Source organism: Balaenoptera ricei, chromosome 18 (assembly GCF_028023285.1).
Source record: "Balaenoptera ricei isolate mBalRic1 chromosome 18, mBalRic1.hap2, whole genome shotgun sequence".
Lineage (NCBI taxonomy): Eukaryota > Metazoa > Chordata > Mammalia > Artiodactyla > Balaenopteridae > Balaenoptera > Balaenoptera ricei.
In genome coordinates this window covers 50,405,320-50,982,035 of record NC_082656.1, presented here as the reverse complement: position 1 = coordinate 50,982,035, position 576,716 = coordinate 50,405,320, and the positions used below count along the sequence as shown (strand labels likewise).

General features: G+C 37.6%; 8 protein-coding genes and 1 non-coding gene across 17 annotated transcripts; 3 read left to right on the top strand and 6 right to left on the bottom strand.

The window, feature by feature from the left end:
- Positions 1 to 120,742: 120,742 nt before the first annotated feature.
- Positions 120,743 to 121,369, bottom strand: LOC132352242 (peptidyl-prolyl cis-trans isomerase A-like). The gene has a single exon (XM_059902573.1). It carries the CDS (start codon positions 121,367 to 121,369, stop codon positions 120,821 to 120,823), a length of 549 nt encoding a protein of 182 aa, XP_059758556.1. The 3' UTR covers positions 120,743 to 120,820.
- Positions 121,370 to 133,987: 12,618 nt separating this feature from the next.
- Positions 133,988 to 151,709, bottom strand: KLF5 (KLF transcription factor 5). Its single transcript, XM_059903096.1, has 4 exons — positions 151,140 to 151,709; positions 147,867 to 148,740; positions 146,817 to 146,876; positions 133,988 to 135,823 (listed from the first exon to the last, which is right to left on the bottom strand). The coding sequence occupies exons 1-4, from the start codon at positions 151,389 to 151,391 to the stop codon at positions 135,645 to 135,647; spliced, it is 1,365 nt and encodes a 454-aa protein (XP_059759079.1). The 5' UTR covers positions 151,392 to 151,709; the 3' UTR covers positions 133,988 to 135,644.
- Positions 151,710 to 182,485: 30,776 nt separating this feature from the next.
- Positions 182,486 to 382,662, bottom strand: PIBF1 (progesterone immunomodulatory binding factor 1). Of its 5 annotated transcripts, none has more exons than XM_059902534.1 (18): positions 382,310 to 382,662; positions 380,963 to 381,262; positions 373,938 to 374,038; positions 370,780 to 370,978; positions 367,971 to 368,090; positions 345,674 to 345,807; positions 340,547 to 340,655; positions 340,094 to 340,275; positions 338,865 to 338,990; positions 317,362 to 317,460; positions 270,304 to 270,469; positions 264,505 to 264,655; positions 256,572 to 256,662; positions 248,490 to 248,592; positions 217,639 to 217,769; positions 210,925 to 211,009; positions 194,042 to 194,215; positions 182,486 to 182,699 (listed from the first exon to the last, which is right to left on the bottom strand). In XM_059902534.1, exons 2-18 carry the CDS (start codon positions 381,212 to 381,214, stop codon positions 182,649 to 182,651), a joined length of 2,274 nt encoding a protein of 757 aa, XP_059758517.1. In that variant the 5' UTR covers positions 381,215 to 381,262; positions 382,310 to 382,662; the 3' UTR covers positions 182,486 to 182,648. The 5 variants fall into 5 exon arrangements, with proteins under 5 accessions (XP_059758517.1, XP_059758516.1, XP_059758518.1 ...); XM_059902533.1 differs by having other exon boundaries at positions 382,436 to 382,662; XM_059902535.1 differs by having other exon boundaries at positions 340,094 to 340,236; positions 382,436 to 382,662.
- LOC132352357 (small ubiquitin-related modifier 2-like) lies at positions 237,532 to 238,032 on the top strand. Its single transcript, XM_059902808.1, has one exon. It carries the CDS (start codon positions 237,611 to 237,613, stop codon positions 237,896 to 237,898), a length of 288 nt encoding a protein of 95 aa, XP_059758791.1. The 5' UTR covers positions 237,532 to 237,610; the 3' UTR covers positions 237,899 to 238,032.
- On the bottom strand, positions 297,193 to 312,104 carry LOC132352698 (rab GDP dissociation inhibitor beta-like). Its single transcript, XM_059903394.1, is given in 6 exon segments — positions 297,193 to 297,648; positions 297,988 to 298,157; positions 298,160 to 298,462; positions 298,465 to 298,882; positions 304,059 to 304,141; positions 312,065 to 312,104. Coding segments are annotated over 6 exon segments (1,470 nt in total).
- TRNAA-CGC (transfer RNA alanine (anticodon CGC)) lies at positions 364,716 to 364,788 on the bottom strand. The gene has a single exon. It is a non-coding gene; the product is annotated as a tRNA-Ala (tRNA).
- Positions 382,663 to 382,929: 267 nt separating the features above from the next.
- On the top strand, positions 382,930 to 410,542 carry DIS3 (DIS3 homolog, exosome endoribonuclease and 3'-5' exoribonuclease). Of its 4 annotated transcripts, none has more exons than XM_059903410.1 (22): positions 382,930 to 383,194; positions 383,799 to 383,882; positions 385,340 to 385,416; positions 386,345 to 386,538; positions 386,949 to 387,022; positions 394,168 to 394,335; positions 395,088 to 395,252; positions 396,443 to 396,556; positions 396,687 to 396,824; positions 397,406 to 397,552; positions 397,931 to 398,047; positions 398,313 to 398,414; positions 399,367 to 399,431; positions 399,519 to 399,603; positions 401,090 to 401,217; positions 403,738 to 403,824; positions 405,707 to 405,863; positions 407,239 to 407,453; positions 407,562 to 407,730; positions 407,856 to 408,014; positions 408,692 to 408,814; positions 409,445 to 410,542. In XM_059903410.1, exons 1-22 carry the CDS (start codon positions 382,967 to 382,969, stop codon positions 409,526 to 409,528), a joined length of 2,880 nt encoding a protein of 959 aa, XP_059759393.1. In that variant the 5' UTR covers positions 382,930 to 382,966; the 3' UTR covers positions 409,529 to 410,542. The 4 variants fall into 4 exon arrangements, with proteins under 4 accessions (XP_059759393.1, XP_059759395.1, XP_059759394.1 ...); XM_059903413.1 differs by lacking the exon at positions 382,930 to 383,194 and adding an exon at positions 383,492 to 383,536; XM_059903412.1 differs by lacking the exon at positions 408,692 to 408,814.
- A 1,825-nt stretch (positions 410,543 to 412,367) lies between these two features.
- BORA (BORA aurora kinase A activator) lies at positions 412,368 to 437,643 on the bottom strand. Of its 2 annotated transcripts, none has more exons than XM_059903414.1 (12): positions 437,428 to 437,643; positions 435,835 to 436,002; positions 433,797 to 433,903; positions 430,682 to 430,727; positions 427,780 to 427,861; positions 423,250 to 423,315; positions 422,645 to 422,701; positions 422,000 to 422,226; positions 420,955 to 421,087; positions 418,499 to 419,109; positions 413,958 to 414,089; positions 412,368 to 412,672 (listed from the first exon to the last, which is right to left on the bottom strand). In XM_059903414.1, the coding sequence occupies exons 1-12, from the start codon at positions 437,563 to 437,565 to the stop codon at positions 412,607 to 412,609; spliced, it is 1,833 nt and encodes a 610-aa protein (XP_059759397.1). In that variant the 5' UTR covers positions 437,566 to 437,643; the 3' UTR covers positions 412,368 to 412,606. The 2 variants fall into 2 exon arrangements, with proteins under 2 accessions (XP_059759397.1, XP_059759398.1); XM_059903415.1 differs by lacking the exon at positions 437,428 to 437,643 and adding an exon at positions 436,916 to 437,104.
- MZT1 (mitotic spindle organizing protein 1) lies at positions 437,296 to 453,132 on the top strand. The gene is made up of 3 exons (XM_059903416.1): positions 437,296 to 437,401; positions 445,975 to 446,120; positions 450,214 to 453,132. The coding sequence occupies exons 1-3, from the start codon at positions 437,335 to 437,337 to the stop codon at positions 450,235 to 450,237; spliced, it is 237 nt and encodes a 78-aa protein (XP_059759399.1). The 5' UTR covers positions 437,296 to 437,334; the 3' UTR covers positions 450,238 to 453,132.
- Positions 453,133 to 576,716: the final 123,584 nt, after the last annotated feature.

Below are 576,716 nucleotides of genomic sequence, written 5' to 3'. Positions count from 1 at the left end.
ATGAGGTAATCTTGATGCAGACATCAGGAAACCACAAATTGTGTTTCGTTTATTCAGTCAAGAAGTAGAAAGACTAGAAATGAGTTGAGGTGGCTACAGAGACCAAATAAAGAAATGTGAATGGCTTCGAAGGAATCCTCAAAATGCTATTTTAATTAATTCTTTGTCTTCTCAGACAACCTTTTTTCTCAGATAAGCAGAATTGCAAGGTTCTGTAAGATCAGACATTTACCCTGGGAACAGTGACTTCAGAGGATGCAACTTCAAGTAACATGTTCTGACTAATGTTCCTCAGACTCTCCCACCACTTCTGGATGTCACAATTTTCAGTTCCAGTTACATCTGAAGAAGCCACATCAAGGCAGGTCCCTACTGGTAGCATCAAACAAATTTGATTTTTTTTTTGGCTCTCAGTCCTAGACCACTTCCTGTTCACCAAATAAGGAGAGTTAGTCAACTTTCTTAGTCCTCTAATGGAATAAAATACAAAATTTCACTTTTTTGTCCATGTCAAATAACACAAGGGGGAAATGCTCCTTTCAACCACAAACCAGGTTTCAAAACATGTGCTCAAATATAACACTTCGTTAAATAAAAGTCACTTATATTGAAGATGTTTTCAAGTAATCATCTACTCCCTACAACGCTGTAAGTAAGTAAGTAAGTAAGTAAAAAAACAACTTAGTCAAGTAAGTGGATTAGAGCGTTTTACAGGTCATAGTTCTATCCAATTTTTTCTCCTAAACTGTGAACTCCAGTCCTTTCTTCAGTTTTTCAGATCAGTAAAAATATTTCAGTTGAAATATTTAATGATTTTAAGGGTTTCTTTCTATAACCACCTTCTCACAGACAGTGTTTCTATTCAAAAATTCCAATGTGACAGTGGAGCTGCTAGAACAGAAGAATCACGCACTGATCTCCTGGGAACACGACCCACAGGACTTCCGATGTCTCACACACTCTGCCATGTTGTTGCTGTTGTTTGTGACATGCAGGCATCCAGTGCATAAACCTGACAGGAAATATTAAATAGTAACAAAAACTAATGATATTTTTAAGGGGTTTGGGTTAATTTGGACAAATAGATAAAAATGAGGACATTAGCTCAGAAACAAACAAGAGGATTAAAATTACATAAGGAAAGGAAAAGAGAAGTTGAGGAAGACTATGATTCACCCCGTTTATGGCTTTATTAAAAAGCTCTTCCCTGAAAACGAGGGCTGGCCCTTTCTGCCACACAGGTTCATGTTTAACCGTGCTCTGTGGGTAATGGGAGAATCACGTAGAACTCTATTATGGGGCCCCGTAATATACTATACTAGAACTATATAATGGGCCTCACCCCACTGGCGTGGTCATGAATCCAAGTCTCTCAGCTGATGGCTGAGCCTCATGTAACTAAGTCGACTAAGCCACACAAGGCTGACTCCTTGTCCAACCTCTGTGTCCCCTACAGCCCTCTCTACCAGCCCTCCCAGCCCCTGGTGAAGGACCTGTCACTCCTCCACAGTCCTGGCCCCCTTTCCTTTAGCCAATTCCTTTACCTCAGCAGGGTGCCAGGGGACTTCCTACCAACTCTTGGTAGGGGACTTGGTTGGTAGGGGACTTCCTACCAACTCTTCTGAGGGAACGTGCAGGTCAAGGTCCCACTAAAGAGGAAGGAGGCTGGTGAGTTCAACACCTGTTCACCGGGGGGCAGGGCCTAAAGCTAAAGCCACTTCCCAACTTGTTTCCATGAGGAAAACTTACTCCTCCTGCTAAAAATGACTGACTTTTTTCCTTAAGAAATATAACCCTGGCCTTATCATGGTACACTGCACTCACCTTTTTCCTGGCCTGGTTTTTTCACTGAAGAGGGTCTCACAGCCTCTCAAAGACTCCACTTCTGCCTGAGCCATCCCAGTGAGTGGCCCTACAGTCACACTGTGTCTTTCTACTGTCAAGTTTCTCCTTAATTGCAGGGTGGGGAGATATTTATTAAAAAAACAAGAATTCCGGGGGGTGGGTAGAGGGAGAAATGAGGAATTTGGGATTAACAGATACACACTACTATATATAAAATAGATAAACAACAAGGACCTACTGTATAGCACAGGGAACTATATTCAATATCTTGTAATAACCTATAATGGAAAAGAATCTGAAAAAGAACATATATATGTATATATGTGTGTGTGTGTGTATATATATATGTATATATACACACACATCTGGATCACTTTGCTGAATACCTGAAACATTGTAAATCAACTGTACTTCAATAAAAAAGAAAAATAAATAATAAATAAATTTTTAAAAATTTTAAAAAATAAGCTACAGGGCTATATTGTACAACACAGGAAATACAGCCAATATTTTATAATAAATATAAATTGAATATAACCTTTAAAAATTATGAATCACTCTATTGTACACCTATAATTTATATAATATTTTATATCAACTTCACTAAAAAAAAAAAAAAAGGTAAGAGATAACAAAAACGAAAAACAAAGAACAATGAATTCCAGAGGGAGTTACTTTCCTTACCATTGAAAAGCTATCAGTCTATTCTGAAATAAGCACCATGCAGTTGTACAGAGAAATGGCCCAGACCCAGTGGATGACCCTGCTCCCAAAGCAGAGAGGAAGCGGAAATGACAGCACTGTCACCTCTTATGGACAGAGGGGGCCCTGAGAACCCCAACATAGGACATTACTTTATCATTGTGAAAGAAAATGGCTGGAGGAAGGCTGCTAGATGAGGCTGAAGAAGAAAAAGTACAGTAAACTAAAACTAAAGTTGTTCAAGGAAAACAGCAGAAAGAATGAGATTGAATGGGTGTGATGTGATTATAAAAGTCCTATAAATGAATAATGAATTAACTAAAAGGCAAGTCTAATTGTGTTTTGATTAAGCTATTCCTTTTAATTCATTCCATCAGTCAGTAAATACACACTAAGCTCCTACAATCAGGTTCTGTGATAGACAGCGACCCAGTCCTCATGGGGCTTATAGTCTTGAGAGGAAGACACATTTAAAAATAATCATCCAAGTATGTATCGAATGTTATCGAGGAAAAGTACAAGATGCAATGAGAGCACGTAGCCAGGGTAACGGGTGGTGGGGTGAGCTCCCTGGGGAAGTGAGGGACAAACCAGAAGCACGAAAAGACAGTAGCCAGGTGTGGAGTGGGCAGGGGAGGGACCTGTGGATGGGCTCCAAGAAGGAGCAGGTTGATGTGTTCTAGGAATTACACCAAGGTCCATGTGGCTGTGAAGAACTGAGCAAGAGAGAGGAGGTTGGGAGCAAGAAGAGAGGGAGAGGCAGATGGTCAGGGCCTTGTAGGATTCAAGAAGCCTTGGGTTTTTGTCTTGGAGATAATGGGAAGCCAGTCCAGGTACAGCAGAAGAATGACTTCCGATTTGAACACTAGAACTGCTGTGTGGGGAAAGGATTGGGAGGAGTGAACACAGGTAGATGCGGAAAAATCCATTAAATGTAATTCAGGGGGGAGGTGAAGTTTGCTTGGACAAGGAAAATAACTCTGGACAGTTTCAAGAAATACTAAATAAAAAAGTAATTCAAATCTTGCACTCCCTTACTTTAAAACTATTCAATGGCTTTCCATCACACTCAAATAAAAATCTGAACTCCTTACCATGGGCTACAGGGCCTCAGGTGATCTGACCTCTACATCTCTTACCGGTGCTACTGACCCCTCAGCTCATTGTACTGTAGCCAACCAGCCTGCGTTTAGCGTCTTGAACTCTCCAAGTTCTTTCCTTTTTATCTGCTGCTTTCTTTGACCGAAGCATTGGTCCCCCGTATGCCCTCAAGTCTAGTTCCTCACTATTCACATCTCTGTTTAAATCTCATGTTCTCAAAGCCATCACTGTCCCCCGTACCTAAAGTACATCCTTACCATCTCCACTATTCTCTGTCTCATTCACTCATTCAAGAAATATTTATCAAGCATCCTCTATGTATGAAACACTGGAAGAGACATCAATGAACAAAACAGGGAAAAGAAAATCCCTGCCTTTAGGGGGGATTCCAGTGGAGGGGAATGGCAGATGATAACAAAATATGCAAACTTAATATGTAAATCGTAAGTGAATATGGAGTATGTCAGAAGGTCAGAGATTATGTTAGAAGATCAGAGAAGCTATAAAAAAAGGAAGAGGTATGAGAAGTGAACAGGGAAGCATGGAGTAGTTTGTAATTTTAAAAAAGAGAGTCAGGATAGGACCTCATCAATTAGACGACGTTGAGAAAAAGACGAAGAAAGTAAGAGTGAACCCATGGAGACCTCCAAGTTTGTGTACCTTATAGTCTTTACTACAATTTTTAACTCTCCGATTTGCTTCTTTGCTTGGAATGTAAGTTCCATCAGGGCAAGGACCATTGTCTGTCCTGCTCATTCTCGTATCCCTAGGCATTGTCTGTCCTGCTCATTCTTGTATCCCTTGTATCCCTGTATTATATTTTGTATAATGAGTCAATGTATGTAAGGAAGCAAATGATTAAAGTGCTCTCCCATCCACCTCCATCCCAATCGAGTAAAATCAGGATGCCTGATCTGAGCCAATGATGATGAGTTTCCAGGATATCCCGTACTTATTTGGCAGAGAACCATGGTAGAAAAGGTTTTTGTCTGTCCACTAAACGCTCTTCCCATTTTTATGGTGACAAACTCTTCTTTATTGTGAGACTCTTTCATCTCCCACACTGTGTGAGCCTCTCCTCAAAATGGCCAAAGTTCCACACCTGCTGTGGTTGCACAGTGGACACTGGGATGGATGTGTGACCCAAAATGTGCCCATCAGGGCTGTTAATGGTTATTGAAGTTATTGGTCTATACAAACAATGTAAGCTGCCCGTGGCCAACTTGGGGCCTAGGCAGGGAGATCCTAAGAATAAGTCGATGCAGAGAAAGCAGTGATAAAAGAGGAGAAAGATGGCTTTGTAATTACATGATAAGAACTCCTAGACCCATTCATTCCCAAAGCCGAGTTTACACTTTGAACCTCCCAGTTAAGTGGGGCAGAAAAATCTTAATGTTAAGATATTTTGTTGTTGTTACTTAGACTCACTTAGAATCTTTATTAGTATATTCACCAAATGAAAGTTTAAAGGGATGCAGTTAGGAAAACGGGGAAGTGTATTTTTTTCTTCTTTGAACTATCCATCTTCCAACTGAACAAGGGTTGAGTTCATATCTAATGGCCTGGTGATGGTGGAACTATGATTAATTCTATGCAAAATGAAGATCTGTTCATTCAATACATAAAACATATATTGAACATACACTCTACCCCAGGTTCTGTGCTTGGAGCTGGGTATAGAATGTTGGCATGACAGCCAGGTCCTTGTCCTTGTTTGGAAAATATAAACAGTAATAAATTTCATGTGAGGTAATACAAATGGAGAAGCTCAGGGTGAAATGCAAGTTCAAAGCAGGGAGCCCAACCTGGTCAGCAGGGGTCAATGACATGGGCTACTCAGGGCAGCCCTCGGAGCAAAGGCTGTCTAAGGCCAGACTTGAGCTATGACTAGAATTTTAGTCAGAGGAAGGCAGAGGAAAGGGAGGAAAAAGAATCTTAGAGAAAAGCGTATCTCAAAGACCTAGAGGCAGGAAGATCTTGAGTCAGGAATGTTCTTGTGTGATAATATCAGCAGTCTGTCTAGGGAATGCCTCCATGGAATCACCTGTCACATGACCTTGTCAAGGTCACACATCCAAGCTTCAACATTTGCACTTCAATGACACTTTCCGCATACCCACAATTTTATCCCACATTCTATCTCTTTTCATTTCTTTATTAAACAGATGCAATAAGGATGGATCATAATTATTAATAACATTATTTAATAGTCTCATTACAGGACCATACAATGATCACATTTCTATCAAATAACTGTGAATGTCTTAACATTAAACTGTGTTTAGAACTTTATTGAAGTAATTTCTATCTAATCCTCTCAAAGATGAGGTTTCAGAGGCACAGCATGTAGTTTAAACTTGATAAAAGTCATGTCTTACACCCTCTGTAGAACATTATAATCATAAATTCCAATAATAAGTTTCTGTAGAGATGAAGCGGTTGTTTTGTATAACAAGATCATATATCTTCCAGCTGGAATAAAATGAGATTCTGAAAACAAAGTTATTGTATTGTTAAATGGGACATAGAAAAGACATTTCTCCTCCTCAGAACGTTTGTTATGAATTTAAACAGAAAATATTTTTATGGGAACAGCAATAATAACTTATGAAAAATTCTATTCAACCAAGTCTTTCTTTTTTTAATGAATCAATATTTTGGATCACAAAGAACATTCTTCTAACTTGATATGTTAATATTCCATAAAATACCTTTGAGTTGAAATACTGCATCACTCACAACTTTCATTTTGCCTTGTGAACACCAGATCATGCTAATTTTGTGCGAACCACATATTTGTTTTATAATGGAAGAACCCTATTTCTCACTTGCAAAAAATATGTATTCAAGAGAAAAAAGAAAAAAAAGAAAAAGCCTCCTAAAGGCTACACTGGCACACATTTAGCTACTACAAACATTCTGTGGTTCTTGAGGTGAGCAAGTCACCAACCAAGTTGGCAAACGTTAATATTGCTGTCTGCTTTTCATAGAGAGAAGTGTTTTGTTTCTGTTGGACACATTTTCAGGAAGTGAGGTAATGCTCAATTTTCTCCTAGGAAAGCGAGCCTGGGGCATGCTCAGAACTGGCTTGATGGGGCCATTGTTTGAAGGCAGAGGGAGGTGGTGGGTGGTATGATGAACAAGATAAGACTGAGCTCAAAGGCCATGAGCATGAATGTTCAAAGTCACTGACGTCAATTAGACTTTTGAAGAAATGACTGTAGCAAGTGGCTTTGGGATTAATAAATCATTATTGATCCTACAGGTCTTCCTTCCCCTTCTCTCTATCTGGCCCTTTGTATAAAAGCTACCCTTTCCTGGGTAACCTGGAGTTGCTCTCCTCTCCAAAAAAACAGGGGGTGGGGGAGAAGATGCTTTCAGGTACTCTCTATACTGGTCGTAAAACATGAACCAAATGTCCTTCAACATCTGCTTGAAGGCAGTTGAAAAAATACATTAAGTGAATTGACAAAATGTCTCCAGTAATGCCCATATTTCATACCATATGTTTACCATCACAAGCAATTTCAGCTAAGGCTGAAGGTTTCCTTCCTTCCCTGAAGTTGTAGTTCTTAAAGTGTGAAGGGAATGAATTACATTCCTTGAAGGTTCTAGCCATTTTCTGTATATCAATTAAGAAACTTAGAAGTTACTAAAAATCTGGGCCACCAGAACTTCCTGAACTTTCCTCTAGTACCTGACAGAAAGAGTAGCCTCCAAAGGGACTAAGTCACAAGCAGAAAGAGTTTAAGCCTTGGGAGAAACTTGGTTTAATGAAATTGCTCCGGCATACCAGAAATGCTTTGGAAAATATTTTATTATTTTTATCACTTATATAGCAGCCAGTTATTTTATAATTACTAATTAGTCTGTTCTGCCTCAGCTTCATCTCACTGCTCTCCCTCTGTCGAGGTTGTAAGATGCATTTTATCCACTTTACGTAGGGAAACTGTGTTCTAGAAGATTTTGTAGAAGTGCCCATTGTTATCTCTGTGACCCTCGGGAAGAAGGCAAACGGCAGCCCAGCTGCCGTGGTGCTTTCCATCTGGAATCTCTCTGAATTAATAATACTAATATCTGATGCTGACATAACACTTTGACAGTTTACCAAATGCTTTCACGAGTTTTATCTTATTTAATCTTAGCAATGGCTCCCGGAAAGAGATACTGCAGACCTGGGAATATTCATTCATTCATTCATTCTTCCCATATTTGGAAGAGGAAAATAAGACTTTAGGGAGAACCCTTGTAAGAACCCAAATCTAGTTCCAAGTCAAGAGGCTTGAAGCAGTGACTTCTATTTCTATAGCATGCGGTCTCAACAATGCCATCCTCCAAAAGAGAATTCAAACGCATTCACTTTTCACCATCTTCACGGCCCGAGTTATGGCCAAATCATTGTCATCTTTTACTTAGACTCTTGTGGTTCTGACTAGATGCTTCTCTCTGCCTCCTTCTTCCCCTTCTAGCAGGTACTGCCAGTGTGATCTTTTTATATCATTTATCAGATCATGTCACTTCCCTGCTTGGAACCCTTCACTGGCTTCCTTCTCACTGCATGTAGGATTAATCTAAATTCCTCACTGTGGCCTGCAAAGCCCTCCGTGATCCATCTCCCAAAGACCTCTCTGACTGCAGGTGGTGCCAGACGCACAGGCCCTCTCTGTTCAGGAGACACCAAGGTCATTCCACCTGAGAGCCTTTGCATATGCTCTTCTGTTTGCCTAGACCATAGGTCTCCAGGTCCAGGCCACATGCCACTTTGTGGGCCTTTCTTGATTAAAATAGCCTCTCCAATCACTCTCTATTACCATATCACCTGGTTGTACTTCTTGATAGCATAACTATTTGAAATAATCTGACTTATTTCCTCTTTTCTCCTTCCACACGCTAGCTCAGTGAGAACTGTTGCCTTGACTCTCCTGATCCCTCACATCGTTTATCCCTAACATCTTGACTAGTATTCAATTAACACTCAAGAAAATATTTTGAATGAACTAATGAATACATGATAGGCACTTTTTATATCTATGCTATGGATCTAGCTGTTTAATTGTATGGATGGAAATAATGTAGCTTATTAATTCCCTACTGATGGACAAATGGAGGGGGGGTTGCCATTTTGTGTTATTATAAACCACACAGAAGCAAACAACTTTGTTCTCATACCCTTGTGTATTTATGCAAATATTTCTGTAGGGTCAAGAGGGATGCAGGTTTTGAATTTTGATAGCTACCTAATTAGTAATATAGTTATCCTTTTCATTTTTCTTTGGTATATGAAGTCCAATAATGTTGGGGGTTCTTTTGGTTGCTTTTTCTAGATTTGTAATTTTCCCCACTACCTTCCTTTATAAAATCTCCTATTAATACCTAAGATGAATGAAATAGGGCTCTATCTATCAAAATGAAAGATATATCAACTTTCTATTTATCTAGTGTCCAAAATTCCACAGTGACAATTGAGAATTCATCAAATGATTCCTTGTCATGCTCAGGGATAGCACATACATATTAAATCCTGTGCAAAATTTAACTTGTAAACATCTTTTACTAGAAATCTGTAAGAAAATTTAGGCATTTTCCAAGTCTACTGTAGCTCTAAATCTTGGGCTTCATTAAGCTGCTCAATCAAAACTTAACAGTACATATTTAAATCACTTGAAAAGGTCTGTAGTGGTAAATCTGATTTTTTCTTGCTTTTATAATTACCCCCCAAACTGACTGAAAAAGAAAAGAAACTGAACTACATGAAGAATTAACAAAATTGACTCCATTATCTTGCCCTATTAACTCTTCTTGTTTCTACAGCCAAGGAGATCACCTCAAGGGCCTTGTCAATCAGGTTTAAATCTCTCAGGTAAATCCGAATTCTCATTTAAAGTACTCAAAAGAAAATTAGGCTTCAATATGGCCTCCTGCTTGTCCTGCTGGGAGAGCTGGCACTCTCAGATTTCAATTTCCCAGTCTCTTTTCATGAACAGTATTGTAAAATCTCAGAGTAATAGAATCTTTTTGTGACTGGATTGACCTCACTTTGGAAGAAAGTTCCCTATAACTTGGCTGATATTGCCTGCTGGGGCCAAAACAGCAATCACAACACCTTAACTCTTCTTCTCCTTAATGCATCCCCTTTAGATCATGTGTTTGGCACACAAATGGATGAGCGACACCATTTTGAGTTGGCATTTGTGATATAAACATTATTGCTCACAACGCAAATTTGAAGTTAACCAAAATTCCAATCAACGGTTTCCTCCTTTCTAAAGAGGAGTTTCAGTACTGAATATTTGATTCCTATTTGAGACAGATATTTTAATATTGAATTTTTTTAAATTTCCTCAAAAGTTTTTACTTACAAGTGATTTAGTTATAAAACACAAATTCATATTACTAATAAATAAATAAGCTAGTTATTATTTTAATCTTCCTTTGGTCTATCAGAGCCAAAAATGTAGTCGGTTTCTTTGTTTGTTTTTTTGTCTAAATGTATACATTCTATACTAGAAGTAGCTACCAGATTAAAATGGTTCTAAATTGGTTGGACCTTAACATGGTCATATGCCTTGAATCTTATTCTCTACTCTTGAGTGAAAACAAAAATGCAAGTGAATCACAAGTCACTCCAAAACTGCCTCACAGGAAGGAAGGGTCACTCTGGAGAAATCCCAATACTCTAAAACTATCCCATATTTAAACACTTCCCCAAAGGATGCTGAGAATTTTGCCACAACTGGGAGAGATGTGAGCTGAATTTCCTGTTTGATCGAAGACCAGCTGGCTACTTCAGAGCAATCCAGAAATTCAAAGGATGAGGTCCTTGGAATATAAAAATACCATCCTCCATTTATGCAGAAAACCCAGAAACTGACTTTTTCTCTATCACTAAAGTTCTGACTGAGATTACAAAACGATCCTTAATCATGGTCCAGAGAAGTCCTACTTTTTTTTTTAACAACTTTCTTGGAGTATAATTGCTTTACAATGGTGTGTTAGTTTCTGCTTTATAACAAAGTGAATCAGCTATACATATACATATATCCCCATATCCCCTCCCTCTTGCATCTCCCTCCCAAACTCACTATCCCACCCCTCTAGGTGGTCACAAAGCACAGAGCTGATCTCTCTGTGCTATACGGCTGCTTCCCACTAGCTATCTATTTTACATTTGGTAGTGTATATATGTCCATGCCACTCTCTCACTTCGTCCCAGCTTACCCTTCCCCCGTCCCATGTCCTCAAGTCCATTCTCTACCTCTGCGTCTTTATTCCTGTCCTTCCCCTAGGTTCTTCAGAACCTTTTTTTTTTTTTCAGATTCCATATATACGTGTTAGCATATGGTATTTGTTTTGCTCTTTCTGACTTACTTCACTCTGTATGACAGACTCTAGCTAGGTCCAACCACCTCACTGCAAATAATTCAGTTTCGTTTCTGTTTATGGCTGAGTAATATTCCATTGTCTATATGTGCCACATCTTCTTTATCCATTCATCTGTCAATTGACACTGAGGTTGCTTCCATGTCCTGGTTATTGTAAATAGAGCTGCAATGAACATTGTGGTACATGGCCCTTTTTGAATTATGGTTTTCTCAGGGTATAGGCCCAGTAGTGGGATTGCTGGGTCGTATGGTAGTTTTATTTTTAGTTTTTTAAGTAACCTCCACGCTGTTCCCCATACTAGCTGTATCAACTTACATTCCCACCAACAGTGCAAGAGGGTTCCCTTTTCTCCACACCCTCTCCAGCGTTTACTGTCTGTAGATTTTTTGATGATCGCCATTCTGACTGGTGTGAGGTGATACCTCACTGTAGTTTTGATTTGCATTTCTCTAATGATTAGTGATGTTGACCATCCTTTCATGTGTTTGTTGGTAATGTGTATATCTTCTGTGGAGAAATGTCTATTTAGGTCTTCGGCCTATTTTTGGATTGGGTTATTTGTTTTTTTGGTATTGAGCTGCATGAGCTGCTTGTATATTTTGGAGATTAATCCTTTGTCAGTTGCTTCATTTGCAAATATTTTCTCCCATTCTGAGGGTTGTCTTTTTGTCTTGTTTATGTTTTCCTTTGCTGTGCAAAAGCTTTTCAGTTCCATTAGGTCCCATTTGTTTATTTTTGGTTTTGTTTCCATTTCTCTAGGAGGTGGGTCAAAAAGGATCTTGCTGTGATTTATGTCATAGAATGTTCTGCCTTTGTTTTCCTCTAAGAGTTTGATAGTGTCTGGGCTTACATTTAGGTCTGTAATCCATTTTGAGTTTATTTTTGTGTATGGTGTTAGGGAGTGTTCTAATTTCATTCTTTTATGTATAGCTGTCCAGTTTTCCCAGCACCCCTTATTGAACAAGCTATCTTTTCTCCATTGTATATTCTTGCATCCTTTATCAAGGATAAGGTGACCATATGTGCGTGGGTTTACCTCTGGGCTTTCTATCCTGTTCCATTGATCTATATTTCTGTTTTTGTGCCAGTAACATACTGTCGTTTTTTTTTTTAATGAATTTATTTATTTATTTATTTGTTTTGGGGTCTTCGTTGTTGCGCACGGGCTTTCTCTAGTTGCAGTGAGCGCTTCATTGCAGTGCTTGGGCTTCTCATTGCAGTGGCTTCTCTTGTTGCGGAGCACGGCTCTAGGTGCACGGGCTTCAGTAGTTGTGGCTCGTGGGCTCAGTAGTTGTGGCACACGGGCTTAGCTGCTCCGCGGCATGTGGGATCTTCCCGGACCAGGGCTCGAACCCATGTCCCCTGCATTGGCAGGCAGATTCTTAAACACTGCACCACCAGGGAAGTCCCAACATACTGTCTTGATTACTGTAGCTTAGTAGAATAGTCTGAAGTCCGGGAGCTTGATTCTTCCAGCTCCGTTTTTCTTTCTTAAGATTGCTTTGGCTATTCGGGGTCTTTTGTGTTTCCATACAAGTTGTGAAAATTTTTGTTCTGGTTCTGTGAAAAATGGCATTGGTAGTTTGATAGGGACTGCATTGAATCTGCAGATTGCTTTGTGTAGTAGAGTCATTTTCACAATGCTGATTCTTCCAATCCAACAACATGGTATATCTCTCCATCTGTTTGTATCATCTTTAATTTCTTTCATCAGTGTCTTATACATTTTTGCATACAGGTCTTTTGTCTCCTTAGGTAGGTTTATTCCTAGGTATTTAATTCTTTTTGTTGCAGTGGTAAATGGGAGTGGTTCTTTAATTTCTCTTTCAGATTTTTCATCATTAGTGTATAGGAATGCAAAAGATTTCTGTGCGTTAATTTTGTATCCTGCTACCTTATCAAATTCATTGATTAGTTCTAGTAGTTTTCTGGTAGCATCTTTAGGATTCTTTATGTATAGTGTCATGTCATCTGCAAACAGTGACAGCTTTACTTCTTCTATGCCAATTTGGATTCCTTTTCTTTCTTTTTCTTCTCTGATTGCTATGGCTAAAACTTCCAAAACTATGTTGAATAATAGTGGTGAGAGTGGACAACCTTGTCTTGTTGCTGATCTCAGAGGAAATTGTTTCAGTTTTTCACCATTGAAAACAGTGTTGGCAGTGGGTTTGTCATATATGGCCTTTATTATGTTGAGATAAGTTCCCTCTATGCCTACTTTCTGGAGAGTTTTTATCATAAATGGGTGTTGAATTTTCTCAAAAGCTTTCTGTGCATCTATTGAGATGATCATATGGTTTTTCTCCTTCAATTTGTTAATATGGTGTGTCACATTGATTAATTTGCGTATATTGAAGAATCCTTGCCTTCCTGTGATAAATCCCATTTGATCATGATGTATGATCCTTTTAATGTGCTGTTGGATTCTGTTTGCTAGTATTTTGTTGAGGATTTTTGCATCTATGTTCATCAGTGATATTGGCCTGTAGTTTCTTTCTTTGTGACATCTTTGTCTGGTTTTGGTCTCAGGGTGATGGTGACCTCATAGAATGAGTTTGGGAGTGTTCCTCCCTCTGCTGTATTTTGGAAGAGTTTGAGAAGGATAGGTGTTAGCTCTTGTCTAAATGTTTGATAGAATTTACCTGTGAAGCCATCTGGTCCTGGGCTTTTGTTTGTTGGAAGATTTTTCATCACAGTCTCAATTTCAGTGCTTGTGATTGGTCTGTTTATATATTCTATTCTTTCCTGGTTCAGTCTCGGAAGGTTGTGCTTTTCTAAGAATTTGTCCATTTCTTCCAGGTTGACCATTTTATTGGCATATAGTTGCTTGTAGTAATCTCTCCTGATCCTTTGTATTTCTGCAGGGTCAGTTGTTACTTCTCCTTTTTTCATTTCTAATTCTATTGATTTGAGTATTCTCCTTTTTTCTTGATGAGTCTGGCTAATGGTTTATCAGTTTTGTTTATCTTCTCAAAGAACCAGCTTTTAGTTTTATTGATCTTTGCTATTGTTTCCTTCATTGCTTTTTCATTTATTTCTGATCTGATCTTTATGATTTCTTTCCTTCTGCTAACTTTGAGGTTTTTTGTTCTTCTTTCTCTAATTGCTTTAGGTGTAAGGGTAAGTTGTTTATTTGAGATATTTCTTGTTTCCTGAGGTAGGATTGGACTGCTGTAAACTTCCCTCTTAGAACTGCTTTTGTTGCATCCCATAGGTTTTGGGTTGTCATGTTTCCATTGTCATATGTTTCTAGGTTTTTATGGATTTCCTCTTTGATTTCTTCAGTTATCTCTTGGTTATTTAGTAGCATATGGTTTAGCCTCCATGTGTTTGTATTTTTTACATATTTTTTCCTGTAATTGATATCTAGTCTCATAACATTGTGGTCGGAAAAGATATTTGATACAATTTCAATTTTCTTAAATTTACCAAGGCTTGTTTTGGTACCCAAGGTATGACCTATCCTGAAGAATGTTCCTAGAGCACTTGAAAAGAAAGTGTTTTCTGTTGTTTTTGGATGGAATGTCCTATAAATATCAATTAAGTCCACCTTGTTTAATATATCATTTAAAGCTCGTGTTTCCATATTTATTTTCATTTTGGATGATCTGTCCATTGGTGAAAGTGGGGTGTTAAAGTCCCCTACTATGATTGTGTTACTGTTGATTTCCCCTTTTATGGCTGTTAGCATTTGCCTTATGTATTGAGGTGTTCCTATGTTGGGTGCATAGATATTACAATTGTTATATCTTTTTCTTGGATTGATCCCTTGATCATTATGTAGTGTCCTTCTTTGTGTCTTGTAATAGTCTTTATTTTAAAGTCTATTTTGTCTGATATGAGAATTGCTACTCCAGCTTTCTTTTGATTCCCATTTGCATGGAATATCTTTTTCCATGCCCTCACTTTCAGTCTGTATGTGTCCCTAGGTCTGAAGTGGGTCTCTTGTAGATAGCAAATATATGGGTCTTGTTTTTGAATCCATTCAGTCAGTCTATGTCTTTCGGTTGGATATAATTATCGATATGTATGTTCCTATTACCATTTTCTTAATTGTTTTGGGTTTTTTATTGTAGGTCTTTTCCTTCTCTTGTGTTTTCTGCCTAGAGAATTTCCTTTAGCATTTGTTGTAAAGCTGGTTTTGTGGTGCTGAATTCTCTTAGCTTTTGCTTGTCTGTAAAGGTTTTAATTTCTCCGTCGAATCTGGATGAGATCCTTGCTGGGTAGAGTAATCTTGGTTGAAGGTTTTTCACTTTCATCACTTTAAGTATGTCCTGCTACTCCCTTCTGGCTTGCAGAGTTTCGCTGAAAGATCAGCTGTTAACCTTACGGGGATTTCCTTGTATGTTATTTGTTGTTTTTCCCTTGCTGCTTTTAATATATTTTCTTTGTATTTAATTTTTGATTGTTCACTTAATATGTGTCTTTCTGTGTTTCTCCTTGAATTTATCCTGTATGGGACTCTGCGCTTCCTGGACTTGATTATTTCCTTTACCATATTAGGGAAGTTTTCAACTATAATCTCTTCAAATATTTTCTCAGTCCCTTTCTTTTTCTCTTCTTCTTCTGGGACCCCTATAATTCAAATCTTGGTGCATTTAATGTTGTCCTAGAAGTCTCTGAGACTGTCCTCAATTTTTTTCATTCTTTTTTCTGTATTCTCCTCTGCGGTAGTTATTTCCACTATTTTATTTTCCAGGTCACTTATCCGTTCTTCTGCCTCAGTTATTCTGCTATTGATTCCTTCTAGAGAATTTTTAATTTCATTTATTGTGTTGTTCATCAGTGTTTGTTTGCTCTTTAGTTCTTCTAGGTCCTTGTTAAACATTTCTTGTATTTTCTCTATCTTATTTCCAAGATTTTGGATCATCTTTACTATCATTACTCTGAATTCCTTTTCAGGTAGACTGCCTATTTCCTCTTCATTTGTTTGGTCTGGTGGGTTTTTACCTTGCTCCTTCATCTGCTGTGTGTTTCTCTGTCTTCTCATTTTGCTTAACTTACTGTATTTGGGGTCTCCTTTTCACAGGCTGCAGGTTCGTAGTTCCCATTGGTTTTGGTGTTCACCCCCAGTGGCTAAGGTTGGTTCAGTGGGTTGTGTAGGCTTCCTGGTGGAGGGGACTGGTGCCTGTGTTCTGGTGGATGAGGCTGGATCTTGTCTTTCTGGTGGGCAGGACTGCGTCCAGTAGTGTGTTTTGGGGAGTAGTGTGTTTTGTGACCTTATTATGATTTTAGGCAGCCTCTCTGCTAATGGGTGGGTTTGTGTTCCTGTCTTGCTAGTTGTTTGGCATGGGTGTCCAGCACTGTAGCTTGCTGGTCGTTGAGTGGAACTGGGTCTAAGCATTGAGATGGAGATCTCTGGGAGACCTTTCTTCATTTGATATTACTTGGAGCTGGGATATCTCTGGTGGGCCAATGTCCTGAACTCAGCTCCCCCACCTCAGAGGCACAGGCTTGACACCTGGCAGGAGCACCAAGACCCTGTTAGCCACACGGCTCAGAAGAAAAGGGAGAAGGAAAGGAAGAAAAGTAAAATAAAATAAAGTTATTAACATAAAAAATAAAAAATATATTAAGAATTTAAGAAAAGAAAGAAAGAAGAGAGCAACCAAACCATAAAACAAATAAACAAATCCACCAATGATAACAAGTGCTAAAAAGTATACTTAAAAAAAAAAAAAAATGGACAGACAGAACCCTACGACAAATGGTAAAAAAAAAAGCTATACAGACAAAATCACACAAAGAAGCATACACATACAGACTCACAAAAAGAGAAAAAGGAAAAACATATATTTATCTATATATATAAAAAAAGGAAGAGAGCAACCAAATCAATAAACAAATCTACCAGTGATAATAAACTTTAAATACTAAACTAAGATAAACATAAAACCAGAAACAAATTAAATGCAGAAAACAAACCCCAAGTCTACCTTTGCTCCCAAAGTCCACTGCCTTGACTTTGGGATGATTCTTTGTCTCTTCAGGTATTCCAGAGATGCAGGGTACATCAAGTTGATTGTGGAGATTTAATCCACTGCTCCTGAGGCTGCTGGGAGAAATTTTCCTTTCTCTTCTTTTTTTGCACAGCTCCTGGGGTTCAGCTTTGGATTTGGCCCTGCCTCTTTGTGTAGGTCGCCTGAGGGCATCTTTTGGGAAGTCTGAGGTCTTCTGCCAGCATTCAGTAGGTGTTCTGTAGGATTTGTTCCACATGTAGATGTATTTCTGATGTATTTGTGGGGAGGAAGGTGATCTCCACGTCTTACTTCTCTGCCATCTTGAAGGTTTCCTCATCTTAGTTTTTTTAATAATATCCCTGAAACATGCAAATTTGTATCTTTCATTTTGAAGCCTTCTAAGAACTGTTGTTTTGTTCATCGTGAAGGTGGACCAGAGGCATCTAAGGTTCTTCCTCTGTCTATTCTTCTATAATGTGAGTTCATGTCATCCACTAGGCATTTACTAAGCATTCATTGTGTACAAACAACATACAAGGTGTCTTGAGGTGTTTAAAAAGAGAAAGTCTTTGAGAAACTTACTCTACCTGTTTTGGGGACAATTTTACACATATACACACAACGAGAGTACACGCCTCTTAAATTTCCCCAGCCTTATCAGCTGTCGACCTTTCACCTAAAAGTTGTCAAACACCTTTCTGCTTTCCTTTGCCCAAAAGCCCTATTATCACTGAGCTCCAAGTCTTTACTAACTGCCAGTATTATATCAGAGACTCTTGACTCTTTCACTATTCTTGAGACACTTCAGGTTGACTTTTTAGGTAGGAAAATTACTGAGATCTTACCATTTGATCCTCACAACAGTACAGTGTCCCTAGGGACACAAATCCAATTATTTATTTATTCATCTATTTGACACCTTCAGGAGCTTTTTTTCTGAGCTTATAGTGTTCACAGGGCTGAGAGTCTAATAAGAGACTGGCAGTTCTAACAAAGTGGGGACAGCAGGAGCTTTAGGAACCAGAGGAGGAATCTCTATTTCAGGGAACAGTGTCACGAGCATGGAGGCTTTGGGTGGCACTGGACCCTAGCTGAGGTGGGAACAGGAGCATGCACTGATTGACTACCTGGAGAAGGGGAAGGAGAAAGAATGAAAGTGCATTCCAGACAAAGGAAACAACAGTTACTCAACAAATATTTTTGTTAGACACTAGAAACCCAGAGGTGCCAATATAAGGCATTAATGATATTGGTGTCCAGGACTACGAAGGCAAAGAACAGATTACAGCATAGCAACAGCTACTTCTGAACACCATTCTGTGCCAGGTGATGTTCTAAGCACTTTACTTATTATGACTACTTAATTCTCAGAAAAATGGATGAGGAAACAGACTCAGAGAGGCCAAGTTGCTTGCCTGCGACCACATACCTGTTAAAGAATAGAACCACTTCCAATTCAAGCTGACTGGCTCTTAACCATGAAAAGATGGTGGCCTCTCCTCTCATACCAGACAGGAACCAGGGGTGTGTGCTCGAGGTGACAGGGAGGGGGTGGATAGATCAGGGAAAGTTTTTATTAAATAATTAGTAGGGTTTAGCCAGATAAGGAGAAGGGGCAAATGTGTGCCAGCAAAAGTACATCTCTGGAGGGTTAACTCCTTCTCTGACCTCTGCACCCACCACGGAGTCTATTATAGAAGTGCAACCCTGAACTCTTATAGAAATGAGGCTGCAGAGCATTTTGGCTTTTATTCTAAGAACAAAGAGAGCCCAAAGAAAAGTCTTCAAAGAAACAGAATTAAATTTGTACTTTGAAGAGATTATTATAGCTGTTGAATAGAGGATACATTGGATGGGGGCAGAGTGGGTACAAGAAAACTACAGCTGACTTTTGAACAACACGGTGGTTAAGGGTGCTGACCCTCTGCACAGTCGAAAATTCAAGTATAACTTATAGTTAGCCCACTACAAATGCAGTTACTCTGTATCTGCAGTTCTGTGTCCTTAGATTCAAACAACCTGGGATCGTGTAGTAATGTAATATTTACTATTGAAAAAAATCTGCATGTAAGTGGACCCAGGGAGTTCAAACCCATGTTGTTCAAGGGTCAACTATAGCTGGAAAGCTATTTTAGTAATTCCAATAAGATGAGATGCTGGCTTCCTTCAGTGTGGTGGCATAGAAAGGGAGTAGACAGATTTGAAAAAATATATGAGGTAAAAAATTTAGGAGGTGACCCTGAAAAAGGAAACACAGGAGCAGAAACAGGTTTTCAAGGAAGAGCATGTCATGACCACCTGGTTCTATATGACTCCAGTGAAGGGGGTGTGATGGCACAGGTAAGTTTATAGGAGATAGGAAGAGAGAGAAGGCAGGTCTCAATCCATGAAAGGCCTTATCTGTTAAGCTAAGGAGTATAAAATTCCTCCTGAAAGCTAAGAGATGCCACTAAAGGTTTTCTCTCTGTATAGCTTGCTTTTTTATACAATTTTTTAAAACTTTGGAATAGTTTTAGATTTACAGAAAAGTTACAAACATAATACAGAGAGTCCTCGTATACTCTTCACCCAGTTTCCCCTAATGTTAATATCTTACATAATCATAGCACATTTGTCAAAACTAAGAAACCAACATTTACACTTGACTACCCGCTAAACTCCAGATTTTATTCAGGTTTCACCTGTTTTTGCACTAATGTCCTTTTCCTGCACCACAGTCTCATCCAGGGTAGCACATTATATTTTCATAATCGCGTGTCCTTAGGCACCTCTTGGTGGAAGCACTTTTCCAATCCTTTCTTGTTTTTCGTGACCTTGACAGCTTTGAGGAGTACTGCTCTGATGTTTTGTGGACTGTCTCTCAATTTGGTTTGCCTGAAGTTTTTCTCATGATTAGATTGAAATGTTACAAGATTTTAAAAATAGGAACGCGACGAATTCCGTTTTCATTTAGAAAGCTCGTTCTGGACATTGAGCGAGAACTAGAGTGTCGGTTTCTAATTTAGTGATAATGATTTCTGCAATGTGAGACTTGAGGTGATTTCTGAACTTTCATCTCTGTAATTCTTTCATCTTGTTTCAATGCTTTATAGGGAATGCAGGTCATTTAATTTTTGAAAAACAAAAGAGTGATTTTTCTTTCAAAAGAAAAACTGGCAGCAAACAAATAATATGTCAGCAGTGATTAATTCTGAATGATTAGAATACGGATGATGGTTATTCTCTTCTCTTGGATTTTTCTCTATCTTTAAAAATGCCAAAAGTTAAAAAAAGAAGAGGAAAGTTAAAAAAAAAAATGATCCTAGAAAATAAGAAGGAGGAGGAGAAGATGGGAAGCAAAGGATCAGACAAGAGACTATTGCAGGAAACAGTTCAGGTGAGAGAGATGCTGGAGGCTTGAACTTGGCAGCGAAAAGATGGAAGAGATACTCAGTAAATGGAATCCAGAGGCCATGGTGACTGATTGGATATGGGGCTCAGGAAGAGGGGAGAGCCTCTGGTTTCTATCCTAGCAACTCCTGGTGGTAATGCCATTCATAGAACGAGGGAACCCCAAAGGAACAGCGGGTTTGGTGAGTAAGGAATGACTTTAGCTGTAGACGTGCAGGCAGTGGGACGTCGCATCTGACACTATTGCCTTTTCTTCATTTCTTTCTGACCTGATGTTTTTAGAAGACATTCTTTCTATTTTTTTTCCCATGAGTCTCAGACCACTTATTCAGTATCTTTTTCTAAAATTCTCATTTATGCCTCTCGTAGAACCCAGGTATTTCTAAAATAGTCATTGTTCAGATTGTACCCCTCTGTTTCTAGATTCATGACCATTATTTCTAGATTCATTTAACAAGTCTAGACTGTTAAAACTAAGAACCGAGATAGGTACATCACTATGAACTAAACTACAGATTTTATTCAGATTTCCCCAAGTTTTAAACTAACATCCTTTTTTTTTTTTCTGTTCCAGGATCCCATAACTTTCCCTATTTCTCGTGGCAAAAGCAGAGTGAAAAGATTTCACTCTACCTTTGCCACTTCCCAGAAATATGAGCTTAGGACTAAGTTAAACACTCTGAAGATGCTTCTTCATTCATGAAATAAGAATAATAGTAATACCAGCTCTGCCTTATTCAGAGTGATTTTGTGACACAAATGTGGAGTATGGGTGCTTAGTCTGTTGAAGTTACTAAAACAAAATACCAGACTGAGTGGCTGATAAACAACAGAAATTCATTTCTCACAGTTTGGGAGACTGGAAGTCTGGGATCTGGGTACCAATATGGTCCGGTGAGGGCCCTCCGGGTCACAGATTTCTCTTTGTATCCCTCACATGGGAAGGAAGGGGCAAGGGAGCTCTCTTGGGTCTCTTTTACGAGGGCACTAATCCCACTTCATTTGCTCCATCCTCATGACCTAATCATTTCCCAAAGGCCCCACCTCTGTGTACCATCACCTTAGGGGTTAGATTCCAATACATGAATTTGGGGCAGGCACATTCAGACCACAGCAGGTACCCCAAAATACTTTAAAATGTTTAAAGCTGCACAGACATAGGGCGTACGATCTTTCAAGTTAAATGCTGGCTCTCATTTACTGCTAACAGGAATAGAACTAACGAATGGGTGACTGACAAGATCAGATAATCAAAACATTATGTATACTTGGCTTAGAAATGTATTATTGAAGCATGTTTATATTTAAATATGGATGTATCTAATATTCTGGCAATCTAGTTCAAACAAAATACTGATGCCAAACTGAAGATCCAATACAGAAGGCGCTAAGATGTCCAGTCTTCTCTTTCTGACCCCTGCTCAGCTTCTCTCTGTAAACCAGTCCATCCTGGGAACTGTCCTTCACCACCAAGGACACTTACCTCTTGTGGCTTCAGATGGCTTCAATGTGTGGGTTCCCAAAAAAGCCACTCAGTGAGGTGCAAAGTAATAGAGGAACTGCATGAAAGGGTCACAAAATCTTTACAGTAACTATTTAAACTGGCCCCTGAAAAACAAATTAAGCCAAGTTTTACGCAAGCTGGTAAGACGGACAGTCGTATGTGCTTGCATCAATAATGTGGAATATCCATCAGAAGAAAACTATTTAAGGGCTTCCCTGGTGGCGCAGTGGTTGAGAATCTGCCTGCCAATGCAGGGGACACGGGTTCGAGCCCTGGTCTGGGAAGATCCCACATGCCGCGGAGCAACTAAGCCTGTGCGCCACAACTACTGAGCCTGCGCTCTAGAGCCCGCGAGCCACAACTACTAAACCTGCGCGTCTGGAGCCTGTGCTCCGCAACAAGAGAGGCCGCGACGGTGAGAGGCCCGCGCACCGCAATGAAGAGTGGCCCCCGCTCGCCGCAACTAGAGAAAGCCCTCGCACAGAAACGAAGACCCAACACAGCCAAAAATAAATTAAAAAAAAAAAAAAACTATTTAATATCCGCAGTTAACTACCATGTCAGCCTCCTCACCCACTTCCCTCTCTCAGCCTTCGACCAGCAGGATAGTTCCCCTTAAATGCCTCTATATCAAATGAAACAAAAATATCTGAAATTTCAAGATAAACTTACAGCCTGTCTCTAGCAAAGGTATAAAATTCACAGCCATAGACTTCTGTTCTAAACCCACCTGAGGCTTCTTCTCTGATCTATTGTCTTATTTTCCCATCTCAGTTTTCTTAAATCTAATTTTTACTTATTTTGATCTTATACTATATGTGCCTTCATAAACTATCCATGGAAAGGACTCTTTTATGATATACATCTTGGCAAACTGTCTTCATACATCCTTTTAAAAACAAGACAAAGTAAAATAAATAAATGAATACGAACAAATAAACAAATAAATCTGTCTTTATGTTCTCTTTTCTTTTCAAAAATTCACCTTTCCCAGGGAATTCCCCAGCAGGTCCAGTGGTCAGGACTCTGTGTCTTCACTGCACAGGGCCCGGGTTCAATCCCTGGTCGGGGAACTAAGATCCCACAAGCCGCGTGGAGTGGCCAAAAAAAAAAAAAAAAAAGAAATGTTTTGGAGCTAGATAGAGGTGATGGCTGTATAACACTGTGAATGCACTAAATGCCACTGAATTGTTCATTTTTAAATGGTTTATGTTATGCTATATGAATTTCACGTCAATAAATTATTTTTAAAAAAAATAAACTCGTCTAGCAAGTCCATCAGCCTCCAATATCTGCCTATTCCATTCTATTCTGATGCGCTGCTGACAGTTTCATCTTCCTGGAACACCACTTTCATTAGGAACCCACTATGGTTTCCCTTTCCATCAAGGTTAAACTCATCTGCCTTCAATGATCAGGGTCCCCAAACTAATTTTCCATAAATGCCACTACACATCATGCATGTCTCCTCAAGAAATTTCAAATGTGGCCTCTCATTTCTCGGACCAGTAGTCTCAATCTCTACCTAAATTCTCCATTGACCGTCTTTCATCTTATTCTAGCTTCTCTATGGATCACACACATCTCCCTTCTCTGAACTCTTTATGCATTCAGAGTTCTAAAGAACGTAGTGCTTTCATTTGATATGTAGAATAGGTATTACCTAACTAGAGCCTAAATTCTTTTAAGGCTAAATATCATGTCAGAGACGTCATTGATTCTCATGCTGCCTGCTTCACTTTTGGGAATCTGGGGAGGACTGAAGAAATGCTTCATTGATTACTCATTAACTACTGCTCCAGAAAGTTAATCACCTGTTTCTCTTTCTGCTAAGCCATGGTATACCCTTTGTTTGGAACCATCCCCAACCTGCTCCGTGAAGTCTTCTCTTTCCATTCCTTATATAGCAAGAAATAGCTTCTCTAATTTAGGGGAAATTGACTATATGCCATCTAACAAAGAAGCACCATTAAGACACAGGCTCAGGATCTTTGAGATAGGATAAAAATGTCAATTTACATTAACCATCTTTCCTTCACAGGGAATTCCTGAAGCCACACTCCTTACATTTGCTGTGTTCTATGGAAAGAACAGATAGTCATAGACGGGAAGACTGATCGATATCTATGGAATAATGCTTAGGAAAAACACTTCAATATATGCCCCCCTCAACTAAAAAACAAACAAAACCAAAAATAAATCATTAATTGAAAACGCCAAATTCTTTTGTCCAACCAACTAGTCTTTTACAGCCCTGTTCACCCTCCCTTGTCCAACATATTTATCATGTGGCATAAGGGGAAAAGCATTACTGTGCTGAAGCTTATGTAAGAGGTTATGGTTGGGTAAAAGGGGGACATATGGAAATCAGTTAAAGTAAGAGTTCAAAAAGTGAAGCTGGAATTAGGGGAGAGATTTTACCTCTAGACTTGGGACATCCCAACGCTTAAATTTTTTACAAGCTCAGCTAAGAATAAAGACAAGCCTAACAGATCTTCCAATTTTAAGTAGCTTTCTTTTCTGAGAAGCAAGAGTGCTACACTCTATAACAAAGGTAGAGGTAGATTGAGAGTAGGAGCAAATATATATATATCAACACCCAATAGTTATAGATCCAAACACAGTGGGACTCTGATAAGTGTTAAAATCAGCATAAAAAAGAGATTCCAATTATCTCTAACATCATGATTATATCATCATATTTTATATAATACGTGTTGGTAAGTCCATAAGCTTTGTTGTTTTGTACATTTATATATTTATTTTTTCCCGTTATTGAGGGGTTTCTTTTTAACGTATTTTTTATACTTTCATGAGCAATTCCACTTTGGCTTCAGAACAACATTTTTCCACCCACATGGAAAACCCTGCCAAACCTTCAAGGTTTTGCAGTATTCTTTTGTAGTATTCCTTTTATCAGGGAATCAAGCAAATATTAATTTTTTTTCTAAAGAGAGAAGTATGCTTCCCTGGCAAGCACCTAAGTTACAGTGTGATATAATATGAACTATCAACACATTCTGTATGTTCTCCAAAGACTTCAATCAAGATACCATGGTAGCTGTTAACTTCAATGAAAGGTGTATGTGTGGAATTAAGGGGCCGAACATGGCTCAGAGCCCTTAAGCATTTTCATGAACAAATACATAATTTAAGACTCTTGTTATCTTTTTTTCCTGGCCAGTTCATATGATGAATCACTTCATTTTTCACAAGCCCAGGACTCCTAAGATGCAATGGTTCTTAGATATCCTGCAGTGGGACCCTTTATTTAACACAGAATATCTTTACCATGGAAAACCAGACAGGTCTGAAAGCAGAGATGACCTGGTCTCAATTCACCGACGGGACATTAGCCCTAGAAACTACAAAGTGCCTTTATTTCTTGAGGTTCAAATTCATTGAAAAGCCACCATGGCAGCAGTTTGAAAGAGAAGAAAGAAGACTGTGGAAGAAATAGAAGAAAAAAAATCAAAGAAGGAGGAATGCCAAGGAATTTAGTCTCTAGGACACACTTGAGGCTTGAGATAGCACACCCAAGTTTGATTTCTCTCCAAACTCCTGGATGGAATTGCACTTGTGGAAATCCTGGCTCAGATGTGCCCTCCTGGAAAGTTAAGGTAGCTTAAAATTTAGGATTGTTTTAGTTTTAAATACCAGCAACATCAAACCAATACCAATTAGAAACTAGAAAAAAGGAAGTGAGATTTATTGGCGAAAACCACAAGGGACACTATGGGCAACACAACTCGGGGCTCACCAAGGAAAGGATTATTCTCCCATGATTTAGACTAACAGATCCACACTCTAAAAGCCTCCCTGTCTTTTAATTAAAAGAAGCACATTTGGAGGATAGAAGTATGCCTATGCATAATGAGTCATCCCAGAGCATATAATTTTAAGCCTGTAACTCATTATCAATTTAAATCATATAGGATCTGGAACGCTATGATAGATGCTAACACTGGCAAAAGAACGAAGCCTCACACTAGTAAGTCAGTGTGTGTGTGTGTGTGTGTGTGTGGTGTGTGGTGTGGTGTGGTGTGTGTTTGTCCCACCCATGAATATAATAGTATTGACAAATGACGCCATATGGAGCATTCATTTCTGAGGTTCCTTGTTTGACCAGGCCACAGTGGCTATTTGATCAAACTATTATAGGTATCCCTCTTTAACAATGAGGAAATCAAGATGAATAATGAAAGCTTTCTCAAGACCATACATAGAAACACGTAGTTTCCCTTCAGAAACTGAGCTCAGTCTTGGAAAGGAAGAAGTCACCCTGCATTCATCAGACCCATTTACCCACTCATTGCAAAATAGTAATCACATCCCACCAAGCAATGGTCATTCATTCATTAAGTAACCTGGCCCTACCTACTCAGATGGAAACCTCTCTCAAAAAATGGAAGAGTTGGGGAGTTACCGAGTACAGAGTATCAGTGCTTCTGACTGGTATCTCCACAGGAAACTCCTTGTAAAAGTGGCGCAGTGGTTAAGAATCCGCCTGCCAATGCAGGGGTCATGGGTTCGAGCCCTGGTCCGGGATGATCCCACATGCCGTGGAGCAACCAAGCCCGTGCGCCACAACTACTGAGCCCACACTCTAGAGCCTGCAAGCCACAACTACTGAAGCCCATGCACCACAAATACTGAAGCCCATGTGCCTAGACCCCATGCTCCGCAACAAAAGAAGCCACCGCAATGAGAAGCCTGCACACCGCAACGAAGAGTAGCCCCTGCTTGCTGCAACTAGAGAAAGCCCGCGCACAGCAACAAAGACCCGACGCAGCCAAAAATAAATAAATTAATTAATTAATTAATTTTTTAAAAAACTATTAAAAGAAAAAAAGAATTAATGGGAAAAACCTGAAAGTAATGCAGTTCCTTCCCTTCATGGTGACCAGTATGAATTACCACTGTTTCCCAGAGTTACACATTCTGCCAGGAGAGGAAAGGGTAGGGAGCATGACCAGGGACAGACTGGCATCCTACTCTATATGAAAATGAAGTCTACCTGATATTATTTTAGATGATTTGCTTGAACATAGGAAACTTGTTTTATTTAATACATCTCAGTAGTCCAGTGAGTTCATACCATAACACTCTGGAGAGATTATAAACTCTACTTAGTAGATGAGGACAAAAAAAGAAGTGACTTGTCTTTGGTCATAATGTGAATCAATAGCAAACTCTGTGCAACTTTAAAAAGTATCAGTAAGGTTACCATTCTACTCTTTTCGGTGTACAAGAAAGTCAAAGCATGGTCATAATCTCTTAGACTTTAGGGTCGAACATATTGCTGTAATGGTTGTTTCTCTGTAAGGTCAGTTTTCCATAGTTCAGATTTTTGTAAAGTTCAGTATGGCTATCACACGAAGGTAAGCAGATAGACAATATGTAAAGAATCTACTTACCTCCACTTTATAGGCATTTAATGGGGCAGTTGGATAACCTTTTAACAAATATTTATTGATTGAATTCAAGACAGTGGATTGACAATACGCCAGTAAAATATTGCTAAACATAAGTATAGATTTTAGCCTAAAATAACAAAGAGATGGGGAGGCCTGAAGATGGGGGAAACATCAGTGAATAGGAGATTTAACAAATTTCTGGGAGACAGAAAGCGAGTGTAGCAATGATAACTGATGAAGCCAATTGGTTTTGTCAGAGAGTATTAAAATCATAAAGTAAGAACAGGATACTATGGAAAGTGAAAACTAAGAAAATATGACAAAGATATAAGAATTAAAATATAATCATCAAACATATGATCCAGTAATTCCATTCATAGATATATATCCAAGAAAAATGAAAACAGAGGTTCACACTAAAATTTCCACTTGAAAGTTCATAGCAGTATTATTTTTATAAAAAATAGTGGGAAAAAAACCCCAAATGTCCATCATCTGATGAATGGATAAACAAAATGTGTTATGTCCATACAACAGAATATTATTCAGCCATAAATAGAAATGAAGTACTGACACATGCTACAACACAGCAAAGCCTTAAAAGCATTATGCTAGGTGAAAGAAGCCAGATGCAAAAAGCCTCATATTGTATGATTCCATTTATATGAAATATCCAGAATATGCAAATCCATAGAGAAAAAGCAAATTAGTGTGTGCCAGGAGCTGGGGAAAAGCGGAAATGGGAAGGGTTTCTTTTTGTGGTGATGTAAATATTCTAAATTTTTAAAGTCCATAGTTGTGATAGTTACACAATTCTGTGAATGTACTAAAAGCCATTGAATTATTGTACATTTTAATGGATGAATAGTATAGTATGTGAATTATATCTCAACAAAGATAAAGATATAGATAGATATAAAATCATCAAGCAAATAATCAAGAGAACATCCCAGAGCTGAATAACCAAAAAACGCCCTCATTTTAATATGTCATTGGGAAATTTCCAAAACCCAAGAACAAAGTGAAGATTCTAAAATCGTATAGATTCTCATCTACAAATGAATGAAACTCACTCTGGTGTTGGACATCTCATTGGCAACACTGGACACCAGAAGACAGTGCTTTCCATGCCTGGAGGGAAAATGATTTCAATACAGAATCCTTTATATAATCACACTATAAATCAAATAAAACTCAAGGAGGACTAAGAAAATTTCCCTCCCATATGTCCCTCTTTAAAGAGTTTCCTAAGGATGTGCTTCCACAAAATGTAGTTGGAAAACCAAGAAGAAAGAAAATATATTTAGAAAGCAGAAAATTCAACCACGTAGAACAAAAAGAAAGAAGTCTCAAAATGGCAGCTGTGAACCAGGCTTGAGAAGAACAATCGTGCAGATTGCAATGAGAGGACAGAGACTCCTAGAAGGTATCCAAGAACATTCCCTTTATTCCAGGAACTGGATACAATCTTTGAGAAAGGAAAGCAACTTAAGCAGGAGAGAAAGGTGGATAAAGATGTAAGTTTCAAAAGTCCTCATCTCCCATAATAGTCATTTCCCATAACAGAAAATCAATAGAAAATCTAAAATAAAAAAGAAATAGGGAACTAAGTATATTATTTAGTGAAATGAAGGTAACCATCAGAAGAACTTAAATCAAAAAAGGTTAAAAATTAAATGTAGTTCCCTCTGGTAATCAAGATTAACGGTGGAGATAAGTGAGGAAAGGGGACGATTATTTTCTGCTTATAAACCCTTCTATAGTGTTTCTTTAACCATAATTATGTATTATTTAGATTAAATTGTTTTAATATTTAAAAATAAAATGTATTCGCTTATCACTTACCACATGTAAAGTACTATGTTAAGGTATAAAGTGAGATACAAAGTTGAATAATTTATAGTTTCCATGGGGTGAAACCAAATATACACACCAACTATGGAAATTGTTTGTAAACTGAAGTAAATGTTGTAAGAAATGTTACCCCTCCCCCCCAAAAAAGGTGCAGTGGGTGATTAATTCTGCCCCAAATAAAGCAAAGTTGTGTAAAAGAGGTGGCATATGAACTACATCCTAAAGTGTTGGTAGGATTTTGATGGATGGAGAAAGGAAAAAGTATATTCTAGTTTGTCCTAAAATGCATTCCACAAAAGGACAAACATTTTTAGACATTCCTAACCAAAAGCCAATTACACCTTCCAGGAAGGAGCTGTTATTTTTGAAATACTCATCTGAAGAGGAGAAGAAATATTCAGAATATTTCATGCTAAGCTCAGACTTACCTGTACCAGAAAATATTTTCTGAGCTTATGAGTCACTTAGTTACTTAAAGACTAAAATCCTGAGAGAAACAAGATTATATTGTGTGTCAGTGACCATGAAGATTATATTCATTTACCTAGAACAGTTTCTGTTGACTTAAATATGCTTTAAGTTAACTTCTCTAATTCTGTAATAAAAATAGCAGAGCTTATTTCATGGAAAACATTTGCATTGAACCATAGTTTGAGTGTTTTTTCCTTTTCATTTTTTTATTAGTGCATATTTTGGTAATTTCGAACTCCAAACTTAGATATTTATTGAAGGCTTAGATTCAGAACTAAATCTATTACTATCTGTACCAACAAACTTGCTCTAAATACTTTATTTACCATCGATTTTTTTTAAGGAAAAGAGATTTTTTTCAAAGCCAATTTGGAGTCAAAATAAGTGGTCCACGTTAAGATTTATTGTCTTTTGCTATGAAGTCATTTGAAAAAAATCAAAAAACTTTTTGATTAAAACAAGTTTATTTTTGTTGTTGATTTCTTAAAAAATTCTTGTCCTGTTTTTTAGCGCCTGTGTTCCTTTCACTATTTAAATATACAACAAATTGCTACGAGGATGAGAGGGGGAAGCTAAATATTACAAAAGCTTAAAAATAGATTTAATAATGATTTTTTTTTTTCTTCATGAAGTTTCATTAAAATCTCCTCTGGGTCCTGTTTATACTTCCACTCTACGTGCTTAATCTCAACTGCTTTCACATATCGACCTCATTTACTCAGGCAGAGATAAGACTAGCAGGAAGAAAAAAATTGGACCTCAGTATTTTAAGTTGACAGATACTTACTGAGTGCCTGTTTTGTACATAGAATTATGCTAGGTGCTCTGAAGAATACCAAAGTAGTATGAAATCTGATCTCCATTTTCAATCTTATGTAGAGAGATTAAATGAACACAAAATTGCATGACAATGTCATATGGGAATAAGTGCCAATGGAAGGGGCACAGATGGCAACTGGTAGACTTTTGGGGAATGAAGGACTCAGGTGGAGCTGCAATGGAGTGAACTTATGGTCTCCAGAGAAGTTGTGGGCCTTGAGGGCTGAGTTTAAAGGGTCAGTTGGGTAAAGAGAAGCAGCAAGCTCAGGCCACGCAAAAGACTATGACATGAGCACAGTTGCAAAGACAGAAAGGAGTATATTGTATTTGAAATTCTAGTTTGACCAAGCTGGGCAAACTCTCAGGGAAGAGCGGGATAAGGTTGGAGTAGTTAGGAGTCGATCGGTAAGCAATTTTGGAAGTATTATGTTGGCAGTAGGAAAGCATCGAAATGCTGTGAGATAAGAGGATGACACAGCAAAACCAGCTTTTGAGTAGATTAATACTGCAACCCTGTACAGAATAAGTATTAGGAGAAGCAGAGGATAGAAGATTATTCAACTTTCCAGATGTGAGGTGATGAGAATCTAAATTATGGTGGGAGAAGAGAAAGATAAAAAATAAAGAACAGATATGGGAAAAAAAACCAAACAACACATCAACAGGATTTGTTTGTTGACTAATTTGAGACAGCTCTTGGGTGTATATATAAATATAACTATAAATACTTCCAATCTCAACATGTTCAAAACTGAGCTTGGAATCTCCCCCCACCCAAACCTGATCTTCCTTCTGTTTTTTTTCCTCTCAGTAAGTGGTATCTTCATCCATGCAGATGCCCAAACCAGAAACCTAAATGGATGATGGTGCCAATCCTTCACTCTACTTTTTTCTCATTCCTATCTCCAGTCAAGTCCCAATAGTCCTCTATTATTTCCCACACCTACCCACTTCTCTACTAATTTCTATTTTTCCCTGGTCCAGGACACCAGATCTTGTCTGGGTCATCACAGGACTCCTAATCTGTCTTCCTGCCATTCGCCCCAATGCTCCCCAATACATTCTTAAAACCATGGTTTGAATAATCTTTTTAAAAGTAAATCTGATCTGATAGTAGAAATATTGCAATTTAACCCATGCACACATGGAAACAAAATGTAGCTTCTCTATTTTCTTTCATTTTCTTCATGGGTCCTCATCTCACAGAGTAGCAGAACAGAGTGGGAAGGACTTAAACTTGCCAACGGAGAGCACAACCATTTCTTCTGTTTTTAAGTCTCTTTCAAGCAGCTCAAACCTCCCTGGAGTTTGGTTCTCACTCACAGACTCCTTCTCTCTCAAATTTTCAACAAGACTATCAATCTTAAAGCTTCTGGGAATCCTCCTGCCACCCATCAAAAAGATAAGATTCCCCCCATAATTGTTCCTCCACAGTAGTTCCCTCTTCACACATCAGTCCAATAAGTCCACATATCCTTTACCTTGTGCAAGACTTGGCTTACTTGGAAATATCTAAATCAAGACTACTTCCTGTCTAGGTGCAAGTTATGTAACTGATGTTGGTAATTTGTGACCTAGTGAACCCAGTCCGTTAGCTGCTTTATAGGCTTTAAAATGGTACATGGAGGCAGCAGTGAAGTGCTCTCCAAGAATTTTGAACAAGAACATTAAGATTATCCTGTGAATACTAGATATCTTTTGCCTTGCTTTTTTTTCTTTTACTTTTTTCTGAAAAAAGTATAAATTTCTTGTAAAACTGAATTCTGTATTTAAGAATCAACACAAATAGAGGCATAGTAGCCATTTGTCTATCCATCACTCTTTCCCCTTCTCCTTATATTAACAGACTCTATCAACTTTACAAAGGGGTTTTATGGAACTCAATTTGCAGTCTTCCTGGATAGAGCTATTGGTCCAGGGATGGGCACATGAGCCAAACAGAACTACTGAGAGTCTTCCCAGGATTTCTTTGCTGGGGATGCCAAATGAAGAATCACTTGTTTCTCAAGTCACTAAACGAAAGAGAGCCTGTAGTCAAGTCAACCTCTCCCCAAGCCCCTCCACCATGGAGAGAAGGCAGGCTCCCATGCAAGAGCATAGAGCTGGCTTCAGAGGGAAGCAGAGACAAAGCAGGTAAATAGTGAGCCCTGACACCATCCAGGTCTCCAGTCTTACTCATTGCTTAAGGTAGGTAAGACCCTTGCCCTTTCAATTTGGTTATACATTTCAGTACATTTCCTTTTGTTGTTTAAGCTGAAGTGGGCTTCTACCAGTGCAGCCAGGAGTCTTGGCAATTCAGGATGACAGCAAAGATACACCAGTTCAGAATCCTGGTAATAATCAAGGGCTTTAAAATCAGACAGACTGGATTTAAATGCTGACTCTTTTACTCATTATCATGTGACCTTGGATAAACTGCTTAACCCTCAGCTTCCTTAAGTTTCAAATGAGAAGTAATACTTATTTTGCATATTTTGTGGGGATTCTTTGATACAATGTAAATGCAAATTGATGGCACAAATAAATGCCCAGTAAAGATTTGTTGTTGCAGTTGTTATTATTGTTATCATTAGTGTCATGATCTAACAGAATAAAATTACTGTCAGGCCAGAACAAGACTTGAGCATAGGCCGAGGTATTAATATATCTAAAGAAATACTATATTCATCAGCGGGGGGTTTAATCAGAGAGCTATACTGTGGCTGGTCTCTGGCAAGACAACATAATACGGAGTCCTCTTAGAAGATAAACACATCTGAACTGCTTTCAGGGAGTCCCCTATTCTTTTGACTCACATGAACCACTCCCTTGCTCTGACTCCATCCATATTCACCAAAGTACCTCTTGATATGGTCCATTGGACAATTTCTCTAGTCGATATTAAGGGGAGACTAACAAGACTGGGATCCCTTCTGCTGCTGCCTTTGCAGCTGGTTTTTTTTTTAACGTCTTTATTGGAGTATTATTGCTTTACAATGGCGTGTTAGTTTCTGCTGTGTAACAAAGTGAATCAGCTATACATATACATATATCCCCATATCTCCTCACTCTTGCGTCTCCCTCCCACCCCCCCATCCCACCCCTCTAGGTGGTCACAAAGCACCAAGCTGATCTCCCTGTGCTATGCGGCTGCTTTCCACTAGCTATCTATTTTACACTTGGTAGTGTATATATGTCCACGCCACTCTCTCACTTTGTCCCAGCTTACCCTTCCCCGTTCCTGTGTTCTCAAGTCCCTTCTCTATGTTGCAGCTGGTTTTAAATGTTGTCCCATTCCTTTGGCTGCTTGCCCCAAGGAAGATGATGTCCAGTATTCCTATCCTCTAAGGCTGGATTTCCTACAAGGGCCAAGCAGGCAATATAAATAAGAAGCAGGCTAGGGGGAGACAGGAGGAGTGGAGTGGACTTGTTGAAATATAAAAGGCACACCTTACCTTCTCTGTGCCAGCCAATTGTTGCATATGGAAATGTGGACCCAATATTGACAGATCACCTGATTCTGAAAAGAAGCTAGAAGTGTAGATTTATAAAATAAATAAATATAAAAATATATTTATAAAATAAGGGTCTTTTAAAAAATGTTCAGTGCTATGTAGGTCAGACTATACCTACTAAACCTAGCCCACAGGGACCAGTTTGACTAGGATAGCCTGAATATGGATAACCTCAGTTAATAACTTCACTGCCATATCTTTCTGCATTCTTTTACTGTTAGGGTAAGCATATATTCCTTTGAGACTCTCCAAATAAAATTTTCATTACAGAGTGCCTAAAGAAGGACCACATGATATAGATGGGTGCTTAATAAAAGCTGTTAATAATTTTACATATCCATTTAGAGGTAGAGATAAGCCTCCATTACCTTGCAAACTCCACCAAAATAACAGTAGAGGGATTTGGTAAGCAATAAACCCAAAAAGACAAAGAAAGTAGGAGATATGAATACAGCTACTAAATTTTAGAAACTGAAGAGCAGAAAGATTAGTGCTTAATGACTTAGCAGATTTCAGAAAGCAAACAGTGGGGAAAGCCAAGAATTAATCAGATTGTACCACAGAACTCTCAAAACCTTGGAAATTGGCAATATTGAGTAATCTTAAATCAGGGATGAAAGTAGAGCTAAAATCCAAGAGGACTCTTCAGAAGTGTGATTAAGAAGCAATTAAAATTCCCATATCCCAGCCTACTCTAGGAGAAAACTGAAAGCTTCCTCTCTGGACAGGCTGAGGAGACGATCTATGGATGAGAAGACACCAAGCTAAGTCAAAGGCATTGGGACCATTCTGAAGATAAAGGGATTATGTGAAATTGTACAAAATGAATGATGAGAACTTAAGCCTTCTTCCCCCAGCTCCCAAAGTGCTGACAGCCAGAATTATACTTCTCAGAAAAGAGTTCAGTGGTGCCTTCTCTGGGAGAGTGTAGCCAGGCTCAGGTAAAAAATATTGAAGTTGCTAAGTCTATGGATTCTCCAATAAAACTTCCGGTGAAGCAGACAGTTGGCAAGGCAAACCTCATGCCAAGAGACTCCAAACAGCTTTTTTAAGGGCCCCACTCTTAAATATGAACAGACAGCCAAGGATCACCAGACAGTTAAGAAGGCATCTAATGTAAAATACAATGTGGGAAAGAAACAGTACAAAGGAAACACACAACGCAGAGAAAGCTTACCAAAGAGTATCATTAACATCCTCAGAGGCAAAGTAACAAAGACAACAACAACAAAAAAGGATAATAAAGGGGCTTTGGAAATTTAAAAATATATATATAGCAGAAAGGAAAAACTTATTAGAAAACGGAAAGGTCATGTTGAAAAAATATCCCAAAAGAAAAGCGAAAAGATGGTGATGGAAAATTGGGAGATTGTGTCCAAATTAGAGAGTTCGTTCCAAATAATAAAAGTTCCAGAATGAAAGAATAAAGAAAATGGATGAGATGAAGTCAGCAATAAAATAATTTAAGAAAATTGTCCAGAGCTAAAAAGCATGAGTTTCCTGATTGAATGGCCCTCTGAGTACCCAGTCCAATGGACAAAAATAGCTGTACACCCAGGTACATCATGGTGCAATTATAGAACACTGGGCCTGGAAAAAAAGATGATCCTACAAGTTTCCAGAGAGGGAAAAACAAATATCAAGGACCAAGGACAAGAATGACACTGGACTTTCTAGCAAAAACATTGGGGAAAATAATAAATTAATACATTAAAAGTTCTGCAGAAAAAAAGTGATTCCCATCATGGAAATCCATTCACAAGAAAAACATTGACTAAATTTGGGGGTAACATAAAGACATATTCAGACATTCAAAGTGTCAGACTATTTGTCTACCTTGCATCCATGTACAGACAGCAAATGGAAGAAATGCTTTGTCAAAATGAGGAAATAAACCGAGTACAAATAAAAACTGGTATCTACAGAAAAAGAATACAAGAAATACCAAAAGGATGGCAAAGGCAAACAAAACTTACATAGGCAAGAAAAAGTACGAATAATATACTATCTGGTTAGTTCCATATAACTTATATGGACTATATTTTATTATGCACAGTACATTATGTGTTATGTAATTGTATTACATAAAGAAAGAACTTTAATCTGACCAAAATAACAATATAACTCTATTTAAAAGAGAGAAAGATGGGAAATATGGGTGAATATAGCAGGGGGTGGAAAGTGCGTGTGAAAAACTAAATTCTCATCTTCTGTAGTTAAAATCAAAAGATGATTCCTAAAATTGGGAGGAAAGAAAGAGAGAGAGAGAGAAGAATATAAACATGTTATTTAGAGACAAGGAGGTATATACCAGGCCCTACAAATCATTTAGTAGAGTTAAGGGTAGTTGTCTGTGTAGAAAGGGAAATAAAAAGTATTGGAGGAGGAGGACGGAGGCAGGGGAGGGGGAGAGCGAGGGGATGAAAAAAGAAGAATGAAGGTTTTCAAACAAATCGTATAACACAATTTGACTGTTTTGAGTTATGTGCATCTATAATGTTGTTAAACATAAACACTAAATTAAAAATCATTTTGAGCAATGTTATTTTTTTTTCTTCTCCATTATGGTTTATCACAGGATATTGAACATAGTTCCCTGTGCTATACAGTAGGACCTTGTTGTTTATCCATCCTATATATGATAGTTTGCATCTGCTAATCCCAAACTCCCAATCCTTCCCTCCCCTACCTCCTCTCCCTCTTGGCAACCACAAGTCTGTTCTCTCTATCTGTGAATCTGGTTTTTCTTTGTAGATATGTTGATTTGTATCGTATTTTAATATTTATTTATTTATTTATTTTTGGCTGTGTTGGGTCTTCGTTTCTGTGCGAGGGCTTTCTCCAGTTGCGGCAAGCGGGGGCCACTCTTCATCGCGGTGCGCGGGCCTCTCACTGTCGCGGCCTCCCTTGTTGCGGAGCACAGGCTCCAGACGCGCAGGCTCAGTAGTTGTGGCTCACGGGCCCAGTTGCTCCGCGGCATGTGGGATCCTCCCAGACCAGGGCTCGCACCCGTGTCCCCCGAATTGGCAGGCAGATTCCCAACCACTGCGCCACCAGGGAAGCCCACGTGTTGTATTTTAGATTCCACATATAAGTGATATCATATGGTATTTGTCTTTCTCTTTTCTGACTTACTCTGCTTAGTATGATAATCTCTAGGTCCATCCATGTTGCTGCAAATGGCATTATTTCATTCTTTTTGATGACTGAGCAATGTTATTTTAGACTACTCCTAGTTAATGAATAAACTGAGAGAAAAATTATTAACACTCCGTAGGTATTTAAGTAGGTACTTAGATATTTTTACGGATAAATAAATCAATCAATTAAAGATAAATATTAATATTAAATATAAGTGAATTCATTAAAGATTCAATCAATAAATGAATCGATTAAATTTAAGGATAAATAAATAATGAATCAAAAAAGAATGTTACAGAAATACGACCATGGTCTTTTAACTTTCAACTTCTTGTATTTGTTTCTGTGCAAATTCCTATCATCAATTCAGTCACTAATTGTTCCTGGCATAGAGCAGATATTAAGCAATGTTTGTTTCTTTGAATGAGCATGTGAATAAATGTTGTAAAGGAATTTATTCTCATCACTGACAGAACTTAGAGTAAAAAGATACTTTCACTTTCCTATAAGGTCTGTTATTCACTTGTCATCATCTGGCACCCATACTGCTTTCCATTTCTTGCTTACATTCTTCTTACTATTACATAGTCCAGAAACCTTACTTTAAATTACCTTTGTACATTATAGTGCCTTTGTATTAAAAAAAAAGAAAAAAAAAACTTTAAGTAATGATTAACAATTTCGAATCCAAGATACTAGTTTCTCCACGTCCAGGGAAAGGAAGAGATGAATGTCTATAATGGGGTTTAGACAGAAAGACAAGACATTTACTTAGGCTGGTTCAGTGCATCAGTCGAGAGATGAGGCTATCTGACCTCAGCAGGGCAAAGTGATTAGAGCAGGTGGGCTGGGAATCAAGAGAGACAAATGAGGTGCCCTTGTGACTATCCCCACCCTGGGTCTCCTCACATAGTTTCTCCACTTGGATTGGAATGCTATAAATTTCCAGAACACCAGACACGCCCAGGTTCCAGTGCAAGTACGAAAACATATTTCATCGCCAAATCCAAATTACTTTTGTATCATCTACCATTTGAGATTACGTCCTGTTCTTCCTTTTACCCTCAATGTTGATAAGCAAGAGTCAACTGTGTAGTCATTAACTAAGAAAAAGAAAATGGGATTAATGGATTGACCAGAAATGCTGCAGGATCACAATGGATAAGTGAATAGAAGAAGGCTGTTTGCCATCACATCCCCAGCTCAATCAGTGACTTATGCAAGAGAGTGAGTAACTGCTTACCTCAATTTCACTATGAGGTGAGAACAACATGTCCTTCCTTCTTCCTAGCATGCTGTGAAAACTAAAAAGATAACATCTTAAAATACCAGAATACTAGGAAAGAAATGATACCATAGAAACAAGATCTTATCATCGCACTCCAACATAGCGTATATTTTCCTCATACACAGTACAAGAAAAATTCTTTCACAACAGACACAAAAATTTGAAAAGCAAGGAATTGCAGTCTGCTTTGTGAGTAAATCTTTTATCAAGAGCTTTAGAGAATATAAATGTCTCCCCTCAGTCATATGCGTTTATTTGATTTCCATAAATGTTGAATATATTCAAGGGAGAGGAAAACTTGGTCGATAACTTTAACCAAGGTTTAGATTTAAGTCTTTACCAACGAGATGTAAATGTTCCCTGAGGTTCGGAGGAAATAGGAAAGTATCATTTTAGGCTACTTTTTATGCTAATTTCATTCTGAAATTTCAAAGTTACTGATACTTTTAAAAGACAATATTAAAAAAAAAAAAAACTTACCTCAAGGGCAAGTATGACAACATACTTGTCCTTATTCTGTAAGACAAAGGACATTACTGGCCAGTAGACGTGTACATAGAAGATTGACTTTTTCACTTCCAGACTACGAGTCCAGATCTATTGATCCCAATGGCAAAATTCCAGGAAGAATTCCATGCATATGTTATAGATAGCTAAATAGGTATTAGGTCAGAATATAAAATGTTGGCAAGTTTTGTGCCAACTCTAATTGTTAGTAGTTTCTAGAATACTGTGTTGAAAAAATTCTGAGAGCACATCTGGTTTCCGTGATAGAGTGCTATGACCCACTGACAATGTGCCACAGTCACAGGAACGGGGAGTGGTGACACACACATTATATGTGCCATCTCTGGGATGAAAAGCAAATGTCCCTTAACAGAGTGACGCTTTCCTTATTAGCTATAATTTTTTACCTTAGATAATATTAATATTAACTTGTTATTGAGAACCTAACTAATTGCTAGACCCCATGCTTTTGAAATTTTCCAAACAGAATCATCTCACTATTTTTCACAATAATCCTCTGATGGATGTATTATCATCCACTGTTCCCAGATAAGCAAATTGAGCAAAGAAGTTAAGCAACTTTCTCAAGGCCAAGTGCTAATAAGTTGGGACAGATGCAAGCTCGTGTCTGTTGACTCCCAATCCTTCATGCATAGCTTAACTCAGAGTTCAGGACCGTGTAGCCGAAAGGGCTCTGGAAGAGTTTATTCGATGGTACTTTTCTGTAACGAGATGACATAAAAGTTTGTCTAAAAAATGTTGGCTTGATGTTTCCTCAGACTCACTGTTTCAAATAGCCTTTCTCTACGGAGCCTCTTCAAAAGGTCCCTCTCGAATTGCCTGCCCACCCCCTGCCCCATACAAATATGCACAGGTCTCTATTCTATGCTAAACTACACAGGTGTTTCTCTACTAAACCTTCCTGCTTCCACCCAATTTCTTAAGCCTCTACTCCCTCACCTCCTACTCCTCACCTTCCACAGGATTCAAAACTCACAGGTGATGTAAAAAATGCAGAGCCCATGTCTCTGCTCAGTTGCATTTCTGTCTGCTCTTGGTACCACTTGACAGTGTTGACACCCCCTACTTCTTGAGACAGCCCCTCTTCCCTCCCTTGGCTTCCATGAGGCTCCTGTGTATTCCCACTCCCCTCGTGACTCGTTTTCTGTTTTTTTCAACAGAATCATTCTCACTCTTGGCATTCCACATACCCAGAATGCTCCCCTCCATCCTCTACACCAGGGCTCAGCAAACTTTCTGTAAAGGGCCAGATGATAAATATTCTAGATTTGCGGGCCATAGAGTATCGGCCACAGTAGTACTCAATTCCATTGTATCTCAAAAGCAGCGCAGACAGTATGGAAAGGAGCGGGTGTGACTGTGTTCCAATAAAACTTTATTTATGAATATTAAAATTTATATGTCATGATTTTCATGGGTCAAAACATGCTATTCTTTTACAATTTTTTTCAACCATTTAAACACCTTTCTTAGTCACACGTCCATACTAAAATAGGCAGTGGGCAAGGCAGTCCATTGCCAACCACTGAGCCACACACAAAATCCAATCTATCTTTTTTTTTATTGAAGAATAGTTGATTTACAATGTCATGTTAGTTTCAGGTGTACAGCAAAATGATTCACTTACATATATATGTATGTATATATATAAATACATATATATTCTTTTCCCTTATAGGTTTTTTTTTTTTTTTAATTTATTTTTGTCTGTGTTGGGTCTTCATTGCTGCATGCGGGCTTTCTCTAGTTGAGGTGAGCAGGGGCTACTCTTCGTTGCAGTGCTAGGGTTTCTCATTGCAGTGGCTTCTCTTGCTGCAGAGCATGGGCTCTAGGCGTGTGGGCTTCAGTAGTTGTGGCACATGGGCTCAGCAGTTGTGGCTCACGGGCTCTAGAGCACAGGCTCCCTAGTTGTGGTACAAGGGCTTAGTTGCTCTGCGGCATGTGGGAACTTCCCCGGGCCAGGGCTCGAACCCGTGTCCCCTGCATTGGCAGGCGGATGCTTAACCACTGCGCCACCAGGGAAGTCCCCTTATAGGTTATTACAAGATGTTGAGTATAGTTCCCTGTGCTATACAGTAGGTCCTTGTTGGTTATCTATTGTATATATAGTAGTGCGTATCTGTTAATCCCAATCTCCTAATTTATCCTTGCCCCCGTTACCCCAATCTATCTTTAAAATGCAGCTCAAATTCAACCTCTTCCTCAGAGCCTTCTTTAAGAACCCCAGGTTAAAGAGCCATCTTCTTCCTCTAAGTAAGTATGTCTAATTAATCCAACTGGCAATTGTCATTATTATCTTGCCTCATTTTCCCTATTGTTGCCTGAATCTTAAAAAAAGATTTAAATATTTTACTGGTTTTATGCTTCTCACATATATAAATTTTGTTTTCCTAAACAGACTACAAAATCCTTAAGAACAGAAACAATGTGTTACATTTATCTATCCTCCTTGGTGCCTTGAAGATTGTAGGTTTTCAATAAATGTCAGTTTGTGATATAATGTTAAAATTAACAATATATTTTAGGGACTTCCCTGGTGGTCCAGTGGCTAAGACTCCGTGCTCCCAATGCAGGGGGCCCGGGTTCGATCCCTGATCAGGGAACTAGATCCCGCACTTGGCAACTAAAGATCTCACGTGCCACAACTAAGACCCGGCGAAACCAAATAAATAAATAAATATTAAAAATATATTTTAAAACACTGTGTTGTTAAACAAATGAATGAATGGAGATCTAAGTGTCACCTCTATATTGGGCACTGGCTAAAAGCTTTCATATACATTAGTACATTAATAATTATTTCCATTTACCCTCACAACAGTACAGAGATATAGGTAGTATTATCCCCATTTTACCAAACGGGAAACTGAGACTCAAAGGCAATTAACTTACTCATGTCACCCTGATATGCTGACTTCTATCCGTACTTCTACATTTGCTTCCTTTCAGAAGGAAGAATGTAAGCCTCTTTTCTATAATTATGATTATCGTCATCCCTTTTAGAACCCTATAGTCATGGATGCAGAGAATGGAACAAAGTGTAAAGTTTGCACACGCTTGATGAGCTTATTTTATCCAGGTTTCTCTACCAGAAATCATGTCCGTCCTTGACCCCTCTCTGTTCTTAGCCCTCTAAATCCAACCTATCACCCATCATTGCTTATTCAATCTTCAGTTCTGCCCACTTAACTCTTCTCTGCTAAACCACTTCAAAATACTTAGTTGGTCTCCCCACCTCAAAGCTTGCCTCTTTCCAATTCATTCTTCCCTCCACTATCAGAGACCATTCTAAAGCATGAATTTGCTCATGTTACTCTCCTGCTAAGCCCTTCAAAGATGTCCCTTCCCCCTTAGGAGGCATCTACACCCCTTGAAGTGGTGTATAAGGCCCTCCACCATCTAGACCCTGCCTGGGCCCTAGGCCTCCCCTCATACCACATGTGCCTTCAGGCTCTGTGCACCAACTTCTTTTAGTCCTTCCATTCCATCATGGTCTCTGTACTCAGCTTTGCCCTTTCATCCCCTAGGGAGATTTCTGTTGCTCTCTTCAGCAAAGGGAAAGAAAATGGAAGACCTGGATCACAGGGGATGCAGGGTTCTGTGCCACTGGTCCTTCTGTATAGAATTCTCCTCTTTTTCCTCTTTACCTAGCTAATCATCACTCACCCTTCAATGCTCATCTTTTGAATAAATGAATGAATGACATCCTCTTTTCTTTTGACCATAATACCATCCTACAATGGACATCTCTTCCTCTAGATTGTTTACCTATCCACACCTCTCTATTACCTTGTTTTGCAGAGAGACCTTCTGCCTCTACACATTTAGTCACCTGGTTACTAATCGGATCCCCCAATTTGTATGCTGACTGCTGAAGGGGCTGTTCAGTTCTTCTTCCATCTGTCCACTATCTACGTTCCAAGATAATCAGTTGGTGCACATCAAAAAAGTCTAGAAGAAAAACTCTGTATTTACGTCTCCTAGATACAGCATAGTCAGTCTACCTACCAGCTGATCGTATTCTTCACCTGGAACACTCCCTTATAACTTCCCCATAGCTTCCAACATCACGGACACCTCAACATCCTTCCAGGATCTTAGGAGCCCAAGTCAATCAAGTCAATCTACTACCACCAGTGGTAGACACAGAGCTGCATTACCCAATCTCCTTTCAAGGAAGGACTTGCTGCCCAGCTCTAGGAGGCATGACCAGCAGACAGACTACAGCTGTAAACTCCTTCTGCAGAGAATGCCCTTGACAGAGGTCAGGCCCTTCTCAGGGAAGCCCACACGTGCTGACTAAGAAAGGTAGGGATATAAGGATGCAGTCATTTGTGCCCATCATGAGACAACTCTGATTTACTCCATAGCTCTCCGCTGGGTTGTCCAAGCCTTAATTGGGTATCTGTTACAGCTTGACCTCTTCCTCTGCCCATTCCTGCCTTCTCTACTTCCCTTTCTCAAGTATTAATTCCTAATGAACATCTTGCACTCTCACCTTCACCTTGGAGTCTGTTTCCAGAAACCCCAAGATGCAACACCAGCTCATCAAAATACATCATCATGCATCATGAGCACGGCAATTAGTTCTAGGCTCCAGGAAAAAAAAAAAAAAAGCATTCATCTAAATGGAAGAGATCATTTGGCTCTCTTTCTAATATATACGGCTCATCCCTGCCAAAAGTGAAAGGATCTCTTCAGCCTACAGAGATCATCAACCAGCGAGCCTTCTCTCTTCAGTCAATTCCCAGCATAATATGCATTTTTATCACTCCCAACTCCACCTATGTGGCCAAAACCTTTGCAGCAATTCCCCAGCCCACAAGTACTCTCACCCCCACCAGTGACCTAATAGAATCGTATGCAAAACTGGTCCACTGGGAGAGTGATGGACCAGCACAGTGGTCAGGGTGATCAACCTTCCCCTTCAGAAGGTGTGTAAGAGTGTGTTAGGCACATCCGTCATGCAAACGCAGAGAAATTCAAAACTGGTTGCACGTAGGGGAGGGCCTGGAAAACCCCCCTTTGATAGACTCGCACTATCCCAGCAATCTCAGAGTGCTTAAAATATTAACTCGAGTCGACATTTCAGGATTCATCCAGAGAGCTTCTCGTTTTCCTATTTTGACCCACAACACTGACCTGGAACATAATACTTGCATTTGTTTCTAAGGGCTGCCATAACAAAGTGCCTGGGTGGCTTAAAACAATACATTTATTCTCTCACAGTTCTGCAGGCTGAAAGTCCAAAACCAAGTTGTCTGCAGGGCCATGCTCTCTCTGAAGGCTCTAGGGGAGGAGCCTTCCTTGCATATTCTTAGCTTCTGCTCATGGCCAGCTGTCCTCGGTGTTCCTTGGCTTACAGCTGCATCACTCCAATCTCTGCATCCATCGCCACATGGCCTTCTTCCTTGTTTGTGTGTGTGTGTGTGTATGTCTTTATACAGCATTCTCTTCTCCGTGTGTCCCTCTTTCCCTCTTCTTATAAGGACATCGGTCATATTGAATTTAAGGCCCCACCCTAGTCCATTATGACCTCATCTTAACTTGATTATATCTGCAAAGACCTTATTTCCAAATAAGACCATATTCACAGGTACCAGGGTTTAGGATTTGAACATTTCTTTTGAGGAAACACAATTCAACCCATAAGAATACTATAATACATCATCAAACCATAACATTCTTTACTGCATACAATTCACATATTCTCTGTTTACTAATACTATTGATGAGAGACTGTAGGAACCACACATACACACACAGTACACATACACACATATACATACATACATACACACACATACATACACACATACACATAAACACATACATATACACATACATACACATACAATACACATACACACAAACACATACACACTTGTACACACACATACACATTTTGGCCTCTACCTGAAAGACTGACCACTTAGGCCTAGAATGAGGGAAGAGCTAATTTTAGAAATATTTTAACCATAGTTCACCAATATTAATAACCATGTAGCTAGTATAGTAATCTGAAGTTTAAGAATAGCACCCTTGACATTTTATAGAAATTCTTTATGCCTATAGTTACAATCCATTAAATCTACCTGCCTGACCTTGGTATAACTAAGCCAAGGAAGCTACTTAAAAATACATCAAGAAGGCTTTTTTCTTTTTTTTACAAACTACATAAACATACGTAAAGACTTCTAAGCTTTCTGGAACAATCTTCCATGTGTAAAGATGAAGATTGACTTATTACTAAGGCTGGTATGTGTGTCGTTTCCTAGTGTGCTGGATTTCCACGGTTCCCCTGTGCGCTGTCCTGGTTGGCTGCTCAGGGGTGTGGTCTCGGGTCGTGGAATAGGGTAGAGCTGACTGGCCTGTGAGTGACCTAATCTGTTCCATGCTCTCAATGCCTGAGTTATTCAGGCCTGGATTAGGTTGTGTTCTCCTTAAGGTTACATGTGAAACTCATTCTCATTTGAAAGCACTTTCGGTGTATAGAACAGGTGACATATTTCCTTCAAAGCACATCTGTGTGAACATTATTATCAAGAGTTGTTTCCTGAAGCATTCCCTAGTGGTAAGTCAGGTCGCTAGGTTTCTACATGCTGGTCAGTCAAGTTCAGTCAAGCTGTGACATATTTTGCTTTACTTTGGTAGAACTTATCCAGAGATCATGGGCATTCTACTTAATATGGTGACAAAATAACGTGTTCATTATAGGCTGGCTGTAAACACTATCATTCCCCTTGAAGGTGTTTTCTAGAGACTTTATCCTATTTTCCTAATCTAAAAAAAGAGGTGTGTCTAAGATCAAGAGTAGCTGATAGCAATTATACTCCAATAAAGATGTTAAAAAAAAAAAAGAGTATCTGATAGACTCCATTCATTATTTTGATATTTACAGCAGAGCTGATCAACAAGTGCCATAGACTAAAATCAGTGCTTATTGTAACTCCCAGGATTTAAGTTTTCTTCAAAATCAGTGGCAACTTGGGATATAGGTTATAGCTGGAAACCACCCATGAACTGATATTCTACGGAAAATACTTGTCAAAGTCATTAATTAAGTGAGTCATTGATTTTGCTTCCATTCCCTTGACAGACCACTTGGGTATAAAACCTGGGTCTCCAACTAACTACCCATATGGACCCTGGGTAATGTTTTTAACATCTCCAAGCCTCAGTTTCCTCATTTATGAAATGAGATAATAATAGTATTTCGAGGGTTAATTGAAGATTTTTAAAGTTCATACATGGAAAAGGCTCAAATCAGTGCCTGACAGATAGTAAGTACTCTATGTGTTAACCATCCCCAGTGGAGGCAGAGTTTTTCTGTTTTGTTTACAGGTCTATAGCCAGCATGGAGAATATTGCCCTGTACACAGTAAGCATGGTTTAATTTTTTTGAAACTTAATGGATATTTGAACTTTATTAAAGTAACTAGTACTTAACATTGGATAATAATGTCTGAATGGCGTAAGTACATAAAATATTCAACCTTCCACATCACAGAAAGGACCTGGTTTTCACTATGAACATCTATTTCACTAACTCTTTGGTACAAGATCATAAGCTAACATATCGTTATCCATCACAGTAGATGTATGAATAAGACTATCTGTCAGGGATTGTCACGTTTCTTTCTCTGATGCCTATTTATGTGTGTATAACTGACTTGCTCCAGAAAAGATTTCAGGCAACTTCATAAACATATGCCAGCCAACCTGCATTTGACTTTTGGTTCTAATATACACTCTTAAATGATATAGAGAAGAAGAAATACAATCCTGCACCCTGTGGAACAAAAACCACATTCACAGAAAGATAGATAAGATGAAAAGGCAGAGGGCTATGTACCAGATGAAGGAACAGGATAAAACCCCAGAAAAAAACCTAAATGAAGTGGAGATAGGCAACCTTCCAGAAAAAGAATTCAGAATAATAATAGTGAAGATGATCCAGGACCTCGGATAAAGAATGGAGGCAAAGATCGAGAAGATGCAGGAAATGTTTAACAAAGACTTAGAAGAATTAAAGAACAAACAAACAGAGATGAACAATACAATAACTGAAATGAAAAATACACTAGAAGAAATCAATAGCAGAATAGCTGAGGCAGAAGAACGGATAAGTGAACTGGAAGACAGAATGGTGGAATTCACTGCTGCGGAACAGAATAAAGAAAAAAGAATGAAAAGAAATGAAGACAGCCTAGGAGACCTCTGGGACAACATTAAACACAAAAACATTCGCATTATAGGGGTCCCAGAATGAGAAGAGAGAGAGGAAGGACCCGAGAAAATATTTGAAGAGATTATAGTCAAAAACTTCCCTAACATGGAAAAGGAAATAGCCACCAAAGTCCAGGAAGTGAAGAGAGTCCCATACAGGATAAACCCAAGGAGAAACACGCCGAGACACATAGTAGTCAAATTGGCAAAAATTAAAGACAAAGAAAAATTATTGAAAGCAGCAAGGGAAAAATGACAACATACAAGGGAACTCCCATAAGGTTAACAGCCGATTTCTCAGCAGAAACTCTACAAGCCAGATGGGAGTGGCATGATATACTTAAAATGATGAAAGGGAAGAACCTACAACCAAGATTACTCTACCTGGCAAGGATCTCATTCAGATTCGATGGAGAAATCAAAAGCTTTACAGACAAGCAAAAGCTAAGACAATTCAGCACCACCAAACCAGCTCTACAACAAATGCTAAAGGAACTTCTCTAAGTGGGGAACACAAGAGAAGAAAAGGACCTACAAAAACAAACCCAAAACAATTAAGAAAATGGTCATAGGAACATACATATCGATAATTACCTTAAACGTGAATGGATTAAATGCCCCAACCAAAAGACACAGGTTTGCTGAATGGATACACAAACAAGACCCATATATATGCTGTCTACAAGAGACCCACTTCAGACCTAGGGACACATACAGACTGAAAGTGAGGGGATGGAAAAAAGATATTCCATGCAAATAGCAATCAAAAGAAAGCTGGAGTAGCAATACTCATATCAGATAAAATAGACTTTAAAATAAAGAATGTTACAAGAGACAAGGAAGGACACTACATAATGATCAAGGGATCAATCCAAGAAGAAGATATAACAATTCTAAATATATATGCACCCAACATGGGAGCACCTCAATACATAAGGCAACTGCTAACAGCTATAAAAGAGGAAATCGACAGTAACACAATAATAGTGGGGGACTTTAACACCTCACTTACACCAATGGACAGATTATCCAAAATGAAAATAAATAAGGAAATACAAGCTTTAAATGACACAATAGACCAGATATTTAATTGATATTTATAGGACATTCCATCCAAAAACAGCAGATTACACTTTCTTCTCAACTACACACGAAACATTCTCCAGGATAGATCACATCTTGGGTCACAAATCAAGCCTCAGTAAATTTAAGAAAATTGAAATCATATCAAGCATCTTTTCTGACCACAACGCTATGAGATAAGAAATGAATTACAGGGGAAAAAATGTAAAAGACACAAACACATGGAGGCTAAACAATACGTTGCTAAATAACCAAGAGATCACTGAAGAAATCAAAGAGGAAATCAAAAAATACCTAGAGACAAATGACAATGAAAACACGACAATCCAAAACCTATGGGATGCAGCAAAAGCAGTTCTAAGAGGGAAGTTTATAGCTATACAAGCCTACCTCAAGAAACAATAAAAATCTCAAATAAACAATCTACCCAGGTCTTCCCTGGTGGCGCAGTGGTTGAGAATCTGCCTGCTAATGCAGGGCACACGGGTTCGAGCCCTGGTCTGGGAAGATCCCACATGCCGTGGAGCAACTAGGCCTGTGAGCCACAGCTACTGAGCCTGCGCGTCTGGAGCCTGTGCTCTGCAACAAGAGAGGCCACGATAGTGAGAGGCCTGCACACCGCAATGAAGAATGGCCCCCGCATGCTGCAACTAGAGGAAGCCCTCGCACAGAAACAAAGACCCACCACAGCGAAATAAATAAATAAATAAATAAATAATAATTAAAGGTGCTAATAATTTAAAAAACAAATGAACAAAAAAAAAGCAATCTAACCTTACACCTAAAGGAACTAGAGAAAGAAAAACAAACAAAACTCAAAGTTGGCAGAAGGAAAGAAATCATAAAGATCAGAGCAGAAATAAATGAAATAGAAACAAAGAAAACAATAGCAAAGATCAATAAAACTAAAAGCTGGTTCTTTGAGAAGATAAACAAAATTGATAAACCAGTAGCCAGACTCATCAAGAAAAAGAGGGAGAGGATCCAAATCAACAAAATTAGAAATGAAAAAGGAGAAGTTACAACAGACACCGCAGAAATACAAAGCATCCTAAGAGACTACTACAAGCAACTCTATGCCAGTAAAATGGACAACCTGGAAGAAATGGACAAATTCTTAGAAAGGTATAACCTTCCAAGACTGAACCAGGAAGAAATAGAAAATATGAACAGACCAATCACAGGTAATGAAATTGAAACTGTGATTAAAAATCTTCCAACAAACAAAAGCCCAGGGCCAGATAACTTCACAGCCGAATTCTATCAAACATTTAGAGAAGAGCTAACACCCATCCTTCTCAAACTCTTCCAAAAAATTGCAGAGGAAGGAAAACTCCCAAGCTCATTCTATGAGGACACCATCACCCTGAGACCAAAACCAGACAAAGATACCACAAGAAAAGAAAATTACAGACCAATATCACTGATGAATACAGATGCAAAAATCCTCAACAAAATACTAGCAAACAGAATCCAACAACACATTGAAAGGATCATACACCATGATCAAGCAGGATTTATCCCAGGGATGCAAGGATTCTTTAATATATGCAAATCAATCAATGTGATACACCATATTAACAAATTGAAGAATAAAAACCATATGATCATCTCAATAGATGCACAAAAAGCTTTTAACAAAATTCAACACCCATTTATGATAAAAACTTTCCAGAAAGTGGGCATAGAGGGAACCTACCTCAACATAATAAAGGCCATATATGACAAACCCACAGAAACATCATTCTCAATGGTGAAAAACTGAAAGCATTTCCTCTAAGATCAGGAACAAGGCAAGGATGTCCACTCTCACCACTATTATTCAACATCGTTTTGGAAGTCCTAGCCAAGGCAGTCAGAGAAGAAAAAGAAAAGTAATACAAATTGGAAAAGAAGAAGTAAAACTGTCTCTGTTTGCAGATGACATGATACTATACATAGATAATCCTAAAGATGCCACCAGAAAATTACTAGAGCTAATCAATGAATTTGGTAAAGTTGCAGGATACAAAATTAATGCACAGAAATCTCTTGCATTCCTATACACTAATGATGAAAAATCTGAAAGAGAAATTAAGGAAACACTCCCATTTACCATTGCAACAAAAAGAATAAAATACCTAGGAATAAACCTACCCAGGGAGACAAAAGACCTATATGTAGAAAACTATAAGACACTGATGAAAGAAATTAAAGATGATACCAACAGATGGAGAGATATACCATGTTCTTGGATTGGAAGAATCAATATTGTGAAAATGACTATACTACCCAAAGCAATCTACAGATTCAATGCAATCCTTATCAAATTACCAATGGCATTTTTTATGGAACTAGAACAAAAAATCTTAAAATTTGTATGGAGACACAAAAGACCCTGAATACCCAAAGCAGTCTTGAGGGAAAAAAGTGGAGCTGGAGGAATCAGACTCCCTGACTTCAGACTATACTTCAAAGCTACAGTAATCAAGACAATATGGTACTGGCACAAAAACAGAAACATAGATCAATGGAACAAGATAGAAAGCCCAGAGATAAACCCATGCACCTATGGTCAACTAATCTATGACAAAGGAGGCAAGGGTGTACAATGGAGAAAAGACAGTGTCTTCAATAAGTGGTGCTGGGAAAACTGGACAGCTACATGTAAAAGAATGAAATTAGAACACTCCCTAACACCATACACAAAAATAAACTCAAAATTGATTAGAGACCTAAATATAGGACTGGACACTATAAAACTCTTAGAGGAAAACATAGGAATAACACTCTTTGACACAACTCATAGCAAGATCTTTTTTGATCCACCTCCTAAAGGAAATAAAAATAAACAAATGTGAACTAATGAAACTTCAAAGCTTTTGCACAGCAAAGGAAACCGTAAACAAGATGAAAAGGCAATCCTCAGAATGGGAGAAAATATTTGCAAACGAATCCACTGACAAAGGATTAATCTCCAAAATATATAAACAGCTCATGCAGCTCAATATTAAAGAAACAAACAACCCAATCCAAAAATGGGCAGAAGACCTAAATAGACATTTCTCCAAAAAAGACATACAGATGGCCAAGAAGCACCTGAAAAGCTGCTCAACATCACTAATTATTAGAGAAATGCAAATCAAAACTACAATGAGGTATCACCTCACACGTGTTAGAAAGAGCATCATCAGAAAATCTACAAACAACAAATGCTGGAGACGGTGTGGAGAAAAGGGAACCCTCTTGCACTGTTGGTGGGAATGTAAATTGATACAGCCACTATGGAGAACAGTATGGAGGTTCCTTAAGAAACTAAAAATAGAATTACCATATGATCCAGCAATCCTACTACTGGGCATATACCCAGAGAAAACCATAATTCAAAAAGACACATGCACCCCAATGTTCATTGCAGCACTATTTACAATAGCCAGGTCATGGAAGCAACCTAAATGCCCATCGACAGAAGAATTGATAAAGAAGTTGTGGTACATATATACAATGGAATATTACTCAGCCATAAAAAGGAACGAAATTGGGTCATTTGTTGAGGTGTGGATGGATCTAGAGACTGTCATACAGAGTGAAGTAAGTGAGAAAGAGAAAAACAAATATCGTATATTAACGCATATATGTGGAACCTAGAAAAATGGTACAGATGAACCGGTTTGCAGGGCAGAAAATGAGACACAGATGTAGAGAACAAATGTATGGACACCAAGGGGGGAAAGCTGCGGTGGGAGGTGGTGCTGTGATGAATTGGGAGATTGGGATTGACATGTATACACTGATGTGTATAAAATTGATGCCTAATAAGAACCTGCTGTATAAAAATATAAATAAAATACAATTCAAAAAAAAATGATATAGAGACATTCTCCTACTTCTTAGGGAAATCTAAAACTTGTGCATGTCTTTTGTTTTTCCTTTTTAGAGGGCTAAGATTTGTGGATAATAGAGGGTGGGGAGATTTAATATTTAAGGACAGAATGAGAGGAATAACTAATGCCATTTGGTAGCAAAATGTGAATCAGGAATGACATTAAGAAGTCATAAATTCCTGAATGATCGAACAGCCTTTCTATAGTGTGAGACTTTAAAAGCTAACCCCATAGGTGGAAAAAGACAGGCGCCTAACTTTCTTTTTAGTTTCTCACTTGTCAAGGTGTGAATGAGAAAACCCACAGCACACTGAGTGACTGACTGATGTGGAAGATTCTTTCTTCAATGATGCATGAATTTTGGAAGAGATTGCATTCTGTCTACGCTAAGTCACTCCGTGTGAAGTGACCTAGAACAGTATTACAAGGAATGAGGTCATTTCTACACAGCATGTGTAACGTAGGAAAATTCTGAGATTTGCTTCACACAATATCAGAAGTTACCAAATAAATGGAAACTCAGTATTACTCTGGTGATGGACTGGATTTCTTACCTTTTACTTTAGGGTCATGACACGCGATGTGGACCAGCAAAGCTGCACTGTACCACCCTTCTCCTTGTTCTCCCACTGCCCCATCCTCAGTGGGGTGATGTCTGTCCAGCTCCTCCCTTTCCAACCCTTCTCCTCTTCCTCCCTCCTGAGCTCTGAAGTGGAGAATTTAAATGTTCACTGAACTGCAGACCAACTTTATTTGGCAAACACTAATCTAGATATAGCCGATAGAAGACCAACAGGTGTTCATATTTTGGACTAAAGTAAAAAACACACACACACAACTCACAGTTTTTAGAAGCATTCTTTGTTTCAAATCTTCCTGCACATAACTGAGAAAATATGAGGAAGAACTCTAAAAAAACTCTAGGCTATAAGGTCAAAATTTAAAGAGAGTTATATTTGTTCTCAGAGAATAAATACAAGATGCTAGAGATATTTTTCTATATCTCATTGCTCCATATTCAGAAGCTCTTATTTTGCTACCTTTGGAAATGTTTTGTCATGCCATTGTGCCTTCCCTTCAGTTATTTTTCTGCCAGAACTTTTTCACCACCAAACCCTTCCAAGGTGTTTACAAAATGTCCTTTTGAATGGAAAGACAGTGAAGACTTTTTTTTTTTAACAGGAGACCATTTTGGTGTTGTAGAGGTAATGTTTTAGAAAGGTAAACTGTGGAGGGGGTGTGTTGGAAAGGAGAAATGTCAAGAGAAGGAACTTGAAGATGATTCCAGTGTTTCTAGCTTCAGAAACCTGGTCCATGCATGGTATTGACATTAGCTGAGACAGAGAACACAGAGGGAAGGAAATTCGTGCTAAAGGTAGAAAACAATATGTTATACTTTGGGACATGTTGAGTTCGAGACACCTGAAAGATATTCTTTCAGAATAACTGTCTTGCAGACAGTTCCAAGAGGCTGATGAAAATTTGAGTCTGAAGTTCACGATAAATCTGGACATACAGACTTTGGAACCACCCAAATATAGGTTAAGTATGAACTTAACCTCTGGCAAAAGTTGACTAAGCAAGAAGGTGGCCAAAGACAGCTCTTTGGGAAACAGTGAGGAGCCCAGGCAGGATACTAAGAATAGCCAGAGAAGGAAGAAGAGAAAAAAACTTGCCACAGAATCCAAGTTCAGAGGCTGTTTCAAGAAGAGATTGAACGCCACAGAATGCTGCAGACAACAGGTAGAAGAAGTGCTCACTTGAAGGCTTTGGCAGTTAGCAGCTCACTGTTGACCACTGAAAAAGCAACTTCAGTAGATGATAAAGTAGCCTCAGTAGATGGTATAATAAAGCCAGATTATACTGCACCGAGAGGTAAACGGGAGGAAAGAAAGTAAAAATAATTCGGTAGTCACATCTAAACCCTGTCTCAGCTGGGGTTTTTTTTTTTTTCTATGAGATTTAAGTCAGAAAGTTTGCCTTACTCTATAGAAACAGTCATTACAGGCTGATATTTAAAATATATTTATCTGGGAATTCCCTGGCCGTCCAGTGGCTAGGACTAAGCTCTTTCACTGCCGGCGCCCGGGTTCAATCCCTGGTCGGGGAACTAAGATCCCACAAGCTGTACAGTGCAATGAAAAAAAAGTTTAAAAAAATAAACAAAATAAAATAAAATTTACTTATCTAGCTAGTGGGTTAAGTAAAAATATGGCAGGTACAAAAAATCAATATGATGGAAAAGATGAGACTGAGGGTAGGAACCTTAGGAAAAATGAAATAATATTAACATAGGCACATAAAATAAGAAAGGGGCTGTTTAAAAAAAAAGTCTCATTTCAACCTCATTACCATTTATCATGTGTTTACACTCACTATATGATTTGGAACCACATTATGTTAAGGACTGTTGAGAAAATAAATGATTCTGACCTTCAGTCTTATTCACAGATTAGAGATATCAAGGAAGACTGTGTCATTCAGATGCTGTCTTGATAGGTACCTGATAAAATACAAGCAAATCTACACATGAACGTTTTTATATGAATCTTTTGACAAATCCCTGAGCACAGAAACCTAACTCTAAAAGAAAAGGAGGAGAACGGTATAAAAAAAACTGTGGTGCATCCAGACAATGGAATATGATTCAGCAATGAAAAGATATGAGCTATCAAGCCATGGGAAGATGTGAAGGAACCTTAAATGGACATTACTACGTCGAAGAAGCAATCTGAAAAGGCTACATACTGAATGACTCCAATCATATGACATGCTGGAACAGGCTATGGAGAAAATTCAAAGATCAGTGATCACTAGGGCTTAGTGGAGGGAGGGGTGAATAGACAGAGCACAGAGTTTTTTAGGGCAGTGAAAGTACATTGCATGATACTATGATGGTGGATACATGTTGTTTTACATTTGTCCAAACCCATAGACTATACAACACTAAGATGAACCCTAATGTAAACTAGGGACTCTGGGTGATGATGACGTGTCAGTGTGGGTCCATCAGTGGTAACACATGTTCCGCTCTGGTGAGCGATGTTGATAATGCAGGAGGCTATGCTGTATGAGGGCAGGAGGTTTATGGGAAATCTCTGTCCTTTCCTCTCAACTTTACTGTGAACCTAAAACTGCTCCCAAAAAAAGTCTTAAAAAATAATAAAAGGAAGGCAGGTAGCACTTAGAAGTAAAAACCTAGAAAGATGGTTGAACTATCATATCAAAATATCCATTCATTCAATTGATTTGTTTATTTATTTTTTTACGCCCTACTCTGTTCCATCAACTGAGCTAATCACAATGGGGGCAGGAGGCAGCTCAAAACATAATACAGTCTTTAAGCTCAGTGTGCCAGGCTCTTTTCTAAGTTCCATACATGCATTTTCTTGTTGTTGTTGTTGGTTTGGTTTTTTAATCTTGGAGTTTTTTGTTTTGTTTTGTTTTGTTTGTTTTGGCCGTGCTGTGTGGCTTGTGGGATCTTAGTTCCCTGACCAGGGGTTGAACCCAGGCCCTTGACAGTGAAAGCACAGAGTCCTAACCACTGGGCTGACAGGGAATTCCCTCTGTATTATCTTTTTAATTCTCATACTAACACTAGGAGGTTGGTCAGGAGCAGGCCAGGTTTTATGGGCCCTGAAGCTTACACAATTTGAGGAACACACTTCAAGGAAGAGAATACTGTTAACCACTGCTATTAGTGTGCTCTATGGATCATTTTCCCCAAAAGAGTTCACAGTCTGATATTGGAAGAAGACGAAAACACTAATTCAAAAAGATAAATGCATCCCAATGTTCAAACCAACATTATTTACAATAGCCAAGATCTGGGAGCAACCTAATTGTCCATCAACAGATGAATGGATAAAGAAGATGTGGTAAGTATATATGTATACACACACACACACACACACACACACACACACACACACACACACAATGGAATATTACTCAGCCATATAAAAGAATGAAATGTTGCCATTTGCAACAACGTGGATATACTTGGAGGGTATTATGCTTAGGGTGTAAGTCAGACAGAGAAAGACAAATACTGTATGATATCACTTATATGTGGAATCTAAAGAATAAAACACACTAGTGAATATAACAAAAAAGAAGCAGACTCACAGATATAGAGAACAAACTAGTGGTGACCACTGGGGAGAGGGGAGGGTGGAGAGACAGGGTAGGAGGAGGGGATTAAGAGGTACAAACTAGTATGTATAAAATACATAAGCTACAAAGACATATTGTACAGCACAGAGAATATAGCCAATATTTTATAATAACTATAAATGGAGTATAACCTTTAAAAATTGTGAATCACTATGTTGTACACCTGAAACATATAATATTGTAAATCAACTATACCTCAATTAAAAAATAATAATAATAAAATAAAATACAAAAAAAAAAAAGAGTCCATAGTCTGGGCAGTAAAAGAGCTAATATATGCTGAAAGAGATATTTATTCAACCCCCAATATTTAGGAGCACTCACTACGTGCAAGACATTGTTTTAGGTCGTTTGGTTAAACAAAGATTTTTGCCCTTGTGAGGCTTCTGTTCTCCCATGGGAGACAAAAAAAAAAAATGTAGTGAATAAATAAATTATAGAGTATATTAGGAGTTGATAAATGCTATTTAAAAAAAAAAAGACTGAAGGCACAACATTGTAAATCAACTAAACTTGAAAAAAAATTTTTTTTAAAGAAATACTAGGGGAAAAAAGGGACTGAAGGGTAAGAGGTCAGATGTTGGGGGGAGTACAAAACAGGTCATAGTGTTAAATAGCAGAGTCAGGGTAAGTCTCATTGCAAGGTGATATTTATGCAAAGATTTGAAGGTGCCAAATGTAACCATGTTGATATCTGGGAGGAGAGGGTTCCAGGCTGAAGGAACACTTAGGGCATGTCTTCTATGCTTAAGAAGTCAAGTGGAAGGAGAGCTGGTGAGTGAGTGAGCAGAGAGTAGCAGGAGATGAGTTGTGAAGGATAAAGCGTTAGGAGAGAACTGTAGAACCACATAAAGAATTTGGTTTTTACTCTGAGATAGGGAGACATCAAAAGGTTTTGAGCAAAGGAGTGACAAGATCTAACGTCTAATTTTTTTTTAATTTTTTATTGTAAAGCAACTATACTCCAATAAAAATTAATTTTAAAAAATTACAATTTTAAAATGTCGTTCTGGCCACTATCTTGAGTTTTTGGTAGCTCGGACCATAATGGCAGCAATGCAGGTGGTGAGAAATGTTCAGATCTTAGATATACTTTGAAAGTAAAGCCAACAAGATTTGTTGGTGTGTGATGACGGTGTGAGACACCGTGGGGAGTAGAGGCTGACTCCAAGGGTTTTGACCTAAGCCGCTGGAAAGATGGAATTGCCTTTGAATGAGATGGGTAAGGATGCAGGAGCAGGTTAGGAGGGGAGACGGGAAATCATTTATTTTGAGACATGTAATGTTGGAGATGTCTGCAAGCTATCCAAGTGGAGATAGCAACTAGACACTCGAGTACATGAGTCTCGAATTCAAAAGATGCCCCTATTGATGGAGTATCCAGGAACAGATAGAAAGCTGCCTGCATTAGAGGACGCTTAATCTGAAATTTTCACATAAAGATCTTCCAAATAGAGGCCAGCCAATCTGAACTTCCAAACAGAAGTTCCCTCGAATCCTAACCCTGGAATTGTTGAGATCAGTCATTAGTATTGGGGAATATGTCAAACACAAAATAACATGTTACTCAGAAATGAAAGATGTGAGTGAAGCAGGGGCAAGAAGAGTCCTGAGAGGAGGAAAAGTGAGCTGCCTATTTTCCTCCTTTACTTTGTCACCACTTGGTCAGAAGGAGGATGGACACACACATCTTTGCCACATGGAACTCATCTCCCATCCCTGGACTCTCACCACGTCTCCCTTCACTCCCCACTAGCCAAGTCTTTCACTGAAGAAGCTGAGGTTCCACAACTCAGGACTCAAGACACCCCATCCTGCTCCCTTGGGAGCTAACTAAATCCTTAGTTAAGACAAGATGCAAAGTTCGAATGCAAGAGATATCAAACTAATAACTTGCTACAGTGAGAACTGTAAATAATCTTTCAATATAAGGGAAGCTCTCGTCCTGCTTCTTCTACATAGTCTCTCTCCAAACCCTACACTTTCTGGCCATAGACCTGATAATCTGGCCTTGTGATGTTTGTCACTCTATTCATTTTCCCATATGTTTGCTGCCCATGATCATACTGGTAACCTTGGTTACTTCTGCAATATTCAAGAGACCCTCAAATAGAACACAACAAGGCAAAAAGTGGATATAGTTTCAAGTAAACATCTGTTTGTCCCTATGATTCCTTCACTGAGATTCTAAGCAAACATTCCATTTATTCAACATTTATTGACCATTTTCTAGGTTGTGGGAACTGTGCTAGGCCCTAGGAAGAGCATTCAAAGATGAACAGGACATATTCTTGACCCTGAGGTCCTTTCAGAGCAGAGACACTACTCTTTCTCAAGGGCCACACCTGCTGTGGTTGCCTTTTCTCAGGTCATAAATCTTCACCCCGGCTCAGCAAGTTTCCAGGCATAAAGAAACCATGCCTGTTACTAGGTCCTCCTATCTACCATAAAGCATAAGTCTCCACTGGAGATGATTTTGCCCCCCAAAGGACATTCGGCAATGTCGGAGGACATTTTTGGTTTTCCCACCTGGGGCAGTGGGTCAGGGGTGCTATTGGCATCTAGCGGGTAGTATCAGGGATGCCGCCAGACATTCATTTTATGTTGCGTAGGACAGTGCCCATTTCCCAAAACAAAAATAATTATTCAGCTCAGAATGTCAATAGTGCTGAGATTGAGAAACCCACTACAGACGGTCTTCAGTTGGGCCATTTTGGTCTTCTATCTTCCTTTATTCATCCATTTATTGGCTTAGCAACAACAGCACTAAGGAAGGTTTGTGCCTGTCATTAAGATGTGGAAGGTAGGACAAAAGAATGGATATATTTTTCTCCCATATCTTGCTTTAGCCAGCTGGAGGTCTTGCCAGGGTTCATTTTCTTCTCTAACCAGATCTAGAAAACTCCTACAAAAGAAAGCAAAGAATCTGGTCCAATAATTGTGTGGCAAACACATATCTTTCATTTTTCCCAATATCCTCTGTCATCCCCCCCCATATTCAGTATTCATCCCTGCCTTTGAGTTTTCTCTCATGTTCCACCTACTGTCTGGAAATTTCTTCTTCCTGCTCCTCTTCACCTAACCAAATTCAACTGCTTCCTCAAGTCCTAGTTCAAATGCTAATTCATTCATTTCTTCCAGCTACTCCAAGCAGCAGTGATTAACCACACCTCCAGCCTACCCCCATCAAAACACATTCCATCCATCCCATGGTACTCCATCCATATCATGGTAACCCAAGTGACTCCCCAACTAAATTATAACCTCCTTGAGATCCAATTTCCAATTAGAAAGAATATGAGGGTTTTAAAAATCTCATTTGACTGAAAGTTATACAATTTTATAGCACAGATGAGTGGAGGAAAGTGATACTACATTTCAGAATAATTATTGCCATAAACGTGTTATCTTTGGAGAAAAAAGAACATTGGTCTAGAAAGCTCCAAAGTCAGCCAAGGCAACTTCACATATCAGGTTCCAAAAGAGTCCTTTTTCCTTAAGCTAGACTGAAGGAGAAAAGACACATTCCTGCTTCTAAGCTGGTAGGTAAAGGAGTTTGAAAAGTTTCATTTAAAATGTACATTTTAGGGCTTCCCTGGTGGTGCAGTGGTTAAGAATCCACCTGCCAATGCAGGGGACACGGGTTCGAGCCCTGGTCCGGGAAGATCCCACATGCCGTGGAGCAACTAAGCCCATGCGCCACAACTACTGAACCTGCACTCTAGAGCCTGTGAGCCACAGCTACTGAGCCTGCGTGCCACAACTACTGAAGCCCGCAAGCCTAGAGCCCGTGCTCCGTAACAAAAGAAGCCACCACAATGAAGCCTGTGCACCGCAACGAAGAGTAGCCCCCGCTCACTGCAACTAGAGAAAGCCCGCGCACAGCAATGAAAACCCAACCCAGCCACAAATATATAAAAATAAAATAAATTAATTTTAAAAAATAAAATAAAATGTACATTTTAACAGATTTATTTAAGGCAGGAGTGGGTTGTAGAAAACAATAGATTTTTCTGCACGGAGAAGGGAAAAAATCTGCTCTGACTTTACTAAAAGCAATGGCTCAGCAGTGCTCACGCTTAGAGAAAAGCAAGCTAAGTCTGTCACACATTATTTCTTTTTTTTTTTTTTTAACGTTTCTTTAATTAATTAATTTATTTTATATTTTATTTTTGGCTGTGTTGGGTCTTCGTTTCTGTGCGAGGGCTTTCTCCAGTTGCGGCGAGCGGGGGCCACTCTTCATTGCAGTGCGCGGGCCTCTCACTATCGCGGCCTCTCTTGTTGCGGAGCACAGGCTCCAGACGCGCAGGCTCAGTAGCCGTGGCTCACGGGCCCAGTTGCCCCGCGGCATGCGGGATCCTCCCAGACCAGGGCTCGAACCCGCGTCCCCTGCATCGGCAAGCGGACTCCCAACCACTGCGCCACCAGGGAAGCCCACATTATTTCTTTTATCCAGATGCACATAGAAGCTCTTCAGTTTGGCTGAGCCAACCAAGAACATCTAAGTTTTCAGCATGATGACCAGCCATTCATTATCTTATCATTGAAAAGCCAGGCCAAATCCACAAAGACACTTCTATTCTTCTGCCCTTGCGAGTTTAAAGCTCATGGGAGCGGAGGTGTCGGAGACCACCACAAGGAATGTTTAGTCAACGAGGTGGGCTTGGGACGCAGACTGAGTTGGAGCTAAACCACACTAGTCTGGAACTAGGCATCCAGCCAAGTGTACAATTCCATCTAGGTGTACATCAGCTAATTGAACTTGAGCAAGTCATTCACCTTTCTTAACCTGCATCCTTAATATTTCTCAGAAGCTTATCAAGGATTTAGTGAGATAATGTATGGGATCTCCAGAAGTAGAATTCCTTCTAGTTTGTTAAACATCCTCTGTCTCTCCTACGAAGAATACATTTGGCTTCCTTTTCATTGCCCATGTATTTCTTTTTTTTTTTTTTTTATAAATTTATTTATTTATTTATGGCTGTGTTGGGTCTTCGTTGCTGTGCACAGGCTTTCTCTAGTTGTGGTGAATGGGGGCTACTCCTCACTGCAGTGCGTGGGCTTCTCATTGTGGTGGCTTTTCTTGCTGTGGAGCACAGGCTCTAGGCACACGGGCTTCAGTAGTTGTGGCACACAGGCTCAGTAGTTGTGGCACTTCGGCTTAGTTGCTCCACGGCACGTGGGATCTTCTTGGACCAGGGCTCGAACCCATGTCCCCTGCATTGGCAGGCGGATTCTTAACCACTGTGCCACCAGGGAAGTCCCTGCCCATATATTTCTTAAAATACACCTTGGGAGAGACAACATGTTTAAAATGCAGTGGAGCAACCTGCTCATAAACTCTGAGGTCTGAACAAAGTGAGAACATGACAAAGGAACATGAATTATGCGCTGAATCGCACAAGAGTTCGAAACAGGAAAATTGACTCTGCTGGGTGCGGTTCTACAATCATATAATGTGGTTTACAGTTTAAAATATCAACTATAAAACACCATCTCAAGGTGAGTTTTGGTTTGGCTATAACCACGGCAAAAAGAAAGCCCACTCATACTAAGAATGACCTTTACACCTGTTTGGGTTTCTTAGTAACTTATTTTAACAGATTGTCTATATGAGATGGAGTTTTATGACTGGTAACGGTCCAAAGGTGGAGAAAATGTGAATGCAGTGTGTTTAGCCATATTTTTCTGTGCATTTTGTTCTCGTGAAATGTAACAAAAGATGGATTCCTGGAGAGTGGCATTTTCATTCTTTCTTTTTTGGATAAAATAAGTACCTCATGCAGAAACTACAAAGTGAATGTAACTGTTCTTCCAATTGTTCCAACAGGGAAAATAGTCTTTAAAAAGTATTTTCTCCAGTTATCAACCAAAAAATAAGAGCTTCCGTCAAAAATTTCCTTTTCTCCAAAAGTCCCATTTGCTCTGCCTGCTTACGGTTCAACCTGATGAGCCTTTTCATAGAAGAAGCATACAAGGCACAAATCAAGTGTAGAACGGTAGACTGCCGATCAATAAACATGAAAAGATGAGAGAAATTAGGTGCTGCCATAAAATTTTTAAAATCACATTGGGAGACTGGAAACAATGACTATTTCATCCTCTTTGTCAATGATGTATATAAATTAGCTCTGCATCAGATATGGACTATTTGGGGCCTCTGTACATTTCAGGAAATCAAAGATGGATTCAGAGAGACCTGAGAGCTGGGAGGAGGGGCTGGAGGGCAGATAAGGCTGTCTATCCTCTGGGTAGGAGCTCTCAAAAGCAAAAAGCTCTCACAGATCCAATGCTACCTGCTAGGAAAGAGTAAACCAAGATGGAGAAAATACCTGAACTCCTCCAAAGTGTGGTTTCTTCTCACTAGAACCTTTCCGGGGAGGAGGGGACGGTTGAGTCAGTTCTGCTGGTATCTTGTTCGGTTTTGCATTTGCATGCATCTGTACCCTCCTTTGTTTCCCCTGAAGTGGAAGTTATCAAAGTATCACAAGAATGTCAGGTCTCACAAAGTTCCTCTCCACCCTGGACTGGGAAGTAGGGAGAATATCACACCGGACCTGTTCTTGAAAATTTGCAGAACAAAGAAAAGAAAGAAAAAACAGTAAAGGTCAGATAAATTCCTATTAAGCAGACAAGCTTTATAATGTTTATCCAAATTAAATCTCTTCATATGGATGTTTACCCATCATTAATTCTTACTGTAATCACCTTGGGGGAAGAACACCTTCCATCGGTGGCTGATGGTGCTGCCTTTAGGAAAGAGAGTTACTTTTTCCTATAGCAGGTCTGCAGTAAGCTCATACTGAGGCTTAAATCAGTTCTCTGAAAACCACTGGGCAAATAGGGGCCAGAGGATAGTCCTGACAGAGACTCAAGGACTAAAGGAGGAAAGAATCAGAATCTGAAAAGAATCAGTTTGAAAAGCTTGAGAGCCATCAGGATTGTAGGATCCAGAGCCCTGAAGCAATGAAGGAGATAACAAGTGCTGGAAAAACCCATGATTTCTTTTCTTTAGTTTTTTGATGGGGACATTCCTTTCGAATGCCTGTTGTCTGTGAACCTGTCACTTAGCTAACATCCTCAGAATTGCCAGGTGAGCACTACATGCAAATGGTTTCCTCTTGGTCCCCCTCGCTCCAGCGGGGCTGTGCTCTGGTTGGACAGGAGGAAAGCAACCCAAGTATCGGCATGAAAACAAGACAACCTGGCTTCCCACTTTGCTTTAACGATTTCCATGGCCAGTATGACAAGTTTTCCTGGAACAGGCCTGCAAACACAGGTACGTGTCTCACCCTGTTAGACCCAAGAGCAAGTAAAGCAACCTGAACTCCCCATGAAGAGCTCGGCACACAAACCTACACCCACGAGCAAAAGCTAAAGGAGCCAAAGTGGGCAAAACTTTCCACCCACTTGCTTCCAAAGCATATATGACTCCGGGGAAGGAGCGAGGGCAGCTCAGTGTACAGAGGCATGCTCAAACCTTTCCACTGGCTTTCTTTTCTCCTGCTCCATGCATACCCGCAGGAACCTGAACATGATGAGGGTTTAAACGCATCACTACGGAAGCTTCCAGGGATGAAAATCTACCTTCTCCTTAAAAAATTCCCACTTTTCTCTTTGCTTCGGTGTCCCTTTTTTGGCACTTTCTTCCCTCCCCTTTTTCTTAAGTCTACCGTCCTCCTCGTATTTGAAGGTAATCAGTGACACAGGTAATCCTTTCATCTCTTGCTACCCGCACTGAAGGTTGCTCTTCTCTTACTGGTTGGTGAGGTTAGTTCTAGGACATGACCACTGTCTAGTTCTGTTTGTCACATTTTAACTCTTGGCTGAGTCATGGGGACTGGGTAGAGGAGGGGTCCTACACTCATTCATTCAGGCAACAAGCATATGGTGTCCTAATTAACAATATGGACTTAGAATGAAGATTAGAAGTGGTTTGAAATCCCAGGTCCAACACTTCATTAGCTGTGTGACTGCGGACAAGTTGATGAACATCTGTAAGCCTCAGTTTCTTCCCCAGACATGGACAGAATACACTGTTGTAAGAATTACATATGGGAGAAGTCCCGGGCAGCCCAGTGGTTAGTACTCCGCACTCTCACTGCCAAGGACCCGAGTTCAATCCCTGGTTGGGAAACTAAGATTCCACAAGCCACGTGGTGCAGCCAAAAATAAATAAATCAATAAATATGGTATGGACCTAGAGATGATCATACCAAGTGAAGTAAACCAGACAGAGAAAGACAAACATCATATGATATCACTTATATGTGGAATCTAAAAAAATGATACAAATGAACTTATCTACAAAATAGACCCACAGACATAGAAGACAAACTTCTGGTTACCAAAGGGGGGGAGGAGGGATAAATTAGGAATTTGGGATTAAAATATACACACTACTATATATAAAATAGGTAACCAACAAGGACCTACTGTATAGCACAGGGAACTATACTCAATATCTTTTAATAACCTATAATGGAAGAGAAAGTAAAAAAAGAATATATATAGATATAGATATATGTATAACTAAATCACTTTGCTGTACACCTGATAGTAACACAACATTGTAAATCAACTGTATTTCAATAAAAATTTTCAAAAGAATTGTAAAAAGTAAAAATTTTTTTTAAAAAAAGAATTAAATGTGGTAATGTATACAAAGCAATTAGCATAGTACCTGGCATATGGTAAGCTGAGTAATGTTAGCCATGACCAGCATCATCAAACCATTCTTGTTATTAAGCTACACAAAGTGCCATGCCAAGCAATGGGAAATAATGAATAAGGGTTTTTTTGTTTGTTTTTTTTTAATTTTGGCTGCGTTAGGTCTTCGTTGTTGGGTCTTCATTGCTGCGCGCGGGCTTTCTCTAGTTGCGGCGAGCGGGGGCTACTCTTCATTGCAGTGCGCAGGTTTCTCACTGCGGTGGCTTCTCTTGTTGCGGAGCACGGGCTCTAGGGCCCGCGGGCTTCAGTAGTTGTGGCACGTGGGCTCAGCAGTTGTGGCTTGCAGGCTTAGTTGCTCCGCGGCATGTGGGATCTTCCCAGACCAGGGCTCGAACCCTGTCCCCTGCATTGGCAGGCAGATTCTTAACCACTGCACCACCAGGGAAGTCCCAATGAATAAGGTTTTAACTTCAAGAAGCTCACAGACCACCCCAAGAGAGACAGACATGTGAACTAATCATCATATAACCATAACCTCAATCTGACCACCTGCCACAGTTTTTCTGAATTCTTTGTATTCAAAAAGGTTGACTCAAACACTGAACTGAAGCTAAACATTTTTTACTCAACATGTTCGTCAAACTTCTATGAACTTGATCTACAAGGTTTCCTTGATGACGCTTCATCACTCTTTTTTATTCTTTATTCCCCTATCTGTTAGGGGAACTACCTGTTATTGTTTCGGTTTTCTCATGGATGGGTATTACCCATAGAAAATGGAAATCTATAGAAATCCTAAGAAGCTCATTCTCCTGGTTCAGATAAAAACAGTAGAAATCACAACAGCAGATTCAAGACCTCCCTCCCCACCAAGTACAAACAAACACATTTGCAATGCCATTAAAACAGGCAGCTTCTAAAAATCTGATACTAGTGGCGAACATTGCCAGCTCCCAGAATTGTTAATCATGTTAGCGAATGAATCATTCACTAAAGAGATCAGGGCTGGTATTCTGACACTAATTCCCAAGATGCAGAGTACAAAGCTGAATCATATCTGCCGTTTTTAGGTGACTCTGACTGCTGGGCTGAAAGTACCAAGTTTTGGCAAAATACCAAATTTCTCTATTCTGTGCCTGAAGGTTTATAGTGCGACAACAAGGTTATGCTTTTGTTGAAATTTAGCTGGAAAGGGAAAAAAATCTTAAAATATTTTCCACATCGGCATGCTCCAAATTTTATAGAAGTCTTTATGACTGTTACTTTGATGTATATGCCAAACAGGATAAACCATGAAAGGCAACACTGTTAATGAACACGAGGAAATTTATGTAATTGTAATAGCCAGTTTGGCTAGTTTTATGGGTGTGTGTACATTTAATTTTGAGTTGAGCAATATCCAATTTGGCAATGAGATAGAATAATATGAGTCTCTCTGCTTGTTTGTTTTAATTACTAACAACCAGAGAAAAACTATTCACAGCGGCCAGAAGAATTAAAATCAGAAATACACTCTACTATTTGCAGACTGCCAGTAATAGGCCTCAAATGGCTGTCGTTTATTCAGGAGTTGCAAAAGTCAAGAAGGGCAAATTTGAAGCTGTGTTAAGTAAGGAAAACACGTACAAGCAGATGTTAAGTTTTTTGTGGCATGAAACAACTTTTCTTCCAAGCTGCGAAAGAAGTCCCAATAATCATTCACTCAATGGTATTCGTGTGCTCATGGGTCAAGTCCTGTTCTAGGTGCTGAGGATACCCCGATGAACCAGTAAACAAAGTCCTCTCTACACAGAGCTTATGTTCTAATAAGTCACACATGCAATAAACAGACAAACAATTCAAAGAATAATTTCATGTCATGCTAAGTGCCATAAAAATAGCTAGATAGCTAGTCAGTGAATGGTTCTCTGAAGAACTGACATTTAAATAGAAATCTGAATGGCATTCAGGGGACGGGGTGTGCAGCCATGCTGGAATCTAGAAGAAGAACATTTCTAGAAGAGGGGACAGCAAGAGTAAAGGTTTTGAGGCAGGAATACACCATGACAGTTCAAAGAACAGCAAGAAGCCAGTGGGGATGGAGCATAGTGAACAAGGGAGAGAAAGGAAGGAGGTAAGATCAGAGGTCTTGGTGGAGGAAGGGGTGTTCATACAAAGTCTGTGGGATGTGGAGAGATGTTTTGATTTTAATCATGAGAGCCATTGAAGAGTATTATGATTTCGTGATATTACTCTGGTTTCCGTGTGTGTTTAGAAGCTCAAGAATAAAAGCCATGAGCCCAGTTAAGACGTTATGAAAGGAGTTGGGCAAGAGATAATGGCAGCTCAGAACTGGGTGTTCCACAAGAGCAGTACAAAGTGCTCAAATCCAAGAATGTAAAGATGGAGCCAATAAGACAAGCAGTAGATTAAGTTTAGGGATGATAGTTTTCCCTAAAATCATGTTCACTCATGGTAGTATCTCATGGTAGTATACCATACCTAAAACGATGCTCAGAAATATTTGTTAAATGAACAAACTGATCTAAGAGTCAGAAAACATAAGTCCTAGTTCCACTCATTTACCATTTTTTTGGTAACAGTTCTTTGAATCAGTCTTACTTTCAGACACCTGTGATGGTCAGAGAGACAATAATGGGCATTGAAATACCTTGCCACAAGCTGCTCTATTTACAATAGCCAAGACAGGGAAGCAACCTAAATGTCCATCAACGGAGGAATGGATAAAGAAGATGTGGCATATACAACGGAATATTACTCAGCCATTAAAAAGAATGAAATAATGCTATTTGCAGCAACACGGATGGACCTAGAGATTATCATACTAAGTGAATTAAGTCAGACAGAGAAAGACAAATATCATATGATATCACTTATATGTGGAATCTAAAAAAACGATACGAATGAACTTATTTACAAAACAGAAATAGACTCACAGACATAGAAAATAAAGTTACAGTTATCAAAGGGGAAGGGGGGGAAATTAGGAGTTTGGGATTAACAGATACACACTACTATATAGAAAATAGATAAACAACAAGGACCTACTGTATAGCACAGGGAACTATATTCAATATCTTATAATAATGCATAATGGAAAAGAATCTGAAAAAGAATGTGTGTATATATATATATGTATAACTAAACTGCTTTGCTGTACACCTGAAACTAATACAACATCGTAACTTAACTATACTTCAATTTTTTTTTAATGGTTAAAAAAAAACAAACAAAACAAGAAATACCCTGCCACAGCTTTCAATCTGCAGTCACAATCAGACAGCAACTATACTAGCCCAGGTTGGGTTTACATGTAGGTATAAGTGAAATAAAAGTTGTCCTTCCTCCAGAGCCCCAATTTTTACTTAGATTTTATTTAATAGGTCCCCCATTACCTATTAAGTAGAATTCATACTCCTTGGCCTGGCATTTAAAGTCTTTCATGATTGGGGCTTCCCTGGGGGCTCAGTGGTTAAGAATCCGCCTGCCAATGCAAGGAACACAGGTTCGAGCCCTGGCCCAGGAAGATCCCACATGCCGCAGAGCAACTAAGCCCGTGCACCACAACTACTGAGCCTGCGCTCAAGAGCCTGCAAGCCGCAACTACTGAGCCCACATGCCACAACTACTGAAGCCCGTGTGCCTAGAGCCTGTGCTCTACAACAAGAGAAGCCACCGCAATGAGAAGACTGCGCACCGCAACGAAGAGTAGCCCCCGCTCGCTGCAACTAGAGAAAGCCCGCGTATAGCAATGACCACCCAACACAGCCAAAAATAAAAATAAATAAATAAATAAATTTTTTTAAAAATAAAATAAAATAAATAAAGTCTTCCATGATATATCTCCCATCCTTCTTACTTCAAATATCGCCCTTCATATGCCCTATATTCCAGTCAAAATGAATTGCTCTTTTTTAAGCCCTGCATTTTTTTTTTCTCCTTCCCTATCTTTGCCCATGCTGGGAATTTCCTGCCCAACCACCTTCTATTCATCTTTCACAAGATCCAGCTCAATCTTCATTATCTTTTCCTTGGCAACCTCTCCTTACTTCAAACCTATCCATAACGCTGGATTCCTAAAAACTGCCACACTAGAAACTGTAGGGCAAATCTTCCCATCTGTCAGTCATCTCCTGATGTGGGCAAAGAGCCTTGCACATGTCATTGGCTAACATACGTTAGGAAAAGCCAAGACATGGGCTTTTCTTTTTTCACTATCTCCATCTTAGCACAAAGGGTTTGGATCAATGCTTCACTAAACTCCGCTCTTCATGCAAAAGTTAGAATAAAACAATCTATAAGAATAATCACAGGGAATTCCCTGGTGGTCCAGTGGTTAGAACTCTGCGCTTCCACTGCAGGGGGCACAGGTTCAATCCCTGGTTGGGGAAATATCCCGCAAACCACGCGGCACAGCCAAAAAAAAAAAAAAAAAATGAAGAATCACAGACCAATTTTCTTAGCCTTTCTGAAGTCATGGGTCTTAGCCTAAGTCTAGACACAGGCTTAGACATAGCCATATCTTTTTCAATGCAACAGACACCTTTATGGTCTTTGTAAGTTACTTGACCTCAGTTTTCTCACCTGTAAAAATCTGGGTAATCATTATACCTACCTCACAGGGTTGTTTCTCGGATTAAGTTAGTTAACATAGATAACAGTGTCTAGCATATGTGTTTAACGCTATCATCTATATCAGGTCTTTCCTGAAAGGGGAGGAAGCCATGTAACTGACAACTCACAACTGTTGATAAAGATGAACATCCTTCTGTTTGGTAGTCAGATGTTGTCCAGGCAAGAAGAGAGTGGAAAACACCTGAACTTTGTCTTGCAGCTCCACCCCACTTTAGATCCTAGCCAGTGATGGACTTAAACACATCACATAGGTCTGTGAGCCAAGCTATCTTCCAATGAGCCCAAATATCCACCCTACCTAGAGCTACTGCTGTATAAGTGGGCACTGCTGATGGGCATTCCTAGTGACTCATAAAACACACACACACACACACACACACACACACAATCAATCAGTCAATCAGAGGAGGGCAAGAAAGATCAAAGGGAGAAGCTAACTGTCTATGGCTTCTATCATGATGGCTCTCATAGGTCTTATCGGCAGAAGACCCATGACCAGAAGATTCCCATCCCACTCTCCTTGGAGCTCTATCGCCAGCATTTCTCCCCTCCACCATCCCATTTCTATACTCTGGAATCCTATACAGTACACCACCTTCCAGGAGATATGTTTAAGCCACAAGATAAAAGATATCCCCCTATGGATGAGTCATTCATACTATCTTGCATCAGGGAATCCTTTTAAAGGAGGCAGCCCACCTCGCTGCAGGGAGCACATATTGTCTGATTTCATTCTCCTGCTTTTGCACTTAACCTCCTCTCAGGCTCTGAGAGTTCTTCATTCTAGATACCAATTCCTAATATCTACACTTCAAACAACTCCTGTTTTGACGATGATGATGATGATGATGATGGCGATGATATTGAACACTTACTATGAGCCAGAGACTGTGCTCAGGGCCTTATAAATACACCTCCTTACAACAACCCAATGAATAAGGTATTATTATTATTATCCTCATTAACCTCATGAGGAAACTGAGGCTTCGAAAGGTTATGTAACATAGTGAAGTCACATAGTTAGGAAGTGGCAGAGCCAGAACTTATATCTAGAACAATCTGGCTCCAGAGCCCTTAACTTTAACCACTTTGATCTACTTTCTCTCCTTTGGATGACCCATTTGTACTCACATCTTGATCCCAGCCTGCCTGCTGACACTTCAATTTTGCATGTCCCCTGGTTTGGGCACATTTGGCACATCTAGTAAATTCTCTTGACTCTAACGAGACAAAGAAGTGTACCTTCTGACTTCTCCATCAGGGAAGATGGACCAGACAATGAAACAGAATTAGAAGTTGGTATAGAATATTACAGTGTTGTATATATTCCTGGGCTACATTAAACTGAAGCTTGGCTAACTCAACAGATGTCTAATATATTTCTCTTGCCCACATCCACTATAGAGGTAAAACAAACAAACAAACAAACAAAAACTATATAACTCTTTCCCAGTCCCTTTTCAGACAAGAGTTAACATTTGACACAGTTCTGACCAATGAGAAGTAGGAAGTTTACAGGTCAGGGGTGGACAAGCTTCTAAAAAACATTTATTTTCTTCAAAAAAAAGGAAATAAGATCACCAGTACTGACCCATTCCCCTGCTTGCTGCCTGGAATACAGATGTGATGCCTAGAGACAGTGCAGCTATCTTGAGACAATGAGTCAGCAGGACAATACAGAGGATGGTGGAGCAGAAAGTTAGAAATACTCCTGGATTTTGAAAACATTGTTGAACCTCAGCTCACCCACTTATTAAACATAATTAAGCATCCTTATTGCTTAAGCCTGTAAGTCAGCATACTTGTAGCATAAAGCATTCCTTACTGATACAATAGTAACAATAAATGGTTTGCATTACATACTATGGATTCAGTCATTTCTTATAAATCCTTTGCTAGCTTCTAAATATGCTAAGTTAAACTAAACCCTCTAGAAATGGGCTAGGAGGAACTTAACATCCTTACTATAAAGACTCCAGTGCCATGGGAGGGCAAATCCTGGTAATCAGCCCCCACAGAAGGCAATCTGTTGAATTGTATATGATACCCAGAATAAAGCAAAATAGAAGTTCGAACAAAAATGGTCACTTCTGCGAAGTCAAGCCAAACAGTATCATCATAGGGGAAAAAAAGTAGCAATAATATCTAGCACACAGAACCAGAAACCTGGGTTCTAATCCCAGTCTTGGGCATATCATTTAAGCTCTCAGGGTCTCAGAAGCCTCATCTGTGAAATAAGAGAAGGGACCAGATACTTCTTCAAGCAAAGGCAAATCTAGAACAGGTTCATTCTTTGATTCTATATATTTTCCCACTCAAGTTGAAAACATATGACTTAAGGATCAGTAAACTTTCCTTTTGTCCACAAAGAGCATGGAATTACAACCTCAGACCTCTACTTTCTAGATACATTGAGTACAAAGGTAAATATTCCTCAGCAAATTATGTGATAAGAATTATGGCAGAAGGATCTGCTGACAGTGTACATCATTATCAAAAGCACAACCTAATTATAAGACAGAATGAATGTTTACTTCATTTAATGGGTTCGGTGACAAAGCAACCAAGGACTTCAGTTGCTCCATATCAAGGCAGGCACCACTTGCAGAGGTGACCCACTTAAGTGAGAGGTTACATAATTAAAATCAAATCTGCCCAAAGGCCATCTCATAAACTGATTGAAATTTTCCTTTGCTACTTTTGCCATGTTACCCATCCTCTTCCATTCACTCATCCCTTGCCCCAAACCAAATTAATTTCATCTCATTTTTTCCCCTTAGGTCACTGCCCTCTGCTTTCCAAGGTGGTGTGATTAGATTACCAAATAAACTAATTTTGTGTTATTACGTCAAAAGGAGAATTCTAGCCTCACAGAGAAAGTTAAATCAAGGGCAAAAAATGATAGCATTTACTTGAGTGATAAATCCAAGAAAATCAGAAATCCCAAAATTCTAAAATCCTGTTATTCAATTCTCCATATTCTTTCTTCATATAACGTAACACAGTTCAGCTGAATCAGTAGCTATTGAAGAATTTTTACGTTGAAAGTGGTTTGCCAGACATTATAAGGAGCTCACAGATGAACAACGCATTCTCTGCTCTCCAGGAGCTTACAATTTATCATGGTAGTTACATCAATACCTCAAACATATGGCAGTCCAAAAAGCAACAGGGAAATGTTAGGAAGAAGGAATTAATTTCAACTGAAAAGGCTTCAAGGAAGAATTTAAAACTTGACATAGACAATGGCTCGTGTTTATATTCTGTTCTGAAATATGTTTTCTAGTGTCTGAATTGTCAAACTGTCTAGAACATAACTTAGATCAACAAGCAATAGACTATATTGGTGTTTTGAATGAGTTGGCTAGGATCTTCAGTGCCAGAGCAAGATTCTCTTGGTAGTTCCCTTGGTCTAGTGGTTAGGACTTGGCGCTTTCACTGCCGGGGCCCATGTTCAAAACCTGGTCGGGGATGCTTCCCTGGTGGCACAGTGGTTGAGAATCTGCCTGCCAATGCAGGGGACACGGGTTCGAGCCCTGGTCTGGGAAGATCCCACATGCAGCAGAGCAACTAGGTCCGTGAGCCACAATTGCTGAGCCTGCGCGTCTGGAGCCTGTGCTCCGCAACAAGAGAGGCCGCCATAGTGAGAGGCCTGCGCACCGCGATGAAGAGTGGCCCCCACTTGCCGCAACTAGAGAAAGCCCTCGCGCAGAAACGAAGACCCAACACAGCCATAAATAAATAAATAAATAAAATTTTAAAAAAAGAAAAAACCTGGTCGGGAACTGAGATCCTGCAAGCCGAGTGGAGTGGCCAAAATAAAAATTAAAATTTTAAATTAAAAAAAATGTTGCTTTTGTTGTTGTCATCCATTTACAATGCTTGGTGTCAGTTTATTTATCTCTTGTAAAAATAAAATACAGTGTGTGTGTGTGTGTGTGTGTGTGAAAAAAATAAAAAATAAAAAATAAATAAAATACTCTATTGCTAAGAAAAATAAAAAATAAAAAAAATTAAATTAAATTAAAAAATAGATTCTCTGAAGGAAGTAGATTCTGCCTTCCTTATGGCTGCCCTCTTGCCTTCCCCATACCACATAACCAAGGTAAGTAAGGAGCGAGGATCTGGAACCCACAGCCAGGAACACCAACAGCGGATACAGAGCCAGAATGTGCTTCGGCCAATCCCGGCGCCATCCCTTCCGCCACTACCTAATCCTACCGGTGACAGACAGCAAACCTCAACTGTAACAGCAACTCCTTTCCTCTTCAAAGAGTCCTTCTTCCTCCAGCTCCCACCTCCTACCCTCCTCCATGCCATCCAAGCCAGCATCCTGGCCTTTACTTCTGAGATCCTTCCTCCCAATGCTTTGGTGTGTCTGCTTTGACAAAAAAAGAACATCATGTTATAAAGTGGGCCGTCTGACACAGGCAGTGAGCCGCCAAGGAACTACAAAGATCTGTTTAGAATCATGACCACTTAGCAGGCACGCGGCCACTAGGACTTTACGACCATTAATTAGTTTATCCTCCCTGACCCCCTCGGAGGCCTCCCTTATTATCTTCATCTGACAAATAGAGCAAAACTAAAATGCAGAAAAATCGACTAATTGACTGAGTGACAATAAGGGGAGGAAGATGGCAGCAGACCATTAAAAAGCAAGCCCTATAAGGAAACTTGAAGATTCTGCATACATGCCTAGTTTTCTGCAGCATATTAGTATCCAAGATTTTTGAATCCAGAACGAGATTATGAGAGATTCTCTCATTTACCCGCCTCCATTTCCTAAACCAGAAAATTAGAGCCTCCTGAGACCAAGGACTTAATCAAGGTCACGTTGTGACCAAGAGGAGGCGGAAAGACTCCCCCCCCACAGGTCTCCTGGCCCCACATCCAGTGCTTTATCAGCCTTGAGGAAACCCAGACCCACAGACATAAAGTCACACAACTTGCTGATGGCAGGGCTGCATCAGAGCCCCAGGAGAGATACAAGAACACGTGCGTGTCCATTTTCTGCACTGTACAAAGGCCAAGGAGGCAAGTGGTAACTCAAATCCGCTCTACACTCTCTCAGCCAAGCTGTCTGCTCTGGGAGGGGAGTAGCGTCCACCCAGAAAAAGGGGCATCGTCTGCCCACAGGGCTGTTGCCACCCAGAGGGGACACCTTCTAACTTGCCCTGAGATGCCACATAGGTGAGCAGCAGCTCTGGGCCCAGGTCTCTTGACTCCTTGTCTAGGGCTGAATGGGAAAGATAAGTTGTCTTTGGAATATGGAAAAAGGAAAACCAAGAATGATACCTGGCTTCTCGTTCCTATGGCATTATCGTGTATCCAGAAGAAGGCAATGCAACCAGACTGCCTGGCTAAAAAAGTGCTAGGATACTTCATCCTTCTCATAATCTAGTACACTCTAAATGTAGCACAGATGATTCAACTTTATATTAATTTAATATGTTTTGGAGTTTTTGTTGTTGTTTTGTTTTGTTTTGTTTTGTTTTGGAGTTTTGTAAATGCTTTTTGGAAAATGTGTGCCATTGGTCTAGGTCTTGTACAAAGGAGGATGCCAGGATACATCTTATAAAATCATAAGGAGGTGCAGTCTCCTTTGTGTCTATCCTGACTTGACTGCAACTGAGCCTTTATCCAGCTAAGACTGGAGGTGGGGAGAGAGGACAGGAACCTATACCCATTGGTTCTGGAGGTAAAATTGCCAGAAGATAAATTTTTCCACCTTGGCTAGAGGCCTATCTACCCACCCTTTTCTAGAACAAATCAATGCTGCAGTTGCAACGCTTCCAGTGGCTAGGGCCTCTATGACAGTGGTTGTACGGGATCTGATGGCATCCAGGCCCTTCCCTCTCCGATGCAGCCTGAATCTGCAGCAGTGCAGGCTGGCAGCGATGTTCTCGTAAGTGAACATGGGAAGAGACAGTGAAGGGAGGGTCAAAAGGCAGCTGAGATTTCTACCTTGGCCAACTGGGTACCTGGCAGTATCAATGACCAACACGAAGGAAGGAGGAAGAGGGGAGTTTCAAAGTGGAAGAAAATGAATTCTGCTTTGGAAATATTGATAACCAGCTGGGAAATGAAAGTCTGAAGCTCAGAAAGATGCACAGCAGAGCCAGAGGGGCAAGGATGGTCCTGCTTCCTCAGGACAGCTATCCCGAGGGTTCCTTCTCTTTATCTTTGCATCGTCTACAGAGCCCGTCATGTTTGCCAGAAGGAAGAAATGGGGGCAGGGGGATGGGAAGCAGGAAGACCACTTTCAACTGTTTTGATGATCAAGTATTATATCACAAACCACCCCAAAGTTAGTGGCTCAAAACAACAGCAATTAATTATTTTTCACCATTCTAAGGGCTGGCTGGGCGATTCTTCTCCTCCCTGTTGTGATGACTAGGATTGCTGGAACATCCAGAATGACCTCGTTTCACACGGCTGTCAAGGGGTGGTAGATGCTAGCGGGAGCACAGCTGGGTCTGTCCACCAGGTGACCTCTTCTTCTCCATGGACTTTCCTCTGTGGTTGCTTGAGCTTCTTCACAGTTGGCAGCTGGGTTCTAAGAAAGAGCCTTCCAGGAGAATAAACCTAAATGTGCAAATGCTCATCAAGCTTCCACTTACGTGATGTCTGCTAATGTCATTTTGTCCGAAGCTACTTAAATAGTCAACTGAAATCAACGTGGAGGGAAGCCCACAAGGACATGAATATGCATGGTTCGTGGGGGGCCACCCAAGCAAGAGTCCACAACAGCTTCTGAAGGAATTGAGGGCTCTCATTGCCCCTAATATCACAATTAGACTTTTTAAAGTAGGATTCAAAATCTGATCCACTCACATTTCCACATGAGCTCTCAGCTCTGGACAGACTAGACTTTTTAGAATCCTAGACTCTGGGATTGGAAAGAATCCCAAAGTTCACCCATTGCACACACACACACACACACACACACACACACCAGTCTCAGTCCCACCTCTGCGACTTTGCTCAGACCCTCTTCTCTTGCTCCTTCTAAAATCTAGCCTTTTATTTTCTTGTATCCTGCTCTAGGATCAAAACTTTAACTCTTCACGCTGTTCTTCAAAGAGGCTTTACATGCTCAGGTCTTTCTGATTCCACACCAAGTTCATTTTGTTCTTAGGGACTGAATAAAGGAAGTTAGGAGTAACAGAAAGGCAGATTTGCCGTAGCTCTGGCTCTGGAAACAGATCTAGGATTGAACCCTGGCTCTGCTATTTGTTAGCTTGTGACTCTGCACTCGTGTTTTGTTCTTGTCTTTTCTCTGAGCCTCAATTTTCTTATGTGTAAAGTGAGGACTACAATAATAGCTACTTACACTGATTACTGGAAGGGTTAATGTGATCATGAATGGAAAGTGTTTCACATGACGCCAGACACAAGGTGAGCACTCAGCACATGTCAGCTCTTTTTCGCTGTGAAGTCAAAGATATGTGAACAATCTGAAAAAGAATAGACTTGTATATATGTAACATATATGTATAACGGAATCACTTTGCTGTACACCTGAAACTAACACAACATTGTAAATCAACTATACTTCGATTTAAAAATAAAGGGGAAAAAAATCAATGAAAACCTCAAAAAAAAAAAAAAGATATGTGAGCAAGGAAGTTACAACAGGGCTCTCAATGCAGACAGACTTTAAAAATAAGGAGTGTGTGTGTGTGTGTGTGTGTGTGTGTGTGTGTGTTAGGCAGCAGGGAAGTAGGTGCAGGATTTTTCGGTTCAATAAATGAAAAGTCAAGGTGCCTAAGAGGCTAAAGTCAGAGGTCAAATGACCTTGTCCAAACTCAGGTTTTGTTTGTTTATTTTTGTTGTTTTCCGTTGTTTCTGTCTTTTAGTTCTGCTCTGCCTTCCTCACGGGTGTAGTTTTGAGGCTCCCCGTGGTGGCGAGTTGTCAGCAGTATCACTTTCCTGGCTTCTCATTGTAAATCCTGGGAGGAAAGAGCGTGAGTCTCTCAGAAGTCTCAGCCAAGGAATCACTGCCTCTAACTGGCCTTGGTTGGCTCACAAGCCCTTTGCTGAGCCATCAATCCCTGTGGGCAAGGGAATCCGGTGATCAGACCACCCGCTCAACTCCCGAGCCCCCTCCTGAGTTCTTGGGTGGAGAGTGTGAGAACGTGGTGCCCTGGAGTGCATCAGACTACTACGATCAGAAGAATAATTCGGGGGCGGGGTGGGGGGAGGACAATACACTCCCACAACCGTGTAGACCACAGCATTATTTCTAATGGTAAAAACTTAGAAATTACCCACAAAAGAGTTTAACGAATGATAGAATATACCTATGGGAATCTAGGAAAACAGTCATTTTAAATGAAAATTTGAATGATGTGGGGAAATTAACAACCTGTTCAGTGAAAGAAGCCAGAATATAAATACACACGCACATACACACATTACAATCCTTAAATGCTAACAAGGAATAGAAAGTATTGCAGGAGTAATGAGCAAAGCATCTAACCCCGCTGAGCCAGAGAGCAGAGGAAAGAAGCATGCTCTGAGGACACTAGAATCACGTAGAGCACAGCATGATTAGCTAATCGCCCCAGATATAAACCCAGACTCCAGTGAGAGCTAAGTCAATTTTCTTTTGCCCATCTATATTTTTAACATTGTCGGGCTTCCCTGGTGGCGCAGTGGTTGAGAATCTGCCTGCCAATGCAGGGGACACGGGTTTGAGCCCTGGTCTGGGAAGATCCCACATGCCGTGGAGCAACTAGGCCCATGAGCCACAACTACTGAGCCTGCGCGTCTGGAGCCTGTGCTCCGCAACAAGAGAGGCCACGATAGTGAAAGGCCCGCGCACCGCGATGAAGAGCGGCCCCCACTTGCCGCAACTAGAGAAAGCCCTCGCACAGAAGCGAAGACCCAACACAAGCCATAAATAAAAAATAAACAAATAAAAAAAAAAAAAAAAAAAAAAAAAAAAAAACATTGTCATAGTCAACAAAAACCTCCAAGACATGCCCTGAGCATGCATCTGCCTCCTTCTTTTTCTCATATTCCCAGAGAAAATGCGTAGAAGACATCCAATTCCCATGTCAGAAAGAGCCTCCGGGGTTTTTTTGTTTTGTTTTGTTTTTTTTAAAGATTTTGTGGGGGTTTTTTGATGTGGATCATTTTTAAATTTATTTATTTATTTATTTTTGGCTGTGTTGGGTCTTCGTTTCTATGCGAGGGCTTTCTCTAGTTGTGGCAAGTGGGGGCCACTCTTCATCGCGGTGCGCGGCCCTCTCACTATAGCGGCCTCTCTTGTTGCGGAGCACAGGTTCCAGACGCGCAGGCTCAGTAGTTGTGGCTCACGGGCCCAGTTGCTCCGCGGCATGTGGGATCTTCCCAGACCAGGGCTCGAACCCATGTCCCCTGCATTGGCAGGCAGATTCTCAACCACTGCCCCACCAGGGAAGCCCAGCCTCCGGATTTTTATAAAAGCAAAAATTGTGTGCCATTTCTACAGGAAAGTTCAACACTATACAATGATGTATGAAGTAGGAAAGACACAGGGAGATTAATAGGAATTGGGGATGCCCCCAACCTGTGTTTGTCACCCTTCTGCTTCTGAAACTTTTAAGGATTCCTCCTCACACTCACACATAAAAATAGCTCTTCTATTATCCAGTAATGGGGAAATATATATATATATAGAGAGAGAGAGAGAGAGAAAGAGCAAGAAGTTATGTGACTTCAGTAATGCTTTCGATTTTATTAATTACAATACATCCATAATCTTTATTCTGTTGAAAAATAACAACACAGATTATGTGCTTGGCATACATAGAGGTTCCGAGTTCCTTGCCAGTGTCCATGCTATTGGGTGAAGCTGGTAAAACCTATGCAACTCCTAGAAATTCCTAAAATTTCCAAAAAATCCTCTTTAGACGCCCTGCTCCCCATCCCCCAACTTCCCTCTCAAAACACTTGGGGAAGTTCTCTCCCTGTCTCCCCACTGTCCCAGCACTCCTCTGGGGCCGCCCGCTCCTGGGATGTTCAGACTCCTGTTCATCAGTGTGTGTCTCTCTCTATTTTTATCATGAGAGGCAGCCCCTTTAGAATTCTCATGAGAAAAAGTCCCCCACGTCACTACACTTGATTTCATTTTGGCGCCTCTCTCATGGCCACGTCTTTCCAGGTACAATTTCTCAGCTCTTCCAGGTATGTAGGGCTCACCAACCCTTTCTAGGTTCATACTGGATCCAGCCTATTGTCGGTTTTTATCAAACTTCCCCAGGATCCATATATACCTTCTTATCTTCTCTGTCCCCTGTCAAGCAGGCTCCAAACTTTATATTATTGGTCATCAGCCAATGAGAAAAAGCTGGGAAGGAAGGTCTCAGTCCTTCTCTGGCCACATCACTCTTTCTTTAATAGTAGCATTCTGAGATAAAGAAGATGTGGAATATATATATATATATATATATATATATATATATATATATATATATATATATACACACAATGGAATATTACTCAGCCATAAAAAAGAATGAAACCATATCATTTGCAGCAACATGGATGGACCTAGAGATTATCATACTAAGTGAAGTCAGTCAGAAAGAGAAAGAAAAATACCATATGATATCACTTATACGTGGAATTTAAATGTGACATAAGTCAATTTATCTACAAAACAGAAACAAACTTACAGGCATAGAGGGCAGACTTGTTGTTGCCAAGGGGAGGAGAGGGGTAGGGGAGGGATGGATTGGGAGTTTGGGGTTAGCAGATGCAAAGTATTATACATAGAATAGGTAAACAACAAGGTCCTACTGTATAGCACAGGGAACTATATTCAACATCCTGTAATAAACCATAATGGAAAAGAATATGAAAAAAGAATGTATATATTATATATATATATATATATGTATAACTGAATCACTTTGCTGTACAGCAGAAATTAACACAACATTGTAAATCAACTATACTTCAATAAAAATAATTTTTTAAAAAATAGTAGCATTCTGAAAGCAAGACTCTTCCTCTTCCCCACCTCTTTTTTGTAGAAACCCAAAGGATGACTCTTTTGGTAGAAATTTCAAACCAAGGAAAGAAGAGATGGCAATATCTTGAAGATGATGCCATTTTAGACTCCTGTCTAGATCAACCTCCCAATCTTCCTTGTAGAGATTTCTTGACTCTTTTTGGAGTCTGAGGTTGGTTTGTTTCTTTCTCCCAGCAATTTTCTTGGGTGAATTTTCTCTTGACAGCCCTAAATCCCTGTGTGCCTGTCTGCTGATGCTCTGAATCCTATCTAACCCAATATTAATTACAATCTTCTTTCTTAATTTGAATTGGAATGTTTTGTATCTCCTAGGGGTAGTGTGATCAGTTAACATATTGTCCTGATAGGAACACTCTAGAGTGCAGAGAGTATTTTTAGTAATTCATTTGGCAAAATGGGCATAAACCAGGCCTCTCCTGAGCAAACACAGACATTTGATCACTATTCACTGACCCTAACACAGAGACTTACCCATAATAGACAGTAAATATCACTTCACTCATTGGGTCCAACGTGTCATGTCATTTCCTGATGTTCAGTACATTTTTTTTTTTTTGTAATTTATTTATTTATTTTTGGCTGTGCTGGGTCTTCGTTTCTGTGCGAGGGCTTTCTCTAGTTGCGGTGAGCGGGGGCCACTCTTCATCGCGGTGCGCGGGCCTCTCACTATCGCGGCCTCTCTTGTTGCGGAGCACAGGCTCCAGACGCGCAGGCTCAGTAGTTGTGGCTCACGGGCCTAGTTGCTCCGCGGCATGTGGGATCTTCCCAGACCAGGGCTCGAACCCATGTCCCCTGCATTAGCAGGCAGATTCTCAACCACTGCACCACCAGGGAAGCCCCAGTACATTTTAAAGTTCCATTTTTTTGTCTTCGTTTTTCTTCTATTTTGTAACTCCAGTTATATGCAGCAAGATATGATAGCAGGTTCTTTCCTGATCCATCTTAAACTGCCCCCATTAAACCTTTTTCTAAAAACAATATTTTTAAACATATCACAATCTGTGATATTAAACTACAAGAACTAATTCATTCATTCGACATCTATATAGTCTTTATTCTTTGTATTGAAGTATAGTTGATTTACAATGTTGTGTTAGTTTCTGGTGTACAGCAAAGTGATTCATTTATACATATATATCAGAGTATACATATTCTTTTTCAGATTCTTTTCCATTACAGGATATTACAAGGTATTGAATATAGTTCCCTATGCTCCACAGTAGAACCTTGTTGTTTATCTATTTTAGAGCAGTTATATATTAGACCCTTAGAGAATCCCAAGCCCTGTGCCAGGAAAGAGAATCCAGCCATGAACACCACAGACTCGTGCTCGGTCCTTGCCCTCCCAGAACCTGCAGTGTCTGCTGCAGGGATTATACAGGTAAACACGTGACTACAACACAGTGTGGCGAGTCCTCTGATGGGGGCTATGGTGTGTGCAGTGGGATATCCCAGTACTCTTCTTCCCAAGTTCCCATACACACCTACCACCTGGAGTCAAGAAAGTTAGCATTACCCATCACTCTTCACTCTACCTCTCACTGCCTCATCACAGAATCCAGTAAATCATAAATTCACTCAATTCTACCTCCCAAATAACTCTCAAATCTTTTCCTTTGTCTTCTTCCCACTGTTTCCCTCCCCCCCCTAGGAAAAGACTGTAAAGCTGAACCATTTTTATGCATTCCCCAAGTTCCAAAATCTGGCTCTAGGAGATGATGACAGTAATCTGTGCCTGAGAAGATGGACACCAGCGAAGGGAAGGGACAGAGAGGATGAAGAAGTCGAAGAGGAAAGGGCACTCAGAAGAGCCCCGAAGAAAACCAATGATGAAGGGAAATTATAAAACAGACTGAGAAATGAGAGAGTTAGGGAGAAAATTCACAGAGTAGAAAACCAAAGGAAACCAAGGGAAGAATTTGCAGAAAGAGAAAGGTGGTTAACAGTGTCGATGCTGGGACTTCCCTGCTGGTCCAGTGGTTAGAACACCGCACTTCCACTACAGGGGTCAAGGGTTCGATCCCTGGTCAGGGAACTAAGATACCGCAAGCTGCGCTGCACAGCCAAAAACCAACAACAACAACAAAACACAGTGTCAATGCTGCCAAGGGATCAAACAATCTAAAAGCTGGGAAGTGAGCACTAGATTTAGCAATGTTCATCACTTGAGTTAGTTTCTCACAATCAGATTATTGAATGTCTACTAGATGCAGGGCCTCCTTTAAAGCACGTAGAAATTTGCAAGTTCAAGTTGCTGCTTTCCCCGGGACTGACCATCTAGTTGAGAAACAAAGGCACTGGAAATAGTTCCTCCTTTCTCTGCAGACAAAAAATCCTGTAAATGCTACAGTATGTAATGAGCCAAATGAGTGGCACCAACATATCGACTTTTCTAGAACGAATACCATGGATCAGGAAAGTTGTGTTTTTCCTGGAATCTATATTTTAAGATTATTGTTAACACCCCAGCGCACCTCCAGATAAAATAGCCAAAATGAAGAATGATTTAGAAACCACTTTAATACAGAAATAACCGAAGAATCGGGGCTGTATTTGGATTAGTCAAGAGAGCTATGATAGCTTTCATCAAATATTTGAGAGGCACTGGTATCAAGGAAGGATGATATTTCTTTTTGTATTGTTCCCAAGGACAGATCACAAACAAGTAAGGTACAGGGAGGCAGAACTTATCCCAGAGAAAGAGAAAGAAATTCCCATTAATAATAGTGGCCTAGGGCTTCCCTGGTGGCACAGTGGTTAAAAATCTGCCTGCCAACGCAGGGGACACGGGTTCGATCCCTGGTCCGGGAAGATCCCACATGCGGCAGAGAAGCTAAGCCTGTGCGCCACAAGTGCTGAGCCCGCATGTCACAACTACTGAAGCCTGTGCTCTAGGGTCCGTGCTCTGCAACAAGAGAGGCCACCGCAATGAGAAGCCTGTGCACCGCAACGAAGAGTAGCCCCCGCTTGCTGCAACTAGAGAAAGCTCGTGCACAGCAATGAAGACCCAACACAGCCAAAAATAAAAGAAAATAAATAAATTAATTTTAAAAATAGTAATAATAGTGGCCTAAAAAATGCAATGAGCTGCCATGTGTGTTTCCCGTCTTGGACATGTTCAAGCAAAGGTCAAAGGGCGTGTTACAGGGTGAAAAGTGGAACTCAGCATCCTCCAAGTTGCCTTCAAACACTAAGATTTTGTGACTCCAGCTCAAAGATGGTCACTTCCTTCCAGGGTGGCAGAAGAATCTTCCTGGAAGAACTGGGATGTCCAATCTAGCCTTGGGAGACGGTTAGGATTGTGATGGGTGAGCAAGAAGAGGAAAAGCCTTTCACGTAGAAAGACAATAGACCCAACTTGCTGGAGCTGACTGTTCACATGAGGCTCCAAAGTCATCAGAACCAAGCTGACAAAAGCTTTCAACACCAGGGTAAGGGATTTGAGCAAAATCTTTTAGGCAGCAAGGAGCTATGGAAGATATTTGTGCAAGAAAATACAATTCAATTAAGAAAAGCGTCAAGGAAGGTTGTTGTGGCATTTACTTAGGACAGATTAGAAATGGGTGAGATTGAAAAAAGCAGAGGATTATTAGGAGGGATAAGAAAATAGGAACCTAAACTCAGGGAATGGGAATAAAATAAAAGGTTAGCGTGAGGGAAACTTGGGGGAAAGAAGAATCCACAGGACTCGGTGACTGGTTATGTTGGGAAAGAGGCCGAAGGGAAAATCAGATGAATGAATGAAAAGGTTTAAGTTCGTGGGAGAGGGATGATGAGAGAAGCAGTGCCTTTAAAACAACAGGGTCAGGAAATGTAATCTGAGAGACCAGTAACGATCCCAACATGGGAAGCCAGGCTACGGAGAACTCTGGCCAAGCCAACACCTCCAAGTCGGGTAGCGTCTCACTTGCATGCAGTGGAATATTACCAGCTGGTATCTTGGAGGAAATTGGATTTCTTGATTTTCCAAATGAGCCAAGCTGTTGTGCTGGCAACCAACACACATGACAGGCAGTTAGCCAAGCATAAAGCAACAGGTTTAAAACATGGGAGGGTGTAGATAAACTATCTCTAGCCTTTAGCTAAGGGGACATCACAGAAACAAATGAAAAAGAAATCTTCCCAAACCCCAGAGCCATCTATTTTTTATACCGCTGTCTTATATAAAAACATGTATATAAAACTATTGTGAGATCTACTTTCTTTCTTCTTGGGAAATAGGGCAAAGAGGGATACTTTAAAGCAAAAGCATTTTTGGAGGTAGTACTTGAGATAATATTGGGGGAAGAAACTCTTCAACATAACTTAGGCTCAGCCTGTGTAGAAAAAGTAAATATAGATGCAGAGCTGGTGAATTTGAACAATGTAGAGAAACAGACTGGATCGTTCAGGCTGCTAAAGCTGCCTTTTTTTTTTTCTCTCAACAGTGGTGGGTTTTATTTTGTTTCGTTTTGGTTTTGCTTGGATTATCTGGACAATTACCTCAACTCTCTATTTCACTCTGGTCCTAGAGACATAGTCCTCTAAGTGTTCTATTTTTATCATGTTCAAGTAAGGACTGAACACAATGAGCTCATTGAAACGAGCCTCACTAAAAGGATTAAGCCAGTTTAAAGAATATGTTTCCAGCACATCCTCTATTTTCCATGATGTAGAAAAATGAGCAATTCTGCACCCTTGGTCTACCCTCTCCATTAATAGTTTCCTCCTCAGAGGCAAGGGTGAAGCAGAAAGCCACCTTCGGGCAAATACTCATGTTGATAAGGGCAAAAGGAAGCACAGCCATCTGGAAAGCACGTCTAATTGCCCAAGTCGTGCGGCCCCCAGTACAGAGCTCTGGAAGTTCCCTGGAAGGCGGAACAGGGTTTCTCTTGCATCGTGACTTCTCTAAGCAAAGTTGAAATTCAGTGATTCCCTTCAGTTCTTGGGGCCAATTGGAAGACTGCAGCCAGGGGGTCTGGGTTGGAGCCTCTTGCACCATAAGCTCTAGATACTAATAGGATCCAGTGGCTGGGAATAGCTGGAAGCTTTGGAAGGCAGTTTTCTTTCTCAGCTCTCTTTTGGTCTGGTGATCTTGGCCTTGGTAACTCCATAGAAAGACCACTCTCCTTTTAAGTGAGCTTAAGACAAACAGCATAGGTGTTTCTTGGAACATTATTTTGCAGACGTATCAGCACTTTTCTATTTACACAAAGAGAAAAGGTGGTGAAAAGGGACTAAACAGCTTCTGGCTGCTGGTGAAGAAGAGAAGTAAGGGGCAGAATGGGGAGGTCCCTTCTCCAGGCCCTATTCCCCGGGCCTTCTCCTCCAGCCAGCTCCACGGAGCTGAAAAATTCAACTCAAAGAGCACACTCTATACATGCCTTACTACCAGAGTGTGACCTGGGACAGAGACTAAACACATACAAATTATTTTAAGACCTTAGAATCACTGTTACCCAGAGGGGTGGAGACACTGAGGCACCCTAGACTTACCAGCCACCCAGCTAAAGGACTTTGCCTCACAGATTCCATATCCAGTGGCCCCTGCAGAATGGCTTCAGGCTGGCAATGTGGTTGGCAGGGCCAACACAGAACTTGCCTTAAAGCTGAGTTTTCATAGCAATCACCCTGTTTTTATTTAGGTTGAGTTTTAGAATCAATAAAACTAGCAAAAGTCTTTCTAAAGATGCTTTTAGTTCAAATCCATGTAGGGACTTCCCTGGTGGTCCAGTGAGTAAGACTCCGTGCTCCCAATGCAGGGGATCTGGGTTCGATCCCTGGTGGGGGAACTAGATCCTGCATGCATGCCGCAAGTAAGAAACCTGCATGCTGTGACTATGAGCCTGCATGTCGCAACTGAAGGATCCCGCGTGCCGCAACTAAGCCCCAGTGCAGCCTAAATAAATAAATAAATAATTTAAATAATTAATTAATAAAATAAAATAAAATCCATGTAAGAACAGAAACAGACTCACAGACATAGAAAACAAACTTATGGTTACCAAAGGGAAGGGGGTAGGGAGGGATAAATTGGGAACTGGGTATTAACAGATACACGCTACTGTATATAAAATAGATAAACAACAAGGATCTACTGTATAGCAAAGGAAACTGTATTCAGTATCTTGTAATAAGCTATAATGGAAAAAAATCTGAAAAAGAATCTATATATATATATGTATAACTGAATCACCTTGCTGTACACCTGAATCATTGTAAATCAACTATACTTCAATTTAAAATAATATTAAAAATAAAATAAAATCTATGTACGATCAAGGATACATCGGTAGTCCATATTAGTAATTATTATGACTGTTGTTATTGTTCTGATTACTATAGAGGGGGTGATTACAGAGCTGACTGAGGTACAGGTTAAGGCTTCCCAAGCCACAGGTTTAATCCCAAAAGAGAACTTCAAGAAAAAACCCTTATGAGATGGTGCCCAGAATCCATTTAAAGATTTATAAACCTCAGAGAAACAACTGGTCTGGGAAGGAACCAGCCTATTTATGATGGCGACATACTTTACAAAAGCTCTCAGAGAGGGTTGACAGGGCAAGCAAAGAAAGAACTTTCTTAAGTAAATATCAAATCAATTAAAGGAACAGATCCATGGAAATCAATCATTTACAGAAACAGGTCTTACCTGTGGTTTCTAACACAAAATGCACTACATGCTACACCTCAAGTAACTCAAGAAAAATGGATTCCAAAGTGATTCAATCTCCATACACTATGAGTAAGAGGCAACAGGCTAAAGCAAACCCTGCAAAACAAAGCTTTTAAAGATATAAAAATGCATAAACCTTTCTTATCAGAAAAGAGGTGAATGAATATTACGGTATTCTTCTAGCATGTTTGCTTTAGCATTTGTCATGTAGTTATTCTGTGCAAAGGTAAGGTCTGGTATGCAGTGTAATTATTTTCCCACCTCCTTCTGTCACAAGGTCGACTTAAAGGGCAATTTCTTTCCTTAGTTCTTTAAATGCTTCCAAAAAGATATCTTAAGGTCAAGAAATGCCAACAATGTGCAAATATCTTTCAGGAGTAGTCGATTTCCCCCTAGTACCATTAGGGGAAATTTTATTGTAGTCAGTCTAAGGCAAGTTAATGGAAGATCATATTTCTATTTGCTCTGGGACAGTATTAGTAATCGGAACCAAGAGGAAGCAAGGCCTCACAGCACTGGAGCCCTGCCCTCCGGGTCAGTCTGCCTTCATTCTCTAGTCTGGATTCCAGAGGGTGTCCAAGTGACATTTCATGTAATTTATCACACATACCTATGTGTATTTCATGTAATTTATGGGAAACATGTAGCTATATGTACATAGTGTTATATGGTTTCTATTGAGACCTCCTCTCAAGACTTGCAAGCTTTCCAGGTTGGCGAAGCCTTATTTTTATTTTTATTTTTTTTCCTTTCAGCCATGCCACACAGCATGCGCGAGATCTTAGTTCCCCGACTAGGGATCTAACCCATGCCCCCTGCAGTGGAAGTGCAGAGTCCTAACCACTGGACCGCCAGGGAATTCCTGGCAAAGGCTTGATTATAAGATTCAGATGAGTGATGCAACACTTCTATGAGATTTGGTAGCTGAGGATTTTTGTGTTCTTTGCAAATCAGTCATAGTGAGATGGAGTTTGATGAAGTAACTGAAGTCTGGTAAACAGATTAATACTTCTTTATCCAAACAAATTGGGCAAATTCCTCCAGTACTATTTAGTCATGTACTGGTATATTTAACAAATATTTTATTGCTGTCTGTCAGGTACCTGACATTATGCAGGTCACTGGCAGGACAAAAGTGAATAAAATAGGCTAGTCCTCCTAAAGGGAGAAGTGTCTTCGTAGTAATGGAACTGTTCTGTATCCTGATTGTAGTTGTTACATGAATTTATATGTGGGATAAAATTTCATAGAGCCACACGTGCACATACACACACACATACATACACAAGTGTATATAAACTGATGAAATTCCCATTAGGTCTGTAAGTCTAGACAGTAGTGTCGAAGCAATGTCAGTTGCTACAATTAATATTTCTACATTTAAAAATCTGAGCATACTTGGTTACTTTAAGTATTCATAATGTCAAAGAAAATTTGACCTACTGGAGTAAAAAGTCAACCTTGTAAATTTAAAATGTATAATTGTATAAGGTGTTTAGACTAGTTGAAATCTAACTTTATACATAATATTAGAATATTTAAGTTTATCCACATTTATGTTCCATTAGATTTAGAAGAGTTAAGAACTTGGGAAGAATTTTCTTTATTAATCATATAGCTGTACTATTTAATAGGAAAATCATGTGTGTTAAACATATAAATACAGTTTTAAAGGTTTAAGGGTGTTTATTTTACAAACATTTTTAAGTTCCCATAAGAGTAATGTTAAAATTTGCTAGACTTTTAATTAGAACAATATTTACAAGTTAAATTTAATGTTTATGGAAGAACCAAGCATTTATTATTTAAATGTAGAGTAGATAAATTTAATTTTAATATACTGAATATTAATTTTTATATACCTAAAGTAAACTCTGAGCAATCTTTTCTGTGCATAAAACCGCCCTTAAAAAAATGCTCTCATATTTATAGTTTGAATGCCAAGCTACTGAAAAAATTTCCACCAGGGGACAGTCCCTATGAGTCCTGGAAAAAAATTGTGACATATAGATTCAGTGGAACAAACCAACTTTTGCCTATGTATTAAAGGAAGTGGTTTGTCCTGAGGACATCTATGGAGTTAAATGCCAAATCTGAGATGTTATCTTAAAAAGGAAGGAAGGAAGAAAGGAAGGAAAGAAGGAAGGGAGGGAGAGAGGGAGGGAGGGAGGGAAAGAAAGAAACCTTTCTTAACAAAAGGATCCCCTCAAGGTCATCACAATTTCTCCTAAGCACAGGCATTAGCTCCTTCCTTAATGTTGTAAAAATGTTTCGCTACATCACTTCTTACATTGAAGTGTAAGTTTTTGTTGCATATCTATTTTCCCACCTCACCACGACTTCCTACTAGATTAGGGATCGTTTTCTATTCATCTTTGTATTCCAAGGATGCTGACACTCTGAGCATCTTAAACTTCATGAAAAGCTGCCATAGCTGTCTCTCATGGACCTGGGATTAATTCTTAAGATTTTCTTCCCACCAGCCTCTTCAAAACCCAGACACCAACCCAATTGGCTTCATGCCTTAGCTTCCTAGATTCATCCAGCCCTATTTGGATCTCTGACCTGGTTTCAATTGTTTATACTGGCCATGACCTGGCACTCACAGCCTTAGGACACAGCTTCTGGCATTTTCCCACTGACTCCACCCACTCCAGGGGAGGACCAAGTCTGTGAAGGAAGAACATCAAACATTCAGAGCTTGGGAGAATGTCTGGAAATCACAGTGGCCCAATAAGTGTTTAAAGACTAAAGTCATTCAATAATCATGTAATATTTCCTGAACACCTACATTGTTCAAGTTGCTTTGCTGAGAACAGGGATATTAAAAACTAGTAAGATATGGTACCTGCAGTCAAGAGGATGGTGAACAACAGAAGTGCTCTTATACAGTTTTATACAAAGTGCCATAGGATCACATAAGACAAGAGCACAACACAGACTGGAGAGAAAGGGTAGTAAAGAAAAGATTTCTCATAGTGTGTGACCCTGTTAAGTTTTGGTAGCTAGATCAGGGCTTTGTGATTACTTCAATGTGAGGATGTGAAAGGGGTCTACAAGGACTTAGGGAATAGTGTTTGATGAAGCCACTCATTGAGATCGGGAATACAGAAGGATGTGTTGATCTTTGCGCTGTCGATTAATGTCAGTTTGGGACATGTTGAGTTTGAGATGCATATGGATCTAAGTGGATATGTCCAACATGCAACTATATACCAGTGTCTACAGTTTAGAAGAACTCCAAGAACTGGAGTTGTAGATTTGGGAGTTATCAGCATGTATAGCCTCAAAAGTGAACGAATTGTTTCAGGGATAATAGAACACTGAGAAGAAAGCAAGAGTGAGAGTCTGGGGACTGTCCATATGGAAGGGTTAGGCAGAGGAAGAGGAAATCATTAGGGAATCTAGAAAAGCAAGCAGAGATTTAAAAAAAAAAACAAAGAGAAAAACCAGGGGACCATAGTTGTGGTGGACATTGTTGGTTTCCTAACAAGTATCAATTGCCTGCTCTCCTTTACATAATTCCTCCCCCATGAAGTCTCTGGGCCTCTGGAGGCTGAATGTCTCTAGTTCCTACGGTTGATCCAACCAGTCTAAAAATATCCCACCTGCTTTGCTGAGGACTGTGAGGGACAAGGAGCCCAGAGAGATTCAGGAAAAGTTTGATGAAGTGGGTGAAGGTGATCAAAAGATACAAATTTCCAAATATAAGATAAATAAGTCCTGGGGATGTAATGTACAGGATGGTGACTATAGTTAACAATACTGTACTGTATATTTGAAAGTTGCTAAGAGAGTAGATGTGAAGTTTCTCATCACAAGAAAAAAACAATTATAACTAAGTGAGGTATGGGTGTTAAGTAAACTTATTGTGGTAATCATTTTGCAATATATTCAAATATCAAATTATTATGTTATACACATTAAACTTACACAATGTTATATGTCAATTATATTTTAATAAAACTGGAAAAAATATATTAGAAACAGAGTTTAATGGGACTCCAGATGAATTCTTCATTATTCTCTTAGAAGAACTTTCTAAAGTAATGTCTTCTCTTCCTCCAATGGGCTTTGAAGCTCACACTTGCTGCAGCCCCTCTCCCTACCAATCTGAGAAGGAAATCAACTGAAGGAAGTCAACCAAGCCGGGAGATCACAGAGATATGGAGCTGGAGCCAACCCTGACCCTTGCTCTCCCTCTAGACTTCCGTTCGTGGGATCTATGAAGTTCCTTATTGCTTAAACCAATTTGGGTTGAGTTTTCTGTTCCTTTCTTCTGAAACAGAACTAACGGGTACAGTTGTGGCACAGAAACCAAAGGAGGTGAGAACTTCAGCCCAGAAGTGATCAAGAGTATTGAGTGGTACCAAGAGGCTGGTGATGAAGGGCCTAAAATGCATCCAAAGAATTTGGTAACCAGAAGGTCTTGAAGGGAGCAGTTTTGGTGGTGGTAGCTGTGATGGGGCAGAGCCCAGACTGCAGTGGGGGGAGACTAGAATGGAAGTGAGCACTCAGAGAGAACAAGCAGAGATTCTTCTGTAGTGAAGTTTGCCTGCAATGAGAAGTCATAATTATAGAGGAATGTAGTGTTGAGGGAAGTTTTGTGTGTTTACTTTGAAGATTGAGAGCTACTTAGTGAATGAGTCAACAGGTGGCTCTCCAAGTTTCTTGCCATACCATGTTCTCCCCTCTCCCCAAGTTCAGCTGTAAAACTTCAGAAAAGTCAAAAGTAGCACCTCAGAATTATACTCAATATTTTGTAATAACCTATAAGGGAAAAGAATCTGGAAAAAAAAGAGTATATATATATATATATATATATATATATATATATATATATATATATCACCAAAAGTAGCACCTCAGCATTTCACATTCCAAATTTTACATTAGACGTACAGAACCCCAAAAATGCAGAATGAAGCTACTAAAGCAATTCATCAGAAGAAGAAAAAGAAGAAGAAAAACGAGAAGGACAAGGAGAGGGAAAGGGAGAGGGAGAGGGAGAAGGAGAAAGAGGAAGAAGAAGAGGAAGAAGAAGAAGAAGAAGAAGAGGAAGAGGAGGAAGAAGAAGAAGAAGAAGAAGAAGAAGGGAAGGGGAAGGGGAAGAGGAAGAGGAAGAGGGAGAAGAAGAAGAAGAGGAAGAGGAAGAAGGAGAAGGAGAAGGAGGAAGCATTTGAAGGAAAAAAAACATGTACAAGAAAGTTCATGGCAACATTTTTTGTAACAGAAATATTGGGGGAAAACATAAATGATCTATTAATAGAGAAACGGTAACACCAAAAAAAGATGCATTGAGTAGTATTCTATTAACTACTTACTCTGCAGCATTTGAAAAGAATGAGCTGGATTTCTATGTACTGATATGAAAAAATAAAAGTGAAAACATTAATTATGGAACAATATGTGTGATAGGATCTCACATATGAAATTCATAACAGATAGGATTGTTTATATTCATGCAGAGAAGAAAGGTCAAGAAGAATATACAACAAAGTCTCAACAGTGGTTACTTCTGGGAGGGAAGTGGGATATGGTATTGAGGGCAGGGAAGGGCATTTTAGGAAAGTGCAATTCATACATATTGTATACTTTTATGTAAGTTAAATTTTTACAAGGATAATTTTTTTTTGCATGCTCAATGAAAAAATAAGTACTTGCAGAAAAGTAAGGCAGTTTCAAAGCAGGAACTCAATTTTTACCCACCGGTATATTACTCTCCCTTAAACAGGGGAAAGGAAAGACCACAAAACTGATCATTTTTAATGTCTTTATCTCACATTATTAATGCCAAATGGATACAGTTTTGTACGCTATTTTTTTGAAGCATTTTAAAATTAATTAGTTGTTGGATGTGTGTAAAACCATTGGCATCAAGTTAAATTTATCTATAAGTAACTCCATACTCACCATCTGGTTAAATTTGGCATCATTTATTTTCAAATTGTAAGGCTACTCAAATAAAGCTGGCTGCTGTTTCATGAAGATTCCCATATGAGCACATTTGCATGTATGAAATATACATTCTGAGGCTGACTGGGGAGACCAAGAGGCTCATACAGAAATGAAACACTGAGAATCCAGTGCTTAGATAAAGAATTTGCATACCTTCTATGTAAACATACAACCATTTTATAAATATATTGTCAAAAATACCTTTCGATTTCTCTGAAACTATAGTTATGATTTCAAATCTAACATATCTAAAAACACATATAATTTAGTCCCATAATGCCCTTTAGCCATAGGCTATCAATAGTTTACCAAATAATCGACCCTTGCACATTGATTAGTTATCTGTTCCTAGTTCCAAAGGGCAATGTTATATGTTTTCCACACAATTAACTTAACAAGCTATCAGATGTCACCTTCTCACAGAGAGAAAACTCCCCTGGTACCTGAGGTGGACAATTCAAGATGTGCCCAAATGTGAATATAGGTCTAAATTATTTGGAGTCTGGAACAGAGTAACAGGTGCATCTAATCTGACCCTAAATACAGAGATACTCTTTTTGAGACATCAATGGTTTATTGGATAGGGGATCTTACACGTCTGAAGCAAGGTCCTGTAGTGACACCCCACCATGTATGGCAGACTGCAGGCAGGCAGTCTTCACTCAATGTGGTGATATTTTTTAATCACTGAGAAAAGCAAGAAAAATGGCCAGGAGAGTGAAAACCTACGTAAAAATCGTTTATCTATGGTCAGGTCAGGCTTGTGAATAATACCTTAGTCACAATAAGGCATAAAGCCCAGAAGATGTGAATCAAATAATTTTGGTACATAATGATCTACAACCTTTGTACAAAAGACTATAAAGAAAGACTTTCAGTGGAAAAATATGTACCTAGTCAACAATTAAACATGTATAAAGCATATGCCGCATACAAAACTGGTCACACAGCAGTAAACAGAATAAATAAGACCTCTGTCCTTTAGGAGTTTCCAAACTTTGAAAATTGACAAATATTATCCAAGAAAATCAAGTCTCCTATCTTAATACCGGATAGCTTTTATTTTCAATTTTTAGTTACTTCTACAAAGAAATAAGTCAAATATTTGTTTTATTTTTATTAGAAACTAAATAGAAGAGTATATTTTTTTCATTTTAAACATTTTCCCCGATAAATTCTTCATATACCCACAAAAATGTTTAGTAAGATATAAGCAAACAGCTTTCGGATCGTACTACAGCACCATATTTAAAGGAAAATACAGAATATGCTTGTTCCATAAGATCAGACAGAACCAAACTCAATTTTTTAAATACAAAGTTCAGATGATAAGCCCATTCAGTCTATAAAAGTTCTTTATAAAGTGATTCTGAGTTTTGCACTGCTGCTATTACAAACTGGATGGCATTCATATAATCTTTATTACTCTTGAAGTATATTTCTTATATTTATTCACTTATCATGCAAGTTTAAATTCTCAATTTTTAATACCAGGGAATTCTCCTTCTCATAGCAATTACTGCAATACAAAATGGCATCCCTGATTATGAACACTTTAAATTTTAGCTCCATAAAACCAGATTTTGTTGAAGAACTATAAGAAGAAAGGCAATGTCATATATTCTTTCAATAAGCTCTATATTTTGTGGATTTTGCTTTAAAATATTCTAATAATGCTGAATATTAACTATAGGTTGTAATTTGATATTCACAACTGTGTAACAATTGGCATAACAGTCAGAAACTGTCTCCAAAGAAACCAAGCAATGGTCCAAGAACAGGAACAAAAAAACATGGGCCAAAATTAATGCTAAGATACTTTCCTTGTAATACTTCCAAAGATTAGCATGAAGAGGTGACCCAAGAAGAGACAGATATGCAGGAAATTTGCCCCTTATTTAAGGGATGAAATATCTGAGGCCTACAAGGGCAAAGTAGTCTCCTGACCAGAGATACATAACTTGTTGGGAACATGAACAGGACCAGAGCTCAATTCTCCATATTTCCAGTGGCTGCCATACCAAGATGTAGGGAAGGGGTTAAAAAATAGAGAAGGGCTCAGTCACCACCACCCACACACACACACACACACTCACACCCTCCAAATCTCCCACAGTTCTTCTCCTTCATTGTCCAAAATGCAGTGACTTTCCCACTACTTATATATCTGAAGGGACTATCGTTCATTTCTTCTCTTTCTAACATCTGCCTATGAGTTTAGGCAGAATTTATCTAAATTTCTATTTGATGGTTTTTTTAAAAATTATGAAGCTAAGACCTGCTTTTTTAATGTAGAAGTAAAATGTAACATTGATTCTTTTTTTTTAATTTATTTTATTCAAGTATAGTTGATTTACAATGTTGTGTTAATTTCTGCTGTACGGCAAAGTGATTCAGTTACACGTTCTTTTTGATATTCTTTTCCATTATGGTTTATCACAGGATATTGAATATAGTTCGCTGTGTTAGACAGTAAGACCTTGCTGTTTACCCATTCTATACGTAAGAGTTTGCAGGCGCTAACCCCAAACTCCCAATCCATCCCTCCCCCACGCCCCCTTCCCCTTAGCAACCACAAGTCTGTTCTCTAAAAAAGTAACATTAATTCTTAAATGGAGCCCAGTGATTTAGGGTTGATTGATTATCTGTATTCCATTTAAGTGCTACGTTAAAAAAAAAAAGTAAAAGTAAGCAACGCTATTAAAGCAATACAGTGACTTTAAAGAAAGCAGGAACCACAATCATAACAATCTTTCAGTCTTTACTGAGTATTTTCCAATACAATTTTTAACTAATTTCTTCTCAGCATTTTTTTCCACGTGTTATAATTCCATAATGGGTTGGGTTCTAAGAAAAAAATAGAAAAGAAAACATGGTCCTTCTAAAGTAGAATCACAATTTAAATTTTAAACACTGAAACGGAATGCCCTTTGAGTGTGATTTTTGCCCCCTCAAAGCAGGGCTCCTTTTGATGTCCTGGGAGAGTTCAGCTCATGGAGATACAGGAGTGAGGAAGAGAAGGAGAAAAGACGGACAGTGCCTGGAAGTTGGCATCAAATTTCAAATCTGGGATGCTGAATTTTCCTTACAGCCCTAAAACCATATTCTGAAATGTAGAAGCCTGCTGATTCTGAGCCCACTTGAAAGAGAAAAGTCTAGGTCCCCAGGCTCCTGAGGGCTTTCATTGATAATCAGGAGAAAGATTTTAAGGCAATCAGACCAAGAAATTTTGAAATGTGAAATCATGTGATTTTTTTAAATCTGAGAAACTACTTTCTACATAATCAACGCTCCAGGAAAACATTACAATTAGGAAGATAGAATAATGCGATGATCCAATTTTGGAAAAAATGAAAAGTGGTTTTTTGAAAATAAATTGTTTTGCTCTTCAAAAGCAGGGGTTTTTTTTAGCTGTGAATATACCTAATACTAAATACTAGTGTCTTCTCCTCTGTCAATCAAAGACAAAAAGTAGAAACATATTTTTGGCCTTTTTCTTCTAATTTTTAAGCTTTTAGGAAATCATACCATTTGCCCCAGGTTAATCTAAAAACTAATGTCATGGGAGAAATTTGACATAGCAGGTCCAAGATCAAAGACAGGTCCCATCTCAGGCTGGCCAGTCTTTCCTTCCTATGGTTCCTCTTGGTGCCAGGAGAGAGCCTTGTAGGGCGGAGGGGAATTTTACTCCCAGATTGTGCCTCCCACGTAGAACCCTGGGCTGTTGTAAGGTTGGCCTCATCTTCGTTGCATCTCTTTCCCTGCCCAGATGAGTGCATCTGCTGGATGCTAAAGGTTCATACAACCAAAGACTGATGGTGGAAACATCACTTGCAAGTTGGAGTTAGGCTAGACCACTGAGACAGTGCTACCTGAAGGAAATGTGTAAAAAGAACACAGGCTGAGCATTCAGGCCACTACTGGATGCAATGCCAAGAGTTTCCAAAAACACTAAGAATTCAAAGGCATTCATTGGTGTCCCATATTGATAAGAAGCCATGATAGGGACTCTACACCAAGCTGTTGGGAAAGAAAGAGAGAGTGTGTGTGATTAAATCACACTAAACCATTTGGGGCTGTCTTAAATGACAGGTTAGTAACAGGACAGGTAGTTCTAGGTCCTAGCTGCACTGGGTAGTCATAGAGGGAAGTTATAGCAAACTAGGCCAGCAGAGTATTTCCGTCCTGTCTAATTTAGCCCTTACAACCTTCCATCTTGTCCCCACCTTAGAAAAAGAAAAAAGAAAAAAAACAGGGACTTCCCTGGTGGTCCAGCAGTTAAGACTCCACGGTCCCAAGGCAGGGGACCAGGGTTCGATCCCTGGTCAGGGAACTAGATCCCACATGCCGTAACTAAGAGCCTGCATGCTGCAACTAAAAAAACAACAAAAAAAAGATCTAGCGTGCTGCAACTAAGACCCGGCGCAGCCAAATAAATAAATATTAAAAAAAGAAAAAGAAAGAAGAGAAAAAGAGACTGAAAGGACAAACAAAGTAATGGAATCATACCAATCATTTTTCTATCTTGAAGAAGGCAAAGTCAGCTTGTTTCTTTACATCCATTCTGGTGCTTGTTCAATGTTTTATCATGTAACATTTCATAAAAATAAATATATAAATATATAAATAATTTGAATACTAAAAGTCACCTGAGGAGTTACAGCATAACTGTATACTCTTCAGAATTGGTCTGGCACTCTGCACTAAGATTTTTTATTCAAAAACCCCCTAATTCTACACTTTTATCTTAATGGGTTTCATAGAGCCAAAGTAGCTAGAATTTTTTTTTAACGATTTGATTTTTTTAAGGATCAGGAGATTCTGAAAAAAAATTTTTTTTCTTCTTTTGGGAAATTTTTTAAAGTCTCTGTCATAAACAACTTCTAAAGGGCTGCCAAATATATCATTAGGGGTGTGACTCAAAGGTCTTCTATTATCTAACACAAACAGATGGAGAAGACTTCAACTCTTGGAATTGCAGAAGATGTTAGATTCTCTATATTGGAAGAGGGAAAGAGAGACATCAGTTAACACCCCCGTAACAACCACGAACAGTAAGTGCGTCCTAAGGGTCAGTCACTATCTTAAACGTTTTACGTACATTATCACATTTAATCTTTACAATAACCTGTAGAACAGGTATTAATTTTCTTCCTCTACAGGTGAGGAAACAGGAGCTTACAAAGATTAAGCATTTTGTGCAAGTCAATCCCATTAGTAAGTGGAGTGAACTCAAGTCTGTGTGACTCCAAAGGCTATGTGTATGTGCTTGGCCACTATACTTCCTCATACCATCAGGTTCAGCAAAAGAAAAACACTCACTCAGGGATGCACCGTCAACATGCAAGTTGCCACAGAGTCATGGAATCTCAGAGTGGTCACCCTTATTCCAAATTTCAATTCCCTCAACATGCCAAATATTATTTCTAGTAAATATCTAGTTTCAGCTCCCTGTTGGGAAGTTTAGCAGGGGAGAAAAAGAAAAAGAAGAGAAATCTAGATAATCACAGGATATCTCTTTGTGATATCCCCTTTATCTGTACACTTATCTGGAAAGAGAGGGGAAAAAAGAAAAGTAGAACTAAGCTGGAGTTCCATATGGTAATAAAAAATCAGCTTTCTCTTCAGCTATAAACAAATCAGTTCTAAGACAAGTAGGAGCCTCGTATTAATGAAAGGATGCCCTTATAGTTGCTCCCAGACATGCAGAAAAAATAATGGTCCTTATGAGCCCCAGACCAGAGATAATATTGGAAATTCATCAATAAAATAATGATGTTTGTCTCATTTGCGTAGAGAGGCTTTAAGGTGATATGTCAAAATATTTGAGCCCAGGTTACTCAAACTTGGAAAGGCAAGCAAGTCAATCTCAGTTGGGAAACAAAGTCCCATAAATTGTGTGCTGTGAACTGTATTTTCCAGGCGGGGACGACAGTCAGAAGCATAAAGTAAAAGATCAGTTAGGGAGGGTTTGAAGTTAAAGATAGTGGATTAAACACATACGTTTATTCTCCCTCCTGAAACTCCCCAAAACTACAGTAGAGAGGGTTTTGTTAAGCACACCACTCCCAAGGGCAAAGAGAATGGGAGACATAATAGCAAAAAATAATAATAACTTTCAAAGTAGGGGTTGGAAAGAGGAAGAACAAATGAGAGTAAAATAAAGTAAGGAGTCCAAGAAAGCAGAATCCTAAAATCAGCAGCTGAAGGAGCCTAGCATTCTCCCTTTGACCAAGCAACTGCCCCTCCCCTCCTTCCCCCTTCCCCAGCTGAGCCAGGAGCCCTTCCTGCTCTGGAGTGGGTGAAGCACGGGGCACGTGGGCCGGGCCACCACCGTGCTGAAAGCAAGGGGATTAGGTGCAAAGGAGGCAAGCATCACATACCAGATGTTGCGACCTCCCAGGCCTTTTCTCCAAAATGACTTCCAGAATTAGCAGCCAGGATCATAAGCCTTCTTTCCACGTTAGTCAAGATGCATCCATGGACCACAGCAACAGTTAGAGACTAGACGCAGCATCTCAGCCCCACCCCAGACCTACTGAATCAGGATCCACATTTCAACAGCTCCTTGGGTGACCCGTATACATTGAAGTCTGAGCGGAACTGCTCTGACAGGGGATTGGACTCTGTGCTTTGGAAACCTTGGAGGAAAAATCTAATGATACAGACATCAGGGATATTAAACACCCCCCCCCCCAAAAATACCCAAGCAGACCCTCTATGATGAAGCCCACAATCAAAAAGCTCACCCATATGTGCAGGGTTTCCAGTCAGCTTTTTAGTGCCCGATGTTAAATGTGATCACCAAGGATGTGAGAGATATCTCTACTGTGAGAAAGAACATACAAATAATCAGAAGAAACAAAGACTGTACAGAAAAAAAAACAGAAACAGAAACAAAAACAAACCTATTATCAGTATCCTCAAAGATACAGGATAATATACTATATCGATGAAACAAGAATAGAATAACATTTTTCAAAAAATAAACAGAACAAAGAGAGTCTATAGAAATCAAATATAACAGTAAAAAAAAAAAAATGAAAAACTCAAGAAGAGTTAGAAAATAAAGTTGAAAAAAGATCCCCCAACGAAGTAGGGCAAAAGACTAAAAGATGAAAAATAGAAATTTTTTTCAATTGTGAAAGTAGGACATCAATACAGATTGTACTACATCCAAATAACAGGCATTCCAGAAAGACAGAAAAAAACAAATAGAAAAAAATATCAAACAGTAATTCAATAAAATTCCCAAAGAAATGAGTTCCCAAATGGGAAAGACCAATTGAGTGCCTAACACACTATATAAAAACAGAGCTATAGCAAGAACATTAGGGGTGTTCCTCATGAAATTTCAGAAAACTGGTGTAAAGAAAAGATTCTAGAAGCTTTGAGAGAAAAAAACTATATACAGTGAGGCAAGCGTCAAAATAGTTCCAGACTTGTCAACCTCCAAGATTAGAATTAGAAAATAATTGAACAATGCCTTCAAAAGTCTGAGGGAAACTATTTACAACTTAGAATATTCACTTAGCCAAAATATGAATTAAGTGTGAGGGCACTTAAAGATTTCCAGACATGTTTATCAAGTTTATCTCCTATGCACCCTTACTTAGGAAGCTACTAGAAGAGGTTCTCCACAATAACAAGGGGGAAACGAAGAAAGAGGAAGACACGGGATCTAAAAAACAGGGGAACCAACTCAAGAGAGAGGCAAAGGGTGCCCCAGAATACTGGTGAAGGAGAAGTTCAGGAATGGCAGGTGTACACCGGGGATAAAGGACACAGTTCAGACTGGAGGTCAAAAGGCTTTTAAGAGAGGTGGATCCAGGAGGATGAAATTGGTAAAACACCTGCTGGGCTTGAATATAATCAGAAGGGAGTTTAGAAATGATTGAGGGGGAAAGAAACAGAAAGAAAAGCAAACTAAAGAATGGGAGAGTTAGGGACTTCCCTGGTGGTCCAGTGGTTGAGACTTTGCCTTCCAATGCAGGGGGTGTGGGTTCAATCCCTGGTGGGGGAACTAAGATCCCACATGCCTCACGGCCAAAAAATCAAAACATAAAACAGAAGCAATACTGTAACAAATTCAATAAAGACTTTAAAAATGGTCCACATCAAAAAAATCCTTTTAATAAAAATAAATTTTAAAAAAAGAACAGGACAGTTATATACTTCATTGAAATTTTTCAAAATGGTACAAGAAAGGAAAAACAATCATAGAATAGCACATAGCTCATGTGTAAATAATAGTCACATAGTCCTAAAGTCATAATCTTATGAATAGTTACAAATCTTATAAATGCTGAAGACTAATTTTAAAAAATTATGACATCTATATAGGTTGAATGAGGAGGTGGTATGCATATTTGAGAATAGTGGGTAAGGTTGCTAAATTCTCATCTTCCACAGCAGGAAGTGAATAAACAATACTGAAAAATCAAGATGTTGCACTATTAGCAGGTTGTTTAGTGATATGGATGCAAGCATCAAAAGTAACAGATACAAGTTTGATAGAGGATTCTCTATTCTTCTAGAGAGTTGGAAAATGGAAGACAGAGGGCAGAGGCAAGTAGGTACAGCTAATTTTCATAATAACCCTTACAGGACTATTTCATTCTTTAAATTATATGCATTAATAACTGATAAAATAAAAATTAAAATTTTAAATGAGAGAATATTAGGGTGAATCCTCATTTTCAACACAAGGAAGAGTAAATGAAAGTCTAATGGCCTAAGGGGGAAAAAAATTATCATAACTTGGAAAATGTCAGAAAGGGGAAATTTTTTTCTAATTAATTAATTAAGTAATTAAGTAATTCTTTTGGCCGAGTCATGCAGTTTGCAGGATCTTAGTTCCCCGACCAGGGATGGAACCCAGGCCCTGGCAGTGATAGTGCTGAGTCCTAACCACTGAACTGCCAGGGAATTCCCAAAAAATTTTTTTTGATTTGAAGAATGCATACTTCAGGGCTTCGCTGGTGGCGCAGTGGTTGAGAATCTGCCTGCCAATGCAGGGCACACGGGTTCGAGCCCTGGTCTGGGAAGATCCCACATGCCGCGGAGCAACTAGGCCCGTGAGCCACAATTACTGAGTCTGCGCGTCTGGAGTCTGTGCTCCGCAACGAGAGAGGCCGCCACGGTGGGAGGCCCGCGCACCGCGATGAAGAGTGGCCCCCACTTGTCGCAACTGGAGAAAGCCCTCGCACAGAAACGAAGACCCAACACAGCCATAAATAAATAAATAAATAAATAAACCCAAAGTTTAAAAAAAAAAAAAAGAATGCATACTTCAAAGATGGTGGAGTAGTCTTCTCCTCAGATATCATCCAAAACCAACAAGAAGAACAAGAGGCAATAAAAAATTTCTCATCAGTGGTACTAGTTGCCCTGAACAGCGAAACATGAAGACAGAAAGTGGATGGAGAGGCAGTAACTAGTTTAGCCGAGTGGGGGAAGGTGAAACCTAAGAACACTCAGAGGGGGGATATTGACCAGAATCCTGCTACTCTGGCCTTCAGGCTCACGTGCCGGAAGCATCAGGCACTAAAGATGGAGAAAGAGGGAGCTGCTGAAAAGAGAAGACTTGACTGAAAGTCTGCACAAAGAGCATTTGGACCCTAGACCCCTACCCTACCCTCTACAGTCAGGGAACTACCCCTCCCCACCCTCAAAAGATGCAAAAGCTTTATTCTCTGTCGCTGAACCAGGCTTGTGATGTCTGCTCTTTAGGCAGGAGGCATGGTGTAAGGCAGAGATGTGGTGCCGAATGGAAAATAGGGCATTAAATAAAACTGCATACAAAGCCATGTGACCCCAGTCCAGCTCCCAGAATATCTGCAAACCCCCATGAAGACCCCTACTCCCTTGGAAGTAAGCACTGGAGAGCAGCAGACATTGTGAGTACCCTTCATATGGACTTAGGGAGCTTGAACCATGAATACCTCAGTGGCCACTGTGCTGCCCCAAGACTAGAGGCCCATGCCCGAAGTGTTTATACTGTGTACATTACCCACTGGTGTCCCCACCCAGAAAAACATGACACACTGTACTTCTTGACAAAGCAGGTGTGAGGATCCTGAACCAGATTTCATTTTATTTAGAAAAAATAAATAGATGTATTATTTCTTGAAACCAAATATTGTGGTAGTCACATCTGTCTTTGTTCAAGCTATTCCTTCTGCACAAATGCCCTCCTACCTCACCTACCTAGTGAAATCCTCATCTAAGAGCAGCCAGGTTGCCTTCTTTCTCTAGTTTTCCCTTATTCTTTTCCATTTGGCAGGATTAGTTACTCTTGCATTTTTATTCCCATAGCTCTTTATACCTACCTCCAAGACAGTACTTTGTTCTATAGTACCCTTGACATTGCCTTGGTGTATATATCTCTTCTAGATTATAAACTCCTTGATGGGAAAATCAATGTCTTATTCATTCTTGAAACACCAATAAGTCCCATTTCTTTGATCTACATGTAGTATAAGAATCCGCTATCGCTATCAAAGGACTACATACCATCATCTTCCAGGAGTTCCACAAAGTCTGAGGAGGTGCTTATGTGTTGGAAAAAACAGCACAGTATACTCTGTGTGTGAACATAACACTAAACATATTTATTTCTGTGCAATAAAAACTGTAAAGCTTTCTTCAAGCTACTAAATAATAAGACTCTAGAAAGAAAATGCAGAGAAAATTGGGAGGAAGGGTGGCCTATGGAGAAGCTGAAAAACCTTATACGTACAGTAACCAAGCACACTTTCTGAATTAAATATTGATTTTACAAGTATGAGAGTGAAACCAGATTCTCTTGGAATATTTGACATATATTGTTTCCTAAGTCTGTGAAATCTTAGTGGGAAATCGGACAGATAGATAGTATGACCCATGAAGAAGAAAGCCTAGTAACTGTGTTTGGGAAATCTTGAGGAAGTTGAAAAGTAGACTGATGATTTGAGAAATCTAAGAAAACTGGAACTGAAAAGAGGTGTTTAAAATTATGTTTTTATTGAAAGTATTTATTGTAGAAAATTTGGAAAATATAAAAATGTATAAAGAAAATAAACTGTCTGTAATCACCACCCTCAAAAAAAAAGACTCTAGAAATATATCCACCCATCAGCTTCACTTCTGTACTCAAGGGGGAAAAAAATCACCACTCAATCAATTTAGTAAACACCTTAAGAAAACTTCGTACTGAATAATAACCAGAATCCTGTCAGGATCATCTGACAGGTTTCCAGATCAGAGTGACAGCTCTGGAAAAATAAGAGGAAGATGGTCTTTTACAAGGCCTTTATCAATATCTTAGAAAGTATAGGTATCAATACATGCTGGCTGTCAAAGTCGGGTAGGAAGGCATGGAAGAAGTGATCTGTAGGTCTCTCCCTTGGGCCTACACTCTAGGCCTTGTTAGCAATAGAAACTGCGCTGGGTCTGTTTACCTCCTTTCAGATAAGAGAAACGAATGGGAACCCATCTCACTGGATACTGCCACAATCTACGGCATGGTTGGACCCTTTGGACAGCTCCCACTGAAGATGAGTTCACTGTTAAAAATTACAACACAAGACAAAACCAGCTGCCATGAAAGAGGTGCACTATGAAAGAAAGAATTACAACTACTATATATAAAACAGAGGGAGGGGCTTCCCTGGTGGCGCAGTGGTTGAGAATCTGCCTGCCAATGCAGGGGACACGGGTTCGAGCCCTGGTCTGGGAAGATCCCACATGCCGCAGAGCAACTAGGCCCGTGAGCCACAGCTACTGAGCCTGCGCGTCTGGAGCCTGTGCTCCGCAACAAGAGAGGCCGCGATAGTGAGAGGCCTGCGCATCGCAATGAAGAGTGGCCCCCGCTCGCCACAACTAGAGAAAGCCCTCGCACAGAAACGAAGACCCAACACGGCCAAAAATAAATAAATAAATAAAATTTAAAAAACAAAACAAAACAGAGGGAGTTCCCTGGCAGTCCAGTGGTTAGGACTCGGCACTTACACTGCCGTGGCCTGGGTTCAATTCCTGGTCGGGGGAACTAAGATCCCTCAATCCTCACATGGCAAAAAAATTAATTAATTAAATTTAATTTAATCAAATTAAATAAACAACAAGAACCTACTGTATATCACAGGGAACTATATTCAATATCTTATAATAACCTGTAATGGAAAAGAATCTGAAAAAGAATATATATATATATTTAAATACATATATATATTTAACTGAATCACTTTGCTGTACACTTGAAACATTGTAATCAACTATACTTCAATTTAAAAAAAAGAATTTACAGTACAGGAACTAGGAGCAATAGAACAATCTGGAAGGAACTTTAAGTGTGTAAAGAGCTAAAGAAAAAATAGATTCCATAAGGTTGAGGACAAGACATTATGGAAAAAATAAATCCATATTTGAAAATGAGCTGTAAGAAATACTAGAAAAGAAAATATAGTCACTGGGATAAATTCCAGTAATTAAAGGCTACTTAACTCAGGTACCTTTTTTGTGTGTAGGCCCCCATGCTGGGGTCAAAGTTCAGTTGACAAAACTTGTGCTCAGCTTTAAAGAATCTTTTATAAAATCTTCCAACCTGGACTCTTCACTAGAGTTCCTTCTCATACAGTCATTGAAAAAATTGTTGAATGCTACTACTACTTTATGAGAGGCACTGAGCTTGGTGGGGCAGATAATAAAAATGAAGAGCAGTCTTTGCCCTTGAGGAATTTACGATCTAGTAAGAGAGTAATTTCTGTGAGAGAGACACAAGAATAGCACGTAGTCTAATTATAAAAGCTGTGGTTGTATCAGCTACCATGTACCTAGCTTTACAAAGCGCCTACCTAATTGCATCCTCTAATCCTCACGACAACCCAGTAAGATACGTATTATCATATCATCCCCATTTTACAAGGAGAAAATGGGTCCTTAGGAAGCTATAGTAACTTTCCCAAAGTCAAACAGGTAGAAGATTTTAGGGTTAGGATTTCAACCCAAGTCCTCTGACCCCAGGACCCACCTTCTTTTTTGGTATGCTTGTATTTATGCAAAATGCTTTCAGAGCACAGAGGAAGCAGGAATGGTCTGGCCTCATTAAAAGCCTATCTTCCCCTCAATTTGATCTCCTTTTTTCTCCATTCCATGATAAGACAATTACCACTCAAAGAACAATTTTTTGGCGAAGAAGTCAATGAATTGCAAGGTATGGTTCCAACTTGCAAGGAGCTCCTATTTCCGATGGAATGAGGGGAAAAAACTAAATAACGTATAAATATTTCAAAATATGTAAAGAATGTATATGTGTAATACAATTTTTTAAATGGGAGCTAAAAAGAGGAACAGTGAGGCCTCAAATAGTCAAGTAAGAAAGCATGGAGGAAAGGAAAGGGGTTCAAGGACAACCAAGCCTTGAAGAAAAGTAAAGAAATCAAAGGAAAAAAGGAAGGAGAGTTGACTCAAAGGGTTGGAAAATTTAGTCCATGAGTTCCCATTAAGAGTGGTGATTTTTCAATCCCGGCTCTTCTATTTACCAACTATTTGAAAGGTATTACTAACCTCTGGACCTCAAGTGTCAATTTCTTTATCTTTCAAATGGGGATAAAAATAGCTGATTCACAGGATTTTGTAGGAAGTAAATGAGATCATTTAAGTGATTTGCTTGGTGCCCTGCACATCTGAAGGAGCCAACAAACGTCAGAAACGGTTCTAAAATAAAAATTTTAAAAAAACAACAAATGTCAGAGGTACGTCTATTATTCCATGTAAAGCTGAGAAAATTGAGGGAAATGTAATTATAGCCTTCTAGAATATGAAGGGTTTTGAAAGAAAAGATAATTGTTTTCCATGTTCGCAGAAGAGATCACCCCTGCACCCCACCCCCCAAAAAAGAGGATTTAAACTGATTTTGGCCGCACCTGATGGTGGCAGTATTGAAAGTTGGAATCCATTTCAGAGAGTTGGAAGCTGGTGGGAGCTAGTGGGGCAGGAGGGGGAGGTCATAAAAAGAGGAAAGATTTGTTATCTCTTTGGACCTATTTTGAAACCGGGGAAAGACTCCTTCTCGGACTAAGATGATAGGATTCTGTAAATATATAAGCTGGTATTTGCCAATAAAAACTTCCTCCTGTGTGGCCCTTTTTATCCAACAATGATTTCCTGCTCTACTTTGGCTGCCAAATGTATCAGAATGTAATCAGTATATTCCTAAGTCAAATTGCAAGCTTTAGAAATAATGGCTAATGCTCTGATCATTTGCAATAGAATTTTAAAGCCAGCTAATGTTTAAGGTTTCTTGGGGTTTTAAACTCAGCTGTAGTTTTGTTTTAACCTTTTCCCCTTTCAACACCTCAGAAATGATCAGCAAGATTCCTCTTTGCCAAGAACCATCTTTTCTCACTAGAGTTATTCTTAGTTTCATCTGGAGTCAGAGTCAAATTTTATAATCCTCAACTTCCGAGATAGCAACCAAATCATCTCCTGCCTGCAACTGAACATCTTTTCCCACCAGGAAAACCTATTTACCTCTCTGCAACCCCACACCAAGAGTGCCAGCTGCCCAGAGACTGCGAAGTGGAGACAGGTTAGACTGGCCGAGTGTGACCTGGTGAGGCAAGGGAGGATACAGCATCAGGCACAGTGGGCACTGACCTCCCAACGCTCGGTTCCCCTTGTAACTAATTTGCCTGTGATCTAAACCTTCCCTCTTTGAATTCCCAGGTCCCTAAACCTGGTTTGGCATCCTGATGGTGGCCTCTGGGTCTGCCCATCTTCTTACTTCCTGCTTTTCTTAACCCAGATCCTAACTTGTGGCTCTCTCTGTTAGTGATTGCAATCCCCAACACTCGCATCTTGACGGCTCCCTAGCCTTCCAGATCCTGGAGCTTGCCATGGCTATGAAGGAAGATTCCAAGCCAGCATTTTCCCAGTGTTTTCTGCACCGTGCCAGGGTGGGGACACGCTCCTTAGACTAAATTCTCCCGCAGATTCACAATGTGCAGTAAGTAGCACAATAGAGGTTCTAAGATGTCCTGCAGGAATAAAGGGGGTGGGGGAAATGACCTGTTTTAACTTTGTTTAACCCAGCATTTTCCTATCTAGACTGGACAGCTATTCTTTCATCAAAATGCCTACCTCTCCCATTTTAATCTCCTAAGCCTAAATAGCAATTTAGGATTCATACTGGGTTCAAACCTTGGCTCCAGCACATTCTAAGTCTATGACTCTGGGCAGGTTCCCTAGCCCCTCTCAACCACAGTTTCCATATCAGGAAATCAGTGCTAACATGAGTTAATATTAGTTATCACCTTGGGTTTTTGTGAGAATGAGATGCATTCCCAGCACATGCTAAGCTCTCATTAAAAGCTCTATTTTTAATTAATTCTTTCTAAATAATGCCCACCCCATTACTATATTTGATTCCAGCTAGCCTCCCAGCTTTAAGTCTCTTTCCTGCTCCAGTGATTCCTGCAGGCAGTTGCCAAAGAATTATTCTAAAGTACTGCTTTTATCAGTTCCCTGTGTTCTGAAGTCTTTTTTTTTTTTTTTTTTTTTTAGGTGAATTAAATTACTTCCAAACTCCTCTGCCTGCCTTTGAAAGTTCCCCGTACCCTGGGAGCTTCCCTCCCCACTGCTTGCCACCAAAGCCCTGGGTTCCCTGGGAAAAGTAAAGAGTCTCCTCCATCTGCCCTGTCTCCTAACACAGGCACCTGCTGTCCATACACTGCTTCTGTGATACTGGTTCTTGGGAAAACACGCTCCTTTAAATTCACCTCTTGGTAAATCTTCCCTGAACTACACTGGTCCATATTGATGGCTCCCTCCCCTCTACTTCCTGTGGTCTGCTCCACACAATTTAGCCTTTAATTATATGCTGTCTTCCATGGTCCACTAATTGTTTCCTGCTTCTTAGTTTCATCTTCTCAAACAGGTTGTAAACAACTTGAGGGCAGGGACCACATCGTACACTTTTCTTCTTAATAACCCCAGACATGCACAAGAGTTAGGACCTCATTCATCTTTGCCAAGTAACTGAAGTTAGCCTAACCAGACTGCCAAGGAGGGATCACAGGACTCGTCCATAACTGGTACACACAACCTGAAAGACCTTCAGGTAACCCACACTTGCTACATTTATATTTTCGTTGAACGGAATTCACCTGCTGTCTAAATATTCCCATGCTTTACCAAATTCTCAAAGTATAGATGTAGGAGTTGAGATTCCAAATTCCAAATCCCCGGTGACTTGTTTATAAATAGTGACGAGGGATGAGGAGTCAGACTCCGCTCTCTTTGGGAGCTGCTTTTCTGTCCTGGGAAGTTTATGCAAATGACGCAGGAGTTGGTGGGAGACTTAATTACTCTCCAGTGAAAACCCAGACGGCTTTTTACCATCTGTTTCTTCAAGGAGAGGCAGCCAAGAGACAGTAACCCTCTGTAAAGTTACAATCCCAGAGGTAAAGTACTTTGGGATCCTTGGATGAAAGGGAGCCTACAGGTCCACGACACTATTATTATTGTCATAAATAATGGTGCTTTGTATTTTATCAAAGGAGCTCAGAGTGGCTTGCAAACATTAACTAATTAACTAATTATGCAGCCAGAGAGACTGAGACGCGTCCAAATTCGTTGACTTACCCAAAGTCACATGGAGAGTAGAACCCAGGTCTCCTGACATCCAGTTTGAACAGCCCACGCTGCTTCTCATGATGTATTAAAATTTTTTTTAAGTACGATTTATGATATAAAAATAAACCTTGGGAAAGTAAATGACATCTAACCTTTCAATAACCATCATGTAATAAAACAGCAGAAGTGGGAAAAACATCTTGAAGGAAAGATGTGTGGCTAGAATACTTTAATAAATACACGGCTTTAATCAAAACTTTCCAAAGGGAGCGAGCGACTCTTTACGGAATCTGATATTTAATCATTGCTGTTCTAATGGTTTAAAACAAAGAGGTATAATCCACCAAGTTTTAAACAGAAACTAGTCTAACAAGTTCTATACTTTATTTTGAACTCTATTTCCTTATTTTTTCAGTGTTCTCAAGAAGGTTTTCAACATTTATCAATGTGATGCAAATGTCACATGGAAGATATAAATACTACTCTTCAGATACCTCACATTCTTCCTGATTCAAAGTCATAGTTTAATATTAATGCGATTCAGGAAATTGACAAGGAACAGTGTCTCCAAGGAAACGCGTGGAGGAGGGGGAGGGAGATTTGAACCTGTGATTTGTTTAATAATGAGACACCCTGCTGTTTTGCCACTCTCCACATCACCCGTGAATATGCCAATAGATAAAATGCTCACAGTGTCCTAGAGCAGAGACCCCCATCAGAGAGCCAGCAAATCCTGACCAGATGACACCAGGCCAGTTTCCACTTCAGAAACTCCATGTCACCAATCTTCATATTCCTTTGGTAGTTTTTTATTTCAAAATTGCCCTTCATATAATTGTACGTAGCATTGTATTTCCTAGTATCTGCCCTCATAAAGTTGGTATAAAATGGTACAGTAATCCAACTAATTCTATATCCACCATTAGAAATTTAGGTCACTTTTTCAAAGTTGAGGCATCACACAACAGAATTTTCTAGCAACATCGTTCATCTTCCATTCAAGAAGAAATATTCAGCCTTTTATTTTGACTCACCCATTATGCTCATACTTAGGCCTTTCTCTGGTGCTTACCAGCACAATGCCTGTGTCCTCAGGAAGAGATATTATAAGGAGACAAAATGACAGCCAGTATGACTAAGCCATACTGTTCACCAAAGAAAGACTAGATTAAAGATGAATACGTACAAACTTGAACCTCATTACTACCTATCAGATAGCCAAGAGCAATTGACCTGACTCCTTTGTGCTTATGTTTCCGTTTAAAGAAGAATCAAAACAATACTTTACCAACAGCAAAAAAATGTTAGGCATTTGTGATCCTCACTTATTTTAAGCGCCTGAAAGTCTCTACAAAATGAAGCCTTTATGCAATGACTAAACAAAACAGAAAGAATAATCCTTTTTTTAAAAAAAGAAAAAGAATTCAGATGATTAGTATCAACAGATACTTCACCACCGCTTGACAATTCATCGCTTGACAATTTTCCTCATAGCACACCTTCTCCAGCCAAACACTAGAAAAACCATTTATTTCCGAATGTTTTCAGCCTACCAACATCTCATACATTTAAATCTATAAAAGGGACTGACAGCATCTACTGCTTAAAAGAGTTAAATTTTTTTAAGTAATAACATTCCACTTTGAAAATAAAATTGTTGTTACCATGGGCTTATCTGTGCTAATTCCCACTCCTCCCTGATTAAAAAAAAAAAAAAAGTAACCTATCAGGATTTAAGCATTTCTTCAAACCAAGCAACCTGTTGAACAACTTCTTAATGTGCCTATCAATCATCTGGTGATAAGAAGAGTTTGCATTCATAATAGCTAGTTGCTAAAATAAATATGAGTTACTATACCTAATTCAATCAACAATGGGACCTCAGAGGTCAGCAAAGAAATAATCAAACAATAAGTATGAATAGGTTGTAATTTTTCTGATTAACAAATGTTCTCCTTGTCATATGATGTTAAGAGCTGCTCAAAGCACTCAGGTAAATTTAGAATGTATGTATTTACTTTGGAGGGGTCTGTGTGCACTCTCCCAATCAGAAACCCATGAGCCTATAAGTTTTGCAAACATCAAGTTTTGCTTTCAGAAAACATTTCTCTGTATGGAATTTATGTTTAACAGGTTCCAGGGCCACAATTCATAGAATCTAACAGAGATCAAATAAAATGTGAATGCTGCTTTACCTTAACTACATTCGTACTCAACCCATCCAAGATTATCTTACAAAGCAGCTGATGTCGTTTGGGAGAGAATAGATACATGTATATGTATGGCTGAGTCGCTTTGCTGTGCATCTGAAACTGTCACAACATTGATAATCAGCTATACCCCAATATAAAATAAAAAGTTAAAAAAAAAAAAAGCAGTCGATGTAATAAAACTCGATAATTCCATCTTCTTTTCCTAATTAGAATTATATTTTCCATGCAGGGAAAGGGAGAGATTTGGGTCCTGAGACAGCCATTCCTGCAGCCGCCCTCCCAAATAACCAATGTCAATTAGAGAGTGAAAGGGTCACAGTGAAAAGCTCATCATCCATTGCTCTTATCACAACTTATAATATGACCAAAATGTCAGATCTAGGTTTCTATTGCTTCTGATTCGTCATCGCCACTCCTTCCTTCTCAACCATTTTGAGGGGGATGGCAGCAGTAGCAAATAGAGTTCAGGTGCAAAATTAAACAGTTAGGCTAAAAATCTTGGAAGGGGGGAAGCGCAATGGCTTTTTAATAAAAGCAAAACATTGGGGAGGCAGACGAGAATGCAAACGAAAAGTATCATCAGGTGAGAATAATTTCTTCCTCTAGTTTAGACACATGAGTCCATTGCTACCCCCAAAATCTAAAGTTTTTAAACAGCTGGTTTGTTTGTTTGTTTGTTTTCATAATAATAGATTTTGAGGACTGAATAAAGAGAAAAAAAATCAACGGGATGAGTGGACTGGACAAGTGATTGATTTCATATATTGGTGCTTGAGGCGTCATTATTTGTTCCTGTAGAGAAATCCAGAGGCACAGAGTACCTCGTCTCTCAGCATCACCAGCTCATTTCAAGCATCTAAGAGTGGTGGGGATTAGAGTCTTAGAAACAGAGAGAACTGAAAAATCTGTCACGTGGCATTTATAAAGGAAGCAACTGACACAAAAAGACTGTTAAATGTCTAGCTATGAAAGCACAAATGTCATTAGACAGTCAGAGTCTTCTCTGGAAACTAGATTTTAATAGGTTTTTGATTGTCACTTTTCTTTTATTTCTTCATTACTCACATCTTGGAGGGATTCGCTTTCAAAAGGATTTGCTTAAACTTCCCCCTCAAAATCCAATTTGCAAATACACCTGCAATTGAATTTTCAATGTGTACCATCACAGGTGCTCTCCTTTGTATGCAAAACAGTCCCAGCTCACAAGTCTGCCCATGGCAACCAGGCCACGCTGCAGAGTCCAGGTGACTGATTCCTGCAACACAGAAAGGGGTAGAAAAATTGAGGCCATTATTCATCTCCTTAGGCTGAAAGTCCACTTGGAGTGAATACTGAATTCTAGACCGACCTTCCAATACTCTAAGTATTGGAACTGAGCTCTGAATAAGCAGATTGAATTTAGATCTCAATTTTATTGGAAGAAATCTGTCCAGAAAGTGCAGGTACTTTCCTGATCCTTAGAAAAAAATATTATGGGTTTAAATGACTATAGACTATGGAATCCACATTTTGTTTATTCTATTTCACAACAGATCAAAATTATGAACTCTGAGTCTATGCCTATCTACTCAAGGTTTTCATCAATAAACAAATATTTTCTGAATGCCTAGTGGGTGCTTGTCTTGCAGCAGGAGCAGAAAGAAATAAAAAGGAAACACTGACTTCCGTGGAGAGGCCTGAAATTATAAGATATCTATTAATAACTAAATCTGTGTAACACAGATTCAACCTAGTTGTTAAAAATGAAAAGCTACATAAAACAATTTAGGATTCCATTGCAGTAAGAACTTTATATAATCTAGCACCATTGTTTCAATTTTCTTTGAAACAGTTTATTATTTAAATTGTGTTTGAAGTTGTCATTAACTAACTAAATTATAGTATTATAGTAATTTTAAGCATCGGATATCATTCAGGGTAACTTTACTACTGACTATATCGATTTGATTATCAATTTTCAATTAAGCTAACTATTGTGACAGTAGATTATTGTAATATCTTCCCTGGTATCCTTGAAATTTCCTGCAGCACTTCTGATTCATGTGGCTCTTTATTAAAAGGTTAGGACACAGGGCTTCCCTGGTGGCGCAGTGGTTGAGAACCTGCCTGCCAATGCAGGGGACACGGGTTCGAGCCCTGGTCTGGGAGGATCCCACATGCCGCGGAGCAACTAGGCCCGTGTGCCACAACTACTGAGCCTGCGCGTCTGGAGCCTGTGCTCCGCAACAAGAGAGGCCGCGATAGTGAGAGGCCCGCGCACCGCGATGAAGAGTAGCCCCCGCTTGCCGCAACTACAGGAAGCCCTAGCACAGAAACGAAGACCCAACATACCAATCAATCAATCAATCAATAAATCTTTAAAAAAAAAAAAAAAAAAAGGTTAGGACACATTTCACCCTTTACTACTCAGTAAAATAATACATTTTGAATGGTTATCTTCCACGATACAGGTTTAAACTATACTGCCTGATATTTTCTAATTGCAGCCATTTCTATGTTTGAATTTTTTTTTTTTTTCTTTCTCAGGCTCCAATTTAATTCCTCTTCCTTTTCCTGCACCTCCCTGCCTTCATATCAATCTGGGGCCCCTTCAATCTGCTTCTTCATTTTTTGCTTCTAGCCAACCCATCCCTAAACATCTTAAAATCTACGGCCACACAGTTGCCATTTTATATCACACCAATAAATTACCTTTGGTCCATAGCACCCAACAAAAGCCTCGTAATTACAGGAAGGGGGGAGATGAGGAGAAGTGTATTCATTTGTCACATCATCCCTAGAGAAAAATATTTATGTTTTTAAAGAAACACAAAAGAAAGTTGGTGAGAACTTTCAATGCAGGGGACACGGGTTCGAGCCCTGGTCCAAAAGATCCCACATGGCGCGGAGCAAGTAAGCCCGTGCGCCACAACTACTGAAGCCGGCGTGCCTAGAGGCCGTGCTCTGCAACGTACAACGAAGAGTAGCCTCTGCTCACCACAACTAGAGAAAGCCCCACGCAGCAACAAAGACCCAACGCAGCCTAAATAAATAAATAAATAAATTTATTAAAAAAAAAAAAAAAAAACAGAGCAGGAATGGGCTTCCCTGGTGGTTCAGTGGTTAAGAATCCGCCTGCCAACGCAGGGGACACGGGTTTGAGCCCTGGTCCAGGAAGATCCCACATGCCGCGGAGCAACTAAGCCCGTGTGCCACAACTACTGAACCCTGCGCGCCTAGAGCCCGTGCTCCGCAACAAGAGAAGCCACTGCAATGAGAAGCCCGTCGACACAACTAGAGAAAGCCCACGCGCAGCAACGAGGACCCAACGCAGCCAAAAATAAATTAAAAAAAAAAAAAGAGCAGGAAAGAGGAATGTGGGCTGTAGTATTTTAGCAGATTCTTACATCACTCCTAGTATCTGCCTCCATTGTTGGACTTATCACTCTCCATTGTGATATGTATCTGTCTATCCCACTAGATTGAGAGCCCTTTGAGGGCAGGAGCTCTGTCTAGTGTCAGCTCAGCCTCCAAGTAGATAACTAATAAACGTTTGGGGAGTGAGTAAATAAATTCCTTTCTGTTGGAAGACACTGAACCATCGCTCCTACCCATACCGTTCCACCCACTCCGCTCCTATACAATCCTATCTCCCTTCATTTTCCTGAAGGCAACCATCCAGGTGCCCCCCCACCCCCACCCCCCGTCAGCCTTTCCTCTGGGTCTCCTGTTCTCTCCGCTAGCAATGCTGGGGGCAGGAAGCCTCCCGTAAAGCCTGACTAGGGTTGCTCGCCAGAATTATGCGCATCACTAATCTTGATGTCATTGCCTGTCCTTTGGAGAGCTAAGGCAGTCTTCAAAATGTACATGTCCCACTCAATGACCTTTAAGATTCCTAGCAATTCTAGGATTGCGAGATAAAAGAATTCAGGTCTGTTAGTCTCCTTGGAAATTCCTGCTTGTAATAGATGTAGTAGCAAGTCCCAGGGCCTCCAGATTCCATCTACCTGTTAACCTTGAAAAGCATGAAAGAAAACATAGACTATAAACATAAAATTAAAAGTGCATAGGTAACCCTAAAGAGCAGAGTCAGACCTAGACTGTGGGTCTTTCTTTCCCTCCCCCAGTTGCCACCATATCCTTTTACCTGGCCCTTTGGCTTACCTGGGAAGAGATTTACACCAAGGGTTTCGACTACCCGTCTGAATGTCAGAATCGCCTGGACATTTCAGATTCAGATTCCTGGGCCTCCTGTGGTCCTCAGCCCCAAGTCACCTCAAATTCTGAGTCAGTGACATTGGAATTGCATCAGGAATGTAGATGTTTAACTAGTTTCCCTGATCATGACATTCAGCCAGATATAGGAACCAGGGAACTAGGGCTAGATTCACTAAAAAAAAACCAAGACTTTACCTCCTCTAGGGACCCACAGCCGGCCAGTGAGAAGGTTTCGAGAGCCTCATTTAACTTTTGGCCACTGAATCGAAGTGGTTTTCAGTAGAGCAGTCAGAAGCTAGTGGAAGAAGATAGGGAGTTGAACTCTGCTGGGAAAAGCTAATGAGCTTTCTTGGTTGAAAGAATATAAATATGATTTGGATTTGGTGAGACAAAGAGGCTTAACAGAGGCTGGAGAAACGACACTATCAAAGTATAAGCATCAGAAAGAGGTTTTTTTATCTGAATGGAGAGGACCAGAGAGGGTTTAAGAACATGAGATCAATAACAGCAGAGCCATTAACTTGAACATGACAACCCTGGAAGGCTTTTTTTTTTTTTTTTCCAACAAATGGGTATTGAGCACCCATTTGCCAAGTTCTGTTCAAGGTGCCAGGGGTTCAAGGATCTCCATGCGTGGTCCCTGCCCTGAAGGAGCACGACAAAGTGAGAACCTCTGATATCAGCCACAAGGAATTAACACTCATCCATTGCAATCTCATTTTGCAGAAGAACATGGTAATGGAGCAGATAAGAATTTCTTATTTAGCCTCTGGGATTTTGAGAAAAAGTTTACTAAATGAAAAGTTCACTTCATTTCCCAGTAACATTTTCTTTGGTCAAAGAAGTGAAGTGAAATATTTTCTAATACTACCCCAATTCCCACATGTCTATAATAGCCTCCTGGTCTCCCTGACTCTGGCCTTTCCTATAGCTTTACATACTAACCCATGATTAATCACCCTGGTTCAAAAATGGTCCCTGGCTCCCTGTGCAGAACAAAATAAAACGAATAAAAGAACTGAATCACTTAAACTTACCATCTAGATCCCCAAAGATATAACCTCAATATTCCTTGCTAATATAGCCCCGGTATTCATTCATGCATTCATTCATTCATTTATTCAAGGAGTATTCATTGTACTCTTGCTACTTATTGAGGCTTGAGAATGCAAAAGAGAAAGTAAGACAGCTTTTGCCTTCAAAAAGGTAAAAAATGGAAAAATATCTAAGTAACATAATCATCATAATAAAATAATCATTGGATTATCACACACCAAATGTAGTGGGTCCTTAAAAAGATGAGTCAAGTTTCGGGAGAGGGGATGGAGGAGAATCTGGAAAGGCTTCAAGGAAGGCATTTTTTTAAGAGCTGAAACCAAAGAATGAAAGTAGAATTTTCCAGGAGGATAAGAGAGGAAAAAGCAAAACAGCATGTGTGAAGACCAGGGCAGTGTCAGGGAATGTGGCAGTTCCTCCCAACTTTTAGTTGGGGGTTCAGTACTGCAGGCCATACTGCAAGATGGGGAAACGTAAGGGGGTGTGACCAGGCAGTAGGTTGGAGACACATCATCATGGCTCTAAAGTTTAGATACTTCTGTTGGTGATGGGGAGACACTGGAGAATTTCGTGCAGGGGAACAACATGATCAGATTTAGAAAGATCATCCATCTCCCAGTAATGTGGACAAGATATAGGGACCAAGTGCAAAGAAGGATGAGACAGAGGGAGAGTTAGAGGGAGAACAAAGGGGCAGTAGTTCAAGCTGGAGCTGATGAGGGTTTTCCACATAATTCTAGTCAAACCAAACACCCTCTTGTTCCTCATTTAAAAACCACAATTTCCTGTTGTATGGTTTTGTTCTTATATCCAGGAATGCTGCCATCCCCCAACCCTGCCAATTCCACACGTGCCAATTCGGCCCAAATTATTTCTCTCCCACGGGTTTTCCCTAAAATCCCAAAGGGAAATCTCTCTTCCTGTTCGAATGCCTATAACAATCAATATCACTCTTAAGGCACATAGCACTTTTTCCCTGCGGTATATTTCTTGATACATGTGCAGTGTCTCTTCTGTGACCACAAGCTCACAGAGAAAGGAGCAGAACTTAGGCATCAGACAGCTCTGGTGTAAAGCTCACGCCCATGACTACAAAGCTGATTTATAGGGCTTTAGTTACCCCAAGGAGTTTCAGTTTCCTCATCTATAAAATGGAACAAGTAAGACCTATTTTGCAAGATATTTTTGAAGTGTAAATGAAATAATCAATATAAGGCACCAGCATAGAAGTTGACCCTCAGAAGGCCCTCAATAACTGGTAGTTACTAATACTACGAATAGATTAATCATTTACTTGATGCTGTATCCATGACTGATTTATCTTCAACTCTGCGGCAACACTGTGCACAGCGCTTAGTATGAAGCCAGAATTCAGCCTGTATTTGATGAATAAATAACAATAGCTAACATTTTAAGCCCTGACTAAGTGCTAGGCACTGTTCTAAGGGCTTTATGTGAATTATCTCTTTGCTTCCTCACAATAACCTTTTAAGGCAAATACTGTTATTATCTCTATTTTACACCTGGAAAGGTGTTGCTTCACTTCTTTCAGAGCTCAGCAGCTAACAAAAGGAGAGAATGACTCACGATTCACAAAGAGGTCTTTCTTCTGGGAAAGCTCATCCATTGGTGAGGTAGATATGGCCAATGTCATGCAATTTGAACTGCTAGAGAGAATTCATGTTCCACAAATAATATGACATCATTACTTGAAATTCACTTGAAGAATCTTCCATTGAGTTTCCAGTGTTGAATGGATTAGAAATATAGTCCTTCTGAATTCTGAATAGTTTCGCCTTTCAGTTAGATGGCTGTTATGGGATAAATTGTATCCCTCCAAAATTCATATATTGAATTCCTAACTCTCAGTACCTCAGAAGGGGACTATACCTGGAGACAGGGTCTTTAAAGATGTAATCAAGGTTAACTGAAGTCATTAGGGTGACCCCAAATTCAACATGACTGGTGTCCTTATAAGATTAGGAAAAACACATACACAGAGGGGAGACTTTGTGACTAGAGCAGGCACTGACTGAGAGAAAAACTTGCAATGCATATATCTGAGAAAGGACTTGCATTAGACTATATTAAGACCTCAGCAGGGACTTCCCTGGTGGCACAGTGGATAAGACTCCACGCTCCCAATGCAGGGGGCCTGTTCGATCCCTGGTCAGGGAACTAGATCCCACATGCATGCCGCAACTAAGAGTTCACATGCCACAACAAAGGAGCCCGCCTGCTGCAACTAAGCCCTGATGCAACCTAGTTAGTTAGTTAATTAATTAATTATTTTTAAAAAGACCTCAGCACAATAATAAGAAAAAAAATTATTTTTTTCTTCCAGTTTTATTGAGATACAACTGACATACACCACTGGAACCAACCAAATATCTTTCAACAGGTGAGTGGATAAACAAACCATGCTCTATCCACACAATGGGATACTACTTGGCAATAAAAGGAATGAAATGTTCATACACACAACAGGAATGAATCTCAAAATAATTATATAATATATATATCCAAAATAATTCAAAGAAGCTAGACAAAAATGAGTACATTCAGTATGGTTTCATTTATATAAAACTCTTAAACATGCAAAGTAGGGACTTCCCTGGTGGCACAGTGGTTAAGAATCCACCTGCCAATGCAGGCGACACAAGTTCGAGCCTTGGTCCAGGAAGATCCTACATGCTGCGGAGCAACTAAGCCCGTGCACCACAACTACTGAGCCTGCGCTCTAGAGCCTGCAAGCCACAACTACTGAAGCCGTGCACCACAGCTACTGAAGCCCACGTGCCTAGAGCCCGTGCTCCACAACAAGAGAAGCCACTCCAATGAGAAGCCCGCGCACCGCAACAAAGAGTAGCCCCCGCTCGCCGCAACTAGAGAAAGCCTGTGTGCAGCAATGAAGACCCAACGCAGCCAAAAATATAAATAAATAAATAAATTTATGTTTTAAAAAATGCAAAGTAGATAATACTGACAGAAAGCAGATCTGTGTTTGCCTGGGAGAGGGGAGGGGGCAGGAGTGGCAGAGGAAAGAATGTTAATGGGGCATGAAAAGACTTTAGGGTGATGAATATATTCACTATCTTGATGGTGGAGATGGTTTCACAGGTGTGTATACATATTTATATATATATATAGTAGGTATATATATGTCAACACATCAAATTGTATGCTTTAAATATGTGCAGTTCACTGTATATCAATTACACCTCAATAAAGCTGCTTAAAAAGAATCAATCATAACAAAAGCAAGAGCTACGTGGGCCACTTTATTGGTTGGCTCATTCAGAGAGCAGTTTGGGATCATTCTTTTTTTTGTTGTTGTTGGTTGTTTAGTTTTTATTTCATAACCATAAACTTAACTTTACAATTCAGCTAAACTTGGAGGGGAATAAGGAAAATATGGAACCCAAAGAAGTGCAATGAGAGCACAAAGATTATAGGATATTTCAAGCAGATGGGGATGAAGGGGTGCTCTCCTGAGCTACAGAAGGAATGTTCTGGTGGTTAAGATAAAACACAAGTCAAATTTATTATTAGATTTGTCCACAGTCAGCAATGGTGATCTTCTTGCCGGTCTTGCCATTCCTGGACCCAAAGCCCTCCATGGCTTCCACAATATTCATGCCCTCTTTCACCTTGCCAAAGACCACATGCTTGCCCTCCAACCACTCAGTCTTGGCAGGGCAGATGAAAACCTGGGAACCGTTTGTGTTGGGGCCAGCATTTGCCATGGACAAGATGCCAGGACCCGTATGCTTCAGAAGGAAATTCTCATCACCAAATTTCTCCCCATAGATGGACTTGCCACCAGTGCCATTATGGTGTGTGACGTCACCACCCTGGCACATAAATCCCGGAATTATTCTGTGAAAGCAGGAACCTTTATAACCAAAGCCTTTCTCCCCAGTGCTCAGAGCACGAAAGTTTTCTGCTGTCTTTGGAACTTTGTCTGCAAACAGCTCGAAGGAGACACGGCCCAAGGGCTCACCGTCGAAGGCGATGTCAAAGAACACGGTAGGGTTGACCATGGTTGGGCAGCGAGGGAGGTTCTGGGGTGGCGGCGTCTGCAAAGCTGCGATCATTCTTTTTTTTTTTTTCTTTAAACAATTTTTTTTTAATTTTTATTTATTTATTTATTTATTTTTGGCTGTGTTGGGTCTTCGCTTCTGTGCGAGGGCTTTCTCTAGTTGCGGCAAGCGGGGGCCACTCTTCATAGCGCTGCGCGGGCCTCTCACTATCGCGGCCTCTCTTGTTGCGGAGCACAGGCTCCAGACGCGCAGGCTCAGTAGTTGTGGCTCACGAGCCCAGTTGCTCCACGGCACGTGGGATCTTCCCAGACCAGGGCTCGAACCCGTGTCCCCTGCATTGGCAGGCAGATTCTCAACCACTGCGCCACCAGGGAAGCCCGCTGGGATCATTCTTAAAGGAGCTTGCGGTAGAGGAGAGATAGAAAGATAGGTTTCTTGCACACACCTTTTTTCAGGAATGTGGGAACAAGACTGTTGGTAAGGAAAGCCCAAGGAATGACACTCCCGTGACCATCCACCAAGACATCCTGAGGACCCTGCTGGGCCTGCCCGTGTGTGGAAAGTGAAGGAGAGTTGAAGGCTGTTGGCTCAACTCCCAAATAGCAAATTAAAATTATTATTTAACCTTTCCACCCCTGACTGTTTACGAAGAGAAGTATTTACTTAATGTTCTTGGGAAGGTCTAAAGTAATGTAATCAAAGTACAGTCCATGTAACTGCCACTGGCCTGTGATAATATCAATAAAAAATACTGAGAATAAACACTCTGAAATTTATACAACCATTTCACAGAGTAATTTGATATCTATCACATCTAATATTAAAAGGTTTGTGGGAATTCCCTGGCGGTCCTGTGGTTAGGACGCCTGTGCTTTCACTGCCGGGGTCGTGGGTTTGACCTCTGGTTGGGGAACTAAGATCCTGCAACCAAATAAATAAATAAATAAATAAATAAAATAAAAAGTTTAGGCTGGTACTTGGTATACATTTATTCTATTTTTCTATTTTTTTTTTTATATTTTTTTTATATTTTTCTATTTTAAATATTTTCTTGAAAATTGTTTCTGAAATTAATGTCTCATTTCTCTTATTTTTATCATATTTTTAAAAATGTCAGTCCATAATAGATTGGAAATTTTACTTTTTATTTACTTATTTATTTTTGGCCACACAGCTCGGTTTGTGGGATCTTAGTTCCCTGACTAGGAACTGAACCCAGGTCCCAGCAGTGAAAGCGCCAAGTCGTAACCGCTGGACTGCCAGGGAATTCCCAAGATTGGAAATTTTTAAAACTGTCCTTCATCACACATAATTTGAAAAGCGTTGGTTTCAAGTCAGTCTCCTCTTTTCTGCTTCTAGAGAGTCTGACTCCCAGAATGTACTCATGGAGAGAAAAAAGTTAAAAACACTTTTGTGGGACTACGTTAATTATGTCATGAAAAATATTTAATGACATGGAAAAATTATCATGACATAGGTAGAAAACAAAGCAGGCTACAGATGAAAATGTACAGTGTAACCCTTAACTTTGCAAAATGGATTTATGAATGGCTGGTAGTTACCTCTGACTGGTGTCTAGCATGGATACCAGGTTATAGATGAAGAATAAATGGTAGAACCATAGGAATCTTTATTTTCTTTTTTCAGCTTAACCATATTTCTACAATCAAGTCATATTTTGTAATGTAAATTATCTTTATTCTTTGGAAGGTTATAGGCTTATTTTAAGGAAGAATTAAGACCGTGTTTTGTTTTTTGCTTGTATTGTTCCATTTAGTTTAGATTTTAAGATAATAATTAACTTTTCTATAAAGGAAAGAAATAATCCTTGTTTAAAAATCAAGTTTAAGTTGTTTTAATTCCATGGAATATTTTCATATTTTTTACAAATAAAACACCTGAAAAATTTGCATGTGAACTTCCACTTCTGGATCATAAATAGTGTTCACTGTACACAGGCAAATTCTAAATAATTAAGTAGTATTGAATAATGAAAACAATAGAGAGAGGGTCTAGACTTATGTGTGACAATGCTATCAGCCAAATTTCCATAACAACTAACATTTTACTGTGGGCTGTGTGCCCGTGATTTGAACATAACATTTATGTCTACAATAAAACTCTTCAATTGTTTCTTTCTGCAAAAAAAAAAAAAAAAAAAAAAAGGCCGGGGGAAAGAAAACATCTAATTTTAATGTAACACTAAATCCAAAGGCAGTACAGCTGTTTGGTTTTGGTTGTTTAACTCAGCTGTTTTATTCTGAGAAAAGCACAGCTGCCTTTTGATGTCGTCTGCTATTCAAGAGTGTTCTTTAGTGGGGGGTGGAATGTATGAGGAGAGCTCAGAGACCACTGGCCGGTTCAGCTTCCGCTCTTGCTACATTGTCATTTCTTGGTGTCGCTCTTCACGTTTCAACATTGGCTAATGCAAGTTCCTTCCCTTGTACACTGCCTTTCCCTCCAGAATTCTGCAGTACTGTTGGTGGAAGGGTAAATATTCTTTTTTTTTTTTGAAGGACAATTTTTGAGAACCTATTCAGATCTTAAATGACATATCTGGATGATATTAAGAAATTATTCATTTTTGAGGTACAAAGATGGTGTTGTGGTTATGTTTTTTTAAAAGAATCATCTTGAAGTGACGCATACTGAAATAGTTACAAATGAAATGATACAATGTCTGTGATTTGCTTCAAAATAATCAAGGGGAGAGAAGGCAGGGGAAAAAGTAAATTAAGGGTGGCTGTGAGTTCATAAAGGGGTAGTGGGCGTTCATTCTACCGTTCTAATTTTATATTTGTTTGCAAATCTCCATAATAAAAAGGCTTTAAATAAGGTAACTTAAAACAACATAAATACTTATATTTATGTTATTTTTCCTCTATTTAAATTAAATGACCCCTGGGCTTTCCTGGTGGCGCAGTGGTTAAGAATCTGCCTACCAATGCAGGGGACACAGTTCAAGCCCTGGTCCGGGAAGATCCCACATGCCACGGAGCAACTAAGCCCGTGCGCCACAACTACTGAGCCTGAGCTCTAGAGCCCGCAAGCCACAACTACTGAAGCCCGCGCACCTAGGTGCTGTGTTCCACAACAAGAGAAGCCACCGCAATGAGAAGCCCGCGCACTGCAACGAAGAGTAGCCCCCGCTCACCGCAACTACAGAAGGCCCATGCGCAGCAACGAAGACCCAACGCAGCCAAAAATAAATAAATTAATTAATTAAAAAATAAATAAATAAAATAAATCAAATGACCCCTCAGTTCCACATCTAGAGATCTATCCTACAGAAACTCATCCACAGGCACACATTTATGTAGAAAGATGTTTTCTTTAACATTGTTTAGAATAACAAATAATTGGAAACCATATTGACGTTCCACAACGGGGGAATGGTTAAAATTCACTGTAATTCATTCCACTGTCTATTTTGATAACCAACACCCCCCACTTAGAGTTAGTTACTATAGGATAATGTTAATAAAAGTCAGAAGATATTGCTTTATAAGGACCCTGAGTGACACTTCAAGGAGGAAATCTCACACTGGATGGAAGTCTGGCAGTTCACGAGTGATTTGCCACTCAGCACGATGCCAAGCCCCTACAAGGGAAGTGAATTGTCTCCTCGGAGATCTCATGGAGAACTATGCCAGCAATCCTGGTGACTCAGAGCAGGAGAGGGCTGACAAACCCAGGGTGATGTCACCACTTCCTGCCTCAGGAAGTCTCTGGGAGGCGGGGGAGAGGCCTGTGTCAGGTAGACAAGATCAAAGGCCTGGGAACATCCCCACTTTCCTTTCTTCTTGTCTTCCCTTTAGGTATAATCTCAAGGAATGTACTTGTCGTTCTGCTTCGACAGTGGCTTGTATTATTTGGCTTGGATAGTTTTCTCAAGTCAGTGGACAAAACACTCCCTAAAGGCCCATCCAAGCTGTGGGGTCTGTTCCTATACATGGCAGCTCTGATCCTCCACTATTCCTCAAGACACAGTCAGAATCTGCGCTTCTCTCTAAGCAGATTAATCCACTTGCTTTATCTTATCAGGACTCACCTACTACTCTTGACAGGCCCAGGCATGCTGCACCCTGGAGCGACTCCTGCCCCAAAGGGAGACTGGGAAGCCCTCTAGATGAACTGAAGTTACCTCAAGTCCAGTTTCCCTAATTCCTTGACTCTGATGGGCTGCCCTAGACTTAACATGAGTCTCGTGACTCTTGAGATGGGTTTGTTATTTCAGAGTCAAGGAGTTGAAGTCAGAACACCCAGCTCTGTCTCTTACCAGCTATGTTTCCATGAAGAAAAATAAACCACTTACTCTTCCTGAGCATTATTTTCCTCAACTATAAGATTGGTGTAATAATAAGCCCATTATAGGATTATAGTAAGGTAGGTAATGCGTGTAAAAAAAGACCCAGGACAGAACCCTGGCACACAGTGTGCGTTGGTTATATCTGATACACTGCCTGGTTTTCATCACACTCTTTGGCTATGACCCACCAGACTTATAAGATTAGGCCTGATCACCTGACACCAGGTTCATCTGGACCACCCCTTTCCAAAAATTGACCCCTCCCTGTTTCAACAATACTCCGTTTTCCTGGTCACTGTTTTATCGTGTTCTCTTTGACTCTCTGTTGCCTATAATCATGGCATGGTGGCCGCACCTCATAAAGTACTCATAGAGATGTAGTTATGGAAAACAAACAGTTGCTTTTTCAAAAAAGGAAGGCAATATCACTTTCCTCTTGGTTAGTTCTCTGTCCAGGGAGACCTGAGGCAAAGATGCTGGCTGCCCAAGTGGACACCAAGGGGGGAAAGTGGCGGGGCGTGGTGGTGGGATGAATTGGGAGATTGGGATTGACATATATACACTAATATGCATAAAATAGATAACTAATAAGAACCTGCTGTATAAAAAAATAAATAAAATTCTAATATTCAAATAAAAAAGAAATTAACGTACTGAAGCAGCCTAAATGTCCATTGACAGATGAATGTATGAAGACAATGTGGTATATCTATATCTATATCTATATCTATATAGAGATATATATAGATATAGATATAGATATAGATATAGATATATACATACACACACACACACACACACACACACAATGGAATATTACTCAGCCATATAAAAGAATGAAATAACGCTTTTTGCAGCAACATGGATGGGCCTAGAGATTATCACACTAAATTAAGTAAGCCAGACAAATATCATATGATATCACTTATATGTGGAATCTAAAAAAAATGATACAAATGAACTTATGTACAAAACTCACAGACCTATAAAACAAACTTACGGTTACCAAAGGGGGAAAGGGGGGGGAGGGATAAATTGGTAATTTGGGATTAACAGATACACACCACTGTATGTAAAATAGATAAACAACAAGGACCTACTGTATGGCACAGGGGACTATATTCAATATCTTGTAATGACCTAAAATGGAAAAGAATCTGAAAAAGAATATATATAGATAGATCTATACATATATCTATCTATACATCTATATCTATCTATATATAACTGAATCACTTTGCTATGTACCTGAAACATTGTAAATCAACTATAGTTTGGAAATTCCCTGGCGATCCAGTGGTTAGGACTCAGTGCTTTCACTGCTGGGGCCCAGGTTCAATCCCTGGTCAGGGAACTAAGATCCTGCAAACTGCGCAGAGTAGCAAAAAAACAAAATTAAAAAACTATAATTCAATTAAAAAAAAAAAGAAATTAATGTACTCAGCAAGGCAAGTTCATTTAAGTCTCAAATATTTCAGACGTAGCCTTGAATCTTATTATGTAGTAATAGACTTTTTCAAGACAGTTGCGACTGTAACACAGAACAATAGCTTTTTAATAATTTCTGGTGAGAATTCATGACCACTTTTACTCAGATTTAAATCACCCTAATTTTCTTGGTCTAATGTACCTAAGATTTCTTCCATCTTTATGAGGTATTTTTACAGATTCTTTGATTTAGTCAACGTGTATTTATTGAGCATTGACTTTGTCCCAATTAATTCAGAAATGGAAAAAATGATTTTTCCCTGTGCTGTTTTTTTCAAGATAACAGTATCTTCTTGTACATCTCTGTACTTTGCAAACCATACACCCCAGTATTAGTACCTCAATGCAAATTACTTTCAACCATTTTGTATAATAAAGAACCTCCAAATATTATTATACCTACCTCCTTCTAAACCTACACTTCTTCAGTTTTCTTTTGTCTTTTGTGCAGACCTTCATGTGAGAAACTGAGCCTCCTCTCATCAAACTACCAAAGGTGGGCTCGATGCCAGGGGAGGGACAGAGTCAACCATTCAGAATTATCCGGCAGTTTCCAAAGGAACAATGGCGCACACATTTCGTGCTTTCTTGTGTGCTTACTGTCCTCCTTACCTCCCCTTCCTCCTTCTGCCCCCGTGAATTTTTATCAAATTAAATGCTAAATTGTTTAAAAGTTAAATACTTCTACAAGGCTTTTTTAATGAAAAATCAATAATCCCACCTTCCCTCTTTCCGCCATTACCCCATCCCTAGACACACCCACATTCAACTATTTCAGCCCAGTACTCAATGTTCTCCTCCCTACTTCTACATAACACATTTGCTTTGCCATCTCTTCAGTTGCACAACTTTTTCTTTTACATGAAATCAATAATTGTGTGTGTGTGTGTGTGTGTAAGTTTCTGTTCGTTTGGTTTTCTATACACAGATCTCTAATTAAACCCCCCAAATCTTCGCCAGATGTCTAAATCAGGGGTCAGCAAACTCTTTCTATAAAAGAGATAGACGGTAAATATTTTAGGTTTTCTGGTTCACATACAGTGTGCTACATTTTTTTGATCCAACCCTTTAAAAATGTAAAAAACCCTTTGTAGGGACTTCCCTGGTGGTCCAGTGCATAAGACTCTGCGCTCCCAGTGAAGGGGGCCCAGGTTTGATCCCTGGTCAGGGAACTAGATCCCGCATGCATGCTGCAACTAAGAGTCCGCATGCTTCAACTAAGAAGTCTGCATGACGCAACTAAGACCCGGCACAGACAAAATAAATAATAATTAAAAAAAAAAAAAAAAGAAAGAAAACCTCTGTAGCTCACAGGCAGGAAAAAAATTACGCCTTAGGTTGGATTTAGACTTCAGGCTGTGGTTTGTCAACCTCTGGTCTAAATCTCCTTGAAAGACTTTCAGATGTATCCAATATTCCATCAATTTCATATCTTGGAGAAGAATCTTCCAGAGATTTTTAATTGATTCCAGTCCCGCCTGGTTACCTGTTCTCTCACCTTATCCAGAGGATCCCCTTCACTTCTCATCTGCACAGGGTCCCATGCACAGATAATTTTCAGTATTCCATATCTTTCTCTTTCTTTGTTTACTCCCTCATTTTGGTGAAGTGTAGACTTCAGCAGCTTTCTGCAAGGTAAAAGAGTAAAATAATTGAGACCTTGCATGTCCAAAAAATATCTTATTCTTCCCTTGTACTTGACTGATAGTATGGCTGGTTATAAAATTCTAGATTAAAAATCATTTTACTTCAGAATTCAAAAGGCATTTCTCCACTATCTTCTAGATTCCAATGTCACTGATGAAAAGTCTGAAGCATTTCAGCTTCCTTTATATATGACTTATTTTCTCTCAGGAAGTTTTAGGAACTTATTTTTGGTCCCAGGCTTTGAAAGTTCATACAGATGTATATCTATTCACACTGGTGTGTTAGGACATCAAAGCCTTTTACTCTTGAAATTCATGTCTTTTGATTTTAAGGAATTTTCCTGAATTATTTTCTTAATGTCTCTCCCTACCCCCAGTTTTTCTAGTCTCTCTTTCTGGGACTTATTGTTAGATGATAGAACTCTACTTATCTTCTTTTAGACTGGAACTCTATCTTTTTTGCATTTTTCTGTTTACTTTTGATTCTTTCATTTCTGCTCTCATATTTTGAATTTTAATTTTTTGCTCTGCATGTTCAAAGCATCCTGTTTGTTTCATAGTTGTGGTATCTTTTGTATATCTCTGAGGCTATTAATAACAGTTTTGTTTTGTTTTTATATTTGACCTATCTCACGTAGTTTTTTCTTCTCCAGGTTGCTCTTCTTTGTTTTATCTCTTTCATGTTAAATCGTTTCCACAGATATCTTATCTGGTAATTCTTGGTTGTTTATTAATATTTAATAGTGAGGGACCAACAATTGGAAGCTCTGAGTATATGCGTGAGGCTAACCATCTGTGGGTTTCTCTGTGAGTGATCTGGCTGGGCCATATTATTGGAGAACTCGGGATTTTCAGTACATTTAGATCTTTCCTCTTGGGCTGGTCCATTCTGAAGAATTTTCCAGCCTCCTGCCTGGAGGATAAAGGCTTGGTTCCAGCATTCTGGGAACCAAATAAAGAAGAGAAGAGGAACTGGTTCAACAACCAACATGCACATTTATTGAATTCTCCTATTTTCTGTTTGGCACTCCTCCCCACAACTGGGCCTGTAGTCTACTAATTTAGAGACCCTCTGTCTTTACCTTCTCCAGAGAATAAGCAGATAAACCTCCATTCTTCTGCTGCGGAGGGCACTAGCTTGTTATGCCCTGTTCATGGTGTTGATGATGGAGTGGGTGGCGGCTTGGGGGAGGTTGCGGGATTGGCGGGGGAGGGGGGAGGGGGGAGGGGGGGTGGACTAGGTAATTAGCAACTTCTTAGACAAACTGTTAACAATTGTATTTTGGCTCTACTTTTTGAAGTCCTTGAGTCTACAAATTCCTGAGATCTTTTGGGATTTTCATGGGGATTAGAATTAGGTTTGTTCCTAGTTTTCTCCACGACTACTTTCAGATTTAGCTTTTTTTCAGTTCTGCTCAGCTTGTTGCTTCTTCTCTCTAGCTTTTCCCGGTTCCCACAAGCTTGTTGGTACTTCTGTTTTCCTTTTCGCCTCATAGCTTTATGCCTTGAAGGAAAAAGGCTCTTCATTTTAGTGGGGCTTTAGGAGGCTGCAAAATTAGAGGCATGTAATCTACCATTTTTTCCCTAGACGTCTGTATGAGCTTCTTAGTTTTCCATTCAATTCCTTTCATATATATATCATCATTCAAATGTCTTTGGTTGCCAAATAGCATTAAGCTTTTACATTCATGTTCAAGAATATTACCATTTCTATATCCCCAAATGCTTTCATGGGGGTGGGAAGCACTGAGAGTGACAGGTGAAATAAAGATTGCTGGTTTACAAAGAAAAAGGGAAATTCTGAGTTTTCATGCAGCAAACTCTTCTAATCACACATAGCTCTCATGTGATTTATTATGCTTTTTTTTTTTCTTAATAGTCATTGTTAAATAAGTATTAATTGCCAGGTTTTGTCACTGATAACTCTGGTATGAGTAAAAAAAGGGGGTGGTGGTGGTCTCCTATTGATTAGTTTAAGACTGCAGTAAAGAATCTAACCAAAGATGGAATTTGGTTAACTTCAAAGTAGAGACCAGATTTAGTAATGGGGAATAAAGCCCTGTTTTGTTATGTTATGGCCCATGAGTTAATCCAAAGAGCTCTGGTGGGCTTAGTTGCAGATAGGAAAAGGAATCTAGCTAGATTTTAAAGAACATTTTTATGTAGGCAGGCCAAGTCATGCTTATCTAAGGATTCTCTAATTGGATGCCATGAAGTCATGCACTTAACACAAGCTGCAACGTAAGAATGAAGCAACAAAATGAAGCAAAACAGAAAATAAGATAACTTGGGCAAGGAGTGGAAGGGAGAATAAAAAGTAACTGAAGATAGTTAAAACTCGGAGCATTACTAACTTGACGTCAAATCACATCATTGTTTTCTGGCTAACTGGAAGCTGGTGTCATCAATTTTTGTCTAGACAGGGTAGCTTGTTTACCAAAAGACTGGTCAGACTATGTTTGAATGCAGATATTTATTTAATGGATATGCTATTGATCAGTAAATAAATTGTTTGCAGCTTTGAAAGTGTGTTAGGCGCAATCGTCTAAAATAATTTTCCCTTTGAAAGTTCACTCACAATGTTTGAAAATTCACAAGGTATTATCTGCTTGCTCACCTTATAATCACAGTTTCAGTCACACACCTTATCAAGAATCCAGCACCAATGCTGTATCAACAGGGCAACATGAAGAGGAAATTTGGTGAACATCAGACTGATTCAACCCCTGCAGGGCTTAAGCCAATTCACACAGCACCGTAAAGTTATTTTTGACATCTGCTTTATCAATCAAAAAGAGCAGGAATACAAAGGCAATCTGAGAAGTGGTGTTTCTTCCAAAGAGCTGACAATCTGAGGAGGAAAAACATATATGACAGAAGTTGGAAAATATTCAAATGCTGAAGTGTCATGATGTCTCCAAATGCAAAAGAAGTTCCACTGAGGATCTGAACTGAGCTGTGGCCGACAAGGATGCGAACAGGTAGCTGGCAAGAGAGGAGAAAGAGCAGCCTACACAAGGGAGAAAAGGAGAATAAAGAAAGGGAGAGAGACTAGAAACAGCTGTGCACTGTAATCTGGAGTAAAACGGCATTGAAGTGTTAGGGAGCTGTATACAATTAAGTGCCGGGAACCAAAGCAAGAGTGAAGGTTTCTACGCACAAGAAAACTTAATTCTTACAATTATCAGCGGAATACTGGCCCATGTCTGATTTGTCATTAGACATAGAGTTGTCTTTGCTTCAGAAACCTGGTAGCCTCACTTTCTATCTCAATGTCTAGAAATAAATTTAAGCCAAAGAAATTGTGTTTTTCACCCATGAAAAAATGAGGTTCTGGCTAGGGAATGAATGTGTGGTATTCTTGAGCTAGCTGTTACTTGAATGACAGGGAAGAATGAGGGGTCCAATAATGAGAGAGGCTGAATAAACTTAGGATGCCAAATTATGTAACCGCAATTTCACTTTATTTTCTCATCAGGGATTTTCCCACTTATTGAAAATATATAATAGTGATACTGATTCTTTTCCTTCACTCTAAACTTTAAACTTTCACTCTAACTTCTGCTCTAAACTTTATTTATTTATTTATTTTTACATCTTTATTGGAGTATAATTGCTAGCAGCAGGACAGGAATAAAGATGCTCTAAACTTTAGATTTAGAAGCTTTAGATTTATCAAACTACTACAAAGATAATACACAGTTCCCGTATACCCCACCCCCAGTTTCCTCTATTCCATACTTTATTCGGATTGCCTCAGTTTTCCCCTAACGTCCTTTCTCTGTTCCAGAATCCCATTTCGTTTACTTTACATTTGGTCATGTCTCCTTAGGCTTCTCTTGGCTGTGACAGCTTCTCACATTTTTCTTGTTTTTCATGACCTGGAGTTTTTACTGGTTGGATATTTTGTATAATATGTCCCTCAATTGGGATGTCCAATGTCTTTCTCACGATTCGACTGGGCTTATGTGTTTTTAGGAGGAAGACCACAGAGGCAAAGTTCCATTTTCATAACATCAAACCAAGAGTATATACTATGAACATGACTTATGCTGTTGACCAGGACCTTGATCACCTGCTGAGGGTGTCCGGCAGGCTTCTCTAAGTGTAAAGGGATCCTCCCTCCCCTCCTGGCCATATTGTACTCTTGGGAATAAAGTCACTTTGTGCAACCTGCACTTAAAGCTAGCGGGGACTTATGTTCTACCTCTGAGGTTGCAGGATCTACAAAAACTGGAATTCTTCTGCAGATCTCTTTCCTATTTTTTCAATCATTTGTATTAGCATGGACTCACGGGTATTTTATACTTTGGGTTATAATCCAATCCTATTTTATATTGTTGCTCTGACATTCCAGCGTCACTGTAGGAATTTGTTTTTAACATTTATTTAGGCTGTGCCGGGTCTTAGTTGCAGCATGTGGGATCTTTTAGTTGTGGCACACGGACTCTCTAGTTGCGGCACTGGGGATCTCGTTCTCTGACCAGGGATCAAACCCAGGCCCCCTGCATTGGGAGCGCAGAGCCTTACCCACTGGACCACCAGAGAAGTCCTGGAATTTTTTTTTAATTGCTTACTTTCCAACGCTGTTAAGATACTCCAGGTATCCCTGGTATGCTTCCTACCCTAGTCCCAGAAATCAGCCATTTCTCCGAGCAACTCTTGGCTCTTTTTATTGGACATGAGATTAGAAACCAAGGTGTACTGTTGTTAGTGGTTAAAATCATCTCAGTGTTTTCTTGGCCATGCCGCTCGGTTTGCGGGATCTCAGTTTCCCAACCAGGGATCGAACCCAGGCCCCAACCTGGGCCCCTGCAGCGGAAGGGCGGAGTCCTAACCACTGGACCACCTGGAAATTCCCTCTTTTTCTCTTTTAAAAAGGAAAAAAAAGTTAAAACCCCAATTCTTGTTTTGTTTACCTCTGACAAAACGAGGATATATACAAATGAGCTCCACAGTGTCTTCAACTAATGATCTTGAAAAGGTGAAGTCAATCTATGTGTCTGTGTAAAGACATAAGCATTCATGAAGTATGCCTCCCTTTATACCTCCGATATTGTAAAAACAAATTCTTCTCTTTTGTCTTAAACAAAAGTAGATACTGGTTCAAAGTGGGAATTGTTTTTTTATTAACTGCCCACATAAAATAGACCCTTTTATATAGTTATGAGAAAGGAATTTGTTCATTGTTTTTGCTATGGTAGGGGAAAAAGGAAGGCACAACATGAATCTTTTAGGCACTTTTTATTTTCCAAAAAAATTTGTCATTTATATATATAAACATCTCATTCTCTCAAAAAATTCTACAACTATACAGCTGTTTGCTCCATTATTTGCATAGGAAATGACCACAATACAAAAATAAGAGGGAAAAAGAAGCAAAACAGCAACCAACTTATGCTTTTCTTGTAGGTATGTTTCCACGTATAAACATTTTGAAGCCTCTTACAAAATATTTACACCGTTTGTCATCTATTTACACGTTTTTAAGAGCAACTTTTCTAACAAACAAAACTATAATTTATCAAGTTATGAAAATTTTCTAAAAAATTTACTATATTACCACAAAATAAATAAAGATAAACAATATTTTAAAAACAAAATTAAATTTTCATTTCAATTAAGACCGCTTTTGGCATTTTGCTTATTCATTCTGCCCTTTGGTTGACAGCATTGGTGTCACATTACTATTTTATATTGCATATGTGTAGCACTTACTTCCTTAAAGTTTTCAACATGTCATTTATAATTAAAGGCAGACACTGAGTCAGTATTAACAATATAGATTAACTAAACTGCACTGTAATTTAGGTAAAATTACTGTGTCTCACTGTATATTACATGCAAAGTCCACATAAACTGGCATTTAACCAACTGTACTGCACGAGCAAACATCTCAATATATGAAACCTGCATCATAAATTCCATGTTTCCATATATGAAAACTACATCATAAACTCAACGTGGCCATGTGAAAACTACATAAGTCCATCTTTTTAAAAAATGATACTGTTCAGCTTATTGTAAGAGGGTTAATTTTTGAATATCGTTAACTATCTTTTAGCTCTTGAGTTCAGAATTCATACAAAATGTCGCTCATATTTAAAATAAACAATCTGATTTTAATCAGTGCATGAAATCTGCTTTTGAAGTTCATTTGAATGATTATTATTTCTTCCCCCTAGAGAAATGAATTTGGTAAGGTTTTAAAAGGTATCTTACCACAGGTTCTAACTGTCAATGTATTCATGGTTATTTTCAAAAGAATTATTTATGATTTTTTTCCCCAAAAGAATCTTAGAAAACGTGTAATAAACCTATAAAGCTGATTTGCATATTTACAAAATTTCGAATAGCAAATATAGGCAACTCATATTTAAAAAAAAAAAAACAAAAAAACCCCACATTTGTTCAATGGCTATTTGGAATTGCCAGGTATACTGCGCACCTCTAGAGAATTACCTAGTATTGAAACTCCTCTGATGTCAAGTAACATCTTGACACACAATCCGGCCGACTTCCTGTGCCTGCCAACTGACTTGTTTACTCAACACTGTCACATTAAACGGTGGTGCTTTGGGAAGAACACTGCAAACACACCCTGCACCCCCAATCCGCACTGAGATGAGGCTGCCTGTCTGAGATGATTGGCATCTGCCTGGGTGAAGCCAGGTTACAGCAAGCATTCCAGATTCTGAAAAGGACCAAACACTTTGGTATTAATACAATGTATTCCCTGTTTTCTCAAATATACAAAATATACATTTCCAGTCTTTTGTTTTCGTTTTCATTTTTCTCTATACAGTTAAGTCTGCAGTTTAGAGTTTTGCCAAGCGGGCAGAGGAGCGGCGGCAGGCGACACGTGGGGGGCGGCGGCGGCGGCAGCTCAGTTCTGGTGCCTCTTCATGTGCAGGGCCAGGTGGTCCGAGCGGGAGAAGCTGCGGTTGCACACGCCGCACTGGAAGGGCTTGGCCCCCGTGTGCTTGCGGTAGTGCCGGGTCAGCTCGTCCGAGCGCGCGAACCTCCAGTCGCAGCCTTCCCAGGTGCACTTGTACGGCTTCTCACCTGCGCCAAGGGACCAAGAGGAGGAGGTGAAGGGGTAGCTCGCAACACGGACACAGGCAGCGCTGCCTGCTAAGGCATTTCTCTCACACTCATGCTCCGAGGGGGGGAAGTGTGTGAATTCCCTGACGAACTAAAAACCCCTCGCGTCATCGAGCGCAGAGTCACTGTTTTGCAGAAGAGCACTTAATTATAGAGAGAAAAAGTATTCTGTTCACCAATACTAGAAACTTAATGGACCACAACTGAGATCCCTTACTTCAACGAAGTGGTCCTAAAAGTTTCTGAATTAGCCACACTGAAACTTCCAGCACGTAAGCCAGTTTGCTTGAACACATGGCTTTCCAAAATGGACGACTGGGCACTGGCTCTTTGAAATTCACTCCAGTACACGTACATACACACCTTCCCGTTTTTCAGACTGAAGCAAAGCAAAGCTAGAAAGAGATGAAAGTTGAATGGTGCTAAAGCTTTATGTATTTGCTATTTAATAATTCCTCAACCAGATCAGAAAGTCTGGTACCGATAACTTCACTTTGGTGAAGGCTCATGAAACAGCCATAATAATTGGAACATTTGCTGATAAATGCATTTAATTTTCCTTTGCAATGCATTGCGCCAAAAAGCAAAATTCATTCCATCAACGACGTGCCAAATGCATATTATATGCCAGGCACCGTCCTGAATGCTTAGGATAAAACAAAAATGCCTGACCTCATGGAGCTTGTATGCGTAACATAGAAAAGCCTCTAATTCAATCTTCCTGTTCTTTCACAGCTCTCTTCACTTAAATAGTGAATTGATATCTGAGCCGCTGCCCTACCCCCTGCAATCTGTACTATTCTTAATGTTGTCTAAAGTTTGCTGGTTGCTAATCTTTCAAAACTACTCAATATTGGCAGCCCAAAAGGATTCTGCCTACAGTGGCACCCAACTCCCGGATGGTCTGTCAAAGGCCTTTGCTACCCCTCACTCCAGACCAGCTTCTGACTTCATGCAATTGCCCTGCATCATTGCATATTTTTGATATACAAATAAAATTAAGGTCACCTTTGGAAAAAAAACTACTTGCTATTTATAAGGCAGTCGTAACTCCCAGTTTTAGAATTAATTAATCCTATTTAATTAAGATCATGTATTCCTCTAAATAAATCCCTAAACCTAAGAACTTCTCACTGGGCATTCACTAGTAGTTCCTATATTTTTGCTTTATTTTGTTATAATTTTCCATGAGTTTGTTTAAGATGAGAGTTTGTGAAGTCAATTTGCATATTAAAGTACTGCTGGCTTACTGCTGAGTTTTATAGGGATAGCATTTTAAAACTCTGAATAGCCAAACTCCTAAATTCCTTAAAAACGTTTTCTTCTGCAAGGGAAGAGGTGCTTTGAACACTGGTTACTTAGTACCGCAATGAAATCCAACTACCTTTCTGCCTGATTTAGCAGGATCATATTCAGGAAGTTGTAAGATTACTCAACTGAGTCCAAATTTTAAAAGACATTGTTCACATCAACTGAGATTTCCACAGCTCGTGGTTAATGTATTTTTGCTGTCCTGATAACCACTCTTGACTCCTAAACAAAATCCCATTTAAGGACAAAGATGGAAGGGCCAGAGCAGCCCTTTGAATTTTGTACCAGTTACTTCCCAGGAGATTTCTCTTTCAACTCCTGTGGTGTGCACCCCTTGGCCACCCTTCCCCTCTCCTCTCCTCTGCCTCTGAGCCAAGACACAAATATTTTTTGTGTTTTTAAGTCCCTTTTAGGTTCCTACTGCTCCATTTTAAAAAATGCACACCTCAATACCTGAAGTGGTTTTTTTCCCCCTCAGAGTAAATTCAAAGAATTTAAGCTAATATACTTAAACCTTTTGAGTAACAAGAAATAAACCACTTTTCTTTCACTTATATTCACGTGCAATCTGTTTAATATATAGAAACGTCTTAATGCCAGTTGTAAATGTAGCTATCACTCTTGTTGATGTAAATCAAACAGAAAAAATTAACCTTTTGCACACAAGTGTTTGTTTTTGTTCCTCGTGAAAAATAAATCACAAAAACAAACATGTTGGTTAAATACTTTACTGTCATTTAATGGGAAGAGAAAGCTATTTCTGATGTCTGAGGCAAGGAAAAAAATTCCTAAAGTGCCCCAATTTTAAAAGAAGTCATTCTAGTTTTTTGAATTGAATAATTAAATGGCAAGAGAACTGAATTTTCAAAGTTTATTTAAGAAACAAGGGACACTAGACTCTTTTTGTTCACTATTTTTACTGGCTAGGAAGCAATAAACTGCATCAGTATTTTTAAGAGTTTACTTTACTGATTGGTTGAAAAACGGTAGCCATGAAAATTCCTAAAACATTTGGGGTTTTGCTCTCAATTTATATGTATCTATAGATTATTCAGCCAAGAATACTACCACTGTCTGGACGTTAGTTATGGGGCCAGGGCTTTACCATAAAAGCAAGGACAACTATTCCCCACTTGAGGCAGTTTCTACGGGATTTGTTCAAGTGTCAACACGGCTCAAGTAAAACATTGTAGAGGAAACTGGTACCCAATTTCTGGCCAAATAGCAGATGCAGGCCTTTCTTCCTCAGCCAGAAACACTATGCATAGTACTTCTGGGAAACCAAACTAACTTCCTTTAAGTTATTTCAACAAGATAGAGCTTTCAAAAGTTTAATTGGATTTTTACAGAATCTCTTTCCAATACCACCAATTTAAAATATTTAGTTAAGCTCTTTCAACATCAACTGTATTTTTAAGTTCTCATGCTGTTAATGTGAAACTTTCCAAAGGCAAAAAGAAAAAAAAAAGTGACAAATCTGTACAGCATGTAAAACAAGCTTCAATTATCTCAAATAAAGTATGTACTTTCTCATTCTCTTTTAAAATTACTAGGACTATTTTACTAGAAATCCCTGATCTTTTAAAAAATTAAGTTAAACATACATATGGGTCCATACTGATGAAGTCAATTAATGTTAAGCAAAAACATTACCAGTAGAAGGAGGGAGCAGGCAGAAACAGACACTGAGCGCATACTCCCAACTCAGGTACTTGTATTTCATTTACAAGCACAACACCTCCAGGAGTCAGAAGCAAAATGATGAGCTCCACGTTCAGAAGCCTGGCCTGCCACTTTTCCTCAATGTCCTGCTTACATCCTCCATTAGCAAACACCGATACACGCTCTATATATGAATGATTTAAGGAACACAAGGATACTGTTCACCTTTATTTAAAGATTCTGAAGCCACTTGTGAAGGTCAGTTAATGACTAGCTTAACGGACTGAGAGCAGGCCTGAAATCCCAGACTGTCTGAAGCACAGGACACACCCTGACTGAGCCATCCCTCGGTGGGGGGGAGACCTGCTTTTCAGGACCTGTGGAGTCCTGACAGCTGTTCTATGCTGGGACTGACAATCCCCAAATATCACCTAACGATGGCTCTCTTTTACCCCAGGCTAAAGGAACTTCAGTGGGTTAGCAGAACATGTCTGTGAAGTATTTGAAAAGTCTTTAGCGATGTTTTTTCTTCTGTTGAATAGATTAAGAAATGACTTTTGAATCTGCCACAATAGAATGGGAAAAGTTTCTCTGCTCTGCTGAACATATTCAAAAGACTCACACCAAGGCCTTTCCCTAGAATGTTCTACACAGATTCTTCTAACAAAAGAAAAATATCACAGATGGCAATATTTATCTTACAATAGTTATTTTAGGTAACTTTTTTGTTACAGCAAATTTGTGTACCTGGTTTCCTTCCTGATGGCTAAAAAATAAATCCAATCAATTATATTTGATAGAGGCCCCAAATCATCAAAATTAAAGTCAATGTTTAGTAAAGGAGAGTATAACCTGTACTGATGAGTGCAACCTGTACCAAGCGACTTGCAAAACACAACAAATAAGACTTGGTCTCTGGCCTCAAAGAGCTTAACATCCATATTCTATTCTGACTGTTAAAGTGGAATAAAATTATTTCAATAGTCAATACTTAAGCTTAATTCTTAGAACTTGAGTCCTTGATGCTCAAAATGAGCTCTTATTTCAGGAGGAAAATATTTTCATGCAATTCAAGAATAATTAGATCTTTTCCCACCATTAGTGACTTAAGGAATTTAGAGCTGAAACAGTATACATTCTAATAAAAGGATAAAAAAAAAAAGAAGCTTTAATCCCAAGATTAAAGAAACTCATAGGGAAATGTTGGGTATCTTAAAAAACAGATAAAGCAAGACGATTTGGGCTCATTAATTCATATTTGTATATATCTATGTCAGTAATTTTCCATTAAAAATCTTTTTATTAAAGGTCATTGCAGAACATCTCCTACACCTGGCAACAGAAGGGTAGGCAGTTCATTTCAAAGATCTGTATTACCAGTATTTGCAAAACGCACCTAATGTTTACTAGATATAGTATCCCTGTCAATAATGTACTCACTTTAAGGAGGCTAATTAAAAGGATATATTAAGAAATTCCCTTCTTTCTCCCTGTGTGTTTATCTTTAAAATCGGACTCACCTGATTCCTTCTAGAAAACCTCTGAACAGTCTAAGAGAAATCATTCCACTTCTCTATATCCCCATCATCACTTCAATGTGATTTAAATGACTGATTTACACTGGCACAGATATTGCTGAATGAAGGCTTCAAATAGCTGTATTTTTGCCTCCTTAACTAGCCGTGAAAGTCCCTCAAAGGCAGAGACTGTCTTCTATTGCCTCACTTCTCCCCATGCACCTTTGGTTAATCACGTTCGGCCCAAGGCTGACGGACTTGGGAATTTTCATTCACAAAAAGGAGGGAAGGCGTAAGAGACAGGAAAGCATCTAGTGTGAGACCACCATACTGTGTCTTTTTTTCCACGACCCCACCTGCAGCAGGGCTTTGCCTGCTCCTGTTTTGCTGAGGGCCACTGAGTGTAATCTGACTAAAGGTACATTTAGGCGAGAGCCGTACTTTTAGCCTCTTCAGAAACACTTGTTCAGAATCAGTTGATTATCCATCCCGAAGTTGTCCAAGGATAAATCAACTATGTAAACGAGCTTTCTTTTCCAGAATTGGACTGGATTTGATGAAAACCAAGCAGTTGTGGAGCCCCTAGTGCTGGCCAAAGGCAGCCAGGGAACTGCCACACCTGAAGGGGACAGGGGTGGGCGTGATATCCTGGGTGACAGGATATCTCTACCCCAGCAGGACCAATCTCTAGGCACCTAAGCTCCTCTCTGCTACTTCTCCTAAGGGTTCTGGACAAAAACAACCTCTGTCATCGATAGTGTTAATGAAATACCAATTCATGAGTCTCCTGACAAAAAGACAACATTCAGATTCACCTTCTTGTAATAAGAGCCCAAACCGAATTTTTTTTTAAAAAAGCAAAGTCTTGGTGAAATACTTTACCTTCTCCTTTTTAACGAAAATAGAAAAATTCTATGTTTTCATTTTTCTAGCACTGAATGAGTACTAGATATCCTTTCCTTTGATTTGCACATAACGTGGTTACCTTGACCTGCAGATTCTTCCCAACTCTTAAAGGTTTATATTTATAAAGTAGTCAAAAGTATTTTCTTTCGCCCCGATGTTTTTAAATGAACGCTACCTATGGTGCACTTCTAAAACAGTAACTCACCCTTAATCAGAGTTGTTAAAGATCCTTGAATATAAATAATACAGGCTGACAGAATAGGAATGCTGCTACAGAGACACTTACTGAAGTAGGACATTACTTTGTTTCTAATCTTTCACCTGGAAAGATGTAGGTCATCAAGTCAGCAACTACTACATTCTATAAAACTAAAAACAGCTGCCAAAGTAAAAACCTTTGGTGATTAAACCATTACTTTTAAAAAAACTACATTCTCACTACCTTCACAGCTAACTGTTTCTGTCTCAACTTCAGCAATTCTATTTAATCCATCTATGAACCACCTTCTCCCACTAATTTATAAAAACAAAAGGAAGAAGAGATTCTCTTTGGATCTTCCACAAGATCAGTCAAAAACGTTTACTTAATCAAATTATACTTCTTAACCTTCCATAAGCTTTATCATCTCAAAACAATGTTTAATCAATTTCCTATGTAAATGTTTTTCGGATGAAAGAACAAGTCCCAGAAGCAAAGTTTAATCTTCCCAGTGAGTCATTAAAAAGAAATTGTTTCTAAGCTTTCACGCTCATAAATACCTTTCCAGGGGTCTGAACCAGAGAATCTCTTTAAGCCACTATTTTTTTTTTTTTTTACATTAACTTGAAATTGTCAATATAGAAAATAAATTTCAAAGCTGCCAACAAAAATAATTTAAGAATGTTTAACTAGTAACATATAACACAGGCTAAATGTGATACTTTTTCCTGCATAGTTTTCAAATACAGACTCAAAAAAATCACTGAGTACTAAATAATTTCATCCTGCAAAACTTCTTCACCTTTACCAATAACACAGGTTACACATTTAACCAATATTGATCTCTAGATCCAAACTGCATGATCTCCACTAAGGCCGTATATACAATCATATGCTGATTTCAGCTCTAAATCATTTTCTAAGGAAATGAAGTCCTTCCTATATTTTTCAAGTGTTTTACCACTTCCCACAGTTCCACAAAAGGAGTCAACTCATGCTCAGAACATTATGAATGTTTTCTATTTGTGGGGAAGTGCTACAAATCAAAATACCTTTATTATCAACATGGTCAGTATTTTAAAATAAAAATCCATATCTAATATATTTCATGGATAATAAGTGTAGAGCAAGGAACTAGACAGGAATTTATACCTAAGGATTTTTTAGTACCCAAACTGAAACTAAAATCAATGCTTAGCAATAAACCTCTAGCAGAGATTCTGTATTTTAGAGTATACATGGTAACATCTTAATATAAATGTCATTAGAAAAGAAAGTGTTCTACAGAGCAAGTAAGGCAGAACGAAGGAATTTAGTCCCTTTACAAGTAGGCTTGGGCTCAAAATCTTTCCAAGGCTTACTGTGAAATTCTTTCTTAAACAAGGAATCCCAAACACAGCTCACTGTGAGATTCTAACAGGACAGTGCTTCACCCACAGTCCATTTTGTGTTGTTATTTATGCTTCCATTTTCTCTTGTGGGGTGTTTCCAATGGTCCTTTTCTCGTCAACCCGGGGCAAGGCGTTCTGGGATCACTTAGTCCACACGTAGCAGCCCGTGCAGAGTCCGGGTCTAAGGGATACCGGAGCCCAGAGCGTGCGCTGCTCAGACTCTGCACAAATGCTCATTTTCTGCCCTGCTGCAGGCAGCTGACCAATGACCTTAAAATGTTACCATACCCTCTTTTCCCAACTGCTTTAGTATATACTCTAGGGTTAAGTGCACAGCCATACATGAGACTAAAACTACTCAGATTTCAAACATTTGTATTCAGAGTTCACTATTTACTTTTTCAGAACTCTTTCTTTGGAAAGTAAGTACTTTTTACTAATGTGTAAACACAATTTTCAAAGAAATTGCCACACTCAATGTAAAAGCAGCATTTTAACTTATGGTACTTCTTAGGCATACCAAGAAACCAGTATCAGATGATGAGAAATTTTTTCAGTTTCTTGCAAATTTTTCTTTGTTATATATAGTCTTAACTTTTTCCTATATTTTGGCCCCAAGCCTGTGCTCAGAAGTTTTTAAAATCTTCACTATGAAATTAAAGACAGTAAGATGTATGAGCAGAAACAACTATACTGCTGGTTGCAGTAGAATATTCTTTTTGATTTATGAATCAGTTTAACAGTCACCTTGATTTGTAAGGGCAGAATGGTATGTGAATCTCTTTTTGAAAAAGGTGCTTGGAAGCAGCTTTCAAATGATGGCAGTGGTAAAGCCCCTTGTACACGTCATGAGGCTTACACAAATTTCAGTAGAATGTTTGAATTTAAATGCTGTTAAAAGCGCAAATAATTTTATTAGGAAATATACACTTCTTGACACTGTCGCCTAGAAGCAGCCATAATTATTTCTAACCAGAGGCATGACACGTATATACACACACTACAAATAACACACAAACACCCCTACACACGTTTAAGGGTACCCCTATAGGCTTATAAGTATGGTACCACATGTATACAAAGACGTAGCATGTTTTTAAGTGAAATAGTTTTTTTCCTAGAATAGAGGAAACATCCGTTTCAGGTATTTTGTCTACCCATATAAAGATAGAACTTTTTATTATCTGCATATTCTTTCTGAATAAAGAAATCAAAGTGTATAAACTTAGAAAAACTTGAATGCTATGAGACTTCTGGTTCAAGAAACTGATTATTTTCTACTCTTTCATCCCAAATTTTTTTAAAAAGGTCTTGTTTTGGAAGGACTATTTCCTTATGTTCAATTTGTAAGTCAAGAAGCATTTGCTATCTAAAAATCCAGAATATGCAATTAAATAGAACTCAGGCATAGGCTGTTTTAATTGCTTAAATCATTTTTAAAACATAAGGTAACTTGACATTTTAAAGCAATCACAATTATATTCCAAAGAAATCCTAGGGTCCTTCACATTCTGCCTGCAAAATGGAAATCGTTTAAAAAGTTATTTTTTATTTTTGAAATCAAAAACAAGATCGACCTTCCCATATAAATTGTTTTTAAAGTCCCCTAACAGATTGTCAGGGGAGGTGGGCAGGGGGTGGGCGGGAGACAGAAAGGAAACAAAAATCTATCACATGAGAGCAGTTACTTAGAAGTACCTGGGCCTTTAAAGGAAGAAGAAGAAAAAAAAAGATTTTGCTGGCTTCAGAGACATTCATTAAAAAACAACAGGCAGGGTGGGGAGGACGCAATGAGAGAGCACAGGTAATTTTCAAAGGCATTGTCTAGAAACTAGAAATGAGGAGAAAACAACCTCAATGCTCTATGATTACCCAAGAACGGGTTTAGCCAGATGAACAAGTCTGCTACAAACCCTCCCCAAGGCATCTGAAAGGCTATCAAACAAAACTTTATTAAACTGGATTACAGGGTCTCACTCATCAGATGTCGATGGCCACACATTTATGATCTGGTGAAAAAGTCGATGCGTGGGACCCAAACTAGACCTACGTCTTCTTTTCAGTTGTTTTTTGTTTTTTTACGTACGAGCATTGTTAAGACAACCCACTATTAAATTTCTCTGCCAGCAGGTCAAGTTCCAGAATCCTAGGTATAAGCATTCAGAGCACTAAACCCTGACAGGGGTTGCAAGGCCATTTAGATATGCTCTGACTACATCCCTGCAATAAGCAGTTGATTACATCGCTATATAGTATCGCCCTCCTCTTTTATTAGGAGACTTTAACCTCAGGAGAAACGTGTTCCCTCCTTTCTATCTCCTGTTTCAAGGACTTTCAAAGGAAAAAAAAAAATCGTTCAAAAGTTTCGAAGTTATTTCCTCTTCTCCTTAATCAAAATTCAAGTAAAAACCCATTTTCAATGTTTCCTTAATATATAACACATAAGGGATAGTTTAGTATTTCTATAGGGAATGTTTTCATGGCCTTGTCATATGTATTCTGAAAACTTCAGATTGAGTTTATATGCCTAACGGCTGTTAACTATAAATATAACTTCTACTTTGGGCTGCTGAGGTAGGATCTTTCCTTTTACATAATCAATTTGTCTCTATCTAAAAACTTTGGGCCGAATTAACCCATTGGTTTCACTGATAAATACATGAGATGTCTTTTCTTTAAAAGCAATTTCTCAGAAAGTCCTGGAATCTACCACATTGACACCAACACTATTTAGATTTGAAGAAGTAGTGTTTATCACTGGGATATCCAGCAATACTTCCTAAGTGCACACAAAATGTCTGCAGCCATATTCCTCTTAGAGCTCTATCTCAGCACTGACCTTTGTTCAAAGGCTTTTACTTTTTAATGCAGCAGTTAAGAGATAACTGTTTCATTTATCAAAACTCAATTTCCATAGTAACATCTAGCCTGGGGAGATTCAAGTCCTCACACTAATCCAACAACCCATTCAAAGGAACTGTTGAATACTTTGGTTTCCATAGCAATGATGGAATAAAACATTTTGCTAGGTCATTGCTTTTATTAGCAAACTTATTCTCTGAACTTTAGATTAAAGCTGCATTTACTGAGAGAAAAAAAAAAACAAACACCATCACTTTGTATAAGTTCCTCCCTTTAGGGCTATCCTTTTAAGAAAATCACAGTAACCACCTATATATTTGCAAATACTTTGGGTACTTGGGAGGCTTTTACAGCTTGCCACCTGGTTTCGTCCTCAAATGAGTTCTGATGTAAAGTTTTAAAATGAAAAAGCATTTTAAAATGACTGTATAGATCTGACAAGATATGTATTCATAAAATTATAGGGGCTAAACATGTTAAACACAGATGAGATATAAGCTAGAATAAGGATAAAGTCTCTCCGATGTATAAAATACGGGCTGGGGTAGGATGTAGAGTAACTTTTAAACCACGACCCCAGTTTTGCCTGATTTTAATACCCTGCAATTTCGACCCTACCTTTCACCAAGCACGGAAAACATGCTAAACGCAGATATTCTAGGTTAAGGTGAAACTAAAGATAATGTATTCAGCAGTTATGCTTTACATGCTAAATAGAAAAGGTTTTAGTGTTTGATATAGTTTTATAGAAGCCAACTGATTTGCTGCGGAGGGAGAAAATGAGTTACATTTTTTCCTTCAAGATGGGAATAGCAGTGCCATTAAAGTTTTAAAATCCATTAGTAAACATCGTTGTTTATGTTTGCGAGCAATTAATTCTATGTGAGGTGACAGGGCAAGGCCTTAGTGAGGGAACGTCAGCCTTCCTGGAACCAAACTTTTTCACTGAACTGAATTTTGAGCCAAGCCAGTGCTGAAAAGGTAGGCCATTACAAAATAAAAGTTGACGGAAGAAAGAAGAGATCAAACCATGTTGGCTTTTAAAGGGTGAATACCACTTAATACTGTTTACACAACTCACAGAATTAACAAGAAAATTAACATACCAGTATGAGTCCTCAGATGAGCTTTTAAATGAGAAGATTTTGTATAAACTTTTGTGCAGCCTAAAATAAAGGAGAAGAACAGCGTGTCATTCTGGAGATCCTTTTGCAATCTTTACATTTGATGATTCAGTGTTTAAAATCTGGCTTTAAAGAAGAAATCTCTCACGCAAGGAGGTATTTGAAACTTCAATTTTAAGAGATGTCTTAAAGCATACTCCCCTACTACCTGATTAAAGGTATAACGTGATTTGCTTTATGTATCACTTTACCAGAAAGAGAGCAGGCAATCAAGCCAAGCTACAAATGGGAAATTTGTGTTTATACCAGTAGGTGCTTTATACTAGTAACACATACTTCAGTGATTTAAAAAATTTTAATGGCTCTAGAGCTGACATTGTTAAACCATTATCCAAGATGACTGCAATTTTCTGTACTCCCACATTTCTTGTTTTTTCATTTAGTATGTCATGCCATATCATGTATAATAAATTATACCCTGTATTAATCATAAACTAGCTTATGCCAGCAACTTGCAGATTTATTCATAACCGTCATCAATTTATATTTTGGGCCATGTATCTCATTCAAGAATGAGCATATGTTCACATGCTATCAGAACCAACCTTGAAATCTATTCTGTAGACAGTTCTGTCTTGTAGAAACCGACTCTTCATTCCCACCCCTTATTTTCCCCTACCTTACTTAAGTAATCCCTTTTAAGGGTACTTAATGTAGAATTAAGAACTCCAATTTAGATTGCTAAAGTAAACAAAGAAAACGTAGCAAGACTCTTAAGGTATATAATATTAAAGAGAAAAAAGTCCAAAGTAACCTTTTTTATCCAAATATTCCAGACTTTTTAACACATCACATAAACACTAGGTAACTAAACGGTTACAAACTTGGGTAAGGCACAGAGACTGTGATGCGACAAGAACAGAGTAGGTGAATTTTTTTTTATCGTCAAGCACTACTCTCCCGTGTAAAAAGGCACACACAAACACACACTAAATACACATATCGATGCTTCAACCAGGTGGGATCACATACCCGGATAATCGCAGTAGTGGATGCGTCGTTTCTCCAAATCGGGGTTACTCCTTCTATTGTATCTGACAGGCTGGATGTTTTGCGAAGCAACTGGCAGGGTGGCAGGTAAATTTGGATTATGAATTGCCAGTTTAGAAGCAATTGTAGCAGCATAGGATGGAGGTGGGGTTAAATTCTGGAGCATCTCTGCTTGTCTATCTGGACTTCCAGGCTCTGAGCTTGGTGGTGATGGGGGGAAGTAAGTGGCCTGCTGGGAAAGAAACTGACTTGGCATGGGGTATGTGCAAGGGGGCATGCTCTGGAATTGCTTCATGGCAGTCTGCGGGACGGCAGAGGTGTGAGTGTTAAGACCCGCCATGGCGGCCGACACTGAAACGTTAAGAGTGTCCATCACTGCTGTCTGGTTTGTAGAACTGGGCATATCTAGATCCGGTGTATTCAGGAGCTGGTACAGGTGGCCCTGCTGGGGAGGGACAGAAAGATGAAGGTCTGGTGTAGGAAGTTCTTGTTTGATGAAAATATTGTTCACCTCTGGAGCTGCGGTCTGGTGGGAGCTGAATATACTGGTGAACTCAGGGAGGGCCTGGGTCGGGGCCGGAGGAGGGGCTGTCGTTTCACTCTGGTGGCTGAAAATGGTAACAGGTTCTGTCTTGATGTGTGTTACGCAAGGTCTCTGGGATTTGTAGAGGCCAGTTCTCAGGTGAGTGATGTCGGGGAGGAAGACATTCATGTTGATACTGTAAGGTAACCCTTCACTGTCAGTGAAGAACTGGTCTACGACTGAGGCACTGTCTCGTCTATACTTTTTATGCTCTGGAATTATAGAAACTGGAGGAAGCTGAGGTGTCAGATACTTCTCCATTTCACATCTTGTCTAAAAAAGAAGAGATACAAACATGTATAATCCACCCAATTCATCATCTCAGGAAGGACAAACTGTGCTTACTAAAAATTCCCCCAACAATCCTTATGAAAAGTACTAAGGCAAACTCCTAAGTGTTGCTTATAAACATATCAGGTTTATTTGTCAATTGTGTAACAAAATGGTTCACCAAAAACTTACGAAACTGTGTTTACCAAGTATTTGGTAAAATAGCCCCCAATCAACCCCAGATAAAAAGTGAAAGAGACAAACCAAGAAGAAAAAGGAAGCAAACAGAAAACATATTCCTTTCTGATGCAATAATAAAGTATACTTTATCATCACTCACGTACAAGCAGGGTTCCCTGCCCCATTACATTTAAGTTTGCAACTGAAATACAGTATTGTAATATGGCCAGACTACCTTGATTCTGTTCATGTCATACAGGTAAATTCAGTGTTTAAAACAGAAAGAAAAAAAAAAACCCAGCAAACCTCAACCATAATATTGCAAAGTTTCTCTCTCTCTCTTTTTTTTTTTTTTTTTTTTTTTTGCTTGGGTAGATATTGCTAAAATATTTAATATAAAACATATTCCTTGGCTATTTCAGTGCCTTTTCCATTTTATAGTCCAGTGGAAACTGAAATACAATGTCTTGAGCAAAACATAGTATCCACTGAAAGAACAAACCAACTTCACCCTTCACCATTTGATCTAAATGTTGATTTTAATCGGCAGATTCTGTAATTGGTTAATATGATAATGAAATGTTCCTATTCATATCCCTATCTAAAACAGATCTTTAATTACCTAGGGGAAAAAACCATTCCCTTGGTGGAGTGGTGCTAAGGGGCCCGTGGGTGGGGAGAGGCTGCCTGTCGCCAGCGCAGTCAGTCATCAGCCAAAGATTTATCGTGTGCTCCTCAGTGGGCCAATGCTACATTCCCCCTCACTCTGTAAAAAGCTCAGTCATCCTTATTCTCTTGTGTCTTCTAAGCAGCAAACTGACAAATAACCAAATCATTTTAAAATGGTCATTTTTTTTTTTTTTTTTTTTTTTTTAGGACACAACCCAGCTTGTAACTGGTCTCCTCCGTCTTTTACAGCTGTCGTCTTTCCTGGTATAACATAAACTTCTACAATTTTTTACACTGAAAGGAAATTTCAACAGAAAAAAGACACAAACACACACAAAACACCCCAAACTAGATGCTCATAGAACGATCAACCGCGGCATCCTAACCAGTGAATAATACAGTCATTTTTTGCTACTACTTAATTTCAAGTGTTTCAAATCAGACCCCGAATCATTCGGTGTGGATATAGACCGTGTTTCCCGCATAGACACGATTTAAAAATAAAAATTAACGCTCTGGTCTTGTGAGTCATTTCTCTGACAAATGCCACTGCCCTTTCACAGCAGCGCGACACTCGCAGACCCCCCGGAGCAGGAGCTGGGTAGCAAATACACCGTGTACCAAGGGGCTATTAAATGAGGCGTCTTGAAATAAACCGAACTAAACCCTTTCGTGCACTTCGCTCCCATGGTGGTTAGTGGTTTCTGATTTTAGCTCTTCCAGCTGTTTGCATGTGGGTATGTTTCCAATTTTTTTTTTTTTTTTTTCCTTGGGACAGGCTAAAAGTCCCGGGAAGTTTTTTCTGGGCTATATGACTCCCTGCGTGGGCGAAAGAAACAGGCGGTTGCTCTAATTCGGCTGCCGGGCAAGTGTAAAAGCCAACTGCCAGCTTTCATCGAGGCTCCAGGAGGAAATTTACGCGCACATGAAGAAACCAACACCCCCCGGTCTTTCTTTGTCTTTCTTTTTAAGGAAAAATAAGCGCTCCAACACCACCTTAGCTTTTCCAACTCCCGCTTCCCAAAGGCAGCCCTACGATAGCGTCTAAAGCAGGCTGCACCAAGGGATATGAAACTAGCACCCCGAGAGGCCTGCCTCCAGCACCCCGATTTGCGTTTCCACTGAACCCGGGACGGCGTGGGACGAGGGTGGGGGGGGGGGAGTCCAAGGCCGGGGCAGCGGCAGGAGGCGGGATTAAGAGAACACGCGGAATCGAAGCGAAGTAGAGCGTGAGGTACGAGGTTTCATCCCCCGAGTGGAAGAAAAACAACTAAGGTGCACGTGAGCACCAGTTCCCTCCTTAATCTTTCCCGGACAGAGCTGCCAGGGCAGATTCCCCTTGGACTCTCCCCTTCAGGTCCCCCCACCTTCTCCCGGCGAAAAGCGAGTGCCCGGCCAGGAGGGCAGGGCGGGGCTGCCCCCCCAGACCCGGGCCACGGTGAGCCCCGACGCGCGCCCCAGCCTGGAGCGGCCCCTGTCGCCCGCGCGTCGCAGCGGCGGGACACGCCCGAGTCCCGGGAGGGAGGCGGAGGGAGGGGAGCAGCTCTTCCTACCTGGACCAGCTCCTCGGCTGGCAGTCTCGGGCCGGCGGCGGGCGGCGGCGCCGGCTGCGGCGGCGCGGGCTGCGCCTGCGGGTGGTGATGCGAATGCTTCAGCTCGTCGCCGGGGAAGAGCGCCGCGTCGCGGGCCGGGTTCGCGGCGCCCAGCACGGGCTTGAGCTGAGCGAACACGGGCTCGTCCTGCGGGGCCGGCGGCTGGGGCATGGGTCCCAGGCGGGCGCTCATGGTCAGCACCCGCGTAGCCATGGGAACTCGGGGGTCGACTCCGGGCGCGGGGTGCGGGTTGAGCGAGCTTCCCACGTCGCCCACGCTGGCTCGGGCCGGCGAGCTCGGCGCGGGGCGGCGGGCGGAGGAGGGGAGGCTCCGGGCGGACCCCTCAGCTCACAGCAGGCGCGGTTTTTGAAGGCGCGCACGAAAACCCAAACTCTTCCGCTCCGCCTCGCGTGAACGCCGATGTCCTCCGGGCGACCACTTTCTCCCGCCCCGCCTCACCACGCTCCCTCGCTCCCCCGGAGCCCGCTCCCGCCACTGCCGGTGCCCCGAGCGAGCTGCTAACGTGCGTACCTGCCCCGCGACTACTGACACTTGACGCCCGCCTCTATTTTACCCAACTCTGGGGGGGCGGGGCCCGCCGGCAAGACTGGCAGCGCTCCGGCGAATCCCGAGGCCCCGAGGCCGGCCGGGCCGGAGCGACTAGCCTATGAGAAAGGAGAAGCTTGCCCAGAGCTCCGCCTCCGCCGGGCGGACCGCACCCCTCTCGGGCCACGAGCTTCGCGCGCAGGGCGGCCGCGCAGTTTGTACACAACTTCTCTGACAGATTGGGCTGGCGGAGCTGGGGGCGGAGGAAGGAAAGAAGCGGGTGGAATCTGGGGAAGAGAGGGAATTCGGGTGGAGACGTGGAGGGAGATCTCTACGGACTGTTCTCTGCCAGGATTAGAGAGAAAAAAGAGTTTTGCAGGTCTTAGGTGTTGTGCAAGGACCTGAAACTCACAAGCTGAAACCTAGAAGGCAGCTAGGTGCGGGCGCTAGGGTTTTGGAGAGTTTTGTTTAATGAGCGTGTATTTTTAAATATACAAAATGTACTTTCTTTAGCGCAGAACTAGGGGCGGTGTGATAAATTTAAAAACAGCTCTTGTGTCTGTGTATCTTTAGCACTGAATATATCCATTTAGCAAAGCAAATTTGGAATGTCCTGAATAAAAGTTTTAATGGCAAGTATTTTTTTAAGTCCTTACATAAAAGCTTGGTTTTTTTTTTCCTACAGTATTTAAATGGGTAGGAGTAGTTTTCACACACGTTTCAACCTCGTATCCGTGTATGGAGAGGAGGGGGATGGGTCATATGAATTTTGAAGTTTTTAATATTTACACTGTTTATTCTAGCCAAAGCATGCAATCTAATTTAAGCACTGACGACTAGATGAAACGTATTTAAATAGACATTACATCTTTGACTTATTTTTGCTACCCCTGTGTGTTCAAAAAGTGGAGTTTAATATTTACAAAACAGAAAAGTAGCACATTTACCTTTCACCATGGCACCTACTCCTACGAAAAGACAATCGAAGAAGCCACAAACGTTAGACAGGCAGCAGCTCTGAAAACTGGGAATCCAAATTTGTAGGAAAGTAATAGCCAAAATATATCACTGTCCATTGACTGCATTATAATGGGAAGGTGAATTTTTGCCAGCAATCACCTAAGGAAAGCACTTTCCTTAATCCTTAATGTTCTTGTACATGATTTTTATCTGGCTTATTGGGAAGCCATAACAATACACTGAAATAAAAATGCCTGGAATATTACTACATATGTGTATATATGGTGACAGCACACTATACCATTAGACATTTTTACATATACGACATCACTTCACAGTAAGGCAGCTTTTACAAAAAAAGAGTTCTTAGGAAAATGTTCTCTTCAAGAAGTGAATCTAACAAAGATAGGAATCTCGTTTCAGTGTGTAGATTAAAAAAGTTTATATACACAAAGTGTTACAGGTGTTTATTTATTATTAGAAAACATAAAATTATGCTGTAAAATATATTTTTTCTCCTTTTCATTCCGTTCTTGTTAATGATTCATTTTTAGAGCTGTGATCACTGATTTCAGAGAATGGTTGACGACTACTTTCATGTTACCAAAGTATTATTTAATGCGTTTTGGCAAATTTTTTTCTAAGCAATCTCACACCATCCACCTTCACCTTTAAAAAGCCGCCCTGATTTTCTCTGATACTGAACCCAATTATATAATTAAATAATTTAGAAACAGATTATAGAATTGGTATGGGATTTAATGTAACTTTAAAAAAAATTGAACCTTGCATAATTTTTAGTACTTAATGCTGATAACATGATCAAACCTGTGTGATATAGATAACTCAATAGAATTTTGTATTCTTTTTAACTTTAAATCTAACTTAGATTTAATACAAGTTGGTATCTATTTATAATTTAATTTGCTTTTAAACCTATGTAGACCTTTCCTTTTGTCTCTCTCTCTTTTTTTTTTTTTTAACCAGAGCGTTGATGGCCTGTTATTTCAACCTAAGCTTTCGCTGCAATAAAATCCAGTTATTTTACTGGAAATATTTCTACATTTCACACCATTTTTTAACATGCTTTCATTTACAAAAGCGTTTCCAATGCAAAAAAAAAAAAACTATTTGATAAACTTTTAATAAAACATTTTTATAGTCCTTTAAACTTTTTTTCATATTTCCACTTTTCTTAATGAATGCAGATATGAACCTAGCTATGGTTGGGCTCGAAACATATTTACAGCAGAAAAGCTGAATACAATCTTTTTTGCTCAAATAGAGTAGCATTTATTTAAATTTCATTCCTGACATAAGGGTTCATGAAGTAGGGCTGCCACTTTTAAGTAATAGTTTCTCTGAAATACCCAGCTCTGCAGTCTCACAGAAAATAACTAGCTTAGCACTGTACAATAGTACGGAAATTGGAAAGAAATCCTTTTCTGAGACATTTGCCATGCGGTTCTGAACATATAAAAGACATGTTCAACCAGGCTCACTTGCTGTTGCTGTAAACACAAATGCCCCAGCTGAAAACCTGCTTCACTGACTTAGCCAAAAGGGTTAAAACTTGATAAATATTTTTCAAATGTTCCAGGTTCTGCATTGGCGTGAAGCCAGACAGTGTGAATGGACAGATACTCAATTACTTTGAACTTTCTAGTTCTTTGCATTCCTTCCTGCTTAGTAGTGCTGTACCATGAGGGAAGATAGGAGAAAACAAAAAACAAATGTCAGGTTTCAAAAATCAATTAGTGGCCTGGCAGTGGTGTGTTAACTGAACTGTGCCAAAACAGAGCATTCGGAGGGAAAGAAAGAAGAAAAGTTGAGTAGTCAAGTTAGGTAGGAGGGTAAGCACAGAAGCAGTGTGCATGCTTAAGTCCTTAGTCACTGGGCAACACAGATTTAGTCTTAGAATAAACCCTAAGTGTCACTATCTTTACGGGAATAAATACGCCTGAATGTGTGGAGGCTGAATAGGCATTCAACGATGGGGGAGGGGGAGGTTTGAAGGAGGCAGTGGAAAAAAATGGATAAATAGCTTCTGAATGATGAGATGAGAGAAATATGAAGCTATCACTAGGGCAATGTTCATAGGAAGACACGGCAAAAGAAATATCTGTACTCCGACACGTCCCGGAGGGCTTGAAATTAAGGGATCTAGAGTATTTTTGACAACATTTTATTCACTTTGGAAACTATTCACGGAATATTGCAACTCAGTAAAATCAAAGTCAAATTTCCGAGTGATATTGGGCCATAGAAAAAGCACGACAAAGAATAAAAATCTTTTTCTTTTTTTTTTAATAAGGGAGTAAATTCTCCTCTAGGGTAAGATTATTCAATTTAAAGTGACTTTTTTGATAATCATTAATTATCCACCTAGTGTTAGACTCTGTATCAGTAGGAACGTAAGACAGAATTATTGTCCTTTATTTCACACTTTTAATCTTTTCTATTCATTAATGGCAACTGCTTGTAGCCCCACATAAAAAGAAAAAAATGCCATTGAGAAAAGAACACAAGAAACAGAAGCTTCAAATGAGATTAGTCAAAATTCAAACCATTTTGACTCAAAAAATTAAGACACACGAGAAAAGATGTCCTTTCCTTTTGTGATGAAACAGTATGTAATTTAAATAGGATTATAGACTTCTTTTTGTATAAATTAAAGTGATGTCAAGAAAAAAGCTTCATATTCTATTGTTTTACTATCTCAACCCCAGTCCTTAAGAAATTAAATTTTATATTTAAGTTTGGATTTAAATGTGTTCTTCCTGAAATATCTCATAAAGCTCTCAATGTGCACTTATTCCTAAATGTACTATAATTTATCCTATTTTTAAAACTCTAGTAATATACAAAAAACAGTATTTTACCTTTTGGGTGTACTGGGATTGCTTTTTCCACCTTGTTAGTATAATAAGCAGACAACTATAAATGCCTTGAACCAAGTTGCAGGCCAGGGCCAGGCATACTGTAGCTTAAACTGTACAGTATTTGAATTCTGACTCTCAACATGTTAGGAAAGGTCAAGAGAAAAATCCTGAACTGAAGTAGTTACACCAAACAATCTTTTAGAACACTAAGGAGGCTTCATCACCAGCATCACAATGAGCAGTGTTTTGAGCCAATTGCTGTTCATGTGATGACAAAAGCACTAATGGTCCTAGGCTGTGAGGCACTCCTACTGAATGCTCAAGTGAACTGTGCACGGGGCACAAGAAAATATGCCTTTGGAGGTTAATTTGTGAATGAAATGTGTAAGGATAGCGCTAAGCCCAATGCTGGCTCTTCATGCCTTCACGTCTATCCACTGGTGATGGTTGTGTAAACTTCTGTAAATATTGAAGAGGACAGTTTGACAATTAGTAGAAGAAGGCTAAAATGTAAACAACGTTTAAAACAATAGATAATTCCCCCTCTGGGAAATATATTACATTATACACTGAAAAGAACCCAGGTATCCAACAATAGGAGAGTAGTTCAAGAGCAGCCACTGAATCTACTACCATATTCATATTATTAAAGGATATTTAGTCACATGGGAAAATACTCACGACATGTGAAGTAAAACAAAGTTAAGAGGTTTTTATAAACACAGACCCAAAGATGAAAAGAAAATACAAAACACGTATGTATTTTGGTGGCTCTCATTGGATGGTCAAATGATGGGTGGTTTTACATTGCTTTATACTTTTGAATAGTTTCTAAATTTTTCACAATTGCCACATATTCCATTTGTAACCAGAATAAATGTTTTTAATAAAAAACATACATAAATGTTACCTCTATACAGTTAAGGGTTTATTGGAACTGTAGGTGAAGATCAAATGATTTTCCATTTGAGAGCACCAAATATAGCCACATATTGGAACTGTAGGTGAAGATCAAATGATTTTCCATTTGAGAGCACCAAATATAGCCACAACTTGCCGACACCCTGTGCTGGGAAAATATGTAAACCTTCTTAACCTAGCCAGTAGATTTTCAGCATTCACTGCAGAGTAAACAAGCTGAAGAGAGATTACAAGGTTTGAAGTTTGGAAAGGGATAACCTGGGAATGTTTTAAATATAAATATGCTTTAATTTATTTCTTAAGTGATCAACAAGACATCTGCAATGATTTATACTCAAAGTTATTTTGGGTATCTCATTTTACGTTCTTGCTTTGTTTTCCCCTATTAAATGAACTAGGTTATTTACAGTGTTTTGACAAAATGCATAGACTCTTAAAGTTCATATGCATCTCTTAAGGGCTGTTTGTGTTTTCTGTGGTTTTTTTTTTTTTTCCCCCCGGTCACGCCTCAGGGTTTGTGGGATCTCAGTTCCCCGACCAATCCCAGGGCCACCGCATTGAAAGCGACGAGTCCTAACCACTGGACTGCCAGGGAATTCCCATTTTTGGAGTTTTTTAAATTCTAAAATATTCATAAAGGCGATATAGAGTAAAATGGTTTCTAATGGGATGTCTTTACTATATTCTCTCTGAGAGGCTTGTTCTCCTAAAGTTGTTCAAAAGTAATTCCCAAACTTGCTTTCTGGGAATTGAAAATTAAAGTCAGGGGAGCATGTTGGTGGTGGTCTAGGAACTTAATATTTTAAACATTTTTCTATAAACAAGTCAATAGAGAGCTGCTTTCAGAGTTAAGGGCCCACATGCCCCTTCTCCACCCTCCCATCATGACCTCAACCCACAAGTAAAACATACACACATACACACACACACACACACACACACACACACACACACACCCCTATTCTAAATCATCCAGCACATCACTGGTGCCTGAAAACATTTATTGAACATCCTTAGTGTGCTGAGCACTGCTGTAGGTCTTGGAAATATAAAGATGGGTAAGGATACAGTCCCTGCCCTAAGCATTATCTGACAGGTAACCACCCCCCCCCCCCCCAAATATGTTTCTTGCTTCTCAGTAAATTGGAGTCCAAACTCTTCAGTTTGGGACGTTGAGCCAACTCCAGCCGATCTTTCCAGCCTGGAATCTCCCTACGGCTCCCTGCCTCTTCTCCCAAGAACCTTAGGCTCTAACCATAGGGCTAATTTGTCATTTCCCAAATGCCACTCCCGTTCCCTCCAATGTCTGTCTTTGACTACATATACCATAAATCACAAGCCCAGCTAAAATCCCACCTCTCTCCCAAGGTCACTCCATATACCCCAGTAAAAATTACACTCTTTTGGTTTCTTTTCCTTCCCATTAGCTTTGTATCCCCAGTAAAGCACTCCTAACCATCTGCCTTGAATCCATCTCCCCCTACGAAATCGCATGTCCCTGCAGGACACAAATGGTCTTGTCTCTGTGCCCATCATGATGCCTCTGAGTGCAGTATCCCACACCAGAGAGACCACTGACGTTTGGTGAACTCAATTTTATTCTTGTAAACATAAAAGGTAAAATTAAGAATAAAATTTCATAGAATGCCATCTTAAAATGTAGAAGAAATGAGTCAGAAAAATCACCCTCTTACAACCATCGTAGTATTAATTGATTAAGGCAAGAATTAATGGAAGCTAAAATGATTGGGTACCATTCTGATGAGGAATAGGATATTTTACATAGTCTCAAAGTATTTCCCCACAAATAAGGTATTAATTACAATGGGAAAAATAGTAACCTACCAATGGAAAAACTTGGCAGACACTACCTTAAGCAGATGATCATTAATGGGACAAACTGATATCTTGGGGGTTTTTTTGATGTGATGAACTGAGAAGGATGCAACGTTGTTTATCTTGTGTTGTACATAAAAATATATCACCTGAATCTAACCATGAGGAAAGTCAGACAAACTCAAATTGAGGAACTTTCTACAAACCACTGGCTTCACTCTTCAAAAATGTACAATAAATATGATGAAAGAGGGACTTCCCTGGTGGCGCAGTAGTTAAGAATCCGCCTGCCAATGCAGGGCACATGGGTTCGAGCCCTGGTCTGGGAAGATCCCACATGCCGCGGAGCAGCTAAGCCCGTGCGCCACAACTACTGAGCCTGCGCTCTAGAGCCCCCGAGCCACAGCTACTGAGCCCACGTGCTAAAGCCCATGCACCTAGAGCCCATGCTCCATGACAAGAAAAGCCACTGCAATGAGAAGCCCGCGCACCGCAACAAAAAGTAGCCCCCGCTCGCAGCAACTAGAGGAATCCTGCGCGCAGCAACAAAGACCCAACGCAGCCAAAAATAAATTTTAAAAATATGCATATGATGAAAGAGTCATGAAAGACAAAGTTTCAGCTAATGTTTCTTTTTAAAGGAATAAATAATCCTGGTTTGATCTACATGGGGGGAGGCCGGAGGGAACTGTCACAATAAACATAATTGGGCTAATTAGTAAAATTTGAGTATGAACTGTAAATAAAATTTTCAAACACTTTGAAATTCCACTTTTAGGTATTCATTCCTCAAAATCACTTAAATGTTCACAAAGATAGACGTACCAGAATGTTTATTGCAGCATTGTTTGCAATGAACATTATTGGGGTATTAGCAAAATTTGAGTATGGACAATGCTACATTTCTGAACTCGACAGTATAACTGTGGTTATATAAGAGAATACCGTTGTTCTTAGAATATACTCCCTAAATATTTATGGATAAAGGGTCATGATGTTTGCAACTAATGGTTGAATTAATCAAGGCCAAAAACAGTGTGTGTGTGTGTGTGTGTGTGTACAGAGAGAGATAGGCAGAAACAGAGGGACAGAGAGAGAAACAGTGAGATAGAGAAAGCAGATGTGGCAAAATGTTAGTGACTGATGAATCTGGGTAAAATGAATATGGGAATTTTTTGTTTATTCTGGCAACTTTTTCTTTAAGTTTGAAATGATTTTGAAATTAAAAGGAAAAAAAAGAATAAAGGTTTGAGAACAATTTGTTTTATTTTAAAAGATGAGATCCTGCTTTCTGGCACTGGTCTTCACAGATTTGTTTTTGTAGGAGACTTGAAGTTAAATTGAGGAGAACCTATCACAAACCCATAAAAGCAATCCCACCTCAGCTAAAACATACAGACCTTATGGAACTATCATTTTTGTCGTGATGGCCCTATGTACTGAGTACCACCACTATCACTGCACTTATCAAATTTATTTTTATTATATTACATGTTACATTCATCTTTGTTTCTTCAGCCAACCATGGCTCTGCCGTGTAGAGTACTATATGAAAATGCATGTCTGAATGAAGAATGCACACGTACACACACAAAACACAAGGGCCTCCAGAGCTTTGAACTACATTTTCGGACTTAAATTTTATATTTAAGTATAAAATGATGTGACATTTGGGGATTTGCTTCAAAATAACCCAGAGAGGATAAACACTGAATGAAGGTATGAATGAAAAAGATTGACCACGAGTTAATAATGGTTGAAGCTGGGTGATGAGTAAATGAAGGGTTCATTCTCACTATTTTTGTATCTTTTTGAAACATTCTATGATATAAAAAAAATTTTTTTAAGGAAAGCACAGTAGAAGCAGTAGTAATAAGAAGCACAACTTGACCAATCAATGAAATATAAATTGTATTTTAATGTAGTGTAGATTAGGTTTTTGACTTTTAATTTTAAAAAACAAACAAATAAACCAAAAAAAAAAAAAAAAACTGCCGTAAAGCCATAGTCTCTCTTTAGTGTCTGAGAAGACAGGTCTCAGGTAGCATGAAATAAAAACCTGTCCCAGGGAATAAGTTAGACTTTAGAGATGCGTCTTTCAAATTTGAAAAATACTAGAGTCTTCTTTGTGCCACCAGAGAATTTTGAGAAAATCAGATCCTTAACATTGCTCTCAGTTTATTGTTGAGGTTTAGAACCTCAGACATTATAAGCAGGTGTGACCTAACGACAAATGGAACAAAAGACAAATTACACAAAAAAGATGACTGAAGAAATGCACAGGGATGGTGTACATGTCTGGGGGAGAAGGGATAGATTAAGTACTTTCCTATAAAAAAGAATTTTTAAAACAACCAACAATTATTTATTAGAGTCCCACTATGTCTTAGACAGTGGGAGTTATGGCAAAAGCAAGGAATCTGCAGTTGGGTAGCTTCCCATCTCGTTGAAGTTACAGTATATGTGCACATAAAATAGCAAAATAACTTTGTGCCAGTGGATAGTGAACAAGGAAGAGAGAGAGATCCGCTGTGGACTTTGATTCTTGAATTGACCTTAAAGAAAACACAAGTTTCTGCAAAACAGCAGATAGGAGGAGAGAGGAGGGAATTCTAGGTAAGAACAGACATAGTGCTTAGGGTAAATCACAAACTGGGTAAACTGGTGAGAACAGTTGGCCCATGGATAGATCAAACCTAATTTCTACATGCTATATAAAGAATTTATATAATAATGTCCAAGAGAAAGTCTAACCTAATGGAGAGTCTTATGTAACAGTGTGACCATGAAGGTAAAAGACAAATGACCCCTTTACTCCAAACCCCTAAATAGTAAGTGACTATCTGGGAGAAAACATTTGCAACAAAGGATTCATATTCACAATCATAAAAGAGATCTTAAAAAAAAATCTGTAAGACAGAGAGAACCCAAGGAAAATTAGGCAATGGTGGTAAATAGGCAATTCACAGAAGAAGATGTACAAGAGGCCGATAAATGTATGCAAAGTTTCTCAACCCCACCAATCTCAGAGAAATGCAAAACAAACAGCAATGGGATAACCATTTTTGCTCACCTGATGTACAGAAATGAAAGTGATTCAGAGAGGGTGTGGGGAAACTGGAAGTCTCATAATGTTAGTAAAAATATAACTTTGTAGGGTCTCGGTAAAACGGCTCTCTGCACAGGGCACTCTAAAGCATCTATCAAAAGGTAAATTTTTCACACACTTTGAAATTCTACTCTTAGAAATTCATTCCTCAAAATCCCTTAAGTGTGCACAAAAGTAGATAGATGTAGCAGAATGTTTATTGCAGCTTTGTTTGTAATAATGAAAGACTGACAATCATCTAAATATCCAACAATAAGTAATGGTCAAGTAAATGAGTGAGTAAATTCTACTCTATCCACATATTACCCAGAAATTTTAACAGAATGAAGTAGCTATATCTATACTGACATGAAATGTCTCTAAAGGCACAATAAGTGAAAAAAAATGTCACTGGTTAATACATATTTCATGGTGTCATTTATGTAAGTGATTTATGTGAAATATACATTGTCTAAAATGGCTAACACACAACTGTTAACAGTTTACCTCTGGAGAGAGGAGAGAGATTGGGGGTTGTGGATAGCAGGCAGGGAGGGAGGTTGCTAGCTGTGTCCCATTTAAGCATTGGCAATTCCATGCAAAAAGTAGCCTATCTCCATAAATGCCTATTACTAGGAAGATGAGCTAGGATTCATGGAATGTGGTTGGTCTGAAAAGAACCAAAGGATTCATCTCACCTAATAGAACCCTCTCAATTTTAGAAACCCATTATTCAACAAGCATTTACTGAGCACCTACTATGGGACATGAACTGTGCTAAAGAGCACTGGTGACTCAAAGGGGACCAAAAGTGTTATTAAAGATTAAACACCAAATACCTTGAAAACCTAAAAGATAAAGCATTATCTGTGTCAGACAGTCAAGGAAGGCTTCCTGGAGGAAGAGATCTCTGAGAAGGGCCTTGAAGAATTTGAATTCAGTTTTTTGACTCAAGTCCAGTAATCCTCCACTCCATGATCCTCCAACTTCTCTGATAGGAACATAGAAAGTAAGAGGTAATTAAAGATAATCTCATATTTCTGGAGAGAAATCATTCCTAGAAAGAGAGGGCTTGTGTCTACCCATTAAAAAATATATATTAGAAATTTACAATGACTGAGTTTCTCAAGATGCTACACATATACTGCAAGATATAATGCCACTGGTGTTAGCTCTTGAAAAGAAGTCAGCAGACTTCAGGGTGCTTGCTATAGCCATTTACTAAGGCAATGTAGGGGATCAGATCCTTTCAATTTTCCTGCCCAGTTATTTTAGGCTGATTATACGCCTGGAAAATTTCTATCCCTCTCATTACAGATATTTGATTATGTTTAATCACTTTTTTTTACCATAAAGCACTCTATTTTACACTTTTCCTTGTTTATTTGGTGACTTGGCTAAATGTGTTTAGTATACCTCTAGTGATATGTCATCATTGGAGTTATACTGTGTTAAATTTTTTAGGAATTTATGAATAATAAATGCCGGTGCCACCTCAACCCTGCGACGTTCGACATGCAAACACACTGGGCTTCCTGACATGTGGCAGCACTCATGGTTCATGGCTATGGGACTGTAAGGCGAAGTCCAGTATGTTTAAGGAGGTAAGCCACTTCTCAAGGGTTCTTGTTTTGCAAAGATACAGCCATAATACTTTTTTATGATAGCTTGGTAAATCTCTTAAAGAAAAGGGAGAGGTTTATGACAGAAATGGTGATAAAGCTTTAACTACATGTGTGTGGTTAACTCTGTTTCAGCCATTCAAGTTAACTTCTACCTATATTTATGGGCTTCATTGCATAATATATGAAGTTTGCAGGAAGTGCCCGGAAGATAAGGTTACATGGACAAGTTATTTAAGTTTGAAAGTAAACCACAGCTCATGCTGGGAAACTAGTTTATAGCCCATTTTGCAACCCAAGTGAATACGTCATTCATTTTCTTTTCATTTTTTTTTTCTTATCTCATAGTTAACATGAGGCAATTAATCATTGTTTGAATGTGCAGCCTAGTAAGTTGACAAAAGAACGCAGCTTTGGGGATTGATTAGCTGAAAAGTCAGTAAATTACATTTAAGAAGTTCAGATAAACATTTGATGATATTCAAACCACCTTGAACAAATGGATGATTTGCACACATCATGATGTCCCACTAGATAATGTTTTCCTTCACAAGCTTCATTCAGTAATGAGACTCATTTCTACCAACAAATATTACTTGATCAATAGACCTTGCATTTGCCACAAGAAATGACCTTTCATGGTTAATGTATAACTGATTACTGTTCTTCCTCTGTAGTAGCCTACATTTGACAGTAGAGGAATAAACTGTGTACACTGTAAAACACTAAAATATGTCAAACGCTGTAGTATACCTTCAGAGTATTATCGTTTGGCAATGTACAAGGGCTATGACCCATTTGTACTGTACCCACCCACCATTTCAGTTCTTGCTGGCTGCAATCAAACTTTTGCCCTAATATTTAGGTATTTAGAATAATCAAGGCTATTCTTCTTACACCTTAAGGAAAAAACCCAAACCCAAACCGAAGACCCTCTAATGGTGACAACAGTGGTTTTGAAGGGTAATGTACCTAGAAGAGAAACAACTCTTATGAAAGGAAATTACCCTAAAATCTTTGTTGTGGAAAATGAAAACTAATGACACGTTCCCGTTGTAATGCAGAATCGCCTGTCGCCCAGTTTCCCCGTGTGAGATGCAGTTCATTTTCAAATGTAAATAACTTGTCCATTTAATAATTTGCTCCTCCCCATGACTGCAAAAGAGCCTTTAACAACAGCCATCTTCCTATTTCATTCACTGTCAAGAACACTCTAAAGGAGCTCCATTGTTTTCCCTGGGATAATTTTAACAGATTAAACGATTAAAAAAAAAAAAAAGGTATCACTATATCTGAGGGCTCTGTCTTTGAAATCAATGTAAATAAAAGTCGCCACCTTATTAAATCTGAAACGGCGTGTTACCTGTTTTTCATTGACCTTGTGGAGGTTTTCAGTGACAACTGAATTAACCAGGTGAGGGAGGCTCTTTGAGGGCCCCAGTCACACTCTATTGTGCAGGATGGCACCTGGCAAAGCACTTAGATTAGGCTGCAGAGGGAACAAAGCTAGGTACACTCTCTCCAGCTTCAGGTAAACAAGATTATTGTTCTCCATCCCTGCTGTTCGGAATGAATGCAATGCTGCAAAGCTAATTGCTGCTATAATTAGGAAAAAAAACCACACCCCAAATGACTGAGAATGTGCTAACTCAGTGTGGTTTAAACCTCAGAGACATTTCCCCTCCTATACAGGTGTGATGGGCTCTATTCATAGTTTTAAAATGATAAGTTTAAATGTTAACACGATATTGCAAAAAATGCTCTCAGGTTGGAAGGTGGAAGCTGGTGGGGGCAAGGTATAAGTGCTTTAACGGTCGTTAGCCTTCTGGCCAGAGGAGGAGAAAATTCCATTTGGGGATTGAATACAAAGTAAGACAGCAAATGCAGTCTATGGAAAGTTTCCCCTTTGAGAAGGCCCTGCTTGGCTCACAAGCTTTGCCCCATACCATTTCATAAAATATGCAACTTTCAAGCCACCTCCACGTAAGGAGATTTCACTCTGCTGTTGAGACATTCTTCCCCATATCTAACTAAATCATCTGATCTGCAGTTTAGCAATCCCATTTCCTCACATCTTCAGCAACATCTAACTTTCTACATTGACATCTATTTTCTTACAACAAAAATAACTAAGCTGAATACCACAAAATTACAATTGGAAGCCTTTTAAAAAAAAGATATTTTCTTCTCTCCTTACTGTACTTATATACTCTAACTGGATTGTTTAATTGGTTTCAAATTTAAAAACAAGATTTAGGAATCAATCATTGCTTAAGTTGCGGATTCCCAAGTGGTGCTTCCAAGTGTAAAGTCTGGGGAAAACAGACTTCAGAGCTGCCGGCTGGATTATGGTTAACAGGTTAGCAAGTATAACTCAGTTAAGGCTTTACCTCCTTCTGTGCTTAATAGGAAAACTAGGACATTTTTAAGATTTCAATCTTATTCTTCAATAAGATAACTCTTTTCACCTATGTGAACATGAATGAAAACACTAATAATTATAGCTTTTTGCTGTTTGGCGTAAAATAATCTTTCTACTGTAATTAGATTTGAAGGGGAACTAGAAAAGACCTTCAATAAAATGCTGTCGCGAATTCCCTCCAAAACGGCTTGCCTGTAATTAAGGTGCATTTACAGATCTGATATTCCTTAAAAGAAGCATTAACATTACAAAGACCAATTATTCATGGTCAAACAAAGGAGATTCAGATTCTCTGATCAAAGCAGTAATCTCTTTTACAGTTGTTATTTTTGAAGTATCTTCAAACAGAACAAACACGCATTGACTATGTCAACAGGTATAGCTGTGGGCTAATTTGCTGTTTTCAGGATCCCATCGTTTTCCCACATGGCTCAAACTTAGTATGTGTCTACCCTCTTTCCATCCCCAGCCCCAACTGCTGATGTTGAGGGAGGAATAAGAACTTTTCAAATGGGGAAAAATTCCAAATATCAGTTTTAGTATTTAAACAGTCGTAATGTAAAGGTCATCGACCATTTTTAACATAACCTGGTCCATTTTCCAAAGTTGCTTGTTTTCGGAAATGTCAGCAAGCTTTTTAAATGATCAAAGGCAGAGAAACAAAGACATGAGGCAAGTGAAAGAGTGCTGAACTGGGTTTGAGAAAAATCTGAATCTGAGTCTCGGTTTGGCCCTTCTCTTGCTGTTGGGCCTGAGCAAATTCCTTAGAAACTCTAGACCTTTTTCTGCAAATGTAAAATCGGGATAACAGCTGGGAATTCCCTGGCGGTACAGTGGTCAGGACTCGGTGCTCTCACTGCTGAAGCCCGGGTTCAATCCCTGGTGGAGGAACTGAGATCCGGCAAGCTGCGTCGGCGCAGCCAAAAAAAAAAAAAAAAAAGGATAACAGCACATCCCTAAACTAGGAGGTTTAGGAAGTTCTGAAGGCCAGGTTCAACCTCAGGACATGAGGGAGCACTGTCAAATAAGAGGTATGTTCATATAAATAAAAATATGTTTTTAAACCTCATTGTACCCCGGGAGAAACATCCTTGGAGTCCCAAGGAGTAGAAACGACCAAAAAAGAAAAACTACTTTAACACCTATAACAGCTTGTGTCAAAAGTGATTAGGGAAACTCTAGCTCTGTGGCTCACGAATGTTAAATGGGTTTCTTTTCTAAAGGGCTCCTCAGAAGGCTTTGAATCTCCAAGAGAATCTCAGTAGAATGAAATTTATGTCAAACATTTGACGGAACTTCTTTAGCCTGAGGCTACTGGAGTGCTCCTTTGAAAACACTTTGAGGATTGTTGCCTTCTGATACATTACTGATTTGATTGGGTAGGAAACACTTAGATGCTCAAGCAAATCTACTTTTTAGTCTATACCATTTGGTACAAATGAACAATTAATGGCAGCAGAGTGTCCTGACATGATTTACAGCATAAAGAGTTTGCAAAAATGTGCCACTTATTTATTAATTTTTTTGACTCAATATATCTAACAGCTCTACCACTTATAACTTGAGTGACTTTAGGTAAATTTCCAAATCTCTCCAACTCTCAGAATTCTCATCTGTGAAACAGAGATAATATTTGCTGGGTAAGTTGTGGCCAAAATCATATAAATGTAATTCGTACACTGAGCTTAATAAATGGTGGATTTAATTTTCTCATTCATTCAGAAATGTCTAGGTCTAAAGAGACATTTGCTGTTTTCAGGATCCTATCGTTTTCCCACATGGCTCAAACTTAGTATGTGTCTACCCCCTTTCCATCCCCAGCCCCAACTGCTGATGCTGAGGGAGGAAGAAGAACTTTTCAAAAGGGGAAAAATTCCAAATATCAGTTTTAGTATTTAAACAGTCGTAATGTAAAGGTCATCAACCATTTTTAACATAACCTGGTCCATTTTCCAAGGTTGCTTGTGACCTTTTCTAGGTCACATAGCAACTCAGTGACAATGTTAGAAAGGGACCAGAATTTTGGAAACTACTCTTGTTTGAATTCACCCCTATCAAAATTCTAGAATAGATTACTAAAGGGAAAATTTGTAAGAAGAAAAGGAATAACCACTAGGGACCAATACTATTCCAATACAAACAAGCTGGGCTAAACTAAGACAAACATTTTTCCCCCAGTGGTGCTATTAGATTAGTAGCCAGGGGGGATGCCAGAGGCATGAAAAAAAAAATCTCAAGTTGTTCTTGTGGATAAGATGGTTGTAGGTGAATTAGCCTACAATCTAGCAAGATTTATTTATGCTATTTGAAAAAACTGTACCCAGAGAGTGATTGATTTCAATGTAGAAGAAAATGTTCAACATTTATCACGGGGGGATCGCTCAAATAATATTTTCATCAATGACCTGGAGGAAGACATGAGAGTTATACAAGATGCAAATTGGGAAGAAAAAGCTAATATGTTGGTTGGCAAAATCAGGAATCTTAAGGGTTCCAATAAGCCAGAAGGATGGGCAGAAGTTAAAAACGATACTTAATAGAGAAACAAAGACTTTTACTCATGTTCTGAAAAACCTGGGACTGAATTCCAGCTCTCTCACTTATACAAATCCTGTGATTTAACTGCTTTGAATCTGTTTCCTCGTCTCAAAAATGCAGAAAATAACTACTGCATGGAATTGGGAGAAGTACATAACATAAAGGGCCATCCAAAGAGGTGTTCGATGCAGATCTCGGCACATATAGTTAGGCCAAGAAGTACTGGTGCTAGTATTAGTTGTAGTAATGATACTAATACCAAAAAAGGTGATGCAGAAGAAGTTTTAGGGGTTTTAACTGACTACAGGTTCAATATTAATAAATAGTCTGAGGGGCTTCCCTGGTGGTGCAGTGGTTAAGAATTCACCTGCCAATGCAGGGGACACAGGTTTGAGCCCTGGTCCAGGAAGATCCCACATGCCGAGGAGCGGCTAAACCCATGCACCACAATGACTGAACCCGCATGCCACAACTACTGAAGCCTGCGTACCTTCAGCCCGTGCTCCACAACAAGAGAAGCCACCGCAATGAGAAGCCTGTGCACTGCAACGAGGAGTAGCCCCCGCTCGCCGCAACTAGAGAAAGCCCATGTGCAGCAACGAAGATCCAACACAGCCAAAAATCAATCAATCAATAAATAAATTAAAAAAAATAGTCAGATGGGGCTGACAATTATTTTGGTGAGTTGTAAGTAGTTCTAGAAGCCCCTTTTTAGAGACACCTGGGCAAACTAGAATGCATTTATGTAAGAGTGGCAAAATGGTGGACAGTTGAGAAATCAAATCACATGAAAAGCAAATGACTTTGTGACATGCATTGGGTAAATCCCCTTTAAAAAACAAAACAAAACTACTTTATTGAGGTATGATTAACATACAAAAAGCTGTGTATGTTTAATGTATACAACTTGATGAGTTTGTAGGGTAAATTCCTTTTAAACATATCAGTTCCTTTAAGCCTCCCTATAACTCATTAGGAAGGTGTAATTATTCCAGTTTTAACGATGAGGAACTAAGGCACAAAGAGGTTAAGTGATCACACACCTACTGAGAGGTGATGAAATATGAAACTGGAATATGGACGTAGAAAATGGATTACATGTATTCATTGTTGTTCCAAGGGCAAATTAATGTGGATGGATGGATGGGGTCAAAGGAATATTTAACTGATGGACAGCCAACAAAATAACCCACATGGACTCTTCAAAAATATCCATGTTCTAAGAGACAAAGAAAGATTGAGGAACTATTCGAGATTAAAGGAGATCTAGGAGATACTACAACTGAATGCAATGAATGATTGGAGATTCTCCTTGGCATAAAAGGCATTATTGGGACAATTGGTGAAATCTGAATAAGGTCTTTAGATTAGATAACAGCACTGTATCAATGTTAATTTCCTGATTTTGATCATTGTCTTCTTCTTATGTAAAAGAATGTCCTTGTTCTTAGGAAATGCTCCCTGAACCATTCGGCAATAAAGGGAAATCATATCTTCAAAGTACTCTCAAAAGGTTTAGAACAACAACAAAAGAGAGGCTAGAGAAAAGGACAAAGCACACGTGATAAAATGTTAACATTTGGAAAATGTGGGTAAAGGATAAAATTATTTGCAATATTCTTGCAACTTCTCTGTAAGCCTGCAATTATGTCAAAATAAAAAGTTTCAAAGAATTGAAAAACATGTAGGGCATTGGATAAAATAAAATCTAAGAGGAAATATTCTGTAGACAATTGGTAACATAGGATTGGAAGTAGAAAAGACTCCAGAAATTATAAGGGGTACAGAGGAAGATTTGAAAGTCATATGTGAGAACAGATGAGAGTAATTGATTCATTCCTTTCATTCACTCAGAAAGATACTTTTCATCATTTAGGACTTAAAAAAAAAACAAACAATTATACTAACTATTAGAGCTACTGACACCTTTATTTCCAAAGTGATGAAAAAATAAATGCTCAAATAAATTAGTCTGCACTGACTCTTTCGGGAGGAACAAGTTCTGTATGTTTGGACACCAGAAAGGTATATCAGGAAGAGAAAAGGGTCAAAAAGACATTTTATATGTATTCAAGATGAGTACACAGATCTCACTAAAAAAAATCTTTACTATTGTGGAGATGTGAGGAGCTCAATAAATAGAATGTTTCTTTCCAGGCAGGGTCTAGATGAGGAAGACAAAAGCAATGGATAGAGATTATACCCTCTTTCTTATTAATAAATGTTATATCGGAGGACATATCAATAGTTGAAAGTGAAGGTCAAGTGGGCCTTAGTCTCCCCCCACTGTGCCTTAGACTTACCCTCTCGTCACAAGGTGATGACTATGACTTAGAACAAGAAAAGCAGGGCACTGTCCCAGGGATAGAAAAGATGGTTCCTTTGTAGAAAAAAAACAAACAAACAAAAACACAACCACAAAAAAAACCAGAAAGAGGAAAAACTATACAAGCGCAGCTCCTTAAACAAAATGTACCAATCAGATAGTCAGGAGGTGCAAAGAGGCAGGAGCATCTGGGAAAACCCTCCTCAGGGAAAACACGGAGTGTGGGTGGGGACGGTGACAGCGGGATATGTTTATTTCCCGCTAATACTTTTTATGCTCAAAGGAGAATGGAGGAAAACAAAACAAAACATGGGGCTCACAACTGAACATTGAGGAGTGACTTTATCCAAGGGATTAGAGAGAGAAGGACATTTAGGACGTGGTGAGAGACACAGACTTAGAAATTCAGTAACAGGAGGTGTAGCAAGCGCCTTCGGGGACAATGGTTTCAATTTGGTGGTTCGGGCAGAAACCAGATTGCAAGGGGTAAATGAGAGGTTCTCCTTTTTTTTTTTTTTTTTTCCTTTCCTTTGTCTTTTCCTCAAGTGTTCGAATTTTGTCTTGGGCCCTCTGCATTTCTCACTTCTCACTCTTCCTGGATCATTTGCTCACCCACGGATGTTAATCTAAGGTAAACAGTACAAGTATAATGGGGTTAACCTTGGAAGGGAGAAAAGCCTCTTCTTTTTTTTTTTTTAATTAATCAATTAATTAATTTACTTTTGGCTGCGTTGGGTCTTCATTGCTGTGCGCTGGCTTTCTCTAGTTGCGGAGAGCCAGGGCTACTCTTCATTGCAGTGCGCGGGCTTCTCATTGTGGTGGTTTCTCTTGTTGCGGAGCACGGACTCTAGGCGCACGGGCTTCATTAGTTGTGGTGCGTGGACTCAGTAGTTGTGGCACACGGGCTTAGTTGCTTCACGGCATGTGGGATCTTCCTGGACCAGGGCTTGAACCCATGTCCCCTGAATTGGCAGGCGGATTCTTCACCACTGTGCCACCAGGGAAGCCCAAGCCTCTTCTTTTAAGAACAGGGAAAAAAAGATGTTAAGATAGAGATGGAAAATGATCTTGTTTTTCTGGGTAACATGGGAGAAAAGGTCATCGAATTAGTTAACGTTTTTTTTCTGCTCTACTGAATGCTTGTTTCACCCCAGAATGGTATGTCGAATCGCATTCCCCAATGTGCTGGTATTTGGAGGTGGGGAGGGGGATCCTTGCGAGGTGATTAGGTCACGAGGGTGGAACCTTCATGAATTGGATTAGTGCCTTTATAAAAGAGAACCCAAGAGCTCCCAAACTTCTTCTGCCAGTTGAGGGCACAGCAACAAGACACAGCTGCCCATGAACCAGGAAATGGGCCCTCACCAGACACTGAGTCTGCTGGCACCTTGATCTTGGACTTCCTAGCTTCCAGAATTGAGAAATAAATTTCTGGTCTTTGTAAGCCATCCAGTCTATGATATTTTGTTATAGTAGCCTGAATGGACTGAGACATTTTCCAGCAAAAATTCAATGTAAAAAAAAAAATCAGGAAGCAAATATCATTTCTTTTTTCCTTCTTTCTTCCTACCATTCAACAAAATTTTGAAGGACAATTTTTACCAGGCACTGTGCTAGGCACTGGGGATACAGTAGTGTCAGATAAGATTTTCTGCTTTCCTGGAATATATATTCTATTTAGGAGGGACAGGCAATGAGCAAATAAGAAAATAAGAATTTCAGATGTTGCTCTAAAGAAAATAAAGCAAATGGAATGTAGAGGGGCAGGTGTGTGGCCTGGGTAATATGTGTGAGGAGGAAGGGGCTGAACCCTAAACCTCGAAATGGGAATTTAAGGAATTATGTATCTAAATATTGAATAAGTTACAAAATCCAGGTATTTAAAAAATAAATTCAAAACTATTTATAAAGCCAAAGAAAATTGTATCAACATCTGTATACTTCTGCCAAAACCATTTACTCCTGATTCTATAAAGCGAAAACAAATAAGTATCGTTTTTTTAAAAAAACAAAACCAAAATCAATTCACTTGTCTGCATGAATATTTGCTGGAACAATCACATGCTAAATTTTATTTCACCTTTACTGAAACAAAGGTACCTAAAGAACCTGTGACTGAACACCCCACATGGACAAACATGTTGTGATTATATTTGACCATATAATTTATTTTGATCAACTGGACGGACACACCAGTTAATTCTACAATTAATGAATATACATATATATTTGTGGGCATTCAGTGCCACATAAGACATGGCTATTGTCTCTGCTTGCCCACAAATTCATTGATTCAACCATCCTATATTGAGTATTCATTGTGTGCAAGGCATTATTCTAAGCTCTGAGGACACCAGTGGGAGGATATGCCTTCCTAAAGTTCTTTGTTCTCCTAAAGTTGGCCTCAGTGGCCATCGTGTTTTATCCTTTAGTTACCAAAGGTAATAGGAATTAGACATGTGTTTTCCTTATTTGTTCTAGGTCCCTAGGGTCATAGCTTTGTTCCAGCTCCTGGTGAAAGTATTTTAAATAGATAGATATGTTTAGAAGATCCTAGAAGTAAGAAAATAAAAGTGAGGTAACTTTTATAGAATAGGTGGTGTGTTCCTGGAACTGTGTTAGTAACCAGTAATGATAATGAGCCAATCTTGCTAATAATAGTAAATCAAGATGATCATACCAAAAATAAATGGAAGGAAGCGAAAGTAAAAGAGGCAGATTTATGACTCTGATTGCGGTATTACAAATAAGTGAGCAGAGTAATGAGAGAGAAGTCATCAGCAGTTTAGAATGTCTACACATATTTTAGAGCACAGTTTTGAATGTTGGTGACATTTCTGCTACATTTAACAACTTGCTTAATAAAGCAATAACAGATGGCATTCAGGGAATTACATATGCTATGAACTTTGAAGGTTTAGGGGATAGAAATTTAATTTTAGATTCTCAGTAAATGTTTTAATTGTTCTACGGTTATTAAAGAGAGGATAAAACATGATTAGATATAGAAAATAGAGGGGGGGACTTCCTTGGTGGTGCAGTGGATAAGACTGTGTGCTCCCAATGCAGGGGGCCCCGGTTCGATCCCTGGTCAGGGAACTAGATCCCACACGCGAGCCTCAACTAAGAGTTCGCATGCCACAGCTAAGCAGACAGTGAGCTGCAACTAAGAAGCCCGCCTGCAGCAACTAGGACCCAGCTCAACCAAATAAATAAGTAAATAAATAAATATAAAAAAATAGATTAAGTAAATACCTGATACAAAGTATCAGATCAAAGAAGATACAAAAACAAGTTCATTATTCTGATTCAGAGGACAATTTACTAATTAAAGGAAATAAAGAAGAAAGCTTTTCAAAAAAAAAAGAAAAGCAAAGAGGGAGAGGGAGTGAGGGGGGAAAGGGAAGAGAAAGGAAGACTTAATAAGTATAGGGCCATGGAGAATTTCATAGTACTTTCCTGAAAATGATGTCATTGGAAATATACAGCAGTGGTATAAATAAATCCTATTATTTAAAGACAATGTTTATAAGGTGATTAAAGTGACTTTTGCATTTCAATTGTATTTAAATGACTTAGGTAAGATACGAGGTACAATCTCCTTTTTAAAGAGGGATGTTAAAACAGAAGTCTGAACAATGACTTCAAAATCACACGACAGTAGCAGTGATGAAATCACTAGCAGAAACAAATGAAATACAACTTGCGAAGTTGGCATGGAGCACAAAGGTATTGTGGCACTTAAGGATCAAGCAGTCCTCCGGAGTGAAAATAAAATCACCAGTTTACTGGATTAGAGCAGACGTGTGCACAGTCACCTAGAAGGCGGGTTCACAGGCTCCCAGAGGAAGGACCAGAAAGTGACTAGAATGTAAATTACAGAGGTATAGGCAACGTGGTAATGGCAGGGTGAGGTCAGGACTGTTCATCTAAAACCTATAAAATCAGAGTCTGGATGGCATTGCCCATTCCAGTATCGTCTAGGGCAGTGGTTTTAAAGCTTTTTTAAGAACCAGAGGAGGAAGGACGCAGTATCCTCGGCAGAGGAAACAGCCGTGGTGAAGATCCTGAGGCAAAAAAGGGGCTGGAAGAGTTTAAGGAACTGCAAAAAGGCCACTGAATTATGTAAAGAGTAGCTCAAAAGGAGCTTGAAAAGCAGGTACGGTTGCACCCCATAGGCCGCAGCGGCGTGTGGAGCTGGCTGGCATCTCAGGGCAGAGGCTGTGCACCCGTGCCCAGCGCCAGCTGGGTGGTTTGGGGGTCTTTATCCCATCTCACCGCTGAAATCTGGGTCCCACCGAATCTGGATCCTTTCTCCTGAGAGCCGGCTGGTAAACACTTACGAGCACACCCCTCGATGCTGTGTAAGGGACACAAATTTTTTTTTTTTTACTATAATTTAAAAAATTGTCAGAGATCTGGCGGTTTGGAGAATCAACATGCTAATTATAGGGTGATATAGTAAAAATATTATAAAAATGTTTCACAAATATTTAGAAGTCATGGCAATCCCCCCCACCCACTTCATGCTTGGCTTTGCTTGGGAGGAAACTATAACCATAAACTAACCAAAAGGTGTTCAATGCATTTCCCTAAGACGGCAAAGCTGTTACTCAAGTTTTTGGATCAGCTTCTAACATTTCTTCTGATTTATTGGGCTTATGTTTTGATTATTTAAAAGAATAAATTGAAATTAAAACAATTTTTTTTCTCTGTTCTTAATCCATTTAGTCCACATGCTGGGGAATTTTAGAAAATTAAAGAAAAATTGTACTTGTATTATAGCTTTTCCTGTGTTTGAAACTACAAATTAGTTTTATGAAGCTGGCAGCAATAAAGGACATAACTGCTGTATTATATGCTGTGGAATTGAATAGCTTAAATCTTTAAAGCTTAAAACTTTTTTTTCCTAGTAAGTACTACATAAGCATTTCTATTATTAGAAGAAAAAAGAACTATTTTATATTGCATCTGGGTTAAGAGGACAGTCATTTTTATTCTATTCCATCCCACTCCATTTGGAGGCAATATGTTAGATTCTAAATTGCCAAATACAGTTGAGAGCCTGTTTCATTAGGTCACAGAATTAAGTGTATTAGGTAGTGTTAGGTTTTTGAATTAGAAAGTGCCCAACTATAAAATAAGGGAACCCCCCCCCCGAAAAGTAGAAATAATGTATCAAGTTAGCTTCATTTAAAAGAAATTTATGAAGACTTTTCTAAACTGTAGGTACTCTCTTTGAATATAAAGGAAACACAACATAGGTCTAGTACAAGAACTAAAAGAATTGGCTTCTAACTGGGGGTAATAAAATATGCTTTAACCCATCTATTTAGAAGCATTTATCCAGATAATGCCAGCACAGAAGTCTTCTAAGTTAAGGTAATTCTGAACTTCTAGCCTGTGAAGGCAGCAAGTGAAATACCTTTCTGCAACTATTGCAAAAAAAATTTTTAAGTTATGATCAATATAGTCAATGATTTTTTTTAAATTAATTAATTAATTTATTTATTTTTGGCTGTTTTGGGTCTTCGTTTCTGTGCGAGGGCTTTCTCTAGTTGCGGCAAGTGGGCGCCACTCTTCATCGCGGTGCGTGGGCCTCTCACTATCGCGGCCTCTCTTGTTGCGGAGCACGGGCTCCAGATGCGCAGGCTCAGCAGTTGTGGCTCAGAGGCCTAGTTGCTCCGCGGCATGTGGGATCTTCCCAGACCAGGGCTCGAACCCGTGTCCCCTGCATTGGCAGGCAGATTCTCAACCACTGCGCCACCAGGAAAGCCCTAGTCAATGATTTTTAAATTTGCCAATGATGTACAATTTTATGATTAAAATTGCCATGACTGCATTAAATGAAAAATAAAATTATTCTCTACCACACATGAAAGAACTATTTCATGTGGGCTTAGGAAAAAGTAAGGCTTATCTATCTGGTCATTAAAAATTTTTTTTAAACTAATTAATTAATTAATTTATGGCTGCATTGGGTCTTCGTTGCTGTGCAGGGGCTTTCTCTAGTTTCGGTTAAGTGTGGGCTACTCTTCGTTGCCATGCACGGTCTTCTCATTGTGGTGGCTTCTCTTGTTGCGGAGCACGGGCTCTAGGTGCAAAGGCTTCAGTAATTGTGATGCGCAGGCTCAGTAGTTGTGGCTCGCAGGCTTAGTCGCTCCGTGGCATGTGGGATCTTCCTGGACCAGGGATCAAATTCGTGTCCCCTGCATTGGCAGGCGGATTCTTAACCACTGCACCACCAGGGAAGTCCTCATTTAAAATTTTTCAATTAAATTTACTGAAACATGACATACTATGCTCTCAGTTTGTACCTCAATTGCAATGTGATCCGTTTTCTAAGTTCATATCTTATAATACCTTGTATAAACTGTAGATTAAACTCTAAATAAAAAATTGTAGTGTCTAAAAAAGGAAAAAGATCATTATTCTCTGTGGAGAATGGTTTGGAGAGAGGCAGGAGTAGATTTAGGGAGATTGGTTAGGAGACTGACGTAATCTAGGGAAGAGGACATGAGGATTTGAGCTAAGGCAGTGACAGAAATTCACAAACAGGAAATGAAATACAAAGTATAAAATCAAAGAAGTTGAATTCTTTAAAAAAATCTTAAAGTAGAATTGGATATACTGGTAGGAACTCATGATTTCCCCCTCTCTATTTAAAAACACTTATTTCATAACTCTGTCTACTGAAAAAGCCTAGAAACATTGAGGGCCCAGAAACAATGAACATTCCCAGTGCCCAGAATGACTCATTCTCTGTGGTGTCATTAAGCTTGGTGTATTTCTTGTTTTGCCTACAGACTGGGAGTTAGGTCTGAAGACTTGATCTGATTCAGGTTATTTATTATTTTTTTTTGCAAGGATACTGCATAGGTGTTTTTTTTTTTGTTTTTATTTAATTAATTAATTTAATTTATTTATTTTTGGCTGTGTTGGGTCTTCGTTGCTGCATGTGGGCTTTCTCTAGTTGCGTCGAGCGGGGGCTGCTCTTCGTTGCGGTGCGCAGGCTTCTCATTGCGGTGGCTTCTCTTGTTGCGGAGCACGGACTCTAGGTGCGCGAGCTTCAGTAGTTGTGGCTTGCAGGCTCTAGAGCGCAGGCTCAGTAGTTGTGGCGCACGGGCTTAGTTGCTCCGCGGCATGTGGGATCTTCCTGGACCAGGGCTCGAACCCGTGTCCCCTGCATTGGCAGGCGGGTTCTTAACCACTGAGCCACCAGGGAAGCCCTAGGTGTTGTTTTACACTTCATGTTACATCACATCAAGAGTCACATAAATCAACATAATCTAAGGTCGATTAGAGCATTTTGGTGGTTATGACCTGATATAAAGTTCTCCGATATCCTCTAACTGCTTTAGCATTCACTGGTGATTGATGCCTGAATCATTTCACCAGGGGTTACTAAATGGTGATTTCCTAACTCTTACCTTTCTTTTTTCTAAGCATCTTTATTGAGGTACAACTGACATACAGTAAACTGTACATTTAAAAAAGTAGAATTTGATCAACATTTTTATACATATACACCCCCATGAAACCATCACCATAATCAAGATAGTGAACATATCCATCACCCCAAGATTTATTTTGCCCTTTTATATATTTGCAAATTTTCATAATCGAAAGTTTAAAAAAAGGGAACTATTTAAGAGCTAGATCATCTGGGCGTGGTGACTGAAGCTTGAGGCCTAATGAGAAAAGGGTCTGGAATGACTCATAGGTTTGTAATACAAGCCACTGAATAGCCACTGATATGAGCCATTTATTGAAACCGGGAACACTGGAGAAGAAACTTGGTGGATTCAGTTTTGCACATGTTAAGTTTAAGGTCACAATGAGACATTCAAGTTGAGATGTCAAGTAGGCCGGTCTTATATTAAAAGGTAACAGTTTGGACTAGGGCTATAAACTCGGGAATACTGGCATATAGTAACTGAAGCCAGGGAGCAGAAATTATCAAGAGAATAAGTAGAGAACAGAAAAAAGACTTAAGGGGGAAAAGACACTTAGAAAAACTCTAATGTTTTATGATCAGCTAGAAGAGGAGCAAGGGGGAAAATGAGAGTACAGTACTGCAGAAGCCAAGGGAAAATAAGGCAAGAACACATCATTTGTGCTTATCCCAGTAAGTTACATTCTGTATAATAGTTTTACTTTTCACTCACAACTGATACATTACGATTTATAACCAGTAGGTGTGGGCATACTCCTGAAAGATGTGTCATCTTTAGTTCATTAACAGAATTAAGTTTCTGAGTCCTGTAAGGCTGAGGACTAGACCATGGGCTCTGTAAATCAACGAAAGCAAACATTACCTTGGAGGACTCTAGATAGCTGCTTGGCTGGCGAGTTTTGCCTGGTGACCTCCAAGCCTCAGGAAGTCTTTCTTTGAAGCATTTACAATACTAATTATTTTTTTAAAGGAGTAATATTTAAGACAAACTCTTTTGTTTTGTCTATCATTAGTCTCTCGGGATCGTAAAATAAAAGGGAAACCGGCTCATTAACAACTTCAACCTCCCCTAAAGGTGGGAATCTGGCCTTAAACTTCCTGGTGATTATCCAACCACTGCCTGTACAACATAGTGACTCTGGGTCACTGTGTGATAGAGTGAGAGAAAGGGGAAAAGGGGAGTTGTTTAATGAGTATAGAGTTCCAGATTTGAAAGATGAAAAAGTTTGAGAGACCTGTGGTACAACAATGTGAATAAACTCAACATATTGAACCCTACACTTAAAAATGGGTAGATGGTAAAATCTATGTTATGTGTTTTTTACCACAATTAAAAAAAAAGTAAGCAGAGGGACTTCGCTGGTAGCACAGTGGTTAAGATTCTGTGCTCCTAATGCAGGGGGCCCGGGTTCGATCCCTGGTCAGGAACTAGATCCCACACGCATGCCGCAAATAAGGAGCCCACCTGCTGCAACTAATACCCGGCACAACTAAATAAAAATAAATAAATATTAAAAAAAAAAAAGAGGGCTTCCCTGGTGGCACAGTGGTTAAGAATCCACCTGCCAATGCAGGGAACACGGGTTCGAGCCCTGGTCCGGGAAAATCCCACATGCCGCGGAGCAACTAAGCCCGTGAGCCACAACTACTGAGCCTGCGCTCTAGAGCCCGAGAGCCACAAATACTGAAGCCCGTGCGCCTAGAGCCCATGCTCCACAGCAAGAGAAGACACTGCAATGAGAAGCCCGCGCACCGCAACAAAGAGTAGCCCCCGCTCACCACAACTAGAGAAAGCTCGCGCACAGCAACGAAGACCCAACGCAGCCAAAAATAAATAAATAAATTTATTAAAAAAAAATTAGAAAGAGAAAATGAAGGTCTGGAAATTTAAAGAAAAGGCAAGGGTTGTAGTGGTATTAAGAAATGAGCTAGACACTATGGAGAACAGTATGCAGGTTCCTTAAAAAACTAAAAATAGAATTACCATAAGACCCAGCAATCCCACTACTGGGCATATACCCCGAGAAAACCATAATTCAAAAAGACACATGCACCCCAATGTTCATTGCAGTACTATTTACAATAGACAGGTCATGGAAGTAACCTAAATGCCCATCGACAGACAAATGGATAAAGAAGGTGTGGTACATATATACAATGGAATATTACTCAGCCATAAAAAGGAACGAAATTGGGTCATTTGTAGAGGCGTGGATGGATCTAGAGACTGTCATACAGAGTGAAGTAAGTCAGAAAGAGAAAAACAAATATTGTACATTAACGCATATATGTGGAACCTAGAAAAATGGTACAGATGAACCGCTTTGCAGGGCAGAAATAGAGACACAGATGTAGAGAACAAACGTATGGACACCAAGGGGGGAAAGCGGCGGTGGGGGGTGGTGCTGTGATGAATTGGGAGATTGGGACTGACATGTATACACTGATGTGTATAAAATGGATGACTAATAAGAACCTGCTGTATAAGAAAATAAAATAAAATTCAAAAATTCAATAAAACCCCCCAAAAACAAAAAGAAATGAGCTAGAATAGATTCTGTGATACTAAAAAAAAAAAAAAAACTCTGATTTTTAATATATTAAAAAAAGTTACATCACTGTATCTCATCTGTGCCCAAATTCATCAAATAAACATTTACAGCTTAAATTCAAGGCACAGTGCTAAATACTGAGGACCAAAAAAAGCTTAAGAAATAGTTCTTGCCTTCAAGGAAATGGACAAGTAAGCAATTATTATAAAATATGGTAGGGCTTCCCTGGTGGCGCAGTGGTTGAGAATCTGCCTGCCAATGCAGGGGACACGGGTTCGAGCCCTGGTCTGGGAAGATCCCACATGCCGCGGAGCAACTGGGCCCGTGAGCCACAACTGCTGAGCCTGTGCGTCTGGAGCCTGTGCTCCACAACAAGAGAGGCCGCGATAGTGAGAGGCCCGCGCACCGTGATGAAGAGTGGCCCCCACTTGCCGCAACTAGAGAAAGCCCTCACACAGAAACGAAGATCCAACACAGCCATAAATAAATAATAAATAAATAAATAATTAAAATATGGTAAGCAGAATTAGAGATATAGAGTACAGAGTACACAAATTACTATGGTAGAACAGATAGAATTTTCTGGAAGGAGTGGCATCTGAATTAGAAAATTTGCAAATGTCATCTAAAAAGATTTCATACCACAGTCTAATCCTGAGATTTATTAATGGTAGGAAATGATAGAAAGAACTATTTTTTTTTAAAGGAGTAATTCATATCTACAAATGAAAGGAAAGGAAGAGGGAAAAAAATAGGGATTTGGAGGGAGGAAGACTTCCTCAATTTCCTCATCACTGCATTTTCTATTTTTAAAATTAGCTCCAAATTTTCCTGCTTCTGTGCCTTTGTCCACACCATTACTTTAACTTGGATAATCAATCAGTATTCCTTTATATTAAAATACGTACATATAACAAACAGGGTTGACTGAACAAAACTATAAAATGCTTTTCGATTAATAACTAGAGGTGAAAATAAAACAGACATTCTCTTCTAGCATTTTGGAAGGAAACAAATTATGCTGCAAGTTTAGTTTTAATGAATTATAAGGGCATCTGGATTTAGGATGCGTGTCTGAGAAAGGCCGTTTTCACAAATCTTTGTTGCAGAAAGTCGTAGTTTAGATGTATCCAAACGAAATAAAAGGGAAGGATGAGATTAGGGTTTTTAGGCCAACAGCAGATTTACAAGTGTATATTATTATCAGAGACTTTTTCTGTTCTCTCACACTCAACTAATAGCCTATGATACCGTAAACTTTCAAAGAACACAGTGATTAGATAGATTCTTTTTTCATATCTACCAGGATAATCAGTGATTTTCGCATCAGTGGTGCTTCACTAGGAGGCGGGGGTGATGTGTGACCCTGAGGGACAGAGAGGGTTCTGACTGTCACAACTCGGGCTGGGGGTGCGGGTGCTACTGTCATCTAGTGGTGGAGGCCAGAGATGCTGACAAACATCCCACAAGGCAAAGAACTGCCCCACTCCTGCCCTGAATGAAGACTTGTCCAGCCTCTACGTCAACAGTGGTTGAGAAAATCTGATACATGAAAATATACTTCTTTCTTTTTCTTTTCTTTTCTTTCTCTTCCACCCCGCTTCTTTCTTTTAAATTGTAACTCTTGAATGATAAATGGAGCATATTTTATGACAAGAAAAAGAGAAAATGCTACTGATTTTTTCCTTACAGACTAGATATTTGGTCCATACTGCATCTGTTTTGACCAAAGTAACAAGACACTTTCCACCAAATTTTTACTTGACCAATGGAATAACAGACTTTGTACCAGACTGTATTGGTTAATAATAATATGAAATATAAGAAAAAACAGAGCCCCAAGAAAGAATCAGCAATTCATATCCACTCACATGATATCTGACCACCATTATTGGGCATATAAAATGCCTCCTGGTAGACTTCACAGATGATTATTAATTTAAAAATTGTAAGGTGTCTTGGTATTTGTGTTATGACATTTAAATTCAAAATTTATATAGTTAGAAAAATACTCACCAATATAACAACTAATCAAAATATTTATAAGCCACATGTTTAAAATGCCTTAAAGAATTATGAAAGCTCCAAAATTTAAATCATAATAGAGTATATAATATTTATTTTGTAACAAAATAGATAAAACCAAATATTTGCACTTTATGTAGTTTGATTATTATGATAATTTGTTAATTTAACATTCAGTTAAAATAAACTTTAAATTAGCTATTTAAAAAATGTCAAGTACATGATTAAGACAAACTTTGTTCGTCAGAAAAAGACCTTCAGGAGTAAATAATGATAGAGCAAATCCGTCCAAAACACTAGGTCTTCATTTTTTGTGTCTTAGACCACTCAGGTGCTTCTTTTTTGGTCTGTAAAAAAAAGGAAAAAAAAAAAAAACAAAACAAAAAGAAGAAGAAGAAAAGAAAATTAAGTAAATTGCTTATAAGGAGGAGAAGAGAGACGATTCAAAGAACTAAGTACCTATATACATTGGGGATTTTTATGTAAAATTATAGTAAATAATTGCTTTTTGTAATTCAGAAAGAGAGTTAAGGGCAAAGATTTTGTCTTTTGTCAGAAATAATCTCCCACCTGGTATGTCTATTAAAAAAAATACACAGCTGTGTTTTCTGGCTTAAATCCTATATTTACTATATTCTACAGAGGCGAGTATTTTATGAATTGATTCTATTTTCAAATAAAATTATAAAAAAAATCAAGGGCACAGCTTCTTTTTAGTTGTCTTATCTATCTACGTATAGATACTCATTCACTCAATAGATATTTAGTAAAGAATTTCTAGATCCAAATCATTGTGCTTTGGGTATTCTGAATTGCTAAGTATTTACCAGAGTACTTCTTGGGTTTACTGCTCAATCATTTCAATGTAAAAGAACCTGGCTATACAGAGTAGTAACAAAAGAGCAGGGAAGGTAGACTGTGATAAAGCACTCAGAACTCCCTATATAAGATATTGATGCCAATCAAAACATCTTATTTTATATAATATAATAAATCAAATATGCAATTACTCCTTTCCCACTTATATCTCCTTAAAACTATGAAGAACCACATTCCTAAATACATATACATTGGCATATAGATAAGTATGATAAGTTACAATTTTATCTTTTCATATGCCATAGCTGATGCACAAAATGTTAGAAGTGGCATCAATGATCAGCTCCTCTTGCCCTTAGCCATGCCCTTGGGCAGCTTCAATTACCACCAAATACACAAGTAGATCCTCCACCTCCTTCCTCCAACCCCATCTGTATAACCATAGCTCTAACTTGAGCTACAAATACTTTTACATGATTCCTAAAGGCAACTAAAATTCAGTATGTCAAAATGAACTCCCCCAATCCGCCATATTCTCTGTCTTGGTGAATGGTACCATATTTTGTTCAGTCATCTAAACCAGAAATGTTTGATTCCTCTTCATCTTAGATTTCTCCTTTTTTTTTCCCACTTGCTACGTTCATTCTAAACGGTCCCTAACATTTGTAGAAATATCTTTTAAACTCCTTATTCTGCTTCTGTCTTGACCCCAAAAGGCTTACCTTGGGCCCTCATCATTTCTGGCTTCACTCCTGCAAGAATTTGCTACTTCTGATTTGGCTTTCTCTTCTATTATGTTCATCACCCACAATCCCTCCAAGCTTATCTTTCTAAAATGCAAATCTGCATTAAAACACTTTAGTAGTTTTTCTTTAATAGAAAGTCCAAAGTTCTTAGTATTAAAGGTGAAAGAAGCTTCCAGGGTAAAATAAGGAAATCATAGGGAAAAGCCAGGTGCTATCTTCCAAGAGAATTCAAAGGTGACAGGGCCTAACCAAATCCAAAAGAAACCAAAGTACAAACCAGAACGCTAGCTGATCTGCCAGAGGAGCACTAAGTTCCATTTTGAGAAACTGTGATCTTCACTGAGTCATAATGTAAACTGGTTTTCTTAACTGAGGCTCGTGGACAAAAAAATATGAAAGCAACTTCTACAGATCAAGCAAAAGGCATAGAATTTGTATATCTGCATTTTCTCAATCAGCTGATACTAAAAGTTCTTTTACTACTATGTATGTATAGTAGAAGGTAAATAAAACTTTTGATATTAAAAGGGAATCTTAAGACTCATAAAGGACAGTACAAGCATTTTAATGGTAGACTGTCCTTCCTGACTACTTCAATCTGTGTCTGGTCCATTGCAGACCATCCGCCCTCCAACCCCTCCTCCCAGTACCTTCTTTCTTCAGATGTGTTAGTGAAGTAGCTTTGCCATAGTCGAGTATACCTCTGTCCTGGGGATTAACTGCTTTTCCTCTTCATAAATTGACTTTTCAGTTTTTTGGTCATAGCCACTTAAAATTAGTTTCACAGCTTGTCCCATAGGTCTAATGTATATTCCTTATTCCTAGGTTATTTGGGCGGGGGGAGACTTCACTATCACTGTCATGTTCAAACTACATTTAATTTAGAAGACAGGGCCCTTTAGGATCTGGTCCAGGCCTACTTCTCTAACCCTATCTCTTGACACTCTATTACATGAACTAAATTACTTGTAGTTGAGATTAGTTTTATAGTAATTTATTGAACACCTACTATGTATCAGGTCTTTGTGTTAGGCTGTACGGATATAAAAATGAGTAAGACCCTATGACAGAGCCTGGTGGTTGCCTAGATTACGTCTATTTTCCCCCTTTCAGTAACAGAACTCTGATTTCATTATGAGAGTAATGGGCTCATCCAGTGAAAAACTACATTTATCAGCCTCCCTTGCTGCTAGGTGTGGCCAAGTGACTAAATTCTGACCAATGGGATATAAATAGAAGATGTTGGGTAGAACTTACAGAAAAATGCCTTTAGAAAAGGAGATGGTATTTCCCCCCATTTCCTCTTGCTTCCTGCTTGGAATGCAGATGTGATGGCTTAGGCTACAGCAGCTATATTGTGATTCTGAGGACAGGCCACACACCAAGGATGGTTTGAAGAGAAAGGCAGAAGAAACCTAGGTCCTTGATGACTTCAAAGGGCCACATACTAGCCCTGAAAAGCTTATCTTCAGGCTTTTATCTGAGAGCCAGAACAATCTACTTAAGTCACTGAACTAGCAGTGGAACATAATTCCTAGACACTGACTCTAATCCTTAAGTAAGTTATAGCATTTGTTTCATGTTGTATTTTCTGCACACAGGAAAAGTGTCTGGCATGCAGTAGGTGCTCAATGACATGCTTCCTTTGTTGTTGATTTTTTTTTTTTTTTTTTGTAGCTGGAGCACAGTACAGAATAATGGGTTAAAGTACAGGCTCTGGAATAAAACAGGCTCCAGCCATTTATCTATAAACTCGGGCAAGTTGATGACCACTCAGTTACTTCACACATAATATGGGGAGAATAAAAACTAATGGTGCTGGATATTCTGGGTACCCTCAGACCTGCTGTGCCTCAGGATGCTGTCAGTGGTGGCTTACGGTTTCTGATTAGGTTCAGTCAATGAGCTGCAGAGTGGGCTTGTGGGTCAGAGGAGAAAGAAGTTGGGATGTCTATTCTCCAGCTCCTTCTTTGCCTGGCCATAGTTTGGTAGTAGTAAATTCTTCTGTAGAAGACCAAAGTTTCCTACGAAGGCTCTAATTCCTCTTTGCCCCTTGAGACCTAGGAGTGGTTATAACTTTGCATAGTTACTAAGCCTAACATGTTCATTATCACCTGTTGGTTTCTACCTCCTTGCTTCTCCTGTAGAGGTGTTTCTCACTCCCTCCAATTTATCCCTCCATCTGCCTCGTCTTTCTCCTCCACCACCACCTTTGCTACCTTCTTAATTTCTGTCTGAATTGATATCAAAGTCTGTTGGCTCTTTCTTTCCATCCTTCCTCTAGTTCATCTTTCACTGTTGCTGTCCAGGTCTGAAAATACAAACGTGACCCTCACAGTATTTTGTACTTGCTTCCTATTTGGTATTTATCACACATGTTATATGATACATGGTTTCCATGATCAGACTCTGAGGCACTCTAGGGCAGGGGCCCTGGGCCTGGAATAAGGCTTGAATAAATGAATAGCTTCAAAAGAATGTGTCATAGACTCAAAAGACAATTCCATAAGAGGTACTGCAAAATGCTTTGAGATATAGCATGGAAGAACCTCGAGGATGTTATGCTAAGTGAAATAAGCCAGTCACAAAAAGACAAATATGGTATGATGCCACCTATGAGGTATCCAAAACAGTCAATTTCATAGAAATTCAAAGTAGAGTGGTGGGTTGCCAGGGGCTACAGAGGTAGGGGGGGAAGAAGGGGAGGCGTTGCTCGATGGATACAGAGTTCCAGTTTGCAAGATGAAAAAGTTATGAAGACCCGTCTCACAACAATATGAATATACTTAATACTACTAAACTGTACACTTAAAAATGGGTAAAATGGTAAATTGTATATGTTTTTTATCACAATAAAAAACAAACAAACAAAAAAAAACCAAGAGCTTTTTAAAAAAATGTTTTGAAAAAAAGCAGCAATACTGAAAAAGTGTATTGTTTCCAATGTGAGCTACCTGGACTTCGCTGTTAAAGAAAGTTACATATTTCATTAGATATTTTACATTCTAAAATAGAAAAAACAAAAAGAGTAATAGGACCTCATTTCCTACATATTTAATAGCAAAGCAAGTTTCTATCGGAATCTATTTTTACCTGGGTATAATGTCATTTAAAATTTCCTCAGTTTTAAGATAATGATGAGATCTAGCAAAATTCAGCTGCTCAAAAACCTTGAGCATTTGGTTTTACTCCTTTCAGGTCTTTATTTAAGTGTCATCTTCTCAGGGAGGCCATCCCTCCTTATTCTTCACCCACCGACCACCCTGTTTTATTTTTTCTCCATAGCATTTGTCATTTTTTCACTTTCTCTACAATTTATTTTTTGGTTTGTTTGTTGGTTTACTGTCTAATCTCCACAAAAGAATGTAAGCTTCATGGAGGCAGGAAGTTTTATACCCTTACTGCCTCTAACAGTGCTTGGCACAAAGGAGGTGCTCAATAAACATTATTTTTTCTTTTTTTTTTTGGTGGCCACGCCATGTGGCTTGCAGGATCTTAGTTCCCCGACCAGGGATTGAACCTAGCACACCACAGTGAAAGTGCCGAGTCCTAACCACTGGACTGCCAGGGAACTCCCAATAAACTTTTTAAATGAATGAATGAATGTTGTTTGGGTTTACTATTACAGACGCCTCTCAGTTCAATTTAAATCTGGACATAAGCCTCATGAGAGTCTATATTCAAGAGTTGCCCCTACGTAATGTGAAAGAAAATGCCACTCCAGTAATGTAATAATATGGCTCCAACTAATCAGGTAACACTGCCCTTTATAAGCATAGTGGGCAGTATTTATGATTCTAAGTAACACTGCAATTATTGAGTGGAAATGAAAATAACCAATAAGATATGAAAATAGCATATTCTGTTGTATGAACTCAAGATATGTTCAATCTTTCTATTGGTAAAGTTCTGCTCTCAGTCATATTACAGTCTGAAACTCAGGTTACCTGCAATTACATTAGGATAGAATAGGTCAACTTCTCATCTACATCAATATCTATGTCTAAACACTACCAAAATTCAAACAAATTCCATGGAGATAATAATGATTCTGGAAAGTTGATTTCTGATTCTCGTGAGACATACATTCTTCATTTCTAGATATTTTGTCAGTAAGGTACTATCCATTAGTGACGGCCCGAAGTTCCAGCCACTGGAAGTTTCTAAGCCTTTACCAACTCCTGATTAGTACTGAGCAACTAGCATTAAGATAGATCACAGATTGGCAAACTATGATCCATGGTCTGTTTTTGTATGGATTGCCTGCTAAGAATGGATTTAACATTTTTAAAGAAAGGTAAAACCAAACAGAATATGCAATAGAGATGGTATGTGCCTCATAAAACCTAGAATATTTACTGTCTTGCCCTTTAAGGAAAAATTTGCCATCTCCTGTTAGATGACTGTTAAATAAAGTGGGCACAAAAATTCAGATACAGTTAACTGCTTTTTATTTTGGTAATTCCACTTCTTTACCTATTTAAACAGTAGTGTTTCTTTTATGTTACTATCTCAAAGTTATTTACCCTTTCTACCCATAAGATGGTGCTTTGGGTAACAAATTTTCTTGTGCCTATTCAGATTTTTTTGGCCATGCCGTATGGCATGTGGGATCTTAGCTCCCCGACCAGGGGTCGAACCCATGCCCACTGCACTGGGAGCGTGGAGTCTTAACCGCTGGACCACCAAGGAAGTCCCATGTCTATGCAGTTATTAACAGAGTTAATATTTTAACTGAGGAGGGCCCTATTTTCTGACTATTTCACACTTCTGTTTTTTTTTTTTTTTTAAATTTAAGACTTTCATAGGTTCCATGGTATGAAACCCTTTTCATAATATATTTTTCATACACACACACACACATATATATATGACATGATATTAGACATACAAATTACTTAAAAGTGAGTGTTTATATTGGGAACATTGCTTTAATTTTTATGTGCTGGTTTAGATTAATTATATTTGTAATTTTATAAAGAAACAGCACAAATTAGTGGTGTTAACAGGCCCTGAAGTAAATTGTATTCCAGATGTAGGAAAGAGCTCAGAGGGCTGTGATAAAAACAAATGACAGGATTAACTGGAAACCAACCAGAAGTAATTTACTGTTCTAATGTGATTTGGGAGATAAATAACTGATAAGATGGGTACTTTTGTGTCATCCATAAGCAGGCAACTAAAACATTAATATATAACTTGGGGATTATAGCATATTGAGAAAGAATGCTGACTGATAAATGCAGACATAATAAGCCTGGTGGATTATTCCTGGAATCTAGAAAAAGAGCTAGAAATTAAGAATCTATTAGTGTTCAACCAGTGCCACTTTTCTAAAGAAAAGAAATACTATGTCTAGTAGATATAATTACTTAGTTTTTTAAAAAAAACGATATAAGCTAGGAATTGAGGAAATAAATATTTATGATTCCTCAGAGGCAGGGCCCAACTAAAATGTGTCTAAGAGAGCTGACCCAGCTTTCCTACCAACAAAGTGACAAAAAGAGAAACTGCCCCAGATCATTCAGCCCTCACGGCTCTACTTCCACGCTCACTAAAAAATTCCTTATTTCTAATTTAGCTTAGAGCTATATTACACCGGGAAGAGGCTGCAATTAGTATTCCTGAGACTCGAAATTGAAAAATTATTTTTAAAAATGTAAATGTACATAGCTAGCTATCTTGAGGTCTGAGCATGTTCTGGTCAGATAAATCTAGATTCAACATGAAAAAGTGAGACCAGGGACTTCCCTGGTGGTCCAGTGGTTAAGAATCTGCCTTCCAATGTAGGGGATGCGGGTTTGATCCCTGGTCGGGGAACTAAGATCCCACATGCTGTGGGGCAACTAAGCCTGCGTGCTCCGGAGCCCGTGCGCCACAACTAGAGAGAAGCCCGTGCGCTGCAACGAAGAGCCCGCGTGTCGCAGCTAAGACACGATGCAGCCAAATAAATAAATAAATATTAAAAAAAAAAAAAAAGAAGAAAAGAGAAAGTGAGACCAGAGCTTCAAAACAAATGTGACAAAGCGTTAGAGGTATGAAGAGCAATTGGTTCCCTCAGCTCCTAGACATGGCTGGAGCCCCTTCAATCTACCAGCAAAGTTCATTTACCTCGGTGTGCCATACAAATGCTATACTTTTCTATGTGTGTTATAATGTGAGAAATGTGGGGTGGCACAGAGTTAGGACATGCTCTGTGGTAATGCTACCCCAGGGCAGCACCCTGTGTCTTAAGACATCCAATGAATTGTATTCATTATATTAAGTATATTACAAATGACTGCTAAATTGCACTTTAATAAAGTTATAAACTTTTCTTTATGAATAATGAGAAACACTGCTTTTTATAACCTATCAATTTAAATTTTAAAAAATTTTTTGGTAAAGTACATATAACATAAAATTTACCATCTTAACCATTTTTAAGTGTACAGTTCAGTGCCATTGAGTATGTTCACATTGCTGTGCTACCATCACCACCATTCATCCACAGAAGTCTTTTCATCTTGTATAACTGAAACTCTTCACACATTAGACAATAACTCCCCATTCCCCCTGGTCCCTGGTAACCACCATTCTAATTCCTGCCTCTTTGAATTTGACTACTCTAGGTATATCCTATCCACTGTATTTTCCTTTTTTCCTAAGGAAAAGTGTTAAGTGGCGAAATGACTGAAGTCAGGCATAAGAATGTAGTAAGAGAGGAACAAAGTCTAGATTATTAAACATCCTAGTTTTGAATAATGAAAAGGAACACAAATTAGAAAACGTTTTGTGACTATTATACTCTCTGCCCTTGGAATTTCTCACTCTTTAACCCTTATTGTCCTTGTCAAATCCTAGACATTCTTCAAGGTCAACCTCAAATACTTTCTTTTCCTGGAGTCCATCAACATCACATTATCTCTTCTTTCTTTGAATTTCCACAGCAGTTTATATTTCCTTTAAAGTAGTTTGTATTTCCTTCCAAGACCATGGTCTTGGAAGTTGCTGCTTTCACTCTCCCTGGAGTTTATTTAGTTCAACACTAAAGTTCCCCACACAGTTTAGAGTTTTAATGGCTAAGACGATAACTAAACTGGGGAGGCAAATAACTGTTGTTGTTTTTTAATGCTTTGTTACCAGATATTTATTGAGTACCTGCTTTGATCATGTGCTATGTAAGGCAATGGGAACACAGCTTCTATCCTCAAAGCACTTACATTCTGTGGCTCAATTTAGTCTTTGTTGGTGCATCAAATGCCTGAAAAACAATCCTCCCACATCTGTGATTTCAACAGCCAGAGCTTTTCTATAAAATACACCTTTTGGGGTTGTCTTCTTGTGTAAATATCACATGAACACTGCAAAACGTTCATATGATTATACAAATATGGAAAGAAAAATGTCTCAAGCTTTTATTCCTCCCCTTCCTCCTCTGTAACACAGCTCTACCTTCACCCCACTGCCCATTTAACAGGGGCTTTGTGTGTTTTCCTCGTATTTTCAGTGCACATATAAACACGCATCCATCCATCCATCCCTCTATCATTGAATTTAATATCAGCGAAAAATATCAACAGCAAATAATATCAGCCAAAAGATCTGGAAGTAAATTAGAAATGTTTCCATTTTAGCTATAAAACCATAAGATTATGTAATGATTAGATCTTATTTTCAAATATTTGCACCATAAATTCCTTATTGACAAGATGAGAGAAAAACGTAAGAAAAGCACTATTATGGAAAATTGAAAATACTCAAAATAATAACCGTAAAAATTATGATGCCTTAAGAGAATCATGGATGTTAGTATAAAAGAAGTCCAGCCCTCATTTCATGTAATCTCCCTCCTAATTTTATAGACAAGACCCAGTTCAGGGCATTTAAATGACTCGCCCCAGGTGACCTAGTCGGTTCCCATTCCTAATTCTGCAGTATTAGCACATAGTCTTGATTTGACTGGTTTACAGCATGATATCTGAGTTTTCATTAGGATGTAGCTGAGATCATACCTTTTTTGAAAAATTTTCTCTTGTATACAAAAGATAGTTCATTATAGAAAAAAAAAAGAAAGTACAGATAAGCATAAAGAAGGAAATAAAAACTACCCAATTAATACTTCATATTTCAAATCTTCTTCATTTTCTTTTCATTGCAGAACCTTATCTTGAGATATTGGAGAAATCTGTTACTTATGTACTGGTGACAGTTAGGATTTCAGGATATCAGAATCAGGTTACCAAGCTAAAGTCAGAAATGTAGGCGGTCAGGGTCAGAAGGAATAGTTCATTGCTTGGAACAGAGAAGGGTCAGAAAAGCAGATCAGGGAGTGTGATAGGCTTTAAGTATGTGGTTGTATCTTGCGGTTTTCCACCAATCCAACGTTTTCCATTAGCATCTATGTATTCAGTCTGCTCTCTTCTTGTAGATTATAATATAATAATAGATACATCACACTGTCTGTCACAATCTTAGCCGACTTTCTGAGGGAAACTTGCCTAGCCATGGCCCTTCTGAATAAATAGCCCTAGGCAACTTTCTTTGGTACCACGTGACCCCTGGTCACAGGTAAGGGCAGCCATTCAGTAGGCTGGCTAATAACCTTAACTAGTCTTGCCACCAGGGGTATCTGCCAACAAGGAGGAGCTGGGCCAGTTAAACTTGCTTTTGGAAAATACAGGGAGAACTAGGTTATAAGAGAGGAGATTAGGGAAAGGACGAATAGAAATACGTCTCAAGACAAGGGGCTGTGAGCACGTTGATGAGGAGGTGGAAACCATGAGTAAGCAGACAACAGGAGAGAAACATGGGGAAGCTGAAGTACCACTGGAGGAAAAGATCCATGTACTCAGCTGTGGAAATCCACAGAGCTGCCTTGTACCCAGGCTGGTCAATCTAGATTTCCTGTGTTCTCCATCCTGTTAGCTCAGTCTTTATTGCCACAAGGAGCCTTATGATAATTATCCCTTATTTCATTTAGATTGTAACTCTGTCATTTTTTTAAAAAAAGGAGGTTGAACTATGTAATCACCAAGCAAGCTCTCACATCTCATCGATCTTGAGTAGCATGTTCTGAATGTATAATGAAATAGCTTAGATCAGAAGTTCCCATACTTGACCGATTATTATAATCATCTAGGGAGTTAAAAAAAAATTAAGATTCTGGGGACTCACTGAATCAGAATATCGTACAGAAAATCTTTCTGGTTTTGAGTCTCTATGTTCAGATGGTAGAAATGTTCCTTCTGAGAAATTAAGGTATGGAGGGGAAACCATGTCGAAGTAAAGGGCACTATTTAATAAGGTTACTCCTATTTCGATTCTGTTGCCTTTTAATTCTTATTACTTGTTAAAACATCATTTTCAATATTTCCTAATTTACTTTCTATTTTAATCCAAATTTTTCTAATTTCTTGTTCTTCGACTCATTTCCGGGCACATACATTTTTACCTAATAATGCATTTCAGTTTTTCAGTTTATGTTAATACGATTGGTTTTATACTTTATAAGAAAACTCAGAGCAAAATATATTATTTTACAAATAAGAGGGGGCGGGTGATATTTTGCATCCCTTTGATTCTTATGTAAATTTTAAAATGACAAAAACAGGGAATTCTGGTTGGCATTTTCACTGCCGAGGGCCCAGGGTGCAACCCCTGGGCTGGGACTAAGATCCTGCAAGCCACGCGGCATGGCCAAAACAACAACAAACAAACAAACTTCTTTATGCTTATCTGTATTTTTCTCTTTTTTTTCTACAGTAAACTTTCTTTTATATACAAGAGAAAAATTTTCAAACGAGGTATGACCTCAGCTACATCCTACTGAAAACTGAGAGATCGTGCTGTAAACCAGTCAAATCAAGACTGTCTTTCTGATTCATTTATAAGTCGTCCCTGGAGACTGGCGGAGGACAGTGCTAGAGTAACGCTAATTCCTGGGCAAGTCCGATATGTTAACGAGAAATATAAACCCCAACTACCAACTGTTAAGATAGGTAACATATACATTCAGAAAAAGGATACATACAGACCTTTTAAAGTTAGTTTGAAACCACTATGAGAGGAAAGAAATTTAAGTAAAATCTATTGAGCGAAAATAAGAGACACTAACATTCTAAGTTAATTTTTATTGTACTTACAAAGAGTGTTGGTTTGGGTATAAATACATTGTCTTCATGTTCTCTAGGCACATTCAAAGTCTTTGATTTCTGACTTTCTGTCACATTTTTGGATTCCGTTTTAGTAAAAAGTAAGTTTTCCTCAGAACGCTTACTACGCATATTAATGATAATCTGTTTCATTGCTGCCAATTCCTGTTGTGTATGAAAAGAGAAGATGGCAAGTATGATTTTAACAAGCAGACTCATAATGTTGATGTTAAAATATTTATTTTTATTCTTGAAGTAGAAAAAACATTTGAAGCAATTACTACATTATATAAACAAGGAAAGTTGTGAAAAAACAACATATTAATATTCAATAATTATGCACATGAATCTCATAGTCATTAATACCGTTAAATGATAAATATATCATTCCAAAGGGGAAAGGGGGTGGGGATAAATTAGGAGCATGGGTTTAACAGACACATACTATTATACATAAAAGAGATAAGCAACAAGGACTTACTGAACAGCATAAAGAAATATATTCAATATCTTGGAAAATAATCTGAAAAAACATATGTATAAATGCCTCACTCTGCTGTACACTTGAAACTAACACGGTATTGTCAACTATACTTCAATTAAAAAAAGTATTATTCTGTAGCCTAGTGGTTCCCAAATTTTTCTGCATATTGTAATCACCTGTGGAGCTTCAAAAACAACTGATGCCTGTGTCCCACACCCAGAGACTGTGAGATAATTGGGCTGGGGTGTGGCCTTGGCTCTGAAATTTTTTAAAGATCCTCAGGTGATTCTAACAAATTTGGGAACCAGGGGCACGGCTACTTTCCCCCGCAGTTTCTCTACACATGCTGATAAGCAGATTATTTAGGCACTTAACTTCTTCTCTTCTACTTCTTAAACTATTCCATTTCCTTTTGAAGTCTTACATGAAGATGCAAGGGAAAAAGAGTCCAAAAATTTTTTTCTTGCCTATTAATCAGCAGTTCAAACAGTAAGTTTAATATAGCTTCAGGATTTCTTTAACCATGTTATTCCCAGATCACAGACACAGAAAACAAACTTAAGGTTACCAAAAGGGAAAGGAGGCGGGGAGGGATAAATTGAGAATTTGGGATTAACAGATACAGACTACTATATATAAAATAGATTAACAACAAGGATCGACTGTATACCACAGGGAACTGTCTTCAATATCTTGTAATAAACTATATGGGAAGAGAGTCTGAAAAAGAATATATATATATAAAACTGAATCACTTTGCTATACACCTGAAACATTGTAAATCAACTATACTTCAGTAAAAACAAAACAAAACAAAACATATTATTCCCTCTTCTTTTACAAATGAAAACCTGAGTTAGCTTTATCAGTTGTTGTTTGAACTAAGAATTCATTATGCTGAACTTCTTGAAGAACCCGGATCAAAATTTCCACTCATTCCCTCTTCCAAGTCTTTTTTGTCTTTTATTTTCCCCCATAGTCAAACCTTTAGCACCAAACACTAACTAGTGGATATTTATGCTTAATTACTAAATTGATTCAATCAAACACAAGAATATGGAGAGAGGGCGGACTGAACTCTCCTTTACCTTATTATCTGTACAACAGTGGTAGGCTGTGTTGGTGGTAATTTTTTCCTATTATTTTATTGCATCTTAATGCCAAGACACAAAAGTTAGGGCGACAGAAAGATGTTCTGCTCCCTTCTACTAATCTGTTTATAGACATCAGCTCTGTGTCAGAGCAAGTTCCTACAGGCCTTTTTTTTTCTGGCTGTCATTAGTTCTATTTAGAACCATCTAGCTTGAGTGGGTATTTTAAAACAGAGCTGTTGAGTTTAAGCCACAGAGTCTTAATAAACCTCAGGGCCAAGAGAGGAGCTGGAAGAAACGGTGCCAGAATCCACTTTCTCATTTCTGCAGGACTGAGGCTGGCTTGGCCAATGCACATGAGGATGTGTCTACCTTCAGAAACTGCCAATCTGATATACTTTTATTTGACCCTTTTGTGGACTCATTGCTTTTGAGATTGTTACTTCATTTACATGCTTCCCTTCAGTGAAGTATATACTACTGATTTAATGTTAAACATGTCTTGTGTTATGGTAGATTTCAGCTCCTGTTCTACTTACCACACGATAAGTAGAGGGGAGAGGGGAGATGACGGTCTCTCAGCCTATCAAAAAAACACTTTTTATCTGAAAGAACCTCTTTTTACTAGCCGTAACTTTTGTGCCTTGGCATGAAGAGAAAATAAAATAACAGGAAAAAATTTCCTCTAACACAACCTACCACTCTATTACAGATAAATAAGGTCAAGGGGATCATACCTCCTGGCAGAAGGGAAGGGAGGGAGAGCAAGGATGAGGAGGGAGAAAAGGAAGGAGTTGGTGGGGTACCAGGCAGAGGGCTTTGACTCCTAAGTGCCCAAGAGGAGGCCATAGTTTTGTTGCTTTTTGGCTTCACCTGCTGCTCGTATAGGAACAGTTACGGGAAACAGATCACCCCTGATGCTGGTCAGGAGACAGAAGGGAAATTCACAGCTTTTTGCTTTATTTAGACTAGGATCACGCCAACTTAGGGTGCTGTCACAGTACCACTTTTGTTCATCTGATAGTATTATACAGTGTTAGCACGGTTTTTGAAATCTAAGTAAAGAACACTGAAAAAGCAACAGAATTCTGTAAAATTCCTATTAGGATGATACACAGCTACAATGGACACCAAAATAACATGCAGAACAATTCTGTTCAGTTTTATTACGTTTGATCATATAGATGATCTCTTTTCTATCAATTGTAAATTTGAACAAAGAAAATTCCACTTTAACATCAAATAGTATCCATGATAACCACCACAGACTGAGCACACAGAAAGCCAAGCATAGGTAGTGGAGATATTTTTGCATGAGGTTAGAAGTCAAAGACACATCTATTCCTGACTCTGTTATTAACTGTGTAAACTTAAGCAATCTACTCTGATTGAATGAGCTTCAGTTTCCTAATTGATAAAATGTATGTCTGTGTTACCTTTTGGATTTTTGCCAGTCTGATAAGTGTTTGGGTATGTTTAATTTGCATTTCTCCTACTGTAAGGGTGGGCAGCTTTTCAGTTGTTTAAGGGTGTTTCCTTTTTTGTTGATATCCTTGGCTCATTTTTCTACTGGGTGACTGGTCATTTTCTTTTACATTTCAAGGCGCTCTTTACATGTTAGAGACATTAGCTCTTGTCTGTAATATGAATGGCAGTTTTTCTTCCCTTTTAGTCTTTTATTTGACTTTGTTTATGCTTTTTATTTTGTTTTGTTTTTTTCCTATGCAAAACTTTCTGGTTGTGATGTAGCTGAATAGTCCTTAATTTTATGGTCTTCCCATGTTTTCTTCTTCCATTTTCCTCAAGTTACTTTATGGTTTCTTTTTCTTTTCTTTTTCAAACATTTAGATCTTTGATCTGTTTGAAGTTTATCCTGGCTTATGGTGAAAGGTGTGGATTCAGCATTTTTCCCCCCTTGGCTATTCTGTAATAACAACATCATGTACTAAACAGACAATTTTTTCCTCTGATTTGAGATGTTATCTTTATCATATACTGAATTTTCATAAGTATATGATTTATTTCTGGACTTTCAAACTCTATTCCAATTGTCTATTCATGCACCCATGTCACACTGTTTTAACGTTTAATGATTGAGGGGTTTTTTGGGCTATGTTCTTAGGGATAGGGGTGGGTTTATGTTGAATTAAAAAAACAACAACTTAGAACTGGCTTTTATGATACTGAATCTTCCTTACCATGAAAATATTTTAATATTTCTTTTACCTACATTTTTGGCATAAATTGTCCTTCCCTAGTTGATGTTACTATTACAATGAAATGTTTGTGATTCACAAAATCCCAATTTGCAAATTGACAAAGGAAACAAAAATAAACCAACATAACATACAAGAACTAGAAAAACTTGTCACTACAAAATGGGATCCTTTGTTAGGATTAAGTCATCTTGAAATCTGGCTTGGTCCTTACCATGTTCTCTTGTCTGCCTCCTGACTGCTGGCTCCACCTCCTATTAAGAGTCTGCTCTTATTGTTTGGACTTGATTTTCACATGTCATTTCTCTAGCTTTTGGTTCTGCTTTTCTCTGTTCTCTAACTGTCCTTCTGTGATTGGTCAGCAGGGTTATTTGTACTACTGTTTAATGATTTATAAATACTGTTCACTGCAGAACAGAGAGTGTGATTAGGTCCACAGAAAAGGAACCTGTGATGTTCAAAGGAAAATGTTTCAGGTATCAAGTTCAACTGGATTCTTTTTCTTACATTGCATCTATCGCTCAAAATCATGCCATTTACTTAGATTCCTACTTGGGCCTTGACTTTCTCATAGAGATTTTTCCCCCCTTCTTCTTAAGAGTTCTTGCCTTTTTTTCCCTCACTGATGGAACTAGTATATGTCTTTTTCCATATTACCTAAGATTATCTAGCTTCTAAATCATACTGTTTGCTGGGATCAGTTTTGTACTGACTTCTTTTAAGACTGCTGCACAGTTGTTATTCTGAAATTTCTTTTTATTGCACATCTTGGCATGTTCCATTATTTCTTGCATCGCTCTCTTTTTGTCGTTTGATGGCAAACAATCTAGTAATTTCATGAGAGAGGGTACTGTGGTAAAGTACTGTGCTTCCCTTCAGAACTTTGATGGTGTTACATCTCTATCTTCTAAAGTCAAACTTCTGGGAACTATGAGGCCAAGCTGATCTTTATTTCTTTGCAGGTATTTTATTTCTCTCTGGAATTGTTGATATTGTTTAGCTTTTCCCTGTTAATTTCTGTCTTCTTACCTTTTTCTAAGCTTTAGGAGAGTTCATTGGCTTTTCCTGACATCCTTCTACTGGCATTTTTACTTACTTATAATAACTTCATGATTTGATTTTAGCAATTTTTGAAAACACCAGAAACTTTTTCTGTATACTGCTTATTTTCTGTATATACTACTTCCTCAAATCTTTCTGAAGAAACTAATTACAATACTTTGTAAGTTCTTTTCTGTTACAGAAATTTTTGTTTTCTTTGGAGAAGGGAGTCAGTTTCCCTGTTTATTGTGATTTTTCCCTTTTGTGCTATTAATTTTCTTCCAGTTTCTGACGGTCTTTGGTTGTATGTTCCAGTTTATGAATGAAGGAACAGATTAAATGTTTTCTTTCTGCTACCATGGGCCATTCCTCTGAATGAGACAGTTGAGTACAATCTCTGGATATGTGGATAAGAAAATCTGTCAAGCAGGCTCCACTCTAGGGTCCTCAGGTGGAAAGTAGGCTCTCTTGTCCAAAATGACAAAATGTGGAGTGTCCTAATATGTGGCCCCTTTGTTTTGGCAGTCCTAGTCTATTCCTGGCAAATGTTCCATTAATTTAGAAAGCCATTTGTCAAAACATTTTTTTTAATTCCTGCTTTTTAAAATTATAGAAGCATTACTTGTTCATTATAAAATTCAAATACAGCAAAAGTGCCATGCCTCAAATTCTTTCCTTTTACCACTTGAGACCTTTAAACACTCTTCTATAACAGTCTGATTTATAATAATATTCATTAATTCTGATATGCTTTTATAGTGATTTTCAAAAACCTAATAGTATATATCTTATAATTCTAGTATATCAAATACATAAGACAATTACAGTAACTTCAAGAATGAAGGAAACATTCATTGAAACGAACAAATGTAGAACCACATCTGATTACACAATTGAAACTTAAAACAAAAATAAAACAAAACAATAAAAACCACATTGCAGTACAGTACTCTTCAAAATGGAAGAGTTAAGGACATTCTTATGAAACTTCCAGATGATGATGATGATGAAGATGATGACTGTTACTATACAATCTCTATAAAAGAGATAAATTGCTCTCTTGAATCCGAAGGCACATATCTTGGCCATTTAATATAAACTATTTGCATAGAGGGTGGCATATTAAAACAGCTCAACTGCAGAGCAGCTGCTTAAGAGTATTGCATAGTTGATGCCAATAAATTGCTGAAAGTTGTAAACTCTGCAAAGATGTTGGCAAGGGGACACATAGATGGCATTTCTTGATGAAAATAGCTCTGACAAGTATAATGCAAACTATGTGCTCCACTGGAGGTTAAATGTAAGTGCTTTTCCAGAGGAATAACAATGTATCTGGCAGTCAAGTCAGAATTCTGTGCATCTTTCCTACCTGAGCTAATGCAAGGTGGAAACCAACCTTGTTTTAAACCAAGTACATCCATATTTTGGAGGTTTAAACTTCATCTAAAAGAGTATTTAAACAACATTTTATTATGGAAATTTTCAAAGATCCAAAGAGAAGAGAGTATGGCATAGTGAGCCCCCAGTTTCTATTGCCCAACTTTAATCATTATCAACATTTTGTCAGTATCATTTTTTTTAAACAGCTTTATTGAGATACAATTCACATACCATATTGTCATCCATTTAAAGCATACAATTTTAAAACTTTTTTTAATCACCTCAAAAAGAAACCCCGAGTCCTCGAGGAATCACTCCTCTATCCCATCTGGGCCTCAACTTCCCAACCCTAAGCAACCACTAATCGACTTTCTGTTTCTGTAGATTCCTCTGTTCTAGACATTTCAAATGAATGGAATCATATAATATGTGGTCTTTTGTGACCAGCTTCTTTTACCTAGCATAGTGTTTTCAAGGTTCATCTATGTTGTAAATCTATCAGTACTTCATTTCTTTTTATGACTAAGTAATATTCCATTGTATGGCTATACCATGTTTTGTTTATCCATTCATCAGCTGGTGAACATTTGGGTTGTTGTGAATAATGCTGCTAACATCTAACATTCATGTACAAGTTTTTGTGTAGACATGTTTTCACTTCTCTTGAGTATAAACCTAGTTGTGGAATTGCTAGGCCATATGGTAACTCTATGTTTAATCATCTGAGGAACTGCCATAATGTTCTGTCAACATTGTTTTATCTACTTCCTTTCTAGTTATTTTGAAATATTTTAGAGCAGATTTCAGACCTCAGATCATTTCACTTGTAAATACTTCAGTAGAGATTTTTAACAGATAAAGATTAAAAAAAAAAAACCCCACAATATCATTATCATATCTAACACTATAGCTTAAAAGAAAATGTAAATTATTTCAAAGTCATCTATCAATACTCTAAGTGCTCAATGAGAATTTTAAATTATTAATATTATCAAAGCAAATTTTTAACATAGTTCAATGTATGATTTTTGAAGAAGTAAAAATATCCTTGAATGACAATGGCACTATACTCTAAAAAATACACAAAACAGATTTTGTATGGCAAATTAACATTCATGTAGTATTTACTATGTGCCAGGCTTTGCACTAAGTATTTTACATAAAAATTTAATCCTCTCCCAAATACCAAGAGGTAGATATTACTTCAATTTTCAAGATAAGGAAACTGAGGTTTAGAAGATTTTAAGAAATACAGCCAAGGACTTCCCTGGAGGCACAGTGGTTAAGAATCCGCCTGCCAATGCAGGGGACACGGGTTCGAGCCCTGGTCCAGGATGATCCCACATGCTGTGGAGCAACTAAGTCCGTGCGCCACAACTACTGAGCCCGCGTGCCACAACTACCGAAGCCCGCACACCTAGAGCCTGTGCTCCGCAACAAGAGAAGCCACCGCAATGAGAAGCCCATGCACCGCAACGAAGGGCAGCCTCCGCTCGCCGCAACTAGAGAAAGCCCGCGTGCAGCAATGAAGACGCAATGCGGCCAAAAAGTTAAAAAAAAAAAAAAAAAAAAGCCAGATTCATTAGCTATTAAGAAATGAAATCAGGATTCAAATGGGTTCAAAGCTGTCATTATTTAGACGTTATGTACACAATAATGCGGATGCCTTCTGTCAAGGCCTTTGATAGCCGCAATTTCAGGTTTGGAAGGGACCTTCAAGTTATTTAACCTCTATACAAAACAAAGCAGAACAACAATAACAACACCTGAACAAAGCAAACAAAACATGTCTCCTTATAATGTCTACTCTTAGGTTTTAATTTCAGCCTTTGGAGAGATGTACCGCAAGTCTATTTCTGCCTACTTTGAATTTCTTGTATCTCTCTGAGTCTTTTCTTCTCTGAACACCCCCAATCCATTAATCTCTCTTATGACTGAAAAGAATTCTTTTATCATCTTGATTATTTTCCTCTGATTATCTCCTAGTATTCAAAGTTTTGGGCCTAGGACAGAATAAAGAAAGGAGTCTTGGCCAGAGCAGAGGGAAATAAGGCTTATCTACTCCTTATTCTAATGCATTTCAGATGACAAACATTTTTGGTGTCATACCCTATCTACCACTGAAAGCTTAGTGAGAGCTCAAGTGTTTGGTGAATGAGACACAACTGTGCTGTCATAGCCTAGGGGACGTAACTAATCACCTACAACATTCTTTCCTAAATTTGGATATAATCTTAAGGTCATCCTCAACAGCGAGGAAGGTAGAGGAAGCTAGCATTAACACACTGAAGTAGGTCCCTCTGAACTGAAATCTACTGCGACTGTTGACTTAAAACAGAAGTGTGGGCACCTTGATTCTGTTCTGATTGGTTTGTGCAGACCCTTTCACTCATCTGATTACTGAATAGTACCTTGGACTTCTAACTGCTTTGCCTTCTGGTATTCATGTCCTCTCGGTGCCTGGCTTTCCCTTCTATACCAGTATTCATCTAGTTGCTGTGTGGTTTCTGGCCTTTACTACTTCAGTATAATCTGATAGTTTTTGACGCATGTTCTTGTTGATTTCCGTCAACAGTTTCAGACTCCAGACTCTAGCCTCCATTTTGAGCACTGATATCCAGAGCGTGAGTCACTCCAGTGCCCGTACCTTCTCCGTGTTGTATTCCCTGCCTTCCCTCAGTGTCAGCTCCTTCATATGGGATATAGATTTGTTAAGTTTAAATTAAAATACTGCCAAATAAGACCATAATCATTTCATTTCATTGTTAATAATCTCTCCTGGCCAACATATTTCCAGAGACGACTTTTAATAGCTTTGCAGTTTGTTTTGTGTGTTTCCTTATACCCTAGAATTGTTTGGTTTGTTACAAACTGCTGCTATTCTAGAAGTCATAAAAACACAGGGTTAGAAATGATAGCAAGAGGTCACTTACTTGTTCCTTACTGATAAAAAAAGGTCAGAGAAGTGTACTTACTATTTAAAAGAACACATACCAAACTTCTAAAATGTAGTGGGGAAAATACACATTTCATTCTTTAAAAAAAAAAGCAAAAACAATAACTAGAAAATGACAGGTCTATATGATACATAATAGATGTGAAAGTGTGATGTGAAAAAAGTTAAAAGAGCATATATACACAGATAAAGTATTTTTATGATGAGATAGAATGTTTCACACAAGACGGAATTTTACTTGCAGGACACAACAGAGATACTTGTAATTTTAAAGCTGATGATGAAAAGATTAAAAATGAAGCCAAAATACTTATAAAATCAAAATAATCTGACCTAGTTCTACTAAGTTTTGTATAAGTCCACATAAACATAGAGGTCCACAGAGTACAATCTAAAAACAATTTGTGTCTTTTACGCAATTCAAAATTGAGGAGAGGGAACATTCAGTTGCTGTGTCTGTCAAATGGGTATAAGACCATCGCAGAGCTCTTGGGACACTTTAGTATAACATAATTGGGCTGAAAAATTTTAAAACATTTTGGTAGGAAGAAGTTATAAAAACTCAAGATATTATTATTACTTTTATACAGTAGGTTTAGTTTTGTCATACTTAAAGTATATTTAAATTCAACATTCACAAATGAGTATTTTTTGCAATACTTTATTTAATCCCTGAATTTCCTCAGACCTAAATTCACATACCCTTATATGGAAAAAATAAACATTCTAAAACTTTATAGGGAAAATATGACTTATACAGCATGTGTTTTAGGTTTCCACTATAATAACTGTCTTTAAAATACACATTTACATCTAGGAAATCAAAAACAAATTTGAACTTGAACAGCACCACTACGATGAGAAATGTATGAATCTGAGAAATAATTACATCTTCATTTAAAGAAAAATTAACTTACCCACACACTTTTTGTTTTTTTTAGTCATACTGACTGTTCTGACTGTAAAATTTAAGTACACATGTGTATAAGAAAATCGTGTAAAAAGGTATTCTGAAGAAAATTTCAAAATAGTTAAGTATGAACCAAAAAGAATGACACACATATAGAAATATGTAATTTGTTTGAACCCTTTATGAAGTGGATTGCCTAAGGGGCACTTGTGATGCTGAAATGTCCCTGAAACTTTCCGAGAAATCACAAAGAACACAGGCGTTAGAGTCCTGGAACATAAACATACCATAAAAGAATGATAATTATACTGTGACTTCACTTTTCAGAAACCTGGCTAACTGCAGGGTTTGTTTTCTTTTTGTTAAGTGACATTCACTGCAATAAAAGGCAAGTTATCTGGAACCATGGGAGTTAGTCCAACCAGGTAAGTGTGAGGCCTTGCACACGCTAGGCACTTAGTAAGAAGTGGTTGGTTAAATGATGGTTAAATACTAACCGAAATGCTTGTGGACCTTAAGAGAGATTATTGGCAGAAGCAGTGAGTGAAAGGGTAGAAGAATCTCAGGTGTGAGAAACAGATTTCTTATATTCCACAAATATTTACTTTTGAGGAGAGAGAATGTGAATATATTAAAGGCTGGTTTCTAATGCTTTCCATTTGACAGCTTCTAGTGCAATTATCATTGAAGACTGGAAAAGATCACAGTTAGTTTAACAAACATTCAATTGAATACTTACCAAATACTGTGCTAAAGGCTAATACACAAAGGAAAACTAGGCACTCTATTGGCAAGACAGATGCGTAATTGTGATATACAGTGATAGGAATATTAATACAAGTATTTTTAAAGTTATGGGAAAGAAGTAAAAAAAAAGATAAATTTTTCTTTATTGAGTTATGAAGGGCTTCAAAGAATAGATAACATTTGAACTGACTCTTGAAAAGGAAGGAAAAGAGGGAAGGGTCCTACATTTACTGAGTTACTGTCACATGCCAGGAATGTACTACACTGTTTAATTCTCATATAACCCTGTAAAGTAGATATTACCTTTATTTATACATGAGAAAACTGAGTTTAGAGGGGTTAAATTATTGTCTTAAGAATCCATAGCTATTAAACTGTGGGCTTTAAGTGATTATGACATGTTGGCGTAGGTTTATCATTCGTACTGAATGTCCACCCTCTGGGGAGGCTGTGCATCTGGGGGGTGGGGGGGCAGGGGGCATATGGGAAATCTCTGTACCTTCCTCTCAATTTTGCTGTGAACTTTAAACTGCTCTAAAAAATTGTCTTAAAAAAAAAAAAAAAAGAATCCATAGCTATTAAGTAGCAGAGCCATCTTGCCTGTCTGACTGCTGGCTTTTCCCACAGTATTTCAAAATATAGGTGATGTAAGGAATATAAGGGTAATTCCAGCCTTAGAATTTAATAAGAGAGCTGAACAAGTATATATGTAATTCTGGGTCAATCCAGCTGTCCACCTTCTCCATGGTTACACCTAGCATGCTGAGTGTAAGCTGCTAGAGAAAAATTACACAGACTGGCACTACTACAAATATATGACATTTCATCTTGGCAATTATTTGTTTCTGTAATGTACATCACTCATTTATTACATACCTATTTCAAACTTCTGTTTTCCTCAAAACTCTGATCCTATCATGTGTCTTGCCCATTAGAAAACAACCATTAGATGGGAACTCCCTAAATTCTTACCACCAAACCTACGAACTTACTTTGAATGTAATTTTGATTTCTCCCCTGCAAAATGGAAAAGGTGCCCCTCCTGTCTAAAGTTAAATCCCATCACTTCGCCCTGGATCTCCTCCTTTCCCAACACTTTTGCTCAATTGATTATCCTCTCTCTTTTGTACTTTCAGTGTCTCTCTCTGTTTGGTTCCTTCCTATCACCATTTAAGCCGGATACTCTCCAACTCGGGGAGGTAAAGGCCCTTGATCTCATGCTCCCTCCCTGATCACCTTATATTCTCTTATTCGAAGGGTTGCCTAGTTTTCCTTTTACTATTTTTCAACTTCTACTTATTTATCAGTTCACTGCAATCTGCCTTTGGCACCACTGAAACTGCTTTTTTTAACATCTTGTTAAATCCAAATACCATTTTCTTTTTCATCTTCGTTCGACTTGGCCCCTTGGCAGCCTAAGCCACTGCTGACAACTTCCTCCCTTCTGAATGCTTCTGGCTTCACGTGGGTCTACTCTTTTCCTGATGCACCTGCCATTTCTCTGGTCACTCCTCTTTGAGTAAGCATTTTTTGCTCTGCCCAGCCCTTAAATATTAGTGCTCATCAAGAATCTGTCCTAGGCCTTTTTCTGTTCTCACGCTATATACCCTTACTAGTTCATTTAATCTACTTCCAATGTAAAGCACCATCTTTATGCTGTTGACTCTCAAATCTCTACCTCCAGATAACTTCTCTTTCTTGGGCTCCAGAACCTACATTTGTAACTCTCTACTGAATATATCCACTTAGATATTTTCTTGAGTTCTTCTTTCCCAAACCTATTCCTCCTCTGTTCTTTGCAGCACCACCATAAACCCAGGATATAAGCCAAAACCCTGGGCATCAATTCTCATTCCTCCTCTCTTCATCATTCCCTAAATTCAGTCAATCACCAAGCCCAGTCATTCTGCTTTCTAAATAGTTTTCAAATTGGTCCATCCTTGTTGGACACCATCATCACCAGTTTAGTTCACGATAACACCTATTGCTCAATGAAATACTGAAATAGCTTCCTAAGTGGGGCTCTTACCACTCCCCCTAATACAGCTGCAAAAGAAATTAGAAAAAAGGCTTTTATATCAGTTTCTTAAAATTATGCTCAGTATTCTATTAGATACATGGCTGATTATACTTTTCCTACTTTTGAAAGCTTAGATTCTAAGGACACATGATGAAATATATACAAATAAAAGCAGAATTAAAATTGCCAAAGGTGTTCAGCAAACCTGGTTTCATTAAGGCAAATATGAGTGGATAAAAATGAATGAAGGTCTTCCCTTGTGGCGCAGTGGTTGAGAGTCTGCCTGCCAATGAAGGGGACACGGGTTCGAGCCCTGGTCTGGGAAGGTCCCACATGCCGCGGAGCAAATGGGCCCGTGAGCCACAACCACTGAGCCTGTGCGTCTGGAGCCTGTGTTCTGCAACAAGAGAGGCCGCGATAGTGAGAGGCCCGCGCACCGCGATGAAGAGTTGCCCCCGCTTGCCGCAACTAGAGAAAGCCCTCGCACAGAAACGAAGACCCAACACAGCCAAAAAAAAAAAAATAATAATAAATAAATAAATAAATAAATAAAAAATAAAAAATAATCAGGTACTTATTTAAAAAAAAAAATGAAGGCCATTAAAGAAGACTCTTGAGGGGTATGCTCAACGAGAGAGAAGCCATTCTAAGGAATCACATTTCGTATACTCAAAACTAAATGTTTAATGTGAAGCCCTGATAATGTTAACTAAGAGTGAGATCCTATCAATCTTTTCCTTTACCTTTATTAAAACCTAATTATTTAAGATTTATATTTTATATTTTTATACCTAAAAGCTCTTAGCATAAGTGAAGATATTTAAGGGTAAAAAAGATTACATTCCACTTGAAAGACAAAGAAAAAGTTATTCTGAAGCACCAAAAGTGAAAGAAAAGAAAAAAAGATTACAACACCTGGATAAGATATTCAGCTCTGACTTTTCTGGCAACTAAGACGAAAAGGAAGCACATTAAATTACATAGTTTTCATTTTCTGAAAAAAAGAAAGAAGGATATAACTTCATCTACAGAGGCAAAAATTTTCCTGGAACTCACACAAGCAGTAATTCATCATGAGATTTTTGTCTAAATGGGACTAAGGAGAAAGATCATAAGCTTTTGTTTCAGAAAAAAAAAAAGTTTTGATAGTAAGTATGGTTGAGTTACTTAACTCTTATCAGCATCAGTTTCATCTGTAAAAGTAGGGACAATGATATTTATCTCAGGGTACTGTAGCAAAGACTAAGTTATGTAATATAAATGGAAGTACTTAGTAGATTGCCTTAAATAGTTTCATGAAACAAAGAGAAATGACACCAGATTTTATTCCGATCTTCTATAAAGGCAGAGGTCATGACATTCAATTGTGCCTTAATGGAAGGAATTTTGTTAGGAGAGATATTTTGCCCCTTTCCCCCTCTCTCTGCTTTCCGAAGGTTTCTCTGAATACAGGGACAGAACCTGGAGAATTCAGAATAGACAGACGTGGACAGGTATGAGATCTCAATTCAATTTATGATCACATCTTTCAGTTAGTATTTTTTGTGCAGATCCTTTAACCTAATACGTTTACTCATCTCAGCTGAGCTTTGTAGTCTGAAAAGGCAAACTAAAACAGGCTATTTTTCTCCATACTCACCCTCTCTTTACTTTTTTTTATTATTAGGTTAATACATTTTCTCTAAAGAAGAGAATAAAAATCACCTAATACACTTTCCAAATACACACAACCATTTTTGAATGTATAAATGCTAGAAGTTTATAGAATAAGAGGCCACTATGGATTTTATCATTCCTGGAAATCCTTAAGACCACAATTGAACTCCTGACGTGAGAGGTGTTTTAAGCTAACAATTTTGAGCTAACGCGAATAGAAAATAAATCTTCTGTGGCCATGCCTCAACTATCCCAGCATTGTCAACCTAGAACTATCCCACTCATTTTCTTTTTGCATGTAACACTTATTGGATAACTATGCAAATGAGGTGGGGATCTCATTTCATATTACCATAAACAGTCTTACCAGAACTAAGTAACACCACTTAAAAAGTTAGAGCAAGAGCTGCCCAGTGCAAAAAAGAAAATGAAACACTTTAAATGTTCATTTGGTCTCTTTATGAATCAACAATTTAAACTGAAAATTTAGCTGATTGAAGCAATGATTCATACTAGATCATTTTCACAGGGTCCTGACTAGGGTGAGGCAAGGTCTCAGGTGCCAGCGCTGCACTGTGCATGCCTCTGAGAGGGGGCACCTCCTCTATTTTGTGCCTTCAGTGCCTGGCTGCCCTCACCTTAGTCTCAGCCCTGATTTTAACTTTCAAAAATTTTTATTTATCCAAGTTATTCTTATTCAACTGTTATCTATTGGCTGTTCTGGGCACTTCACCCAATTCCCCTGACACCATTTCTAGATGATATGCATCTTTGAGCTGCTTCCAGGAATATTCCCTAGTTCATCTCTCTCAATAATTTCCTTCCAATAATTTCTTCCCAAACACCTGATATATCTTTCCCAGACTAGGAAACAATGTCTTCAGGATACTCATAAAACCAATGATCTGTTTTGAGCATTTTTTCTCTGTTAGGACAGCAAAACGGTAAAAACATGGCTAAGACAAGGCAGTGATAGTACAGTGGAAAAAATTCACGGATTAAAAAACTAGGCTTAACGGTACCAACTGCTGGCGAGGATGCAAAGCAACTGGAACTCTCATTCACTGCTGGTGGGAATGCAAAAGATACAGTCACTTTGGAAAATAGTCTGGCAGTTTCTTACAACATGAAACACACACTTTCCATATGACCCAGCAGTCCTGCTCCTCGTATATACCAAGAGAAACGGAAACTTATATTTACACAAAAATACATACACAATTGTGTACAGCAGCTTTATTTATGGGCGCTCCCAAATGAAAACAACTCAAATGTCCATCAGCTGGTGAATGGATTAACAAACTGTGGTATATCCATACAATGGAATACTACTCAGCAATAAAAATTAGGACAAATAACTAATATTTACAACAACATAGATGAATCTGTTTTATGGTAAGTGAAAAAACCGAGACTGACTAATAATTTTATTTATTTGACATTCTGTGAAAGGATAATACCTTTTGTTGAAAAAGGGCAAAACTATAGGGATAGAAAACAGATCAACTGGAGTTGGGGAAAAGGGTCACTACAAAGGGGTCAAGAGGGAGTTTTCTGGGGTGATGGAACAATTTTACATATTGATTGTGGTGATGGTTACACAACTGTATGCATTAGTCAAAAATCATAGAAACGTACGCTGGAAAGGGTAAATTTTATTGTATATCATATCTCAGTAAATCTGACTTAAAAAAATGAGAAAAAAACCTGGGGTTATCTCTTAGTTACCACCTGGCTCTGGGGAAGCCACCAAAAACTGATTTTCTTTTTTTATAAAATAGGGATTCTATTACCTTTAAAATACTTTTAGTGAGGAACAAATTAAAAGAAAACTTATGAATTTTAAAGTTCAATACAAATATTGTACACCAGGCACTGGCCATACAATGATGAATAAGACAGAGGTACACTAAAGAAATGTACTGTCTAGGGACTTCCCCTGGTGGTCCAGGGGCAAAGACTCAGCACTCCCAATGCAGGGAGCCTGGGTCTGATCCCTGGTCATGGAACTAGATCCCACATGCTGCAACTAAGAGCCCACATGCCACAACTAAAATATCCCGCATGCCACAACTAAAGATCCTGCATGCCACAACTAAGACCCGACGCAGCCAAATAAATAAAATATTAAAAAAAAAAAAAAAGAAATTTACTGTCTAGAGGGAGAAAGGGATGAGACAGATAATTATTAAATAACATGGAAATTCAATGACAGAGATATTAACAAGGCAATAGGGGCCATCAAGAAGGAGCATTCTGGGAATAAGAATTAACTCATAATGAACACAGACTACTGGGATCCAATAATCTTAACCCAATATGATTTTGAAAAAGCCTACGGTGGTAAAAATTATGACAAAATGGAAAAAGTACCTCACGATGATTTAGAAGTTGTTCCAAATCTAATGCCATTTGATTCTTCATGTGCTGCAAAGCTGACTTTTCTTTATTTAAATTGCTGGAAAAAAAAAACCCACAAAGATTTTAAAAGTTGTCATACTAATATAAATTTAATTAACAAATAATAAATAGCAAACGACTAAATCTGATGGTTTGAATTAAAGAAAAATTAAATTTATAGTTCATAAAGATATCAGATCAGTGACTACAATGTTTGATTCAATATTGGCCTAGCTATTTTATAAGAATACTTTTTCTTTTTCTTTTTTTTTTAAATGTTTCTTTTTTTAAATTTTATTTATTTATTTATTTATTTATGGTTGTGTTGGGTCTTCATTTCTGTGCGAGGACTTTCTCTAGTTGTGGCAAGTGGGGGCCACTCTTCATCGCGGTGCGCGGGCCTCTCATCATCGCGGCCTCTCTCATTGCGGAGCACAGGCTCCAGACGCGCAGGCTCAGTAATTGTGGCTCACGGGCCTAGTTGCTCCACGGCATGTGGGATCTTCCCAGACCAGGGCTCGAACCCGTGTCCCCTGCATTGGCAGGCAGATTCTCAACCACTGCGCCACCAGGGAAGCCCCAAGAATACTTTTTCTTTTAACAACTATTTGACAATGCAACTGAGGTGTTTTCTGAGAATACTTTCCTGCCTAGTAGGGGCATAAAATTGGTGTTTTAAAGATGACTGGTTGCTCCTGAAACGTAAAAAGATGAAGTGGGACTTATATAAAAGGTAAAAAGAAAGTACGTATGGGCACCATATTAAAATTTGAGACACTGAAAGTCAAATTATAACATTTATCCTTAAAACTGAAAGTAGTATTTTATAATTTATCACATACTAAATTACCAGGTATATAACTGAGTGAGATAAATGAATCAGATATTTGATCTACAGTAAACTCGGGGAAACAATTTTTTTTTTTTTTTTTAAATAAATTTATTTATTTATTTATTTATTTTTGGCTGTGTTGGGTCTTCGTTTCTGTGCAAGGGCTTTCTCCAGTTGCGGCGAGCGGGGGCCTCTCACTGTCGTGGCCTCTCCCGTTGCGGAGCACAGGCTCCAGACGTGCAGCCTCAGTAGTTGTGGCTCACGGGCCCAGCCGCTCCGTGGCATGTGGGATCTTCCCGGACTGGGGCACGAACCCGTGTGCCCTGCATTGGCAGGCGGACTCCCAACCACTGCGCCACCAGGGAAGCCCCGGGGAAACAATTTTTGTCTCCAAATTCTTAGTTCAATCTTCAACTTCTAAGTCTGCATTGTGAATTTCTCTTTGAAATGACCTATCTTCTGATAGGAAAGGGTGAGAAGCCTAATTGTAAGGACATGTTAATATTTTAAAACATAAATATTTGAGGCCTGCCTTATACTGTCCGGAGTTTGATTATTCAACATATAAAAATATTTAGAACCATTAAATAAAATATTCTTTGAAAGCCACTCGGATGAGTCTACTCAGCCAGCACTACAAGGATTAAGAAAAGCAACAACGAACTGAAGCAACATCATTCCTTGAATGTCAAAACAAAATCTGTAAAGGTAAAATTAATGAGAATTGTTTTGCTGAACAGGTAAGATGTTTTAAGTTATACTTTGAGAAAATAGGACGCCACCAATTTTCAAAGTATCAGGGAGAAGTTTTTTTAAACTCAGTGAATAGTAGTAGGTATTCTGAAAGCACTAGTAATTCCAAGGACTTAAGAGTAAAAAAATGTACATTTTCCTCCTTCCTACTAATTGAGAACTTCCCCAAGGAAGCATCAGAGTTTGTCCTCTGAGAAGAAAGACGAGATGCAGCTCTGACTTCAGTTTCCAACTGTGCCACTGACTCAACTGTGTGGTATAAAGCACGACTCATACCACCCCACTGAACCTGTTTTCACATCTGTAAAAGTGGAAAATAATACTCATGTATGTCAAAGGGACATGTGAATTATCTAATGAATGATTATATAAAACACTGAACACATAAAACTCTACAAAATGCTATATCGTTTTACTAATTTAGATGAGAAACAGTCATCAGAGGAAAACAGTAATTAAATGTCAATAAAGGTAAGCAGCTCAGCACAAAAACAAACTGGCTTTTGGAGTTAGGCGTCAGAGATCCTACTGAGCCGAGGAGTTGAAAAGAACTAGATGATAAAAAGGAAACTGAGTGCTGTGCTCTGCTCGAGTCCCCCAAAGCATGGTAAAGATCAGGTGTTTCTGTAACTTTAAAATTCTATCTTTAGCTAGGATCACACTGAAGACAAAATATTTTTCTTTCTCTTTTTCTTTCTTTTATTTTTCTATTATTTTTTGGCTGTGTTGGGTCTTCGTTGCTGCATGCGGGCTTTCTCTAGTTGCGGCAGGCAGGGGCTACTCTTCGTTGCAGCACACGGGCTTCTCACTGTGGTGGCTTCTCTTGTTGCAGAGCACAGGCTCTAGAGCGTGCAGGCTTCAGTAGTTGCGGCGCATGGGCTCAGTAGTTGCGGCACGTGGGCTCAGTAGTTGCGGCGTGCGGGCTTAGTTGCTCTGTGGCATCTGGGATCTTCCCGGACCAGGGCTCGAACCTGTGTCCCCTGCACTGGTGGGTGGATTCTTAACCACTGAGCCACCAGGGAAGCCCCCAAAATATTTTTCAAAGTGAAAATAAATGTTCAGTAAATACAAATAGGAATATTCGAGGAACAGATGTGTTCATATACATGCATATATACATGTACCCACATAGACGCAGAATGTAAACATGCGCTCACATGCAGTACATACATGGGTGCGCACGCACGCACAAACACATACACAGACACACAGACACACACACATAGGCTCTCAAATACCAATAGGCCCATTAAGTAAAGTGTAGTGTAATAGGAACGGAATGTTGATGTAATTGAAGGATTTTGACTGAATAATTCATTAGAAATGCTTTATATGTAGTGTTTAATTTTTTCAGAATAAAGTAAGTATTCCATATTTAAATAACAAAGCTAACCATATAACATGGAATAAAAGGTAAGTGGATAAACTGGTTGACAAAGCAACTCAGTTCTATTTGCAAGACGTTGGCTCCACAGACAATACTTGGATATATATTTTCGAAGTCTTAGCCTTCTCTTCCTTAAATTACAAGGGAGACTACCTTCAACACGTGGGTCTCTAAAACTGAATACGATGATTATTATACTCTGTGTTCTTCCACACAAAGTAATTACTCAATAGAAGTTTAGTCTCCATAAGACATTTCATAACAGTGGAAACTTCCCTTTAAAAATACAAAGCTTCTATGCGTGACTCATAAAGCAACTACAAAACAAATCTCCTTATAAGCACGTCTACCGTGAATGGTATATTACACCCATAATTGTTCAATTCACTGTTAATTATTACTCAGAAATTCATGTTTATGGCTCTGTTTCACCTGCTATATGAAAACATATTCCTGATATATTGTTCTTTAACTTCCTGGATCAATATACTCTGGCCTAGCCTTATAAGCGTCTAAGTAGTCTTTTCTTCCTAAATGACTAGTTAATGATAAATGGAGAACTGAAAACAGAGAAAGAAAACTTATGCTAATTATTCTCTTTCCATGCTTCCTTTGGTCCTGAACTACAGATCAAACAATATAACCCAGATTGTCTCTTGTGGATTGGTGGAGGAGAGTTAAAAGTACTACTTTTAGAACAGAGTATTACGTCCATGACAGTTAGTAGTGATATCTCAAATGTTAGCTTTTAACATGTTTATCATGATTTCATTTTAGTGCATGTTTACGCTAATCTTTCTAGGCATTGAATAAATTGTATCGATGGCTAAATTGGCAAGTTGTGGGTGTGATATAGTGATATTGTTTTATTTTGTAAGAAAATGATAAAATTTATATTCAGTTCTTTAAAGAGCTTTTATTGTATAAGCTAGAGAAACATTTACAAATTAATCAGTTAATGTAAGTATTCTTTACAATTAAAATCCACACCCAGCAAAAAGAAACAGGAATTATCAAGGAACATAATCACTTAGCCATCTTTTTGGATGGTTCATCGAATGTTTAAATTTCGAATTAATGAAGGACAAGAGGAAGGGAGGTAACATTTACTGAGCTTCTCCTGTGTGCCGGAAGCTTTTTATATATGTTACTTCATTTAATTTTCACAACTACCCCTTGATGTTCACATTAATATCTACATTTTACAGCCACATTTACCATGAGAAGAGAAATCAGGCTGACGTGTAGTCAAAGCCCAGGATAATTCTACTCTATTTGAAATGCCGTTGGCTCAGAGTCAGGGTGACGGTAGATAGAAATGTGATCTAACCTGTTGTATCTGACTTGTTGATTGTATTGTATGGCATCACATCCTTTCATTCACGTCATCAGGGTACAGCTACAGCATCTCACAAGCCATAATTAAAATACTGAAAGCACCTTAACTTTCCACATTAGAAGATAGTTGCTTCAGTGAAGAGCAAGACTTCATATCCTGTGAAATATTAGTTCAGAATCTACTAAAATAGTATACAGTAAATATATGAGACACAGACAGCTTTAAAGGCCTCAGAGGTTTAGCACATAAAATATTTTTTTTTGTTTAATTCCATAATTGGCATAGTTGTTGTGATTACTGTTGCTGTAATTAAGGGTGTCCTAATTTTTGTCAAAATTCAGCATATTTTGAGAAATGTTATTTCTCACTTCAAAGATAATTTTCAACATAAAAATGTGTTAAATATAAGACAATACTAATAATAGCAAACATTTAAAAAGCATTTTTAATAATGTGTAGGAATAGTGCTATATATATTACAAAGGTTATATCATTTAATCCTCTGAATAACCATGTGAATTAGGTGCTGTTGGTGCCACTCTCATTTCACAGATGAGAAAACTGGCTATAGGGTCCAGTACCATAGCTATTAGCTAGCCACAAGTGGCAATGAAAATTAATATTAATTTAATTCAAATAAAATTAAAATTTTAGTTCCTCAGTAACACTAACCATATTTCACATGCCCAATAGCCACATGTAGCTAGCAGCTACCATACTGGACAATGCAGATAGGGAATTTTTTTTTTTTTATTATGACATATTTCAAGAGAGAAACTGTAACAAGCCCCCATGTATCTGTCACCCAGCCTCAACAATTATCAACTCATTAAAAGCCTTCCTTTTAACCAGTATTCTACACTATTTTTTTTTTGCTTCTCTTCCTTAATTACATTAGTTAAAGAAAAATTATCCCTTATTCAGATTAGAACATAGGGAGGCAGTATAACATAATGGTTAAGAGTATGGAATTAGAAAGCAGACAGATCTGGATTCAAATTTTGGCCCTATCACAAAACTAATATGTTTTTAGATGACAACTTGCTAAATTTCTCTAGGGCTGAATTTGTTCATCATTACAATTTTCTCCTGTAGCTGGCTATTATTTTTCTCTATATTAAACATTTTCAGCTTTCCTAGTTCTTAGTAAAATAAATATTCAAATAAACTTACTTGAAGGTAACTGTGAAAGAGGTAATTTTTTCCACAGGCCTTTTATATATCTCTGCTCCAAGATTACAAAGGTAAGACAAAACACTATATAAAATTTCAAATATATCAAATATATAATATGGAAAGAAAAGGTTCTCTTTGGGGTTCTTTCCTCATTTCCCTAAGATAACCAAGTCTCCAGTGAATGATGAGACATAATTTCTATTGCTCCCAACAGCTATTTATAGAACTGTTTAATTAATTCACTGAATTGATTTATTAATGCTGGTTATGAATATTCTAAATATTAATTTTAACTTTAAAATTAATCTAAAAATAAATTGCTATTTATGTTGACATTTAAAACATAAATGTGATTTAAAATTACTTTATTATATTGTCAAAAATTATGATCAGGAATAAAGTTTTGGACCAATTATTTTGGTGGGGTAGAAACGAGAGGAAAAGATAACTATTCTGATTTATCAAAAAGAACACTCACAGTTTGGAGTTAATTACAGCAGTTTTATATTTTTGGTTATATATCTTAGGAAACCTGAATTTAATAGCTATCTTCTCCAATAACTATATTTTTCAATAAACTACCTTTTCTAATTCCTTAATTTAAGAATTTTCTCTCCCATCTAATTCTTCGCTTCTACCTTTATGAATTGGTTGATAATTTATTTAATTACTTATTCTAAGTAATCTTAAAATCTAATAACTAGATAACTAGCCAACTAACTAAGCATCCATGAATTAAAACCTCTTTCTGTCTATAGCATCATTCTTCTACTGTTACTTAAAAAGACTAAAATGATCATATAGATGAACAGGTAAAGAATTTGAATGATTATTCAGTGGAGCAAGTCTTTTGGATGAGATGTCATGTAAGAAAACAATTTCAATCTAAGGAAGTGAAAGGAATTTATTTACATCGAGGTAATTCATGGTTTACTTCACGTAAAGGGGCAGGGGAAGAAAAGCCTAAAAATTCCTTGGTAAAGTCAACATGAATCTAAGTAAATGTATATATTTTATCTGTTTGTGAACACCTTAATGTGATGTGACTTAGTTTTTCTAAGAGAAATTGAACTCATTACATTTAAGACCCCCTTCGTTATTTCAATTTTTTCTTCACAATTTCCAACCTGAATTCATCTATAGCAGTATTGTGCTTACAATGCCTTTATTACTTAAATAAAAGATTTGTAGATGGTTTACCTGACGTCTTTCTCAAGTTGGGTAATACACTCCTTCAGTGAATCAATCTTAGAATCTCTCTGACGCACCGATTCAATGAGATACCTGTAAGGTTGCTGAGTCTGGTTTAACAGAGAATTGGCCCTGTCAAGCTAAAGAAAAACAGATTTCATTAAAATCTAGACAATTTTATAAGAAACTAAAATTGTTCAAAATGATCTAGCACAGATACAGTACACCAACTCTCCCTTATATGAATTACTCTGAAAAGCCCTTCCTGTATAAATTCGAAGGTTTTAAAAATTATTAATCAACGTAACTATTCTTTAACTAAAAATGAAACTTTTATTTGAACTTTATTTTTACTCAAAATAATATAATCAAATGTTAATTTAGTAATTTTTCATGTCTTCATATTCCCTTCCATCTTTACTTATGTACCTAAACCACTATGTATAATTTACGCACCTAAATCACTATGTATAATTAAAATTTTAAACAATTATGTTTAAGATATAAACAACATAAAATTTACCATTTTATCCATTTTACAGTGCACAATTCAGGGGCATTAAGTACATTCTTGATGTGTAACCATCACTAGTATCTATTTTCAGAACATTTTCATCAACCCAAACAGAAACTCTATACACATTAAGCAAAAACACTCCCCTTATCCCCCAGTTCCTGGAAACCCCTATTCTCTCTGTCTGTATGTATTTGCTTATTCTAGATACCTCATGTAAGTGGAATCATATGATATTTGTCATTTTTTGTCTGCTTAATTCACTTATTGTAATGTTTTCAAGGTTCATCCATGTTGTACCATGTATCAGAACTTCATTCCTTTTTATGGTTAAATAATATTCCAACGTATGTTTATTGTATATTTTGTTTATTCATTCATCTGTTGGTGGATACTTGTGTTGTTTCCACTTTTTGGCTATTGTGACTAATGTTGTGGTGTATAAATATCTGTTTTGAGTCCCTGTTTTCAATTCCTTTGGGTATCTACCTAGGAGTGGAGTGGAATTGCTAGGTCATATGATAATTCTATATTTAACTTTTTGAGGAACTGCCAGCTGCTTTTCATAGTGGCTGCATCATTTTACATTCCTACCAGCAATGCACTTGGTTCCAATTTCTCCACATCCTCGCCAACAAAGTTATTTTATGTGCCTATTGGCCATTTGTATATCCTCTTTGGAGAAATGTCTATTCAGGTCTTTTGCCCATATTTTAGTTAGGCTGTCTCTTTTTTTCTTTTTTTTACTGTTGAATTGTAGGAGTTCTTTATATATTATGGATATTAAGCCCTTATTAGCTATATGATTTGCAAATATTTTCTCCTGTTCTGTGGGTTGTCTTTTCACTATCTTGATACTGCCCTTTGGATCACAAAAGTTTTTAATTTTGATGAAATCCAACTTACCTACTTTTCTTTTGTTGTCCATACTTTTGGTGTCATTTTAAAGAAACCACTGCCAAATCCAAGGTCATAAAGATTTTCTCCTATGTTTTCTTCTATGAGTTTTATACCTTTCTTTTTGAAATTTAGGACTCTGATCCATTTTGAGTTAATTTTTGTATATAGTGTAAGACATGGGTCTAATTTCAATCTTTTACACGTAGATATCCAATTTTACCAGCACCATTTGTTGAAAAGACTGTCTTTTCTCCATTGAGTGATCTCGGCAACCTTACTGAAAAAACCATTAACCATATATGCGAGATTTACTTCTGGGCTCTCTATTCTAGTCCATCAGTCTTATATGTCTATCCTTATGCCAGCACAACACTGTTGTAATTACTGTAACTTCACAGTAAATTTTAACTTTTTGGGTTTTTATTTATTTATTTATTTATTTATTTATTTATTTATTTATGGCTGTGTTGGGTCTTCGTTTCTGTGCGAGGGCTTTCTCTAGTTGCGGCAAGCGGGGGCCACTCTTCATCGCGGTGCGCAGGCCTCTCATTATCGCGGCCTCTCTTGTTGCGGAGCACAGGCTCCAGACGCGCAGGCTCAGTAATTGTGGCTCACGGGCCCAGTTGCTCCGCGGCATGTGGGATCTTCCCAGACCAGGGCTCGAACCCGTGTCCCCTGCATTGGCAGGCAGATTCCCAACCACTGCGCCACCAGGGAAGCCCTTCACAGTAAATTTTAAAATCTGAAAGTATGAGTTTTTCAACTTTTGTTTTTCAAGATTGTTCTGGCTACTTGGGGTCATCTGAAATTCCACAAGAATTTTAGAATGGGTTTTTCTATTGCTGCAAAAACATGCCTTTGGGATTCTGATACAGACTGCACTGAATCTGTAAGTTGTTTTGGGTGGTACTGTTATCTATCTTAACAATATTAAGTCTTCTACATACAGATGGCTAACAGGTACATGAAAAGATGTTCAACATTGCTAATCATCTGAGAAATGTAAATCAAAATCACAGTAAGATACCACCTCACACCTGTCAGAACAGCTATCATCAAAAAGACCACAAATAACAAATGTTGGAGAGGATGTGGAGAAAAGGGAACCCTCGTGCACTGTTGGTGGGAATGTAAATTGATACAGCCACTATGGAGAACAGTCTGGAGGTTCCTTAAAAAACTAAAAATAGAACTACCATATGATCCAGCAATCCTATTCCTGGGCATATATCCAGAAAAGATGAAAACTCTAATTTGAAAAGATACACACCCCCCAATACTCACAGTAGCATTACTTACAATAGGCAAGACATGGAAGCAACCTAAGTGTCCATCAACAGATGAATGGATAAAGAAGATGTGGGGTGTATATATATATATATATATATATATATATATATATATATATATATATATATATATATATATATATATATATATATAATGGAATACTACTCAGCCATAAAAAAGAACGAAATTTTGCCATTGGCAACACCATGGATGGACTTGGAAGGTATTATGCTTAGTGAAATAAGTCAGACAGAGAAAGACAAATACTATAATGTTATTTATCTGTGGAATCTAAAGAATACAACAAACTAGTGAATATAACAAAAAAGAAAAAGACTCTCAGATATAGAAAAGAAACTAGTGGTTATCAGTGGAGAGAGGGGGAAGAGAGGGGTAGGGGAGATACAAACTAGTAGGTATAAAATAAATAAGTGGGAACTCCCTGGCGATCCAGTGGTTAGGAGTCCACGCTCTCACTGCTGAGGGCCCGGGTTCAATCCCTGGTTGGGGAACTAAGATCTCACAAGCTGAGCAGCCAAAAAAAAAAAAAGAAAAAGCTACAAGAATATATTGTACACCACAGGAAATATAGCCAATATTTTATAATAAATATAAATGGAGTATAATCTTTAAAAATTGTGAATCACTATGTTGTATACCTCAAACTTATACAATGTTGTAAACCAATGATACCTCAATTTAAAAAATTAAAAAAAAAAAACCCAAAACCAACCAACCAACCAACCAACCAACCAAAAAACAATCTTAAGTCTTCTAATCCATTAGCCTGGGATGTCTTTCCATTTATTAGGTCTTCTTTAATTTATTTCAGGAATGTTTTGTAGTTTTCAGTGTACAAGTCTTTCTCCCCTTTGATCAAATTTATTTCTATTTTATTTTATAAATGAAATTGTTTTAGTTCCTTTCTGGATTGTTCAATGTTAGTATACTATGTACAACTTAGTATAGTTGTATACTATGTATATAGTTGTATATATACTATGTTGTATACTATGTACAACTTTATATTATTGTTTTTTACTTTACCTTATATCATAATCATTCTTCCAGGCTGTTAGAATACCTTCATTTATATTTTTGTATTTTTAATGGTTACAAAACTGTCTAGTAAGCCAATGTGCTACAATTTAATTACATTGTTTATACTAGTAAACATTTAGGATGCTATCAATTTTTGACTAGTATAAATAATGCTAAAACAAACTGGTTTTGTATTGTAGATGTTTTATCTTTTTCTCATATTTATTTATTTGGTTGCGCTGGGCAGGCTCCTTAGTTGCGGCAGGAGGGCTCCTTAGTTGCGGCAGGAGGGCTCCTTAGTTGCAGCACTGGGCTCCTGAGCTGCAGCTTGCTGCCTCCTTAGCTGTGGCATGTGATCTAGTTCCCTGACCAGGGATTGAACCCAGGCCCCCTGCATTGGGAGCTCAGAGTTCTATCCACTGCGCCCCCAGGGAATTTTGTTCCTTAAATTTTGTTCGTTAAATTTTTTCAGAACAGAAGATGCACTAAGGTTAAAGGGGTATAACTATGTAATACTCTTGACACATAAGAGTAAAGTTCTTTCTAAAGGATTTTATCATTTTATATACTCAACCAACCTTAGTTTTTGTTTTTTTAAAAAAATTAATTAATCAACTTATTTTTGGCTGCATTGGGTCTTCGCTGCTGCGTGCGGGCTTTCTCTAGTTGCAGCGAGCAGGGGCTACTCTTCGTTGTGGTGCATGGGCTCAGTTGCTCCGCGGCATGTGGGATCTTCCCTGACCAGGGCTCAAACCTGTGTCCCCTGCATTGGCAGGCAGACTCCCAACCCCTGGGCCACCAGGGAAGTCCCAACCTTAGTTTTCTTTTTGTTTCTTTGTGTTTACTCTTTTTCTCCTAAGCAAGTATGAAATGTATGCTAGAATAGGACTAAACACAGCACTGTCAGTATCAGGAGGCCCCTACTTTGGTACATAATAAGTTCTCAAAAAAGGTATTCTAAAGTTGGATATGCAAAAACTGAACAATAAGAACAAAAGTGGTGGATATCTATTCTTATAAGGACGAGGGGGCGGGGAAGGGAGTATTTTATTATGCAGAATAAAAAATTATAAAATTCCTGCTTTATGAACTTAAATGTTCTTTGACAAAAAAATTCTAGCTTTTTATATGAAAAAAAATTTTTTTCCTCTTTTCTTTACAATCCCTAACAAGTTTGAGGCTAAAGATTTGCTGTTTTTCTAGGACAAGAAATTATTTCTATTTCCTTCTCAAATAAACTACATTTACAAGTTCTATACATTTTTTTTCAAATTAAGATCTAAACATATTTATTTTAGCACTGCAATTTTTAAAAAAATTAATTAATTAATTAATTAATTTTTGGCTGTGTTGGGTCCTTGTTGCTGCGCGTGGGCTTTCTCTAGTTGCAGTGAGCGGGGGCTACGCTTCGTTGCGTTGTGTGGGCTTCTCATTGTCGTGGCTTCTCTTGTTGCGGAGCACGGGCTCTAGGCGTGCAGGCTTCAGTAGTTGTGGCACGTGGACTCAGTAGTTGTGGCTCATGGGCTCTAGAGCTCAGGCTCAGTAGCTGTGGCGCACGGGCTTAGTTGCTCCGCGGCATGTGGGATCTTCCCGGGCCAGGGCTCAAACCCATGTCCTTTGCATTGGCAGGCGGATTCTTAACCACTGCATCACCAGGGAAGCCCGTAGCACTGCAAGTTTTTTGGTCTTCTTCTCACAGGGAAAAAAAATAATGAGTTACTAGCAGCCTCGAAGCTGAAGGTGGAGAGAAGAGCAGGATGGGTATAGTGGAAGGTAGAGAGGAAGGCAGAAAGAATCAAGGGCAGAAACATTCATTGTGAAAGTGATCAAGCATGAGGTCCAGGTAGATGAGGAGGAAAGTGAAGCCAAGAGATGGCTGACCAACTGTTAGAGGATATGTGCACACAGTTTGAGGACCACTTTATAAAAGTTATGGAAACTATTCATCTAAATTATACTAGACATTTTTGTTATGGCTATATTAAGTATAGCCCAGGAAAAAATTCCTCAAAGAATAAGAAATGAATAGTGAAAGGAAAGAAGACTTTTTTTGGACACAATTCATTACAGTGAAAGGAGAGCCATAAAGAAAAAAATACCATAAATATTTTCTATAGTTTGGGTTTCAGTGTCCTTTTTCCTTGCTTTGGTAATCATTCTTTAAAATCTATTACAATGTCACTGGAATCTTATTACTCTACTAAGTTACTTTATGAACATTCAAATATGCAGCTGGACAAAAAAAAAACTAAGTTCTACTTACCTGTACAACCAGTTTCACTAGTCAATTAAATCAAACAATTGACATGACTTTGTTTTTACAGAACTGACCCTAACTGAATAAACTGAACTGACAAGTTGTTTTGTGTTTCGAAGTGCAGAATAGTCCGGGGTGCAGGTGGGGGGATTGGGCGGGGTAGGGAAGAACTAAGGGCAATTTCAAATTGTAGTCAGCTGTAGTCTAGAATGAGCCATGTTTAAACTTATCAAACCTAACTTGAGTTACATAAAAAATATAACAGCAGTCATTAGTCTTAATTTAGTTCGTTTTTTTCTCATTACAGCAATTACATATATTAGGTTTTAGTATTATAACAAAATTAAGGGTCAAAAGCCTTACTTTCAGAATGTATTTCTACTATACAACCTACAAACTTCTCACTCTCTAGATAATAAAACTTCTATAGTGCTGTCAATTTTAAGAATGTTTCTTTATAAGCTTGTGAGCTTCTAAATCCCCCAAATTTAATTTCATTCCTCAGGGAAAAGTACACGTTTTTCAGTGAAAAGTGATGTTAATATCTATTTTTGAAATCAGTGTAACTTAACAGAATTTAATTCCTCCAATATGGTTAAAAAAATCTTTCTGTAACTATAATCATTAGTATTAAAAAAAGTTTCACAGTCGCTCACTTTGCCTATTGTTAGTAATCTTTTCCTTATAGGAAAGCCTTAGTAATTAGTGACTCAGGAATCATATACGTAATGAATGACTCAAGACTAAACCCATGATACAACATTTTATAGAATCGTTATTTCTCCTTTGTTTCAATAAACTGTACATATGATTCAGAGAAAAGCAACACCTGATTATAATACATACGTTCTCTTAAATTTAAAAGACATATGAAGGTGACTACAATTTGTTGTGTTTTTCCTAAAAGTGGGATTTTTTTTCTTGTGGAGTTTATTTTCAAAGAAACTCCTAGAAATGGTACTCTTTCTTACCAGGGACAAAATGCATTCTGCTGAATGGAATTTAACATTGAGTTGCTTTCTGTGTATAAAATATATACAAGTGACACCTTCTAGTAGTGGTAATTAGTTGTGCTGAAAAACCCACATATCCTGTTGCCTGATCTTTCTGATTATGCCATGGAATGGAAAATGCCTATTTGAGCTCCAGTAGGGGGCAATACTTTGGTACTAATTTTCTGTGTTCTCAGTCCACAGCAGTAGTTCTCAAACCCAGCTAATCATCAGAACCACTGGGGGAAATGTCAAAAAAATGGACTTCTGGGCCCTGCCCCAGGTCCCAATGAATCAAAATTTCTCAGGGTTGGGCCTTAGATTCTGATGATCAGTCAAATTTGGAAGGCACAGCTCTTGTGATCTTGGACTTGTTATAGGCCACGCCAGTCAACTATTTTAGTAGGTGTAAAAGTACTGCACATAAACCATCTCACATGCTGAATTTGCCATCCTCCCCATAAAAGCTGGCTTCTTCTCCTAGGTCCCTATATGGTTAATGACATCATCATCTTCAACAGGGGTAATATTTAATGGATACAATTCAACCAATTAGGATGCCAGCCTTTGCACTGGGGCAGGATCCTGAAGAAACTCTGTGGTTCCAGGTGTTACTTTTTTGTTGCCAGAAGATGGGGAGGTCTAGAAGATCTTAGGAGAGGGACCAGGACAGACAGGATTGTGGTGGCAGAATGACACTTGTGGGCTGAGGGCAGCATCTGTTTACAAGTGTTTGTGCAAACAGCCTATTATTTTAATAACCAAAAGCAAGTGCGTACTCACTGACTGTCAGCCCTGCGCTGGTCCTGAGTATGGTCCAGATAATAAGGAGAAATTCATGAGAGGAGGGTGTTAAAATATTTGAAAGTAATCAGCACGGAAGTGATGACTGAAGTCACAGGAGTACATAGGACTGCAGAGGATTATTTCTTTTCTGCATCACTTTTATTAGAGTCACAAGACTAGCTTGTTAAAAATGCAGATTCCTGGGCTTCATTCTAGACCTACTTAATCACAATCCCTGAGGGCAGGATTTAGAAACCTACATTTTCAACAAAAATCTTAGATGATTCTTACACTCACTAACATTTGAGAATCACCACTGAGGTGTAAGAACAGAGCAAAGGGCAGACAATGAGGGACACCTACATTCCAGGTCTAGAAGAAGATGACTACATCAGCTAAGAAGACTAAAGAGCCATATGAGGGAGAATGGTGTTGCAAAGCAAAGAGAGGGCAGAATTTCTAGAATATCTATAATAATGTCATGCCACAGATAGATCAGGGGACTGAGTCGAGAATACTGACAATTAGGAAGTCATTGGTGATCACTGAGGAAGGGCATAGCTGAAGGAAGAGGGGAGAGAGAAGAAGGAATTAAGAACAGAGAGAACGGTTAAGTTTTGAAAGTGATGTATGTTAACACACACACGCACACGCGCACTCGCGCTCATTTTTTGAAGAGGGACCACAGGGGAAAAAAAGTAAGTGAAGAGACTAAAAAAATCCCTGGGTGAAAAAGACTCAAGGAAAATAAATTTAGACGATCTAATTGTAATAATGAAAAGATGTATGATGGAATTGATGGTTTGGGGAAGGGGAAGTGACCTGCAATAAAGATAACGGGAAACAGGATAGATCCAGAAAAATAAAAATACCGGGCAACAGGAATGAGGGCCTTGCTGATGTTCAACAACATGAATTTGTTATGCTTCTAAGCAGCCAAAGTAACAAATTTCCACAAGAAATTTTCAGTACGTTAACACAGAATCAAAGAATTTTCTCTCCTCTCCTCCCTTTCATTAAATGTGGATAGAGTAACTACCTGATCGTAAGAGACTAGGCTAAAGGTGGGAATGTCAAGAAAAGCCTGATGGACGAATCTGGCAACAAAGCAATGGCGAGTGCTCGTGAATGTAGTGCTCAGATGGTTGATAAGGTCCAAGGCTGGGTTAGGAGGCAAAGTGGAGCCAGGAGGGGCTTGACAGATTGGGAATGCGAAGAGTTTATGAGTCTGGGACTCCGAATGAGTACAAATAAAGCACAGATTTAGTGGGAATGAAAGGACTTGGGGAGCTGGAAGGACCGGTGATTAGCGTCAGAGAATGGAATTTTCAAGTTCAAGTGCTTTAAATTTCTTTCCCCCTGGAAGTTGCCCCTGAGAGATTCATTCTAATGTGGTTCACTTGTACAACAATGCTGATGGGGAAGGAGGGATTTACAGTGTGATTTGTAATAGCTCTTGAAAGAAAAAAATTACAGTCATTTATGAATTATCAAGGCACACCAGTAAGGGAAAAAGTTTAAACAATTATATTATTTGTTTGATGTGTAAACAGAATATAATTTATAAATAAGTCATTGTTTTTCTTCAGTGGTGGCTGGCATTTGGAGCACACACACACACTCATATGACCTGGTATGTGAACCTTTAAAAAGATGGCTTAAAGAATAAATTCTAGTATATTGTCCTGGATCCATGTAACTGAATTCTTTTCCAGAATGAACTATAACAAAGACATCTTGGTTTAAGCACTTGGCAAGGTTAGACACAGAACTGTTAATACAATTAAAGTTAATGTTTTGTCCACGTAATGAATCAGCCCTTTGCATGGTAAATATATGTTCATCATTACTAAAATAAAAATGTTAATTTCTATATAATTCTACATCAGAACCTCAAAGAATAAGAGACAGAATGACAATAATTAATGATAATTTATACATGTTAAGGGCAATTTCTGGTATTGTGTTTTGATTATGTCACATATTACCTATGAATACTGTTTGTTCCAACAGCCTCTTCACTTTAAATCTTTATGAAACTATCACCCATCAACAATTTAATTATTCCTCATGTCCAGTCACATTACATAGTATGCATCCATAAAATATGTAACACTAACTTCACAAGGAGTGATGTACCATGTGAAATACAAACAGACACACAGAGAAAACGAAGTCTCTCCCAAATTCTTTAACATTACAAAAAGTAAGTTCTGTTGCCTATGTCAAGTTAATTCCTCTCTAGACAATGTTACTTTCCTGAGGGTATTTTCCTGCTACCAACAAAAGTAGCTTTAAGGACTGCCAAATCACACAAGTGACAAAAGGTGGCCACAGTTACCTTCACAGAAAAGTCAGTCACTGACATCTTCCCCATTCCTTCCTTTCCTTTCCTATCTTTTCTCTGTGGTTCTCAGATTTCATTCTTTTTCACGTCTCTGTTTTTTTCTTTTGTTAGAGCAGTCTGAGGTTCACAGCAAAACTGAGCAAAAGTACCGAGAGCCCCATATATTCTCTGCCTTCCCACAACGCCACAGTCATCACCATTTGTTACAATTAATGAACCTACACTGACACACCATTATCACCAGAAGTCCACAGTTTACATCAGTGTTAACTCTTGGTGCTGTATAGTCTATGGGTTTTGACAAATGTACACTCGTCCCTTGGTATCCACAGGGGATTGGCTCCAGGACCCCCCATGGATACTAATATCCGAGGATGCTCAAGTCCCTTATATAAAATATGATGGTTGGGCTTCCTGGATGGCACAGTGGTTGGGAGTCCACCTGCCAATGCAGGGGACATGGGTTCAAGCCCTGGTCCGGAGGATCCCACATGCCACGGAGCAACTAAGCCTGTGCACCACAACTACTAAGCCTGCGCTCTAGAGCCCGTGAGCCACAACTACTGAGCCTGCGTGCCACAACTACTGAAGCCTGAGTGCCTGGAGCCCGTGCTCCACAACAGGAGAGGCCACTGAAGTGAGAGGCCCGTGCACCGCCACGAAGAGTGGCCCCTGCTCACCGCAACTAGAGAGAGCCCGCGCGCAGCAATGAAGACCCAACACAGCCAAAAATAAATAAATAAAATAAATAAATTAAAAAAAAATATATGATGGTATAGTATTTGCATATAACCAACACACATCCTCCCATATACTTTAAATCATCTCTAGATTACTTATAATACTCAATACAATGTAAATACTATGTAAATAATTGCAAATACAATATAAATACTATGTAAATAGTTGCAAAGACAATGTAAATACTATGTAAATAGTTGCTGGTGGGAGCAAATTCAAGTTTTGCTTCTTAGAACGTTCCGGATTTTTTTTTCCTGAATATTTTTGATCTGCAGTTGGTTGAATCCGTGAATGCGGAATCTGTGGATATGGAGGACCAACCGTAATCCCATGTATCAACTGTTTATATCATAAAGAATAGTTTCACAGCCCTAAAAATCTCCTGTAGCTCTGTCTATTATTTCCTGGCAACCACTGATCTTGTTACTGTCTCCGTAAGTTTCGCCTTTTCCAGAATGTCATATAGTTGGAACCATACGGTATGTAGTCTTTTCAGAATGTCTTTGTCTGTTTTTTTTTTTTTAATTAATTAATTTATTTGTTTTTATTTTTGGCTGTGTTGGGTCTTTGTTCTGTGCGCGGGCTTTCTCTAGTTGCAGCGAGTGGTGCGCAGGCTTCTCACTGTCGTGGCTTCTCTTGTTGCAGAGCGCAGGCTCAGTAGTTGTGGCACACGGGCTTAGTTGTTCCGCGGCATGTGGGAATCTTCCTGGGCCAGGGGTCGAACCCGTGTCCCCTGCATTGGCAGGCAGATTCCCACCCACTGCGCCACCAGGGAAGCCCCTCTTTGTCTGTTTTTAAAAGTTACTTTTTCTCCTTCTGCCTTGCTTTTCTGTTTTTTTTTTTTTTTCTGTATTAAATGTTACAAAACAATCTGTCTTCAAAACTAAAAGTAATCCACTCATTTGATCAACTTTCAATCAAACATTTTATTTGGAACTTAATCTTTTACAAATGAGGACAATGAGGTACAGAGGGGTTAAACAACTTATCCAACTTTATCCAACTTGTAAGTTACCAAAAATGAGATTTTAACCCAGTGAGTCTGGCTCCAGTATCACGTGCTTTGCCAATATTCATCGTTGCCTCTCGATAACAGAAAAGAAGGCAGTATTATGTAAGACTAGCCCAAAATGTGAAGAGATAAGAACTCCTTTCCCTTACCCTTTATTCCCAAAATAAAGAACGTGGACTAAAAGCTTGCATGTATATGCACACAGACAAACAGTAAAGAAATGTGGCCAATTGACCGCAAAGAAATATGCTTCATAGTCATTCTTCCATGCTAAAAATATCTGATTGTTTCTACCTGGGCACCTCTGTGCCTGTGGGACTTTCAAGGTAGAGCCACTTTCCTTGCTGCTTTGGTCACTTTCAGAAGATATCTAAGAACCATGGCGTTCATTTTATGTCTTTCTTGTGCCCATTTGGCTAGAACTACAGGCAGTAATAGTCGCTATCCTCTTTCCTGCTTTACTTTCTTTACACAACTTCAGTTCTAATTGAGAATATATTTTACTTGGAACAAATCCTTGTTTCTCCTCTGAATAGAACATAAGCTCCAAAGGGCAGGAATTTTTGTCTGTTTTATCCACTGATTATTCCCAGGGCTTAGAACAATGCCCAGCACATAGTAGGTGTTCAATAAATATTTACCGTAAGACTGAATTTCATATCAATACTACCTAACATTTGACAGTCACTTACTTAAATAGTTTATTTCTTTTTTTCCTTTTTAAATTTTTTAAAAAGTTTATTTATTAGTTTATTTATTTTTGTCTGTGTTGGGTCTTCATTGCTGAGTGTGGGCTTTCTCTGGTCATGGGGAGCAAGGCCTACTCTTCATTGTGGTGGCTTCTCTGGCTGTGGAGCACGGGCTCTAGGCGTGCGGGCTTCAGTAGTTGTGGCATGCGGGCTCAGTAGTTGTGGCTCATGGGCTCTAGAGCACAGGCTCAGTAGTTGTGGTGCATGGGCTTAGTTGCTCCACAGCATGTGGGATCTTCCCGGACCAGGGCTAGAACCCGTGTCCCCTGCATTGGCAGGTGGATTCTTAACCACTGCGCCACCAGGGAAGTCCCTAAATAGTTTATTTCTTAGGCTGAGTTAAATGGCATAGAATAGACTAAAACATTTTACAATAACATTACCTTTATAATTTTTTCTTACATAGTCCTTTCTTGTGTGAAGAGCCATAAGGATACAAATTTATTTGGGGGAAAAGTAACATGGTTTCTATAATGGAAAATCCTGCTATTTATTGGAGTTTGTCAAGAATAATGTCTTCGATTTAGTGATAAAAATGTTAAAACATGTATATGAGGCCTTCAAAAAAACTCAAAGTGTAAAACAAGATTTATTTTAAGAAAGGAATCACCATGGAATGAGAGGGTTGCCTTTTTGTGAAGATGAAGCCTAAATATTTCCCTAGATAAAGAAGGAAAATAGTGGGGTTCTCTGAGTCATGGTCATACATATGTATTATAAATAATTTGGAGGAGAGTTACAGAATGAAATTATTCATATTTGTAAATGGTACTAATTCCAACCAATGGGAGAGACCACAGTAAATTTGTTCAAGATTGTTCAAGGGGCAGTCTTGAACAAATTGAAAAAACAGATTGAAAAGGGGCAGGACAAAAATGTGGAAACGTATTAACAATTGCTTCACCATTACACTGTTAATTCAGAATGATAGAGAGGTTAGATTAGCATTGCTCCTGAAGGTGGGGGATACATACAACCGGGAAGCATTACAGGTGTTTATACGACAGTCACACCAGATGACTCCCTATTTCTCTAACATGCTTTACTCATTCTTACTTTTTTACCTTTCCTCTCTTTTCAACCCCTAAACTGATTTCTCAAGAAGGCTTCCATAAGGAGAAAAAAATGGTGTTACATATCTGTCCAGATGAATGTTTTCACTTTGTGGGTTGAAAGCAGTATTAAAAAAAAGAAAAAAGATGGGGCTTCCCTGGTGGCGCAGTGGTTGGGAATCTGCCTGCCAATGCAGGGGACACGGGTTCGAGCCCTGGTCTGGGAAGATCCCACATGCCGCGGAGCAACTGTGCCAGTGAGCCACAGTTGCTGAGCCTGCGCGTCTGGAGCCTGTGCTCCGCAACAAGGGAGGCTGCGATAATGAGAGGCCCGCGCACCGCGATGAAGAGTGGCCCCCACTTGCCGCAACTAGAGAAAGCCCTCGCACAGAAACGAAGACCAACACAGCCATAAATAAATAAATAATAAATAAATAAATTAAAAAAAAGAAAAAAAAAAAGAAAAAAGAAACAGAACAGAATAGCAATGAATAGAAGGTACTACACGTGGTAAGGGTATTCACTGTGTTGGGAAAATCATTTCAGACACACACACATACCTATATACATATATACACACACACACACACAAGCAAATACACATACATACGTATGTACTGGATTGCTATGTAAGATGCACTTCTTACTACAGGTCATGGTCAAAAAATTATGAAAGCTATTTGTCCAGGTGGTAGTTACATCTTTAATTATAAAGGACCAGATTTATATTCAAATCAGTCCAAATCCAAATCAGTCTCAGGTCAACTTTGTAGCCAGTTTTCTGAGGGCTTGATCACTTGGTGAAAATTTTAGATCTGAAGAGTGAAGGGACCATGTGTTACAGTACTCAATATGTTAACTAGGCCAACAGCATATCCATCAGGAACCTGAATGAACTGAGTAGACTTTGCATTTGAGTCATTTTTCTGATTCTCTGATTCTTCTCTGATACACTTGGCAATCTAATGAAGTCCACTCAGTCACCAGAACTTCTTTCAGGCCTCAGGAAGCCTGGGAAGCTAGTAAACTCATGGGTCTCACACTCTGAAGATTTCAGTTAGCCCAAGGAACATTTCTATGGTTTCACACCATAGTACCACTAGTATTAAGTAAGCACTCAAAATTGCTAGCCTTTATTATTATTATCTATTCACATAATTTGATTTTAATAAAGTATTTACTTAAATATTTGTAATAAAGACTATGTTATCAGTGCTGTTAAATAATGTTTATCTTAATTATCTTATTACATATTATTATTGCTTAACTCTTGCTTTTCTATATAATGATTCAACAAATTAGTTGAATTTTATCAGTAATTCATGTTCTCTCATTTAAACTGAACAATTCTGGTCAATTTGAAGTTTTTATTAGTTTTAAAATATGCAGTTTTGCACACTTCTCCTAAAATGCTAAGTTTGTATGCAATTAAATATACTTTTTCATTTGAGAAGAGCAACTGATTACTCTTTAGAATTGCAGTTTTAATACCATGTACCTCTTCATAGAAATTAATTAAATTATCATTAAAAAATCTTACTATATTGTGTTAAAATTCATTCGGATAGTTCACTCTGAATATTTCCATATAGGCAAAATAAGCATAACTTACTCCAATTCTGGAACTACTATTTCTTTTTCTTTTTTTTTTTTTTTTTTTAAAAATGCCACCTTTATTAATAAAATACTTATTTCATCAATACCATGGCCAGGTGAAAAACAATGACATGTAGGACAAAAACCAAACAAACAAACAACAAAACTGTCAGCATTTACTGAGTGATTAACATGTCAGTGTGCTAAATGCTTATCTTAGATTGGGTTATCTCTAATTCTTGGGGCAAACATATCTACAGTATTATTATTCCCACCTTACAGGTTGAAAAATTGAGGCTTACACAGGATAAATAACTTGCCTAGAGTCATGTAAGCCAGTCTTCCTTACTTGAAAGCCCATGGCTTTCATAATCCAATGGTAAGTGAATATAGCAACATTTAAGTGCTACAGACATGTAAGACGTTCTTAACCTTTATTATATCTTTTTATTACTCATCTTAGCTCTTGGTTTTATCCCCCTTTCACCCTAAAACAAAACAAAGCAAAAGAAAAAACTCCCCAGTGTTTTCAATATAGGTTGATGATTCTACGGATCCCATGCAATTGGAGTATTTTTTTTCATGGTGGTGGTGGGTAGAGATGATATATACTGACTTCTGGTTCCATATATAACAGAAAGCATGTGGTAGAGTCTGTGATACTGTAAGGTTTTCTTTTTTTCTCTGATTAGCAGCTCTGATTTCACTGTCATTCTTTGGCCTTCTTGGTTGGGATCTCCACTCTGCTTCAAGTTCATTCTAGTATACCTCAATACTTTAATATACTTTGTCCCATAAAAACCCAAAACTAATCCTTCAACAAATGTCTATTTACTAGCTACTAGAAACAAGAACTGTACTAAATGGGAGAAATACCCAGACCAATAAAAACAGAGTCCCCCCCCTTATAAAGCTTACAGACAGCCATGTCAACAATTATGTGTGTGTGTGTGTATATATAGGTATATTTGGTATCATGGGGATACGTAAGTCATTTTTACCTGGGGTTCAGAAAAGGCTTAAAAGAGTAGGTGATTACTTGAAATTGATCTTGAAAGACAAGTATCTGTGATTTAGACAAGGGTGTGCTGGGCAGACACCAGAATGTGCAAAAGCATGGAGACACAAAATTGCATAGTGTGCTTGGAGAATTACAAGTAAAGGACAAGTAGTTACGTATGGGGGGAGCATGGTGGAGTGAGTGTGTGTGTGTGTGTGTGTGTGTGTGTGATGTAAAATGAAACTGGGTAGGTAGGCAGGGGCTGGATAATGGACGGTCTTATATATCATTATTCTTAGGAAACAAACAACTCTGACTGTGGGAGAAACAAAATCAGATTTATATTTAGAAACAGCACTCTGGCAACAAGGTGGAGGGCTTAAAGAATAGAGTAAGGCGGAACAGATGGTTACTAAAATAATTCAGATGAGAGATGATAAGAGGTTGTACCCAGGCAGTACCACTAAAGCAGGAGGTTGAGTAGGGAGACGTTCAGAGATGATGTGAAGAGAGCGGCAAGGACTTGGTATTTGCTGAATACTCCTTCTGTACTCTTTGGATTATGATTATATATACTTAGCCCATACACAACTGACTTAGTAAAAAAAGGTTAAAACAAAAAGATTTATTGCGGGTGGTAGCTGAAGCCACGGAACAAGATGAGGTAAGACGCACATCTTAGTAAGAAGAAAACAGTGCCAGGACAGAACTCGGGGGGCACGCTGACAGTTATGGAACAGAGGAACAAAAGGAAACGAAGGAGACTGAGAAGTAGGAAGATAACAAAGTGGTGGGGCAGGAGCAAAAGACACATTACTTGGCGGAGGAGGAGGCTGAAAGCAAGGGCCTGGGGAAGGGAGGGTAACAGAAAATGAGGGCGACAAGTAGGTTAGGGTCAAATTGGCCTTCTACGCCATGCTAAAGAACCTGGACGTTGGGAGGCAATGGACATTTTAAGATAGGAAATCATGATCTACAGTAGGGAGGACAGTTCTGGTTGGAAGGAAGACTTTTGATGGACTGATGAATTAAACTGCATTTGCTAAATTTAAAAAATTGTAGGCAGTACAGTACCTCATCCAAGGGTTTACTTTTTAAGCCTTATATTTCTAATGGTGAAATAAAAGCACTGTTCTTTATTAAAGGAATTTTATGTATCAACAAGTTTTCAGGAAAACACCTTGGGAGGCAATGGGACCCAATAAATCACACTATTTTTCACCTTTCCTATGAAATGAAAATGGAAAGGTTTTCATAGGAAAGGTCATGCTTGCACATGCTTGCACATGAAGAAATTTGGTCTTAGCTGTTTATACTGTGATTTCAGTTGAGTTCTGAGTATGGATAATCCTTCATAGGTTGAGTTTAACCATCATTTAAAGTGTCTTCATAAAGATTACAATGTGATTTGGCATTGAAACAAAGTTTGTGTTAGAAGAAAAGCATAGAGAAAAAGTTGTGTAATGTATGATAAAAATCAGTGCCTAAAGACTAAAGGAATGTTTGCCTAAAATTAAAAGAAAAATTAAAGTGATAATAAAGCATTGTATCACAGTTTAACTGGCAGCATCATCCGCTTTTACTCTTTAGTACATAAAATAGTGGAGTGTTTTTTCGTAATGCTAGAAATATGGTGGGAAAGGCTGACCTTGAAGTTTTAGGGCTGGGGTTGGCATGTGAATCTCCTCCTTTAAAACGCTGAGGCGGGGCTGTAGGAGTCGTGTGTACTATAGACTCCTTCCAAGAGACTGGGCTCACTGAGGATGCTGGCAGAACACTCCCTGCACTTACTAGGGTCAGGTAACTCAAAGGACAGAGGCAAATGTTTTACTCATCTAGATACTTATGTTTACTATGTTTGTGGAAATCATGTTTCCCAAGGTCGCTAGTAGATACTAGAACACACAGGCAAGTATTACAAAGACTCCATAAAGCACGAACTCCTTCTGCCACATAACTTTTCCTTGTCTGAGCATACATTAGATACCCTTCCTACTTCCTTTTCTGTCTTGGAGCTTTCAAATCACATGTTATGTTTTTAGATGCTTCTGAATTTTTCCTATAGCAAATCCCTTTGCTGGTATCCTGTAACACTTCCATTTTCCTTTAATATACTTGCTCTTGATAATGAAATGGAGAAGGTAAGGAAGAAAGGGAGAGAGAGAGAGGGAACACCACATGCACGTAGTAACTAATTCAAACTACAGAGGAGGAATATTAACTGAAAGGATCTCTGCCATCCATCCTAGAGCCTCAGTGCCTCCTCTACAATAATAACCAACATCAATGATTTCTTCTGGAGTGCATCACTCCAAGTATCTCCATGCATATATCATGAGCACATTTAGGTATGTACGTATGGGTCTCCAAGTGTATGTATGTATATACGTACTTGGCAGTTAGATTTTGGGTACAAACAATATTGTTGGAATGTAATCCTTGTTTACAGATACATTAAAAAAATTTTACCACTTATTCTCATAATCTTTATAAATCTACCTATGTTTGGTGGATGGGTTAGGTCAGTGATCGAGCTAATGAATCAACATTTATTTTATACCTATTATGAGTTAGATAATGCGTTGGTTGCCAAATCTATGCCTTTGAAAAATCTTATGTGAGTTGGAATAAATCCAAACAATTAAAAAATACATAAGGTAAAAATTAGTTCCTCACTTCTACTCCCAATCCCAGTGGTAACCACTGCTTGATGTTAGAGAGACAAACATGGATGGTCCTGGAGGCTCACTTCCTATTCTACTAGAATAGGCTGATAGGAGCGATAAGCTCTAGAGGTTCCCTCTTCCACTGTTACACAGTCACCTAGATGCTCCCTACCCTCTTTCACTTTAAATGTGCACAGTGTTTGGGGATCTCTATCAGATCCCTTTATGTGGTGCATCCAGACCTTCTCTGCTACGCCTAAGCACACTTATCTGTGGGAAGATAACTTGGGTGATGGTGTATGCTCTGTTAATTCTTTGATTGTAAGTTTATCAAATAAAGCTGATTTTATATTCATAATGCGTGAATAGTGGTACTTGTGTGCCCTTGGCATGACAGCTGTATGTTTTCTAAACTTTTTCTCTACGTTTTAACAGAAACACAACCCCACCCCCTACACACACACTCACACATACACACACATTAAAACCCAAATGGAGGAACACAATATTATTCTGCAATCTTACTTTTAAAAAAATTTATCAAGGTAGTATGATTGTCCTTTAAAGTTAGTACATACAGATCTACTTTATTCTACCCATGCATCTTGAAGTCTCTCTTAAATCTAGCAATCTAAAGGAAACCATAAACAAGACAAAAAGACAACACTCAGAATGGGAGAAAATATTTGCAAATGAAACAACAGACAAAGGATTGATCTCCAAAATATACAAACAGCTCATGGAGCTCAATATCAAAAAAACACACAATCCAGTTAAAAAACGGGCAGAAGACCTAAGTACACATTTCACCAAGGAAGACATACAGATGGCCAAAAGGCACACGAAAAGATGCTCAACGTCACTAATTATTAGAGAAATGCAAATCAGAACTACAACGAGGTATCACCTCACGCTGGTCAGAATGGCCATCATCAAAAAATCTAGAAACAGCCCTCTTGGTGCTGCTTGTGTGCTCGTTCGGTGCGGACCTGGTACCTCTTTTGTGAAGCGGCAGCTGAAGAGGCTCCGGCGCTCGCCATGGCCGATGAAAAGCCCGAGGAAGGAGTCAAGACTGAGAACAACGATCGTATTAATTTGAAGGTGGCGGGGCAGGATGGTTCCGTGGTGCAGTTGAAGATTAAGAGGCATACACCACTTAGTAAACTAATGAAAGTCTATTGTGAACGACAGGGTTTGTCAAGGAGGCAGATCAGATTCCGATTTGACGGGCAGCCAATCAATGAAACAGACACACCTGCACAGCTGGAAATGGAGGCTGAAGATACAATTGATGTGTTCCAGCAGCAGACAGGAGGCGTCTACTAAAAAGGGAACCTGCTACTTTACTCCAGAGTTCTGTTCCTCCAGATCAAGAAGACATTCTCAATTAGAAAACCACAATTTGGTTCCACCACATCCTGACTACTACAGTATAGTTTCTCTATTCTTTCATTTTCTCCTCCCCCACTCCTTTATTTTTATACATAAAGTAGCTGGTATATGTGCACAAGCATATTGCATTTTTTTTTTAACTAAATGGCCAACGGTATGTTTTGATCGACATCAAATGGAGATGGAATGGGGAAAAACACTGGTTCTGTGAAGATACCCCCTTTTCTCCATTAGTGGCATGCTCATCCGCTCTTATCTTTATATTCCACTAAGTTATTTTGCTCTCACTGTTTAACAAAAAAAGAACAACATAAAAATTCTTGCATACCTTGTTTGATTGGAGAATTTTAATGTTCTTCATTTATCATTGTAAAACTAAGGACAATTTTATAACTTTTTTGTACGTAGCTGTTACATGTAGGGCAATCTGTCTTTAAGTAGGGATAAATTACTCTAAAAGAAATGAATCCTAGATAGTTTCCCCTTCAAGTCAAGCGTCTGTTTGTTTAAATAAACTTCTTGTTTAAAAAAAAAAAATCTAGAAACAATAAATGCTTGAAAGGGTGTGGTGAAAGGGAACTCTCCTGAACTGTTGGTGGGAATGTAAATTGATACAACCACTATGGAAAACAGTATTGAGGTTCCTTAAAAAACTAAAAATAAAACTACCATATGACCCAGCAATCCCACTACAGGGTATATATACCCTGAGAAAACCATAATTCAAAAAGAGACATGTACCACAATGTTCATTGAGCACTGTTTACAATAGCCAGGACATGGAACCAACCTAAATGTCCATCGACAGATGAGTGGATAAAGAAGATGTGGCACATATATACAATGGAATATTACTCAGCCATAAAAAGAAATGAAATTGAGTTGTTTGTAGTGAGGTGGATGGACCTAGAGTCTGTCATACAGAGTGAAGTAAGTCAGAAAGAGAAAAACAAAATACTGTATGCTAACGCATATATATGGAATCTAAAAAAAAAAAATGGTACTGCTGAACCTAGTTGCAGGGCAGGAATAAAGACACAGATGTAGAGAATGGACTTGAGGACATGGGGAGGGGTAAGGGTAAGCTGGGACGAAGTGAGAGAGTGGCATGGACATATATACACTACGAAATGTAAAATAGCTGGCTGGTGGGAAGCAGCAGCATAGCACAGGGAGATCGGCTCGGTGCTTTGTGACCACCTAGAGGGGTGGGATAGGGAGGATGGGAGGGACGCTCAAGAGGGAGAGGATATGGGGACATGTGTATGCATATGGCTGATTCGCTTTGTTGTGCAACAGAAACTAACACAGTATTGTGAAGCAATTATACTCCAATAAAGATCTATTAAAAAAAATCTAGCAATCTAGGGCTTCCCTGGTGGCGCAGTGGTTGAGAGTCTGCCTGCCAGTGCAGGGGACACGGGTTTGAGCCCTGGTCTGGGAGGATCCCACGTGCCGCGGAGCGACTGGGCCCGTGAGCCACAATTAACTGAGCCTGTGCGTCTGGAGCCTGTGCTCCGCAGCGAGAGAGGCCGCAATGGTGAGAGGCCCGCGCACCGCGATGAAGAGTGGCCCCCACTTGCCACAACTGGAGAAGGCCCTCACACAGAAACGAAGACCCAACACAGTCATAAATAAATAAATAAATAAATATTGTATAACTTAAAAAAAAAAAAAAATCTAGCAATCTAAAGTTTTGTTACAAATTACCTGGATTGCATTAAGTGCCTCCTAGGTACAAAATTCCAGGCAACTCAATCCATTTGGTCACTTGAGATTGTGCATGTCCTTTTCTAAATAAGTTTTCTAAAATTAAGTTAGCTATAACAGATAAATCTGTAAGTGCTTACACTAGAGGAGACAAGGCCTTTGTGAAAAAGGGTGTATACCCTAAGAGGGCAAGACCATGCCTCCTTTGTTTATCAGTGGTTGAATATAGTGGGAGTTTGATAAATATTTACTGAATGACTAGAAAGAGAAAGAGAAAGAATCTGGAGCAAGGAGGTGAAGGAAGATCAATTCTTGTTGGTGGTAATGTGGCATACTTTATGATTTAGCCTAGATTTTCTACCGTTTAATAAACTCCACATCAACACTCTTAACTAACTTGGTGGTTTCTTGAGAATTAGGTGGGCATATACATACGCACAAAAAAGGAAGCCAATTAACTTTCTTCTCTTTTACACTGGACCAACTAATGAAGCAATGGTCTGAAGACACTGGACATCAAGCACTGAAGGACAGTGACCCCTGAGACACGGGAAACAAAGTGAGCCCAGCCCCACAATTGCCCCCGTTTACTGCATGGAGAGAGTTTCCAGGCCATGGTGCAGGGAGGGAGAATCAAGGCAGAGCCTGCCAAACTCCTTGAATTAAGGAGCTGCTGCTAGAAGAAGAACTTAAGGTGGCTACAGTTCACATGGCAGAGTGCTGAATAAAAGAGCTGCACAGAGAAAGAACACTAAAATTTGAGTATTCACATGGGCACTGAACAGTGCATGTGTGTAAAGAAGCTACTAGAGACTGAGACAGAACCACTGAAAAGATTAGGAGGAACAATCTCTGAAGATCACACAGGCCAGGAATTGTACTGTTCCCACCAGCCAAAGTAAGAAACCTACTAATTCACAGGACATGGGGTATAGTAACTAAAAGACTTTGGTCTCAGCAGTGGGGAAAAAAACTAGCCTTAAGATGAACACTTCTTTGTTTATAAAAGCAAGACTTGAAAGGACCAAACATTTTCCTAGAAACTTAATCATGTCTGAGAAAAAAGCTTACAAAAACTTATAGGCATGCAAAGAAGCAGGACAATATGCTACATAATGAGATAAATCAATATAATTGAAACCAATCAAGAAATGACACAATAACAGAATTACTAGATAAGGATAACAAAACAGTTATTGAAACTGTATTTCATATGCTCAAGAAAATAAAGTTCGAAAAGGGTAAATAGAAACCTGGAAGATACAAAAGAGATCCAAATTGAACTTCTAGAAATGAAAACTATAATATCTGAGATGAAAAACACAGTGGACTGGATTAACAGCAGATTACATATTGGAGAAGAAAACCTTAGTGGAACTGAAGACTTAGTAAGAGAAACTATTCAAAAGGTAAGGCAAAAAAAAAAGGCTGCAAAAATTGAACAGAACATCACTTGTTCTATTGTAGGACAACTTCAAGCAGCCAAATATATGTGTAATGGAGTCTCCAAAGGGATGAGAGAGGGTAGGACAGAAAAAAACATTTGAAGAAAGAATGGCTGAAACATTTCCAAATTTGATGATCTTACGGAGAAAAGAAGTTTGACAAATCTCAAGCACAAGAAACATGAAGAAAACCACAGCAAGCCACATCTTAATCAAATTGCTTAAAGCTAGTGAAAAAAAGAAAATCTTAAAGCAGCTAGAAAAATAAGACACATTACCTAGAGAGGAACAAAGGTACAGATGACGGCATATTTCTTGGTAAAAACAATATAAACTAGAAGAGAGTGGAGCAATGCCTTTCAAGTACTGAAAAAGAGAGAGAGAGGGAAAAAAAGTCAACCTTGAATTCTTTACCTGGGAAAAATATCTTTCAAGAACAAAGATGAAAACAAACAAACAAATAAAACAAAGATGAACCCAGTAATTCTTAGGTGTATACTCAAAAAAAAATTAAAATAGGTAGTTAAGTATAGGATGGTTGTCCTCGAATGTTCATAGCAGCACTATTCACAGCCAAAAGATGGAAATGACCCAAATGGCCATCAAGGGATGAATGGATAAACAAAATGTGATATATCTGGAAATCTGCTACAAGAGTAGACTTCAGGTGCTTGAGATTATACTACATATATCTTTAACTTATCACCATCCAGTTTCATGTCATATTTTATTACCTCACGTATAGTATTATATGTAGAGTACATTATACATTATACATAGTACTATACAGTATTAGGTATAGTACATTATAGTGAGATGCTCACACCCCACACACACACACAAACACACACACACAAGGTAAGTATGTGAGGAGATAGGTATGTTAATTAGCTTGACTGTAGTAATCAATTTACTATGTTTATATATGTCATCATGTTGTATACCTTAAACACACACAATTTTTATTAAAAAATAAAAAGTAAAATGAAAAAAGCAAAAATAAAAATTCAAGTTGCAAAACAAACAAAAACTCCCAAAGGTGAAGGCCAAGAAACTTAAGAAAAGACAAATAACTTCAACTTCATCAAAATTAAAAACTTTTGTGATTGAATGAACTAACAAGAAAGCAAAAGACAGCTCACAGAACGAGAGAAAATATCTGAAAATCATATAGCTAAAAGGATTTAATATCCAGAATATATAATGAACTCTTACAACTCAACAACAAAAAGACAAAAAACTCAATTTAAAAATGGGCAAAGAACTTCAGCAGACATTTCTCCAAAGAAGATATACAAATGGCCAATAAGAACACAAAACAAATAACATCATTAGTTATAAGGTTAATGCAAATAGAAATCACAACAAGACGCCACTTCACACCCACTAGGATGGCTAGAATTTAGAAAAACACAAAAAAACAAAAAATGAGCATTGGCGAGGATGTGAGAAATTGGAACCCTGGACATTGCTGATGGGAAAGTAAAATGGTGCAGTTGCTGTGAAAAAGTTTCGTGGTTCCTCAAAAAGCTAAACAGCATTACTGTGTGATCCAGCAATTCCACTGCTTAGGTATACACCCATAAGAACTGAAAACACATGTTCAAACAAACAAAAAAATTGTACATGAATGCTCAGAGTGGCACTATTTACAGTAACCAAATGATGGAAACAATAAATGTCCATTAACTGATGAACAGATAAAGAAAACGTGATATATTTGTACAATGGAATATTATTCAGTCATAAAAAGGGATAAAGTACTGACAGATGGTGCAACATGAATGAACCTTGAAAACATTACACGAAATGAGAGAAGCCAGACACAAAAGGTCACATATTGTACGATTCCATTTATATGAAGTATGTAGAACAGGCAAATCCATAGAGACAGAAAGCACATTAGTGGTTTCCAGGGGCTGGAGGGAGAGGAGATTGGGGAGTGAGTGCTTAGTGTGTACAGGGTTTCCTTCTGGGAGATGGGATGTTCTCTAACTAAATAGTGGTGATGGTTGTACATTACAAACACAACAAAAACCACTGAATTGTACAATTTAAAATGGTTAAAATGGTGAATTTTATGTTATGTGAATTTTACTCCAATAGAAAAGAGTGAACCCTTCCAGTTTATTTGGCCATAGTAGCATAACAAGAGAAATATGTTTTAATCTTTACTTTTGTTAAGAATAGATAGAAATGTAAAAAAAAAAAAAAAAAAAGAGAAAAAACCAAACAACAAAACAACAAAAAGGTAAAATAACTTTTTGTAACATACAGAAGTGAAAAGAACTCATCACCAGCAGACCTGCTCTATAAGTATTGTTAAAAGAAGTAGATAAATCAGAAGCAATGTGATGCCAGGTAGAAATTTGGATTTACACAGAGGAATAAAGAACACAGGTCATGGTAACTATTTGGTTAAATGTAATACATTTTCTTCATATTATTATACTTCTTTAAAAGATAAAGTAAAAATGATAGCAATTTAATGTGAGGCTTATACATGTATAAATAGAATATGTGACAATAGGTGCACAAAGGCTGGGTGGGGACACAGGAAAGTACGTATTACGGTACGGTTTTTATACTATGCATGAGGTAGTAAAGTATGACATGAAACTGGGTGGTGATAAGTTAAAGATATATATAGTATAATCTCAAGCAACCACTGTAATAACAAAGAGCTACTGCCAATCAGCCAACAATGAGGTAAAGTGGAATGATAAAAAATATTCAGTTAATCCAAAAGAAGGCAAGAAATAAAAAGGGAGGGGGGAAGGATAGCTAGGACAAATAAAAAACAAATAGCAAGATAACAGACTTAAAAATAACCATATCAATAAACACATTAAATGTAAACATTCTCAAAACCCCAGTTAAAAGTCGTATTTTGTCAGACTGGATAAAAAAGCAAGATACAATTATATATGTTGCCTATAAGACAACCATAAGACATAAACAAGTTAAAAGTTAAAGGATGGAAAAACACATACCCTGTTAACACTAGCCAAAAGATGCAAAACTTTAAAATAAGAACTAAAAAATAACACCACTAAGAGAAATTAAAGAAGATCTAAATAAATGGAAAGATATAATGGGTTCATGGTCATAATATTCATATTATTAAGATGTCAATTTTCCTCATTTCGTCCACAGACTCAATGCAATCCCAATCAAAATCACAGAGAGCTTTTTTTTTTTTTGTAAAAATGATTATAGAATTCATATGGAAATGAAAAGGACACAGAATAGCCAAAAAGCTTTGAACCTGAACGGAGTTGGAGGACCAGTGCCACCTAATTTCAAGACATTATAAAGCTACAGTAATCAAGATGGTGTGGTACTGTCATAAAGACAGACAAAGAGATAATTGGAACAGACAGAGAGTCCAGAAACAGACTCACACAGATTTTTAAACTGATTTTCAACAAGGGTCTTTTTTCAAGAAATGATATTGGAACAATTTGGTTTTAATATGCAAATAAATGAAGTTCAATCTATATCTTATACACTTTACAAACATTAAAAATGGATCACAAACTTAAAACTATGAAAGATCCACAGGAAAACACAGATAAAAACACTGTGACGCTGAGTTAGGTAAAGATATTTTAGATACAACACCCAAAACACAGTCCAAAAAAGAATGAACTGAAAAAATGGACAAAATAAAAACTTTTGCTCTTCAAAAAACACTGTTAAGAAATGGGAAGATAGGCCATGGAGGGGAAGAAAATATTTGCAAATCATATAGCCGATAAGAGACTTGTATCTAGAATATATAAATAATTCTCAAAACTCAATAATAAGAAAACAATCTGATATAATGAGCAAAAAATTTGAACACTTCTCCCAATAAGAAAAAACAAAGGGCAAAGAAGCACATGAAAAGATGTTCAACAATTATGAATCATTAGGAAAATGCAAATTAAAACTACAATGAGATACCACTACACACCCATTAGGATGGCTGAACTTAAAAAGACTGACCATATCAAGTCTTTGTAAGGATGTAGAGGAACTAGAACTTTCATAGGCTGTTGGTGGAAACAGTAAATAATACGAACATTTGGAAAACAGTTTGGCAGTTTCTTAAAACATTAGATACCTACTATATGATCCAGCTATTTCACTCCCAGGTATTTACCCCAGAGAAACAGAAGCATATGTTCATATAAAGACCTGTACATGGATGTTCATATCAGCTTTATTTATAATAGATAAAAAATGGAAGTAACCCAAAATATCTATCAACAGGTGAATGGATGAACAGCTGTGGTAAATTCATACAATGGAATGTTACTCAGCAATGAAGAGGAATGAACTATGGACGAATCTTGAAATAATTATGCAGAATGAAAGAAGACTTAAAAAAAGTAGTGTGTGCATGTGTGTGTGTGTGTGTGTGTGTGTGTGTGTATGTATATAACGCATATAGTGATTCCATTTATATAAAAGTCTAAGAAATGCAAACTTATCTACAGTGACAGAATGCAAATCAGTGGTTGCTTGGGGACAAGGATGGGGGTAGAGAGGGCTAGAAGAGAGAGATTCCAAAGAGGCTGTTTGGCGGTGACGCATGCGTTCATTATCTTCATTTTGGTGATGGTTTCATGGTTATACGTGTCGAAAGTTATACTGTACAGTTTAAATTTGTGCAATTTAGTTTATATCAATTATGACTCAATAAAGCTGCTATAAAAGGAGTATTTGTTTTCATTTTGAATATTTTTTAGCACTTTGATTTTGGCAATTCATTTGTGTATAATCTCAGACATATTTTGAATAGCATATAAATTATTGTTAATTCTAATATTAGTCATTTGAGTTTCATCTCCGTATTATTCTCAAGAACTCCAAGCTAGTTTAAATATATAACCTGCTCAAAAAAATACAGATCCTGAAAAACTTTTCTTCTCTGTTTTTTTCACCATCTATCATGAATAGTCTATTGGTATAGAAGCAATCTAATACTACCATCTTTCAGCTAATTAGTTTATGTAATTGTTTTTCAATTTAAGCAAACAATTTTTGTAAGGCAGACAAAAGTAAAATCCATGGAATATTTCAAATTATAACGCTTTTTTTTTTCAATCTCAAGGGAAAAATTATATGCTACAGTCAGCACAGACCTTTTAATTTAGGGTACTGATTCTCCATATGTCTTATGAAAAAATTTCAAACATACACAAAAGTACAGAACTGAATAATGAATCTATATGTACCTGTCACCAACCTTCAATCATTATCAACATTTTGAGATTCTTGTTTTATCTATTGAGCTCCCCTCACCTTTTTACGGAACATTTTAAAGCAAATTCCAGGTATCATACCATTTCATATAACAGATATTTCAATATTTACATCTTTTTCTAACAAGCCAACAGCTTTCTAAAAAATTGCCTCACACAAAGTTAATTATACTTCATTACCAGAACACTTAATTTAATTTCTTATGCTTCTCCCCTACAATTTGTATAGGAGTGTGTCCCACTTAGAAATTCTTGTTTCATTAACTGAAGTGCTCAGGAAGATGGTTTTTTAAAAAAAAGCAATATAAAGACATATGTATAAGTTTATAGGAATGTTAATATTTTTAAAAGAACTATTTTTGATAGGTTATTCTGAAATTAAAACAAACACGAGGGATCTAGAATATATTAACAAACAGAGGTTCACTTGTTTCTTTAGTAATTCACTTATTTATATATCCTTCCATGGTTCCACCCAGTGACGTGATGGAGCTGGCTTGTAGCAGTTTGTGAGAGATGGCTGGTAAAGTTTTTGGATTTTTGTGAGCTGGTTGTTAAACATCACTATTATTAAAAATTATTCAGATTTATAATAAAAAAAATTTTATTAAGAAACCCCAAATACTCAAAAACTCAACAATTTTAATTTTACTATTATCTATGCTCTCCTGTTTACATGTCTATTGTACAATATCTATGTGGTGGAAACATCATGTTTGCTACTGAGTATCTTTTCTCTACTCCGTGTTTAGTAATGTTATGTTGGAGGCCTGAAGTTAGTCATGGTGGGAATATTTATGCCACAGATATAAGCAAATGCTACAAATTAGAACCATCCCTCACACCCCTGCCTGGACAGCCTGTTGTTAACAGTGGCCAGCACAACACTGCTTCCACCTTGAGCATTAACTCTGAGTCAGGTACTGGAGTCACATGAAATATTTCTTGTCTTTTGAAATTTGAGCATAACGATGCTTCTAATGTTACAGTATTAAAAGCACATTAAATAGAAGGCACCAAATAGACAAATGTGAATAGGTCTGTAGGAAAACAAATGCAGAATACATGGTATGTATTAATAATTTTTAATATATGCCTTTAAAGTCCCTTTATTATAAGATTCAAAATATTAAAATAGAGGGGCTTCCCTCTATGGCGCAGTGGTTGAGAGTCTGCCTGCCAATGCAGGGGACACGGGTTCGAGCCTTGGTCTGGGAAGATCCCACATGCCTTAGAGCAACTGGGCCCGTGAGCCACAACTACTGAGCCTGCGCGTCTGGAGCCTGTGCTCCGCAACAAGAGAGGCCGCCATAGTGAGAGGCCCGCGCATCGCGATGAAGAGTGGCCCCCGCTTGCCACAACTGGAGAGAGCCCTCGCACAGAAACGAAGACCCAACACAGCCATAAATAAATAAATAAATATTAAAAAAAAAATTAACATAGAGAAACTTGTTATGCTGAAGCTCAGGAAATAAAAGGAACCCTAGGGAGGTAGCATCTTTGGTTTGAATTGTTTCATTACTTGAATTTTAGAAGCATATAAAATGTAATTAGATATTGATTAAATAAGAAGATTGGAAATACTATGTAAAATGTATACCTATTCTTTAAATGATACAATAGAATGCTAAGAAAAATAATTATGAATCTGATTTTTAAAAAATAAGTATAATTTGGGAACTATCATATACCAATGACTGTGAGAGCTTAAGTGTATACCAAGTCAAGTGTGTTTAATAGATAAGTGATTTTTCATCAAAGAAGTCAAAAAGAAATCTATTTTAAAAATGAGGTTTTAGCTAAAAACTTAAAATGCTACCAAAATTTGCCAAACTTGTTTTGCCAGTTGATATTTGCAGAAATCAAAGCTTTGTCTGTCTAGTCTGCATTTATATTTAGTCTGGGCATTTAATCTCTCTTTTGATCTTAGGTTTTGCCATACACTTTAAGTTGTTTTATAAGGCTTTACCATTAAGTTAGTTTCATAGATTGTAAAATCATCTTGTACTAGCGAACAGCTTATTTTAAAACTGCTCAGAAAATACATAAAGGAGTAACAAGGAATTAAAATGAACACTGTGGTTCTTTATATGTGTTTCTTTTGTTTAGGTTATTTACCTCTTGTGAAAGCTGTGTTACTTGGTTCTTTTGATGTTCCAGGTCTTTTAAAACCATCGAGTTTCGTTTTTCTAACTGAAGCACTCTTCTTGCCAAGTGGACACTAGGAGAACGAAATAAGAAAATTAATGCTTACAAAAGAGGAATACTATCTCAAACACTCAAAATGTGTTTGTGTGCTTGAAAACTGACCATTTCCTAATAATACTTAAATATTAACAGGAAAAATATGGAGTCGAATAATATCTTCAGGTGTCAACAGCGGAAGACCAATATCCCAACAACTCAAATTTTGAAAGTAACATTAAAAATCTGCATAATAATGTAACTGTGATATACTGATTACCACAGTAATAGTTTCTAGCCCTTGCTATAAAAGTGGAAAGTTACATTATGATACTTGCTTGAAAAGACCGCAAGAAAGCAATTCACAGCTTTTCTTCATTTTTATAAAAATTTACCATTTACAAACAAATAAGGCAATTAGCTGAAACAGTAATAACCTTGTACTTTGAAAAGCATCAGTGCTTTCCTCAGACAGCATAATGCATTTTACAATACAAAACACAACTGAATAGATTTTCTATTGAAAAAAGAGATGGAAAAGATGTCTGAAAAGTGGAGACAGATGTCTAACAGTAAAGGCAACGATTCTGTATTAAAAGAAACCACAAAAAGATCACACTGATCATCACAAGATGATCACAACTTATTGTATTGAGTGTAATCCTTAGTATTTAAGATCACATTAAATGTAAAATGTCCCAATTCTACTTTTAAGACATAATTAAGAAAAAAAGGTTCAGCTATAAGAATCATAAAATCATCCCTACTAACCACTGGGGCATAATTCTTTAAAAAACTGCTAATAATGTTGAGAACACATGTTGCTCCAAAGCCCCTCTCTGTAATTCCAGAAACTTAAAAATTTAATATTTATCACATTTTCGTATTCTATGTGAGTTACCCCATTAATCTCTGAATTGCAAAATCTGTACAAACTGAGAAGACAGATGTTTTACAATGACAAGAAGTAAAATATTTTTGTTCTAAATGAAATTATAGGACAGAAATAATTCCATTGTATTTCAAATATTTCCTAACATCAGATAAAGGAATTCATACAAAACTCTGAAAAAAAAATGCTAAATGTCACCCTATACATCTATTTCTAAGAACTTGTTATTCCAAATGAAAAAGATGAGTTCTTCTGTTACACAGTGAATTGGGTAGCTTATTTAGATGTGCTCATATCTAAATTCCTATCCTTTCAACCGGCGTAAGATTTTGCCTTAATGATCAGTTGGAGTCAGAGACGGAAAAGACACAGTCCCCGTTTTCTGACAATCATTTTTTACAGAAAACAGCTTTACTGATATAAAATTTTCTTGATATGTAACTTATAATACCATAAATCTCGCCCATTTAAACTGTACAATTCAATGGTTTTTAGTATATTTAGAGTTGTGCAACTATTACTATATTTTAGTTTCAGAATATTTTCATTACTCCCACCCCCCAAAAAATTTGTACCCCTTAGCATCACTCCCCATCCTCCCTGTTCAGCCCTAGGGAACCACTAATCTACTTTCTTCCTTTATTGATTTTTAAGATGTTTGCAGTTTAAAGAACTCTTATGACTCAACAATTAAAAGACAGTCCAATTAGAGAATTTACAACAGTGCCTTGTCTATAGAAAGTTCTGAATAATTGCATACACACATTTTTGCACTTCTCATATGGTGATTTCCTTAGGAAGTGCAATGATTGGGTCCAAGCACATGTGCATTATGAATTTTCAGATATTCCTCTTGAAAGGCTGTACAAATTTAAATTCCTATGAACTAGAATGAAAGTTCTCCAATGACAGAAATTTTTTAAAAATTTGTTTTCTAACGTATTCTAAGTGCCTTGGAGAATACCTGGTACAATAATAATCTGTTCAGTAATAAACTGTTCAGTGAATGAACTTTATACAAGACCTCCTGTTTCTTTATGCCCTAGCCAACACTGGGCAATATCAATCTTTAAAAGTTTTGCTAACTTTACATATAATTAATAGAATCTTATTTTAAATTAGTGAGGTTAAACATCTCTACATTTGTCAGACATTTGTATTTCTTATTTAATGAATTGATGTTTATGTCCTTTTACCATTCACTTCAAATCTTACCTACGTGGTTAACTGTATTCTACATCTAAATTACCTAAAAGTATCACGACCTCCCAAAATCTCAACAGAACCAACCTATTTTCCATTAATGTCTACTCTGCTTAATGTCCCATAAACATGTTTTGTATATTCCTTCCACTGTACCTCTGCTGGTCCTCCAGTCTGGAGAAGATAGGTTATTCCACTGATTGGGAGTCCAGCTTTTTCTGGAAGGCTCCCTCCGAGGTCCACTTCCTCCATTTCTGACCAGGCCAGCCTTCATTGATCTCTATTCCTCTGACTGACACAGGCTGGCACACAATACAGTGCTAAATTATATGGTTTTAGATATTTCTTGATAGTCTTTCATGTGTGTTCATCTTTTCTCCCCCAACAGATACAATTTAAATGAAGACTTACCCTCTGTGGTGTGTGCTGAACAGAGGGGGCACTTACTAAATCCTTCCTGATTGATTTTAAGTAAATTTTGCTCAAATGCTAGAATTTTGCTCAAATTGCTACAAACCATATTCCAAGGTTGCAGAGTCTCAATATTAAAGTACAACTAATGCTCAGCATCTAAGCATTGAACTAGTAATAAAAAAGAGCATAAAGTTTATAAGGGAAGAAGGCAAATGTCACAGATACCAATTCACCGCTTCCATATTTCAACCTCCTAAACCTTTAAATGTGGCATATTGTAGTACTGACTGATTTGGTGCTATAGGTAGATTCTGTTTAGAAATCTGGGAATATTAGAAGTCAGAAGAAAGGAGGGGAGTTTAGTTTAACTGAAATTCAAAGCAAGACAAAAGAAGAATTGCTCAACTAGCTGAGTTTATGTCTCCTTAATGACAATGTACATACTATGAAAACAAGTCTTTAATGAGTTTTTTTATAATGAGTAACCATGGATACAGTTAGGGAAAATGACTCCTGCTAAAGTTTGGTTGGTTGGTTGGTTATTTATTTATTTATTTAGTACTGAACTCCTCAAGAAAGCACTGCTTTTACAGGCTCTCTGTTGGGACACTAAAGTAGGTACAGCATACAATTCTTCTTTGTAATTATATAACTGCCATGTGATTTTTACCTGCACCAACATTAAGTTTTACATCAACTGGAAACTAATACCACAAGAGTATAGTTTTGTATTTGAATTTTAAACTAAAATTTCACCTCTTATCTGGTAAAATTATTTCCCCAAGGGTTATCTCTTAGCTCTCTCAGCACCTCTTGACTCAAAATAAATGTTATCCTCTTGGATTTGTCAATGGCAGTCAGTACTTCTGATTATCACAAACAATTTCATAGTAGTATAGCCCAGGCAATGTGAACATGGTCGATCTCCATTTATATCTGAGATATCAAAGCACAGTGGAGGACTGATGCTCTGTCTTGAGTCCTTCAGTATTGGATGGTTCTTAGTATTACCAAAACTCCAAATAAATAAGTGTAGGTACTTAGTTACCTGCTAATTAGTTACTTGGTCTGAAATAACATTTGGCTTTTTGCTCTTTTTCAGTTTTTTTTTTTTTGTACATTTATTTATTTATTTATTCATTCATTCATTCATTCATTCGTTCATTCCTGGCTGTGTTGGGTCTTCGTTTCTGTGCGAGGGCTTTCTCCAGTTGTGGCAAGCGGGGGCCACTCTTCATCGCGGTGCGCGGGCCTCTCACTATCGCGGCCTCTCTTGTGGAGCACAGGCTCCAGACACGCAGGCTCAGTAGTTGTGGCTCACGGGCCTAGCTGCTCCGTGTCATGTGGGATCTTCCCAGACCAGGGCCCGAACCCCTGTCCCCTGCACTGGCAGGCAGATTCTCAACCACTGCGCCACCAGGGAAGCCCTCTTTTTCAGTTTTAACAGGTCAGAGTCCTGTCTCAATTAGCATGGCACGGAAAAATGGTTCAAAAAAAGGGCACTTGCTCCAGAACGATCTCAGCTTCAGAAAGCATAAGGTTGCTCCCTGCACTGCCTGCTTCCTTGGCAGTTACTGAGGACTAAATAGTGGTGCATTATGATTACCTATAGTTATATGAGTCTTTTTCTAGGTTTTCTGTAGGTTTAAACTTTCAAGTTGATCATGAGTAGATTAGCAATAACTTTTTAAAGGTTTCTAAAACCAACCCAAATGAAATAAGCAAAACTTTCTCTAAGGAGGGAAATGAGAACTCACACATGTGAGAAGAAAGGAGGTGAAAAGAAAATTTCATTATGCACAAAAGTTTGCTAGGAAAATAAAAGCTTCCTCTGCTTTATTTTTTCCTTTATTATAAAGATTAGTCTACTGTGAGAGTTTCAACTTAAAGCTCTTTATAAAACTAGACAGAAACTAAAACAAAGATCAAGAGTATGCAGTAAAGCTTGCAATTTGAAAGGTTTAAAAACCTTCAGAAAAGTCTCCACATTCAGATCTGCCAAAACAAACAGGGAAGCACACACGAAGACCATGTTAGTGCCTGGGTGTCACCCATTTCGTGTTACAGGTTAAAGAGCATATCCAAAACATGCAACCAGAAAATCTTGTTTGCTATTTTCAAAACAATCGCTACCGAAACAAAAGCATTACTTCAGATTTTCAGGCTCAGTCAAGTCAAGAAGAGCCTTTTTTATTTTAAGCGACTTTAATTGTATATGCCCTTTTAACTTTCCACAACTTTGTCCCGGAAAGCTTAACACAATGTTTAGTTACTGTTCATATCTCTATTGAAAATTCAAAATGTGAGTAACCTTATTTAACAATTATAATGTGTTTAAGATACACTTTCGGAAGTTATTTTTCAAACTAATTTTGAAAAATTAGTTTTGCTACTTCTTTATTGGAAACTGGCATTATGGTCTATGTCTTAAGAAACTGATTAATATCAAAGAAAGTGAATCTCAAAACTAGTTCCATGTCCAGGGGTTGTTTCCACTAATTATTTCAAGAGGTCTCATTAAAATTTTAAAACAAAGTTGTTTTAAATGAAAACTCACCTTGTGCCTCATTAAAGTTTCTGGAACATTGGCTTTACCTCTAAAATCAACTGTGTGATCTATTTCCTTTAAGAAACATTAATTGACATAACAAAACTTTTATTGGACACCTACTCTATGCCAGGCACTCACTGTGTGGTGAACTTCTTCGCATCCATTTTCTCATTTTAATTTCATAATATACATTGGGTGGCAACAGGTAACTAGTGAAAATTTTCAGTGGCTATCCAATTTACTAACAGCAATATGGCACTCAAAAACAGAAGGCCTAAAAATTAAAGTTGTGAATAACCATTAAAAATTACCTTTTTGAAGAATATTCAATGATATAAGAAAATGTTCAGGGTGAAATTATAAGATAAAAAATTAAATTTCTAAGTTACATACAATAATACCTTAAATATGTAAGAATATATATGTATCTATATACATTTTTGAATGGCTGTCTTTGGACAGTAGGATTATTGGTAATTTTCCTAATATTCTAAAATAAACATATATTATTTTTATAATCAGAAATCCCCTCCGATTAAGTGTTACCCTAAAATATTTAATTCTGGTTGTTGAATATATGAAATTTTAAATCAAATTTAGTATGAATGGGATATATTGTGTAGCAGATGAGAAATAAGTTCCTTTGAAATTTTAATACATTTTGAAATGTGCTGATGTATAATGAAAACTTTATTATGCAAATATTTCATTTGTCATTATGACTAAGTTATTTTATAATCCACCTTAAGCTTCCATTGCTTTAATTTCAAATGTGACAAATTAAATATTTGAAGGTTATATTGCTTTCATCTTAAATAAATTAAACTTAGAGCACAAAGCCATTGACTTCTTTACAAATATCCATTAAGAAATCAAATATGGACTTTGCAAACTTCAGAAATGCATCAGATCCTAAACAGGGATCTTCTTTGCCACTGGTCGATTTTGTGCATACAGTAGGCACTCAATAGAAGTTGTTGAATGAATGTGCAAAGGAATGCATAAATGTCCTCTTTGGCTATCTAGACTTACTTTCCCTTCACTCAGTTTAGATGACCTCAGAAGCACTTCCTCAAAATAACCCTACGGTTCATCATGAGAAGAATGCCTGGTACCAGCTGGTAGGAGATATTAATAGCATGCCCATTAGGCACTTGTTCAAGGCACATAGATAGCTCAGTGATAAAATCTTTAGAAATATTTGGACAGTTAAGATTATTCAGAATATGAATCAGTTGTGGGTCCTTAAATCTTCAACCTAAATATTAAGAAATCAACGTCTGTTTTGGAAATTCTTAAAAAAATAGTAAGATAATAGTAATAATTGCTTTCAATTTTAGAAGAACTCAGCATTTGGGGGCTAAAGAAAGAAAGCTTACAACAGAAAAAGTCTTTTTTCTTCTTGTGACCAAGATTCTTTTGAAGGAATCAGATGATAAAATAGAGAAGAGAATGGACTTCCTCCTTCAAATTTCCATTTTTAGCATTTTACCAATCATTTGCCACTGATAAAAAAGTCGCTTGCCCACAAAACTACATTTCTATTCCTCCTTTGGCAACATAATGCTCAAAAATGGAGATATGCTGAAAATCACAAATTATCCTAGGTCACCCTTAGGAGGGACTCAGGGGAGAATGGGAATGGAATGGCACTATAACCGATTTTTCCAAATAATACATAATTTAGAAATACTTGCATCTTCACTAAACAGAATTAACCATTCCAGCTACAATTTGATATCTGGCAGTCTTCTATCCTTGGTCTATTCAGTGTAACCAGTAAGAAACATAAATTCTAAGCATCCTGTTGTTACTTCTCATAAAATGGTCTCTATCTTATATCACTTTAGATAGCTCTAAAGACCCGTTACCCTCTGAGCCAAAGTTTCTACAAAAGTATTAGAATTAAGACGAATTGTTTCTCTTACTTAGTGTGTAATGTCTCTAAACGTTTAAATCAATTCATGTAAAAATAACAGATAGCAGCTCTGAATCCTCAAATACTCAGATGAAGAGACAATTCTACTAGGTATCTTACACCATGCTAGGTAGGGACAATGGAGAATAAACAAGAATAAGATGTAGCTGCTGACCTTGAGGAACTTTCCATCTAGCTGGGGAAACGATATGGAAAATGAGAGCTAGTGAGATAAGACAAATGCTCTGTTGTGTGGTATGTGGAAAACAGACATTATAAGCAGAGAGATATACTACCCTCATTTGGGGTAGAGAGGTAAATAAGGCGGGAGAGGTAGGGCCACATGGAAGGGCTTAGAAGTCTGATAGAAACATTTAGATTTGTTATGGTAGCAAGCAGGGCTCTTTCTGCAAAGCAGGATGAATTCAGGTGGGAGAAAGGAGTTAGGAGTTAGGTCAACTAGAAAACCAATTAATATAGGTACAATTTTCTCTTAGTATACTTTAAATAGTATCTCAACAAATAACTAGCGGATCTCCTAAAAATTTTCTTGGTCTTCACAAAGTGTTTTATACTTTCAATCACAGTATATATGCTAGCTCTATCGCTCTCTCCCAATCTCTTTCTTTTTCTCTCTCTCAAGTATACATCAAGGAATGTAGACAGGTGAATAAAAAACAAGCGAAAAAAAAAGGAAGCATAATTCATTAATTTTAACCTGAAAATTGTTGGTACAAAAAAGCATTTGTAATTCACCTGAAATTAAGATGAAAATAAATTTAAAATGGTGTCATTATCACTGAATCCAATTCTAGGAAAATTCTAATGTACACTTACATTCTACCAACCATTAAACTCACTTAAAAATACATGAAATGCATGATTATTACTTACTGTGTTTGTGAGCAATTTAATATTTATGCATACTAAGAATAAAGTAACTTTATTTTGTCACTCCACTCAGTACATTATCATAAAGCACAATGTAATTACATTTAGCTTGAATAGATAAGTGAAATGAATATATATTGATTTTACCTTTGCTTTAGTCGTCTTTTGGCTGTTGTGGGAACATTAGCACCATAGCCATAAGAAAAAAGAATCCTTTCAGCCTCCTCTTCATTTTCAACTGGAAAATATTGAAGTGTACAATGTGAAATTTTTTTTTTCTTAAAAAGTATGGCAGAAGTGAAAATAAAAGAGGTCATAATAATGAATTAAGGAGCATAAGAACATTTAAAAGGGCTAATGCATAACCTCAAACAGACCATCTGTAAGCAGCAGCAGTTATTTCGTAAAGTATATGCTTGCTTGGATTTGTTCCATCTATTTTTAAAAGGTGTAAGGGACTGCATCATATGACACGTTAAGTTTTCTTGTTATAAAGCATAATAATACAGATGTCGTTTTTATTCTGAGATTCAAAGGCTTTCTGCATGAAATGTATGTTATGTACTTATGAAAAAGTAATGATAAGATCAATTTCATTACTTCTCTTCTTGATAAGAGAAATGACTACTTTTAATTAGGAAAGATGTTCATTATTTTATCAGAAGAACAACTTTATCCTAACTTGCAATAATGAAATTATGCATTTAAGTAGGCTACTCTGTGAAGAAAATATACAGTCCTAAGAGTCTATTGATGGCCTTTTTAAAAAAATTACAAAAAACTCAGTAACACCATTTACTTCTAAATTTTGCTATTGTCACACCACTCCCCAAAAGGAATTTTAACTAACAGGTTAATGTTTTATGGGTAAAACGTTTAAATGCGATGACAATTTACTGTAAGTTGAGATGAAAAAATATTTAATAAGGCTATAAAAACTAAAGGTTTCCAGCTCAATTTAAAGCAGTTCATGACATATAACAATTTTTATAACATTATTCATCAATAACCAGTATTTTAATGTCAAAAAGAGAAACCTACTTTCAGAAATGTTTCAGGTTTAAAATAAAGCCAAATATTTTACATTAGTAAGTGAAGCTATTTGCAGGCCTATCACTGTAATATGCACTTATTTGTTGTTTGATCCTTCTGTAGTACAGTAAACATTTCAGGAATATTCATAAGTGTCTTTTTCTTCAATTTTGACCCTATTCACAGTGAACCAAGATCAGTTTTCAGAGGTAGGATTAGTAGTTATGAGGGACACGTGTAAGCAAGCGATGCTATGTGCCATTGCTGATAGTAACAGCTATCATTACTCAGAGCCAAGTTGGCTTCTCCAATCCAGCTCTATCAGAACTAGAGCAGGCATTTAGATACCTATCTGATGCTTGTTTCTCTTAAATAGTTCTAAGGTCAGAAGAAAGAGGGGTAAATTTAGCTAACATCTCAAAAACCCATCAGATATTGATGGACAACTTAAATTTGAGTTTAATACTTACTGGATTAATAACTCATGGGCTAACTATTCTAGTGGTGATTTAATTACAGAAACAATGTCCTACACAAAATGGCAAATGGTACTAAAGAGATATGAATGTGTCTTAGTACCACTATTTTTCCCATGCTAGAGGCATTAGGAAGGTATGGGGAGAATGACATTCACAGAGAATGTGCAGGAAGGAACTGCAATGTGTAAAGGTACAGGGCTGTGAAGTTTCAGTAATTGTGAGAAAAGTGGCTGAAGTTAGTCTGGAAAACAATAGTAGTAGAAAGGGAGGCCAAGTTCCAACTGTGAATGGGACTAAAGTCTCATTTGCTAGGCTAACGGGTCTGGATTTTATTCTACACACAACAAGAAATTAAAAGAGATTAGTACAGGTAAGTGACATGACCAATAGATTTTTGTTGTTGATGCTGATATTATAGGAAAAAAAATTCCAGTAATGGGAAAAGGGTGACCTAGATTGGTAGCACAGAGAACTCCTTACAGGTTATAGTAATAATCCAGTTGTGATTTGGTCCATAATAGCAATGGAGGATGGAGAAAAGAACCTGGATTCTAGACCAATGAGGAGGTATGCAGGTGAGATGAGGCACTAGATAGGATGAGGGAGGAATCAAGGTTGACAAAAGCTAGTTGGGTAATTAGACAGACTTTAACCTTACTAACAGATCAAGAATACAAGAAAATTAATACGTTTTAGGGAAGGAAGAGAAAATATAAATAATGCTACATCTTCAATGACTGCAAGAATTCCATACAGACCTGTGGAATCACTAGCCTGTGGCCAGTCACTGAAATTGTGGAAAGGGATAAAATTATCCAGAAAGTAGGTAAGTCAGAATTGAAGAGGATGAGGGAAAAAAAACCCACAAAACCCTGGGAACCAGAAAGAGTTAGATAAAAGAAGAGACAAAAGCGATGGAGAAGAAACAATCAAAGGCAGGCGACTTAAGAAGCAAGAGAAGAGTTTTGAGAAATGTGACAAATGCCCAGCAGAGGTTACAAGTAGGATGAGGATGGAAAGTAGGTCCCTCAATTTGACAATTAGAAATCTGATATTTAAAAAAAAAATTATTTAGCTTCTAGACAATACCTGTACTTTTAACAATTTGATGACGATCTTTGAAAACGAAACTCCTCAAATATACAAATATTAAACTTATTTGAATACAAAAAGCAATTCAAGTGTAAACAGGATACTGTAATTTGCCATGGTTACACCTTAATAAATGAAGTCTAACCATCTTCATGTCAGCTGAAATGAGCTGAATTAGATGATAATCCTTTGAATATTGTACACACTATAGTACTAAGAAAGAATGTTTTGCACTTACATCTTACAAATTTTGTTTAATCAGTAAGTATTCGTTGAACAAGGATAGGAATATTCTAATTTCCAATGTGAACGGATAGAAAAGAACCTAGTTTACTAATCTTCCAAGGACAAGCAAATATATTTTATTCTAAGATACTTTTAAGATGGTTTATAAAATATCATAGCAAAAAATTAATTTATATATCTTTTCTAAAGATTTTATTTAGAAAATATTTACACACATGGAAAAGCTGAAAGAAGTGTACACTCATATATCCAACATCTGGATTCAAAACTAAACATCGTACTACATTTATTTCTCACACATTTATCTATCACTGTATCCATCCATGAATCCATCTTATTTTTTCGATGCATTTCAAAATAAGTTGCAGATCTGTGCCTTCACCCCCAAACAGCTCAACATGTAAATCAACTATAGTTCAATATTACTTATAGTTCTTTTTTAAAAATAAAATTTACATATGGTGAAAGGTACAAATCTTAAGTTTATCATTCAGTGAATTTTGAGAAACATAAACAGTTGACCCTTGAACAACAGGGTTTGAACTGCTTGGGTCCACTCAAACATGAATATTTTTCAATAAATACATTGGAAAAAATTTTTGGAGATTTGCAACAATTTGAAAAAACTTGCAGATGAACTGTGTAGCCCTGAAATATCGAAAAAACTAAGAAAAAGGTAAGTCATGAATGCATAAAGTATATGTAGACACTTCTCTATTTGTATATAGGCATAAGGTAATATTTAATATAAATTAATGTGTTTTCTTACTGTTTTATAACTGTGCTGTCAAAGAATTACATTACCGTACTGTATGTCTCTCTCATAATTGGAGACACTGCGTATCAGCCTATCATCACAAGTACGTGGTTTGTAAAAACGTGTAACAATGTTTCCAGTACTGTATTATGAATATGACTATAATACCATAAAAATTTTATAATGATTCATTCATTAGTGTATAGGCTAGGCTACTGTGAAGCAATCATACTGATTACACTGGGTTGTGATAAAGCAATCATATTGCTGCTTCTTCGTTATCCATGCACGAATTTTAATACCTATAAATAAATGTCAATTTCTTTTTCACATTATCGTTTCATTTTTTTGGTAATATATATTTTTTATTGAAGTGTAGTTGATTTACAATGTTGTATTAGTTTCTGGTATACAGCAAAGTGAATATATATATATATTCCTTTTCATATTCTTTTCCATTATGGTTTATTACAAGTTATTGAATATAGTCCCCTGTCCTATACATTAGGAACTTGCTGTTTATCTATTTTACATATAGTAGTTTGTATTTGCTAATCCCAAACTCCTAATTTATCCCTCTCCCACCTCTCTCTTCCTCTTTGGTAACCATAAGTTTGTTTTCTATGTCTGTGAGTCTGTTTTTGTTTTGTAAGTAAGTTCATTTGTATCATATTTTAGATTCTACATATAAATGATATCATGATATTTGTCTTTCTCTTTCTGACTTACCTCACTTGGTATGATAATCTCTAGGTCCATCTAACTTTTCATTTTTGATATCTAGTGTTAGCAATACATATAACATCTACAGTGTTTTGTATCATATAAGACAATATTGATATAGGTACTGACAGATAATTCATCTCGTAAACAGATGATGTAAACCTATGGTATTGATAAATACAGTAAAGTACTGTAAATTTATTATCTCCTATGATTTTCTTCATAACATTCTCTACGCATCTTCAAATCTTCTATCTCTGACTTCTGATTTCATCACAATATCACCTTCTTTCTTATAAGGACCCTTGAGATGGGCTCATCTGGATAATCTTATGTCAAGACTTTTGTGAATATTTTCTCTGAGGCATTTTCTTAATTTGGATACCATTCCTCTGTCAGATATAAGACTGCGATTACCTTCTCCTACTCTGTAGCTTAGTTCTTCATTTCTTAAAGATGTCTTCTATAAGAGCAGAAATTTTTAATTTTGATGAAGTCTACTTGGTAAATTTTTCTTTTATGGCAGTTGCTTTCAGGATCCTGTCTAGGAGATTTTAAGTTACCCCCAGTTGCAAAAATACCCATATTTTCCACTAAAGATTTATAATTTTAGCTATTACTTGCAAGTCTCAAATTAATATTAGTGTATAGTGTGAAATAAGGTTAAGGTTCATTTTCAAAAAGATGTCCAATTTTTTTTAGCACCATTTATTGAACAAACTTTCCTTTCTCTAGCTGAATGGTATGCTTCCTTTATTAAAAATCAAATAATCAGACAAGTGTGGGTCTATTTCTTAGTTCTCGATTCTATTTTGTTGTTGTATTTGTCTTTCTTTATGTCAGTAGTATACTAGCTTGATACTGTAGCTTTATATTAAGTCTTGAAGTCTAAGTCTTGAAGTGTTAACTCTTCCAATTTTGTTCTTTTTTTCAAAATTATTTTGGTTATTCTAGTATGCATATGTTTTCTTTGCCTTTAGGCAAATAACAACAATGAAATTGCTGGATCACTGGATAGGCTGTTTGGTTTTATAACAAAGTGTCAGTTCTTCCACAGTCTCACCAACATTTGGTATAACCAGTCTTGCTAATTTCAGCCATTCTGGTAGGTGTGCCGTGGTCTTATTAAAAGTAGACCTTTTAATAAGTCCTTTGAATTTCCACATAAACGGAATACAAAAATGTTAAAAAGAAAAAGGAATTATGATTGGGACAATACTGAATTTATAGAATTCATGATATATCTATTGATGTTTTAGCAAGTCTTCTTTAATTTTTCTTAGCAATGGTTTGTATTTCGTGTTGTTCAATCTATTCCTACGTATTTTATGTTTTGATACTATTGTAAATGAAATTGCTTTTTTTTTTGAAATGGCTTTTTAAATTTCTTTTTCCAATTGTTTGCTTCTAGTGTGTGTGTGTGTGTGTGTGTGTGTGTTTATATATATATATATATATTTTTTTTTTTTTTTTTTTAATTTTATTTTTGGCTGTGTTGGGTCTTTGTAGCTGCACAGGGGCTTTCTCTAGTTGCAGCAAGCGGGGGCTACTCTTTGTTGCGGTGCACAGGCTTCTCATTGCAGTGGCTTCTCGTTGCGGAGCATGGGCTCCATGTGCATGGGCTTCAGTAGTTGCCGCATGCGGGCTCAGTAGTTGGGGCACGCAGGTCCTAAAGCATGCAGGTTTCAGTAGTTGCAGTGCATGGGCTCAGTAGTTGCAGTGCGTGGCCTCTAGGGCATGCGGGCTTCAGTAGTTGTGGTGTGCGGGCTCAGTAGTCATGGCTCGTGGGCTCTGGAGTGCAGGCTCAGTAGTTGTGGCGCACAGGCTTAGTTGCTCTGCGGCATGTGGGATCTCAGTTCCCCGACCAGGGATCAAACCCATGTCCCCTGCACTGGCAGGTGGATTCTTAACCACTGCACCACCAGGGAAGTCCGAGCTTCTAGTATATTTCTGTGTAATTATTATAGCTTGTTAAATTTACTTATCAGTGTTAGTGATTGTTTTGTAATTTGAAAATACAGTCTTCCTATTCCTTTCCGATCTTTATACTCATTTTTCCTTTCTTGCCTTAGTTCACAGGCTAGGAGTTCAAATACAATGTTTAATGTAAGTTATGAAAACAGAAATCCTTGCCTGGTTCTCTCCTTTAAAGGGAAAGCATTTGATATTTCATCATTAGGTATAATATTAGCTGTACGTTTTTTGTAGATATCTTTTATCAGATTGAGGAAGTTCTCTTCTACTCCTAATTTGTTTAGACAGAGGAATATCTGCAAAACTATAGAGATAAAGAAGTATGGAACTTTCAAAATAATGCAATATGATAGGGAATGGCAAGGCATAAAAAAGTACAAAGATAAATAAGTCTAATCATAAAAAGACATGCTAAGGAATTTGACTTTAGGCTGTTTAAAGTTGTAGGGGCATTAAAGCAGGTTTACGGTATGATCAAATCTGTATTTTATAAAGATTACTCAGACTCCATGAAGAAACTGAAGATAAATTTGGAAGCTATCGTAGTTATTAGACATTGGCCTTGGAAATTAAAAAAAAAGGCAATGATAGGAATAAAATAAAAGTTTTTCTTAAACTGGGCTATCAACACAATACAGTCTTTACGAGAAAAGGTGCCCCAAATAAAGTCAACCTCAACTTCAATTGAAGTTTAAACCCATTTTTATAAGAATGCCACTATTATTTCTGACTTCTGAACAGAAATAATGTACTGTAGCAAACATCACAGTCAATGGTGAAATGTTAATTTAGAATATTCCCTTGGAGTCAGGGACATCACTGGAAGACAGAAAATAAAAGGAAAAAAAAGAAGTAGAAATTAAAGTCAAAGTCATCCACAGTGTATGCAATGAATTTCTATCTGTCCTTCAATTTCTATCTGTCCCTCATTGAAATGTCATCTCCCCTCTCAGGGATTCCTCACCTCCAACATGGAATTAACTCAAGATCTCTTCTGTACTTACAACAAGAACTGCCTCTCTCTTGCTAATAGCACTTTAATTATCTGTTAATATGTTTGTCTCTCCCAGTAGACTAGACTAGGAATACCTATAAGCAAGAATTATTGCATGAACTCCATATCCCCATATCCTGGCATATGTATTCACTTAATAATTGTTTAATGAATGAGCTAAATAAATGAAAAGATAAAACCTTGGCATATGTAATCACTTTATTGCTGAATGAGTGAGGTAAATAAGTGAAAAGATAAAATCGATCATAGTTAACCATATTTTTTTGTGATCTCAACTACTAGAATTAAAGTTAACTAATTTAAAAAAATTAATTAATTAATTAATTAGGCTGTCTTGGGTCTTCGGTGCTGCGCACAGGCTTTCCCTAGTTGCGGTGAGTGAGGCTATTCTTTGTTGCGGAGCACGGGCTCTAGGAGCACGGGCTTCAGTAGTTGTGGCACGTGGGCTTTAGTAGTTGTGGCCCGCGGGCTCTAGAGTGCAGGCTCAGTAGTTGTGGTGCACGGGTTTAGTTGCTCCGTGGCATGTGGGATTTCCTGGACCAGGGCTCGAACCCGTGTCCCCTGCACTGGCAAGCAGACTCTAAACCACTGCACCACCAGGGAAGTCCAAAGTTAACTAATTTTTAAAATGTAAAGTATTCTTTCAAAAAAAAAGTTACAAGTTATATTTCAAAGAAATATAGCAAAGCAGTTTTAGAAACAGTATCAAGTTCCTTGTGCTGCCAGAAAAAAAAGCTGTGTGTGGAGTGGTGGGAGACTTACTTTCTGCAGTTTGCATTATTATTTCATCAAGCTCTTTTTCCAGTTTCTCATAAATGTCTAGCCTTGCCTGATGTTCAGAGTTCTGTGCTTGAAGTTCGGTAATACGTTTTTCAGAAGAGGCTTGGAGACTATAAAATTCTTTAGTTAAAACCTAAGAGTGGAAGAAAAAAAATTGCAAAGGCAGAATTAAAGAGGTTGACAGTTAAGACAAAAACATGATACAAAATTTTTTTTTAATGATTTAGACATGAAGAGAAAGTAGCTCAATTAAGATGACTGAGGAGGTAAAATACATTTATTTCTGAGGAAAATAATTAATTTGTTTTTAAGTGAAAATTATGAAGCACTTTATTACATAAACTGAAAAAAATTTAAAACTTAGTAATAGTTATAGGAGTAACATTAGCATTTGCTTATTAGAATTCAAAAAATTCAATAATGCTATACTCCTCACCTAGGTGGAGGTTATTTATCTGGTGACCACAGGTATTTGAGAAAGGCTTACAGAGCTGTGTGTAAAAATTATATACTCATAATGAGTCCTTCAGTTTTCCACCAGAGATTATTTCATTTAGTCTTTTTAAAAATTTATTTATTTATTTATTTATGTCTGCGTTGGGTCTTCGTTGCTGTGCGCGGGCTTTCTCTAGTAGCAGTGAGTAGGGACTACTCTTCGTTGCAGTGCACGGGCTTCTCATTGCGGTGCACGGGCTTCTCATTGCGGTGGCTTCTCTTGTTGTGGAGCACGGGCTCTAGGTGTGCAGGCTTCAGTAGTTGTGGCACATGGGCTCAGTAGTTGTAGCTTGCGGGCTTTAGAGCACAGGCTCAGCAGTTGTGGTGCACGGGCTTAGTTGCTCCGTGGCATGTGGGATCTTCCCGGACCAGGGCTCAAACCCGTGTCCCCTGCATTGGCAGGCGGATTCTTAACCACCGCACCACCAGGGAAGTCCTATTGCATTTACTCCTACCATGGTTTTAATAAGATTTTTGTTTTGCTGAACAATCAAAAATTCAAAGCAGCAAATCAAAATGTAAATGTGAAGTGCTACTCGGGGCAGTATCAGAAAATGCCTTTGTATAGAAAGAAAGGCTAAAAAATTATTAAAAAGAGATATAAAAGACATGGACATTGGAGTTATTTTATGTAAGAACAAAAAAATCCTGTATTCTCCTATGGACTCACTGAAGGAATCACTAGGGTGACAATAATGAATTCACTAAAAAAGTAGACATTTCTAGTAACAAAGGAATGTTCTAATGCTTACATTAAATTACAACTATCTAGAAAGTTTACTTACTAGTACAGACTAAATTATGGGGTGATATTACACTTACTTCTTAACACAACATAAGTAATGTTTTCCTGAGAAGCAGTAGAATATTATGGTAAGAATATGGTTTGGAGCCAGAAAGATTTGGATTTCAATCCTGGCTTTGACACTTATTCGTTGTGATCTTAGGTAATTATTCTTTCTATGCCTACCTCAGAATATTGCTGGAAGGATTACATGAGAGGATAAACTCACAGTGCTTAGCAGAGTGTCTAGAACATAGTAAAAGTGCTGAAAAATATTATTATCACTGCAGAAAATACACCTATGAGAACTCTGTATTAAATGGTTTGTAATAATGAGATGTATTGCTTTAATTATCCTGAATTCTCTATTAGTTTCTCTAATGACAAAGTTCACCTTAACAAATGTATGTGATTGTGTGCTTCCTGTGATGGGGAGAAAGAAGATGTGGAAGATCTATTTACAGTTTTTAACAAGCAGAAATTCTGATTTAATATCCTTTTAATCTATTCCATCTCATTTCCTTCAATTATTTCCATCAGAACTCCCTCCCAGGGACTTCCCTGGTGGTCCAGTGGTTAAGACTCCGTGCTCCCAGTGCAGAGGGCACAGGTTCGATCCCTGGTTGGGGAACTCAGCTCCCGCATGTTGCACGGTGAGGCCAAACAAATAAATTAATTAATTAACCCCCCTCCCCCAACCCTAGATAAATTAAACATCATTCCCCACCCTCCAAATACATTCCTTTGAAGGGCGGAGAAAGAATAACATGGGAATAATATCTGTAGGATGATTTCTAGTGTCCCTGATTGGGTCAGAAAAAGAAAATTCCTGTTTTAGCATTATTCATTCTTGCTGGCTGGAAATGTTTTCTAGAGAATTTATTATAACAAAATCACCACACAGTTTGACAATCTGGAGCTTTCAGAGAGTTCATTACATTGGGATGTAATTCATTAAGAATCTGGTGGCTGGGACTTCCCTAGTGGTGCAGTGGTTAAGAATCTGTCTGCCAATGCAGGAGACACGGGTTCGAGCCCTGGTCCGGGAAGATCCCACATGCCGCGGAGCGACTGGGCCCGTGAGCCACAACTACTGAGCCTGCATTCTAGAGCCCGCGAGCCACAACTACTGAAGTCCGTACGCCTAGAGCTTGTGCTCCGCAACAATAGAAGCCACCACAATGAGAAGCCCCCACACCGCAACGTAGAGTGGCCCCTGCTCGCTGCAACTAGAGAAAGCCCGCGTGCAGCAAGAAAAGACCCAATGCAGCCAAAAAATAAATAAATAAATAAAATTAAAAAAAAAAAAAAAAAAAAAAAAAGAATCTGGTGGCTGGACTTCCCTGGTGGCACAGTGGTTGGCAATCCGCCTGCCAATACAGGGGACATGGGTTCGAGCCCTGGTCCGGGAGGATCCCACATGCCGCGGAGCAACTGGGCCCGTGCGCCACAACTGCTGAGCCCGCATGCCTAGAGCCCGTGCTCCGCAACAAGAGAAGCCCCCGCTTGCCGCAACTAGAGAAAAGCCCGTGAGCAGCAACGAAGACCCAACGCAGCCAAAAAAATAAAAATAAATAAATAAAAAATAATTAAAAAAAAAAAAAAGAATCTGGTGGCTGAATTCCCGTCGAAAGAGAGGATCAGTAAGGATAGTGTTAAATGGCAATTCCTACAGCACAGCTGATACCTTTCATCTGTACCCCACTTTCTCCAATAAAAATACCACACAAAGAAAAACTGCAGAAATGGATATCTAAAGAGATAAAGAATCAAAATGTTGAAGATGAGATATTTCATAAAATACTATTTTAAGAAGAGACTTAAAAGTAGTATTAAATTGAGAGGTACAATTTAAAATTCTCATTCATAACATAGAGAAGAGATTGTCAGAAACTTTTGACTTGGGGTACCTTCCAATACCTCAGTACCCCATGGTGGTGAATTCTCCTTTGTTATGGATTTGTCTGAGTGGCTGCTATGAAAAAATTTATTACAGTTTCTGAGAAGCCATTGAAGAACTTGATTATTGGACCTATGGAAGGCTATTACATTAAAGATTCTTTAGGAAAAAAACCAATCTATGAACATTTGAGTTTAAACACGAATGCAAAAAATCGGTCAACTGCTTTGAGGAATCCATTAAATATCAAGCTTTCACAGTGGATATCTCCTTCCTTTAAACAATAGAATGATAATACAAAATTATATAAGATTATATAGATAACACATATATAAAATGAATGAAAATACAAAATTATAGGTCAATAATTGCTTTAAAAAGAGACAAAAATATAAAGCCAGTGTTTTGAAAGCTTTTGGCAATTGATAATTAAGAAAAAATAGAACAAATTGTTCCCCAGTTATAAATCAATGAGAATACTGGGTAAAAGCCACTGAAAAGTACATAATTATAGCAATCTCTACCTTTCACAAAATTATTTCTCGCTGAATTCATTATAAATAACAATTGTCTAAGATACCTTCTACTACTTCAGAAAAATGGATTCAAACAGTGGTACTACATTAGCTTTCATCAAACCATTCACTCACTCATTAAATACTTATTGAGCATCCACCATAAGTGAGGCGCTGTGTTAGGCATCGGTGACACGGTAATAAATAAACAGTCCTTGTCCTCTCAAAGATCCTAGTTTAACAAAGGAGAAGCTGTAAAGAAACTCCCCTACAGCCTCAGCTTTATCAACCAAAGTTTTTAGAATCATAATATTTTTTACAAAGTTGTTTTTCCATGTAAGACCTTTACACAAGAGAACACAATAATTATTAGTCACCTGCAGCCACAGACCAAGTGGGTAGGTCTATGGGAAAGTGGTTTTCATACCACTTTCCCATAGACCTCCTAAAGTCGCAGCCTTTAGGAGGTCGAGAAATCAATTTAAACTGCAACCAGCTAAAAATAATAGAATAGAATGGTTTAGAAAACATCAGCACTGTATGTTGTGAAGTACTGGTTAGTGAAATCTTTGTTTCAGTACAGAGAGAGGGGAAGTGCTTCTCTACCTTCCTAAATATAACCCCACCCCCCATCCCAAACACATCCTCAAGCACAGCCATCCAATGTGAAAAGAAAAAGAAACTGCTAGGAATTATAAAATTAAACCATGAAAAATTCCAAAAGATGAATACAAAATCAGAGCTAATCTAAAATGTGTGGGAGAGTCAGCAGTAGCAGATTATGACTGCAGCAATTTCCCAAAGAAGGTACCTGAAGAAGTTTTAAATGCTGAACACTGCTTTGTTTAGAAGTAAGCATCATCTACAATTTTTACTTATGTTTCTTTAAATATGTATTATTTAACATTGTTTTTATGTTTTTCCCTAAGGCTTTATTTTCTGAGACTCTATTTTGTTAGTTTTACTTAACAGAGTACTTTTCAGAAATGAAATTTCTGAAAGATTGTTATAATGAATACTTACATCATTAGCTAATTAATCATGTTAATGATATTACTGCACCTTTCATTCCATGTTTTTCATTTTTATTTTTATTTATTTTTTAAAGATTTTATTGATGTGGACCATTTTTAAAGTCTTTATTGAATTTGTTACAATATTGCTTCTGTTTTACATTTTGGTTTGTTGGTCATGAGGCATGTGGGATCTTAGCTCCCCAACCAGGGATGGAACTCACACCCAGTGCATTGGAAGGCAAAGTCTTAACCACTGAACCGCCAGGGAAGTCCCATGCTTAGTTGCAGCACGTGGGATCTTCAGTTGTGGCATGTGGGATCTTTAGTTGTGGCATGTGGGACCCAGTTCCCTGACCAGGGATTAAACCTGGGCCCCCTGCATTGGAAGCATGGAGTCTTAGCATGGACCGCGAGGGAAGTCCCTCATTCAGTGTTATTATTTTTTAAATTTTTTATTATTTTTTAAATAAATTTATTTATTTTTGGCTGCATTGGGTCTTTGTTTCTGCACGCGGGTTTTTTCTAGTGGCGGGGAGCGGGGGCTACTCTTCATTGCTGTGCACGAGCTTCTCATTGCAGTGGCTTCTCCTGTGGTGGAGCACGGGCTCTAGGCTGTGCGGGCTTCAGTAGTTGTGGTACGCGGGCTCAGCAGTTGTGGCTCGCAGGCTTAGCTGCTCCGCGGCATGTGGGATCTTCCCGGACCAGGGCTCGAACCCTGTCCCCTGCATTGGCAGGAGGATTCTTAACCACTGAGCCACCAAGGAAACCCTCCATTTTCTAGTTAAATAAGATTTCCCATTTAAGGGTACTTTTGCCAGCATTTTAAAAACAACAAACAGACCTATGGCAATTTGCATTTCTTTTCTTAGAAATGGTCCATCCCTTCTTTCCACCTCTTTATCTAAATGAGGAAGGTATGTCCTCTTGATAAGAGATCTTTAAAACTTAAGGACACAGGCTCGTTTTCATACATAACACAAATATTATTTATAAAGCTCAATATGATATAGACCTTGTACTTACGGAGCTTACAGTCTGTGTTAATTTTAAAAGAAAAGTTTGTATATGTACCTCCAATTTTTTCTGATATTTTTCACATTCCAACTGACACTGTGTGAGATTTCTTGCAGTCTCCTCTTGTAGAAGCTGAGCACGCTCACTTTCAAAAGATTTTATTTTACTTTGATGGAGAAATTCTGTTACTTTGCTTTCTGTACTAAGTTGTAGTTCTCTGTACCTGAAAGAAGAAAATTATAAAACACTAAAGAAATCTCGATCTATAGAAACATAAACATTACTTCTACTTTTTCCTATATCCCCATATTATTATGCAGTTAATAACTTTTATTTATTCAGCAAAGCTTTTGTAAATAATTTAGAGAGGCATATGTATGGAAATATGCCAAGTCCAGGAAACAAAACATACCAATTAAACTTCCTCTACTCCTCCCCTATTTTCATTCCTTCCATCCAAGAATAGTTATTACCTGTCTATGATTATTATTATTTTGTAAGACATTTAAAATAAAAAATGGTAAGAACAAGTTTCAGTTATATTGCTTAAAATGACTTAATTTCCATATATTTCATAGGCCTTCGTAAACCTATAGCATTGTTTCCAAACTTGCTATTTCATCTAAGTCTAAATAATATCAGATGGAGAAGAATGGCATGAAATATGCACATTAACCTGCATCTTCTTGAGATATTTGTAAAATACATTAAGTTAGTAAATATATATATCTGAATATTACAAGAAAATACAATGTACAAATTACAAAGGTAAATATAAAACGATAAGCAGTCTATTACAACACAGATAAGAAACATTCTCTTCATTGCATAGGTATAGCTAGTAATGAAAACATTTCCATTTAACATATAAATCACTTCATATTATAGATTTGAAAATGCTTCAAGTTGGCTGTGTTCTAACAGAAAGCAAACAAAGACATATTACACCTTTTCAGGGAGCTATTATGAACCCAGTATAATGCTAGATGTTCCTAAAATTCATTTTTTCAAATATTTATTGAGCTAGACACCATGCCAGGTAAATCTGTATACAATGGAAGACAAAATATGTTTTCTTTTTTTTCTTCCCCCTTAAAGAACTTAGTTTTCGGGAGTTCCCTGGTGGTCTAGTGGTTAGGATTGGCACTTTCACTGCTGTGGCCCAGGGTTCAGTCCCTGTTCTGGGAACTGAGACCCTGGTTGGGGAACTGAGATCCCACAAGCTGCGTGGTGTGGCAAAAAAAAAAAAAAAAAAAGAACTTAGTTTTCTGGGGAAGAGAGGCAAATATATATGAAAATTCAATAGAATATGGTAAATGCTTCAATAAGGTAATCCCTAGGTTCGAAGGGAACCTACAGGAAGAAGACTTAACTCAGTTTGTGCAGGTATGTGTTTGTGTGTGCGCAGCAGGAGGAGGTACAGGGTGGAAAGTGCTCTAGGAAGTAGAAACAAGAGTATGTGCAGGGCGGGAAGCAGAGAGCACAGTCTGTTTTATTCACAGTACCTCATTTAATCCTTACCACACCTCTAGTAGGTATTTTGCAGATGAAGAACCAGAGGTTCAGAGATTGATTAATTTCTTTAAACAGGAAGAAGGTGATCGTAAATTTCAGGTGGGGTCTCAAATTCAGCTATGTTTGAGTCTACAGGAATGATCTTTCCACTATTACATAGTATTCTTCACTGACATTTCTGAGTTCAGATAAACTTTCAAATGTGTTTTAAAGGTCATTTCACTCTTGTAAGTGACAATAACATTCAAAGTATAACCAGAGAAAACAGGCATTAGATACTTGCTACAGGCTACTTCACTCTTGGCACTCTTATCTTTAGTAAAAGCATCTCACAATCAGATTGGTGGAAGTTCCATTCAAGCATATTGCTACACATTATTTAATTCATACCAAGGCTTTAAGGTGACTGTCAGCTTGTGTCTTTAACTTTCTGGAAAGTCCAGGCATTAATTTTATGTATATATAAAAGAACAGCTAGGTCATATGGTCACTCCAGTTTTAACTTTTTGAGGAACTGCCAACTGCTTTTCAATGTGGTTGCACATTCTCACCAGCAATTACGAGGGTGGCAAGTTCTCCACATCCTTATCAAAACTTACCATTGTCTCTTTGATGATAGCCATCATCATGGATGTGAAGTAGTAAAAAATTATTTTACTCAAAAATTTATTAATTCAACAATTTACTGACATGAAAATGCCCTGTACTCCCTGGGGTAAACTGTCTTATAAATATAAATGCATAAAACATATGTGAAATCCATACCTATTTGTATGTTAAACTGTGAGACACACTAGACTTCATTACTGAAATAAATTCTTGATAAGTCATTTGGAATGTGATATTTACCTTTAAAAGAATTTGTCTCGAAAAAATTAAACTGCAAAGTTTGCCTTTTTCTGGATTCAGGACATTGTGGTTAGTTCTGAGGTCAATGCTAACTCCAAACAGGAAATGAAAGACTTAGCTTTTAGATTTCACCTGCTCTTCTTATTCATTATATGGCCCTTGAAAGTTACTTTTAGCACTATTATTCTTCCCCTATACTGAACAGTTAAGTAGTTATCTCCTAGAAATTTGAGGATACTAAGTTTAATAAAATGACACTTCTATGAACCAAATGATAATTCTTTTTTTTTAACCAGATATACTTATTTTATATATTTTTTATACAGCAGGTTATTAGTTATCTATTTTATACATATCAGTGTATATATGTCAATCCCAATCTCCCAATTCATCCCACCACCACCACCCCCCTCAAATGATAATTCTAAACGACTCATCTATTCTCATGTTGTTTACACAGTAAAAGAAAATCTGCCTCAAATCATTCTGACTTCGTAATAATAGTTACTCTTTTAATTTAAGTTGAACTGTGAAAATGCTGAGGAAACATCAGAGCTGCAAAAGCAGTTCCAGAGTGAGGAACAGACGACAAGGGTTACAGGCTGACCATCTCAGGTAACTTCCTCCTACTTGTTTTGCTAATATAACCTGTCACATTTTACTTTGTTGACTCAGACTTCTCATTTTATCCTCTTAATGTGAACATCTTATTTGAACTAAGTCAATGTTATTCATATGTTAACAAGTTTATGTTTGACATCCTAACTCAGCATAGTAACCTTAAGAGGTCACATTTCTTACACGGTTAAAGTATAATCAGAATCTCCAACTATTGTTAGCCCAGGCCCCCAATTTGACTAGCTGAGTCTTTACGCTAGCTGGGTTTTTAGTTTTCATACGACTTTCTCATAAATCACATACTACTTTAAAAATAGTAATATAAGGACCTAGAATGAACTGTTTTTGCTCTTAAGGAATATTCACTGCAACGTACTTTGGGCTGGACAAACAAGGAGAATTTTACCTGTTAAAAGGTGAAAATCGGCAATTAGACAGGAAACAACAGAGACGTTAACCCATAAGAAATGCTCTCAGCTATGGTGAATTAAACTCCAAGCTGCACGTTATATTCTGCAGTGCTGAGAAGTAACTACAGGAGAGACATCAACACGGAATTCTGTTCTCAGAAATGGGAGAGCTCACTTGAACAAAAGCACCAGATAAAACACTAAATAACAACAGGTTTTCATAACACTATTTACATCAGCAGTCTTTACATATATACGATGGTGAAAAGTTTGCTCATTACACTCTGATGTATTAAGCCAAGCAATGCATGTTTATTCCCATCTCTAGCAACAAGATTATCACTGGTAAGAAAGTCAAAAACTCCTATAATTATTCATTTTAGTTTTTATTTCAATGAGAAACAACAACTGATCTTTGAATTTTATCCACAAAATGTTCATGGCTTCCCCAATATTAAAACTGGATATGGGACTTCCCTGGCAGTCCAGTGGTTAAGACTCCACGCTTCCGCTGTAGGGGGCACGGGTTCGATACCTGGTCAGGGAACTAAGATCCTGCATCCTGCATGCCGCATGGCATGGCCAAAATAAATAAATAAAATTTAAAAAAATAAAAAATAAAAAATAAAACTGGATATTTATTCTGAACCGAATTATCTAATCTCATTTCCTAGATAGACTTTCTAAGGCAAAATACCCCAAAATATTATATTAAGTGGTGAGGTTCCTATAATCACCAGGACCAGTAAGTGGTCCTTCCATTAAGAAATTCTGAGAGCTGGTCCAGTTTAGAAGTAAGGCAGTGAAGCAGCTGAGGCAAGGCATTTGTCTATGTTCAGGACAACTATGGATAGAAAAAGAGCACAGGAAATAACACCTGCACAAGGAAGATTGGTAAAAAGAAGTTAAGCAAAGTTAACAGGATTTCCAGTTACAGGCAAGGGTTCAGGGAAGGATTTTAGTAGTTAGGCATCAGTTAGATTAAGTTTTGAAAGGGACTCTGGGTAGAAAGTTTGAAAGGGACTCTGGGTCAATACAGAGAAAATACTTGTGGGGTTTAAAAGAATACATGGGAGCAGGTAGTCATGGCTGGACCACTAAATCCTTTGTGTTGGGGAGGATAATTTAATTCTAAATTCCACAAGCAAATGGGGCATACGCTGTCGATAAACTTTCTACATGTATTAAAAAAAAAAAAAAATTGCTTTGAAACAGAGATGGGCCTGAGACTCCAGACAGGGATTTCGCTGTGGGAAACTGGAGTTGACAAGGGCAGAAGCTGCCATCTCTAAGCAACTGAGAATCAATCTTGCTTACATGAGTGGGACACCAATCCCATTTTATTTTGGTGTTTCGGGCTCCTCTTTCTCCTTATTCTTTTAATAAGGCTTCATTGAGTTGATGTTCAATTCCCTTTGAATTATTCATTTCAACTAATCCACACCTTAACTACTCTTTGTCCCTGCTATTTCTAATTTTCAGGGGATAAAACTCATTTCCATTCTATTTACAGAGAATTTCGGTTGTGTTTCTGAACCTGTTCTGCATGTATTACTAGCCCTGTACCACATGCTGAAAATGCTTCTGGATGAGTCAGAGTGATAGTTAACCAAACCCTAAGATCCACTTATGCCAATTAAGAACTGAGGGGGAAAGAACAAAAACAAGACACAAAAACCTGTTTGTTTGGATTTTCTGCTTCTATGAACTGAGGAAAAGCTAATCATCTTAGGTTAAAGATACTAAGCCACTGATTTTTCAATTATCCCTAAAGATTTGTTTTGCTCTCAATAGTATCTATCTGTATATCTATATTTATAGATCTATATCTAATCTTACATTAACTGGTATTCTATCAACTACATATTTAAAGCATAACGAGTATGAAGTACAAGACACTTAATACTTTTTACAAAAGTACACTTTTTATTTCCTCTTTCATATCTGCTGTTTTATATAGGACTAACTTTCCATTAACCAGAATATTTCTTTCTTTCTTTTTTTTTCTTGTTTCTTTTCTTTTTTTTTTTTTTTGTGGCCATGCTGCACGGCGTGAGGGATCTTAGTTCCCCCAACAGGGATCGAACCCGTACCCCCTGCAATGGAAGCGTGGAGTCTTAACCACTGGAACACCAGGGGAGTCCCAACCAGAATATTTCATTCCTCAACATCTAATTCATTTAAAAATATTTTTTGTGCACCTAAATGTGCCAGGTACTATTAGATACCAGAGAACCACAAATAGCATCACTACTCTTTAAGGAACTCACATTGTAATGATGCAAAGGCAAACAAACGTAAGGTGATAAGCTAATAAATTCTAATAATAATAATAAAGTAGAGTGAGGGTAGAGAGAATAATAGAGATATTAGCGGTGGTGTTAGTTTAAAGAGGTTGGGCAGGGAAGGCATTTCTCTGTTAAAAGGTGATATTTGAGCAAAGGATTTAATAAAACCTATATTTTAGAACTAAAATAAGTGATTAATAAAAAAATACTTACTGGCCATGTAAAGATTATATGTATTATATAAGATTTATATAATAAAGACTTTTTCATTTTAAAGAGATATAATGTTAAACATATGAAGGCAATAGGAGTCCTTCAAACTGATTTGAAACTTGGTATCTTAAACCAGCAGTTAAAATTACCTACCCAAACTATACTAATGGATTTACTACAGAGTCTAATCTATATGAATTGTAACTAGAACGAAGAGGACTGAATTTTTAACAAATGCATTGGTGACATCAGGATGAATGCTACTATTTCACAGGACTGGGAAATAGACACTTATTTGAACAAACAATTCGATCACTGTTTAAGAAATGCTTTGAATTCATTTTTATTCTGAAGTAATTCATAAGCCACATAAGAAATGTTCTTTCATCATTTATAGTGTGTCTTTTTGAAAATGTCTTTAAAATTTTTATCTTGATTATACAAATAATACATTTATTATAGAATTTTAGAAAATACAGAAAATAGAAGAAAATGTCAACTGTAAGCTCATAATGATAATTGCTGTTTATATTTTTATATATCTCCTTCTTCTCTGCACAAGTAAATATTTTCAAGTTTTTATTTTTAATTCTGTAATTTATCACATCCATTCTTAGGGAAAAAACTTCAAATATTACAAGTAAAGATTAAAGATCTCCTATTTATCACTTTTCTGTGCATCCTCATTGTGGTTTTTCTTTTCTTTTTTTTTAAACAATACATGTGTATTATACACAGAAGGATATATCAGTCTCCTTTTTCGTTTTTTAAAAAGTGGCTCATGTCACATACACTCTGTAAATTTTTTTCACCTAAGAATATGTTTTGGGATCCATCCATGTCTCTACTTCATTCTTTCCATTTGCTACACAGTAGATCACAATGTGGACATAATCATTTAATTCTAAAATTCATTTATTTTATCCTAAACTGATGAACATTTAGATTGTTTCCAATTTTTAATTATACACAGTGCTTCAAAGGCCACCCTAAGTAATGCCTCCAATTCACGAGCGAATGTTTCTCTAAGAAAGATCATCATGAAGTAGAATTGCTGAATCAAAAGATTTTAAATTTTACGAGATACTGCCCAATTTCCCTCCCAAGTGGCAATATCAATTAAAAATGGTACCAGAAGTGTATGAAATATGGTTTCTCTACTTCCTCTCCAATATTTGATATTATCATATATAAACATGTTTGCTATGCACATTATATATGTAAATCATATCTTCATATAGAATTCGCTATCCTTTACCCCCCGATATAACTTAAAAATCTTCCTGTGCTATTAAACCCCTTTTATAAATATTATTTTTGTTGGCCACATAATTTTCCATTCTTTATTATTCCTCTATTGTCAGACATTTAGCCTCTCCCCAATTTCTTACTTCATTGTTCATACCATATAGTCGTACCCAGTTTATTCTTTACTATGAGCAAAGTATGAATTTCCAGAAACAAAATACATCTTTGAAGGAAGAAGGCTCTTACAATTAAAGGCTGCTCCAAGGACTGTGCTATAAAAAGTAACCATACTGAGCAATGCCAGGATAGTTGGGAAAAGTATATGAGGCCCAAATGTGCCTACTTTGTGGAGGATATTATTGTTTGGATCCATATATCCTGATGTGTTTCTTTAAAAAAATATAAACTTGACTCATTACTTATGTACATATTTAGACATGTATCACGGATATATCTAAAATCACATAAGGACATTTACAGATATCTAAAAAGAAAAGTGTACATTTGGGAGAAATGATATTACTGTAGGTAAAGGTATCTGGGAGATGGGAGGGTGGAAATAAAGTTGCTCTTTTTACATTATGTGGTTTGACTTAAAAGTAATTTTGCTAAAGGCAACTCAAAAATTTTTGATATGGGCAATTAAAAAATGTAAACTTAAGCACCTTCCATTTAAATAATTTTGGCTGACATATATTTTACTTCTCAAAATAAAAGTATTTATTAGCCAAGTAAGGGATGAAGTACTTATCACTACATCATCACTGTCCAGTAAAGTTAAATCTTTGGTTGGTTAAGTTTTTTAATATCCTGAAAACACCTGAAAGATCTCTGAAGCCAGAAATAAGTACTCCTGCTCTACCAGACCTAATCTACAATTTCTAATCCGTTACTTTAAAAAAGCAAACAAAACAAAATCCCAAATTAAAAAAACACAATTTTATGTAGTTTTACATATTTCAAATTAATGCACATTTATATACACATTTATATTTATATAAATTAATACCAGAACTTACAATTGAATTTTGAAAGGAGGATTTGTGAAAATTTCTACAGGTATTTCTTTAAAAATAACTTTTCATATCATTATATCTTTAATATTTAAATATATAGTTATATTCTTCAATTATATGAATTTATATATCAGTTAGAAGGGGGAGTAGGTCAGAATCTCCTATTATTCGGATTACATACCAATTTACTATCCTGTTAATATGGCCTCCCAGTGGGAAGTGTTTGTTTTCTAATCGAGAATTGCTGTATGTAATGAGAGAAATTTACTGATAGGACCACGTTGCCCATGTGAAAGCTTTGAAGGTAGAAAACATGTTTAGAACAATTAATATATATTAGAGAATATATCTGAAATTGCTTTCTTTTCATTGACATTGAAATGGAAAGTGTTATTTTAAAGATTTTACTTTTATACATTATTGCTATCTAGTGTTCTACCAACTGTTTTTATTTTTTTTGTCATCTCGATATCACAAAATTTTAAAATATATACTTAGATACTGAATCCAAACTATTTTCAGTGAAAATTAGAAGAGCAATGACTGCAGTTTAAAGATATATGTATAACATTATAGAGAAACAGAATTCTAGTAACTCTGGTCTTTCCATTTCAAGTGTGAAATTTTCAAAACTGAAAAAGGAGGCAGAAAAAACTTAGAAAACAACCATCAATGTTGCAACAATGATTACTACAGGACATGAGGAAGGAATTTAAAAGGCGTTTGGGTATCTGCCCAAATGTTTCTGCCATTTAGATGACTTCTTCAACGAGTCCACTTCTCAGCTGTAATACTACATCTGTCATTTTTGGCTTACAAACTAATTCTTAAATGAATGTGAGAGATCTTTTTTTTGCTGAGTTAAAAACGCTGAGTATGTTTAACAACTGTACCATGGATTTATAAGAATTTCAAGCATGCATTTAGAGTAATTCAATGCATCTATCATATCATGATCAAATAAAATATGTAATGTCATTAATAAACAATATGTAGTAATATTTGGCTGTCTATAAAGGCAAAAAATTAATACCAGGTATGTAAAGATAAAAGTAAGTACTTAAGTGAAACAAATATAATGAAAGGAATGTAGCCTTAAAATAAATCAAAGCATGCATGAGATAAAATTAGAGTAAAATATTTTATAACAGTGTTTGAATGGGGAGCTGTTTTCTCTTTGGTGGCAACATGACAACACTTAAAATTCAACTTGAATCATCCTCTGAACCAAGAGTATTTATTATATCAGTGCATCAGAGTACTCAAAACTATTTCATGTTGCTTTCAATACAGACCCTAGAGCGTTAGGCTACATTAAAGAAAAAGATCAGAATATTATAAAGCTGAATCTAAAAAAAGTCATTAAGTTTGCTGTATGTACTTTCCTCTCAACTTTGTTGTGAGCCCAAAACTGCTCTAAAAAACATGAAGTCTTAAAAAAAAGTCATACGAAAATACACTTTGGGGGGATGCTTTTATGAAGAATAGTGTCAAGTATGAACAGTAGCAGAATGTAAGCTAATCATGGTTTTGTCCTATTTTTCCAGAAGATATAGTGCAAAGAAAGGTTATCAACTTACTACAGCTAACACACAAAGTACTGTATAAGGCAAAAAGGAATATAAAGGTCATTTATTTAGACTAACTTCCTATTAACAGGCAAAAACTACAAACCTTAACTTATATAAATGTGTTTTGAAAATAGACTAAAGAATCCCATGTGAACTCTCAGAAAATTCCTGAATAGGGATCTAGAAACCAGAGTCCTGGGTCTTCAAAATCATATAGTTTGATAGGAGAACTGGATCACTAGGAAGACTTTTCTATTTTCTAAGGGTGAGGATGACTCCTTAGCTTGATTCCATCTGCCCAATCAGGGATGACCTCAGAACCACTTGTGGTACTTGTAAGAATTCTAGATGCCGCGGTTCCACCTTAGACCTCCTGCATCAAAATCTCTGAGGATAGACTTGGGAATATTGAGTTCTAGTTGACTAAATGAGCAAATATAAGTGAAATGCTCACAACAGTGCCTTGTACAATTAAAAGTTATTCAAGTGCAAGAATCTTCTTTAATGTATCTCTGGAGTCTTAGGATCTAGTGTATCACCTGGTATATAAGAAGCTCTTAATGACTCTTTACTGAATGAATAAACAGAGTCATATTAACCATTTTGGGTGTTATAAAACTGAAATTACTAAGTAGGTTCAAGCCAGGGTAGAAAACACTAAAGTATCATAAACTAATCTGATGAGGGACAGTCTTTTCTGAAGTGTGACAAAACCAGTGAATTAAGATGATTATTTCCAGGTTTGGGTGTCAGTGTAAGGTAAAAACAAATCACAGGGAATGAAGGAAAAAGAAACCAAAATGATAGGATAGGTGTGAATGAGCTACAAGAAAGATTAAAGTTTCTAAAAATGTAGTTTACCTAATGGCTAAGGTGGTAGGATGGAGATGTGACAACATTCAAAAAACATTTAAAAAACAGACATACAAACAAGGAGCAAAGTTAGTGTGACACAATAGCGTGATATATCTAAATTCTGTAAGGAGTTAAAGTTGTTGCAAAATGTACACACAATTTAAAAAATATAAGTGCAACTCACTAGCATGAATGTCTCTCATGAAGGCATGTAAGACAGAAATGAAGAAGAAAAACATAACATAATAATGAGAAGAACTAAGTCACTCTGTTAGGTCTACTTCCTCGTCTCTAAATTTCTCTCATTAGACTTAATGGACTAAATAGCTGCTTATTAGTTTTTCTATATGATACTTTCTTGGGATTTTCAAACAACTAGATAGATAAGACAATATTATGTCAGCACAGTTAACATATCATGTTATTATCATACTTTTTATTTTCTACACCCGTTTGTCAAATGAGAAAGCTTATAAAATTTCAGAAAAATGTCTGCATACCTAGGTATTTGTTTAACTGTCTATTTATGGCTACAAATGCATCAGGATAAAAATGAAATAATAAAGTATCTAATATAATCAAAGATAATAAGTATTAATTGAATGAAAATAATTAAACATTTAAAAATCTCACATTAGTACTTTGAAGAAATGCTTTCTCTCCTTAAATATTTTCTGGAGCCTCACCTCTCTCCCTATACTTTTCCTATATATACCTTTCCATCCCAGTAACTGTTTGTTGCTTCTCGTGCTCCTCCTCCCTAGGCTGGGGGAAAGTTGGCACTTTCATTATGGCCCGCCGCCTCTTCCTTTTCTCTCACTTGCTATTCTAACCGAGACCCAAAGCAGTAGGAGGCTTTGGGTCTCGGTTAGAATAGCAAGTGAGAGAGAGGTTTGTGATCAAAAGTCAGAAATGAACTCTATAGGATTTTACTACGAGGAAACTTGAACTGGCACGACTCCTGTCAGCATGTGTACAAACCAATACAAAGGAAAGGAGCCCAACGTTTTAGTGCCTTATGTTTATATTTGCTATTCATGTATATATATGCTTTTCACTTAATCATCTCTAAAATTCTAACACAGAGTTTCAGATTATTCTCTTTTCAGAGATAAAGAAACTGAGACTTAGAAAAGTTAGTAACTCGCCCAAGTAAGTAACAAAGCTGGAATTTGCACCCAGGCCTGCCTCAAATTTCTGGGCTCTTATCCTGTAACAACCTGTACCCAAGAGAGAAAAAAATTTTTAAATAAAAATAAAGTATGTACCAAAAAGACATACACAAACTCCAGCAATACCCTGTTGGCAGGTAAGTGTGGACAGACACAACTAAAGAAGGAAGACAGCAGAGGCAAAGGGCATGACTGAAAGGTGAAAAAAGAAGATGAAACAGGCCAGGGCTGTCCACGAAAAGAATCAAACACACAATGACTCCCCATGGGGAGAGTAAACCTGGGTTTAGGTGTGGGGTTTAAGGAAGTTCAGGTCATTGAAGGTGTTATAGATGTCCTAGAAAGAAATCTAGAGAGAAAAGTTATTCCTGTTGCTTTGGACAAAGTTGGCTCTGTGCCCCACCAATACCTACAGTACGGGTGTCAATATAAGATAAGGCCTTTCCCTCAAATCATTCAGAAGGCAAAAAGGTGTCACTTTTTCTTTGAGTTTTTATAAAATCCTTCCCATTGAGTATTCTCTCAATAACTTTATTTTGAAATATAAGACACTGTGTAGGGAGGACACATTGCCTTGCGAAGACCATAATCAATGCAAATTTTGATGCTAATATTGTTCTCTTAAAGGAATCAATAAATATGGAAGCTAAGATACTTAACACATATAATAATTATTTCTGGGATGCAGCCTCACAACTACACCAAAAACAGGTGTTAAAGATTATCTTAAAAAAGAAACATAATCAATCACACTGTGAGGATCACAAACACACCAAAAGAACAAATGGAAAAAAATTTTTTTTGAATGGATACTGTGGCAAAAGATGAAAATCTGACAACAGTACCATCTAGGGATTCCAACAGTGAAAAAATATAAAAAGCAGTGAACTTCCTTCCCCCTATTGTATGACCTATCATATCAGACAGGCCAACACTGGTACATCATGAAGTACTCTTTCCACTGGAAGGCAGATGATGTCATTGATTTTGTCTCCAGAAAGAGGGCAGACAGCAGAGGCAAGAAGGACTACAATTCTGCAGCCTGTGGAAGGAAAACCACATTCACAGAAAGATAAGATAAAATGAAAAGGCAGAGGACTTCATACCAGATGAAGGAACAAGACAAAACCCCAGAAAAACAACTAAATGAAGTGGAGATAGGCAACCTTCCAGAAAAGGAATTCAGAATAATGATAGTGAAGATGATACAGGACCTCGGAAAAAGAATGGAGGCAAAGATTGAGAAAATGCAAGAAATGTTTAACAAAGACCTAGAAGAATTAAAGAAAAAAATCTAGAAGAATTAAAGAACAAGCAAACACAGATAAACAATACAGTAACTGAAATGAAAAATACACTAGAAGGAGTCAATAGCAGAATAACTGAGGCAAAAGAATGGATAAGTGACCTGGAAGACAGAACGGTGGAATTCACTGCCACAGAACAGAATAAAGAAAAAAGAATGAAAATAAATGAAGACAGCCTTAGAGACCTCTGGGACAACATTAAACGCAACAACATTCACATTATAGGGGTCCCAGAAGGAGAAGAGAGAGAGAAAGGACCTGAGAAAATATTTAAAGAGATGACAGATGAAAACTTCCCTAATGTGGGAAAGGAAATAGCCACCCAAGTCCAGGAAGCGCAGAGAGTCCCAGGCAGGATAAACCCAAGGAGAAACACGCCGAGACACATAGTAATCAAATTGGCAAAAATTGAAGCCAAAGAAAAATTATTGAAAGCAACAAGGGAAAAATGACAAATAACATGCAAGGGAACTCCCATAAGGTTAACAGCTGATTTCTCAGCAGAAACTCTACAAGCCAGAAGGGAGTGGCAATGATATATTTAAAGTGATGAAAGGGAAGAACCTACAACCAAGATTACTCTACCCGGCCGGGTTCTCAGACTTGATGGAGAAATCAAAAGCTTTACAGAAAAGCAAAAGCCAAGAGAATTCAGCACCACCAAACCAGTTCTACAACAAATGCTAAAGGAACTTCTCTAAGTGGGAAACACAAGAGAAGAAAAGGACCTACAAAAATAAACCCATAACAATTAAGAAAATGGTAACAGGAACATACATATCAATAATTACCTTAAATGTGAATGGATTAAATGCTCCAACCAAAAGACACAGGCTTGTTGAATGGATTCAAAAACAAGACCCATGGGCTTTCCTGGTGGCGTAGTGGTTGAGAGTCTGCCTGCCAATGCAGGGGACACGGGTTCGAGCCCTGGTCTGGGAGGATCCCACATGCCGTGGAGCAACTGGGCCCGTGAGCCACAATTACTGAGCCTGCACGTCTGGAGCCTGTTCTCTGCAACAAGAGAGGCCGCGATAGTGAGAGGCCCGTGCACAGCGATGAAGAGTGGCCCACGCTTGCTGCAACTAGAGAAAGCCCTCGCACAGAAATGAAGACCCAACACAGCCATAAATAAATAAATAAATAAATAAATAAATAAATAAATAAAATTAAAAAAAAAAAAAAAACAAGACCCATATATATGCTGTCTACAGGAGACCCACTTCAGAACTAGGAACACATACAGACTGAAAGTGAGGGGATGGAAAAAGATATTCCATGCAAATGGAAATCAAAAGAAAGCTGGAGTAGTTATACTCATATCAGATAAAGTAGACTTTAAAATAAAGAATGTTACAAGAGACAAGGAAGGACACTACATAATGATGAAGGGATCAATCCAAGGAGAAGACATAACAATTATAAATATATATGCACCCAACATAGGAGCACCCAACAATTATAAATATATATGGACCCATATACCTACGCAGCAAAGGCAGTTCTAAGAGGGAAGTTTATAGCAATACAAGTCTACCTCAAGAAACAAGAAAAATCTCAAATAAACCATCTAACCTTACACCTAAAGAAACTAGAGAAATAAGAACAAACAAAACCCAAAGTTAGTAGAAGGAAAGAAATATTAAAGATCAGAGCAGAAATAAGTGAAATAGAAACAAAGAAAACAACAGCAAAGATCAATAAAAGTAAAAGCTGGTTCTTTGAGAAGATAAACAAAATAGATAAATCTTTAGCCAGTCTCATCAAGAAAAAGAGGGAGAGTACTCAAATCAATAAAATTAGAAATGAAAAAGGAGTTACCACAGACACTGCAGGAATACAAAGCATCATAAGAGACTACTACAAGCAACTCTATGCCAATAAAATGGACAACCTGCAAGAAATGGACTGTGCAAGAATGGACTGCAAGAAATTGAAACTGTGATTAAAAGTCTTCCAACAAACAAAAGTCCAGGACCAGATGGCTTCACAGATGCATTCTATCAAACATTTAGAGAAGAGCTAACACCCATCCTTCTCAAACTCTTCCAAAAAATTGCAGAGGAAGGAACACTCCCAAACTCATTCTATGAGGCCACCATCACCCTGATACCAAAACCAGACAAAGATACTACAAAAAAAGAAAATTACAGACCAATATCACTGACGAATACAGATGCAAAAACCCTCAACAAAATACTAGCAAACAGAATCCAGCCACACATTAAAAGGATCATACACCATGATCAAGCAGGATTTATCCCAGGGATGCAAGGATTCTTTAATATATGCAAATCAATCAATGTGATATACCATATTAACAAATTGAAGAATAAAAACCATATGATCATCTCAATACATGCAGAAAAAGCTTTTGACAAAATTCAACACCATTTATGATAAAAACCCTCCAGAAAGTGGGCATAGAGGGAAACTACCTCAACATAATAAAGGCCATATATGACAAACCCACAGCAAACATCATTCTCAATGGTGAAGAACTGAAACCATTTCCTCTAAGATCAGAAACAAGACAAGGATGTCCACTGTCACCACTATTATTCAACATAGTTTGGAGGTCCTAGCCATGGCAATCAGAGAAGAAAAAGAAATAAAAGGAATACAAATTGGAAAAGAAAAGGTAAAACTGTCACTGCAGATGACATGATACTATACATAGAGAATCCTAAAGATGCCACCAGAAAACAACTAGAGCTAATCAATGAATTTGGTAAAGTTGCAGGATACAAAATCAATGCACAGAAATCTCTAGCATTCCTATACACTAACAATGAAAGATCAGAAAGAGAAATTAAGGAAACAATCCCATTCACCACTGCAACAAGAAGAATAAAATACCTAGGAATAAACCTACCTAAGGAGGTAAAAGACCTGTACTCAGAAAACTATAAGACACTGATGAAAGAAATCAAAGATGACACAAACAGATGGAGAGATATACCATGTTCTTGGATTGGAAGAATCAACATTGTGAAAATGTCTATACTACTCAAAGTAATCTACAGATTCAATGCAATTCCTATCAAATTACCAGTGGCATTTTTTACAGAACTAGAACAAAAAATCTTAACATTTGTATGGAGACACAAAAGACCCCGAATAGCAAAAGCAGTCTTGAGGGAAAAAATCCGAGCTGGAGGAATCAGACTCCCTGACTTCAGACTATACTACAAAGCTACAGTAATCAAGACAATATGGTACTGGCACAAAAACAGAAACATAGATCAGTGGAACAGGATAGAAAGCCCAGAGATAAACCCACACATCTATGGTCAACTAATCTATGACAAAGGAGGCAAGGATATACAATGGAGAAAAGACAGTTGCTTCAGTAAGTGGCGCTGGGAAAACTGAACAGCTACATGTAGAAGAATGGAATTAGAACACTCCCTAACACCACACACAAAAATAAAGTCAAAATGGATAAGAGACCAAAATGTAAGGCTGGACACTATAAAACTCTTAGAGGAAAACGTAGGAAGAACACTCTGACATAAATCACAGCAAGATTTTTTTTTGATCCACCTCCTAGAGTAATGGAAATAAAAACAAAAATAAACAAATGGGGCCTAATGAAACTTAAAAGATTTTGCAAAGCAAAGGAAACTACAAACAAGACGAAAAGACAACCCTCAGAATGGGAGAAAATATTTGCAAACGAAGCAACGGACAAAGCATTAATCTCCAAAATATAGAAACAGCTCATGCAGCTCAATATTAAAAAAACAAACAACCTAATCAAAAAATGGGCAGAAGACCTAAACAGACATTTCTCCAAAGAAGACATACAGATGGCCGAGAAGCATATGAAAAGCTGCTCAACATCACTAATTATTAGAGAAATGCAAATCAAAACTACAATGAGGTATCACCTCACACCAGTGAGAATGGGCATCATCAGAAAATCTACAAACAACAAATGCTGGAGAGGGTGTGGAGGAAAGGGAACCCTCTTGCACTGTTGGTGGGAATGTAAATTGATACAGCCACTATGGAGAACAGTACGGAGGTTTCTTAAAAAACTAAAAATAGAATTACCATATGACCCAGCAATCCCACTACTGGGCATATACCCAGAGAAAACCATAATTCAAAAAGACACATGCACCTCAGTGTTCATTGCAGCACAATTTACAATAGCCAGGTCACGGAAGCAACCTAAATGCCCATCGACAGATGAATGGATAAAGAAGATGTGGTACATGTATACAATGGAATATTAGTCATAGAAAGGAATGAAATTGGGTCATTTGTAGAGACCTGGATGGATCTATATACTGTCATACAGAGAGAAGTAAGTCAGAAAGAGAAAAACAAATATCGTATATTAATGCATATATGTGGAACTTAGAAAAATGGTACAGATGAACCAGTTTGCAGGGCAGAAATAGAGACACAGATGTAGAGAACAAACGTATGGACACCAAGGGGGGAAAGCGGTGGGGTGGTGGTGGGATGAATTGGGAGATTGAGATTGACATGTATACACCGACTTGTATAAAACTGATGACTAATAAGGACCTGCTGTAAATATAAAAAAAAAAGCAGTGAAGAGGACTTGTTTTGGAAAACTATTTTAATTGTTTTAATTAAAAAAGTGCCTCAAGTGATATTGAAGGTTCATGTAATGAGACTGAAGCATTCTTTTACATAATGTAATTTTAAATATTTACATATAACTAAATCAAGCAAGGATTCTAAAGCCAGACTGTGTGGGTCCACACCTTCCCCTTACTACCTATGTCTCAGTTTCCATAGCTATAAAGTGTGAATAATTATAGTAATATCATCATGTTATGAGGATTAAATGAACTAATATGAGTAAAATGCTTAAAACTGTGCTGGTACAGCAAACACTAAGTACTTGTTGAATGAAATTAAATACTCAAGATTGCCAGACACTTTTTATAAAAATTTTAAAAAAAGGGCTGTCATGGGTAAAATGATAGGTGACCTTACATGCTTTCCTGGCCAAGCAGTTCCATTTTTCAAACTGGCCTACGTGTCTCTTCAAGTTTCATATGAACCGTAAGATGTTCTAATTACTTGAAATACAGAAATTTTGGAAGCACAGAACTTGACTTTTTTTCCAGTTAGTAGGATGTAAATATCTTATCCTTACCAAGACACAGAACTATGTCTTCAAAGTCAAATAATTTTTCATTTGCCCAGCTACAGAGATGCACTGGGAAAAGCATGCTGATATCCAGGAAGCAGTCCACAAACGGTGACCCGCCTACTCAGACCTGGGAATGGCCGCAGAGAAGGAGGTGGATAATGACCACTGCTACTTGTGGAAGCTCCTGAAAAGCTGGCATAAATGCTTTAGATGAGGAATCAGCAAACTTCTTCTGTAAAGGTCCAGAAGCAAAAATTTTAGGCTTTGTGCAGTTGTAGCATGAAAGGAGGCGAAGACGATCCATAAGCAAATGTGTGTGGCTGTGTTCCAATAACACTTTATTTATGGACACTAACATGTGAATTTCATAATTTTCAAATGTCATGACATAGTCTTCTGATTTTTCTCTAATAATTAAAGAATATAAAAACCATTTTTAGCTTGCAGGCTGTGCTAAAACAGATGGCAGGCTAGATTTGGTTTGGCTCTGATTTGAATTGTCAACCTCTGATTGGAAGCTCTGGAACATTACTGACAACATGCTAACCAAGTCCATGACCCAGCTCTTACTGCTGCTTGGAATAAACTTATTCATATCTATTAGACTATTATATTCTCTGCACTGGGTGTTCCAAAAATTGCTGTCTTTTATTAAGACATTCAGAGCCCTCTTCACTCTCTTTTGACGACTCCCTCTTTACTAAGATCAGTTATCTATTCGGCAAAGGTTTCTTCTGCTTCCCAACTTTCAATTATTTTTTGTCTGACGCTCCCACCCTGGCCATAAAGTAGAGAAATAAATTTGAATACTGGCACAACCACCCATTGGCTATACCTTTTTTAATCACTCAGAGAAACCCAGCTTTATTGGGATATAATTTACATACATAAAATTCACCAATTTTGAGTATATAAGTCTATGAGTTTTGACAAATGTTTATAGTCATATAACCATGGCCACAATCATGATACAGAACATTTCCATCAAACCCCCAAATTCTCTGTGCTACTTTGAAGTCAATATTTTAACCTACCTCTGGCTCTTGGTGACTGACCATCTGTCATTAGTTTTGTCTTTTCTAGAGTGTCACAAAAATGAAATCAAACAGTATGTAGCCTTTTGTAACTGCCTTCTTTCATTCAACATAATGCGTTTTAAAAGATTCACCCATGTTGTTGCATGTTGAGTAGTTGGTTTCTTTTTCTTGCTGAGTAGTTTTACATAGTATGAATATACCAAAATTTGTTCATTCATTCACTATCTGATGAGTATTTGGGTTGTTTTCAGTTTTGGACTATTATGATAAAGCTGCTTTAAACATTTACAGACAGGTCCTGTGTGGACACATGTTTTTATTTCTCTTGGGTAAATAACCAGAAGTAGGACTGCTGAATCATATAGTAAGTTAATGTTTAACTTTATAAGAAACTGCCAAACTGTTTTCCAAAGTGACTGTACCGTTCTGCATTTGTACCAGCAATGTATGGATACTCCAGTTAATCCACAGTCTTGTCAACATCTGGTAGCAATAGCGTTTTAAAATCTAGCCATTCTAGATTGTAGAATTCTGGTTGTCGTGGTATCTAATTGTGGTTTTCGTTTTCATTTTCCTGATGACTGATGATGTTGAGCATCTGTTCTTTTGCTTATTGGTTATTTGCATTTCTTCTTTCATGAAATGTCTATTCAAACCTTTGACCCCCTTTTTTTTTTTTTAAATTGGAATGTTTATCTTAAGTTGTAAGCATTCTGGATACAAGTCCTTTATTAGATACATTTTTGGCAAATATTTTCCCCAAGTCTGTGTCTTGCCTTTTCCTTTTTTTATCAGAAGAGCAAAAATTTCTTTTTTGGTAAAGTCCAATTTAACAAGTGTTTTCTTCATGCTTCACGCTCTTTATGTCCTATTTATGTACTTTGATTAACCCAAGGTTAATAAGATTTTTCTCTTATGGTTTTTTTCTAGTTTTTGTCCTTATATTTAGACCTATGAATGATTATAAATTAATTTTTATATTTTGTTTGAGGTAAGGGTTGAGGTGTAGTTTTTTGCGTATGGATATCAAAACATTCTAGCATGTTGTTGAAAAGACTATATAATTCCTTATTGAATTATCCTGGCACTTTCATCTTTTTCTTAAAAATTATTTTGGATATTCTGGGTCCTGTACATTTCCATATAAATTTTAGGTTAGTTTCTCATTTTCTACAAAATACCTGCTGAGTTTTTCATCATGATTGCACTGAATCTATTCATCACTTTGGGGACAACTGACACTTTAGCAATATTCAGTGTTCCAATCTATGAATGTGTCTCTCTACTTATTAGGTCTACCTTACTTTTTCTCAGCAATATTTACTAGTTTTCAGTGTCGTGTACTTGCTTCATATTTTGTTAATTTTATCCTTAAATACTTAGTATTTTTGATGCTATTACAAATAGTATTAAAAAACTTTTAATTTTCAAAATTTTCAACTGCTTATTGCTAGTATACAGAAATACAATTGACTTTTTTCATGATGACCCTGTATTCTGTAATCTTGCTAAAGTTACATTAGTTTAATAGCTTGCTTGTAGATTTCAGCTATGACATTTTAAGAAAACAACCTCCTTCAGCCTTAATTTCCTCACTTAAAAAAATTAGCATTTGTGAGAAATAAAAGAAATTGAGAAAAAAATTAATCAAGGAAGGAAAAAAACTCTCAAAGCATTTGGCACAGTATCTAACCCACAGAAAGTATTTAGCACTTATTAAATCTCTTCCCAAACTTCACAGTTCTTACTACAAGTTTCAGCAATGTTGACGTGTCCCAAATTTTTATCTTATAGGCCTGATCTTTCTCCCAGGCTTGAGTTCCTTAGTCCCATCTATTTACCATATTTTTATTACATCAGTGGTGTGTTAGAACTTCAAGTACAAGTCCTAAATCAATATCATAACCTTCATTCATCCGTGAATCACCTCTGCTTTCAGGAAGCCTTATTTCTGATTATGAAATCATTGTCAACTCCACTATCCAAAATTTTGTAGGAATCACTGATAACTGCCCCAAACATACTTTCAAATCTAGTCAGTTACTGAGTCCTTAATAACCACGATAGCTACTGTTTAATGCTGATTATGTGACAAACTCTATGCCAAACACTAATTTAGTCTTCACAACAATTCTATGAGTTAAGTTACTATTACTGTCTTCATTTTATAGATGAGGAAACTGAGACACAGAGGTTAAATATCTTTCCTAAAGCATGCACCCAAGTAACAATAGAGCCAGTATCATAAGCTAGGCAATCTACGTCCAGAAACAGTAATCTGAAACATAAATTATATTGCCTCTAATGTGTGCAGACCGTAGCATCCACTTGTTTGTGAAGATAGTGGGACTGGGTACTATTAGAGGATATTTGGGGAAATCCAAGAAATATTTAATGCTCCATTAAATGCATTAATGCACCCTCAGCATGATGTTCTTGAAAAAGACAGGTGCAAAGAGTCCAGGAGCAAATGGGAAATAAAATTATGACTATGTTATTAGCTGGGTTCATAGTGAAAACCCCAATTCAGAGGTCTCTGGTAGATGTGGATAGAGAATGAGATAGGTTTAAGGTTTAAGAGAGGCCATTAAGTCTCAGTCCCATCTTAACACGGGCTAGCTTCTGAAGACTAAATACATCAGCGTGTATATACTGCCAAAGACTGAAAATTGCAAGTGATCTCCAACCCTGTTTTTCTAGTCACAGGAAAAGAGGAAGCGGAAGAGCAAGCTGTCCTCATGATTTTGACCTTTTTGCTAGAGACTACCCAACTAGAAACATGGCCCAAACAGTGTCTTGGAATAGGATCCAAACATATTAGAAATTTCTTTTCTCTAGGAAAGGGAGGGTGGTGAGTAGAGAGCAGGGTAGAAAAATCTCCACAAGTCACCATCCCCCAGCTGTATTTCTAAAACCAATTTTCCCATCTATTCCCTATGCCATCACACCAATTGAGGCCATCGTTACATGTCACCTGAGCTTCAGGTGCTCCTATTCATGGTATCTTGAATTACTCTGAATATATATATAGAAGTATATATAATATATATATAAAATGTCTATATAGATATATTACTGCCAAGTTAATTCTCTAAAATGACTTTCATCACATCACCCCTCATTGCTCACTGAAGAAATATAAGCTCTTTATTCTGACATTTCAGGCCTACCAGAATATGAAATTATTTATATTCTCTACCTAACTGTACACTCCAAATCAGTTGACTGAGTTATCTGTTGTTTCCTGACAATCCTTTACTTTTTTTTCTCCTACATTTAGGAAGGCTTATAAAGTTTTGGGAATGCCCTTCTCTCAGATCTGCATATCACAATTCATACTTCAGATGCTTGTTTCATATACCACCTCCGCTAATAGGTCATTCCTGATTCTCCTTTAAAATAGATAGGGACATTCAGAGACCAGTATCGACTCCTTAAGATAGAGAACATTTTGCTTTAAAATATAAATATGTATATACATTTATTCTTTCTGCTCTTTGGAAACAAAAATCATGTTTTAAGATCTTTTTTTTCTTCTACAGTGTTATGCACAAAGGTTCAATGGATGTTGAGTTGAATACTTTCTAGCCCAGCATAAGAAAAATTCAGAGAGAGATTTTACCTCCCTATTACTGTTACCATAGTCCACACTCCACCAAAGAGAAATCTGAGCACAGCACAACGTATTTTTCTCCACATTCTCCTCTGAAACTATGGGGAGAGATATGTTTCTCTTTTGCTTTCTGAGGTTCATTGTAAAGTACGGAGTTCATGATGTTGGCTCCCATTTAAAATAAAAGGAACTAAGGCAAGCAGTGTTAAACATTTGGAATTGACAGGAAGGAAGCCTTAAGTTCATCCGCATATTAAAGAAACGAGGGAGGCAGAGAACATTTCATAGAATTGTGCAACGGATACTCAAATTCTCACAGGGACGAGGCAGTCACGGCAATTAATTTCCATTAGGTTCTATTACAAAATGGTCAAGGAAAATGAGTTTAGCTGTATGGAATTTTACTTTAGGTACAATTATGTAGCTATAAATTTGTAACACCTATCAGATAGTATTGGCAACTAAAAATTCTTAGAAGTGTTTATAAAATTATATCATAATTTTTATAAATAAAATTCATAAAAAGCAAAAAGTTAGATACCTTTTTCATAGTTCTATTCAAATGAACCCCAAGAATTACTATTGCTGTACTTTTTATTGAAAGCTTATAAAAAGTTTGAGCCATTAGTTCAACATTTCTCTAGTGCTCTCTATCATCAAAGACATATGTATGGTTTAAGGAGTCATAAACTTTAGCTATGTCTTGGTATACCTTAATTTGTAAATGTAGTGCTTAAAATTTGTGGGATGAGAACTGGTACATAAGCTTGCAGAAAGGTTGTTAGAGCTTACAATTTCTTATAAGTGTAATGCTTAATATCTAAGGGAGCTATTGATAGTGGTGGACAAGGGGTAGTTTCTATAATGAAAGAGGCATTATTTACTACATTGGATAACACATATAAATGTACAGTAGCTAGCAACATGGAAACTGGCTAAAAAATTGTTTTCCTTTAGAAGCATTCAGTTCATAGTTTTAATTTTCAAAAATTAGAGACCAGCACTTTAAACAACCTGATTTATATTTTACAAGTGCTATTTGGGGTCCAAAAAAAAAATGTTTACTATATACAAATGATTGAATTTAATAACACATTTCCCATTTAAACATGTTGACTTATTTCTGGATCAATGCACAGTTTAACCAACGGCAAAAGTTGAGAAGTGAGTAAGAATAGACATGTCCTGTGGTAGCAACATACAGAACATTCCATTCTCATAAATGACAGGCTATTAACCATACCTTGATTTTCCTGTAAACTACTTTAAAAAACAATTTCAAAGCTAACATTTCATTGTCATTTACAGGTATATGAGCTCCTTTACAGGTTTACATATGGACAGTCTATCTGACTAGAATGATCTGGGTGCACCCTTGCCTGGAGGCTGGGAGATGTATTCTTTTGGGCATTTTCCATCTCTGTGATTTTGGACAAAAAGAATTTTAGAAATGGTAGGTATCATTACATTTGGAGTATCTATGAATATTCTAGCTAATAGAAGTTCATATTTGGGGTCCCAGTGAATTAGGAGAAAACATCTGCATTCTAATAATAGATATGTGGATGTCAGTTAAGTTTCACTGTTTGAAGACCCATTAACTCATTTCCTGCTTTTAACAAATACACAGATTAGACTTTTCATTTGTAAAATAAAAACACATTGCCTTTAAGCTAAAAAAATCCATTTAAAAAATACATGGATATATATTTTAAAACTCACAACAATGCAAGGGAAATCCCAACAGTAAATTACTAATAATTAAAATAAACAGTAAGTTGAGGAAAGGGATCCCCTTCTTCAGAGAGCCTTGTAACAAGTTATCCATCTGCATGAAATAGTTTTACTAGATTGTGTCAGAGACTGCTCCTACCCCTTTATCTTTATCGTACTGAATAGATAACAGACACAACTGAACTTTAAAAGTCAACTAACTGGATGATGAGAACAAATAATAATAGTTAACATTTACTGAGAACTTAAAACTGTATAATAAATACCATTTAGTTCTGTGATGCACAGAATTATGTAATATATCAGTTACGTTTTCTTCTTTCATTTACAAGTAAGACACTTTAATGGATAAAAGGAATTGAGAATATCCTCACATCTGGTAACAATGATTTCTGGAATTTCTTCATATCTAGTAACAATGATTTCTACAGAAGGAGAAACTAAATGATCACATATCTGGCATATGCCATAGAAATAAACAGGTTACACATACATTTATTAAAACCAGGAAGGGCTAAAAGTTTGCTGACTGAAAAAAATAAGTAGAACAAAAATAAAACATGAAAGTCATTATATTATTAAAGCATTCAAGATCTTACTTATTGAATCTTAAATAGAGTATAGCAAAATTCAATCGCTATATAGAAGAAAGCAATTATACGGTCTAAACGAAGTTAATATAGCTTAGCTTAAAGCTAGATTTTTACACTGTTTTCTGTTGAAAACGTCCAACTCTGTTTCTTTAACCCTTAATGTCATTGCCATGATGTTCTTAAAAAATGTTACTAAAAGTCATGTAGGATGTCTTTTAATTCATAATAAATATGTCACAACATCATATGGTACAGAGTCTAGAATCTTTACGGTGCCATTTGCTCAAGAGCAAGTAATTTGCTAAATGTCACGTTAGTAGGTTGAAAAGATAATCCAACTTGATAGAATTTTAATAACTCCTAAAATTCGCTGATAACTTAAAAAGTTCTGGTTGGATAACTTAAAAATAAAATCATATTCCGATTGGAGGATCTGAATAAATACTAATTCAAATGACTTAAAAGGCATATGGAGTGGGTTGAATGGTGGTCCCTCCCCAAAATGTATGTCCATGTTCTAATCCCTAGGACCTGTAAATGTTACCTTACACGGAAAAAGTTTTTTTGCAGATGTGATTAAGTTAAATATCTTGAGAAGAAGAGCCTGTCCTGGGTTATTTGGGTGGGTCCTGAATGCAATCACATATATCCTTATAAAACACATACAGGGGAGAAGGTGATGTGAAGACAGGGCCAGAGACTGGAGATGATGTGGCCATAAGCCAAGGAAAGCAAGGAATGCCTGGAGCCCCAGAAGATGGAAGAAGCAAAGAACAGATTGCCCCTAAAGCTTGTGGAGGGAGCATGGCCCTACAGACACCTTGGTTGCAGACTTCTGGCCTCCAGACTATGAGAGAATAAATTTCTGTTGTTTTAAGTCACCAAGTTTGTGGTAATTTATTATGGCAACCACAGTTGCCATATTAATACAGTATCATTGTGAATTTTGTTGTTGGTGTTTTGCTTTGGTTTCCAGAGTTCGGCTTTATTTTGCAGTACAGAAATCATTTGGAGCCATCGTGAGACAGACATCGTTGAAGCAGAGGCTCTGTCAAATCAATACTGCATTGCAGTTTGGTCCATTGAAGAAGCCACACCTGGGATACAAAAGAAGCTCTACATTTACCTGCTTTATGATAGGTTTCTTTCCCCTCTGCTCTCATCAATTTTATTAGGTTAAAACATCGCACAGAGGCTTCCTCCAAAATGACTCTCAAAGTCTGGAGTTTGGTTAGAATTGGAGGCCCCCATAAACCAAGCTTGTGGCTGTGCTGCCTGGGTACTGTTATAACACGTGATGTAAATGAAAAGGGGTGGGGAGGAGTGAGGGGTGCTGTCGCTGATTATGGAACATTCGATTCTGAATCTCCTTAATGTCAAGGGGACAGATGGCACACAAACTGTACTGACCCAGCTCTTGAGCAGCAGAAGCTCATAACTGCAAAGGTTACGCTGATTAAAAGATACAAATACTCTATCAAGTTCTCTGTATCAGTATCACGTTTCAAAACTGATTCTTCACTAGAAAAAATAAGCTAGTATCACTTAAATTGAACAGAATGTGGGCACCTGCCAATTCTGAAGAGCCACTCCATGAAAACAAGTTCATACATGATATTAGAAAGGGGAGGAATATTTACTGGTACAGTGCTCTGCAATCTCTCAGTTTTGATCACAAAAGCAGGCCTTACAATATTGATTTCATACAATATGCATCATTTGCCAAATTTTAAGTTTGTCCTAATTAGATGGTAACAGGTACTGCTGTCAGTCTTCCCCATACATGTCATTTTTCTTCTGCTTCATTTCCTCAAATCCCATCATCCTCTTATAGATGTCCTTAATGTCATCACAGGTCATCTCAAAGTGAGTTGTTGCATCACACGTAGGGGTTATAAAGATCTGGCTTTCTGTTCCCAAATCTTTTGGTACAAGGAAGTCACTGATGCTAACGAATTTCTGCTCAGTTGGTTCCAAGGGCTCCAGAGCTGGTCTGATTTCTTTCTCGGGTTCCTTGGTCTCCACGGTTGTGCTAGCGATGGCAACGTACTTGCCCTGTGCTGCCACGTTGTGTGCGGAGGAGATCATGCAGACATAGATATCTGACTTCTGGTTGACTTGGTTGTGTGGAATAATGATCTGGCGGGAGCTGGCGTTGCTGGTGTTCTTGATGAGGTGGCTGAGGATCCAGATGACTCTGATCACCTGGCCCAATTTTCTTTTCTTTTTTAAAAATATTTCTTTATTTGGCTGTGTTGGGTCTTAGCTGTGGCACGCGGGATCCTCTTTGTGACATGCGGGATCCTTTGCTGCGGTGCATGGGCTTCTCTCTAGTTGTGGCACATGGGCTCAGTAATTGTGGTGCTCGGGTTCTCTAGTTGTGGCATTTGGGCTCCAGAGAGCGTAGGCTCACGCTCAGTAGTTGCGGCGCACGGGCTTAGTTGCCCCACGGCATGTGGGATCCTAGTTCCCCAACCAGGGATCGAACCCACATCCCCTGTGTTGGAAGGTGAATTCTTAACCACTGGACCACCAGGGAAGTCTCTGGCCCACTTTCTCTACTCGATCACAGATGATGGAGTAGCTGGGATCACAGGTGAGCTTCTTACAGCGAGCAATCTCTCCTTCAGATTTTACACCAATCACTTTTCCATTTTGCATAATGATTTCTTCAATTGGTTTATTCAGCATGTATGTACCTCCGTAAATAGCACTTAGCTGTGAAAATCCTGTGGCAGTTCTCCAAGGCTGTAGAGTGGATAAAGGTATGGGCTTTTGCCATATCTTGCCAAAGACTCACTGTAAAGTTTAATCCTGTTAATGGTTTCACAACATGGTTGATATAAATAGTCATCAGTTCTGTAAAGTGCCAGCGCATGACCAGTAAAACCTATGACATCTTGGCCCAAGTCAAATTTCTTATACACCTCTCTCATGGCCATCTTCCTAGGATCAATGCCCTCAAAAGTGCTAGGATAGTTCTCATCAAAGCTGGCAACATACGCCAGGAATTTTCTGAATCGACATTTTTCAAACGCCCCATTAGGCTAGATGCCAGGGCTTCTGCTTCAGTGGAAGGAGCCTTGCAGATTTTTCCTCCTTTATAAACAAAGCTCCCTTCAGTCACTTGGAAATGCAGATAGCGAATGACCTGTGTAAAAAGCAGCATCTTAACCAGCTGACCATGTGCCATCAGGAACTTGGGAATTAAGTCAACATTCCAGTCTCTTCCTCTCCCCATGGATGCTGGTGGTGCTCCGGGTATTTTAAATCTTTTGTATAAATCTTCCAGTGGTGTTATAGATGATGCACTCTCTCCTCCAGGATATGGGTTTCTATCCATGTGAAGAACGTTCTTTCCATTCACTGACATTATACCTGACAGGATACATTCTATCAGGCCGGTGCCCAGCATGATCATGTCGTACCCCTCATTCACGGAGGGGCCGGGCGCAGACTGAAGCCCAGAGAAAGGAGAAGGCGCAGCACTCTAGGGGTCGGGGGCTAGGCGGCCACCCCGAGGAGGCGGGCGGAAGTGGTCAGGCCGGGCCGGTGGGGGGAAAAGTGAAGCAGGAGCAGAGAGAAAACGGAGCTGGCGAAGAGGGGGCCAGCTGCCACCTCAGACGGGAAGAGGAGAGCCTGTTGTTTTTGTTTTTGTTTTTTTTTTTTAAAGAAATTCACGTTTTTTATTTATTTATTTATTTATTTATGGCTGTGTTGAGTCTTCGTTTCTGTGCGAGGGCTTTCTCTAGTTGCGGCAAGTGGGGACCACTCTTCATCGCGGTGCGCGGTCCTCTCACCATCGCGGCCTCTCTTGTTGCGGAGCACAGGCTCCAGACGCGCAGGCTCAGTAATTGTGGCTCACGGGCCCAGTTGCTCCGTGGCATGTGGGATCTTCCCAGACCAGGGCTCGAACCCGTGTCCCCTGCATTGGCAGGCAGATTCTCAACCACTGCACCACCAGGGAAGCCCGAGCCTGTTGTTTTTAATACGCATACTGGAGAGCAAAAGATGTACCTATTGATGTTGTTTAACATCACACATGTTGTGCTTCATATGCTGTTTACTGTTTACTGATGGAAGGACACAATTGTGTGGCAGAACGAACAACGTGGATGGGAACAAAGAGAACATGTATCTACTTCTAGCTCTGCTCCTAGTAAGTGTAACTCACGACAGGTCAGAAAACCTCTTTAGATTTTGTTTCCTCATCTGCTAAATGGGTGGAATGTTTTCAATAACCTCTAAGTTTTTCCCAACTCTAAACTTTTGGGACTCTTTAAAGTGTTAGGGACTTCCCTGGTGGTGCAGTGGTTAAGAATCTGCCTGCCAATGCAGGGGACGCGGGTTCGATCCCTGGTCTGGGAAGATCCCACATGCCGTGGAGCAACTAAACCTGTGCGCCACAACTACTGAGCCCACGTGCCGCAACTACTGAGCCCGTGTGCTGCAACTACTGAAGCCCATGTGCCTAGAGGCCGTGCTCCACAACAAGAAGCCACCGCAATGAGAAGTCCACGCACCGCAACGAAGAGTAGCCCCTGCCCACCGCAACTAGAGAAAGCCTGTGCGCAGCAACAAAGACCCAATGCAGCCAAAAAAAAAAAATTAAATTAAAAAAAATATAAAGTGTTAAAAAGAATAAGGCACAGTGTGAACATCATTATGATAAAAATTAAGATATTAAAATCGTAACAATGGACAGCTTGGTCAACTGAAATCTGCCAGAAGACTTATAAGATTTACAGGATTGCATAAATTTATAAAGGTAATTATTAAATACTTATCAAGAGTTGGCAATATGTAAAATTCTCCAAAAAGTATTAGCTTTTACAAACATTCATGTAGCACCAGTTATATGTCCAGAAATGTTATCAGGCTCCATGCACTATAATAGAAAAAAAGCCTGAATGGTTTATAGAAACTAAACTACTACCTATTATATGGGTATTAAAAAAGTTAATACACGTAAAACACAAATAGTGCTAGGCATAGTAAGAGATCAATAAATATTAACTTTATTATCTAGAATAAATCTTATTTTTTCTTAAGTATCTTCTATCAATAAAAAGAACATTATACTACAACTTTTTAAGATAATATTAAGAGGGTTTATGTAGTAACAAAATTTTTAAAAGCTTAACTATCTGATTTTTATTCATGGCAACCATTTTTTTATTCCTCTAAAACATACACTTCCAATCAATCCTGTTTCCTTTTTACTGAAAGAACTTTTCATAATGACTGCAGTACTGAAGTATAATTTAGAAGCAGTCTCTAAAACTGGAAGTAACGTTCATCTAAATATGCCTGCCAAGTTTAAAAATGTATTAGGAGTTAAATTGAAACATTTTGAAAATGACTCATTGTGGACCAGAATATACACTGTAGGAAATAAGAGCTCATTTACAAGTGGGAGAAATACACTCACACTTCAACTGTGGTAATTCTCTGGACTTTCCTTCCAGTAAACATCATATTTTAAAATAATCGTGGAAAATATCTTACTTTTAACTGAAGTTTTTAGGAGTTGATTTAGTCAGCTGGCTTTCCAATATTTTACACGTATCTTTTTTTGGACGTGGATATATTTACCAAATGTAAATCTATGAAAATTTCCCCCTAAGCAACAGAGCAGCAGCCTATAAAGAAAGCTGTACAAACACACACACACACACACACACACACACACACACACTCTCTCTCTCTCTGTGATTCAATTCATATGCATAATGACTGATCACCTATGACTCTGGATTTCTAAGAAAGCATTTTAAAAAATGTGCAGATAGGGCTTCCCTGGTGGCGCAGTGGTTGAGAATCTGCCTGCCAATGCAGGGGACACGGGTTCGAGCCCTGGTCTGGGAAGATCCCACATGCCGCGGAGCAACTGGGCCCGTGAGCCACAATTACTGAGCCTGCGCGTCTGGAGCCTGTGCTCCGCAACAAGAGAGGCCACGATAGTGAGAGGCCCGCGCACCGCGATGAAGAGTGGCCCCCGCTTGCCACAACTAGAGAAAGCCCTCACACAGAAACGAAGACCCAACACAGCCATAAATAAATAAATAAATAAATTAATTAAAAACAAACAAACAAACAAAAAAAAACTAGCTGTTTAAAAAAAAAAATGTGCAGATATATAATAAAGTGTTTTCTTTCATTTACAAACACAACGTTATTGATAAGTCACCAGGAGGACATGTACTTGAGTTCTTTTTCTAGTAATACTTAGATATTTGTACGGATTCTATCTATTCTCTCTGCTTGTGACCCAAAATTACACATTTCTGAGGCAGCTGGCTAGATTTAGAAAAGATCATAGACCCCACTCATCCCCCTCCACCCACCTCTGTAAAAAAAAAAAAGAAAAAAAAAGGTCTGCAAGATGAATGGACCTGAAACCTTGATCTCACTACCACACATTCTCTCTAAGCTAATTCATAAGCCACATACTGAACTGTACCTTTGATCATAACTTTAATGTGACCCTTAAGCGGAATTCAGTGAAAAAGTGCTTATGAATTAACAACATGATTCCACTATTTAAATTTTCTGAGCTTTATTTCCTATTTCATCAATTATTTATTGATCAGGAAGTGTAGTAAACAGTTCATTATAGTAACTGTTGGCACCCCCCTTTATCTAGGAATTTTATCTAGAAACTATCCCTACCCTCAAACCACGTTTTAAATGATCCTTGGCAACAACGAGCAGTCTGGGTGTGGGCTGTAACCCAAAGTGGGACAATCAGCACTTGCCCTGTGGCAAATTCGATGCATAAATGCTCTGGAGCACCTCTTCATTGTGTATAAATCGTCATGGCAAAGGGAGTCTCAAGATCCTGAATTATTAAAACAAATTTTAATAAATATTTATTGCAGAATAGTTTTAGATCCGGTGTTATTTTTCATTTTATTTTTTTCATCTTTATACATCCAGAGTCACTTATTATTGTGAAAAGAATATAGTTTAGTTTTTGACCCAAACTGTATTTCTTTTCCTGTATAATAGTGAGTTCATCACATTTACAACTGTTGTCAGAAAAGACACAATCGGTCGTCTGCCATCTTAAGAATTTATATTTTCTGTGTATTGCTTCTTTGTTGTTTGCTTTGTTATCTATCTTTTGTTATAAGGTCTGTGCTTTTTTCTTCCCTCTCCTCTGGCAATATACAAAGGATATCGTCTGTTTTCAGTTTAATTAATGTTTTGTTTCCTGACTAAGTAATATGTTTAAATAGATATTTCTTGATAAAACCACTAATTCTTATGAAGTTTGAGGAAATTATAATTATACAATATTATGTATATTATATACACACTATTTCCTCTTACCATCAATTCTCTAATTTTAGTTGCAAGTTGCTATTTTTGCCTCTACTTATGTTAAATCATTATTTTTATGTTGTAATTTCCCCATAACAATTATGATTACAATGTGTTTTGAAAGCAGAATGACAATAGTTATTGAGATTTAATTTTACATTAAATATTCACTGCCAGTTCTTTTATACCTTGACATCTCAATTCATGAGTTCTTTGTTTTTTTTTTTTTTTTAAATGATTTCTTTGATTCTTTGGTTAGTGAGGTTACCATTTCAAGCAGGTTTTTCAGGAATGCCACGTGGGTAACAGGCTTCCTGAGTCCTCACATGACTAGTGAGTTTTCATCACTCAGGAGGCAAAAAATGTCACCCCTCACATAGTCTCACTTACCTGAATCACACTCTTGTTTTATTTCTCTCAAATAATTGTTACTTTCTAAAATTACCTTCTTTAATTTGTCGCTTATTTATATGTGTTGATTTACACCACAGGAACGTAAATTCCAGAGACAGAGACCACTGTTAAATCTTCAATCCCAGTGTTAAAGTGCTTGCTCAAAGCAGGTTGTTAATAAATACTGCTAAATGAATAAATAAAGTATAAAGTTATGGAGGAAAAACTTAAGCTCAACCTGTATTTTTTTCCTTAGCAAATGACTTACTTATCCAGCCCAGATGCTTCTAATAATAGTCCTTTAATGTTCATATTCAATAACTTCACTTGGATTACTACATTGCTATTTCTTATCCTCTTCACAGCACCCAGAATGTGGTGAGTTCTGATAAACTTCAGAAAGAATTTTCTTTTATTGTATCTCTAAATATTTTTTTCCTCTTCCATTTTGTTTTCTTCCATTGACACACTAATTTTCTGAATGTGGATATGTGTTGTCTGTTCTCCATGTCTAATACCTCCTCTCTAACCGTTTGTATCACTTCTTTGTTGCTTTTTCTTTTCTTTTTTTGATTTGTTTCTGTTTTATAAACCCCCCCTTAATTCAGTTTTCTGGATCTCCCTACCCCCCCTTTTTCTCTTTAATTCCTTAGTAAGTTTTGTATGTCATTTTTCTATGTAATTTTTTTCTTTAACTTTGCCAGTCGCCTTCCATCTTATTCTTTTGCAAAGCCTTTGGTTTCAAAGAGTCTGTGCTTTCTTAAATTCTTTTAGTTGTGAATAGGTTATAATCTATAAAATCTTTCTAGATTCCTAGCATAGATCTTTTAAAATGTTCTCTTTATCTTCTGCAGCTTTTATAGGACTCCTACTGTCTCCTTCCATTTAAAAAAATATTTACATATATCTCATACTTGTCCTCCCTGAACCAACCCCCCATCACTTAATAATCTTTGAATGAAGGCAGTTCTAGCCAAGCCTTCATTTCGCCTCTTTCCTGTTTAACAAAACATTGTTTGGATTGTTCCATTATCCAATGAACTGGAGGACTAGGAAAATATTATCTGGTCAGCAATTTCCTTGCTTGAAGGCAGGGAGAAAGCTGAGGTTATAAGAAGTGAGTCTGGAAGCTTATGTTTGTATTTTCTCCAAATACTTTTACCCATGGTCAAGTTTATGGGATTGGAAGTTTATAGTTCTAGACTTGTCTCTCATATTTTGTATTTATTTCTCTCTTTCTGGGAGAGTTAGTCATATTGGTAAAAAGTCAGTTTAGACTACAAATTTCATCATAACCCTTCAGATTTTAAATAGCCCCCATTCAACCTATGGAACAGCAAGCATTCTTCTCTGCAATTGATCTGTTTTACATCTATTTGCTTTGCTTTAATACAAACCCCATCACTCTTGGTTGAGAATCTAAATTGCACCAAAGGAAAAAAGATACAGCACAACTAAACAGGCTCTCCTCTAGCCTGGCATTCCTGCAGATATATGATGGAGAAAGAGGTTGAAATTTCCAGCCTTTACCCCTTCACTTTAGGGCTAAGCTGTCTAATATAATAATAGCCTGAAGCCACAAGTAGCTATTTAAATTTAAATTAATTAAAATAAAATAAAATATATTCAGTTTCTCAGCTACACTAGCTAAACTTCAAGTGCCCAACGTGGCTGGTAGCTACTGTATGGGATAGGGCAGATAAAGAATATCTCCATTATTACATAAAGCTCTACTGAAGAGTGCCAGGAGCTGCACAGAATTTCCTCTATATACTATCCACCTCACTGTACTCTACCTGCTAAATTGTAGAGTGTTCTGGTTACACTGTTTCTGACCAAAATTCTTTGAAATTTATGATACCATATTGAGGCTTCCCTCAGTTTCCAATGGAGATGAGAGTATCTTCTTCATTTTATTTTCATCCATATAATATTCAAACAGAGAAAATCCTAAAAATGCTCTTAAAAAATCTTCATTTTTAGAAGTCCTCCATCAACTTAACACTTCAGAGTTCCCTTAAAAACAAATTTTTCTTTAAACCATAGGTCAGAGTTTCCTAGCCTATGATTTTATGCAATACTGGCTAACTTACAGTTACTTCCCTGTTAATCACTGAGAATGGAAAGAGGGATATCAAAGTGGGGTATGTGACAGGTACAAGGTGCTCAATTCGCTAAATTTATTTACTGAATGAAAGTGTGAAATTTGAAGAGAATTACACACTGGGCTCACTGAGAAATCTAGGTTTAACCAATCTGATTTAACCAACGACAGGTTAAGAATTAAGTAAAAAGCCTGTAAACATTTCATCAGTAATGTCCCTCTAGGTTGATCTACTAATCAACATTCTTTGAAACTGATATTTAAACTGCTTTCAATTCATCATTTATTTACCGTGTTATTAATTTCACAATTCCCATGTGTCTACAAAGATAATCTTAATAAAATGTTTTGCTGAAATTGAGATACCTCCTTCTATCACTGGCATTCTTCTCTAGAAGTTCTAGTAAATACCTCAAAAAAAAAAAAAAGAAGTAAAAGTAGTTTGTCGAGAGTTAATAGTTAACTAATGGTGACTTCTGGTTTTCACCATTTCCATTTCTAAATGCTCACTATCTGTTTAATAATCTGTTTTAGAATGTTCATAATGGGCTACATTCAAGTTTACTGATGTATATAGTTCTAGACTCTTTCCTCTTCAGTCTTGCAGAGCATAGGGACATTTGTTTATTTCCTGTCTTCTGGCCCTTGGTCTGATAACAATGTTTTAATAAGATAACCAACAGTTGCTCAAGTTCTTTCAAATCTTAGGGTACTTAGGGCATTAGCCTTCAAGAAGAAGCTTACATCTTCTTTGAGATTACTGGTTAAGGCACCAAGAAGGGCACAGTGATAGACAGTAATAACTAGCACTTCTTTAGAACTTATAGCTTACAAGTGTTTTCAAAAGCTGTTGTCATGTTTCTCAAACACATATTCGATGAATGGATAGCTTAGGATTATTTGGGGGGTTTTGTAGGAAGTACACTAGATACTAGGAGTAGAGAGAGGCAAAAAAAATACGTCTTCCAAAAAAAAAAAAAATCTCTCCAGGTGACTGAAATTCATCTAGATTTGGGAACCACTGATACAGTAAAATGAAGACGAGTCCTGGGCACTCTTTTCAGCATTCGAACTGCCTTCATAATGTAAAGTTGTAAGTCAAAATGAACATGGTAAGCTCTAATCAACTGAAATTGATACTTGTTGAGAATTACTTATTTCAAAGACACTGAGTAGAGGCCTTACCTTACTAGAGAAGCAAAAATGGGGAAGAGAAAATCTCTGACCTCAAAAAAAGTCCCAATATTTCAGAGGAAAGACTTGTAAATAAACACACAATTATAATATAATGCTAGGAAACAGAGAGAAGAGACTTCAGCATTACTGACAGGAAGTTAAGGTATGCATAGAAGACATGATCATGGATTTCATTCTTACCAACTGAATGGGTATCTACCTAGTAGATGAATGGTAAGATACATGAGCAAGGGAAGAGAAAAGGTCATTCCTAGCAAAGAACCCATATAAAAGGGTGAGGAAGCACCATACACTTACAGAACTTGAAGAGATCCATTTGTCTTGAGTAAATGGGGGAGAATCAAAAGAAATACCTGCAACTGGGAAGATAGGCAGGAAGTCTGTGAATGACCCTAAGAGCTAAGCTGTGTGCTGTATGGACACCATTCTGCTGAATGACATAATTAGAGTTCTGAGTTTTAGAACAATTACCCTGGAAGAATAAGTGATGAAAATAGGACTAAACTGAAAGCGGTGAGATAGTTCAGAGACTATTATAAATAGTTCAGGCAAGAGAAAAGAAAGACTTGACTAAAGCAGTGGCACCTGGGATTAAGAGGCGGGAAATGATTAGATATATTTAGGAATTAGAAAAAGCATATTTGTTTAGGTTAAGTGTTCAGAGAGGCCTTTCTGGACTATCCTATCATGATATACCCTGCTGGAGCCATTATTCCTCCTCACATAATCTAGTTCATAGCAATCATCAAAACACATAATTATAACATAATAATTATGAATCTGTTTGCTTATTTTCCATTTCCCTCTACTGACTCTCAGCAGGGGCAACCTCCCATTTACTGATTTATTTATGTACACCAACATCTAGCACAGCAAATGGCACATGGCAGTTATCAATAAATAACCTGTTGGTTGAATAAATGGGAAGAAGAGAGAGGAAAAAAAGCAGTTGTGAACCACCAGCTTTCTTGTTCAAGTGTCTGGGCAAATGATGATGTTAGTCAGGATGCAAAACTATGGCAGGAAGAACAGGTCTGGGCAAGAGGATTAAGCGAGGGGGAAAGATGGAGCAACCAACTGAGAGGTTATCGTACAAAATTACAGCACGACCCCTGTCAAGAAGTAACGAGAAGCTGACCCAGGATGACTCCCAGCAGGAGTGTGGAGGATTTTAGAGATGCTATAGGGGTAGAAGCTATGAAATTTGACAAACCTACACACAGGAGCAAGGGGAAAGGATTATTGTTCTGAAAGTTCAAACAGAAATGACTTAAAAATGGCAGTATAGTTTAATGACTTGAAGTCAGCTGAAGCCACGTTCTGTTTTGGGAAGGGTGAATGTGAGAGGAAGCTTGAGTTTGTTTCACAAATACTGAGTTTAAAGTCCCAGAAAAACACTGAGATAAAAATGTCAATCACGTAGCTGGAAATACAAGTTTACAAAACACAAGAAAAGGTATGGTTTGAGTTTAAAAACATTGTTGATCATTCCCTAAAGTGACAGTTAAAGCTGAGTAGAAGAGAGCCCAGAAGGAAGAGACATATATGTGCGTATGATCCAACATAAGAAGAATCAAATGTCATGAAAACAAAATAGAAAAGAAAAACTGAAGAACTGTTTCAGATTAAAGGAGACTGAAGAGGCGTGATAACTAAAAGCAGAGCATAATTCTGGACGGGATGCTGTGCCAGAAAAAAAACAGTTATAAAAAGATATCATTCGGACAACTGACAAAAATGGATAAAAGTATTATTATCAATGTTGTCCTGAATTTGATAAGTGTACTGTGGTTATATAAGAGAATATTCTTATTCCTAGAAAATAAACCGTGAAGAGGCAAAAGTATATGATGCATTCAGTCTACTAAACTATTCAGAAAAAAAATAATGTGTGGGGTGAGGGGAGAGAAAGAGAGAGAGAATAAAAATGATAAAACAAATGTAGCAAAATGTTAAAAAGGGGTGAATTTAGATAAAAGATATTAAGGAGTTCTTTGCATCATTCTTGTAGCTTTTGTGCACACATGAAATTTGAAATAAGAAGTTAAAAAAGGATAAGGACCAAGATAGAATTCTGGAGCACAGCTTTGATTTTATAAGATCAACAGTGAATTGATCTCCTGAGAGTGACGGCCATTGCGAGTTATTCAGGATTGAGGAGAGAAGAGGTGTAAGTCGGTAGGTATGAAAACAGCCTTCTCTATATCAATTGTTCCACCTAAACAACAAAATATGCTGATAACTCTAGTCTATTACTGTATAAAGATGTTCTGTCCCATGGACTTTCAGGTTAACAATATTGGCATCCATCATTAATTCTCCTGATATAGAGTAAACATCCTTTTTGGCCACAGAAGCTACCCAGTCCTTCTTTGAGAAAAAAAGACTGACAGAAAACAATATCTAATTGCTTTGTGTATGTGTGTATTTTGACTTGCTGCACAAAAATATTCAAGATACATTCTTTTGCAAAAAATTTACCAAGTTTCATGAGGTTTTTCTTTCCCATCTGGAAAATAATGGGAATATTAGAGACTTTAGTTTATAATATGTTTGAGAACATGAATGCAGAATCGTTCAATTATAAATACAACACACATCTCTGAATTTATTCATAATTAAATAAGAAGTATGTGGCAAAAAAAAAAAAGATACATTCTTTTGAAGTGGAGGAGAATAGGTGTATCACTTCAGAACCAGTAGTACCATTTAAGCCCAATTATAAGCAACAAATTATCCATGAATGGTTAAAGGACTCCCTGGGCCATTGTTTCTGGTGGGGCAAGGCATGTCAGATCAGACCAATACCTAATAAAGAAAAAGGAAGATAGATGAGAGGTGGATAAAACAAAATCCATACGTTGTGATCCGAATATGGGTGTTTCTTATCTGTTCCTTTCAAAGGCTTGTGTCTAGACTGAGAAGGAACAGATATTTTTCACCTCAGCAATAAATTTCTTAATGCTTTCATGTACACTACATTATGTACTACTATTTCCAAAGCCTTTACTAGGAAAGGAATAGAGTCAATTGTGGTAACTTAGGATGTAATGAGACCACCTTGAGATATCCTATATAAGTGGACAACTATATGTCAGATGAAACAGCAGCTTAAAAGTCAAGAGAAATTTGAGAACATGGGGCTAGACTCTTTCAATATAAATGAAACAAACCAATAGGCAAACAGAACATTTTAAAGAATAAGAGAAATCAAGTAACAAAAGATAATTTTATAAACTCTGAAAAATCATTAGAGTAGCTTATAATTAGAGTATTTTGCAAATATTCAAAGAAAAAAATCAAATACTAAAAATTATTTAAGAAGCAAGAATTTATTGTATATTTTTTCTTTCATAAAGAGGTATGTCAAAAGTAACTTAATATAGGATTGAGAATCAAGAATTTCTGCATTCAAATAACAATTGTGATATGAATTACTTCATGTAACCATGAAAACTAAGAATAATATGAATAAAATTATCACAGAATTTATTAAGTAAATAAAGTTTAAGTACAGTACTATAGCTTTTATTTCAAATCTCAACATCCTTTATCCCATTAAGTTTATATTGAAAATGACACAAACATTTACTTGCCTGCTGAAGAAGCAAGGCAAGATTAAAAAACCAGATAAACAAAGATAAACAGTATAAGAATATGACAAAAGGTAGAATAAAAGCATGTCAAAACTGTTCTACTCTTGGGGATAAAGCACTGAATGGAAATTTAGGACAGCTGGTTGCTATATCAAGCTTTAAACTAGCCCAGTATAACATAAAACTCAATCTACTCACTAGATCTATTCCCCCTTACTTTTGTCTTCTATGAGAAAAAATAAGGACAAAATTCTACTATTACCAGAGAAGTTGTAGGGATTGAAAGCATAATTTAGGTAATTATGAAAGCATAATTTAAGTAATATTCATTTAAAAATACTTACAAACTTAAAAAACTATTACAAATACATCAAACCATAGTTTTAAAAAAAATTAAAACAACTATAACTGAAAAAAAAAAGCTATTAAAATTAATTTTGGATTACAAGCTGACACTTTAGATTCAAACATAGGTCTCTTCTGTAGGATCCCACAGATGTAACAGTGTATTCAAATTTATTCTAGTCACACTGATTGAGTTTAAAAATTTCCCCTTTGTGGCAGAAAGAATACTCAAAGTGCTTAGAGATTCAAAGCAACAGAACAAGAGGTAATAACTGTTCCTGTTCATGAAAGCTGGGTACTTGTTACTTACTATTAAATGAATTGTTGGACTTGAATTGGGACATACACAGGTCTTTTATATGCCTGAGAAAAGTCCATTTTTTGTAGAAAATTAAAGTCCTTCAGCAAAAAGCCTTTTTCATTCATGTTTGAAAGCGGCATACTACTTCCCTACATTTCTCTTTATAATAACACAGGTTGTTTGATCATTAAATGAAGCATTTGATAAAGTAAAACTTTCAACAAAATGAAAAAGTTGAGATTAGTTATACCTGACTAGAAAATTGTGTATAGACATGTCTCGGACTTTACTTAAGCATGATTCACAGAAATCACAATGCATGTAAAGATTGAAACACATCTGTTTATTCTGATTTTGACACAAAGGAAACCAGAATCACACACTTGAGTATTAAAAACTCAACCTCTGAAAAATAAAATAATATTTTTCCTTGGGTTTCAGTATATACAAAAAATATACATGATATGCCCAAAATATTCTTAGGCAATCTATACCCAAAAAAAATTCAGTGGACGGACTTCCCTGGTGGTCCAGTGGCTAGGACTCTGCACTCCCAATGCCGTGGGCCTGGGTTCGATCCCTGGTTGGGGAACTAGATCCCACATGCTGCAACTAAAGACTCCACGTGCTGCAACTAAAAGATCCTATGTGCCGAAACTAAGACCCGATGCAGCCAAATAAATAAATAAATATTTTTTAAAAAATTCAGTGGATATTTAAAAAATATATAGTGTCTTTTTCAAATAATAGTCCTAAATACTAGGTTTTTATTTTGAAACAAACAAAAAACAGGAAAAGTGAACTGCAGAGATTTAAAAAATTCACTCAAAAACAGCTTGGGTTCACCATTCTCTTTACATGGTAACTTAACCAGTGTATCAACTCTTTTGAGCTGTAGTTACAGATAATTTCAGGATCAAAAGGGACTTTAGACTCATCAAGCTACCCACTTGATACTTCGATCCTTACAAACATAATCCTACTGAATGCCTGGCCAGCTGATGCCTGCACACTTCTAATGACGAAGAATATACTTGATGCCAAGGCATTTTGAAAATCCCTATTAGAAAGTTTACCTTTACCCTTTTTTGTAATGTTTACTCAGTGGTCCCAATTCTACTACTTTAGGCCTGACCACGTGAGAAAAGTACACTTCAAATATCTGTAGACAGTTATAATCTGACACTGTAGGACATTTTCTAATCTTTTGAATATGTTTGGTTATTATCCTCTTAAGACCTTTGGTCTAGAGCTTGGGTGCCCAGACCCAGCATGATTCTATAAATAAGATAATCACCAATCACATTCTAGATATAACTTCTATTACTGTAGAATAGTATCTCCATATTAAAATCTTCCAAGCCTATACAGACATACCTCCTTTTATTGTGCTTTTGCTTTCTTGAACTTCGCACATGCTGCATTTTTCACAAATTGAAGGTTTGTGGCATCAAGCAAGTCTATCAGTGCCATTTTCCCAACATTTGCTCACTTAGTATCTGTGTCATATTTTGGTAATTCTCACAATATTTCAAACTTCTTCATTATTATTATATGTATTATGGTGACCTGGGATCAGTGATTTTTGATGTTACTAATGTAATTGTTTGGGGGCGCCATGAACCATGCCTATATAAGATAGCAAACTATTTATAATGGTCTCTGAACTATCTTCCTGTTATCAGTTTAGTATTACTTTCATCCCTCATTCTTCCGGGGTAATTGTTCTAAAACTGAGAACTCTGATCATGTCATTCAACAGAATGGCATCCAGACTGCATAGCTTGGCATTTAAGGTGATTCACAGATTCCCTGACTATCTTCCCAGGCTCTCTCCCTCTCCTTGGGCCTCCCTATTCCCTGAGACACAACAATACTGAAATTAGGCCAATCAGTACCCCTACAGTGGCCTCCAAAGTGTTTAAGTGAAAGGAAGTGTCACACGTTTCTCATTTTAAATCAAAAGCTAGAAATGATTAAGCTTAGTGAGGAAGGCATGTTGAAAGTCGATATAGGCCGAAAGCCAGGCCTCTTGGGCTTAACAGTTAGCCAAGTTGTGGATGCAAAGGAAAAGTTCTTGAAGGAAATTAAAAGTGCTACTCCAGTGAACACAGGAATGAAGAAAGCAAAATAGCCTTACTGCTGATATGAAGCAAGTTTTAGTGGTCTGGATAGAAGACCAAACCAGCCACAATGTTCCCTTAAGCCAAGCCTAATCCAGAGAAAGGCCCTAAGTCTCTTCAAGTTTTTGAAAGCTAAGAGAGGTAAGGAAGCTGCAGAAGAAAAGTTTGAACCTTGAAGAGGCTGGTTCATGGGATCATGAAATTTAAGGAAAGAAGTCAACTCCATCACATAAAACTTAAACACAAGGTGAAGCAGCAAGTGATGATGTAGAAGCTGTAGCAAGTTACCCACAAGATCTAGCTAAGATAATTAATGAAGATGCCTACAATAAACAAGTTATCAATGTAGATGGAACAGCCTTCTATTGGAAGAAGATGCCATCTAGGACTTTCATAGCTAGAGAGGAGAAGTCAATGCCTGGTTTCAAATCTTCAAAGGACAGGCTGACTCTCTTGTTAGGGGCTAATGAAGGTGGTGACTTGAAGTTGATGCCAATGTTCATTTACCATTCTGAAAATCCGAGGGCCCTAAGAATTGTGCTAAGTCTACTCTACTTGTGTTCTGTAAGTGGAACAACAAAGCCTGGATGACAGCACACCTGTTTACAACGTGGTTTTACTGAATACTTCAAGCCCGCTGTTGAGACCTACTGCTCAAAAAACAAAAAAGATTCCTTTCAAAATATTACTCCTCAATGACAATGTGTTTAGTTAACCAACAGCTCTGAGGCTAGATGTACAATGAGATGAATGCTGTTTTCATGCCTGCTAACACATCGATTCTGCAGCCCATGGATCCAGGAGTAACTTCGACTTTCAAGTCTTATTATTTAAGAAATATCTTTAATTTTTTCATATGAACCATAGATTTGATATGTCTGGTTAAAAAAAATCCTGCTGTAAGATGAATAATTTTTGAGGATCTAATGTATAACACGGTGACTACAGTTGATAACACTGTATCGTATAGTTGAAATTTGTTATGAGAGACCTTAAATCCTTAAATGTTCCCACCAAAAAAAAAAAAAAAAAAGGTAAATATGTGAGGTGGTAGATGTGTCAATTAACTCCATGAGGGGAGAATCCTTTCACAATGTATATGTATATCAGATCATCACATTGTACACTTTCCATACCTTACAATTTTATTTGTCAATTACACCTCAATAAAGCTGGGGGAAAAAAAACCCTATGAAGATTCGAGAAGCCACCACATCAGTAAGAAGTTTAAGTATCCACTGGTCAGAGGACTGCTAGGGCTTCCCCTCCAAAATAAAGGATAAATGATTGCATCTTGCTTATCCCTCCACCAAAAAAGAAGGTCAATAATCCCTGGTTCCAGTAATGGGTACCTGAGACACATTCCTATCTCTCACAACCTATGTTGCACAGTGGGTAATAAGAATATTCCTGGAAGCCACTGATACTCAGAAATGGCTAGCAATAATTTAACTGTAAACAGAAGTGACTGCAAACCACTTAATCCAAATGCATCCCTAACTCACTTACCCTTTCCAGGATCCCAAAAGGCCTGTGCTACTCCCATACCACCCAACACAAGAGAAAGTTAGAGTGTAGATTAAGCAGAAAAAAATCTTGCTGGTATTTTTATTTGGATGCCATTAAATGTACAGTTAACTTAATAGTGAACAAGATAAAATAAAATTAGTTCTCTATTACACCATACCCCAAAATGAACTCTGGATGGATGAAAGGTATTAACATGAAAAATATAACTATAAAAATTCATGTGGAAGAGTAAACGTACAAGAGTAGGCACAAGCATAGCCACAGCAATTCTGAAAAAGAATCTTAGAGTCAGCTGGTCAAGTTTCACTAAAAGTCTTTTGAAATTATTGACATGAATTGTAATAAGTTTATAGATTAATTAAGGAAAAATTAAATTGTGGGGATATCTAGAATCCTACTTTTTTGAAATCATCTAGCAACATTATAACCCTAAGCATGGGGATTTTCCCCTTTACTTTAATATTATAGCTCAAAAACCAGATAAGTACATTTAGCAGTTTTAGGCATTTTATTAAAGTCCAAGCTTATTTTGAGTTTTAGATTCCAGACATTATTCTCATTTTTTCAACAAATCCTTGGTCCTATAATGTGCTTTAAAGTTCTGAGCACTAACATTATTTGCTGCTCATAGGTTATTTCTAGTGTGTCTAGAAACATTTTCTTTTTTTTCCTTCTTTGTCCTGATTTTAAAACTGTCCTAATTTTTTAAGGTTGGATGAAAATTAGCCTCCAAATAAGCAAAGTTTTACTATCACTTCAAGGAATTAAGAGCAAAAATTCCATTAGTTAAAGCAGAGTTAACTCAGCAAATTTTTCTATAATACCAATAATTTCTGTAGAACTACTATGTGCAAGACACTGTTCTAACGTGCTTTACAAACATTAAATGACTGAATTCTCCGTAATTCAGTAGATATTAAAGTATCACATGGCTTTCAGGATAAATACCAGTTGCTAGTGTATGAACAAGTAGGATAAGAAGGATTTTAGATTCAGAGTGTAGGACATCACAGAGCTTAGTATAAGCAGCCAATTTTAAGGTTTACTATTTACTATTTACACATTTACTATTCTTCTCTCTCCAAACTCACAAGCACATACCAAGTTAGCAAGTTATGAAATTTTGCATGAATATAAGTTCTGGTTTACTTATGCTTTCTTTTAAAGCTTGTTAGTTTGTCCATAAATATTATTCTAGAGCCATTACTAAATATATCACATTCAAAAACAACAACAATCTGGAAAAAGTAAAAACTATAAAGACAATTAAAAATCAGTGGTTTCCAGAGGTACAGGGGGAGGGGAAGGAATACTGAATATGTAAAGCACAAGGGATTTTTTAGGGCAATGAAACAATTCTGTATAATAATATAATGTTGGATATACAATGCTATGCATTTGTCAGTGTCCTCACATACAGATTTTCTGGTTCTATAAACATGGCAATTTTGTTAAATTCTATTGTGTTTCCTCACCATTAAGAGAAAAAGAAAGTATGGTTTGTTTATAAATGTATACTCTGCCTTACTGAGTATTTTCTGGTAAGGAAAGTTACTGTTTTGGTGAGGCATTAATAAACCCTAATTCTTCCATTTACAATTAAAAAAACAAACAAACAAACAAAAAAAACAAAAAAAAACAACAACAAGGAGCTAAGTAAATCTTTAATGGACATGATATAGATTTATAAACAGAAGGATTATACATAATAAAAGATAATTTTAAGATAGGTTGCAACAGCACGCTAATAAAAGCAGCTGGTTTATAAATGTTTAATTTTATATTAAGATCTTTAGAATAAGACATACTTTCACATTAGAGAAAAGATTTCTTCATTATTACATTTATTAGAATTTCTCCACGAGTCAAGTTTATAAGGTTGATGTGAATTCAGAAGTATAACAATTTGGACCATTCTGAAAGATTTTGACATTCTAGAGGCTTAACAATAGTTTCATTATGCGAAAACTTGCTTGAATTTTTAGTTCCATGTATTGCTTAACCACAAATTAATCTGTAATCTTCATTTAACAAGTAAAAGACCCACTGAGATTATTTTCAAAGTTTATTTTCAAAGTTTACCAGTATGTGAAAGGTACATGAAAACTTTTCTATACTATTTTAGCAAGTTTTCTGTCTGAAAGTATTTCAAAATAAAAAGCTAAAAAAAAAAGGTAACCACTCTGTTTACTCTGCATGTAGTTGAACCACTAAAATACATTGTTTGATGAGATAACGATATTTACTTTAATACTCATCAGTGATTTTCCTTTAACTAGGTTATTAAATATATTTTCTATTGATAAATTAAAGACAAATTATTCTCTCTCTTCCCCTCCCTCCAACAGACATGAACCAGAAAATATAGGTGTTTGAAAAATAAACTGGGGAGTATACAATGGTACAATCACCTTGGAGTTGTCTGGCAGGTTCTTTTAAGGTAAAACATTCATCTACTCGATGATTAGCAGTTCCACTCCTAGGTATTTATCCAAGAGAAACAGAAACATATACCCACAAAAAGACTTGTATAAAAATGTCCATAGCAGCTTTATTCATGATAGCGCCAAACTGAAAACAAACTAAACATCCATTGACAAGTGAATGAATAAACAAACTGTGGTATATTTATGCCCAGCAACAGTAAGAAATGAACTTCTGATACAACATAAAATGGATGAAAACATATAATGTTGAGTGAAAGAAGCTAGACACAAAAGGGTACATACTGTACAATTCCATTTATTTTTAGTCCATGAAGAACAAAACTAAGCTATGGTGAGAGAAATCACAAAGTGTTTGCCTCTTGATGGGTGGTAGTTGAGACTTACCAAAGGGGTATAAGGAAACTCTCTATCTTGTTTCAATATATGCAATTATTACATATGTAAATTATTACATGTAAATTACACTTCAACTGAAATGAAAATTAAACTTCTATTGAAAAACTATATTCTAAAAGAAAGAGTAACAGGAACAAAAATCGAAGAGTTTTAACATTTCTATTTTCAGGATGCTTACCTGTCTAAGAGCTGATCATGTTTTTCTAGAGCATTCTTTTCAGCCATCACTGCTCGGTCCTTTTCAGCCACAGCATTATCCCTTGCTTCTCGGAGGTTTCTAAAGTGTAAATGTACACTTCAGTTATTCTGACTACACAAGTATCCATCTTTTAAAGACTCATAAATGGGCTTGCTTGGAAATTGGACTAACTGATAATCTCAGGGACACCCTAAGGGTTGGTGTCCCACAGTGTATATTATACAAATGTGCCTGGCTTGGTGAGTTTCTCTAGCAGCACACAGCAGTGTAGGTACAAACATGGTCTAATCTCTAAATGTCATACTACCTTTCTCCACAATTCTTCTCCACAAGGGTCGAAGGTAGGGTAAACAGTCTGTATTTATATCAACTCATTTAATTCCTACCATAATCTAATGAGGTAGGTATAATTACCAACATATTATCCACAAGAGAGCTGAGGTTTTGAGAAGTTAATACATGCAATATAAAATGTTATAATGAGGGATATAGAGATCACAGGAATCCAAATGGAAATGAAGTTTGGGACACAAGCAGGAGAACAGCTAAACTGATAGACCCTGGGTCTCACATGGAGAGGAAGGAAAGAGAAGGGAACACAGAAGGACTGAGATTAGGAGAAAGTAAGGGACAAAGGACTTGAAGTCCTGATAAGATGCCTAACAGATTAAGTGGAAGTGGTTGTACAGGCAAGATGGAAAAATAGAGATTGCTGTCGGAGAACAGTGATTCAGAGGTAGAGTAGTGTCTTCAGCCCTGGAATTTTAGTTCATAAGATGCAGGGGGTGACATTAGAGTAGCTAAATGAGAGAGCTGAGGTGAAGGTCAATATTCATGCAGGGCTCAAGGAAGTATGAGGTCAGACTGTGAGTCATCCATTTACAGTGCTGATGACAGCAGGAACTGAAATTGACAGAAAGATACATTGAGTGACACTTAAGGGGAATGTCCAAAAGGTGGAAGGTAACAATAGTGAGTAATTAGGAGCGATACAGACACATACGGGCCCTCAAAGATCAAATCCTGTTTGTCTGGTTTTTAAAAAATTTTATTTATTTATTTATTTATTTATGGCTGTGTTGGGTCTTCGTTTCTGTGCGAGGGCTTTCTCTAGTTGCGGCAGGTGGGGGCCACTCTTCATCGCGGTGCGCGGGCCTCTCATTATCGCGGCCTCTCTTGTTGCGGAGCACAGGCTCCAGACGCGCAGGCTCAGTAATTGTGGCTCACGGGCCTAGTTGCTCCGCGGCATGTTGGATCTTCCCAGACCAGGGCTCAAACCCGTGTCCCCTGCATTGGCAGGCAGATTCTCAACCACTGCGCCACCAGGGAAGCCCCTGTTTTTGTTTAATCAAAGTGGAAGTTTGAATAAAGAAAAATACCAACAGTAACTCTTCTTTCAGAGAGTCAATTTTTTTTGAAAATCCTCTTCTCTAACAGAGTTATAACATAAATAAATTTGGAGTATAACATAAATGATTGTGCTCACTTAATCCCTACAAATCCTTGATGTTATACTTTCTAAGCTGCTTTACAGCTGAATAAACTGAAGTTTAGAGGGCTTAAGTCCCTAGGCCCAAGTCACACAGCCTAAGTGTTAAAGCCATAATTTGAGCCCAGCTATGTCTTACTCCAATGTGAGTGTTTTTTTATATCATATCAACCCATCTCCCAGAAAGAACTGGATTGGATATTAGAATTTGGTTTTTATTACTGATGGAGAATGTCAGTAGGGAGCCATGAAGATCCACACGGTTTGAGTAAATCTATCTAATAACTATTAGATAGAACTATTTAGTGGTCATACTTGCTGTGCCAGTGCTCAAAGTCATCTTTTGTACGGTGACGCTAACAACAATTTTAAAACTTAGACTATGTCAGCCGATAGCGATTCATCAGTAAAATAGCTTATGAGCCAGAAATAAAATAATTAAAAAAAACTGGAGTACAGATAACTCTTATTAAAAAGAAAATAACTTTTGTACACTATTATCTAAGTGCAGGTACATTTTAAAGTAGATATGACAAAATAGCAAGTCATTATTTTCTGGTATCATCCTGACTGCAAAGACCTTCAGAAATATTCTACTATTATCAAATTAACTGAAACATGAAATTTTTAATTTTATAGATAGAATGAAATTCTCAAAGTATATTAAACATTTATATATTTTTCATCCCTAGAGGATCTATACATTTTAGTCAGTAAACCATCCAAAATTGGTCACAACTTTCATTTCTCAAATACTATAGCCTTATTATTCTGTAAGTTATTTCAGTTGCAAAATTCCAAGTAGATACATTTACAGTACTAATTAATCATGAATGCTTAGCTGGCAGATGGAAAAGCTTCAGTCCCTAGCTATATATATTTTCTTTACTGCAAAAATGGGCAACAGAAATAAAAGCAAATATGGTAATTAGACTTACCATGGTGATCATTTTGAAATGTATAGAACTATGGAATCACTATGCTGTGGAACAGGAACTAACATAGTATTGTAGGTCATTATACCTCAGAAACAAACAAACAAACAAACAAACTCAGAAAAAAAGATCAGATTTGTGGTTACCAGAGGTGGGGATGGGGGGAGGGGGAATTGGATGAAGGGGGTCAAAAGGTACACACTTCCAGTTATAAGGTAAATAAGTACTAGAGATGTCACGTACAACATGATCAAAACAATGAACACTGTTGTACGTTACATATGAAAGGTGTTAAGAGAGTAAATCTTAAAAGTTCTCATCGTGAGGCAAAAAATTTTTTTTCTATTTCTTTAATTTTGTACCTCTGTGAGATGATGGATGGTCACTAAACTTCTTGTGGTCATCACTTCATGATGTATGTAAATCAAATGATTATGCTATACACCTGAAACTATACAGTGCTGTGTGTCAATTATATTTCAAAACCAGAAGAGAAAGAAAGAAAAGAAAGAAAGGAAGGATGGAAGGAAGGGGGAAAGGAGGAAAGAAAGGAAGAAAGAAGAAAAAGAAAGAAAGAAAGGAAGGAGGGAGGGAGGGAAGAAAGAAAGGAAGAAACAGAGAAAGAAATACAACCCAGAATAAACAAACACTAGGGCTTATGAAAGGAGGTGTCATTAGAAGATACCAGTGCATTCACCATGCTACAATCTATACCATCCGGTTAACTATAATTAGTGCTATATTTAGGCATGAACAAAATTCTATGGCCACAAAGAAGACGAGTTGATTATTTTTAACTGGAGGAACAGATGAGTGAATGACGGGAAGACATGTAAGTTGGGCCTTGAAGGACCAATAAATAAAGGTAATTCAAAAAGAGAAAAACTGAAATGAATGGGAGAAAGTGCTAGAAGCTGAAGTTTCTACCAGTAGATCCTCTCATAGGTGTTTGCTGGTAAGATTTCTGTGTAAACTGTTCTTTTTTTTTTTTTTAATAAATATATTTATTTGTTTATTTTTGGCTGCGTTGGGTCTTCGTTGAGGTGCGTGGGCTTCTCATTGCAGTGGCTTCTCTTGTTGAGGAGCACGGGCTTCAGTAGTTGTGGCTCACGGGCTCTAGAGCTCAGGCTCAGTAGTTGCAGCGCACGGGCTTAGCTGCTCCGCAGCATGTGGGATCTTCCTGGACCAGGGCTCGAACCCGTGTCCCCTGAGCTAGCAGGCGGATTCTTAGCCACTGCGCCACCGGGGGATTCCCTGTAAACCGTTCTTATCAGGTACCACGCCTTCCACATCCTGCCACAACTTGCATACTTCAAGAAGAAGCAGCACAATTCCTTTTAACATAAAGATTAGAAATACTTCCTTTAATATTATGAATTGACTTTTAATGTTTCAAATTAAGTTTGAGAAATAGAAACTGAGCGATTCTTCCACTGACGATAAGAGTAATAGCAAACACAGAGTGCTCACCCTGTGCTAGGAACTTTGCTAGGCAGTGACCATATAATAACTCATTTAATCTTCATGACAACCCCACAAAGCGTAGGTTGTATCACTATCTCCATTTTATGAAGAAGACTGAAACACAGAGAAGTTAAGTATTTGCCTACAACAGTCACGTGGCAAGTAAACTATGGAGCCCAAATTTGAACCAAAACCATATGGTGCTAGAGTCTATGCTCTCCATCATAATAGGTTGCCTCTCTGAAGAGTCCCCTTGTTTCACAGAAATCTTCTCTTTGGGAAATTCTGTCATTATGAGATTTATATTACATGATTACCTCCTAACACAATAGATGTTAAATCAAAAACAGTTCTTGGAAGAATTGTGAATATATTATACACCTGTTTTTATGGCCCATGCTCTTTCAAACTCACACTGGTTTGATAAAACACCAGATGGATTGATTCCTGTCACAGATAAAACCAGAACTGCCATATAACTAATAAACTATCCATTTAAAAATGTTAAATGCATTAGAAAATGTAACAGAAATACAATTACAGAACAAATAGCAGGAATTCAAATGTTCTCCAAAAGACAAACTTGAAAAATTGACAGCATGAACAAGCTAATGGAGCTAAAGTTTTAAAAGTCCAAACTTGGCCATCATCAAAAAATCTACAAACAATAAATGCTGGAGAGGCTGTGGAGAAAAGGGAACCCTCTTGCACTGTTGGTGGGAATGTAAATTGATACAGCCACTATGGAGAACAGTATGGAGGTTCCTTAAAAAACGAAAAATAGAACTACCCTACGACCCAGCAATACCACTACTGGGCATATACCCTGAGAAAACCATAATTCAAAAAGAGTCATGTACCAAAATGTTCATTGCAGCTCTGTTTACAATAGCCAGAACATGGAAGCAAACTAAGTGTCCATCAACAGATGAATGGATAAAGAAGATGTGGCACATATATACAATGGAATATTACTCAGCCATGAAAAGAAACGAAATTGAGTTATTTGTAGTGAGGCGGATGGACCTAGAGTCTGTCATACAGAGTGAAGTAAGTCAGAAAGAGAAAAACAAATACTGTATGCTAACACATATATATGGAATCCAAAAAAAAAAAAAAAAACAGGTCATGAAGAACCTAGGGGCAAGATGGGAATAAAGACACAGACCTACTAGAGAATGGACTTGAGGATATGGGGAGGGGGAAGGGTAAGCTGTGACAAAGTGAGAGAGTGTCATGGACATATATACACTACCAAACGTAAAATAGATAGCTAGTGGGAAGCAGCCGCATAGCACAGGGAGATCAGCTCGGTGCTTTGTGACCACCTAGAGGGGTGGGATGGGGAGGGTGGGAGGGAGGGAGATGCAAGAGGGAGGAGATATGGGAACATATGTATATATATAACTGATTCACTTTGTTATAAAGCAGAAACTAACACACCATTATAAAGCAATTATGCTCCAATAAAGATGTTAAAAAAAATAAAAAATAAAAAAATAGAAGTTCAAACTGAGTATATAATCAAACGTAATCGTAACAGAGAAAGATGCTGGGAGTTGGCCAACATTACAACAAATGTTTTAAAATATAAAAATTCAAATATCTCATCCCTAGAAATGCTTTTTAGAAAGCTAACATTTGATTCCCAAGATGTTTTTCATAATACTTTCATGTTGTTTCTTACTAACTCCATCTCGATAACACGTATTTCTCTCTCCCCATCCATCCTATATTTGTGTGTGGGAGGTGGATTGAGAGGAAAGATGGCAGAAAAAGGAAAAGAAACCTTATCAATCCTATGTAAAATGCAAAAGAAAAGTGAGTTTCCCAGTATTATCACTAGTGTCCAAATAATGTATTTTTTAACTTAGGCACTCCTTAGAGTGAAAGGGGTGCTATTAATAATTATGCTACAGAAATAGGCATAAACCAGCACTTTTGTGGAAAAACAACTGGGAGATATCACTTAAATTATCACATTCAAACAAGAAACTTAAAGAGTTAAGTTCTTGACTATTTCTCCAATAAAAGGATTTTACTGAAAACCCCAGTACAAAACATACAATATCATCAGACTTCTGTACAGGAAGGAATATATTTTCTTACTACTAGAAGACCAGTTTCATAGTACCAATAGGTCAAATCAAAATACATCCTTGAAAAGTGGTAAGGAAAATGTGAGAAGAATGAGAAAAACTTCAGGAACCCTTAAAATTCTAACAGGAACAAATCAGAATTTGGCAATGCCAAGAGCATGTGTTAGCCTGAATAAACATCACAAATGCCTCAGAACTTGAAATTTACCAAGGATAAACAGTGAAAGAAACAGGGTTGTCAGCAGAGCTTAGCAAGCACAACTAAGCAACCCATTCTCCTCCTTCTGCCTCCATGTAAAAATATTTTTGGTCAATAAAAGTGAACATATTTTTTCCAGTTGGAACAAAAAGGGACTGAAACAGGCTGTTTATATGACAAGCTTATTTATAGGAAAAGCATCTGAATTAATCTCTTCTACCTTCAGATTCTTCTTCCTGGACAAAACATAAAACTGCCCATTTGCATTTGATTTTAAGATGGCATGACAAAAGCCCAGGACCAGATGGCTTCACAGGCAAATTCTATCAAACATTTAGAGAAGAGCTAACACCCATCTTTCTCAAACTCTTCCAAAAAACTGCAGAGGAAGGAACACTCCCAAACTCATTCTATGAGACCACCATCACCCTGAGACCAAAACCAGACAAAGATACTACAAAAAAAGAAAATTACAGACCAATATCACTGACGAATACAGATGCAAAAACCCTCAACAAAATACTAGCAAACAGAATCCAGCAACACATTAAAAGGATCATACACCATGATCAAGCAGGATTTATCCCAGGGATGCAAGGATTCTTCAATATATGCAAATCAATCAATGTGATACACCATATTAACAAATTGAAGAATAAAAACCATATGATCATCTCAATACATGCAGAAAAAGCTTTTGACAAAATTCAACACCATTTATGATAAAAACCCTCCAGAAAGTGGGCATAGAGGGAACCTACCTCAACATAATAAAGGCCATATACGACAAACCCACAGCAAACATCATTCTCAATGGTGAAGAACTGAAACCATTTCCTCTAAGATCAGAAACAAGACAAGGATGTCCACTGTCACCACTATTATTCAACATAGTTTTGGACGTCCTAGCCATGGCAATCAGAGAAGAAAAAGAAATAAAAGGAATCCAAAATGGAAAAGAAGAAGTAAAACTGTCACTGCAGATGACATGATACTATACATAGAGAATCCTAAAGATGCCACCAGAAAACTACTAGAGCTAATCAATGAATTTGGTAAAATTGCAGGATACAAAATTAATGCACAGAAATCTCTAGCATTCCTATACACTAACAATGAAAGATCAGAAAGAGAAATTAAGGAAACAATCCCATTCACCACTGCAACAAAAAGAATAAAATATCTAGGAATAAACCTACCTAAGGAGACAAAAGACCTGTATGCAGAAAATTATAAGACACTGATGAAAGAAATTAAAGATGATACAAATAGATGGAGAGATATACCATGTTCTTGGATTGGAAGAATCAACATTGTGAAAATGACTCTACTACCCAAAGCAATCTACAGATTCAATGCAATCCCTATCAAACTACCAATGGCATTTTTCACAGAACTAGAACAAAAAATTTCAGAATTTGTATGGAAACGCAAAAGACCCCGAATAGCCAAAGCAATCTTGAGAGAGAAAACGGAGCTGGAGGAATCAGGCTCCCTGACTTCAGACTATACTACAAAGCCACAGGAATCAAGACAGTATAGTACTGGCACAAAAACAGAAATATAGATCAATGGAACAGGAGAGAAAGCCCAGAGATAAACCCATGCACATATGGTCACCTTATCTTTGATAAAGGAGGCAAGAATATACAGTGGAGAAAAGACAGCCTCTTCAATAAGTGGTGCTGGGAAAACTGGACAGGTACATGTAAAAGTATGAAATTAGGAACACTCCCTAACACCATACACAAAAATAAACTCAAAATGAATTAAAGACCTAAATGTAAGGCCAGACACTATAAAACTCTTAGAGGAAAACATAGGAAGAACACTCTATGACATAAACCACAGCAAGATCCTTTTTGACCCAGCTCCTAGAGAAATGGAAATAAAAACAAAAATAAAAAATGGGACCTAATGAAACTTAAAAATTTTTGCACAGCAAAGGAAACCATAAACAAGATGAAAAGACAACCCTCAGAATGGGAGAAAATATTTGCAAATGAAGCAACTGACAGAGGATTAATCTCCAAAATTTACAAGCAGCTCATGCAGCTCAATATCAAAAAAACAAACAACCCAATCCAAAAATGGGCAGAAGACCTAAATAGACATTTCTCCAAAGAAGATATACAGATTGCCAACAGACACATGAAAGAATGCTCAACATCATTAATCATTAGAGAAATGCAAATCAAAACTACAATGAGATATCATCTCACACCGGTCAGAATGGCCATCATCAAAAAATCTACAAACAATAAATGCTGGAGAGGGTGTGGAGAAAAGGGAACCCTCTTGCACTGTTGGTGGGAATGTAAATTGATTCAGCCACTATGGAGAACAGTATGGAGGTTCCTCAAAAAACGAAAAATAAAACTACCATACGACCCAGCAATCCCACTACTGGGCATATACCCTGAGAAAACCATAATTCAAAAAGAGTCATGGGGGCTTCCCTGGTGGCGCAGTGGTTGAGAATCCGCCTGCCAGTGCAGGGGACACGGGTTTGAGCCCTGGTCTGGGAAGATCCCACATGCCGCGGAGCGACTGGGCCCGTGAGCCACAACTACTGAGCTTGCGCGTCTGGAGCCTGTGCTCTGCAACGAGAGAGGCCGCGATAATGAGAGGCCCGCGCACCGTGATGAAGACTGGCCCCCGTTCGCTGCAACTGGATAAAGCCCTCGCACAGAAACTAAGACCCAACATAGCCAAAAATAAATAAATAAATAAATAAATTTATAAAAAAAAAAAAAAAAAAAGAGTCATGTACCACAATGTTCACTGCAGCTCTATTTACAATAGCCAGGACATGGAAGCAACCTAAGTGTCCATCGACAGATGAATGGATAAAGAAGATGTGGCACATATATACAATGGAATATTACTCAGCCATAAAAAGAAATGAAATGGAGGTATTTGTAATGAGGTGGATGGAGTTAGAGTCTGTCATACAGAGTGAAGTAAGTCAGAAAGAGAAAAACAAATACAGTATGCTAACACATATATACGGAATCTAAAGAAAAAAAAAAAAAAAAAAGGCCATGAAGAACCTAGTGGCAAGAGGGGAAGAATAAAGACACAGACCTACTAGAGAATGGACTTGAGGATATGGGGAGGGGGTGGGGTGAGATGTGACAGGGTGAGAGAGTGTCATGGACATATATACACTACCAAATGTAAAATAGATAGCTAGTGGGAAGCAGCCGCATAGCACAGGGAGATCAGCTCGGTGCTTTGTGACCACCTAGAGGGGTGGGATGGGGAGGGTGGGAGGGAGGGAGATGCAACAGGGAAGAGATATGGGAACATATGTATATATATAACTGATTCATTTTGTTATAAAGCAGAAACTAACAAACCATTGTAAAGCAATTATACTCCAATTAAGACATTAAAAAAAAAAGAATGCATGAAATAAAAGAATTCCAAGTGGATTATCTGTTATTATATAATCAATGACTGATAATTTTTTCTTTATTTAACATAGTTGAAAAGTGAATGAATAGGACTTGAAAAAAAGAACAAAGTAGAAAGTTTATGTAACAGTTTCTTGGGGGAAGTTATGCATTTTAAGAGTGGAAACTTTTTGAGATTACTGTTAAATGAACAAGCTACATTTTCCTATCCTTTTACTTTAGTTGGTGCTCAAGCAGATTTTTGTTTTCATTTTATAGATGTGAAAACTTCAGCCAAAAGTAGATAAATGATTTTTTAAAATTATAAAAAAAATGTAAGCACCGAAATGGAAAACACTTTGCAATCCATTAATGTGTTGAGGTTTAAGAAGTAGCTGATGGAATAAAATGTAATATATTAAATGAAATGAAACTAGGTGACTCTGGTGGATGGTTAATCGAGGGACTACAAATGTCAGTCACCATGCTGGGTTCTGATCAAATCCCTCTCATTATAAATTTTGTGCAGCTTTTCATTTCATCTAAACCAATAGTCTGATTTCTCAAAAGTAGGAGCAATTCATTCTTCCATTCAACAAATATTTATTGAGCACTTACAACAGACCAGACATTGGTACCTGGGAATCCAACCCTGAACAACAGAGGAAAATCCCTACTCACGTGGAGATTGCATTCTCGTAGGAAAGAAACCAAATGCATGTCAGTAGGTCCTAAGTGCTCTGGAGAAAAATGGAGTGGAGAACGGGCTAACGGGTGTGGGCTAGTAGGCGTGGGAGGAGTGGGGTGCCTTCACAATTTTAAACAGGGTGGTCAAGAAAGATAGGAGAGAGCAGGTGACATCTGAAGATGTGGAGAAAGAGAGGAGACAGGGCTCCAGGGTATCCAGAAGTGGTGGTTAAGCTGTGGGAACTGTGAATACAAAGGACCTGAGGTGGGAAACATACCTAACTGTTACAGCAACAGGAGGCAGTGTGATTAAACGAGTGAGTAGAACAGAGTAGTAAAATGAGGGTGGGGATGCTGGGCATAGATCAGGTAGCATCACAGGCCATTTTAATCAGTTAAACTTTGACAGAGTGAGATGGAGTGCCTTTTTATCTGAGCAGAGGAGTGATCCAATTTGACCTACTGTTTAACAGGAACACAGAAGGAAGCTGGGGGACCACTTAAGTGGCTCTTGCAGTAATCAGAGCAATAGATAATGAAAACTTGGACCAAGGTAGTATTTATTGATGATAAAAGATCAATAAATTCTGAAGACACAATCAAAAGGATCTGCTAATGAATAACACATGGAATATGAAAAAGATGTTGAAGATGACCTCATGGTTTTTGGCCTGAGCAAGAAGAAGACTAGAGTTGTCCTTAATTGCACTGGGTCAGACTGAGGCAGAGCAAGGTTGGAGGGACAGAAGTTTGCATCTGGACATGTTAAATTTAAGACGCTTATTAGATAACCAAGTGGAGGTGTCACGGAGGCAGCTGTAAAAGACGTCAAGGAGACGGGAAAGACCAGTAAAGACAGTGAGGAGGTACAGCCAGTGAGGAAGGGGAACAGTCAAAGTGTGGGATCCTGGAAGCCATTAAAGAGTGTGTTTCCAGGAGTAGAGAGTGATCAACTATATTCAGTATCGCTGTGGTCAAGTAAGGTAAGAAGAGAACCTGACCGCTAGACTTTTGGGAACATGGTCTCTGGGGGCTGTGGTAAGAACAGCTTTGTTGGACTGGTATGGGGGCAAAGTTTGGTAGTGGACTTGTAAAAATGAGGGTAAGGAATGAGTATTTAAACTCTGCAGGAATCTGGTCACAAAGGGCAGCAAAGAAACGGGGCAGTGGCTGGAGGGGAAGTGTAGATAAAAGAGGCTTTTAAAAACAGGAGAAATAATATGTTTATACATGACAGAGAGGGGAAAACTGCCAATATAGGAGACATAGGGGAGAATTTCTGGAGTGTGTCCTTATACAGCAAAGAGGGGATGGGCTCTAGTTATTAGTGCAGAGCCTGAGCCTCAGGAGAGTAGTGTCTGAGAGGCAGACCCTGTCAAAAAATTATACCATTTTATAGAAAAATAAAGGTCTCTTCCCTAATTTTCAAAATTACGAATGCTTTTACTGCTTTTATAAATTTCTAATAATCCACACTCAGCCCTCAAGTGTGAAGCAGGGTTTGCAAGCTCTCTTAAAAAACCGAGTTTCTTTTCTAAAAACATTACCACTAAAATTAGAGTTTCTTTTTTTTTTTAATAAATTTATTTATTTTATTCATTTATTTTTGGCTGTGTTGGGTCTTCGTTGCTGCATGCGGGTTTTCTCTAGTTGCAGTGAGCGGGGGCTACTCTTTGTTGCGGTGCGCAGGCTTCTCATTGCGGTGGCTTCTCTTGTTGTGGAGCACGGGCTCTAGGCGTGCGGGCTTCAGTAGTTGTGGCACACGGGCTTAGTTGCTCCGCAGCACATGGGATCTTCCCGGACCAGGGCTCTAACCCGTGTCCCCTGCATTGGCAGGCAGATTCTTAACCACTGCGCCGCCAGGGAAGTCCAAAATTAGAGTTTCAATAAGAAATCTTTTGTCAATTTTCATAGCCTTGCCCAGTACGATGGGAGTCTGCATTACACTGCGAAGTCAGAGCTACCTAGTTTCACCAGTTAAAAAGTCTATGATCATAGACAAATCACAACCTCTCAGTGTCTCAGCTTCCATATTTGTAAAATGGGGATACTAAACCTACAACCTCATAAACTGTCCCATTTAATTCTCTCTATAACATATGTGATACATCTATTTACGTATACTCAATAAATAGTAGCTATTGTTAGTATGTTATCTAAATATGAAAATCTAGGGGAGGGGTGAGATAGGGGTGTGGGATTAAAAGACGCAAACTACTGTGTGTAAAATAAGTAAGCAATAAGGACATATTGTACAGCACAGGGAATTATAGCCATGATTTTGTAATAATTTTAAATGGAGTATAATCCATAAAAATACCGAATCACTATGCTACACACCTGAAATTAATATAATATTGTGAATCAACTATACTTCAATACAAAATTTTTTAAATATGAAAATCTAAATTAAAAATATGAAGGTATTCACTTAGAGAATGATAATTAGGGAAATGTTTCCCAAGATTTTTTATTGTATATAAAGAAAATTATAATATTTGTAAGAGTACCCTGGGGAAAACATAGAAAACAGCTGGAGAAGCTTCATCACCTTAAGGTCCCTTCTTGCCTCAGGGCCTTACCTGAGAACTGAGGGAAGTTATATCTGGGGCACAGTAGAGAAAATTTCTAGTTATAAACTATGTGATCTTTTTGTTGAAAGAAATTGAAAAAGACACAAATAAATGGAGAAATGTTCTGTGCTCATGGATTGAAAGAATTAACATTGTCAAAATGTCCTTATTACCTAAAGCAATCTACAGGTTCAATGTAATCCCTATCAAAATCCCAAGATATTTTTCACAGAAATAGAACAAAACTTTCTGAAATTTATATGGAACCATAAAACGCCATGAATAGCCAAAGCAATTGTGAGAAAAAGGAACAAAGCTGCAGGCATCACACTCCCTGGTTTCAAACTATAGTATAAAGCAACAGTAATCAAAACAGTATGGTACTGGCAGAGAAAGAGATACATAGATCAATGGAACAGAACAGAGAGCCCAGAAATAAACCCACACATATGGACAATTAATTTACGACAAAGGAGCAAAGAACATACAGTGGAGAAAGGATAGTCTCTCCAATAAATCGTGTTGGGAAAACTGGACAGCCACATGCAAAAAAATGAAACTAGACCACTATCTCACACCATACACAAAATTTACTCAAAATGTGTTAAAGACTTGAACGTAAGACCTGAAACCATAAAACTCTTAGAAAAAAACATAGGCAGTATGCTCTTTGACATCAATTTTAGCAATATTTTTCTAGATATGTCTTCTCAGGCAAGGGAAACAAAGGCAAAAAGAAACAAATGAATTACACCAAATTAAAAAGCTTCTACACAGCAAAGGAAACCATCAATAACACAACAATGACCCTACTGAATGAGAGAAGATGTTTGTAAATGATATATGCAATAAGGGGTTAATATCCAAAATACATAAAGAACTCATACAACTCAACAACAAAAGCGACCCGATTAAAAAATGGGCAGAGGAGATTAATAGACATTTTTTAAAGAAGACATACAGATGCCCAACAGGCACATGAAAAGATGTTCAAAATCACCAGTTAACAGGTGAATGCATATCAAAACCACAATGAGCTATCACCTTTATCTGACAGAATGGCTATTAACAAAAAGGCAAGAATTAACATGTGTTGAAGAGGATCTAGAGAAAAGGGAACCTTTATACACTGCTGGTGGGAATGTAAATTGGTGCAGCCACTATAAGACAGTATGGAGATTCCTCAAAGAATAAAGAATAGAACTACCATATGATCCAGCTACCCCACTTTTGAGTATATAGTCCAAGAACAAGAAAACACTAATCTGAAAAGATGTCCACACCCCCATGTTCACTGTGGCATTATTTACAATAGCCAAGATATGGAAACAATCTAAGCCTATCAACAGATGAATGGATAAAGAAGGTGTGGCATATATATATCACACACACACACACACACACACAAACAGTGGAATACTACTCAGCAATAAAGAAAGATGAAATCTTGCCATGTGTGACAACACGGATGGACCTTGAGGGTATTATGCTAAGCAAAATATGTTAGATGGAGGAAGACAAATATTGTAAGATCTAACTCATATGTGGAATATTAAAAACTGATAAATAAATAAAAACAAAATAATGAAAAAACCAAACCAAACCAAACAAACACATAGATACAGAGAACAGAGTGGTGGTGGGAAGGGGAAGGGGAAGGCAAAATGGGTAAAGGTGATTAACTGTATGATTACAGATGAAAAATAAAGTTTTGGTGGTGAGCATGTTGTAGGGTATACAGAAGTAGAAATACAATGCTGTACACATGAAACTCATAATGTTATAAATCAATGTTACCTCATAAATAATAATAAAATAAGCAATAATAAAATTAAAATTTTCTGGGCTTCCCTGGTGGTGCAGTGGTTGAGAGTCTGCCTGCTAATGCAGGGGACACGGGTTTGAGCCCTGGTCTGGGAAGATCCCACATGCCGCGGAGCAACTGGGCCCGTGAGCCACAACTGCTGAGCCTGCGCGTCTGGAGCCTGTGCTCCGCAACGAGAGGCCGCGATAGTGAGAGGCCCGCGCACCGCGATGAAGAGTGGCCCCTGCTTGCCTCAGCTAGAGGAAGCCCTCGCACAGAAACGAAGACACAACACAGCCAAAATAAATAAATAAATAAATAAATAAATAAGAGATTATGAGGACTCAAGCTAAGGCAGTGATAATACCTGGCTTAAAAAAAAAAAATTAAAATTTTCTTAATGAATAATAGACAAACAAATAAACCATGTGATCTCAGAGAAGTACTTTGGAGCTTGATCAGAGCTGCCATATCTGTAAAACATCAGGAATTAAGTGTTATCTTCCTTTCTGAATCTTGTCTATAACCTTGAGTTAATGGCTGTGCCTAACAATCCATCTCTCTGAGACCAGGAAAGCAGAAGAGCTGGAGTTATTCTTGTCCACTTCCTGTCAATAACCAGGTCTTGTCAATTCTGCTACCTAAATAATCTTTAAATTCAGCTCTTATTCCATTTCTCATCTTCACTTAAACTTTGCAACTGTCTCCCAACCAATCTTTCTGCCCCCGTGTCCTTTTCAACCATAATCCACCTCACACTGCCACCATGGTTACAAAAAATGAATATATCATGCCACCCTTTTACGGAAAAACCTCCCCAAATAACCTGACAACAGGACATTTTAAAATCTGACCCTACCCTTTACCAGCCTCCCTCACCACCCTATGAATGATACAATGATGGAAAATCTAAGTTTTTGCATAACCCGAACTCTCCTTGCTTCATACCTGGAACACCCTATACACCTTGAAATTCTTAAATATTATTAATTAAGCAGTGAACGCATGTGTAATCACCTATAGGCATAAAGAATATAGTTGACAATAAAAGACAGCTAACAATAAAATTTCATTTACAATTATTTGAGAAGTTAAGATACTGAAAGAGCTATCTGTAAAGCCATATACTTTCAGAATAGTCTAACTGAAAAGACAAAGTAGAATATTCTTAAGTTTTTTCATGAAAGAACTTTAAAAATTATACAGATATCTGGTAGGATATGAATGAAAGAAGTTTGTTTAAGCACTAATGAGGACATATATTTCTTAAATCATGAATGGAACCTCTGTACACTAGTTCCAATTCACCTATTGTAATGCAGTAGGTATACTCAACTAACCTTTGTAAATAAACTGAGATTCAAGACTCAAAAGTGTTTAGTAACACTCTGAGATTCTATGCATATTTTAAGTTTACGTCATTAAGTTTCTTCTTGAGTACTTTTGGAGGATGATAAATTGTGGTCAAGATGGTTTTTCTTGATACGGTGGGAAAATAAAATCACTAAAGCAATACTAATTGTTACATTTAAAAGCATATTTTTGATCCCTTTTCCCTACCGCCTTCCCCCTTTCAAATAACTGTAGAGCAATCTGAATTTCCATATTCTGTGCAGTATAAAGAGTATAATGAATATCTCTAACAAACTCATCCTTACCCTTTTTACAGCATTACTATGAGGCTAGCTGTTTCTGTGTTTATAATAATGAGACTATTTATAATAATGAGCCTTTCTTAGGTAAAGGTAGTTTTACTTTCTGGGAAAACAATCAGCTGAATTTATCTCCTCTTATTTCATTATCTCACAGTATTAATCAGGAACAAATAAGTTAGCCATCTTATGCAGAAATTTGGACTGAAACAAACGGCATGCAGACTCTGTCTATATTGTCTCAAAAAAGTGGTTAAATGCCACGGAGATCAATACTTAAGAATAATTATATATTTTGTAATAGTGCCTTTCAGTGACGATAAACAATTCCATAATGTTACCAGTTTTCTTTTATATAATGCTCATTTTACTTAAATTGTCAACACAATGGATAAAATAATTTTTTAAAGTATTTCTCATAAGCAAAAGGTATCTAAGTAACTACCATTACATACAGCTTTATAATTTATAATGTACTTTTTACACATATTACCTCATTTAGACCTTACAGATCACCCTGTGAAAGAGTATTATTAGCTCATTTTATAAAAGAGAAAATTAAACTTCAGCGATACTAAGTGACATATTCACTCAGCTAATAAGTGGTAGAGCCAAGATTTAAGTTTAGTCTCATTCCAAATCTCTTTCATAATATACTCCCTGTTCAGCGAATAATGCTTTCCTTCCAAATGTGCAAGACGGTCCTACTATGCAAGAAGTTTTTTATATAATAAATCTCACCACCACAGTGAGTTTCACTCATTATTTCCCACAGCTCTAAAATATCATTTTAAAGCAACTACAAAGTACAGAAAAAGACAAGAAACCTAACTCATAGACTGAGCCAAAGCACACATACACATTATAATCCCAACTACAGTATTCTGGATGTACCCAAATACCCAAGTTCTTTCTTTGCTTATCTCTGCCTTTTCTTAGGTCTTTATCTCTTCTCTTCCTCTTCCCTCTCAACCCCTTAACTTCACAAACTACTGGTATGACTGACTGCAGGGGCAGATATCAAGATTGCATGGCATGAGTTCCATCTTTCTTTTCCACATCTAAGAGGAGAAAATAAAAGGCACTCTCTCTCTCTTTTTTTAAAGCAGTAAAATTACTTTATTAAATCTCAACCCTTGAGTACATATCTTTTTTTTTCTTTTCCACTAGGGTTTATTACAGGATATTGAATATAGTTCCCTGTGATATAGAGTAGGACCTTGTTGTTTATCTATTTTATGTAAGAGTAGTTTGTATCTACTAATCCCAAACTCCCAATTTATCCCTCCCACACCCCCTTTCCCCTTTGGTAACCATAAGTTTGTTTTCTATGTTTGTGAGTGTACTTCTGCTTTGTAAATAAGTTCATTTGTATCATATTTTAGAGTCTACATATAAGTGATATGTTATCTGTCTTTCTCTTTCTGGCTTAGTTCACTTAGTGTGATAATCTCTAGGTCATCCATGCTGAAATGGCATTATTTCATTCTTTTTTTTATGGCTGAGTAGTATTTCATTGTATACATATGCCACATCTTCTTTATCCATTTATCTGTCTATGGGCATTTAGATTGCTTCCATGTCTTGGCTATTGTAAATAGAGTTGCTATGAACATTTGGGTGCATATGTCTTTTTGAATTAGAGTTTTCTCCAGATATATGCCCAGGAGTGGGATTGCTGGATCGTATGGCAACTCCATTTTTAGTTTTTTAAGGAACCTCCATTCTGTTTTCCATAGTAGCTACACCAGTTTACATTCCCACCAATAGTGTAGGAGGGTTCCTTTTTCTCCACACCCTCTCTGTCACTTGTTATTTGTAGACTTTTTAATGATGGCCATTCTGACCGGTGTGAGGTGTTACCTCATTAAAGTTTTGATTTGCATTTCTCTAATAATTAGCAATGTTGAACAACTTTTCATGTGTCTATTAGCCATCTTTATGTCTTCTTTGGAGAAATGTCTATTTAGGTCTTCTGCCCATTTTTTGATTGGGTTGTTTGCTTTTTTGTTATTGAGTTGTATGTGCTGTGTGTATATTTTGGAAATGAAGCCTTGTATGGTATGCAAATATTTTCTCCCATTCCATACGTTATTTTTTCATTTTGTTTATGGTTTCCTCTGTTGTGCAAAAGCTTGTAAGTTTGATTAGGTCCCATTTGTTTATTTTTGCTTTTATGTCTACTGACTTGGGAGACTGACCAAAGAAAACATTGCTATGATTTATGTCAGAGAATGTTATGCCTATGTTCCCTTCTAGGAGTTTTATGGTGTCGTGTCTTATATTTAAGTCTTTAAAAAGGTACTCTCTTAATATCCCCCAATGTATAGAAAGCAAACCAAAGGCAAAACATATTTCTCTAATCTTATTATTTAACTTTCTCCTAAAAATATTTATTGGCCAAGAGGCAAGGAGACTAAGTACAAATATGCCAGTGTAAGTACTTTATCCATTTAAATTCATATTGTAGCAGCATACTTTGATAAAATAAAATTGACACAGTTAAACGTCTAAGTCCAAAGCACACGATTAATTTGCTCAGACACAAAAATATCCAAATGTGTACACTTGTGTTTTCTGAATCTCATGTTTCATAACAAGGAATACTAAAATCCTTTCTTTAATTATTTTAAGTTGTAAGATTTCAAAAGAAATAATTTGCAACTTATTTTTACCTTGTGAAAGACCAGTGGAACGTAAGCTCTAACTATAGTTAAATCCTGCCAGAATGAAGAAACTGGGATTAAAAAAGATTCAGCCACATAAAACACAGGGTTGGATTATTGTAAGGTTAATACAATGATAAAGGTGAGCCTATACTACATACAGCTGGCTAGAAGTCCTGTGCAATTCAAATGTCTTTGGGCCTGGGCTGCAGTTTGGCACCACCTGGTGGCAACCATCCACCCTAGCTTCAATATCCATGGAGTCATTCTGGATCCGGGGGCTGGCTGGGGTTTCCAGGGCAGTAGCCCCAGTCCCAGGAGTTCCCTGACTAGGTGGTATCCACTTTGACGTGGCTATGGAGTCAGAACAACACAGGGGAAAAGGAAACCTGTCTTCAGCTTCCCTGCTTCCAGAAATGGTTCTGTCGTCTGTTTCTCAACCTACCTCTACCAATCATCTTAGAGAGTAGGGGCTAGTTTACATCAATTTATGTTACCAGGGGATGCATTTTAAAGGAGTTTTTAAAAAATAAAACAACAACGGCAACAACAAAAACTAAAAAATCAGTGCATTCTCAAAATGATTACATACCAAGGTTTATGTGACTATGTGAATTGTTTGGAAGTAATCACACGTTACCATAGAAACAATCCCATAAATTTTAAGGTTATTAAGTTGGCCAATAAAAGCCTTTATTATAAAATCCATAACAGAATTGAGCCACAGGACTATAAGTACTTATTTGTAAAACAAAATAGTAGTATCACCTATGCCACAGGTCTAGCTCATGTCTAGATCTTTCTCCTGAGATTCAGACCTTATATAGTCAACTTTTCTATTTGTATATGTCACACAGACTTAATGAAACTAAACTAAATTTGTCATGTTTCCCAATTAAAGCCGTGTCTTTTTCTAATGCTTTAAAAACTGCATCACTATCCCTGCACCTGCCCCATCAAGAACTTGGTGACATCCGTAACTTCTCACTCCCCAATCCAATCTAGCCAATGAATCCTCCTGACTATTTAGTTAGGTTAGTTCCATCTCCTGAGCACTCTTCCAATCTGGCCCACTTCCCCCTGTCTCTACTGCTACTAATCCAGTTCCATCTTCTCTATCCGTCTTGATAAGGGAAACAACCTCTAAAAGTGGCCTCTTTGTCTATAGCATTATACTCTTCCAGTCTATCCTCCACATCACAGAATGGTCTTTTTATATAAAATTAGATCATATCATGCATATTCCCCAAATCTTTCAATTGTTCATGGTCTTAGACAATGGCTCAAATGCATGATTTGGTCCTGTTTCCCTCTTCTGTTTCATCTCTTACAACTTGCTGCCTCTTGGTCTATGGTCTAACCATACTGAATTATTCTATTTGTTCAAAAAATTTCATTTTGTCTTGCCTCCAGGGTGTGCATTAACTCCCCTAATTCCCTTCCCTCCCATAACTGACAGTCTTACTCTTAGTCATCGTGCAGGTGTTAGCATGCGGACTTCTCCCTCCACGTAGTCTTCCCTGATTCCTCCCAGGGCTGAGTTAGATACACCTTGAGTCTATGTGGTCTCATCCTGTGTATCTTGCCATTTGCTCCATTATCATCATACGTTTGATCATTGTTTCTCTATTTCTCCATTAGACTACCAGCTTTGTGAAGGCAGAGGTCACCACTGTATCTATGGCATCTGACAGGTATCCAGAACATGGTGGACCTTAATAAATATTTGCTAAATAAGTAAATTCATTGTTCTTAGAGCTCAAATGTAACCTTCTCTAATATCAACCTTAGTCTGATTTAAAGTCTTGCTTGTTGGCAAAGATAATAACATACACTCAAGTCAGTGCTGATGAACTAGTATGACAATTAAGTCCATTTCAAAAAAGTTTCCCTCTAAAACATCAACTTTGAAAAACCATATGAACCATAATGATGGTATATAAAAATAACTGCTATTGAAATAAGTAGCATTTATTTTTCCCTTAATGCTGCCAATCACTAAGAAAACCTAATATATGCTGTTCTAAAAGTAACTGCATGAATAAAACTGATCCTTCTTAAAGATTATCTAACATGTCTTTAGGACCAGCAGCTATATGAGGCATAAGCAATACTTCATATTATTATTCCAGCTTCTAAAAACTTCCTGGAGAAATCACTGGCATATTACAGGAAGAACTACTGGTATCTCAGTACTCTCTAATTTCCTTTTCATTTCTGTCCTTAATCTGAACTAAGGTAAAGGCAAAAGGAAAAGCTAACAGGGTAATAAAAAGATAATAGGAATACCAGAATAAACAGGCCTAACATCTGATAAACCCTGTTCTAAGCTAGTTATCAAAGACCTTAGAACTTTAATATTCCATTATACTTAGATTTAGATTTATGACAAATTTTCTTTAATGTATTAAAAAAAGACATTATGTCATGAACTAAAGTTTAACTTCGATAAAACTATAAGCTTCAAACAAAGAGCAATAAAACATCACATAAAATTCTTGGTTTTTTTTTTTTACCTGTTTTCCCGTTCATACATTTCCCTGGAGGCACTTCGAAGTTGATCAATTTCTTGATTAGTTTTCAATCTGATTTGTTCCAGCTCATCACGTAGTTTATTTTCATATTCTGTTTTATAATGGTCTCTGCAAAGAGTCAAAAGGAATATCCATTTTTTTTGTTTGTAAAAGAAATAGGTCTTTGCCCTTCATGTAATATTTTAATATCTTATGTCAAATATGCTCTACATACAATATTACTTGAAAAACACAGTTTAGATATAAAGCTTTAAAATTCTTAAAAATACCATTCCAAACTAGTTCCATCTAAGATTTTCTTTTAAACATATCACCCTAAAGGCTTAATTACTATATAAAATGTTCACTCATGTTGAATAATTATTCATCTTCAAAAATATTTTACTAATTTAACGCATATGGCAAGAGACTTGAAAACTAATGCATTATGGAAGGTTCTTCATTTAGAAACAATGATCTGATGTGGTGCATATTGGGAGACAATTAATCTTAAAAAAAATGACCCGAATGTACTCTTTACAAAACCTTTCCTTCTAAGCACAACAACCATAGCCACTGTGACCTCTTAGCAAAGTCACAAAGCGTTACACAGGGTATTAGCAGAAGCACAAACTGAAGAAAAATACCACAAGCTGGGAAAAATGTTATTAAGAATAAATAATTCAAGGATTATAAAGGCTATAAAGGAATAGCTTATTCATCTACTTGAAGAGAGAAGACAGGATTGAAATGCAGGAGTCTGATTCCAGAGCCTGTATCTTAAACCAGTACTCAGTGCTGTCTCCTTATTCTTTTATGTTTCACACAGTCAAGAAAAGGTCAGCTTAGTCAGGTTCCACACAATTACATTTTCTTCAAAAATATACTTCTATAAAGATATTTATATACTTCCATAAAACACTTATGTAGAGATCTTAGTCACTGGGAATTAAAAAGGTTATATCATAAGAAAAAATAAATAAAAATAGTTACAGTGTATATATCCTTACCTAAAAGAAATAGGCTTTTGGTTGTTGGAAAAAACAAAATATCTTAAGAAAAAAATCAATTAGAATATGAGTAACTTATGAGGAAACAAAATGAACGATTATCTTAATATCATCCTATAGACCTTACAAAAAAATCACTATTCTTCCCCAAAGCCAAGAGTTCCCTCAAAGAAGCTGGTGCTAATTTATATCTATTGATATGGAAAATAATGTAAATCTTACCTTGATGTTACGTACTTTTCATACATCTCTTCTCTAGCCTTTTTGGTTTCTTCAAGTTGAGTTTGAAGTCTTTCAAGACGATCCTCTTCATGGGCACAGCGAACACTGAGCTCCATGTTTTGGCGGTTGAGATATTCTTTATCCTTTTGCAGTAAAGTAACAGTATGCTGTAAGGTGCCTACCTACACACACGCAGAGACAGACAGTGTCCAGAGCAATGTCATCTTACTTTTCAAGGCTTACTGAGTTATTTTCTTTCATTTGTGCTTTTGTCCAACATATAAAGAGGGCTAATTCTTACCATGAAAATTTTCATATAAACAGAGCTACTAAAAAATCCCTTCTTTCTAGCAATTACATCAGAAAGGAAAAAAAATGTCCCTCTCACAATTCTGCCCTGGGCTGTGTCCACAATCACGGTACGATAAAATACAAGTGACTCTATAAGCTTACCTCTTTTGATAATTCACTTCTTTCTTTAGCTTGAATTATGTGAGAGCCTTCAAGTGTTTCATGTTTTCTCCTTAAGTCAGTTACTTCCTGTTCAAGTGCATCACGCTCACTATAAAATTCAAATACATTTATTTATTTTTACTAAAATAAAACTCAAACACATATGTAAATTCTACGTCTCTTTTGATAACGAACATTTTAAAAGCATCGATTATGTTTCAGGAAACTGAACAGAGACACTTCAGTGTCATTCCATGAACGATAAAGTATCTGCTTTTCAAATTTAGAAGAGACTCTGTTCAAGACCTTGTTCAGATACATAAACATGAATTTATTATCTTCAAAAAATAAATATGTAAGCTACACTAATCAGCAAAGTAAATAATAAAACTTTCTAAGGTACACTCTGGTATCTTTTCATTAATCATCTTCAATCTAATCTTGAAGCCAAAACTTTTAAAGAATTTAAAACATGGCTCTAGGCTTTCAGTTGTTAGGCTAAAAAAGGCCTTAAATCATCACTCAGATTGCATAGATGATACACAGGCAGGCATTCTTGTGATTATTTCATTCACAAATTGTTTATGATTACCCAGAGATTCTAATTTCCATTTTCAGACCAGCTCTTTCCCCAACACAGCAAAATCAAGAATTGGACCAAACCTACAAACAGGTATCTTAAAAAATGAGCAGAGAAATAGATTTGCTAATTCTTAACTTGTTCTCTGCAGTGAGAATCAGTTCCTTTGCACTTGATTTCATCTACTCCCCTGGTGTTTCCATGGAGAGAGCTATTAAGAATTGTTTTTCTTTTCATTAGATTTTCAATAACTCATTTAGAAAGATGACTTCTAAGATTTCTTCTGCTTAACAAAGTATTATAATTATACTTGAGCAAAGCACAAGTTGAAAAATAACAATCACCCATAAACCCACCAACTAAAGATGACTAGCAATATTAATATTTTGGTAATGTTACTTTAAGTATTTTATGCCTTTACATACAAATGTTTTTATTCTCACAAAGTAAGGACTTTTGCTATGATTTTTTAATGTAAAAAAAAGATTATAAAGCATGATACAGCAAAATACTCATGAACTTGCTATCCACAGCTGACGACAGTTACATTTGTCTATATTTGCATTAAAGTTTTGTTCTGTTTTTTAAAAAGATAGAACACTACAAGTAAAGCTGAAGTTCCCTATATTTTCTCACTGTTCCAATATCATCCCCTAGATACAATGATGAATTTCCATATCATATGTTCTTTTACATACTTTTACTCACCAATTGTTAACATTTTGTCATATTTACTTTGTAATATTTACTAAATATTACTTTGTCATATTTATTCTCTCCCTCTCTGTTGTTCATGTATGTGAATAAATATATATATATGAATTCATATATATAAAAATACACACACATATACAGGTATACACGTCTACACACACGCACACAATTCTACATGTGCATTTTTTCCCCCTCAACTATTTGTCATACGCAGACATTAGGTCCCTTTATCCCTAAATAATTTGGTGTGAATTTCCAAAGGTTAAAGATATTCTCTTATGTAATCAGAATATAATCATCGGGACTTCCCTGGCGGTCCAGTGGTTAAGATTCTCCCTTCCTTTGTCTTTCACGACATTGACCTTTTGTAGCGCACAGGCCAACTTTATAGAATGTTGCTCAACTGTCATTTGTCTGATGTTTTTCTATGACTAGATGTAGATTAAGCACTTTGGGCAGGAATATTACAGAAGAGATCATGTGTCCTCAGTACATCAAATAAAGATGTATTGAGATGATGTCACTTAATCTCATGATTGGTGACAATAACTTTGATCATTTGCTTAAGGTGGTATCTGCCGAAGTTCTCAACTATAAAGGTATCTTTTTGCCCTTTGCAATTAATAAGTAATCTGTGGGAATTTTTTTCTTTTACAACATTTCACAGTTTATTGAGTCCTATAAAATAACTGGATAATTGCTTCTACACACTTTCAGTGACATCTGAAAGTAAGAGATATTCACCCAAATTTGCTATGGGATATATTTTAACATTCTGTTCTCTAATATACTTTTACCCAGTGGCTTTAGCTTCCAATGATGACTTTTGAATCAAACAGTATTATGAGGTTACAAAACAGTCATTCCAATAAGCACATGTATTTATTGGTTGGCATTCTACTGTGAAGATCCTCTTTATTTACTAGCACACACTCAAGGACTCTTATTCTGTTCAATGGATTGTAACTCATTATTGTTAATATTCATTTTGATATTCAAGTTGTACCTATTTGGCCAATTGGAGCCCCTTGAAACTAGCTATTGTGGTGTTGAATTGGAATTAGAAGTATCGGTACGATCTTACCCATAGTATGTTAAGCCATCCTCTCACTTGCCTCTTCATTGCGCCTCTGCCTACTGAAAGGGCCTAGAAATAACGTTCAATGTAGCAATGACCAGGACCCAAATCTTAATTTCTGAATAGCATTCTCCACTAAACGGAACCAAGACTCCTTAAAGAAAGGGCTGAGGCAACGAAATTACAAAATAAACCTGAGAACTTTCTGTTATGCCAGAAAGTTAAGGAACTGCCTGCTTTGGGGGGGAAAGAAAAAAAAGAAAGAAAGAAAGATGGGCACATGCATTTTGCTTTTTAAAATTTAATATTATGTGTTTGACTTATCCATATACACATTCAGATCTAATTTAATGATTTTAATTGTTATGTAGAATTACATTAGAAAAATAAATCACAATCTATTTTCCATGCTGCTGTTGAAAAGCATTTGAATTCTTTCTAATAATGATGCAGTTAACATTCATATATCTGTTTTCTTTTGCACCTTTGTGAGAATTTATCAAGGACATAAAAGTGATTTTTTTCCCCCAGTTTATCTTATATGTTTGTGACCAGACCATTTTTTAAAAATCCATTCTTTCTATTGAGTGAACCAAAGGATTCACAGTTTGGGCCACTCTTGCTTGGTTGTTTTTCTGTTCCATTTCTAGCACATGATGATGCTTATTATGTTTTTATTTCCTAAGTTTTCATTATAGAAAATAAAACATACATTAAGAGAGATGCTAAAATGAGACACCTCCCCACCTCCACTTTCATCACTCACCTGCAAGAATTATCAACTCATGACTCATCTTGGTTTGTTTACCCTTCATTCATGGCCACCCTGGATTATTCTGATGACTATGCCTTTCAGTTTTCTCCTTTCAAATTTTACTTATTATTGTTATAGATTTATAGTGGCAGAGAGGACATCAAAACACCAACTCAAAGTATCATCTTACCATCACAACCTACTTCATTTTGAAATGATTCTTTTGAAATCTAGCTTTCTTCGAAAGCCCAATAGTATAGCTATCATGGATTTCAAGCTCCAACAATCACTGTATTTTGACATAACAGTACATACATAATAATACATAATGCATGTCAGTCATGCTGGGAGTAGGAGCACCAATGTTATATCCCCCACATCCTTGCAAATTTCCTTATGGCGTTTTACAATTTATAAAGCATTCATTCAATTAACAAACACTCACTGAGTGACTACTTTAGTTCAAGAATTATTTTAGGTGCAGGTAGATATAGCAGTGAACAATTAGGATAATCTCTGTATATATACACATGCATATATATACTTTCATAAATATTACTTTATTTGATCTTCTTAATTTATATAGTGCAGTTATTGTATTAGCACCATCTCAGAGATGACAAAACTTTGGCTTAGAATGTTAAGATTTCCTAGGGACATACAGCTAAGTGGTGGTTCATTAGTACATTCCAGCAAAAAGAAAATTATTTGCCATAGCTACTTAGCAGCAGCACAATGGGAAACATATCCTCAGAAAGTATTATTTTTTGAAAGTATGTGTGCCTTTTGTCAAAAAGGAATAGCTGAAAAAACTTTAGATAAAACTGCTAAGTATTGAAATTGGTGCCATAAACTAAAAATAATCAAGTAAGATTTCAAAAATATTTACACACATAGGATTTCACTGGGTTCCTATCTTCTAAGGCATCACATTTGAAAAGACAAAAGCAACTTCTAAATAAAATAAAAACAACTGATATAAAAATACAATCTAAATCCAATAAACTGCGAAAACCGCATGCTTCTGTGCAATGAAGAATAAGATATATGTCAAGAGAATAAGAAGACATAAGGTATATGTCAAGAGAGTAAGAAGACAAGCCACAGACTGGAAGAAAATATTTGCCAAAGACGTATCTGATAAAGGACTATTATCCAAAATATATAAAAAACTCTTAAAACTCAACAGTAAGAAAACAAACAACCCAATTAAAAAATGAGCCAAAGCCTTTAACAGACACCTCACCAAAGAAGATATACAGATGGCAAATAAGTACATGAAAAGATGTTCTGTATCATGTTATCAGGGAAATGCAAATTAAAGCAACGAGATATGACTACACACCTGTTAGAATGGCCAAAATCCAGAACACTGATAACAAATACTGGCAAGGGAGTGAAGCAACAGGAGCTCTCATTTATTGCTGGTGGAAATGCAAAATGGTACAGACACTTTGGGACAGACAGTTTGGTGGTTTCTTACAAAACTAAACATAGTCTTACAATACAAGTGTGGTCATGCTCCTTGGTATTTACCCAGAGGAGATGAAAATTTATGTCCATACAAAAAACTGGCACATGACTATTTATAGCAGCCTTATTCCTAATTGCCAAAACTTGGAAGCAACCAAGATGTCCTTCAATAGGTGAATGGATAAGTAAACTGTGGTATATCTTGACAATGGAATGTTATTCATTATTCAATAGCACATTATTATCCAATGAATATTATTCAAAAGAATTTATTCATTATTCAAATGAGCTATCAAGCCATGAAAAGACACGGAGGAACCTTAAATGTATATTACTAAGTCAAAGAAGCCAATCTGAAAAGGTTCCATATGGTATGATTCCAACTATATGACATTCTAGAAAAGGCAAAACCATGGAGACAGAAAAAAATAAGATACAAAGTAGAATTAACGACATTGATGGTAAGAATTCAAGTGACTCTGATGCATGCTAAAAATGAGAACTACTGTAGCCATCTTAACTACTTACCTCTTGACTTTACTGTAGTTCTCTTGACGGTAGTCTCCTTGCTGAATTAACTGTTTTGTGTCTGCTAATTCTAAGGCCAAACGTTGACATCTAATTTGAAGCTCAGAGTAGTTTCTGCGATCTTCCTCATAAGTCTATAAATAAAAATAATAAAGCATTTCAAACCAAACATACTTGATCAAATTCTGTACTGAATTCTTCTGTTAAGCTGTGCGTATCCTTGTAATTTTAAAAAATCCTCAATTTTTCTATTTAGTAATTTTTCCCTACTCAAAGACAGGTAATCTTAAACTCACTGAGTAGTTTGTAAATTCATTTGTTTAAAACTTGAGCTCTGTTTTTCATGGAAAAAATAGGCCAACTATGCTTTGGTTAATAGAATAATACATAAAATGACTACTAATGTTAAGGACGTTTTCAACATTTACGGAGTTACCATTAGATGCTAGAGACACAGAAATGAATAAAACACTGACCCTGTTCTTGAGGAGTTTACAACGAGAGACAAAGAGCCACATGAACATCAAACATTCACAATGAAAAATAGTTACTGAAGAGATTAACCATGCATTTTCAGTTGTGGTATTCGGAAAAAAAGGAGTTTTGCGGCACTTGGAACACAGTTCTACATTGATCTTCCTGGTACTCATCAGACTAGTAGAAAGGGACTGCAGAGATGTGGAAGAGGGGTAGAAGTGAAAACCTTAAAAGCACACCTGGCCCTCCTTACTACAAGCCTCGTTTCTCACCATTTCTCATAATCATACTTCACCTCCAACCCTAATAAAGATCTGAGGTTCTCTGAACACACTACGCTTCCTCTAACCCAGCGGTCCCCAACCTTTTTGGCAGCAGGGACCAGTTTCGTGGAAGACAATTTTTCCATGGACTGGGGCGGGGGGGTGGCAGTTGGTTCAGGCAGTAATGCGAGTGATGGGGAGCGATGGGGAGCGGCAGATGAAACTTCACCTGCTCACCTGCTCACCTGCTGCTCACCTCCAGCTGTGCGGCCCAGTTCCTAACAAGCCGTGGCCCGGTAGCGGTCCATGGCCCGGAGGTTGGGGACCCCTGCTCTAATCTGTTCGCACTGCCTGAATAGCTGAATACTGTCAATACTCCTTTAGAGTACTGATCTTAGTGTATCATCAAATTCGTTTTTTTACACCAGAGTGTAAACTTCTCAAGGGCAGGGACTTTGTCTTGCTCACCATTGGATCTCCATCACTTTACACAGGACTTGGTATACAGTAAGAATGAAATACTTTTCAATAAATCAGTGAAGAAATGCATGAATATGGGAATGGGGAGGAGAAGCAGGACACAGAGACGGAGTCCCTACTTCTTCTCCCACTTTCAACTCATCAGATCTTGCAAGCAATCATCAACTCCACCCCCAGAACCTGTCACGGGAAATACATCCTGTCCCAAGTCGTTCTTTTTTAAGGAGCTGACGAGCTCAGTGTGGTCACATTCAGTCCACAAATACTGACCAAACTATTTCTAAGTGACTGGTCCTGGGCTAGACACTGTAGATACAAAGATGAGTAAGACTGTTTTTGTCCCCTTTAAACTATTAGACATGACTTTGAAATGTTAGCTCCCAAATTTCTATCAAAGGGCTGTTTGAAAAATGTAATAATGGAAAAACTATACTGGCTGTGCTTTGCTTTGGTATATACTATGTTCTTCTGCACTGATGTTCTCCATGAGAATGAAATGTTACTATATGGTATTTATTAGAGGAGCATAGCTGAGGATACTCTATCATCTCCCCAAAGAATCATCACACACGTCATTTCAGACCTAAGTCCCAGAAGATGCTTTAGCTCCCCTGAAGAATGCTTTTACCCTTCTAAACACTACTAATCATGTAACTGTTTTGGGAGAGTGTATAGTGTTATAGTTAGGATGGAAAGCTCCAGAATTCAACTGTCCAGAACTGAATTACCTGCAGTAACACTTCGAGCACATTTACGTCTCAGCACTTCATTGTCCTAATCTACCTCATCTACCCTGTAGAGTTGTTGTGAAGATTATATCAAGTAATACATGAAAAGTGCTTATAAAAATGCTTAGCACATAGTAAATGATCATGAACTATAAATTAATATCGTCACAGTGCTTTTCCTTTGCTTTGGCTACTAGGGAGATTATAGCCAAATTGATAGCTCAACCTTAATAATTGCACAAAGACTGAGACAGACTCCTGAGGAATATAAACACTTAAAGGGTGAGGAAAGGACAAAGAGCCCTAGGAACCTGAGGGAGTATTCACAGAAACAGAGGGTGAACCAGGGGCGTGTGGCGGGGACAACCGTAGAAGAGCTACTTTGAGGAGACAAGACTGTCAGGGGTACTAATTACTACTGAGAAAAAACCCACAAACAAATCCATTAACTCTTCAGGGATGGGGACAGAAAGTAGACTGCCAGGGGCTAAAGCAAATATATCTGAATACACAATATGTCCTTTTTGGTGTTATTATACATGCATTCTCTTGCTTAATACTTAACTTTATGACTGAGCAAAGTATTATCCTCATTTTTACAGTTGAGGAAACAAGGGCTTGGAGAGGATAAAAGTCTCAGAGCTCACGAACAGTGTGGTAAGGACTCCAATCTAAATTTGTCAAACATCCGAACTGTAGGCAATTCTCTCTTTAGTTTAAAAGTGGAGAAAGTGAAGTAGATAGAGAAGAAAATAGAGATAAATGAAGGTTTCAAAAGATGGAACAAGCTTGGACATGTTTAAATATCGATGGGAAAGAATAGCAAAAGAGGTACTGATGCTGGAGAAAATGGGCATGGTCGGGGGGCAGGGCAGTAAAGCCCCTAAGAAGGCTCAGGGTGTGGGCTCCATCTTCTTCACTACGAAGACTTGTCTTAGACCAGCAGCCACGCTCATCATGGCAGGCTTTTCTCCAGCTGATACAGAGTGTTAAAAACTTGAATTTGGATGTCCTCAGGTAGCTCTTATCAATGCCTTACAAGTCACAGAATACTCTTTACCCTACTGCTTCACCTATTTCCTACTATCCACTTGTTTTCTAAAGGCATAGGATTTTCCACTCCTTGAAAGCCTCTTCCCACTATAAACAGTAAGAACAAACAAACAAAACAGAACGAGTGCAGATGTAAATATGCTTATGGCAAGAAAGTGTGGGAGTTCTCATCTGAGGATTTCCATTTTCTCTGTGCAATGAAATGCCAAGTTATTTGCTGAGAGGGAGAAGGAAAGTGGAAAGCTGGAGATGTGAGGAGAGTGGTGAATGTGTAAAATAACTGCTGTGAAAAATGAGAGAACTAGAAAAAATAGAATTACAGCACAATTGTGTGGGCCCATTCGAAGTCGGTAACAATAAGCTTATAGCCTTGTTACTGCCTCTGTGATTTTCTCCAGTAGTGCTCACGTAGAAAAATAAAGAGTTGAGATTCTGTCAGGCAGGTACGATAAAAAGACAGGGAGGAATTCGAGAACACTGACAAGAGAAAGGTTTAAGACTGATAACATGATGAAGGGGGAAGAAAAGACAGGAAGATATGGATAAAAAAAAATTATATGGATTGGAAATTCTGCTAAAGAGAGGTTGAAAGCAGTTGATTGAAAAATGTGGAAATATAGGAAGTAGTATGCTCAGTGGTCAGCCTGAATTGATAACTTCAGAAGTAAATCCGTTCTGGGAGACAAGGAACAGAACGCGGGCCATGAACCTGAGTGCTAAAGAAGAGAAGAGGTAATCATTCAGAATGAGAAGATCAATCAAGTGCAAGGCCAAGGTTGTGGATGAATCACAAGAAGTAACCCAGGAAGCAGCTAAGGTAGAAAGGAAGACTAAATCTAGACCAAAGGTTCCACTGAGTAAAAACAATGTCCCAGTGGTTTGCAAATGAAGAAGGTTACGGAGTAGGGCATCTAGATGAAATGAATGCCCCCCCAAAGGTAGGGGTTTATGTGAGTGTGGAAGTGCCAAAATCTAAGATCTAGAGAGGACATCAATACCCGGCCCTGAAATATACAGGGTATAAACTTCTGGAGCAAACAGCAATTCCATAGGAGATATGCATATGTGTGTATTTATTATATTGTACATGCATGTGTCTGTAACATAGTATATATGCATGGGTGTGAATATATATATATATATTCTTTAAATATAAACACTATATGACCAAGTATAAGCAGAAGTTCAACACAGGAATGTACATATCCTACCAAATCTTTTAAGACTTCTCAACTGAAAAACTTCCCCTTAAATAAATGATTACCTTTATATTTTGAAAAAAACAATCTGCTTCACTTACTATTAGCAAATAAAATAGATTAAGGCATAGCTTTGGAAAAAAAGAAAAAAGAAAAAAATGAATCAAACCCATGACTGTGTAGAACTTTAAGGCTAAGGCTAAAGATGGTAGAGAAGACTACTTCGTATTATTCCTATGCATTCTTCCTGACCCGAACTCAGCAATATCTTCTGTGGGAAGACTCCAAGCCCCAAATCTGAGTTAGATGTCTGTCTTACATTTTTCCACAGCACCTGGTTCTTAACCGCATCAGAAAACACATCCCATGTGCTGTGAGCAGCCATTACTTGCCTCTCACATCAAAGGAAAAACTAAAGGAAATTTTCTATAATTCTAGTACCTAGTACTCTGCCTATAACATAGAAAGTTTATAATTAATGTTTATGGAAAAGAAGGAGCAAAAGAGGACATTAAATAGACTGAAACCAAAGAAGGAAAAAGCTTAATCTTTTCAAACATAAAGAAAGAGAACACAAAATTTCCAATCACCAGCCATTTCTAACAGAAAATTTCTACATAAGAAGTAAATAGGTTTGGTTAACAGCAAGTCTCAATGTCCTTTTTGAATAAAGAAAAAAAACTGCATAGGGATAATGACAATTAAGTCACTGAGATTTCAACTGTTTGCCGGTTTTCTACACATCTAGAATGGAACTGATTTTGATTGCCAGAGTTAATGTCATCTTTTCCATCTCCTAAATTATTCATAAGAGGAAATAATAGAAGGCTATCTCTAGCCTGAAAAAAGTAAATCTGTTATCGTAGTTGCATGTTTTCTTGTCTTGTCTGTAATCCTCGGTTTTCCTGATACGCACCCTGAAGCTCCTTGAAGACCTGCCTTATCTCTGGTTACAGCCAGTAACCCTCACACAGTAGTTACGCTGGAAATGCTTGTGGTGTCAACTAATGTTGAAATATAAAGGGACTATGCAGCACTAGCATTTAAAATAACTAGCTCAAGGGCTTCCCTGGTGGCGCAGTGGTTGAGAATCTGCCTGCCAATGCAGGGGACACGGGTTCGAGCCCTGGTCTGGGAGGATCCAACATGCCGCGGAGCAACTAGGCCCGTGAGCCACAATTACTGAGCCTGCGCGTCTGGAGCCTGTGCTCTGCAACAAGAGAGGCCGCGATAATGAGAGGCCCACTCACCGCGATGAGGAGTGGCCCCCGCTTGCCACAACTAGAGAAAAGCCTTCGCACAGAAACGAAGACCCAACACAGCCATAAATAAATAAATAAATAAATTTTAAAAAAAATCTGTGAAATAACTAGCTCAAGATGTAGCAAAAGTGACTTTAAAAATTAACGATTAGTAAATCATCAGTTTTCCAACTGAAATTAAAGAATATTATAAATCTGCAAGTAAAACACCTCAGTTGAAACAATGATATCGATGCAACATATACGCATAATTTTCTCAAAGATTTTGAGAAAAGCAGCTTGAAAGGGGCTTCTATTTCTCAGTCTGGGTGGTGGTTAAATGGGTGTGTTCACTTTGTGAAAAGTCAATTAAAATTTCTTTACAACACAAACGTTTTAAAAAAGTAAGACAAGAGGCTTCAACCAGGAAAACGCTAACTGGGGAGAAGTTCTGCAGGGATCCTGGTCTTAGGAATGGAAAGGGGGACACGCAAGGGTCACACTGAAGGGGAAAAGGGTTGAGCAGGATGGAAAGGGGTAATAAAGAGACACTCAGTTTTTTACTCTCTATATTTCTCTACTGTTTGATATAAAAACTGAAAAATTTATATTATATGGTGTTTTGGCAAAGTTATCAACTATTAGACCTTTTATATTTAAAATGAGATGCCTTCTCTCCCCCCATCCCCCCCGCACGGCTCTTATTTTCAGACAACACCAGCTGAGCATTTCACAGTTATAGAATTTCAGAGGTGAAAGATAGACTGGAGATAATCTATTACTAACTTCTTATTTCCATGACAAGAACATTAAGGCCTAGGGGGGTTAAGCGATTTGTCCTGGATTCCAGAGCTAGCAGAGATAGAGCTAGAATTTAGGTTCTTGAATTCATAAATAGTTCATTCCTTTCTTAACTTCAAGTTTCTGTTTTTTAAAGATTCTATTCCATGGAACCTATAAAACCACTGATTGGAAGTTAATATTATTTACTGCTCAAATCCAGGGTGTTAAAAAAAATTTATTACAAATTTTACAGGTTCAAATATGGCTGGCACATGCATAATTCATATTTAAATTTGGACTCCCCTCCTTTAAAACAATTACTACAATTATTCCTTAAATACATATTTAAAAAATAATTTGACAAAATAACATCGAATCTAAATGTTTTCTACAAAAAGTAAAAATGTATTCAAAGATTCAATAGGCACATTTTAAACAGCCGCTGTATAAACCCAAAAGCAATTACTTTAGATACAATTTCTAAGCATCATTTAAATCTTCTGTCTCTCACACCATGTAAACTGAGAAGAAAGTGGTTACCTATGTTTCAAAATAAATCTTTAATAAATGAAGTGATCTCCTGCCTGGGGAGAGACAGAGCAGCTAAGAAAATTAGAAATGGGAAATAGTGTCATTTATCTTACGGTCAATGGTTCAGATCAGAAGCAGTTTACGTTGGATAGCAGTTTAGTGAATGACAAGAAATGTCTTGATTAGCTATTCTGAGAAAATGAGAATTCACTCCTCAGAACTCTTACAAGTTTCACATTGCCTATAATCTACTCCAAGCAACTAAATACTGAAAAGAACAAGAAACCTAATTAATCTTTGATTGTTAAAGACTGTTCCTTTAAGAAACAACAGTCTGTTTGCTCCCAGAGACTACTTTTTGTTGTTAAGATCCTCAAGAAATATATTATTTAAGAAAAAATTCTGGACTTCTTCTAAGGTCTTAAGGAAAAAAAGACAGAACTGAAGCACTGAAAGTCTACTCTGGGTTAAAAAGAAAACATGAACATTTAAATATTTTATATTACATGATAATCTTCCATATCTTTTCAATAAATGTGAACTCAAACATAAAAGTTTAAGCTTCTCTAAAAGGAAAATTTTTTTTAAATAATGAAGAAAGAGATGAGAGATGAAGAAAGGTAACTTTCATCAAGTGTCGTGGACACCAGATTAAGATAGAGACATGGGATCAAATCTGTCTCTGCTACTAACTGCTCCAGCAAGCCAAGGTCTCCGGACCTTCTCTTTTTTGGCCATGCTGGGTGGCTTGTGGGATCTTAGTTCCCCAACCATGGATTGAACCCGGGCCCAAGACAGTGAAAGCACCAAACCCTAACCACTGGACCGCCAGGGAATTCCCAAGGTCTCTGAATCTTAACTGCTGCCTCTGCAAAGTGAGGATACTGATTCACCAACCCATTTATTTTATGTGCCCACTACTGTACTAAACATCGTATGACTATCATTCATAACTAGCTCATGGGTCTAGCAGAACCCTCCATTGCTAAACCATATGTTGATCTGTTGAGAGGCAACTTTTATAGCCAACATTTTATTTGGCAAACTACGAAAACAAATTTGAAGTACTGGCCTTTCAACAGGTATTGACCCAAATATGACTGAACCAAAAATATTTAAATTTTAACATTTTAAAATAGACCACATGGCTGAATTATCTTTAAAATCTCGCTTACAATTCAAAGAAGTTAATTAAGTATATCAATGCAAAAAGGTATGGTTTCCCATGCCTTTTAGGTGATTTAGATAAGCATTAAAAGTATTAATAAGTGTGGGTAGAAAGAATAAAAAATTAAGTTGATTCACCAGTTTACGGTCAGGTTCAAATAATTTTTTTTAGCTCTTGAAGCAAATGAGGATGTATGGTGCAACAACAGTTGACTCATTCATGGCAAAAGAAAGTCATTTTTGTTTTACAAGTAAATTACTGTAATTATTTAAAATACTTCAACAGTTTAAACATTCACAAACACAATTTTATAAATTTTTATAAGTCTTATAAATGAAAAGATATATATTATGGAATTATCATTACATACTGGTATGCTTAAGAGCAAGAATTTCATATTTATCTCTTTCTTCCCTCTCTTCCTCTTTGACTCCCATCCACATCCCCAGGTAACTCACATTAAGTAACATGTATCTTTCCCTATTCTTCTCCATGTTCATATACTCACGAACACACACAACACAAATGGGAGGATAGATACCTGGTGTAAATCCTAAATCAACTGATAATTCTCTAATTCATTCTTGTCAATGATTGCACAATATTCCAGGATGTACACTGTATGTGGTTTATGCAAATGTTTCCTTGTTGTGTTGACAGGCATTTATGGTTACATACTAGTATTTTACTCTATGGAACAGAGTCCCAGCACTGGGGTTGCTGTGTTGAAGAATGCTTATTTTCCATTTTAACTGATGTTGTCAGATGTCTTTCCAAAAGACTATGGCAGTTCACTTTTCCACCAGTAACATTTGTATCTTTTTCCTTATATCTACAGAGATATCAGACCTTTTCCATTTTTGCCAACCTGAGTTCTCACTGTTACTTTAATTGTATTTCCCAAAATGGTAGCTAGTTTGAGCACCTGGACATTTGGATTTACACTTTTTGTGAAATGCCTACTTATAGACTTTGCGCATTTTTCCATTGGGTTGTCTATTTCTTGTTAATTTCTAAGAGCTAGAAATAGTGCTGATACTAACTTTTGATCATCTGCATTCCAATTTTTGTCCCAAATGTGTACTTTAAATATTAAACTTTGCCTGTGGTTTCCTTTTTGTCTTTTTCTTGTAAAGCTTTTTGTTTCTCTGTCTTGGCTAAGATTACCCCAACCTCTAGAACAGCACTGTCCAACAGAACTTTCTGCAATGGTGAAAATGTTCTATATCTGTACCATCCAATATAGTAGTCACTAACTACCTGTATGGCTAGTAACACTGAGGAACTGAATTTTAATTAATTTAAATGTGAACACGTGGCCACTATATTGGACAACTCAGTCCAGAACTTAGCTACTCACAGTGTAGTCCATGAACTGGCTCAGGCCAGGAGCACTAATACGGTCCAGGAGGTGTGCCAACAGTGAACAGTCTCAGGCCCCATCCCAGAGCTACTGTGTCAGTTTTCATCTTAACCAGATCCCCAGGTGACTTGTATTTACATTAAAGTTTGCGAAGCACTGCTAATAATCATCTAAATTAGGGAGTCTCAAAACTTTTTTGGGCCATGGACCCCACTGGCAACCTGGTGATACTTGTGAACCCCTTCTGAGACTAAAGTCTCTAAAATCAAAAATTAAAATACACAGAATTACAAAGGAAACAAATTACAGCTGACCCTTGAACAACAGGTTTGAACTGCGCAGGTCCACTTACATGCAGATGTTTTTCAATAGTAAATACTACAGTACTACACGATCCGTGGTTGGTTGAATCCACAGATGCACAGCTGCTGATAGGGAGGGCTGACTATAAGTTATATGCAGATTTTCAACTGTGCAGAGGGTCAGCACCCCATGTTGTTCAGGGGTTAATTGTATACTGTAATAAAACTACTGAAATATTTTTTAAAGTTATACATGTCCTTTTTTATTAATGCATTAAAGATAAGATCTAGTGAGGGGTCTACAAGTACACTAAAGTTGAAGTAGTGATAAGCATAATCTCTAAAGATATCTGCAATAACTACACTGTGATATGGAAATACCTGAATTCTAATGCTGACAGAGTCATAGGCAGTGACAGTCCTACTGTGGTTTTTGTATTTACCTGTAATTGAAGGAAATGCTAAATTTCAGTAAGAAGTGAAAATAATGTTTTTCCCATTCCACCTGGAGGCTCGTGGACCCTGAGTTAAGAATCTGCATGATTACTGAAGTAATGGCCTAGATTTCCTTCTAAAAATTTTAATCCAGCTGGAATTAATATGTGTATATGGTATGGAATATGAGGACCAACTTTTTTTTTTAACGGATGAATAACATCCAGTTGTGCTAGGACCCTTATACTAAAAAAACACTCTTGGGACTTCCCTGGTGGCGCAGTGGTTAAGAGTCCGCCTGCCAATGCAGGGGACACGGGTTCGAGCCCTGGTCCGGGGGGATCCCACATGCCACAGAGAAACTAAGCCCGTGCGCCACAACTACTGAGCCTGCGCTCTAGAGCCTGTGAGCCACAACTACTGAGCCCACGTGCCACAACTACTGAGGCCCGCGTGCCTGGAGCCCATGCTCCGCAACGGGAGAAGCCACCGCAATGAGAAGCCCGCGCACCGAAACGAAGAGTAGCCCCCGCTCACTGCAACTAGAGAAAGCCCGTGCGCAGCCAAAAATATAAATAAATAAATAAATTTTAAAAGAAAACAACCAAAAAACCCCACTCTTTTCCAACTGAATTGAACGACCACTATTATGGTAAATAATTAGACCTGTTTCTATATTTTTTTCTACTGATGTTTGTTTCTCTGCCAATATCACATTTAGCTGACCTCAGTGGTTTTGAAGTATATACTGGGATCTTGGTAGGACCAGCATCTCAGCTTTCCCCACCTTTCACATTTCTTCCCCCCACATTTGTCTTGGCAATTTCAGAACATTTATTTTATTCACATAAACTAAAATCATTTATCCAATCCCAACCCTTGTATGGCATTTCTATCCTCCACCAAAAAAATCAAACACAGAAAATAACAAAATTATTGGGATATAATTTAACTTATAATATAAATAATATAAATTAAGTGTATTTATTATACATTTATAATATATATAAATAACTGCATTTAATTAATATATTAACAGCATATATTAATATTAACATATTAACATACATAACAATATATATTAATATAGTATATATCAATATATACCATATATTAATATTAATATATTATTATATATAACAGTATATATTGATATATTAACAGTAATAATATAGGTAATATAAATAAATGCATTTATTATATATTACTTATTCAGAATATAAATAACTGCATTTAATTAATATATTAACAGTGGAAAAATTGCTATTTTTATGACTTTGTCTCCTTTCTGAGATATAGTGCTTCCAGGTACAACAATAAGATTTAATAGTTTTCTTCATATAAGTCCATTAGTTTCCCCATGAATTAAGTATTTTCCCCCAAGTCCATCTCTAGCAGTTATTGCTCTAAACCTAGAGAAATGTTATTGGTCAATTACACATTTATACTGCATTCAGTCACAATATCAGATTTCTACATTAATTTTAGCTGGTTTTTAAACTAACAGAAAAAAAAATTTTAAATCTCCTTTCAAAGTTTTACACGGATAGTTTTTTTCTTCTTAGTGCATCTGCCAGGGCCCTCCAAGACCATGTTAGATAATAACGAGCAACCCAGTCTGTGTCTGGTTCCTGATTTTTACAGAAAAAGGTTTTACTGTTTTGCCACTTAGGATAAAGTTTTTTGCGGGCTTTTTTTAAGTAAATATTTTTAAGTCTCTTTATTTGGAATGGTCACTGAATTTTATCACCTTTCATCATTTAATGATACGATCACATGGTTATTCACCTTAAACTTGCTGATGTAATGGATAATCCTTTCCGTCCTAGAATATACTTTACTTAGTCGTAAAGTATTATTCTTTTGATACAATGCTAGAATTCATTTTTGAACATTTAGAGTTTTTGCATCTTTAGCAGTAAGTAAAATTAGCCGATAGATTTGTTTCGGTTTGCTTTTGTACTATCCTTCTCAGAGCTTTCCATCTTTTTCAATACTAGTTTGGTATAGTTTATTTAACTGGAATCAGCTGTGCTTATAGAAATCAACTGTGACCCTATCAGGGTAATCCATCTGTGAATGTGGTAACTTCATCAATAGTACATCTTTACTCACTCTGTAATACCTCTATGGTAATCGTTCTATTCAAGTTCTCCACTTCTGCTAATTTTAGTAATCTACATTTTGTTGGGACATTTCTTTCAGTTTTCAAGCTTTTCACAGAGCCGCATGCAATATTAATTAACGTCCAATAATTCCAAACTCCTTATTTTGACTGTTCTGTTTTCTTTCCTAAGATGACTATTACATGTCTTTATTTTTCATCTTTCTCTTTAATAATAAAGGCATTTTAAGGCTATAGATCTTCCTCTGGCACAGCTTTAAATGTGTCTAAAAGATTTTGATATAGAATGTTCTCATTTTAATTGTTTTCTTGTTTTCACTTCCTCTATGATCTAAAAGATACGTTTCTCTTGTTTTTGTTTCTTCTTTGATTTAAAAAATGTTTCTTAATTTCTAAATTTTTTCCACTCACCTTTTAATTATCGCTACTAAATTAGGATAAAAATAGGGACTACAAAATCTTTACTTAAAAATTTATTATTTTACTATGTGGTCAAGTGTATACATGATAGTTCTGTCAACTTTTCATTGACACTTTATTTATTCATTTATTTATTTTTTGGCCACCCTGTGAGGCTTGTGGGATCTTAGTTCCCCAACCAGGGATTGAACCGGGGCCCATGGCAGTGAAAGCACAGAGTCCTAAACATGGGACCGCCAGGGAATTCCCTTCACTGACATTTAAAAAAAAGTTATTCCCTGATCAAGGAATGTTAAGCTCTATACATAGCAACTAAATCAAAATTATTGATTGAATCAATTCTTCTAGCCCTGACTTATTTTTATGTCTATTAAATCTATCCAATTCTATAGAAAGTACATTATAAACTTTCCCATTATTACACTTTAAGTTCTCCTTGTTTTTCTAAAACCCTTTTCTTTATAATTACTATGTTAATTGATACGTAGAAGTTTGTCTCTAAAATCACCTTTTATTATTGTTTTCTGTTACCCTGTTTTGCGGTTTTAATCTTAAATTCCACCTTATATTTTATTACTATTACTTTCTTGTTCTTTTTTCATAACTGTTAGTCCATCCCTTTAATTTTCAATCTTTATCAATATGCATTAAGCATATTCCTTATAGATAAATAGAAATGAGTGTGGTTTTACAGTCAATATGGCAGTCTCTTTCAATGGAATACTTTATTCTTCAGCTTTCTGGAGGCAAAGGAGACTTTATCCACCTTATCTGGAGTGGGAGGGGCAGGGAGTCCTATAGATTTTTACAGGCTAAGCTCTGTCAACAATCTGTTCTGATCTTGCTTAGGGCTTTCTCATACTGTGTCCAGGCTTTCACTCAGGCCAGGGGAGAAAAACCCCAAACGTGGTAGCCTATTTCTAAGATGGCCTCTATCAATTTCTCCCCTTGTATATGGCAAGATATTCCCTGACTGAAGACTATTCCTTTTAATGCTCTGCTTGACTAAGAGAATATGATGTTGGTGGGACTTTAAAGTTAGGTCCTAAGAAGACTTTCAGCTTTGGCCTGGGTTTCTTTATGCTTGAACACTCACTCTGGAGACCAACTGCCAGGTCCTGAGGCTGCCATGTTGAAGGATGCCTAAACTAGTCACGTGGAGAAGCCAGCTGGAGAGTGATCTGGCCCCAAACATGTGAATGAAGACTTCCGATGACTCCAGCCTCAGACAGGTAAGAAATATCCAGCTGAGCCTATCAATATTCAGAGCTGTGACAGATAAAAATTAAGTCACGAAGTTTTTAGTGCGGTTTGTTATGCAGCAATACATAACTGGAACACTAGCTTTCCCAAAGCCCCAGGCTTCAGTCAGGTCTAGCTGCCTGCTAGCCCTAATGACAGCTTGGCTAAGAGGAGGCAGATCACTGGAATTGAAAAAAAAGGAAAAATGAAATGCATTTAGGGTGTCATCTCTTTCAAATATGCCTCAATAGCAAGGCTTATTCTTTCCGTAGTTTACGTTGACTATGTCATGTAACTTCAAAATGTTAGAATAAGTAGGAGTTTATTTAGGTTTGAGTTTGGCATGGCTACACCCAGTAGTAAGTATGATGACTCAATTTTGATACTATTTTTCTCTATTTGAACTGTGAAACCTTTATTCATACAGTGACCCATGGTAACATCTGGCCATTATTTGGCTGAAATGCATATTTTACATATCAAGTTGATGGCTGTTTTTAAAATTATTTTTTGTGGTGCTAATGCCATGACAAAATTAAATGCAAACATGGGCATGAACGTCATGGAGATAATACTCTAGTATACATTATTTATTCAGATGATCCAGCATATACAGCTATTAATTACTTTTTTATATCAATAAAGAAATTAAATCATAAAGTTAAAATGATCAAAAAACCCCCCTCTTAGACACTCCGAATTATGCCTGTAGAATCTGCACTGAGATGTGTATAGCAAGAGAACAAAGTGTTCATAGTGTACCCAGATTGAAGCTACAGTACTTGGTAAGGTCCCTCATGAGTTGTTTTCCCTTCCCAAAATATGATGACATACCATCCTGGCCACTAGGTTCAAAATTTCATCTCAAGACCTAATAAACCCCTCAAAATCTGTCCCTGAAATAAATTAACAATGCCAGTGAATTTCTTTAAGATTATAAACACAGTGGCAGATGGGGAAAAAAAAAGGCCATATTACTCTTTAAAAAATTTTTTCCTCTTACAGCCATGTATAAAACAATCAGCTAAAGGAGGCTTCTCCCTGATAACATCCTATTTTAAGTTGCCTTCATTATAGCTTTCCCATGAACTTTTCCCTGCTCATGAACTTTTATCTTTAAGTTATTTACATAATTTGTAAAAATACACCAAGTTTATAAAGAAGCAACAGGTTTTAGATGTATACGTAAGAAATGGGTTTTAGAAACTCCAAGTAGTAATACTACAGCTAGTGTTATTCTAATTATATTCGTGGATGTTATAAATACATTAAAAAATATTATTTTTTATTGCCAAGTAATGGCAATAATAATAAATAAAATTAAAAATATGAAATTTAATTAAGAATATAAAGTGTTTTTGTACCTCAATAAGTCAACAACAACAACAACAAAAGAGATTCGTGTTCATGGTCCATGAACCTGCCACATTAGAATCCTAGGTTGTTTATTAAAATTGAGATTCTTAGTTCCACCTTAAACCAAAACCAGAACCTATGAAAAAGTATCCAGGAATCTAAGTTTTAAGCAGTGCTTACTCAACTTAAATGTAATATAGAGAGGCAAAACTATTATTGTTTACTAATAAATTTGTCAGATACCCGAAAATAATTACAACTGATGAGTATCATCATAACATGTATCTTATAAAGGAATTTTAAATTCATCAGTTGGGCAGGATAAAAAAGAAACTTCAGAAAACAAATAGTTAATAATGCCCTGAAATAAAAAAAACCCGACTAACAAGTATATATCATTAATGAAATACTTCATTTTCATTCAAATAAAATTAACAGGATTATTCATGTATGAATACTTAAGACGGCAGAATTTTTCTCAATAAATGTAACTATGTTTCCTAAACAAGGAAGTTCTCTTAAATAAAACACTCTTCTTGCTTCCTAGTTACCAAAGTTCTCATAAGAGAAAAATATTTCACCATTTCCTCATGAAACTTAATGGCTTTAAGTACAGACTCATCAATGCCCTATATAATATTGTTAACATTTCTTTCTTTTGAAATGAAAGAAGCGTGCTGAAATAACGCTACAATAGCACAACAGCTGCACATAGCTTAGCTACATGTACTGGACCAAAATTCTGACCGGTTACAAAGAGATTTCATAAATAGGAAATAAACGTATAGCACTTATGAAAACACTAAGTACCATACACAAGCTCATGTATGAAATACAGCTCAAAATATGCTATAATTAGACTATGTTACTGATGCTTATAAAAAAACTCTCAACTTGAAGTAAAAGATGAGCCCTATTTTCCAGTGTTAGTATCCAGATATTATTTCCAAATAACTAAAGATGTGGAAAAAAATAATGAAAGAAAATTCCAGAAATCTACTAAAATTGGCACTTCAGGAAGAGCAACTTCTTTTTTAAAGGTCAAAAATCACATTTTATTACATTTCATGTAATAGATACAAACAAATCAGTTTTTCACTTCATGTCTGCCACGAACTAGCAGCTTATATGAATAAAGGCACAATTAATTGTGTGTTTGTGGGGCTTTAACATCTCTGAATGCTTTTGTTAGGTGTAATTATGAAATCAGTGTAATAACTGAGACACCTTTGATCTGAAGACTACATGTTTTGCCAGAAAAGTTTCAATTTTTAAAAATTCTATCTCCCAGTTATAGATCTACTAAATTTTATTAGAAAAACATAGTATTTGATTGGTTCAAGGCAATGGATATGAAATAAGGAATATAAATGAAAATAAGGTAACAACGTAACCACTTTGGCCTCTAGGTCAAAAATGACAAGATGTTTTGAGTAGCCCAAAACCGGTTACAGAAATAAATGGATATATGCTGCCACCATGTGGTAAAAAGAAAAACATTAAGTTCATTTTTGGAAAAGACAAAACTCAATCCAACAGTCTTAGTAAAGTGGAAAGTTTGTTTTCCTAACTCCCAGTTTTCAAACTCAGAGACATAACTAACAAATATCTTAGTTTCTCTTAGTAACCCACATGGAACTGCCATGATCCTGTCAGTTTTGAGGCATTTATATTTGTCGGCTCTTGCCTCCTCTTTTAAGTTTCCTATTAATTTACTACTTGTTCTATAAAATAGTAGTACCATCTTGTATTTGTCCTGAGTTTATCCCCTTGCAAGTCAATCCTCACCTTATGTGATTTTATGATTTTGTGATTCTATGAACTTCAATCACATTTTCCCCAGCTGTTGGTGTTCATTTGACACATACTAATCTTTATATGTCCTCAGATAGTAAACTCAGATGCCCAAATACCAGATCTTACTTTCCAAACTCTGAACTTTATGGCTATATCAGGAATTCAATAATTATTAATAGGTTAGTAGTGCAAACAACCAAAATTACAATGTTCAAAACTGTACATTTTGTTCAAGGTCTAGTGATGTATTTTATTTTGCTTTTAATATTTTTCTTCATAATGCCTAACGAGTCATCACCCATATCAGTACAAAGTTAAACATGTTGAGAAAAAAGATTCTCCAATGAAGCTAAGATTCTTTTTAGAGAAAACAGAGGATTTCAAAGCTAAATATTTTACATGCACAGACTGGATTTTCTCTTCCTTCACCTGTGTTTAAAACAAAATTGTAAGGTGATTCCACTTCTGGTGATGGTTCCAAGTTCCCATCTGACCAACCCTACTGCAGATACAACTTCAAATTCTGGACAAAATATAAAACAACCACCTGAAGGCACAGGAAAGTGACCAAAATCAGGCAGATTCTGGAGGGATGTCTTCTACGAGAGGAAGAAGGGAACAGCATTGGGTTAATTTCCTGGTCTCTCTCTCTCTTTTTTAAATGCCTTTTAGCTGGAAGGCAGGCCTACTATGTGCCAAGTTGGATGATAAAGGTACAACAGAATATCCTTCACCTTTCTAGCTTGAAGAACCAGAAAACAAGAGTTTGGGGCAACTCAGCTGCTCTAAAGTGAGGAGGGAATTCTAGAGACAGCCAGAAAAGGGGCACTCTTGAGTTCTGTGGATGATCTCTGCCAGATCTCTGGCTGACCTCTGAACAACACATGTGTAGGACAGACCCAAGCAGTCCTACTAAGGCCAAAAAAACCTAACTGAAATTTGAGCTGCTGCCCAAGAGACAGAGTATCTGAGTATAAACCAGTTAAATTCCTGCTAAAACAAAAGCATCAGCACGTCAAAATGCAGTCTCCACAACATAACAGTTGCAATGTTAAGATCTAAATTTACTTGGTGATTTAAATTATCAATTTAAAGTTACTCAACCTTTGAAGAAACAGGAAAATGTGACCCATCCTTAAAAGAAAAGACAATCAACAGAGACAAACTCTGAGGTGACTCAGATTTTGGAATTAGCAGACAAGGATTTTAAAGCAGAGATTTTAACTATTCTCAGTGGTGTAAAGGAAAATGTGCTTATAATGAATACACAAATAGCAGAGAAATAAAAACTATAATAACCAAATGGAAATCTAGAAGTGAAAAATCCGACTACTAAATTTTACACAAGAAAAACAAAAATGTATGTCCACACAAGAGCCAATGTTCAACTGTTTGTAGCAGCTTCATTTATAATGTCTCCAAAGTGGAAATAACTCACATGCCCATCAACTGGAGAATGAATATATCCATACAATTAAATATTACCCAACAAAAAAAGGAACTACTGATACGTTAAAAAGAAAGCAGTCTGGCAATTTCTCATAAATTAAATATGACTGGTGGATGGACAGATGGATAGGTATGTGATTAAGATAAGTATAGTGATATGCTAACGGCAGAAATTAGGTGATGGGTATACTGGTGTTCGTTGTAAAATTTTTTCTAGTTACCTATGCTCAAAAACTTTCATAATAAAACAGAAAAAAAATATAGTCTCTAGGGCTGGTGACCAATTTTGAATATGCTGATTTGGGGATCATAAACTGAGAGGTTACATAAAAGAAAACACACAGGTTATAATCAGTCTACTTATCTTCTGAGATCTTCCTCCAATTTGCCTTACTAGTGTAGTACTCTACCACTCAGAAAAACTTTGCTATCTGCAAACTCGAGATTTTATTTTGTGCTTCCTTTCCAATATAATGTTTACTGTTTGTTTCCCTGCACTCCTTTTTTTTTAAAATTTTATTTTATTATTTTTTAAATATTTATTTATTTGGCTGCATCGGGTCTTAGTTGTGGCATGCAGGATCTTTAGTTGCAGCACGTGGGCTCTTTGTTGCAGCATGTGGGATCTAGTTCCCTGACCAGGGATCGAACCTGGGCCCCCCGCATTGCGAGTATGGAGTCTTAGCCACTGGACCACCAGGGAAGTCCCTCCCTGCACTCCTTTTATTTTTTTATATGAATTTATTTATTTTATTTATTTGTGTTGGGTGTTTGTTGCGCGCGGGCTTTCTCTAGTTGCGGCGAGCGGGGGCTACTCTTCATTGCGGTGTGTGGGCTTATCATTGTGGTGGCTTCTTCTTGTTGTGGAGCACGGGCTCTAGGCATGCGGGCTTCAGCAGTTGCGGCACGCAGGTTCAGTAGTTGTGGCTCATGGGCTCTAGAGCGCAGGCTCAGTAGTTGTGGCACACGGGCTTAGTTGCTCCGCGGCATGTGGGATCTTCCCAGACCAGGGATCGAACTTGCGTCCCCTGCATTGGCAGATGGATTCTCAACCACTGCGCCACCAGGGAAGCCCCCTGCACGCCTTTTAAAACACAAATTCCATGAGGCCAGAGACCTTCGTTTTGTTCACTGAGGTATCCCACACACCTAGAACAATGCTTGCCACATTATCAACGTAAAGTGAATTATTTATTGAATAAATTTTATTCTCATAATAATGGCCATGTGAGTGAGGCAGATGTTACATATTCTCATCCCTATTTTACAGATGGGGACTGCAGGGAGGGGTAGTAAAGACTAAGTTTTTTATCCAAGATCATCACACCATCGTCGAGTTGCAGAGATGAAACTCAAACTAGTATCTCTGAATTCCCCAGATACCAGAACAGTAAATAATTTAACAAAAACCATTTCAAAAAATAACCCCCCACAATATATTGTTAAACAGAATTTCTTTTAATATTAGATATTAACATTTATTCACTATATCCTTATAAAAAGGTCCTTGCTGGTGACTTTTCATTTAAAAATTTTCAGTCTATATTTTCTGAGTGTTGGGCAAGTTGACCTGTACTAGGCCCTTGACAGAGCAGAAGAATCTGACTTGAAGGGTGGCTTTAATACAAAAGTAATTCCATTATGTCTAAATCATATTCTCTGAGTTTCTAAGACCTTTTATTATGGAGATAAGGCATTACTTAATTTTCTTTTTTTCCTGAATGTGATTCAGTTCTCTCTTTATATTATTATTAAGTTCAGGAAAAGGTTTAAGACAGAAGATTATATTTTCGGCTGAGAGGTAGGTGGTAAACCTTTAAGAAGCAAACTTGCACATGGAAAGGTTCTGTGATGGCTAATTTTTTATGTCAACTTGGCTAGACTATGGTACCCAAATATTCAGTCAAACATTTTACATGTTTCTGTGAAGGCATTTTTTAGATGAGATTAACATTTAAATCAGTAGACTCTGAGTAAAGCAGTTTACCTTCCGTAATGTGGTGGGCCTCATCCAGTCAGCTGAGGCCTCACTAGAACTAAGACTGACCTCCCCTGAGCAAGAAGGAATTCTGTCAGCAGACTGCCTTTGGATTCAAACTGCAACCCTCCCTTGAATCTCCAAGCCTGCTAGCCTACCCCATTAGATTTTGGATTTGCCAAGCTTCCACAATCACAAGAGCCAATTCCCTAAAATATACGTCTCTCCATATATATTTACATATCCTGTTGGCTTTGTTTCTCTGAAGAACCCTAACACAAGTTCACAAACAAAACTGCTTCTGTGTTCAAGAGGTATTCATGCACTAAAAACACTCAGGAACTCTATGAGTGAAACCAGTGTTAATTTTCTATGCTTTCTATACTAAAGGTGTTAGTAAGGTTGAAACAAACTAAAATCTGGGATACCATGCCATTACTGACCCTTGAGAGTAGAAAGACTTGCTTTACCACACAGTAAAAATATGTCACATACTAATGATAATTTTAGAGATCCAAGCCTTTTTTTTTTTTTTGGTCCAAAGAATCCTTTGTTCAGGAGAAAGTACTCTTAGAATCCCCAAATGTCAAAAGTGACTAAAATAGAGGTGGTCTGATAGAAACAAGGATAGAAAGCTCCTCCAGTCCTCCCTCTAAAAAATAAGAAGTCCTTGAGGGACGCTGACGTACCATAAGGTGCTGCAGAACTAAGCCTGAAAACTTGTCTGCCCTGTCCCTAACGAAACCTGTGCCACACCGCCACCGCTGCTGCCACCACCATCACCATCCTGGGCATTCTACAGAGACAATGGAGATTAAATGATTTGCCCAAGGCTGCAAAATTAGTTAGTAGCCAAACTGAGGTCTTCTTTGTCCTTTATTATTTTGACTTTAGATGCAAATTTTTTAAAAGTTAAGAGCTATTTTTCTAAATGTGCAAAACCGTTTACCTGCACAATGTGGCAGGTTAGCAGCAGAAAAAAACCACCATACTAGACCCCTGTGGTAGGGTTCACATCAGCACATCGGCCTCTCTGGCATCGCTCCTGATGACTTCAATGCTCCTGTGAGCAGGAAGAAGCGGAGTCTTCATTTGCCTGTACTACTGTTTCTATATTAATGACCGAAGTAGATTCTGTCCAGCACTAACAGTGCAGCAAATCAGAGCATCAAAATATAAATTCAATCAAAATTGTTTATTTCTGGACAACAGATCTGTGGTAAAAGTTGCCCTTGAAATAGGACACAAAATAGTTATTTATAGGCAGCCTTGCTAAAAATCACATTTTTACTTTGAAACAGAAATGTGGGCAATTCAATGAAGTAAATGGACAAATAGTATTATTTTCTTCATTTGACAGAGCAGGAAACACTGAATGACTTGTTCAAGGTCACACAAAGAATGAGTGTCCAGATATCATCTAAGGTATAACTCCAACCTACTAGAACCTGAACTCTGGAAGGGCAGACACTGTCTCTCTTGTACTCACTGCTGCCAGCACCTAGCACAGCACCAGGCATCACTGGGATGGATGCTAATATTAGTGCATGTGCTCTGAACAGCTATTAGGAGAGCTAACTGTATTCGATGAAGAGGCAAAATGACTGATAAATGCACAGGGGCTCCCTTTCTTATCACCAACAAGGCGGATCTGTAATGAAGAACTGAGAATGAAATGAGTTACAACAACAAAACACTCAGCCGGGGATTACGGTCAATATCATGGACGTACCCTGCCAAAATAAGATGGCTATTTCCAGTCTCACCTCCTTCCCACTACTTATGAAGAATCACAGCAGTCAGCACCCCCGAGTTCCATTTTTCTTTCACTGACTTTTATATTCCCTATCACAGATCTTAAGGACCTCTTGAAGCCTCTTTACACCGGGGATCAAAATTATACAAACCTCAGTCAGTTGTTTCAGTTGACCCTTGTTTTCACTTAATTCTTCTGCCAGGTCTTTCTTTTTCACTTGTAGTTCAGAGATTTCCTTTCTTAATGGATTCACTAGCTCATGGAACCGAATCTTTAAAAAAAAAAAAAAATCAAATTAATAAGCAGTCTCGAAACCCAAACTACAATTAAAATTGGCTAATTAATAGCACTCTCAATCATCAGTAATACAAGGAAAAGTATTAAGATAATAAAGGAAAGTGTTAAGGAGTTTCAGATTATATGCCTGTACACTAAAGTTTTGTTTGTACAAAACTGATACGACAGTCTTTAATTGTCCCTGACCACTAATACTTCATTAAGTCTTAATGTTCAATTAAGTCCCTTCAAGGCCCAGATTATCTATAACTCCCCGCCTGTGACACAGTCTCTTTTTCCTCTCTTCTATCAGTACTCCATTTTCTCCTTACTCCTCACCTCCCACTACTGCTCACTCCACACTATCCGCTTGTTATTTCCTCAGCACATCAAGTGTTCGAGAGTTTTGCTCTTGCTGTTTCCTCTGACAGAAAAGCTCTTCTCACATATAAATGTACAGCTCATGCTTTCACTCCCTTCAGGTCTCTGACCAGACATCACCCTATCAGTAAAACCCTCCCTGACTTCCCTAACCAGATTTTTTTTGGGGGGCCGCGCCACCTGTGGGATCTTAGTTCCCCGACCAGGGATCGAACCCGGTCCCTTGGCAGTGAGAGCACGGAGTCCTAACCCCTGGACCACCAGGGAAGTCCCTCCCCTACGCTGATTTAAAATAGCATCCTCACTCTTCATTCCTGCTCTTTTCTCCATAGCATTTATGACAAACGTTCTACATATTTTAATTTATTGTGTGTGTTGCTTCATTGGAATGTAAGTTCTGTGAGGACAGGAATTTTTGTCTGGTTTGTGCACTGCTCTATCTCCCATGCCTAAATATAAGAAAAAGCCTACACCCTAGGTTCTTGGTGAAGTCTACTTACTACCACCGCTGTGGAAGGGATAATCAGGATGAATCAGGAGGTATTTTCATGTCACTGTTCCATTCAGTTCAGACCTCTCTTCCCACTTGTAATTCTCTTAGGGGAATTTGCCTGCCCTAACTTAGTAAAGTGTTCCAGCAAACAAGCTCCTACAAAACTAAGCTATCAGCAAATTAGGAGAGGGCAATTAGGGGCTATTTATTGTATAGGCATACAATCTGAAACTCCTTAATGTATTGCTGTATTGCAGGAGTACCATATTTGGGAAGAGGCAAGTCCTAAGGCTAGTACTTGACACAATGAACCTGTGTATAATTAACTAGTTAGGACGGTACTGTCTGAAAACAAAAGATAAGACAAGGAACATTAACAGATCAGAGAACAAAAATATGTATGCCTGTCACTAATGGGATACTTTCCATCTACAATGGATAAAGCCTCAATGACAGCACTTGAGATATTTAATTGGTTTTGGACAGTACTTTGGGCAGAACAATTATGTTCAAGCTATGTTAAATAAAAAGCTGGACAAAAAACAGTACTCCGTTTTGTAGGAAATCATTAATCTGGAAGCGGCATTATGCAAATGAGAACCAAGAGTAGCAACCACTACAGTATAAAGAATTGATAATATTTATTATGTGTTTACCGTGTTCTAAGCACTGTGTTAAGCATTTTACACACAAATTCACAGTTAATCTTCACAATTACCTCAATAGAAAGTTGCTGTTATTATTATTCTTTTTTAATTGAAGCATAGTGGATTTACAATGTTGTGTTAGTTTCCACTATACAGCAAGGTGATTCAGTTATACATATAAATATACATACATATTCTTTTTCAGATTCTTTTTCATCATAGATTATGACAAGCTATTGAATAAAAGGCACTGTTATTATTATTAACCCTTTTACAGATGAAAAAAATTCAAGCCTCTTAGGGTGAAATGACCTCTATATATCACAAACTTGCAGTTGGTGTGAGATGCGTGCTTCTGGGAGCCCTGGTCCCACCCTGTCACTCTGAGACCCTTTCAGGAAATCCATGTGACCAAAACTATCTTCCTAGTGATGCTAAGATTTTTTGCCTGTTTTACTCTTAATCTTATGCCCGTTAAGTGTCTGCCGGTGGCTACATGATGTGTGAGGATATCATCGCCCTTAAGGCTAATGAAGTGTGTACTTGTGTATTCCTGTGTTGTAAAAATTTCTCAGTTTTAATTTCGAATATGGTAAACATTAACAGATATAGTCTATATAAGCAAAATCTCTTTGGGGTCCTCAATAATTTTTAGAGTGTAAATGGATGCTGATATCAGAAAGATTTGAGAACACTGCCATAGATCAATCCTTTGTACAGACTTGTGTAACCAACACTGCAGTTGAGATCCTGACCTAGATCTGTAACGATCTCCCTCATGCTGTCCCTTTATAATCACACCACTCCCCTCTACTCTAATGTCCCTAACCCCTGGCAACCACTGATCTGTTATCTCTATAATTTTTCATTTGAGAACATTATAAACTGCCACAGTTTATGATAAAATAATTCATTTCTATGGATTATCCAGCCATTAACTTTAGAGCCCTATTTATTGCTTGACTTTGGAGGTCAATGGCCAAGAGCCTTTAAAATTTGGTGATCTGAACACCATTCACTCACTACCTTCAGATCAGAGCCACAGAGCCATAAAATAATTTATCAATTAGGTACTTCAAAAGTTATGGCTACTATAGAAATGGCAAATTTTAGTCTGGAAATATATGCTTTTTTTTTTTTTTTTAATGATACAAGACACTTACAGACACATATTCAGGAATTGAAAGCTGATCTTCCGGAAGACCTTTTAGTTTCATATATTGGTCTTCTGTCAACTCAAAGTCACGCAGGTTTCGACGAATATCTCCAGCTTTCTCTCTCAGCTGACGGTTTGTCTCTTCTAGTTGTTTCTGTCTCAATAAAATAGTTTCCATTTCTTGTTTCATTAGTTCTTGATATTTTCTACATTAGGAGAGAATGTATAGCAAGCTTAAAAAAATCACTGACATCTAATTTTCTCAAAGTTCCTTTTTTATAGTAACATAAAATTAAGAAATGAGAAGCTTAATAGTATTGTTGGCTCCAGCTAAATGCTGACTTAACCAGTTAAACACGAAATGACAATGCTATACTAATTACTGAATGTGTAGCCACATAAATTATTAAATAGAAAATGAATGTTCTTAATAACGTTTAAAATTCAAATTATAAAATTATACATGTCTTCTCCTTAAGGTGTAAATCTTATATATCTGCTTTGGACCCTACTCATTAAAGTAATTTTCATTTGTCTTTATCCAGGTACTTCAAGGTATACCTCTTTAAGATGGCAACACTGAAACACCATAATGTACTCATTCAACCAATGAGGTAACGAAAACAGTAATCCACACATAATCTATCACCTTTCTCAAGGAATACATGTAGTACACATTGTTAGTTGCCGACCCCAAAATTCTGAGCAGGAAGAGACCGTCTGATTTTTTCCCTCTCCTACTGTGTCACTCCCATCAACATACAAACATGCTGTTATTCGTCCTGTCTTAAAATAAATGAACAAACAAGCCCTCACAATTTTTGACCCCATTTCACTGCCCCTTTTGTTTCTCAAAAGTTTTCTGTATGCGCTCTCTTCAATGCCTTTCCTCTTAAACCCAAGCCAGTCAGGTGTGGTAACATTCAGATTGCTAATGATCAGTTCTCAGTTCTTTCCATCCCTATCAATAGCACTTGAGACATCTGATCTCTCCCTCCTTATACACTTTCTCCATCTGGCTTCCCAGACACCATATTTTTTTCCTTTTCATTTTTCTCCTATTTTCTTGGTGGCACTTTCTCGGTCTTATTATCTAGTTTGTCTTAGTGTTGGAGTACTCAGTCCTCTCTTCTGTCTGTGTTCACTCCCTTGGGGAATTCATCCAGTCTCGTGACTTAAATACCACCTATATCCTAATGACTCCAGATTTCTCTCTCTAGATCAGACTCCTCATACACCTCCACGTGGATTTCTAATACGACAACTCTAACTTAACATGTTCCAAACTGAACTCCTGCTCTTCTCTCACAAACCTATTCCGCTATGGTTTCACCATCTTTACTTTTTTTTTTTCTAATTTTGAATTTTATTTTATTTATTTATTTTTTATACAGCAGGTTCTTATTAGTTATCTATTTTACACATATTAGTGTGTGTATGTCAATCCCAATCTCCCAGTTCATCACACCCCCCCCCCAAACATCTTTAGTTGACAGCAATTTCATCCCTTCATTTACTCAGGCCAAAAATGTTGGTACAATCCTTGATTCCTCTTTCTCTCCTAAACCCCACATCTAATCCATTAGGACATCCTATCAACTCTACCTTCAAAATATATTCAGAATCCAACCACTTTTTACCACTGTCAGCTATCAAGAGAATTACTGCAATAGTCTCCTACCGCCCTCTCCACTTCATTTAATTTGATCAATGCCTAAAGAATGAGAGTAGAAGTCCTATTATCCAATGCAGTGGTTTTCAAAGTGTTATCCCCAAACCAGTAGCAGCATTAGCATCATCTGGGAACTTGGTAGAAATGCAAATTCTCAGGGCCCAACTCAAATCAGAATCTGAGGGTGGGACCCAACAATCTTTTTTCACAAGCCCTGCAGGTGGTTCTGATGCATGCTAAAATTTGAGAACCACTGATCTAATGTGATAGTAGCTGATAATTGGTCAGCTAATTTTTAAAAATATCAGTTAAAGAGTAAGATCTTATAGGGGCTTCCCTGGTGGCGCAGTGGTTGAGAATCTGCCTGCCAATGCAGGGGACACGGGTTCGAGCCCTGGTCTGGGAAGACCCCACATGCCACGGAGCAGCTGGGCCCGTGAGCCACAATTACTGAGCCTGCGTGTCTGGAGCCTGTGCTCTGCAACAAGAGAGGCCGCGATAGTGAGAGGCCCGCGCACCACGATGAAGAGTGGCCCCAGCTTGCTGCAACTAGAGAAAAGCCCTAGCACAGAAACGAAGACCCAACACAGCCAAAAATAAAAAAATAATAATAAAATTAAAAAAAAAAAAAGTGAGATCTTATAAAGGAAAAATATACCTACTTTACACATTTACAGCTAATTAAAATATAGAAATAAACATTCATTGGCAACATTTTTTACATAGGGTCCAGATTTTTTGTAATATGGAGATATGCTTTGTTTTTCTGTAAATCATTTTTCATGATTTCCAAGTTTGATTTCTTTACAATGGCAGGAGACCTTTTTAAAAGACACTTGGGAAATCTGAGGATACTTTTTATGGATTTGATTTTTGCCCCTAATCTCTAAACACCTCTTGCTTACGCTTAATTTGATGATTTTTTAGTCACTCACTTTAATTGAATCTTTCCAAAGAATTCATTATAGTTTGCAAAGAAATGACATATGTTTTTTGTACTCATTTTTAAATATAATTTTAATTAAGTGTAAGTATGATTATATAAGTATAATAAGTATGATTGGCATAGGCATATTTGAGAGTAAACACAACAGACTCTGGATAATCACACAACTGAGCTGGAGAAAGTATGTAGGCAAACAAAAGGTACATTAACCCAGGAGAATTCAATGGGCCATAAGAATATATCAGTATGTTCTACAGAGCAAATGAAGAAAGGTTAATCCAGACAGCCAGTTAAGTGGTGGTGAGTTTAGAGAGCTTCCATTGTCATTTATGGTTCACTTACACTGGCAATATTTGTTGAATAAATGTTGAATTCTGGCTTTTTGTATTTTGTGTACGTATCAAGTAGTTTTTTTGTCAGTCTGGATGTAAAAATTATTACCGTCTTTGATTTAAGATTTCTCTATTTTAGCTTACCATCACATGCATGAATAGGTAATGACATAACTAACTGCTAGATAGGTATTGCTGCTTTTTAAAACTTTTACCTGGCATCCTTTTGTTGAAAAGTCAATTGGTTGTCTAATCTCAATGATAGTAGCTGCTTCTGGTGAAGTGCATCATTAAGCTTCTCTTCCAATTCTTCAATCTTAAAAAAGAGGAAAAGGTAAATTATACAGTCAGTTTGCAAATTTATCGTTTAATGAAACCTTCTGTTTGTTCATACAAATGGTTGTTAAACTATGCTTTGAATCTGTTGCCTTATAAATGTTTTTTTGCCAGGCTGTCATTAAGATCATTTTTTCCCGTTAACCTAATCTAAGTGAAAAACCCTTTGCCAACTGGAATTTTTATGCTGGTGCCTCGCCCAGGTAATTATTTCCTGGCCAGACCCTGCGTATATACATCAGATCCATCTGTAATCTCTGCCTACTATACATCTTCAATTGACTACATGGGTGATGCTATAAATGTCCAAAATGCACCTAGTCAACATCCTCACCTATCTTATATTCCTTGCATCTCCCTGGTCTCCAAAGCAAAAAAATCTGAGTCCGGCATATTTGATAAATCTCCTCCATTGCTTATTCTGATCTGACATCATTGTTTTTATTGTTGAGTTCATTCCATAAAAAGCTGTCAAAACTATGCCATCCTCTTTAATACCCATTGACAAGTCTTCAGTTAGACCCCTGTCATCTCTCACCTGGATTATTATAATGGTTTCCTAACTGGTTTCCCTGCCTTCAGTTTTGCCAATCTCCAAAACTATCTTCCTTTATCTTATCTTTTAAAAATGCTATCAAAAATTTATTTCCCCACTTTTAAATGCTTCAGAGGACCCTCACTGTCTTCAGAATAAATTTCAAACTTCATGGCATACTATACGAGTCCTTCTTGATCTGGCCCTTACCTACCATGTCTCTCGTCACTAGCTTAAAAGAAAACTCTGTTCCAGCAAAAGTAAGTGCTTGCCATTCTCCCAATATGCTGTGCTCCTTCTTAAGCCTCCATGCACCTGAGTTCACTCTTAGACTATTTAAAAAATTCTTTACTCTTTCCCTTTCAACCCAGGCAATTCTTGTTCACCTTTTAAAATATGCAGATTAATTTAACAGTCAGTCCTTAATATATTCGAGTGAATTCCTCTTGCATCATCAAATTCTCCTTCTCTACTGAACTATTCCTGTCATTAAACAAACATGTTTTTGCCTCCCATTAAAAAACCCAACAAACCACACTCCCTTGATCCCACCACTTCCTCTGCTACAGTACCATTTTCTCTGCTCACCATCGGAGCAAAACTTCCATACGGTTTTTGTCCCACACTATTCCAGTAACAATTCTTGTTAAAGTTATGAATCCCATCCATCATGCCCAGTCCCATGGTTATTTCTGCCTATTTATCTTACTTGACAGCATGATTTGGCAGAGCTGACCACTCCATCCTCTTTCACCGTACGTGATACTCCTCCTGGTTTTCCTCCTTAACTCACTGGACCCTCTTAAGGTTCTCAGGTTCCCTTGCTGGATTTTCTTCCTTTAACCCATTTCTAATGTTTGACTACTCCTTGACTTGGTTTGGGGTCCTCTACTCTCCCCAGGTAATGCCATCAAATCCCATAGCTTTAAGTGGCACCTACATGCTGATGTATATTACGTGTGTGTGTGCACACACACACACACCCACCCACCCACTCCCTGGTCATGGACTGCCCTCTAAAGTCAGAGCGACAATTCCATTTAGGAGTCTAATGGGCGGGCATTTAAAGTTTAACATATTCAAAACAGAACTTAAACTTTATCTCCTATATCAGTTTTCTCCCAGCCTTCTATTTCTCAGTAAATGGCTCCAGGAGATGAAGCCAAAAAGTTAGGAGTCTTACGTAAGGCAACAGCCTAATACTGTCTTCCTCTTCTACCTTATCTGCTCTTAGTCTATTACTTCACTGACATTTTGAAAATAAAAATCAGGACGTGTCACTCCAGCCTCCTAAAGTCTGCAAACGGCTTCTCTGATACGTAATCTAAAGCAAGGGTTAATATATCGTGGTGATGGGCCAAATCCAGCCCATGTCCTGTTCCTGATTAGCCCACGAGCTAAGAATAGGTTTTACATTTATAAAGTTGTTAAAAGAAAAAAAAAAAATAAAGAAGGAAGAATATGTGATTGACCATACATGGCCTGCAAAGCATAAAATATTTACTGTCTGGCCCAGGCCTTTACAGAGAAAGTTTGCTGACTCCCTATCCAAAGCAGAAAACTCCCACTGCTGAGCAATGCCACGTCACATGATCTTGACGATATCTTGTTTAACTGTTGTTTGATCATGTCTCTCACTTGAATGTGATCTCCAGAAAAAAGGGACTCTGTCATATTTACTGCTATATTCCTGGCAACATGTCTCAATAAACGTCTTAAATCAACAAAAGATAACCACATTCCTCATAATTACCATTCTGCAAATCAAGAAAACTGTTACCACAAGGAGAAACTTCTGCTTTTTTCAGGGTTAGAACTTTTACAATTTTAACTGACGTTTAGATTAAGTCCCTCAACTCAGAGACAGTCAAGCTAGGGAGATTCACTCCTCCATTTCCAAGCAATAAAGAATCCACAGATCTCCAATGAGAGATAAAGAAAGAGAGACTCTGGCATTTAAAAACTGACAAGCAAGAAGAATGAGGAGGAAAGGAATAAGGAGGTGGAATAAGGAAAGCGATTTAGGCAGCAATAAGTGGGGATAAAAGTGCAAAGCTAACAGTCCTCTAAGCTTAGGGAGTTTGGCCTGAGCAGCTTGCCTTCCAAGCGCTCTCAGTCAGCAAGCAGCTGAGTAGGGAGGGGGAATCCATGCTTTTTAAGTTTCCTGGGACCAACCTGCTTCTGTCAAATCAACATGGGTCGAGACATTCTTAGTAGTAAACTGTACCACCAGTAATAAGCTGTAATAAACATAAGCATTGTACCCTTACCATACTGGCGTGGAGAGAAGTTATATTATATAGATTCACATATTTCCGAACTAAGACCTTGATGAGTGGAAAAAACTGTTGTCTCCCAACATCAAGTCTTCCCCTCTTTCTCAGGTAACTCTGGTTTTTATTAGAGACAACAATCTGTCCAGTTAAACACTTACACTTCCCAGCTTCCCACTCCAACCATTCTCATGGAGCTATAGTCTAGGGAGGGAAATTTATTTTTGTAATGCTAGAATGTGACATTTTCATCTTCGTTTCCCTGATGTTCAATGTACTGGTAAGCTTTGGAGAATGAATGAGTGGCTAAAAATACTGTTCCTTCATCAATCCCAGACTCACACTTTTCCACATTTTTCATCTCTGAAGCTGGAACGCATCTTACAAACTACAGCACATTAACAGTTTAGCTTGGCAGTGTTTAACCCTAGCAATACACATAGGGGTCCGTCTTCCAATCCAGGTGCCTTGGACTTGACGAATTAAGGAAGACTAATTCTTCTACCATATAATACTTCCTCCCATATTTGACAGCAGATACATTACCCCAAGGGGTCTCTAAGCAGGACAACCCTAGTGCTCACAGACAAAACACAGGAATGTAGAGCAGGCAGCTACTGTGGAGAGCAATTTGCAAGTACACTTAAATTAAGTAGACATACACCCTGTGAGCCAGAAATTCCACTCCTTAGTATATATGTCAAAGAAATGTTCACACCAGGTCCAGAAGAGGAATGTCTAAAGAAGGCCACGCTGCATGTGGTGGCAAGGAGCTAGAGGCACCCTGGGTGCTTATCGCTGCGGGAATGGGTGGACGCATGGGTAGACACACACCTGAACTGTGTAGCTGCTGGAAGCAAAGGATTAGACTTGCACGTGGCAACATGAAGGATCTTAAAAACCGCACTGAGTTGAAAGGAAAAACTATAAAAGGAATAAAATCTAAAACAAAACATGCAATTCAGATTTATGTGAAGGAAAAAAATAAGAAAAATACTCGTGTTCAAGATAAATGTTTATAATAACCATAAAGGGAGTATAACCTTTAAAAAGTGTGAATCACTATGTTGTACACTTGAAACTTATATAATACTGTAAATTGACTGTATCTCAATAAATTTTTTTTAAAGAATAAATGTTAAAAGGAAAAAATAAACATAGAGAAAGGGAGGAAGAGAAATGAATTATGGGAATAAAAAGAATAAATGTACAAAATAAGAAGTGATCTTGCAAGGATCAATGATGACTGTGTGTCATAAACTCAGGAATATGACTAACTTAATCTGCTACATTTTCAGCCCAACCAGAAAACCACAACAATAAAAAACTATACTAAGCACCATGGGATACAATAATAATAATAATAATAATAATAATATACAGTGCTGAATAAATATAACCACTACTATTATTTATTATACACCAGGCATCTAAGAGCTTATGTGCCTTGATTAATTTAATCCTCCAATAACTCCATGAAGTAAAAACTATGATTATTCTTATTTTACAGGAAATCAGGGAATAAAAAACTTAAGGAATCTGCTCAAGGTAACTATAAGGGCTGGGATTCAAACTCAAACTGTGTGTGTCTAGAACTGCAGCTCTGATCTGTTATACCGGAAAGCCTCTCATGAATAAACCACCATGCCAATAATGTAAACGTTACACTTTAAAAAGGAGAGAAGCCATTTATAACCAAGCACAATGTAAGTTGAAAACAAATAATCTAAAAAGTGGCCAAACAAAATGTAATTTTGGATGTGGTATACAGTTGGCACTTAATAGAATATTTGTTGACTGAGTGGGTAGATTAACAAATGGGAGATTACCTCAGGCTTCTTCAATGACTTCCATTGAAGGAGATCTTAAGGATAGAGATACATGAGCCAGTAGCACTCTACTATCTCAGTAGAGATACATGAGCCAGTAGCTCACTACATGAGCCAGTAGGCTTCTTCAATGACTTCCACTGAAGGAGATCTTAAGGATAGAGATACATGAGCCAGTAGCACTGTGGGAGTCCATTTGAGGAGTAAAAACAATATGACTAAGGGAAAAGAATGGGAAACCCCAGGATACACTGATAAAATACCAAGTGACCTAGTCTAGGTAGTTGACTGCATAGAGAACGTAAAAGGAAGTCTTAGGAGGTTTACTTGGATGGAGCACAGGCATTAGACTTCTTGGTGTTAATCCCACCTGGCTCCATCACTTCCATCTGAATGGCCTTGGTATGCTATTAACCAGTTATGGTTCTGTTTTTTTCAATAGCAAAATGGGGTTAAGTCACTCATTTAAGAAACAGCTGAGCACTTACTAGGTGCCAGGGACAGTTCTAAGTGCTGGAGATACAACAGGGACTACAAAGAAGTCCCTGTCCTCAGGATCCTTACACTTTATTAAGTGAGACAAATACCCAACAAACAAGGCAGGTAGTCCTATGAGCATAGATGTAAGGCACAGAAAATAAGCAGAGTGAAAAAAATGAGAATATTATTTTAGTTAATAACAGCAACAATGACTAATACTTACTGTGTGCTTACTAAATATCAGTCTAACTTATTCTATTGATTCATTTAATATGATGGGTCAGAGAAGATCCCCCTCAAAGCTCCTACACCTCAAAGAGCTGTATGGCTTAAATGAGATAATACATGAAAAAGCTCACAGAACAGGGTCTGGCACAGAATAAGCACTCAATAAATGTTAGCTATTAACATATATTTTTAAATGTACCTAAATGATTTCTTTACATCATCAAGACCTTGGGATTTAGGACATTTCATTTTCCAAGAGAGGTGTGGTCAAGAAATTTTTCTAGCAGCATGATACTTATACAGAGGTAAGAACTAACCAAGACTGACTTAACAAGAGAGAAGGTAGATATAACTGAAACAAAATGGGGAGGGGAGGAGATAGGAAGAGGTGGGATCAAGAGCAAAGATGGAGGGTTTCCTACTGGAAAGAAAAGACTTTCTCAGAAGACAGAAGTAGTAAGAGTTACAATGTTTATCCTGTCTTTCTGAAATCACTGTAAATTTTTTATAACTAGCGACAACTTTACCAGGCCTTACATAAAACACTCAGTAACTGTAAATAAATACACAAGGCAGAAAAACAAGGACTGCGGCATCCCTTGTTATTTGGCAGATACCACTTGTTAAAGAGAATGGTAAGCGAATTTGTTACACTTGGTAGTATGACACAGTAACTATCAAAGAGCAAGTTATAAAGAAACCAAATCTCCATGGTAGAGGACTAAACAGATTCAGTAATGTAATAATGATCTTGATTCTCCCTATCCAACTAGTCACCTCAGGGCTAATTCTCAATGAAGCAGAAAAAACTTGCCCAGAAAAAAAACACTGGAGAAAATATACTTCACACATAATACATTTTAAAAACTGAGCCTACAGAAGCAATTCACCCCTGCCCACCTTTAAGTCACCCCTTCTTTCAAGACTTTTTATTTGGTACACAGAACTATTATTCACTTCCCTTCTCCTTTTATTTTATTTATTTATTTTATAAATTTATTTATTTTATTTATTTTATTTTTGCGTTGGGTCTTCGTTGCTGAGCGCGGTTTTTCTCTAGTTGTGGTGATCAGGGGCTACTCTTCGTTGCGGTACACGGGCTTCTCATTGTGGTGGCTTGTCTTGTTGTGGAGTGCGGGCTCTAGGCACATGGGTTCAGTAGTTGTGGCACGTGGGCTTCAGTAGTTGTGGCACACGGGTTCAGTAGTTGTGGCACGTGGGCTTCAGTGGTTGTGGCTCACGGGCTCTAGAGCACAGGCTCAGTAGTTGTGGCGCACGGGTTTAGCTGCTCCGCAGCATGTGGAATCTTCCCGGACCAGGGCTTGAACCCGTGTCCCCTGCATTGGCAGGCGGATTCTTAACCCCTGCGCCTCCAGGGAAGCCCCCTTTCTCTTTTTAAAAACAGCTTTTTTAAACTATGCAAGAAAATATAATTATTTTCTTGATATTTTAAATTTATCATTTCAAGTTCAGATTACATATACATAAACTTAATTCTTATATATCTGCAGTTTCAAGGCAATAAAGAACATAGATAGCAAATTTACACAGGATCTTACCTTTGTAAGATACTCAACCTTCAAATTGTCGATCATCATATTTTTCTGTGATAGCTCTATTTTCAGTAACTGAATATTATGAAGTAGTTCTTTCCGTTCAATTAGCTGCTTGGTGATTTTGATTTTACCATCTCTCTCTTCTGATGAGGAAATATCATCTGTAGGAACTGTTGTTTCTAAACTAATATCTTCAGATTCCAGAGAGCTAGAGATGTTCAGTGTTTTTGATGGCTTGGCAACTTTTTGAGACATTTTTAATTATTATGGGTCACTTTTCTTCTCCAATTCTATTTCAATTTTCTGTAGGTTAAAAAATATTGATTTAAACATACTCAAACATTCTCTATGGAAAGCATAAAGTATATCAAAGAGATACTAAGGGTTCCCTAAGTAAATATTAGGCAAACTGGAGGACCCCAAATCTAGGGCAGATTGGTAAGTTACTGCTCAAATCAAACATATTAAATCAAACTCATTAAATCCTATTCCAAACCCATACTTTTTTTTTTAAATTAATTTTTATTGGCGTATAGTTGCTTTACAATGTTTTTTTTTTTTTTTGAACCCATACTTTTGATGAATAAAAAACCCAGTTCCTGGGGGCAGGGCTCTTACTTGGAGTAAATAAAGAAATGTATGAGATAAACAATAAAGCCCTAAGTCGCAAGTACCCAGGAATACTACTAATAAAAGCATCACATGTTGAAGATAGAGAAGTTTCTTCTGAGTTGGTCAGGGGAAGGTTATACAGAGGTAGGACTTAGAATCTTGAAGGATTTGGAGAGGAGTAATAAAAAGGGAAAATCATTCAGGTATTAAGGTTGGTATAGAAGTGATGAAAGTGTAAAACAACAGAGGGACATAGTAGTAGTCAGCCTGGGCCAAGCCCATGTGAATCTGAGTAGTGACTCCTCTTACCCCCCAAACACAAACACACAGAAGCGTTGTCCCTTATATATAATCAAGACTGTGGAGGACCTTGAATGTTTCAGTATGTTCGAAATTTATTCTACAGGCAATGAGGCATCAGTTAAGCTTTTTTAAAAAAGAGAAATAGTGAGATAAAACTTTTTTATAGACTTGCAGATAGCAAAATGAAAACAAGAGGGTAAAAGACAAATTCCTCGAACTCCTTACCCTTTCACAAAAATTTCAGCAACTCCCTCGTTTTAATACTACACGATATAATAAATTACGTACGGTATTGTAGATACCAGTTTTTCTAAACTGAACGATTAGAAAAAAGGTGTGTGGAAGGGAAACCTAAGAACTCTGACTGGATCGGCTTCCCTCGTTTTTAAAGGGAAAGGGATAAGGAAAGGCGAAATCAAAGACAGGCAATATCACCTGGGATACAAAGGGTCCGGGACTGGCACTGCCCACACGTGCGGCGTGAAGAATAAAACCCGAATTTGGCAGCATCAGAAGATTCCTTGTCCCAGACAATAAAGGAAGGGGGGAGCCGTGAGCTACCTGGAAAGCTTCAATTACTCCACGTCGAAGGCTGGAGAAGCCGCCAACGCCGCCACTTTAGAGGAGCTGAAGGTGTCTCCAGACAGCAGCTCGGGTTGCAGCCCCTTAACGAGAAATCACAGGTCGGGGACCGTTAGCACCCGTAACCAAAACAACCATTTCCGCACACGGAGGAAGCTGCAGCAGGCAGATGCCCACGCTACGGGAACTCAGCGCTGAGCTCCCGGGTCCACCCAGGCGCGGGAAGCAACGCATGCTGGGAGATGGAGTCCGGAGGCGGCCCCGCACAATTCACGGGCGGAAATGGCTCCGGGCTCCTCCCATCTGCCCGCTTTCGCCCAATCCTCGCAGCCCTCAGAGAGCCAACCAACGGCTGTCTCGAGGTTTCCCCGCGAGAGGGGTTTACTAATATCCTGGAGGGGGAAGGAGCAAACCTCTGGGTAAAGTGTAGTTGTGCCACTGGGCTCCACGCTTGACATTTTCCGCCGGAAGAGCACTGTCGGGGGTCGGGATTCCTAGCCGCGAGGCAAGATGCTCAAGTCCAGGACTTTCTTAAAAAAGACGCGGGCGGGCGGCGTGATGAAGATCGTGCGCGAGCACTACCTGCGGGACGACATAGGCTGCGGTGCGTCTGGATGCGCGGCGTGCGGCGGTGCGCACGAGGGGACGGTCCTCGAGCCGCAGCCCCTGGATCGGGTCAGCAGCGTCTGCCCGCAGCCGCACTACTTGCTGCCTGACACCAACGTGCTGCTCCACCAGGTGCGCCGGTAGGCGGGCGAAGCGCGGGCACAGCGGCGCCACCAGGAGAAAGGGAGATAGGGAGACTGATGCCCAAGGAGGAGCGTCTTGGGCAACATCACGTACTTAGGGAGAGGCAAACCCCTTCAGGACCTATGCCTCCTGCCCCCCAGGCCGAGGTTCTTTTCCATGTACTGTTCTGGTTTTTTTTTTTTTTTTTTTTTTTTTGAGTTCTTGGAGTTACAGGAATTTTAAATACGTAAATTTTCTAACTCCTGGTGTCTCTTCTGCCTTAGATTTTAATGTCTGGAGGTCGGGGACCTGGGCTTCTGTGGCCTCCAGCCTGCGACCCCCAGGCAGCTTGTAAGTGCCTACGAACGAAAGCTATGTGGGCCAACGTATTACTTTATTAATGAAGTTAATTCTACAAAGTTTTGTAATTAGCCTATTTACATGTGTACTTCCTTAATGGACCTGAAGAGTTTTCTATTGCAAAATAGCTCCTTATTTAATGTACAGTTAGTGTTTTTTTTTTAACCGGCAGAGTTTCACGTTCAACAGAAGCAATTTATGAATGAACACAGGAAAAATTAACTCTTCATTTATTTGTTTATTTATTTAAAAGATTGATGTCCTTGAGGACCCTGCCATCAGGAATGTCATTGTGCTACAAACAGTTCTCCAAGAAGTGAGAAATCGGAGTGCTCCGGTATATAAACGAATCCGAGATGTGACTAATAACCAGGAGAAGCATTTCTATACATTTACTAACGAGCACCATAGGTAGGGGGGAAATGATGTCAATTATCAGGAAACTATAGAATTAGGTAAACTGGGGGGAGAGTTCCTGGCGGTAATCTGTGACATCGTCAGAAGATACACCATAGGTTTCATACTTCTGGGAGTAATATTTGGTTCTTACAGTTTATAGACCTTGCTAAGGTCACATAGGCATTGATTGGGTCAAACCCAGAACCAAAGTCTCCTGGCTCCTCGGCTATGATAGGTACTTTAATTTCCAAAATGTTTTCATTTTGAATTGGTTTTAGCATGAGTCGAGCAGTAGGAGTTTGGAAGATGAGATTTGCCTAGGTTCCTGGTATACCATATTATACGACTAACCAACATAGTTTAATAAAATATAGGAGTTTGTGAAGGAAAGCTTTAAAAATATAAAGCAGATATATTCTTAATGGGCACTTAAAAGTTAAACTAATACCTTATAACTGATCATATTGACGACAATAAGGTTAAGAAATAGAATTCTTTATGTTTCAGATTCAAGACCTTTGTTTGAACTTAATGTGTGATCTTAGAAAATATGATATTGCCTGTTTCTTATGTTACATAAATAATTTATGATGAGTCCTAGCTTACTTTTTTTTTCTTATAAATTTATTTTATTTATTTTTGGCCGCATTGGGTCTTCATTGCTGCGTGCGGGCTTTCTCTAGTTGCAGCGAGTGGGGGCTACTCTTCATTGTGGTGCGCGGGCTTCTCATTGCGGTGTCTTCTCTTGTTGAGGAGCACGGGCTCTAGGCACAAGGGCTTCAGTAGTTGTGGCACACGGGCTTCAGTAGTTGTGGCTCGCGGGCTCCAGAGCACAGGCTCAGTAGTTGTGGCGCACAGGCTTAGTTGCTCTGTGGCATGTGGGATCTTCCCGGACCAGGGCTCGAACCGTGTACCCTGCCTTGGCAAGCGGATTCTTAACCACTGCGCCACCAGGGACGTCCCTAAGTTTACTTTTATTAGATCAGAGTTTCTCAATGTTGGCACTATTGACATATTAGACCGGATAATTCTTTGTTATGGGAAGGCTGTCTTAGGAATTGTAGGATGTTTAGCAGCAGCCCTGGCCTATATGCACTAGATGCCAGTAACAGACCTCCCCTCCCCCACCAATCCACCGAGCTGTAACAACCCAGAATGTCTCCAGACATTGTGAAATGTCCCCTGGGGGGGGGGAAATCGCTCCCTGGTTGAGAACTGCTAGATTAGACAGTAGATGTAATAATGAAATCCCATTGGAATATGCAAATTAAAAATATTTAATTTCTCAAATTTCTCTTCTTTATTCTTATACCCCACACTTAAATACTGTTGTTATAAAGAACATCAGTAAAGCACCTGTAGACTTCTTATTTCTGTCTCCTCCTCGAAATCCAGAAACAGAAGCTTCACTGTTTTCCGGCACTCAAAGACCTAGTTTCTGTGGAGCGTGATCATCAGATTTTTAATCCAAGGTTAGCAATTTTGTTAGCTTAAGTGCAGTGAATAGAGCTTAGCAATGCTGGGGTTGACAGGAAGAATAAGACACTCGAGCAAGTCTCATGTAAGATTGTTGCTCAGTCATGCTAAAACCAATTCAAAAATTGATGAGTGTCTTTGATAAGCTTCAAAGCATTATCAGGTGTATTTAATGATGAATAATAAGATACCATATATATAAGTATAAAATTCTAAAATTGAGCCTATAATTTTTAAGAAGTAGGTAGAAGTTATTGTGCTGAATTTTGTTATTGTACTTAAATTTGGCTTCAAAGAACAGATTTAGAGAAATAAGTATGCCGACACTTGATAGCTCAGAATGGATAGCCTTAGAAGGAATATGCAATCATATCTGTATCTGGTCTTTCAATCTCTAGATGGCGTTTGTCACTTATTCAGGATTTACCATGGATAATTTACGTGCATTATGTATTTAATAACTATAGATTAATCATATGATCACAAATCATCTAATCATACAATTAGCTTTTAGGAATTCCTGATAATCTACAGTTTGAATGAAATCTCATTATCAGACCTGCAAAGTTTTAGTATAGTTTTTTTCCAACAAATTATTACTTTTTTAATGTCCCAACCTGAAGTAGAAATTCTGATCTTGAATTTTTCTTTTGGTGAAATAAATTTATTTTAGTCTTTTTATTGCTCCATTAATGTGATTTTCTTCTTTTCCAAGCAAGTTGTTGTCTTAAAAACGTGACTAGAAGGATCTTATTTGTTTCCGCTCTGAGGTGTAAATGTGAATACATTCAAGAGAAAAAGATGTACCGTTGACTTTTAAGTTTAGTAATTATTAAGCATTTATGTCCTAAGACTTTTTACAGGTGCTTGATTCTGTTGTTTTCCATTTCTTTCTTTCTTTTTTTCCCTTTCCATTACATTTAGAGAAACTTATGTAGAACAATTACAGGGAGAAACTTCTAATGACAGGAATGATAGAGCCATTCGAGTAGCAGCAAAGTGGTACAACGAACATTTGAAGAAAATGTCGGCAGAGAATCAGCTGCAAGTTATCTTCATAACCAATGACAGGAAAAACAAAGAGAAAGCCATAGAAGAAGGGATACCAGCTTTCACTTGTAAGTCTCCATGGAGACCGGACTCTTAGTTGATGTTTGCAAATGCATATAAAAACTATCAGGACCATAATCAGATGTTCATTTGACCATTTGGTATTTTCATAGTCCTATATAACTAAATGTGATATTTTTGTATTTTTTTGATTTCTTAGCATTTCTAAGCTAAGTGAGTTGTGCCACCAATGGCTATTAATTTCCTTATCAAGACTTGGAATTGGCTTAGCAATAAAAGCTTATAGATATACTTGACCCACTGCCTTTTGGGTGTGACCACCTCAACAGAGAGGACTTCCCCCCCCAAAAAAAAATTGACATATGTACTGTCACAAACAAAAGAAAGGGAAAAAAACATATCTAAGGGGGATAAAAACACATTTGAATTTATCAAGAACAAAAAACTTATTTTTCAGGTGAAGAATATGTAAAAAGCCTAACTGCTCACCCTGAACTCATAGATCGTCTTGCTTGTTTGTCTGAAGAAGGGGTATGTTTGAGTTTGTTTTATTTTGTTTTTGAAAAGTGAAAATATTAATGTAACCACTTCCGTGGTTAGGCTTATAGTTACCAAATTTAAAAATTGGAATATCGGTGGGTAAGCTGGAATTGGAATAGGAGTTGGGTTATAAACAACAAGAGTGGCTCTAATAGGCTTCTTATCAAAATGCCATCCCTAAAGACTTGACTTTCTCAAATAGCGCTGTTTACTGATATAGCCTCAGCAACCCGAGTAGGGCCTGGCACAAGGTGGCACTATCTGTTTGATTAATAAATGAAGGAATTCATGGCTGGCTTGTGATAAGGAGTAGGTATTTGACAAACAGAGAAGTGGTGGGCACTGCAGAGAGCATACAGCTGTAGCATCAATTCCATAGGAGGAGGGAGGGGGTCATAAGAGGTAGAACGGGAAGGCAAGGGGCCAGATAGTGTGGACTTAACAATTTATTCTGTTAGTAATTTTTAAACTGTCTTATAAAGGTCTCCCTAAAAGGCTGCTACGAAGAGAAGTTAGCAGATAGGACTCTGGGCTCCCTACCTTATATTGTCAGGCTAAAAGACATTAAAGGTGGATGAGAGTGTGTCTAGGAGGAACAGAGGAGAAGGACCAGAATTGTTACTTATTTGGGAGACTACTCTAATTTCGATTTGTAAGATGATGCATTGTATCAAGGGCAAGATTAGAGGCAGAGGGATGAGAAAAGGGATCACTGCAATAGTGGACTTGAGAGGGAACCATTAAACTTTGTGAGCTGATATTTCCTTGTATGTAAAGTGTGTTCAGCAATAATGACTTCATAGTGTTATTAGGGTCGAATGAGGTGATAACAGTTGTATTAATAAAATTCTTATCTCAGTGCCTGGCAAACAGCTATGGTAAATGTAAATGGTAGATACTATTGATATAAAAATTGGTTTTATGTAATAGAACATTATACGTACATCCAGTCTTTACAGCATTTTCTCCACCCCTGCTTGTCTTCAACCAGCTACTTTACAACACTAAATGGAAGCGAGAAAATAAAAGCTGGGCTTGATTTTTAGAATACAGATTTAGGATTATCCTGTCTAATAGGTAGTCACTAGTTGCATGCGGCTGTTTAAATTTAATTCAGGTTAAAACTTCAGTTTCTCAGTTGTACTATTCAACGTTCAAGCATCCAGGAGCCACTTGTGCCTAGTGACTACCATACTGGAGATCACAAAAAGAACACTCCCTTTATCACAAAGTTGTTTTGGATAGCACTGGTCTAGAAGAAGAAACAAGGAGTAATCCAACATTGGTGATTCACAGTATTTGATTATGCACTATGGTAGGGTGAGTGTAGGATATGGTGAAATTACAGTCGGTTCTATTGTAACACATGTGTGTTCCTCGAAGTCACTGTGCCATGCAAAATTATATAATGAAAACCACAGAGCTAAGGGAAAATGTGGTTAGGGACACACTCAGAAACTTCATGAAGCGGTGAAAAGAGGGTTATCTAAATTTGAACAGAAAGTTGTTACACCAGATGAAGATGGTGTGGCTCGTAAAACACAGTGATCTGAAGTAACTGATAGGTGTTTGAGAGGTGTGTGTGTGTGTGCGCGTGTGGATTCAGCTTGGTTCAGCTAGGTGCAGTTTTCTTCATTCACCTGGTTTTTTTTTTTTTTTAACATCTTTATTGAAGTATAATTGCTTTACAATGGTGTGTTAGTTTCTGCTTTATAACAAAGTGAATTAGCTATACATATACATATATCCCCATCTCTCCTCCCTCTTGCATCTCCCTCCCTCCCACCCTCCCTATCCCACCCCTCTAGGTGGTCACAAAGCACTGAGCTGATCTCTCTGTGCTGTGCGGCTGCTTCCTACTAGCTATCTATTTTACATTTGGTAGTGTATATATATCCATGCCACTGTCTCACTTTGTCCCAGCTTACCCTTCCCCCTCCCTGGGTCCTCAAGTCCATTCTCTACGTCTGTGTCTTTATTCCTGTCCTGCCCCTAGGTTCTTCAGAACCATTTTTTTTTTTAGATTCCATATATACGTGTTAGCACATGGTATTTGTTTTTCTCTTTCTGACTTACTTCACTCTGTAGGACAGACTCTAGGTCCATCCACCTCACTACGAATAACTCAATTTCGTTTCCTTTCATGGCTGAGTAATATTCCATTGTATATATGTGCCACATCTTCTTAATCCATTCATCTGTCGATGGACAGATAGGTTGCTTCCATGTCCTGGCTATTGTAAATAGAGCTGCAGTGAACATTGTGGTACATGACTCTTTTTGAATGATGGTTTTCTCAGGGTATATGCCCAGTAGTGGGATTGCTGGGTTGTATGGTAGTTCTATTTTTCGATTTTTGAGGAACCTCCATACTGTTCTCCATAGTGGCTGTATCAATTTACATTCCCACCAACAGTGCAAGAGGGTTCCCTTTTCTACACACCCTCTCCAGCATTTATTGTTTGTAGATTTTTTGATGATGGCCATTCTGACTGGTGTGAGGTGATACCTCATTGTAGTTTTGATTTGCATTTCTCTAATAATTTGTGGTGTTGAGCATTCTTTCATGTGTTTGTTGGCAATCTGGATATCTTCTTTGGAGAAATGTCTTTTTAGGTCTTCTGCTCATTTTTGGATTGGGTTGTTTGTTTTTTTGATATTGAGCTGCATGAGCTGCTTGTAAATTTTGGAGATTAATCCTTTGTCAGTTGCTTCATTTGCAGATATTTTCTCTCATCTGAGGGTCGTCTTTTCGTCTTGTTTATGGTTTCCTTTGCTGTGCAAAAGCTTTTAAGTTTCATTAGGTCCCATTTGTTTAGTTTTGTTTTTATTTCCATTTCTCTAGGAGGTGGGTCCAAAAGGACCTTGCTGTGATTTATGTCATAGAGTGTTTGCCTATGTTTTCTTCTAAGAGTTTGATAGTGTCTGGGCTTCAGTTTAGGTCTTTAATCCATTTTGAGTTTATTTTTGTGTATGGTGTTAGGGAGTGTTCTAATTTCATTCTTTTACATGTAGCTGTCCAGTTTTTCCAACACCACTTATTGAAGAGGCTGTCTTTTCTCCATAGTATATTCTTGCCTCCTTTATCAAAAATAAGGTGACCATATGTGCATGGGTTTATCTCTGTGCTTTCTATCCAGTTCCTTTGATCTATATTTCTGGTTTTGTGCCAGTACCATACTGTCTTGATTACTGTAGCTTTGTAGTATAGTCTGAAGTCAGGGAGCCTGATTCGTCCAGCTCCGTTTTTCTTTCTCAAGATTGCTTTGGCTTTTCGGGGTCTTTTGTGTTTCCATACAAATTGTGAAATTTTTTGTTCTAGTTCTGTGAAAAATGCCATTGGTAGTTTAATGGGGATTGAATTGAATCTGTAGATTGCTTTGGGTAGTATAGTCACTTTCACAATGTTGATTCTTCCAATCCAAGAACATGGTGTATCTCTCCATCTGTTTGTATCATCTTTAATTTCTTTCATCAGTGTCTTATAGTTTTCTGCATACAGGTCTTTGTCTCCTTAGGTAGGTTTATTCCTAGGTATTTTATTCTTTTTGTTGCAGTGGTAAAAGGGAGTGTTTCCTTAATTTCTCTTTCAGATTTTTCATCATTAGTGTGTAGGAATGCAAGAGATTTCTGTGCATTAATTTTGTATCCTGCTACTTTACCAAATTCATTGACTAGCTCTAGTAGTTTTCTGGTACCATCTTTAGGATTCTCTCTGTATAGTATCATGTCATCTGCAAACCAGTGACAGCTTTACTTCTTCTCTTCCGATTTGGATTCCTTTTATTTCTTTTTCTTCTCTGATTGCTGTGGCTAAAACTTCCAAAACTATGTTGAGTAATAGTGGTGAGAGTGTGCGACCTTGTCTTGTTTCTGATCTTAGTTTCAATGGTTTCAGTTTTTCACCATTGAGAATGGTGTTGGCTGTGGGTTTGTCATATATGGCCTTTATTATGTTGAGGTATGCTCCCTCTGTACATACTTTCTGGAGAGTTTTTATCATAAATGGGTGTTGAATTTTGTCGAAAGCTTTTTCTGCATCTATTGAGATGTTCATACAGTTTTTATCTTTTCAGTTTGTTAATATGGTGTAGCACATTGATTGATTTGCATATACTGAAGAATCCTTGCATTCCTGGGATAAACCCCACTTGATCATGGTATATGATCCTTTTAATGTATTGTTGGATTCTGTTTGCTAGTATTTTGTTGAGGATTCTTGCATCTATGTTCATCAGTGATACTGGCCTGTAGTTTTCTTTCATTGTGACATCTTTGTCTGATTTTGCTATCAGGGTGATGGTGGCTTCGTAGAATGAGTTTGGGAGTGTTCCTCCCTCTGCTGTATTTTGGAAGAGTTTGAGAAGGGTAGGTGTTAGCTCTTCTCTAAATGTTTCATAGAATTTGCCTGTGAAACCATCTGGTCCTGGGCTTTTGGTTGTTGGAAGATTTTTAATCACAGTCTCAATTTCAGCGCTTGTGATTGGTCTGTTTGTATTTTCTATTTCTTCCTGGTTCAGTCTCGGAAGGTTGTGCTTTTCTAATAATTTGTCCATTTCTTCCAGGTTGTCCATTTTGTTGGCATATAGTTGCTTGTAGTAATCTCTCATGATCCTTTGTATTTCTGTAGTGTCAGTTGTTACTTCTCCTTTTTCATTTCTAATTCTATTGATTTGAGTCTTCTCCCTTTTTTTCTTGATGAGTCTGGCTAATGGTTTATCAATTTTGTTTGTCTTCTTAACAAACCAGCTTTTAGTTTTATTGATCTTTGCTATTGTTTCCTTCATTTCTTCTTCATTTATTTCTGATCTGATCTTTATGATTTCTTTCCTTCTGTTAATTTTGGGGTTTTTTTGTTCTTTTTCTCTAATTCCTTTAGGTGTAAGGTTAGGTTGTTTATTTGTGATTTTTCTTGTTTCTTGAGGTAGGATTGTATTGCTATAGATTTCCCTCTTAGAATTGCTTTTGCTGCATCCCATAGGTTTTGGGTCGTCGTGTTTTCATTGTCATTTGTTTCTAGATATTTTTGATTTCCTCTTTGATTTCTTCAGTGATCTCTTGGTTATTTAGTAGCATATTGTTTAGCCTCCATGTGTTTGTATTTTTGACAGATTTTTTTTCCTGTAATTGATGTCTAGTCTCATAGTATTGTTGTTGGGAAAGATACTTGATACGATTTCAATTTTCTTAAATTTACCAAGGCTTGATTTGTGACCCAAGCTATGATCTATCCTGGAGAATGATCCATGAGCACTTGAGAAGAAAGTGTATTTTGTTGTTTTTGGATGGAATGTCCTGTAAATATCAATTAAGTCCATCTTGTTTAATGTATCATTTAAAGCTTGTGTTTCCTTATTTATTTTCATTTTGGATGATCTGTCCACTGGTGAAAGTGGGGTGTTAAAGTCCCCTACTATGATTGTGTTACTGTCGATTTCTTCTTTTATCGCTGTTAGCACTTGCCTTACGTATTGAGGTGCTCCTGTGTTGTCACCTGGTATTTTTTAATATATCAATTGCATTGGAACACATTTGTGTTTTCAAAACAAGCATTATAGGAGAACTGACTGAACTTAGCAAGGGCATCTAACCCCAATTTGGGATGTCAAGGCTTCCTGATAGAAGTAATGTCTAAACTGAGCTAGGAGGGATGTTAAGAAAGCAAATTGCTTTGAGACAGAGACATTTTAGCTACATTATGTAAGGGAGTTAACCATGTATTAACATTAACTAGGGGAAGAGCATTTCATGCAGAAGGAACAGTAAGTTCAAAGGCTCTGAGGTTAGAATAAGTTGGCAAGATCAAGAAATAGCTAAAAGTGTGGCTGGGATGGAGTGAGCAAGGGAGAAAATGTTAGGGATGAAGACAGAAACGTAGGTAGAGACCAGATCATTTAGGGTGTAGTGAGTCATGGAAAAAAAAAACTGGATTTTAGCCCATGAGTGCTAGACAGCTGTTGAGCAGGAGGATAGTAATATCCTTTTGGCTGCTCTAAGGAGAATAGATTAGAAGCAAGGTCCTCCAATTAGGAGGATATTTTAGTACCCCTGGGAGACAAGACAGAAAATTGGATCATGGTAGCAGCAGTTAAGGTGGTGAGAAGTAGTCAGATCAGATATTGGGTATATTTTGTTGATACAAATATTTTATTGATTTTAGGAGTTGGTGATAGATTGGATGGGGCTATGAGGGAATAATTAATCAGTTAATTAATGTATTTTAATAGACCATATCATTAATTAATTTATTTAATGGATCATAGTATTTAATAGGTCCATATTTTTTTTTAAATAGGTTATATTAGTTTATATGATGGTGAGGATGTTATAGTAGAGAGGGGGGAAATTTGATTCCAGAGAGAGAAGGTAATTATAGGACAAAGTTCTTGAATAGAGGAGAGGAGATGATAGGTAGATGCACATAGGTGAGCAGATTCAGCGGTAGGGAGGTGAAGTAGGTCTCGAGTGACTGCTTCTGATTCTCAGTGTGGAGATGGAGGTCCTTCATCTGAGAGTGAGGAAGGAAGACAAGGAACTTGGAGAGTTAAGCAGAAAAAAAGAAGGTATAAAGTGATCTCCTCAGAAGGTAGGAAATTTAGGAAATGAAGAAAACTAAAGAAGCCAAGCAATCAGGATTTTGGATGTTGAGGTCTTTGAGAATCCTGGAAGGTGTTGTGGTGGATCTACAGTAGATGCCAGCCTACCTCTATCTAACAGCTTTAGCTGTTTAAAATAATCCAAATAAAAATAGCTTTTCTTGTGCTTTCAGGAACCACAGTCTTTTCATGCAGTTGAGGCTTTCCATTACCCTTTACATACCTACCCGCTCACTTGATCACCTAACTACACACCTTCATTCCAGGAGGCCTGGGTAGGGATAGGGGGATACACAGAGTTTCTTAGTGTTCTGCATCTGTAGCTGACACCTAAATGTAATGAAATGGAAATGTTTGTGTATTTCTAAGATTAGAAAGCATTTTTTTTCTTACTGTGCTATGTTCATTCAAATTCATACAGTGGTATACACCATAATGTGGATGATGGTTTTAAAAAATACCTGATGGTGTTAATAGTTGTATATGGAGCATACAAAAGACTCACTACTAACTATATCTCTTGGTTTGTTTATTTCACAGAATGAAATAGAAAGTGGAAAAATAATATTTTCAGAGCATCTTCCATTAAGTAAGCTACAACAAGGCATAAAATCTGGTACATACCTTCAAGGGACATTTAGAGCCAGCAGGGAAAATTACTTAGAAGCTACAGTCTGGGTTCATGGTGACACTGAAGTCAATAAAGAGGCAAGTGTGTACATAAATTCCTTTTACACTAAAATGTTTTCTGTTCTATTTTTTTCCACAAGTGTTTCACATTTTTGTACAAGAAGTTAAATTTGCTTTATCCTCCCAATTTATCAGCTTGAAGAAAGTTATGTGAAAGGTCATAGATACTAGTAGAATTAATCACTTTTTCAGAAAACTGCTTATTGAGGAAAAGAACTATTAACCCACTTTTAAGAGAATAAAAATCTAATCAATAAAAAACCCCACTATGGTACCTCTATTTTCTGTATTATGATCTATTGTGGGAAATACTATTTACATAATGTATAATTGCTCTGGAGAGCTTCACACACTTTAAAGCAAATAGCAGTTGTTTTGGGGTGCTGACTATTGGGCAGGTACTCGTCTCATTGCTTTGAACACTGTATTTCATTTATTTTCAACTCTGCCTGTAAGAGTAGGTACTCTCTTTTTTGTTTTACCAATCAGGACCCTGAGATTTAGAGAGATTAAGAAATTGTGGTACTAATGTAAGAGTTATGGTAGAGCCATGAACACAACCTGTATTTTCTGACCATGTGTTTTCTATTTGCTATTGAGAAATTAAGAGGGCAGAGTAAAGGGCCCCACTATAAAGGAAGAAAATACATAAAGGAGGGGAAATAGAAACATAGAGACATCAGAATATATCTAAACTTCTGTAGGCAACCTTCCCATTATTATATTGCCTTTGAAAATATCTGGGCATGTGTCATTTGCTGTTTCAACAGATAATCTTACAAGGACTTAAAAATTTAAACCGAGCTATTCATGAAGATATTGTGGCTGTGGAGCTTCTTCCTAAGAATCAGTGGGTAGCACCATCTTCTGTGGTTCTACTTGATGAAGGTCAAAATGAAGATGATATGGAGAAAGAAGAGGAGAGAGAACGCATTGTATGAAACCAAGAAAGTTTTATTTTTTTGTCTGTGTAGCTTTGAATAAGTTGTTAATGTAGTCTTTGGAAAAAATTAAACAAGTTTCATTGCTTTCAGATTTATTTTATTAATATTTATTTTATTCATTATTTATAATGAATAAAATTATAGTTCTGTCAGTTTAATAATATATGTCATACACATAATTGATTTCTTTTCCTCTAAGTAGTCTGCCTTTATATTAATGTCTTACTTTGCTCAAATAAGACAAAGGTTTAAATACAAAAAGACTTGAGTATGAAACTTGAATTCTGACGTTCAGGTGTACGATCTGGCTGAATTAGTGAGGTTTAAGTAAATACAAATTTTAAATTTTCTGAAATGCGTTTATGTAATGTTAAAGTTCCCTCAGCATAAGAGATGTACTTCTGGGCCCTTACAAATGGGTCTGTTTAATAATTCCTTCTCTATTACCATATTCATTATGAAGAGAGTGCTTTCAGTTATTTCTTATGACCTAAAGTCTACCTGATATGACCCATTTATTTTCCCATTTTAGAATTAAAAGAATAATACAAGTAATTGGAATTCACACAACATTAGTAGTAGTTCTCTTTATATGAATTATATTCACTATTCTGGAGTCTTACTATAACATTATCTTTGCAGAGTCCAGGCCATAGGAGAGTGTTAGAGGTGAAATACCATAAGGTTCTTCTGCCATTTCTAATAAGAACTATTATTTGTTGGGGTTTATATTTTGGATAAGGATGAACCTTTAAAGATACATCTCTTTTTTAATGAATTAATAAATGCCACTCAGCTAATTATTGAAAACTAGTACTAAAATCCTAGTCTTTTAATTACCAGACCTGTGCGTGTGTGTGTGTGTGTGTGTGTGCACGCACATGTGTGCAAGTCAGTAAATCTTCATATTAAAACTGCAGAGTCCAGTTCTGACATATTTATTCAGTTACTTTTCTTTTTTTGATTCTTTTTTTTTTTTTGTAGTGCTTTATCATGGAACTGTTTTTGTAGTTTTGTTTGACATGCTCTTGCCTAGAATTTTGAAGCATCAAAATTCCGTAGTTTTATGTCATAATTTACTGCCTGAGAAAGTATCTGTATTCTAATTTTGAAGGGAAATTGTCTCATTATCCTTACAGGAAAGATAACTGAAGATTTTTACTTTTATTTTTACATCTCAGCTTAAGACTGCTGTAAGTGAAAAAATGTTAAAGCCTACAGGTAGAGTTGTTGGAATAATAAGAAGGAACTGGAGACCATATTGTGGCATGCTTTCCAAGTCTGATATTAAAGAGGTGAGTAAACAGCATGTTGCTAGGTAATAAAAAATGAAATACATTGAATAGAACTTAGTAGAGCCCTGACCTTGCCCCCATCCCCAGCCTTTTTTGTATGTGTAAAATCTTTTTTCCTAATTTTCTCTAGTCAAGAAGACATCTCTTTACTCCTGCTGAAAAGAGAATCCCTAGAATTCGGATAGAAACCAGACAGGCCTCTACATTAGAAGGGCAGAGAATTATTGTTGCTATTGATGGTTGGCCCAGAAATTCCAGATATCCAAATGTAAGCTTGAATTAATCATTTTATTTTAGAATATTTAATTAAAACTTTGGGAATAAAGTTGCTTCTTTTCCTGAAAATAGAATCTGCTTTTGTATAAAATACATACTGAGATCTAGAAGTATTTCACAGTTACCTGATAAGTGTACGTCCAATTTGAAACTTAATTTTAGGAAATTCCAATGTAAATCATTTGGTGACTTTTACTCAAACTTCCTAACAAATAACTTCTGGTGACAGCAACTACAAAAACAACATTTGAGACCTAAGTAGATTGTAAATAAACGAATTTGGAAGGTAGGATATTTGAAGCACATTTTAAACTTGAAAAATAATAGTAAATAAACAGACACCTTGTTATATGAGAACCGGGCCCTTGGGAAGTCTCCCCCATAAATCACTTGAGAAGTCTTTGTCATTTTTAGCTTTAATTTACCTAGTTGTCATTTTTAAGAAGTGTGGAGAACATTTAGAAATACTAAAGTGATATGTAAATGTTCAGGGATTTAATGTGATAGTAAAGTATAAATTGCTAAACAGAAAGCTGTAAAATACACCTTTCTAATAATATCTTTTGGTTTTAGGGACACTTTGTAAAAAATTTAGGTGAAGTTGGAGACAAAGAGACTGAAACAGAAGTTTTGTTACTTGAGCATGATGTTCCCCATCAGCCTTTCTCACAGGCTGTTCTTAGCTTTCTACCAAAGATGCCCTGGCACATCACTGAGAAGGTATGTTGAAAAGAATTCTTAGTGAATCACTGTATCTGAGCTACTAATTTTGTTTGATTTCTGTATGTGTTTTTTTAAAATATGTAGAAACCATAGTCCCCTCCTCCCCTGCATTTAGTTTGGTACAGAACTCTTAGGTATCACGGAAATCATTTGCTTTACTGAAAGACAGACTTTTCTAGGGGACAGACATTAGCTTATGTCAGATTTTCCAAAGATGAGGAGTTCACAAGTTATAAATCATGATGTGCAGTTACAATTAAGAAATAAAGCTGTTTTTTTTTAACATTTATAGATATTGTTGATTGCATAAGAGCTTGTGTTACATCTGTACCACCAAAATAGTTTTTTATTTCTTAATAATGTGGCATCTTCTAGGACATGAAAAACAGAGAAGACCTGAGACATCTGTGTGTTTGTAGTGTGGACCCCCCAGGATGTACTGATATAGATGATGCTCTCCATTGTAGAGAACTTGAGAATGGAAATTTGGAGGTATTCATAATTATAATGACGTTCTACCCAAATATAGTACTGGTCTTGAGTTAATTTTCTTTTGACCCATTGTAGAATTTGTTTGTGAGTTATTTATGTCTCAAATAGAGTCAGTTGTAGCTGCAGAGACTAATGGGCATGTAAAAAATTGAAATGGTAACTGTGACTAAGGTCCTTTTTCCTTTTAGCCGTATGTCTTCTCATTAGAACTCCATTAGTACATTTACCCAATTAAGCATGTTGACATCCTTTTTATCTCTTTAAGGTTGGTGTTCATATTGCTGATGTTAGCTATTTTATTAGACCAGGAAATGCATTGGATCAAGAATCAGCTAGAAGGGGAACAACTGTGTATCTTTGTGAAAAGGTAAGTATGTTAAATTTAGAGTGGAATTTTGATACATCATTTCCATCATCTGTTTTATTCTTAATAATAAAACCATCTGACGTATTTCCTGAGAAGAGGACAGCCTCAGTATATAGTGAAATATGAATTACTACTTTGTTAATTGTGCAGTTTGTCAAAATCATGGGCACTTTTGGATTCTTGAACAGTCTGGAATAGTACATGAATTAGCTAAAAGACATACATAGAATAAGATGGCCTTAAATCAGTGAAAATATTGTAATTGTTTTGTTATTGAGTGACCCAAATAACAAGTAGATGTAGTTGATATAAATTGTTGTGTAGCATTTAACTTATTATTGGTGGGTAATTAATATATTTTCTGTTTCTTATATATATAGTTAAGTCGAGTCTGTTCTGTCACAATTTACCATTTATTCCTCATTAAGTATGCTCCCATAAACTTACAGAGAAAAATTGTGAAAGTAGAAGGGAAAGTTAAGCTTAGTTTGTGATAAATTCATTGTCAAAGTTCTTCTGTGTAGCTTTTTTCCATAAAAATTTAGTGTTTCTCTTTTTTTAGAATGTTGAAAACACCCTGTGGTTTGTGTGAAGTATTGGAGGAAGGTCCACTCGTAGAGCTGTTAGGGCCTGTGTCTGTTATCTAGTACAAACGTATTGTACAGACCAGAGATTTCAAAGTTTCAGAGCACAGCTAGGTGGGTAGTGTAGAGAACTTACACTTAGACCGACTGACATGAAATCCAGTTTTCTTTCATTGCTTCCCTCTCGTAAAAATTGTGTGTAACTACTTTTCTAGAAATAGACTTTTTATTTCACATTTTCTCACTTCTTTTCACAAAGGCCTTTTTGTTCCCCTTGTAAGATCAATGCTATTGATATTTAAGAGTAGAACCTCAAAAAACGTGTGGAGACAGCTCAGTAATCCACAACTCTATTTTATTTGTTCCAGAGGATTGACATGGTTCCAGAGTTGCTTAGCTCTAACTTATGTTCCCTAAGATCTAACGTTGACAGGTATTTATGCACATTTCTCCATAAAAACATAGTATTTACTACTTTAACTGATTCCCATTAACAGATACCATCTATTTTTCCTCATAGGTTGGCATTTTCTTGTATTTGGGAAATGAATCACAATGCCGAAATCTTAAAAACAAGGTTTACCAAAAGTGTCATTAATTCAAAGGTTGGTTTCATGGTTACTACTTCATGTTTAACATCTTTGGTGCTTTTAACAATGTTCTAGATCGTTTTGAAAAAGTTAGGCTTATTAATAATAAGAAGAAGTTTTTGCCCGGTGTTGCAGCAAAATCTAGTTGTTTTCAGTTATTTGCTTAATTTTTGCTGTTATTTAGAAATGAGTTTATGTGGCAGTTTTCCTGTATTCAGAAACTTACGAAGCCTATATACTAGAGGAGACCGAGTAGGTTTCTTTTAGCCCTAACTCAGGGACTCCAGTGTTTGAAGTTGTCCCAGTTTATAACTGGTTAGTATTTTAAAAGATGGCATGTACACCATCTCCTTGTTCCTCACATTTTCTCACTGAAATAATGTCATAAATCATGGTTGAATTCCAGTAGGACTAGCCTGAGATCAATGTTCACACAGAATGGAGCCAGATTATATTTTTCTCATTCTTCTCCTTTTTTTTATACTTTTCCCCAGATTCCCTTGTGTTCTTATTTTGCCCTGAATCTACCTCTGATGTTTGCCAAACCACTTTTCTTCCAATGATCTGTTTTCCAAGTTTACCTGCTTTTTCTCTCCCTTTGACATCATTCTTTTCTAATCAGCTAGTGATTGGAAAGAAAGCAGTGTTAAACAGACAGATAATAATGTGTGAATGATTTAAATTTTCCTAGATTAGTATTTTTAAATAGGATGAGTTTATAATTCTCCTAGACTTGGTCAGTGTAACAAAATTATATGAAAAAAATTAGTAAACATATAACAGAAAACATTTTTAGATGGAGAACTCTTATCCCCTAATAGATAAGTTGGTTCTCCCAAGAATCTGACCTGGTCTGCATCACCTAACTCTGTTATACTATTCCTGATTTTTACTCAAAAAGCTGCTTAGAAAAAAAAAAGCTAAAAAATGGTATTTTCCATAAGGAGGGAAATAGGAACAGAGGTACCATTTGTATATTTGGATTGTAATTAGAAATTAATGTTTTCTACTATGATTTTTCTGATTCTTAGGTTAAATACTTAATTTTGGGTATTTAGTAGATTTCCTATAAAACATGATGTCTAGACTATTACAATTTTATTAATTATTTGCAGTGAGAAAGGCAGTATTGGTTCTCTGGAAAGGATTTCACTTTACAGTCATTATCAGAGAATGATCTAACCTTCCTTTTATTTTATTTTAACATTACCTAAGTATTTATACATTAACTGAACTATGAGTAAAGAGTTTAAACTATTTACTAACAATTCTACCATTTTATTTTGTTTTAACATAAGTTCACTTATGTTGTGTAATGCATCAGATAAGAGTAAATGAACCAGAAATCATAGGTGTGGAGTATAAATATTATAGATAGGAATCTCTTCTTTTGTTATTGATTTTAGGTTTTCTGAAATCATGGATTTTATGTAGTGGAAATAGGAGAACATAGTAAGGCAGTTTTTATAAGCGTTGTATTAATAAATGGTTTCTTTTTTAGGCTTCCCTTACATATGCTGAAGCTCAGATGAGAATTGATTCAGCAGCCATGAATGATAGTATTACTACTAGTCTCCGTGGACTAAATAAACTAGCTAAAATTTTGAAAAAAAGAAGAATTGAAAATGGGTACATTTCAAAAATAGTTATTAAGATTTGTCTTAATTCACCTATCCTGGTATTAAGATAACTTGTGAACTCTTTAAAGTGTTTTATCATGGACAAGGATGAATTATTTAATAGGCTGAAGAGGGACTCTTAAGTAGAAACATTCCATTTCTTCTAGATACCTTTTTAAATGTTAGCAGCTTGATTCTGGACTGATGTTTATTCAAGAGTTCTGTTGTGTCAAAGATCTTGATATGTTTGAGTTAAAGATGTTGAAGAAATTCTAGGAAGGCAAGATTGTCTTAAGACTGTTCTATGGATTGTTCCTGATTTTAATTAGAAATGAGTTTCAAGATTGAACATTGGTTTTCAGATGTTTAAATAAATTTAGATGAAGTCCTTCTTGCACTTAGAGTTGGAAGAGATTTTAGAGATTGTTTAATCCAACACCTTCATTTTTTTAAATGATTAAGAGTTACCTAGAAGCAGTCTTTCCAAAGATCTGATTAATAGTGGCAGGTTTACATCTTTTAGCTGTTATATCATGGCATTTGCCAAACTGCAGAGGAGTTTTAAGGAGTATCCAAGTACCCAAACTTGTTGAATTAGTTAGAAGAAATTTGATTCTTGAAAAACATCATCAGCTGTCAGAGTAAAGCAGGTACTTGAGCCTTTCATATGTTGGTCTCTGGGCTCCTGTGCCCATCCAGGGTAGGTTCACAAGTAGTTACTAAAAGTGTTTTTGTTGGGGAGTGCAAACTCTAGATCTGTGCTGTTTTCATAAGATGTGCCTATTTAAATTAAAATTCATTAAAATTAAAGAAAATAAAAAATTCAGTTCCTGAGTCACACTAGCCATATTTCAAGTCCTCAGTAGCCACGTTTGGCTAGTGGCTACCATGTTGGACAAGGTGGATTGAGAACATTTCCATCCCTGCAGAAAGTTCTATTGGACAGTGTTGTTCTAGGTATTTATGCTGAGCCAACCCTATCTCTACTCACACTTCAGTTTTCTGGGAATTTTCTTATGATCCTTAATATGAAACTTGGAACTGTATAAGGATAATTTGGATGTAGTAAAACCCAATGAAACTATTGCTCAAGTTTGTCATTAAGATGTAAATAAGAGGAGTATAGTTAGATTTCTTTTGTAATACAAAACAACACATTTTTCATCAAGTATTCGTTTATTGAAGGTTTTCAGTATGCCAGGCATCAGAAGAATGTTTGTTGTAAAAGCAAAGTGAATAAAACAAATTGCAACTGTATTTATTTTGGCAGTTTTAAAGTAAGAGATGTAAATTTGCATCTGTAACAGCTTCCTCTAATTAGGACAGGAAAGATATTTCGTTAACTTGAACACTGTACTTCTAGTTTTGTAAGTATTGATAGATAGTCATCTACTGGTAAAACATATCGAGTCTTCTCAGTCTTAGGATGAATAGAGAAAGGAGTCAGTAAAAAATTGGTGTCTTTCACCTTCTTAAAGGATATGTTGTGTCTTAAATTATATCTATCATATGTCTATGTTAAAGAATAAATGTCATGTTTTAAATGTTCTGTGAAGAAAAAGTGATCAAAATGTGATTAGTATACCTTGCTCTTTAGGTCAAGATGTATTGATTAACACAGATTAATTGTGGTTTAGAACCTTATTGTAAATTATGCATGGAAAGAAAGGAATATTTATTGGGATTCCCTATCTAGTATTTCTTCTGTAGTTCTTCTAATAAAGGTGAAGAGTCAAGGGAAAAAAGGACTTGGAATCCCACTTAACTTGCCCCAAATCATCTTTTTCCCTTCTTTGTGATTGTCCAAAGTTACCCAGCCTCATTAAAATTCTTAGTTTTAGGTTGATTTGGAGCTGACCTGATGAAAATAGCATCAGGGTGTGTAGAAACATAATACTTGCCTTGCCTTGTGGGAATTTACTTTTCAAAGGAGAACTTGCCAAATCATTAAATGAACTGTGCATGTAAAGCACTTAGCCTAGGGCACTCTCTGACCCACAGCACTCAGATATTAATAGCCATTAGTGTGTTTGTGACATTAGTTGTAGTTTGTCTCCTCTCCTTGGTTGAGTGTATGTGGAAGATACTTTCGATCTGGGGATCTTCTGATGTTACTGATCTACCCATGGCAGCTTCCCTTTTGCCTCTCTCCACCATCCCTCACCCGAATACATTGTTTCCTGTAGTAAATAAAATACTATTGATTACCTTCTTTATTTATAAAACTGACTACAAACTCTTGTAGCTAAGTAAAAACTCAGTTTCGGTACAGAAGTCATTCAAATCCTGAGATACACAAGGACTCATTTTGTTGTGTTGCTACTGTCCTCCCTTTTTAAATGCATTTTAGAACTGTAAAATATTAGGCTATCCGTGAAAATGGAACATAAAACTTAGCAGATGGTCATAAAGCTTTCATAAGAAAAACTGTTATGCACTTGCTCTAATCATTTTCTGTTTTAAAGGAATCACTTCCAGAATTATATCTGTTACTGCTCACATGACTGATTCACCTCTTTATCTTATTTAGGGCTTTGACTCTTTCTTCTCCAGAAGTTCGATTCCACATGGACAGTGAAACTCATGATCCTATAGATCTGCAGACCAAGGAACTTAGGTATGCAATTTTTTTGATGGGTAGTAGATAAGATTTTGATTTTAATGTAATATCTAGTATATATATTAGTAAAACATATTTGTACCCCAAATATCTATTTTTAGTAGGGTTATGATTTCTACAGAGTTTTTATTACTTATGAAATATAGAGAAAAATAAATGATTTCACTTTCTAGTGTTTCTTATATAAAACTTATGTATCTTATTTATAAGATAAATATTATAAAAGGAAAACTGCCAGTTTGGTTTGTCTTAATGTGTGGTGTATTAGAACTTGACTAGTAATAGCTATGGTAAGTAAAGGAAGATTGCCCTCCTTAATTTCTTAAGTATTTAATAGAGAATATACTGTGATAGGATAGAATAGTGGCCAGACACTGGGCTTTGAAGCCAGACTGCCTAGATTTGGATCCCACTTCTGCCAGTGACTCCGGACAAGTTATTTGACCCCTCTATGACTCGATTTATTTGTCGGTAAAGTAGGATTGGTAATGGTACCTACCTCATAGGGTGTTGTGAAGAATAGTCAGAGGTTAGGTATTGTTGTTACTGCTTTATTGATTTGGGCTAAGATTTAGGAGGCAGGGTTGGTTTTGATGAAATCAGAGTTAGGCCTCTTTTCCATGCCTATTATGTAAGGTGATCTGAAATTAATCATGCATTTACACTTTTCTAGTAGATGACCAAGGATTAAAAATGGGAATATACTCAAGTTTGTTAGTTAGGACCAGTGTGTGCCTTATAGCATTAGAGCTAAAATTTAAAAATACCTTTGGGTGAATTTCTGTGCAAATAAGTCTAATGTTAATAGGAACAGCGAACCTAATACCAAGGGCTTTTTTGAGGAAAATCTTGAGTCTAGTTTTGCCAAAGTAGAACATCACCCATTTCTTCTTACCAAGAAGAAAAACCACATTTCTAAGAGATTGTCCCATAGTTTTAAAGGTACGATTAGAAGTCTTCCTAATATTAAAAAAAAAATTAATATATTTTAGGAATCTTGTCAAGAAGTTATAAGATGTTGTTAAAAATGGAAACATGAATGACAGATTAATAATGCATGTTCAGTAACTTGGGAGAAAGAAAGCACTATTAAACAGAACACAGATCATTTACTAAACTAAATTTTAAGTGGACATAGACTATGTAGAACGAAAAACAATATCACGTTGGTTAAGAGCTTTGAAGTCAGGTTATATGGGCTCAGATCCTGTTTCTACTGATAATTCTAATCCTGAGCAAGAGAATAATGTTACACATCTTTAGTTTTCTCATCTGCAAAACAGGACTAATATCTATATCCATATATATATACATATGTGTGTATATGTTTTGTATATGTGTATGTATACACACACACATATCACAATGTATATAGCACTTATAGCACAATGCCTGGGCCATAATAAGCACCCAAAATAGCTATTTTACATATCTCTTCATTTTGGGGTGAAAGGTTATTAGTGAAAGTTTTCATTTTTTTAAAGCCAAAATGACCTAAATAGCTTTTAATTCTTAGAAAACTTTATTTCTGTGTACTTATAATTGAATAAAAATCTCTTTGTACTCAGTATAAAGAGGTGAGAATGCTTATGATTTAGATTTTATATATTACTAGAGTTAGTAAAGCTTCTTTTTTTTAATGCCATTTTGTAAAGTCTCTTCTAGCGTGAGATTTACTCATGGAGTAGATGCATAGTAAGAGATCGTTAGCACAGCAGCTGAGAAATGAAAGGGATATTAAGTTCTTAAAAAAACACATGTGCACACACATGAATGTTTACATAGGAATTTTCATTATCTCTTGGTAGAGAAGGTAACCTGTGAATGATATATAGAAGTCTCATTCTTTTTCCTTATTTAACGATTTTGCCATTGGCAGAGAAACAAATTCCATGGTGGAAGAATTTATGTTACTTGCCAACATCTCTGTTGCAAAAAAAATTCACGAAGAATTTTCTGAGCATGCTCTGCTTCGAAGACATCCTGCTCCCCCTCCATCAAATTACGAAATTCTTGTTAAGGCAGGTAAATCCAAGGTAAGGTCCCGTAGTTTGAAAAAGCATCTGTATTTGTGTATTGATCTAGCCATTGCACTGAATAGTCTATATTTACCTTTCCATAAAAATTTTGTCGTCTCCTGATGCAAAAATATGCCAGTAGTTCTTTTAATTAAAAAAGAAGTCATCTAACTTGGGTGTGGTCATCTCTTCCCACATTGAAATCATTTGTTTAATAAAATCCTTTAATGTCTTTAAATAAAGAGAGCCCTATACTAAAGCCAGATCTTCCAGACTAAGTTATTTATAATATCCTGAACGTATTAAGCTCTTCCATATCTCTGTGCCAAACTTTACACATGTTCTTTATACCTGTGTTATTTACTTCATGCCTCCTCCGAACTGTCTCCCTTTAGAGACTTGAGATAGTTTTTTTTTCTCTTTATCTTCAACTCACTTAAGCCCTCTTTATGTCATGTCCCTAAGAAAGAAGTCCATTTTTGCATATGTGGAAAAAAGGAAAAACATAGAAAGGGCACCCATTTCCTTACCCCCTTATACTCCCTGCCTCTGGTTAGTAGACTTATTTAGGCATGATTATCCCTACCCTTGGGATGACTGTGGCTTACATTGGTTTTCTTTGGATCACTTGCTCAGGCCCCATCTTTCCTGTCCAGAAGAGAGCTGGAAGAAGGAGTGTTGGATTTCAGGGTATTATTCTAACAGGATGACGTTGGTTTCTGATTTTTCAGACCTTTATGGTGGGCCTGCTCCTATCATATCCATCAGAACAGAATCAGCTTCTCCTCTGCTCCAAGCATTGTACTGTAAATTGGAGAATTTTCCCTTACTGTCCTATTTCTTTCTATGAGCTGGGTAGAGGAAGGAGGATATAAGTATTTTTGCCTCATCTCCCAAAGTAAAACAAGCAGCTACTTGCTGTATCAGCACGTTGAGCTGTAGTAACCAATACAGTTTTATTTTGCCTCTGGTCTTTACTTCTACTTTGGATGGAGGGAAACTCTCTGCAGGGAAAATCCAGATATGCTGAAAAGTATCCAGATCTACTTTGATTTTTTTTCTGCCCCAACAAAGATAAGGCAAGTACAGATTGGACTTTGAGAGATAGCACTAGTGCTCCCAGTATCCTCTTCCCCTTGAAATTGCTTAAGAATGTTGATACTGTAGTACCTTCAAATGCGTTCAGAAAATTTCAAGGTTTAATGTTGCAAAAAACAACCATTACTTTTTATAACTTTTAGTTCTCCTAGGTTAAGGACAAAAGATATAAACACTTATTACGTGGTCAAAAAACACCATATTTGTTCAATCTGATTGGTTATATTTTCAAGACATGCTGGTACTGATTTTAAAATGTTTAATATGATGCTTTTTCCCTCTTCTTTATCCACAGAATTTGGAAATTAAAACTGATACAGCCAAGGCTTTGGCTGACTCTTTGGACCGGGCTGATTCACCTACCTTCCCATATCTAAACACCCTGTTAAGAATATTGGCAACTCGCTGCATGATGCAAGCTGTGTACTTCTGCTCTGGAATGGATACTGATTTTCATCACTATGGCTTAGCATCCCCAATATACACACATTTTACTTCACCCATCCGAAGGTACTTTTTCCTTATGAAATTAGAGATAGGAAATAGTTGATTTCAAATTTTAAAAGGACATTTTAATGCTAACATGGCACGATTCTTACTTCTCCTTCATATATCTAGATACGCAGACATCATCGTTCATCGGTTGTTGGCTGTGGCTGTCGGGGCCGACTGCACTTACCCAGAGTTGACAGACAAACACAAGCTTGCAGATTTATGTAAAAATCTCAATTTCCGGCACAAAATGGCACAGTACGCTCAGCGTGCATCTGTGTCTTTTCATACCCAGGTATTTGCCTTCTGTCACTAATGTTAGAAATGAAGTTTCGTTCACTTAAAAGTGCAGAATTTTTTTTTTGTTAACTTCAGAATATTTTAAGACAATCCTTGATAAGGTTGTATGCTTTTTTACAGTTATTTTTCAAAAGCAAAGGAATAGTAAGTGAAGAAGCTTATATTCTATTTGTGAGAAAGAATGCTATTGTGGTGTTAATTCCAAAGTATGGTTTAGAAGGCACAGTGTTTTTTGAAGAAAAGGACAAACCAAAGCCACGGCTTACTTATGATGATGAGGTACAGTATTTCTAATGTTTTTATTTTGGGTTTTTTTGGAGGGGGGACAGTTGCAAATGGTACCTATAAAGGGTAAAATTATTTTTGTACCCTACAGAACTTTATGCTAGCTAAGCTTATCTTTTTACTCATAATTTCTCGGCTCAGTATATCTTCCCATATACAAAAGTTGTTCTTGATTTCTTTTATACCATGTAAAGTTTTCCCCTCTAAGGAAAACTTGAATTATGCTTTGTCCCTAGTGGACAAATGGATTAAAGTAAAGGAATAAATGGCTCCAAGAAGGGAATTTTTTCAACCAATTCCAAGTGTCTCTTACCTGACACACTCCCTACTTCCCTAATCTTAGTAGAACTACAGAACAATAAATTCTGCCCACATTACCTTTGTGCTCCTGTATAACACCAACAATTTGCTAATTAAAGGGGTGAGAATCCTACAGTTAACGAATATATATTGGGACCACATTAATGAAAGGGGGAGGTTTGCACATAATTAGGTCATATGTATGTGAGTTTGTTAGACCAGTGGTTTTTGTTATGTTGAACACCTAGATGCTGAATAAATATTGAAGTTTTTTTAGAATTTAAACTTTTAAGTTAATATGGAAGATAAATTATAAAGAATTAGAACCAAGCCTCAAGTGTAAGAAAGCAATTAAAATATGTTTTGTTTAGATACCATCACTTAAAATAGAAGATACAGTGTTTCATATATTTGATAAAGTTAAAGTGAAAATCATGTTAGACTCTTCTAATCTTCAGCATCAGAAAATCCGAATGTCCCTGGTAGAACCACAGGTAAGTGTCCATGTTGTGGTGGAATAAACAGTACCTATTTTGTGAAAGAGAGTGATATAGTCATAAGTTATTTCTGTTTAAGGATAGAATCCTGTAAGTATTGTGGAGGAAAAATATCTGCATAGGAAATCCTATTTTCTCACTGATTTCCTTAGGCCATGGGAACCCAGGCATCTGGGCTTCTTCTGAGGTCCTTGGTGCCAAAAGTGGAGCTCTGAGATCTGCCTAGTTCTTTCTGAAATCTGCACTTTTGAAGATCAAGTTAAAGTGTGTTTCACCTGAGACATTGGTTCTTAACCTTGGTTCTGCCCCCGACACACCTGAGGCCTCTGATCCTGACAGAGTGGCTCACAGCTAGGATAAATTGAACGTTGTGGTTAAACACACCCTTCCCAAATGACATGCTTCTACCTGCTGAGATCATGTCTGCCTTTTACGTTCTGAACCACTGTTCCTCTGTGTGTGAAATATATACCAACACATACATCGTGCGGAAAATCTACTGCTCCTTCTTCCCCCTACCACCCCTGCATCTTTTTGAACTTAAAAGCGTCAGTGGGGAAGGGGAAGATGAGAATGAGATTTATTCCTTATTTTACTCACTGATTTTTCCCATTTGCATTACTTTAGATACCAGGAATAAGCGTTCCTACTGATACTTCAAACATGGACATTAGTGAACCAGAGAGAAAGAAGAAGAAGCTTCAAAAATAGCTACAGTCAAGAAAAAAAAACTTCAAAGATTGGTTTCCTTAAAAAAAAAAAAATCTTGAGGGAACACTTGTAAACCTAAGAAGTGTGTGATGCAGTTTGTTACTTCTAAGTACATTTTAATAATTTTTAAAATTTGCATTTTTATTGAACTGTTGACTGTGTCTGTCCCATCATACTGCTTCCTTTCTGGATTGAACAGAACTATTTATGCAGAAAAACTCGATTGAACAAGCATCACTTAAATCGTGACAGGATAACAACTTGAGGGACCTGTAAAGATCATTTAAAGGGGGCACTCACCTGCTCACTGAAGAGGAGATGAATTTTGCATAAGTAATTTGATTATCTACTGTTGATAGAAAAAAACTGTAATTTTCCTATGGAGAAAATATAACATTTTTAGAAGGAACAGTCTATTCTTTCTAAGTCTTGAAAGCTGTCAGTGTACGGTACAGCAGTTTTTAGATTTCAAGACAATGAAGTCAGGAGCTGTCAGGGACTTCAGCATTTAATCTCCTTTGCCACTTTTAATTTACCCGACTTATACTAAGTGTTCCTTTACTATTAAAAGCCTCCTGCATTTTATTAGTGGTTCTTGAACAGCTGTGAATGTTTGGGAATTGGGTGTTGAAGGAAGGTGAAGTAGAATATTTTGATCTAACTGGAAAAATAGTTGTTTTTTTAATACCAGATAGTAAGTGTGATCATCGTCCTTGACCTTCAGCTCAAATATCTCCCCGAAAATAAGGCATTAGGGTTCAAAGAAAGAATAGAGATGGCACTTTAAACATCACATCATGTTACTTATAAAATAAGGAGGCAATCAATGGCTTTTAAATTGCATATATATCAGATCATGGAGGAAAGGAGGGGTTGTGTGAAGACATTAAAGGGAACAGATTGAAGTACTGCTACTTGGTGTGCCCGTGCCTACTTCCTTGTCAACCACAAAGATTATTAATGATAAAATAGGTGTCTTCAAGAATATTTTGAGGTAAGAGATACCTTAAAACATTTTACTTGGCTCATTCAATTTCTGCAGTTCCGACACCGTACCAGGTTCCTCACCAGTCAGGTAAACGATCTCTGCCTTGAAGGAGCTTGCAGTACAGTGAGAAGTGACCGGTGAACACATCGGCAGGTGTAGTGAGTGAGAATAGTTCCAGCGTGTACATTCAGGCACTTCAGTAATTAAAATGATTGGTCCCATTTCCTGTTACTGAGGAAAACGTCCATACATTGAGGCAGAACTTGTTTCAGTCGGAGAAGGAGAGCCTCGAGGGGACGGACACCTAAAGCGGTCGGCCAGCCTTTTCTGTGAAGGCTGGGTGTGTCAGGCTGTGCCAGCCGGGTGGCTCCTGTCGCAGCCATAGCTCTGCACTCACTCCTCTGCTCTTACAGAACGAAAGCAGCCACGGACTATGTGTAAACAAACGAGCGTGGCTACGGTCCAACGAGACCTTGTCTACGGACAGGGAAATTGAAATAATTTCCTAATTTTCGTGTGTTTAACAAAATACTACTTAATTCAATTTCCATGCTGCACCTCTCCCCCCAGCCATTTAAAAATTCTTTGCCCATGGGCCATAGTTTACCTGCAGTCGAGGAAAAGGGAGGCTTCTGCGTAAAACAAGGCTGTGCAGACCTCACATGTCTGTCTTTCCAGGTTTGTTTTCTTCCGCCTCTTCTATGAAGAAGGCCTGCTTCAGGCTCTGGTCCCTACTGAGTAGTTCAAGATGACCAGAAACCTGATTTTCACCCTGAAGCCTCTTCCTTGCTAATCTAAAATGCTTCGAATACCACTTCTTATGCTAAGCAGCTGACATGAAATATTTCATTTAAAAAGCCCTGTTTGGTAAGGACTATTATCCCCATTTAACCGGTGGGAGATTGATGGTTTATGGCCTATTTCGGGTCATAAGTGACAGAGGAGGATTTGAATCCAAGTTACAATCACAACTTTGTTCTTTGTTTCTTGAGTTTTGCTATTAAAAAAACACAGCCAGGGAAGCACCTACCCTTAGGATCTAGAATTCCTCTTATGTACAACAATTGTTTTAAGCTCCTATTAATTCTAAAGCCTGTGATTAAGGACTCAGCTTCCTAATGCACTAATCTTTAGCAATGGACCTAGTGGCTAATGGCTTTAATGTTTAGTGTACGGAGGGGAGAGGATGAGCCAGGTACGCAGCAAGAAATAAGTCTTGCAGGTTGGCAGGAAGCTTACAAGTTGCACAAAAGAAAGGAAGGACGTGACACAATGATAGTATGTCTTTATTCCAACCCTAGCTTCATAAGCCTAAATAAAGCTCTATGGGAACCCCCCCCCAGTTTTATCCTGGTTCTCCTGTGTTCTTAACTAACTCCTCTCCGTACCAAATGTGAGCTGGAAAGAATGTCCCTACCCTAGGGATGGAGATACATACATTCTGGGCATCCCTCATTAACCCCACTAATAATAACAATACGTGATAGTAAGATCTACATTTTTTAGACCAGTTATCGCTGGCACTAAGAATTTCTACACTGAAATGAACAAACAGTTCAAGCATGAAAAATGTTGGAAACCTGCTTAACCTCCTACCTCTTCGATTAAGTTCCCTTTCTAACTCAAATTTCTTTCTTTCACAAAGGTTATAAATTTGAATTCATCTGTACATTCACATACTTTTAAGTAAAATAAAACATAGCACCTTCACAGTTCCACATGTTCCCAGAACTTCTGCTAAACTCAGTGCTGTCAGTAAGGCTCGCTAAGAAGCAGTTCACTGACCCTGTAGGGCAGGAGTAAAGTTATCACTCAAGTTTTCTGTTTAACAAACACATCACTCAAGGTCAGTACAAAAATATTTATTGATAAAAAATGAACTTGTACTTCAGTAACTTCTTGAAAGTTCCAGGAGCTTTTCTGTTGTCACTAAATTAAGCCCTTGATTTTTCACATTAAGGAGGGAAAGAAAAGAAGCTCAGCATGTTAGTTGAAGCAGTTTCCTCCCAATCATGATCACATTATGGATCCCACGCATGAAGAATACGTGGAGCTGTCCAGTTGGAGTCTTTGGTTCTGAGAGAGGTACTCTATGGGCTGCTGCATTGAGGACGATTTGCAATTTTCATCCAACACCTTTGCATCGAGTGGTCTTGCTGTGAAAAAGAAAATACCTTATTTTCAGTTTAAATAGGACCATTCAAGGATACAACAATTATGTGAACTGTTTTTAAAACCCAGATGCAAACTTCCTTATGCACTCTAAAGGGACAGTGAAGATACATTTTGTTACAAATCAGTATTCTGTATCATAAAAGTACTTCCTGTATCTTAATGCTTGCTTGCTTTTAAATGGACAACCACAGTCCCACCTCATGACAAAACGGAGGAAAGGTAAAATAACGCCTCCATATTAAACCTGAATATTCGTTTGGAGAGTTATGTTCAGTTGCACACTTGATGTTTATTAATAAATTGGCATATAAAAATCAAAGATTCTCCTGATCAGTGCCTAAAATTATGATGGGATTCTTCAAATATGAATACAGTTGTCCCTCAGTATCCATGGGGGATTGGTTCCAGGACCCCCAAGGATACCCAAGGATATCCATGGATACTCAAGTCCCTTATATGAAATGGCATAGTATTTACATATATTTTAAATCATCTCTAGATTACTTATAATACCCAATACAGTATAAATACTATGTAAATAGTTGCAAATACAACATAAGTCCTATGTAAATAGTTGCTGGCACATGGCAAATTCAAGTTTTGCTTTTGGAACTCTGGATTTTGGGGGGTTTTTTTGCCCTGAATATTTTTGATCTGAGGTTGGTTGAATCCATGGATGTGGAACTTGCCAACCGTATACAGACATAACCATGCTATCTGGAGGTTCAGTAAGTGTTCAACAGTATACTTTTGTATAAATACTCAGTTTTTTAGATACATATGTGTTATCTCTAAAGGCTTGGATTTTAAGAAAAGAACCCTTACCTTTGTTTGAGTGCTCGTAACTGATGTGTAATCTCTCAGTTGTACTATTTCCCTCTCTATCTAATCAAGATACTTCTTTTAGTTTAGCTTTGAGCCAATATTAGAGGCAAAACCCTTCACCTCCCTCCTATTTGGTACCCTCTCCTCCTGTTCCCCTTTCAGCTTAAAGGAACTGATTTCAAGCCCCTTTTCCAGAGCAGCACTAAGCTCTCCTTCCCCCACCTCTTCTCTTATGCTCCCTCATAGCAGAAGAGGTAGGAAAATAAAGTTCTGAAGCACTTTCTCCTGCTATTAAATGAACTGAAGACAGGATGAGGCGTCAACAGATAATAATTAATGAAATTTTACACAAAACGGGAAAAAAATAGGCTGAAAACAGTCACATTTAGCAAATACTTAAAAAACCACAACCATATCAAGCTTTCTCTGTTTTTTCCATACCTTTATATTAAAAACTTGAGATTTAGTCTCGACTTCCAAGGTTTGTGCATCACTTTCTTTGCAGTAACTTTCTGCTCCAACCGTATCCATAATATTGCTTCCACAAGTCTGTGTATTATAGCCACTATCCATCTGACAGGAATGAGAAGGAGAGAGAGAAGAAAAACCACCACAGGTAACATTGCAAAGTGTAATTCACTTGACCACAAAATTTATTTTGAGGAACTTTTATGTTTAAATAAGTAAATTTATTTTAAAATATTTATATAAAATATGTTATATATATATAAGATATGGCTTATGCAATTATATATAAAGACAATATTTTAAAACATTTAAATGAATCACTATATACTATCATTCACAACTGAATGATACAATTTAATATTGTATTAACAATACAATTTAATATTGATCATATTGAATGAATTTTAAAAATAAACATAGAATTGCTTATTCTTCAAAGTAGTTACTACTATTCCTTCTAATAAAACATATCTTGTGGGCTTCCCTGGTGGCGCAGTGGTTGGGAGTCTGCCTGCTTAATGCAGGGGACACGGGTTCGCGCCCTGGTCTGGGAAGATCCCACATGCCACGGAGCAGCTGGGCCCGTGCGTGCGCCACAACTACTGAGCCTGCGCGTCTGGAGCCTGTGCTCCGCAACAAGAGAGGCCGCGACAGTGAGAGGCCCGCGCACCGCGATGAAGAGTGGCCCCCGCTTGCCACAACTACAGGAAGCCCTAGCACAGAAACGAAGACCCAACATAGCAATCAATAAATAAATCTTTAAAAAAAAAAAAACAAACAAAAAAAACATATCTTGTAATTTTCTTTATTTTTTTAAATTCTAGGCTATTTTATTTTATTTATTTTTTGGCTGCGCCACACAGCATATGGAATCTTAGTTCCCCGACCAGGGATCGAACCTGCGCCCCCTGCAGTGGAAGCGCAGAGTCTTAACCACTGGACCACCAGGGAAGTCCCTGTAATTTTCTTGAAAGTCAGTGTACAAGCCACTAAGAACATACTTCCCTGTTACTTTGTGCTCACACCCAGTAGATGAAAATGAAGATTACAATCAACTTCTTCCACCTCATTTACCAAGCTTGTCTTAAATGGCTTACTTGCATCTCTAAATAAAATTTACCTAAATGGCAAGCTACCGTTAAGAGGATTCAAAACAATACACATTTTTTAAAAGGTGGCTTACATTATACTCATACCCATCGTTGAAATAAAAATCTTACCTTCATAATAATACCACGTATATAATGGCTCTAGATGTTAGCTCAGCTTTTCATTTTAATTAAAATTGTAGCATTCTACAACACACTGTTACAGCCCAGAAGAGCAAAAGAAAACAAGGGACTAGCAAACTTCAGTTCTGGTACAAATATGACAAATATTTATTTCATGAGGGCCTAAAAATGCACCAGCCCTGTATGGCACTCCATGTAATATTCTTATGTTGTCCTTGCAGCACCCTATTAACTTCACAAATGAGGCTAAGGCTCAGAAAGGGTAACTTTCACAGTGTCGGAATGAGATGACGAAGAGCTGAGGCCCCACTGCCCCTGCCCACTCACTGCACACTCCACACTTACGTGCACAATGACGAACACCAAACCACACAACCCACAATGCAGTCATCTTGCACTGACGCCCTTTTATGCAAATTATGACCAGCGAAGGGAAGACTACATTCACCCCCAACACAAACATAAGAATAGCCTAGAAAGTGCATTCTATCATCATCTTAAGAAAAATGTTCCCAGTTTTCGGGAATGGATGCATATTTGTTTACTCCTGGGAGTGATGTTCCATTTGAACAAAACCCTTGTGGTGCAGGGAGTACGGTACACAGGGAGTCTGTCCCACTCTCTAGGAAGAGAAGGATCATGGGTGCCCCTAACATAACACGGTGGCTTACCACACTGGCTCCCATCCAGACCACTACTAATGTCAGTGCCTACTATGTGCCAACCAGACAACACAGGTCATCTCGTTACCCGCCACAGGCGTCAAGGGAGACAACATGGTATTCCAAACTCTGGAAAGCCAATGTGACTGAAACAGAGAAGGAAGGGAAACAAAATGAGGCTGGAGAGTAAGGGAAAGGCCAGACCATGCAACGCTTTGCCAGCCACTCTACAGATTTTTAAATTAATACCAAAAGCAAAACAAACAAACAACAAAGCTTACAAATTTAAGATTAAGATGCAGAAATAAAAACTCAATGGAAGGGTTATTGTATGAAGTTGAGCAAATTTCCCAAAAATTAGAACAAAAGGGAGTTAAAAAAACTGTGAAAAGATTTTTTTAAATTGGAGAATCAAAAGGAGTTCCAAAGAACGGTGAAAACGATAGAGGAGAAATCTAAGATATTATTCAAGAAAAGATCCAAGAAGTGAAGGGCATGAGTTTACAGATCATAAGGGCCCTCTGAGTGCCCAGTACAACTGATGAAAAGGAACCCACACCAAAGAATCACTGAAATTTCAGGATCCTTTACTTCAGAAAGGATTAAAAAGAGACCATATGCAAAAGATTAAGTATTAAAATGGTTTCAGATCTCTCACCAGCAACACTGAAAACAGAATCAACGAAACAAAGTCTGAAGGAAAATTATTTACAAACTCAAATGTGAGAGAATAAAGAACATGTGATTAGACGTGCAGTATCTTGAAAAAGGTACTCTACCTCAGAAAGCTACTGGAAAATGTGTTCCAGTCAAGTGAGAAGTAAACCAGGAAACAGAAGAACGGGGTACAGAACATGTGAGAGGTTAAGGGAATTCTCAGGATGATGAAGGGATATTCCAGGAATACAGCTGTGTACAATGCTTGGAGGCCAACCCGTCACAGTAAAGCAAGTCAAAAGGCCCTGGGAAAATGTGACTGTCTTTGAATGTTTGGAGCTACCCCTGTGGTAGGAAAGAATGTATAGAAAACATTTTTAAACTACAAAATGTTCTGCAAACAGTACACATTATTATGATAGGACCCAAAGGATAAAACTGAAACTGACTGGTAGATACCACAGAGAGAACCATAGTTCAGCTCGCTAGGGAAGAGGCTTGTAAATGGTGAGAGAAGTCCTCTAAGATGGGCTGGGATACCCCTGCAGGTACTAGAGTGATGGCAATTTATAATGAGACAGGCTTCCAAGGGGTAGTTGGACTGGATGATGAATGTGTATTTCCATCTAAGTATTCTATAATGCTTCTATAGATGCTCTGAAAAAAAGAGGCAGTAAGAAAAAAGGAGAGCAAAAAAGTTAACAATACCTTTAAGGCTAAGTTTGACTGGATGTGCTTCTTTACTTAGGAACCAAATTTAGAAGCTGGAATATGTAAAAGCGATTCTAGTGTATTTTTTTGAGCAACAATCCTAGAAGTCAAGATAGACAACATAGGCATAAAATATGAGCAAAAGATTTTATGTAATTTGGGATCATTTAAAATCCCTCCATGAGTTTCACACTTTAGCATGTCAAAACTGACAGCACTAAAGCATTATAGAGTTGTTGTGAGAATTAGATGAATTAGTATCTATAAAGAGGTTAGAAGAGCGTCTGGCACACTGGAAGACTGTGTAGTATTAACTATTACTATGGGTCAGTATAAACTTGGATTAAAGAACATGGAATCCAGACTGCCAGGATTTGAATCTTTTGACTCCACCACTTGCTAGCTAGACAGCCAATTGACCGAACCTCTCTGACCCTCGGTTTCCTCATCTGTAAAATGTGGATGATAGTATACCTATTTCACAGGACCGTTGTGAAGATTAAACAAATTAACATGTGTAAAGTACTTGGAATAATGCCTGACATATTGTAAGAGCTACATAAGTGTTAGATATTGTTACTATGAAATGGCAGGTGGAACTGCCTTTCTAGTTTAAAGTTCTTTCAAAACTCTCAACTCAAAGAATATGACAATTAGTGGAACAAATGTCTTTCTGAAAGTAAGTGCTAGCTGTGAAGTGTATTTGTCAAATGAATCATGCTTTCCTGTTGCCAGATATTGCAAAATTGGAAATGTATGATTACATGAAAAATGGTGGTTACAAATCACATTTTTTTTAAAGTCCCAAAGAAATATACATAAAAGTGCTCTAAACTGCTTTTCCTAAATTATATAAAGGAAAAACCAAAACTACTGTATTTTTAGAATACAAACACTACACCAGAAACTGAATTCTTTTGGAACTAGCTCCACAGGAAAGAGAGGTGAACCCTGAGAAGTTGCCGGATTCTAGCAGTTTGTAAAAAACAGAGCAGCTTGATTTCTTTTCTGCTCTGTTATTTTCCTACTCCAAATAAATATCAGTGAATGTGAATATTAAATATATGCATCATCAGTCCAAGTTAAAAGAACTAACCCTCTTGATATCACTTAGTACTGATTAAAAAATACATATGTAATGCCGTAAGTCTCACACACAACCCATTTTCTTTCTCACTATAATCTTACAAAAGAAAGGATGAAGAACACCAAGGGACCAAGGAAAGGACTCTAGAATATTCAACTACCTTACCTGAATGTTACTTCTTTCACAAGGAATGACACTGCTTTCTGCGAGAGGTGACATGCACATGTGAGAGTTTTCAATACTGAAGGCGATCCCACTCACAAAGTCAGTCATGGGTAAACTCCTATTATCAACGGGCTCCTTAATCCAAGTGGTCTCATCTGCTATCTCTATGGGATCGACCATATCCACAGTGTTATTCTCCTTCTCACTTTCCACATCCTGCAGCAGTGCCAATTCTTTCTCAGAAGCACCGGACTGGTTCTGGGTAATAGACATGGCGGTCACTACCAAGTGCGCGCCGTGTGGACAAACGTCACCATCCAGCTGCGGCAGGTGGACTCCAGCCGTGCCCGTGGCGAGGGAGGAGGCGTCTGTGGAAGGAACATCTGCCTTGTCTCCTTCATCTTCGCTGTGAGCCTCGAGAGCAAAAGGTACCCGAATCAGTGCGGGCCGATACTTAGCACCCCCTGTACACATCTCAAGTCTCATAGGAGACCAATTTTTAATTGGTGAGCAGCCATCTATATAAGGACTTCTGATACACGGATTGGTAATTCCATGAGAATTTGTTCCAGATGAAGCATCAGGAGAATGGAAAGTTAACTTCCTTTGCTCTAAAAGATGGGGAGTGGAAAAAAAAAGATTGGGAAGGAAAAATCACATCATGAAAACATGGACATGGGAAAGCCATTACTAAATGGTCATCATCATGTTTCATGCCAGAAAAACTGGATTTCTCTAACAGTGGTGTTGTTTCCTGAAGTGAAATTTTGGTGTTAAAAATAATAGCACAAATGAATGTGTATCCATAAATAGGGTGAGGCTCTTCAAAAATAATTCCTCTGGCACTTTCCCTTTTTCAGTTAAAGAAAATATCTTATTCCCTGAGAATTATTTCTTCACAAGCATATTGCTACTATAACAATGTTGTTCACATCCAAGATAATAGAACAAACCAGCTGATAGCTGCAAATTAACAGCTGTACCTGGTAAATGAAATATGTAATAATCTATTTGTGTTTATGTAAAATACTATAAGCAACATTAAAAGGCAAACAAAAAACTGCAAAATAATATTTGCAACAATAAAGAGCTTAACAATGGTAAACGAAATGATCAAAATGCCTTAAAAGTTAATAATTTTTATAGCTTCGTTAGCTTAATAAAAACAAAAGTTTTAAAAAATGGGCAAAAGCATATAAACAATCCTCCCAATGGTAAATGAACATATGAAGTGTTTGGCCACACAAATAATAAAAAATACAGAAATTAAAGCAATGAGAGACCATTTGTTGAACAAAAACACTGAAGTCCGAACTAATAATCCCCCCAAACAAATGACCCATAAACATTTGGAAAAAGTTCAACATTGTAATAACCAAAGACAAGAAAATTAAAGCAGTAAGAGACCTTTTTGTAAGGTACCAAATTAACAAACATCAAAAAGAATGGTAAGACCAGTGTTGCTAGATGGGGAAAAAAATGACTTTTCAGACACCACTGATGAAAATTTCAATTGGTACAACTTCTTATGAAAAAAATTTGATAAAATTCCTCAAGAGCCTTAAAAACAGTCATCCCTTTTCACCAAATAATTCCACTAACCTAAAGAAATAAATATGTACAATACAATGTACATACAAGGAAAAATTAGAAATAATTTAAATGTTTATCAGTGATTGAAAACAAAAGATACATCTGTGAAATGGAACATCATATAGTGATTCAAAATCATGGTTTCAAACAATAATAAATGACTTGAATGACCTACAAAAATACTCCTAATAGAATGCTTTGTGAAAAAAGCAGGATATAGAACTATATGTGTGTGTGTGTGTGTGTGTGTGTGTGTGTGTGTGTTCATATATGTGTGGAGATATATACACACGTACACATGTACATATATAAAAGGAAGACTAACAAAAATAGTTTTCAGTTTTCCAATTTTATTTACTATGAATAGGTTTTGTAAACTGAATAATTTTCAAGAAGTGCTATAATTTTTTTCAAGGAAAAACTGACATATTGCAAAGAAAAATATGTAAATTCCCACACACTACCTAAAAACTTTACTCAAGCAAATATATCTTTACACAATATCAATATGAATATCTGATTACCAAAGTCTGAACCTACACACTGGAAGGCATACCGAAACCAACTTATCTCTACGACAGCCATCTTTCTTTGATTCTGCTTGTAAGATGTTTGGTATAAATACTGCTAGTCAAATTACCTGTATCTGACATGACAGCAGAACTTTGCTGAGAATTTCAGTCTTTGAAAGTAAATTGTTCCTTTTGTTAAAAAAAAAAAAAAAAAAAAATCCAAGTTTCTAAATTTTAAAAGGGTGAGTGGTCATTTGGAGCTCTGTAGTTAGAACAAGCTAAAAAGAGACTCTTTAATAACAAATACTGACAATATAAAATTTTAATTGGGGGTTGTATTACAAGACATACCTGAGAGTGGTGTCTTTCCTATTTGAAATTCAATTGGTGAGAAAGTGGGTGAAGAAATAGGTGAAGGACTGGTTATGCTTCCCAAACTGTATTTTTTTGCACTACCCTGAATAGGGCTAGAAGAAAACTGCCCCTGTGATAAAAATAAATAAATAAAATTACACGGTTCTCTTCCTTAGCTCTGTTACACCAAGTGCTATTTATCTTTATTTTTGAAACACATTCATAAACTAGGTTGTATAACTTTGGTTATTCACCAGAAAGCAAGATGCCACCTTTGCTCTGTGGCAAAAGGCAAGACACCAAAAGGCAGGCCCACAGACACAGGAAACAAACTTATGGTTACCAAAGGGGAAGGTGGGGAGGGATAAATTAGGAGTTTGAGATTAACATATACACACTACTATATATAAAATAGATAATCAACAAGGACCTACTGTATAGCACAGGGAACTCTACTCAGTATTTTGTAATAACCTATAAGGGGTAAGAATCTGAACAAAATTGATATATATGGATGTATAACTGAATCGCTTTGCTGTACACTTGAAACTAATAAAACATTGTAAGTCAACTATACTTTAATAAGAAAAAAAAGGTAAAAACAAAAAACAAAACAAAAAAAACATGCCAAAAGGCAAGGCATCTTGTAACGAGGATAGTTAAGAAGACTGTTCCAAAAATTCTGAAATAGAATATACTAGATAAGATAAAATATAAATGCACCGTATTTACACAAACCAAGTAGCAGTCTATGAAAAATTTTAAGTTAGTCCACTAACACCAATCTAGTTGTGTTATACTGAAAATCTTCCGTAATTCAGTAAGTACCTTACCCTGAAATTCCTTGAGACTCGTTTACCTCTAAATACAAAATTGGAGAGTCTGACCAAAAACATTCCTATACCTAATGACAAAATGTGAACTAGGCTAATCCGCATGAAATATAAAACCCAAAAGACAATCATGCCTCCTGACAGCAATAGGAGCATCTGGGTCCAAGATGCCTAGAGCCAACCAACCAGCCACTTGGTCCACTTCTTACCGAACTCGGGGTCTGCACAGGGCTCCTACACTGCACAGGAGATAAATCTATTGAATAAAAAACCTCAAGTGATGCTTCAGCACCACTACGAGGACTTCTGGGAGAAGCTGGAGGTAAGGAGTCAGAGATACTTCCGTTGCCATCTAAAAAGAGCTTTCTTCTGAGGGATGAAGAACTGAGGTTTCCAGGAGATTGATCTGCAAATTCATCAGCTCTAAAATAGTCACCTATATTTAATATTAACAGAATAAAAGGCAGAGCTAGTCATTTGGAAGAGCAATTATATTTCAGTTGTCTGATGTTTTAAAAACCAGTCTATATGTTTGAATTGTTTTCCAAAAAGAGGGCGAAGTTTAACTGCACAGGTGCTGCTTGAAATTTGAAACGATTCCTTCTTTTTTTAGTGCCTCTTTATTAGTATGGGTAGTGCCAATAAGATGTGCTCATGAATCGTTTATGTCTATAGTTAAGTTCACTATGATAAAAAGGCTAATTCAGGCCATATTAAAGAAAAACGAGAAATTTCAGGACGGCTTCCCCACTTCTTTAGCAAGAGGCGTTGCCACAGATTCCCATTTACAAAAAGCCATTAAAACAAAACCTTTTATTTAAGTTATTAAAGGTTTAAACAAATACAATACTTACCTAATACCTTTTCTAAATTAAAATCCACAGGAAGAGACAGCAATGTCTGGCAAGCAGCTGGAAGCAAGCAGATAAACACAAACATGGTTAAATCAATGCAAGTGTATCCCAGGCAGTTTAGCATGTGCTTCCCCATCAACCGTCTCCCCATGATGCTCCAGACAAACTGAATTATTTACTTTACGCATCCCTTTCCATAACATGCCACCTTCCTGTTTCCCACACTTTCCAGCACTGATGTTAACCTGTTAATGGTAAAAGTTAACTCCTGGTTGTGCTGCTGGCACTTGTATCAAAAAAGAAGCCAGCCTATATATATTTGGGGATAGATTTCCCAATATTAACAAATTTTCAAAAGAATGCCTTCCAAAACCAAAATTCCATTCACATGATTTGAACCACAAAATAACACACTATTGCCACTTCTCAAACATGGCTGGATATATCTATTCTAACTGTTTCTCAAGGTCAGCTCTCATATAGCTTATTCATAAAAAGTAAACAACTTCAATTCCAGAGTGAAGTGTTAGCACATGTACTGAAATTAACATCAAATGTCGCTTAATATGGAACATACTTCTTTTCCAAGTTACATTCGTACTCACCATTGCTTGTCTCAGAATGTATGGTCAGCTTTCTTCCAATTGGAGATTCATTATTGATGTTAATACCTGTAAATCATTTTAAGTGAAAAATCTTACATTTTCTGTTCTTCATTTACTTTAGGGTTACTTTTTCCAGAGTAAAAAATGAAGTGTGGAAACTTTTACATTTAAAAAATAAATGTCTGCATAGGTAAGTATATAACTTGGCATGTTTCTGCTAAGTTTGTTTGTTTGTTTATTGATTAATTGATTGATTGTCAACTTTGAGGAAGCATAAGGATAAGACTTAAGGATTACCACAGCAAGTAAGGCGGCACCAAGAGATACTTTTTAGGGAAAGCAGCGTTGCTCTCCATGACGTCAACCTTAAAAGGTTGGGGACACACGTTAGTCAACGTCAATGTCCTCAAACAGATCCTCTGTTGCTTGATGCTTTTCCAAAATGGAAATAGATAAATTGTCGGAATTAAAGCGCCAGGCCATTCTGAAAGAAACTGAAATTTGATCAATAAAACCGTGCTCAGTTTTTTTTTTTTTTCCCCAAGAGAGGAGTCAAAAATATGGGTGCGAATAATTTTTTTTTTAAATCTGAAGTTAATGACTAATATTAAGCTTCTTAACTTGAAAAAGCACCAGGTAGCAAATAAATGGGTGAAAAAATAAAATTAAAAAATAGAATTCTAGATTCAAATGCCTTCTCTGCTGTAGGCAGTGTGACCTTCTAGAAGGCAAATGCAACCAAGGCACTCTGCTGCGAAAACCCTGTAATGTCCTTGGTCTTTAGGCTGGAGTCCAAACACCTTAACGGTGTAAATAAAGCCCTTCCAAAACCTTGTCTCCGTCTCTAGCACCGCTGTCCTCCAACCGAACATTATCTGAATACCTTAAAAAACAAACAGGTTCTCTCTCTCACCTCTAGGTATTTCTAATATTCTTTCCTCTCTGACTTTTCTGCCCCATTCCCCGGGTCCGGCTAACTCAAGTCTCCGCTTAAACTGTGTCTTCCATCTTAGATCAGACAGGAGCATTCTCACACCACTTTTCAACTGTATTGCAAGTGTTTTCTTGGTTGTTTCCTCTAAAAGGACTTCATAGATAACTTTAAGACCACAATCAAATGAGGAAAAATGGATGGATTTGATTACACCAAAATAAGAATTTCTAGGCAACCAAAGACATCAAAAGAAAAGTAGCACATGGGGCTTCCATGGTGGCGCAGTGGTTGAGAATCTGCCTGCCAATGCAGGGGACACGGGTTCGAGCCCTGGTCTGGGAAGATCCCACATGCCGCGGAGCAACTAGGCCCGTGAGCCACAGTTACTGAGCCTGCGCGTCTGGAGCCTGTGCCCCGCAAAAAGAGAGGCCGCGATAGTGAGAGGGCCGCGCACCGCGATGAAGAGTGGCCCCCACTTGCCGCAACTAGAGAAAGCCCTCGCACAGAAACGAAGACCCAACACAGCCATAAAATAAATAAATTAAAAAAAAAAAAAAGAAAAGTAGCACATATGTGACCGGAGATGACATGTGAAATGTTTAGAACTAAGATAAATTACTACAAATGTAACTACAAGGTATCTTAGAAATTAAAAGGAAAAAGAAAGAGACAACAACTCCAATAGGAAGGGATTAGAAATAGGCATCTTACAAGAGAGGAAATAAAAAGGCTGTTAATATATGAGAAAGGAAAATTAAAACCATCATAGAATGTCAAACAACCCATGAGAAAGGCAAAGACGTGAGAGCCACGTACTGGCAGGGATGTGGGGATATGGGAACCCTAGGCACCACGGGTGGCTGTGCAGACTGTAAGTCGTTCTGGCGAGCAGCCTGGCACCGCACAGTCAAATCAGAAAGCACGTAGCCTGTAACTCAGAAATCCTCAGCCTACGTATAGTTCCCAGAGAAATCCTCGTTCAAGTCCATAAATAAAAACGCAATGGGTAGTACAGTCATTGAAGCACCTTGCTGCATAAATACTGGTAACAGTAAAAATTGACAGCATAAGCTAATGTGTACAAACAAAGTCATTTTTCCCCCTGACTCACCATTGTCTTTGTTATTCTTCGGGTAAATAACACTGGGCACTTACCATGTGCTAGGTACATGATCTTCGAAGTATTATCTCATTTCATCCTTTCATAGGGAAGGAGAGTGAGGCACAGGAAAGCTAAGTAGTTCACACAGCTACTGAGCTATACTGGGCACGACTCAAACCCAGACGGCATTACTCTAGAGTGAGGGTCAGCAAATGATAGCTCACGAGACAAACCGGGCTGGTTGCCTACTTTTGTAAATAAAGTTTTACTGGAACACACCCACACTCGTTCATTATCTATCATCAGGGATACACTTTCATGGTAAAGCGGCAGAGCTGACTGGTTGCAACAGAAACTGTATGGTCTGCAAAGCCTAAAATGTTTAATATTTGGTCCTTTGCAGATAGAGGTTGCCAATCTCTACTCTAAGGCAGTGTTTTCCAGAACTTTTTCTGTGATGATGGAAATGTTCCATATCCGTGCGGGCCAATACGGTCACCACTAGGTGTGGCTACTGAGCACCTGAAATGTGAACGTATGACCAGGAAACTAAAATTTCAATTTTAATTTATTTAAATGTAAATGGCCACATGTGGCTAGCGGCTACCATATGTCAAGAACTGTAAAGGGTCTGACAGGTTAGCATGTCAACGTTGCACAGATGCGGGCTGAAGAAAGGAGGTTTCGGGTCACAGACAAAGGGACTTCATTATTCTCAGCACAGCAGGCAACATGAGCTGCGTGTTCACGTCAGCTCCCTTTGCCCCCTCAGTCCCAAGGAAGGGACATGAAAGAGCCCAGGTGGATACAGCACACACAGAGGGTCTGTGCCCCAGCTGAGGAACCCTAAGCATGGGAAATCCCATTCTTTATAAGCTGCAAGCAAACCTGCCCCAGAGGGAGACGTTACCATTATTGTACTAGACAGCCAAACAAACCTACCCTCTGCTCCAGAGGGATACTCTGTCTCTGTTTTCCAAGGATGTTCACAATACAAACATCCTTGAAAATACAGTCCGGATCAAAACCTGTCCGTGCCGCTCTTCATGAGATGTATAGAAATGCGAGACCCAAGGAGAACCGAACTACCTCCCAACACCATCGTAGATAGCACAGGCCTGCACACCCCCTCCCACCCCCACCAATAAACCACTGTACTCTGTCGTCATGGGCTTGATGGTCATACCAAAGAGGCTGTATGTAGTATTTTTAGCATCTTCCTGATCCGCCTCACTTTAACTAAAACAGGATACTTCGAATATAAAATGATGTTATAAAAAGATCACATAACAAGGTTGATTCACCTGTTCAAAAATCCAACATTAAAAAACTGGGGGGAAGAAACCTACTATCTATGAATACGTCACCTTGGATATAGAATTTTAGAGCTGGGAGGGATGTTAACATACAACCATCTAGTTTAACCCCTTGATTTTACAAATGAAAAACTGAGGCCTAAAGAGACTGAAAAAGTTGATCAAGGTCACCCCTTCTGGTTTATAATACGGAAGGTCTACAACCCAGGTCTCCATCCACTACTGCATGCCACCTTTAGTTTGCAATGATTCAGAATCTGAACTGAGAAATGCTTCCTTTTAAATCCAGGTTCTGCCACCTTATCATATCTGTAACCTGGGCCAAGTGCTCTAACCTTTCTAAAACTAGATTTTCTCACTTATAAAATGAGACCAATAAAAGCACCTACTTCATATGAGCTATTGTAAGGAATACTGAAAGCACTTAACACTGGACACATGAAAAGTGCTCAATCCATTTATTCTATATTGTGTTTTTGATAAAGAATGGAACAAATATTCCCTCTTATACTGAGAGCATAATTAATGTATGCTACACAGAAGAGCGGTCAATTCCACTGAAATGAGGGATGCATATAAACAAGTAATACTTGAACATTGCTCACAACTCAAAGGGCAGTGAGAGCAAATATAAGATAACCATTTCCTAGAGGTAGAAAAATATTTGAAAGATTACTGGCTTGCTCTTCAACTTCCTTTTTAATTTTGCAGATAATCAGCTGTATTACACTGTCCCAGAGGTCCTATAAATGCCCATCCTTCCTCTACTATTATAAGAAACCAGGAAATTAGCAAAAAGCAAAGCAATTTAAGGATTTCATCTAAAAAAATTAACCTTCAAAATCACTGCAAAATTAACAATTCAGCTCTATATTCAATACCAACTATTTCTGCATCTACAGATCCTCTATAACCATCATTATAACTGATATTCACAATGATTATGAAGAGAAAGTTAAATTCAAAATAGAATGGCCAAAAAAAAAAAAAGAATGTAGTAAATTTTAGTCAAGTTTTGAATCCTAACTCTTAAATAGTTAAATCCTCTGGTATCCAGAAATTTAATTTATAGCAAGCTTCCTACCAAAGCAGATAAACTGACACTCACTGTATGTTGTTTTACATTCATTGCTTTTTATTTTTATGATTTTTATTCAAACAATTTTTAACACACTCACATTTACTGGAATCATACTCTGAAAGCTGCTTCCCTTCATGATCAGTCCAAGGAGAAGGTACGATGACATCCTTAGTGAAAAACTAGGAAAATTAAAGTCATCAAATTAGGCATATGAAATACGAAAAGGCAGCTGTGTTAAATAACCATCAAACGTGTTACATACTGACTTTACAGTTATATTTTAAAATTTAATACTTAAAAGCACAAATGAGCAAAGGTAAAACGGAAGACATTTTAAAGTATATATAAAGAAAAATTTTAATACTTCAAATCAACCACTTAAATTTGCGAATTAAGCTAAGGGTATTAATCGTAAAGAAAATATTTTTCATTTCTCCCCCAATTTTTTTGGAGACGAGGGGGAGGCTGACAAAAGGGAGGATGAAGAGGGAAGGAATAAATGGAGATAAATGTATACGTGGAAGCCGGTATCAATAGTGTGCTGGAGCTGGCGTCCTGACTCTCAAGATCTAATTATTAAAATTTCAGGAATTCTGTGTATCAGTTATCAAACAAAGCCAATATTAAAATTAAAATTAGGTAAACTTAAATAAACTATATTAAAAATAAAGGTAATAAGAACTCAAAATCATCATTTGCTAATTATTTTACTACATTTACCAACATCTGTGCTCTTGAGGTTAATTATGTCTTTTGTGTCTGTGTGGTAGAATGCCTACACATAATGGTGTACTGCTACATTTCTTTCCCCATTCAGCGATGTCACATCACTAACTTGAAATTGGCCATGGTTGGAGTATTTACACTATGGACAGCAGCAATCACTAAAACTCATACTCCTCCCGCAGTCAGAGGGCCTGTTGTTAATTTACCAGCACACCACTGGCCAGTATACTCAAATGGAGATACAGCATTTGGATAAATGTCTTTCCTCTTCCATTCTGGATATAAAATTAATCAAGCCTAAGACAGTAAGTAATACAGTATTTTCCCTTCCCCTCTCTATGTTTTGGAGGTAACTCAAAACATTTTCTTCATATTTTGCTACACCTATGACAAAGAACTAACTTCCTTGACTAAACTACCTATGAAAACATGAAGAAAAGATGTTGAAAAAAGGAGGGGGGGAGGGGGAACAGAGATGATACAGACAATTCCCAGAAAAAAAGGAATATAAAAGACCCACAAACTCATGAAGCAAAGTATAAGTTCACTGAGAATGAAAGAGATACAAATACAAATAACAAGATGAAATTTTTAAAGTAATAAGAGTAGCACAAATTAAGAAGTCTGATAATAGCCAATATTGCAGATATGAGAAAACAGGCAGTATCATAACGTTGCCAGGAGAATAAATTGGTACAACCTTTTGGGAAGACAAAATGGCAAAATCTACCAAAAGCTGAAAACACAAACCCTCTGACTTAGCAAGTTCACAAAGATATATGTACAAATGTGTTCACTGCAGCATTATTTGTGATAGAAAAAAACACTGAACGCAACCTACACATCTGTCAATAGGGGCTGGGTTAGGTTATGATACATTCATAGAATGGAATACTATGTATGCTATTTACTAATAACTGGTACATGCAGATAATCAAAAAAAAATTCTAAGAAATTATTAAGCAAAAAAGTAAGAGGCAAAACAGTACAAGAATGATGATCCTACTTATGTGCAAATATTTAAAGGGCATGTGCTATTATCATAAAACGAATCTGAAAGTATACTCGAGAAATTTTACAGTAATTACTTTTAAGGAGTGAGACAGGGAACAAGAGGCTCTTCATTTTCATTTTATATTTTTTCTTTGCAGTTTGTTTTTGTTTTTATTATGTGCATGTATCTATCGTATTTCACATGTATACGTATGAATTTAATTTGTTGCTGATATATTAACTTCTGCTACCTTGGCCCTAATCTTCACTCTGAATTCATTTTCTTAAGTTTTCTCCTGAATTTCCCTTTAAAATTAAGTCGAGAATTCGAAAGAGAGAGCATACTTCCCAAAATGTTGGGAAATGGGAAAGAGTCTGAGAATATTCAACTGGGGAGGAATCAAGTGACTGGATTAGAATGAAAATTTTGAAGTTATTAGATAGATTAAGAAGTAGGTAACGTTTGTCAGGAGTAAAGCATATGAAACGATTTCCTAAGAAATAGGCTATATCTGAAATATGGGGGCCGGCACATCACTGGATCTCTGAACATGCCATAGCTGAAGTCTTTTGGGGTGCAGAAGATCCAAGTGCAGCTAAGGAATAGAGGTGGGCAGAGGGGGCTAGTGAGAGAAAAAGGAAAAACAAAAAATGCTGCCATGACATGAAGACTTTTGAGCAAATATCTAGATAGACAACCTTTATACTCTAAGAGTTCAGCAAACAAAGAAAGCAAAAAGTGAAAAACTAAGTTCATTAGTTTTATTTAAAAAAAAAAAACCCTACCTTTGGGATACACTTTTTCTATGTAGCAGTATATTATATTTCATGAAATATATTCTACGTCTTAAAAATTCGAAGAACTAACAAGAACAGAAGATAAAACCGTTACTGAGGCCAATCTAGACTTTCAAGGCTTGAAAATATTCACCTTGTTCTATGTAAACTCCAACTTGAAACAATGGTTTGTGCTCATCGAAGGCACAAGGAAGACCAACTGTGCTAGGCCGTGAGAATGAAAAGATGAACAAGCACACTACTGGCCAAATAAGAATTCAGTCTCGGGGAGAAAAGCACTCAACCGGTCATTACAATGAGAGGCGCTGGGACAGCTCAAAAACACTGGTCTTAGGGGAGCTCTGAGAGGGACTGGGGACGGGGAGGCTGGTGTGGGAGCTGGGACAGGACAGGATCTGAAGGAAGTCTTCCTCTCTTAGAGGTGCTGTGCACGCAGAATCGATGCTTAACTAGCTTCGTGATCAGTAACAGTTTTAAGTTACCTCTTCAATGGCTTTTTGTCTTTGGTCTTCCACATCTTTATCTATTCTATACAGAGATAAAGAAGAAAAATAACCATGCCATTACTTCAGCAGATTGAACATTCAAAATAATAACCTTTCAAAGAAATCGTTTCTTTCCCCGTTGGAAACTGGCAAATGTTAAGCTCATTTTAAAAGAAAAATTAGGACCTTATCACATTTCGTAAATGACAGTATTTAGATATTCATTCAGCCTTGTGCTGTTAGGCCTACCTCACCCCCCCTTTCCATTCACAGTTGGAATGGAATAATATTTTCTTTTAAAAGGCTTACATTGATACAATTTTTAAATTACTATTAACAATGTAAAGAAAGTAATTTGAATAAACTTTGCCCTTTAATCAACACAAATTAAGAAGTATGTCACTCCACAGAAATCTAAAAATTGTCCAAATTCTTTTTCTTCAATTATAGCAAGCTTATCATAGTTGTAATTTTAGAATCAACTCTTACTCTGAAATAAAAGGAAAAAAAACTATCATCCTTACAGTTCTAAATAAACAGGCAAAATTATTAATTCTGAAATGAAATATCAACAATATAAAATTTGAAATATAAAACATAAAACTTTGTCTAAACAAATTCTTTTTTCCCACTTTGATACATATGCAATTATAGCACCCCAAATTTATCAGCTGTAAGATTTAATATAAATTGTCGGGTCTCAAGCACAAGGCATACACTTGCCAAGGACTCAGCAGTTAGCCTTGTAGGACCACTTCTTTTTTTTTTTTTTTTTGGCCAAGCCGCTGTGCAGTTTGTGGGATCTTAGTTCCCTGACCAGGGATTGAACCTGGGCCCTCAGCAGTGAAAGCACGGAGTACTAACCACTGGACCACCAGGGAATTCCCAGGGCCCACTTCTTTAATCTGTTCCCAGAAAGAATATTTGCTTACCATCAATAAGTTGGTAAGACACTTTTTTCTCTCCAAATTTTTTCATGTATAACTTGCAGCTTAACAAAGCTTATAATAATGTACGTGTATTAGAAATTAAAATCAAGCGGATCTCTCAAATAAGGGAATTGTGAGAAAACAGACTGCAGTGATAATCCACATATCTCAGCTTGAACAGCCAGTTTGAGATGACTAACTCAGTTCTCTTCATCTTATTGTGGACATAAACAGGTCAAAATGACAGGGCATAACAATAACAGCATACAGTATTAGTAAGCTCTGATCTAGCAATACTTCCACTGCTTCATCAGAGGACTTTAACAACCTGAAATATTCAAGTGATGGCTAGAAGCAGGGAAAATCAGTTTGGCCAAACACTGTAGAGCCTGATCACGGAAGGTTCTAAGGAGTCCTATAGGGCAGGGTATCCTGACCAGCATGATGCACGCAGGGTCCAGTATTACAGGTGTGCCCTGAATGGACCCTTGGTGGGCAAGGCAGGGAGGAGCTTTCAGGACTGTTCACCTCCTGTATGGACAGACTCATTTGTTTACACCAGGATGATTTGCAGTTCTCGTTTTTATGTGTAGCATGGCGTGAAAAAGGTGGAAAGCACTGAAAGAGGGAACTTGGGTTAGAGAGGAAGAGACACTGGAAGCCTTTGCTTATTTCTAAGAATGAATCAATATGTTTTAAGAGTATACTCACTATCCTTGGTAGAAGCCCTAACCATTCACTGAATTACATGAGGAAGTTAAATTCAATCAGGGTCTTTCCCCCTCTTCTACGTTACAGGTCTATCTACTGAAGTACACCAAGATTCTTTTCATAAACCTGCTCAAACAATACAGGATTTACTAGTAAGTACAGAAATGCTGTGTCACAACTTTGTTGACTACAGGGCAGGAAGAAACTCCTGTACTGCATCAGTGCTCCCTACGGCGCCTCACAGTGTTCAACGAATCTCTCTTGACTGTCCATGGTTCAATACACTGAAGAGAGGAGGCGAAATATAGCATACGGTTTGTGTGAAACAAAAAATTCGTGACACACTTGCTTTCAGATATTCTTTTCACCTTCTCTCTCAAAGGTATTATCTAGTGTTAAGTTAAAATCTTTCATGCTCTATCCCCATTCTAGTCCCTTTCTACAGCACTTTGGATGTGCATTAATTAATTATGAGGGGATGGTCATCAAGCTACCAAGCCAAAAGAGGAAGGGGTAGAAAAGCCAGACGAATATTTGCAAGAGCATCTCAATACGTGTACATCTTTGTGTGATTAAATTCTAGTTAAAGGGAGAAGAATTATTCATTATCTTAGACCGATAACACATGTACCTTAGTACCAAAAATTAAAAGCTGATCATATCAGGATTTGATTGTTTCAAATATAAAAAAAAAAATCAAACTATAAAACTGACATCAACAAAAGAGTCCCTCAAACTATTACTGACTACTGCTATCTGTAGTTTGTAATTACAGATGACTGCAGTTGATAATCAAAAAGTATGCATGTTCCCCCAAAGAAGTGTATGGTCTCACTACATTAGGTATCATTAAGTAACAGGAGTCTAAGACACACTAGTACTTGGAAATCTACACAACACATCAACAAAAGCATTAGTTAGGGCTCCTCTGACTACTAGGCTGATAATGTAAATCAGATCCCCAAGTGTCAAAGCTGGATGATGTCTAGAAAAGCTCTCTCTGTTGATAATGGATACTCTTCCATTCAACGTGTCTTAACTTGGTAAAGGGACTTTAAGGTTCCCTAAATGTAGGTGGTAATAAAACAGCATTTTACTCTATCCCATACCACCAAAAAGGAAAACAAAACAAAAATTCAATGGCAGAAATCACAATCATGTACAAAGATACAGATTTCAAAATGCCCTTCCTTCTATCAAGTGCTGGGGAAGCAAAGGTGTCCCATAAGTAGCAGAGGGAGGAAATTGTCTCTAAAAGAAAAGGACTCCTACCCAGATCTGGAACTGTTAGCAAGGGAGTCTTGCTGGATGTAGTTCTTTGAGCTCACTCTTTATTTAGATAAGATAAATCTGTATCATAATTTTTTCCTCCCTGATTTCTTTACAAATAAAAATATTCAACCTTGGAATTTCCTATCTCTCTTCACTTGAGAGTACGTTATTACACTTAGGTGCGAAAAAGGAAAACTTACCGAGAACGACTTAAGTATAAAGCTTGACGATGAATGTCTTCTGGGTCTATTTCTACAGGATTTATTACGGCTAGTTGATCAATAGACCATCTAAATTCCCCTGGAGTCTTAACAAAAGAAAGCAATCTTATGAGTAAAAGTATACTAAAATAGTTCATCAAAACTAACTTCAAAACTAAGCTAACTTCAAATGTCAGCTTCAAAAATTAATGTGATTGGTTATAATATAAAAATATCTTACAGCTCATATTTTAAAATTTGACTTTACTACTAAATTAAATGGCAAATGGTAACCAAATCACACTAAATCAACTGACTTGACTGTATCTCTTTAAAATATCCAAGTCTTCCCTCTGGGTGATTGTTTAAATTACATAATAATAGAAAAGTCACAGAGTATTAAAGGTATAGAAATTACACAATGAACACTCATCAGTGATGCAACATGACCAAGTAAAACTAAAAATCTCTTAGAGTTATCAAGTCTTTATTCTCACCAAGAATGAACTGAAATTAAACAAAGTCCTAACTATAGAAGTGCCTGCAAAAGCTCATAAAATAGGTGATCCTCAAAATAATTATGAGTGGTAACCAGTGCTGCTTTTCTATATTCAACTACCCAATAAACCAAAAAACTTATCCAAATCCTAATCTGTAAATTCAGAATATATTTTTGAAAAATCAGGCTTAAAAACCCAAGATGTCATGCATTCTTGCTTTGAGGATTAAGTTGCAGTCATTCTGTTATTTTTATTAAGACTAACTAAAATTTAATACTATTCAATTTAAAATCATGAGGTCAGATAATGACTCAGTATAAAGTGTATCACTGTAAAACTTTCCTCTAGTGCATAACTAGCTTCATGCTGATATGAATGTGTAGCTAGCATTAACAGCCACCCAGTTTACAGTTTCCTAGATAATTTACTAAGTTAAAAGATCAGACTTCAGGGAGATCAGCTCGGTGCTTTGTGACCACCTAGAGGGGTGGGATAGGGAGGGTGGGAGGGAGGGAGATGCAAGAGGGAAGAGATATGGGAACATATATATATGTATAGCTGATTCACTTTGTTATAAAGCAGAAACTAACACACCATTGTAAAGCAATTATATTCCAATAAAGATGTTAAAAAAAAAAAAGATCAGACTTCAAAAGAACTTCTCCACTGTAGCCAATAACAGTAAAAATAAGCTAAAGAGATGAAGCCTTCCCTAATCTCCTAAAGAGCACGTTCCCTTCCATATCATCCTGTGTTATAGCACATAACATATTCTCTTGAAGTTGCCAGTTTAACTGTGTCTATCCCATTAGAGTAGAGGTTGACTTCTTTTTAAACAATCTGCAAGCTAAGAATGAATGGGTGACAAAAATCCAAAAGAATATTAGTCATTTATGACACGTGAAAATTAAATGAAATTCAAATGTCACTGTCCATAAATAAAGCTTTATTGGAACACAGTCACATTTATTGTTTACATACTACCTACGGCCGCTTCTACAATACAAGGCAGAGGTGACTAGTTGTAACAGCAACCAGATGAGTTGCAAAGCCTGAAATATTTACTATCTGGCCCTTGACAGAAAAAGTTTGCTCACCCCTGGATGAGAGTATAAGCTCTTTGAGAATTTGTGTTTTACGACCCTGACTTGTTCAAGGTGTAACCTCTATAGCTAAGAACTCTACCTGACAAATAGCACTCAAATAATGTTTGTTGAATACTGAAGAATAATTAGATGACATAGTTTCTTCTTTATTATGGATTAGTACACATATCATCAACCATACTAACTAGCAGCACCCACAGCTGTAGGAAGCTAACATGCTATCTATTGAATAAAATAAAAAGAAATGCTAACTAAAAAAAAAAAAAAAATCTGGCTAAGTTATTTTTAGCCCAACCACTACATTATAATGAACATTACAATTAAAAAGAACATTCCAGATATGTATGTTCCATGATAAATTTCCCATTTATCTTGTAAAGAAAAATAATTACATTTAAAGTTGTTTGGAAACACTAGTCAAGAATAACTTACTGGTAATTTTGTCGATTTAAAAACAGAAGGACTGGAGACAGTTTGTTCGTGGAGATTAGAATAATCACCAGGACTTTCAAAAGGATTTAAAACAGGAATTCTTCCTGGAGTTTCAGGTGTTATTTGCATTTTTGATTCTTTGACATCTCCCATAGCACAGAGAGAAAACTAAAAAGAAATCAGAAGTATGTATAATAAAAGTACAAAATTCCATAGACATTCATTTTGACAACTAAAATGTATTCAACAAACATACATTTCACAAAAAGAATAACTCAAAACCTAAGGCTCCTGGGCTTTTTTTTATAAGTTTACACAAATGTGATCCTCTAAATAACCTTGAGAGCTAGAGAGGTAAAGTGCTAGTGATATAATTTTGCAGGAGAATTAACAAGTTCAGAGAAGTTAAGTGGCTTGTAAGTAGCAGTCAACCAAAGGTGAATGAGTTCAGGTCCGCCTTCGAGACAACTAAATGTTCCAATAGGCACAAAACCTTTTTCCACTAAAGAATTTATACCTACAGTTTTTTATTCATTATCTCAAGTCTCTACACACTTTGAACATAATTCGGATAGCCCAGCAATTCCCTAACAAACTGCAGTTACTAAACAATTATGAATAGCGAGCAAACAAGAGACCAGGAAGTCTCTGGTCTCTCTGTGCACGGGTGCCTTTCTTGCACATTAGCCCCCGTCAGAAAAGAATGACCGATTAGGGCTAGGAAATTAACCGCTTTGGGTTGCCTCTTCTCAAACACCCTTAGCGAAAGGCTAAGACCCCCAGGATAGAAGGCGAGACTGCATTATTTCCCGTCAAGGGGGGCTACGACTAGAGAAAAAGAACCCACTCCTTGGAAGGCTGACGCTGCAGCTGGCCTCAAGTGAAGAACAGAAGAGGACACTCACGCCGGTGTCATCCCCAACCCTACTCGATCACTCTTTCTTGGCGCCCCCTCTTCCGCACCTACTCCCTGGCAGCTTGCACTCATCCCGAGGCGAGCGTGCAGGCCGGTCCGGAGCCGGGCTACGTGAGCTCTCCAATGCGAGACAGGAGGAAAGTCCAGGAACTACAAAGAACATACCTAGTGGTGTGTACAAATAGGAAGCCCCCCAAAGGGACTCCAGGGCGCTTCCGAGGTGCCAGTCCAGCTCCCACGACAGGCACAGACTCTTTAACTCCCCGCTTCCGCGCTTAGGCCAACCAGAGCACGGGCCTTGCGCGCGACTGGCCAATCGCGTCTCACCGCTGTCCGCGAACCAGCCAATCGCATCGAGGCCGCGTAGTAAATTCGAATGACAACTCCTCGCTTCGCATTCCTCCCGGAGTAACCAGGCTCCAAATTCAAATCAACGCAGCCTCACGCTGGCGAGGAGCGCCAGGGGCGGAGCCTGCCCGGCGTGAGCTGGGAACGCGCAGTGTGATTGCCCAGGAGAAAGGAAGGCGCTCCACTTCCGGGTCAGGCCCTTCGCTTCCCGCCCCCCCCCCCCCTTAGCCTCAGCCATGGCGAGTAGCAGCGGCGTCGGGGCGGCGGCGGCGAATCTGAATGCGGTGAGGGAGACCATGGACGGTGAGTGCCCGTGTCGCCCCCTTTACCTTGCCTCGGTTCCCCGGAGCCCAGGCTTTCGGGCGGGGGTGGGCCCACAAGGACTTCTGATCCACCTCCTGCCTAGATCGGCATCTTTGGAGATCCTCCCAAGGGACCCGCCAGGGCCGCAGTGCTGATGGCCCCATCCTTGGAGAGTCGTCTCTTCGCTCCTGGGTAGTTTGTCGCGAGTACGGCGTTGCGGACCCACGTCAGCCCGGCGAGCGCTCCGTCCCTCCCGCGGCAAACCCCGTGCGCCGCGCACATCCCGCGCCCCCTCCCCGTGGTACGCCCACCTCCCCGCGTCCTTCCTCCAGCGCGCTCATTCCACGCCCCCCTCCCGCGCAGGGTCCGCGCGCCACGCCCCCCTCCCGCGCAGGGTCCCCGCGTCCCTCCTTTGGTACCGGCCTCGCGCTCCCCGCCACCCCGCGCCGCAGCCGGTGCCCGGGGCGCCTCGAAAGCGCCCCAGACTGCAGGCCTTTTGCGGACAGTGGCCTCGAGTGTTTGGTCACCGCCACGGCCTTTGTCTCTTGCACTTCAGCAGACGCGTTTTAAATACCCGGTGGAGGAGCAAGTTGTCCCTTCATCAAAATTGCCCCAGTTTCGTCTTGGAGCAGGTGATGCCGGTGTCCGGGGGGCTGTGGGCGTATTTATCCGTTTCGGAGCTTGGAGCACGCGGGTAAAGCGTACCCGCAAGTAGTAGGCGAAAAAAAGCGTCTTGGTGTTATCCTCTCTCTCCTCTCTTATGCCGGCCCTGGCACTTTATACGCCTGGTGGTGGGCTTGGACAAGCTACTTAAACGTCTTTGAGCCCGCTTCTTTTTATTCTGTAAAACAAGTTTACTACCTCCCAGGGTTGTAAATATTTAAGTAAGATAACCAGGTAAAAACATCTCGAAGGTGACCATTAAACGATACTTATTGTATTATTTTTGTGTATAAGACGTCATCCCACTTGCAGACGCTTTCGTTGTCCCCATTTTATTTGCATCCACCTGTATATGAGTGTTTGATAGATGGTAAACATTGGTGTTTGCACTTTCCAGGGGATACCCACATCAGCCTCTTATCTCTGTCAAAACATCGAATTGTCGCTAAGCAGTGTCAGCCTTCACGTCGTGTCTCTGTCTCCACCGTAGGCTCCACTTCCTTTTAGAGCCCCTCCTTATGGACTTTAATTAATTTATTTTTGGCTGTGTCCGGTCTTTCGTTGCAGCGCCCGGGCTTCTGTAGCTGTGGTTCACGGGCTCCAGAGCGCGCAGGCTCAGTAGTTGCCCTGCAGCATGTGGGATGTTAGTTCCGCAACCAGCGATCAAACCTGCGTTCCCTGCATTGCAAGATGGATTCTTAACCACTGGACCACCAGGGAAGTCCCCTTATGGGGACTTCTGATAAAGCTTCTGGTTTTTTCTGCCCTGGAAAAAAGCCTTTTCAAAGAATTATTTTTATTATTAGAGCCTTTGCATCTAATATTTTACTTACCAAGTATCTGCTTTGCCCTTTTTCTGAAAAATAGAATTTTGTTAATACCATATTCAGCCTGTTTTCCCATCCTCCTAGATGTATCACAGCTTATTAGTTTTATTTTGTAAGTGGATATATGTACATAGAAACTATATGTGTACAACATTATTGTCTTTTATCTTTGCTTGGAAGCCAGTGTGGTTTCTGAACAGGAAGGAGCATATATGGCCGGATTTCTAGTCAATTTTCTTATGTTAGCTGTGCATAGGTTCCTTAATTATATGGCCACAGGATTCCATTTGAATAGAAGACTCTCATTTTCTCCCTGGTGGAACTCCTGTTATAGAAATGAGAACTGATCATTTGTATTGGTTGCAGCATCAAGATTTTCACTGAGAAAACTTTGTGTAAAATGAAGATTATAGAGAGTTTAAGAACATGAAAAAGTGAAGAAAGACCAGGTTTTTTTTTTTTTAAAAAAACCAACATTGACGGAGAGAATGTGAATTAAAGAACACTGCTCCTCTACATGCAGTTTGCCCACAAACCAGAAGGTAAAAAAGAAAGGCCCCAGGTTGGCAGTGGCTCACATCTGTTAAATGTGGCAGTTAGATCCTGTCGTGTCCATTGGAACTCCAAACTTACAGAAAATCACTGCTGTCATGCCATAATTGGGTCCAAAACAAGCATTCACATAAAAATGTGAAGTTTAATTATCGCAAAGTTAATGAAAATATTTTCCATGCTGCCTGTAACGATTGAGGCACAATGGGAAACATAGTGCACGTGCTATTAATAATTGACCATACACTGAACTGAAAAAGTCCTAAATGCAGTCATTTCATAAACCCACCTTCCTCCACCCTCGTTCTCAGAAATAGAACTTTAAATTGTCCAAGGGACTGGGCTGACCTACTCAAAAACCATTATTATTTGAAATTCTGTTAATGTGGGTTTTCTCTGTATTCAGATCTATCTGTGAGAGCCAATCTGAAGTGTTCAAAACTTTTTGGGTCTGACTGCCCTCCTTCAAGATCTAGTATATTTCTCCTCATCCTCTTCTACCTGCCTCCCATCAGAATTAGAGTCAGCTAAGTGATGTAATATTTTAATTGATGTCAGATGATTTGCAGAGGTTGCAGAATTCAGCTATGAATATTTGTAATTTTATTGTGAAATGAAAGGATTTTGATAAAGGTACTTTAGACAGAGAGGAAGCGGTGGACTTTATCTGCACAGATCACTCTGAAAGGAAGCTGATTGATCCTGGCCCTGATTCAGTATAGGGTCTATTGCATAAGGGCCTCCATTCTCTCTTAGTTCCTCAACATTCTCTTCCTGCATTTCCTTTTGAAAATATCAGGCTCTTGCAATTACCTTTCTCCCTCCTCCAATGTACTTAATTGCCCCTTTTGCTTTTCAACGTTTTGAAATTTTAGATACTCTTTGTTGATAGCTTCATGCTTTAATCCTTATTTTCTTAAAGTTCTAGAGTTTTCCGTATGCCTCTAATTTTTTACTATTAGTAATTACGTTTTTGGCAACTGTGACTCAAATGTACCTCTTCCCTGCTAGAGGCTTCGATGTAATACAATTGTGCCTCAGTATTTGCAGGGGAATTTGTTCCAGGACCCTACCCACCCACCCAATACCATAATCTGTGGATGCTCAAGTCCATCATATAAAATGGCAGAATATTTGCATATAACCTCCGTACATCCTCTTGTATACTTTAAATCCTCTCTCAGTTATTTATGATTCCTAATAAATGCGAATGCTATGAAAACAGTTGCCTGCACATACATGGCAAATTCAAGGTTTGCTTTTGGGAACTTTCTGGAATATTTTTCCCCAAGTGTTTTCAATCCACAGTTGCTTGAATGCAGTGTGGAACCCATGAATACGGAAGGCCATCTGTTCTACTTTATGTATCAGATAGTAAACTAGCAAAAGGAGTGAAGAGAGTCCACGGTGTACAGGGCAGTGTCAGTGAAGCAAACGTGTAGCCCGTGCTCCCACCATCAATCCCGTTGCTCACGTGAGACCTCCCCTTCCTCCTCCTCTTCACTAATCTTTTTCAATTCTTCACTCATCTCAGATTTGACCACTTGTCTTAAACTCTCCCGTCCATGCCGCCCACCAGTCTTTTCTCCATAATTGCAATAACCTAGCTGGACTCCCTCTCCACACGTGTTCTACCCCCTTCCAGGATCCATTCTGTGCTTTGCAGCCAAAATCTTTAAAAAATGAAAATCTGATCTTGTCACACTCCTGTTTTATATCTTCTAATAGCCTCCCAGAGTTCTCAAATCTTTAATAGGGCCTTAGTGGATTTTCATGTCTGCCTCATCTCATATTTTACACGTATTCAGCCCCCTTAATTACACAGTCTTCACATGAGCCTTTCAGTCTGTGAATTTACCAAGGTCTCCCCAGCGTAAGACCTCGTGCACAATCTGTTTTGTTGGCTCCCAGTCTTTGCCCTTCCTCCTGCCTCTGCATTAGTCAGGTTAATTTCTAGTCACCCTCGAAGTCTAAGCTTAATTGTCACTTCTTCAGACAAGTCTTTCCTAAGTTGTGTCCTTCACAACTAAGTAAGATGCCTTGTAATTTGTTTTGGAAGTATGCTATCCTCTTCCGTCCTTTTACTTATCATAACTGGAATCAGTTGTTGTTTTAACATATGTCTCTTTTAGACTGTACTGTCCATGAGGACTGGGACCACATCTGTCTTGTCCACAACTACATTTCCAGCAGTAGCATAGTAGGCACAAAATACATACAGGTACCAATTACACAGTAGACACTACAGAAATATTTATTGACTGACGGCAGACAGTATGGGAAGTTAGGACGTAACGATCAAAGTGACTTTTAACAGAAAGCTTAACGGAAGAGATACGAGTACTGAGATGGCCCTGAAAGACAACGTGGAGTTGTATGCAGGGAAGAGAAAAGCATGAACAAAGGCATGAAGTCAGGAGTAATAAAAATATAAATAAAGTATAAAATATAAAAATATAAATAAAAAGATAGCATTTATAGATGAGGGTCTACCATGAGGAGAAAACTGGAGAGAGAGGAGAATTTGAGAGAGAACCGGAGAGATGATGATACAGTTGGAATAGGGTCAGAATGTGGGTTGTAGTTGGCTGTTGCCCTGTAACAAAACCACCCCAAACTTGGGGGCCTAAAACCACAACAGTTACTTTTCTCTCTCAGTCCTGGGTGTTGCCCAAGCTCATCTAGATCAGGGGTCCCCAACGCCCGGGCCGTGGACCGCTACCCGTCCGCGGCCTGTTAGGAGCCGGGCCGCACAGCGAGCGAAGCTTCATCTGCCGCTTCCCATCGCTCGCTTTAACGCCTGACCATCCCCCCGCCCCCCAGTGGAAAAATTGTCTTCCACAAAACCGGCCCTTGGTGCCAAAAAGGTTGGCGACCGCTGCTCTAGGTCGTTCTCCCCGAGAGTGTCTTGTGCATTGCCATCAGACAGTGCTGAGTCTGGAGTCATCTCAGAGCTTACTCACATACCTGCTGGTTGATGCTGGCGTTAGCTGGGCCCTCAGCAGGGGTTGCTGTCTGGAACATGTGGGTTTCTTCACACTTGGAGGCTGGTTCCAAGGAGGAGTGTCTCAAGAGAGAGCCTGGAGAGAGCTCTATTGCCTTTTTAACCCAGCCTCCAAAGTCGTGCAGTGTCACTATAGGGAATGCCGTCTTCCGTGAGCCCTGAGCTCTGTTTGCCAAGAATGCAAGGCCCTGACTGCTCTTTCCTCCTGCTGTTTCTCAGGGTTGTGTTGACAGTGAGCAGCAATGAGGGATGAAGTAACATCTACCTCCAGATAAAAAGCAGACTTGCTACGGGCTTATTGTAAAAGTTGGGATTCCCCAAGCTCAGTGTTCTTCAGCTGTGAATGTGGTCTGTCAATAATGATGTATTCCCTCACAAGGTCAGAGGAGAAAAGCTGCCTGGTCATTTCAGTGTTTGATGAAAAGTTATCAATAAGACTCAAATTTTTTTTTTCTGATTTTAAGGTCTTAGCCAAAGAAAACTGTACATTTTTAACATGCTAAAGTATAGCTACATGAAACCAGCACCATCCTTAACATTAATGTTAAGTGCATTTTAAATAAAATTGAAAATACCTGCTTTCAGTACCTTTTTAAAATATTGATATGAAAGATTTGCGAATAGCACAGGATAGGGGAAAAAAGACTATCAAAAAGGACATGAAACTGTTATTTGTAGGTAGAATGATTATCTGAGTAGCAAACAAAAGAGAATCAACAGAAAAACTGTTAGAAGCTTCAGTAGATTTGTTAAGGTGGCTGGCTACAAAATAAAAATAAGTTATGTCCTAGAGTATTGGCACTAACCACTCAGAATATGCATGAGTGAGGTGGAAATCCATTTATGAAAACAATCCAAACAAAAAATTAAAGAAATTGATCATTCACTATCAAAATCAATGATGATTGAGCACTTGCTGCAACTTTCTGCTCCAAGCGTATAAAAATGCCAGGAAGTAACATTAAAATACAATGGTCAGCATAACCATGTTCAAAAACGAGAAAAGGAAGTCTCCATTGATTAGAAAGAGAGAGGTTCCCCCCAAAGAACGGAGCAGATGGGAACCATAGCAGGGGGTTGGGAATGAAACCTGGGGAAGGATGCCGCCCGGCCTGAGGGAAGCCGGGGGCCCAAATTGTGCCATCTGCCAGGCCAGGGATTGAGAAGCATCGTCCATGTATCGTGTGGGTCTGGCGTCATGATGCTTCCAGAGGGCTGAAGCCAGTGTGAGACCACGCATCCAAGAACATCCAAGCATGTCCAAGAAAAACCTCCTGTGGAAGATGAGCTTTCCGCCAAAAGTCACAAAGCACCTAAGGTAGATGAAAAACATAAATAAACAACTAACACGAAAATGAAAAAAAAAAGGGAAAGAGAGAGAAAGTAGTAGTAACAGCTGACCCTTTTATTGAGCACTGTCATATGCCAAACACCATTCTAAGTGCGTCCTTCAATCCTCACAACCGTCCTATAAAGTAAGTACTATTGTTATCCCCATTTTCTAGAATAATGAAAGAAAGGCACAGAGCAGTTACCTTGCCTAGTAAGTAATGAAAGTGGAAAATGAACCCAGGTCGTCTGCCTCTGGAGAGCACACTCTTAACCACTCTCTTTTGCTGCTTGTTTATATGTGAAGCAGAAAACAGAAGTCTCAAAAATGGCTAAAGATAAGAACATATAGCCTCCAGTAGGTAAAAGCAGAAACAACAGCCACAAAATAAGGAGTGGTTATAAATAAGCGTTTAGCTGTGAAACCAGAACATGTGATTATGGGGGGAAATAAGAAATCTTAAAATAGAGTTATTGAAATAAATTCAGCAGATAACATGAATAACAGCCTGAATACAACTGAAAAGCAAAGTATGTTGGAATATCAAAACTGAAGAAATGAAAACGGAAAGGGCTGTCAGCTTCCAGGCAAGATAGAGTAACAGGGACTGGATTTACCTTCCTACCTGAAACAACCAACAGAATCCAGGCAAAACATGCAGAACAATGGTTTTCAAGACACTGGACATCAGGCAAGGAAGGACAGTGATTCCTGAGAGGCAGGAAACAAACGAAGTGAGCCAGATAGCTTCCCCAGCTTCCTACCTTCAGAGTTTTCAGGCCACAGTGCGGTGGGGGGAGGGGAGTGACTCAGGCAGAGCCCAGGGGGCACCCTGAGTTGAGAAGGAGCTTAGGGTCCAGGGAGACCAAGGCAGGTAGAGTTTTCAGGACAGAGTACCTGAGAGGAAAGAGCCTGCGCCCAAAGAGAATTCTGGAGATCCGCAGAGGGGTCTCCCTCAAGTATTCAGCATAGCATTGATCACATGTGCAAGGAAAGTACCCCAAAAGCTGGGGAAAGAGCCATTTGAAAGGATTAAAGGGAACAGTACATTATGCTCACACAGAACTGGGAATAGAGCCTGTGTCTACCAGCCAGAGTGGAAAACTTCATAATTCACAAGACATTGTGTGGTATTAATTAGCCCTATGCTAAATGGGACTCTGGTCCCGACTAATGAATCTTAGAAGATCCCAAAGGATCAAACTGTTTATAACCATATCTCATTACAAAGCTTGAGAGTATGTATAGAAATACAGAAATATCCAGCACCCAACAAGGTAAAATTCACAATATCCGGCATCCAATCAAAAATTATTAGGTGTGCAAAACAGAAGAATATGACCCATGATGAGGAGGAAATTTTAATCTGTTGAAACAGACCCACAGTTGACACAGATGTTAGGATTAGCAGATGAAGACATTAGAACGGTACTCCATGTGTTCAAAAAGTTAAGTAGAGGAATGGAAGATAAAGGTTTTTTAAAAGACTCAAATTGAACTAGAGATGAAAATGAATGTAAGGTATGAAAAAGTGGGAATGGCCCGTATCATGAACATCATGAATATTGTAAAAGTTTTCAGAAAGACTTAGACTTAAGTTAATGGATGGCTTAATATTATTAACTTGTTCATTCATCCCAAAATAATGTGTTGTTTTCATACAATTCAAATCAGAATCCAAATGGTATATTACTGACTGAGCAGTTCCACTTCTAGGAATTTATTCGGATAAAATTAAGTTATTATGTGCAGATACTTATTACAATATTATTTTAATGGGGGAAACATGAGACCCATCTAACAAAATAGTAGAGTGGTTAAGTAATGTATAATGTTTCCATAAGATGGAATGTAACATGACTAATTAAATTACATTGTAAAAGAATACTAAAAAGTGGACAAATGTTCAGAATAATCTTGATTATGATATATGAATTTTAGATAGATATTAAATGAGTGGTAGAATGTAAACCAAGATGTAGAAAGCGGTTTTGTGGAGGGAGGATGTAAATTTATTTTTAAGTTTCTAGAGCTAGGTAAGGGGAAGACAGTATTACATGCCAGTTTCCAAATCTAGGGACGCTATGCTAGTTCTTTGGTATTATGCAGTATTACATGAATTTAAAACAGAAGTATTAATGTGCATGTTTTAAAATGTTATAAGATTTTGTTTTTAAAATTTTCTGTCTTTTTACAGTTCTGCTTGAGATTTCAAGAATTTTGAATACTGGATTAGATATGGAAACTCTGTCTATATGTGTACGGCTCTGTGAACAAGGAATTAACCCAGAAGCTTTATCATCAGTTATTAAGGAACTTCGCAAGGCCGCTGAAGCATTAAAGGTAGAGATTCATATTAACTCTCTAAGTAAAGATGCTTTTGTTTAGAAAATGATTAATGATGAAGTTATGTGAAAGATTCTAAACATGATTAAGCTAGCATCTATCATCATCAGGAGAAATTCTGATGGCCAGGAGCTTTGTAGCGTATGTTCAGATCACAAAATTTGCTGCTATCTGGACCATGTTGTATTTTCTTAGAAGTTTCCAGTTGTGTTTAGAATTCTCCTTGTATTGTGCGTCTGCCCCCAAAAAGATATGCTTAAGTCCACCACCTGTGACTATGACCTTATTTGGAAACAGTGTATCTGTAGGTATAATCAAATTGAGATGAGATCATAATGGATTAAAGACCAACGTTCTTATAAAGACAAGGGAAATTTGGACACATATATACAAAGCGCACACCACGTGAAGACACAGACACAGGGGAGAATGCCAGGTGATACAGAGGCAGAGACTGGAGTGATGGCGTCTAGAAGCCAAAGGAGGCCAAGGATTGTTGGCAGCCACCAGCAGCTAAGAGGCGAGGACGGATGCTCCGCTAGAGCCTTCAGAGAGAGAATGGCCGTGCTGACACCTTGATTTTGGACTTCTGCCTCCAGAACTATGGGAGAATACTTTTCTGTTGTTTTAAGCCACCCAGTTGGTGGTACTTAGTTACGGCAGCCCTAAAAATCTAATACAGATTCACTACTGGGAAGTGGAGTGCTGCTGTAAGAAATACCTAAAAATGTGGAAGTGGCTTTGGAATTGGGTAATGGATAGAGATTGGAAAGTTTTAAGATGCATGATAGAAAAAGCCTAGATTGCCTTGAAGAGACTGTTGCAGGTGACTGTAGGTGCTATAGGTGATTCTGGTGAGAGCTCAGAAAGAAGAGAAGAACTTCAGTCATCTTAGAGAATACATATATCATTATGCACAGAATCTTGCTAGAATATGAACGTGAAAGGTGCTTCTGGTGAGGTCTCAGATGGAAATGAGGAACATTAGTTATTGGACACTGGAGGGAAGGCCATCCTCGGTATAAAGAGCACTTGGCTGAATTATGTTCTGCTGTTGAAAGGAAAACAAAACTTGTAAGCAATGACTTGGATGTTTAGCTGAGGAAATTTCCGAAGTACGGGAAGTGCAGCCTTATTTCTCCTTGCTGCTTACAGTAAAATGTAGGAGAAATGAGAAATTGTGGAAGGAACTGATAAGCAAAAAGGAACCAGCACTTGCTTTGGGAAGTTCTCAGCTTACCCAGGTAGCATGCTCTGGAAAGAAGGCCGAGAGTGTGGCTGGACAACCTTTTGGTGAAGAGATTAGGTTGTGTGACTCAGATGCAGTCCACCATCTCAGCATGAAACCATGCCAGCTTGGACTGAAAGGAGCCACTACAGGATGAAATGAAGGAAAGCTGCCAGACTTCTGGGATTGCACAGGCAGGACACTGGCTTCTGGAGCTACCTGGCTGTATGCTCATCCTTCAAGAAGAGGGGAGAATGGCTCAGAGGCCAGGAACTGCCGAGGCCAGTGGGCTGCACTGCCAACATGGACCCAGAGGACCACTGTTTTTCAAATTCACATTCACCACCTTTTAATTGCTGAGACTGGAAACAGGAAAAGCACTGTGTTCCCTCTCTTGCTTGCACACACTGTGATTTTAAAATCTCACGATTTTTATTTCCATGTTTATGTAGCACTCACTCACCATGAATACTGAAACTTCAAGTCAGTCCCTCTTAAACCTTGTCCAAGGACAAAGTGGCTTCTCTCTACCCTTTCTTCTTTCCTTTGAGGACGTAGGCGTATGAAACCTGTAGCTTACCCATCTCAGATTAAGTTACTCTCCAATAAGTTCCAATAATTTGGGTCATTGGTTTTGCGCTTTTTAAAACTTTTTCATTATTAAATCTGGCACAAAAAGGTAAACAAGACACATTTACAGAGCAAAAATTTATCATAAAGAGAATACCTGTACAATTCTCATTGCCAGCACCCTAGAAGTTTCCTTATGCTCCCCCATCACTAACCTCTCTTTCCCACTACCCACTCCAGTAACTACTGTCCTGATTTTTATGGTGGATACTTTCTTTTAACAGTTTTACTGACTAGGCATGGATCTCTAAACACCAGTTTCATTTTGTAAAATTTTTGAACTTGATATAAATGGAATCTTGCAGCACAGTTTTTTTTTTAAGTGTAAGATTTATATGGATTTTAGTATATTCACAAAGTTGTACAGCCATCACAATTAACTGTAGAACATTTTAATCACCCCCAAAAGAAACCTTACACCCATTAGCAGTCATTCTCCATTCTCCCTTTCTCTCAGCCTCTAGGAAGCATTAATCCACTTTGTCTCTATGGCTTTGTCTATTCCACACATTTCATATAATTGTGACCTCTTTTGTCTCTGGCTTCTCTCACTTAGCATAATGTTTTCAAGATCCCTCCATGTCGTCGCATGTATCAGTACTTTATTTCTTTTTATTGTCAAATAATATTCCATTGTATGGATATACCACATTTTATCCATTCATCAGCTGATTGGCATTTGGGTTGTTCCCACTTTTTGGCTATTATGAACAGTGCCAGCACAGTTTTTTTACTGGGTTATTTCGTTTGACATTATGTTTATGAGGTTCATTTCTGTTGAGTATAGCTGGAGTGCATTCCTTTTCACTGTAATAGCCATGTTTCATTGTACAAATATACTATAACCTATTTATCCTTCCTACTATGAATGGATATTAGGTTGCTTCCATTCGGGAGCTATTACAAATGTGCTGCTGTTAGCTTAGTTCTCCACGTCTCCTGATGCAGGTATGTGAACATTTCTGTTGGGTGGGTATCTAGAAGTAAAATTGCTGGATCATAGCTTATGTGTGTCTTCCACCTGAAGAGGTAATGTCAAACTTTACTAAAGTAGTTGTATGAATTTATATCCCCACCAGCAGCATATGAATTTCCCTTGCTTCACATCTTTGCCAACACTTATTATTGTGAGTCTTTTTAATTTTAGTTGTTCTGGTAGGTGTTTATGAGTTTGTCATTTTATTGGCATTTCTCTGAGTACCAGTGAGGTTGAATGCGTTTTCACATGTTTTTTGGCCGTTTTCTTTTGTGAGATATCTTTTCGTGTAGCTTGCCCGTTTTTCTGGGTTGTCTGTCCTTTTTTTTGTGGGTAGTCTTTCTTTAAATATTTCGGAAATAAACCTTTTGTCAGATATACATGTAAGGTTTCTGATTTTTAATCAAAAATTTTAAATAATTATAGAAACTACTCAGATTTTCTGTTTTTTAACTCACAACTGTTGCTTTCATATGACAGAAAAATAACTGAATAATACAATAAGAATAGCTAATATTTATGAGTAGTTTTCCTTTTGCCAAACTCAGTGCACTAAAGGCTTTCCTTGCATTGTTTCCTCTATAATCACAACAAGGATGTGTATTACAGCTAGTAGTAGTTTACCGCTAAGGAGCCTGAAGCTATGGTGACTAACTTACTTCTCTCAGGACTTACAAGTGGTTGAGTTGGGAGTTGAACTCAGACCCTCTGACATCAGAGTTGTTAACTGTTAAGTTTCTACCTACAGTAAGTTCTAAAAAATATCTGAGCCTGCTATTTAAGAAAGGATGAAAGTGGTGGTTAGAACTGGGTCAGTGGGCTATAGCCCGGGAACATTCCCTGGCTTAGTGTTGTCTCATAACCCTGTTGATAAAAATAAAAGGTATCATAGCCTTTCATCAGTACATTTCTGAAATTCCAGTGGAAGAGGATTTATTTAATATACATCTTCCACAACTATAAGAATGTTTGTTCACCTATGCTGGAGTTTGAAAGAGAATAGGGAGGCAGCATAGGAAGAGATTTTTGTATGTAATGCAATTTGAATGCTACTGTTAGCCTAGCAATCAGTTCAAAAGGTAGTTCTAAGAATGTACTGCAAAAAGTGAAAACCAATGCATTATCCTGATAAAAGTTCTTTGGTATATGTGGGGGAGGAGCTGTTTGTTAATAACAGTGCAGTATTGACAAATTTATATCCATGGTGTCTCTTTTTCCGTGGTTTTATTATAATGAATCATACTTTCTTGTTCTAGGCTGCTGAAAATATGACAAGCTGACTTTCTGAAGAAATTCTGGTGAGATATGTCAAGCTCTGCAAGAGGATTGAAGATTGCATTGTAGTTAAGAATGTACAATGAAATCACTGCATGTAGCAATGTGGAAACATTGTCCTTTTTAAAAGAATTATAAAACCATAGCTTTATAAATCAGTGGAAAGTGGCTTACGGAGAAAACTATCAGTTGTGTTTACACCACATCTTATCTTTTTTTAACAGTTCTAGTGTTTTGGCACTGCTGTGTTCATATTTATGTATTCCTTATTTATAGCTCTGATAGCTTTAATTTTCTAAGCAGTCTGTCTATCAGATGTGCACATCTGCTGTGCCTGGTTGAAGTATCGTGGAACCCTTCAGTAGTAACGTTGTAGTTATGACTTGTTGACATTTCCATTATAAACTTTAATTTTGAATTGTTTATGCAGAATAACTGTGGATTTATGTTGTATTAGGCTGGAAGTTGACAATTTCGGCTACCAGTTGTGGATTTTGACTTAGATTCATTCTGCATATCAGAATCTTGTTTTTTATAAGAGCATGGAAAAACATTTGTTGTAAACTGCTCTTTAACAAAGAATATTTAGTTTTTTTAAACATAAAGTTTGACTAGCAGTTAATATTGTGAAGCAGATCATATTTGTATTGATTGAAAAATGAAACTTAGAAACTTAGATTTTAAAAGTAATGACAGGCTTAGCTTACTATTATTTATCATTTGAATCATTTAAATTTAGTGAGAATATTAATAGAGAATGTTTTTCTTTCTAATTTTTATACTCTGTAAATCACGGCCTTAAAAATGATAATGCATAATGAAACAATTCCAACATGAAAAGTCTTTTTTACTTTCGTTACATAAGAATAATTTGAGTGCTTACTTAATATACCTTGAGTGGTTATCTAGTAGATCACTAAATAGATGGTGTCACTCAACAAATAATGTTAATTATTTTCTGAAGGAATAAAGGTTTCCAGTCATTAAACAAAAACTAAATAATCAAGTGTTCTGTATCAGGAATTCTAAATATGCCTTTCTAAGCTCATTTTTATGTGTCATTATTTTTACCCTGAAAGTTTTAACTAATTGAAGTGATGGTTCAAAATAAATTTTAGAAAACTTAGGATAGCATGGATTCTGTTCCTATATATTTTTCCCAAGACTAATACAGATTTAATCTGATTTTTTAAGACTTTGTTAGCTTCCCTTTAAATGATAGTATAGGGACTCCCCCGGAAATCCGGTCCAGTGGTTAAGACTCCACCTTCCAATGTAGGGGGTGCGAGTTTGATCTCTGGTCAGGGAACTAAGATCCCACATGTGGCGGGGTGCAGCCAAAATTTTTTTTTAAAAGTGATAGTACAAGCATATACTCTTTGGTAGCATTTTTTGTTCTTCAGACAAACCAAAGTGATTTTAATAAGGCTTAATAATATTTAATGGCAACCTTCTGTTCTATTTTAAAAATCTAGTCTTTTGACCACTTTGACTTTTTTAAATACATGACATCTTTACCAAGTGCGCTGAAGGTCTATTATAGGGAGAACTGGTTGGGAGACAATAAAAGTTTTGATTGTAAGTCATTCATTTAATTAAAAAACATTGCCAATACTGCATGTTGTTATTTATATATGATCAGAAAAAGGACATTCTTGTCAAGTTCCAAAATTTGTATATACTTTTAGGTCATAAGAGTTAATAGTTTTATTTATGACTTTGTAGATTATGTTATTTATGTGTGAAACAAAGCAGGAAAATATATTGAGAAGGAGTTATGTTTATAGAGGACTTTCTTAATGTGTTACATTTCTTAAATGTAAACATATATTTCTAATGCATACTTAAGTAATGTTTAAGGAAACCAAAGTAATGCATTGTTGTGCATGTTGGCAGTGTCAAAAATAAAACCATTTTGGTGGTATTGGCATGTACTTCTGATTTAAAATACGCTTCTAGGAATTCAACTTGCGTTTCTACAGGTATTTGGTAAATATTTAGATGCTTATTTGTTATGTGTGGTTGAAGACTGTTTAAAGGTAGGCTTTATAATTTACAATTTAAAATTAGGCTTGAGGTGGTAAAATGGAGTACTTTTCCTCTGGTAATGAAAGCAGATAGCTATAACATTTCCCCAGGCTTGAAAACAAAGTTTGGCATTTCAAATATGTGAGATTATATTTTTCTATATTTCAAATAAGAACTTTACATAGTAGACATGATGAAATTTACATACATGTTTCAAACATGCTATATATTTTTAAACTTATATTTAAATTAATTAAAATAAAAAGTTTAGTTTCTCACACTAACCACATTTTTTATTGTAGTACAATATACACAACATAAATTTTTCCATTTTGACCATTTTAAATTGTACAGTTCAGTGACATTAAGAACATTCACTTTAACATCTTCCTCAACAATAGAGCCAAAATCTTTTTAGACATGGTTTAAGTGACAGTTGGGATCTCTGTTAGGAAACTTTGGGCTGAATTGTGTTTCCCCAAATCTGTACATTGAAACCCTAAATAACCTCCATACTTCAGAGTGTGACATATTTGGAGGTAGGGCCTTTAAAGAGGTGATTAAGTTAAAAATAGGTCTTTAGGATGAGAACTAATCCAAGCTGACTACAGCCCTTACAAGAACAGGAAATTTGGACACACAGAGAGACACAAGGGGGTGCATGCACCCAGAAGAAACCATGTGAGGACACATCAAGAAGACGGCCATCTACAACCCAAGGAAAGGGGCTTCAGAAGAAAACAAGCTGCCTAGGAACCTGATCTGGGACTTCAGCCTCCAGAACTGTGAGAAAATAAATGTCTGTTGTTTAAGCCACCCAGTCTGTAGTTTGTGATGGGAACTGTGACAATAAAGGAACAAATATTTATAAAGTGCCTATTATCAACAAACCATTGTAGTCGGTCTATCCGGGATAATAAGCAAAAGCTAAACAAATTGGGAAGATGAAACAGGCTTTTTTTTGTAACACAGCCTTGATGGCTGCCTTACCCCATGTTGGTGGAGAGGCACCCTGTGTTTAGTCCTGCTTAAGAACTCAGCTGAAAATAGCCCAGAGACCAGCCAGCCACTTGGGAAACCTGAATCTGAAATATGAATAATTTTGGCTGGTGATAGTTCTGAAATAATAGATTTCTTACTTTCGAGGTACACGATCCCTGTAGTTTTGAAGACTGGCACAATTGAAGGTTACCATTTAAATTAAAAAGAATCTCGGGGAAAGTCTGCATTTTATGTGGCAGAAATGTGTATTTCACTAGTATTGAAGCCTATATAAAGTAATAGAAATCGGTTGAATCACTTACATGCAAGCAGCCTGAGGAGTCTCAAGTGGACGGTATTGCTGAGAAATCAAGATGGTAGCCCACCGTGGATTAGGACGTCACAGAAGAAAGCAGATTAATACAGAAGTGCTTTGCTATTCACCAGTGGCAAGGGTGTTTTTACACAAACTACATTAAATGAACAGTTGGATTTTTTTACATAACAAAAATAGAAGATGGGTTTGCTTTTCTAAAGACTTAATCATTTGAATCATTGAAACATTTTTTTTTTTAATTAATTAATTTATTTATTTATTTTTGGCTGTGTTGGGTCTTCGTTTCTGTGCGAGGACTTTTCTCCAGTTGCGCCGAGCAGGGGCCACTCTTCATCGCGGTGCGCGGGCCTCTCACTATCGTGGCCTCTCCTGTTGTGGAGCACAGGCTCCAGAAGCGCAGGCTCAGCAGTTGTGGCTCACGGGCTTAGTTGCTCTGCGGCATGTGGGATCTTCCCAGACCAGGGCTCGAACCCGTGTCCCCTGCATTGGCAGGCAGACTCTCAACCACTGCGCCACCAGGGAAGCCCCCTGAAACATTTTTAAATGTAAACAACAAATGTTTCTATGTCTATTTCTAAAAGCAAATATTAAGTTATTTTTACAGAAATTGCTCTCAGAGGGAATCATTGAGATAATAGGAGAGAACAGGATTTATATGTTAGGGGAGAAGGCAAACAGTCTAGAAAAAGTAGATATTGTTTGCACATTTTTGGTGGTAAACTAGTTAGCTGGTAATCTGTCCTTGAGTAAGCTCGTGAATTCTCCAGAAAACAGTGAGCCCTTCCATCAGCACGTCCACCTTGCTGAGATCAGGTCCACACCACTTCCCTCATGAGGATGTGTTACCTGGGATACTTTAATAAGTCAAATTATACAAAATTCCATATGGAATATTAAATTTAATGAAATTTCTAACACTTTTGCAAAGGGAAAGCAAACACTAAGCAATAGAGTGTTAGAAAAGAACCTAGTGTGGTGTGTAGGCACAGAGGGGGAATCCATAGAAGTAGATTATTCTGGCTGAAATGGAAAGTTATATTTAGGGGGAGGTAGGAGAGGGCTGAAAAGACAGGATGAAGCCAGATTATCAACATCCCTGAACAAGTTCGACCTTCATTTCACAGGCATCAGAGAAAGGAAGAGATGGGGTAAACTCTGTTATGGAATTTGCTTTGCAAGTGAAGTGCAGGATGAGACCAGAAGCAGGGACTGGTTAGGAGGCTGTGACAGGAGACAGTAACGCAGGCCTAAGGTTCAAATCGGTAGATTCAAGGAACAATAAAGAAGAAAAACGCGTGAGATTTAATGGCATGTTAGGGGGAAAATAGAAAAACTAAAGTGACTTGAGTTTTTAACCTGGGTAGCAAAGAGAATGATTTATCAGTAAATGGAAATCAAGAAGGGAATCTAATTTTTCTGGAAATGAATTTTAGGAATATCATATTGAACATATATATGAAATCTCACCCTTGCCTACCTCCCAGTCCCCTTACCCAAATCTATTCTTTTTTCCTGTAGCATTTATCACTCTCTAATACAGTTTACTTAGTTGTGATATTTACTGACTATTGTCTGTCTCCTTCTACCTGAAGAAGCTCCACAAGGGCAGGGATTTTGGGGGGTTTTGTTCATTGGTGTGTCTCAAGCACGTTGAACTGGCATGTAATAAGTGCTCAATAAATATATGTTAGCTGAAAGCATGGGTAAACTCAGCACCCAAGAAACAATATCCACCATGCGGCTGAAAAGTAATAACTAACACATATTGAGAACTTGTTCCATGCCAGGCATTGTTTGGTGCTTTAAACTGAGGCACAGAGTGGTAAAGAAATGGCTTAATCAGGAAAGTGGCAGAGCCAGGATTCCAACCCAGGTGAACTGACTCTAGAGCCCACACACATCATGTGCCTCTCACTATATGTCACCATCTCATGGGGTGAAGAGGCAAGATGGGAGGGGCTGAAAGAGACTGGGAATCAGATTCCCAGCCGTAGTAGCTGAAACTGGAAGCAGAAGCTGAGAATATAACAAAAGACTAATGATAGATGCTTAGCTTCTCCAGGGTTCTTTTCCTAACCAGCATGCTATTGCTGATGTTGGTGGGCTTGTGAATTTTTGTGACATCTCTGTGGATCTATATTATTGCATTTTAATACAGGTTAAAACCATTCATTCTCCAGAAGTACTGTACTTGGAGAGCCCAGTTTTAACAACAACAACAAAAAATCTCTTGTTTTATGAAATTCACTATTGAGCTCATATACACCAGGTATTTTAAGTGTTGTTTAAAAAAAGGTGATACATCTGACAGCCCTAAATAGCAGCCTCAGGAAGTCTACCTCTTAAGTGATGATCCTTCTTTGCCCATTAGAATAGAGCAAAATACCGGGGTATCTTGTGGGTCCCCAGGAGCTGAATGGAAATGCAGGCATGTTATATCAGAAGCAGTCTACATTTTCACCTCTAGCTACTGAAAGCAGTAGATTGCCAGATGCACACTTGAAAAGTTACATCAAAAGCCTTTGAAGAGGTGGTTCTGATAATTTTACTTTCAAGAGGTAATTTTGGAAAACTATGTCACGTGTTAAATTTTTTAGACAGTCTACCTGCTCTCCTACAAGTAAAGGGTCTTTTTACTGTAACAGCTACAGCTTATACTTGAATGTGCTTATTGCTATATGTTGAAATATCTAAATAATGTAAATTTTATAAAAACAAATATAAAATATCTACTTCTGACTTAAGCTGAAAGTCCCAGTCTGTCAAACTAATCTAACATACCACCCACTTCAATTTCACACCTTTTAGCACTGGAAGAAAACTGAAACTATGTGACTGCTCCAGAAGGAGACAGAATTTTTGTTTTCTCTCATTCTAGTTTGTATGTGTAGTCAAAAGATGTCTGAAGCCCCACCAGGAAAACAACAGTGGAAACGGACCTGCTTGTGGGGAGATCATTGTATGTTTTATAAAAGGTAAATGATCCAACAAGGACCAACTGTATAGCACAGGGAACTATATTCAATATCTTGTAATAACCTATAATGGAAACGAATGTGAAAAATATATATATATAACTGAACCACTTTGCTGTTCCTGAAACATTGTAAATCAACTATACTTCAATTAAAAAAAAAAAAAAGATAAATGATCATGTTTCAGCAATTCAGTAAAATTTATGTCATGGACACTTAATTACATCTCTCTAGGCCTCCTGAATTTCTTCAATTGTATCATGTGACCTTCTTCAATTGTTTCATGTGAGTTTTAGCCTAGAATCTCCAAAGCCTTGCCCCCAAAGTCTAGATGTCTTAGGGCGTCTTCATGATTTTTACCACATGTGTATACCACTGAACTATTATTTATACCCAGTTTTCTTTAAATAGGCCAGCTTAAAATAATCTAAATATGTTGATTTTTAAAATAAAAATTTGCATGACTACTAAAAAGGAAAACCAGCATCATTTGCCCTAGCTAGAATGTAGCTATAAAAATAATTACAATGAAAAATAAACATAGACTTACATCTTAGTTAGGTATTGTCTTCAGAAGCTGTGATACCGAGATTGGCTCTTTCTGTGATAGAAAAGAAGATGAACAAGTTTTAGAGACAGAGAATTGAGTTATCAAAAAGATGAAAAGAGTTGAAAAAAATGAACTTCTTCACTATGGCATTTATTGCATTTGAAATGTACTGTCCCATGTACCACCCCCTTTGACACCCATCCTACATTTTGGAAAGCCACTATCCTAGGTAATCCCCAAGATTCATTTTGGCTCTAATCATATAGTTTAGCAGAAAGCTCAAGCTTTGGGGTCAGACAGGCATGGATTCCATATGCCCTATCCAAGCCTCAGTTTCTTTATCTGTAGGATGAGGATAATAATATAGTTCACAGTGTTACGAAGATTAAGTGGAGATATGTAAAATCCATAGCTTACCACCTGGCACCTAGTAGAAGCTTCATAAATATTAATTTTCATTTTATATTTTACATTAATTGGACTTACCTAGCAACCTAATTTCAGGAGCTGTTACCGAGTCCTATTTGCCACACGACAGGCCAATAAATCGAGAGATGAGATATTGGGGCAAGGAATAGTGACTTTATTCAAAAAGTCAGCAGATCGAGAAGATGGTGGACTAAGGTCCTAGAGAAGCATCTTACCCGAGGTAGAATTTAGGCTTCTTTAATACTCAAAGGGGAGGGGATGTGGCTGTTTGTTGCAAACTTCTTGGTCTGAGGTCATGATGTCCCTGTAAACCTCCAACAAGACACATGTTATTCTCTGTTCTGCAACTTTTTATCTCTATAGGAATAGAAAAGTGTTATACACTTAAAGGTCAGAGCCTTGAGAATGAGCTATCCTGTATATTTCAGGCTATAGGCAACATTCATAACTCGAATCAAAAGCAATAGAATACAAAGGTTAAAGTAAAAGAAACGGATCTAATATGGAGTCAGATTTGTTCCTCCGTATTACAGAGTGGTTCAGTGGTTCTGAATACACAAATTCAAAATACACTCTTTTCTCACCAGTGGAATCAGACCTGATGTTTTCATAAACTCCTGCTTTTTATTTTTAAAATTTATTTATTTATTTTTGACTGTGTTGGGTCTTCGTTTCTGTGCGAGGGCTTTCTCTAGTTGCGGCGAGCAGGGGCCACTCTTCATCGCGGTGTGTGGGCCTCTCACTATCGTGGCCTCTCTTGTTGCGGAGCACAGGTTCCAGACGCGCAGGCTCAGTAGTTGTGGCTCACGGGCCCAGTTGCTCCACAGCATGTGGGATCTTCCCAGACCAGGGCTCGAACCCGTGTCCCCTGCATTGGCAGGCAGATTCTCAACCACTGCACCACCAGGGAAGCCCCAACTCCTGCTTTTATATACTCTTTTTGGAAACATAGACAAAATGTATATAATGTAAGCATATGCTGTGTTTGTATAGCAAGGAAAATCAAGACATCCTAGCAATAAAACCAAAAGATTAATATGTAGCTAAATTTTAATGTAAAGACTTGCATAGCTAATTAGAGAAAGGAGCCCATGAGAATGAGCATGTGTTGGGAGAAGTAAGGATTATGAATAATGTTTAAATCTCTATTTTCAACATAAAAGAGCTCGTCGTTCAGTTGCTTCTGATAAGCCCAGTGGGAATATCAGTGATCTTTGTTCCTGCTGAACACTGAAAATCATCATGTAAAATAGGCGCAAATAGCTGGCTAAACAGGAGCTTCCTTGGAAATCTACTAATAGAAAATTGTGGGAGAGAAGGGGCAGCCTGGGAGAGAGAGATCTGTAAGGTTTCATTTTAGCCCTGGATAAACACCGTTCCTGCTTTTACCCATCTTTACGTAATAGAAATGTAAAGGGCCAAGTTCCGAGAGAAAGAAAGACACAAAAGCATTTTGTGCTTCAATTTCACAGAAATGGCTCTCTGTATCCTGATCTGTTCTTACATTGAAATGCTACTGCACAAAGACCTTGGGGGCCCTGTGGTCTTAGGAGAAACTGGTGTGGACTTGACCTTTCAAGGTAGCAGCCACTAGCATGACTTAGAAAGGAAGAGAGCTGTTGTGATGGATTATTATGACTCCTGCACTGTCACTTTCATCAGTTCGGAGCGGTTTTGGAATGTATGTTGGGATGTAGCCGTAAATCTGGTTAACAAGGGAGCCCCTAGGGAAAATGACGTGTGGAAGAGAGAAGATGCTTTCACACCTGGGATTTCTCAGCTCCTTTCTGTTCTCCCTTTCAGCATTTTGTGCCAAGATTTCTTGTTTTTCCTCACAAACTCAGATCGGAGCAAAGGAATCCAAACTAGGATTTACTGATAATGCATCTCCCCTTTCTGGGGAAAGCCAAGTCCTAGAAGGACCATTCAGCTTGAAGGAATGCAGCCAGCTAGAAGCACAGGGCAGTAGGGGAGGGGACGAGATTGGAGGGTGGAGAGTTTTCAAGGTCTTTCGAATCATTTGACTGCTGGACACAGCACTACCTGAAGCCATCCAATGGAAGACCAACTCAGCATCAGCTAAAGCCCATCTCATGATCCATGAGTAACAGACGCTAAAGATGGAGTGCTGCTCCCTCTGGCTTTGCTTGCATACCCTTGTCCTCAGCTTCTCATTTCAAATGTAATTCACTTCTCCTCCTAGTTAGCCCCCATCACTTAGCTGTCAAACATCATGTGCCATTTCTCACAATCTAGCCCCTTGGGTAGCTTCTTGACAAATAACTGAAATCTAGTCTGCATTGCCTTGGAAACAAGATAGAAAAAAAGTACTGTTAACATTATTCTTCCAGAAAAACCAGCTGGAGATGCTTTTTCATATACTATTCTAATGCATCAAGCAGGCTTAACATAGTGGTAAATTATCAAGACCCATTCCACCCCCAAATAGGGATGGTCTTTTTTTTTATAAATTTATTTATTTATTTATTTATTTTTGGCTGTGTTAGGTCTTCGTTTCTGTGCGAGGGCTTTCTCTAGTTGTGGCGAGCGGGGACCACTCTTCATTGCAGTGCGCGGGCCTTTCACTGTCGTGGCCTCTCTCGTTGCGGAGCACAGGCTCCAGACGCGCAGGCTCAGTAGTTGTGGCTCACGGGCCTAGTTGCTCCGCGGCATGTGGGATCTTCCCATACCAGGGCTCGAACCCGTGTCCCCTGCATTGGCAGGCAGATTCTCAACCACTGCGCCACCAGGGAAGCCCGGGATGGTCTTTATAACACTCTTTTTTCCTCTCAAAAATTATTGTTTTATTACTATTAAGTATTTCAGGCATAAATATGATCTATGATATGACAAATAATTTTTTGCCCTTTCCATAGATAAAGACAGAAATTTTAACAGCTCCCTTTTCTCCTAATTCAAGTTCTAATTTAAGATTGTCCAATGATTCAATAATCTTATCATCCTTGCATTAAATACGTTCTTCATAGTATCTCCAAGATTCTCACACTTCTCTCTCCATCCATATGTAGATGAACATTGATACCAGCTTGTGAAAAATTAATCCCTTGTTTCCTGGGGGCCATCTCACCCTCAGTGGAATTGCTGCTCTTGATCCTGGAATTCTAGCACCTATTACAAAACGTAACATGGAGTGAATGTTCAATAAATATTTATCAAATTAATGATTTAACAATCATACGTAGTTATTAATAAAGTTCACATGAAATCTTCCTTCTGTGATTATTAGTATCCTTCTTTCAACATAATCCTGAAAAGCCATTGTTGACTGGTGTATGCTGTCACTGAACTCTGACATTTCTCTGTTCTTACTTTAGGTTTATGCCCCTTCTCTGTCTCAATAATTCCCTGGCTTCCTGGTCAGATGGCATTGCCATAAAACCTTGTTGAAGGTATACCTTCAACAAGTTTAGTTGATGGAAGCAAGATAATTCTATTCTCCTCTAGTTTCCCCATGAAGCAGAATGTAAGCTTTAAGAGGACAGGCATGGGGGCTTCCCTGGTGGTGCAGTGATTAAGAATCTGCCTGCCAATGCAGGGGACACGGGTTCGAGCCCTGGTCTGGGAAGACCCACATGCCACGGAGCAACTTAGCCCTTGTGCCACAACTACTGAGCCCACACGCCACAACTACTGAAGCCCGTGAGCCTAGAGCCTGTGCTCCTCAACAGGAGAAGCCACCACAATGAGAAACCCGTGCACCGCAACAAAGAGTAGCCCCCGCTCACCACAACTAGAGAAAGGCTGCGCACAGCAACGAAGACCCAACACGGCCAAAAATAAATAAATTAAAATAAATAAATTTAAAATAATAATAATAAATTAAATAAAAAATACCACACCCTACAACAGCCGAAAACATTCTTTAAAAAAAAAAAAAGGAGAAAACAGACACCGTGTCTAGCCTGGTGCCTGAAACATAGTAGATGCTCAATAAAAATTTTTGCATATTTACTGCTAAAGGCCTTTCTTTCTCCCTTTCATAATGTCAGGGCAGTCTACAGAGCCTCAATCTATACATTCTGGGGAAAAGAACTAACAGTTTGGCACCTTCTATGTGTCAATAACCAGGCTGATGCCATACATACATTACCTTATGTCATTGTTTACAGCAACCTTGTGAAGTAGGTATTATTTCAATCATAGAGGTAAAGAAACTGAGGCTTGGAGAGGTCTGTCATCAAATAAATATGTGCACACGAAATTCTTCTTTCTCCTAGAATATTCGTTCTCTTCCTATTACGTGATCAAATCACACCCAGCCTTCAAGAACCAAGTTAAAAATGTTGGGAAAACGTCCTCCATGGGTCTCTTGTGTTTCTGTCTATCTTCTGAGGCAAGGTCTTGACAGCTTTCGTTCTGGGCCATTTTGTCAAAGATGTCTGTACAGCAAAAAGCCTTGGAACGCAGATGGGATCTCCCTTTGGGAGAGAACAGATTTGTTTTCTGACCAGGATAATAAGGGTAATGTCTCCCTCCAGGACAAAGATTGGACAGGTTTGCTGGCTGCCTCTTCAGAGGATTGGGGTTTCCTTAGCTCAGTGTCCCTCAGCTGTAATGCAAACCCACAGAGTGTGCAGCAACCTCCTTTATTGCCCCCGTGGGCTGTGGAGGACAAAGGGGACCAGTGTGGACACAAAGCTCCTGCTGCCTGCTGTTCTCGGAGCAATAGAGTCCGTTGCTTCGGAGCCAGGAGTACTGTGGCCTCTGCCAGCATCTATGAAAATGTGGCAGACTAACTTTTCAGCTTGTAAATAGCGTAAAATCTCAAACTTTCCACAGTTCTTGACAAAGACCTTCTTGCTTTGGGAAGTCTTATCTAACTATGACAGCTTACAGTGATATCTCCAAAACACATTTGGCAGGAAACCAACCTGCTGAGTAATGTGTTGTGAACATGTTTTATTATCTCACACTTGATCGTGCTCTCCTAGAGGACAGAGACAACACTTGCACTTCTTGATGAGTGTTTAGCATTTTTTCTGCACATAGGAATTGGCTCTCATTTCATTAATAGTAATCCATTAAAATGGACTGAATGTCTATTAAGTGTAGAACATGATGGTCAGAATATTTAGGTAATTATTTTCCTAACTGGTGCATAAGCTCCTTGAAGATGGACATAATATCTAATACTTCTTTTTTCGCCATTATAATTCTTTGTGTCTCTCGCTCTTTCATTCGACAAACATTTATTGACCATCTGCTAGGTGCAGGTGGCACTTTCGTTGCTGAGTATACAAATGAATGAGAGATTCCCTACCTTCAAGGATCTCATGGAACCAGATCACGCAGTACAAGGAGGAAGTCCAGTGACAGAGGAAAGTAAAGATCATTATGGGAACATGGCAAGGGGCAATCCAATGGGCTGTTGGTTGATAGCTTTTCTACTTTCTGGTATTTTCAGAAGCATATAGTGCTTGAGAAATACTCAAATAAATTGTTGGAGTGTGGACTGATAATTCAAACTGGAAATCTTGGTCTAATACCTGCTCTGAAACTTAAAACTTATAATAGCTCATCTAAGATGTGGCTGGTCTACACATCTGATAACATCATTATCAGATGATAATACATCATTATGTATTTAAAAAGATACATGTAACCAGTGTGTTCAAGTAAATGAACATACATTCAACACCTGGAATAGCCCCGAAGGCTAGAAAAGTGCACAAAGCATGTTCCCTGCCCTCGAGATGTTCACAATCAAGTGAGACAGACACAGAGAAACATGATCTTAAACTGGGCACGATGGCGTAAGCACTGAATAGATACCGAAGTTACTATTAGACTGTGGGGATTCAGTCTGCTGGGGACCAAGAGAGTTTCTTGCAAGGGATGGCATCTGAGCTGGTATTTAAAGGGGAAAAGGATTTCCACAGGCAGAAAACAGAAAGTAAGGCAACCAGGAAATAACTTGAGCATAGGCACATTCTTTAAAATAAACAACATCAAAAAGTCTACAAGTAATAAACACTGGGGAGGGTGTGGAGAAAAGGAAACCCTCCTACACTGTTAGTAGGAATGTAAATTGGTGTGGCCACTATGGAGAACAGTATAGGGGTTCCTTAAAAACTAAAAATAGAGTTAACATATGATTCAGCAAATCCCACTCCCAGGCATATATCCAGAAAAGTTGAAAACTCTAAGTTGAAAAGATACATGCACCCTAATGTTCACAGCAGCACTATTTACAATAGCCAAGACATGGAAGCAACCTAATGTCCATCATCAGATGAATGGATAAAGAAGATGTGGTATATATACACAATGGAATACTACTCAGCCATAAAAAAGAATGAAATAAAGCCATTTGCAGCAACATGGATGGACCTAGAAATTATCATACTAAGTAAAGGAGGTCAGACAGAGAAAGACAAATATCATATGATATTACTTATATGTGGAATCTAAAAAAATGATACAAATGAACTTACTTACAAAACAGAAATAGACTCACAGACATAGAACACAAACATATGGTTACCAAAGGGGAAAGGGGGGAGGGATGAATTGGGAATTTGGGATTAACAGTTACATACTCCTATATCTAAAATAGGCAAACAACAAAGCACAGGGAACTATATTCAATATCTTGTAATAACCTATAATGGAAAAGAATCTGAAAAAGAATATATATATATTCAGTTATATATATATATATATATATAAAACAGAATCACTTTGCTGTACATCTGAAACATTGTAAATCAACTGTACATAAATAAAAAGAAAAGAAGATGTAGTATACTACATACGCAGTCATAAAAAAGAATGAAATTTTGCCATTTGCAGCAACATGGATGGACTTAGAGGACATTATGCTAAATGAAAGAAGTCAGACAGAGAAAGACAAATACTGTATGATATCACTTATATGTGGAATCTGAAAATTACAACAAACTAGTGAATATAACAAAAAAGTAGACTCACAGATATACAGAACAAACTACTGGTTACCAGTGGGGAGAGGGAAGGGGGAGGGGTGATATTGGGGTAGGGAGTTAAGAGGTACAAACTATTATGTATAAAATAAGCTACAAAAGTATATAGTACAACACGGGGACTATAGCCAATATTTTATAATAACTATTAATGGAATATAACCTTTAAAAATTGTGAATCACTATATTGTACACATGTAACATAATACTACTTTACATCGACTATACTTCAATTAAAAAAAGAAAATTAAATTTAAAAAAACCAACTAATAAATGAGAGGTCAGGGAATTGTTCGTAAGGTAGCAACTGGAATGGAGGGTGTACACAGGACTATAGAGAGAACTGAAAGGCAGATTCTCAACCACTGCGCCACCAGGGAAGCCCCAGAAAGGAAATTTTGTTCAGTGCCTTTTTTGTTGATACTTTTTTTTTTTTTTTTGGTTCTTTTGTTTTGCTTTTTTGTTCAGTGACTTTTACAGATACTTATTAAGCATCTGCTGGGGCAAATATAATATGCTCAAAGAGAGACAAAGATAGAGTCCTAGCTCACAATCTAGTGGGGAGAGCAATAATCTAATCTAAACTATTAAATGCCAACAAAGCACTGAGCAGGGAGGGTTTTGAATGCCACCCTAAGGTGCTTGGGTGCTCTTCACTGGTCACGGGATGCAGTGAATGATGTCATTGACCTGTGAGGAGGAGGGAAAATCTTGGCAGCTGTGTGAAGGTTGGACCAGAGGGTTGAAAGATGGAGGTGGGGAGAGCAGTGTGGAAGCTTCTGTGACCATCCAGGGAGAAATGGGAAGGGTCTAAATCAGATGAAAAGAGGAACAAAGATATAAGACACGTTGTGATGATAGAATCCACAGAATTTGATGATTGATTCAATGAGAGAGGTGGCTATGAAGATGAATGCAAGCCTTCTATTCTTGGCGACAGAGAGGAGGATGTTAGTGATTTATAACAGTGAACATTCACCAAATAAAATATCTTTGAGAAGATCTCAAATGTCTTTATACTAACTAACCAATCTCTATCATCTTTTTTTCATTTAACTTTTTGTCGTTTTTATTTTTAAAGCAGAGGAGGTAAACACTTAGGACTTCTCAGGAAACTCTTACCAGTGATTTTTCAATCTTCAGGACTATTAGTGGATCATGAAATCAATTTAAAAAGTTATAAAATAATACCAAAAAGTGAAATAGAATAAAGCAGAACAGAATGTGAAATATCGTAGTGATCACTTATATAAAGGTTACTACTTGTGGAAATTTGTCTTCTGTTTTATGTACATACACTGGGTCGCAACGTCAAATATATGTCTTAGTGTGAGTTGCAGTTTAAAAAGTTTGAAAGCCACTGATCTAGACAGTGCTCAACAAAATATCTCTCTAGTCTAAACCCTCTCCTCCAGTTTACAGGATTGGAGCAGTGAGACAGGAACAAAAAGGGATGTAGGGGAAAGAGGCATCTTTCATCACTTTGACAGTGAACGACGATCACTATCGTTACATAAAACAGTGGGTGCTAGTACCTTGTTTGGAGTCGATGGCCTCTGTGATTATTATAGAAAGCCCGAAGCATCCCCTGCATTATTCTGTTTGTAGTTCCTTTGGCAACGTGGGGAATGTTCAGGATTACCCCCATTTGGTCCACCTGCAGATCAAACCAGAACCAGGGAGAGAACACATTATTTGTTTTCTTTTCTTGATATTTCAAATAAGTCCTTGCTAAATAATCTGAGACAATAGAATTAAAAATGTAAATTATGAATCCTCATAGATTTCATTTTTCCACTAGATGGCAGAAAAAGCACTTGTAATGAAAATGACAGTGCCATCTCTTTAATCAGTTCCCCAGACTTTTTTTTTTTAATAAAGGGAGGTATATTTCATTTTAGTTTGAACAGTAGAATCTGATTATAAGACAACTGATTATTTTACAACTAATTTAATCATATTAAGCTTAAAATTAAGGAGAAAACTTTGAATTCGTTTATGTTTATATATGTACATATATATGCACCCATCTCAATTGATATATACGTGATGGAATTTCATTGGCTTTAGAATACTGCCATGCTCTCTTTGAATACAAATTTAAAAATAAAAGGTAGTATTTAAATACACTTTTAAATTTATACAGAAACTTTAAAAATGGTACACATGGATATAATTAGGTGTACAATTGAACTATACTTAATTATGATATATTGAAGATAATAATATTATTACAAAGATTGATGATACATTCATGGTTATAAATTCAAAATACTTTTTTTTAATAAAGAAAGAGAATAAAAACTACGTTAGCTAGGTAAATACAGTTCAAAAGTTAAACATGGTATATCGTTTTCTTTCTATGCTAATAATTTTAATGCGGCTTTTAATTTTTTACCCCGATTTCGTGTGTCATGTTACCATTTATCAACAATAATTCTTTAGGGGTATTTGTCATTAGAGCACTTTACCAGGCACTTGCGAAGAGTTTCACAAACAGTTGTACCCTTGTTCTCGTTCATTTACCATCAAAGAGAAAATTATTTTATGGACCTACAAAGAGCAAAAATAAGCGAGTTACACAAAAGAGAATGTGTTGGGAAACACAGACATAATTTGATAATGAAATATCAAATTATAAAATACAAACTAGTTCAAAGAAACTTTTGTCCCTATTTCAGTCATTGTTTTCACTACCGTTTTTCTTACAACTGGTTTTCAAAAAGTTGAAGACTGGACCATCAAAAAAGAGCAGAAAACAAGAAAGGATGGAAAATGGGAGGTGATGGAAAGGAGTGAAGTCCAATCACTGGTGTGGTCCACGAGCATCTGACGAGTGCTTGTTCTCCGTCAGGCACTGGGGTGGGGACGGAAACATGGCTTCTTCTTTCAAAATGAGATCAAGTAATAGAGAGAGGAGGGGAGATATTAGGTGAGCAAATGGTAAGAAATAAAAGAATTGATGAGATTACATAACAGTTGCCATGGTGTTGTTGAGTTACCTCAGCTCTCTCTCCCAGCCTTTGCTGACTGCCTCTTCCCCAACCAAACAAAAACAAAAGGGAAGGGCTTCCCTGGTGGCACAGTGGTTAAGAATCCACCTGCCAATGCAAGGGACACGGGTTCGAGCCCTGGCCAGGGAAGATCCCACATGCCGTGGAGCAACTAAGCCCATGCGCCACAACTACTGAGCCCACGTGCCACAACTACTGAAGCCCGTGCACCTAGAGCCCGTGCTCTGCAACAAGAGAAGCCACGACAATGAGAAGCCCGCACACCACAACGAAGAGTAGCCCCGGCTCACCGCAACTAGAGAAAGCCCGCGCACAGCAACGGAAACCCAACACAGACAAAAATAAAAAATAAAATAAAATAAATAAATAAAAATTAAAAACAAAAACAAAAAGAACAACAAAAGGGAAACTCTGGGGCATGCTGGTAATGCCCACAATCTTCAGGAACCTAGGGATGGTCTTCTGGTGGCACGAGGGGAGCGGAGGTAGGAACCACATCTGCAATGTTATCTGTGCAGAGTAAGTGACACCCAGCTTTATAGTCTCTAGTTTAGAAAACCCTGTGCTGTGCTGTCTGTGGGCAAAGATCTTGTTTTGAGTCAAGGTGAGTAAACAACTTTCTGGGAATAAGCAACTCGCATGGTGCAGTAAGTTAGTTTCTAGGACAATGTAATTTTATTTTATTAAAAAAAATTTTTTTTAATTAAAAAAAAATTTTTTTTGACCATGCTGCATGGCTTGCAGGATCTCAGTTCCCCGACCAGGGATTGAACCCAAGGCCACGGCAGTGAAAGCCCGGAATCCTAACCACAAGGCCACCAGGGAACTCCCCTGTACTTTTAAAATAAATTGTTTCTAAATCTTATTGCGTAGAAGACTATTTTTATGTCTGTTTCTTCGTAAAGGCAACTGTGGGTTAAAAACAAAATTTATTTGAAAATAAAAGGGAATTGGATTTGGGGTACTTAGTTATTAATGAAGAAAACTTATATTAGATTTTCAGGAGTATTCCCTCACAGAACCAAATTTTAATAAGTCCCACTGGTCCAAATCCAGGCACCTTGGGTCCTGCCACCTCCTGCATGTGGGCCTCTGCCCAGTCACTGGACATTTCTGGGCCCCAGTTTCTTAAATTATATATCATCCAGCATTAGACTTTCAGCTCTAACACTCTCTGCATGAGAAGAAAAGGAACTGTAACAGCTTACTGTTTCATTGAAACAAACCAAAAAAGAATTCTGGTCCAAGGTCCCAGTGCCAACCTCCTACCACAATTAGCCCAGCTTTTTAGGTCTTTAGTTCTCCTCGTGCTCTCCAATCAAAGAAATAGAAATCTGGGCTTTCTCTATAAACTCTGTGTTCTGCCCTTCCCAATGGTGTCACTGCAAATGTCCCTATAAATCTACAACCCAAGCCGTAGAGTAACTTCTATGGGCTCAGGGCTGTATGAATGGCTCTCTCTTGCTGACCCCTCTCTGAGGAGACTCTGTCCCCAGAACACTGAGTGGTTTTTGTTTTCCTGCTGAAACCAGGGGAGATTGTGGAGTGGGAGTGCTCAGAGCTTACAACCCTGTAGATCTACACTCAGCACATCTCTAATGGGCTCCACACAATGACAGCTGTGACGAATACCATGGCAATTTCCCAGATAAGATTGTATCCGAGTAGGGGCTACATTTCCTTCAGAGTTGCAGAGGCCATTATTATTCTTTGGAGAGGAATTCTGAGGAGGAAATAGCTGATTTAAATGCCTGCTGTCAGTTGCCAACGAAATTGTTACAAAATACTGCTATAATGATGTGGAAAACTGCCCATTGCATTGGATTCCACATTTTTTGTGCTCCCTCCCGTTCATCATCCGAGATCTCCCTCTTAGCCAACTGGGTGTGTGAAGACTGGTGCTCTAAAAGCCTCGTAACTTGGAGTCTCATTCTGGGTCCTTTGGCATTTCATATTATGGTTGCTCAACCATTTCTCACGACCTCTCAAGCTTTCATGAGGTCTTCTAAAAGACTGTGCAAAGCCCAGAAATACCCACCCAGCCTATATATTAAATTTCATTCATTCAACAAGTACTTGTAGGACTTCCCTGGTGGTGCAGTGGTTAGGAATCAGCCTGCCAATGCAGGGGACACAGGTTCGATCCCTAGTCCGGGAAGATCCCACACGCTGCGGAGCAACTAAGCCCGTGTGCCACAACTACTGAGGCTGCGCTCTAGAGCCTGTGAGCCACAACTTCTGAGCCCACGTGCTGCAGCTACTGAAGCCCTTATGCCTAGAGCCCGTGCTCTGCAACAAGAGAAGCCACCGCAATGAGAAGCTCAAGCACCATAACAAAGAGTAGCCCTGGCTCGCCACAACTAGAGAAAGCCCGCACACAGAAACGAAGACCCAACTCAGCCAAAAATTAAAAACAAACAAACAAAACAAAACAAGTACTTGTAGAATACTCATTATTTTTCCACATATGAGAAGGTGGCATAAGGTAGTGGTTCCAAGCAGAATTTCTGGAGTCAAACCTTCTAGATTCTAAGCCTGGCTCCACCAGGATTACTAGCTGTGTGACCTTGTTATGTGACAGTTGTGTGACCTAGGACAAGTTACCTAAGTTTCCACGTTTGTATAAAAGGCCCAATAGTAGTACCTACCTCATAGGGTTGAAATGAGGATTAAATGAATTCATATTTGCGAGGGGCTACAGATAATAATAGCTCATAGTAAGTGTTCATTAATATGTTCATTATATCTATAAAGAAGATAACAAATTTGCAGCCTAAGAGAAGACAGGTACAAGAGTAACATAAAACAAGATAGAGTTCATCCTAGAGATGAAGCAAACTAAGAAAAAGTAAAGGTGGAAAAAGTTTGACAGTATAAAAGTTCAAACTTTCAGACAAACACAAAAATACCATAAAAATCCACAGGCAACAAAACAGAGAAAAAACACTTGCCACACCTTCGGTTGACAACTGAAGTTGCATCTAGGCAACTGGGGGGGGGGGAGGATATATACATGTGAAACCTTAGGACAGGAGTTTCAGAGCCTCAGAGGAAGATGCTGATTGTAGGTTAAAGTGTTTGAACTAAATTTGATTGAAAAGAAAGAGGTGGCAAAGTTTTCTAGAAACGGAATTGTTCCTAAGGAAGATTAATCTGGCAGCAGCAGGTCAGGTCGTTTGGAGAGTGAAGACCAGTTGGATGCTGACAAGATCAGGTGAAAGGTGGTGTCATCCTCCTCTGGGAACTCCAAGAAGAGGATGATCATAAACATTCTCTTGGGTCAATAAGTACTTGACGATGACTGAGGTTTTCTGAGGTTTCAGAGCCCACATAATTGGAAAAATGGTGGTTAGTAAACTTAAGGAAGATGGGAGCAGAAATGGGTTTGGGAGGAAGACGATGGGTTTGTTTCTAAAACTACATAAGTGTAAGGTATCCGCTTTGAAATTAGAGAAAGAGAGGTTAACACGTGGTTGGAAGTGCAAGTTTAGAACTCTAAAGAAAATATAAACCAAGAGATGTAGAATTAGGATTCGTCCTAAAAGAAGCTGAGGCCAGGGGCATAGTTAAGATCACAGAGTATTTCCCCTGGGTGGGAGCGGAGACCTGAGGACCACAGTGGGAAAGGGCTTATTGAAAATACAGTTTCCTAGACCCCATTCATTCTTACTTAACCAGAATTTGGGGATAACATTAAGTAGTCTATATTTTTAACAAGTTGTTAACATTTATCTAATAAACATTAAAGTTTAAGACCCTGCTTCAGAGGGTGAAGGATGATGAGAAAAAAGTCAAGATGGTTAAAAGGTAGCAAGTAAATCTGGGTGGTATCCTTAAGGAAGAAGGAACTCATGAGGATTGGGTATCAAATCTTCAACTGGATCATAGAAGAAATGGGAAGAGGCTTTTGGTTTGTGTTTTATTAGGAAACAATCAAAGACCTTCCTTCTCCACTAGGGTGAAGGACTGAAGAGGTAGAGAGAAAGTGGAGATGACTGAAGACATCACTTTCCTGAAATTTGAAAGCAGAAGAAAGAATTAGAGAAAATGTTGGCTTGTGGCTGTAACAGAATTAAGGGTGTGACTTGTATTTAAGAGTGAGTGGGGAAAGATAGACAAGATGAAAAGGCAGAGGGCTATGGACCAGATGAAGAAACAAGATAAAACCCCAGAAAAACAACTAAATGAAGTGGAGATAGGCAACGTTCCAGAAAAAGAATTCAGAATAATGATAGTGAAGATGATCCAGGACCTCGGAAAAAGAATGGAGGCAAAGATCGAGAAGAGGCAAGAAATGTTTAACAAAGACCTAGAAGAATTAAAGAACAAACAAACAGAGATGAACAATACAATAACTGAAATGAAAACTACACTAGAAGGAATCAATAGCAGAATAACTGAGGCAGAAGAACGGTTAAGTGGCCTGGAAGACAGAATGGTGGAATTCACTGCTGTGGAACAGAATAAAGAAAAAAGAATGAAAAGAAATGAAGACAGCCTAAGAGACCTCTGGGACAACATTAAAGACAACAACATTTGCATTATAGGGGTGCCAGAAAGAGAAGAGAGAGAGAAAGGACCAGAGAAAATATTTGAAGAGATTATAGTTGAAAACTTCCCTAACATGGGAAAGGAAATAGCCACCCAACTCCAGGAGGTGCAGCGAGTCCCATACAGGATAAACCCAAGGAGGAAGACGCTGAGACACATAGTAATCAAATTGGCAAAAATTAAAGACTAAGAAAAATTATTGAAAGCAGCAAGGGAAAAATGACAACATACAAGGGAACTCCCATAAGGTTAACAGCTGATTTCTCAACAGAAACTCTACAAGCCAGAAGAGAGTGGCATAATATACTTAAAGTGATGAAAGGGGAGAACCTACAACCAAGATTACTCTACCCAGCAAGGATCTCATTCAGATTTGTTGGAGAAATCAAAAGCTTTACAGACAAGCAAAAACTAACAGAATTCAGCACCACCAACCAGCTCTACAACAAATGCTAAAGGAACTTCTCTCAGTGGGAAACACAAGAGAAGAAAAGGACCTACAAAAACAAACCCAAAACAATTAAGAAAATGGTCATAGGAACATACATATCGATAATTACCTTAAACGTGAATGGATGAAATGCTCCAACCAAAAGACACAGGCTTGCTGAATGGATACAAAAACAAGACCCATATATATGCTGTCTACAAGAGACCCACTTCAGACCTAGGGACACATACAGACTGAAAGGGAGGGGATGGGAAAAGATATTCCATGCAAATGGAAATCAAAAGAAAGCTGGAGTAGCTATACTCATATCAGATAAAATAGACTTTAAAATAAAGAATGTTAAAAGAGACAAGGAAGGCCATTACATAATGATCAAGGGATCAATCCAAGAAGAAGATATAACAATTATAAATACATATCCACCCAACATAGAGCACCTCAATACATAAGGCAACTGCTAACAGCTATAAAAGAGGAAATCAACAGTAACACAATAGTAGTGGGGGACTTTAACACCTCACTTACACCAATCCACAGATCATCCAAACAGAAAATTAATAAGGAAAGAGAGGCTTTAAATGACACAACAGACCAGATAGATTTAATTGGTATTTATAGAACATTCCATCCAAAAACAGCAGATTACACTTTCTTCTCAAGTGCGCACGGAACATTCTCCAGGATAGATCACATCTTGGGTCACAAATCAAACCTCAGTAAATTTAAGAAAATTGAAATCATATCAAGCATCTTTTCTAACCACAACGCTATGAGATTAGAAATGAATTACAGGGATAAAAATGTAAAAAATACAAACACATGGAGGCTAAACAATATGTTACTAGATAACCAAGAGATCACTGAAGAAATCAAAGGGGAAATAAAAAAAAACCTAGAGACAAATGACAATGAAAACACGACAATCCAAAACCTATGGAATGCAGCAAAAACAGTTCTCAGAGGGAAGTTTATAGCAATACAATCCTACCTCAAGAAACAAGAAAAATCTCAAATAAAAAATCTAACCTTACACCTAAAGGAACTAGAGAAAGAAGAACAAACAAAACCCAGAGTTAGCAGAAGGAAAGAAATCATAAAGATCAGAGCAGAAATAAATGAAATAGAAACAAAGAAAACAATAGCACAGATCAATAAAACTAAAAGCTGGTTCTTTGAGAAGATAAACAAAATTGATACACCATTAGCCAGACTCATCAAGAAAAAGAGGGAGAGGACTCAAATCAATAAAATTAGAAATGAAAAAGGAGAAGTTACAACAGACACTGCAGAAATACAAAGCATCCTAAGAGACTACTACAAGCTACTCTATGCCAATAAAATGGACAACCTGGAAGAAATGGACAAATTCTTAGAAAGGTATAACCTTCCAAGGCTGAACCAAGAAGAAATAGAAAATATGAACAGACCAATCACAAGTAATGAAATTGAGACTGTGATTAAAATCTTCCAACAAACAAAAGTCCAGGACCAGATGGTTTCACAGGTGAATTCTATCAAACATTTAGAGAAGAGCTAACACCCATCCTTCTCAAACTCTTCCAAGAAATTGGAGAGGAAGGAACACTCCCAAACTCATTCTATGAGGCCACCATCACCCTGATAGCAAAACCAGACAAAGATACTACAAAAAAACAAAATTACAGACCAATGTCACTGATGAATATAGATGCAAAAATCCTCAACAAAATAGTAGCCAACATAATCCAACAGCACATTAAAAGGATCATACACCATGATCAAGTGGGATTTATCCCAGGGATGCAAGGATTCTTCTATATATGCAAATCAATCAATGTGATACACCATATTAACAAATTGAAGAATAAAAACCATATGATCATCTCAATAGATGCAGAAAAAGCTTTTGACAAAATTCAACACACATTTATTATAAAAACTCTCCAGAGGTGGGCATAGAGGGAACCTACCTCAACATAATAAAGGCCACATACGACAAACCCATAGCAAACATCATTCTCAATGGTGAAAAACTGAAAGCATTTCCTCTAAGATCAGGAAGGAGACAAGGATGTCCACTCTCACCACTATTATTCAACCTAGTTTTGGAAGTCCTAGCCACAACAATCAGAGAAGAAAAAGAAATAAAAGGAAGACAAATTGGAAAAGAAGAAGTAAAACTGTCACTGTTTGCAGATGACATGATACTATACATAGAGAATCCTAAAAATGCCACCAGAAAACTACTAGAGCTAATCAATGAATTTGGTAATGTTGCAGGATAAAACGTTAATGCACAGAACTCTCTTGCATTCTTATACACTAATGATGAAAAATCTGAAAGAGAAATTAAGGAAACACTCCCATTTACCATTGCAACAAAAAGAATAAAATACCTAGGAATAAACCTACCTAGGGAGACAAAAGACCTGTATGCAGAAAACTATAAGACACTGATGAAAGAAATTAAAGATGATACAAACAGATGGAGAGATATACCATGTTCTTGGATTGGAAGAATCAATATTGTGAAAATGACTATACTACCCAAAAGAATCTACAGATTCAATGCAATCACTATCAAATTACCAATGGCATTTTTTACAGAACTAGAACAAATAATCTTAAAATTTGTATGGAGACACAAAAGACCCCAAATAGCAAAAGCAGTCTTGAGGGAAAAAAACGGCACTGGAGGAATCAGATTCCCTGACTTCAGACTATACTACAAAGCTACAGTAATCAAGACAATATGGTACTGGCAAAAAAACAGAAACATAGATCAATGGAGCAAGATAGAAAGCCCAGAGATAAACCCACACACCTATGGTCAACTAATCTATGACAAAGGAGGCAAAGATATACAATGGAGAAAAGACAGTCTCTTCAATAAGTGGTGCTGGGAAAACTGGACAGCCACATGTAAAAGAATGAAATTAGAACACTCCCTGACAACATACACAAAAATAAACTCAAAATGGACTCGAGACCTGAATGTAAGACCGGACATTATAAAACTCTTAGAGGAAAACATTGGAAGAACACTCTTTGACATAAATCACAGCAAGATCTTTTTTGATCCATCTCCTAGAGTAATGGAAATAAAAACAAAAAGAAACCAATGAGACCTAATGAAACTTCAAAGCTTTTGCACAACAAAGGAAACCATAAACAGGACGAAAAGACAACCCTCAGAGTGGGAAAAAATATTCGGAAATGAATCAACAGACAAAGGATTAATCTCCAAAATATATAAACAGCTCATGCAGCTCAATATTAAAGAATCAAACAACCCAATCCAAAAATGGGCAGAAGACCTAAATAGACATTTCTCCAAAGAAGACATACAGATGGTCAAGAAGCACATGAAAAGCTGCTCAGCACCACTAATTATTAGAGAAATGCAAATCAAAAGTACAGTGAGGTATCACCTCACACTGGCCAGAATGACCATCATCAGAAAATCTACAAACAACAAATGCTGGAGAGGGTGTGGAGAAAAGGGAACCCTCTTGCACTGTTGGTGGGAATGTAAATTGATACAGCCACTATGGAGAACAATATGGAGGTTCCTTAAAAAACTAAAAATAGAATTACCATATGACCCAGCAATCCCACTACTGGGCATATACCCAGAGAAAACCGTAATTCAAAAAGACACATGCACCCGAATGTTCATTGCAGCACTATTTACAATAGCCAGGTCATGGAAGCAACCTAAATGCCCATCAACAGACGAATGGATAAAGAAGTTGTGGTACATATATACAATGGAATATTACTCAGCCATAAAAAGGAACAAAATTGAGTCATTTGTTGAGACGTGGATGGATCTAGAGACTGTCATACAGAGTGAAGTAAGTCAGAAAGAGAAAAACAAATATCGTATATTAATGCATGTATGTGGAACCTAGAAAAATGGTACAGATGAGCCGGTTTGCAGGGCAGAAGTTGAGACACAGATGTAGAGAATGGACATATGGACACCAAGGGGGGAAAACTGCGGTGAGGTAGGGATGGTGGTGTGCTGAATTGGGCGATTGGGATTGACATGTATACACTGATGTGTATAAAATTGATGCCTAATAAGAACCTGCAGTATAAAAAAACAAACAAAACAACTAATACTAAACTTTCATTGGGTTATTTGTATGGAAATATGTTAATATAAATGTTTCAGACATTACATGAAATTTCTAAAAATCTTATATTTGTATTTGTATGGAAATATGTTAATATAAATGTTTCAGACATTACATGAAATTTCTAAAAAAAAAAAAAAATGCCAAGGATGCTCTTTAATGAAAACCACTATTGTGAATGTCTGTGTCTCCATCCCATCAGAAAGTGATATTGATATCAAAAAAAATCCTCATATTTGAACATTTGTGAGATACTGATTCATAAGTGGTTTTCTGGATCCTTGCAATCAGTGGAAATATGGGCAGAAGTATTCTTTAATCTTTTAAAATGAAAGATGAGGAAAATATATGTAAAACAGGCACTTCAGGAGTTTTCTAGAGCAGTTTGCTTTCTTTGGACTGGCACATATATTGGCTCTATCTTCTCTGCGCTATCCAGAGGTGAGAATTGGGACAGGAGGGTAAAAGAGGAGGTGTGGGTTTGAGGACTGAGTGCAAGGAAGAAGAGGCCTTGGGTCACGTAGATTATCTCCTCCCTCTAAGTCCTTTTAAGGCCCACAGCTTCCCTATTCATTGTCTTAGCTTCCCTAGCCTATAATCCTCAGATTTTGGAGCCATATATCTTGTGTTCAATTTCCTATTCAACCATTTCACAGACAGGCAGTGTTGAGTAAGAAGTGAGTTCTTCTGTGTTGGTACCTGACAGATATGGATTTGAATCCTACTTCTACAACTTACCATCTACATTATCTCAATAATGTTGCACAACAAATGTCTTAGTCAGCTTGTGCTGCTATAACAAAATTCTCACAGTTCTGGGCCCTGAGAACTACAGGATCAGTCAGCTCCTGGTAAAGGTCCTTTTTCTGGATTGTGGGTAGATGCCTAATTACTGTATCCTCACATGGCAGAGGGAGAGAGATCATCTCTCTCGTGTCTCTGCTTATAATTTCAGTAATTCCATTCACAAGGGCTTCACCCTCATGACCTAATTACCTCCTAAAGGCCTCACCTCCAAATAACACCACATTGGGAATTAGATTTCAACACATGAATGTGGAGTGGGGGACACAAGCATTCAGTCCATAGCAACAAAGTACCCTCAAACTTAGTGGCATAAAACAGCAACTGATTCTCTTGCTCACAGGTCTGCAAGTCAGTGGCTCAGCTAGGTTCCGGGCTGCAGGCTACAGGTTTAACTCAGACTTACACTACATGTCTTGATATTTCCAGGATTAACAGCTTCCTGGAGCAGGGGTTCTGCCCTGTGTATTTCATTATGCGGCCCAGGCTGAAGGGCAACATCCATCTGGATCATGTTTTCTCATGGCAGGTGGCCAGAATGCCAGAAGCAAGCCAAACCCATGAAGCACATTTAAGACCTCTGCTCACATCATGTCTGCTAACATTTCATGGACCCAGCAAGTCCAATATCAGAAATGCAGGGAAGTCTACTCTTTACAGAGTGGGAAGGGGAGAGATTATTTGCTGAACAATCATTTAAAGACCCTCTAACTGTAGTTGAATAAATAGCTTAATCTCAATCAGTCCCAGTGTTCTCATGTCTTATATAGAGATGATAATAATAGGGTTACTGGGGAAAAAATATAGTCTAGAAAGAAAATGACACAATTTCTAGAAAAAAAAGAGCATCAACATATGTTAGCTCTTATTATTAATTTCCTTTGAATGTGCACAGAGAAGTAAGAAAGTGGCAAAAGCAAGGTAATGAGGACTAGAGAAGAAATTAAGGCTTGACATCAAAGGTAGTAAGATTAATTTAAATTCTAAATTCTTAAAAAAGGTATAGGGAGAGGATAGTTTGTGTTTATCTAAATGGTCAGTTCACAATTATGGTCACCCATGTTATTGTTTTGCTGTTGGACATTTGTTTCTACTGTTACGCTGTGTGTGAGAACAGCATGTACAACACGCTATGTAAAATGATAGACAAAATGTAGCCAAAACTCAACATCTTGCTCATTAGGCAATTTGGCAAACATGATAAAACTGTATATTTGAAGAAAAATACATAACACAGGAAAATGTCAGTAACTAAAACAAAAAACATGACCCGTAATGAATATGTTTAAGTAAGCAGTCATTTCTAGAATGCATGTGTGGTTTGCAGAAATCCTACATTAAAAAAATTTTTTTTTGATGTGGACCATTTTTAAAGTCTGTATTGAATTTGTCACAATATTGCTTCTGCTTTATGATTTGGTTTTTTGGCCCTGAGGCCTGCGGGATCTTAGCTCCCCGACCAGGGATCGAACCCACACCCCATGCATTGGAAGGTGAAGTCTTAACCAGTGGACTGCCAGGGAAGTCCCTAAATATATATATTTTTTAATATTTGAGAGAAGATTTGGCCATTTTAACTAAACTGTTTCTCTATGCGGTTTTAAAGGAATACCAGAGACTCTCAATTTAAAATTATAACCAAAGTCACTAGATTGCTCAGAGCTGATTGGGTTATTTCTAGCAGACTGAGTTAGGTCACACCACAGTTGACATGGTTGATCACTGCACAGTTTCATCATGGAGACAACAAAGTATACTGGGTTCACTCCACTTTGGCTGATGTGATTACTACACGTACATATGGCTTTAGTCTTGACATTTAATCTCCCAGTTCTCCAATAATACTTCCTTCCATCTGATAAAACCGAGTTTAAAAGCTAAGAATTCCTTAGTTCTACTGAACTGGAAAATTGTCTCTTTGAGTGGCATTTAACTTCTCAGCTCTGATTTCCATAAGTGGGATATAGTGGTATTTGCTTATCTCTAATTCTGAGACCAACTCCTTCCATTAATATGCTGAATGACCTAAAGCTATTTTAGCAACAATAAGAAGAGTAACTTGCATATTTCCACAAGCAGACCTCACACATGGTCCAGCTAGCAGGTGAGGAGAGGATTCACCAGAGCACCCAGTTTTCTTTCTGTAATTAGGCGCTCTCTGTCCTTAGTGCCAATGCACACATAACTTAGTGTGTCAGCAGAGGACAGATCTGCCCTCTGTAGAAGTGAGCTTTGAGTGCCCACTGTTGGGGTCTTCATTCCTCTATTTGATCAATATCTGTTCATCTGCCTGGTTCTAAGCTTGCATTCCTTAAAGACACAGAAGGCAGAGGTTACTATAACTGGGTGTCAGCTCTTTCCCAGTTAAGGGTTTTGCTCTGACACTTCCGATTTCTTGCTCTAGTCAACTTGCCTAGACAACATAGAAACCACGATGCTCCCTTCATCTCTTCTCTTTACAGCCTGGACCAGAACTGGCCCTTAGCAGCCAGTCTCTTGCATGCTTTCTCTCTGGACCTCCTATTAGCTCCACTTTACAGGGGAAAAGGATCTGGGGGCACTCAGTTCCAACTCAGAACAAAACAAGAACAAAAAAGGGACTGAAGAATTCGTCTTTCCACCTCCCTGAAGTCCCCACTTTTGTTCCTTCACTCAGATAACCAGTGTTTATTGAGTACCTACTATGTGAAAGTTGTGACACATGGCACTGCAGATAGAAAGATGAGTGGGACACTTTCGCTGTTCTTAAGGAACTCACAAATTTATAAAGACTAACAAACAAGACATTCCAATTCAGTGTGCAACTGCCATAATGGAGGAAACATGTCTAGTTTGGAGGGATCTGGAAGTTGTTTTCTGGAACCAGGGATTTCTAAATAAGACCTGAAGCCCAAGTTGGCCATATATATAGAGAGGTTTGGTTTGAAAAATCCATCCAGGCAGAGGAAAGAGCAAGTGCAAAAGCTTATATCCTTTTTATTTCCATGCTGCACTGTATGTCCTTCTAGTCTGTCCAGGTTCTTTCCTAAAAAGGTTAGAGAGAAATGGAGGAGACAAAAACATGACCAATGGATACTATGCCCAGGACACATCAACTTGTGATGTAAAGAGGCAGAGTGCCAAACCTAGACGCTTATAGGACTTGCCCTCCTTTTTCTTCCATTCATAACACTGTTTCAAGACTTATTGCCAAGGGAGAACATGCTCTTCCCACCATTACTCATGCAGACCCACCTTTTAACCAGAATGGAAAATAATTCTGCATCGACCTTTTGGTACTTACTTTTGTCGTCTTGAAAATTATAATGTTAGCAACACACAGTCTAGTAAATTACATCTAAAAATCATTGAATATGTTACTACACTGGCAATCTGGAATCTTTCCTTGCAACTGACACCCTTGGAGTCTTGGGTCTTGAGCTTTCTTCAAACATCGGAAGAGTCCTCCCACATCCTTTGTTGGAGACATGTTGCCCTCACAGCCCGCACTTCCATCTTCTCCACGACCCCTTGGTGTCCCCTGATGTGTCTGGTGACACCCACAATTCTTACCATACTTTGTAACTTACTCCCCAGAACTTAGAGGGGCTCAGAGAGTGCAGGGGTTGAAAGAACTGTACAATCTCAAGCACATCATTGGCGAAAGGGACATTTGTGGTTTTCCCTGGAATAATGCTTTATGGTTTGTAAACCGCTTCCATGCTCCCACGTTCATCTGCCTGGTTCTAAGCTTGCATTCCTTAAAGATACAGAAGGCAGAGGTTACTATAACTGAGTGTCAGCTCTTTCCCAGTTAGGGGAACTGCCATTCACCACTGGCAATACTGTTTAGTTGAAGCAATGCATTCTAAGTCATACACAAACTTTTGGAAAACTGCTCTGCTCTCAAGTTAAATCTGTTTATGCTAACCTTCCTCCTAAGTTAGATGTAAAGAATAACTATACTAATAATGTCTGACAAATATTGAGGAACTACTATATGCAAAGTATTATTCTAAGAGTTTTGTGAGTGTTGTCATTTAATCCCTATGAAAATCTTACGAGGATATATGCTATTCTTATAATCACACCAGTGTTATGAATGAGAGAACTGACACAGAGAGTTAAAATAATTTGCCTAAGGTAATTGCCTGGGTTGGAATTGGAACCCAGGATCAGAGTCTATGCCCTTAAGCACCATACTGAAGCTCCTCTCCCGAAAGGCCATTAAAGACAATTTTAAAGAAGAGTGTCTTGATAAAATACTATATTGATAAAAACACCAAGTAAAAGAGTAACCTCAAACAGACACAGGGAGGATTAGATATTAAATGTTTCTAAATTCCCAGAAAGATGAAAACTTCTGTCTATGTGTTATTATGGCCCTAATAATAATCACTAATAATATTGTAAATTTCTTGCTGTAGTTAAAATGATTAAAAAGTCTCTCCTGAATTGATTTATGCATATATATCACTCATTACTTACTAGATGCTCATTCATCTCAATTTGCCCTGGAGTAATGGAAACTTCTTACTAAAAATATTATCAATCTAACTATTTGGGAATTACACAAAATATTTGTATAAGATATATTTCAATTGGCATCGAATTTTTAAAAATCCTGTATAAAGTATACAATACTAGTTGCCCACCACTTGCTTTTTTCCCCCAATATACATGATGGTATACATAACTGTGCTTGTTTCTTCATCTGTAAAGTGGAGTTAATAATGACTACATTATTACTTTGTGAAGGTTACATGGCAGTGGAGCATGGAAGTGGTTTATAAACCATAAAGCATTATTCAATGCTGGCTTATCTTAGTCCTATGTTTGAAAAATTGTCTTTGTTTTTGATATTTGAAAATACTAATCTCCCTCAAACTCAGCTGAAGTGAAAATATATTCATAATTTTCAATACCTGACAATATCTAAAACTTTTGCATAAGTTGACTTCCTTACAGATGTAAGCAATAGAGATGTGTTTAAGTTACACCAGGTTTTAGGCTTTTGTTGTAAAGATACGTGGAGAAGGAGGAAAACAACCCCACGGATATTGAAATGTCATTTAGGACCCAGCAGTGGTCCCTGACCATCCAGCAGCAGCCCTGATGACACCATGACCCATGTACCTAGTGGCTCTTCCCTGGGCAATGAGTTCATCTTGCGTCTTCGTCTAGGGTTCACCATTCTGGTGAGGCATCAACACTCTGCCTCACTTTTGCAACAACTAATTAATCAGCTGGCTGGCTCTTTTCTCCATCTCAGGGTTTCTTAAGCATAGTGAGTACTATCTCAGACTTCTGCTTGCTGCCTTTTTTCTGGTCTCTCTGCACTTTACTGCTCTCATACACTGAGAACGGGCTAAATGGTGAGCTGGTTGGGTAGCTGCCTGGGGTACCAATCTTTAAGGATTACTACCACATCTCTTGAAGAAATCAGAAGTGCGGTACCAGTTAATTCAGCTTTTCACAAATTATCTTGCATGACTAGTGAAATGTTTGGCTCTGAAGAAGATAGTGGCACTTGTGTGGAAATTAAAACAACAGCCACACTCCCCTTCAGTGCTGGACTGTCTCTGCAGCACTTGTGTTTTTACAACACAAGTGGCAAGTTCTAAGGTGCAACTACAGGCTGAGCCAACAATCCTGGGGACAGATAAGTGAGTCATCAGAAGTTGGTAGGTTCAGTTCTGATGAATTTTAATGAATCAGTTGAAATTGTGATGTCAACTAAAGCATGGCATAGTGCCATTTGCCAGGACGTAGTTCCTTTCTAAAAAAATCATTTAAATTTGAAAACTTTTTTGCCTCTAGGAAATTGGTTCAAGACTTTGCAAGAAAAATAAATAAATAACTAAAGAAAGAACAAGAACAATGGACAAGCAGAAAATGGTTTGCTGATGTGAAACCTTATGAAATGAGAATTAAAAGGTAGAAATTAGCTGTTATTCTTACATTAATTCTGGGTTTTAAAAAAAATCACTACTTTATTTTTTTTTTTTAACACTATAAAGGTTGGATTTAGTCGTTGCAAAATATTTCAAACAATACAGAAGTGTAAACGTAAAAACTCTATCTCGGTGGTAGGTAACCTCCAAGGTGGCCCCCAGTGACGCCTTCTGGTATTCATGTCCGTGTGTAATCCCCTCCCCTTGAGTATGGGCTCTATTCTAATGAGTAGTAAATGGTAGAAATATCGGGATGTCACCACTGAGATTGGGTTATAAAAATACTGTGGCTTCCATCTTGGGTCCTCTTTAGCACTTTCTTGGGTGTGCTCTCTCTTGCTTGGTAGCTGTGACTCTCAGTGTTTAGGCCCAATGTGAAGACATTCTGGCTATCTTTCTGGAGAGTCCTGCTGGAAAGAGAGTTCCTGGAACATGAGGAAGAAGAACTGAAGCAGTTCAGGGGATGAGGGAGCTTGTAAGTGGCCCTTCTGAAGTCAACCAACAGTGGGTCCTTCCCCAGCTGAGCCTTGAGGTGACACAGCCAATCCTTTGGTTACACCCTGTGAGAAACTGTGCTAGAATCACCCAGATCAGATGCTCCATGATTTCTAGTCCACAGAAACTGTGAGATAATAAGTGTTGGTTGTTTTCAGCTACAGTGTCTTGAGGTAATTTGTTTATAGTAATAGATAAGTAATGTACTTTCCAATTTCAATCCCCAGAGGTAATCAATATCACAACCAGGTGCTTGTCATTCTATCCTTTTGTCTATTATATGTGATAGTTAAATATGTCTTTATGTGTACATATCCACACATACAATATGTTTCTTACAAAATTAGAATTCCATTTGAAGATTTACTTTCCTATTTAAGCTTGCAGTATTGTTAAGGGTAGGAAAGATCAAGAAAAGAAGAAAAAGAAAAAAAGATTTACTTATTCATTTTTTCCAAGACCTCATATCTTCAAATTTTAAAAGAGGACTTACAAGACTCCATTGCAATGCCTACTTACTTACATGAATGGTCTCAGTGCCAAGACCTGCTTAAGTCAGAATGATTTGAACACCTCTCCTTGATATAGAAAGATGTTTATGAACATTTTCATAGCAAAAAATTACAAAATAAAGGTTAAAATGTCAAATTTATAACTTAATACATATTTATGTGTTAATTTATCTTCTTCCAAGGCCCTTGTAAGCTAATAAGCACCATATTCCTGTTCGTTTTCTTTCTTTTTTATTTTTATTTTTTTTTACTATTTGGAATATAATTTTATATTTTAAATTATTATAACAGGTCATGGTTATTGCTATGATTCTAATGAAATATGGTCATATTTATAATTTGTTCAGCAAAGTTCTGTGGAACAAATATATTACCCTGGCTGCTGCACAATTACAATGAAGATATTATGAAATATGGCCTGCTTTGTGAAGACATATTTAGGAATCCATTTTCTGTGAATGCACAGCTTTGGAAAGTAAGTATCTCTTATGTTGAATATAATTTGGTATTTCCTTGGAAAACCAGGCCATTGTTTCAAACATTGCTGTTTTTGAGTTCTTGTGTATACTTCTTCCGTTTGGTCTTTCTTCTTCCTCATTGCTAGAAGTTGCTATTTTCAACATCTAAAATAATTAGTTTCATTAAATAATTACAAATTTCACCCTTTCACAAAACCATTATGTACTTATGGAAGAAAAAGGAATTAAGCAAAAGTGTAAAATAAGGCACTACGGAAAATCAGTAATCCCACCATCAAAAGTAACCTTTGTTAACATTTTTTTACATCTTTCTTGATAAATGTCTATGTGGACACATGTATGTATATGTAGATACACACACACACACTCCTTTCTTTTGTATAAAAAGAAAGATCTTACTTTGTACCTTGCTTTTTCCCCTTAAATATATGTTTGGTATACTACTGAGTCTCTTCTGTGTCAGTGCAAAATCTCTATTTTAAAAAAAAATTGCTCATGTACTTGTTTTTTTCCCCTAAATATTTATTTATTTATTTATTTATTTATTTTTTTGGCTGTGCCGGGTTTTAGTTGCAGCATGCGGACTCTTAGTTGTGGCATGCAGGATTGAGTTCCCTGACCAGGGATCAAACCCGGGCCCCCTGCACTGGGAGTGCGGAGTCTTAACTGCCGGACCACCAGGGAAGTCCTCATGTACTTATTTACTGCAAAAGCCCAAATAATATTGAAATATGTATCACAGAAAGTAAATATCATTATATTCTCCTGTACCTTCACTGTAATCCTAGTGCCCAGAGTGAACTGCTTATATTTTGCCAAAAATGTCTAATCTAAATTTTTGATCAAGATTTCATACTTAGCTTCCAGTTACAGAAAACACAGGGGAGAGATGAATCAGTTGTATAACAAGTTGAATGACACAGAGGTGGGACTTTTTTTTTTTTTTTTAAACATCTTTATTGGAGTATAATTGCTTTACAATGGTGTGTTCGTTTCTGCTGTATAACAAAGTGAATCAGCTATACATATACATATATCCCCATATCTCCTCCCTCTTGTGTCTCCCTCCCACCCTCCCTATCCCACCCCTCTAGGTGGTCACAAAGCACTGAACTGATCTCCCTGTGCTATGTGGCTGCTTGCGGTGGGATATTCTAAATGGCAAGTGGCTCAGATCTCCTCAACCAGTGTCATGGAAACAAAGGGAGACTGCTCTAGATGGAAGGAAACTGGACCTACATAATCATAATGCCAGTTCTTAGAGATAACCATAGTTACTAGATTGGTGTGTAGTCTTCCAGGCCTTTTTACGCATATGTAACCCTTCTCCTACCTCATTTTTATAAAACCATAATTTTGTGACCATGCTCTGCATACTGTTCTGTAATCTGCTTCCCCCTTAGTCCTCATTAAACAATAGGCTTTGGAGATGTTTCTATTTATCTGCTTCTGAACTCTTTTAATGACTGCATATTATTTCCTTGTATGTTTGTATTGTGATTTTTTTTTAACCAATATAGTTTTTTCTCATTTTTCTATATTTTAAATCAACTGCAATGGACATCTGACTGTATCTTTTGAAACACTTTTTGCAGGATAAATTACTGAAAACAAAACTGCTAGGTCAAAGAGGAGTCATGTTTTTAGAGCTTTGTAACAATATTTATTTCTCCTGAGATGCCTTTATTCTCATTTCACCTATTTGATCTTTCATATAGATAGCAGACATTTCTCCCAGACTGTAATTTTGTAATCTGTCTTATACATTTGTTGAGTATGTCTTTTGCCAAACAAAAGGTTAATGTTTTTATGTAGTAAAATCAACAATTCTTTCCCTTTTTTTGGCTTCTGGGTCTTGTGTTAATAGTATTCCCTTATAATTTGAAAACTTAATCTGTAATTATAGATCTTTTCCGATTTTTAACATTGTATCTGCTTTTTTCCTTTTATTTTTCTTGAATAGACTTGTTAAGGGATTGTCTATTTATCTTTTCCAAATATCAGTTTATAGATGAAATTATCAAGTCCAAAGTTTTTTTTTTCATTTATTAATTTCTAAACTGAGGTCCATTAATTCCTTTTTATATATTTAAAGGTATTTTTGCTTTTCTTCTAACTTCTTTAGCTGAGTGCTCATTTAATTTATGGTCTTTTTTTGTCTTTCTTGGGTGATATAAACATCCAGGAGTATGACTTTCTTTTGAAAATCTGCTTTGAAGATATCTCATGAGTTTTGACTCATGATGTTCTCATTATAATTTCTTATTTGAGGCAGGATTTACTTAGGGAGTGTTTTAGTATTTCCTACATATAGAGTGTTTACATAAAATTTGCTATTCATTTCTAATTTTTTATTGTATTTTTACCAGGTAATATATATATGAACATTTTCCTGCTTTTGTGACTTCACAGAGATTTACTTCATTATCTAATTCATGAATAATTTTTGTAAAGTGCAGGGAGAAATGGAAAAGTTTATTTTATGTTTTCAGGGTATAAATGTTGAGGTTATATAGTAACTTTTTATTGAAGATAATCAACATACTGTATTATATTGGTTATATAATAACTCATTACTTACATTATTTAAATTCTCTATTTTTGCTTTTTTTAGATCATAGAAGGCTTTGAATGAATAGAAAATTAAAAAATACTTTGAATAAACATAAATGTTAGCATTCTGTGTAATAGAAAATGCCCAAAGTAACTTCTTCCTAATTATATTTGAATCAAAAATATATACTTTGAAAATACAATTTATGAATGAAACTCTGAACAAGTTTATAATCATAGAGATTTCAGGACTTTGAAATCTATGAATTTAAGAATTGTTTTGTTGTCTTTACAGATTTCTAAGTGAGAATGTTTCTAACCCAATTCAAAAAGTATACCACATAACTAAGTCAAAATTCATCTTTTCTTCTATCTGTAGACAATCCTGATTCTCCTCTGTTGGTTTCCTTATATTTCACTACACTCAGCGTGTCCTGGATATTTGGTGTGGGTTAGAGAAAGAGTACATGTGTAAAGAGTGCATACTGATGTGGTTATTTGCAGTGGAATATTCTAAAAGGACAGGTTGACTTTGTTTTAATTTTTTCTATGATTTCTTTCCCTGTCGCTAAGTATCTAAAGTGGAATTGGATTTAAAGTGTTTTGTACTTTAAAATGTTAGTGGATGTCACTGAGCACTGAATCTCTGTGAAAGGCCACACCTTTTATGATAAATGAAAATGAAAAACTAAATGTGAAGATGCATTATTAAGAACGAGCATTTATTTCAAAATGAACATTATCTTATAGTTCTGGAAAGTGTGTAAATCAAAATGGAAGAAACTGATGTATTTACAAAGGTTAATATCATCTGAACACCTTTCTTCAGTAACTACCTTGACACGCTGAAGTTTCTTAAATGTTTCCATATAGTTGACTTAGAGTCTTTAAATAAAAAGAAAATCACCAACCTAAGCAGTAATCTAAAACTATGTAGACTTTGTAATGGAAACAGCACTAAAGCTCAATTTGCTTTTTCTGGATTTTTTCCCAGTTTTATTTTGCGTGAGAGGAAATAACATTTTCTTAAGACTAACAAAACCATTTTTTTTTTTTGCTAACAAAAATAATTATAAATAAATGTCAGAACAGTTTGTTGATTTACAAATTTCATTGGATAGAAAACATGTGGATTCCTATAAAGCTTACTTTGTATCTCAGATACATTTATATCCTTAAAACTTTTTTACTAATAAACTCCTTCAGAGAGTTCATATGTTACAATATTTCAGCTTATAAAAATAATTTTAGTTTAGTTCTACTGTATTAAACTTTTCCTTCAAAATTTTCATTTGTTTCTTAAAGTGGAAAAATAAAAGCACATGTGTTTGTCTCCCCAAATAAAAATTGTGCTTGTAAATTATGGAAACATCTTAGTCTCCTGGATTTTTTTCCTAAAATATCTCATTTAGAAATAATAAGAGAAAAACAAGAAATTAAACCAAATTAAAAACCATCTTTGCACAAAGAAACAGAACAGCAACAAAAAAAATCTCCCCAAACTACCTCATCGTTCAGTCAACATTCTAAGTTAAGTATGTTACGTGGAAAAGAATATGGGGAAGTGTGCCTAGAAAACAAATGAAGTGATACCGAAAAGTTTAAAGATGAAGTAAAATGGAAACAGTTTTTAACTGTTGATTTTGTCTCTGAATGTTGTAAATAAACAGTTATATAACTGTGTTTTTCTAGCCCTGTCTCCCTTCCTCTGATCTTTGAAGTGTGTCACTCTTTCATTTTGCCATTCAACAGTATGACATGCAAAAGCTTTGTTCAGACAGTTTAATTTAATCACTGCCACTGGTTCAACAAGATGATAAAATCCCCTGTGCTGTACAACAGCCAACATCCAGCTCACTGTTATCTGATACTGTTTGAAGCTTCTCTCATGAATGCATGCTGATAACACAAGAACTCCAAACATGTCATAAACAATATATTAATGCCCCAGTTGGAATTCCATTAGAATAAGTATATGAAGTTTAGGTTATTCAAGTAGGCCAATGTAATAAAATGTAATTTGGACTAATCTTCCCAAAGAATGTCCTGTGTTTGAAGCTGACAGTCTCCTATCACATGCAAAAGTAATTGCTTGTTGACTGCACTGCAGACTTTTGAATCATGGCCTTTGTACTTCAAGCACCTTCCAGGTGTCTCAGCTAGAAGACAATCTGTCTCTTTGTTTAAATGGAAAGACATCTAAACTATAAATAATAAAACAAACGGCGGGTATTTTAATGAATATTGCTCATCTAGATTGGAATTTGTGGAAATCTGAGATAGGAGTCGTTTAAAGTCAAAACACAACAGAACACATTCTTTGAAGTGTTAGTTTCAATGATCACATCTTTAAGTTTTTCTAATTTAGAATATATGAAAATACCACCAATATTTATGTATGAAAGTCTTGCTCAATTTAGAAAATGCAAAACTATTGGAGGAAAGATGAAACAATAGTTTGCAATTTACTAAAGCATCTATGAAGTGTGTTTTTTCTTTTAGTATTAAAAGTATTAAAACACATACATAGTGCTTACCATGTCCAGGCACTGTTCTAAGCGTCTTTTTTTTTTTTTTTTAACATCTTTATTGGAGTATAATTGCTTTACAATGGTGTGTTAGTTTCTGCTTTATAACAAAGTGAATCAGCTATACTTATACATATATCCCCATATCTCTTCCCTCTTGTGTCTCCCTCCCACCCTCCCTATCCCACCCCTCTAAGTGGTCACAAAGCACCGAGCTGATCTCCCTGTGCTATGCGGCTGCTTCCCACTAGCTATCTATTTGACATTTGGTAGTGTATATATGTCCATGCCACTCTCTCACTTCGTCCCAGCTTACCCTTCCCCCTCCCCATGTCCTCAAGTCCATTCTCTAGTAGGTCTACATCTTTATTCCCATCCTGCCCCTAGGTTCTTCATGACCATTTTTTTAAATTTTAGATTCCGTATATATGTGTTAGCATATGGTATTTGTTTTTCTCTTTCTGACTTACTTCACTCTGTATGACAGATTCTAGGTCCATCCACCTCACTACAAATAGCTCAATTTCGTTTCTTTTTATGGCTGAGTAATATTCCACTGTATATATGTGCCACATCTTCTTTATCCATTCATCTGTTGATGGACACTTAGGTTGCTTCTATGTCCTGGCTATTGTAAATAGAGCTGCAATGAACATTGTGGTACATGATTCATTTTGAATTATGGTTTTCTCTGGGTATAGGCCCAGTAGTGGTATTGCTGGGTCGTATGGTAGTTCTATTTTAAGTTTCTTAAGGAACCTCCATATTGTTCTCCATAGTGGCTGTATCAATATTCATTCCCACCAACAGTGCAAGAGGGTTCCCTTTTCTCCACACCCTCTCCAGCATTTATTGTTTGTAGATTTTTTGATGATGGCCATTCTGACTGGTGTGAGATGATACCTCATTGTAGTTTTGATTTGCATTTCTCTAATGATTAAGGATGTTGAGCATTCTTTCATGTGTTTGTTGGCAGTCCGTGTGTCTTCGTTGGAGAGATGTCTGTTTAGGTCTTCTGTCCATTTTTGGATTGGGTTGTTTGTTTTTTTGATATTGAGCTGCATGAGCTACTTGTGTATTTTGGAGATTAATCCTTTGTCAGTTGCTTCCTTTGCAAATATTTTCTCCCATTCTGAGGGTTGTCTTTTCGTCTTGTGTCTTATTTATTCCAACTCTTTAAACCCCACAACCCTTCTAAAATTATTTATTTATTTATTTATTTTACAGGAAGGGCAAAGAGAGGCTGAGTAATTTGCTAAATCCTAGAGCTTTTGGTTGAAATGGGATTTAAACTCAGGCAGTCTGTTCCAGAGTCCGTGTTCTAACAATTATGCTTCTCTTGCACTCAGGAAGGGTCAGGCTTATTACAACATTAAAAAAAAAAAAAAACTATTTTAAAATTTTATTTTGGTGAACATTGAAAATTGGAGATGGCGGATTCACAAGAGTGCAAGAGTGATTGCAAGAGTGATCTAATATGGAAATATAATAATGTTAATTCCACGTGTAAATCTTGTCAGTGGTTCCCCACTTGCTGGCACTCTTTCCAGGGCGTGGAAGGACCTTTAACAACTCGAATTTTACCTTCTGCATTTATCCCGTGTGCTCTTAATTCTCCAGTGACACTGATTATTTGCAGTCATTGGAATGACTTTTTCTTTTTTTCTTCTCATTTTGATGAGCCTTTCATTCACTGGACAAAAAAAAATTTTTTTTTGAACATTTATTATGTAATAGTCTCCATATCTAGGGATACATCAATTAAGAGAACGTGGAGCTTGCGTCCTAGTGCAGAAAGACCAACTAGGAATGAGCATCATAGATAAGTATAGTATGTTAGAAGCTGATAAGTATTATGGGGAAAAGGTTAGAGCAAGGTAAGGGGAATTGAGAATGTGAGGTAGTAGTTTGGGAGGAAAGGTGAGGTGCAGTTTCATATGGAGGGTTTGAAGTAGGTCACCTTTGAGTAAGACTTGCAGAAGGCAGGGGAATTAGCCACATGGAGATCTGGAAGAAAAGAGTTCCAGCAGAGGGAACAGCCAGTGCAAAAACCCTAATATGAAAATCTGCCTGTCCCGTTCTAGGAGCAGCAAGGAGACCAGTGAGGCTGGAGAAGAGTGAGTAGGGGCGAGGAGTGAGAGAGAGAACGGTGCTGGGAAAGGGAGCGAGAGAGATTGAGGGGCTGAGTTGTGAAGGCCTTTTATACCATGGTAAGACTTTAGCTTTTACTGTAAATGGAGTGGAAGGCCACTGCAGAGGACTACTGTCATCTTACTTATGTTTTAAAATGATAATGCTGGATGCTGTGTTGAGAATAGACCATAGAGGGTGGCAAAATTAGAAACAGCAAGACTAGGGAGAGGTAGGAATCTATTGCAGGTGAGAGACGATGGTGGCAGAGGTGGTGAAACGTCCATAGATTGTGGATATATTTGGAAAGTAGAGACAACAGCCTTTCCTGGTAGGCTGGATAGAGATATGAGAGAACGAGAGGAGTCAAGAATGACTCTAAGTTTTCTGTTCTGAGCAACTGGAAAGATGGAGTTGCTAGTGATTGACACAAGGACAGCTCCTGGTGGAGCAGATTTTGAAAAAGAACAAGGGTTCTGTTTTGGGTGTTCAAGTTCAGTTTTGCACATTCTGAAATGCTCTGTCTAATTTTTGTTGTCTGGCAAGACATTATTTGTATTTTAAGAATGATCTCAGGGGGTTTCCTTGGTGGCGCAGTGGTTGAGAATCTGCCTGCTAATGTAGGGGACACGGGTTCGAGCCCTGGTCTGGGAAGATCCCACATGCCACGGAGCAACTAGGCCCGTGAGCCACAACTACTGAGCCTGTGCGTCTGGAGCCTGTGCTCTGCAACAAGAGAGGCCGCGATAGCGAGAGGCCCGCGCACCGCGATGAAGAGTGGCCCCTGCTTGCCACAACTAGAGAAAGCCCTCGCACAGAAACGAAGACCCAACATAGCCAAAAATAAAAAATATAAAAATAAATAAATAAATAAAAGATTACTATAAAAAAAAAAAAAAGAATATCTCAGGCTTTCCTTGATCATTGCCCCCTTTCCTGAGTAACTTGTTTTCTTCTGGACCCAATAGCATTCCATGTAAACCTCTATTAAGCCCTTTTCACCTTATTATACTTGATGGACATTGCCTTTCTTCCAGACTGTGATTCCCAGTAGCCAACAATATTCCTGACATGTAATACAGGGCTCAACTAGTATTTATAGAATAAATAAAAAAATAAAAAGAATGAAGTCACTATATGTTCAAACAGTGATTTATAACTTGTGAAAGTCAGAAAATTGTAAAGAAAACTAGGGCTTTGATTTAAGTGAGGAAACCTGCACATGATGTACTCTTTTCCTAAGAATTCCCATACAGTTGACTGATTGCAAGGCCATACTTACAGTTTTGTGGATCTTTAAGAGATTCTACCAGTGTTTAAGATAAGGAATTTGCTCATTGTTCTAAGGCAAATCTTACAGTTTTCCCACATCTTTTAGCTCTACAATCTGTCACTTCCTGTTATTGGTTGAATTATGTTCCCCCAAGTAGGAATGTTGAAGTCCTAACCTCCCAGTACCTCAGAAAGTGACCCTATTTGGGAATAGGGTCTTTACAGAGGTAATCAAGTTAAAATGAGGTCATTAGGGTGGGCTGTATCCAGTATGACTGGTGTCCTTATATAAAGAGGGAATTTGTACACAGAAAGATACATTGCATAGAGGAAAGATGATGTGAAGAGACACAAGAGGACAACCTCACGACTGGAGTAATGCATCTACAAGCTGAGGAACACCAAAGATTGCTGGTAAACACCAGAAGACAGAGGAGGCAAGGAAGGACTTCCTTAGAGCCATCAGAGAGAATGTGGCCCCGCCAATACCTTAATTTTGGATTTATAGCATCCAGAACTGTGAGACAATAAATTTCTGTTGTTTTAGGCTACGCAATTAAAAAAAAAATTTATTAAAGTATAGTGGATTTGCAATGTTGTGTTAATTTCTGCTGTGTAGCCAGGTGACTCAGTTATACACATATATATATTCTTTTTCATATCCTTTTCTATCATGGTTTATCACAAGATATTGAATATAGTTCCCTGTGCTATACAGTAGGACCTTGTTGTTTATCCATCCTATATATAATAGTTTGCATCTGCTATTCCCAAACTCCCAAATCCTTCCCACCCCCGCATCCCTTCCCCCTTGGCAACCACAAGTCTGTTCTCTATGTTTGTGAGTCTGTTTCTGTTTTGTAGATATGTTCATTTGTGTCATATTTTAGATTCCACATATAAGTGAGATCATATGGTGTCTGTCTTTCTCTTTCTGATTTACTTCGCTTAGTATGATAATCTCTAGGTCCATCCATGTTGCTGCAAATGGCATTATTTCATTCTTTTTAATGGCTGAGTAATATTCCATTGTGTGTATGTGTATACATATATATACATACATCTTTTTTATTCATTCATCTGTCAATGGACATTTAGGTTGTTTCCATGTCTTGGCTATTAAGCTACCTAACTTTTGATACTCCGTTAATGGCAGACCTAAAAAACTAATATACATCTTCTTCACTTCTTCCCAGTGGCAGATAAATTTTCACAGGACCATACATTGTTATTCTACAGTGAAGCAATATAGCATATGTTGAGGCACATGTACTCCAGTCTCTGACTGTTTAAGTTCAAATCCTGATTCTAGTACTTACTGGCTGTGTGACCTTGAACAATTTAACCCTTTTGAACCTCAGTTTCCTCTGTTGAAAAATAGGAATAATCTATCTTAAAGTATTATTGTGAGAATTAAGTGGAATAGTGCATGTCGAGTATTTGGAGTGTGCTTGGTATGTAGTTCACACATAGCAAAGATTAGCCTGCTACAGTTCCTAGATGCACAAACGAGAATGACATAATTCACTTGGAGATGTGGATCAGTAATGGAAATGCCCCATCCACAACAAAAGTTGGAAAGTAAGATGTTGAGAACTTAGGTCCCATTAACAGACTAAATTCATAGTTTATACTGAAAAGATTTTTTTTTACTTATTTATATTTTCCTTTGCCTAGAAGATTCCAGTAAAACAAAAAAGGATTACATTTCCATTAAAAAAAATGACTTTATTAAGGTATACAAAAACTACAAATATTTAAAGGGTACTGTGTGAAAAGTTTTTGACCCATGAAACCATCACCACACTCAAAATGCTGAATGTACCAGTCATGCCCAAACATTTCCTCATCCTCCCTGGTAACTCCTCCTTACACCTTCCCACCCAGACTCCCGCACTGCCCCCCACCCCTGTCCCAGGCACCCACTGATCTGCCTTCTGTCACTACAGATTACTTTGCATTTTCTAGAGTTTTATATAATGGAATTGTACACACTACAGTTTTTGTCTGGCTTCTTTTACTCTGCAAAATGATTTTGAGAATCATCTGTGTTGTTCTGTGTATTAGTAGTATAGCCTTTGTTTGCTGATTAGTATTCCATTTCATACTACCATTTGTTGAGGGACTTTTGGGGTAGTTTTGATTTTTGACTATTACAAATAAAGTTGGTATGAACACTCAGGTATAAGTTTTTGTATAGACATATGCTTTTCATTTCTCTTGGGTAAATATCTAGGAGTAGAAAAGCTGGATCATATGGCAGGTGTCTAACATTTTAAGAAACTGCCAAACTATTTTCCAAAGTGACTGTACCAACTTACATTCCCATCAACAGGATATGAAATTCCGGTTACCCCATATTCGTGTCAATGCTTAGTATGGTTAGTTTTTCAAATTTTTAAATTTTACCCATTCTAACAGGTATGTAGTAGTATCTCATTGCAGCTTTAGTTTGCATTTCTGTAATGACCAATGATGTTTAGCATCTTTTCAGGAGCTTATCTGCATTCAGTATATCTTCTCTGGTGAAATGTCTGTTCAAATCTTATGCCATTTAAAAAGTTGAATTGTTTTCTTATTATTGTTTTAAGAGTTCTTCATATATTCTAGATATGCAAGTCTTTATCAAATATATACTTTGCAAATATTTTCTCCAGATCTATGATTTATCTTTTCCTTCACTTAACAGTGCCTTTCAAAGAGCAGAAGATTTTAATTCTGATAAAGTCCAATTTATCAATTTTTTCTTCTATAAATCATGCTTTGGGTGCCATACCTAAGAAATCTTAGCTTAACCCAAAGTCACAAAGATTTCTTATCCTAAATTTTCTTTTGGAAGTTTTATAGTTTTAGTTTTCATATTTAGGTCTATGATCCATTTTGAGTAACACTTTTTATATGATGATGAAAAGATTTTCTAATTTGGACAACTAATTTACTAATATGAATTTTCTCTTTTGTCTGTGAGACCAGTAAAGCAAGAAGGGGCAGGACCTTCCTTTTATTTTTAAGCCCTATTGTTACATAGTCGAGCTAGTTTTAACAATGTTTTTCAATAACTGACAGTTCACCTAAGTTACCATTCTGTTTAATATTTCAGTTTTGTATACATCATGACCAAACTCACACTGTGGTCAAACAGTATATTCTCCAAAGAAAGCATGCCTCAGAGGAATTCTCATTGCCCATGGCACTCCTGGGCTGTAAAGTTTTGGATTTAAGTAGTACCTTAACTCTTACTGTAAACTTTCTGCCTCTGCCTAAATGGATTACAAGTGCCTTGAAAGAGTTAAAGTGCCTTTCTAAGAGTTTGAATGATGGCTAGGAAATAACCAGGGAGAATCAGGCTTAGATTTATTTTCTTAAGATACACTGTTTGTATTTTCTCCTGCAAATTTCATTGAGGTACTGTGCAAACACAAGTCTTTAGTTCATTGCCTTCTCATAATGGATACACAGCAAAATTGGATTGAATGGAAAATAGTTCTTGCTTGCTCCGTATTTGTCCTTGAATCTAAGATTTTAGCTGGCTATCTCACTGCTCAGTTCTTGTTTTCCCTTATGAGTGTCCCTTGAGTACAAGAAGACAACTTTAGTGTTACTGATTTCAAGAATTTTGAGTAATAAAATTAGTAGTGTTACATATAAAGTCATTCTAATGCCGCTGTTTCCCATATTTTTAGCTTCCTTGGACTTTTTTTTTTTTTTTTTTACTCCATTACATCTTAGTGAACAAAACAAACTTCCTAATATACGTAGCTTCGGTCTTCTGAAATTCATAACATATCAACAGCTATAAAAACACTTTTCAGGAAAGAATTCCAAGAGATTGATTGTTTCACTTTCTCTCTTAGAAAAGTGACCATAAAAAATCAATCACAATTGTTTTATAAATATGCCTACTCTGCACCAAATTCTTGCTTCCTCTTTTAACAAAATTTATCCATCCATTAACTCACAGACAAGTAAACAAAAATGAATTGTCATTTGCGTTATTTTATTAGTGTCATATGAGATTATGGCATATTATTGACTTCTTCAAGAATGTTTTACTCAAGGAGGAACAGTTTAACATGCACCAATCAAGATCAATATTGGATATGCATTAATTTTTCCAAAAATGCTGCAAGGCAATTTTTCTCTACAAATCTCTGTTGTTATTGATAGTTCTATACAAAATTATCATCGTGGCCAAATGATAGTTTAGCTAAGCTTTAATTATACAAAATGGATTCTTATCTGCTTTGCTACTTTGTATCCCAGATGTATTTACCCACCACTTAATTCATTTGCTCACCCATTCCCAAAATAAGTCTGGAAAACTTGAAGCATTTTTGCTGACTCAATATAATATCATCAAAATTTTTTTTCATTAGGGATTCCTAGCAGTTTAGGGGATTTTACTTTTTACCTTCAGTGGATCTGTGAGACTAATTGATACATTCTAAAAGCTGGTCAGTTGTGTGATATGAACCATCATTGCTACCTTTTAGGGTATTTAAATCATTTACAGAGGATTGTACTTTAAATAAAGAGATCCTAACATTCCCAAATCATATTTTGGGTTTAATGACTCTATGCAACACAATGTTCAGTTAATTAATTATTTCCTATGTCACAGATATCAAGTGTTCTCACAAGAGTAGGTGCTCATGATATTGTTTTTGCTGTTAATGATGAAACTATGAGAACATGTGAACTCAAGCTAATGCAGCATATACATTCTTTAAAATCCCTGTGTGTGTCTTATCTGGCTTAAGTAACCATTTCCTCTTTTAAGGGGCCTACTCTCATCTTTATCTCAAATGTGTTCTTTAATTCTGCTTGGATGATAATATTAAAAAAATATCTTTTCTCTTTGATTCAGTTTCTCTATCAGTTCAAAGTTTCTGAATCTTATTTAAAGGCCTCTCACATTTCTAATTATAAATACGTTTTTACTGAAGTATGATTGACATACACTATATTAGTTTCAGGTGTAAAACATAATGATTTGATATTGTATATATTGCAAAAAGATCACCACAATAAGCCTAGTTAACATTCGTCACCACACATAGTTACAGAATTTTTTTTTTCTTGTGATGAGAACTTCTAAGATTCCTGCTCTCTTAGCAGCTTTCAAATATGCAACACAGTTTACTACCTATAGTCGTCACACTGTGACACTACATCCCCATGACTATGTATTCTATAACTGGAAGTTTGTAAGTTTTGACTCCTTTCACCCATTTACTCACCCCACTCCCGCCTCTACCAACCGCCAATCTATTCTCTGTATCTATGAGCTTGGTTTAACACATTCTTTCCTTAATAACATAATAAGTTCCCCAAGGGCAGAGACCACTTTTTATTCTAATTAAAAAAAAACTCCACTTCATTGAGGTATGATTGACATACAAAAAACTGTACATATTTAATGTATATAGCTTGATGAGTTTGGAGGTATGTATACATGCATGAAACCATCACCACAATCAATGCCATAAACATATCTATCACCTCCAAAAGTTTCTTTCTACCATCTTTACTTTTGTGGTAAAAACATTTAACCTAATATCTACCTTCTAAGCAAATGTTTTAAGTATCCAGTACAGTATTGTTAACTCCAGGCACTATGGTGTACATAGATCCCTGGAACTTCCTCACCTTCCAAAACTTGTGCCTTTTGACCGATACCTCCCTACTCCTCCCCACTCCCCCAGCCCTTGGTAACCACCATTCTACTCTCTGCTTTTATGAATGTGACTAGTTCAGATGCATCATATAAGTGGTCTCTTGTAGTATTTGTCCTGTGTCTGGCTTATTCACTTAGCATAATATCCTACAGATTCATCTGTGTTTCTGCAAATGACAAGATTTCCTTCTGTCATTATAATATTATGTTCCATTATAGGTACATGTTAATATTCCATTATATGTAAATAACAGAGTTTGTCTATCCATTCATTCACAATGAACATTCAGGTTGCTTCCATGTGTCTTGGTTATTGTGAATAATGCCACAATGAGCATGGCAATGCTCATGTTATATATCTTTTTTTTTTTAACATCTTTATTGGAGTAAAATTGCTTTACAATGGTGTGTTAGTTTCTGCTTTATAACAAAGTGAATCAGTTATACATATACATATGTCCCCATATCTCTTCCCTCTTGCGTCTCCCTCCCTCCCACCCTCCCTATCCCACCCTTCTAGGTGGTCACAAAGCACCGAGCTGATCTCTCTGTGCTATGTGGCTGCTTCCCACTAGCTAGCTATTTTACGTTTGGTAGTGTATATATGTCCATGCCACTCTCTCACTTCGTCCCAGCTTACCCTTCTCCCTACCCGTATCCTCAAGTCCATTCTCTAGTAGGTCTGCATCTTTACTCCTGTCTTGCCCCTAGGTTCGTCATGACCATTTTTTTTTTTTTTTTTTAGATTCCATATATATGTGTTAGCATACAGTATTTGCTTTTCTCTTTCTGACTTACTTCACTCTGTATGACAGTCTCTAGGTCCATCCACCTCACTACAGGTAACTCAGTTTCGTTCCTTTTTATGGCTGAGTAATAGATCCCAATTTCAATTTCTTTGGCTATATACCCAGAAGTGAGATCGGTGGATCATAAATGGTGCTTCTTTTTTCAATTTTTTGAGGAATGTCGATACTGTTTTCCATAGTAGCTGACTCAATTTACATTTCCACTAACAGTGTATAAGGGTCCCCTTTTCTCCACATCCTTGCCAACACTGTTATTTCTTGTCTTTTTGATAATAGGCCCTCGGACAGGTATGAAGTGATATTTATTGTGGTTTCGATTTGGATTTCTCTGATGGTTATTAATGTTGAGCACCTTTTCATGTACCTATTGGCCATTTGTATGTTTTCTTTGGAGAAATATCTCTTCAGACTCTTTATTTGTTTTTAAATCAGTTTATTATTATTTTTTGCTATTGAGTTGTGGAAGTTCCTTATATATTTTGGATATTGACTCTTTTTCAGACATTTGGTTTGCAAATATTTTCTCCCATTCAGTAAGTTGCCCTTTTAGTTTCTTGGTTGTTTCCTTTGCTGTGCAGAAGCTTTTTAGTAGACAAATTCTATTTGTCTATTTTTGCTTTTGTTGCCTATGATTTTCAAGAAATCATTGCCAAGATAACAAAAAATTTCCCTATGCTTTCTTCTAGGAGTTTAGTAGTTCCAGATCTTACATTTAAGTCTTTTATCAATTTTGACAATTTTGAATTGATTTTTGAGTATGGTGTAAGATAAGGGATTTCATTCTTTTGCATGTGGATATCCAGTTTTCCCAACACTCTTTATTAAAGAGAGTATCCTTTTTTCATTGTTTATTCCTGTTGAAAATCAGTTGACCATATATGTGAGGGTATATTTCTGGTTCTGTTCATCTATTTGTCTGTTTTTATAATAGTACTCTATTATTTTGGTTACTGTAGCTTTGTAATATATTTTGAAATCAGGAAGTTTGATGCCTCCATCTTTGTTCTTCTTGCTCAAAATTGCTTTGGCTATTCAGCATCTTTTGTGGTTCTATATGAATTTTAGAATTGTTTTTTTCTATTTCCATAAAACATGCCTTTGGATTTTGATAGAGATTGCACGGAATCTGTAGATTGCTTTGGGGAGTATGAACATTTGAACAATTATTAATTCTTCCAATTCATGAACATGAGAAGTTTTTCCATTTAATTGTGTCTTTACAAATTTTTTTCATTACTGTTTTATAGTTTGCAGTGTACACGTCTTTCACATCTTTGGCAAAAGTCAGACAAAGACACCATAAGAAAAGAAAGCTATAGGCCAATATCCCTGGTGAACTGATGCCAAAATCCTTAACAAAATATTAGCAAACAGAATTCAACAGCATATTAAAGGGTCATACACCATGATGAAGTGGGATTTATTCCTGGAATACATGGATGGTTCAACACACAAAAATCAACGTGATACACCACATTAATAGAATAAGGGATAAAAATCACATGATCATCTTAATTGATGCAGAAAAAACATTTGACAAAGTTCAACAAACTTTCATGATAATAATTCTCAATAAATTAGGTATAGAAGAAATTTACCTTGATATAATAAAGCTCAATATGAAAAGCCCACAACTAATTTCACACTCAGTAGTGAAAATTGAAAGCATTCTTCTAAAATCCAGAACAAGGTAAGGATGCACACTCTTGCCACTTCTATTTAACGTAGTACTGGATATCTTAGCCTGAGAAATTTAGGCAAGGAAAAGAAGTAAAATCATCCAAATTGGGAATGGATAAGTAAAATTATCTCTTTTTGCAGATGGCATGATCTTATATGTAGAAAACACTAAAGACTCCACAAAAACGTGATTAGAACTGATAAAAGAATTCGGTAAAGCTGCAAGATACAAGATCAACATACAAAACTCAGTTGCATTTCTTTTTTTCTTTTAGAATTTTTGAATTTTATTTAATTTATTTTTTTATACAGCAGGTTATTATTAGTTATCCATTTTATACACATCAGTGTATACATGTCAATCCCAGTCTCCCAATTCATCACACCCCCAGCCCCACCCCCTGTCGCTTTCCCCCCTTGGTGTCCATACGTTTGTTCTCTACATCTGTGTCTCAATTTCGGCCCTGCAAACCAGTTCATCTGTACCATTTTTCTAGGTTCCACATATATGCGTCAATATATGATATTTGTTTTTCTCTTTCTGACTTACTTCACTCTGTATGACGCTCTCTAGATCCATCCACATCCCTACAAATGACCCAATTTCATTCCTTTTTATGGCTGAGTAACATTCCATTGTATATATGTACCACATCTTCTTTATCCATTCATCTGTTGATGGACATTTAGGTTGTTCCCATGACCTGCCTATTGTAAATAGTGCTGCAATGAACATTGGGGTGCATGTGTCTTTTTGAATTATGGTTTTCTCTGGGTATATGCCCAGTAGTGGGATTGCTGGGTCATATGGTAGTTCTATTTTTCGATTTTAAGGAACCTCCATGATGTTCTCCATAGTGGCTGTATCAATTTACATTCCCACCAACAGTGCAAGAGGGTTTCCTTTTCTCCACACCCTCTCCAGGATTTGCTGTTTGTAGATTTTCTAATGATGCCCATTCTCTAACTGGTGTGAGGTGATACCTCATTGTAGTTTTGATTTGCATTTCTCTAATAATTAGTGATGTTTAGCAGCTTTTCATGTGCTTCTTGTCCATCAGTATGTCTTCTTTGGAGAAATGTCTATTTAGGTCTTCTGCCCATTTTTGGATTGGGTTTTTGTTTTTTTAATATTGAGCTGCATGAGCTGTTTATATATTTTGGAAATCAATCCTTTGTCTGTTGATTCATTTGCAAATATTTTCTCCCATTCTGAGGGTTGTCTTTTTGTTTTGTTTATAGTTTCCTTTGCTATGCAAAAGCTTTGAAGTTTCATTAGGTCCCACTTGTTTATTTTTGTTTTTATTTCCATTACTCTAGGAGGTGGATCAAAAAAGATCTTGCTGTGATTTATGTCAAAGAGTGTTCTTCCTATGTTTTCCTCTAAGAGTTTTATAGTGTCCAGTCTTACATTTAGGTTTCTAATCCATTTTGAGTATATTTTTGTGTATGGTGTCAGGGACTGTTCTAATTTCATTCTTTTACATGTAGCTGTCCAGTTTGCCCAACACCACTTATTGAAGAGACTGTCTTTTCTCCATTGTATATCCTTGTCTCCTTTGTCATAGACTAGTTGACCATATGTGCATGGGTTTATCTCTGGGCTTTCTATCTTGTTCCATTGATCTATATTTCTGTTTTTGTGCCAGTACCATATTGTCTTGATGACTTTAGCTTTGTAGTGTAGTCTGAAGTCAGGGAGTCTGATTCCTCCAGCTCCATTTTTTCCCCTCAAGACCGCTTTGGCTATTCGGGGTCTTTTGTGTCTCCATATAAATTTTAAGAATTTTTGTTCTAGTTCTGAAAAAAAAGTCATTGATAATTTGATAGGGGTTGCATTAAATCTGTAGATTGCTTTGGGTAGTATAGTCATTTTCACAATATTGAGTCTTCCAGTCCTGAAACATGCTATATCTCTCCATCTGTTTGTATCATCTTTAATTTCTTTCATTAGTGTCTTATAGTTTTCTGCATACAGGTCTTTTGTCTCCCTAGGTAGGTTTATTCCTAGGTATTTTATTCTTTTTGTTGCAGTGGTAAATGGGAGTGTTTCCTTAATTTCTCTTTCAGATTTTTCATCATTAGTGTATAGGAATGCAAGAGAGTTCTGTGCATTTATTTTTTATCCTGCAACTTTACAAAATTTTATTGATTAGCTCTAGTAGTTTTCTGGTAGCATCTTTAGGACTCTCTAAGTATAGTATCATGTCATCTGCAAACAGTGACAGTTTTACTTCTTTTCCAATTTGGATTCCTTTTATTTCTTTTTTCTTCGCTGATTGCCGTGGCTAGGACTTCCAAAACTAGGTTGAATAATAGTGGTGAGAGTGGACATCCTTGTCTCATTCCTGATCTTTGAGGAAATGGTTTCAGTTTTTACCATTGAGAATGATGTTTGCTGTGGGTTTGTCGTATATGGCCTTTATTATGTTGAGATAGGATCCCTCTATGCCCACTTTCTGGAGAGTTTTTATCATAAATGTGTGTTGAATTTTGTCAAAAGCTTTTTCTGCATCTATTGAGATGACCATTTGGTTTTTATTCTTCAATTTGTTAATATGGTGTATCACATTGATTGATTTGCATATATTGAAGAATCCTTGTATCCCTGGATAAATCCCACTTGATCATGGTGTATGATCCTTTTAATGTTGGATTCTGTTTGCTAATATTTTATTGAGGAGTTTTGCATCTATATTCATCAGTGATATTGGTATGTAATTTTCTTTTTTTGTAGTATCTTTGTCTGGTTTTGGTATCAGGATGATGGTGACCTCATAGAATGAGTTTGGGAGTGTTCCTTCCTCTGCAATTTTTTGGAAGAGTTTGAGAAGGATGGGTGTTAGCTCTTCTCTAAATGTTTGATAGAATTCACCTGTGAAACCATCTGGTCCTGGACTTTTGTTTGCTGGAAGATTTTTAATCACAGTCTCAATTTCAATACTTGTGATTGGTCTGTTCATATTTTCTATTTCTTCCTGGTTCTGTCTTGGAAGGTTATACCTTTCTAAGAATTTGTCCATTTCTTCCAGGTTGTCCATTTTATTGGCATAGAGTTTCTTGTAGTAGTCTCTTAGGATGCTTTGTGTTTCTGTGGTGTCTGTTTTAACTTCTCCTTTTTCATTTCTAATTTTATTGATTTGAGTCCTCTCCCTCTTTTTCTTGATGAGTCTGGCTAATGGTGTATCAATTTTGTTTATCTTCTCAAAGAACCAGCTTTTAGTTTTATTGATCTTTGCTGTTGTTTTCTTTGTTTCTATTTCATTTATTTCTGCTCTGATCTTTGTGATTTCCTTCCTTCTGCTAACTTTGGGTTTTGTTTGTTCTTCTTCCTCTAGTTCCTTTAGGTGTAAGGTTGAATTTTTTTTTGAGATTTTTCTTGTTTGTTGAGGTAGGCTTGTGTAGCTATAAACTTCCCTCTTAGAACTGCTTTTGCTGCATCCCATAGGTTTTGGATTGTTGTGTTTTCATTGTCATTTGTCTCTAGGTATTTTTTGATTTCCTCTCTGATTTTTTCAGTGACCTCTTGGTTATTTAGTAATGTATTGTTTAGCGTCCAAGTGTTTGTGCTTTTTACGTTTTTTTCCCTGTAATTCATTTCTAATCTCATAGCGTTGTGGTTAGAAAAGATGCTTGATATGATTTCAGTTTTCTTAAATTTACTGAGGTTTGATTTGTGACCCAAGATGTGATCTATCCTGGAGAATGTTCCGTGCGCACTTGAGAAGAAAGTGTAATCTGCTGTTTTTGGATGGAATGTCCTATAAATATCAATTAAATCTATCTGGTCTATTGTGTCATTTAAAGCTTCTCTTTCCTTATTAATTTTCTGTTTGGATGATCTGTGGATTGGTGTAAGTGAGGTGTTAAAGTCCCCCACTATTATTGTGTTACTGTCGATTTCCTCTTTTATAGCAGTTAGCAGTTATGCCTTATGTATTGAGGTGCTCCTATGTTGGGTGCATATATATTTATAATTCTTATATCTTCTTCTTGGATTGATCCCTTGATCATTTTGTAGTGTCCTTCCTTGTCTCTTGTAACATTCTTTATTTTAAAGTCTATTTTATCTGATATGAGTATTGCTACTCCAGGTTTCCTTTGATTTCCATTTGCATGGAATATCTTTTTCCATCCCCTCATTTTCAGTCTGTATGTGTCCCTAGGTCTGAAGTGGGTCTCTTGTAGACAGCATGTATATGGGTTTTGTTTTTGTATCCATTCAGCAAGCCTGTGTCTTTTGGTTGGAGCATTTCATCCATTCACGTTTAAGGTAATTATCGATATGTATGTTCCTATGACCATTTTCTTAATTGTTTTGGGTTTGTTTTTGTAGGTCCTTTTCTTCTCTTGTGTTTCCCACTTAGAGAAGTTCCTTTAGCATTTGTTGTAGAGCTGGTTTGGTGGTGCTGAATTCTCTTAGCTTTTGCTTGTCTGTAAAGCTTTTGATTTCTCCATTGAATCTGAATGAGATCCTTGCCGGGTAGAGTAATCTTGGTTATAGGTTCCTCCCTTTCATCACTTTAAGTATGTCATGCCACTCCCTTCTGGCTTGTAGAGTTTCTGCTGAGAAATCAGCTGTTAACCTTATGGGAGTTCCCTTGTATGTTATTTGTCATTTTTCCCTTGCTGCTTTCAATAATTTTTCTTTGTCTTTAATTTTTGCCAATTTGATTACTATGTGTCTCAGCGTGTTTCTCTTTGGGTTTATCCTTTATGGGACTCTCTGTGCTTCCTGGACCTGGGTGGCTATTTCCTTTCCCATGTTAGGGAAGTTTTCGACTATAATCTCTTAAAAGATTTTCTCGGGTCCTTTCTCTCTCTCTTCTCCTTCTGGGACCCCTATAATGCAAATGTTGCTGTGTTTAATGTTGTCCTAGAGGTCTCTTAGGCTGTCTTCATTTCTTTTCATTCTTTTTTCTTTATTCTGTTCCACAGCAGTGAATTCCACCATTCTGTATTCCAGGTCACTTTTCCCTTCTTCTGCCTCAGTTATTCTGCTATTGGTTCCTTGTAGTGTATTTTTCATTTCAGTTATTGTATTGTTCATCTCTGTTTGTTTGTTCTTTAATTCTTCTAGGTCTTTGTTAATTTCTTGCATCTTCTTGATCTTTGTCTCCATTCTTTTTCCGAGGTCCTGGATCATCTTCACTATCATTACTCTGAATTCTTTTTCTGGGACGTTGCCTATCTCCACTTCATTTAGTTGTTTTTCTGGGGTTTTATCTTGTTCCTTCATCTGGTACATAGCCCTTTGCCTTTTCGTGTTGTCTATCTTTCTGTGAATGTGGTTTTTGTTCCACAGGCTGAAGGATTGTAGTTCTTCTTGCTTCTGCTGCCTGCCCTCTGGTGAATGAGGCTATCTACAAGGCTTGTGCAAGTTCCTGATGTGAGGGACTGGTGGTGGGTAGAGCTGGCTTTTGCTGTGGTGGGCAGAGGTCAGTAAAACTTTAATCCACTTGACTGCTGATGGATGGGGCTGGGTTCCCTCCCTGTTGGTTGTTTGGCCTGAGGTCACCCAACACTGGAGCCTACCGGGCTCTTTGGTGGGGCTAATGGCTGACTTTGAGAGAGCTCATGCCAAGGAGTACTTCCCAGAACTTCTTCTGCCAGTGTTCTTGTCCTCACAGTGAGACAGAGCCACCACCCGCCTCTGCAGGATACCCTCCAACACTAGCAGGTAGGTCTGGTTCAGTCTCCTATAGGGTCACTGCTCCTTCCCCTGGGTCCCAATGCACACACTACTTTGTGTGTGCCCTCCAAAAGTGGAGTCTCTGTTTCCCCCTGTTCTGTCAAAGTCCTGCAATCAAATCCCGCTAGCCTTCAAAGTCTGATTCTCTTGGAATTCCTCCTCCCGTTGCCGGACCCCCAAGTTGGGAAGCCTGATGTGGGGCTCAGAAACTTCACTCCAGTGGGTGGACTTCTGTGGTATAAGTGTTCTCCAGTTTGTGAGTCACCCACCCAGCAGTTATGGGATTTGATTTTATTGTGATTGCACCCCTCCTACCATCTCATTGTGGCTTCTCCTTTGTCTTTGGATGTGCGGTATCTTTTTTGGTGAGTTCCAGTGTCTTCCTGTTGATGATTGTTCAGCAGTTAGTTGTGATTTTGGTGTTCTCGCAGGAGGGACTGAGAGCATGTCCTTCTACTCCGCCGTCTTGAACCAATCTTTTCAGTTGCATTTCTAAGCATTAAAAATGAACTATCCAAAAAGGAAATCAAGAAAATCCCATTAACAATGGCCTCAAAGGGAATAAAATACTTAGCAATAAATTTTTAATATTAATTTCTATCATCTACAGTCTTACCTACACTAATTGCTCAATAAATTCTTGCTGAAGAAACAAATTTTTTTCTTTTTTAAAAAAACACTTCATGTCAATTTCTTAATCTTTATGTAATCTTCTCCTGTTTCTGTATGTTTGTCTTCTTTCAGGGATGTGTAATGGGAAAGAATGCTGTGATAGAGTCTAGGTAACTGACTCTGCTATGAAATATCTCACTTGATTTTGTTGAATAGAAAATCTCTTGAAATTCACCAATTACTTCTTTAATTATAATTAAGGTGACCACAGTCCCAGATTATGTTTTCTCCTTGTGTCCCATCAGTCAGCACCTCACTTCACTCTCATCTTAATTGTAATTCTCAGAGATATTTTTGCAACATTTGACACTCCTGTCCATACTTTCTATCTTTTTGATTTCCATAACTCTGCTCTCCCTAGGGTGGTCTCCTCTTCCCTGCTTGCTGTTTAGCTTTATTCTTCATACTTTTTTTTTTTTTTTTTTTGCTTTTTTCTTAACGTCCACATGCTATCAAACATCTTTTCTCTTTCGGACATCTGTTCACATCTCATGGTTTCAAGGCACTCCTTTCTGAGTGATTGAGAAATACATATGTCCAAGTGCCCACTCTTCTAAACTCCAGTCCTGCCCATTCGGCATCTTCCCTGGACAGTCCCTACCCCACAGAGTGAAACATGTCCAGATGTGAACGTTATCCTTCTCCTTGAGATTTATTCTGCTGTTATGTTTCCTACTTTGAATAAAGCCATCAATAGTCCCAAGGTCAATAGGTGAAACCTTGAGTGTTCTCTCACAATATCATGAGTTATAAGTCCTATAGCTTCTGTTTCCATATGATCTCCTGGATTTGTCCCTTTGACCCTTTTCCTTTTAAGTCCTTATTATGTATCAATTTGAGTATTGCAATAGCCTCAAAATATCTGGGATTAGGCTTCTCCCTTCTATTAGACACTTTTGCCAGAAAATTCTTCCTGAAACCTTCATTGACTTCTCAAATCCTAAAGAATTCTATTCCACACCTTAGCTTATTATTCAAGACCTTATGTAATGGGTTTCAAAGAAAAGCTCTGGCTTTCCAGTCCTCCTTGGCAGACACTCCATTCACCAGCCCATCTGAACTGCTTTCTGTTTCCTCAGTGGGCCTCATGTTTCTCTCCTCCACCCTTTTGTCCTTGGCCAGGTTGGCATTTACCTTATCATCACTTGTTGAAATTCTTCTCCATTTCAAGTTCCAACTCAAATTCTACTTTGAGTAGAAATACTGCCTGCCTCTTCCACTTGCATTTAGCTATTATCTGTATCTCTTTTTATGGTATGTCTGTTCTTCTGTCTTGCATACTAGCTATTTATTTCTCCAGGTGGATTATAAGGTTGTTGAAGACAAGATCAGAGGCAGTACTGGTATATGTGTGATCAGTGAACTGCCATAGATTTAAGTGATCAACAAAATAATGAAACTGATCATGAGGTCTTAGTCCTCCTGAACCTCTCTATACAAACTATCAAGTCAATCAGTTAGTGAGAGGCTTAAGCAAAATAAAAAAGAAATCACTTTACAAATCTAGCTTTTCCCACCCAGATTGGAGGATAGGGTAGTTCCTTAAAAATACTACACTTTGCCAAGGTATCATAGGGATACGCAATTAGGGTCTAATGCAACATGTGAGAACTCATCTCCCAATAATACTCTCATATCCCCAATATAGGTTACTTTTATTCCTCTCATTCTTATTAGTTTGTTTGGACATATAGGTATCAATATGTAAAATATCATCTCCTCTAAAATACTCTGATATAAGATGACTTTGAGTTTGAAAGCAGTCTTCATGTTCTGTTTTCACTAGCTGTGTGACCTTCAATAAGTTACTTCATCTCAAAGGCCCTCAGTTTCCTCATCCATCAAATGGGGATAATACAAATATCAACCTCAGAGGGTTGATGTGAGGAATACATGAGCTGCTTTATGTAAAACATGAAAACAGAGATTGTCACGTATTATGAGCTTAATACTTTTTAACCATTATTATTATTGTTTGCTCAGGTGACTTTTGAACCCTTTAGGAAACTGCAAGAGAAAAAGGAAAGATTGGAAACATCACATTTTAAGATTAAGTCTGAAAATTTAAGTTTTGAAATGAAAAGTTTAGGAGAAAATATCACTTTCACTTTCACTTCGGAGCTTTAATTTTCTGTAATATATATCTGCTCATACATATATGAGAGAAATAAATAATGAATTAGGAAATATAATATGAATGGGATCACATAACTCACAAATTGAATCTTTCATTAGGAAGTTATTAAGAAGGGACAAAATGTCCTTCATTCAAAAATAAAAAGTTAATGATTTGGGGGACCAAACTTTAATAGTGGTAACATGTGAAGAACAAAACCTACATCATTCATTCATTCTCTCAAAAACATTTGTTGAGCACTTACTGTATGCCAGACACTTAGCTAGGTTCTGGGGTTAGAGGCTAAGAGTAATGTTGACTCTCAAGCAGCTCTTTGGGAATGAGAGCAAGAGAGAGAGAGAGAGTAACCAGTGGTTAAGGCATGGCATAGGCATTCAACATGGTGGCATGAGAAGAGAGGATGCCAAGGCTGACATGTGAAAACAAGCAGGAGTGAACTGGACAAATACAATGAGAAAGGGTCTTTCAAGATGAGGGAATAACATGCTAAGTATGTGTGGGCCTAATAATAGCTGGGTTATTGAATATATGTGGAAAAAGTAGGAAAAGAAGTGAGGGGTTAAGGCAGGATGCAGACCAAGGGATTTTTAACTTGAATGGGGATCAAAAAGCATAGTGGTGAAGTGTACAAGTCGGGAATCCAACTGTCCAACTATGATAGGTTCTTATGCTGGTTCTATCCCTTACTGGCTGTATATAAACATGGGCTGGCTACCTAACCCAAGTCTTAGTTTCTTCATTTGTAAAAGGGACGCAATAATAAGGCAACCTCATAGGTCTTTTGTGAGAACTGAATGGAACAGTTTATGTAGAAAGTGCTTAAGTGCCTGACAAAAAGGAAGTTCTCAATAAATATTAGTTATTATTATTATTATAGGCGATAGATTTGCAGGGCACAAGGAAAAGGCGTGATTCATTCTGCCAGATTTGTGCCAGGAAGTGCTTTATCATAGGAATTTGCCAAAACAGAGAAAGGGAAAAAGAGGTTTGGCCATCAAGTCAGAGGGAGCAAAGGACACTCAGCAACGAGGTGTGAAAAGTTGGGGGTGTTCAAGGGAAGATCAGGAGTTTTCCGTGGTGAGCACAAAGGGGGGTGCGGTAGGAAATGAGATGGAAAGGTCAGCAGTGGAATGCTTTCAAGCAGGTGAGTGGCCTGCTTAATTTTGAGCTTTAGAAAGGTAACCTAGCTGGCATTTGGGAGGATTGATGTTTAAGGTAGGAGAAAGCTGAAGGCAGGGAGACCAATTAGGAGGCTATTCTAACAGTCTAAGATTAAGGTAAGGCTTGGCTAAGCAGGGACAGTGGGGAGGATGAGTTTTTAGTCATCATTTTGGACACCGCTTAAACCTTTTCTGCTCTGGGAAGCCTCCCCAGATTCGTGGAAAGAAAGAGCTCTCGTTTCGTGCCACCGCGGTACCAACTTCTGTTACTGCCCCCAATCTCACTGGGTTCAAATAATTTGTCATTTTTTATGTCTCGTGCACAAAAATGTAAGCTTCTATCTTATTTATTTTTGCATTCTTGGCTCTCAGAACGGAGTAGGACTTGGTAGAATAGTAACAGAACAGTAATTAGAGAGGCTAAATACATGTGTGGACTGATTTGATGTGGTGAGGAGATATGAGGGAGAAATTGAGGATGGCTTTGAGTTCTCTGGCTTATAAGACACAGTGCTCTTAAGATAGGCTAGGCTTTGCTGCAGTGACAAATAAGACCTTAAATATTAGTGACCGAACACAACAAGGTTTAGTTCTTCCTCTTGCAAATTACAAAGCAGGCCAGGTGGTGTTCCAGAGTGCCTCCTCTCAGTTCTGTGACCCAAGGATGCAGGGTTCTTCCATTCTGTGGCTCTGCCATCTCAACCATGGCTTCTAAAGTCACTGCTGAGGGGGGAATGACAGCTTGGGGGTCTCACACTTGATCGTACTGCCTCCAAGTGGAAGTAATACATGTGCTTCATTCTATCATGCTTATAATTTTAAAATCCAGTGACACAATAAGCAGGAGACATATAAAAACGTCCTAAAAAACAAATATATGTAATACCTATTGAAAGATTAAAATATGATTTTTAGAAAATATTACCTCTTTGGAAAGTTTGTTTTTCAAAAAGTTAGATTTGTTTATACTTCCTTAACTTACTCTCTCTCCTTTCTAAATTAACAATGTTTGATAGTTCTAAAAATGTCTTTAATATTGATAAAACTTGTAATGGCTTTTTCCACTCCCCCTGGCTTACTCAGATTTCTATCGATGTACCTCAGAAGCCTCTCTCCCTTCGGAAAGATTTCTCATGGTTTCCTGAGTGTCAGGCAGGATTTTTGCTTGTTAGCTCTTGGCTTTAGTGGCTAAGTATTTTGAATTTTGTATTGTTCATCTCTAGAGCAATAGATAGGTAAGTAATGTTCAAAGATCAGAAAGTACAGAAATCATCTGGCAATTTAGTAAAAGTTTATTAATTTAGGATACATGAGAGAAAAGCAAATCTGTCTTAATGATTAGTCTTCACACACAATATTCTAGCCGAAATGCAGTTTTAATATCTTACAGAAACAGTACGTATAATAAACTAAGCTACAAATGGATAATACATGAATCATGGAAGTTAAAGAAAAAATTACAATTTGCAATGTCTTTAATGCACTATATAGTAATATATCAAAAATATGTCTTTCAATAATTTCTAAAGTACACTAAAATTATTGTAAAATTTGTGAGCCTTTGGTTTAAAATATGTAGTGCTGAGATGTATAAAGAAGTTATTTTATAATTTTTGTTAAATTAGAATCACATGCTTTGAATTAGAAACATCACAGATTACAACGAAGCAGACATTTTTACTATATTTGATCATTCTTTTGGTTACATTCAGGATATTAAGTTATGACTCATTTTGAGAAATCCAATGTCTAGTCCCTTTCATATTAAAATACTTATGAAAAAAGGAAGATAGTTTTTATTAAAACAAACAGATGAATCATGAATATCATATATGGCACAGGTATTTTATTTTAGCCTTTTGGAATGTACCATTGATGATTCTTAATGCAGCACAAGGATGTGTGGAATAGCTATTCAGCATCACACTTTTTTCATTCTCTTCTATAAACACAATCATTTTTGTAAGTGATTTTCAGAGCACAGTATCAATAAATGGAAACTGGAATTTTGTTTGATTTCCTCCAGGAAATTAACCAACAAGAACAATGTCTACACTCACAAAATAATGTGTAATGTTGAGGCCCTACTCAAGATAATTTAAGCTGAGCATATCACTCTGAAGTCTAACCTGAATGACTCAAATTAGCCTCTTATATTGACCTGATTCATCAGATATTACTCTCTTCTCCTCTTTATCCCATACCACCACTGTGGCTTTTAAACTAATTTTTAGACATTCTTGGAAAATTAAGATGAGCCATAAGAAATCGAAGGTTTCAATGTTTAAGTTACCAAAATAGCAACTTTGTATGGTTGACTCCAAATACTAGAAATTAACAAAAAAGAGTGAATTTGTCCTCTGTACTGGAGTCAGATCTGCACCTTGACTCAAAATTCCCCAAAAGTAGAGCCAAAGGAATTTCTATCCATGATTTATTTTTTTATTTTTTAAAGTCTTTATTGAATTTGTTACAATACTGCTTTTTTAAAACATCTTTATTGGAGTATAGTTGCTTTACAATGTTGTGTTAGTTTCTGCTGTACAACGAAGTGAATCAGCCATATGTATACATATATCCCCATACCCCTCCCTCTTGCATCTCCCTCTCACCCTCCCTATCCCACCCCTCTAGGTTGTCACAGAGCACTGATCTCCCTGTGCTATGCAGCTGCTTCCCACTAGCTTTCTATTTTACATTTGGTAGTGTATATATGTCAGTGCTACTCTCTCACTTCGTCCCAGCTTCCCCTTCCCCTTCCCATGTCCTCAAGTCCATTCTCTACTTCTACGTCTTTATTCCTGTCCTGCCCCTAGGTTCTTCAGAACCATTTTTCTTCTTTTAGATTCGATATATATGTGTTAGCATACGGTATTTGTTTTTCTCTTTCTGACTTACTTCACTCTGTATGACAGACTCTAGGTCCAGCCACTTCACTACAAATATCTCAATATCGTTTCTTTTCATGGCTGAGTAATATTCCATTGTATATATGTGCCATATCTTCTTTATCCATTCATCTGTTGATGGACACTTAGGTTGCTTCCATGTCCTGGCTATTGTAAATAGTGCTGCAATGAACATTGTGGTACATGTCTCTTTTTTTTCTCATTTAAAGTGTATAATTCAGTGGCTTTAGTATATTCACAGAGCTGTACATCCATCACCATGATCAATTTTAGATCATTTTCATTACCCCAAAAAGAATCTCTCCGCCTCCTGACCGCCACCCTCTTCCTCTCAACTCCCAGCCCTAGGAAACCGCCAGTCTCCCTTCTGTCTCTATGGATTTGCCTCACATGTCTCTTTTTGAATTATGGTTTTCTCAGGGTATATGCCCAGTAGTGGCATTGCTGGGTCATATGGTAGTTCTAAAATAGCTTTTTAAGGATCCTCCATACTGTTCTCCATAGTGGCTGTATCAATTTACATTCCCACCAAGAGTGCAAGAGGGTTCCCTTTTCTCCACACCCTCTCCAGCATTTATTGTTTGTAGATTTTTTGATGATAGCCATTCTGACCGGTGTGAGGTGATACCTCACTGTAGTTTTGATTTGCATTTCTCTAATGATTAGTGATGTTGAGCATCCTTCATGTGTTTCTTGGCAATCTGTATGTCTTCTATGGAGAAATGTCTATTTAGGTCTTCTGTCCATTTTTGGATTGGGTTGTTTGTTTTTTGATATTGAGCTGCATGAGCTCCTTGTATATTTTGGAGATTAATCCTTTGTCAGTTGCTTCATTTGCAAATATTTTCTCCCATTCTGAAGGTTGTCTTTTCGTCTTGTTTATGGTTTCCTTTGCTGTGCAAGAGCTTTTAAGTTTCATTAGGTCCCATTTGTTTATTTTTGTTTTTATTTCCATTTCTCTAGCAGATGGGTCTAAAAGGATCTTGCTGTGATTTATGTCATGGAGTGTTCTGCCTATGTTTTCCTCTAAGAGTTTTATAGTGTCTGGCCTTACTTTTAGGTCTCTAATCCATTTTGAGTTTATTTTTGTGTATGGTGTTAGGGAGTATTCTAATTTCATTCTTTTACATGTAGCTGTCCAGTTTTCCCAGCACCACTTATTGAAAAGGCTGTCTTTTCTCCTTTGTATATTCTTGCCTCCTTGATCAAAGATAAGGTGACCATACGTGTGTGGGTTTATCTCTGGGCTTTCTATCCTGTTCCATTGATCTATATTTCTGTTTTTGTGCCAGTACCATACTGTCTAGATTACTGTAGCTTTGTAGTCTGAAGTCAGGGAGCTTGATTCCTCCAGCTCCGTTTTTCTTTCTCTAGATTGCTTTGGCTATTCGGGGTCTTTTGTGTTTCCATACAAATTGTGAAATTTTTTGTTCTAGTTTTGTGAAAAATGCCATTGGTAGTTTGATAGGGATTGCATTGAATCTGTAGATTGCTTTGGGTAGTACAGTCATTTTCACAATGTTGATTCTTCCAATCCAAGAACATGGTATATCTCTCCATCTATTTGTATCATCTTTAATTTCTTTCATCAGTGTCTTACAGTTTTCTGCATACAGGTCTTTTGTCTCCTTAGGTAGGTTTATTCCTAGGTATTTTATTCTTTTTGTTGCAGTGGTAAATGGGAGTGTTTCCTTAATATCTCTGTCAGATTTTTCCTCATTAGTGTATAGGAATGCAAGAGATTTCTGTGCATTAATTTTGTTTCCTGCTACTTTACCAAATTCATTGATTAGCACTCATAGTTTTCTGGTAGCAACTTTAGGATTCTCTGTATGTAGTATCATGTCATCTGCAAACAGTGACAGTTTTACTTCTTCTTTACCAATTTGGATTCCTTTTATTTCTTTTTCTTCTCTGATAGCCGTGGCTAAAACTTCCAAAATTATGTTGAGTAATAGTGGTGAGAGTGGGCAACCTTATCTTGTTCCTGATCTTAGAGGAAATGCTTTCAGTTTTTCACCATTGAGAATGATGTTGGCTGTGGTTTTGTCATATATGACCTTTATTATGTTGAGGTAGATTCCCTCTATGCCTACTTTCTGGAGAGTTTTTATCATAAATGGGTATTGAATTTTGTCAAAAGCTTTTTCTGCATCTATTGAGATGATCATATGGCTTTTCTCCTTCAGTTTGTTAATATGGTGTATCACATTGATTGATTTGCATATATTGAAGAATTCTTGCATTCCTGGGATAAACCCCACTTCATCATGGTGTATGATCCTTTTAATGTGCTGTTGGATTCTGTTTGCTAGTATTATGTTGAGAATCTTTGCATCTATATTCATCAGTGATATTGGACAGTAGTTTTCTTTTTTTGTGGCATCTTTGTCTGGTTTTGGTATCAAGGTGATGGTGGCCTCGTAGAATGAGTTTGGGAGTGTTCTTCCCTCTGCTATATTTTGGCGGAGTTTGAGAAGGATGGGTGTTAGCTCTTCTATAAATGTTTGGTACAATTTGCCTGTGAAGCCATCTGGTCCTGGGTGTTTGCTGGAAGATTTTTAATCACAGCTTCAATTGCAGTGTTTGTGATTTATCTGTTCATATTTTCTATTTCTTCCTGGTTCAGTCTTGGAAGTTTGTACTTTTCTAAGAATTTCTCTATTTCTTCCAGGTTGTCCATTGTTTTGGCATATAGTTGCTTGTAGTAATCTCTCATGATCCTTTGTATTTCTGCGGTGTCAGTTGTTATTTCTCCTTTTTCATTTCTAATTCTGTTGATTTGAGTCTTCTCCCTTTTTTTCTTGATGAGTCTGGCTAATGGTTTATCAATTTTGTTTATCTTCTCAAAGAACCAGCTTTTAGTTTCATTGATTTTTGCTATCATTTCCTTCATTTCTTTTTCATTTATTTCTGATCTGCTGTTTAAGATTTCTTTCCTTCTGCTAACTTTGGGTTGTTTTTGTTCTTTTTCTCTAATTGCTTTAGGTGTAGGTTAGGTTGTTTATTTGAAATTTTTCTTGTTTCTTGAGGTAAGATTGTATTGCTATAAACTTCCCTCTTAGAGCTTCTTTTGCTGCATCCCATAGGTTTTGTGTTGTCATGTTTTCATTGTCATTTGTTTCTATGTTTTTATTGATTTCCTCTTTGATTTCTTCAGTGATCTCTTGGTTATTTAGTAGCATATTGTTTAGTCTCCATGTGCTTGTATTTTTTACAGATATTTTCCTGTAATTGATATCTAGTCTCATATCATTGTGGTCAGAAAAGACACTTGATATGATTTCAATTTTCTTAAATTTACCAAGGCTTGATTTGTGACCCAAGATATGATCTATCCTGGAGAATGTTCCATGAGCCCTTGAGAAGAAAGTGTATTCTGTTGTTTTTGGATGTAATGTCCTATAAGTATCAATTAAGTACATCTTGTCTAATGTGTCATTTAAAGCTTGTGTTTCTTTATTTATTTTCATTTTGGATGATCTGTCGATTGGTGAAAGTGGGGTATTAAATTCCCCTACTATTATTGTGTTAGTGTCAATTTCCCCTTTTATGGCTGTCTGCATTTTCCTTATGTATTGAGGTGCTTCTATGTTGGGTGCATAAATATTTACAATTGTTATGTCTTCTTCTTGGACTGATCCCTTGATCATTAGGTAGTGTCCTTCTTTGTCTCTTTTAGTAGTCTTTATTTTAAAGTCTACTTTGTCTGATATGAGAATTGCTACTCCAGCTTTCTTTTGATTTCCATTTGCATGGAATATCTTTTTCCATCCTCTCACTTTCAGTCTGTATGTGTCCCTAGGTCTGAAGTGGGTCTCTTGTAGACAGCGTATATACGGGGTTTTTTTTTTTTTTTGTATCCATTCAGCCAGTCTATGTCTTTTGGTTGGACTTTTAATGCATTTACCTTTAAGGTAATTATTGATATGTATGTTCCTATTACCATTTTCTTAATTGCTTTGGGTTTGTTATTATTGGTCTTTTCTTTCTCTTGTGTTTCCTACCTAGAGAAGTTCCTTTAGCATTTGTTGTAAAGCTGGTTTGGTGGTGCTGAATTCTCCTAACTTTTGCTTTCCTGTAAATGTTTTAATTTCTCAATAGAATCTGAATGAGATCCTTGCTGGGTAGAGTAATTTGGTTGTAGGTTTTTCCCTTTCATCACTTTAAATATGTCCTGCCACTCCCTTCTGGTTTGCAGAGTTTCTGCTGAAAGTCTATCCATGGCTTTAATGGGACAGACAGCAATACTGGTTCTGTAGATCAGCTAAGGCAATGCTGCAGTTATAGTAAATGGTGTAGGACATTAAGGAAACAAGGATGAAGGCATAGTCACCCTTCACACTTCATGTTTACTAATAGTTACCTGACCACCCTCCCCAACATTCATACTGAATTCAGGTAGGAGGGAAACTATCAAGCAGGCTCCCTCCTCTGTTCCTGGAAAGCAAGTGAGTGTTAATCAGCTGTGGGCGGGGTGGTCCTAGAGTGAAACTCTCCTGATCAGTGGGAACTCATCTAGAAAGTGAGCCCCGGCAGTTCCACCCTGATTCCTTTTAATGTCACAGTTCATTTGCAGAGCCATAACTGGAATCAAGAATTAAAAAGGCTTGTATAAAAGTCAGTAACATTAAACCTTTAAGACTCATGTTTCATGTGTCATAAAAAGTCTATGAAAGGGTTTTATATTCTGTACAGTGTTTTAGTACTTTCAATCACTTTTTTTCAACATAACTTTTGTGAACACTTTTATAGCCTCTAAATGAAAAACTAAACTATGTGTCATTCAAAAAAACGTTTTATGGATCACAGAATTTAATAAAAGTACTGCACCATAACAAGTGCCTGATAAACCTTTATTAAAATTCATTAAAAATATTGAAAAATATTTTAACAGAAATTAGACCTCACATTTTGGTAAACAGGACAATCACTCTTAAGGAAATCTACTTGTTTATCACAAAGGCAGATTCTTTAGTGGGGAAATAATGAATTTTAGGAATAAATAATCTGCTCTTCACCATTAGGAAAATATGTCTGTGTTTATGGTAGGAATAATCCTCTTAGCTACCTGTCTGCAAAACTCTTCAAGAATTATGGTATATGTAAGAGTTTAGTATGTACAAATAAAAATAAAAACAATGGAAAATATTTCTGATAATATATAATATATAAGCTGGTATTTACTTATATTATAACCACATTGGGGCATTGTCCTATTTGCAGTTCTCAGAGGCCAGAGAGCAGATAAGACTAGGATTTTCTAATACGTTTAGGAATTCACACTGTTAGGTACCTTTTCTTTGTATTATTTTCTGGGTTCTTATATTAATTTTATAACGGCTACATAATATTTCATACAGTTCTATAGTTGCCTCCTTTTCTATTTTGTAAATAATACTGTAAAGAAAATATTCACGTCTATGTGTTTTTCTTATATTTTATTTTTGCCTTAGGATATTACTATTAGTAATTTTACTGGATCAAATTGCATGAACATATTTTTAATCTTGTAAAATAGATTGCCAAATTACTTTTCAGGAGGTTTGAACAAATTTAAATTGCTCCCCTCATTGTATCAGATACTAGTTTAAAAGTATTTTGACCAAACTTAGAGATTTTCACTTAAACCTTTGCTAATGTAGCATGAGAAACAACACCTTGTTTCTCTAAAAGAAATTTTTTTTGACATACGAAAATCTGTACATATTTAATATATACACTTGATGTGTTTGGGGATAAGTATATACCCATGAAACCATCAGCATAATCTATGCCATAAACTTATTCATCATATCCAAAAGTTTTCTCCTATCTTCTTATTTATTGTTATTATTCTTTTTTGTGATAAGACATACCATTTTATTATTTCTATAGGATCATGTGTATATAAAGGCTCAAATGCATTCGTGAATCAGTGTGCATAATTTTATCTTATATATCTATATACCTATTTGTACATATAGATATATAAAATACTCAAGAATCTAGAAATCATATAGATATATACATGTATCTATACCTATATCTACATACCTATAGATATATAGATACACACACACACACACACACACACACACACACAAAGGAAAACATTTAAGTTTTTAGGGGAAGGTTATTTGTTATTTTGGAGTGCCAAAGTTTTCAGGGTGTGTGTGTGTGTGTGTGTGTGTGTCTATAGATTTGAAATCTGAGTGGTAGTTGATATTAGACCTCATCTATTCTAAAACCTCAACATAATTGTGTATTTCCACTGCAACACCCCAAATAAAGTACCCAAGTACCCTCTATTTGTACACAGGCCTTCACTGTGGATCTCCATTTATGAGGTCTATCATTCCAGGCAAAAGCATGTCTGGTAAAGATTCCCAGGACTAAAATTCTACCATGCTTCTCTTCTCTAAGCAGTGTTCTTGAATGCTTATATTGAAATTTTGGTCTCCACTTTGAAGTCTGGAAAACACACTGGCAATGGGGTGATGGTTTTCTGAACTTCAATATTAGGCTAGTTTCAGAAGACGATGTTAAGTGAAAGCAGGGGTGCCGCTCCATCTCAGAATAAGAAAGAACTGACACTGCTGTGATTTTAGTTAGCAGATGGTAGTTGAACATCATATTTCTTAGATGTTGGCTAAATTTCCTTGAACTCTGTACAAGATTAAAGATTTCTGTTAGTGCCTATATTCATAACTTCTTTGGCTTTTTATGACATCTACTTTATACTAATATCTTTTTCAGCAGCCTTTAATACAGTCTCGTAACACCTTTTAATATCAGCACGGCATGTATCAAGAAAAAAAAGACTTGAAAAAGAGGCAATAAAGGGTGATTCACCTAGTTTCCCTGTTTTAAAAAAAGTCATAACTTTTGGGTGGATTATTTGTAGAGAAAACACTCAAGGTTCACAGTGATTTCAGGTAGCATAAACCTAACCTATTTCTGTATTATGTTCTAAGTTTCAGTGCTAATGTCTGTTGTCCCGACGGCAGCCATAATTTATGCTTTTAATTATGCTTTCTTCAGCTGTAAACTCATATTGTTTCTTTACAGTAATGAAGTCACTAGGCAGCAATGTCATTGTCATAAAGTGATGGGACATAATGAGAACATGATTGGAAAAAAATCATGGGCAGAGAATGACAGCATATTTAAAGGTGAATGGGAAAAAGTCTGTATGTAAATAAAAACAATACAAGAAGATGTGATGGTAAAATATATGATTAAAACCTTACAAATACTATATATTATTTCTATACACTGAAGTGACTGTTTTTTGGCTTTCTGTTGAAGTTGTAGCATCAAAAGGGTGGGCCAACTTCCAACCAAGCCCAAGCCTTCAGCTACCAAACACAGATGGTTCCACCTCATTTTTAAAGACCCCCAGAAAAGGAGATTGTATGATCTTTCTCGGTAATCCACTTATAAACATATTTGTAAGAAATTCTCTCTTGAGCCCAAAGTATTCATGCTGCATTTTCTCTTACTCAGCTTTATTTTTTTGAATTGTTTAACAAGTCCTGTCAATTTTGCCTCCCAAATACCTTTGCAATCTCTCACCTGCTTTCTATTCTGCTGTTTTCAAAATTCCATCCCATTTTGTTCTTCACACTGCCACAAAAGAAGTCTCTCTAAAATGGAACCCCTACCCTTTATTCCTTTGCTTAAAATTCTCTGAAGTTTCACCTTGCCTTTAAATAAAATTTGAACATCTCAATATGGCACAGAGGCTTTTCATAACCTGGACCCTATATGCCTAGCTACTTAATATTTTGTTTTCTGGAAAATCAATATTTGCCCCTTTTATTTTTCATTATATAAATAATAACAGCTGACATTCGCTGACCACTAAGTGCCAGGCACGCTGCTAAGCAATTTGACCTATTCCTGGGCTTCCCTTTGGTATCACAAATTGTTATGATCTCCCAAATATAAGGAAACTGAGTTGACTTTCTTTTTCTTAGCGATATATCTTGTCTGTTGACTCTCTTTCAAGCACCAGGGATAAAATAGTGAGCAACAGAAACGAAACTCTTGCCTTGATAGAGCTTATATTCTGCTTTTGTTTCCATTCAAACAAATTTGGTAATTATTGGTCTACAAATGAATACGGAGACTTTTGCCACAAGGAGAATGCACAATAAGGAAGATGAATTTGTGGTGAAGGGAGGGAGAGTGGGGTGGGCGGGGTAATGGGTGGAAGGAAATGGAAGGAAGAATCATTGTGGTTCAGTGATTTAATCTGAAGAAGTTTCAATCTGAAAAAGTCTATGAAGTCAGAGAAGGTGTGATTCCCCCTTGACCCTCACCTCCACATATATTCCATGTTCAAGTTAACATGTAACTATGCACAACAGCCCGAACTCCAAGGATCTCTTGAGCCTCTCTGCTCTGTGTCACATTGTACTTACATCCATCAAAACAAGCATCATACAACACTGCCACCAGAGTTTCCTCAGCCTATGGGTACTAACCCTTGTTAGGTAAGAGTAGCATTAATTCAACTCTAAATCCCTGGTAACCCATGGACAGCCTCCCCAGTATCCTGAAGATTCTCTGGGTCTGTCTGACATCTGCTTACCTGCAGTTCCCTCCCATCCAGGCTCACCCATATCTGTTGCTCCACAATTCTTCTGATACTTGCTTGTGGTCTTACCACACCACTTGGAGATGCAGAGTGTTGTTCCTTGGACCTACCCAAGCTGTAAACCCTGAAGGGGTGAAAGTGGTGAAGAGGGTCCTTGGAGCCCTCATCACATGGAAGCTGAAGCCAGGCTGCCCTGCCCCACTCTCAACGCATGACCTCCTGTTGACCAAAGCAGCATGGCTGATGTCCTGAGGGTCACAGAATGTCTAATGAAGACAAGTCTTTCTGCTTTTACCTGCAGCATAGGATGTAGGATAAGATATTAAGCTCCGTGCTGTCCTTTCCAACTCCTATCCCACACACAATCCCCCTTGACCAAGCTTTCCTGCCCCTCCAAGCTAAACCCTAAAGCCACTTTCCCAGACTGCTTGTTCACCCACTGACCACCCATGCTTAGATGGGTCCAAATCCTTGTTTGGAGTCAAAGCACCAGCCCATCTACAACCATGACTTTTCTGTTGGCTTGTCTCTTGATAGATTGGAAACTCCTTGAGGGAAGAGAAGTATCTGCTTCTCTCCAGACTGTAACTGTGTCCCTTACTCTGCTCCTCTTTCTAGTCTTTCCCTTTTTCTCATTGATTTACTCAGATGTGATGGTTAATTTTATGTGTCAACTTGCATTGGCCATGGTACCCAGATATTTGGTCAAACACCAGTCTAGATATTGCTGTGAAGGTATTTTTTAGATGAGAGTAACATTTAAATCAGTAGACTTTGAGTAAAGCAGATTACCCTCCATAACGTGGATGGGCCTCGTCCAATCAGTTGAAGACCTTAAGAGAAAAAGAATGAAGTCCTCCAAGAAAGAAGGAATTCTGCCTCCAGATGGACTTCAGACTCGAGCAGCAATATTACCTCTTCCCTGGGTCTCCAGCCTGCTGACCTGCCCCATAGAATTTGGACTTGCCAGTTTCCACACTTCTGCGAGCCAGTTCCTTAAAATAAATCTCTCTATAAACACACATTCTATTGGTTCTTCTTCTCTGGGGAACCTTGACTAATACACCAGACTCCTTTCCATGACCCACTTTTTTAAACCAGTTGGGACTATGAAAATTCAACCTCCCACATCTATTCCTTCTTTCCTCTCTCCCACCCACCTCTTTCCCCTTTCAGCCTCTGCAAAAGTTTTTGGACTTCAAGTATTAACTTGAGACAACTAAATTTTACCCTGAACAAAGTACATTTTTCTTGTAAGAAGACAGTACAAGAATTAAATAGTCACAAGGAGGCAGCACAGTACAGGACTTAGAGTACAGACCTTGGCTCTAGACTCCTTGGATTCGAATCCTGTCTCCCATGTACAAACGTGTGACCTTGGGTGAATTATTTAACTCTTTTGTTTTTTAGTTTCCTCATCTGTAAAAGGGGATAAAAATAATTCCTGTCTCATAGAATTATTATGGGGATTAGGAGGTAATAGTTGCAAAGCACTTAGAGCCAATGCCTGAAATGTGGTAAGTGCGAGCAACAAACGTTGGTGGCATAAATAGTGATTTTATAGCTCCCATTATAAGCTATTTAACTATGGCTGAGGACCAAGCTGGATCTGTTGATCGCGATCCATCATTTTATGGTATATTCCCATGACAGTAGAAAAGAACAAAATTGTTTGTTTATCTTTCTTTTCTGACTATAACCATCATATATTTTTATCTGTAGAGAAGATAGAAATACAGAGACACAAGGAAGAAATTAAAACATCTACAACTGAACTCTGCAGATCAAGGACTAGCAAACGTCTTCTGTCAAGGGTCAGATGGTTGATGTTTTAGGTTTGTAGGCCGTGTGGTCTCTGTGGCGACCACTCAGCTCTGCTGTCGTATTGCAAAGGCAGCTACATGAATGGGCGCAGCTGTGTTCAATAAAACTTTAAAAAAAAACAAGCTTTGGGTCAGATTTGGCACCTTGGGCCATAGTTTGCTAACCTACTTTACAACAGGTTATAAATTATAACCTGACACATTAGTGAATTTGTTTTCTGTCTTTTTTCTATGCATATCTATGTTTAAATCATTGTAAATATAAGTTGCAGTCCTGCCTTTCACTGAATATTTCTATTGTAAATAACTGATGAAGAACTTTAAGCATATATTTGGTTTTGGCTTCTGCTTAATTCCCTAGGATAAATGAAATGCACCAATGTGAGTTCTTTCAGAGAAAACTCGGAGCCAGGACAGGAAGAAGAGAGCCAGGATGAGTGCTTATGGGGATGTCATAGTGGGCTTAGTGGGCTGTCCCCCCAACTCCCCCTTGCTCAGAGACTTGCAAGGGGCTTTGTGCTGTCCTGCTGCCCGTTCCAGCACCAGGGCTCAGCTGCTTGTCAGCTCTGAAGTTGGTTCCCAAGGGCCTGGGTATCACTGGCTGAGATGGGTGGGTTCTCCAGTACAGGGATATTCAGGCGGTGGGTCTGCCGCTTGGTCACCACAGCAGAGAGCATGCTGTGAGGTGGGCGTTCCCCCCACCCTTGTGACTGGCAGTAAACCAATCTGATGGCATGGAGCTTGGTCTAGGTAGGATTCTGAGATCACCTGTGGCTGTGGCTCCTCCCCTCCATAACCCTGTCTTCCATGGAAGCGACCCTTGACCATTCTACTTAAAATAGCCATACACATCTGCTCCCTTCCCTGCCAATTAAAACAATTTCTCCATCGCTCTTACCAACATCTGACATGTTACTTAATCATTTGCTTGCTTATTGTCTATCTCCCCCCACCAGAATATCAGCTCCAAGAAAGCAGGGATTTTTGTCTCTTTGGGTACTGTCAGGGACAAACTAAGCATTCAATAAACATTTGTTGAATGAAAGAATGAATGGGTCATACTACCAAATTGTTTACCAAATCCTTACTATCTGGAATTATTTTCTAGAAAGCTAAAGAAATTTACACTTCTACCAGCAGAGGATGAACGTGTACTTCTTCCAACGCCTTCGTGAACGTTATGTGCAATGGTGTAAAATTTTATTTTGGTCAATTTACTGTAAATTGCTTTTCTTTGATTACTGTGCATTTCTTTTCTTTAAATTGTTTCTTTACATCCTCTGCCCATTTTGAACAAATTAATTGAAACCCAGAAAGTTTCATTCTAGAGCTCTTTACTCCCTTCAGTTTGTCTAATGAGTTCTACATTGGATTTGTTGGGAGCAAGAACACAGGTGTTCAGCTGCTTGTGCGGGCGTGGAGGTCATCCTTCCCAGCTTAGAAAGTCCATTTTAGATCTGGCTATAAAAGTTATGAATATTCTGATTAACGTTATGTATATGTATTAAAAAGGGTGGGATTTGGGCAGTTTTCCAGAACTTTCAAATACTAAAACTACCCTGGATTCAACTTTTTGTTTTTTTACTCGTAGGGTACCTCTTAATGATCTAGACAAAATTTCCACTTCACTTTTTGACTATTGACTGATGCCATATATACATACGAACAGGGCCATTCTAGAATAGCTTAGAAAAAATAAGAGTGATCGTTTAGGTGATCATAGTCTTTCTCTAAGCATATTCAAGTTTAAAACATGAATCCTATTTAAATTGATAAACCATTCAATTATTTCTCAAATACAGTCTCAATCCCTACTGAAAATTCATGGTCAAATAGGTGGGGGCCGGGTGGTATATAAAATAACTGCTTCCAATGTATATTTTTAAGGGCATACCTTCAATAGCATTACAAATACATGTCAGAGACACTAGAAATTCTAAAGATGAACATTTCTGCTTATATGTGCATTTCACTTATCTTAAGTTAATAAAATACACTATTTGAGTAGAGGGACATGGGGTGCGTGAGAATGAGAGCAGATATTTACGTGGGTTTGCACTTTTTAAAAAAGCATCTCTAAAGCCTGCTCTTTTTGTGAGCAAATCTCTTTTTCTTCCCTTGCTAATAGATATGTTCTTATAATAGAGACTTGTAATTGAAGCTTGCAAATAGCATTATAAAAGAAATAAATATTTTAATTTTAATAGCAACTATAAAATTTCTATAACTCAGAAAGCTGTACATCTTTATAATAGACCACTCACTCATCCATACTTAAATTTCCATGCTTGTTGAGTTTTTCCTTAAAGATAATCCAATAATGCTCTTTGCCTATAAATTATACATTTATCTTGTAACTAATTAAAATGATTTGACCATATATCCTAGAATGTTAATTGTTTGTTCCTCCTTATTCTTTTTACATATCAGGAGACGATTTCAGTCAATCATTAATGTGTTTTTCTTTGTTTAACCACAAAATATTCATTTGGAAAGATATTTCTAACCGGGTCATTACTTTTAAAGTGACTTGTACACATGCCAGTTTTTCTGCATGTTTTGACAAATGACACATTTCCTTTGGTGCTTCCTTGTGGGTAACAGTGTGTGAGGATGTGGTGTTGGAAAAATTTATTACAGTTATTTTGTAGTTGATATTAAAGCATGTGATGTATTATACCAGGTGTCTGACCTTTAAAGATCTTAGGACCTAATTCATTACAACATAAAATTTACATAGTATTCAACTTTAATGCAGATCTTTTATGAACAAGTCATGGTGTGTATTATATCAGGACGGAGAGGAAAAAGTCAAAGCTCGTGCCAGGAATTGAGGTCCGAACCCCAAGCTTGGTCTGTTTGTGGTGCTTCTGTGAATTTAAGTGAGAGTGAGGTAACAACCTAACGGTCACTCAAAATTAAATCGGGGAGGAAAAGACATGGAGTACAAAGTGGAAATTTTGTGAATTGGGGAAGCACATCTTCTGAAGCTCACCTGGTCTTCTCTAATCTGTGGTGCGATGAAAACATCTAAGAGAGGTTGAGGAAAGGCAGCCCTGGAAAAGTATCTTTAAGGAGTTAAGTCTGTGATTCAGCCAACAAAATAATACTTACTTACACAATGATTTTTCGTGTCTGACATAAAAATACAAAATAAGAAGTTAACATAAAAAATTATTATGGGGACTTCCCTGGCGGTCCAGTGGTTGGGACTTCGCCTTCCAGTACAGGGGGTGAGGGTTTGATCCCTGGTTGGGGAGCTAGGATCCCACGTGCCTCGTCACCCAAAAGCCAAGGCATAAAACAGAAGCAATGTTGTTGCAAATTCAATAAAGACTTTAAAAAAAAAAAAAAATTATTATGAAATACCTTAGGGGGAAAATAAATGTATTTGAAATAGTGTATATCTAACACTTTTTAAAAGAAAAAGAACTTGCTGCCTATTGTAGCAAATTCATCTTAAAAGATTATGATTAATAATAATAATCTTAAAATTAATCTTAAAAGATTATGTGTTTTTGGAAATCAGATAATGCTATTTTAATTCTTTTAAATAGATTCACGATTTCCTTTTCAACAACCGCTAGAATAACCTTATTCTCATAATTTACTTTTATCTTATTTGGGTTTTATATTTTAAAAATCCATTAAATTAGAAAGTCCTACTTTAAAAAAAATGCATATATCTACACAATGGCAGTGGGAATATTCATTTGTAAGGTCCTGTTCCACTATGGTTTCATACCACTCAAAGATCCATAAAGCTGATTGATAATAATATCTTTCCCCGAGGAGACCATGATAGTATGACAGAAAAATAAGTCTAAATCCATCTTTTTATAGAGACTATAAAATAATTCGAGTTAATGCTAATGCGTTATTAATAACAATATAATCCAAACACTATTTAAAGATTCAGTTTGCTATCAAACATAATGTTTCCTTATTCTTCAGTTTAATTAGCAAGGAGGAAGCATTTTAATCTGAAATACTCATTTTCTAAATTAGTTTGCTGGAAGGTATAGAAATATGCTTGAAAGCTTTTAAAAAAAATTTTATCTAATTTTAAATAAACGTGTGGAGGCAATGGAAACAGGACAAAATTTAAAAAGCCATAAGTATTGTAAGGGTGAGTTGCTTCTAGCAAATACAAACTAATCACTCAGACGAATGGCACACTGAGGAAGTGCTGTGTATTCACAGTAGAGGGCACTGTCTTCTAGTTCTACCTCAAGCTGAAAGAGAAGGTCACTCAGTCTATTGATAAATCACACCGCCGTGATTCCTAACTGACAGCTCAAACTAACATCAAGCTGGATGAGGGAGAACAAAAGGCCATCAAGCAGCCATTTTCTTGACACTTTTATTCAATCACCAGCAGATTGCTTACGACAGCAATAGCAGCTGTTTTGTCTTCATCTTTCCACATTTGATAAAAGGTGTCAACTCAAATTTTTGTAAATAATTCACTTACCCCTACTGCACACACCAGCACTGTTTAGCATATGTATTTTGTGTGAGCTGATCACTGAGGCAGGTCAGAGCTCAATGACATCCGCTGAAGGTCATCTGTGAGCTAAAAGGAAGTCTCGATAAAACTATACAGTCTCTCAAGGTCAGAGATAAGAACTACGGGTAGATATTTGTGATGGGAACAAAAGGTTAAACAACAGGGAGAAAAAGTATGAAAATGCTTCCTTTAATATACCAGTGGTTTTCTTTGTTTAAGAAACCTCATTCCTAGCTCCTTGGTCAATTATCAATGGAGGGTGTTTGTAAAGCCACCTAAGAGATTAAACATCTAAATTGTTCTTTCAAAAGTTTGAAAAAAAATATTATTTGTAGCATGTATTTGCTGTACGGCAGCCAGTGCTGCAATTTGTTTCTATGTTCTTTTTAAAAGAATCATAAAAAGAGTGTCAAAAATTAATACAGTTAGATAGAATTTCATTTATCTAGTTCATTTAAAATTCTACCCTGAAATGCATTTAGGCTTGAGAGCTGAGAAAAAAAAATAGAGAAAGAAGGTGTTTTATATCCTAAGAGCTTCATTTGCTTTAAGGGCTTAGAGAAACTAATAGAGAAATCCTTGAATTATTGCAATAAGACACTCTATCTGTTGTTGGCAGTAGCTAAAAGTGCTGAGATTAAAAATGACACATCCTTCAATGCTGGGTTGTTTTTTCAGTTACATTACTCACAAAATAAATCTAAACAACAAATGGTCACTATTTGGTTTCTATTTTCTAATAGGAAAAGTCCATGCGCTTTTGAGATCCTGTCTTAGTTCCAACTGCAGGGGGATTTATTACCTGTAATTGATGTGCACAGAGATCAAAGAGCAGCTTCCTTACATTTTCTCCTATTCTTTCTCCCTCAGAAATCAGGGGGCAATAACTCTTGCAATTTCATTAGAATGGGTGTAAAAGAACAAAATGAACCTGGGTAAGGTACTGCCACAGTAATCCAGGGCATTAAAAACATTTAAAGAACCCAAATGAGTAATCCAGTTTCTGACGGAAAGTCAATTCCCACAAGAAGAATTAATATTTTCACATTAATAAATTATCAGACAAACTAAGATTTGGAATAATGTTTTAATCTTCTGAATTTAAAAGCTCGGTGTGGGACTTCCCTGGTGGTGCAGTGGTTAAGAATCCGACTGCCAGTGCAGGGGACACGGGTTCAAGCCCTGGTCCGGGAAGATCCCACATGCCGTGGAGCAACTAAGCCTGTGTGTCACAACTACTGAAGCCCGTGCACAACAAGAGAAGCCACCGCAATGAGAAGTCCGCGCAACGCAATGAAGAGTAGCCCCCGCTCGCCGCAACTAGAGAAAGCCCGAGTGCGGCAACGAAGACCCAACACAGCCAAAAATAAATAAAATAAAATAAATTTATTAAAAAAAAAAATAAAAGCTCAGTGTTGCTTTCTCACGTTCTCTCTAGGTTATCATACATTTGCACGTTCTGTTACTGAGCATCATATGTCATTTTATATTAGAACTTGTCTTATGTATAGTTCTTATCTTCTCAACTGGACTGTGGGAAGGCAAGGGCAAGAAACATCTCTTAATAACTGCACAACACTGATACTTTCATATTTTCATAAAGCATACAAAGTACTTGCATATCATCTTTGATCTTCCTAATAATCTCATGAGGGGGTCAGATCAGCAATTATCATCTCCATATTGTAGATAAGGAAACTCAGGTCCAGACACGCACAAGATAACCCTGTATGTATGTTAGTGGAAGCAGTACTCGACCCTAGGTCTTCCAGCCGGTACCCCAGTGCTCTTTCACATAATCTCAATACAGACGGAGAAACAGATTCCTAGCGAAGGGTCCCAAGATGGAGCTCAGTGCCGGCACATGGCAGACATTCAGTACACTGTTAAATAAATAAGTAATAACTGTATGTATTTAGGCCAGAGATACGTACAATAGCAAACCCAAAAGTGTTTGCTATTTTTATTGATAACAATGATTTAGTCGGTAGATCAATTCCAGAGTAAATATGTCTTGTGGGCAAGAAAACTAAAAGAAGTGTAATCTCTTTGGTCTGGAGGAGCTTTCACACTGGTCAGGGGCTGGTTGTATTTTCACGGTAAAATGCGGATAATGATCACAGTTTTATTATCTCATTGGATTGCTGTGAGGATCAAAAGAGACTCTGTCTGTGAAAGCGTTTTGTGAGCTGTGAAGTGCCATATATACTTGTGAACCGCTTTGTTGTGATGAAGGCAGTGCATGACGACTGCCAGGTGAGGGTGATATTGAGTTCAGAGGGAGATGAAGCTCTTCCCAGAGGCGTGTGGGATATTTTGAAAGCTTGATGGTAAAAGGCATTTCAAGAAGGCAGGGAGATGTAAACCCAAAGCCAGAGGCAGAAAAGAGTAAGACGTGTTTAAAGGAGAATGAGTCGCCCGATAGGAGTGTTTATAGAAGGGAATAAAAAGATTTATGTTTGGAAAGATAGGTTAGGGTGTGTTTGGGGACGTTTTGCAGTGTTGGTACCAGCTGAGGGAATCTGATCTCAAATGGAAACATGCAGTTTATTGTGAGAATGGTGATTACTTTCCATTTGGTTAATTGCATATGAGGAAATCAGAAAAGACTTTTAGAGAGCTAACCAAATTCTTCAAGAGAAAAATGACTCTTATGCACACAGGGAACGTGTCATTACTGTGGTTCTCCAGATAGTGAATAATAATAACAATAACTTACCTTATTGGGTACATGCTATATGTCTCATGTTGTTCTAAGCAAGTTATTTACATTAACTCATCTAATCTTCATAACTGGAGAAAACATTCCCATTTAACAGGTAACTGTGCCCTTAAAAGGTTAAATAGCTCATCCCAGGTCACATCACCAGGAAACTGCAGAGCAGAACTCAACCTCAGGAAACCTGGCCTCAGAGCCTGGCTCCCATGCTTTTGTGGTCCTGATGCATCGTGAAGTCCAAAAGCACATCGCAAGTAGTGACATCAGGTGTGTTCACTTGGTGAAAATGGAAAATGCAAGGCCACATTGCAACTACACAACTACTTGTTTTCCAACACGGAAAAATATCATGAAAGTTGTTATGCAATTTTTGGTATGTATGTCATACTTTAATAATGAGTTAAGTTAGTGCTACAACTAAAAAAATATTCTATGTACCTACAGAAGGAAAGAGTGTTAAGATATATACAAAAAGTTAATCTGATTATCTTTGTTTATGAGGAATAGGAAAAATTTCAGTTTTCTTCATTTTAGTTGTCACTGTTTTCTAGATGTTTGACAATTATCCTGTAAAACTTTTGTAATAAGAAATCTTGTTTTAAGCGAACAAGGAAAATTTCTGGTGAGGAGGAAGTGAAACGAACATTGATTTAACAATAACTGAGTAGTATCATATTTATTATTTATCTAGTTCTCGAAATAACCTTTGGAAGAGTTTGGTACTATTTGTTGCCATTTAAACATAAAATGAATTTCAGAGAGGTAAATAACAAGCCCACGTCACACATAGCATTCAGCACACAACTAAAAGACACAGGATCTGAATCTAGGACTGATTCCAAAACCCAGAAAAAAATAGAGAAGAGAATTCAGGCATGGAGAAAAGAAATTCTAGAAGATGAGTTCTAATTTGCTGTAGTAAGACAATTAATCATCTTGAAAATTTGCTAAATAGAAAGAAAGCAAAAAATAAAGGTTTCCTATTATACAAAGGCCAGTATAGCTTGAAGCTTAATAAGCAGCTTATGAATTCTTCAGTATAGCTTATTGAGAAGAGGTGATAGCTTAATTTTCTGACTCATCATTGGATGCCTTGCCCAAACAAAGCTGAATAAATCATCAGATCTTGTGCATGACCCTGGGAAGTCTGATTCAAAGATATTATTTATTCTGTATAAAGTTCTTTTGTTTGATTTTTCTTTCATTTTATTTTGTTTTACCCAGTCCCCCTTTTTTTCCTAACAACGATGCCCCATTTTTTTCTGGACATTTTACAGTAACTAATTATATTGGACATGAAGCAATTGTGTAATTGCCCAATTTGGAAGAACTAAAATGACCAAAGCAGTTAAAGATTTTAAGTGTTTTCTGAAGAAATGGGCAGAGAAGTGAAGAAAGAGACAATGGATTCTGGTGAGTACAATAAGAAGGGGAAACCATTAAGCTTTCCAGTTTTAAAACAGACAAAGCCAGAAACTCAATGGCATGTAACCTTGGCCGAATTACTTGAACTCATTGTTTTTCCGTGAACCAAGTGTAAAGTGGCATAAAAAGACGTTCACCGGGCCACAAAGACTCTATATTTGACTTGAGGTACGTGAGGATAAATAAATTATGTCTTTATTAGTTCAGGCTGAGACAAAAAGGTGAAATACAATTCTCTGCAAAAAGGTGTTTTAAAGGTTCATTCCGTTTTTTCTCCCACAATTTTTCTCATCTACCCAGGTGACCACTTCACAGTTTATTGCTGAGTTCTTAGGAGCTTGGGTAGGTGGCTATAATAATAATAACAATAAACATGGATATTTTTCTTTCAGTAGATAAAAGTGCAGAAGGGAAAAACCTGTTTTTTAAGTAACAACTTTCATGATATTTTTCTGTGTTGGAAAACAAGTAGTTATGTAGTTGCAATGTGGCCTTGCATTTTCTATTTTTATATATGCCAGTATTTGTTGTTTTCTTACGGTTATCTCTGAAATGACTGATTCTGGGAAAACACAGGGCAAATTCATAAGGTTGATGTTAACTCCTAGAAAATTCCAGAATGTATGGCTAAACAAATGGTTTTTGAGTAATCGAAAAACAAATGGTTTTTGGTAATTCTTAGAACTCAACAAGACTATCTAAGAGTTAGTTATGTCAAACAAATGTTTTAACAGAACATGTGAGAGTCTCCTAAGATATTCAAATATTCCTGCCTTAATGAGCCTTTATTGATCACCCTTTTAGAACTGTAACCTTTGTTAACATTTTGTATTCTCCACCCCTGCTTTGCTTTTCTCCTTAGCACTTTCTGTCATCTAATGCACTATTGTTTTTTTATTTTTTTAAATAGATCTTTATTGGAGTATAATTGCTTCACAATACTGTGTTAGTTTCTGTTGTACACCAAAGTGAATCAGCCATATGCATACATATGTCTTCATATCCCCTCCCTCTTGAGCCTCCCTCCCACCCTCCCTATCCCACCCCTCTAGGTCATCACAAAGCACCGAGCTGATCTCCCTGTGCTATGCTGCTGCTTCCCACTAGCTAACTAATGCACTATTTTATTACTTATTTTGTGCTTTCCTCTAGAATGTTAAGCTATGAGAAGAAAGGTTCTCCCCACCTCCCCCAATCCTGTTCTCTTAGCTGCTGTATTCTCAGTATCTAGGACAGTCCATGCTACATACTAGGTGCTGAAGACAGAAATATCTCTGCAAAGATATTGAAATACAGACTGAATGATAATACTGTTATTTGGATTGAAAGATCAATGTCCTAAAGACAATCTCAAGGAAGGTCTCGGATGCACTAAGTACTTTATAGCTCTGACGATTCTCACCAAAGGCTGTTGAAAAGATAAAAGGCAGGCTTAGGAAAACTTTTGACACACCTAAGCGAGGAAGAATTGCTATACAATGACAAAACCAACTTTAACTTGATTTTTGAGGGGCTAACATGCTGAACTCAAGCAAGAAAGCTAAAGCACAATAGAAAAAAGATATAATCTTATTTATTGAATTGAAAGAGCTGTATAGCAGTGAATAATTTACTTAATTTTCCAAGACCTGAGTTTTTTCTCCTCTGCATTAGATGGACCTGACTAGACGTTACGTCTCCTGTAGGTACTGAGATTTCTTGATCTTCTGAAGCTAAGGACTGGGCAGTCAAATGGAAGTCATGGCAGTTAACCAGTGGAGGGAGAGGGACAGAGGTGGCAGTTATGGGAGCTGAAGGGACAGGGCCAATAAGACAAGGGCCAATAGTGGTTGAAGGGATGGATGTAGCTGAGCAAGCTGAGATAGAGCAGTGGGTGGAGGAAGTAGAAAAGGAAGAGGAAGGGGACTTCCCCGGTGGCGCAGTGGTTAAGAATCCACCTGCCAATGCAGGGAATATGGGTTCGAGCCCTGGTCTGGGAAGATCCCACATGCCACGGAACAACTAAATCCGTGCGCCACAACTACTGAGCCTGCACTCTAGAGCCCAGGAGCCACAACTACTGAGCCCGCGTGCCGCAACTACTGAAGCCCGCGCACCTAGATCCTGTGCTCCACCACAGGAGAAGCCACCGCAATGAGAAGCCTGCGCACCGGAACGAAGAGTAGCCCCCTCTCGCTACAACTAGAGAAAGCCCGCGTGCAGCAACAAAGACCCAACGCAGCCAAAAATTAAAAAATATATGAATAAATGAAAAGGAAGAGGAAGAGAAAGTGGCAACGTCTTTGTCTTCGTCTCTGTGCTCTTAAAACCGTTCCTCCCCTCTCTCATTTCTGCTTTGATAGGAACACATTATCTTTGGGGAATAAGGCAAAACAAAGCAACACCCCCCCAAGCCTTTTTTAAAAGATTTATTTTATTGAAGTATAGTTGATTTACAATTTTGTGTTAATTTCTGCTGTACAACAAAGTGATTCAGTTATACTACATATACATTCTTTTTCATGTTCTTTTCCATCATGGTTTATTACAGGATATTGAATACAGTTCCCTGTGCTATACGGTAGGACCTGTTGTTTATCTATTCTACGGATAATAGTTTGCATCTGCTAACCCCAAACTCCCAATCCAACCCTCCCCAGCACCCCCTCCCCCTTGGCAACCACAAGTCTCTTCTCTATGTCTGTGAGTCTGTTTCTGTTTTGTAGATAAATTCATTTGTGTCATATTTTAGATTCCACGTATAAGTGAGATCATATGGTATTTGTCTTTCTCTGCCCGGTTTACTTCATTTAGTATGATAATCCCTAGGTCCATCCACGTTGCTGCAAATGGCATTATTTCGTTCTTAACTCCCCAAATCTTGAATAAAGCTGGGAATGGGATTCCACTGGCAAATGGAAACAATTGCTGTCAGGAAAGTTTTGTGCCAGTGCTTCAAAATTTAGGTAACAAAACACATTCTCAAATGAGTTGGCATTTCTATACATGATAAAGACCTGCCTCTCAGGTGGAACACATCCGATTCTATTAAGGTAACTATTGTTTTGGTTGTGTAGATCAGTGGTCCTCAAACCTTAGTGTGCGTCAGAAACACCTGAAGGCTTGTTAAACACATTGTTTTGGGTCCCACTCTCAGAGTTTCTGAACCAGTACGTCTGGGATTGGACTCAAGAACATGTATTTCTAATGCGGTCTCAGTTGATGTTGATGCTGTGTGGGTCTGGGGACCACACTCAGAACTATTGTGCAGGCTGTGTTCTGCACTAGGGCGCCTGGCCGTGGGGTGGAGTGTGGAGGATGAAATCCACAGGCTGGCTTGGCTGGAAGTCACACCCAGGAACCCCTGCAGCCCCGCTTTGGTTTAAGACTCTGTTATGCTTAAGTATGGAAAACGATATTAAACTCACTGTTGATATAACCCACTACCCCTTTTCAAATGGGGGAAATAGACTCCATGAGGAAAACATGTGGAGTGAAATAGGTTTTCGTTGAAATTCTCTTTCATAACTGCTACCATTTCTCGGTGAAGAGAAAGGGAAAAATAGTGTTGGTCCTCAAGTTGAGAGATAGATTCTAGACCCTGCATTGACTTTAACCAGTTGTGTGGTCTTAGACAAGTCACTTAATCTCCTGGATTCAGTCTTCTCGTCTGTAAGATGAAACTGTCAGTCTATGTGATGTTTAAGGTCTCTTCCTCCTCTAAAATTCATTTTGTATGATTCTAAGTCAGAGGAGGCATTTACAACACAATGGCAATTGACCAGTTTATCTGTGTGGCAATTGTATTGCTTTGGAGAGTTGTTATTTATTAATGAAAGAAGGTCTTAGTGATATTTTCTTGAAAATTGAATGCAAAGTTTCTAACAGTACCTAACACACAGTACTCAATAATATTCTATCCTTTCCCTTTCTTTTCTTTATTCCTAATGTTAATGATTCCTTGGCAAAATTTAAGTATTTTGTTTTTAGTTCAGATTAGAAAATCTGTCATTTTTAGGAAAATGTAATAAAAATTTAGACCCTTCTTTGGTACTTACAATCCTGTCACTCACTCTGGTTGTTTATGTGTTTTGCCACCAGATAGCAGAATTACTCTTGTTATAATCTTTTTATGACTTAGATGTGTTTACTTTTTGGAGATTCTTTGATAGAGAAATGTGGGAGAGGAAATCCTCTTTACTTTTATCTGAGGACAATTGGTAATGGAGAGAAAAGCCTTCTTGAAGTGAATCCACTTAAAAATACTGGCCAAAATGTGATCAGGAAAAAAAGGTTTGCGTGGGCTTTATCTTGAAAAATAAAATTAAGAGTTATAAAAAAAAATGTTCAATTGCTCTTATACTTTAACCAAATTTAGATTTTATTATACTTTGAATGGTGTACCAAAAAATGAATCAAGTTTTGTTTTTTTTTGTTTTTTTTTGGCAGAATCCAGTTTGTGTTCTGTTGGTTCAGTTCTGTCTCCTGAAGGAAGAGTTGCTGTCTTGGCTTATTTGCATAGTATACTCATAAAAGAAATCTTTTTGTAAAGTTATTCAAGGACTTTATCAGTGTTTGCATAGGCATCCCTTAATTCTTTGACATTAGAATCCATCTCTTTGGAAACACATTATGTCATCATACTTGTTGAAATTTCTCTTCTTTGATTGTTGACTGGTTTAACTCTTTCCAGTTGCTTTGGTCACTGGCTTTGCATGTGCTCTGAACAGTCTTAGGACAGCATTTTCCTTGACCTCACGGAATCCTGGATTTTTGGTAAGATTTGCAATTTTATTTGGTTGTTGTTTACAAAAGCATGTTAACCTAAAATATGGGTATAGACATTAGTGTTTTGGGAAAAAGGATTACTTTTCTAGGAGGGGCTTTATTTATGTTATATTTAAACAATCAGCCTAAAATCTGTGTGTGTGTGTGTGTGTGTGTGTGTGTGTGTGTGTATACTGTATAAGAAAACATACAGGCTTTCAACATATCTTTGTTTCATAGTTTTAAAGCATTTTCAAATTCAGTTTTGTTTCCATTTATCAAAAGCATACAAAGGCCTTATCAGTAAGGTTAAGCCCAAACTCAGTGGCTTAAAACAGCAATCACTTGTTCTCATGTATTTGCAGATTGTCTGGGTATTAGCTGGGATAGAGTGACTATAGGTAAGAGGGATTTTTGAATGATGATTAGTTTTATAAGAGGTCAGTTCAATAGGAAATTTTTTTCTGGTGTGATATATTTTCTTTCTATGAAGCAAACTTCAATACTGTCTGAGTTCTAATCCTGGTTCTGTTGCATACTAACTGTGTTATCTTGGATAATTTACTTATCTTTCAATGCCTTCATTTCTTCATCTGTTAAGTGGGGATAAAAATAAGACTCATTTCATTGGTTTTTATGAGGACTGAATGAGGTAAGCAACCTAGTACATGTAGAGTGGTTACTTAATGTTAACTTTTATTGTTATTAAGAGAAAAAGTTCTCTTATTATGATTAAAAGGCTAATGAGCTGGGTAGAGAGGGAGGGGAAAAGCATAGAGCTGGAGAAAGAAGTAGGGTTTGAATTTATCTTTAGTTCTCCTACCATGTAAATCAAGGAAGTTGGTAGAATGAACATTTTACTTTATTTAATAAATATATTTAAAATATGTGTTAAGATATTTTCTTAATTAATAATATAAATATATTGCATATTTAATAAATACAGTGCCATTTTCTGTGTGCCTGACTCTTTCCAAGAACTTAACAAATATGAACTCATTTAATTCTCATATCAACCCTAGGAGATAGATACGATTTTGTCTCCATTTTATAGACGAGGAAATCCAGGCACAGGGCAGAGAGGTCATAAACATCGCCAAGGTCACACAGCTGGTGAGCGGCAGAGCTGACATTCAAAGCCACAAGGGTCTGGCTGCAGAGTCCGTGGTCTTAAGGCTGTGGGGCTTGTCTATTACAGTGAGCCTCATCTCAGCAGGCTGAGGTGGTAGATGGTCCACAATAGAGATATTTAACTCAGGGACAGTGTTTTGAGGACTTGGCTTTATTCTTTCCTTCTGAACCTGAAGGTTTGAAGCTGTCCTCTTTCCTCTGTCCATTTGTCTTGCATTCCCCCCTCCTTGCAGCTTACTCCAGGATGGGAAAGAGATTCCACGAGCATCAACTGCCGGCTGCTGAAGGCTCACTTCTTACAGACGTGGAGACTTCCGGGGCTCGCTGACTTTTCATTCTTCTTCATACGAGGGGGGAGAATCCGGATCACCATATTGGGTTGTTTTTGCTCTTCAGTAATAGGATTTTTATTGCTAACTTGAAGAATATGGGATAACTGAAAACAACCTAGGTTTCACATCTAACTCTATTCTGTACAAAGAAGAACACGCCATGCTAATAAATCTTCCGTACAGAAAACACATCCACACAAGGCAAAGGATGATGTTTGTAAATATAATTGAATTGAACTTCACTTTCGTGCCTTTTGGGGGGCATAGTTCAGACATGAGGAGTATGCAGTTCTGAAATGCTATCCTGTGGGTCAGCATTACAGGTAATTGCCCATTTGAGTTCTAAGATGATGACTTATAATAAACTTAGCTGAAGCTCTGAAATGCTCAGCTACATAAAACTGCAATTGTCATGGGCGGGCTGGTCAACATGTGCAGCAATGCTCCGTATTTGGAATTACGTATTTTTATTTGGTTTTGTTTACATCTCAGCTGAAGCAGCTCTCTTCGATCCAACCAAGATAGGGTGGTTTTTATTAAAAATTTAACACACATCTCCTAGCAATATTTACTTTAATGTGGTAAATCAAGAAATTCTTCTTTTTCTGAATGAGATATGTTGGTAAGATAAACTCAGTGCTATAAGATAAATATTAACTTTATAATGAAAACTGCAGAATGCCTAGGTCCCTTGTATCTGTATTTCTCTCAGGAGATGGAAGCCATCCATGCTTCTTGCTCTACCTTGCGTGAGAGGCAATGGTTTAGATTTCAATCCTTAATTATCTGTCCTAGCTCTCTTTCTAGTGCCATCTCATCCTGTGTGTTCTTCAACTTCTAATTTTAAAAATATTGAATATGTTTACTCGTGCAAAAGACGAGCTGATTTGAGAGTTACAAAAGTACAATCAAGTACTTTTGCATGTAGTAATCCATGGAGGAAATACAAACTTTAGTAGACAAAATTCATTGGTGAAAAGGAGATTTTTGGAAGTATTGAAGTTAAAAAAAATCTTCTAGGAACTCTGATGAACACGACCTAAAACATTTCCAATTAGAAGATGTTTGAGTGGAGTGCAAAGGACACCTGTGATAGTTTTGATAAAGTTACTGTTTTAGAAAGAACTGAGATAGACTACTTTTCGCCACGGTGATTGACCATGTATGGGTACCTTCACGCAGTGGCACCAGTCATGAATCCTGTAAGTGACCTATTAATAACGGCAACATGAATGAAATGTGCTGCCTGGAAAATGAGGTTGCCTGGCTCTCATAAAATACCATTTTCTTTTCATAATTTATGCGATGTATTGTCCAAGGAGATGAAGTATTTCATGTTGGTCAGTTTGGGCTCTGCAGAGGCCTAATACTATGTGGAATATTTTAATGGTTGACTGATAAAACATTATTTCCTGCAACTCTGCCCTTTTTTGATTACAAACATCAAGGCTACAAACAATTTCTTACTTGGTTTATCTCTCGAGTAGTTACAAATGCTATAACCTAAATAAAGCAACCAAGTGACTACATTTTTACTGTGTGCTATTTAATCCATGAAAAATTCAGAATTAAAATGTGGTCCTTGCTTTCAAGAGGCTGATAGTCTTGGAAGCAAAAGATTAGATCCTTGTAAAAACTATATTAATCAACCAATTCCATCAATTTTTTTTATGTTGAACTGGTTGTGATTTGCTACACCAGTTCTTCTTCTTTTCTTTTTTTAAATTGAAGTATAGTTGATTTACAATGTTGTGTTAGTTTCAGGTGTACAGCAAAGTGATTCAGTCACAGACATATATACATATGTGTATATATGTATGGAATCTAAAAAAATGATACAGATGAACTTACTTACAAAACAGAAATGGACTCATAGGCATAGAAAACGAACTTATGGTTACCAAAGAGGAAAGGTGGGGAGAGATAAATTAGGAGCTTGGGATTAACAGATACACGCTACTATATATAAAATAGATAAACAACAAGGACCTACCGTGTAGCACAAGGAACTATATCCAGTATCTTGTAATAACCTATATTGGAAAAGAATCTGAGAAACAATTCCATCATCTTTACATAGTTAACACCTATAGGGAATCATACTCAGAATAAATACATTTCTAATCTTCCCTTGAAACTCATGCATGTTGAGTTACTAGCAGGAAACAGGTACAAAGATTAGATCTGAAATGCTTTGAGCATTTAGAGCTCATCCAATGTGTACAATAGATGGCAGAAAATTTCCATCTTTAAAAAAATAATGTGTGCATTTTCAAAGCAGAAGAGTGCTCAAACTATATCCATTCTTTGAGATTTGCAAGGTTCTTTACAAAACATGAGTCATATAATCAAGTTTGTAAATAATCTGTGTAAAAGAATGTTGCCAAAACTGTATTTGACATCCTCCGTGTGCTTGATCTTGCTCTCTTTTGACACCTACCACATCCTGTCTGTCCAGGCTCTTTGCTTTCCTTCTGTGACAAGGCAAATATTGGCAAATCCTTTTTCACGTTTCCATCCCAAGCCTGTAAGTGTTATGACAGGAGGAGTTGGAGTCTCAGTCAGAATAAGACAGGGGAGGGCACAGGTGAATACAGGATGTGTTCTCATTGTGTCGGTACTGAATTTCTAGTGGGGACAGAAAGTGAAGAGATTTGGGATCACAGATAAGGTTGCAGAGTGGTGGCTGGGTCGGACTGGACCCACTCACGTGGCGATGTGGATGACCATCATGCTGCAAAACATCCTTTATTTTATAAAAGAAAGTTTTCTCTTTCTGTTTCTCTCTTCCCCACCATACCCCCAGTTCTTTCTGGGAAAAACCTATTTGTCATTTTGTAGGTCCAAAAAAAGGTCCAATATCAGCAATTTCCAATGGTTCCAATAGAAGACAATACACTGTCTGAGCTGGAGACAGATTGAATTTTTCCTACCATCTCTGCCCCTCCTTTGCGGTGTGACCTTGGGCAAGTCTCTTAATCTGGATAAGCCTTATTTTTCACACTTGTAAAATGGGGCAAAACATACATTTCCTCATACAACTGCTGGGAATATCAGAGTATTAATAAATAATGCATAGGTATTTGTGCCTGGCATGTAATAAACACAGTCTAAGTGGCGTCTAGGACCTTTCTTATTTATTGTTTCCGTTTCTGAGTCTAGCACCATCCATGCTTGTGTTAGGTGCTCAGTAATGTTTGTTGAATTAAAAACCAGCCAAGTTGAAGCCTATGGTTATGGTAAATGCCCATCAAATACTTACTGCATGAGCGAGCGGTTCTTGTCCCAGATCAAATGGTCCAGAGAACCACCTGGGAGTTACTCATTGCAGAGTTAACTCTGACAATTCTAGCCTGCAGGGGTTCCGCTTCAAACAGGGATTCTCATGAAAAGCAAATCAAAAGTGAATTTGAAGGGGAGGCAAAATACATTATTTCTTATTAGGTCTGCTGTTTGATTTTCATTAGGCATCCTGCCTGATTCTTATTAGGACTGCCCTGATTCCTTTTAGGTCCTGGTCATTTAGGGTCAGCGCTCATGTGCTATATAATGATGTCATTATTTGCCTTTATTGCATACATGATGTAGGTAATGATTCAGGGTTTATTCCAGAAAATAATCCTAAGCACCTAATGCTGATTGGTTTAATGATACAAAAAGTAATTTGGAAAGAATGGAAGGTTTCCTGGGGCACAGCTGATGATGTGAATGTGAAAAGGCTTCATTTCCCACACTTAAAGAATGGAAACAACATGCAATTATGTGGTCTTCAATGAGGTGTTTTCTTTGAAATGGTAGAACTTGGAAACTCTCCATATGAGAAAGGTGGAAAAATTCAAGTCACTGTGCCAGGGTCAGTTTTCCTTTTTTACTTCCTTTATTATTGTTATATTTATTCTTGGCTATAAACATATGCCTTCTCATTTTTTTCCCTTTCTTTTAATATGAAAACCTAATGGGGAGACTGATGAGATGGGCCGAATCTGTGAAATTAAAATGAACTTTGCAATTTTGTTTATCAGCTTGGGGTCAATGACATAGAAATTCTGTATGTTCTAAATGTAAATATGAACATGACTTCCATGTGCTGAATTCATGCATGCAAAAGGCAGGCCGTTCCCCACTCCCTGCCATCACCCACCACCTACCAGTTAACAATTAGCTAGTTAAATAAACCACCGTGGGGTTCTTCGTATCTGTTCTGCTCGGCACCCTGTGGTGCCAATCCAAGCTCTTTAAGAGAGATTTGAGCTCGGATCTAGTGCTTGTGATACATTAAGACAGGTGAGAAACTGGCCATTTCTTTTTTAAAAAAATGTTTTCCTTAGAATGGGCTGGACTAGGAGGGCACACGAGTGATCCCAGTACCATAGACATATTTCAAGTGCCAACTAAGTACCAACTTCACTGACTAGATTTTTTTTTTTTTTTGCCATGCCGCTGGGCTTGTGGGATTTTAGTTCCCCGACCAGGGATCGAACCCGGGCCCTCAGCAGTGAGCGCTCGAAGTCTTAACTACTGGACCGCCAGGGAATTCCCCTGACTTGAGTTTTTAAACTGGCCTTAATTAGGTGAGTAAATGACCCACTATTTCTATTATTTTGATTTTCAGAATTGCCCTTATCTCACAATGCCTGATTGCTACCCACCCACTTACCCACTGCTTGCAGTTACATACTCTTATCTGTCTTACTGGATGTTGTTTTATTCTCACCGTTTCTTTGTTCTTACCAATTCTTGAATTTTTTTTCTCATGGCTATTTTCCCCATTAAGGTTATTTTTATACCTGGAGGGGGAGATTATAAATATGGCAGTTAAACATAAGGAGCTCAGTTTCTCCTATTGACTCTTTTCCTTCTCTGAGGAGGCATTGTCTACATCTCTCCTCTCTCCTGTCCTTTACCAGACACTAAAATGGCCTGTTCTCCAAATTTTATCAACTCCCTTCTCACTTGGTTTTAAGCTTGGTATTCTATCACTATTTGCGGTTGTCAAAAAGCAGTTTTCCCCAGTTTCTATATTTGTTCTTCAACGTTTGGGGACAGAAAGGCAAAGAGCAAAGTGAGCCTAAGAGAGAGAAAAGAGAACAGAATCAGGGGAACTGAGTGCAAGCCTTGACCTTGCTGGTTTGCTGGACGTCCTTGGGCCAGACCTGATCACTCTTGGCTCATGGTCCTCACATGCAAAGCGAGGGGCTCAAAATGGAACGTCCAGGGTCATTTCCACTGGAGACTGGATCATTTCCTCACCTACAAAATGACCATACCATTAGCGCCTGACTTATATAGTATAGACTTAGGATTAAATCAGATTTTATGTGTATGTTTTACATGGTCTCTGTCATCGAGCAAGAGCTCACAAAGTCAATAATAGTAAACCCTGCAATAGAGCTAATTGGATACAATCCTCTGCCCAGCCCCTTTCTCAACTAAAATTGTTTTCTTCTATGGGACAGAGTGAGGGAGGAGAAAGTAGGGAAAAGAGTTCTCAGGAAGGTCCCTGAGAGGGTAGGTCTCTGGGTCCCCAGTATTCTTCTAGCCCATTCACCTTGGATCAGATCAACAAAACAGTTTCCAACGAAGCTGCAGAATCCTGGCATCACTGTCACCTGTCTGGGGAGTTCCAAACAGCCAGAGTACATAGAATCAATGTGCAAGGCAGAGTGGATAACCCCTCCCAGACAGCAGTGAACAGCAGCTAGCATGAGGTTGGATTTGAATTATGTGGCCAAACCCTGGAACAACCCAGCTAGCTGTGCAAAATCATCTCAGTTACTTGGTTCACTTTGCAATAACAAGACGCTGCATTTTGTAAATTTCAGGTTCTTAGATCCCATTTACCATATTTAGTTTATTTCTGGGTGAAATACATCTATTCACAGAGAAAGCTATTATATATTCCCCCAATCCAAGGCCCTAAGTGTAGATACCCCCTTTCTTATAGTTGTCATGCCTCATTTCTTAGGTTTAGAATCATTCAAGACTATTTTGGTTCCAAGTAATAGAAGTCTAACTCAAACTGGCTTAAACCTCAAAGAGGATTTATTGGTTCAAATATTTGAAAAGTCAGGCCTAGCTTCATCCAGGGACTCAAAAAAATCAATTAGAGCTTGGTCTTTTTCTCTTATTCTCTGTCACACCTCTTGTTCCAAACTTTTTTCTGTTAATTAAAGTTCCAGACCGGTTCTTGCCTTGTGGTAGCCTAGGTAAACCCAGCCCTTCATTCTACCAGCTTCACATATAGGAAATATAGAACTTTTCTTCCATAATTGTGTCTCACTGTACTGACTAGGGTCACATAACTTTTCCCCATCCAAACAGTTTGTCCAACTGGATGGAAGATATTGAACAATCCAGTCACCATGCCACTCCTGGTTTGGGGTCAGCCCTACCTGGTCCAAAGGGGCTACGGTAGGGACAGGATCGTATTCCAAAAAGAAAGAGGATTCCTTTACCACAGTCCTCTTCTGGACAGGACTAGGTACCCATCACACATCTCTTTCCTGGAATTTGTTGCCTAAAATAAGAAACAGACTCACAGACATAAAAAACAAACTTATGGTTGCCAAAGGGGAAATGTGAGGGGGAGGGGTAAATTGAGAGTTTGGTATTGATGTATACACGTTACTATATTTAAAACAGATAAACAACAAGGACCTACTGTATAGCACAGGGAACTCTGCTCAATATTCTGTAATCCTAAATGGGAAAAAAATTTGAAAAAGAATAGATATATGTATATGTATAAGTGAATCGCTTTGCTATACACCTAAAACTAACACAACATTGTAAATCAACTATAGACCATTATAAAATAAAAATTAAAAAAATAAACCATAGAGAAACCTAAAAAATAAAAAATTTAAAAAAAGAAAAGAAAAAGCACTTTCAATTGTCCAGTTGAATATTCAGAATAAATCCTAGTTTTTAGGTTGAATGCCCTGCAAATGCTGGCATTTAAAGTGATAACTAGAAACATGGGAACATGCTAGTGTATAACGATAGGTAGAAAAATATAAAACACAAATGTTTTATGTACACAAAGGTCACAGTTACATAGATAAAGCCTGGAAGGGAAGTTTAAAATATGAAAATAGTTATTTTAGTATTAGAATGTTTATAGTTTTCCCTTTAAAAAATATCTTTATCTACACGGTTTTCAAAAAACAAAAAGAGAAAGCAAAGTGAATGAATGAAAGTTGACCTCATTAGACAGAATGTGTGTGTGTGCAGTTCGTCTTGACATCATGACAACTGCCTTCAGCGTATTCGTAGCAGCTTCGAGAGAGATTCCTGTGTCCTTCATAGCATAGTGCCTGGGTCAAATGTTACACTTTCTCTCTTACTAAAGACTGGCCCTGCATTTCACTGATTTTTTACGTTACCAAGATATTACACTTATTCAATCTTACTAGATGTTAATCCTTCACATTTTCTCGCCTTGATATCCCTCACTTTGATTTCTGTTTTCTCCATAGCATAGAATTAAATTATCCAGTCTCTTTCCCCTACCCTTGCTTCAAGGTTTCACCAGTCAGTTATGAGTCCTGGATTAGGGTGTTTGGCGATAGGCAGCTCAGGATCAGAATGGCACCCCTGCAATGCCACCGGGTTCCTGGGCTCTCTACATTTTTCCATTCTGCCATTCTGACTTAAGAAACTTGAAACGTGAAAGCCTGCCTATTACTACTCTTTGATCATTTGTCTATTTATTTTTATTTAGGGTTCTTGATATTACCCATTTTAAAGAAAGAAGAGGACAAGTCAACTGATTTTATGAGTAAGCCATTCCAATATTTAGAAATTAAATCTCTAGGATATTTTTCTTTATTTTCAAACTAATTTTGTAATCTATGTTTTTTCTTTCTGTTCTCTCTTAGTTAGAGGGGAAGAAGAGTGTATTGTTATTCATGGGAGAATTCTTAAAGTTTGTTATTATTTGTTCTCTCTACATCATAATTTTCCTGTTGAATCTTAGTCCGTATTCTTTACCCAGTTACTTGCATGAATTCCTCTGTATCCTCATCTATCCTCGAAATCTATCTTTATGAGTATAGATGTGACAATGGCACTTTGTTATTTTAAAACTGGGTCCCACCACTTCCCCAGGTGTCTGAGTGTGGCCTCATCACTTATTGATCTGAGTTTTTGTTTTCTCAGCAGTAAAATGGGGATGATTGTGTCTACTTTTCATGGTTGCGGAAGGTATTGAGTGAAAAATATTAGATTGGTCATAGCAACTTGACTATATTTGACCTACAAAAGTGGTAATGTCAGGTGGCTAAGCACAGAGCCATAGGTGGTGTTTCCATAAATGGTATTTGTCACAGTGATAGGGGTAGAGAGCACAGAAAGTTTAGGAAAATAAGAGGTCTACTTTGCAGTTCCAGTACGCAAAGCCTTGGTATCATTCAGTCCAAGTTAAAGAGGACAGTTCACCCTGGCTCAGGGCCAGACTGAGGCAACATTCAGTGGTAAGCAGCTCTTAGCAATTTGAAGAGGTCAGGCATTTCTTGTAAACAGAGAAGATACATGCAGTCTTGGATGAAAACCTTGAGGGGTAGATGAGAGCCTCTGATGAGATACAACTTGTCATACCTAAAGCTGTAGAGTTCTCTAAAACGTTCTCACCCCAGCAATATCAGGTATTTTAGGGACCATCTATGGCATTCATACTGAAGGACTTACAAAGGGAAATGAAAAAGTTCTTGCACCGCAAAGATTCATTAGATTGAAATAAAACAGAAATGGCAGATGAAATACAATTAGTAACTCTGTGTGGTTCAGAGAGGAAATTTGTGCTTACGTGTTGAGCATTTGAGACAGAAAGGCTGAGACCTCTTCAGTGTTAGCATGTCAGCGTCAAGGTGGACACGTGAGCTGTCCAGCATGAGATGAAGATGCGACACTCTTCTGTCTCTTCAATGGATTCTTTAATTCAGTGACGAGTGTGTCAATGATCAGCAGCTAAAGTTAAGAGTTATGACAAGATTGAGTACAACCATATAAACAATCACTACTGACAGTCCTAGCTGCGAGGATGTGTCTGGGCATAGGGTTGGCCATATAAGAGGAAAAGGGATGGGTGGTGGACATGGATGAGGCATGGAGATGATGGAAATCAAAGGAGTCCCTTTTCTTGCTACCTTTCTTTATTCACAAAGCCTTCTCAAGGAAAGACTTTGAAAGTGGAAGAAGAGGGACCCAGAGAAAAATGTCCTTTTCCCCCTCTCTTAAACCTTTGATTTGCATCCTTCTGTTCAGTAAAGAACTTTTTCACCAGTACCTCATTTGATCCATACAACAATCCAAAAACATAGACTGAATGAAAGTCATTGATTTCATGTGACAGATGAAGTAACTAAGCCTCAAGAAAATTTAGCGATTTGCCTGAGGATGAGCTTAGATTGTATGTTGGGTCTTTCCGTCTCCCAATATATTTCTGTTTTCATGAAGGAATTTTATTCATGTGCATTATTTGACATTGAACTACTCTTTTTGCTACTTTGTGCTATTAATGTCTATTAAAAGGAAAATTGGGATCTGGGCCGTGGAGCAGTATAGGATTAGAAATCAAACAATATATGTCTAGTTAATTCAGTGAATACTTGATTAATATTTGGCAGTTGCATTTTCATTACAATAATAATTAATTAGAATTTCTAGATAAACAACTTCACGCAATTGCTGTGAGAATTAAATGTGATAATGTATGTGAAAGTGTCTACCATGGTGACTGGCAGTTAGAAGGGACTCAATTAGTTGAATATGAATCTTATCAAGACTCATTTTCATGAAGATTTCTTTGAGATAAAACTTTACTCTTTGTTAAGAAATGAACAATGGGGAAGAACCGTAGAAGGCTACCATTAATGACTAACTTCTGAAAAGCAAACCTCAGGATTTCAGTTTGGAATCTCTCCCTGCATACCTCATCACCATTTCAAAATCTCTAAAATGTAACTTGTAGTCCTCCCATATAAATTTTTTCTCTCATTCCTTCTTTTTGCTAATGGTGTCAACTAGCCTCAAAGTCATGGATCCCTTTGATGATGACAACATTTGTTGGCTTTTATCTTTTAGATAATGGCCACAACAGTTGCTTCTTTTATTTGTCTGCTTTTCTCCCTCAGTTGTTAGTACCATTAAGGTAAGAGTCCCTATGCTATAATTCTGTGTTTCTAGTAGAATCTAAACCAATCCTAAAAATATTGTAGTAGCTCAATAGATATTTATCGAGTTGAAATGGATTGAACTAGACTCTACCAATGGGGTTTTGTTTTGGGGTATTTATAATAAGCTTGCACAGAGCTGTCACCAGGTGGCGGCAAACATGGAAAGCCAAAGGCTTGACTTTGTTCAATTAAAAAAAAATTGCTCGTCACATAATTTGCATATAATTTTAAATTATGACTTAATACGGCTTCCTTAAATTTGTTTAACCTTTCCAGTGTGTGTGTGTGTGTGTGTGTGTGTGTGTGTGTGTGTGGTTTTAATTGAAATGCATCTTGAATAATATCAATGCATTAGCAATTGTGTAATTTTTATGGTTAGGGGAGATGATATACAATCTTTTGAGAATTAGAGATACTTCAGGGCATAGTTTTAAATAAATGTATTTTGGGTTTAAAATGAAGAAAGAATGCTAATCTTCATCGATATTTTAAAAGGGGAAATGTGTCCCAAATAGTCAAAGCTCCTGTGAAATTGGGAGCCAGGTAAGTTTTGTCATAAGCTGTGTAGAAAACTTATCGTGGTATGATTTTTTGGTGAAATTTCTGTCATTGGTCCTTTTCATGAATATTTATTCAGATCCCAATGGAAATCATTGCTCATCTAAAAGGGAGTTAACAATCCTTAATAGCCTCTTCTGATTTGATTGATGTTTTTGTCACTTTCCTTGAAGTAAATAGGTTCCATTAGCATACCAAATATGCTATCTGTCCTTTTACCTCTACAGGCACTTAACTGACCACTCACTTAAGATTTAAATATCCCACCTAGGGTTTTGTTGTCAGTTCAGGGTCAATGTTTCCAGGGAGAAAAGGAAAGACCTTTATTTAGCTAGTGAACAGTTCCAAAATGTAAGAAAAATAGTTTTCTTGGTATTAAAATCTACTCTAGTTAGAACAGTTATTTATTCTGCCTTCAAAGTGTGTAAAATATCAAAATAGTTGAGATTATTGAAATCAGTGTGTATTGAGCAAAAAAAAAAAAATTACTTGGGAAAATTGGGAAGTGGTTAAAACATTCAATAGTCTTGAATCAAAGAGATAAAAATAATTCTTGAAACCAAGGCATGGCATCCAGAACTCAATAAATCTTAGTAAAAGACCTATTCATACGTATTCTCCCAGAGTGTAAATGGATCCCAGAGAGACATGTGGAATTGTGGTTACTTTTTCAGGCCACTGAAGTTTAGAGTTAATTAAAGGGTATGGAGTGGCCTGGAAGAGGTCACTCTTGGGACAGCCCTAATTTTTCCAAGGCACTTGGGTACCATTCACATAAGCTCAGGGCCAATAAGAAACCAGAAGTGCTCTACACCCTCAGTTTAATATATTTCACTTTCCCCCCGACAGATTCCGTTTTGAGTAGATTTCACGGAGATCGTATATTTGCTATCATCATATATTTGTGATCCCAGCTCATGATATAGAGATCAAGAGGGGGATGTGGATGAGTGTGAGGGGAGATGAGGGGCAGATCAGAGGGGCCCAATACATCAACTGATAGGATGGATAGGCTTTTGATGGTCTGATGCTTTCAGGTGTGGAGAAACAAGACTAAGTTCGTTTATTTGACCAGTTGTTTACAAAAATGTTCCTTAATGATGCCAAACTCTTAAAATGCCTCAAGGTAATTGATTTGAGTAATTTTTTAAATATAGAGAAGAAGAATGGTATGTATAACAAACAATTCTGTGCTTCAAGTTGTAAGCCTTTGACTCCCAGTTCTGACACTTTAATGTAGATACTCTCTGAATTTGTTTCCTTTCTTAGGGAAAAAAGATAAAAAAGAAAAGAGCTGTGAGCACAATTTGGTGAGATAACGTAGAACATGAAAACACTTTACAAAGGTAAATTACCAATCAAATAAAGAGTACTGTTGAAATAACTTTCTAGATCCAAGATGGAGCTGCTCCTGCCTGGGGTGCGACGTCAGCAAACCAAAACTTAGATGACTTTCCGTCCCTGTAAATGCTCCCCTTGACCAGAAACGCTGTTAATCCAATCAGCCAGTCCCCACAACTGGAGCCCGCTCTGGGCTCTGTACTTATTTCCTTGTTCCTTCTCACCCCAACCAAGGTTGGCTACGTGGCCCCAGCCAGAAATATATTTTCTATTTTTCTCTCCCTTGTTCTTTATTCCTTGTCCTGTACAAGCTTCCTGCCTTCTATCCCATTTTGCAGTTCTTCAAATGGAGACTGTCCACTTCATAAAGTGTTAAATAAAGTTTGTGTCACCGAAATTGTCTTCTTTAATCAAGTTTTAACACGACTATTTCAAACATCTCTTTGTTTTGAAATAACAGTAATTTCAGATTTACAGAAAAGTTGCATAAATCAGTACAATCCTTTCATATACTTTCACCCTGATCCCCAAATGTTAACATTTTACTGCTTTTGCTTACTCCTTCCTTCTCTTTTCTGTCGCTCTTTCTGTCTCTCTTTGTCTCTCTCTATGGATTTTTTTCAGAACCATTTGAGAATAAATTGTGGGGATAATGCCTCTTTCCCCCTAAATACTTCAGTATGTATTTCCTAAGAGCAAGAACATTTTCTTACATAGTCACGGTACACAATAAGGAAATTAACAGTTAATATAGTACCATTATCCAATTTACAGAGCTTATTCAAATCTCACCAGTTGCTTTCTAATGCCTGAGATTTACTACCACCAAATGGCCAGCAATTTTAGAAATGTGCACTGGAACACATCTGATTCCTAGGAGTCAGAGAAAATGGGAAGGAAAAATAATGAAAACAAAGTGTGGCAGTTTTACTTTCTGAATAAAAGCCCACTTTTTTTTTCTTTAAAACATTCCTTCTGAAAATACTGTGTCCATCTTTGCATAGAGGGTCAACACTGGAGAAGTGATGACAATTTACCCATTAATTCATACCTCATGAATTCAGCAAAATTCAGTGAATTTATTGAATCACCACTATATGCCAAATAACTCTGCTTAAGTATTAGGAAAACTAAAATATGGTTTTTGCCTGAAAGGAGTTGCAAATGCTGTTGGGAAGCTACTCTTTTCAATATGGATAAATAATTGATTCAAGAAAACATGAAGGGGAGAGAAGAAAAGAAAAAAGAAGTCTCTCCATCACATGACTTTAGATACAAAAGGGAGAATATAATTTTATGAGTTGTGTTGCCAAGGATTGGGACATGGGTGAAGGATTATTTGTTTCCCTGACATAGGGAACACATATTTAAGTCCTATAAATCCAGAAATAGAGTATTAGTTCACTTTCTACCTCTTGATTATTTGGAATTACAAGCTTATCTGAATCAATAGATTCAGATTTTTTTTGAAATATGGATAAATATTATTTTAAAGATTACAGCATAATAGACATAGAATGGAAAATTTTCTAAAAAATTTCACAGTTCCCCTTTATTTTTGAAATTAAGGTAATCATTCCTTCTAATTAAATTTCCTTAGTCCACATATTAATTTAGATAGAGTATAAAATAAAAGGGGAAATATACAGAATAATTTTGAGACATACACATTTCCCATAGGTGATACATACTTTGGGAAATATTATTCGGATATAGTCATTTTTTGCAAAGACTAAGCAAGACACATGTGCTAAAATAAAAATTGAAGCAAAAAAAAAGCACTAAAACCAAATTCAACTAACTTACTTTAATACTGATGGTGGATTACCTTATGTTTTTTATAATAGTAGACAAGGGATGTATAAATATAGATACTTTTCTTTATCAAATTTGGGAGACATATGATTATCTTTCAGGTATGATGCATATTTCCACCTGGTCAAGTATCTCTAAGGGCAATGGTACACAGGAAATCAAATGGTACACACATGGGTAGTATGATGAATAAATAAAAAGGAACTATCCAGGTATCTTTTAAGCTTAGAATACTGTCTTAGACATTAGGTACCTCAGAACCAGTAATTTGAAGAAAAATTGCAGTTAGGCCAGGGGAAAGCAACTGCAGTGATTAAGAGAAGGAAGGGATTAATTTATAAGAAAAGATTTAAGTAGACAAATATATAGCTAGGCAAGTAATGACTATGGGGTATATTATAAGATTCTACAAACATTTGAAAGTTAAAAAGGTGGGAGTAGAATTATTTAAAATGATATAAAAGGGTAAGTTACCAGGAGTAATGTAGTCAGAAGAACTCTTCAACATTGAAAATCATTAGTTTTTGGAAAACTCTTCTAATAGGAAGTTAAAAGTACCTATTCTTTCTGAAGATTTGAAACGAGGTAGGAAATGATTCTTGATTGTGAGTAGTGGTTTTCTGGCAAGTGGAAAGACTGATCAAGTCATTTGACTCTCCATCCTTCCCCATGAACAAAAAAGTCAAAGATATTAAATCCGAGATTGGTTAACATAGGGTCTACCAATTACTCAAGAGCTCACATTAATCTCTAGTGCCCCAATAACATTTTTAGATAGTACTACATAATTAAGTTCTCTATTATATGCTAACTTCAGCAGTTTATTATCTTTATTTGGGGGGTAATAATTGGTTTAAGCCTTCGTATTTTCATTCCAAACAGAGCCTGGCAATGTTGGGCACCCATTATGACCTCAACATATACTTTATTAAGTAGAAAGCTGTATTTACTTTGCAAGCACGGTGTTTATATTTGAGTTGATTCCATAAAATAATATGAGATGCTTACTTGTCCCACCTCTGATTTGGAAGATTTGTTTACGTGTATAAAAAGACTTTTCCACTGCTTCATGCTTCACAAATTGGCTGTCAAATAAAAAGGTCTATCTGAGCTATTCCGTCCTTTCAATTCCTATTTCTGTCTTGGTTTAAACCCTTTTCATTTGCCATGAGTCCAGTGCAAGAGCTCACACTCTCTTTCTGACTTCATTGTTATCCATTTTCTATTCCTCCTCTACCTTGTTGCCAGAGACATCTTTCTAACGCAAATCTGATAGTGTCTTTTGTTGGCTCAAAAATACTCAGTGGATCACAATTACTTACAGGATAAAGTTTGAACCTATTCATTCAAGTCCTTCCAGGATCTGTCCTCAACTTACTTTTTCAGCCTCATCTCTACTTCCTGGGCTTCGGATCCCAGAGACTACACAGCCCTTCTCGCCCCCATCTCTGCTCGTGCCATTCTTTTTGCCTAAACCTTTCTTACCCTCCATATTTCCACTCAGATACATTCAAGAGAAGCTTCATAAGAGACTAATTATTCAACTTTTTGCATTTTTGGTAGCATTTATGTCACTTACATGGCTTAAATTAGTTTTGGGTCTCCTTTTCCCATGATGATACATTTCTTCTGGGACAAAATCTGGATCTTATTCACCACCACACTCCTGAACATGTGGTCTTGTATATTGTAGGTTCTCAATAAGTTTTTATGGAATGACAGAATGCTCACCATCTTCATGTGGAAGAAATTCCAGAAACTAACAATATGGCAAAACAGATGGGTTTTTCCAACTATATTGGATTTTCCTAAACCCTCTAACAGGGCAAGGTATAATACACAACTTTTTTTTTAGGTTTCCTTAGGTAGTTTTCAGACTTGACTCCATTCAAGCAATGTAAAAGTGAAATATTCTATGACAAAATTCCTCCTCTACAATATTCTGACTCCTGAGCCGTGAGCTTTTCTTTTCAGCCATTATCAACACCAGACATACTATATAATTATTTAATTAATTATGACTTCTTTTCTATTTTTTCACTCTGAACTGTGAGTATCATGAAAGTAGTGCTTTGTTTTTGTTCCTTGCTTTATCCCCACTGCTCTCAACAATGCTTGACAAGAGCAAGTGTTTAATAAGTATTTGTTGAATACGTAAGTGAACTTACATTGTGTCATTTGTGTTATTAAAAGAACTACTTTTTGGCTAGGGTTGATTTTTGGACCATTAAATTAAGCATTTTATAAAGCACAAAGCTTTGAGTCATCCAGAAAACTCACACTGATTGCTCAGAATTTTTATTTATATGTAGGAAATGGTTGACCACTGTTCATGAATGTTAATAGTAGTTATTAATAATGGCAGTTTTGCAGCACAGAAAAATATTAAATATTTATCTATAAGGTTTTATACTTGTTACAGAAAACAGTACAAACATGAAATCCAACTTAGCTCCCCCAATAACTCTTTGGCTTTGGGGATAATAATGAACCTAATTTGACACTATTTTTGGCACATTGTTGTACATCATTTGTTTTTCATCATCCTATTCTTTTCATTGTCGTTGAAAAAGTTGTTCCAGTTCCTTTTGGAACTAGAATATCTGCCAACCTGTGGTAGAATTTCTAAAAGGACTTAACACATTTTAAGAGCTGGGCATGTGCAGCTTCAGGAGGAAAAGACAAATGCATACATGCCTTAAATTGTATAGGCCAAGGATTGAGCCTTTGATCTTAGGCTGACAACTTGTACCAGACACTGGGCTCACCACCTGCATGTGTACATAAGGATTTTGTTAAAGGACTCTGAAAGTGAATATATTCTACTAGCTCCCTTAAAAAAATTAAGTCAACACTTTTTCTGTCTTCTCTCTCTCTTTTTAAGACCTGAACATCTAAGTATTATGATTATCAACTAATTTTGCACTGCATTTGCAATGAAGTGAGATAGAAATCCTAGTTAGTATAGAAGTGAGTAGTAACATAGTTTTTGAGTTTTAAAATTTTCCCCAAGAATTAAGGGTGTTATTGTTTGTTCTCTTACTATCAGGAGGGAATACTTAATTTCCTTTAAAGAGACCGACTAATTTTTCGCTATATTACCACCACCTCTGTGTGTATGTGCATTGTCTTATTTTTCTTTACCATTTATTGATAATTTGGGGCTTCCATATACTAAAGTTTCTCCAAATAGAAAACAGCATTTTCTCAGGACTCTCAGGGTTTATACACATATCAAATCTTCTTTAGGGTTAAAATCAGTCAGAGTAAATGCTTAATTGAGGAGGAGAGTTTTAATTTTTCTTTCAAAAAGAATGAAACATTGATTTTTGATCATTTTATAGATTATTCAATTAAAAATGCCAAATTCACAATGCACACTTCTCAGATAAAATTAGATTATAATCATTAGCATGATTCTACACATGCTAATTTATAGATAAAGGAATGCCAAAGTTAAGACAAATTTGAGGCATATCATTGAGAAGAGTTGGAAAGGATTTTGAATTTATAAAAGCACAAGTTCTATGCCTAGTTTTGCTACAGGTTTTTCTCTGATCTTGGCAAGTCACTAGCTCCATTTGTCTTAGTGTTCCCACCTGTAAAATTGTAGTCATTAGACTTGACACTGCCTTTCTTAAAAGGGGATGTTGTGAGGATGAATAAGGTAAGGCGTTGTGGTAAAATGCTTTGAGGTCTTTAGAAGAAAGGTGTTACATAAATACAGAGTATTATCTCACAAGAAAAATAGCTGCAGAACTTTAAATATAGCTCCTCAGAGGCACAATCAACTCCTAATCTATTTTTTTCTCAATGTGGAAAATTCCTTACTTAAAAGAAATGATGTTCACATATTGATTGGCAATTACATCATCACCTCTTACTATTATTGTGTCACTAATAAACTTTTAAAACTTAACTAGTTACCAAACTCCCTATCAATCCTTCTTGTTCTTCACACTGGAAACTGCAGTCATCTTCAGTTCTTTTCTCTCTTTTGACCCCTTAATCCTTACAGCTCTGTGTTGGGATGCTTATTAGCTCTCTTTTCTTTCTCTTTATATCCCTGGGCACCCCCAGTGAGTTATAGTGGCTAAGAGATCATATTTAGGAGCCAGAGCACTTGAGTTCAAATCCCAGATTCTTTATATACTATGCAAACTTGGGCATCTTATTTAACCACCCTGTGCCTCAATTTCCTCATCTATAAAATGGGTATAATGATGATACCTATCTAAACAGGTTGTAGAGGGAAATAAGTAAGCTAATACATGTAAAGCTGCTTATAACTATGCCTGGCATGTAGTAAGTTCTCAATAAACTTTAGCTATTTTTATTATATGGACGACTGCAGTAATCTTGTATTCATTTATTATTTGTTACACTTATTAAGGCTCCTGCATCTTCCTATAGTCGGCCTTTGCAACACAATTGCACTTTCTTTTTTAAGTTATTCCTTCTTCAATTTTGTCTTTTTTTGGGTTTTTTTTTTGACATTTTATATAAGATGGCATGTATTTGAAAATAAATATGAAAATTAAATAAATGTCCATACATATTAGGTTTTTTTTTAAAAACATCTTTATTGGAGTATAATTGCTTTACAATGGTGTGTTAATTTCTGCTTTATAACAAAATGAATCAGTTATACATATACATATGTTCCCATATCTCTTCCCTCTTGCATCTCCCTCCCTCCCACCCTCCCTATCCCACCCCTCTAGGTGGTCACATAGCACCGAGCTGATCTCCCTGTGCTATGCGGCTGCTTCCCACTAGCTATCTATTTTACATTTGGTAGTGTATATATGGTTTAAACAAACCCAGAAATGTCACGAGCCAAGTGAACAGAGGAGGTAAAATTCTATTCCTTCAGGTCTATGGTCTTCCATGATTTCTTCTCAGTTCTCATCCTTTGAAATGTCTTAACTCCCATGTTCTATGTACTATTCAATAAAGTAAATTTGTTCTGAGCTTGTACAATACTGTGTTCATGCACCCTGCTAGGCCGAAAGACACAGAGATTAATAAAGCCCTTGAGTTCTCATTCTCTAGGAACTCACATGAGTGTGATACTTTTTGATAATAGTGTGCAGAGATTTTAAGAGTATAAACCAAGGAAAAGCAAACTCTCTCCATAAAGGGCCAGACAGAAAATATTTTAGGCTTTGTGGGCCACATATGGCCCCTACTGAATATTCACTATTTTTCCCCTTTACAATCTTTTAAGAATGTAAAAACCATTCTTAGCTCAAGATCCTTTTTCAATTTTGAATTGAATCCTCCCCAAGCCCCCAAACGATCATCTTCTAGTTCCTAATCATGAGCTTGAAATTAAACTTCTAACATTCCTCATGAACCACTTGCATCTACGCAAACTATCTGCCCACAATTGCCAATAACATAGGCAGGTGTGATCCTTCAGGCAGGTAAATATCCCTGTCATTCTTCACCATTGTATCGTCAGCCTCCACTCTGAGCAGCTCCATTTCTTTTGGAAAATATATACTCACCCTTTCCCTGCTTCACATCTCTGCTTCGCTGTGGAGCCATTTCCAGTAATTTACTCCTTCTTCCTACCTATCTAATCACTTCAAGAATATTAACACATCAGCACACTGTGTAGATTATTAATGTACAACTGAATTATATTAAGTAGTTGATGTATTTGTATTTTTACGTACAGTATAACTTTATATTGCTTTTTTATTTTTAGAAATCAATCATGTTTATTTCACAAATCGGACTCTTGCATTCTTATTCTTTTTTTTTTTAAACATCTTTATTGGAGTATAATTGCTTTAAAATGGTGTGTTAGTTTCTGCTTTATAACACACTGAATCAGCTATACATACACATATGTCCCCATATCTCCTCCCTCTTGCGTCTGCCTCCCACCCTTCCTATCCCACGCCTCTAGGTGGTCACAAAGCACAGAGCTGATCTCCCTGTGCTATGCGGCTGCTTCCCACTAGCTATCTATTTTACATTTGGTAGTGTATATATGTCCATGCTACTCTCTCACTTCATCCCAGCTTACCCTTCCCCCTCCTTGTGTCCTCAAGTCCATTTTCTACGTCTGCATCTTCATTCCTGCCCTGCCCCTATGTTCTTCATAACCTTTATTTTTTTTAGATTCCATATATATGTGTTAGCATACGGTATTTGTTTTTCTCTTTCTAACTTATTTCACTCTGTATGATAGCCTCCATGTCCATCCACCTCACTACAAATAACTCAATTTCGTTTCTTTTTATGGCTGAATAATATTCCATTGTATATATGTGCTACGTCTTCTTTATCCATTCATCTGTTGATGGACACTTAGGTTGCTTCCATGTCCTGGCTATTGTCAATAGAGCTGCAATGAACATTGTGGTACATGACTCTTTTTGAATTATGGTCTTCTCAGGGTATATGCCCAGTAGTGGGATTGCTGGGTTGTAGGGTAGTTCTATTTTTAGATTTTTAAGGAACTTTCATGCTGTTCCCCATAGTGGCTGTATCAATTTACATTCCCACCAACAGTGCAAGAGGGTTCCCTTTTCTACGCACCCTCTCCAGCATTTATTGCTTGTAGATTTTTTGATGATGGCCATTCTGACCGGTGTGAGGTGATACCTCATTGTAGATTTTTTTTTTTTAATTTATTTATTTTATTTTTGGCTGTGTTGGGTCTTCATTTCTGTGCGAGGGCTTTTTCTAGTTGTGGCAAACAGGGGCCACTCTTCATCGCGGTGTGCGGGCCTCTCACTATCGTGGCCTCTCTTGTTGCGGAGCACAGGCTCCAGACGCGCAGGCTCAGCAGTTGTGGCTCACGGGCCTAGTTGCTCCGCGGCATGTGGGATCCTCCCAGACCAGGGCTCGAACCTGTGTCCCCTGCATTAGCAGGCAGACTCCCAACCACTGCACCACCAGGGAAGCCCCCTCATTGTAGTTTTGATTTGCATTTCTCTAATAATTAGTGATGTTGAGCATCCTTTCATGTGTTTGTTGGTAATTTGTATATCTTCTTTGGAGAAATGTCTATTTAGGTCTTTGGCCCATTTTTGGATTGGGTTGTTTGTTTTTTTGATATTGAGCTGCACAAGCTTCTTGTAAATTTTGGAGATTAATCTTTTGTCAGTTGCTTTATTTGCAAATATTTTCTCCCATTCTGAGGGTTGTCTTTTTGTCTTGTTTATGTTTTCCTTTGCTGTGCAAAAGCTTTTAAGTTCCATTAGGTCCCATTTGTTTATTTTTGTTTTTATTTCCATTACTCTAGGAGGTGGGTCTAAAAGGATCTTGCTGTGATTTATGTCATAGAGTGTTCTGCCTATGTTTTCCTCTAAGAGTTTTATACTGTCTAGCCTTACATTTAGGTCTTTAATCCATTTTGAGTTTATTTTTGTGTATGGTTTTAGGGAGTGTTCTAATTTCATTCTTTTACATGTAGCTCTCCAGTTTTCCCAGCACCACTTATTGAAGAGGCTGTCTTTTCTCCATTGTATAGTCTTGCCTCCTTTGTCAAAAATTAGGTGATCATATGTGTGTGGGTTTATCTCTGGGCTTTCTATCCTGTTCCATTGATCAATATTTCTGTTTTTGTGCCAGTACTATACTGTCTTGATTAATGTAGCTTTGTAGTCTGAAGTCAGGGAGCTTGATTCCTCCAGCTCCGTTTTTTACCACAAGATTGCTTTGGCTATTTGGGGTCTTTTGTGTTTCCATACAAATTGTGAGATTGTTTTGTTCTAGTTCTGTGAAAAATGCCGTTAATAATTTGATAGGGATTGCATTGAATCTGTAGATTGCTTTTGGTAGTATAGTCATTTTCACAATGTTGATTCTTCCAAACCAAGAACATGGTGTATCTCTCCATCTGTTTGTATCATCTTTACTTTCTTTCATCAGTGTCTTATAGTTTTCTGCATACAGGTCTTTTGTCTCAGGTAGGTTTATTCCTAGGTATTTTATTCTTTTTGTTGCAATGGTAAATGGGAATGTTTCCTTAATTTCTCTTTCAGATTTCTCATCATTAGTGTATAGGAATGCAAGAGATTTCTGTGCATTAATTTTGTATCCTGATACTTTACCAAATCCATTGATTAGCTCTAGTAGATTTCTGGTAGCATCTTTAGGATTCTCTATGTATAGTATTATGTCATCTGCAAACAGTGATAAAACAGGGATAGAGTTGCTTGTCTCTTGGGATGCTTTGTATTTCTGCGGTGTCTGTTTTAACTTCTCCTTTTTCATTTCTAATTTTATCGATTTGAGTCCTCTCCCTTTTTTTCTTGATGATTCTGGCTAATGGTGTATCAATTTTGTTTATCTTCTCAAAGAACCAGCTTTTAGTTTTATTGATCTTTGCTATTGTTTTCTTTGTTTCTATTTCATTTATTTCTGCTCTGATCTTTATGATTTCTTTCCTTCTGTTAATTTTGGGTTTTGTTTGTTCTTCTTCCTCTAGTTCCTTTAGGTGTAAGGTTGGATTGTTTTTTTGAGATTTTTCTTGTTTCTTGAGGTAGGCTTGTATAGCTGTAAACTTCCCTCTTAGAACTGCTTTTGCTGCATCCCATAGGTTTTGGATCATCGTGTTTTCATTGTCATTTGTCTGTAGGTATTTTTTTATTTCCTCTTTGATTTCTTCAGTGATCTCTTGGTTATTTAGTAACGTATTGTTTAGCCTCCATGTGTTTGTGTTTTTTACGTTTTATTCCCTGTAATTCGTTTCTAATCTCATAGTATTTTGGTCAGAAATGATGCTTGATATGATTTCAATTTTCTTAAATTTACTGAGACTTGATTTGTGACCCAAGATGTGATCTATCCTGGAGAATGTTCCGTGCACACTTGAGAAGAAAGTGTAATCTGCTGTTTTTGGATGGAATGTCCTATAAATATCAATTAAATCTATCTGGTCTATTGTGTCATTTAAAGCTTCTGTTTCCTTATTTATTTTCATTTTGGATGATCTGTCCATTGGTATAAGTGAGGTGTTAAAGTCCCCCACTATTACTGTGTTACTGTCGATTTCCTCTTTTATAGCTGTTAGCAGTTGCCTTATGTATTGAGGTGTTCCTATGTTGGGTGCATATATATTTATAATTGTTATATCTTCTTCTTGGATTGATCCCTTGATCATTAAGTAATGGCCTTCCTTGTCTCTTGTAACATTCTTTATTTTAAAGTCTATTTTATCTGATATGAGTATAGCTACTCCAGCTTTCTTTTGATTTCCATTTGCATGGAATATCTTTTCCCATCCCCTCCCTTTCAGTCGGTATGTGTCCCTAGGTCTGAAATGGGTCTCTTCTAGACAGCATATATAGGGGTCTTGTTTTTGTATCCATTCAGCAAGTCTGTGTCTTTTGGTTGAGTATTTAATCCATTCACGTTTAAGGTAATTATCGATATGTATGTTCCTATTACCATTTTCTTAATTGTTTTGGGTTTGTTTTTGTAGGTCCTTTTCTTCTCTTGTGTTTCCCACTTAGAGAAGTTCCTTTAGCATTTGTTGTAGAGCTGGTTTGGTGGTGCTGAATTCTCTTAGCTTTTGCTTGTCTGTAAAGCTTTTGATTTCTGCATCGAATCTGAATGAGATCCTTGCCGGGTAGAGTAATCTTGGTTGTAGGTTCTTCCCTTTCATCACTTTAAGTATATTATGCCACTCTCTTCTCGCTTGTAGAGTTTCTGCTGAGAAATCAGCTGTTAACCTTATGGGAGTTCCCTTGTATGTTATTTGTCATTTTTCCCTTGCTGCTTTCAATAATTTTTCTTTGTCTTTAAGTTTTGCCAACTTGATTACTATGTGTCTCGGCATGTTTCTCCTTGGGTTTATCCTTTTTGGGACTCTCTGCACTTCCTGGACTTTGGTGGCTATTTCCTTTCCCATGTTAGGGAAGTTTTCGACTATAATCTCTTCAAATATTTTCTCTGGTCCTTTCTCTCTCTCTTCTTCTCCTGGAACCCCTACAATGTGAATGTTGTTGCATTTTATGTTGTCCCAGAGCTCTCTTAGGCTGTCTTCATTTCTTTTCATTCTTTTTTCTTTATTCTGTTCCACAGCAGTGAATTCTACCATTCTGTCTTCCAGGTCACTTATCTGTGCTTCTGCCTCAGTTATTCTGCTATTGATTCCTTCTAGTGTAGTTTTCATTTCAGTTATTGTATTGTTCATCTCTGTTTGTTTGTTCTTTGATTCTTCTAGATCTTTGTTTAACATTTCTTGCATCTTCTTGATCTTTGCCTCCATTCTTTTTCTGAGGTCCTGGATCATCGTCGCTATCATTATTCTGAATTCTTTTTCTGGGAGGTTACCTATCTCCACTTCATTTAGTTGTTTTTCTGGGGTTTTATCTTGTTCCTTCATCTGGTACATAGCCCTCTGCCTTTTCATCTTGTCTATCTTTCTGTGAATGTGGTTTTTGTTCCACAGGCTGCAGGATTGTAGTTCTTCTTGCTTCTGCTCTCTGCCCACTGGTGGATGAGGCTATCTAAGAGGCTTGATTGGAAGGACTATTTTCTCCATTCTTTTTCCAAGATTTTGGATCATCTTTACTATCATTACTCTGAATTCTTTTTCAGGTAGACTGCCTATTTCCTCTTCATTTGTTTGGTCTGGTGGGTTTTTACCTTGCTCTTTCATTGGCTGTGTGTTTCTCTGTCTTCTCATTTTGCTTAACTTACTGTGTTTGAGGTCTCCTTTTCGTAGGCTGCAGGTGATAATTCCTGTTGTTTTTTCATCTGCCTCCAGTGGCTAAGGTTGGTTCAGTGGGTTATGTAGGTTTCCTGGTGGAGGGGACTAGTGCCTGTGTTCTGGTGGATGAGGCTGGATCTTGTCTTTCTGGTTGGCAGGTCCGTGTCCAGTGGTGTGTTTTGAGGTGTTTGTGACCTTTTTATGATTTTAGGCAGCGTCTCTGCTAATGGGTGGGGCTGTGTTCCTGTCATGCTAGTTGTTTGGCATAGGGTGTCCAGCACAGTAGCTTGCTGGTCGTTGAGTGGAGATGGGTCTTAGCATTGAGTTGGAGATCTCTTGGAGAGCTTTTGCTGTTTGATATTACGTGCAGCTGGGAGGTCTCTTGTGTACCAATGTCCTGAACTTGGCTCTCCCACCTCAGAGGCACAGGCCTGACACCCAATCAGAGCACCGAGACCCTGTTTGCCACATGGCTCAGAAGAAAATGGAGTAAAGAAAGAAAGAAGGAAGGAAAAAATAAAATAAAGTTATTAAAATAAAAAATAAAAAATAATTATTTAAAAAAATAAAAAATTATTATTAAAAAAAAAGTAATAAAAAAGAAAAAAGGAAAAAGAAAAAAACGGAAAGACAGAACGTTTGGACAAATGGTAAAGCAAAGCTATACAGACAAAATCACAACAAGAAGTGTACTCATACACACTCACAAAAAGAGAAAAAGGAAAAATATATATATATCATTGTTCCCAAAGTCCACCGTCTCAATTTTGGGATTCGTTGTCTATTTAGGTATTCCACAGATGCATCGAGTTGATTGTGGAGATTTAATTCGCTGCTCCTGAGGCTGCTGGGAGAGATTTCCCTTTCTCTTCTTTGTTCGCACAGCTCCTGGGGTTCAGCTTTGGATTTGGACCCGCCTCTGCATGTAGGTCGCCTGAGGGCGTCTGTTCTTCTTTCAGACAGAACGGGCTTAAAGTAGCAGCAGATTAGGGGGCTCTGGCTCACTCAGGCTGGGGGGAGGAAGGGGTAAGGATGCGGGGCGAGCCTGCGGTGGCAGAGGCCAGCATGACGTTGCAACAGCCGGGGACGTGCAATGTGTTCTCCTGGGAAGTTGTCCCTGGATCATGGGACCCTGGCAGTGGCGGGCTGCACAGGCTCCCAGGAGGGCAGGTGTGGAGAGTGACCTGTGCTTGCACACAGGCTTCTTGGTGGCGGCAGAAGCAGCCTTAGCATCTCGTGCTGGTCTCTGGGGTCCGTGCTGATAGCCGCGGCTCGCGCCCATCTCTGCAGCTCATTTAGGCGGTGCTCTGAATATTCTCCCCTTGTGCACCCCAAAACAATGGTCTCTTGCCTCTTCGGCAGGTCCAGACCTTTTCCCGGACTCCCTCCTGGCTAGCTGTGGTGCACTAGCCCCTTCAGGCTGTGTTCACTCCGCCAACCCCAGTCCTCTCCCTGGGATCCGACCTCCGAAGCCCGAGCCTCAGCTCGCAGCCCCCGCCCGCCCCGGCGGGTGAGCAGACAAGCCTCTCAGGCTGGTGAGTGATGGTTGGCAGCGAGCCTCTGTGCGGGAATCTCTCCGCTTTTCCCTCTGCACCCCTGTTGCTGTGCTCTCCTCCGTGGCTCTGAAGTTTCCCCCCTGCCACCCCCCATCTCCGCCCGTGAAGGGCCTTCCTAGTGTGTGGAAACCTTTCCTCCTTCACAGCTCCCTCCCAGAGGTGCAGGTCCCATCCCTATTCTTTTGTCCCTATTTTTTCTTTTTTCTTTTGCCCTACCCAGGTATGTGGGGAGTTTCTTGCCTTTGGGGAAGTCTGAGGTCTTCTGCCAGCATTCAGTAGGTGTTCTGTAGGAGTTGTTCCACATGTAGATGTATTTCTGATGTATTTGTGGGGAGGAAGGTGATCTCCATGTCTTACTTTTCCACCATCTTGAAGGTCTTATATTGCTTTTTGAATCAGGGTGAGACATTATCCATACCAAAGCGAGGAGTCTGGAGACTTTTTCTCTCTTGCCATGGGTACTATAAATTAGATGGAAATGGGTCTTGTATGTACAGAGTTCTCTGACAGACTTCTAAAATTATCCTTTGTTGATTGTGCAGTTCCAGAGCATACGGCTTCCCTGACTTCCTGTTTAGTCTCTTGGATTCCCAAATTTTAAATGAACTGCTTACTACTGCAAGTTTCAAGCTGAGCAGATATCATATGTAAATAAATTGTTTTAGGGAACCTTAGAGAAAAGTTCTAAGCAAACAGTAATAACTACCCATAGAATCACAGAAGCTTGGGGATAGAAAGGTCATAACATGTTATCTATTTTTCAAGACCAAGAAATCACGGTAGACTCTGTTTCTGTTAACTTAATAGAGGATAATTCTGGAGAATGATCTTATATTTCAATGTCTCCACAAATATCTAATTTTAAATAACACTCGTTTCTTCTTTAAATATATTGTATCATGTGATTTTAGCAAAGCTTAGAGTCCAGAAAATTTCTGACTTGTGAATGAGAGTAGGCATGTGATGTCTGGTGCTGAATTTGAAGTTAATACTATTTTACAGTGTCTACACTTTTTTGTCTCAACTCTTTCCCTCAAAACTTTAGTAAAATCTATTCTACTGATTTTACTGGGGACCGGTTGACCCCACCTCATTTCTGGGTTAGACACATAATATTATAAACGAATAAGTATAAATTTTATTGGGTATATTTATAACTTTCATCATTTAGAGCCACAGATTATCTTCAATAGAATACCATGGAATTTTGTTAGAATACTAGGCCCCTCTCCAGATTTACCAAAAAAATCCCTGGGGTTGAGTACAGAAATTCTTGTGCACATTGAAGTTTAAGAACCACTGCTTTTGAAGCGTGTCCCCTATTTTGTGTACATTTCCCCTTTAGACTATAGGTATCTTGAGAACCATAATATTTTATATTTTTGCAAAATTTATGGGATTTCTATTTAATTTGCAAGTCCCTTGGCAACCATCCCATCACAAATGCTCAATAAATATTGTTAAAATGAAATGGAATGTATTTGCCATTTTACACACTTCCAGAAAATCTCACAAGATGTCAGAAAAAAAAAATAACTATATGAAAATGCCTGCTTTCTTCTTTTGAGGTTCCTGAGCACCAGTGTATTAGGTGACAGTTGAACTATGGTGGAAATTGACAAAGCCATTATCGTTTAAGGCAAATATAGTATCCTTCCAAATCTCCAAATTGTGACCAGTTGTAAGCCTTCTGGCCATATCAAATGACATTTGCCCCAAGCATGGTGGTAAAATTGAGAAGAGTAAGACTTCACAGACCTTTTGGTCCAATAATCTTCATAGTTGCTAGTGGCTCCTTACGCTCCAGACCCATATGGCCAACTTCCTTCTTGGTCTCTGCTTGATGTCTAACAAGCATCTCATACTCAACTTTCCCATGTGCTCAGATCAAAGTCCTTGGAGTCATTTTCAACTCCCTTCTCTCTTTTAACTACATCTTCTCCGTGAGCAAATATTTCAGTGCTACTTTCAAAATATGTGTGCAGAACCCAACCACTTCTTAATTTCTTCACTCCATCCCTGGTCCAAGTCACCATCATCTTTGGCCCAGATCATTGTATTAGCTTCCTAACTTGTCTTTCTACTTCCACGTTTGTCTCTTTTTGTCTTTTCTCAACGCAGCAGTCACCGGGAAAAACATTTACCATATTATGTCATTACTAGGCTCAAAACTCTCCGTGCTTCCCATTTCACTCAAAATAAAGCTGAAGCTCTTACAACAAAAATCAGTTTTATTTCAGCAGCATAACCAGTTTTATTTTAGCAACATAATATAATTATATTAGAAGAAAGAAAATGCTGAATTTAGACAACAAATTCTTGTTAACCTTCTTTAAATTAGCTCTTACTATGTGCATTTAAAAAAAGAATTACCCCTATATACAAGCTTTCATTGCACTTTATCCATTAATATTTTTTTATCAAGTACAATCTTTATTTATTAATATTTATTTACCAAGAAGGGCTCAGTATTTGTCCAAGCACTATGAGTACCCAAGAGTATGTAGAAGACATGGTTTACTGCAAACCTTTGATAAACCTGGGTAGAGTTCGGACAGCCAACCACTGTTTGTACAGAAAGATCTTTATTTCCTTTAGCTTACTTACTGCCAGTGATTGAAATCTTTGGTGACTTTTTCTTTAGAAAGAAAAGTTTTATTACTCTTAGTTTTGCTTTAAATATTTCTTCTTTCCTTAGTGTGTTGCCTTTCTAACTTGTTACAATTGTAATGTAGATCGTATGTAGAGGAGATGAGGGAAAGAGTTGAAATCTGGACATTGTCTTCATAATTTTTATATCACTTTGTAATTACACTCCTAAAGAAGAATGTAAATCCTAAAATTAAAAGAAAACCCACCAGTTCAACATAGTGGGTATTTGAAATCAAATAGAAAAAATAAGTTTTATCCATCCAAAAAAATTAACTTCTCTGTCGGTTGAGAGCACCAAATCTTAACCACTAAACCACCAGGGAAATTGAGACAGTGTTATAAAGCTAAAACTAAAATTCTTTTCTTATAAAATTTATAGCCTACTTGGAAATGGTTATTACAGATTTGGTATACTTATATATTTTAATATGCAATAATATGAAATGATATTAAATGACTAATAACCAAATACTTTACAAACATTGGCACCTTTTATTTAATGATCAGAAAATCCGTGATTTCCTAAATTAGCCAATACCTAAAAAAAAAAAAAAGTAAACCCAGAGCTGTAGGAAATAAAAACTTTTACTTTTTTTTTTTTAAATCTAAAAATCTCTCTGGGGCCTGATAGCCAATAGAAAATGTTTCACTACCCTATGCCTTTCAGTGATTAGAAGAAGTACCACAGCCAGCCAGCCTCCACTGTATTAGTGCTGTGGCTGTGCAGTCATATTTTTTAGGATGTTATTTTCTTTTCAAGGGAAAAATTGGTAAGAGGTACTTAGACTAAACTATAATCCTATCAATTTTACATAAAATATTGATAAGAAATAAAAATTTAACATCTCTGGCGTGAAGTCACTAGACTGCATAAAATACAAATATATAGATTAAGGAAAGTTAACATAATCTTTTTATGAGAACTAAAATCAATTACATGTCAGCTTTGTAGTATTATAAATGTATTTAGTCAGCATAGAATTTTTCCAGCAGTGTTTTCTGCAGATTGAAATTGACTAACCAGATGTTAAATATTAAGTAGAACTAATCAAAGCATGGTTCAAGAGGCTTTAAAAACAATGATCAAAGGGAGCTATTTATTACCTGATTCATGTTACTGGTGAAATATTGGTTCTGTGATTTTATATTTAACTTAGTTTTTTCAAGATCCCATTTTCTAGCTTTACATTAGCAATAATTAATGTTAATAAATTAACACATAAACTATGTAATTGGATCATTGTGCATAATCATGGTTGGAAGCTTGACTAAGAAATTTAATGCTCAATTCATAGAAATAAAATCTTAGTAGGATATTTAGTACATATATAACGTTTAGTAATAAGTATTGAAAAATACTACGATTCACTTGGTCCATGTCTACACACACACACACACACACATAAAAACAAAAACGTGAACAGTAAGGGATCTTGGAACAATCATATGAAATCATAATTTCATAAAAGTAATTATTCAATTTTTAAAAATATATAAATAATGATTTTGGAGGAATATTTCCAGAAAAGGAATTTCATAGCCTCATAAACTTATCCCCTTATACTCCATTGTGCCAACACTTTTTGTTTATATTTAACAATAACTTTTCATAAGAGCTTAATTGAGCTCATTTTCTCTTGATATATATTTGAGAGAGCAGAGTTGATAGACTTTTCAGTACCTGATGTTATTAATTTTACTATATCACAATATTTTATATGATAATTTATATAATTTAAGAAAACATCTTTCAAAATTTAAAGGTTATGATGAACAATGAAATTCATGACTACTCACACATCATTAAATATATCTTACTAATATATAATGTGTTTTTTTGTATTTCATGTTGGAAGAGAAAAGAGAAATGAGTTCAAAGTAGTAAGGCTATTCAGAATAAGTGTAACCTTATTCATTAATTTTCTTGCTCTACTAAGTTATTTTTGAACCAATTTTCAGTTGATTTGCTTTAAATTAATTGTATTCTGTTAATAATCACTTTTAAGCAATCATTATTTCAAATTTTCAAAGAAAAAAACCTGTTTTGATATGGGTGGTATTGATTCTTCTACAGAAATGAAGATTCTTTTACAGAAATGACATTTATAGATTCTCTGCCTTGATCATGTTAAGTTCCATTATAGTGTTAAAAGCAAATCAAGACAAATTTATTCATTAGAGAAAACGGTGTATAGTCATATACTCCAACCATACATGTCTATCTTTAAATGTCATTAATACACTGTCTTAAAATGACCCTTTTCAGCTGATTCCAAACCCACCTTCTCCAAAAATTCTACCACCAGATGGATCATATCCCACTCTTACAGCTCCCTTTGGCTTTCCCCCTCAGTTTTACTGAGACATAATTGACATATAACATTGTATTAGTTTCCGGTGTACAACATAATGATTTGATATATGTATATATTGCAAAATGGTCACCACTTTAGTTAACATCCATAACCTAGCATAGTTACAATTTATTTTTTGTGATGAGAACTTTTAAGATTTACTCTCTTAGCAATTTTCAAACATACAATCCAGTAGTGTTTACTGTAGTATATATATATATCTATATATATATCTCACATTTTCTTTATCTGTTCATCCATTGATGGACATCTAAGTTGTTCCCGTGTCTTGCCTATCAGAAATAATGCTTCAATAAACATGGGGGTGCACTATCTCCTTGAAATAGTGATTTCATTTCCTTTGGATAAATACCCAGAAGTGGGGTTGCTGGAGCATATGATAGTTCTATTTTTAATTTTTTGAGGAATCTCCATACTGTTTTCCATAGTGGTTACATCAATTTACATTCCCACCAACGGTGCACAAGGGTCCTTTTTTCCACATTCTTGCCAACACTGTTATCTCCTGTCTTTTTGATGATAGCCATTCTAGCAAGTGTGAGATGATGTCTCAGGGTGGTTTTGATTTGTATTTCCCTGATGGTTAGTGATCTTGAGCACTCTCAATAAATTGGATTATATGATTATACGTTAGTTTTTGCTCTCTGGTTGTTTCATTTGTTTTAGTTTCCAAACCAGTATAAACATCGTTGAACAAAAAATTTTCAAAGGCCTTGACTTCACGATGTAATACTCCTTTGTATACATACATAAATTCATGTGTATGTAATTATGGGACCCTGGTATATTTGAGCTTCATTTCATGCTACTTGGCTTTTAGTCCCATCAACTGCTTGTGGTTATCAGACCAAGCTATGCCTCCTTGGACCACCATGCCTGTGTTCATGTTCTTGTAGACCATCTTCTCTTGCTTCTTTGCTGGTTAACACAGTCTCATCCTTCAAAATGTTTGAGCTTCCCTTGGAAGTTGCATCTGATTCCCCGATCTGGGTCACATTCCTTCCCTGGGGCTCCCAAGTCACTTTTAACATTACACTGCTCACACTGTTTTGTTTTTCTGTGTCTGTAGCCTAGTGCTTTTGTAAAAATAGGAATTCAGTATATTTTGGATTACCTTGAACAAGTTCCTTAACCTCTTTTGTATATGTTGGTTTCCTCATCTATAAAATAGGGGTGAAAACAGATCTGACTTTTTGTGAGGATTAAATGAGATAACAGTCTGGTTGACCCAGTCTCTGGCATGTGATAAGAACTGCATAAATGTTAGCTATTTATGGTTCTTTCATGAATTAAATTATCTCAGCTCCTCATGAACCTCATTTGTTTTTATTTTGTACCACCTTTTGATGTAAGATTTCAGAGTTCAGGCTCTGCTGTGGGGAGAACTTACTTTTATTTGTCTTAAATGCACCTCTCTAAGTTTTGAGCTCCCTCATTTTAGCATTTTAGTAATTTAAAAAATAAATTTGGATCATAATCCACTCATTATGTATCTATCTAAAATATTTCAAATTTTAAACCAACATTTCATAATGCATTTTCCTTTCTTCTTAATGTTCAATACATTTTAATGTTTTTTAATCCATCAAGCAAACCAATCCACCTTTATTTATTGATCACTCATAGGCGTCACAATACTGTGGTGAATATACAAATATAAGAGAAATACAGTCTAACTGGGGGTGATAATACTAACATATGCACAAAATTAGCAAATAAGCAGTATTTGTGTGTTTTGTGGTTTACTGCAGTATTTTTGAATAGGACAGAAGAGATTTATAAATAAAAGCTGGAATAATTATGAATGATTATATGAAGAAGATGATACGTTAGCTGGATATTAGATGATCTGAATAGATATGGCAGGGAGTAGAAAATGCAGTACAGACAGAGGGATTAATAAGGGTAAAATCCAGGGTGCAGAAAAAGACTTCAATAATTAGAGGGCAAAAATTATCTTTGGTTCTCAGGTGTATAGGAATGATACTATTTCTAAGCCTGTTTAATATTTCAATCTAAATTTATAAGAGAATATGTTGGTAAAAAGGGAAATTTGACCTCCAAAAAAGAGTGTTAAAGCAGAAATCATTGCTTAAATGAAGCAATATACAATTTTTAGCCTTTAGCATTTGAAAGTTTTGCTTACATTATATTGGGCACAAAATGGTTAAATAGAAACATCCCTCAAACAATTGTAGCAGGGGCAGTAAAGAGAGTGTTGGGTGGTGGGAAAATATTTTATATTGGAATGCTTCACGATAACTGCATTTCTTCATTGTCTGTTGTGGTAATCCAGACCTTTTTTTTTTTTTTTTTCCCGGTTTGAACATTAGTTAGGAGTCCTGCTAAAAGGACATTAAAACTGCCTTCTTTGCTTCAGCATTGCATTAAGGTGAAGAGTGCAGAAGGCACAGGTGGGGACACAAGGGCTCAGGTAGGCTCGAGAAAGCAGAGGTGATGAGGACAAGGGATTTGGCAAAGCCTGTTTAAGAAATTTGTTTATTTAAAACCTGAACGTTGAGAAAGGAAACAAAAACAAAATAGTAAGTGTTCTGACACTGTCATGGCATGACCTTGCGGATGACATTAGGACAAAAACAGCATGAACATAAAGACCATCAATAGAACTAAAAGAATACAAGGTTTCAAATCCAGATCAGACATAAGTGGATATATTTTAGTAACCATTTGGGGTTAAGAGATTTTACCAGGTCTCTAGTGAGGAGAAATTATAAGTACAATCAGAATTTCACTTTGTATCATTTATCAGTTAAATGTATGTAATTATGCTTTAGTTAATTGCATGATCATAAACCTATACAAAATTTTTATTTTAAAATGTTGTCACCATTCTTAGTAAATCCTTTTGCTGTCTTCATGAGATTGTTTCAAATTAAAAAAGATCATTTGAACTCTGCACAGGATTTATTTTCAAATATTAGACTTATTTCCTAAAGATTGCAAAAGGGTTTTTTTTTTTTTTTTTGAGAATGGCAATGATACCCAATGAATATTCTCTGACTGTTGTTATTAAGATTTTTTTTTTGCCCAGAGCAGGGAAAACTGGGTAAATGACACCACATAGAGAATGTTGCTTTAGAAAGACTCCTTTCTCACTGGGTATGCTACAAATTACATAAGGAATCTAGGTTTTCTGAGTGACAATTTTCTATGTAGTAGGTTTTGTGTGCTTAACAGATTAACTGCTTTTTATGTTATTCTTTCTCCCAGGATTCAGGACAGAATATGACATAATAGTTTGGTTTTTTTTCCCCTAGGATCACAATAAACCTCCTTAGTCAAACCCAGTTGCCCTTGGGAGGTAAAGAGCGAACTAACCTATGTTTCTACAAGTTACAAAATCATTTACATTTATTACCCTTGCACAGTGAGACCCCAAAGCTTCAGAACTATGATTCTCCAAATCACTGCATTCTAAGCTTGACTGATTGGTTTAAAAGCTTGTGAGAGGTTTATAATGATTCATTGCGTAAGCCAATGATTTTACATTTAAGGCAGGAGACCGCTTATAAACGACAGAAAACTTTAGATTCTCCTTGGATTCAGAGGGTGACCAACTGTTTTCATAGGTTTAGATAAAAACAACATTTCCTTTGCATTGTTTGAACCCCAAATTTATAAAGTACACACACATTATAATGTGTACAAGCATTATAATGTTAGCTACCAATTTATAGTGTTACCTTTGGATTATTTAGCTGTATTAATATCTGTGTGTATTTACCACAAGAACTTTAAAAATTCTGTTGCTTTTGAACCTTTTCTTATTTACTCATAAACTTGAATTGCTTCCCCAAATTTCAGATTTGTTATTTAAATAACAGATATTGCTATACATTAAGTTTCGGACAATTACAATGCTTAGTTCACAGAATTATAAGTCTTTGGAAGGCAGGGACATATCCCTTTGTATCCTTGGAAGCCCTCGATATCTAGTCCAATGAAGTAGTCAGAGAGATAATTAATTATTTTCTCCCTGGGCTCCTATGGTCCCTCACATATCTGTATTACTGCTCATCTCACATTGTATTATAACGAGTTGTATACACCTAGTTCTCCTACTATACTGGTGTTCCTTGAGAGAAAAAAGACTGAGACTTTTTCTTTTCTTTTTGTTTTCATTCTTCCCCTTCTTCCACTCTGCCCCCGTGTCCCCCCCTCCCCAATTCCCTCTTATGGAGCACCAAGTACAGTGCTTGGCATATAGTATATGCTCAAGAAATGATAGCTTTGTGAGTATATAAATAATAATTGTTCAGAAACAAATGAATGAACACAAGAATAGGAGGTAATGTCTACCACTAAAATCATAAGGAATCATACAAACATGGGATTAGAAACAGTAAAAAAAATATAATTCCCTCACATTTTTACCTAAGAGGAGAGTTTTTAAAATAAATCAATTGATTTTTTAAAACAAGTAGAGAGTAGAGTACAAAAGGAACCATTGGCATACTAAAACTATAGAGCTGAGATTACGCTTCCCTTCTGATCCTTGAAATGGCTGAAGCCTCTTCAAAGAATAACAGGCATGTTTTAGTATCTGTTGCTGTTTATTATTGTGTTGAATTTGATATTTTGAAAATTTGACATAATCTACCTCATTAGGATTGTTGTAGGGATCAAAGGAGTTATTATGTAGAAAGTATTTAGCACAGTCAATTTCACAGCAATTTCAATTTTGGATTCTTTAAAAGTTGTTGAATCGTTTTGCCAGCCTTAGGTGAAAGTGAAAAGTAGAATCTTCATGAATCCTTTTTTCAGGAAGCCTGATATCTGACATTTGAAACTCAGGAGGAATTTGAGTTAGTGTACTACTTCTCTGAGTCAAATATGAATTTTGAATTTTTATTATGATTGTGCAGGTAAGAGGTTTAATGGCCTTGTTGGGGTTGAGTATTTTTTGGTGAGAGTTGGGTAAGGAGAAGGGGGGATTATTTCCTCCTGAAGTCTTGCCTTGTTGATAGCTGCCTGCTTTCCATGTAACCTCCAGCAACTCTAGTGACTAGCTCTGAGTTTGGTGTATGGGGGTGCTCAATAAATGCTAATTGGTTTAATGAATTAATAAAATTGTCCCCAAGTTCAGGATTCTTCAACCGGTAGTGAACCTTTCAATGCAGAGACCACAAATTATTGTCTGTATCTGCAGGTCCTGCTAGAGTCTCAGCTCCACAAGTGTTGAAAAGGAGTGACTCAGCTGACAGGAAGTGTCTCATTTCCTATTTTCAAAGAATATTATTTATGGCTTGCTGCCTATGAGCAAATGTTTGTACCTTGTCCATCATGTTCAGTGGATATAGCAGCATCTGAAGTGAGGGCCATGTGTCAACTCCATTGCAACCTGGCCACTCCCTTCGTTATCCCCGTGGTCTGGTTTCTTCTCTCACAGCTCTGCTGATCTGTTCTCTCCTGCCTATTTGTAATGTTATAAGATATATATGTAACATAAAATTTACCATTTAAAACATTTGAAAGTGTACAATTCAACGTACTTAATGGTTTTAAGTACATTCACTCTGTTGTGCAACCATCAACACCATCCACCTCCAGAACTTTTTCATCATCCCAAACAGAACTCTGTACCAGTTAAACATTCCCTATTCTCCTCCCCAACTCCCGCCTCACCCCTGCCCCCAGACCCTGGCAATCTCTATTCCACTTTCTGTCTCTATGAATTTGCCTATTCTAGGTATCTCATGTAAGTTGGATCGAACAATATTTATCCAAAAGGACAAATGTGTCTGGTTTATTTCAGTTAGCAGAATGTCCTCAGTGTTTATCCATGTGTAGCACAGGTCAGAATTTCATTCCTTTCTAAGGCTGAATAATATACCATTGTATGTATATATGTACTATATTCTGTTTATTGATTCCTCTGTTAATGGACATTTGTGTTGTTTCCACCTTTTGGCTATTGTGAGTAATGTTGCTCTGAACACTGGTGCACAAATACTTGTTCAACTCCCTGCTTTCAATTCTTTTGTGTATATATCTGGTAATGGAATTATTGGATCATATGGTAATTGTATGTTTATCTGTTTTCCATAGCGGCCACACCATTTTACATTCCTACCAGCAATGCACAAGGGTTCCATTTTCTCCACATCCTCTCCAATACTTGTCCTTCCCTTCCCTTCCCTTCCCTTCCCTTCCCTTCCCTTTTCTTCTACCTCTCCCCCTCCCCCTCCTCCTTCTTCTT

Bases quoted from the DNA above. Each gene is read 5' to 3' on its own strand.
- LOC132352242 (XM_059902573.1), bottom strand. From the start codon at position 121,369: ATGATCGCAGCTTTGCAGACGCCGCCACCCCAGAACCTCCCTCGCTGC.
- KLF5 (XM_059903096.1), bottom strand. From the start codon at position 151,391: ATGGCTACGCGGGTGCTGACCATGAGCGCCCGCCTGGGACCCATGCCC. The intron at 148,741-151,139 runs GTAGGAAGAGCT...CTTCTTTTTTAG, and splicing joins CAGCCGAGGAGCTGGTCCAG to ACAAGATGTGAAATGGAGAA. The intron at 146,877-147,866 runs GTATGTGATCCC...CCTTTATTTTAG, and splicing joins CCACTACTGCGATTATCCGG to GCTGCACAAAAGTTTATACA.
- LOC132352357 (XM_059902808.1), top strand. From the start codon at position 237,611: ATGGCCGATGAAAAGCCCGAGGAAGGAGTCAAGACTGAGAACAACGAT.
- PIBF1 (XM_059902534.1), bottom strand. From the start codon at position 381,214: ATGTCTCAAAAAGTTGCCAAGCCATCAAAAACACTGAACATCTCTAGC. The intron at 256,663-264,504 runs GTAAGTCTCCCA...AATATTTTCCAG, and splicing joins AATAATGCAAACTGCAGAAA to TTGAAAATGAAGAGGAGGCT. The intron at 248,593-256,571 runs GTAAAATCAATA...TCGTTCTCCTAG, and splicing joins AAAAGACGACTAAAGCAAAG to TGTCCACTTGGCAAGAAGAG.
- DIS3 (XM_059903410.1), top strand. From the start codon at position 382,967: ATGCTCAAGTCCAGGACTTTCTTAAAAAAGACGCGGGCGGGCGGCGTG. The intron at 385,417-386,344 runs GTTAGCAATTTT...CATTACATTTAG, and splicing joins CATCAGATTTTTAATCCAAG to AGAAACTTATGTAGAACAAT. The intron at 399,604-401,089 runs GTTGGTTTCATG...TTTCTTTTTTAG, and splicing joins AAAGTGTCATTAATTCAAAG to GCTTCCCTTACATATGCTGA.
- MZT1 (XM_059903416.1), top strand. From the start codon at position 437,335: ATGGCGAGTAGCAGCGGCGTCGGGGCGGCGGCGGCGAATCTGAATGCG. The intron at 437,402-445,974 runs GTGAGTGCCCGT...GTCTTTTTACAG, and splicing joins GGTGAGGGAGACCATGGACG to TTCTGCTTGAGATTTCAAGA. The intron at 446,121-450,213 runs GTAGAGATTCAT...TTCTTGTTCTAG, and splicing joins AGGCCGCTGAAGCATTAAAG to GCTGCTGAAAATATGACAAG.
- BORA (XM_059903414.1), bottom strand. From the start codon at position 437,565: ATGGGGCCATCAGCACTGCGGCCCTGGCGGGTCCCTTGGGAGGATCTC. The intron at 436,003-437,427 runs GTAAAGGGGGCG...ATTTCTTTTTAG, and splicing joins CTCCGGGGAACCGAGGCAAG to TTTTCTCTCTGTGCTATGGG. The intron at 422,227-422,644 runs GTAAGTATTGTA...TATTAAATATAG, and splicing joins TAATTTAGAAAAGGTATTAG to GTGACTATTTTAGAGCTGAT.